General features: G+C 43.6%; 3 protein-coding genes, 4 long non-coding RNA genes, 1 other non-coding gene and 1 pseudogene across 12 annotated transcripts; 3 read left to right on the forward strand and 6 right to left on the reverse strand.

Moving 5' to 3' along the window:
* Positions 1-1774: 1774 nt before the first annotated feature.
* On the reverse strand, positions 1775-1893 carry LOC116668746 (annotated as a pseudogene).
* Positions 1894-62013: 60120 nt separating this feature from the next.
* STK24 (serine/threonine kinase 24) lies at positions 62014-155289 on the forward strand. The gene is made up of 11 exons (XM_032496746.1): positions 62014-62399; positions 101516-101746; positions 129371-129427; positions 137433-137541; positions 137841-137998; positions 143131-143316; positions 145266-145411; positions 147257-147386; positions 148269-148337; positions 150843-150979; positions 154244-155289. Exons 1-11 carry the CDS (start codon positions 62358-62360, stop codon positions 154278-154280), a joined length of 1302 nt encoding a protein of 433 aa, XP_032352637.1. The 5' UTR covers positions 62014-62357; the 3' UTR covers positions 154281-155289.
* A 2850-nt stretch (positions 155290-158139) lies between these two features.
* Positions 158140-435351, reverse strand: FARP1 (FERM, ARH/RhoGEF and pleckstrin domain protein 1). Of its 5 annotated transcripts, none has more exons than XM_032496743.1 (27): positions 435039-435351; positions 379149-379342; positions 255359-255463; positions 236160-236202; positions 233584-233662; positions 228062-228159; positions 223350-223464; positions 222329-222476; positions 219393-219488; positions 217838-218001; positions 217091-217159; positions 215194-215269; positions 213832-214084; positions 199897-200084; positions 198607-198696; positions 197463-197596; positions 179148-179229; positions 173576-173813; positions 171228-171358; positions 167036-167104; positions 166692-166781; positions 165927-166009; positions 165729-165841; positions 165133-165323; positions 161038-161145; positions 160537-160688; positions 158140-159624 (listed from the first exon to the last, which is right to left on the reverse strand). In XM_032496743.1, the coding sequence occupies exons 2-27, from the start codon at positions 379317-379319 to the stop codon at positions 159543-159545; spliced, it is 3168 nt and encodes a 1055-aa protein (XP_032352634.1). In that variant the 5' UTR covers positions 379320-379342; positions 435039-435351; the 3' UTR covers positions 158140-159542. The 5 variants fall into 5 exon arrangements, with proteins under 5 accessions (XP_032352634.1, XP_032352636.1, XP_032352632.1 ...); XM_032496745.1 differs by lacking the exon at positions 435039-435351 and adding an exon at positions 434386-434796 and having other exon boundaries at positions 199897-200054; XM_032496741.1 differs by lacking the exon at positions 435039-435351 and adding an exon at positions 434386-434796.
* Positions 271696-278815, reverse strand: LOC116668653. The gene is made up of 3 exons (XR_004325885.1): positions 278806-278815; positions 272881-272886; positions 271696-272565 (listed from the first exon to the last, which is right to left on the reverse strand). It is a non-coding gene; the product is annotated as an uncharacterized LOC116668653 (long non-coding RNA).
* Positions 306884-306955, forward strand: TRNAN-AUU. The gene has a single exon. It is a non-coding gene; the product is annotated as a tRNA-Asn (tRNA).
* LOC116668652 lies at positions 330347-352443 on the reverse strand. Its single transcript, XR_004325884.1, has 3 exons — positions 351027-352443; positions 347960-347964; positions 330347-330358 (listed from the first exon to the last, which is right to left on the reverse strand). It is a non-coding gene; the product is annotated as an uncharacterized LOC116668652 (long non-coding RNA).
* LOC116668654 lies at positions 338892-345100 on the forward strand. Its single transcript, XR_004325886.1, has 3 exons — positions 338892-339171; positions 341469-341472; positions 345091-345100. It is a non-coding gene; the product is annotated as an uncharacterized LOC116668654 (long non-coding RNA).
* A 69220-nt stretch (positions 435352-504571) lies between the features above and the next one.
* Positions 504572-541791, reverse strand: IPO5 (importin 5). The gene is made up of 26 exons (XM_032496747.1): positions 541606-541791; positions 536162-536242; positions 533435-533627; positions 531633-531735; positions 530462-530558; positions 530143-530247; positions 527697-527819; positions 527495-527615; positions 525633-525720; positions 523698-523804; positions 520285-520409; positions 520106-520195; positions 519844-520017; positions 517499-517717; positions 516380-516463; positions 514870-515002; positions 514662-514783; positions 513037-513133; positions 511705-511877; positions 510155-510266; positions 510014-510069; positions 508834-508956; positions 507703-507922; positions 506893-507121; positions 505364-505505; positions 504572-504716 (listed from the first exon to the last, which is right to left on the reverse strand). The coding sequence occupies exons 1-26, from the start codon at positions 541693-541695 to the stop codon at positions 504630-504632; spliced, it is 3294 nt and encodes a 1097-aa protein (XP_032352638.1). The 5' UTR covers positions 541696-541791; the 3' UTR covers positions 504572-504629.
* A 5587-nt stretch (positions 541792-547378) lies between these two features.
* Positions 547379-561449, reverse strand: LOC106731131. The gene is made up of 3 exons (XR_001367550.2): positions 561311-561449; positions 556105-556184; positions 547379-547489 (listed from the first exon to the last, which is right to left on the reverse strand). It is a non-coding gene; the product is annotated as an uncharacterized LOC106731131 (long non-coding RNA).
* Between the last annotated feature and the right edge of the window lie 15267 nt (positions 561450-576716).

Below are 576716 nucleotides of genomic sequence, written 5' to 3' on the forward strand. Positions count from 1 at the left end.
GATGCTCTGTGTACAAGCTTGTCATTGTACCATGGAAACGGAAGAAAGCAGAGACTTGAAGTCCAGGGTGAGAGACGCAAATGTGATGATCAAATCATGTTTAGGACCTTTTCTACGCTTCAGGCCAAGTCCTCATCCCTTCACTGAGGCTCTTTCCTCTCTGGCTATGTCTCCTTGTTTTCTGCTCACTCTGATCCACCAGCATCAAGTTTCTCCTAGTTCCTGGAATGCAATGGGTTCTCACTTCCAGGTCAAAGGCAAGAGAACAATTAGGTCCCGAGACCCTTAGTCCCTACCCACACCTTGTTCCCCACGCACCCCTCCTGTCTATGTCCTCTTCATCTCCAGGTTCCAGGCCACTTCCGCTAAGGGTTTTCTCATCTCCCCATTGGCTGTGTCCCTCCTCTGCCCTCCCTCCCATCACATACCCCTCTGTGTATTATGACTGTCCAACAACCTTCCCTGGGCTGAAAACTCTCCACGTGTGTCCCGTTCTCCATTCAGTCTCCAGAACATGGTCAGCCTCTCTGGGTTAAATAACTGTTTGTAATGTCTTGGACTACAAGGAGTGAGATGGAAGAGGCTGAACATTCAACAGTGATTTAATTGAGCCTCCTTGACAAAGTCTCGTGTGAGACTAGTGATCAGGGACTACTGACTTGGCCTCTCCGATCATCCCTGCCCTCCAGCTTACATAACATGCCTTTGATGGGGGGAGACCAGTAGTCACAGTGATGGGCACTCGGTTTTATTACCCTGCTCTTGTCAATGATCCAAAGCAAACTAATCCTAAACCCTCAAGAGATGCTCTGGTCCTAACTCTTCTTACAGCGCTGGGTCACATGGGGCATCTCTTCACCTTTGAGATCTCATTTTCCTCTCCTGTGGAACAAAGAGAACACGAGACCACCTGAGGTCTTAAAAAATCCTCGTTTGAGGGTGCCTGTCAAACACCAGCCTTGCAAATACTGAATGAAGGCCCATCCCTCAGTCGACTCTGACATTAACACTGAGTTCTCTTTGCAGTTGGATGGGAACCATGCCAATGTGTTTGATCTTCACCGGTCTTTAAAGATAAGAGGGGAGTGTGGGGGACCAGGGGCACTTTGCTCCTCAGGGATGGCTTTTCAGAGTAATCCTCCCTCTAGGTGTTATTGGACCATTTCTTCCAAACAGAATCAAGACTGACGGGTGCCAACATGGTGTTCTAGACGCAAGAGTTTGGAAAATGGCAGGTGTCATGAGGCAGGAGTGGCGGAGGGGATACGTGAGGCCAGATCCACAACCTCTGGTCTCCCGCCCTCTCCTTGGCCCCCATTTTTTTCTGCTTTACAACTTTCTCTAAGTTCCAGGCTGATTAGGATTTAACCAAACTAATACACTGGCTTGGACACTGGCTGAGTGTTAAAGTGTGACTCTACGTGGGGTTGGAGAGAGCACCTGGAATGAAAATGCTGTCATTGGAAATAGCCGGATTTCATTGCTTGTACCTAAAAGACAGAATATTTTGAAAAGTACTTACAATGTACATATGAATTCTTCTCCACCTATTTTTGTTTCATTTCCACATTTCTCCATAATTTTTTTTTCATTTTGTGACTATTCTTTTTTTCTTTCCAGGTACTAAGATACTTATTTTGTGGTCGATTTTATAAAAATTATCAAATGTATGTTCCAGTTTGATTTTTATTGACCATTTTAGCCATAGATTTTGTTACATATTCTGGAATTTTTTTTGCAGCTTCATTTTTTTTTTTTTTGGAAAACAACGATAAGCCTACAGCACCTGGTATTTCCAGGTGGTGTCCCATCCAAGTACTAGCCAGGCCCGACCCTGCTTAGCTTCCAAGATCAGATAAGATCAGGCCTGTTCAGGATGGTATCACTGTAGACACAGCTTCATTTTTTTTTTTATGACAAATAACAGTAGTTAACGTTTATTGGATGCCGAATACGTGCAGACAGCATGGGAAGTACTGTACTGTGTGTGTTTACAAGCATGTAGTCCTTGCACCAGCACTATAATGTCGATTACTGTTATTAGTCCCATTCTGCAGAAGAGAAAACAGGCACAGAGAAACCAGGTAATCTGCCCAAGGTCACATCCACAGTCTGGCTCCAGAGGCCAGGCTAGCAGTCACTACACAGACCTGCCTCTCACTGCCAAGGTTTAATGCACAGTATGGATTAACTCAATGTAATCCTTATAACAGTACTAAAGAAGGTTTCTGTTTGTTTGTTTTTAACCATGGCTTGTGCAATCCTGAGATTTATTTTATTTAGTTTTGTAAAGAAGGTCTTATTACCCCCATTTTAGAGATGAGAAAACTGAGGAATAACCACCTTCAGTAACTTGCCCAAGGCCATAAACCCAGCAGTTAACTGAGCCAGGATTTGAACCCAAGCATGTCTGAGCAGGGAGAAATACCTGTCTCTTAATCACCAGGCTATCCTGTCTCCTTTCACATGGTAAAGTGCAAACATGTGATGTCAGGGGCACTGTAATAGGGGCAAGGACGTAGGGGGCACCGGACGGCCTCAGAGAGACATGGTACTCCTGAAACCTGGGTTAGACACACCAGGGCTGGCCTAGGTGGACAAGAGGGGCCGAGTATGAGGGGGAGATGCTGGTAAATCCTGCTCTCAAAGGATTAAACAGAAAAACCAAAACACAGTTACCATCTTAGAGGGAGCCAGGGCCTCCTATAAGACCTTGTGACATTCTGGAAACACGGGACCCCCTCCCCCACAGCTCTGAGTTTTGCACACCTCCATGGCCCGTGGGAGTCCCGGCGGTGGCTCCTCCCAGGTCACGGGGATGAGCTCCCAAGTGCGCCCTGCAGGGGCCAGTGTCTCACCTTGAGGGGCCGCTGGCTTGAAGGGCAATGGTATATGTGAACCACAAAGGAGGAGTGGTTCAGGGCCATGCTGGAGGGGACAGCAAGTCACAGCAAGGGCCTCAGGGAAGGGGCAGCCTGTTTTGTTTTCAATTGTGGTAATATACACATCACAGTTTACCACTGAGCCATTTTTAAGTCTACACAGTTCAGGGGTATTTAGAACATCCACGTTGCTATGCAACCATCACCAGCATCCAGCGCCAGAACTTTTTTCATCCTACAGAACTGAAACTTCATCCCCCTTACACACTAATTCTCTGCTCCTCCCGCTCCCGGAGGCCTCCAGGAATTCTCCTTCCTCTTGCTTGTCTGTTGGGGATGGCAGGGGCCTTGCAGGCTGTCTGGAGAAGCCCTGTGTGTCAGGCGCCGCCATCTCAAACCTGATCAAAGGCAATAAACAGGAGAGAGCCTGGGCCTTCCCGGGGCTCTGAGGTTTGTCGGTGAGGACAAAGCCCACCTCCGGCCGCTGCAGCCTGACCACTTGGCTTTCGTCCCCCTTTCCCGAGCCCTGCAAACCTCTGGCCATTCAGAGCCTCCGGAGTTTATATTTTAAGTAACGTCTGGCTTGTTCTAATGAGACTCAGAGGCTCCATAGATGTGTTTAAAGGCTCCAAAGGAGCAGGAGCAGGATCTGTTAGGTTGCTGTTCTGGTGCCCTTCAAACAGACAGCCTTTCACTTCTTAAGGAAGAAAGTTCTGGGGGCCACTGTGGGGCCCTGAGGGCGTTCCACGGGTGTGGGAGTCAGGCCTTTGTGCCTGGGGTCTGTCCTGTCCTAAGGGCTGGGTCAAGAAAGTGTTTCCCTTAACAGTTTCCATTTCATCCGTGGCTCCAAAAGGTTCTCTGACCCCAGTCACCACAGGGAAGGGGGAGGGAGGGGCTGCCGGCTGTCACAAAACTCAGGTTTCCCCAGCTTTGCAATTGCTGAGAAAGGTGTCCAGAGCCCTTCCCTAAACTGTGCCTTTGGGCAGAGGTGACACTCTCAGCTGCCCCCTGCTGTTCAGCCGGATTTTATCTTAGTTTTGAGACAACTATTCAACAAGTCTTACCTGGATCCTTGGTCTGGTTTATAAACCTGCAAAGAATCCTTAATATGTCCCACTCAACTACTAAAAGTTACAACGCATGTGTGTCCAATAAGTACTAAAGCCCTACGACAGGCAGCCGGGGAGGGAGGGGGCCCTCATGATGGAATGAGTGCTTTTAGAAAAAGTAAGAGCTCTCTCCGTTTCCCTCCCCTCTCCCCCTCCCCAGTCTCCCCTTCTTCCTCAACCGACCCCTGACCCCCAGGCAGCCAGCTGCAAGCCAGGAAGAGAGGCCTCACCAGAAACCAACCCTGATGGCATCTTGATCTTGGACTTCAGCCTCCGGAACTGTGAGAGAATAAGTTCCTGTTGTTTAAGCCACCCCATCTGTGGCATTTTGTTAAGGCAGCCCCAGCTGACTAACACAAACAGGGTCCAACCGTCCCTGTTTGTCAGGGACTGAGGGAGTTCCAGGGACAGTCCTGGGCAAACTGGGACGAGTTGGTCAGCCTCATTCATGAGACAACGCACTGAGGTGCTTGGTCTTCCTACAGCACGCGGCGTGTAGTAAGGGCTTATGAATACTTGCAATGACTGTTCATTCCTTCAGTGTAAGCACGCGCTGCTCCTGCATTACTGTGCTCAATGCGGTTTAATATACTAGGACAAAACAGATCAGCCTGACTTTGTGGGGTTGACAAGTGTTTACTGAGCACCCAGGCCAGATCATCGGGGCCTAGCTGGGATGGGTTTATGTGAGACTGTGTCAGGATGGTAGGTCAAAGGCCAGGCAGTGCTAGGCTCTGGGGAGGCAGTCCTCGGGCCCTTCCCTCTGCTGTCCCCCAGTAGAAGCCACCAGACAAGGTGGTCACCTCAGTTGCCCTCCGTCTCTAAGAAACAGAAGCCTGAGAAGCTGGGTAGCTCTGGGGCCGGGTCAGATGCCCACAGATGTTTTGCCAAATGTCTCTGGGACAAGCCCAGCCCAGAACTTCACTTTTGACTGAGCAAGGGCATTGCCAACTACCCGCCTGGAAGTTCCCCTGCTCGGCCACAAGATGGCAGAAGAGAACATGCTTAGGAACAGGGAAACCTGCCAACAAAAGGCTTTTGTAAATGTCACAAATATCTTTTTAGGAATTTTTCACAAATGTGTACCAAGAGTCCTTGCCAGATACTGTGTATTTATATTTCTGGAAGTTTTGTTCTTGGGACTGGCATTAGTGGACCTCTGTTCTTTCTGGGACTCAGGTACAGATTCCAGCAGGGGTCGCTGTTCCTCGGAATGGCACCAGGCAGCAGGTGGAAGCAACGGGCTTTGTGTGAGTTGGGAGAGGAACATGCTAATCAAGTACTTCCTACAAGCCAGCCTTTGCACCGGTTAACATAGATCCTCATCAACTCACTTATTTGTTCAATACATCTCAGTTTTCTAGGCATTGATATAAGCCAGATAGACTTGGGTGTTGCTAAGCGCTATGAAGCAAAAACAGAGTAAGAGGTAAAGGCTGGTATCTGAGATGGAGTGGCCAAGGAGGGCCTCTCTGAAGAGGTGACATTGGAGCATGAGACCTGAATGGAGTAAGGGTGCAAGACAGGGGAAGAAGATTCTGGAAGGGGTCTCAACAAGGGTGGATGCCTAAGATGGAAATATGGTTGGTGTGTTTGAGGCTCTTGTGTCTGGAGTGTGGTGAGCGAGGGATGAGTGAGGTGACTCGGACTGATCCTGGGAGGCCATAACAAGATGTTGGGTTTTGCCCTGTGTGTGCTGGGAAGCTGTCAGACAGGGTTCTCAACGCGGGCTTCTCCTTAGAATTATCTGAGGAGCTCTAATCAATGCCTGGGCCTTCCTACCCCATGGAACCAGAGCTCTGGGGTTGTAGCCTGGGCATCTGGTTTTTTCTAAATGCTCCCAGCAGTTACTAGCAACCAACGTTGACATGGCAACATTCGATATCACGTGAGAGCACAGTAAAAACTGCCAGAACACGATGCAAACACGATGATTAGTGATAATCTGTGCCTTTTGGGAACAACATTGGATTTAGTTAAGTTCGCGGAAGCATGACGTGGGTCACTGAGGACAGATATTTAAAACTATGAACTTTAAGTTGGAACTCCTGTCTCCCACATGAATCTTTACCAGGGAAAATGCAATTTCTAAAGCATCATGAGTCATTAGAAGCTGTGACGACTGGCATAATAAGTAGGGTGATACAGCTAAAACCCGGGCATGTCTCTGTTTCCGTAAATTTGTCAGGTGTGTTTAGATGTAAACTTCTCCAGGGCAAAGTTTGGATTTCCTGTGGCTGTTGTTTATAACAAGCATGATGAGAGGCTGGTGGTCACATCCCCATAAACTGCAAAACACCTCTCACAGCCTCTCCCTCCCTGCTGGTCCTTCGTTCTCTTGTTCTGCTCATATTGGCATGTGCCCTGCTGAAGGCATCGGTGGAAATAAGAATGCTAATTTTATTGAGCAAACACCTGTTGACTTTGACTTGAAGAAAGATGTGTTGGGAGTCTCCTAAGGAACATCCTCAGCAGTGTCTGGAATCCTGACACAGTCCTGTATCATTTTTACATCATTTTCTCAAGGAAGGTGCGCCAGCCAAGGTCAATGTGCCTTGCATAAGCTTTGACATATCAGCACATCCACATAGAGAAACTTCGAATATTAGAAACAAATGCCCTGCTTGGACCCCATTTTGTTGCAAAATTAAGTGTGATGGGGTTCTCTCATGGCCTGAGTTGGGGTCCCCATCTCTGCCCTGGTAAGATTACCAACAAGTTGGAACATTCCCTCTGTTTTTTTTTTTAGCTGAAGTAGAGTTGATTCACAATGTTGTCTTAGTTTCAGGTGTGCAGCAAAGACATTCACTCCATTTGCTGCTGAACTCTGCCAGCCTCTGTTCTGGACCATCCTTCTTCCCAGCCCTTCTCCTCCAATCACTGGGCAGCAAAATCCCCCCGGGCTTATGAAGCCAGAGAGCATAGATGCTGAAATTGACATTTCACATCTTCAGGCTCGAAGCTGAAATCCACTTGGATAAAAATCAAACATTAATTAGGTGTGGCGTTTAGTAGTGATTAAGTGCATGTGAAGTCTTCTGACTGGTCTTTGAAATTTCTACTCTTTGCAATTGAAAAAAATCATGCAATGGTAGACCCTAAATGATGTGGTTTTGGCAGCAGAGACAGGAAACTTTGCTGCACTAGCCCTCCCTTTGTTCTTCTCCAGTAAATGGTGGCGGTGGGCTTTCAGGTCACATTCTCTTAATCAATAGCTTGACAAGACTGGGTGCAGAGTGGCTGGTCGCCTGGCCTCTCAAGTTTATTTTCACAAAAGGGAGGTAAGGCACCCAGTCTGCTTCTCACTAGAGCTCTGGGTGCTTGAAATCTACCCACACCCAGCTGTATCACAATGATTGTCCAATCTTGAATACTCTGTACCACTTTAGTATATGTTACAGTTTCTTTGAAAAGTCAAGTCAGCACGTGCGAAGTCTTTACACTTTTTAAAGGCAAAGATCTCTACAAGACTTGTTTTGAAAAAGAGCAATCCACCATTTTCCCTGCTCCGGCCAATTCGCACTCCCTAGAGGCACAGCTTTGAACTGTTTCAAATAATCTCATTGTACATCTCCAAACAGCATGCTTATATGACTACTTGTTGGTTTCTCAGTTTTCAACTTTATATACTAACTTCCTACTGTAGATGATGAGAATTTAACTCTTCTTTGCACACACCCTGCCACTCACACCAGCTGCAGATGCACACTTACATAGGATGAGGGGGTCCCCATCCTCCGAATACACTTTTATAGTGACTTGACTTAGACTAATATTCACTGTTACATTGTTATGCTCAGGTAAGAGCGATTTTCACATAAGCAACATGGTTGCTGTGATTATTTTTTTGTTTGGTTTCCCAGGAGTTAATCATTGTCTTTTAAATTTGTTTACTTTTCTATGTATTTTTACTAAATCAACCTCCAAATCTTCCTTGGTTTAGCAAATCTCCTCTCACTCTGATCAAATACACTAGATGTTCCATTGATTTCATCACCATAAAGAAGATTCTCCTGGAACCTTCTGAGGGACTCTAATCTGGAGGCCAGAAAGATCCCTTTAAAACTGTCTTGGGGGCTCCCTTCACCACTCTGCCTCCTGTATTGTGTATCCCATGTCATCTTCTTTTCTAGATACATTCCTTTTTTTTGGTGGGTCACTTTTCCATAGGAGCTTGCTGAGCAATGAAACATGGGAGGTAAATTTTTTTCTAGGGTCTTGAATGTCTGAAAAGGTTTTTATTCTGCTCTCCCATCTGATTGACACTCAGCTGCTGTAGAATTCCAGTTGGAAGCCATTTTCCCTGGGGATTTTGAAAGCATCACTCCATCATTTTTATTGCTTTCAATGTTGCTATTGAAAAGCCCAAGCCATTCTGCTTACTGATCTTTTGCATGAAAAAGTTCTTTTCTCTAGCTTGTAGAATCATCTCTTGGCTTCTAGTGATTTGAAATTTCATGGTGACCTACGTTGGTGTGGGTCCATTTTTATGCATTATGCTGGGCACTCAGTGGGCCCTTTTGATCTGGGAACACATGTCCTTGGATTCTGGGTCATTTTCCTGAATTGCATTTTAATTCTCTCCCCTCCATTTCCTCTGCTCCCACTAGAGCTCCTATTAGCTAGATGTTACTGCTTCTTGACCAGCCTCTAATTTTCTTATCCTCTCTCCCACTGTTTTTCTTTTTGTTTTACTCGTGAGAAACCTTCAACTTATTTTCCAAATTCCCTCATTTATTTTTCTTCATTCCTGCCCGCTTTCATCCCGTCTTTCTAATTATCTGAATTGTTATTTTCAATAGCATCCAGCTTGTGCTTCCTGATGACACTGTCTTCTCTCTAAGGTTTAGGCCACGCCAATGGGGATTTTGAAGTGTTCTTCCCCTGCAGAGTCTCCGTTCCCTCCAAGTTGCTTCTCCTCAAGTGTTTTATGATTCTTGGCTGTCTGCTCATATTTAAGAGGAGGGGTCTGAAAAGCTGCTTGGAAGTTCCACGCACAGGGAAATCTGGATGAGCCGTTTTATTGCAGAAAGCCAGAAGGTGGCATTTTTAGATTTTTTTTTAAGTAATCCAGACCAGAGGGTGACAGCAAGACTGTCCTGAACTCTGAATGGGGTGGAGGAAGGAGGAACTTAGCGTTCAGTGTGTGAACCTTTTTTTAGCCCCATCCCCATTTGTGCCAGCTGTCCCTGAGCCCGTGGCCCTTGGCTTTGCCCTCTCCAGAGACTAAACCACCAGGGAGGTTGGGCAGGAGATGTACCCTGCTGGGCAGGAAGAGGGGGGTGCTTACCGATTCAGTTCCACTGGTTGTCCCACTCTCACGCCTGCTTCCTAAGGTGCTAATGTTGCTCATTCCTAAGATGCGTGTGCGTGTGCGCGTGTACACGTGTGTGTGCAGTTGGAGTTATTTTATAGCTTCCTTACCACTGGTTTTGGATCCAGTGCTCTGAATAGGCTGAGTTACTTACCACCCATCTCTCTGCTTTTCAGCTTCCAAAATTGTCAATATTGTCTTCTCTCCAATTCTTGTGAGTTTATACATTAAAAAAAATTTTTTCACCATCTTTACTGTCATTTAATGAATGTAAGGAGGGAGTAGATGTATTTATATTCAGTTCTCATCTCTGTCCAGAAGTCCTCAGGGTAGCCTTCTTCTGACTGGACAGACTGAAAGAAGAGCTATCAGGGGGACCTTGTTTGAGATAATTGGGAAATCTAGCAGGAGAGGAACTTGAAGAAGGTAGGGGAGGAAGAAGGACCAGTGGAGGGATTTGAGGAAATGAGAGCCAGGAGGGAGAAGAAAAAACTCCTTAGAGCACTGTTTGGTCAGGGCCTGTTGTGGGCTGAACTGTGTCCCGCAAAAGATATGCTGAAGTCCTAACCCCTGTTTCCTATGATTATGACCTTATTTGGAAATAGGGTCTTTGCAGATGTCATCCAATGAAGATGATGTCATACCAATTAAGATGAGTGTCTTATAAGGACACCCCAATATGGTGGGTGTCCTTATAAGAAAAGAAGACAGAGAGACACAGAGAGGAGAGGACCATGTGGTGATGGAGGTAGAGACTGGAGGGATGCAGCTACAAGCCAGGGATGCCCAGGCCTGCTCGCAGGCAACACTAGAAGCTAAGAGAAATGCCTAGAACAGTCTCTCCAGAGCCTTCAGAGAGGCACCTTGATTTTGGACTCTCAGACTCCAGGCCTGTAAGAGAATGAAGTTCTGCTCTTTGAAGCCACCCAGTTTGTGGTAATTTGTTATGGCAGCCACGGGAAACTCATCCAGGCCCCCAGCAGGACAGATGGTGCACTCAAAGCATGGAAGTGAGGAGAGTCTGTAGGAACCATAAGCAACAGCATGGGTGAGGCTGGTGGGACCCGCGCGGCATGGTCAGGCTCCTGGATCTAGTAAAGACCTTACTGGTGCGACACTTAGGGGACAGAGGGAGGGAGCAGTTACTGGCACCAGAGAAGGCACTCAGCTGTGGGAGAGGGCTGTGGTCCTTGATGGAGGAATGCAGCCAACCCAAGGCATCCTGGGAGAAGAGATACCCTGACCGCCCTCTCCTCCCACGTCCCACTGGCTGAACCCAACCCGATGCCAGAGCAAAGAAGCCCAGTGGTGCAGTTCACGTAGACAGCCTCCCGGGCAGAGAGCAGAGTGGAGGTGGGCGGAGAATGGACTGTGGAGGGGGCTTGTGGAAAATATTCCTGGGGAAAAATGGGGAATATGACTTAGCCAATACCTTCTGAGAGAAACTGTTATTAGGCTGGATACCTAAGCAGCTGAAGTTAACCAGCATCTTGGTCTCCCCAGGTGGAATGGGTCTTGGGGGGAAGGGGACGGCTTGGGGCTGGGACGTCATGCCTCAGATCCCAGGAGGCTGCTCCAAACTGCCCACACGAGCTTTGCCTGAGTTTTATTCCTGCCTCTGCAAAAGGTTACTGTGCCCAGGGACCTCTCCTTATCGACTCAGGACTCCTCTCGAATTTCAGAGTTAGGCGTTAAAAAAAAGCAAAATGCTAGCATATTAGCATGGAAATCATTCAGACTCTTCATTACAGCATAAAAAGCAGGACTTTCACTATCCAAATTAAATCATGTGAATTGAAAAATATACCTTGGAAAAACCAAATTCCAGTTAAAAACTCGGAAGCCTGCTATGTCCTCTTTCGGTTGTGGGGTTGTTTTTTTGTTGTTGTTTTTATTTCAGAATTGAACTTTTTATAAAGTTTTGCATTGTTTGTCATATTTTGTGTTAATTGGTTATTAGGGGACAATGAAGTTATCTGGATTATTCATGTTCAGAAAATGAAAAAAAATTTCTATTTAATTCTGAACTACCTCAAGGGCCTGCTTTTACAGAGGTATTTTATAAAACAGCTCAAGTCAACAGTAATCTATGAACCAAACATTTCCAAGGACAGAGGACTCAGGATTATAATAGTTCTGATACAGAACAAAACCATCCATTACTATCCCTTTCTGCATAAGTAAAGTCTTTCATTCTCATTCAATTGTAGAAATGATGAAGTGGTGGCCTCCCTGAGAAATGTAGAATGTTTTTCAATTAAAAGAGTCATTTGAGGGAGAGGATTTTATTTATAGACGATCATAACCAGATTAGGCAAATTAATGTAGCCATGTTGGAGAGGTGTCCAAGAAATCATTTCCATACTGTAAAAGTTATCCTGAGCTTCCTGATTAACAGATTTGCACATATTAAACTGGTGAGAGCTGGGATTGTTCTGACCAAATGAGGTGACAGATCATTATTACAAAAAAGAAATAACAAACACTACCATTTAGTGTGTGCTCACCGAGCCTGACCCAAATGTATGAATTTGTTTCATCTTCACGACAGCCCTGTGCGGTGGGCTCTACTGTTACCCATTTCACAGGTGGCGCCCAGGCTCTGTTCAATGATGGGCCGTGTTTGGGCCACGATGCTTTTCATCCTGGGATTTAAAAGGGATTTTCTCCCCTCTTGTATAAAACAAAATCCAAGATTTGATTTTAAGAAAAGCTTTAGTTCAAGGGTAAATTGATAAGAACCTGGATTACATGATTGACCATGAGAGAAAAAAGAAGCCTTCAGCAATGAAGTCATAGATTCTCCCCCAAATGGCTTTGTGAAGTTAACACTCCCTACAAAAATACAAGTTTATGTCTGATTAACTCTGGGAACTAGATTAACTAATAGTAAAGTTGATATGAACAAATAAACATGCAAGAATCCCAGGAAAACCCTAAACAAGAAGAACACTGAGGAGGCACTACCCTACAAGATAAAGTCAGGAACTGGGAAGAGCTGGAGATCTTACCCTTCATGTAAGCCAACAAGCTACCCCCCCCCCACTGTTCCATGAGGCCGGCGAGAAGACATGAGACTCCCAGTAAGTCCAAAGCATCAGCATCATCAGCATTTTCCTGTGTGACTTCCCCAAGCCCTAGTTTCCCACAGGTGACTTGAAGAGGGCCAGGTGGGTGGCATCAAGGGGGAGAAACCCCGCACTCAGGAAGCCCACATCTTTTATAACAGGCAGGACCACGCCTGCCCTTTACTTCTGGGAGACACTGCCTCTAAGTTCCAAGGCTGTGTGGTATACACATATCCTTGGAAGACAGCCCAGAACAAAGGCATCTTTGGCTCAAAAGATGTGAAAAAATGCAAGAGACCCAAAGACAACTGTCTCTATAATTAAAACAGGGAATCTGGGTCATGAAAAGAGAAACAAATGGAATAGAATATAGAGTTCAAGACAGACCCAAATATATGGAAATTCAGAATTTGATAAAGGTGTCATAGAAAATCATTGGGAAAAAAAAATTGACTTTTCAAGAAGTGTTGTTAGGAAAATAGAGTGGTTATCTGGGAAAAAATTAAGTTGGCTCCATATGTCACAATGTATTTCGAATCAGTTCCAAGTGAAGAAGATTATTTAAATACTTAAAAAGTGAAACAATGTGGAATTATGCACATCAAAGTAATGATGATATATACCACACTTCTGGGAAACTTAGCTTTATCTGCAATTTTCTAATTTTTTTAAAGGGTGGAGTGATAAAGTTAGAACATTGCCATTTTCACATGAAAAAAATGCTCAGTATCGCTAACTATTGGAAAAATGCAAATCAAAACTACAATGAGGTATCACCTCACACCAGTCAGAATGGCCATCATTAAAAAGTCTACAAACAATAAATGCTGGAAAGGCTGTGGAGAAAAGGGAACCCTCCTACACTGCTGGTGGGAATGTAGTTTGGTGCAGCCATTATGGAAAACAGTATGGAGATTCTTCAAAAGACTAAAAATAGACTTACCATATGATCCAGCAATCCCATTCCTAGGCATATATCCAGAGGTAACTCTAATTCAAAAAAATACATGACCTGCAATGTTCATAGCAGCACTATTTACAATAGCCAAGATATGAAAACAACCTAAATGTCCATCAACAGATGACTGGATAAAGAAGTTGTGGTGTATTTATATAATAGAATACTACTTAGCCATCAAAAAGAACAAAATAATGCCATTTGCAGCAACATGGATGGACCTGGAGATTGTCATACTAAGTGAAGTAAGCCAGAAAGAGGAAGAAAGATACCATATGATATCACTTACATGTGGAATCTTAAAATATGACACAGGTGAACTTATTTACAAAACAGAAACAGACTCACTGAGAGAAAACAAACATGTGGTTACCAGGGGGTAAAGACGAGGGTGGAGGGATAAATTGAGAGTTCGTGATTTGCAGATACTAACTACTATATATAAAATAGATAAACAGCAAGGTCCTACTGTATAGCACAGGGCACTATATTCAACACCTTATAATAGCTATAATGAAAAAGAATGTGAAAATGAATATATGTATATATACATATGACTGAATCACTATGTGGTACACCAGAAATTAACACAATATTATAAACTGACTTCAGAAAAAAAAAAAACACTTGAATGACCAGGTTAAAGCTAACATTAATAAGGGTGCTAAAGCCACTGGATGAAAGTTTGAGGCATGTGACAGTTAATTCCATGTGTCAGCTTGGCTGGGCCAGATATTTAGTGAAACGCCAGTCTAAGTGTCACTGTGTAGGTATTTTTTAGACCAAATTAGCATTTAAATCAGTAGACTGTGCGTATAGCAGATTATCCTCCATAGTGGGGGTGGGCCTCATCCAATCAGTAGAAGGAAGTAGGAGAAAGAGACTGACATTCTCAGAGGATGTGGGATTCTGCCTCCAGCCTGCTAGCCTGTCCTGAAGATTGTGGACGCAACAGCCTCTACAGCTGTGTGAGCCAATTGCTTAAAATCAATCTCTCTCTGCGTGTATGTATGTGCACATGCGCATGCAGGCACACACACACACACATCCTATTGGTTTTGTTTCTCTGGGGAACCCTGGCTAATGCAATATGTCCCCACAATTACTTTATTAATTGCAGGAGGGAGGGTAGAGCTCAGTGGTAGAGCGCATGTTTAGCATGCTCAAGGTCCTTGGTTCAATCCCCCATACTGCCATTAAAAAGAATAAATAAATAAATAAACCTAATTACCCCCCCCCAAAAAAAAAGTTGAAAAAGATTTACTAGTTGCAAAAGGAGAAAAAGGAATTTTGCAATGGAGAGAGCTGGAGGGTAGTTCCTTATCTGAATAGTCACCAATACTGAAGGAACCAGCATCCATGCCCCAAGGTGATGTGCTGAGAAGAATCCAGCAGCATCTATGTAGAAATCTTGACAAAACTGAACAACCCGATTCTAATCAAGAGGAAATCTGATTGTAATCATGAGGAAACAATCAAAGCTAGAATGGAGGAACATTCTACAAAGCCCATGGCCTGTCCTCTTCAAAAGTGCTTATGGCATTGAAGACTGAAAAAAAGGGCGGAGGAATGGTCCTGTTGAAAGGAAAGTAGAGTCATGACAACTAAATGCAAATCACAAGCCTGGACAAGATCCAGGATTAGGAAAAACAAATTACTATAAAGGCTATTACTGGCCATTTGGATAGATACTAGAATGGCATTGCTATGAAATCTCCTGACTTTGACGAATTGTACTGTAGTTAGGTAAGAGATTGTCTTTGTTTTTATGAGAGAAGGGAAGAGAGAGAATGAAAGCAAAAAGAAAAATTGGAGAATTCAGGTGAAGGGTCCATGGATTTCATTATACTATTCTTGTAACTTTCCTGATGTCCGAGTTTTTTTCAAGATAAAAAGTTTAAAATGGAAACGCAAGTACTGTAAATGTTTCAATCAAATATTAATAAATCTGCTTTGGAGAGACATAGAAAGATTTCCAGTTCGTTTAATTATATGGCAAAATTTTTTGAGCCATGACACCACTATTCTAGCCATGTAATCAAGATGGAGTAAGGTTACTGTAACAGTCAGCTGTCCACTTGCCCGCCCCTAGTTGCCTGCTGTGAGTCCTCCTGGGGTCCTCACTCCCTATACCTGATGGAATCGGTATCAGTTCAAAGCCAGGTATTAAGCAGCTTGGTACAAGAGCTGTTTTTTAGAATGCCTGTGCCACAGGGCACTGGCCTCAAAAACGAACTTTAGGGGGCTTCATTGTAGGGTGAGCTGCAAGACCGACATTGTCACAAGTTCTTGAGTTCACCACTCCTTCAGCTATTTTGATTACCCTTTGACCTTTGCCTTCATTGTCCTTTACTCACCCCCACCCTGCCCCGACTTCCCCATGGACCCGTCATTTAGAACTGTGTAGACTCAGTTTGAGGGTGTCCTCTGTGACACAGATGCACTGAATGTTTGTTTTGGCTGAACAGGAGTGACAGAGTGTTAAAATCAATACCCAGTTGATGTTGAAGCCAAATAGCAAAGACTCAACTTCATGGGCTACAAAGATAAATCTGAAATATCATCAAAAACTATGTAATTATTATTGCAGTGTTATATTAAAGTTTTTTTAGAAGGCAATTTTTAAATTTTGACATTTTAATGTTGAAACAATGTCTCTTGTGGTCACGAAGATACATTTTCCCAATATTAGTCACTCACTTTCAACCGAACTTGAGGGGGGAGCAAGATTTTTTTGACATAGCTTTGCAGGGCAAGGTCCTGATGTTGATAATACTGTCGCCAAGTTATTAAGCTTCCCTTCCTCTCCAGTGACAAGTGACAAAGGTAAAGATGTATCTATTCTTTAACTCCTGAACTTAGACTGATCAATGGTAATGATGCAAGTTCACTGTAGCAATCTTGCAAACTAAGAACTGTGCAGTGCTTTAAGAACTGATGCTTTATTACACATTGATGTTTTCTCATATTTGAAAGTAAATATTCAGGAATAACAATACATGTAAATAGCATCCCTTGTATTACTGGTGTCACTATGCTCATGAGAGTTGATGGTAACCTAGGTGCATGAGGTCAGGATGCCTGAAAAGACAGAGAAGTTGGCTCTTTGACCTTCCAAAGGTGCTGCTGATTGTACAGCTGAATCACAGATTTTGGCTGAAAGCCAGGACTAAGCATCCTTGAAGCCTTATCTGTTACTGGGTATTTTTCAAGAAAGGTTTCCTGGTCTCTCTGCTGAACATTTTTTGGGAAGGTGAGCTACAACAAGATTCAGACCACATGTCAGGTGACTACTGGGGGCTCACTTAAGCATCCTTGGGGGATGGATAGCTCTGACCCCACAGCTTGACACATCTGATCTCTCTGTAGGGACACGCCGAGGCGGAATCTGTCCTGTGTCCAAACCATCAGAGCAACGCCCAACACCAAGCTGGCCATCAACTCATTTTTGTTGAAGGTACGAATGAGTGAAGGAATGAATGGATGTCGGGTAAATGGCAGCAGTGTCAACATTTTGTTTCAGATAAGACCAGCATTTATCTGCCCAAGGACGTGGGGCCATGACCTATCTAAAGGCAGAGGGTTTGACCTTCTGATTTGAGATCCTTTCTGACCCCCAAGAGCTTTGCTAGAAACACATTGGGGACTCCTGGGGCTCCACCTGGGGGAGGTTTTAGACAAGCAGGTGGCCCACTCCACCAGAGCCCAGGCAAGGTAGGGAGGACGGGCGGCATTTCCGGGGCGGCGCGGGGTTGGAAAGAGACTCCCTGGAGGGAAGGGGCGAAACGTGTGCAGACGCCTCCCGCTGCAGCCCCGGCGTCTCCTTCAGAGCAGGGCTTCTTAAATTGCCGTTGAATGGCTCTGACTCATCACCTGACGCTCGTTTCTGCTCCTACTTTCCATTATAGAAACCTTATCTTGTGAGTCAGTATCAGAGATAAAAACGTGAGGCTGGAGAAGGGGGGAAGGGGCGGGGTTAAGGCTGCGTGGGGGGATGGAGGAGGGAAGAAGCCCCTCATAAATGCCCTCTTTGCCCCAGAGGGCTTCTCTCGTCCTGACGGAGCCCTCTGCCCTCACTTGGGGCTGCGGGGGGCGGAGGGGAGCTAGGAGCTCATCTGAAAGAGGAAACCGCTCCCACACCCTCTGGTTTTTCTGCGGGGTCATCCTTGCCAGGCTGGTCCCTCTAAACCAGGAGTCCCTGACTGCTGAATCAGGGGTGGCTTATTTTTTTTAATTGAGGTATAGTTGATTTACATTATTAGTTTTAGGTGTACAGCATAATGCTTCAATGTTTTTATAGATTATACTCCACTGAAAGTTATTAGGAAATGATGGCTGTATTTCCCTGCGCGGGACAAGGTATCCTTGTTGCTGATCTGTTTTGTACAGGGTGGGTTCTGTCTCTTAATCCCCTTCTCCTATCTTGCCCCTCCCCCCTTTCCTCCTCTCGCTGGTAACCACTAGCTTGTTTTCTGTTTCTGTGAATGTTTGTTTTGTTATATACATTCACTTGTTTTCTTTTCTACAGTCTACGTATAAGTGATGACAGAGTATTTGTCTTTCTCGGTCTGACAGGTGTGACTTTTATAGGGCACATAAATTAAAAATAAGATGCTTAATTCTTCCAGTTGAAAGGGGGGGGGGAAGCCTTCCCCCAGACCTTTCCTTCTCTTTCAGAATTTCTTCATCTCTGTTCTTTCAAATGTACGTAAATATGTTTAATGGCCAGAGAAGCCACTTGAAGTCTCATAGCTCAGGATGGTTTCCTCAAGGACCTGGAGCCACTCCTTTGCAATTTAACGTCAGGGAAGATCAGCCCCATCTCCCAGTTTCCGGGGAGGAGATGGGCCTGAATTGTCACCTGAGTCTGCATTGCAAAACCTGCAAATGTAATCAGTTTACCCACTCAGCCGCCTAAGAGGGAGACTGCTTCCCTGTCTGTCTGTCTTTGCAACCTCTTCAGCAGGTTGCCTGCCTTACTCAGCACATTCTGGTTTAATGCCTTTTCGGTAGTAAAACTGTTTTCTTTCTCTTTCCCCATCGTAGAGAGGTTTTAGGGGATTAGGAGCAGATTTCGTTTTTATTTCTATTCCCCACACTTTTTACAGCACCAGGAATGAAGTTCATGTCAAGGGCAGCACGGAGACGTGAATCCTCTTACTGACCAGACAAAGGCCGTCCCAGCCCAGCCCTCTGCAGCTTCTCTCCCACATTTTCAGCCGCTGATTTTTTGCTTGTGGGCAGAACATGCTCTGTGAGCATCAAAATATTGAGCCTAAATCTTGGGGAACAAGATTTCATAAGTGTCCCGAGAGGATGCTGATGGCCCACGTGCTTTGAGTCCATCTCCAATCTGAGAGGCCAGGGAGATTCCTATGAATTGCGTCACCCCAGGTGGCATCAAATCCCCTGCTCACTCATCCTTGTGCAGCCTGTCCCTGACTGTGCCTGTCCTCCCATTCAGCAAGCCAGCGAAATCAAAGAGGCCCTCCCACTGCACAGGGTGTAATTACCTGCCCCAAGATACTCCCCTCCCTTATTGCCAGGCATCTTTACCTGAGTCACAGCCCAGGACTCTCCTGAGTTGGAGCTGGATTAGCTTTAACCAGCGTCTTCTTTAGTGATACAGAATCAGCTAGGAAGGCTCTGCGGGCACACTCACACCTCAATCTGTTTGCTTTTTGCAAATGTCCACCAAGACCTCTCGTTTTGAGATCAAGCTTTGGAAGGAGAAGGTGAGGACAGAAGAAAGATGGATTAAGAAAAAAGTTACTTTAGTGGGGGAGGGTAATAACTCAGGGGTAGAGCGCATGCTTAGCATGCAAAAGGTCCTGGGTTCAATCCCCACTACCTCCATTTAAAAAAAAAAATGTAAGAAAAAAGTTACTTTAGAGCTGGACATGTAAATAGAGGGCAAGGGGAGAGGTATGTTAGGACGCTTCTGTACAGCTCAGGAAACCAGCCTGCCGTATAAGTCAGACTTGTAGGCAGTCGGACCACTATCTCTAGTCCAGAAAGCTGAACGGTAATCCTTCTAGCAATTGGGCAAAGATGGCCAGGACTTGATTAACATCTGCCAGCTTCCCTACTTTTTGTCATCATTTCCACCTGGGGCCAATCAGAGAAAGCCAAACATGTACCTCAACCAATCACATGGGAGCTGCACTCCTAGTTGGCCCGCCTCCAGCTTCCCAGGCCGACAGCCTCCAGTCAGAGCCTTGTGTCTTCTCTAAGAAGCTCTCCCACCCCCTTGCAGGCCCTTGAGTCTCTGCCAATGGTGCAAATGCAAATGGTGGTGGCCGCCTCCCTTGATACAGTAAGTGCTCAATAAATAGCCTCTGCTTTTCTCATTTGATTGCTCTTTATTTCCACAAAGATAAGACAGCCTCTCCTGTCTCAGAAGAGAGAAGCTCCTTCCAGAGTGGAGAATGAGTGGAGTGAGAGACGGGGCCATGTGCCTCCCCTCCTGCCAAGGTAAGTCTGTGTGACGCATCCAAGGGGCCAGAGATGCTTTTTTTAGGATCAGGAACAACCTTCGTGGTCACTGCGGGCAGAGGCTTGTGAAAGATGTGCCATGTGCCAGCTTGAGCATGAAGCTCTTCCTTCCAGAATTCTCGCGTTGCCCTCCCCAGGGCGGAGCTGATCAGTCCAGAGCGTGTGGTGATTTTCACTTGTTCTGGAAGCACCTTCTCCACGTAGATGCTTCAGGTACTGAGCCATCAAATCTGTGGGCACCACTTCAGAGTCTTACGGAAGTGACTCTCTGGCCCACTCCTTTGGAAAGCAAACAAAAGTCCCACTGGAAGTCCCCCTGGCAGAGCTGCGGGCAGTGTGGCAAGTGGCCGGATGGGCTGGAGGCAGGAAGGAGAACCTTACGAAAGAGCCTAAAGGAATTAGCAGGAGTATGCTTGGCGACCACCTGGGGTAATCTGGTGGCTGGTGACAGTGATGGTCAGATGCAAAACACAGGCAGCCTCCTCTTTCTCACCCGACCACCACCTTAGATGAAGAGGGAACCGGGTTCCCCATAGAGATAGTGAGTCAGACCTCATGGAGTAGAGTTTCATGGACTTGCTCCAGCTCTTCCTTCCTGACATGGAATAACTTTCCATGAAAATATTCCGAGGAGATACCCCATTGCCTTCATCCTTTATACTGAAGCCTTAGGGAAAAGACTCCTACTTCACTGAAACAGATTCTCCCATATTTTCTGAGTGTTCATTCAGCCATGTGTGGATGTCCCCGGGGGTTATAAAGACATATTCATGACCAGATCCTCAAATGTCTGTACCTGGCAGAGACTATGGGACACTAGTCAGCACCATTCTTGTGTGTGTGTTTGGTTTGGTTTTTTGTTACTGTCCACAAAGATCCTGCAACCCTTACAGGATTAAGGCACTGGAGGGAGAATAATCAACAAAGTAAATGCCAACAGGCATCTATGCGCCGAAGCCACTGGGTAATGGGGGTGTTTGGGCTTGATCTCATCATCGAAATGTAGCCAAAAGCGGATGCAGAGCTGCCCCGGGTGGAGAGTGACGGGCAGTCGTGTTGGCTTGGTCTGAGAATGTTCTCAGAGTGGTGCCCACGCGAATACTCAACCCGGGGATGCCCTGAATTTCACTTTATGGACCTTTTGTGAGCTAGGAAAAATGCTTTCAGAAATTCCTCAGAGGAGCAGTGTTGAGCATTCTCAGACCCCCCGTCTCTCCCACTCTGTTCCGAGCCCCTTTTATAACCGCTACATTGAAGGCCATCATCGGCGCCGGGAGTCTTTCTCGGCCTTTGCCGTTGTTAACTGTCAGTCATCACACTGAAAGTTTTTTTCACGTCCTGTTCCATTTTTGTGCTAATTCATCTTACTACTTCCTATCTAGAAATGAACCATATTTTAGCCAATACAGTGTTCAATGAAATCAGAACTCCATTTGGAAGAAAGCACATACAAGACAAAACTGAAACATGCTTACCCATGGAGGACGCTAAGCATTCAGAGCCTGGTGTTCTCAGTAAAGAAAATGTGCTTCCTCTGACCTGAATACCAGTGTACTTTGGAGCATGTGCATTGGCCTAACGTTACAGAGATGCTCCAATAAAAACAATTTACCAATTGAAGAACAGTTGAAAGTGTTTTTTTTTTTTGTTTTTTGATTTTTTTTTTTTATGGAGGCAGGATGTAGTTTTTCTCTTAATAAAAAAATTTTACTCCTAAGCCAGGTCATATTCTTTTCACATTTAAAGCAGTGTGTCCTCATTTGGTCTGGAAATGTCAAAGAGAGTCTGAATGATTAATGGAGGTGCTTAGGAGGGGCTGAGGGCCCCACCAATGCTTCACTGGGTTCCACAGGAAAGCAGTTAACCACTCCTGACCTCATCTCACTGGCTCTTAATCATATTGCAGGAAAATACGATGCAATTTCAAAACGAATGAAGGTGATGCTTCTGGATCAGATGCAAGGCTTCAGATACAAGGCAGTGGCAGACTCCAGATCAGCCAGAGAGACTGTGTGCCAATCGTCCCCAGGATGCAAAAGCCACTGACATCAGACATTTTCTACCAAAATGGTTTCTCAGGATCAGTTTCTTGCCTAAGCATCACACACAAAAAACATTTTGAGGTTTCCCATGGCAACAAGCACACATCCATCACATGGGTGTTTTCACATGGCTTTGCTTCCTGGGGGCTCTGAGCCCCTCTGCCTCAGCCCTCATCAGGAGCAGAGTGCACCGTAGTCTTCCGACTCTTCCTCCGGCTTTTCTTGTTGGAGCACAGGACAACACCTCCCTTTCCACTGCCGTGGTACCCAGAGTGTAAAAGCACACAGGTTATCAAGTCCGACTGCCAGAGGCTCCGTCTTAGGGGTGGTATCCCCACCAATCAGCATCAGTGTCCCCCGTTATGCTGCCCTTGGGCTTTGTCCACTGTTATCTTTAAGACTTTCTAATTGGATACATGCATTTCTTCTGGACTTTGATTTTCACTACAATCAGATAAGATGTCCTTAACGCCAGACCATCCCTTTTCAGCCCTGGGTATCACCTACCCAACAAGCTGGAGTCCATAGACTCCTGATCCTGGTCCTGGGTCTGCCCAACATCACTGCCTCACGCATCTCCCCATGGGCCTCTCTCCTCAGTGTGACAAGAGAGGAGGAGTTCCTGGACCAGGCAGACATGAGGTGGCCTCAGAGTCATTGTTAGAATCCCCAAGAATCAGCCTTACCAGAGACAGGTTATCATGACGGCTGTCTCTGGAATCCAGTGGTTCTCAACGTGTGGTCCTGGGACCTGCAGCGTCAGCGTCATCTGAGAGCTAGTTTGAAATGCACAGCTGTACTCAATCAGAAACTCTGGGCCTGGGGCCCAGCAGCGGGTACTTTAACAAGGCCTGCAGGTGATTCTGACATCCAGAGAAAGTGGGCAGAGGGCTTTGAGGGAGGCTTTGCTGACGCGCTGGGCCCTTCATATACCTCCTTGTGATTCAGACTGTCACCCAGAGAACACACAGACTTCAGCTGGCCCCCTGGGGCAGCAGGCCCTGACCACAGCCTGGGACTTGTGGAGTGCATCAGCAAGTCATCCAGATACCCAAAGACAACAGGTAAAGATTTCCTGGAACAAGAGCCTCTGAAGACAGAGGAGATGCAGCACAAACTGCGTGGCATCACCGCCCTGGCTGGAAGGCTCCTGCACTCCAGAAAACAGGCCGCGTGGTGGTGGCCCCAAAGGCCCACCCAGTGAAGACAACGGCTGAGAAAAGTTGATCTGGGAAATCCAGGACTGGAGGTAAGTAAGGGCCCTGATTTTGAATTTTGTGCATCCAGTAATCACTAACAAGGATTGCCTTGTTTTGAAAGCAAGCAAGAGAGAAATTCAAGACAGCTGGGAAGAAGTAGGTTAGAATAAATTCCAATCTCAAGTTAATAATTCAGTGTTTTGCATTTATTGACTAATGTGCCAGGCATCGTGCTAGTTTCTTGGTTGACCTGTAGAGCAGCAGTGTGTGAAAATGTTTGCTGTGGGAGAAGTAGCAGGCAGTGGAAAGAATTGTGCTTGGAGTCTGACAACTTGGTTTGGGGGTCTCAGCTCTTCCAATTGAGCATAACCTAACTGTGAGATAAGGTATAAATAGTAGTGGATTCGTGGGCTTTTTCTGATGACTCGAGGAGAAAATGCCTAATGAGTGCTCAAGAAGTAATTTTTGGTTATGAATGGTTGCTCCCATTTTACACATAAGGAACTAAAAGCTTGGAGAGGCCAACCAGAGGTGCTCAAGCTGGTGGCATGCTGAAATCACCAGCAGGGCTTTGCAGAGCCCACAGATCCCACCTGCGCTCGGGGCAGCCAGGGCTGAAACCAGTGCGTGAGTGAGTTGCCCACGATCCCACAGCTGGCAGGTGGCAGGGCTGGGACTTGAGCCCAGGTATCCTGATGCTGAAACCCAAGCCAGCTCAGGGGAGTAACAGGTAACACCTGTGAGGCACACGGCAGGGGCAGTGAGAGGATGCCGGCCTCCACGGGGCTTCCCCTGACAATACTTACTTGTCACGTAGGGATGGTACGTTCCCAGATCCCTGTTCAGAGTCTGCTGATCTCAGTGGGAGCAACTCTTTGGGGGAATAGACAATGTTTGAAGTCCCAGAGAAGGATCTAAAGTTTGTCTTTTGATTAAAGGGATGACTCTGCCACTTAAAGAGAAAAGAAAAAGAAAGCTACCTCCTGACAACACACAGGGCTGTATAATGAACGAAGCACATTCATACTTATTTACCAGCTCTGTCACTTCCTAGCTGAGTGCCTTTGGGCAAGTTACTTAACCTCTCTATTTCTCACTTTCCTCATCTGGAAAATTGGGATAGTAATAGTACCCATTGTTGTGGGCACAATGGGGCGGCCAGTCGGTGACATGGTGACACGCGGGTTGGTAAAAGAATTTACCAGAGAGTAAGTGTGGCGATAGGAAGGAGTTTATTAAGTCACGCTGCCATAGGCAACAACGGGCCACACAGACGAGAGGAGGCCATGTGAGCCCCAAGGGCTGGTTGTGAGGGTCTTTTATAAGGTCGGGTCACAAGGTGCCTGATCGGCTTGTGCGCAAGTCTCTCATTGGTTGTAGGTGAGGTAAGAAGTTTAGGGTCCGTGAAGGGCGGTGGGGTTTGTGACTCTGATGAAGTGGGCAGCCTGAGCTATTGTGAGATTAGGCATTACCTAGGGCTATTAGTTTGTTAGGGGAAACACGCCCAGTAAAGATTGTACTTTATCTGTTGAGGGATCACAGGCAGACACTGGAGAGCCCAGATGGGGTCATTGGACTTTGAAGGGTGTCAGTGGCCCCAACACCTATCCCAGTGTGTCTGTGATGATTGCATGTAGAGCCCTGGGAATAGTGACTGGCATTTAGAAAGTGGGCAATGATGTCAGCAATGATTACATTTGGATTTCACAAAATTGAACCCGAGTTTTCTAAGTTTAGGTCGGAAGGTGCTCTCCACCTGTACCTGACCCACACCGGTCTTGTCTTCATTGTCTCGCACCTGGGCTATTCAGTGGCAGCTTACCAGTGTGTCCCCGTCTCTCGGTCCTTCTTCATCCAATTCCTCTTTCTGCCTTTTTATTTATATATTTAAATTTTTTTATTTAGCCTTTATTTTTATTTAGTGTAATTTTCATCGTAAAAGCTAAATACTTTACTTTCCATTGTCAAGGTTAAATAGAAGTAGTGAAAACTGTGGGGTAAGAAAAATCCATCAATAATCCCACTAAATCTGGTGCAACTCCTTGCCACAGGGTTATGTCCTCAGCATACACTTCTTTACATCGTGGTTCTCATGCTCTAGGGTCCGTAAGAACCACCAGGACAGCTGGGGTAAAATTCGGTCTCCTGAGCTCTTGCCCCAGACATAGGGCTGGACACCTAGCTGCTCCCGATAGCATTGTCTTTGAAAAATACCTTTGCAGCATCAAGCACATTCCTATCCTGTTTTGCCTATTCTTGGAAACACAAGCACTTTTCCTGGTTGCCACACAGGCTTCACGACCGTAATTTGGCCTCTAGGGGCTTCCGCGGGTCCTAATGCTCACCTGTCACAGTATGCGTGCATTTTCCTAGCTGAGCCAGCTCAGGCTCTGTGGCCACACTGACCTCAGATGAAGGGTGCAGGAATACAACATTCATTCAAGGGGACGCACAGGCATTTACCTCTGACAGAACCTTCCCACTGAATCCGTGTAAGCTGTCCCGGCAGGTCTGGGTGTGATTTAGCCAAGTTGGGGTCCAGGGTTGAGAAGCGGACCCAGAATCTGAGCAGGCTCAATCCACTGGGCAAAGTCCAAGTCTGCAGCAGAAGATTTAACACTGAAGAAATTCCAGAAGCCAATGGTTGGAGCCACTGGATAAGACTCAAAGCACCAGGGGAGGGACTAGGGTGAGCGGGTGCAGGGGCTCAAAATGTCAGGAGGCGTGGCCTTGCACACTCCCCCTCACCCCCATCCTGCCCCATGCCCCAGGGGACAGTGGCTTGCTTGCCTCGCCTGGTCCCAGCTCTGTTAACCTCATTGCCATGACTACTGCTCAAGACTTTCTGTCGAGTTTAATGCAGTAAAAACCTTCTAAAGCTACTGACCATCTCAGGTTCATCCACCGCCCCACCCTCCCGGATTTAAAAGGCCCTCCCTTTTCTTTATCCTTTAGTGTCCTGGTTAATTAATAAGATTATGTCATCAGCCAGAGGGATGGGAGGACACAATCCTTCTGTGGGAGACGAGAGCCGAATAATCCTGCGGTTCAGCGACCTTGTGGTCCATCAGTGTCGTCATCACTAAGGACCACAAAGGGCCTTGGTTTCAGGGAGCATGACTCTGCCGTGCAATCCCTGCACAGTGACCCACTCATGCTGAAAACCATTTTTAATACTTTGTTACTGAAAGACTCCCCCGGAAGCAAGGTGGTCCCTCATCTTGCCACCATGAAGTTTGCCCAAGACCTCCAGCTCTGATTCCTGGATCCTTAGCATTGCAGGCTCTGGAAAGCAGGTTCACCCGGGGGTAAACGGGCAGGACTCAACAAAACCAAAACCCTCCTTTATAAATTTATGATAAAAACAGTCAAGTCTTCATCCTAGCTGTTCAACAGGAAAACATGACCTTAGAAAACCACATAGAGGTTGGAGTGAAGACAGAATTAAAGTAAAAGAAACCAGATGCTGTAAGAAATGTTTTCACCAAACCGTGAACAGGTTATGAGTGTCTGTTCTTTACTTTCGATACTGTTTTATCCTGTCCACAAGCCCTTTCCTCGGATTCCTGGCTCTCTGGTCGCTTCCCTTCCCTTGTCTTTCCCTTTTCAGTGCCACAAGCCGACAATCTGAACTAACTTCCCAGAACTGTTGTTTCACTGTCACCCATTGGGTGGAGTTTGTGCCAGTTTTAGCTGTACTTCCTCGTAGGACTTTATGATTTTATGATTGTGTCTGATAGCTTCTCTTCTTGGCCAAATTCCCCTTCACACAATCCTTGGCCTCCTTGTCTCCATGCCCTCTTGTGCCTTTGAGTTCACATAGTCAAGGAAGAGGAGATTTGGAAATATCAGGGCTTTGCTACCAGGCTGGGGAAACTGGTTCTGGGGGAAACTGGTTCTGAAGGAAACTTGCTGTGGTAAGAAACAGGCTTTACAGAAACTGCGACTGACATAGGAATGTGTGTCACAGGCACGTTTTGGGGCAAGGTCCAACCCTCTTTGTCCATGGGCAGGTACCCTGGTGAGGTCACTCTTCATACAGGCAAAGCTTACAGGCAACAGATTTCTAGGGGCTGATGATGTCACTGGGGCAGAACATCAGGACTTGCCATGACCCCTTACTTACTTCCTGGGCCCTTTGCAAATGACACCCTACCAAAGGCAACAAGGCCAGAAGCCCCCACTGTATCTTCACTTCTCTTGTCCCTAAAGGACATTATTATTGACATTTGGGCCTGGGTCATTCTTTGCTGGGAGAGGGGGGACTGCTGTGTGCATTGGGAAGTGTTTAAAAGCATCCCTGACATCTCCCCACTAGACAGCAAACATCTTCCTCATTTATGACAACCCAAAGTACCCTCAGACACTGCTACATATCCCTTGGAGCTGGGTTGGGGAGGCAACCACCCCTGATTGAGAACCGCAGGTGTAAAGGCCATCCTGTGCTTTCAGAGTCATGGGGAAGAGGTCCGGAGGGAAAGCAGCTGGCACTAGTTGCCACTGATTTCAGGCAGATGCCGAGAGAGAGGGAGGTTGGAGAGAGGGGAGTGTTGGAGAAAGCGGAATATCCTGAACCCGAGGGCTCAGATGATCCCGGGTCGCTGCCTCTCAGAAACCTGTTTATTCAGCAAATCGTTAAATACGCTAAGTGCAGAAATATGCCCTTTTAAGGATTCTGGCCAATTTCAGAGACCCCGAAGGCTACCTACATCTATGGGGTTTCCTCACTCTGACTCAAACTAAACAAGATTGTGTGAAATTTTTTCTTTTTGAAGAATAAGACTTTACTTTTTGAAGAACGCTCCAAGCAAAGTTCTCAAAGCCAGAACTCACCAGCGTCTTAGGAAGTAGCATTGCTGTTGCACCAACAACCCTGAGGGGAATCGAAAAGAAAAAAAGCCTCCTCGTAGGCCAGCCCCCAAATCTGAGGCTTTCCTTTTTCATTTTCCTTCTCGTTCTTATCACAAATGCATGCTTTTCTTACACGTGAAACTCTTGAGGAGATCCAACTTCAGATTCTCAACCCCGCCCTCTAAGCAACATTTATGGGATATGCATACATCTGTTATTCTTTTGGTCTCTGAAGTTTTTTTTTTAATGTAAACAAATGTGCATACATTTGCAGCAGTGAATTCAGCTGTAGCATAGTACTTAGTAGAGGGCATCTAGGAAGCCAGTTTCAGTCTTGATTACCCAGAAGTGTCATCTTTCTACGTAAGGAGGTGGGACTTTAAACCAGAAATGGCCTTAGCAACTAACCAGAGGGCTCACTTCACAGATCCATTAACTGTGACCCAGCTATGTTGACCATTCTGCCAAGGTAACATGAAGAGTAAAGACAGGGCAGTGAAGGATCCCCAGGGGTCCCGATTGCCTGACCAAAGCTGATGGCTTTGCAGCACACCCCCTCCCCCTGCACACCCATAAAAGTTTACACAGGGGAAAGACCAATCAGAACGAAACCACGATATTATAAGGAAGCTTGCACGCAGCTGATTTTCACAAAAGGTTTCATTTAGTTTCCCACACCGCAAGGATTAGGGTTCTGGGTCTATGACGTTTTGTAGAAATTGCCCAAGACCACAAGTTAGAAAATACGAATTTAATCTGGTCCCTACCATTTATGAGTACCTAAACCCTAGCTGAATTGCTTAACTTCCCTTATCTTTGGTTTCTTAATTTGAAAAATGTCAATAATAGCTCCTACTAAGTGTATATTAAGAATCTAAAAAACAGTCTATCCTTTGAGCTAGTAATTCTACACTTTGGGAATTTTATCATATAAAAAAAATTCTGGCATGCAGAAATAATATTACGTGCAAAAATGTACTGTCACCCCTTTGTTTATGACTGCGATTTGTGGAGCCTGCCATGTGTTGGGGCTGCTGGCCATCCTAGCTGCTTCATGCAACTGTCCCTAATCTTCATAACAAATCAGAAACGGTTATTGTGTTTATTTTACAAAGGAAAAAACTAAACGGGCTGGAGAGGAGAAATGCCTCGCCCCAAATCACACAGATGGTTAAGTGATAGAAACTGAAGTCAAACTCACATCTGCCTCTCCACGGCTTGTTTCTTTCTACTATGCCTGATTATTTTTTGTAATGGCAAATATTTGAAAACAAACTAAATAATAAGACAGAAAGTTAGACTAGATACCAGGGGCTGAAGGCAGAAGGAGGACACTGAGAGTGACTGGTAATGAGCAAGGGGTTTCTTTTAGGATTCAAAAAATGTTCTAGAAGTAGGTAGTGGTGATGGTGACAACCTTGTAAATATACTAACAACCACTGAATTTTATACTTTAAAACAGTGAATTATGAGTTATGTGAATTCTATCTCAATAAATCTGTTATAAAAAAACTTACTGACTTAAAAACTATCTGACGATAAGGGGTGATTTAAAAATGATAGGATGAAATATTTTCAGCCATTAAAATATTGTTTCTTTAAGGATTTAACCACTTTTAATAGAATGCTTAATAGACTCTCTTGTCTATTAGAGCTGGGAGGACACTACAGTAGAAACAAAGGATCTCCATGCCTAGCACACACATGTTGTTGGATGGGACACTGTGCTGAGACTGTACTGGAGATGGTAAATTGTTTTCATTATATTAAGTTTAAGAACCAGAATACAAGATTGCATACAAACTGAACCACAACTTTTGAGTCTTGAATAAATGTACAGGAAAAAAATTTGGGAGAAAAAAACACCATTTTTTGAGTCCCTGGTTTTGGTGTTAGAAGTTTTTTCACTTCATAAAAAAATCTGTCTAAAAGTTTTTTCAGTGAGCATCCATGAATTTTCTATTCAGAAAAAAAAAATTTAAGTGCTTATTTATAAGGCACTGCCTTTCTGTTAATTCTTAAGTAAAACCAGTGAATATAGGATATGTGAAATTGCTTTAAAGATTGTAAGGAAAATTGAAAAAGCAAGGTTTTTCATATGTGTCATAATTGGTTACTATCCAATGAAAGGCCATTACTAGCAAGACAGTAGATTTAGGTGTTACTTACTGATTCTTCAAACACCAAGGCAGGTCGATTGTTCTGAAAGATGCTTTTTCTGTATTAAAGTTTGCTAGCTTACTGGCTTATGCTTACCAAGCACTTACTATTTACCAGATGGCAGTTTTTCACGTGAAGGAGGTTCAGACATTATCCTCTTTTTTCAGACAGAAACAGAAGCTTCTGGTGATTAAGTAACCAGCATAAGATAACACAGTTAGTGATCTAATGTATAATTTTCAAGAAAAACACCTGTCTGAACAGACCAATTACCAATGAAGAAACAGGAAATAGAGAGCTCTCCTCAAAACTACACCAGTCCAGACTTCACAGGGTAATTCTATCAGGATAAGGATCAGATAATCCCAGTGCTGCTTAACATAGTCCAGACCGTAGAAAAAGAGGCAGACTTCCAAGAAAACAAGTGTTACCTTAATCCCAGTGCTTGATAAAGATTGCATCAACGAAGGAGACTGTAGACCAATTTCACTTGTGCGTAACAATGTAAAAATCTTAAATAAAACATTAGCAACCAGAATCCAATAGCACATTAAAAATAATGCATGATGTGGTTAGATTTTGATGCCAGTTGTTTCTTACGCCACCTGTTAGCTTCTACACTCACTTGATAAAAACACACTGAATTTTTAAAACTGGATTAAATACAGACAGGAAGGAGTAGAAATTATAAGGGTACAATGGGTAAATTTTCACAAATTGAACCTAAGGGTGTAATAGCACTCATGTCAAGAAACAGAACATTATCAGAATCTCGGAACCCCTCTCACACTGTCCAAGAGGACATCAGCAAATAAGCACATGAAAATATATTTACTATCATAACCATTAAAGAGATGCAAATTAAAACCAAAATGAAATACCACTACATACCTATTATAATGGCTGAAATAAAAATGCTAACACCAATTGCCAGGGAGGATGAGAAGCAACTTTGGCAAGAATGCAAAATAATGCAGCTGCTCTGGAAAGCAATTTGCAGCTTCTTATAAAGTCAAACATACAACCCAGAAACCCCACTCCTGGGTATTTATCATATGTTTGCACAAAAACCTGTACATGAATGTTTATACAGCTCTGTTTATAACTGCCCCAAACTGGAGACTATCCAAATGTCCTTGGTGAATGGATAAACCAACTGTGGTACATCCATACAACAGACTACTACTCAGCAGTCAAAAGGGATGAGCTAAGGTTATAGCCACACCTTGGATGATCTCAAAGGCATTATGCTGAGACAAGCTATATACTGAATGATTCCATTTATAAGATATTCTGGAGAAGAAAAAACTGTAGACAGCGAGAACATATCCATGGTTTCTAGGAATGGGGAGGGCAGACTATACACATGGATGGCACTGGGGAGTTTTTGGGGTGATGGAACTGTTCTGTATCCTGATTGTGGTGATGGTTCCACGAATCTATACACATGTAAAACTGTACACCAAAAAATGGTCAGTGGTAACTTATGTTAATTAAAAAAAAAGAAAACTACCCTTATGGCCAAAAGCATCATGAGCAAATTCAAAAGACAGATGAAAGAGTTAGAAAAAATATTTATATGACTCATATCACAAACAAAGCACTAGTCGCCCTAATATACAAAAAACTCTTAGGTGTCAATAAGAAGACCAAAATACCCACTTCCTGAAAGGGCAAAGAATATGAACAGTTAAAATTAAAGTAAATACAAATAACTTTTCAAATATGAATAGATGGTCCCCCTTACACATAAGCAAAGTGCATACTAAAACTATAACAATGTACTATTGTTTTATCTATCAGACTGGCCATATTTCCAAGTTTAACAACATAAATTGTTGGCCAGGCCCTCTCATTCATTGCTGGAATGAATGTATATTAGAAAATTTAACACTATCAAATATTTTCTTTGACTCAGACATATTTATTCTATGCAGAATGCAACATATGCAAAGTTACTCCTTGCAGTATTTTTTTTATGATAGCCAAAGAATGGAAACAAGCCAGATTCCATCAGCTGGGGAGAAGGTGAATAAATCATAGAATATATCCATTTATTGAACTGCTCTGCAGCTATAAAAAGGAATGAGGAAACTTTCTATGCCCTTATAATGGACGATTTCCAATATATATTCTTGTTAAGTGAAAAAAGCCAGGTGCAGAATGGTGTGCCTGGTGTGTGCATTCCGTATAAGATGAGGGGTTATAAGCATGGATATTAATACTGTACCACGTAGAGAGACTCTGGAAAAACAAACAAGAAAATACTGGAAGTGCTTACTGGTGGGGAAGAGAAGGGAGGGGACAGAAAAGTAGAGAATAACAGCAAAAACAAAATTTTCACTCTATTTCTTGCTGTGTGGTTAATTTTGGAGCCATTTGTAAAAGTTACTTCTTCAAAGAAAGAAGTTAACAGTGATATTTTCAAATAAGAAGGTGAATTTCAGTGATAAGTCATGCCTCAGTATGGGCGAGCAGAGACAGGAAACCGGAAGAAGTGCTTCCCTTGCATGAGGGAAAAATGCAGAAGGAAGCAGTGTTGGGGAAATGTATTCAAAAGGAGCAGAAAGCGTGAGTCCTAGAACTGGGGGCTGGTGAGCATCATACAGTGAAGGAAAAAGAATTGTTTGGCGTAGAAGGCTTGGATTTAAGGTCTTCTTTATGCTGACTTAGGGGACTTGGGGCTTGTCTTTCAAGTTCTCCGAGGCTATTTTCTCATACATGAAATGGAAAGAAGAATAAAGCCTACTTGACAAGGTGATTGTAAGGGTTAAGTGAAGGAAAAATGTTAAAACACCTTGCGACAGGGAGTCGGGCCCTGTGCCAACAATGCTGTGTTAAGAAATAAACAAGGGAAAACAGAAAAGCTTCCAGTATCCCCCTTCTCCCTGAGAGCTGGGATCTTGCACCAAGAAAGTCCCCAAGAGTGGAACTGGCAAGGCTGGACCCACCTTGGAGGATGGGGAGACAGTAGAGGATGGAGGGACAACGTCAGAATCCCCCTCGCAGGCAGGGAGGGAAAGAACATGACTTCCGTCCCAGACGATGCTGCTTCCCGACCAAACTCTGAGTTTGCTCATTTGGTTGTCAATGGGCTCCCTGACTGCGGCCAGTTTCAGAGAGTTTGATGTCCTCAAGGCAAGCCACCTTTGAGGGCTTTGAGTAGGGGTGATGTGGTGGGGAGGCACTGAACAAAGATGCACTGTGTAGAAAGGGGGTTGGAGGAAGGTGAGGCGGGGGCTGGAACCTGTCCTGGAGGCGACCGCAGCATTCCGGGAGAGGTGATGGTTGTTGGAACTGTAGCGAAGGATTGAAAAATGTGGATGGAACTGAGAGCTGCTTAGAGGGACTGAGAGGGTGTCAAAGAAAAGCACAGCCAGACACTAGTTAATGTGAAAATGGACCTTATTCAGTGACTAGTGGCAGGAAAGGCAAGTGCTGAGCTTCATTCTGACCTGTGCAGAGGGGACCAGGACTTAAAGGGAGAGGGAACGGCGGGGGCTTGAGAAGAGTCAGGGAAGTAAAAAATGACCAAAAGCAGGAAGGGGGTTGGTCCAGGTGAAACCATCTGGGTTTGCTAACAGGCGCTTGTCAAAGTTAGGCTCCTCACTTCCCACAGAGGCTGGGAGAAGGGGGCCTCCCATCTTCAGGTGGTGGCTGAAACAGTCAATTCCTTGGGCAGCCTAGAATTTTCTCAGGCAGACACTTCAAGAGGGGCTAGGGTCATCCTAGGGCATGGTCTTGAGACACTGGAAACCATGCTAGTGTTTATTCAAGTCTTTACAGACCTAGCTGAGAAGAGGGCTTAGCGGAGCCTTATTGAGTTTGGTCCTCAAGGAGAGAATATCAGTCAAAAGTCTGGTGAGTGTCTGATGGTGTATCATGGGCGAGGGCAGGTGGGAAGGAGAGGCCAGGACGACTCCCAGGTGGTTTCCTGAGCAGCCAAGTGGTGGGATGTCATTACCACTCTTTGAGACAGAAAGTAGAAGTAAGCCCAGATTTTTTTTGGAGGGGTGAGGTAGAGTGAGGAGGGAGGTAATGAGGTTTATTTATTTATTTTTAGAGGAGGTACTGGAGATTGAACCCAGGACCTTGTGCATGTGAAGCATGAGCTCTACCACTTGAGGTATACCCTCTGCCCTGAAAGAAGCCACGATTGATACGGAAAGATGGTGGGTCCACTTCTGAGAATGGTGGGTGCCAGGGGTTACGTGCCAAGTGAAGATGTTTGGTGGGTATCTGGATCTGAGGGTCTGAATTCAGCAGAGAATCCAGGGCTAGAGACATCTACCTGCAAATACCAATTGAAGGCCTGTGAGCAGGTGGCTGGGGCCTGGGAGTAGATGTAGAATGAGAGGGATCTGAGATAAAACTGTCAAGAACGTTGCTTTATTTAATCCCCCCCAAATGCCATGTGGGGTTCGGAAAGAGGCATGATTATCTCCTTTGGTCAGTGTCAGAAACAGGCCCTGGATTAGAAACTGAGGTGGTGACTAAAGTCCACCGGTCATTCCAGAATCCCAGACCCTAATTAACTACCTAATTATTCCCCTGTTAGCTAACTCATTACTGATTAATCCGCTAGAAAACAGTTCTCCATTCAAATAACTAGATAATTGTATTTTCTTTTTACGGATTTTGATGAACTCCTTTTGTGTTTTTTAAAAATTTACCTACAAGGAGTTAACAATCAAAAGAGAGGAAAAGAGGGGGAGGGAAATAGCTCAGGGGTAGAGCTACATGCTTAGAATGCACAAGGCCCTGAGTTCTTAATCCCCAGTATCTCCATCAAAAATAAATAAATAAATCTAATTACCTACCCATCCCCTCCCCCCAAAAAAGAGAGGAAGAGAAGCAGAAGGGACCACATGATGCCCCAGGATTAATCAATACTTTAACTTGTTAAGTGAAACATCTCAAACACGCAGACACGGTGTCTCAGTAGCATTAACCCAACCAAAGTCATCTGTAATCTCTGCAGGGTAAACTGTGAGAGCACACATCCAAGGGATGCAGTTTCTCAAGGTCCTCTACAGACAGCATCCCAGCTCTGTGCACCCATCAGGTGTTCCTGAAGGGGATGTGGGATGTGTACACAAAGGCTCTGGTGGGGTTAAGTAGCATTTTCTTTTTGTTGTTGCTGTATAGTCAGTTACAATGTGTCAGTCTCTGGTGTACAGCACAACGTCTCAGTCATGCATGTACATAGATATATTCGTTTTCATATTCTTTTTCATGTATAGGTTATTACAGATACTTAATACAGTTCCCTGTGCTACACAGAAGAAAATCGCTTTTTAAGTCTATTTATATATATAGTGGCTAACATTTGAGCATTTTCTTACTATGCATTTAAAGTTACTTCTCACGTCCAGAAACACACTTTATAGATTAAAAGAGGTGATTAGTCTACCAATGCCTTTTTCTTGGCTTTCATCTGCCGAATTATTTTTTTCAAAATGGTCATTTACTATTTTGAACCCATGATACATTGCATACAAAATAAAAATCCATTTATCAGTCCAGTTAATTTAACACTGTTTTCTTTTACAGTGGGCAGCAATTCAGTCACTAAGATAAGGAAAACATTAGTTTTTATTTCCTTCATTTAACCTCCATCATTCCTCATTCAGCCTCAAAAATGTATATCACAGTCTATCTTGAGTAAATTTGATTTCTGGAAATTGTACCCTTGAAGCCTACTCTGCCTATAGGAAATCTTTTTTACCACATGTGCAGGGTTGACACACACACACCCCCAAATTTATATCTTTCCTGGACCCTCAGAATGTGACCTTATTGGGAAATGGGATCTTTGCAAATGTGAAATTTAGTCACATCCTAATAGATGTGAGAATGATATTATGGAGAAAATGGAAAATAACAAGAGTTGATGAAATTGTTGAGAAATTGGAACCCTTGTGCATTGCTGGTGGGAATGTAAAATGGTATAGCCACTGTGGAAAACAGTTGGGTGGTTCCTGAAAAATTGAATGTGGAATTACCACATGATTCAGCAATTTCAATTCTAGGAATATACCCAAAAGAACTGAAAGCAGAGACTCAAACAGACACTCGGGCAGCAGTGTTCATAGCAGCATTATTCACGGTAGCCAAAAGGTGGAAACGACCACACGTCTATCATCAGATGATGGATAAACGGATTATGGTATATACACACAATGGAATATTATTCAGCCTTAAAGAGGAATGAAATTCTGATACATGCTACAACATGAACGAACCTTGAAGACACTATGCTAAGTAAAATAAGCCAGGGAAATATTATGTGACTCTGTACCACAAATAAACAAATTCATAGAAATGGAAAGTAGAATTGAGGTTACCAGGGGTTGAGGAGGGAAGTGGGAAGGATCCCCATTTCTCCTTGGGCTCTCAGCTTTGGATACAGTTAAGCTCTGAGTTTTTCTCCCATCAAAATAATGGTGTTTCCATGTTTAGAGATATTCTTTACATATTTGATTACTGTCTCATCAAGAAATCACCCTCTTTGAACAGTTTGCTTTTGTATTTTTTTGTATATACATTTTTTATTGAAGTATAGTTGGTTTACAATGTTGTGTGTGACAGAAGTGTGTCAATTTCTGATGTAGAATAATTGTTCAGTCATACATGAACATACATATATTCGTTTTCATATTCTTTTTCACTGTAAGTTACTACAAGATATTGAATATAGTTCCCTGTGCTATACAGTATGAATTCATTGTTTATTTTATGTATAGTAGTTAGTATCTGCAAATCTCGAACTCCCAATTTATCCTTTCCCACTGTCTTCCCTCCCAGTGACCATAAGTTTGTTTTCTATGTCTGTGAGTCAGTTTCTGTTTTGTAAATAATTTTGTTTGCCTTATTATTTTTTCAGATTCCACATGTAAGTGATATCATATGGTATTTTTCTTCCTCTTTCTGGCTTACTTCACTTAGAATGACAATCTCCAGGTCCATCCATGTTGCAGCAAATGGTATTGTTTTATTCTTTTTCATGGCTGAGTAGTATTCCATTGTATAAATATACCACAACTTTTTAATCCAGTCATCTGTTGATGGACATTTAGGTTGTTTCCATGTCTTGGATATTATAAATAGTGCTGCTATGAACACTGGGGAGCATGTATCTTTTTGAATTAAGGTTCTCTCTGGATATATTATATTGACAAATATTTATTTTACCAGACCTTGTGCTAAGTCCCATGAGGGGTGGTGTAGTTTTGCGATTAGAGCCATGAGATCTACGGTCAGACTGGCTGGGGTTTCCATCCTGTCTCTGTAATTTCCTAGCAGGTGAAATGGGCAGATAAGCCAATTTCTTCAATCCTTGGTTTCTATATCTGCAAATTTAAGATATTTATCTTAATATATTTAATCAAATTTAAGATGTCTTAATAAAGGCATACATTATTTATTTACTTTTAAGAGAAAGAAACACTCTTATATTAAAAATCTTGATTTTGAGCATCGTAAGGAATCGTCGAGGAATCGTTTTACATCCACTCCATTATTTCATTAAGGAGCAAAGTGAAGCCTGCCTGGGTGGGGAGGTGGCCTGATGGAGACCAGGCTTCTGGAAGGTCCAGGTGGTTTCCCTCCCTTCTTCCTGATTTTCTGTATTTATCCATCATGTAATGTGTTCTCAACTCAATGAAATCACCTAATCTATTGACAGAAAAGTTTATTAAGTAATATTCCTTTTATCATAGCCAAGGAGAAACTTGATAAGTAACATACAAAGAAATCCATGACTTTCAGTAAAGAACCTTAAAAAACGAAACAAAAACAAAAATAGAATCTCTGTCAGTAACAAAAATATCTTTGCTAGGCAGGCTTTCGTAAAAGAAACATAAACACCCACCATATAAGGAACACAAGCTTGTTTCCTTTTTTTCATTTATCTAAATAGACTTTTGAGTAAAAGGGCAAAGGACATGAACTTTCCATGAAAATAATATTTTTAAAGCTATTAATTAGGGTAAAAAATGTGTTCTAGGACAGGAGTGACATACGTATATAATAAATATATATTATATACATAGTTCTTTTAAATAAATAAATATAATGTATATTTAGCCTATAAAGATCTGAAATAAATATAAAGCATAATCATGGCCAAGAATAGCAGTGATGCGTGACTTAAAGGTCAAGAAATTCTGCTGGAAGCCACTTTCCAGTCAAAGCAGAGCCCCTGATAAATTGTAAACTTGTCTTGCTGATAATTTCATCTCCCGGATGCTGACCAATTGGAAATAAATAATTGATCAAAGTTAAAGCCTGAGAACCCTAGAGGACAGTGAATGCCAGCTGCCAGCTGGGAGGGCATGCTGGGGGCCCGAGTCAGGTCTTCAGGGAAACAAATCAGAGAAACTGGCTGGTTCAAGCCTAACCAGATGGGGAAGTGAGTTGAAGGAGCAGCACACAGAACACATACGGGAAGAGCTTCGGGTCTCATGGGGACCTGAACCAGGACTAGTAATCTCTCAGGCCACTCTCTCCATCTCTTTGGCTACCTGGTTTCCCATCTCTTCTGCATCAGGTTTTCCCAAATGCCAAGAATTCAGGTGTCAGCAAGAAGCTCCAGGGGGAACTTAGGGGAACGGGAGCTGAGGGGTGTAAATCAGCCCTCAAGCAATGGAGCTGGACTTTTATACTTGCACACTGATCAGCTGATGACTACAGCCCACGGGGGTGGGGCACAGAGGAAAACAGAAATCGCCCAGGGGCTTCGAGCTCCCATACAGATGGGGTGGCTCTGGTGCACAAGGGCAGTGCTTAGAAAGTCGCTGGGAAGTGGCATGAATGACAAGGCTGCAGAGGCTGGCAGGAGGCATGCAGAGCTGGTAAAAGGGGTTCTGGGCGGGGCAACAGCTGTGTTTGCTGTATGTCTCTGCTTCCTTTGCTGTGCCTGCTTTGTTCTCTCTCTGAAAACCAGTTCTCCGTCATCTGCCCACATCTGGGCCAGATGTAGCTGCTCCAGGCTCTGCTTTCTACCACTTCCCACACAAGTGCCTAGAAGAGACTGATAGTCCCTGCTTCCCTGTTCTGTCTTCCCAGGAGACAGAATCTACTGGCTTGGCTTGAACCAGGCATCTCCACTCCAGTCCAACTGACTGTGGTCCTAGAGCCAAGGATAGTCGATAAATCAACCACTGAGTGCAGGGTCTTACCGTGTGTGTGTGTGTGTGCGCACGCGCGCTCGTGTTTGGGTGAGGGGATGGAAAGAGCAGCAAGTTCTCAGGAAGGCTCAGGTTGGACATGGCCCGCTCTGTGTTGGATCCCCAGCTCTGGGCTCCATCAGCTAGGTACCCGAGATCTTAGGAAGGCAGATGTCAAAAATATTTGGAGGGAAGAAATGGATCTGACTCCAAGGCCAGAAACTCGAAAAGCTTAGTTGATTCAGTCGGGATGAGGGCTTACTAACAGCAAAATTCTGAATAAGCAATTACAAATGGTGTTCTTTTTTGATGAAAAAATGGGAAGACACCTAAAGAAAATCAGGTTGTACATGGATGACAGAGTATAAGCCATTGTTTTTAGATTATAGTATTGTTTATGTAGAAGGATGGATACAGAATCAAGTCAATGAAAGTTATGGAACAAAGAAATAGTACAGGAACCCAAAGGACAAAATATTTAGGAGCTTAAAAATATATATTTGAAATAAGAAGAATAACAAAGAGGTAATTCACAGCTTGAGAGTGGGGTATAATGACAGATGACTAGGTGAGAACACAGGCCTTTTCAAGACATGTTGCTCAGTGGAGAAAGCAGGTTCAAAACAGCACAGGCAGTGAGGTGCTCAGTAAATATATAATTATGCCTATATTTATCCATTAGAAGAGAGTGACCTAGGTATTGTGTTTATAGGTAATTTTACTTCTTTTGGTTTATCTGTTTTCCTTATTTTTAGAAACTATGAACTTTCATTGTTTAGATGAGAATAAACTTAAACAATGAAAAGAAAAAAGGAGAACTAGTTGATTTCAATTTAGTTTTTTTTTTTAATGGGAAAATTTTCGAATGGGTTTGAGAGAACAGACATCCTTAAGAGGGTACAAAGTCCTGGACAGAAGAGGCCTTGAGAGAAGAGCTAGATGTTTTAAATGCGTTTGAGACTCCAGGCCCAAGCAGGTTATCCCCAAGTTCTGCAGAAACTTTAAAATTCTGTCCCTGAAACCGCTGCTAGTAAACTAGGCAAATTCAGGGCAGCTTCAAAGGGTGAAATGTGGATCAGTGAAAAGAATTTAAAGAAGCAGAAGTTGCCTTAAATTAGAGCTTTCAGAAAGAGGCAGCTGTGTCCTGTGCTTGGACATGTTGGAGCAGGATCTGGGTGACCGCCCCATGACCATGTTGTCATGGGCATCCTCCAGGGACAGGAGGTTGGATCAGGTCAGGAATCTTGAATTAAGGTCGGTGGACCATAAAGTTCCTCCGATGAACCTAAAGTGATCTAAAAATGCAAGTTCTCTCTTGATTTTTAGGGGTGATTAAAGTACAAATCATAGGTGTTCATTTTACAGATGACCCAGGGTCACATACATGTATTCTATTTGACAGAATAATTTACTGCGGTGTCCCTTCTGACAATCCCACCAAGGTGGGCAGGACTTCTGTGCTCCCTCGCTCTCCCTTTAACACTGTGCCTCAGAGGAACTTGGGGGCTACTGTGCCCAAAAGGAAGTTACTCAAAAGATGCTTTTCCTCCAGGCCTTTGTCTTCCAAAAACCAAAGTTAATAGAGAAATAATGCTCTCTTCCTCTGCAGACCCTAGTGGGCAGCGGAGCATCTTGGAGGCAAAAACAGGACAGTAGGAGGGATTTCTTCCAGGCTTTGGCTTCTGTCCCCAGCAGAAATGTTCAGATTTGGGAGGGCCACGGGAGGCTGGACCCTAACTGCAGGGCTCCCAGCCCCAAGGAAGCAGAGGTTTCAAGAGTCCATGATGGGTTAGGAAATGAAGATATCAGAGAGGGCACAAAACCCAGGAGGGTGGCCTTGCCTGTTCCCAGCAGCACATAGAACTTGTGACTTCTGTGGGGGGGTCTCGGAGGAGAGGAGAGACCTCGTAACAACGGAAATGTCATTTTCTTCCAGACTAGGAGGCCAGAGGGTTGGAAGATTTACATTAATTTAAGAAAACGAAGACTTTTTTTTTTTGCACACCTGGAGTTTGTGGCCTAAACCTTATGCCAATGTTGCTTGGGTGTGCTGTAGTCGCTGTCACGAGGGTTGGAAGTGGCGAGGACAGGACTGACATAGGACTCTAAGTAGGGGCACTGGGCAGAAGTCTGGCCGGCTGCCTTGAAGCTCTTAGACTTGGCAGCACTTGTGTGTACTTGGAGGGTTGGCATTCCTGCAGTTTGGGGAAAGGATGCTATTCATCAGGGCGTTAACAGTAAGGACTGTCTTGAGTAGGACATGGTCCCCAGCTGCTGCCATTCCTGCTCCGCTTACTCGTTCCTGTTACTCTAGCGTCATCATCTCCAAGTTAGTTTTCATGGGTTCCACGACAGCTAACTTCACAACTGTTACTTATCGTGATGCTCAAATTGTTCCAGATTTGACCCCTGGGAACTCCTTGACGCTGGCCCCTCTGTTCTTTTGATATCCCCCGTCAGCATTTGAGCCGCTTTCTTACTTAGTAGCACAAGATATGTCCAGGGTCATTTTGTGCCTTCCTTGCCCCAGCCCTGGAGTCAGCCATTTCTCCAAAGAACCTTGGTTCCTTTTCGTAGAGAGTGGTATTTAGAAACCAAGATCTGGGCTCCACATATGCTCGCTATTCCTAGTACGTGATTGCTTCTGGGCCCTCTGAGCAGATAGAATTAGGAAGCGTGTGTGTATGTGTGCACGTGTACTTGTGTGCGTATACATATATATGTGCAGGGCTGTCCCCAATTCCCCTTTTTCAGCAGGGAGAACCTAGCTCTCATTATTGTAAACATACCCTATTCATTTGCTCCAGACTTGAGTACACAGACACTAACTGCAGAGCTACTGACCTATACCACTGCTGAATATTTCTACTGGCTAAATATTTCTTTTTAGTTTTTTTTTTAAGGTAAAATGTACATAGAATGCAATGTGTACACCTTAAATGTGCAAGTCAATGAATTCTGATGAATGCATAATCCCATGCAATCCATACCTTTATCAAGGAAAGTTCTATCATTCTGGAAAGTTCTCTCATGTTTTTTGCAGTTACCACCCACAGCCCACCAGAGACAGTGTTCTGACCCCCTGATCATAGATTAGTTTTGCCTGTTCTGTAATTTCATATAAGAAGCATCCTACAGTACGTACTCTGGTTTTCAACTTCTTTTTGCTTACTGCCCTGCCTCTAAGTGTCACTTGTGTTTCAGTGCTCCATTCCTTTTTGTTGCTGAGTAGGATTTTTATTGGATTAGTATACTATATTTTGTTTATCCATTCGCCTAGAGATGGGATTTTAGATTATTTCCAGGTTTTGGCTATAAAGCTGCTATGAATATTCTTAGAAACAAGAGAAAAAAAATAGCAGTTGCATTGGACAGTTTTTCTGCCCCCCTCCTCCTCTCAGCCCACCTCTCTCTCCAAACACTGCTTCAGAGACCTGCTTTGAGCAGGTGTAATCTGACAGCATCTCGCCTCAGTGGCACCACACATCTGGGACTTTCCCAGCGTGCACTGCAGTGCTCATGCATGTGGAAACATGAAGAAAATGCTTCCCCTTCTATCTGCGGGCAGATAATTCTGAGGCATGTTCTACCTGGCTCCTCAGGGGCCCCAGCAGGACTGAACTCCTGTTGCCCACGTGGTAAGATCACAGTGACCTTGAAATGGCTCTCCTGCCTCCCCCATTGCACTCTGCCCAGGGCCTCACTCCTGCTCCCCGAGATAGATCAGGCCCCCCAAAAACTGTCCACATGCAAGCTTCTGCCCCAGGCTCTGCTCCTGGGAGGAACGCAGCGTAAGAGAGCAGCTTCAGCACATTATTTAGGAACACATAGGCAAGTAGCAGACGCAAAAACTCAAAGTATTAAAGGATGGCAATGTTGCGGTGTTCTCTAACTTACTTGGAGACTGGAAAATTTCTCTTCTCCCCCTCCCCTGCCTCCTCCTCCTCCCCCTCCCCCCTCCTCCTCCTCTTTTCTCTCTCATCACCTATAAGAGGCATTTCAACTTCAGAAATACTGAAAAGTACAAGATGATGCATCTTCTGTGTGAGTGTGTAGGCTGTCTGGTTGTTTACGCTCTGCCTGCTTCACTCTTGTGATTTCCACCAGGGCAGAGATGGAGTCTGATGTAAACACTTATAAAAGCATAGTCAGTGTTCAGCAAATGTTTGTGAATGAGAGGGTGATGGACAGCAATGAATGGGGAAGCTGAGGAAGCTGCAGTCAATTTTGGAGGAAGAACTCCAAGACATAGATACTTAGTAAAAGACTTGAAGAGGAAGGAAAAGCAGAATGAACCCCCAGGAACCTGAATGAATAAATAAAGTCACATGAGCGATAGGGTCGGGGCAAGAAGTAACTTAACCCTCAAGAGACCTAGGGAAGGGGGCTTCCCCTGCAGACCCTCCTTCACTGGAAGGTGAGGGAGGAGGGTCCGGTAGCCTCAGCAGAAGGTAATGCTTTTGCCACTAGCCCCTTCCCAGTATGTCAGAGAAAAATAGGTTCAAAAAAGATGAACTTCATGAGCATACTTCCTAATTAGCTTAGAGCAATTTTTCTATAAATCCTCCCAGCGCTGCTTCTATCCATGAAGGAAATTTGATACCTCAATTCTGGTGACACCACTTCCTAGACAACATACTTGGTTTTCACAGATTAAGATGATTACTGTGGGTTAATAGAACAATTACTGGGTCCAACGTCATGTTAATTAAGACATTTGTAAACAAAAAGAAACAGGTATTAAGACATCCAAAGGGTGGCCCCAGTAAGTGCACCTCAGTCTCATTTTGGAAAGTCTTGTTTGCATCCCAAGTTAAGACCCAGAAAAGGCAGCACATGCTTTGTGTAAGGAGCCAGAGGAGTGTATACATGGAGAGTAGCTTTGGAAAATGAGCAGGTGCTTTCCCCTCCTCATTAAGGAAATCAAAGCTGGATTTGCTTTAGACTGAGTAGAAAAATAGCCCAGAGTCCTTGTCCCATGCACAGGGCAGTGGTGAGGACTTCTGTTTATCAGGGTGAAAAAAGTCCTTATTGGATATAATTACAAACTTAACAAGAAAAGCCTGAGTTGTTCTTGTGGTTGATGTTTTAAGTGGAGGTTTAACCTCACAGCTCTTCCAGAAAACTATAGACAAGAGGTGTTAGGCTTGTGCGCTTGGGTAACAGATGAGCCAGGGGCCAGATGGATTTACTGGTTCAGGAATCTCAGCATCATTGATGTTTCTGCAGTGCAGTGGAGACCCACTGGGGGCTTTGGAGCCAAGGAGTGCATAATCTAACCTTTATTTTAACTGCATCACTCTTTTGAGAATAGGTCAACGGGCTAAGGACAGAAGTGGGAAGACGAACTGGGAGGCCACTGCAGTGACTCAAGGGAGGGATGATTGTGTTTTGGGTCTAGGGGTTAGGTGGGGGTTGGGGTGGGTGTGAGTGTACCAGGGAAGTGGTGAGAAGGTGTCGGATTTTGGATATATTTTGAAGGCAGAGCCACATGGGTCTGCTGGCAGATCAGATATGGGATGGGAGAGTAAGAATGAAGCCAGAGATGCCGCTGGGGTTCTCCACTTGGGCAACTGGGAAAATGGCATCACCTTTGAGATGGGAAAGGCAATGAGAGGAGCAGGTTTATGGAGAAGGATCAAGAGCTCAGTTTTGGACAAATTAAGTTTGCGATGCCTATTAGATATTAAAGTATAGATGTTTAGTAAGCACTCGGATATGGTCCAGACTCCAGAAAGAACTTCGTTGGGGATATAAATTTGAGAGTCATCAACACTGAATATTGATCTTACCAAAAATTACAACACAGCTGTGATGGGAGGATGGTGGAAAGAAAAAGTATACATGTGCGTTGTGGCGTGGGATGCTTTATAAGAAGTGAAAGCTTCATCGTCTACAGCAGGAAGTCAATGGTTGATAGCTAACTTGGAAAAAAAAAAAACAAGAAATAGCTGTATATGCATTATAAGAAGCAATCATCCCTATTACTTTTACTCAAGGTCTCTAAATTTTTCTTCCTCATCTTTGTTGGGTGGATATTTTTTAGAATTTATTTTTATTTATTAACAGCTTTACTGATATAGGACTCATGTACCATACAATTCATCCATTTAAAGGGTATGATTCAGTATCTTTTAGTATATTCCATCACTCCAACCAATTTTAGAATTTTCATTAAGCCAAAAAGAAACCCTGAACCCCTTAGTCATCGACCCCCTGTCCCTCTATCCCGCTCCCCCAGCCCTAGGCAACTAATAATCTACTTCTGTCTCTATGAAATTGCCTATTCTAAGTGTTTCATATAAGTGGACTCATACAGTATTTGTCCTCTGTAACTGGCCTTTTTACTTCACTGTTTTGGGGTGGGTTTTTTTTGATCCTCCTACCCTTCTCCCCCAAGTTCTGTCCTTTAAAGCCTGTCCTGAAGTTTCAGGTTCTTTGGTTTCAACTTTGCAGAAGCCACTGACATCCCTCTTGAAGTTGTTCTTAGGAAATCCTGCCTTTGCTTGTGGCCCTCCAAGGCAAGAAGGTACTTCCCTATGACACCGCCAGTGATGGCCATCCAGCACTTTAAATGAATCAGAGACATTCTGCAGGAACCCCTTGAGTCTTCCTGGAAGTATCTTTTACTCTGCTTCTTGGAAGCTGGGGTGCCTGGGGATTTCAGCCTACACGCCAGACAACTTAAAGTTTATCAGGGGCATCTCTTCCCTGACTACAGACGATAAGGTATAGGGCTCACAGTCTTTAAGGCATTAGTCTGCTGGGACTCCCTATGCCTGGCAAAGCAATAAAGCTGTTCTTTTCTAATTCTCACCCCCCCACCAAAAAAAAAGCTAAGTTACAGAGGGCTTTTAAGGAGAATCTGCACTGCGTTTTTAATTTTGGATTAGAGTCTATGTAGCCTTATGAAGTCCTTCTATTCCTAAATTTCTCTTTTATGTTCAAACAGTGAAAGGGATGTTTTAACTTGAATTTTACAGATTCAGCAGCAGTGCTCACTCTATTTACAATAGCCAAGACATGGAAGCAACCTAAATATCCATCACAGATGACTGGATGAAGAAGTTGTGGTGTACATGTGCTCATGCAATGGAATACTACTCAGCCATAAAAAATAATAATGCCATTTGTTGCAACATGAATGGTCCTGGAGATCTTCATACTAAGTGAAGTAAGCCAGAAAGAGAAATATACCGTATGATATCACTTATATGTGGAATCTAAAAAAAAAAATGACACAAATGAACTTACTTACAAAAGAGAAACTCACAGACAAAAAACAAACAATACCAGGAGGGAAAGGAGGTGGGGAGGGATAAATTGAGAGTTCGGGATTTGCAGGTACTATATATAAAATAGATAAACAACAAGCTCCCACTTTTTGGCACAGGGAACTACATTCAGTACCTTTTAAGGGCCTATAATGAAAAAGAATATGAAAAGGAATATATAGGTGCACAACTGAATCGCTATGCTTTACACCAGAAATTAACACAACACTACAAATCGACTATATTTCAATAAAAAAAGAAAAAGGCCTGTAGGTGACCTATGACAGCAAAACCTTTTTCCCCCCTGGCATTTGACACAGGATTAAAACAGTGTGGAACCTGTTCTCAGCACATCTAGGTGTATCAGATGATGTTCTTCCAATGCAGTGGCCTTCATGTGCAGGGTATCGTCTTCTTCATAAAACAAAACAAGAAAGAGCTTTATTTTCCATGCTTACGACATTCAGATTTTGAGCCTTCATCCAAAGGGGTTTCTCTCAAGCTTTCAGAGCTTAATTTATGGCATTTTGAAAAAAACACATACACGTCTTTAATGCTTGAGGGCTTTTTATGTGCATTTATTATATGAATTAACTAATTCCATGAACTGAGAAATAGTCCTATTTGCAATGCAAATATAGCATTGATACAAAAAAGGACAAAATCAAATGAGACACTTCTTGATTTAAGATACTTAAAAAAATAAGGTTGTCAAATATTTCCTGTCTTAAAAGATACAATAAAGATGAAAGTTAGACAAAGGACAACAGTATCTTAAACCATAGTGTAGAAAAGGAAAACTATCTAGAATACACTTTATTCTAAGAAAAATAGAAAGTTGTTGAAAGGCTTTTGGTATGTGAGGGATGCGATTTGTTTTGCTGTGTGAAGAATCTGTCAGAAGGAACAAGAGTCAAAGCAGGGAGGCCAGATGGAGAAATTACAGTAGTTTAGAGAGATGCTTCTCAAATATTGTGTACATGCAAATCACATGGGGCTCTTAGTAAATACAAATTCGGATTCAGTGGGTCTGGAGTGGGGCCCAAATCACTGCATTTTTAACAGGCTCCCAGGTGAATAGGATGCTTCTGCTCATGGACCACACTTGAGTGGCAACGGTTTAGAGCAGCACAGTCACAGCACAGATGGAGGGAATGGATGAATTTTAGAACAATGTAGAGGATAGGATAATGCAGCTAACTGATTAACCAGGAGAAGGAGACGCAAGGGCCAGGGATTTTTGAACAAGTGGGCTCATGTGATCAGATTAGTCAATGCTGAGAATGCAGGAGGAGAAGCAAGTTTGCGATGGGAGATCTTGACCTTGGCAAACATGAAAATGGAGATCACAGGTGGATAGTTGGATTTGTAAGTCTTGAGCTCAAAAGAGAGGGCTGGAGATACATATTTGGGAGTCATCAGGATAACTAAATGGTATAATGGACCCAAGGAGGCAAAGAGGAGTGAAAGGATGAGGGGCTGTGGAATAGAGCCTTAAGAGCTTCCAGGATTTAAAGGTTTGGTAAAATAGGTTGAGCCCACTGGGGAGACTTAAGAAGAAGAAACCTGAAAGGTAAGAGAAACCAGGAGAATATGTGATACAGATGCCAACAGAAGGGAGGGCTTCAAGAAGATGGCATAGATGCTAAAATGAAAAGATAAAAGACTGTAAATTGCCATGAGATATATCTACCTAGGTCACTGATGAATTAGTGCAGCTTCTGCAGAGCAGTGGGGATGTATTTATTGGAAGGATCTGAGAGGAGGGGATAAGGTCAGGAAGTAGAACACAGTTCTAAGAAGTTGTTTGTGGAGGGAGAGAGACAGTTGGGCTGGTAGCTGGGAGGGTATGTGGGATCCAAGGAAGATTGTTTTTATATGTTTTAAAATAGAAGAGACAATAGAATGTTTAAATGCTGATGAGAAATACTGAGCAAAGAGAAACTGAAGATGTAGAATTGATAGAGAACAAGAGATAAGATAAGGTCACTGAAGAGAGGAGGACTGGAGGAAATGGACTTAGATGCGAGGAAGAGCATGTACCCTCTTATAATGGGAAGAGAGGACCGGGGCCAATGTCAATAGGTTTGTAGACCTGGAGGTGAGATACTGAGGGATTTCTCATCTGACGCCATCTGTCCTTGGTGAAGCAGGAGAGGAAGCCATCTACTAAGAGTGATGGACCAGAAGCTGGGGGCTGAGCTGTGAGAAGTATGGGAAGAAAGACCACTGAGAACAGCAGAGGTGGTATACAGGGGGTGTTGGGGCCCCAGTTGAGACTGGTGATCTTAGGCCTGTAACCTGTCCATCCTGCAGGGAGATTTACCCCAGATGCTCTGCTTCTTGGTGGCAAGAAGAAGATGGACATTTGGTTCATCTAGGCTCAGAGATTGCTAGGTGGATATGCAAGGAAAGTCCAAAGAGATACAGAGTTTAGTTTAAGCTATTGGAAAGAACATTCTGTGGATTATCAGGCCTGGCACACAGCAAGGTTCCCAAGAATTGTGTTTATTATTACAGGAGAAGAGAGACAATTCCTTGCCTCCTCCGGCCCTCTGTGATGGCAGCTTGACCACCATCACTTACACAGACAACTCCAACCACTTTGTTCCCAAGATATTTGGACAGAATGTGGAGGTGCTTTTGGAGGTAGATGTGATATTTTTAATATATAATTGGTCATTTTTTGGCTATTTTGTGTCTCCACCTCATTATTATTCAGGGACAATTATAAAGTCTCAGAAATTGGGTTCTTTGTTCAGACGTTCAGTTTACTCCTGGAGTAATGTTATGTGCAGCTAATTCTGAGTTTCAACAAATGATTCCACTTAAGAAAAGTAATCATCAGATGAGCCGTGGTATATAATTTATTATAATCATAATAATTTTTTTGAGATTCCTTATGGAGAAAATCACATTTTTCTAAATATAGTTGCACTTAAGGTCTTTTTTTTCCCTTTAAATTGGTTTATTACTGTTACTAGTTTGTAAGGATTGCTTTTGGTCTGCTAATCCGAAAATTAGAAGTTTCTATAGAAGAAGTAGATTTCAGCATAAAGGTCACATTATGAATGACTAGTGACAAAATCAGGAACATGTTTGGGTACAAGGAATTAGGAAGTTGGGCAAATAATACTGCTTTCTTAAGGCTGAATTTCTTCTTCCAATATTAAGAGTCTATAACTACACTTTAACTCCAAATGCTAGCCACTAGCCACATGTGGCTACTGAAATTTAAATTAATTAAATTAAATTAAATTTAAAATTCAGTTCATCAGTCACCCTAGCCTTGTTTCAAGTGACCAATAGCCATATGCACCTAGTGGCTACTCTACCGGGCAGCACAGATACAGAACATTTCCATTATTAGAGAAAGTTCTACTGGACAGCTCTTATCTATAATTCTAGTCTTTTGTTGTTGTTGTTGTTGTTGAGTAAAGGTAGGTTTATTTAGAGATACATCAAAAGGCAAGAGAAAGGCCATGAGGTGTTGGGTTTGGGTGCTCAGATTAGAGTAAAAGTAGGTACACACTCCATAGACAGAGTGCGAGCCGTCTCCAAAGAGGGAGAGAGACAGGGTGGCGGCGAGGCGCCTATAATTCTAGTCTTAATACAGTTGCAACAGAGGGAAGATGTTAAGATGCTTCCGGAAGCCATCATGTTATAATTTTCCACTTAATCACACTAGGACAACATTTCTAGAAGACACCTACATCTCACCTGGCTCAAAGGACCACGAATGAACTGAAGCAAAGTGGACCTATTGTAATGAAATAATCTCCGGGTAATGGAGAGACACTACATTCTAGACCCCTCCCACTTTCCATCTCCTCCCTGCCCTTCTTCCTTCCTTTCCCACATTTTTTTATTGAGTGCCAAGTCCTGAGTCAGCTACAAGTCCTGAGTCAGCGACTGGCATAAAAATAATTGGACCTGTCCATTTGATCAGACAGGAAAATAGATGATGATAATACAGGTATCTGGAAAGAAATATGATAAAGGGATCCTTGGGGTTCTGTGGAAGTCTACAGGAGGAAAACTTAACCATAATAGAAGAGGCAATTAAAGGCCAGTGGTAAAGGATATTTATGAGTTAAAATGGTTTACAGGTCTGAATGTTACAATTTAACCAATTAATTATGACCCTGTTAAAATGCAACAATAAAGAAAGGAGAAATTTGAGCAAAATTAATAACAAATAGTTTTTGATATTATTAGCGTCACAAACTCTCTGTGGTATGCACAATTTGCAGAGGTGCTACTAAAATGTGAGAATGGTTCTCTTCATCCATTCTGAAGGGTTACCTGTCTAATTTCATCTTTTTGGTTGCTTCCTGCTTTGTATTAAAAGGACAGTGAGTTGATTCTGCTATATAAGTCCCATTTCCTTCCTCAAGTGCACTTCTCAAGACTATCACCCTTTCAATAAATGTTGCATCTCAAATCTCTTAGTTTCTCAGACCAAAATCTTTGGAGTTATTCTTGACTTCTCTGTTTTTTCTTACATTCCATGTCTCTTCCTTTAACAGATCCTATTGCCTTTGCCTTCAAAACAAATCCAGAATTATATCACTTTCCTGTAGAGCCTGTAATACCTTTTCAGTCTAAATCACTATCGTGACCTGGTGAGGGAAGAGCTAGGGTGTTCTCATGGTCTTTTCCCACAGTGGCCTTTTCACCATCAATTCTCTACTCAGCAGCAAGAGAAACATATTTAAAACTAAAGTGAGATCCTCTCATGTCTCTGTTTGAAACTCTCCAACAGCCTGCCATTTCACAAAGATAAATTTGAAAGTTCTCATCATGGACCACAAGTCCCTACATGATTTATTCCAAGTTACTTCATCTCTTACCTTCTCTCTTGCCAACTCATACTGCTCCTGCCGCCTGACCTTGTGACTTCAGGCATGGTCCAAGCACACTCCCTCTTCCGGGATTGCTCAAGTCCAAAAACCGACATGGATCACTCCCTCACTTCATTCAGGTGTCTGTCCAAATGTCCCAAACACAGAGGTCTTCCTTGTCCATCTATCCTTCCTAAAATAGTGCACTCTGTACCACAATCTCCGCCATCATTCTTTATCCTTCCTCTGCTATGTTTTTCTTCGCTGCACTTATCACCACTTGATGTCTTATATGCTTGTGTTATAATATTTGTCTTATACAGGTACTAGAGTATAAGCTCCATGAAAGCATAGATTTTGTTTTGTTTACCCCACTAGCCCAGTCCCTCATTCAGAGCCTGACCTATGCCTATACCGTTCATAATTATAAATGAAGGCGTGAATGGCATTTATTCTACTTTATCACATTTCGTCTATAATTATATGACCTCTCTAGACTGTGAAGTCCTGAAGACATGATTACATATTATTCCCAGCCACCAGCCCACTATGTGGAAAGTAAACTCACTATAAAAGAAGTTCTCTGAATATATCTCCCTCCCTCATATGGAAAACTGTAGGATCATAGACACAAAATGAATCTTAAGGCGTATTTGGTCCACAGCCATGCCATCAGGGAAGACTACACTTAACACATACTCTATTTTGAAAGGCCACCAGGAGAGAAGAATCCATCATTTTCTCTGTTTAACAACTTTTAGTCCAGGAGATTCTTTCTTAAGCCAAATCTAAATCTCATTTTCTTTTATTCTGATATCAGAAGAATTTTAATAAATAAAACTGGTCAATTATGCCTCAATTTAAAGAAACAAACAAAAAACTGGCAAGTATTTCTTTTCTTTTTTTCTTCTTTTTCTCTCTTTTCTTTCCTTTTCACAAGGAATCCAGGATCATTTTAGAAAAAAACAAAGAAAAGAAAAAAGAAAAAAATTATCCTCAAAGATAATCTCTATTAATAGCCTTTCTTATTTACATGTGTGTATACATATATGTTAATAATAAATATTTTATTGATGCATAATACACACAGAAAGAAGTATAGAAATCACAAACAGCTTGATGAATAATTCAAAGTCCATAGACCAGGGTAGCCACAACTCAGGTCAAGAACTAGCCCTCCTCATTCCCACATTATTTCCTTTATTCTCTCTAAATTTAACCACTGATATCTGACACTGTAGGTTATTTTTGTCTGTTTTTAAACTTCATACAAGTGGAACTATCTAGTTAGTACTCCATATATGCTGTATTCTTTTGTGTCTGCCTTCTTTACTCAACGTTTTGTTTTGAGCTGCAGTGTATACACACACTACACAATTTCTCTATTGAATCTCTCTTTAGTTGTATCTAATCAGCTTTTAAATTCACCAATTTTTAAAAAAAATTTCAACTATATTTTTTATTTCTAGAATTTTTACTTGATTTATTCTTTATAGTTTCCAGTTTTCTAGAAAATTCTCCATCTTTTCAATTTCTTGAGTATATTAGACATATTTATTTTAAGATTCATTCTGATTACTTAGATGTCTCCTGTGAGTATGTTTCCATTGTATATTTCTTCTCTTGGTTTCCTGTCAAGTCTTGCCTTCTTGTATGCCTGGTTATATCCTATAATTTCTCTTACACTAGTCCTGGTTATTTTTTTAAATTGAGGGCCATACATTGTTTACAAAAAATTATAGAGATGGTTTGAGACTCCAAATGATGGTATCTTCCCCAGAAAGGATTTATGTTTACTTCTGGCACAGAACAAGGTTAGGGCAGAACATCTTAAGCTAACTCATTGAGCTGATTGGAAGCCAGACTTACTCCTTGTGGAAGTTCAGCTATTTCTGATTCACCCTTGCTCTTAGGAAGTAGTGCTTTGTGGTCCCAATCAAATCAAACAACCAAAATTTCTGGGTTGTTTGCCAGAAATTCTTTTCCCTAGAGGGCACTGGAATCTCAATGTTGCCTGCCTGGCCCTGTGAAATTGCCAAACCTCTCCTTTGCTCTTTTGCCACTAAGTTGCCTCTTTCAAATTAGCAGTTGCCTCAAGGAGAAAAGCAGCTTCAAATGCCAGGTTCACCTCCCTTGGCTTCCCTGTCTTCTGGATCTTGGCTCCACAAATTGTCTTGCTAGTCCTCTGACAGCCTCAATCACATGGGGTTTTTTTTTTCTTCTCCATTAATTCATCTATTAATTAATTTGCCTAGCTTTTCTAGTTGTTCTTCATGGCAGGATTATTCTGAAATAATAATGAGTCATTGTGAGCCATTGCCAGAAGCAGAATTCTACATATAGTCTAGTGAAAAATGTTACTATAATATACTTACATTCCTATAACTTTTCTCACTTATCCTTATGTGAACCATGTATATCTCTAATAAATATGCCAATATTAATTTACACAATAATTTAAAACCACTGTATAGAATTTATACCATTCCATGAGTTAATGATAATTTTTTAGACAAACCTTTATAATTGGGCATTTCAGCTGCTTATATTTTTTCTCCACTATAAACAGTCATATGATGCTAGTCTTCATATACACATTCCTAGGTAGTTGTAATTATTCCCTAATTATATCTTGAAATAAAAATCTTTATTTTATTTGAAATAAAAATTTAAAAGTATGAATATTTTGAGGTTTTTGTTATGTATTACTAAAGATACCTCTAGGAAAATCAAACCAATTTATATTTCCACCAGCTGTGTGTAAATGCCAGTTTCCCTATATTTTTACACACTTTCTGAGCAACAGAATTTTAATTTTTAAACTTGCCTGTGTCTGACATAAATAAACAAATATTTATTAGGCGATTCTTCTGTTTCCCCATACCAGGCACACTCTTGGGATTATAAGAAAAACAAAAAACAGAACTAAACTTGGACCCTGACCTTAATTTTGACCTCATGATTCTTCATAGATATGCTATAATTCTTTTTTTATTATGAACGTTTATTGGTAATGTTCCTGGAAGGCCTGAATCCTCCGTATGGAAAATGACTTCCTTGTGTTCTCACCAGTTATATATGTTTTTCGGACCCTGCCTTTATCTTTAACTGCAATCATGTACGATGGATTTATTTACAATACATCTCCCAGGGTAGCGCCTTGGCCTCAACTCTAACCTACCCATGTGGCGTGACTGTAGTTTCTTTTTCCTTCTTCCTGTACTTCCCTAAACTTGTCCTGCTTGAACTCTGTTCAGTGGTCTGACCACTCACCCAACTCACCAAGGTCACTCATCCAGATGAGGGTTCAACAAACCAAGGCCCCAGGGACAAATCTGGCCTGCCACCTGCGTTCGTTTGTAAACAGCATTTCCTTGGAACACATTGTGCTGGGTTATATGCACATTGTCTGCGGGTGCTTTGCTGACACCACAGTGGAGCTAAGTAACTGTGACAGAGGTCGTGTGGTCCACAAACCTAAAATATCCACTGTTCGGCCCTTTATGGGAAAAGTCTGCCAATCTCTGACCCATATACCTTTGTAAGAAGATTTGAACCTAGTAAGAAAGATTTTCCCCGCCACCAGATTAAGCAGCTGTGCAGAGCAAACCTCCAATTCCCCGACTCCAGCAGGCATAGGGCTCTTGTCTGCTCATTTTATTAAGGGTACAATCCCTCCTTCCCCCATGAAACTATCCTCTGTCTCTGAATTCCTTGATCTGAAGCTGGCTGAATTGTTACCTCTCATGATGTAGGACCTGGGTCATTGGTAGACTTTGGACTCAGTAGGTACAGGGGATGAAAATTCATGAAATCCACATCTATAAAAAGAAGCATAGCATTTATATGGTTCACTGGCCTGGAGACAAGAGGGTGCTCCCCACCAAAGTCTACTGGCCTGGGGCTCTGGATGCCTTGGCACTGCCCAACTGCCAGAGACTTCAGGCATGGACCTCTGCCATACCCGTGTGCCACAGCCCAGCACTTAGGAGGCTGTTGGTATAAAAAAACCAGAAAAGGGGGGAGGGGAGGGTATAACTTGGTGGTACAGCTCATGCTTAAATTAACATGCAGGAGGTCCTGAGTTCAATCCCCAGTACCTCCATAATTAATAAATAAATAAATCTGAAAAAAAAGACCAAAAATGAAAAGGTCTTTAGATTCAAGGACCCTGACTAAACATGTTTATGGCTTTTGATCTCCTACTCAGTTTTCAAGGGCGTTATGTCACTAGGGCAATCACAAACCTGTGACTATTTAATTCCCAAAACCACGGTTCCCAAAATTTGCCCCAAGGGGCCCTGAGTACTGCAGAGAATTTATAGAGGCTCCATGGAATATTTTAAAATTTCTAGGAAATACAGCAATATGAAACATCTCTCAGACACCATACTGACAGGGAGTGTGTTTCAATATGAGATGATGCTATGTCCTTTTCAATGGTGTCATATATCTGCAAAGCAGTTGCTTATATTTTTGGCAGATGCTATGATAAAAAGCACAAAAATCAATGTGAAACAAGAACTGAGGGTGGTGATGCCCAATCTGATTCTAAGATTTGCAAAGTTGCGTAGTGTCCAACAGGAACACGTGTCCTCTTACCAAGTAATTGTGATGACTTAAGAATGAAATTAAAATACTATCATTTCCTAATTTACAGTATCATTTCTTCAAATGGCTTCTAAGTTATGAAGACAGAAATACTTAAGTTGTGTGTACCTAGCTTCCTAGTTAATTAATTGTTAGGTATTTCTTTTGCCTCAGAGACGCCATGGAAAATTAAGATACGGAGGGTGCTGTAAAGGAGAAAGTTTGGTACCTCTGCACTAGGACAATCCCCAGGATCCCAAATCCTAACCAGTATGGCTTTGGAGAAGAGGTAAGTACATGGATGGATATGTGTAGGTTGGCTGTACCATGTTGGGGCGGGGGGGAGGCAGAAGAAATTATATGTATGGTAAAGAGAAGATGTGTGTGTGTGTGTGTGTGTGTGTGTGTGTGTGTGTGTACGTGTGTGTGTTTATGTGCATGTGTATGCTCGTGATGGGCAGCCCAGGAGTGGAATGTATCAGGCCAAGAGTCTTTTTTCCGTTGGGAAACTGCCCCTTCCACATAGCATGCTATTCGGATTGGACTCTGCCACCTCTGCGTCTTATCCTCTGGTCACAAGGATACACACACACAAATTTGGGTTCCTCCACTAGTTGTGGCCTAGGGGCACTGGGTAAGAGAAAGTCACTGTCTCTGGAATTTCAAGGACCATACAGAGTGACTCTTGACATCACACTGAGAGAACGTATATGAGGATGAAGCCTTGCAGAGGTTCGCAGGAGTGACATACAGAGACAGCATTCTGATTTAATATTGAACCCATCCTCCTGGATTTATCCATGCCTGATTTAGCCAAGCTTGGATTTTTGTCTCTGAGCTAAAATTTCCCTTTTGTGCTTATGGAGGTTTGAGCTAGGTTTCTGTCACTTATTCAAAGAACTCTGACTAACAGTCTCACTAACATAGCTTCTTAGGAAACCAAATAAATCTGGGCCAGAAAATCAAGGTATGAGACTACATGCTTATCTTTTTGTAGGCGACGTCTTGATGGCAAGGTGGCATTAGGCCTGTATTTTCACGAGGACTTCAAGGATCCTTGGTTCTGTGCATTCTGGAGTTAATGTGTGCAACTCACCAGTGCATGGTACCTTTGTGTGGTTATACAGTCTTCCTTAAGCACCTAATTCCCTCGATCTCCTTGCAGTGAAAATTAAAGTCATTTTCTACAATTTGTCTTCCTTGTCAGAAAACAGGGCCAAGGGCTTTTAAGAACTGGTGCTGCAGTTCCGTGACTGTAAGATGGATGACATCACCCTTCTGGGGATGATTTCATTTATGCCCTTTCTGGATACATCTGAAAGCAAACCCAGCCTCAGAGGAGAGGGAAATACTCACACACAGAACCTGATAAGTCTTTGTGTACTGAAGCCTTTATAAGCTGATTGGCAGGGTCAAGTGGCCACTATTCAGAGGGTGATGAGCCCTGTTAATTGGCTCTTTGCCAGGCAAAACTGCACATGAGAATTCTTCTAGTGAGCCAGTTCCAGTGAGGCCCCCCTGAGCGGCCTAAGCTTCCCTCGTGTGAGCCCCTAGAACTGTCCCACCAGGAATGAACAATAAAAAGCCCCCTGGCCTGTTGGGGGCTCAGACTCCAACCCGCCTGGTCAGCTTCACCTGCATGTGCAGTGATACTCAGTGGCGAAGGAGGCACAGGAGAGAAAGACAGATCCTATTAAAGAACAACCTCTTGGTTGAAATGAGTGCTTATTACTTTTGATGTGCTCCTTGAAAAATACTCTGAACTCTTTTCCCGTACGTTTTGCCATCCTTTCCAGACGATTCCTTCTAATTAGAAATATTTGAAAGCACCTGCTTCCGCTCTCAGTTGTCCAGTGATTGGAGGTTAGTGTTCTGGTTTCTGTGCAAGATAAAGTTTAGGGACTACGCCCAAGGAAATATGAAGCAATGCCTATGAGCAGAAACATGAAATGTGAAGTGGGTAGAAAGGTCCCCAGGCCCTGGGAGAGGAGAAAGGAAGTGCTCCTGCATGGAGCTGAGCCTGGAAGAGCCAGTGAAAGAGGGTGATCAGAAATGCATACAGAGTGAAAGGAGTGTGTTGTGGGCTGAATCCTGTCCCCTTGCCCCATTTCCATGTTAAAGTTTTGATCTGAAGTGTCTTAGAATGTGACTGGATTTGGAGACAGGGTCTTTAAAGAGGTAATTAACATGAAGTCATTAGAGTGAACCCTAATCAAATATCATGAGTGTTCTTACAAGAAGAGGAGATCAGGACACACACACACACACAGACACCCACAGGTACAGGGGAAGACCGTGTATGAACGCAGGGGGAAAATGGTCATCTGTCAGCCAGAGAGGACTCAGAAGAATCCAATCCTGCTGACACCTTGATCTTGGACTTCTAGCTTCCAAAACTGTGAGGAAATGAATTTCCGTTGTTTAAGCCACCCAGCCCGTGGTACTCTGTAATGGAGCCCAAGATGCAGGATGCACCCAAACTGACTTAGGGTGACATTGCTGTGAGAGCGTGCCCTCTGAGTCTCACACCCCAGAATCAAACTTCATTCGCCCCATTCCTCATTGTAGCTGGATCTTTTCTAGGGCTTTAGCATATATTTTCTTGCTGTCATCTCATCCAACTGTGACGAGACATGCTTCTTCATACTGATCTGAATTATCTGTCTTCCTCTTTTGTGTCTTCACCTGCTTAACATGTGTAGAAATTTGTTAAGCCTTCTGTTAGTTACTTATCCGAGCTACTCATATTCCTCTTTAAAGTTCACCATGTAAGTCCCTTTCTTTAATCTGTAAATTTAAATTGCTAATGTGCTTCTTGTCTAGCTGTTCTTTATAAAGTGGCATTTGGGGGTGTTTATCTTTTCAACTCAGAAGGAGAAGTGAAGGGACTGATTGTTGAATTCTTGTTTTCATCTGAGCTTTTTGAGCTCTGCTGAGAAGACGAGCTGGCTTAGGGGAAGTCAATACACAAGGGTTCTATATTTGGAGGGGTATGCAAATGTCCTTTGTGGTCCCGAATATATGTGAGAGCACAATTCATTGCCCAATTCATGTCTTTAAGTCAACACAAAAGACAAAGAGGGTCAGGGGATGAAAATAATTCCATGGGTTAGTAAGTATCTCCATGGAGACCAGAAAATGCATAATCTCTATGGAGACCCTCAAACTCTCTCCTTCTGAAACTACACTAGTGTATGATCTGTTGTAATTTTAATTGAGGGTGGAGGGAAATTGACAAGATGAAGAGGATGAGAGGATAATCCTGTTCTTTCCTTAGTGGCAATTATGGCTATTGTGACTCTCATTTCAATCAATTGGTATTGTAAAATTCTGAAGTTAGGATTCTGGGAGACCATGTACCCAGGATAGAATGAGGCATTGGACGACCCAGTTGCTTATATGCCCAGCACTGAAGGAGATGTTTGACATAAGTTGGCTTTCCAAAAATGTGTTCATATCTCTGGTGAATGCAACGAACAACCAGGCAGGATCTCATCATTGGTTCAGTCTCTGCTCTGTCAATTATCTCTGCTCTGCTAAAACAAAGGGAGATGGCTACTGGTGGGGGAATCCTGGGTAATGTGGGTAATGTCTGCATATGACCAAGTGGAACCAGTTACTCCTATTTTGCTTCTTTCTTCTCTTTCAAAGAGAATGCTGCTCAACTGTATAAATATGGTCAAAGGAGGAAACGAAGTTTAGTTGTGGTGAGGAGATAAACAGGGCTTAGGGAAACAGACCAGCTAATGAATGCAAGTCACTGTATCTAGATAGATTCTGTCCTGTTGTGACCTCCACGTTCCTAGCCTCACTAGCCTCTGGATACAAAATGGGACTCTGAATACTTTTATGCCCAAACCATTATGGTCCAATGCCCCTGTGGCTCATTGGTTGGAAATTACCCATTGCAAAGTGGGCCCAAGGGTTCTTTGAGTTTCCTATTGTAATGCCTTAGATCCATCCCCAAACATTTCTGTCCACTTGTCCTGTTTCTTTCTCGTCTTACTGCTATGTTATTGGCCTGATGGCTGACCCTAAGGGGAGACCTCTTAGCATGATCTCTATTGGTTGTCGACTGACTGAAAAAAGTCATCAGTTCCAGAGATAGCCACTGCTAAATCCTTGTGTATGTACTTCCAGGTTTTCTCTATTTACACATAAAATTATATATATGTAAATGAGGTAATTTAAATATAATTTCATATATATGAAGTAGCTTGAGATCAGAGTGTACACACTGCTTTATACCCTGCATTTTCTTAACAATATATAATGCAAATATTTTTCCTTGTTACTAAATATTTAAATACATCATCATGCTAAATGACTGTATGAATATACTATAAGTTACTTAACAATCTCTGTTAGACTTTGAATCTGGTCCCAGTTTCCCCATAATCATAAATATCACTGCACCACATATTTTTATATCCATTCTTCTGTCCTTCTCCGTTGTTTCCTTAGGATGTGTTACCGTAAGTAGGAATTCTGGGTTGAAGATATTGAACATTTTTAAGATTCATGCTCTTGCCTGTTTTGCTGTCCATCTCTTCATATACCCATTCTTGAGGTACAAAATTTACACAAGCTGGTGAGCTCCTCGGTATCAGGGTGCATGCTTTTCTTAACTTTGTATTTGCTGCATTCTCTTCACAGTACTTTGGGGTGGCAGGGCTTCACCACGCAGTGACGATGCTGCACTAATGATAACCATGGAAGTATCTGAAAGCATCCTGGAGGACACCAAGGAAAAACACACATATTTCCAAAGGGAAAGCAGGGATCGCATGTTAGTATCTCACTCCTCGTCTGACCCAGAGCGCCCAAGAGGGCTCTGTGACTGTAGTGGCGCTTCAGAGAATAAACACGCCATACTTTGGCGGGGGAACTTTTAGTCTCCTCCAAAAGTCTGTAAACTCTCAGGGGCTCATTTTTGTATGTCCAACCTCGCCCAGCCATGGTCCAACTTGGTTATTCACAGGCATGAATAAGATACCAGGGTCCTAACACTCTGAAATGCAGATCACTTCAGTGGCTGCCACTGTGTTTGTCGTTGTAAATAAAACACAATTTTCTGAAGGCAGAACTGACTCATGCCTTCTTATTTCTTTCCTCTGTAGTTGGAGAAGTGATTAAAAGGTGGAGGTAGCTGAAATAGCGGGAGAGGGCCAGGGGAAAGTCTAGACAAGGTTTCCTTCTATTGTCTTCCCTTTCTTCTTGCCTCTCCCTCCCCCATTTTTTCCCTTCTCGTGGGTGGACGCTCCCGCCTCCGTCCGGGCCCCAGAGATGGTGGGGTTCAGCCCTCTCACTTCTTAGCTACGTTTACAGCGCGTAGCGTTGCAAACGGGGTATTTCCAAGTAGCCAAAGCACTGGGAATTAACAGCTCTCGGCCTCTCTCCTCTCGGTTTCCTCCTTGGGTTGGTTGGAAACTTCACCCAAACACCGAAGAAGCTCCGCCCCGGTAGTTTTGAACCGGCCACTGGCTGAGGCCCCGCTGGGCACTCTCCCTCCCATGGTCCCCCTGCCCTAGACTCTGCCCTCGGAGGTCGCCTGGAGCCCGTTTCCCCGGGGCCAGGCGGAGAGAGGCGGGCTTGCCTGGAGGGCTAGGGGGAATGTGGCAGAATAAGAGTTGGCGCTCACCGCTCCCTCGCCGCCCAGACCGCTGGGCACCCGACCGGCCCAGGCCTGGGGGGAGGGCGTAGGCACGCAGCCCACCCCCGGCTCCGACCGGCCCCCTCGGCGGATGGGGGGCGCCCCAACTGAGGCCCACTCCCCGCACCCGCTCGCGCGCCCACCTCCCCACTCCGCCCCGCCCCGCCAGCTGGGGCGGGGGTGCAGCCGGCAGTAGACGCGCGGACCTCCACCCGCCCCGGAGGCGGCGGCGCTGGCGGCTGCGGCCTAGGGCGCCTGGCGGCCGCGAGCCTCCTCCCCCTCCCGGAAGCGCGGGGCGGGGTCCCCGGCCGGGCCGCGGGGGCGGGCGCGGGGGCCGGGCCGGGGCGGGGCGCGGCGCGCTCGACTCTCGGCGCTCGCGGGCTCGGCAGGCAGTGCGCGCCCACTCCGGCTCCAGGCGGCTACCGCGCGGGCCCAGGCCGTCTGGTTCCAGCCGAGCAGCAGCGGTAGCGGCGGCAGCTCGTGGCGAGGCCCCGCGCCCCTCTCAGCTCCTCCCCGGCGCGGTGCATGGAGACGCGGCCCGCCGCCCGCCCCTGAGCCCGCCGCCCGGCCCGGGACCCGCGGGGGCTTGGGGTGGCCTCGGGCTCCGTCCGGCCCTGCCGAAGCCGGACTCAGGCTTGACCAGCCGCCACCGCCGCCCGAGGGCTGCGCGCGGCCCGCGGGCCTCGTCGCCCGCGCGGATCGCGGCGGCCCGGCCGTCCCGTCCCAGGAAGTGGCCGTCCTGACCGCCATGGCTCACTCCCCGGTGCAGTCGGGCCTGCCTGGCATGCAGGTAGGCATGAGCCGGGCTACCGAGGGGAGGGAGGGATGCGCGGGCCGGGGCGGAAGCGGGGAACTTGGCAGTGTAAACACTGCCCCCCCACGCTGCCCCTTCCGGGGTCGCGCGGGCCTCCAGCGCCGCGCTCGCAGCCCCTAGGGCGCCCTGCCCGGCCCCGCGGCCCGGGGCGGGGGGGTGCAGGGACCTGGGGGCCGCGGCCTGGAGGCGGCCCTCGCCGGTCGAGATTCGCGGTGGTCGGAGTCGGGAGGGTTTGGGGTTGCCGGCCGCTTCGGCCTCTCCGCGTCCCTCTGCCCCTCCGGCGCCTTCGAGCCGCAGGCCCCGCGGCGGCCCATTCCCAGGGACAAGTGATGTGGAGAAATGCCCTTGGAGGCCTGGTCGGCTCTCTGGGCCCTGGCGCGGGCGGGGGGCGGTGGAGGCCCCGGTCCCCCCGCCCCAGCGAGCTGGCGGTAAAGTTGTGGGGAGGGAGGGGAGCCCCGGGCGCGCCCCGACTCGTCCCGGGCCGGCAGGGCGGGTTGGAGGAAGGTGTAACTGCCAGCTCCACTTCCAGCGCGTTTGCTCCGCGCGGGGCGGAGGGGAAAGTGCGAGCTTGGAAACCTCTGGGGAGAAGGAATCAGTCGGACTACGTGCACTCGTGAATCCCGGGACACTGGGCTTTTACTTGGAGACTTGATGGGATCCAGATGAATCCCTTCCCAGTAAACCTCTCCCTTGCTACTTTGTGGCCTCTTGGCCTACCGGTGTCTTTTTTGGAGTGGGGGCGGGGGACAGAAGTTGAATTTCAAATTTACAAGAATGCATTAAAGTTTTTCGCCATTGGGGACTGTTTTTAGCCCTTTGAAAAATAAAACCACCATCCTTGGCTAATTTGTAATGTTTGTGAGAGCGTAAATGATGCCAAAATGACTGGGATCAAATCTCACTCTGTGGTTAGGATATGTCTTTAAAGTTTTGCTCTCCAGATTTAGCTAAGCTAGTGAACCTACGAGTTTGGGGCGGGGGAGGGGGGCACAAAAAACAACCACAAGCATCCCAGTGGATTATAGTGGGTTATTTATCTTACAAACTTATATGGGCTTATTTTCTTTCCCCCCCCCCCTCACTCTTGAGGGCTGAGAAATGCAGTGTTTGGAACTGACCTTAGGAGCCTCTCTCTAAATCAGAAAAAGAAAACTCGATTTCATTGTTCAGGTTTGATATCTAAAAAAATAGGACCACAAAGTTACCAGAATTCTAGCTTTTTTTTTTTTTTAATAGAGTAACGTTAATAACTTGACTGGGCTTAAAAAAACTGCCCTTGAATGTAAAGAGCTTTTAAACTCAACATGCATTTAAAACCTAAGCTGCTGCTGACCACTAGGTAAAAGTCAGATGTGGTTTTCTTGGTATTTCCTAAAATTCTTGCTTCAGTTTGGTTCGAATTTACAGACAGGAAGGCAGGGTGAACTGGGGGAAAATTATTTCTGACCCGTAGTGCAAGAAGGACCTCTTGTAATGAATAAAAAAATACATTTACTCAGTACTTTAGATTGACTGTTAACGCTGTTAATCAGGTTGTAATCCAGCACACATGCTTCAGAGTTTACCATGGAAGTCTTCAGCCTTTGTGGAAAGCGAATCAGTTTAAAAAGGTTCTTAAGCCCTGCTGGCTGGTGCCCTGAAGTTAGTATCACATGGTTTTCAGGTGGTATCTCGTCTCACTTCGGTCCTCACTTTTTCCTTCAAGAGTGTGGGCCAGAATTCAAAGAAGGTACATTTCTTTTAGGAACTTTGCTTCCCAGATGTACTTCCTAGGTAGTGTTACTGGGGAACTGTTTTTATTTTGCTTTCTTAGTAGAAAAGCTGACAAGTTTTTATTTAGTTGAAACAACTAAATTTTCAGCTGATACAGTTTTAGGGGCACGAAGGTGGCTTCTGACAGAGTCATCCGTGTGTTTAAGTACGTCTACACACTGTATGATGGTTGTTTTTGGTGTGCCATTCGGGGAAGAACATTCCTTTCCTCTCTCTTCCACTCCAAAGAAAAACAAGGAGCACATTTATTTTCTAATTCGAATCAGCAGCTGCTACTGCCCAGGGAGGTCTTCCTCAGAGTTGTTGAGGTTTAAATTAAAGGTGCACCTGCCTTTGATTGTTCTCTGGGATAAAACAGGAGGAAAGAAGTACCAGCCCTTCTGTGCCTTGTCCTGATAATATCTCATCATCTCTCCCTTTTCTCCTTTCTCATCTCCTGACCAGGGTTTGCAAGGAGTTGGCGTAAAAATTTCAGAAAGACAGCAGAGTGAATTCAGGCAGCCTAGGCAAAGATGCTTAAAAAGTAAACCTGAATGAAAGAATAATTTCAGTATAAACACCATTTTCATTGCTTTGCAAATCATTTTTATGCCTCTTGATTCTTACTGGTACCACTTGAGATGTCGGTATTGTTTATACCATTTTCTACATGTGCAAATCAACAGTGGCTGCCTGAAGTGACCAAGGTGAGATAGTGTATTATGTGGAGAATTTGTGATTGGAAACCAGGTGTTTCTTGCCTTCAAGACCATGCTCCTACTCACCATGGTGTATTATTGCTTTCTTACTACTTTTGCAAAAATTAATGTTTATTTTATTCCAACTTTGGTTTGCTGAAGAAATTAGAAATATGAAATTGATACTTTATCTGTTCAATCAGCAACCGTTATTGGACACTCTTGTGCTGGGTGCTAGGCGAGGGGTGGATGACTGTAAATCTGAATGTGTTATCCTTTTAATAACTATTTCATGAGGGTTGTTGGGGGCCTTTCCTTTTTTTTTTTTTTTTTTTTTTTTACCTCCCACACCCTGGTTTCACATTAGTATAGGGGAAAAAATAGAAATCATGAACTGAATGTAGTATCTACAAATAGACATAAAGAAATTAGGTTGAATTCTGGATTTAACTACTCCCTGCCCTTCACTGAATATTTGCTGTTTTGCTCAATTTATTTCAGATTAAAGAAAAACAAGCTTCAGCTGGAGGCAGAGCACCAATCAGCTTTTAGTTGGCTAAGTTGTAATTTGAAAAGAATTAGATTTTGGTTTATACGTTTCTGTAATAGAATTTTATCATTCACTTTAAAACTTTTCTGGACCGTGACCCACATAAGAAATAAATTTTACATCAAGACCTGAAACTAAAAGTTTCAGAAGGCAATCCTGATCCTCTCTACTTCTGAGGTACTGGTGTGTGATGCATTTTATTAAAAAAAAAAAGAGAGAGAGGAGCTGTTGCAAAAGTAAATTGATTTCACGGCTGACCGTTTTGACTCAAGTTGGAAATACACTGATTAGCCATGTCAAGTGTATAGTAGGGCCTAAGTTGTAGCATGTCTTGAGGATGTCATACATGTGAGATACGCTCACGCTGGAAAGTGCAGACAGACCACTTACAGGAATAGCTGGAAAACTTAGTGTCTGTTAACATCACCGTTTCTCTGGCTGCTTGGAAGCAGCTTTGTTGAGAATGCCCATTTGTGCTGAGAGAGCAAGAAAGCCGTTTAAGGGCCAGTTTGGACGAGTTGGGAACTTTCTCCAGCGCTCCTTGGGGAAACCTGTGTGCTCTGGAAATTTGGGAAATGAAGGCAGACAGGACAGCTGCATTTAATTGTGGCCTAAGTGCTCTTCTTTTTCCTCATTAGTTTCACATTTCCATAGTTTTTTCCTGTTTCCATGGAAGAGGCCTCCCCAGTTTGGCCTGTTAACACTGCCCCTGGGGAAGGGTTGGCGTGTGAGTATGTGGATAGTCAGGGTATCTGTGAGATGTGGGTCCTGCAGGCACCTTGAGAGAAAGGCTGATCTGTACGATGTGGTCCAGGGTTGGAGCAGACAGGGTGCAAGTTTAGGGAGACTCTCCTGGTTGGTCCTCAAGAAGTCAGCAGCCTAGTGATGGCCGAGTCAGCTAATCTACCTAAGAAGGTTCAGATGAGCCGGGCGCACAGAGCAGGGCTTGTGGTGGGAGAGCAGGCTTGAGGGAGGTGATGCCGGGACCCCAGAGCTGGAGCTGGAAGGGCTGCGGGCAGGGAGCGGGCTGTGTTGCTGACTGCCTAGGGCAGGGTCCTGTTGGAACTCCTCGTCCTCCATGCATGTGGTTGGAGATGGCTGAAGGATGCTGGAGTTTTTGGGTGACCACTTGGAAGGCTGTGGTGGCCTTTTAGGGAGAGGGACCCCTGAATAGTGAGCGGAGGAGGAGACTGGTGGGGTTCCCATGTCTGCGGGGCAGCTTTTAGCAAGGTTTCCTCAAACCTTGTAATTTGAACTCTTAGCGAGCATTTTATAGTCTTTATCACTCTCGCCCATGCCCCTTGCTTTTGATCCTTTTTGCTGCTCTACACGAAAGAGTAATAAGGAAAATAAAGGCACATTCTCTGTCACTGTTGTAGCCTATCTTTAAGTTTTTTAAAAAAATAATGTTTCAATACTTCATATTCCCTCTTCTCTATCATTAGTATTTCACAATGTTAAGAATTTATTTTGCTTAAATTGTTTTTGAAAGGGATTATCAGAAGATTTTTTTTAAAATTAAAAATAAAATTTGAAGGAGTCCAGGACATTTTGGTTCTAATCCCATATCAGGGAACATTCTTGATAGTATTTCCCGTAGAACCAATGACCTTCAAGTAGAAGTTGGTTAGATTACATTTTTCTAGGCTGCTAACGTAGCCCAGGGTCCTGGCAGAGGTTAGTTGTGGATACGTGGCAGCCATCACCATTGCTTTCTTGTTCCTTTATGTAATTTTTGTGGTCTCCTTTGAGCTACTGTTCCAGTGTGCAGAGCTAGCTTACTTTTTTGCTTCTGGTTGACATTGCTTTTTAGTTGAACGGTATTTTTCTGGGACCTTAGTACGAGATGTGGTGTGAGGAGTTTCTGGAGACGTGAACCACTTGGTAGTTGCGGCTTCATTCTAGTGTATTTTATAGTCAGAATGAAGCCAGAGTCCAGGAGCCTGAGGATCTCTTGAGAAATGTGCCACTTTGCTCTCTGTTGGGGTGATTTCTCCTGCTGATTCAGAGTTGCCTGCTTGGAAACTCCATACCTGCAGGAAATGGACCACACCCAGCCAGCCCTTCTGTGGCTTTTTTTGTGCCTGAGTTCATTATCTTTCATGGAATCTTGCTGGTGCAAGCGCAGGAAATGGAAGCTGACTGTTACCCCTCGATTGCTGCTCAGAGTCACCCACTGTCACTGGACCAGTCCCCCCCCCCCCCCCCCCCGTAACTTGTGTTTTTGCAGTGCAGTAACACTGAAAACTCATGGCCAAATGCTTTGAGAAGAAAAACATGGCTATTAGAACACCTGGCTCCTGGGGTGAACTTGGAGTTTCCTAATCCTAAATGGCTCCCTGGTTTCCAAAGTTTTAGAGGAGGGAAAATAAAATGAGATGTACCTTTGTTTGCAACAAAGTATAAAACATCCCAGTTGTGGGTTACAAAGCCACTTCACGTCCCACCGGGGACGCACTGTAGACTTCACAGACCTTCCATTATGTTTTCTGGAGGAGGAGCCTTTTCTGTTCAGCTCCCTACTGGTGTCTGAATTCATCGTGGGAACGTTTCGAGTTTTACATTAATGTTCACCAAATATGTAGCTGGTGTTTATCTTCCCATTATTTTAAGTCTCTTCCTGTTTTTAAAAAGACTTTCTGGCCCTAAGATTTGAACAGACGGTATAGGTCCAAGTCCTTTGTTCTATTTTAAGTATTTAGGATTTTTGTTTAGTTTTTACTTGAAAAGTTATGCACATGACAAGGCTTGTTGGGGAGAGAGCGGCTACTTACCGCCTGCTTCCATTCCCTCCTCCCCCAGGGCAGCCCCGCCATCGCTCTTGGCTGGTTGGTGCCCTTGTTGTTCTTTGTTCATAAAGAACATTTAAAATTCGCTGCTACTTCCCCCTCTAGTTTCAGGCATTATCTGTGGACCTCGGACCCTGAAGATGAGAATTTAGTTCTCCTCTCCTTGCCTCCTTCACTCTTGTATCTCCCCGCCCTGTCCCCGTGGAGTTACACTGTAACTTTGGTTAGATTAGTGCGCGCCTTAATGTGGCTGTGGAAACACTGTTCCCAGCTAGCTGTTAGTAAACCAGAATCACTTTTTAGATCTTACTTGGAAGTTGTTTTTTTGCAAGTGTAATTGTTTTAGTCTACTTGGGCTGCTATTACAAGATATGGTAGACTGAGGGGCTTAAACAGCAAACATTTCTCACAGTTGATGCTGGGAAGTCCAAGATCAAGGCTCTGGCAGATTTGATGTCTTTTGAGGGGCCGCTTCTGGCTGTGTCCTCCCGGGCAAAGGGACGAGAGGCTGCTCTGGGGTCTCTTTATATGGGCACTAATCCCAGTCCTGAGGATTCTACCTTCATGACCTCATCATCTCTCATTGCACTGGGGACTGGGTCTCACTGTGTGATTTGGGGGCACATAAACATTTAGTCTTGTAGCAGCACTTACAACGTATGAGTTGTTCAAGTGGGGTGCGTAGGCTAGCTGTCCATTTCACTGCTCTGGAGAGTCCTTCCCGTGAGCCTTCAGCCCTGAACTGCTGGCGTCCCTGGTCATCTTTGCCTTCCTTCATCCTTGAGATTCCTGTGCTGCTCTCTTGGGATGCCTTGTTTTCTGTGTCTCCTGTCTTTGCTTCCTTGGCTTATACCACTGTGTTGGTGGAACATATCTTGCTGTGGTCTTCCTGTGAGTAGAGTGCATGGGAGATAGGTGTTTTTTTTTTTTTTTTTTTTGAGGTCTTGGATATCTGAACATTTCTTATTTTTGCCTTTCCCCTCAATTGATATTTTGGCATGGTATCTAGTCATGGGATGAAAATAATTTCCCCCAGAATCGTGACGGCATCTCCACTGTGCTTTAGCTTCCAGTGTTGCTGTTGAAGAATACAATGCCACTCTGATACTGAAATCTGTGCAGGCTGTTTTATGTTTCCAGAATTTTATAGAATCTGAATATTCTCTTCGTGATCTAAAGTTTAGTCATGTTGTGTCTTGATGTGAGTTTACTTGTACTTTTTGTGACAGGTACTTTGTAGGCCCTTTTAATCAGGCAACTCAGATCTTTTTGTTGAGCTTTTGATTCCTTTCCACTCCCGTTTTCTATGTTTTCTCTTCCCTAAACTCTTAATTATTTGGATGCTGGACCTTCTGGACTGGTCCTCAAATATTCTTATCTTTTTATACCTATTTTCCAGCTCTTTGTTTTTTTCTGTGGTTTTTTGGGAGACTGTCTCAACTTTATCTTTCAGCTCTTCCAGAAAGTATTTTGTTTCTGCGCTTGTTTTTTAAATTCTGAGGGCTCTTTTGGTTCTCTGAATGTTGGTGCTTGCTTGTTTCAGATGAAATATCTGCTCTTAATCTCCCTGAGTGTGTTCATTGTAGTTATGTTGTTTCTTTCCCCCAAGAATAGATTCTCTTTCTCCCAAAGGCCCCTTTGCCCACCCCTGTCTCCCTGCCAGCTGGCTTTGGTCACTTTTTTTTGTGGTAGAGGCCACCCTGGTGGAGGGTCCACTTATATTTAAGAGTGGTGGACTCCCAGGCTGGTTGGAAGTGTGAGCCCTTGACTGGGGCTTTTTAACCACAATGATGTAGGTGCTCCTACTGTGCGGAGAGGTGAGGAATGGATTTTATCAGTTTCCTTTAGCTTTGTGTACATTTTGCCTCCCTGCAGAAGTCTTGCCCCAAGCCTTCTGGCCTGCTCACCTCTGGACTGGTGGTCGGCCACCCTCGGTGCGCCCCTGGGCTGGTACCTCTTCCCTCCTGAAGCTCTGAGTGGAGGGGGCTGGTGTGGGCACAGTGCCCTGTGTAGCTTCACTCCGCTCCTGAAGCGTTTGTTTCCTTTCCAGAATATGCTTTCAATTTCCTTTCCTGGGGAGGCTGGAGGCAGTTGCCTGGCTGTGGGGAGCGGGAAGACCATCTGGGTGTCTAACTACTTCTGAAGTGACTTTCAGTCTCTCCTCCCCTGGGGATTCGGCACTGTGGGTGGAGTTGATTCTCTGCTTTCTCCACCTCAGGCTTGGCGCTTGTCTTCCCCATCTTTCTTTCTACCACCCACTTTCCAGCTTCTGGAGTTTCCTGGCTGTAGGTCTTCTCTCCCCTCCTAGTACCCTTTACTGTGATTTTGAGGGGGTTTCAGGATTGACCAAGGTAGATGCTTATGCTCAGTGAGCTTTCCACCTGGAAGTCACTCTCTTCAATTTATAGATGAATGAATGGAATTTGAATTCCAAGGTCAGGATTGCTTGGTGCCTGGGGCGAGAAGGACTCCTGAGCCACTGTCCTCTTCGGTATGTGAGTTTTACTTTCTGGTTTCTTTCTGTAAGAAGGCAGTATAAATATACCCCTGTCTTCCCATGTGTCTGTCCGTGACCCCTCTTATCTGACTTCAGTGCTTTTTCTCTGTTCTCTCATTTTCTAGTCTCAGGATCCTGTGGGCACAGAGCCATTTCAGGCCCCCCCCCCCCCCGCAGTATCTTGGAGAAACGTTTGCTTAAGCTGACTAGTGTTCTGGGGGTTCAGCCCGTGGTCCGGGATTGAGCGTAGGCTTCCTGGGCAGGCAGGGCCGCCAGGGTGGGTCAGAGTGTCTCGGGGGGGGGGGGGCTGGTGTGTAGGTGTCTGGGGACTCGGTGCTGGGGACTCAGGAATGAAGAGTGGGCATACCCAAATCCCCGTGTGGGGCACGGTGCTGTTTCTTAAGTACACATGTTGGTGGATAAGTGGCTCCATGGGTCTGCTTCCTACTTAGGAACCAAGTACCTTTTGGGGTACAAATGTACAATGATAAACGAGTGGAAATGAAAAGTAATCCAGAACTCGGGGACTGGGCGTTGGTCAGCAGCTATTTTAGGCGCAGTTTCCTAGCATCACTTTAACATCAAGTTCAGTGTAGTTGATGCAAAGTTGTTTAATTGCTACCTGAACTCCTGATGAGCTGAGAACCTGCTGAGGAAGGGTGGTGTTTGAGCATTCCTTTCCTGTGTTTGGTGCCCTTTCATTGTACTGAACACTTGTTGAGAGGTAATTTAAAAAGAAAAAGATACGTACAGAGTTGCTCACTTCCTCGGCAGTTCCTCCCAGGAGGCGGGGACTTTTCCCTTCTGCTTTACCGCGGTACCTGAACAGATCAGTGTGAAAGTAAATGGTCTTCTGGCGTTGATGCTACCCTTAGTGGGAGCCTTGTAGGAAGGAAGGGAGCCAAATTTTATTGCGCTCCTCCCAAGGGTCACACTTGGAGTATGTCTTAATGCCCGTGGCTGGTCCCCTGGGCCTCTGCTGAGGAAAGGGCCATTAGACCAGTTTTATAGATGAGAACACTGAGGCTGAGTGAAACTTGACCAGGGCTTCCCACCTCGAGCAGAGCCCCGACTTAACTTTTGGTGCTAGCTAGCGTGTGCCTCCTACCAGGCGTTTTAGATCCCACCCCTGCCCCCTTGTGGTGCCCCCCCCCCCCACCTCCGGCCGCGTGGCTCCTGTTTCCCTAACGACCAAATTGTGCATCCGGCTTGCATGAGACCAGCCCAGTTTGGGGCTAGGAATTGATGGTATTTTGGGCACCTTTATTCCCACGATTTCGTTTTTTGACTTTTGAAGAAGATTTTGTTCATGTACCAGTGTTATTTTAATTGTCCTTTTTGAATTTTGGATTGTGGATGTGGGGGGAGGTGATGGATGCCTGTTCTCTTTCTCTCAGCTGAGCCCTCAGGCCACCTTCAGGGAGGGATTGGAGCCCCTGAGGGGCCTCTGTTGCCTCTCAGATGTTGCCCGGGTTGTTTTGAACTGTGCAGAAGTATTAACTGAAGAAAGTGCCCTGTGATCTAGCAGTGTTTTTCAGATTTCAGCGTTTATCCTCGTCAGCTCGAGGGCTTGATAAAACGCAGGCCATAGGCTCTAGGTCTGTGGTGCAGTTTGCATTTCTAACAAGCTTCCTGGTGTGTGGCTGCCTCAGGACCACAATTAGAGAACCGCTGCACTGCAGACTTAAAAACCCTTACATCCCTGGGCTCCCCAGAGGGGACCACGGCGGTGCCCACTCGGACAGCAGCTCCGTGGGAAGTTAGTGCTTGTGACCTACGGCGTGTATTTCAGACTGACTTTGGAACCACCAGTCTAGCTTTGGGAATTGAATAGATTTTTTTTTTCTTTCTTTTTAATTGAAAGAATGATTAGAACCTTTATTTACTGTTTTAGTATGTATTACACGCCTGTTGGGGGGCAGAGGCAGATGTGTGCTCCATGACTTTCTGACCTTGGAACCTTATCTTTGAAGAAATGCATTGCAGAGCCAGCCTGCCACGATTCTTTTGGAAAACCTCGAGCTAGAACAAAAGCCCCAAGCCTGACGCTCTTACTCACCGTTGCCGGGAGCCTCTCTCTTAACTGTTGTTTTCATCACGTCACCTCTGCTTAAAAACCTTTGGTATCTTCCTGACCAAATATAAATAAACTCCTCGGGGCCTCGGGTATCCGGCTTCCTCTTGAACTGCCTTCCCCCCTCGCTTATCCCTGCCCGCCCCCCAGACCCCCCATTCCTTAGCCCGGTGACCCCTGGTGAGCTGTTAGTATTTATGTTGCCTTTCCTCCCTCGACTGGACTGTAAGGGAAGACCTTCAGGGAAGGTGTCCCGGGCACTCCGGGAGGAGCCCCCTTGCCTGTGGGGGGGGGGTCAGTTAGGGGATGAGGCTCCCTTTGGGCAAAATTGATTTTCCTGTGGTTCTGCTCAACATTTAACTGAAGATAAATGTATCTCTCCAAACTGAGAATAATATTCCAGACCAATAGTCTTTTTAATGTTTTGAGATGTCAGAGGTTTTGTGATTTTATGTATAAATAGTTGATTTGATTTTGAATTAAAAAAAGGATCTGTATTTCTGTGTTAGCAGTCTTTTATTAGAGGGCACTGTGATTAGCTAGACTTTGGTCTTACCAGACCTGCCTATTTGAGGGTGGTTTTTTTGTGGAGGTGGGTAGGGGACTTGGTTTTTGTTTTTAAGTGCATTGTAATTTTTCTGCGGTTCATTCTATGACTTTTTCCAGTATCAGGGTAAACAGCATATTCAGCCGTCTCAGGGGATCTACTGTGTCAGGAAAGATCGTTGTAAGGTTTGGCTCTTCACTTGCCTTTGTTAATAAAGAATCCAAAGTGGTTCTAAAGGACCCCCATTTGTGTCTTTCGGAACGCCTCCCTCCATATTGTCTTCTTCAAGACAAGTGAAGTGCTTCCATGAAGGGAAAGTGCCTGCGTTTCCTGGCCTGGCGACCCTGGCTGCCTGTTTGTGCGGCGGGCATGTGTGGTTGGGGCTGCACATCTGGTGGTGGCATGGGTTCAGGGTCACACTCTCCAGTGTGGCAGGAGTGGCCCTGGACGCTATGGAACAGAATTCCCTTGCCCCACACTGTGACACAGAGTCATAATTTAAAGTGGTCCGAAGGGGAGGGTACAGCTCAGTGGCAGAGTGCCTGCTCAGCATGCACAAGGTCCTGGGTTCAGTTCCCCAGCGCCTCCATTAAATAAATAAGTGAATAAATAAACCTAGTTAGCTCCCCCCAAGACATAAACTCAAACAATAATAATAATAAAAAAAAGTTCCATAGTTTGAAATCGTTTTTAATTGAAAAGCAGTTTTCCCGGTGGTTTACATATTTCCTTTCCCTTGGATGAATTACTGTTTATGGGAAGCAAATGGTTTTTTGAGAGGAGGCCTTCTTGGCCCTCCTTCTATAATAAACAAGTATTTATATATATCTGTGCATATAAAATGTGTTTTTTTTTTCTTCATTTTAATTGGACTTTATCAGTAAGTAGCCTAAGAGAAGCTTGTGTTGGAGCACTCCTGGTCAGAAAGAATTTTTCCTCTTTGTATTTACAAAGAAATGGTTATATATATATATATATATATATATATATATATATATATATATATTTATATATATATATATTATATATATATATATATATATATATATTCTGTATTTCCAAAAGGAACAAAACCCTGAATGTCCCGGAAAATAATTGGAGTGAAAAGTCACTGAGATGATATTTTTAGTCTTTTAAAATGGTAAAAATCTCAATATTTTTATACATGGCCTGTTGCATAGATTTGTTTCTTAATATGTTAGCTGTAGCAATAAGATAAGGCTGTTTTTGAAATTCTGTGAAAATGACGCCTCTCATGTTCGTCCTTCTGTGTTGGAGCAGCGATGACCCCCTGTGTTTCTGTGTAGGGTGTGTGGTGGGAAGGCCTTTGATACCTGCAGAAGGGCTTCTGGGTGCTTATCTGCTGCAGGGCTGGAGCCCCATTTCCCACCCTGGCCACGTTGTCTGCACATACATGGTCTGTTCACATGGTGGGAATTGGGGGTTTGAAGATGGGTACGGAAATGGGAACCCCCTGCCTCAGTGGAAAAACACCCTCACTCCATCCCGTGTTAAATTATTTTTAAAGTGAAAGCGTCTGTAATCCCACTACTGAACAGAGCTGTTTTCCACTTTGCTCATTTTCCAGTTGCTGACTCTGTATGTGTGTATCTTTAATAACAGCCCTCATAAGTAGGTGCGCTTTGTATGTTGTTCTCCCCCCAGAAAGGGGTCATAAATACTGTCCCCCGCTTTCACACGGTTTCCGTGTGTTGGTTTTACCGACATGGCTGACTCACCTCTTTAATGTAAGGCGTGCCCCATCCTTAGGACAGAGTTCTAGCCAGAAGTACATTCCTGTTTGGCTCTGCTTCTAGAAAGGATCACCTTGCTGCTTTCTTCTGCCTTTGGAGAAAGAAAAAATTAGTCATCCTCCTCCTTCCAAGATAGTGTTACTGGAAAGCACTGTGATTGTTGCTACTTAACGAGTTTTTGTGGGTAATTGCTTCGCTTACATTACCAAGTGAGACACTCACCCTGTAGTGTTAACATTCTTGTGCTGGGCTCCCGGCCCTTTAACAGCTGTGTCCTAAACAGGGGCCCACGTGTGTACTGGGGCCCCAGAGACCGTGGGTGTGCGTACACTGCGTGTGTTAGCATGAGTGTTAACTCAGAACCAGAGAGCCATTCCTTTCCAGGCTGCCTCTCCGCTGTGGACAAGCAGGTGTAAGGCCCAGGGATGACGAGCCTTGGGAGTCCTGCCTGGCCTAGCTGTGTTCTTCTCGATTGTTCTTCATATGAATATTTTGTATGAGTGATGAATATTCTAATGTTTCTAGTGTTAAAAGAGCTTTTCTATCCTGTATCTCTCTTGATTTAATGAAAAGTAGAAGAAGTGGAAATTAACCATCACAGGTGCAAATACTGACTTAAAATTACTGCTATGAATGAGCATCCCCCCCAAAATAGGACCAGTTTGCTTTTTAACAGATATATATGTATATAGAGAGATATACACATATACACACACACGTATATGTATTTGATGAATAGAGAAACTTCAGGAGGAATATAAGGCAATAATATGAAATTTTGGCATGACTGAATTTTGCTGGAACTTGTTTGCCTTTTTATTTAAATTAATTAAATTTTTTTTTTTTTTTTTTACTGTGTGCTTGATTATCTTTAGTTACTTAACTCTTATGAGAGTGATCATGGAAAGGGAACCTTAAACTTGTTGGATAGAAGTATAGTTAAAGAAAAAGAAATTGTTATCAGACTTTGTAAAGATCTTTGCTATTTTAAACTGAAACTATGTAGTAATGTGGTCAATATGGCCATTTATTTTACAGTATTTTATAAAACGGAAAAAGGATTTATTAATATTTTGATTTGTAATTTATTTCCATGATTACCATTGTTACAGTTTGATACAAAAAGAAGCAGATTTTTTCATGTGTCAGAAATAAGTTTAAAATATGGGCAGATCCCTAGTGCATCTTGGATTTGATTTGTAAGTTTGTTGGTTAGAAGTCCAGCCTGGTTTCTTACAGAAATAAATTTATGAATGATAGTTAAGTTGTGAGGCTAGGCCAGAAAAACCTAACTGAACTATAACTTAGGAGGTAAGTTCCTGGTTCTGAAGGCAGGAAGCTAGTTGGTATAAGAGAACTGGAGAAGGGAGACTTGAGTTTTCCAGGTGCAGGACTGGTCCTGCGCAGCGATTCTGAATTCAGATGGGTCTCTTGTACTCTGCTGGGCCTCACCGTTACCTCCAGGACCCTTGTCCTCCATCCTTTAATGCTTTTCTGACACTGCAGCTCTAGGGTCATTCTCTCTTGCCTATATCCCCTTCAGTAGGTTTCAGAAGTTCTTACTCCTCGTTTTAAAATTGATTTTAGCTAGATGCTGGGAAGTAAAGCATTTATATTAGTTAGTCTTAAATAGCAATCTTAATTATGGGAAGAGAGAATGTATTGATCTAAATAGATATCCGATAGGTAGAATATCAGGCGGTGAAAAATTGAGGGTGTGATAAAGGAATGATGTTTGGGGGTTGAAGAGGGATCTGCCGTGCGTCAGACACTGTGCTGGCATTAGGATTAGGAAGATAAATGATAACCTTGTCTTCCGGCAGCTTACAGTCTAATAGCAGAGACGTGTGTAAACGTACAGTTTACTGGGATCAGTGCAGTTATAGAAGCATAAGGCACAGAAGTAGCACAGAGGACGAAGTACTTCAATATCAAGAGGTGGCAGTTTGAAGATCAATAAAGGAAATGATGCCTGAGCTCTTTTTTTTTTTAAAGACAGAAGGAATCCAGACAGAATAGTGTTCAAAAGCATAAGAGTTTTTCTGTTTTTAAATAGCACTGAATTTTTGGAGAAGTGCAAGGAATTCAATATTGTTGGACTTAAAAGAAAAATGGGAACAAAAGAGTTGACGTTGAAGAGGTGATTGGGGACCAGCTCATGAAGGACCATCAGCCTGTTAGGTGATGCGAAATTCCCAGGAATGTTTGAATGAGAACAATTTTGTTTGGGCTGAAGAGGGTGGAGGCAGGTCCCTCAGCCTGGGGCCTGGAGGGAGGCATCAGTGGCTGTGGGGGGAGGAGGGGGAGGGATTCAAGAGGAAGTGGGGGGTGGGTGGACACAGAAGGGGCCGGGTTGGTGATGGTGCTGGTGGAGAAGGGAGGAGTCCTAGAGTGGCCTCTAGGGTTCTGGCTTGGGTGTGTGGGTGCATGAATCATGGGGCCATGATGAGGAAGAACCTACATAGATAAGGAGTTCTGTTTCAGACACTGGAATGTAGGTGGAGGAAGTGAATAGGTGGTAACATGCTCTGGCCTGGAGCTGGGGGAAGAGTCCAGGTTAGGGACTGAGGCTGGTGATTTATTAACTAGGTCATTGGTGGTGGTTAGCAATAGGAGGGTGTGTGTGAGCCCCGTGAGGAGGGTGATTGGCAAGGGAGGAGCCAGAGTTTCAGATCTCCCGGGCACCTAGGTGCTCTGCCTGATCTTACCTGTTTTCACCTGAGTTCTTCTGCTCTGAACTCTGATGTCAGTGTCAGGGCTGTCACGGTGTCCGTGATTTGCACCCTGGCCCCCGGGGATGGATGGGGAGGGAGGGCTGCTGCGTGGCTGATCTGTTACCAGTGGGAGAAGTTCATGAGCTGATTGTAAGTCAGGAGCAGCTTGTAGTTTCTTAGGTGACAGGAGTTTTACTAGATGAATCATATGCTGGAGTTCCAAATACCTAGTATATACTTAATTTTGACCCTGAAACTCTTTAATGTGTGGTTTAATGGATATCACTTGTGGAGTGGATCAGAGAGTAACTTTCCAATGAATAGCAGAATTTATTAACAGGGATGTTCTTCAAACATCTTAGTCTTTGGTTATACCTGCAAAAACAGCTGTAGAAGCATCTAGGCTGACTAATCCAAGCACGCCCCATCGGCTCTCCCCCGATGGGTGAGGTTCCCGTGGTGCTTCTTCCCCAGCTGGTGCACCCTGCAGGGTTATCAGGGAAAAGGGAAGCCGTCTTAGGGGTGGGCTGTTTTGGGATTGTGTTATTAAAATAATTAAAAAACATATATGTACAGCTTAAGCATCTTAAATGCCACTTTTTAATGAGAGGGAACTTTGGAGTTTGATCTAGTTGATTTAGTTTAAGTTTAAGCTCTGAGAGGCATGATGTTTTAGAATAATGTGGGGGTCTGGAGATGACAATTTATAAAACTTGGCAGGTTAAGTCAGCATTCCTGTTTTATTACTATTTTAGCCAGAGGTAATTTTAATAATTAAAGTGAAATGGCCCATTAAAAATTCTCTTCTATAAAGAGCATTGGGCATTATGTGTTTTGGGAAGTATGGCTCTTTGGGGGAGTGGGTAAATGGAACAATGAAGATACTCATTTTTTAAAACAGACTTTATTTTTAGAGCAGTTTAGGGTCACAACAAAATTGAGCAGAAGGTGCAGAGGTTTTCCCAGTGACTCTGCTCCGTGTCACTGTCGACATGCCGCACCTTAGTATGTGTGTTGTTATGAACCTCTGTTGACACACACTGTCACCCACAGTTTATATGAGTGTTGTGCATTCTGTGGGTTTGGTCAAGTGTTTGTGTGTCCACCCTTCGAGTATCGTACAGAATAGTTTTACTGTCCTCAAAATCAAGGAGGGTATTTTTAAAACATGTCATTTTGATTCTACTGAAATATTTTTCTATACATACCCTATTTTTTCCTCTTTAGCTTCTTCAGTTTCTGATTTGACCAAAAGTGGTTTCTCTCGGTGTGGTGGAGCCTGGGTCGCCCATGTCTCTGTGACCCTGAACACTGCGTGTACTTGGGGTTCAAGGCTCATGTATCCAAAATGACATCTCTGGAAGCACGTGGCTCTTGTCAGCCTCCCAGGAACCTGACAAGTCCAGTTCTGCACACTTTTGCTTCTCTGCTCCTCCAGTTATTTTGAGACTAAGTTAAAAGTCTGAGTCCACACTGAGGATGGAGGCACCTCCTTCTCTAAGTACATCTCCCTTTTGTGTTTTGACTCCCTAAACATTTCCCTTATCCTGTCCTTTCCCAGCTGGGTCAGGTGGAAAGAGCTCTCCCCCAGGGATGGACTGGGTGCTGTCTCAGCCTCTGCAAGGGGTTCGCCTCCAGCCCTGTCCTTGCTCTTGGAGCTCCTGCGGTCCCTGCGAGGCTGCCCTCACCTTGTGGGCCTGCCTGCCGGCCGCTCTCATGTTCCTGGTCTCAGTTTGGTCCTTAGGATCTCAGTCCCTTCTCATAACTCCAGTTCCTGTGGGAGATGGTTGGGGACTGTAAGAAGGGAAAAATATCACATGGTGCCCATGACCCCCAGCTCATGTAGATTCCTTAAAAAAAAAATTTGAGCTATTATAAATTTTAATTTATTTAAGATATTGTAGAAGTAGTATAACTAGTTGAAAAAAAAAAAACACCAAACAATGCAGAATTGTATGATTTTATTCCCCAGGGTTAACTAATGTTGAAAGCAAGGATTCTGTGGTTGCCTTAATTGCAAAGGATTGTTTGCTGTCTTACATTTAGAGCTGAAGGGAAGGCTGGGAATTCCATTTGATGTTTTTTTCTTCCCTGTTGCAGCAGTTCCATCAGAAATGTCACTAACCTCTAACCAAGACCCCTTAAGCAGTCCAATTTCTACCAGCGCTTAAGTGCTTTTCATACTCCTGGTAGACATGATGCTCGTTCTTCAGCCAACAGAGATTTATTGGATGTCTGCTATGTTTAATGCACTGTACTAGAGGCTGTGGAAGTGGGCGAGCTACGCCCGCTGCCCTTCCTTAATGCTCATAGCCCAGCATCTGGCCGACTACAACAAGCACTGGGAGTACAGGGTGACATTAACCAAAGTGGGCAAAAGGAAGGAAGCCCTCCTGGAGGAGGTGGCATTTGGGCATGGATTTGAGTAGTTCTTTAAGGTGCTCTAGTGGGTAAAGGGCATTCCAGACAGATGGGGTCTGTTCATAGGACGGGCTACGGTTTGGGTGACTGGTGTAGATGAGCAAGTTACGGTTTTTCCTTCCCCTCCTCCTACCTGAGGTAGCCGGAGAGAGCGAGTGTGGGGAAGCTCTTAGTTTGGAGTAGGAGAAAGTGCTAACAAAGGAAGGGAAGTCGGTGGGCGTTTCAGGCCAGGTGGTGTCTCTTTAATGGATTGGAGTCCAGATCAACCCTGAAGAGGCTTTGCTGGCTGCTTAGCTTGTTTTTGACTTACTCGAGGGACAGATAACAAGGAGAGATTGGAAGCCTGGATGGGCTTGATATCTTTATAGGCTGGTCGCAGTGTTCTGTGTATTTGTTGTTTTGTTTTTTTTTTTTTTTAAATTGAGCTTAACCTTCATTCCCGATTCAGAAGAGGGAGAGTTTTTGGTTTTTTCCTTCTTTTAAGTTGGGCTGAATTCCCTTGAAGCAGAGTGGGCCCGTGTAGATGGTTTCATTTTCTATTGCATACTTAGAGCTGGGCCTCTGGAGAGAAGCAGTAGAGTTTATAGAAAAATGACATGCAGATCAGTGATTCTGCCTTAGAACCAAGAGCTCTGGGGCATCTCTCATCCGGGAAGAGGATGGCCATGACGCACAGTTTTACTTGGGTGATGGTTACTGGTGGTTTGTCTTTAGAGAAGACAAAACTGTAGGGAGGAGGCTGCCCCTATTTGAAGAAAAGGCGGGGTGGGGGGTGGGCAGAAGAATCAAGCTTTCACCCTCTCTGAAGAATTCTCTCAGTTGGCAACGGCGAACAGTGATGTTTGCCGAGTTAGGATGAAAGTCCCTCTGCGGAGGGTTGCATTTGGCTGTCATGGGGGACCCTGCAGCTTTACAGTTCTAGCCACTATAAATAAGTGTATTAATGAGTTGAATGAGTGAGTGGGATTCCTGTAGAAAAGTCAGGGTTAGTAAATTAAAGAGCTGTGAGATGTGACAACCTACTCTGTGAAGTTACACGGAGCAGAGGCAGGCAGGGAAGAGGTGGGTTGCGTTGGGCTAATGGAGGCAGTTGTTAAGCTCAGGTGATGGTGAGCAGACTGAACTTCAAATGGTTGGAGCAAAAAATTCTTTTAACTGAAACTTTTGTGTTCCCCAGCATGTGTTACCTACAGTCTCAGGATGGAGTTACAGGGAAGCTGTATTAGCAACAGCCCAATTGCAGAGGCCCCTGCATCGGGACCACTGTGGTCCTAGCCCGGGGTCACGAATGGGGACTGGTCTGTTATTACTAGGGTTTGCCTGAGAGATAGGGATACACATTGAAGGTCATACAGTAGATGAAGCAGTTTGTTCATTTTTCATAGGGAAAGATGTGGCATAAGGAAGACCAGTGATGTGTGTGTGTGATCAGGTGTATGATTTGAGGATAAACCCTTGAGATGGGTCAGTGCCCTGACACTTGCATGATCTCTCTGCATATCCAGCCATTAGTTGAAATTTACCATGTGCTGGTTGTCTGCATTTCAAGTACCACTGCATGTAATTTGACTCCAAAGAATGTAGCTAAGGCTTCAGGTCAAAGTGTAATGGGAACATGGGATCATTTGTTATGTGCTAGTTTAAAAAAGTTAATTTTCATATTTTATTCTCAGGAAAACTATAGTATGTATGCATTTTTCTGTCTTTTACAGATGAGTAAACTAAGTCCTAGAGACACAAATAACTAGTAGGAGGAGGAGGTGGATTTGAACTCTGGCCTCAGGCGCCATGTTCATTTCTTCCCACCGAGTCTTTTCTCCAGTGGATTTGCATGCTGGAGTGGAGAGTTAGGGTTTCAGTTGAGTTCTCAAGGGAGAGGGGAGGTACTGGTGGCCCAGCTCCATAAATGGCACCACCTCCCTGAGGATTCAGCAGCAGGCTGTTCAGCACGGACAAGAACTGCAGCTGGGGACTGATTTGGCGGAGTAGCTGGTTGCACAGGTGATTGAGACGCTGACATCTAGGAAAGATTACTTGCGTGTGTAATGCTTTTTTTTTCAGTTTGTTCAGTTGGTCAGAAAGAGTTGATAACAAGGCCAAGGTTATTGCGTTGGCCAAATAAAACCGGGAGCCTTACAGAGAGAACAGTGCTTTGCAGCTAAAGGCTGTACCTCCTAACCTTCCTTCCCCACCTCATGGCATACATACCTTTCGAGAATCAGTAGACAGGAAGTGTCTTGGTCCAAGTACTGGGAGAACAACTCACAGCCAGCAGCCTGGTGATGTTTTTCATCTGCATCATTTGCTTAATTTTTTTTAATATAAAAATGTTGTTCCTTAAAACAGGTATGGGAATAAGGGGAACTCTGAGGTGTGAGAGGGCCTCAGATATTGAGGGATGCATAACTCTTAAAGGGTTCACGTGGCAAACATGAAGAGTATATGTGTTAGTTATTAGTTGAGAGGATCCACCTTCTTGGCTCTTTTGAGCTTGTTACTTGATTCTCGATACCTTTTTGGAATGAGGAACGGGGACTTAATTTTCCAGGTTGGAGGCTGTGCCACCTGCACTTGTGGGATTGGAGATAAGACATGTTGTGGGTGATAACTTGGACGGTGTGCAGCCAGCCCACTTGTCTTTGGGTTAGTTGAAAGGGGGCCCAGGAGAAGGACAGCGGGCAGCCTGGGGGTGGGGAGGCCTCTGCTGCGTCTGGTAAGTGCTCGAGCTGGCGGGTGCAGGGAAGCCAGCCTCTGTTCACTGTATTCTCGGCAGACTCGGTCACTTTATGGCAGTGTCATCCACATCACCTAAGCTTCCTAACAGGTCTGATCATTTCATCCTTAAAAAGAACCCCGCAGATACAAAAAGGCTTTTAAAATGAATGACTCAAATGTTATTTGATTTTTGTGGCATTGTTGGATAGAAGGTAAGTAGGTCTTTGACAGTAAGGGAGCGGCTTTTCATTTAGGGGCCCGGCCACTGAGGCCTGCCTGGACTGGTGGGGACACACCTGGTGGGAGAACACAGTCTTCAGGGAGAAGGTGATGGGTGACACGTGCAGGCTCGGAAGGTCTGTTGTAGGAGGTGAGTCCTACTCATCGGCTGGACCCCTGCACCCCCGGCCCCGGCTTCCGTGATCATCCTGTGTCACATCTGATTCTTTGCCTGAAAGTGAGAACCACATGTAGTTGCATGTGCTGTCTTTTAATGGAATGGTTTCATATAATGTAAGTTATTTCTGTTCTCTTATTCTTCAGTGAACTAGAAAGACTAAGATTTTAAGAGAAATGTTGAATTACCTCCATCTCTTAAGAAATTCCCAAGGGCTCCCAATTTCTTTAAACTTTCATGTTTCCTGTTTAAGCTTCAGAAAGAAAAATTAAATGGGTTTAAAAATAAATGCAAATATAGCAGGAATTAATGTTTTCTTGAGATTTTCAGATGGTTTATCTTTTTTATTTTTATTTTGTTTATTGGTTCTCCTTATGGAAGAATAGTTTAAAAGTAATGGAGTAATTACAGTGTTCGGTATAATATAATTCAGGATGTTAAATCTAATACAGAAGGACATTTGCTGCTTTTAGCTTCTTTATTAGTCTCCAGATTGGTTTAGAGTAATAGATTGGAGATGTCTGACAGCTGATCTTTTGTAGCCAGAATGGTTTGATCCAAGAATTCTGGACTGTAAACTTAAAATCTTCTTCCTGAACTTAGGCCTGGCCTCTTTTGATCTTTTAGTGTCTGTATGTGTTTGTGTTCATTAAAAATGGAAATACTATAAGCTCTGCCTTTCTTAGTAAATTTGCAAAATAAGCTCATTTTAAACAATTGGGATGATGTAGAAAAACAGATCCAAAAAAACATGGTCAACCACTGTTAGTTAATATTTCAGTGTACATCCTTCCAGAGTGTTCCTCTGTGAGAGTGTATTACCTGCCTCCCCTCCACACACAGCAAAAAGGGGACCGTTCTGTCTGTGCTGCTGCGTAATGTGCTTTTTCCTTATTAAATACTGAGAAGCTTTTCCATGTCAGTAAATCAACATTATTTTGAGTGGCTGCTTGGTATTTCATTGTATGGCCGCAGGGTAATTCCTGTAATTAATTGATGTCTGCTTAGGTAATTTGCAGCTTTAAAAAGAAATTATGTAAATCTCCAGTGAAATGTATGAATCTTTCCCGTCATCTAATTATTTCCTTAGGATAAACTGGAAGAAGTGCGATTTTTTGCTATTTCCTTATATCCATTTCCAGGAGTAGTGATATATGTACATATATATGGAGTCATCTTTGCTTCCATATTTAGCATCTTCTGTGTTCACTTTTATCTTTTTAGTTTTTTCATTTTTAGGAGAGTTTTTTTGTTGTTTTGTCATTGTTTTCAATGGTGTCTTGTCTACTTTTGCTATTAACGTGATATTTATTGTGATGATTTTTATTTATCTCCAACTGTTGAGCCTTTTATGAGATTTTTTAAAAAAGAGAGTCCCAGTTTTCTTTAATTTCTTCGAGTCAAAAAAAAGTATTTGCCTAGAACGCCTCCCCTCTTCCTTGGACAGAGTGCCCCTGACATACCATTTTCCTTCTGCCTTTTGCTTGTTGTATTTTTTTTCTCTGTCCCTTTCATTTTAGAAGTGTCTCTGCATGCGTGTGCGGGGCTGCTTCTGGCTTCCAGGTGTTTCTGGAGGGCGGCTCCTCTGTCCTGCCATCCGTCTGCAGCACCAGTGCAGGGACACGGGTGCACCGTCCGCCTCGGTCGCCTCTGCCCTGCACCCCTGCCGGATGCTGTCTTCTGCTCCGCTCGCCCTTCCTTCGGGTGACTTGGCGACCGTCTCCTATTTGATTGCAGTTGGACTTTTCTTCTAATCTCGTTCTGTTAACTTCTGTGTAGGTTGGAGGAGAGGAGGGTAAGCCTGCCTTTCGTTTGCCTTCTGCTGAGATGTCCTCCTCGTTATCTTTAAGCCTGGGCTCCATCAGCAGTAAGGGAGCGGCTTCTGATGGAAGCCAGGACGTCCACACATGCTTTTCCCATTAAGCATGGGACCAAGAACGACCCAGAAGTGAAAAGAAGCTTCGTCTGTGTGATATGTGGTTTATGGGGAGTAGAGCTGCATGGATGACTTCACTAGATGTCCAGCAGTGAACTGTTTTGATGGAAATTCTTTAAAGATTTGCATCTTTAAAGTCTATTAGTTTAAAACTTCCTTCAACAGTGTTTACTGATCAGTTTCCCTTAGTGGGAGACTGTCACTGTCGGGCTGTGATAGCAGGTGTCCCGCGCTCTCGGGTCCTCTGACCACCCCCCTCCCCACCATGCCCCTGCTCTGGTTGTGGTTCTGAGCCGGCCTGACCCCACTTGCGGCAGCAAATGTGACATCAGCCACACACAGGTGCCTTCTCGAAGGGGCTGCGAAGAGATTGCCTCCCTGATTCCGTTTGGAAGCTTGAAGAGCCTACTGAAAAGATGGTAACTTTAAGAAGAACCTGTGGGGCAGGGCCTGGAGTCCTTTTGTGTCGGGAGCAAGCCTGTTTTTGGGCGCACATCTTTATTATTTCAACCCGGATCTTCAGACTTGTCCCGGTGGGGGCGGTAATTCCCCTTTCACGGAGGGGAGGGGTCCTGAGTCATTTGGGATTTAGTGATGTCCTGGGCGGGGAGGGGTCTGCTGCCACAGTGGGGGCACAGGTAGCTGTCCCCCTTCCTGTCTGCACGTCCTCTCCCACAGTGGCCGGAAACCCTCTGGGGCCCCACCACCCTTGCCCAGTCTGCTGTGGATCAGGAGCCCAGGTATTTGGCTGGGCTGAGAGTGTGATGACTGTGGACCAGAATGTTCCGTGGGAGCGCTGAGGACCCTGTGAGGAGCATCGCCTGGGAATTCAGACCTCAGAGTTAGTGACAGCTAATTTTGTGCTTAGAAGTCTTTTTTTGCTTCATGCTTCTGGAGGGTTGAGGTTTCTAAACTCTGTCCTCTGAATCAAAGCCGAGTCACTCTACTTTGGGTGGAGGTGTGAGCCTCACTTAAGTATACGATACTTGAGGGTGCATTCCAGCCAGGGCAGGTTTGTTGCATTTTTCATTTTATTTGTCCTTCAAGGGTTTAGGTCCCTTTTCGGGGACACGGTAGCTCTGGGGGTCCCTGTGGGGCGGAGTTCTCAGGGAAAGGGTAAGCTTTGGAGAGCCGCACTGACCGTCCTTCTTCCTCAGCTGGAGAGCAGTGTTGGATCAGTACCCTCTCCTTGCCCTATGCTGGCTTCCGTTAGGTGACTTTCCCCTGCACCTGGCTGCAAGGTCTGAGATTTTGTTCTGTCTGGGAATCTCCACAGCAACCCCATTCTTGTCAGGCTTGCGTGTTAGGATTTTGAGTTTGTAAATGGTGGGGTCTGGACTTAAACTGAGTTACTGCAGCCGTACACAGTGAGTGTTAATACTTGGACATGTGGATGGAGAAACACAGTAAAGGACAAAGACTCAGAAAGCACCCTCCCGTGTCCACTTTCCCGGGGGCCTGCTTTGCTTCCCCTCAGCTTCACTGTTTCCCCTCCATGAAGACGACTTGATACAGAAAGGTGCAGTGGAAACTGGGCGCCAGGAAGCCTGAGTATTTACAGATTTCAGCCATGTGATGTTTACTGTGTGTTTCTTCAGCCGAAGTAAATGGGCTTTCTCTCGTATGGTGTTTCTTGTCTCTAAGAGATCAGCTATATGATGATTTTCCGAAAAGCATGCAGTGGTAGATGGGTGTGAGGAATTCCATGGTGCTCTTTGAATTGAACTGGAATCTGTTAGGGCTGGTTCGGTTTTAGTTATCAGTAACATGCAGGACGGGGAGGAAGTTGGAACCAACCTCCAGGTAGAGTGATTTTTTTTTTTGACTGTGCAAAGGATGAGTATATTGTTTTTGTCAGTCTTTTTGCCCGTTACCTGACAGACAAGAAAGACAGCTGGAATAGTCCATACTCGGCTGTATTACTTAGGTTTTTTGCACACCTTCTAACAGTTTGCTTAATTAAGTCCCCGTTGACAGTACTTTACAGTGGCCGACAGAGCAGTCAACACCGGGGCTGGTGGACTGTGGTGCTGAGAGAAGGTAACTCATGAGAGCTGAGTACCACGTCCAGAAAGTGAAGCAGTCTTGTGAAGATCTCAGTCTTCAAGCTGGGAGAAGAAATAAGTTATAAATGGCTGATGACTAAAGGAAATTAAATCACTGAACCATCCCCTCTTCAAAGATCCGGAAACCACAACACAAAGGTTATTGCCGGAGGTCATCCAGCAAGAATGTGGCCCTGCCAGGTTTTGAACTACACCCTTCAGCTCGACACTTCACACTTAGACCACGAGGAAGTGTAGGAGGAAGTGTATTGTGTTCCTAGATCGAAACAGCAGATGCTGGAAACCTGGGATTAAGTAGGACCTACCACATGAGTTCTCCGGAGTGAGAAATGTAGCAGGCAGTATATTTTTACTCACTGCTGCATGATTTTTGCTGCAGTGCTAGTTGAGAAAATAAAAGCTTAAACTGCAAAGCAAGATCGATAGAGTCCTTCCTTTAATAATCGTGCTCTACTGAAACACCCTCCTGTCCGGCGCTACTTGGTAGACAGAATGGTTTCACTCACGGTGTTTAATTCCCCTGGGACAGTGTCTTGTGCACTTAATCATTTGGCTGCTTGTAAGTCAAAAATAACGAATCTGTCATGAAAGAACTGAATTCAGATTATAATTTTCTTGAACCTTCACTTTTTCGAAATCTGATACTTATGTCATGCTATTTCCTCACTACCCACAGCCCCAAAGGTTTTTATAATATTGCTGTTACAAAAACATAAGGAAAACAGTTTATCTTTTTAAACTTTGAACAGAGACAAACACCGCACTTGGTGGGTGGTCGGTCGGTATCCGTCCTGAAGTGTTGGTCCCGCGGTGATCCGCTTGGGGCCCCGGCACACGCCGGCTTGGCGGCCTGTACAGCTGATCTGTTCTGGTGCTCGAGGGTGTGGAAGAGGAGACAGGGATGCACAGTTTCGGTAAATCATGAGGCAATAGAAGACAACGAAATTTTGTATTTTGTTTTGTTTTTCAAAAAGTCATTCGTCCACCGGACATTGAGCGCTCATCACGTGCCAGGGATTTCGCTAGATGCCAGATAAGACGAGTCGAATGAAGTCTTTGCCCGACCTCTCCCGCAGTCACTTGGGGGAGACAGGTGAATAGAGAAAAAGTGCGTTTTTCTTTTAAACTGCTTTGTTGTGGTTGTATTTCATGTATCATAAAATGCCCATCCTTCAAGTGTACAGTTCAGTGATTTTTAGTGACTTTGGCCAAGTCGTGAAACCATCACCATAAATCAGTGTAGAACTTTTCATGGCCCAGTATGATCCCTTGTGCGTGTTTACAGGTAGCCTCCGTTCCACCCCAGCCCCAGGACACCCCTAATCTACTTTTTGTGTCCATTAGTTTGCCTTTTCTGCACATTTCGTATCAGTGGAGTCCTATGATATGTGGTCCCTCATGACTGGCTTCTTTCGCCTGGTGTAGTGTTTCTCAGGCTTGTGACAGAGCGTGTGTCAGTAGTTTGTGCCCGTTTATTGCTGAATAACATCCCATAGAAGGCTGTGTTTCTGTCGGTTCACCCGCTGATGGACACTGGGGTCTCCAGTGTTTGGCTATTGTGAATAGAGCTGCTACGCTCGTTCGTGTGTACGTCTTTGAGTGGACGTGTGTTTTCAGTTCTCTTGGGAGTGGAATTGCTGGGACACGTGGTTTTATGCTTAACTTTTGAGGAATTGCCAAACTGCTTTCTGAACTGGCTGCAGCATTTTGCATCCCTCCAGCAAGTTAATGAAGGAAAGGGCGACTTACTGTGATTTTCATAGATTTACTGCTACTTCCAATATAACATTGATATGTTATATCAATATGGCAAAATAGAGACCAGCAGTCTAATAACAAAGAGTTGGATTACATTAGTCACTCTTCTGGGGGCATTTTAGGGTTACAGCTAGCTTAACCCACCCACAGAAGAGGTGAGGGCTTCAGGGCAACATGATTGGAGTGAGCAGGATGGAGCCTGAAAAATCGTGCACAAGGTGGGCAGCAGGCCAAGATAATAGAAATAATTTGTCTTTTCTGTTTTATGTTGATGGAATAACTCTCTTATGTAATTTTCGGTTATTAACTCATTTCTTTCAATCATCCCCCTGAACCCCAGCCCTAGACTCCTTTGCCCCCTCATTTGGTTTTCCTTATGGCATCTTCCAGAAAGCATGACAGGTTTTGAGAGGGCAGAACAAAGTGATATCTCTACTGTGGTTTTTTTCAGTATCTCTACCGTGGTTTTTTCCAATAATGATGAAATTCTTTCATCAGTTTGTTGTCTAATGAAGGAGCAAGCAAGACAGAAGGGCTACCAGGGGCTGTGTGGGAACAAGATAGTGAGCCTTGGGGGGTGAAGTGCTAGGTGGGCCACTGCGGGAAGTGCTCCCTAGAGTGGTGATTCCAGCACAGGGAGTGTTCCTGAGTGTGTGTGTGTGTGTGTGTGTGTGTGTGTGTGTGAGTGAGTGAGTGAGTGTGAGTGTGAGAGACAGACAGACAGAGGATGGGAGGAGCAGAAGAAAGGCCTACGGGGGGAGATGGTGAGACGGGGCATATAAGATGGGCTGACAACCCCTGGAGCTGAAGGTCAGCTTCAGGTGCAGATAAGCTAAGGGAAGGGGGATTAGCAGTGGCCCTAAAGCAGAGTGATGGCCCAGGTGATGACTTTTCTCTTTGCTGAAACCTGAACTCTGCTGTGATCCTCAGGAAGGAGGTTCTGGAAGTGCTGAGAATGTTCTGGTTCCCTGTGGATTGGCGACACTGATGCAGGGTGACAGAAAGCAGGTCTCTGTTGATGGCGGAGCTGGGTTGGGGGTGATGCAGCAGAGGGTGGCCTGACCGTGAGCTTGAGCTGAACCCTGGGCTGATGGTGGAGGACGGGGAGAGGGGATAACCCACACAGACGCGTAGCTTAGCTCATTTCACCCTCCCACAGCCTTTGATGTAGGTGCTCCTTACCCCTTTTACAGAAGCGGAAACTGAGGCCCCAGGCAACAACGTGACTTCTGGAGGGTCCCTCATCAGATCTGGGAATCAGATCCAGGCAACTGGGCTCCAGGGGCTGCTCTCTCTGCTGCTGTCAAGATGAGAGACAGCGGGAATGGACCCAAATGAGCACTAGAAATAACATCTCGCTTCCTGTTTAAGGTTCCCTACCTACAAGGGCAGCACTCCCTTCCCCGGGGGTCACCATCTGGGCTGTCCGTCTGTGCCCTGGGTGCACCAGCCGGTTCTTTAATCCGGGAGGGTCTGCTTGCCTCCTCTTTGCGAAGGGGCAGCTTGGGCCTCGCTAATTCATGCCACGGACATTTATTGAGGGTTCCTCCGTGCCAGGCCTAGACTGTTTGAAATGAGCCCATTCTGTGCAGGAGCGGAGACTGATGTACACAGGCACTGCCCAGAGCCAGCAGTGGAGGGGCCAGAGGTTAGAGCCGGCATGGGTGAAGAGTCTTGCTCTAGCCTGACGTGTGCTTTCATTGTGAGAGCCTGTGTACATCCCGGTGGTCCTTCACACGTCCGAACATCGTACCTGGAGGGCTGGCTTGAACCTGCCTGAGGACCATGGTGCAAAGCTGTCTCTGTACAAATGTCCTTAACAGGGAGCCATTCCACTAGAGCTGGCGTTTTAGGGGTCTCGGTGTAAGGTAACAGAAAGAACATTGGCTTCAGAGCTAAGCTCCACCCCTCTGGCTCTGTCCCCGAGTTCATGATGCACACACGAAACCTCCACTTTGTCACCTGTTAGGGCAGCCTCTTCAGAGGGCTGGGGAAGGAGGTGATGGACTCCCCAAGTGAAGGCAGCTCTGGGTGCATTACAAGTGCTCACACCATGCTGCTTTCTTCCTCTCCCTTTGGGCAGCTGGAGGGCAGGCGGGTGGAGGAGTGTGGCAGTGAGGACGGGGACGGGCGTTTCTTACTTCCGTTGAGTAATGCATGGGAGTTATTTCTGAGCAGTCACGACAGCTCCTGTGCTGCGCGCTGGAAATGGGTTCCCTCCACGGGATCGGACAGTGTGGGAGGCAGTGGATAGTCTTACATACTGACCATCTTAATGGTCTGGCGTAGGAATGGGCAGAGTACAGCTGCTTTTGCTGGCTTTGAGCTCAGAATGGGTTTTTATGTTTTCAGATGGTTGTAGAGAGAGAGAATATGTAACAGAGCCCACAGCCGAAGGTGTGTGCTGTCTGGCCCTCGCAGAAGGGACTGGCCACCCTGCCCTTGCCACTGCCCGCAGTCCTTGCCCTCCCGAGGTGACACAGCATGGCTGACTGGGTGACAGTCGTCTCCCTGGTGACACGGGGCCACAGGACTTCTGTGGGACGTGAGATCGGCTGACTGCATGCATCGCACACCCTCTCTTGCCGCCCCTCCTAGGGATAGATGGACGCTCGGGGACCACCTCCCCCACCGAGGGCAGGAGGCGTGCCTTCCTATTGTGATAAATCAACTTTTTCCATGACTTTAGCTGTTCTAGTCCAGCCATTTTCCCCTGATGCCTCTAAAAGCTGAAGGATTTTCAGGTAAAGGAAACGTGATTATTGATTGAAATACAGATATCCCCAAATGTATTTGGCCTGGTTTTTAGAATAGTCAGAGTTCCCAGATACTCACTGTTGTTACTGCAAGCTTGTACAAAATACACACAGGAAGGTGAGTTCACCCACAGGGGACTGGAGGCAGCATCAGTAGTCCCACTGCTGGGGGTAGCATTCCAGCGTGGTCACCCCAGGACAGGCCTTCCAGCTCAGGCCTCTCCCGTTGGGCCTCCCACCAGGCTGGCAGCTTACCTGCACCTTCAGTCTAGAGGCTGACCCACCACGCATAGACAGAGGGCTTTGCCCCCACTCACCAGCTGTGGGGGGCCCTGTGTAAGTGACCTGCCCTCTGCACCCCGGGTTTCTCGGCTGTGGCATGAGGATCGTGGTCCCTTTCTCCTGGGCTAGTTGTGAGATCTGGAAGGGGGTATTTATGACAAGTGCTTAGCGCCAGGCTTTGCATGGCGGGGCTTTTGGAAACAGGAGCTGCTGCTGTTTGTCGGGGCTTCTTACTGTAGGGTAGGGTCAGAATATTTTCCAGGGCAGGTTTGTTATTTACGTTTTGGTTTTTAATAAAGGAGATGCCAGGATTCATTTCTCAGTGAGTGGTATAATTTATTTGGAATGCACTACATGTCTTTCATCACGTGCTTGCCCAACAAAGCTGGCCTGATTTCGGTCCTTGACTTGGCATCTGAGCCTGCTCATCACCTCTGAGAAACCCCAGGCCTTCATCTTTGAGCCAGGGAGCCTTTTGCTGAAGAAAAGTGCTTCCAGCATCCCTGGGGAGGCCTGGTGGGGAGACTCTGGGATGTGGAAGCTTCGTCGGGGCCAAGTTTGCACTGAGCTTTGTGACCCTGGGCCAGTTGAAGCCCCAGGGCCTTGGTTCCTCAGCTGGCTCTGCCATCCAGGGGGCTTGAGCAAGTCTAGCACTGTGCCAGGAGCGTGGGCACTGGGCGGGAGGATGGCAGAAGAGTAGCCAGAGCCCTGGAGCCCTGTGTTCAGTTCATGCCGAGACAGAGCCTGACCCTGAGCAAACAAGGGCGGCCTTGGGGCCTGGCCCTCATCCCCATGCAGACCAGGAGCCGTGCTCTCCCCAGGGTGGCTTCTCCCTGACCTCTGACCTCACCGAGCTCCAGACACCCGTGGGGGATGGGGGTGTTGATTAGGTACTGAGGCCAGAAGTCATAGCTTCACCTAAGTGCTTGCTGTCACCTTTTTCACATTTTCTAAAAATTGTATTTCTTACTAGCTAGAGTAGCCTCTATCTTAAACATCCATATAAGAGGACTAGAATGCTCCTACTAGGATTCCCTACCTATTAAGGACAGAATTTTAGGAAAATTTCTAGTAATTTGAATAGGCAGGTCTAGATATAAAGTTGTAAATTTTACATCTCTTTGTCTCAGTTTTCTTTTTTGTCAAATACTGCAGAATGTTTACGCAGATAGATTGAAACAAAGGTGTAGACTATGGTGAAATGAGTTCACTGAGCCGGATGGTGGGGTATTTGTAATATGTGAAGAGAGCTCAGGTAGAGAGACTGGAATGAACGTGCTCCTTAGAAGAGGAAATTATCTGCTGTGGAAACAGGTCAGGGGAACTCACACCGTAGTGATGGGTAGATTTAGTGTGTTGTAGAGAAATGCGTGTTTCTGTAAACCTGTGATTTAGGCCTCAAATTTAAAAATGACCTTTCGTCAGTTAGCTAGGACTGAGACTTTTCTTCTGAAGAATATTTGAAAATTGGAGAAATGTCAATTCTTTGAACTAACTGGAGCCACCTGCTATTTAAAGCTCTTTATTCGGAGAATGTTTTTATTTTGGAGACCTTAAATCAACCAACTAGTTAGCATGAAACACGTGGGGCTAGAGGCAGAGAGGGGCGTCCTCGGTGGTCAGCGAGGCAGGAGGACGGGAAAGGATTGGAGAGGGGAAGGATGGAGACATGAGCAGCAGGGAGACACCGCGCCCCCTGCTCTGATGTGATCCAGGAGTTCTCCAGGTGTGCCTGCTGGCGGCCTCCTGGACCAGACCACTACTCTCCACCTTGGCCGCATGCTGGAATCTTCTAGGGGGAGATTTGAATAATACTGGTGCTGGGGTCCTTTCCCCAGAGGTTTGGATTTAATGGTCCAGGGTGGGGCTGGCTGGCGTGCAGCCTGTGCTGGGAACCACCTATCCTGCATGGGGAGGCCGTCCGTGTGGACCCTCATGGTATCTACTCCGTCCCTATGGTTTCTGCTCCCCGCTGAGGGGGCTGAGGCCATCACAGAGACGGCAGACACCACTGTGTGGGGCCTTCTTTCTTCCAGCCAGGACCCCACCACTGTCATTAGTACCCTTGAGGGGTGTGGGCCGACTGAGAAGGAAACATGCTGCAGGTTTGAGTCTGCTTTTCCCGGGGAGCTGGGGTCCTGAGTCAGCGTTTGGGATAAGAGAGAAAGTCCTGACCTGAGACCTCGTCAGGTCAGAGCCAGGAGCTCCAAGTCTGCCCCGCTCTGTTCTCCTCCGGCTGCGTCTGGGGCTGGCTGCTGGGGGCATGGGCACATGAGCCCACAGCAGGAGGATGTGAGGGGCTCCCGGCCAGGAAGGAGCCCAGGCTGTGCCCCCATGTTCCTTTCTGCCTCCACTCCCAGTGTTGAATGGGCTTTGGGCCTGGCAGAAATTTCTGCTTACAGGATTTCTGGGACAGTCCCCATAAAAGGGTATTTGGCTTCTGGGGGTCTTTTTTGTTTATAAACTTTGCATTAGTCGTGTGTGTGTGTGTGTGTGTGTGTGTGTGTGTGTGTGTGTGTGTGTGTGTGTGTGTGTGTGTGTGTGTATTCCTGTATATATTTTATTAAAAGGGCAGCTTGATTTTCTGTTGGGGGACGTGTGGGAAAGACCCGATGATAAAGAGGGAGCTGGGGGACGTGTGGGAAAGACCCGATGATAAAGAGGGAGCTTTAAACTTGTTAGAATGAGAGAAAACCTTTATTGGTTGATAGGCTTGATTGGCAAACTGCCCAATTTCACTTTGAGTACAGAATTCTTCTTGAAATATAACGGTTAGATTAAACTGATGAGACATGATTTCAGGGCATTTTATTTGTTACTGATTAGCTTAAGGATATCTTCTTTATGGAAAGAATAATTTGTATTAAAAAGTAGGAATGTAAGGGAGTGGTAGAGTGCATGCTTAGCATGCATGAGGTGCTGGGTTCAATCCCCAGTACTTCCATTAAAATAAATAAATAAACCTAATCACCCTCCCCCAAAACAAAAAACAAAACAAAACAAAAAAGTAGGAATATAAAGTTAAGCCCCACTTTAAAATGACAATAGTTTTTTAGTCTTGTTGGGACTATGTTGCATTGTGTTACTACAAACGGTCTGTTCTCAGTCACTGTTATGGCCAGTGTTTAGGTGATTTCTAAAAATGTCTCCAAAACCGAGTGCTGTTCAGAGATGTCTCACGTGGTCTCAGGTGTGCTTGCGGCGTGTCCATGCCGGCGCTGCAGGTCACACGGCACCTCATCTCTGCAGGAGGGTTTGCGGTGCACCCCGCTCTTAGGCTGATTTGATCCTTTGACAAACCTGTGAGGTAAACAAATACTTCAGACACCATTGTTGCAATTTGCTGAGAAGTTAAGAACTTGCTCAAGGCCATGCAGCGAAGTGTCACGGCAAGAGGAAAGCTGGGGCTTTGGAGTCTTGACTCTGTGCTCTTTCTGCTGGGTTTTGCTGGTGGAGCTGGGCAGCTGGTGCTCAGCATGCTTGCCGTTGGGAATCAGAGGACCACGAGTTCCGCTTCAGGGTCTGTCACATGCACTGTGTCCTTGGACACATCCCACAACCCCACAGTCGCCAGAAGATGGGATGGCTCCTCCTATGGGCGCACCCTCAGAAATAGCACTCGTTTTTCTTGCGGCTTTGTTCCACCCAGGCCACATCCAAGACCAGAGGTTCACGGCCTTTGACTGCAGCTCTTTGTGACCGAGGGGAGGCCGGGACCCTCATTTATGGGAGTCAGCTTGCAACTGCCTGTGCATTCGAGTCTTAACGCAGATTGTTTTGCAAGATGATCTCTTAGGTTCAAGTTTCTGCTCAGAAATTGTCAATAGGCTTCCTCTTTCACAAACTGTGAAAATACGTGTTTCTGTTCACGAAGCGTGTAGCCCTCTTGACAGGCTGGTCGGGTGTCCTGTGCCCCGGCTCTGTGCCTTCTGCATCTTGCCTTTGCTGCGACTCCCTGGGCGGGGCCTGCTGTGCTTCCCCATTTAAAATCCCTTCTATTCATGTAACTTGAGGCCCTTCTCCTGAGGCTACCAAGGGACTTGAGCCTTCTTTCCTTCCCTATTTTAAGGGACTTAGTAGTTACCATTATAGGAAAGTTAAAGAGAGGTTTATGGAAGGTTCTCATAGTTGGGATCTTTGGTTTGCTTACAGCTCTGAGCATCATTTCTTAGCCCTAAGAGCCTAATCCTTCCGGTGGGGTCATTGCATCAGTGGCTCAGGGACCGCCTCCTTTGGAGCCTCATGTCACAACACCCTCCAGGCCTCAGGGCCTTCTGGCCTCCCTGGCTGGTGGTTCATTTAGCTGCACCACGTGTGGCCTCTGCACCTCGGGAGTTCTGCAGACGTTTCCTTCTCTCTGAGGATGCTCACTCGGGCCCCCTAGAATTCTCCTTGTCCCCTTCCTGAGGGAGAAGAGGCTTCGTTATTTTAGTTGCTTTTAGGATAGTGCCTTGGGAGGTGCGCTGGCTTGTGAGTCCCGTGATCTGGATTTTGCTTCTGGCTCTAGTTTAAGTGAGAGGCTTCTAAGAAACTACTGAATCTTGACCAAGTACCATCAGAAAGAACAGCTCAGAATTAAGACGAGCAGAAGACAGCAGCAGCAGAGATGGCCTCTCTCTGCTGAGGACTGACTTCCTAGCAGACACCATGCAGAGAGCTTTCCTTGTGGTCTTATTTTACCCTTCCAGCATCCGAAGAAGTAGGTAGTGTTACCCCGTTTCCCAGATACGGAAACAGGCTGGGTGGTTCAGGGACTTGCTGGTAACTGGGTGGAGCTGAGATCTGAACTTGTGTTGTTTGGACTCCAAGTGCCTGTGGCTGCTTAGAAACCTGAATTTTTGGCAGATAATTCAAGCATTCAGGAGGGCAGTGTGAATATCTGTTCTCCAGCTTATTTTGGGGGGTGTATCTAGTGTCTTTTCTCTCCACATCTCGTATAGCTGCTGCCCCAAATGGTATTTTGCAGAATCAGAGCCGAGCCTCTGTTTGGTGCACATGGGGTCTCATATAATTTTTTAGGCCACAGCTGCATTTTCCTTGTCTCCACCATGTAATGCTCTGAATTTGGGCTGGGTTTTTGTTTTTATTATTTGCTTTCTGAGGGGACTTGATGGTGCCTGCAGGTCCCCATGCTGTTCACTTCTTTGCTGCGTTAGGTTGGCAAGATTATGATATGTTTTAAACTGTTAGATCATAATCTTGAGGGAGAAAGTAATCTGTGAGATGTTAATACAGTTTTCAGCCTGTGGCATCAAAAAACATGCTCTGGAGAGAAGGAGTCTTTGTTCAAGGGAGTTGTCAGGTTTTAGTGGGTTGAAGCAGCAGATAAGGAACTTTTCACCTATAGTAGTGAAGTAATAGTGGCCTCGTTAGGGACAGAAGAAATAAGGTGCAGAAAGGACACAAAACTCCAGCAGAAGCACCGCAGTCGGGGTGCAGACCTCCATTGCTACACCGAGAACCCCCACGTACCCCACTCCCCCGCCCCGCAGCGTCGTATTTGGTGACAGGAGGGGAAGCTGGGGGGAGTGGCAGAAGGTCAGGTTAAGAAGGGACTGCGAGTTCAGATTGACAGTGGGCATGTGTGACTTAAGTCTCGAGACGCTATGTTTTCTGGGTTGTTTTAAGCAATGAAGGGGAACCATGAGCTTTAGGGGAGCTGAACTCTGCCTGCAGAGCGGAGAGGGAGGTCCTGAGTCAGGTCTGCTGGAGGCTTACCTGCTGGGGGTCAAGCAGGGCGCGGCCGGGGAACCGCATGCTGAGGCAGTTTGGAGGTAGGAAAAGGGACTGAGGTGCAGGGTTTCCAGCTTTGGAAATGGTAGATAGTAACACTCGTAACAGTGGGGCCCACGAGGAAAGCCGGGGTGGGAGAGTCGGGCAGATGTGGAAGGAGGAGGTGGTAAACAGCCAGCAGAGACCTGTTGGCGGCAGGTGCGCCAGGCTGTGTGCCGGCTGACTTGGTGGTGGCTGCCTGGGGCGCCGGGGTGAGGGGGATTCTGAGGCCGAGTTCAGCTCCAGGAGGAGAGTTCTGCCATTCACCTGGGATGCTTGCCAAGTTTAGAAGAGGGGGCACATCTGGTCCAGACCCAGCTGGACCGCGGTGCCCTCTCGCCTGTTGCTTGCCACAGGGATGGTGATGTGATAAGGTGCAGGCATTAGAACACGTCAAATCTAGACAGTTTTCTTTTTCTCTTCCTGGAGCTTGGCTTCAGCCCAGAGCAGTGTAGTGTGTGTGGCTGTGCACGTGGTACATCTGAAGCTCAGGAACTTTGAAAGTTGATTAGTGATGCCAAATGCATTTTTCATTGCCAGAAGTGATCAAAAGAACACAGTAATAGCTGTTCAGGTTTAAAAATATAAAATACTTAAGTCATCATAGAAGTATTTAAATGAATTCTCTCAAGGATTATGAAACAGGCTGAGTTGCCCCAGAAGCCTGAGCTCCAGAAGGGAGACCAGGAACGGCCTCTTGGGCTTGGTGTGGGGAGCCGAGCATCATACCCTTGGACTTTCCCATTGGAGGAGTCAGAATCCTGAAGGTCTGGGGACCCTCGCGGCCGTGTGGCAGGGGGGCTGCTGCTCGTGCTGTGCTCATGCTTGTTCCGTTGCTAAGAGACCCCAGGCTTTGGGGCAGCTGGTCACCCCGAAACTTCCATATCCCAGTGAGAAATGTCTGTGGAACCCTTGATTCCAGACCTCCAGGCGGCACGTGCCCTTGGCTTTTCTGGTCTTCCCACCATGTGGAGCCCAGTGAAGGTTTTCCTGGGCTTGTTGGGAACGGCACTTGGGAGCATTTTCAGAGCCCAGACCTGTGCCTGGGGCCCCCTGACCTGCGGGAAATGCGTCTTCTCGTTATTTTGATCAGTTTTCAAGGATCCTGACCTTAGGGTGATTATGCATAACAGTGCCCTGCTTTTCCTACATCTTGAAATGAAAAATAAACAAGACGAGGTGTGAGTGTGTAGAAAGACGCAGGATCTAGTGGACTAAAGATTAAAGAGACAGATGGCCTGGTGTTGTCATGATGAAAAGGGTGATGAAGAAAGACGAGAAAATGAAGCTACGAGAAGTAGGAAAACCAGGTGTCACCTCCTGGAAATTTTCACTTAACCCTGAGGCTGCCCCAGGTGGGAAGTTGGGCTGTTTCTTGACAGAGAGGGGAAGGTTTGGAGGGACATGGAGAGGTGTGTGTGGAGGAGAGACAGCAGTCCTGGAGGGCCTTGTTCTGCAGACACTGCCCGGGACATGTCTGATCCCTCGGTTTGTGGGTCCCCCCTCTTACCTGCGTTTACTGTAGACAGATGCTGTTTCTGCTGTTTTTCTGTCTCCAGCGCTTCCCACAGAGGAGGAAGCACAGACTGCTAGATGTTGAGTAGTTCATGGACCACATAGGTTACTAACCATATGCATGAGATTCACGACTCATGAGAAGCGTCTTCCTTCTCTGCCTTCGAATGTTGATCTCCCAGCTCAGCTTGTGAATGGGCAGGTTGCACTGGGCCTTTCAGTGATGTTCTGGAGCGAACAGTCTGGGACCTGAGTAGTGGGCTGTGCAGATAGTACCCGGCCCAGTCCTCCGGTCATCCATCCTCCTTGCTCTGGGAGAGGGGGACGGTAGGTAGGTGAGGGTCCTCTGTGTGTTTTGACTCCTGCCTGGGGACCGATTGCCCTTCAGGCACATGGGATGTGTGGGTTGAGGGGCCGGCAGATATTTCTGATCTGGGATGATGACCCGTGCGTGATTCAGCTTAAATCTTTCTGAAAAAAGAATTCTCAGGATGCTTGGCAGGTTGGCACGTTTCCCACCAAGGAGATCAACTTTCCTCTGAGGACAGATTCTGGCAGCAGAATCTCAGAGTTCCTTTTTTGGACTTGGTCATCTCTGGCATGGATTTCCTTGTCACTAAAGGGCTGCAGTGCATGATAATGAGGTTATGCAAGAGTTGCCTCATGCACGACGTTTGGGCCTTAGCTGGGATCCCTGCACTGGCCGTGATGGGCCTCTTGCTGCTGGCTCTCTCACTCCCAGCCTTGCCAGCCCTCTGGGGCCTCGGCTCAGAGGTTGATACCTTCTGCTGGTCAAACAAGTGACGAAACCAGCCCAGACTCAAGGGGTGGGGCCCCAGACTCTTTCTTGCTGGAGGACTGCCAAAGTCATGTTGCAAAAGGGTGTGGACACAGGCAGGACTCACTGGCAGTTATTTTTGTAACAGCCTCCCACACTCTCATCTCTGACATTGTAGAGGTTTGAATAAATTCTTGTTGACTTTGTTTTTTTTTTATTAACTCACGAAAAGGACATGCTACTGTTTTTCTTAGGGTGGTGGTGGGGCAGTTAATGGAGGGATCGGGTCAGCTGACCTAAAAACAAGCCTTGTTTTCTCGGCACGTTGTCTTGTTAGGGCTGCCTGGCTTCTCCCTCGGGTCTCTAAGCAGTGGTTCTCAAAGCTTGGTCCCAGACCAGCGTCACCTGGGCGCTGTCTGATTCTGGGCCCCACCAGATTTCACTGAGGCAGAACCTTTTGGGGGTGGCAGGCAGTCTGGAGTCTAGCAAGCCCTCCAGGAGAGCCTGACGCTAAGATTTGAGAATCACTGCTCCTGGGTATACGCATGGCTTTTATCTCCTTTCTGACCAGTTCACCCTCTCCCAGGCTCTCTGTCTCCTGGAATTAGTGTATTCTTGGTGTCAGTGTAAGACTGTGGTTTTTTGTTTTTGTTTTTGTTTTATTGCCCAGAGGACCCTTACTGACCATCCGTCCCTGTGCCCAGGCACAGGGGTATAGAAGTAAGACGTGAGCCCTGAACACCTCAGTGTGGCATGGGAGGCAGTGTACCATGGGAGGGTAGCCAGTCCCGCGGGCGCGATGACACGTTCAGTTCATACATGCCGAGCTTGCGGCACCCGGGTCAAAAGAGGTACCTTAGCAAGTGATTGATCTTAGGAGTTAAAAACTCAGAAGGCAGGACTGGAGCCAGCAGTTGGAAGGTTACCATATACATGATAATTTACAACAGTTTTTTCTCAAAAGTGCCTACGCAGTGGGGGTCTTTTAAAAATATGGATTATGCAACCCCCCTCCACCCCCCTTAGGACTGTGAGAGTGTTTGGGGATCTCTCAGTGTCCCAGGAGATTCTGACCAGCCAGGTGTGAGGAAACGTTGTCCCAAAGCCTGGGGAGAAGAAGGACAGAGAGAACCAGAGGCCAGGTCTGGAACCTGGGGTAAGGTGGCGGGGTGGATGGCCTTAATGACAGGCCAGCACAGGGAGAGTCTGCGCGTGGAGGATCAGTCCTTGAAAGATGATGGTCTGTGTGTTATCACCACAAGGAAGAGCAGTCAGTCCTGCGAGTTACTCAAGTTTCCCTCCTTTTCTGTCTCTCCTACAGAACCTAAAAGCAGATCCTGAAGAGCTTTTTACCAAACTGGAGAAGATTGGGAAGGGCTCTTTTGGTGAAGTGTTCAAAGGCATTGACAATCGGACTCAGAAAGTAGTTGCCATAAAAATCATTGATCTGGAAGAGGCTGAAGATGAGATAGAAGACATTCAACAGGAAATCACAGTGCTGAGTCAGTGTGACAGTCCGTACGTCACCAAATATTATGGATCCTACCTGAAGGTAAGGCTTAAAAATGCAGACGCGATTTTCCATGACGCAGCACCTGCCCAAGATGCGAGCCGCGTGCGGGAAGGTCTTCAGTGAATAGCACAGCAGGTTTTCAGAGGAAGAGAAATGTTCCGACCTTTGTAGTCAGAAGAACCAGGCTCTGACGGTTTTACCATCTTAAATGTCACTGATAGAAATGTATTTTTAGTAAGTGTTTGATGTTTGACATTCCCTTTCAAAATTAGAAAGTATTTCTAAGACTTTGTCATCAGAAACACATTTCTTATTAAGCTATTCTAACAACAACCATTAATCACCCAATTTTAGCATGGTTTATGAGTTTATGATAAAAACTCAGGCCAACCTAAGATGATTAGCCTTTTGATACTTTCAGTTATCAAATGTGACTTAATTTTAATGCTGTTTTTAAAAGCTGCTGTGAATTGAGAATATTGATTAGTGAGCTGGTTTATCTCCATTTGACTCCTAAGAATTCTAGGTTAGTAGATAATTACTTAGATAAAATAGTTGCAGTACAGCACTACAAATTGCCTTTGACCTTCCCCACAGTTCTTTAAAGAATTGTATTAAAAATGGTCCCCCAATCCTGTGTAGAACCGTGTCGTAGTAATCATGTTCTACCACTAAAAAGGTCTAAGACTGCCTCTTGTGTTTCTAGTTCCTTGACATACGCCTGTTTTACTTCACTTAGAAATGTAGTATCTTTCAAATGGAGTTTTGGAAATCTTAAGTATTGGTTAAAAAAAAAGAAAATTTTGAAATAATTCTTGTGGAAAACAAACCTTCACAGGGTAGAAAGAACAACTTCCTGAGGGGGGCAGCAGTAAGCCTGACAGCGTGAGACCCTGCCTCCTCCTGGGTTGATCCTCTGAATTCTCCGTGTTGTAGCCCTATGCCTGCTGCAATGTCAGAGGGATAGTGCAGGCTTAGGTGTTGTGGAAATGTGGTGATAAGGTATGGGTGGAAGGATGCAAAATTTGAGAACCATTGCGTCACTAAATATTTAAAGGAAATAAAAATCGATTGGTAATTCTGTGTTTTCCCATTGCCTGAAGAATGGCAGTATGACATAGGTCAATGCAGCGTTTTGAAATGGGAAGAATACGTTTTGGAGTCCATTTGTCCTGGACTTGAATCTTGCTTGTCTTGCTGTGTGGCCTTGAGTTTAAGCTCCCTTGCTTCCTCATTTGTAAAACGGAAAATTATGGTATACACCTCACTGTTGTGAAGATTAAATGGAATTAAGGATGTTAAAGTACCTGGCATATAGAAAGTACTTAACAAGCATAAATTTCCTTCTTTAATTGGTTGGGTTTATCCCACCTCATCTCTGAAATTACCTTACGATGAAGGACGCATCCACTAAGGTGGAAGCAAGGAGGAGCAAGCTTGCCAACAGTAGCAGTGGGTGTGGCTGTGGGGAGCAGCCAGTTTGGGTCTTGACAGAAAGGGAAACCCTGTAAGTTTTACCATTTTCATGATGCAAAGAGGAGAGACGTGACTTCCATATGGGAAAGCAAAGGTCTTCTCGATGTCAACGTTCTGTTGAGAGAAAGCAAACAGAGACTCAACTTGAACTCTGTCTACTGTATCACTTTGTGAAATGACTTCAAAGTAGTTTTATACTGAAGTCAGAGCTGGGTTTCATGTGGTCTGCTGACATTGTATTTTAATATGACTTACGGTAATTTTGGCAAAGGAAGTGTGAAGATCTTCACAAATTTTTGCTGACTTACACCAACTGATGTTTAACTATAGAAGTTAAGGATCAATGGTTCGAAAGTATCTCCTTCAACTTCAGCTCCTCAGCAGAATTCTTACTGCATGCTGGAGTAGATTGCTTTATTGTGGCCAAATGTGGTGTCACCTTGACTGTACGTGTCTAGAGAGTCCACCTGGTATGTCCCTTCTTCCCTGAGTCACTAATTCCAAGTCAGTCTAACCTTCATCTAGAGTTTCCCAGTGTGTTTATCAGCTTATCAGATTTATCAACATAATATCAGCTGCTAGCATAAACACCCTAAGTTTTTAATGGCTCAGATATGATAGAAGTTTATTTCTTGCGCCCTGATCCTGGGAGGTTTTCTCCAGTTACTCAGGAACCCGAGTTCCTTCTGTCCTGTGGTTCTTCCTTCCTTCCATCCTCCACATGTGGCTGTGCTCATCAGGTGTAAGTCATCGTGGGGGCGGAAACTGGAGGCTCCTGTGGGGAGTTTTCCTGCCCAGGCCTGGGCACAGCACCTTGTTTCTGTCCACATCTCCCGGCCCGAGCTCGGGCACATGGCCACGCCTCACCCAGGAGAGGCTGGAAAGTGCCGTCCAGTTGTGTACCATGTGGAGGAGGAGGTGGGCTTGATGCTTCACTAGATGTCCTTTCCACAAAGCCACTCACTCTGGAGGAAGTAGAATGACTTCTGGAATGATTTTTTCCTCTGACTGTCTTCAGGTAGGATGGGAAGTTGTAATAATTTTGTCTGTAGTGCTGTATATATTTTACCAGGCAGACTGGCCTTCAGGAAATATAACTGCCTCAAGAATTCCAGGAGTAATAGCGCCACTGTGAAAAGTTGCCCTTAATTTCTTAAACCTTTCTGTTGAATCTGACAAAAATAAAGAACTGCTGTGTTGAACAGTGTTAATCGCTGTGAGTTAAACAGGGCAAGACTCCAGACCTGTGGTTCTGCTTGTTCTCGTGTAACAGAGTCTCATAAAGTTTCTGGGCCCAGAGGAGACCCTCAGTGATGAGCCAGGGGCTGTTTTCCCATCATCTCTGGGGATTATGAAGTTTAATTAGCATGGTCCAAACTGTTGAGTAAGATACAAATTAATGCGTCATATAAAACAAATGGTCTTGGACACAAAGTTGGGAATAACTGTTTTGTGAGGTTTTCATTGCCCTCCTGAAACAGCCTCTGGCTTTCAGAGCTGGGATTCTTAGTTGTTTGGGTGGTGATGGGGAGAGGGCCTCAGGAATTCACCTTGTGTTAGGGACTTTTACATGGCGGGATTGGATAAAGAAATTAGCAGAAGCTGGCTTCTTCATTGCTGGGTTAGCATTAGGAGGTCTCATAATTATGTTTTAGTTTTAGTCATAGAAGAAGAGATTAAAGACAATGGATAAGCGGTCACAATGTGCTGAATGTTGCTGAAGATCAGGAGATTGGAGTTAATTTTGACTGTGTAGCTCTGATCAAACCACAGAATTGCTGTGTAGCTTGTTTTTTCCCCAAATGGTGAAAACAAAACCAACATTGACTATTCAGGGAGGAGGGGGAGTAAATGCATCAGTGAAAACTTATGTTTATATGATGAGTCTGAGGCCTGGAAAGGTCTTGAAGATGATCATGTACCACAGAAGAACCCCATTCGTTGTAGTTTGTTTGATTCTGGGGAGATTAAACCAGCTGGACTACTAGCCAGAAGCCTTTGCAGCCCGTCTGTTACACCACTGGTGCTTTCTCCCGCAGAAATACCACCCACGGTGTCATGATGTAACCGTGTGCGTGCGTGTGTTTGGGAGGGGGGTGGTTTGGGTGTGGTGTGCAGGAGAGAGAGAGAGACTTTCGGTTTTATAGTTTAATTAGGCAGTGAAGACATAATAAGATTGTAGCAGTGGACAGTATGATGTCATGGAGTCTAAGTCTGATTTCTTTTTAAGCAGTACTCATGCGTGCTGCTCGTTTGTTCAGCAGTAATGTGGAGCTTGCCAGCCTTTTAGCATCTCTGCTTTGAGATTCACTTATAGTCATAAGCCAGGGTTTTTAGTCTGTGATCCCTGTGCAGGTACTTAACTGTCTGCGTGTTTTTCCCACTGCTGACTTCCTCAAGGACAGATGCAGATAAATATACTTACCTTACAGGACTCCTGTAAAGATCGAGATTATAGGTAAAATACCTGGCATGTTAGGAGATTTTCAGTAAATGATAATTTTTCCCTTAATAAGAAAATTCGTAAATTACCTTGCCAAATCACTCATAATCACAAGTCTTAAAAACATTATTAGCATTCTAAACATTAGGCTTATTATTTTCTTTTGCAGTAAATTATTTAATACTCCCAAACATCAGGCTGGTTTAGCCAAAGCAAACTAGGTGCAATGCAAAAAAAAAAAAAATGCGTTTATCAAACCTTTACTTCTCCTAGTTATTTTTGTTATGGTATTGATATGAAGGAAATATGTCCTTTGAGTGAATAGTTGTCTGATAGTTGATTCACTTCCTTGACTTAAAAACTTTTAGGGTTGTTTTGCCAATGGGATTCATCTGAAAACTAGTACAGGCAAGTTCTCTGATACGTTTTGGTGTTGTATGTAAGTACGGTTATTACAATAAGGGGTTGGTTGTGTATTATATACATTACAGACACATGTCAGAGTAATTTTTTAAAGTTAACGTTCTTTGGACTTCTGATTTACCTTTTTTTTTTTTTTTTTTTATTCCTGTCTTCCTTACCCAAAGGGGAAATAGTAGTTCCTGATGAAATAGAAAACCCAGTTGTTTTACCCTTAGGGAAGGAGGTAAAGAAATGTTTCTGTAAATGATGGGCCCCTTGTGACTGAGGCTCCTGGGGAGGCTGCCCCGTCTTCACTTCTTGTCCCAGCATGACTATACAGCTGTCTCTTTACTTTCAGAAGCATCCTAGTTTGGACAGTAGACTACAATCATCTTGTTAAGCTTTGTATTGTTACGCTTTATACCCAGAAAAGACCAAAACAAAATTGCAGTCTTTCCCTTGCCCATATTCATACTGTGTTATCACTCCATGGTCTCTGTATAATTTGTTCCCACTTGGGGCTGTTATGAATAATGTTGTGATGCACATGAATGTACAAGTGCTGTGTAGACATGTTTTCATTTCTGTCGGGTGTATACCTAGGACTGGGACTGTTGGCTTATATGGTAACTCTGTGTTTACCCTTTCGGGGAACTGCCAGGCTGTTTTCCAAAAGTACCTGCACCATTTTACATTCCCACCAGCAGTGAGTTAAGGGTTCTGATTTCTTCACATCCTCATTGAATTTTTTATCACGGCTGCCCTAGCGGGTATGGGTGGCATCTCATTGTAGCTTTGGCTTACATTTCCCTCGTGGCTAATCATGTTGGACCTGGTTTGTCTACTTCTTGCCAACACTGATGTAAAACTTCCCAGTTTTTCTCAATCTCGTAAGTGTAATGTAGTGTTTTATTATGCTTATTTGAATTTCTTTTAATAGGTTTGAGTGTCTTTCCATATATTCTTTGCTCTTAGGATTTCTCGCTCGGTTGAATTTTGTTCACATCTTTTGTGAAATTTTCCACTGGCTTTCCCGTGTTGCATTGTTATTTTAATACCAGTTCTAGATATCACAAGTATTTTCTCTGACTGTGTTGCACTTTTAACGTTGAGGTGTCTCTTGTTGAAAAAAATCCTTAATTTTAATGTGATTAAATCCATTAATTTTTAACTGTCTGATTTCTGCTTTTGGGGATCCTGTTTAAGGAATCCACTAGTTTCCCTAAGGTTAAAAATAGAATACATTTTTTTCTTTTGTTGGCTTTATAATTTTACCTGTTACATTTAGGTCTTTTATCTGTCTGGTGTACAGTATGAAGTGTGGATTTTTTTATTCTCCATGTAGAGATAAGTTGTATTTATTGTATAAAATAGTGTTTTCTTCCCTCATATATGATGTTTTATTATACACGAAAGTCTCATGTATTTCTAGGCCTCTTTCTGGGTTTTTAGTTCTATTCCTGGACCAGTATCGTTCATTCATGGTGTGTGTGTGTGAGATTATTATTACCTCGGCCCTGTTTTAAGTCCTAATGTCTGGAGTGATAACCCTCTCCACCTCTGCCCACATACAACTTCTGCTATTTTTAAGAAGTCCGTGAGGTCTTTGAAGGCCTTTGTCCTTCCACATATGTTTTAGAATGAGTTTGTACACTTTCTGTTTAAAATCGTACTGAAATTTAAAAATGGATTTTTGAGGAGAATTGACACCTTAAATCATCCCGTCTTCACCTGCGGATGCCTAGGTTGTCTTGTGTGAGCTTTAATACTGTTAAAAAATTTCCTACATAAAGAACCTGCAGATTCATAGGTTGGTTCCTGGACACGTAGTTCTTATTGTTATTTTGAATGATGTATTTTTAGGCTGGTTATTGCTTAGTTAAGGGAATGAGTATGATTTTTTCCCCCACCTTGTTTCTGTCAATCTTGCTGAACTCCTGCACAGTTCTTTATAAGTTTGAACTTACTGTCATATTAAATATGCTTCATACGTTGGTTTTAAGTTCCACTTTGGTACTTTCCCTCTGTGTTTTGGACCAAGTGGGTTTATGGGATAATACAGCTTCAGCTTGAGGGAACAGAATTTGGGGCTCGGGGGTAAAGGTCTGCAAGTTTGGTTTTGAGAAATATCATGAATGAGCTGGAGATGATGTCTGGTTAGAAAGGAGGGCGATGGTTTGCCTTTTTCGTTCTTTTCTAGCCATTCTGACCCCATGCTCGAGATCTGGAGACAACCTACCTCTGAAGATTGGTCCCGACTCGGAGTGAAACCAGCAGTGTGGTCACCTGGTTGGACCAGGTGTCCTTTTCTGCAAATAAAGAGACTGGGTGCATTTAAACTCCTTCCAGTTCTGTCCTGGCTTAGCTTGCCATTTAATAAAGCATTTCTTGTGCACAGAGAAATTAGAACCATTGGTTATTACGGCAGGAAAGGACCTCCGAGGCTCCTGGCCCCTACTGTTTATTCTCTAGATGAGAAATGGTGGCGCGGAGAAGTCGTGATTCCCAGGGTGGGTGGTTGAGCTGGGGCACAGGGCCAGAGGTTCCTGATTCTTGTTGCACCACTGGCCACCCTGCACCTGACTGCTGTCCCGCCAGGTTCTGCTCTCCTTTGTCCTTATGGGAAACCCTCCTGCAGAGGGTTGCCGATGTTCAGTGGGTGGCTGAGCCCATTTGATGGACGCTAAACTATTCCTTCCCAAGGAGGGAGTGCTCCACGGCTGCTTAGTGAGCCTGCCGCCCTCTCCTCCCCTTCGGGGATGATCGAGCACCTGCAGGAGTGCAATCTGGTGGCATCACCTGAGGAATTTAAGGTTCCTGAGTCCTGGCCCCACCCTCAGACTCGCTTGTCTTTGTTCTCAGCTGGTGGGGCCTGGATGATGGAAACTGTAAGAGCTTCCTGGAGATTGTAATGTGAAGTCAGGGGTGAAAACCCCTGATGTGTAGGGTCACCTTCAGGGAACGGGCATCAGCAGAGACCAGCAGCACACAGAAGGTCGTTACCACCAAGATGCTTTCAGTCTTAGAGAAAATGCCAGCTCAGAAGGTTCAAAGAGTGTGCGTTCCCTATGTGGCAGAAATCCCAGAAGAAGGGCGGCTGCAGGTGGGGACAGTGGCTGGTCAGCAGTACTGGGGGATCTGGGCTCCTCCTGTCCTCTCTCATCGCAGTCCTCGGGGTCTGACTCTGCCTGTGTGTGGATACATGGCTCTTCTTTCCTGGAAGAGTTTCTTAAGGCTCAGGAAGCCTTTCTCAGGTGGTGCAGGCACCTGCCCTCAGGTTTCACTCATCAGAGCTGGGTCACAGTCGCGACAGCCCCTGGCGGGGGTGGAGGGGTATACAGGGCCACCTCATTGGCCCCCACCAGGCAGGCAGGAGTTACTGCTGAGCTAGAAGAAGGGTGGGCTTCCCAGAGTCACAGAGTTGGGGGAGGGAGAGGGGTTGGTTGAATGGCTCAGCCAGCAGTGCCTCTGACAAGGAGCGCTCCTGGCAGGTCCTGCCCTTGAGGGATGATGTGTCCATTTCTGGAGTATCCACTGCGCCAACACCATCTTGCAGAATCCGGCATCTGCTTACACGCCAGCATTCCCTGTGCACGTGGCCAGTGAGGTCCCACCGGGAGTTTGGGCAAGTTAGCCGGACAGAGAACCTGCAGGCCCCTGGCCCAAGGGCACCATGTCACACTTGCCTTGAATCTGAGGCTGTTTGGTGTCATCTTCAAAGGACCATATGATCCTAGTGTTGAATTCTTACTTACTGCCACCTTAATTCTCAGGTAGTGCCAACAGCAGAAATTCTAGCTTCGCACGTATAAAGTGTTTTATTTTCTCTCTAATGCATACATGATGTTCACCTCTGTAGCTCTTGTGTGTCGAGAATTTGAATGTGCTTCAGTAGCTCTGGCCACTCTGACATAGATCCAGATGCCTGGCCCATGCCTCAGCGGCCAGAGCTGGCTGTCACACGAGCCCTGCGGGCCAGCCCTGTCCCTCCCACACCTTTGCTTTCACCCCGTCTCTGCCAAGAATCCCAGTTGTGTTCTGTGGTCCTGTGGCTTTCCTTGTCAGTGCCACCTGCCCTGTTGCTCTGTCATGGATGGGTCTGCAGGTCTCCCGTGTATTCATAAAACTCTTTGTGAGTAGATGGCCCCCCTCCTTTCTTTGTATGCTTGATGCACAGATGACTAAACAGAATTCTGATTTCTGTTATTCACATTACTGTGGTGGCAAGCATCAGATATCTTCAGGCATTTCTTTGAAAGAAAGGGTTTTTTTTATTGAAAAGAAGGACATTGTGGTATGATGAGCAGTAAGACATACACAGACAGCTTTCTGGCTGTGCGGTTAGTCGGGAAGTGCTCATGTTTGGTATTGGGTGTCTGTTGACTTAACTGCAGGTTGAATTGCTAAAAGCAATTTGTGTAACCTGTTCAGTAAACCAAGCACTGTTACACTGGATTAGGTATTTAACTTCGTTTACTGGGTGTTGATGATTTTTCCTTGACTTAGTGAGAGACTGGCTTTCTGATTATATGCTTCAGTTGCGTCTAATGACTTTTCCCTCGTTATAAATAGGAATCAGCGGAGATTGGTCAATGGCAAGGTTGGTTATAGACCAGGGCTTATAGAAGCTAACCACTCACAGTTTTTTGTTTATATTTAAGCCTTTTCTCTTGCTTTTAGCCAAGGCTGGTATAGAGTGCCACATGGATTTTGGAGTCATTATTGGTCACATTTTTTTAAATAGGTATGATGAGGTGGAGTTTGCTTGTGTTGAAATGTTTGTTAGAAAACATTGGTTCCTTAAAAGTAATGATCAGCTGTTGTTTGAGAAGGAAATGTTACCACGTTTACTTTCTGCGTGGAGGTGTGGCGTCGAAGACCTCTTGCATTTCTCTCATCTCCTTTATCACTTACCTAGGTGCATCTGTATTGCTGGGCACTTTGTGTTTTGAAAGTTGAGATCCATTCAGAGGCTGACAGACTTGTCCATAGGAGAAAGAGGGCAGAAATATGCCAGATGCAAAACCACAATGATTTCTTTGATTGCAGGGACCTTTGGGCCAGCTTGCGGTAAGAACTTGCCTTTAGAAGATCCTTTGGTTCCCATCAATGTCTCCCTCTCCTCAAAGGGATGGCAGCCCGATGGACAGTGGGCACATGACCCCAACATGGACAGACTTCCACGGAGGTAAGCTGCTGTCAGTGCCGCCCAGAGAAACCTGTGCCTTCCTTGTCAGCCCCAGGCTCCGCCTCCACCCACACCTCGGGCACATGTGCCGGAGGCCCTGAGGCTTACTCTGTGTTTCCAGCCAGGGCTAGGGTTCTGCCGCGTCACATCTGCAGGGCTCAGAGATGAGTGGAGCGCCAGGCAGCTGTGGCTGCACCTCCTGGTAGAGGACAGGAGGTCCTGGGATGATGGTCTTGAGCCCGTGGTCAGCCCTGCATGGCTCTGTGTCTCACTCACTGCACATTGGGCTCAGTGCTGCTCATCGTGAGCCCTTGTTGCCATTTGGGGACAAGCTACACAGAGTATCTCCCTTCTTGCTTGTATCAGTGGAGACACTTCTGATGGGGTTGCCGAGCCTGGTGCCAGCGTGTGCAAATGACACAGACGAAGCTCTGAACTTTTAGGATGTGTTGCTCCAAATCTTGACCCAGGGAAAGCATGATAGACCAGAAGTCTGCATTTCTCTAGACGGTGGATCACAGTCTGGACAGGCTTGACTGTTGTTGGCTATATTGCTTTGTTCTTCAAGAAATGGATGTATCAGAATCAATTAGTCTGTTTCTTAGCAGATTTTTTGTTGTTTTGTTTTTGTCTTTAAGAGCTTAGGTTCTGGGGTTTAAAAGAGGAGAAATTTTAACTTGTCTCCTTGGGAAAATGTGCTGAGAGTAAAGTTTCAGTTGTACTGTTGGAATGTCAGACTTTGCAAGGCGAAGTATGGTTGCTGAGAGAAATGGATTTGAACGCAAGTGTCCTCTTGCTGACTTTGTTACTGGACCTCACAGCACTCTTTCTGATGGTAAAGAGAGTGACCTGCTGTTGCAAGACTGCTGGCCGTGCAGGTCGGAGGAAGCGGGATGGTTTTGGTGTTTGCACGGCTGTGTCCTCAGCACGAGAGGGGCTGCTGGGGCCTCTGGTCAGGGAGAGTCATCGCGGGGTTTTAGTGAGGGGCAGGCAGGCACCTCACTGTGAACATTTCCTTTATGACAACTTAACTCATTTCTACAAAAGGGAAAAATCTTCATTGTCAACCCCCCCCCCCCCTTTTTTGTGGGGAGGGAGTGATTTATTCTGACCCATTAAGATCATCCTGACTGTCGTAAGGATCTCCTCTCACAGTCAGGGGCACTGCTGGGAGCTGTGCCCTTGTGAGGCTCTGGCTAGTGTGGAGAGTATCAGGGAGATTATCTCCTGCTTCTTACTTGGTCTGACTTTCTGGATCTCCCATACTGTGTTTACTTTCTAAGAGGCGCATTCAGGCATCTGCAATCCCTTGCTCGCTCTTGCCTGGACCGTGTGAACAAGGCGGCAGCAGGTGGCCAGTACAGACTGGACTTCGTGTGATAGCAGGAGGTTATGAACTCAAGGTTATTGTGTGAATTTAATCTGGCTTCACTCCTTGGTTTAATAATGCTTGATGTTACTTTTTCTGGTTTTAATCACGTTTCTGCCTCTATTTCATTTTTGGGAAATTAGAACTGGTCCATGGGAGTAGCTGTCAGCAGGAGTGGCACGTCCTTCATCTCTGACTCTGTGTGTCTTCTTTGAGCAGATGATCATTGGGTCTCTGAGCCCTCTCCTGGGTGTGCCACAAATGTGCAGAGTTGTGTCTGTCTGTAACTTGTTTCTAAAAAGTGTCTCTTGGCAAATTGAGATCTATTTAGCAGTTGGGTTTAGGACTGACCCCTAGAGCACATTTAACTAGTGTTTACGTGGGCCGTACTGAAAAAATGCATGGAAAATATTTCCAGTATATTTCGTGAGGTGTGTGAGCCCTTAGTTACTTGGGATGTGAAGTGTCTTTCCCCACAGGTAACCCTCACAGGGATTTGCGTTTTGAACGTTGTTAGTGGGATTTCACACATGTGAAGAAAGTACTTGGGCCTCTGAGTGCTACCCTCTCCCTCCAGTAGCGTGTTGTGACTGTGTTGAAATCGCCTGTGTTGGTGTCTGAAGGTAATCCTCTCTCTTGATCCTAAGATCCAGTTTCTGGGGCTCCAAGACCTCGCGACAGGTCCCTCTGTCCCTCCTGCCACCACCTGTCATGACACACTGATCCCTGCGCCCCCAGAGCCCCGCTGCCCTTGCCTCACTGGCAAGGGGGGCAGGTGAGTGCTCTGCACCTGGAGCGGCTCTGGTTAGTGAGGGGCAGGGGTGTGGTGTCGGGGCTAGGGCAAGGCAGGGCCGTGGCCTCCTGGATTCGTTCCTCAGAGTTTCTCCAGCGCTGGCTGAGGATTTTCAGCCAAGACAGCAGCTCAGAAGAAGGAAGGAGCCTGACTGGCTTTGGAGACTCTGGGAGAAGCCCAGGTGACCACACCCCTTGGGACAGAGGGCGAGAGGGTGGGGAGATGCTCTTCACAAAGACTCTGAACTGAAGGAGAAGAGAAGCCAGGCTGGGACTTGGGGCCATCACGGGAGCTGCCTCGCCCACTGCTTGGCTCTTTTTAGTGGCATGTTGGAGGTCAGATAAGTTAGTGTGAAGTGTGTTCCATCACACCAGTCACTTGTCTACACGCACCCAGGTCCCCTCCTTTGTTATAAAGGTAGTGTGGTTTTCTGCTCCTGAATTAAAAAAAAAGTTACACTTGAAAAATTATTTGACGGAGGTGATTTTGGCCTCTTTGCTGCCCTGATTCTCTCCCTGCCCCTCTTGGCTGTTCCCAGCCCTTCTCCCCACCCCTGTGCTAGCTGAGGAGGAGGAGGGGGGCTGTCCACGTGCTGCCCTGGGGCTCTGGGAGTGTGCAAAGGGCCCCGCCGGGGGTCCTGCTCCCCACAGACCATGGCAGGGGCCCTGTGAGGCTGTGTAAGCGACCCCTACCTCCGCTCCTGAAAATCCCAACTGTGTTCAGTCGCTTTGGTTAATTACAGACTCAAGAGTTTGAAACCACACATGAGGTGTGAATGATGTGATGTAAATACTGTTGGAACCCTCTGTTGTTTCCTTTTCTTTTTTCTCGCATTCTCATTTCAAAGTTTAAGCAGTAACTTGAATGAGCAGACTCTTCCTAGAGAGACAGTGTATTGGCTAGTCTGACACAGACCTGTTTTTTAATACATGTTTTCCTTGTCCTGTGTGGTAAGAAAAGGGGTGGGCGCTGGAGGACAGTGAGGTGTTTGACTTTTAAAGTCATCAAAAAATGTAAGCATCCCATGGTTCTCATGAGTCTGAATAATGAAATTTGCCACTAATGTCATTCCCTCTGTGGTCAGACCTGCCCAGTCTTTGTTGGCTGAACCTCACTGCTACCATGCAACTGGGCTCCACGGACTGGCGGTGGTGGGATGGCTGGGAGGGTCGCAGACTGACTGGAGCTGCTGGCTTGCTCAGGGACCGCTCTGAAGGGGCTTTGAGCTTAAGGTAGCATTTCTGGTTGAGTCCCACTCTTGAAGATGTTAGTAGATGCTGCCTGATGAAATGTTTGGGCACGTTGGGGCCAGTAGGTTTCTGTTACGGTATTCTCAGAGCTTTTGAGACTCTCTTAAGGGAAGTTTAATGTGCAGCATCTCCTCAGTGTATTTCTTTGTGGGCCCTCCCCCCGCCCCCATAGCATACATTTCAATTCTACAAAGTCCCTGCGGGGTGCCTCTGGAAGTACTTCCCTGGTCGGCAGTAGGAGGATGAGCCCTAGAAGACATCATGTGTGGTTACGAAGGTGAGGCCGGAGGTGCCACGTTAGCACTAAGTAACTTTCTGTGGCTCTCTTGCTGTTTTGCTTCCTTGAGAAAAGCATTTGTTAAAATGTTGGTGGATTAAAAACTGGATGAATTGACAAAAGGACTGTGAAGCATGAAATAAAAGGCAGTTACTGAAATAGCATGTTAATGTTTTAAACAGTTTCACTTTTCAGTAAATAGTTTTCTGAGTGAAACTGGGGGATTTAGGAAAAATAAGCTGTAAAGTATCTGTGCATGTCTTTTGCGTAGGAAACACAAAGTAATGTTAGCACACACACAAAGGTTACAGAGCCGAGACCCATGGGAGGTTTAAAATCTTAATGAAAACAAACTATTGGGGGTTTGGGGGCATTTGATTAATATCATATTACTGCAAAATCTTTCTGTCTCGGTTTTTCTTAAACTCTTGCTAAAGAAGTTTCTAAGATTTCCTCTGCCCCAGCTGGGGTGTGGTTCACTTTTTGTTCACTTAAGGAACACTTGAATATTAATAAGCCACTTTGTTTGGTGCGTGGAGTACAGTGTGGGCCAGGCAGCAAGGACCCCTCACATCCGGGAAGTGTGACAGCCTTTCGCTGCTCGGAATTTCTAGTGTCTCTGTTCGACGTTCTGTACGTTGGTCACTGTTGGTGGTTGGCTCCCATTTCCTGCTTGGTCGTTGCGCTCTCATCTAGTCCAAGCCTTTAACTACCACCCGAGCTCCCAGATCTCAGTGCCTGGCCCCGACCCTCCCTAGGCCTTGGATCCCACTTAGAGAAACAGCCGCCTGAACGGCTCCCCAAGAATGACCCCGGGAACTCATGTCCAGCCTGCCCTCTGATAAGCTCGGTCTCTATAGTCTCAGGGGTCGGTGGGAGGTCCTTATTTAATCCAGGGGCCGTAACTTAGAGCAGGAACACACTGGGGGACTTTGAAAACCGCAGATGCCCCATTCCACCCCTGAATGGGGATTTTGGGGCTGTGGCTGGACTGTGTTCATGAGCAACCCAATTTAAATTCCTGAGGCGCAGAATCCCCCATCAGCCACGCATCAGAGATGCCTTAGAAATGTGCTCAGGCTTTAAAAGGGTGAACCAGTCAAGAACGTTAGGCCTTTAATTGAAGCTGTTTTCAAGGGGCCAGTGTCGGAGGCCCTCGTCAGGTCACCAGTGGTCTCCAGGAGACAGTATCTGGAGATGGAGTTACCAGCGTGTTCTCCACCAGCGGCTGTCTCAGGTGGTTGGCCTCACGGCTTTCCTTCCCGCCCGCGGGGCCCTGCAGGCAGCTGGAGCTGGAGCAGGGAGCCCTCCTACCTCTGACGGGGATGTAGGCCCCTCGTTCAGCCCTGGCTGGGAGGTTCCAGTACGCCAGGTGGGCTCGGGGCTGCAGAGGGGGCTCCGATTTCTCAACTCCACACGGCTTATCCCCCCTACAGTCTCGCTGGCGTCACGAGGATGGAGGGGACCCAAGGAGAAGCCTCCTCGGTGGTCTGCCCTCTAGAGCTTCTCTGCGTGCCTGGCACCCCCACCTCCTCCGGGACCTGGTGGGTGTGTGGGGAGCTCTTCCATTCAGTCCAGTTCCCCAGAGGTCTGGCCTCGTAATTGGAGGTGAACGGTGTGAGACTGGACAGTCGGTTTTAGCCTCTGATGTGAGGCACCCTAGGTTTCTGGGGGCACCATCACTGTTTCTGTGGCATGGAAGGTAAAATGAAGGGACAGAAAACACTGGCGTCTTACTTCCTTTGATCTGAGAGGAGGAGGGTGCAGCTCAAGTGGTAGAGCACATGCTTAACGTGCACAAGGTCCTGGATTCAATCCCCAGGACCTCCTCTAAAAATAAATAAGTAAACCTAATTACGCCCCCCCCCCCCAATTTTTATTTTCTTTGATCTGGAAGGAGCAGGAAGAACTGCGATAATGAATTCTGTGGCCCGTCCTCACCATGCCCGAGGAGGGCACCGGCAGATGGACACGGAGAACACGCGGTGGGGCCAGATGCGCCTGGTTTCTAACAGGAAGGGCAGGGAGGTGGCTCCAAGTGGGGCCCGGAGAGGACAGGTAGGAGCCAGCCCACAACCTCGCCTCCCTGGGGCCGGCCTTTGCCAGAACCTGGTGGAGTCAGGAGGAACCCGGAAGGTGCTTGTTGCTTTTAGAAACGCGCAACCCCACAGTTATACTCTACGTACGTTAAGACTTGGAAGAGAGAGTGGATTGTGTGCCAGGAAATGACACGATTTGTCCATTTTATTTTCTGTTTGTGATTCCTCTGGGTTGTTTTCTTAGGTTTCTGGCTTGTTATTTTAAACACAGTTGATTTCAGAGTTATTTCCAAGTATCTGCCCTGTTTCCATGCTGATTCTATGTTTGCTGTTTGTTGCCTTCAGTTAATTTACTATGTTCCCTAAAGAGAATGGGTTTGGAGTTGCTGATTCCATTTAAGTGACGTGAATATAAGGAGTCTCTGAAAAGAGGAAATTCGTGCAAGTTTTAATAATCACGCTCAGACGCACGGCTCTTTAAGACCTCTTTGAGTGGCGGTTTCCCAGGTGTTGGACTTGTTTATTTGTTTGGTGGAGGGGGAGGCCTAGCGTTCTTCACAAACAGCCAGATCAGTCCACAGCCAGAGATGACCAGCGGTGCTGGCCCAGAGCAGAGCCTGTCTGGGGACGCAGAGGGTTTGAGTCCACGGTTGCTGAGTTGTTCAGTTGTTGGTTTCTGGTCGCCTGGAGAACTGGCAGCAACAGCCAGTCCCATGTCCCGCAGCTGCGCGAGGGACAGCTTTTCCCTCGCTTGGCAGCCCAGCCTGCTGTCTGCTGTGGAGATACGGTCAGGCCTGATTCGCCTTCTCTGAGCAGTAAACTAAAGCCATTTCCTGCAGTCTGCAGCTAGATTCTAAGTGTGCTCCCTCCACCTCGTCTGCCTCGTCAGGTCTTGGAGGCGGTACTCGTCACTCCCAGTGCGGATGGAGTGGAGGATGCCTGTGTTCCTGGTGAGCCTGACCGCTGCCCCAGGGCTAGCAGAGCTCTCCTCTCCCTGCAGTAGTGGTGCTCGTCTGCACAGCCACCTACCAGGTGGGGTGAGCCCCCGCCCCCTCCATGTGCACCCCCTCCGTGGCGGCCACCCTCCCAGCCTTCCTTGGCCATTTGGAAGTCATCTGCCGCATTCCCCTGTGGCCTGGAGCAGCTGCAACTCCTGGGAGAGGGACAAGAACATCTGTTTTCTCTGAGAGCAGTTTTTTAGGACACGAGCATCTGTCCCTGCGTTTCTGGGAAAAATAGAAATGATACTTGGGGCCCTTTGTATCAGACTCCAGGGTGACTGTGTAGAAGCAAAACAACTTACTTTTGGGTGGACCACACTGATCCACAAGTAAGTCTTGCTTTGAAATCACAAGGGGATACATTTCATTTCACAATCAGTCACGGGGGAAAATAATGGCAGGCTCAGTGCCAAGGGTAATAGAAAACTTTGAAACGTTTGGAAGAATGGGGACTGGATCCCTTCCCCTCTCCCGAACACACTGTCCTGGTGTGATTGAAGAAAGTCCCCAAAGACATCTGGCAGCTCCGTTTTATGTTTTTCTATCCAGAAAGTTGAATGGATTAAAATTCCAATTAGGCTAAATATTTTACTTCACCAAAAGGATACTCTCTCTGTTTTCTGGCTAGTGTTACCTACAATTTAAAGTAAGTATTAATTGTATTTCTAGTTCTTTTTGCCTCAGCATGCATGTTCTGCATATTTAAACTTTCGTCTGGAGTATCTAAATGCAGCTGATGTATTTAGAGAAAATAATTATGCCAAATGCTCTCTTTTCTAAAACTTCTGTATTTCTAAGTAAATTTATTTTAAGAAATTGTATCGTATATGAGATCACAACTCTTACATAGGTTATGTAATGAGGAAGCTGCTTGCTGTGTAATGAAAAAAGACCTCTTCCCGGCGAGGGCGGTAAACTCTTCCTCGCCCAGTATTCGTGCAGCACAGCGTGACTTCTAGGCACGTGGGTGAGTAAAGTAAGTGGACGGACTGCTGGCACCAGGCCCTCTTATGCACCCTGTCTGGGGGCCGCACGTGGTCATGGCTGTTACTGACCGATCGTGGTTTGCAGTGGGCAGAGCGAGTGGGCTGGCTCCTTTCTAGGAGTCTGCATTGGGCTGCATGGACTTTTACATGCTGTGATGCTGTGACAGTCTTCTCACCGAGGCAGGAGTGAGGCTGGGGTATCGATGGTGGTTCACGCCATGCATGGTGGGGTGTGGGGCAAGAAACACGTAGCTCCTCGCCAGCCTCGGGGAGGGCGCCCTGATTCAGGTGCCGCTTGACTGTGTCCAGTAGCTCATCACTAACACTTACTCTGAATCAATACCATGTACTTGTATCTAACTTCATTCTGGAGTAGAACTGTGCAGAAAATAAAGGTGGGTGAGGTGTCCAGAACGTTGGAAGGAAGAGCAGCAGAAGCGTCTCCTCGGTACAGTCCAGCTTCGAACAGACAAGTGCACTCAATGGAAAAAGCCCCTTACTTTGGAAGCTGTTTACCTTTAGAGGTATGGTAAATACCCTAAAGGGTGGACGTAAAAGTGTAAATATGAATTTGCCACCCATGCATTGAGATACAGCGTTTGTTATTCATGGATTCACCAACTCCGTAAGTTGTCTTAACCCTGAGGCATCTCTTAAATTTGCAGAACACAGTAAAGTGTTCTTTCTCGGCCACATTCGCCCTTTGACTTGGTCTTGTCTGATCTCTTCAGGCTCCCAGCCTGAAGTGATACTAAGTCCTCAGTAATCACTTCTTTTGGTTTCATGGTTTTGTGATGGATATTTGTGACACATGCTGTGTAATGTTCCATTAAAATCCTCGCCTGTCAGAAGGACAGTCTTGTAATTATTAGAAATATTTCACTTCTGCAGGAGGAGTGCATTTTTAGCTTCTGACAGTGATGACAGACTTGTGTGACTTAGCAGGGAGTGAGCATTGACTGTTCGCTCGTTCACCAGGATGGGTTCGAGCGGGGAAAGGAAAGTGCTCCTGCGTTGCCTCCCAGGGCGCTTTGCCATGCTTCTGTCTGTTGCTTCTTTTCTTCTCCCTCAGATTCAGTTCATTTGTGTTTCCCTGATTTCCCTGGTAAGGATCTTTAGGTTTTAGCGGAGTGTTCTCATTCACCTTAGTGTCTACCAGCAGTCAGCACGGGAAGTTGCCATTAGCAGATTTCTTACTGCCTTGTACCAAGTTTGTGTTGATGAAAGAGAGAGGATCTTGGTACCCATCTGGGGAGACTTAATGTGTACGGACACACATGCGCACACAGTTAGACGGCAGCCCCTTCCAGGAGACGCACTCCTCTGACACAAACCCCAGGAAGAGCGTTTTAGGGAAGCTTCAGTTTCCGGTTTATTGCAGGACTCAAGGACAAATGTTCTTAATTATGATATGATGGAGCGGGGCGTGTGAATCCCTCAGGTCACAGGCAAACATTTTGTAAATTTATGTGCTTTTCAGGCGGTCAGATTAGAGTTCATTGGTGTCTGGAAGGAAACCAGGTAAGAACAGTTAGTTGCATGAGAACCATTTTCCTCCTCACTGGAATCCTTTAGAAGTTGCCTAGCGTCTGTGATGTTTGCTGCTGTGGTTCTTGCTGTTTAGATTTCAGACTCAGCATTAAGTCTGGATTTGAGCCCCTACTGCTCCCCTTCCCTGTGCCAACCAGGCCTCTGACTCTGTAAAGTGGGAAGAGGCTGATTACCTAGAGTCACACCAAGCACTCTTTCTGGAGCCTTTTGGTGAGCTATGGGGCTGCTGCTGGCACCCTGTGAATGGTGCTGGGCCCCGCTTATGGGACCAGGACAGGGACTTGCGAGGTTCTGGGCTGCTCCCTCGGGAAGCCTGCGGCCACTCCCCCGTATTGAAGGAGGCTGTGGCCTCTGCTCTCCCGTCTTCAGCCAGTACCCTGGTCCCAGCCAACTGGGACCCTGGTGTCAGGGGGATGAGAGGTGGCCTGGAAGGGCAGCAGCTCTGGCTGTGTTCTGGTCTGTAAGGTTTCTGCCTATGACACAGAGGAGGGGTCAGGTCCCCCAAAGGCACTGTGGACCCGGCCGTCCAGCGGACAAGCTGTGCTGAGCCAGTCCCGAGAATTAGTGGGAGGGGGGCAGGTGGTGGTAGAAAAAAGATGAAAAAATTTTATGTGTATGGAGACTCTCACACTTTATAGTCATTTCCAAAAGCTCCCCTTTCTTTACATTAGATGACAACCCCCTGTCCCAGGAAGCGCCACATCCCTGACACGTAGAGATGCACCTCCTTCCTCCTCCTCCACTGGTACCTTTTCCAGGTGTTGGTATTAGGTTGTGATGTCATGAGAAGTCCAGTGCCTCAGGATGGTTGCTGGAATATTCTGTTCTTCCAAAATATTCAAGGGCAGAATCATTTGCCTGCCTGCCTTTATCTTTATATGGATATTTTTAGAGGAGGTTAATTGATTTGTTTTTTTCACCAACTCCTTTTTTCTTTCTTGAGTAAATGTTAGTTCATACATTACAGAGAAATTGTCTATTTCATTCTAGATTTTCAAACTTACTATAATAAACTACTGTGATCTGTTCTGTTTGTGTTTAAAAATGTTTCCATCTCTAATCTTTTTATTGCTATATTTGCAAATGAGTGTTAGCTATTTTTTCTTGGTTATAGTAGCTGAAGTTTATCTATTATTTAAAGGATAAAATGGATTTCATTCTAAACTTTTCCATTATGCATGTGTCTTTATTCTTTGTTTTCCTTAGGTTTCCTTCTTTTCCCTTCCGTGCTAACTTCCGTGTTGAACACGTAAAATGTCTTCCCTCTTCCCTCCCTCCCCAACCCTCCAGGCTCCCTCTCTCCTCCCTCCTTCTTTCTCTTTTTTGGCTTGGTAATGAAAATATATAATGCTCTGTTTTTCTCTGAATAAATCTTTGGCTGTATTATATAGCTTTTGGAGTGTGTAGTGTTTCCAATATTTTTGGCTAGTTTGTAGTGATGATTTAGACTTTTTCTAAGGATTTGATTCGATGATTTTGAGTTGATTTGCTTCTCTTTGTGCCATTTCAGGTTTATAGCTTAGTGTCATTTTTAGCTGGTATTTGCATGTGGTGGCCTTTCTCCTGTTCCGTCCTTGTTTCTAGCACTGGAAGACTTTCCTTGCATTGGGGCACGTTTGTCCTTCAGGGCCTCCTGGAAGAGGGCAGGCCGGGCTGCGGGCCCCCCCCCCCCCCCCACCGTCAGCGGTGACCCACTGCCCCCATGCTGATCCTTAGCTGTGCTGATGGTCTCCCTGCCCCCGGAGAGAGTGGCCAGTGGGGGAGGGGTGGGCAGACTGAGCGCCGGCTCCAGCACCCGCCGCCTTCTAGGACCTGGCAAGCTGCTCTACCCTGCTGGCTCCTTTCCTGGAACGTGGGCTGGCCCCGGGGGTGTTGGGACTGGTGGGATAGTGTGTGTAAGGCGGCGCCCAGTGCAGACCAGGCACACAACAAACAGTGGGTCTCAATCTCCCTGCCTCTACCCAGGCAGGCCATGGCCCTTCTGTGCTGCAGTCTGCTCCCCGTGCGACCGTCCTGGGGCAACCTCCTCAGATGATATGGACCGACATGATTTGCTACAGAAATTCCATTTTCCTGTATTTTACATGTAAAGGCCTTCTTCCCTATTGAAGCGAGTTAGAGATACTGTTCCTGAGTTGGATGTGCTCAGTAACACAGAGGATATGGGCGAGGCTGGGGGGGTGGGTAATGGAAGAGTCAGCGTCCTGTCCACTGCAGAGCCCGGTGCTGGGTTGGCTTTGGTAATGACCACCTGGAGAGGGCTAAAGGCCAGAGGGCCCTCCCTCTTGTGTGAAAGTTTTGATCCCGGATGTCACCCGAAGTCAGCATTGTGTGTCATTCCCCAACCACCTTTAACTGTGTTGCTGAAATAACAGAGAAACTCAGAATGCAGCTGGGGACCAGGGTGGCCACGGGGATCCACCCTTCTCCTGTGATTGCAGGTCATTTGAGTGAGTAAAGATCAGTTAAGTGATAGGGGCTGAACTTGATTTACCTGGGGTGGTTTGCAGTGTGCCCTTGAGTTAAAAAAAAAAAAAAGTTGGCTTCATGTGTTACCACTTGTCTGGAAGAAGAAACTTTCTCTTTCCTCTTTGACTAGGGAGCCTGCAAATGAAAATGACTGAGGACAGATTAACATGGAAAAAAAAGTTTATAAGTATTTATTCTCATTAAACTATTCAAGGTAGAGGCTTATATACAGAGCTCAATAGGGAAAAGGGAGGGAAGAGCACAGAAGTTTCTGCGGGAAAGACAGGTGGGTTTTCAGAAGGACAAACACAGTGTGCAATTTGTGGTCACGTTGGTCCCCCTGGGGCTGCACACCTCCTGCCTCCTGAGACAGGCCCCAAAGAGTGGTGTGTGGCAGCCTCGTCTCTCAGATCAAGGAGGCTCTGAGGAGGCTGCTTTCTGTGTCTTTGGAATCTGAAGTGTCTTCAGCTTAAAATTACTTCCATTTCAAATTAAGGTTCCGGGAGGGCCCCCTGTACACTCTTTTCACTCCTGTCAGTTGTCACCTGTGTGCTGGTCCCAGCTTCTCCTGAAGGGCACAAACCACGTTGCCAGTGGGGCACTCTGGAGTTAATGTGGCACTAACAGCTCCAGCTCACGGGCACTGATGTGTGCTGGGCCTGCCCCTCTGACATGGGTGGTCTTTAGTGCCCCCACAGATGGGAAACCAAATGCGACTGCAGGCGTGGTGTCAGGGGTCACGGAGCTGATGAGGGTCAGAGGCAGGATCCTACCCCGTCTCCAGATTCTGTGGTCATGCACAGCTTCTTAGCAGAAGGGTACCTTTGCTGTAAAAACCACATTCTTCAGGAAGTCTGTTTTGATAAGACCTTGTGCATGGTTAATACCACTTGGGCTCAGCCTTTCCCAGTGACTGGGGGGCCAGGGAGTGCAGTGCAGAAGCAGAAACAGCTCACTTCATTGCAGTTTCATACTGAAAAAATCTTGTTCTTTGTTAACAATGCGGAATCCGCCCCGCTTCTCTTACCTTCTTTTAACCTTCCTGTCATCTGTCTGTCTGTCAAGCCCCTGTGAGGGTGGGGAGCGCCGGCTTTCAGTCACCCGTTCCAGACAGTCAGGGCGTCTGCCCATAAGTGGTGCCATTAGTGATGATGTGTCTCCATTAAATTAACTTCTACAAGTAAAAATTACCAAAGGCAAAATAGAAAGATAAATGAGGAAAATGCTGTGTTTGTGGCTCATATTACAAGAGGCTACTTTATGTTAAAAGCTGCTACTTTAAAAAAGGTTGGTAACCCAATGGAAACATAGACGAAAGATGAAAGAGGATTCACAAGAGAAGCGTGCACGACTTTTCAGCACGTAAGTTCAGTCTTGTTACAATAAGAGAAAGATAAGCTCCACGAGATGCCTTATTTATTTTTTGCCCCTGCTTGTGGGTTGGTGACTGTCTCCATTCGCTGGGGCCGCTGTAACAAAGTCCCGCAGGCTCAGGGCGTCAGCAGCACAAGTTTAGTTCCCTCGCAGCTCTGGAGGCCGGAAGGCCGAGGCCCAGGGGTCGGCAGGGGCGGTTTCCTCTGAGGCCTGTCTCTCCTGGCGGCTTCTCCCGTGTCCCCACGTGGTCTTCCCTCCGTGTGAGCCTGTGTCCTGATCTCTTCTTACAAGGACACCAGGCAGACTGGGTTAGGGCCCACCTCTGTGATACCCTGTAACGTGATCACCTCTCCAAAGACCCTGTCTCCAAATACGGTCACATTTTTCAGTACTTCAGGTTTAGACATCAACATACAAATTTGAGAAGGGGGCACAATTCTGTTCCTAACAATGACCAAAAAAAGTTTGATCACACTCTGTCTGCAAAGAAAAGGGGAAATTGGCTCTCAGACATTGCTGGAGGCAGTATAAATGGAGCCACCCTCTTTGAAGAATAATTTGTCATTATCTGTCATTATCTGTTTAAATTCAAGTGGATTCCTCTGACCCGGGTTCCTCTCCCAGGAACTCCCCAAATGATACGTCTGTGAGGTTCTTGAGCTGATGCCTGGCTCATGATTGCAGAAGAATGGAAACAACCTAATGTTGTCAATAGGTTGAAAAGTTTTTTTTTTTGTTTGTTTTTTTTAAGGGGAGATTCCTTTATGGGCAAGTATAGAATGCTCAAAGGAGAAGCGAGGCATAGAACACTGTATAGAATGTTACACTTGGATAGAAGGCGAGAAAGAGTTTATAGGTGTTTGCATAAGATGCTTCTCCGAGGTTACAGAAGATGGGATGAAAACTTGCTGGGTGTGGAGGCTGGACAGCCAGGAGCCAGGGGTGAGAGGGAAACTTCTCACTTTATACACTCAGTACCTTTTAAATTTTGGATCCTGAATTTATTAAATAAATAACCCATTTTCTTTCCCTTATCAGAAAATTCTGTCACAAGCTCATTCATAATTTTTGTTGTTTGAGGTCATTTTTAAGAAATGAAATTATTTTGATTAAAATCATTCTTATTTTTAAGAAATCTTACGTATTTTTCTTAGGGTACCCCACAAGTCACAATTTGGCAGGTTTTATGAGGGCAGTGGTTCTGCATCTGGGCTGTGACAATACTTGGTCACCAGGAACAGGTGGAATGTGTCCCTTGACCAGACCACCCTTCTCAGATACTCTTGCTTCAAGACTGGCAGGGCAGTAATTATTTTTTCATTCTAGTGTAGAACGTGCATGAGTCGTTGTTCCAGATTTCATTTTGCTCAGAAATTCCCATGCAGAGAAATACCACTTAGTCTTGTTAATCGGGCTGTTTTGGTTTTGCCGGCTTATTCTGAGGCACTTACGGGTGATCGTGTTAATGTTTAGTATCTTGAGCTTTGCAAAGGGCTTTCACGTTCATTTTATTGTCAGTTGAACTGTGAGGGCTGGAAACACAGATTATCGCCATCTTTTTATGGATGAGGAATTCAGAGCTTAGATGTCTCACAGTGAGTAGTGGTGGTGGGTCTAGCTGGGGGTCTCAGGGTATAAACTGGCTCTGCCAAGATGCGGAGAGGACTGTGGTCAGCACTTGCGGTGCAGTAACACGTCAAGCTTATGGATGTGGATCATGTAGTTCAGTGGTTTCCAGTGGGGGTGGCTCTGGCCCCCAGAGGACAGGACGTTGGCGGTGCCTGGGGATGTTTTCCATTGTCAGAACTGGGCATGTAGTGCCCGCGTCTAGTGGGTGGAGGCCAGGGATGCTGCTGTACACCCTGCAGTGCACCCCCACCCCCCACATCTCCAGCCTCAAAGGTCAGGAGCACCGAAGGTTTGAAATCCTGTCAAAGCCGGACGGGAGTGCTTCACCCACAACCCTCACTTACCTGAGCTTGTCCATTTACTCCGCTTTGAACGTGTCTTCTTTAAGGATTGATGGTAGTAGAAAGTATTATTTGAGATCACGACTGATGGCAGACTGAAGAGGCCTCCTCTGCCTGTGTTGAGTGTGTGTCCTGCCCTGGAGCTGTGGTGCTGCGGGTGTGCCACCTGGTGCCACACGGTCCTGCATTTGCACCAAGGCCTCCACAGATGCTGAAGTCTGCCTTTCGCTTTGTCCCTGGTTTTCATAACATCCGCAGCATCTCTGTCCTGACCTGGTTTGTGAGCCAGGCAGAGGTGTTTCTAGCACCCTTCCCTTTCGGGTGGAAAGAGAAAGCAGCATCTGGGGGTTACAGTTTGGGGATGTGAGCCAGGAGAGGGAGGAGCCAAGCAGAACCAATAGCCTTAGGGTGCACTGGGATGTGGGAGAGTCAGACCAGAGAAAGTGGGAAAGTAGCTGAGCCCAGAGGAGTGGAGGAGAGTGTTGGGGGAAGGTGAGGAATGAGTGGAGGGGTCACTGTTGGGCTGGGGGTCACTGGTGTGAGTAGGTCCCCCTTGGGACTAGGGCTCACTGGTAGTGGGAGGCGGTGGGGGACGGAGGACACTGCTGGCCAGGCTGCCCTCTGGTGGCGGCCGAGCTGGACCTCCTTGGAAGCAGGGAGAGTGAGGACAGTTTGGGCCTGGAGTCCCGGGGGTGGGCACCCCGGTGCGTGTCCTCAGAGGCCAGGCCTGTGAGCTGTGATGCGCAGGAGGCCGGGCAGGAGGACTCCAAGCCTGTGGTGTTGGAGCCGGGCATGGAAGGGAGGAGGTAGATGGACGTTTGTGCAGGGCTGGAGTTCGGAGTTCGTACTGAAGTTTGGTAGAAGTTATCAGTTACTTTAAAACCAGCAATTGGGTTAAAGGGAAAGGAGATTCACTCTCCCTCCAGGGATGGCCTGTGGGCACCTTTGTCAGCATGTCCTCTGCCGCCCCCTCCAGGGCTGCCTATCGGTGAAGGGAGTGGCCAGACATCCTTTCGAGTGAGGCCCCCTGACCTGTCGGGCTCTGCATCCCATGGCTGCCCCTCTGCCTCCTGGGCCCCTGACCGCACACCCTTCACTGCTGTCTCCGGCCCTTCTCCACACACCTCGAGCACTCTTTAGGAGCCAGCATCTGCGCTGGTGGCCGTCAGTGACCTTTGGGAGAAGGTGCGAAGTGCTTAGCACAGGCTACAAGATAGACCTTTCTCTGTAGGCTCTTTCCTTCTACAGCTTCCCTCCTGACCATCTGCTGGCACCTGCACTCGTCCCCTCGCTGCCTCCCCCACCTCGGTGCCAGCTCATTTGCTTTATCTTAAGACACTTGGTTCCACCCCCGAGATCTGGCTGGTCCCTGCTGTCCTCTCTCCTGGGCCCCACTCTGGGAGTTGTCAGGCGTCAGTGGTTGAGTAGGGCTGTCTTAGCTGTAGAAGGCAGGGCTCCCCGCTCCCCGCAGGCAGGGCAGGCGTGGCCCGGAGGGAGCGGGGACTGGCCAAGCAGAGCACACAGGAGCTGGTTGGGGGAAGTTGCCGCCCCATTTTCTGGCCAATACAGTGGCTGCCGTGAGCGCCACACTCAGTGAGGTTGGGAAGCAGCTTCAGGTGGGGACCAGTGGAAACTTTCATGATTCATTTCCCATTCCCCAACTGGTGGAACTGGTGGAACCAAGGACAAAAGCTCGTTGGTCTTAGGACCTGGCCAAGGTATTTAAAAAGCAGCGGCCTGAATGAAGGACCTAGCGATATTTTCCTAAGTGCCCCCCTCCCGCCCCCCGCCCCAGTCTGGCGGACCTCATGGTGGGTAGCGTTCAGACCCTGTGTGTCTGGTTCCAGGAACGAGCTGCTTTGTTGTGGAAGTTGGGCTGGTCTTGTTGCTCCATCTCTCCCAGGGGGCAAAGCCTTTACAGCGAAGGGTGGGGCTGTGTAAAGCCTTTCCGCTGGGGAGCCTAGGTTTGCCAGTTGTTTGCTTTGGCTGAAATTCCCCTGAGGGTTTAGGACAACACAGGATAAAGGGTCACTTTGTCCCCTTTTAGGCTCCCTGAAAGGGGAAGGTAGCCATATGCAGGGTCACTTTGTTCCCAGGCAGGCAGGCAGGTGAGCAGTTGGCCGCGGGGCCAGCCCAGCAAGGACTAGAAATGTGGAGCTTCAGAAAGGAGGGCGAGGTGGATCCCTTGTCTTGCTGCTTCCGGAAGTAGCGTGGTGGCCCCACACCTCAGAGTCAGAGCAGATTGTTTCCCAGGCGGTCCTGTTGCTCAGCCCCGGCTCCCTGCAGGTGGGAGTGGAGGGGGCAACAGCTTCTCTCACTGTTGGGGACTCACCCTCAACACCATCAAATAAAAGGGATGGAAGCTGGGCCAGACGGCGCCGGAGGAAAGGGTGTGGGAGTAGAAATGTGAACTTCCATGTTCCTTGTAGAAAAACAGTTGAGCTTTCTTGTGCTGTCCAAAATGGTGTTGGCCACCCCTGCGAGAGTTGATTTCTAGTCCTCTGGGACTTGTGTTTGAAAAGAGAACTCTGGGAGTCATGGGGGCTGCGTGGCTTCAGGAGAGACAAAAGGAAAAGACACCAGACCTGGAGGCTGGTGAGGGGTGCTGGAGGACAGGCTCTGGGCAGCAGGTGGAAGGCTACATGAGCTGTGCTGCCTTCTCTGTGCGTCTTAGAGCTGCAGGCCGGAGGAAGGGGACCTGTCCCCATGGCTGTGCTCCTGGCACCTCCTGGCTGACGCCCGTGGCAGGACCTGCATGGCTGCTGCTGGCTTTGCCTGGTTTTGGGGACTGGTTTCCAAACCCTCCTGCACCTGAAGGTCACTTGCTGAGGTTGTGTGGAAATGGGTGTCCTTACCCTCTGGTTCAGTAGGTGTGGGACCCCCTGCCTGGGTGGGAGGGTCTGATGCGGGATCCCCGCTGACACAATGCAGGTTTCCCACACGGAACTCCCTCAGACACACTTTCCTTGCTGTTGCATATGTATAAAAGCTCCTAGTTCCAAAATCACGGTGAAAAATATAATCTTTTTTGCCTTTAAAAAAAATAACTTCCCTCCCTCTTTTTTGTTTTTGTAGGACACTAAATTGTGGATAATAATGGAATATCTTGGTGGAGGCTCCGCACTGGATCTAGTAAGTATCACGTCGGATGTTTAATACGCATCGAAGCTCTTACCAGTAAATCTTTTTTTTTTAAACTTTTTTAATTGAGTTATAGTCATTTTACAATGTTGTCAAATTCCAGTGTGGAGCACAGTTTTTCAGTTATACCTGAACATACATATATTCATTGTCACATTTTTTTTTTTGCTGTGAGCTACCACAAGATCTTGAATCTATTTCCCTGTGCTGTACAGTATAATCTTGTTTATCTATTCTACATATGCCTGTCAGTATCTACAATTTTTGAAATCCCAGGCTCCCTTCCTACCCCCCCACCCCCTTGGCAACCACAAGTTTGTATTCTATGTCGATGAGTCTGTTTCTGTTTTGTATTTGTTTTTTTTTTTTTTAATTCCACATATAAGCAATCTCATATGGTATTTTTCTTCCTCTTTCTGGCTTACTTCACTTAGAATGACATTCTCCAGGAACATCCATGTTGCTGCGAATGGCGTTATGTTGTCATTTTTATGGCTGAATAGTATCCCGTTGTATAAACATACCACATCTTCTTTATCCAGTCATCTGTCAATGGACATTTAGGCTGTTTCCATGTCTTGGCTATTGTAAATAGTGCTGCTATGAACATTGGGGTGCAGGTGTCTTTTTGAAGTAGGGTTCCTTCTGGATATATGCCCAGGAGTGGGATTCCTGGGTCATATGGTAAGTCTATTCCTAGTCTTTTGAGGAATCTCCATACTGTTTTCCACAGTGGCTGCACCAAACTGCATTCCCACCAGCAGTGTAGGAGGGTTTCCTTTTCTCCACAGCCTCTCCAGCATTTTTCATTTGTGAACTTCTGAATGATGACCATTCTGCCTGGTGTGAGGTGATACCTCATTGTAGTTTTGATTTGCATTTCTCTGATAATTAGTGATACTGAGCATTTTTTCATGTGCCTGTTGATCATTTGTATTTCTTCCTTGGAGAATTGCTTGTTTAGGTCTTCTGCCCATTTTTGGATTGGGTTGTTTGCTTTTTTCTTATTAAGTTGTACGAGCTGCTTGTGTATTCTGGAGATCAAGCCTTTGTGGGTTTCATTTGCAAAAATTTTCTCCCATTCCGTAGGTTGTCTTTTTGTTTTACTTATGGTTTCCTTTGCTGTGCAGAAGCTTGTAAGTTTAATTAGGTCCCATTTGTTTATTCTTGCTTTTATTTCTATTGCTTGGGTAGACTGCCCTAGGAGAACATTTTTGAGATGTTTGTGAGATAATGTTTTGCCTATATTTTCTTCTAGGAGGTTTATTGTATCTTGTCTATGTTTAAGTCTTTAATCCATTTTGAGTTTATTTTTGTGTATGGTGTAAGGGAGTGTTTTAGCTCCATTGATTTACATGCTGCTGTCCAGTTTTCCCAACACCATTTGCTGAAGAGAATGTCTTTATTCCACTGTATATTCTTACCTCGTTTATCAAAGATTAGTTGACCAAAAGTTTGTGGGTTCATTTCTGGGCTCTCTATTGTGTTCCATTGGTCTATATGTCTGTTTTTGTACCAATACCATGCTGTCTTGATTACTGTAGCTCTATAGTATTGTCTGAAGTCTGGGAGAGTTATTCCTTCAGCCTCTTTCTTTTTCTTCAGAAATGCTTTGGCAATTCCAGGTCTTTTGTGGTTCCATATAAATTTTATTGTGATTTGTTCTGAAATATGTCCTGGGTAATTTGATAGGGATTGCATTAAATCTGTGAATTGCCTTGGGCAGTATGACCATTTTAACAATATTGATTCTTCCAATCCAGGAGCATGGGGTATCTTTCCATTTGTTTTATGTCTTCTTTAATTTCCTTCATCAATGGTTTATAGTTTTCTGTGTATAAGTCTTTCACCTCCTTGATTAGATTTATTCCTAGGGATTTTATTACTTTGGGTGCTGTTTTAAAGGGGATTGTTTCTTTACTTTCTTTTTCTGTTGATTCATCATTAGTGTAAAGAAATGCAACTGATTTTTGAACATTAATCTTGTAACCTGCTACCTTGCTGAATTCTTCGATTAGTTCTAGTAGTTTTTGTGTGGACCTTTTAGGTTTTTCTATATATAGTAACATGTCATCTGCATATGGTGACACTTGTATCTCTTCTTTTCCAATTTGGATCCCTTTTATTTCTCTCTCTTGCCTGATTGCTGTGGCTAGGACTTCCAAGACTATGTTGTATAGGAGTGGTGATAGGGGGCAGCCTTGTCTTCTCCCAGATATTAGTGGGAAGCTTTTGAGTTTTTCATCGTTGAGTACTATGCTGGCTGTAGGTTTGTCATATGTAGCTTTTATGATGTTGAGATATGTTCCCTCTATACCCACTTTGGTGAGAGTTTTTATTATAAATGGGTGTTGCATTTTATCAAATGCTTTTTCTGCATCTGTTGAGATGATCATGTGGTTTTTGTCCTTTCTCTTGTTGATGTGATGTATTACATTGATTTGCATATGTTGAACCACCCTTGTGTCCCTGGGATGAACCCCACTTGATCATGATGTATAATCTTTTTTATGTGCTGTTGAATTCTATTTGCTAATATTTTGTTAAGGATTTTTGCATCTATGTTCATCAGTGATACTGGTCTGTAATTCTCTTTTTTTTGGTAGTGTCTTTGCCTGGTTTTGATATCAGGGTGATGGTGGCTTCATAGAATGAGTTTGGGAGTATTCTCTCCTTTTGGCAATCTTCTGGAAGAGTTTGAGAAAGACTGGTATGAGTTCTTCTTTGTATGTTTGGTAGAATTCCCTGGTGAAGCTGTCTGCTTACCAGTAAATCTTGCTTACAAAGATAATTCTGTTTTTATCCATTTCTGTTTCCCTCTTCAGCTGCATGAAGAAAGGACCAAACTATGCCTTATGGTAGGAATATCTGCTTCTGATAATATTGCTGAAAATTATAGGTCTCCTTTTGAAACCAGTTTTGCTCTTTTGTGGGAAACCAGTGAGTTCATCCCAAGCAGCCATGCGGGTTGTTGCCCACCACTGTCTGACCTAAGAACAGTTTCTTATTTTCTGAAACTGGTTTTAACCTTGAGGAGCTGATACCCCATCATTGTTTCATGTTTTAGATGGTAGCTCCTAAAATATATGTGGAACATTTTCATTTATAATTAATTAGAATTTTTAAAAATTTAAATTTGCTTTTAGGGGTGGGGGATGGCATGACACCACACGAGGCAATGGTCAGGTCCAGTGGGAGCGCACACTTGTGTTTCCTGGATGCACACGCAGAGGCCTTGCTGGGCTCACAGTGTGTTTATGGTGAGGCTGGATCCCTACCAGTGGCTGTGTCTCCGACCCAGCCTGGCGCTGCTGTGGCACTGGGTGCACCAGCCCACTCACACCAGAGTGGGAGCTTGGTGTAGGGTGACCTCAGCGTCACGGCCTGCAGCTCCATTCTCATGGAAGAGCATGGTTACCTGTTGGTCTCTGACAAAGTGCTCAGAAATGACCAGCAAATCATAAGTGTTACTTAAGTCGTCCCTGAAACACAGTATATGCAAAACAAGTTTTAACAGTTAACAAATTAAAAGATTTGTTTAGCCCCTGACATCTCGTACCTGTGCAGGGAAGTCATTGTAATCGGCGCTCTATCCCTGCCCGTCCTGTAAAAGCTGGGCTTTTTGGGTGAGTGCTGATCTCCAGGTCAGGCCTGATCTATCATTTTCGTGTTAAGAGGATGTGTCCTGCTTGCTACAGATTTGTCAGGGTGATGGGTCTGTGGTTTTCACTGCTCTCAGGGCTGGAAGATGCCTGTGTTTTTTAGTGGTTATAGTCGACACAGATTTTATTCACTAAGAAATACCCTTTGATTAAAAGGAGTTCACTTTCTCATAGTAATACTATTTTGGGGAGAGGAGGAGGTAAACTGCTCAAACTATATGTATCTCCAAAAGTCTTACGTGCCCAATTAGAAAAATCACATTGGGTTACATAAAACATGTAAGCACTTGGTCAAAATAGTGTTCAAAAGGGAATTTCAAGAAAAAAATTTAATATGGTATAAACAATTATATTTAAATGGAGAAAACAATGAAACAGCTCAATAAATTTTATGACTTGCTTTGCTTTTCTATAAATATACGTATTATACACAGAGCTTTTCATTTTTTTTACTCTTTTGGGAAATACTACAGAAATGCAGAAAATTGCCTCGTTTTGTATAATTAGATTCACTATTATCTTAAGTGAATTTCGTTTGTGGCATACAGAAAGTTACGTGTGGGGACTCTTTTCCAGCATTGAGTCCTTCAGAGCAGCAATTCTAGTCTCTAAATGCTTTAGTTTATTCATTCTTACTGCCACAACGATTTAATTTATTTAGTGGCAACTTTCTTTGGAGCTTTGAAGCCTGTGAAATTTTAGACGTTGCAGTTGGAAGGAAGTATAAAATTATCTCCACTTATTAAAAAGAAAATTCCGTGTGGTGTGAGCCCCAGCAGAGTGCCATCTACTTTCCACAGGAGTGACTCTGATGACAAGAACCAGGCATCCCTTTTTGAATGTCCCTGAATCATCTCGTTTTAATTGAGGAGATGGAAACTCTCAGAAGTTAGGGGTCCTGGCTAGCAAACAGAGCTGGACTTTGGACCTTTTTCTGACTGGCTTCAAAGCCCTGGCCCTGTGCACTTTTGAGTGTGTTCGATCTGCTATTTTTTTTTTTAATTTCAAAGAAAATTGAATAAATTGAATACACACATTTGCAGGATCCCCAAGACCACTCTGAGGAAATACTGGGTCCTTTGAGTGAATATAATTTGAAAACCACTATATGAATAATTTCTCAAATTCCATCTGCTTCTAGGGAACCATAAGTTAGGAGCGTAGTAGGCATCATGTAAGTCCACGACCATATAACTTAAAATGTGATAGATTTTGGGTAAATTCATTTTTCACTCAGAAAATTTTTGCTGTGTGCTGCATGTCAGGCGCCGGTCTGGCCGTCGGGAGTGACAGCAGTGAACAGGGCAGCAGGAAGCCCCTCTTAGGAGCTACGTTCTGCTGGGGGAAGGAGGCACGTGGTCAGACGCGGTGGGAAAGCGCTACAGGGAAACAAAGCAGAGGGAGGCGAAGCGGGAGACCTGGGGCGTGGGTTAGCCGGGAGGACCTGGGACTGGAAGACTTTCCCTGATGAAAAGATGAGTCTGTCCTCGCTGCCCGAGAATCTAAGGGACCACCTTGGACTCTTAAAAGAAGGAGCTCGGCTGTGTAAACTGGCCACTCAGTCAGGCAGAGATGTTTGACAGACTTACTTTGCAACACGATTTCTTTTAAAATGAGGTGGCGTGTTCCGTGATGTTTAGGCCAAGCTGCTGCTGTAGTGGCCCCCAAACAGTGTCTCACATGCAGTGGGATTTATTTCTCTCCCACACGTGGGTCAGTGGTCTCTGGGCCCTGCCGTGGTGGGGGGGCTTCCCGTGGTCTTCTGTCATCGTCCTCTCTGGCTGCTGGCGTTTCAAAGCCAGGACCGGGGCAGGGGGTGGTGAGTAGCACGTGTCACTTCTCACATTCGTTAGGCAAGACCTTGGTCACGGGCCCGCACATGCTGCTGGCGGCTGTGGTCCCTAGTCAGGGGAGCCATGTGATGCTGAGAGTCCCCGTTACAGAGGCAGAAGGGGAAGCAGACTTGGGAGAGGGTGTCCAGAGTCATCCAGAGATGGGGTACTGGCTGCGTTTTCCTGAGAGTCTTTCTTTTAAAAACATTATTTGAAGATTTCACAGTCCTCTTAATGACCGAGAGGACCGTGTTTATACTGTTTAGAAGTGTTAATGGTGGCGAATGTAAATAGAGGACTCAGCTCAGCCTGGTCTCACCCTCAGCAAGGAGCCCTGTGCTGTAGAGGACAGCCAAGTACCTCTGACCGCTCACCTCAGGACCTCCCCGCTGTCAGTGGTGTGTCCCCCGCCCCCCGCCCCCCGCGTAGATAGTGGTCATTGAGGGTGGCTCCCAGGCCAGATTTAGAAGGGCGGACCGGGCATAGATTAATCAGAGAGCCAGCCCTTAGTGATCAAGGGAGGGTTCTCTGGGTTTCTTCAGCTCTTCCCTCCCCTCGGCGGTGACTCCAGGCTGCTCTGCTCTCCCTTCGGACACCTGATTGTAGGAGGGGGAGGCGGTTAAGCCTAAGTCCAGCCAAGTATTACTGATCCTCTGCTTGGGCGAGAACCTGCTGGAGGAGGAAACAGAACCTGTGCTCTGGGATAGGGTTCTGAACGACCTTGAACAATCACCCTCCTGCCATCAGGTGCCGTGAGGAGAAGCAGATCCGCAGGAATCTCCGCTTTCCCCCACCTTTCCCCCTGGTTATGAGAAAAGTGCGTTTCCCTCATTCTGAGTGTTGAAATTCCTACAACCTGTGCACCCACAGATAAGCACGGAGAAGGCAGACGAGGCAGGGTTTCTAAATTGTGTCCTTAGGAATGGTCATTTCCACGTGTGTTTCTTGAGGACAAGACCATGGGTGAGGTAACTTGGGGAAGGAGGGGAGGAGGTCCCTGCGGAGCCAGGCGTGCAGCACAGGCCTCTGTCTGCGGATCGTGGGCTGTGTCTCAGTTACCATGTGGGGGGGGGACCCTCGGGAGGCTAGTCACCTGGGCAGCGTGATGGCTTTAAGCCCCTTCCTCCTGGGTTCTCAGTGTGAGGTGGCTGCTTGAGCTGCCGCACAGGCCACCCTCCTGCCCCCTGGGCTTTGTGGATTTTCTTGGAGACCAGGTTGGGCCCGTGAGCAGAGGGGCACAGCTCGCTGGGTGGACCAGGCACCATTAAGCTGTATGAAGTGAGGAGGGGGCTTTTGGCTCGAGCCCCAGCCCTGGGCCCAGGAGTGATCAACTGTTCCGTCTCCATCCTCCTGTCCCACTGAAGGCCCAGACACACACAAGTGAAACTGTCTGCTCCAGAAAGTGTCTGTCGTAACGCTACCTCAGAAGAAAGGGCGTCTTGATTTCCATGCCCTTTGGTTTAAGCACATCTGTCTTTTTTAAACCTACTCAGTGAGTGTCACGGGGTTGTGGCTGCCTGGTGACTGACATGTGGGGACTGGAGTTATGACAGCATTCACGGTCAGGTCTGAAAACGTCATACCGAGCATTGTCATTCAGATGAAAAGTGAATTACTAGAATTCTGCCCCTTCCTCTGTTGCTTCTACTGTTAGTCCGTCGGGAGGGAGTGTTAGGAGGTTTTGCGGAAGTAATTCACGTGATTAGTTGTGGTTGAATTCCCTGCTCTGCAGGTGATGGCGGACTCACTATCCCGTTTGAGCTCTAGAACTTGTCTGTTTTTTTCCTTTTGAAATGGGGATATGTGACATGTCTGCCTTACATCTTTGTACAGTGAAGAATATTGAGGAGTCAGTGTTAATTCCTTCAGGTTTTTCTGAAACAATTACTATGCCATTTGGGGTAATATATTAACTGATGTTTTTTATTACATAACACCTGTGTTTGTGTGTATTACATAACACAATGCCAATCATTAGGGAATGAGCTCTTTTCAGCTCTCTTCCCTCAAGTTTTAAAATTCAGATTTAAAAAATTCTGGTGCAGGGGTCACCTCAGGAAGCAGTCAGCTCCCAGGCCTTCTCTTGCTGACCACTGCTGTTTTGGTGACTGTCACCCATGTTAGGACAGAGCTGGGCTACTCTGCACCTCCCCCCCCCCCCCCCCCCCCCGCCCCGGCAAAGCCTGTAAGGTCCCCAGCTGCTGCTTTGTGGACTGACCGCCCTCACGGCTCAGGCCGCGGGCGCGGCCGGCTACCACGCCTTTCTCACTGGCCCGACTTTGATCGCTTTTTTCAGCAAAGTCAGTTTCTCTGGTTCTTTTGTTTTTTGTTTGTTTTTAGGGCCCTTTAAATGGGTTTTAATTGTTTGGGCCATATGTCTGTTTTGGAGTGAAGAAGATTTCACATGTTGATTATTCTTGTCCAGGTAACGTTGACTCTGTTCTGTCAAACTTTTTTTTCCCTAATCATTTAAGTAACTTTAATCATTTTTTTCCTTATTAGTTAGAACCTGGCCCTTTAGATGAAACCCAGATTGCTACCATATTACGAGAAATACTGAAAGGACTTGACTATTTGCATTCAGAGAAGAAAATTCATAGAGATATTAAAGGTGAGCAAACCTCTTCATATTCCTTTGAAATACCTGGGGTGTGGGGTGAGTTGTGGAGTTTTAGCTCTGCCTCTCTCCTCCAGGGAAGCTGTCCTGCAGGCACTGGGACAGTGCCTCCAGCATCCCCGGGGGTGGCGGCCCTCGGGGAGGGGGTTGCTCACCAAAACTGCACCCTCGGTGCCTGTTCTTGTTGTGCGTGTGATGTCACCATGGCGAGGGTGCCCATGTTCCCAGAATGATAGCGGTTGGAATTTGTCCAGCAGATGACGTCAGGAGGCATCTTTGGTTTTATTTTGCAGCTGCCAACGTGCTGCTCTCTGAACATGGAGAAGTGAAGCTGGCTGATTTTGGGGTGGCGGGCCAGCTGACTGATACCCAGATAAAGAGAAACACCTTCGTGGGCACCCCGTTCTGGATGGCACCCGAAGTTATCAAACAGTCGGCCTACGACTCCAAGGTGAGGGCGGGCACCTCAGCTCGTGGGTCTGCAGAGCTGTCACTCCTGTGCTTGAACCTTACAGCTTGTCCTGTTGGGGTGAAGCCGGTACCTTGATGTAGGTCATGAGGGCTCTGAGAGCTCTGAGTATTTTAGCTCAGACATGTCTGCTTGATGGTGGGGAGCCCAGAGAAGCAGCCTGTAGGGGGACTGAGGACCGGGGTGGTGAGGATGGGTCCAGCTCAGCCGGGCGGAGGCACGTGGGATGTGGGTCCTCAGAGAGGGGTCAGGATGTGCAGGTGGTAGTTGGAGTAGAAGAGTGAGGCAGGGGAGGGCCTCCAACAGAACTCTGAACAGTATTTAAGAGACAAGTACAGAAAGGATCCTGCAGGAAGAATCGACAGAAATGTGAGCCCAGCATCTGGAAAGAGCAGCGCTTTTAGTGGTTGCTGCAGGCTCTTCCTTCATTGTATTTATTCCCAGTGGGGGTCGTTCCTCTCAGAGGCCCCTTAACGACATGAGGCTAAGTCCTGATTCCGCTTTTTCAACCTCTTTACCTGCCATGTGTTGTGCTCTCCCAGTTTTTCCTGTGTTCTTTGTTCCCTGTTGCCCTTCAGCTTTCTTAAGTAGAACACAGCAAATCTCCACATGAGATCTCCACAGAGAAAAAGCTTCTCTAAACCAGTATTTCTAGGCAAATACTTAATTCAGATACATTGTCATGCCAAACAGGATTTCCTCTCTTTCAGTGGAAGTCTTCGCAGCACATGGCAGATCCCCCCTGAGTTAAACGTGGCCCACTGGGCGTAGAGTCACCTTTCCTGGGACGTCGGTGCTGCGGTTGCACGTGTGCCTGGTCCCAGCACGCGGGGTGGACCTGGCTCTCGCTGTTGAGCCGTGGTGGCGGCTGTGACTCCCATGGCACGCTGATGGCCTTGGTGGTTATGGGCCAGTAGGTGACTGCTGGGTTCTCAATCCTCAAGACAGCAGAGCTGTCACCCCTGGCGTGTTGGTTGCTTGTGAGTGACTTGCCCTGTGGGACGGATTAGGCCCATGGCTGCTTGTCCCCTTGGCAGTCACTTGTGCTGTTGGCTTTTTCCTGGGGTTGTATTATTTTAAGATGTTCAGTTCATTCTCTTTATTCCAAGCTGAGGCCCATTTATCAAAGTTCACAGTTCTAGATTTTGGTAGGGCCTACAATCTGAGTTTCTTAACCCGTCTGATCACACCTCATCCTTTCTGGTCAGTTAGGTGATCAGTGGTGGCCCCTGTGACTCAGGACTCAGATAGTGTGCTTTCAGTATTACTCATCGCTGCTCGCCTCACTCTTTGTCCTCAGGACTTGGCCTGAGACCTTTTCCTCCCCGTCTTCCTTCCAGGGCAGGACCTCTCTGGGTGTCTGCCAAAGGCGGCCTCTGAGCAGTTGATTCCCCTGCGTCATGAAGCATTGCCCCCTGTCCCCTGGAGCTGTCAGGAGCGAAATGCTCCCGCATGGCCGGGAGCTTTTCTCTGACGTGCTCTTTTTCGGTGGATGAAGCTGCTGTCTCAGGCCCACCGGGCGTGCACCTTGGCTGGGGAACAAATGTGTCATGTTCCTTGCTCACCTTTTATCGACTTTTCCCTCCCTCTGGCGTCTCTCAAAAGCTAATTCTTTCATTTACTTGGATTAGACCCAGGAACTCTTAGCTGGAACTCACGTGAGAAAATGTTTGTGAAGTTTGCTTTCCAGGTGTGTTGACATAGGAGGTGTGGGAAGTGCAGATGAGGCCGGGGCCCGAGGGGTGGTGTGACACCGGGGCCAGCAGCTTGTCGCCAGCCTGCTTCCCACATTGTATGGGGGTGTCCTTCCGGCTCGTCTGACAGGGCGGTTGTGCTCTGTGCCGGACACACCTGGTCTCCGGATACACAGACCTCCTCAGCCTCCCTCCACCTCTGCCTTGTGTCCTTCCGTGCTTGCACGTCTGGACGGCTTGCCCCACTACTGCCCATGTTACAGGTGAAGAGCTTCCAGCCCCAGGGTCCCCGAGGAAGCTTCATCTTGGGGGCCACACGCTGACCCTCCTGGGGAGGTGGAGTGGGTAAGGATGGAATGACCCCCAGCATCTTCCCCTCACCGGGCTGACGGGCTGTAGCCCTGAGTCTCATCTGCATCTGGAGCCCTGCATAACACAGTCACGCCAGGACCAGTACCTTTGCCCCTTGTTGCTTGTCCTGGCTGCTTAGCTGTTCTGAATGTGTCTGCATTCTTGGTCTAAACACAGCATTACTGAGTTGTGTTGCCCCGTGTCCATTAGGAACCTTCATCGTTACTATTATTTTTAAGGTGACTTGGGGTAGCTTGGTTAAGAAGTCCCCAGAGTTTGGAGCTGGTGCCACGGGAGAGAACTCTGCTCTTCCAGCAAGAAGCCTGTGGGCTCAGTGGTGGAGCAGATTTTGGGAAGACCCTTTATCTTTATTGTGTTTTTCTTGTAAGAGTATTACAGTGGTGTGTTAGCGAAAGGATTGGACTTGGGTGAAGACACTGTCTCTGGACTCACTCCCTCTTGGCTGTAGTTGTGCCCAGCGCTGTGCTGAACAATTTATGTCTTCCCTGAGTAACTGTGGTGCTGGGTGTCCGGTGCTCTGACAGTAAGCGGGGCTGCAGAGGGTCTGAGAGCATGTCAGAGTGACCTGGGGACCACTTCAAAGGCATCGGGAAGGACATTCAGACCAAGTCCTCTCTGGGGAAGGGGAGACGCTGTGTCAGGATTGTAGGTCCAGGTGAAGCACGCGGTAGACTTGCTGTGAACCAGACGACTCCTGGAGAGGCTGAACGGGCCCCTGTCAGTATTCTCTTGTAAATAACTTCCCTTTTTTGGTCTTAAAGACAGTACATAGTCTTTAATCTGGAAAACACTGGAAAAAATGAGATAAAAAGAAAAACATCTGTAGGCCTAGCATCCAAGCACAAGCTAAGTTATTTTGGTGTCCTGTCATGTCTGAAATAACTGTTCTGCAATCTCACCACGGTGAAAAATGGAAACAGGTGGTGCATTGATGGAAAAAAAAAAAGATGAGTGGAAACACGGTGGGATTAGCCATCAGTTGTTGGAATCCGCAGTTAGCCTGTTCACTGGCCCTCCTGTCCTGATGCCGGGCCCACTGGTCCCTCTTCAGGAGCAGGAATCACCCACCTCCTGGCTGTGAGTAATGCACCCTGGAGGTGGGAGAAGGGTGCAGGCAGGAAGAGCGTCCGGCCCGGAGACTAGCAGTCCTCCTGTTGGCCCTGGTGACGGCTGGGCTGGGTCTGACTGTGCAGGTGCTCAGGCTTGTATACCTCCAGATGCCGCTTATTAACGTGTTCCTTTGGGATACTGCATCTAATTAAATAGTTTGCACCGAATCCATTTTGAGCTGTGTTTTGACTAGTTATAACTGTGATTTGGGATTCTCCATGGTTCTCCCCCCCTTCCTCTTGTGGTTCTTTCTGGAATATTTTCTATGGATAGATTGTATTTTGTCTGCAGGTTTGTGGCCAGCTTAACTTTACTTGACATGATATTTCCAAGGTTCAGAGAATTGTCATGTGTTAGTCGCAGCCCCTGGCATCCTCTCACCCTGTCCCTCACCAGTAATGGATAATTCTGTGTTGTCACTTAGGACGGTGTTACCTAGGATTGTCCACATGGGGGAAAAGTCTGTTCACAAGTAGGTGTCTGCAGCTCAGAGCACCTGCCTTTGCAACTTTTGACTTAGGCTCATGATTGAAAACCACTGTTAGTTTTCCCTTTACAGCTAATTTCATGTCTTTCCCAAATGGTGGCAAAACAGGTCTCTTCTTACACCTCAGTTTTAATTGCTTTGGAAAATGAGTGCCCATCCCCAGGTAACTTTTATTTTAAAATGTAGACACATGTTCTGAATCTGATGCCATGTTTCCCAGGTAGAGTAATAGACAAACTCAGTTATGCTTAGATTCTCTGTCAGCGTTGTTGCTGAGCGCTAGGAAACTTGCAGGCAGTAAGTTAACGTTCCTTAGTAACTTAGTCATTCCTGTCAGGTTTAGCATGAGTAGTGCTGGCCACTGGCCACCAGCCACCGGCCACCTCACACGGGCCCCGATTCCGGCCCACAGTGAACACGGCCGGGCCCCTCGTGGTGACTAGCCTGTCCCTCGACAGGAAGTGAGTGGCTAGAAGAGCACGTTGCATGACGGTGGAAAGAACCCAGAGCTGGTGGCCTGTGTCTCCCTTACGTCAGTGGCACTGGGGAGACTGGGAGTGGACAGTTCCAGATGAGAAGAGCCTTAGGTGACCTAACGGTCGTTGCAACATCCGGGCTGTGATCGGATCCTGATTCACACAGAGCACCTGGGAAAAGGCTTGTTTTGAACACTTGAGAGAAAATTTAATTATTACATGATACTGAGAAGTACTGTTAGTTTTAGATGTTGATACGTAATAAAAAGCCGTCACACTGGCAAGTGGCAGTACTTGGGGGAAAGGTCATGACGTCTGTGATTTACTTTAAACTACATTGGCGAAAAAACAGACCAAGCCTGCATGGCAGGTTGTTAATGATTGAGCCGCGTGCTGGGCCTATGGGTGTGTTGTACTGATGCTCTCCACTTTCACGGTGAACACACCTGTCTTTTAAATTCTGGGCGCCATGTGGAGTATTTTGCACAACAACCTAGTGTTAGTCTCCGTTTATAGAGCAGGAACTAGGCTCACGGGTTAGGGTTCCATCTGGCGTCCCAGGACTGGCTGTAGAGCTGAGACCAGGGTGCCTGCTCCCACTGCAGAGCTGGGCTTGGTTTTGATCATCGCTTGTCGGGGTGACTCACAAACTCCCCAGACGCGACCCCTGCTCACGCCCGGTTATCTATCCGGTTGACTCAGGGATGTAAACGAACATAGAGCGTCTCACACCTCCAAGAGCAAAGGGAAGAGTGAGTCAGCACAAAAGCCACCCCCCGCGTCCAGGCTGAAGATGTTTTGTACGTTAAACTTTCTCTTCTGTGTTGCCTATTCTGAAATTACATCAAAGGCTTGTTTTTTTAATTTTCAGTTAAAAAATGATTCTCTTTGGAAGCACACAGGTGGTTTTCTCCCCCAGAGGCACGTTGGTGGAACTCACCGCTGCCCGCGTCTGACGGTGCTATGTTGTTGCAGGCAGACGTCTGGTCCCTGGGCATAACGGCCATCGAGCTTGCGAAGGGGGAGCCGCCTCATTCCGAGCTGCATCCCATGAAGGTTTTATTCCTCATTCCAAAGAACAACCCCCCGACGCTGGAAGGAAACTACAGCAAACCCCTCAAGGAGTTCGTGGAGGCCTGTCTGAACAAGGAGCCGAGCTTCGTGAGTGCCTCCCGGTCCCGGGCCTCTCTCTGGTCTAGACGCGTCTGTCCTGCTGGCCTGTCTTTAATTGTGGCGACCAGCTGTCTTTATGATCTCGTGTAGTTCTCTTTCTCTAAATGGGTATCCTTGATTGCTTTGAATTATGCGTATGTTTTTATTGTTAGTTTATCTTTTTAAGGATTAAAAATCTGGTTTCTTTCAGAGTCTCCAGCGTCTCATCTTCACTGAGCATGGAGACTCTTCTCCTTAGTATTATATGTGGAATCAAACATTTTAAATATTTATAGTGGAAGATTGAGCTATTTTTAGCTGTTTTAGTAACCACAAAGCCTGGCCTGAAAAATAATGGCTAAATATGTCTTTAAAGTAAATGTTTTCGGTGTCTTTTTGACACGTCTTAGGAAGGAGATGAGGAATAGGGCATGAGCCCACCGGTCGCCTCGTCCCCCCTCCCTCTCACTGTCTCGGCTGCTGAGTTCTCTCTGGCAGCGTCTTGTGGCGATGATGCCGGCATGGTTTTAGCCTGCTTCTCTCTGAATTAGGACATTTCTTTGAAGTTACCTGTGTATTTTGGTGTTGGGTGTGCCATCGTATGTCCTTGTTTTGTTTGTGAATATTCTAGGAGGGTTAGCCTTGAGTTAGGCTGCCCCCGCCAACCACTTATGAATGTGTATTTAAAAATAGATGGTTAGATTTACAAGAGCACCATGGTTTGCTAATATGTTACCAGTTTTGGTAACAGAATAAATGGGGAAAGCATCATTTTCTAAGCACCTCTGGGGGATGTAGAGTGCACAGCTCATCAGGTGACGTGGGGGCCGCTGTTCTCCGTGTCCAGGGGGCTCTGGGCTTTGTTAACAGGAGTTTGCTCCCAACCACAAGGCACCAGCCCCCGAGAAGACACAGCCCCCTGCACGAACGTCCTCCCTTTGTAAATGTGTTTCTGGTATCGGCCTGCTTGCCCCGTGCATACACGTCCATCCCAGACGCACTGAGAAGGACATGAAGCTGAGCATATGGACACTTTTGAGATCCTTGGAGCTGCACACTCACGTGGGCAGGGCGTGAGCAAGGTGCCCGAAGTGACCTGGGTTTTCCACAAGCTTGCGTATGAGAAGCCTGCCTGGCTCTGGCTAGTGAAGCTTTTGTAACCCTGAGCAAGTGGGGACTCAGTCGGACTCGTGTGGTTTCTGTTCCTGCCGTCTGCTCCAGTTTGAGCTGTGTGGTTTTCTTGGGAAACAGACTCCCTGTAGTTGGGTTTCCCATCCTCCAGGACAAAGCGATTGGCTGAGGTCAGAATAGGCCGTCTGGCTGTGGCCGTGCGGAGCCGGGGCCTGGGTGAAGTCCTCGCCCTGATCACAGGGAAGGAGGCACAGCCAGGAAGCCGGAGTTTCTCCACTGGGAAAGCTGGTAACCAAGAGCACTCGGGCCCTCTCTCAGCATCCAGGGAAAGGGTGTCTCCTGGTTCCTGTCTAGTTTCTTCTAGGTGAACTTAATGTTTATCTTACTGTTTTTTGTGTGGGGGTGGTGGAGCCAAACGATACAGGAAGTTAACAAGGTAGCACAGAACGTGGTTTCTCTCTTGCCAGCATCAGTAACGACGACTGATCTCTGCGCCATTCTCCGCAGCACTTTCTGTGCGCGTGATTTTCCTGCAGGAAGCTCTCGGCTTTCACTGGATGGTTACCCCAACAATGTTAAGGGTCCCCTTAGATACTCGATATCTTGTCCACACTGTACACTGAATCCCACCCACAGGTGCTAAGTGGCATTCTTTGAACAAGTCTTAAAGAAAAAAAACTTGAAAGTCGGACTTCACCTCTACGTATTAGCGTGGTTGTTGGACGTATGAGGCGGAAGCCTGTCCTTCGGGGCAGAATCCAGTAGCACGTAGAGCACACCGTCTCATGCTTTTCCTGTTTTGTTTGTTTGGTGGGCTTGTTTTCCAGAGACCCACTGCCAAGGAGTTACTGAAGCACAAGTTCATAATCCGCAATGCAAAGAAGACGTCCTACCTGACCGAGCTCATCGACAGGTACAAGCGATGGAAGGCCGAACAGAGCCACGAGGACTCCAGCTCCGAGGACTCAGACACGTAAGTCTGCTCGCTCGGGTCCTGCAGGACGCCTGTGAGCCGCGGGCACGGCCGCCGCCGCTGCCGCCGCCGCTGCCCCTTGTCCCCGAGCAACGTGCCGTGTGGGAGCCACACACTTCAGTGATGGGGGCCTGTTGGCTTCATCTCTTATTGGGCTGGTTTCGGGGTTTCTTTTTCTTTTTAAAAGCCAGTCCAGGCCAGTGGTGCTTCTCGTGTTAGTGTGGGACTGTGTTTGTGAGTCCTTGAGTTGCTTTTTGTTGCCAGTGGAAGTTCTCCAAGTAAACTCTGTGGTAGAGCTGTGTGTCAAGAACTTGACCTGGTTTCCTGTTCCTTCATTATATCTCCGGCTCTTAAAATACCAGTCAGGTGAAAATGCCTGAAGTGAGTGTTGTGGTTGTTCTGCTCTGTGTTCTGGTGTATGCCTGGCATTGGGCAGGTCTGCCAGAAAGTTACTGAATGCTGGGGTCAGGTTAAGTGTCTAGGAATTCCGTTTGCTGAAGAGATGAGTTGGGTCTGGGGCTGTTTTGGAACATGGGGGAGGGGAGGGGAGGGCTGGGCTGATGGCTGTGAGGAAAGGGAGCTGAGAGGGAGGCGCCGGGAGTGGAGGTGCTCCAGGTCTGTGCTCCTTCACCTGGCGCCAGGGCCACATGCCAGGCTGGTGGGATGAGACCCACAGTACCTTTCAAGGTCCCCAGGTGATTCCTCTGTAAAGTCAGGATGAGAACCACTGACTGGGATGTTGTTGAGGTCACAGCGTTGAGAGGTGAGGGCAGTGTCGTGGGGGTGAAGGGACGGACAGGGAGTACAGGCGTTTACCGTGGGTCTGGGTGAAGGCGGCAGAGAAAATCCTGGCTTCAGCCATGTCGTGGGTCCAGAGAGGTGATGACACTGGAGAAGCTGGTCTGAGGAGGCCAGGGTACAGGGAGCTGAGTTTGATGTGGGACACGTTTGGAGGTCCAGGACGATGTGTCCAGTTCAGGGAGACATTGAGGTTTGGTGTTGAGGGGAGATGTCCAGGCAGAGGATGCAGGTGTAGTCCCCTCTCTGTGAACAGCCCAGGACACATCTGTCGCTCAGGACACATTTGCAGAGGGAGTAGGACCAGAGGTCTGGGACCAAACCCCAGGAAACATGAGCATAAAGGAGGAACCTGGGGACGAGGCAGGTCAGAGGAGATCTGGGTGCAGAGTGGCCCTGGAGTCCTGAGACTCTGGATGGGGAGGGGTCATCGGTGGGCTGTTTGCTGCTGAGAGTTTGAGCAGAGGGACTGCACAGTGGCTCCCTTGTCCAGAGGACTGGTTGCCGTGGCCATTGGGGTTGCAGGGATAGGGTGGGTTTTGGAATGAGGGGAGGGGAGGGATGGTGGAGTGAGTGCATCCAGGCACTGTGGCCGAGGGAGGGAGGGGCACGGAGTGAGCAGAAGGGGTATGAGTGGAGGTGTTGAGGGGGAAGAACCCTAAAGGGAGAGAAGTCAAGGTCCAAGAGAGTGGAGGGCAGGAGAGGAGGATTGTTCTGGAGAAGAGATACTTCCGTCCATTCTGGGAGGGATGGCATGGGGGCCACTGGCTCTGGGGGAAGTTTCGGGAACCATGTTCTCACAGGGTCTCTCCTCTGAGGCACAAGGCAAGGTCAGCTTCTGCAGCCCAGGAGGGACTGGTGGGGGTGGAAAAGATGGGAGCTGGTGTGGAGCATGGGGGTGAGGCAGGAGCCCAGGCACGGGCCGCTGGGTGGCGTTGATGCTCAGTGGGGAAGGTGGGCTAAGGCTGGCGGGTCTCCCCATGAAGTGGGACCCCGTCATCCATCCCCTACCCTTGCCCCTGGATTCACCCGGATTTCTGTGTTAAGGGAAACGGACACAGACAGCCAAGCATCCGGAGGCAGCGACTCTGGGGACTGGATCTTCACCATCCGGGAGAAAGATCCAAAGAGTCTTGAGAACGGAGCTCTTCAGCCATCGGATTTAGAAAGAAATAAGGTATGTTTGCTCATCTAGAGTGGCTAACACTTGTCATCAGTCAGCAGCATCTTGGAGTCATTTTTGTGTGAAGCCTGCTGTTTCCGTGGGCTTTGTGGTCCCTCATGGCAGCCTGTTGTGGAATTTTGCTGTCGGAATTGGCAGATCAAGAGATTATGTTCTGTCTGACTACCCAGCGAGTCAGACCCGCGAGTCTGGACTTGGGTCTGCTCTGCAGTGCTGATTTCTCTCCGGCGTTGCTGTCATATCAGCGTTTCCTGACACTTGGACTTACAGTGCGGGGCGGAGGGAGGCGGGTTTCACATTTGAAATGACTTTCTAGCTCTCTTGATGGGACTCTGTCTGTTGAATATTGATGTTACTCATACAGGCACCATAATTTTGGGATTAAGTTCTATTTAAGGAGTCTTAAAAGTAAATACTGCTTTTGGTACTTAAGTAAAATTTAATTTTGATGAATTGGTTTCGTGCCTGTTTCAGTTTATGAAAAGCTATATTTTTAGGATCTTTTTAAAGCACAGGCAGTGGTGTAGTTTCTCTGAGGCCATGCAGACCGGTGGCTGTGTGCCCTGGTGATCCCACCAGGCCTGCTTTGAGAAGCAGGTTGGATCACTTTGTGTTCACATGGAGGCTGAGGAGAGAAAACAGGCAGCCCTGTGGCGGCCACTTGCCGCAGCCAGCGCCGGCCGGAGCCCCATTCCCAGGCCTTTGTCACCTGCAGGGCCCAGTCAGCGGCGCCCTTCCCGGCCCCCCAGTGCCCTTGCACTTGGGGCGGTGCTCCGTGGCCCTACTCAGGTGTTACGGCAAACGCATGTCTAAGTTCATTGAATTATTGCAAGTGTGAGTGATTACGTTTTTCTAATTACCTTTTTCTCCCCCAAGATGAAAGACATCCCAAAGAGGCCTTTCTCTCAGTGTTTATCTACGATTATTTCTCCTCTATTTGCAGAGGTAAGATACCCGATTGACTTTTTGGGGGAGGTTTGAGGGGAAGAAGTGGGGACGGGGGCACTCGCTCTGTGACAGTGTGGCCGTGGGATTTGGGGTAATAGGAGCAGCTGGCACACGTGGGCGGAGAGGGTGCCTTGTGCTCCTAGAGCCCAGCCGGGGTGGGGCTCGGCCTTCCACGAGCGCTTCCTGCTTTCCCTGGGGCCGTCTTCTGTCCACCCTCTCCTGGGACGTGTCGCTGTGCCACTGCTGGGAGTGTACACATGGGACGCCAGCGACCAACCCCAGTCCTTATGTTCCCCAGGCGATTTTGGCTTCAGTTGTGCTGCTTTCTACAAAACCTAGTTGAGTGCAGCCTCTCTGCCTCAGACAGATGTATGTATGGAGATGTGGAAAGTGGATTTTTACTTTAAAGGACACATTGGAGTCCCTTAAGTCCTTGTGTTTCCTGGGTAGTCAACTCGCCCCGCAGGGCCCCCGGACTGCTAGGTGAGCAGCCACTGTTCCCTGTTCCATGACCGACTGCCCCACCTGTCCCCTCTCAGGCCCCCACTCCCCTAAGTATGTATATGCCGACTATACGTGGAGATGTTTCGAGTGGGTTTCATGAAGATGAACGTTATCCTTTCTCTGGTTAGTAGCTAATGGAAAATAGGTTGGAAATACCACTTTCTGTCATTTTTCTGTGCCCCTTTCCGGGCTCAGGCTGCCTTTTAAGATAATTCGGAATGAGTCACTCAGTGCCTTTTGTTTGGGTGGTGACGCAGGGCTCTCAGGGCAGCTGGAGCACAGGGCTCTTGGGCTGGAGGTGGGTGGTCTACGGTAGGAAGGGAGGCCGCCCACGGTCTCATCCCTTTGCTCAGCTTGGCCTGTGGTGCCTCCAGCCCTTCCAGCCTGGCGAGTCAGGGCTCAGCTGGTGGGCAGTGGCTGGAGCCTGGCGTGTGGGTTGAAACCACCGACTACACCGGGTCCAGGTGGGAAGGTGACGGCTGCAGGGCAGGCGGAGGCCTGTGTCGCTCTGCCCGCAGCCTCGGCAGGTTTTTCTAGGCCCTCCGCTCTTCCTGGGACGCCCATGGGACCCCGTTTCACGCTTGGTTAGCTTCTTTGGGCCATTAGCCCTTCAGGTTTTCCGGAGGCTCCTTTGCTTTCCTACGACCCTGACCTCACACTTTACTGGGATCAGTCAGGCGGTTCGGGAAAACGGCACAGGTTTTCTCGTTTGTCTGAAGCCATCTGTTTTTTATTGGGCACATGGAAAAAAGCTATTCTGAAGTCATTATTCAGAATTAATGAGCTAATCTAAGTATAATAATACTTTGATTTTTTTCAGCTGTGCTAAAGGTAAACTCAAAGGCATCTCTTCCTGTGTGTTTTTATTGTTTGCTAACCTCATGTTCAGAGTGTTGAGAGTGCATCGTTTGTGTAATACTCCCTCAGCGGGGCTCCCTCAGGTGGGGGTGGGGCGGAGCCCAGCCGCAGCCTCCAGGGGGCGGGGTCTCCCGCAGCGTTGGAGGCCAGGTGGGCAGGCGGTGAGGAGGTAGCTGCAGGAGGTGGGAGGGAGCAGAGCGGGGGCAGCTCGGGACTTGGGAAGCCTGTTGTGATTCGTTGTTAACGTTATGGGGTGTGGGGAGTCCCAGACAGACGTCTCCAGGTCGACTGTGTCATGTCTGGTGACACACAGGGTGGGACTCAGGGACAGACGCTTTGGGAGGTGCTGAGCAGACGGCCTCCTGGTTCCTGTCTGTCCCTGTCTGTCCCTGTAGATGGGAGAGGGGAGAAGCCGGGGATAATGGCATGTGGTCCCAACGGCCTGAGAGGCCACGGCTGAGTGCTCTGTGCACTGTTTCCTGAAGATGAGATGGAGGAGGGGCTCCCGAGGGGAGGCCAGGTCGGTGGTCCCCACGGCCGCTAAGGGAGCTGGTTCCAGCGGCTCTGGGTCCCTTGGTGCTGCGTGCTGGCCAGAGCAGCCCCCCTTCCACCTGGCGTGTTCGGGGCGCATCCCAGAAAGACAAGAGCTGCCTGAGGACAGTCAGGGTTTCCTGTGGGAACAGCGTGCTGAGAGGGACACGGAGGACTCGCAGGATTTAGGGCTACTGCTCATTTACATGAAATGAAACATTCTGGCAGGACTCTAGCCCCCAGAGGCACTCTCCCTGGGGGCTGAAGCTCATTCACCTCAGGGGATGAGCGTTGGGAGGTGCGCATGCAGCTTCAGTGTGGAGACCAGAGGGCTTTTCTGGTGTGAGATGCGGGGGAAATGGAAAAAGAAAGCAGAGGGCAGCTGCCGGGATCCCCTTCTGAGAAGGTGCACATGAAGCTGGTCGTCTGTGTCCTTCCCTGGTGAAGGGAGTGACCTCGGTTCGACTCAGGCCCTTTCCTCGCCTTAGTGCTCTCAGCCTCCAGGGAGCCGAGGTGACCGGGCCGCACGGCATGTGACTGCTGAGACAGTTGCCATCCTTCCTGTGGTCAGGTGTGTCACTGCTGTTGTCCATGTCTGTGTGTTTTCAGCTGAAGGAGAAGAGCCAGGCGTGTGGAGGCCACCTGGGGTCCATAGAAGAGCTGCGCGGGGCCATCTACTTGGCAGAGGAGGCCAGCCCTGGCATCTCCGACACCATGGTGGCCCAGCTTGTGCAGCGGCTGCAGAGGTGGGTGCCGTGGGGACAGGTGGCGGGGGTGGGGGGGTTGGTGGCTCTGCAGCAGTCACTTTGGCGCTTTGCTCCGGCCTGTGCCTGTGCCCTCCCAGGCCACAGGGTGGAGGCAGGACCCAGTGAGAGGAGACTTTTCTGAATTTGAGAAGTCAATGTGGGTGAACCATTTGAACCTGGAAGCTGCTGGGAAGGACCCCAGAACTTTGAGGTTGTAGCTGTTGTCACATAAGTACAGGATGGTTTTAGGACACCTGCCTGCTCTCCTGGTGGCCTCATGAGCAGCCAGAGGAGTGCGCCCAGAGCCAGATGTCTGTAACTCTCCATTGGGTTTTATGCTTTAAAGTCAGGTGTCCAGAAACGCTGGAAGTTGGGACTCAGTGAGTTCACTGTGCTCTTTTGTTTGGCTTGACTCTGCCTGTTCACAGCTCTGCCTGTTTTCAGGAAGCCTTGTCTTGGTGGCAGGGAGTTTCCTGTCCCCACCAGTGGGCCTGGTGCCATGTGCTCCAGGGTGAGGAGGAGGAAGTGGGGGTGCTGATCGGACCCCCGCCTGCTATCTCAAGCATGTTTGAGGAGCCTCCCTGTGGAGGAGGTCACCAGTGTGCGGTCATTTAGGGGTGTTTGGAGAGAGTAAGGGTGTACTGTCCAGCAGCCCGAGCTCTCCACACTCCACACCTTTCTCTCTTACCCAAACCCCAGGCGTGTATTGACCTTCCCGGTGAATTGTCCCAGCTGCTGAGCCCCTTCCAAAGAACGGCTGGGCTGGACGAGAATTAAGAGCGAGTGTCTCCGGTCTTTTCTGAGATGTTGACTTGCCAGCATATAGAGCAGTTTGGGGCCTGTGGGGTCACTTCTGCCGTGTGGAAGTGGTGATTGAAGGGGCTGCCTGCCGCCCTGTGAGGGGTCCCTCTAAAGTGGGACTCAGAAATCTCAGTCCTGACCCTGCAGATTTGTTCTCCGGAGCTCAGGCTCCCTCGTAAGATCATCCCAACCTGCTCTCACCTCTAGGCTAGAGAGTAAGGACTGTGTACTCGACTACCTTCAATTTTGAGGCACTTGAAGGAGTTAGGTCTGCGTTTTGGGTAACACCCCTCCTCCTTCCCACGTTTCATACAACAAATTACAGGAATAAAGGAAAATAGAATTAAAACGTCTCCCATATGCTCACCCACACGTTGTTTTTACCACATTTATGTGTCCATCCAGTACGTGTGAATCACATTTCTAACAGCTTTGTTATAACACCCCTTGAATGTTTTATCCTGTGACGGTACCACATAGACTTTCTCCTGTTAATTAATAGTGGTCCATTTTTATGATTTCTCAAGAAACTTGGTACCACTCCACACCTCATTCCGGCGGCATTTATTTCTCATTAAAAAAATCCTTTAAGTCAAACACGTAGAACCAGAGCAGAAACTGGTGCTGACTTTAGTTTTGTTTCTTGCGTTTGTGGTGTCGCTCTTAGGACAGACATTTTCCATGTTGTCCCGAATTGCCTGAAGTTGTTACTGACAACGTCTACATGTGGCTCGATTTCCCCGCAGCTCCGGGCACAGGTGGTGTGGCTGCGGTGGCCTGTGCGGGTTTAACTGATCCGTGTCTCTGTTCCCTTCCTCTAGTTGGCATATATGGCGATCTTTCCCGGTGCTGTCCAATAGAAGGACACCGCGAGGCACACGTGTGGTTTTACATTTTCTAGTAGCCACGTTAAAAATGGTTTTTAAAAAAAGGAACACGTAAAATTTGTTTTAATAATGTATTTCTTAACCCACTGCTTCAGAATCTTATCTCAGAATGCCATCAGCGTAGATGGTCACCAGTCAGGCCTTTGGCCTCCGTTGTGGGGCTCAGTCTTTGCAGTCGGTGTGCTTCACAGTCAGCCGCCTGAGTCGGTATGAACGCGCCACTTCCCGGGTGTCGCGTTTCCCACGGGACACAGACAAGCTGCCCGCCGTCGGCTCGCTGTTCCCACTCTGCTTCCCATTCCCTCCAGTTCTCTCTTGTCCTTGAGGACATGTGACCATCTCCTCAGCCACCAGACGACCGTGCTCTGGGGGGTTTGTCCCCGTCTGGTCCCTTTCAGGCCCTCCGAGCTCTCCCCGTGTGTCCCCTTCCACAGGGGCTGCTGCTTGCACCACACACCCACTTTGCTCCCAGAAGCGTCACTTCCGGGGACGCCTTGGAAACGGGAGCACCAGCTTTTGTCGGATGAGTTTTCAGAGGTTCATGTGTGTCTTAGTTTGAACTGACATGTGGGTCCCTGTGTGTGGCACCAGCTCCTCCTGTGACTTAGGCATTTGCATTTCTTGAAAAATGAGTTTCGGGGTCTGTGGCTGAAGTGCTTTTCTGGTCTGTTCTCTGGACGAGTGCCCTGTATTTTAAACTCCTTCAAAGAGGAGCTCTAGTTTGGACTGTCTGCAGTGAGTTTCCAGAAACTCGTCCTCAGCCATCTCCTATGACTCAGGGAATTTGGCCATGAAGGGACCTTCCCCGCATTTTTTTGTATTCCAAAGATAGTTGTGTGGAGATACTGGGGAGCGGAAGAGCATGCCCGTCCCACCTCTCTAGCCCCGTGGCCGTCGTCGTGGTGTTGGTGGGTGGCCTTCCATTGCTGTGGACGAGTCACCGGGTGAACCTGCACGCGTGTGATTTTGTGTTCACTTCTTATCCGTGTATATTGTTCATTAGACTTAAACATGTCTGCAGTTGTGTTATTTCACTGAGCTTGCTTAATTTACTTAACCATTTCTCTATTGTTGGACATCGGAATTGCCTCTTACTTATTATAATTACAAAAAATGTAGGAAACAGTTCTAGGAAGCGAATTACGTGAACTGCTAAGCACCACTGTTTCTGTGGTCACAAAGGGTCTCGCACAGATCCTCAAACCGGCATGGCGTGCCTCCCAGGGATCTTACGGGTCATTGGGTGTTACTGATTTTCTGGTTTTTAAAAACTGATTGTAAGTAAAGGTATGTCAGTAACTACTTTACTCACCTCTCTTTTTTCCTCTCTCTTGGGAGGCTTCGCACATTGTCAGTTTTTGTTAACTTATCTGTGAGAAGTTTTTAGCGCTGGAATCATGATTTTCTTAATTTTTATGAATTCTTTATGCGATAACTGGACTTGTGCTGCTTAATTTGTTTGCGACTTGGGGTTGCCTATAGAAAGTAGGATTTCAGTTATTGTTTGAAGTTTTGCAAGTTAATATTTTTAATTTAGAGAAATGACATTTATTTCCTTCTGTCTGTTTTTTCCTAGATACTCTCTCAGTGGTGGAGGAACTTCGTCCCACTGAAATTCCTTTGGCGTTTGGGGTTTTGTTTTTCCTTGTTTTCCTCTTCATCCTCCTTCTTAAAAGTCAATGAGAGCCTTTGCTGACTCCGCTGAAGAGGCGCGCCCTTGGGGGGCCGTGCGCTCGGCGAGGTCGCCCGGCCCGGCCACATGGCCCCTCGCTGGCCTCGGCCTGACGACGTCTCCTGGTGGGGCGGGGAGGGGCAGCTCCTTCCAGCGATTATTTTATTTTTCTTGTTTTTAATTTTAACCAGTAGTGCACATATCAAGGAAAGTGTCTTTAAAAACAAAAAAATAAGCCCTGAAATGTATATTTGGGATTATGATAAGGCAACTGAAGAAATGAAACCTCAGGTATCCTGCTTTAAGTCGATGACTCCCCCTCCCCGGGAGACAGGAGAACCGCTCTGGTGGGTCAGTGTACAGATTGTATATAGTGTCATTTTTACGGAACCCCTTTTGGCGTGCATAGGAATCACTGTGTACAAATTGGCCAAGTGCTTCTGTAGATAATGTCAGTGGAGTAAATATTCGACAGGCCATAACTTGAGTCTATTGCCTTGCCTTTATTACATGTAAATTTTGAATTATGTGACCAGTGATTTGGATTTTATTTTGTATTTGCAGGGTTTGCCATTAATAATAATTAATGCCCCTCTCGTGGAACACTCCTATATTTGTACCTCAGCCGATGCAAATTTTCCTCTTGTTTGCCCTTTTGGTACACTTAGAAGTTGATTTCTTTTTTCATCGATGGTACTATTTCTTAGTGTTTTAAATTGGAACATACCTTGCCTCATGAAGCTTTAAATTATTATTTTTAAATTTCTCCCCAACGAAGCGTTCTCTCTCTCGTCTGACATTTGTTTGGAATTGTGCCACTGCCAGTTGTGCGCCAGCTGTGCGTCCTTTCAGTATGATTTTCTGTTGCACCTTGTAGTGAAATCTGCATATCATCTTTCCCACCTAAAAATGTCTGAATGCTTACACAAATAAATTTTGTAACACACTTATTTTGCACCCTCTTCTTGGAACGTGACTCTTGCAAGGGCAGTGTACCTGCCGAGTGTGTGTGTGTGTGTGTGTGTGTGTGTGTGGCACCAGGAAGGAGTGCCTACGTTCACAGTGCTCCATGTCCCGGTCAGCTCCCTCTGCAACTTTAAAAAATGGTCCTGAGAAGGAATGGGTGAATTTTGCTGATTTTTGTGAAACTGCTCTGTCTTCCTAGGGACCTCGATGGAGGGCTGCTTTGTTGTCCGCTGGTTTGTCAGCTCAGGGTCTGTATTTTTCTTGGCTTGTGGCAGGGTCTTGCTTGCCTTCCACGGGGGTTGGTGGTCCCTGGGTCCCTGGGATGGGAAATAGAGTTCTCGAAGCAGTTCTGCCCTGACTCGAGTACGTGTGGCAGCCTCTCTTATTTGTTGATGTGAACCACTGTCATGACTTGTTGGAGTAGTAGTTCCTGATGGGGAATACAAAGAAAGGATTTTTGGAAACAGGGAAGTTACTGGGGACAGAAGGTCAGTCATCTGGCTCAGTGACGGGGGAGGACAAAGGCCTGAGCCAGAGATGTTTGAGTGGGTGGTTTTTGCTGAGATTGTTACTGGAATGGAGTCTAGTTTTTAAACTCTTAAAGTAAGCTGTGCTTTTTAAATTGCAAGTAGATTTGGGTTGGCATTAATTTCTATAAGGGATACATTTTGCTTAGAGGAAATAGAACCAAATTGCTCATTCCTGTGCATGTTTTTTTGCAGCAGGACTGTTCAAGTTGAATGGTAAAAACTGAGAATGTTTCATGTTGTGTTTGGGAGAGTATTCTGTGTGAGGGAGCTGTTTGTGTCCCTGTGTGAGCAGAAGCCAAAGGTGAGTTCTGTCTGTGGCTGGAGAAAGACTCCCTCAGGGAAACGAAGCTGATCTCCCCACACGTGCAGCTCGTCCTGCAGAGCCCACGTGGACGGCAGCTTTCCGTTCCAGATGTGCGCGTGGGCAGCAGTGTCCAGACCTGATGCCGATGCCAGCCTCAAGCAGGAGGAGCGGTTACACGGACCGTAGACTGGATTCCAACCACACAGTGGTGCGAACGGTTAGTAGATGCTGTGTGTCGGCTGGGCGGTGAGAGCACACGGCACTGTCTGACACAGCGGCACGTTACTGAGTTTACGGAAATGGCTTCTGTTGATGAAGCTTCTTGGGGAAGACTTGATTTGAATGGCGTTTGAAAGTGGAGCACCGCCGCATACAGTCTCTCCTGGTTTGTTACTTGCTGTAGACAAACAGAATCAGCTGATGTGTTTTTAAGGGCATCTTGTTTAGCCAAGGAGGCTAGCATTTGTCCACTCCGGGTCCTTTCTTAAAAGACAGACCAGGTACCAGGGCTACAACAGCACCCACTGCGGGCAGTTGAACCACTGTTGCTGTGCAGCCAGACCTGTGAACTTGGCATTCAAGGGGAGTTGCCTCACACTCGGAAGCCTCCGATGCTAAACCCCAGTAGACTTGTGCCTTATCTGCCTCCACTGCAGGTGGCGGGGGACTTCAGTCAGGCATGACAGCCTTTTGGAAGTGGAGGCATTGGGCTGACTGGCTGTTTACACCTTTTTGAAGTTGTCTTTTCGTGTCTGGCTGGCTGCACGAAGCGAGGTGGCTACCGGTGTGGTTTGGGGGCCCTGGCTCTGCAACACTCAGTCTTGTGATGGTCTCCCTGTACCCAAGTGCCACACACCTTCTGAATCGGACGGTTTTATTTTCCAATTGGTCTTTTATTTTCCAATTTGGTTCGGTTCTTTTATGCAGCATTTTATCTTTTGGCAAAACATGGTCTGTTTATCAGCATTTTTATACTTTCTTCCTTGAGAACATGGTGTGTGTATTTCTGCTATAAAATATGGCGATAACTGGGGCGTGCTGCAAGGTGTGTTCTTAAGTACAGGGTCTATCATGCAGGGGTCAGTAAAGTTCCCAGAAACAATTACTTCTGTGTGTTGAGGGAATAGATGTCTTGTGGTGTTGTGTCCCGCGGCCCCCCCCCCCCCAATTTATATGTTGAAACCCTAAGCCCCTGTGTGCTGTTGTCAGGAGGTGGGAGTCTTTGGGGTGATGAAGTCGTGAGGGTAGAGCCCTCAGGACTAGGATTAGCGCCCTGATCTCACAGAGACCCCTCATCCCTTACGCCACATGAGGACACAGAGAGAAGATGGCCGTCTATGAACGAGGAAGTGGACCCTCACCAGACACTGAATCTGCCACCCTGATCTTGGACTTCCCAAACTGTGAGAGAAATTGGTTGTTTATAAGTCACCCAATCGAATGGTATTTTTGTTACAGCAGCCTGCATGGACTGAGACAGGGTATCTCTAAAACTCCCTGTGTTTCTGGCAGCTTGGTCTACATTACCCACATGATTTGGACTTAGGTTTTCTTTGAAGTTGCAGGGGAACACGGGTGTGAGTCACGGACGGGAGCAGCAGATGGGGTCTTGTAGTAAGTTGTGTGACAGGTGTGACTTCTGCAGGGAGAATTTGATTTTGCCATTTCAGCTGTTTGGGGACTGGGGACAGATGCTTCCCAGCCCCAGGGCTCTGGCCCCCAGGTGTGGGAGGAGCCTCAGGGCCCTTTTCAGAAAGCAGAGGGAGCCCCTCGCTGCCCACTGGGCTCTCCCCTTGTCTTCTGTCCCCTTGGACGGTCAGCCTCCTAGTTCTGCTTCCCCAGGCTGAAGCAGCAGGGGAACTAAAATGCAAGTTTCCCAGACACGTTGTCGGTCTCCCTGAGCAGCTGCTTCTGTTCTTTGACACTCGCCCAGCAGTGACCAGCCCACCGCCCCTCCCTGACACACCCGCATTAGATGCGATTAAAGACAAGAGACAAGGTTGGTGGTTTTGCCTTAAAACTTCAATATGCTGGATTGTGGCGTGAGGTATTTTTATTCCCTTTTGTTAGTACGTAGAACCATCTGGTACATATTGTAAGGCAAATGATTAACACATCTCAAGCTACTCATCCATTTGTGTATCGCCGTTTCCACGTGCGCCGGTCACGGCTCCACAGTCGGGGTTGCCCTGTGTGTCTCGGGGAAGGGGAAGTGTGGTGGTGGGGGTCACCCCCTCTGGGGTCTGCATCAGAAAGGGCTTAACAAAACGCAGGGACCAGCAGCCACCCACTCCCCACAGAGAAGAGGCAAATGGATTTTGACTGGCAGGCCCAGCGGTTACTGGACCCTGTTCCCTGTGTTGTCCGACTATTAAGGATGTGCAGTGTCCTACGGTCCATACCCCAGGCCCGGGGGAATGAGTATAAGGAGAAAAGAACAGTTCTGGAGATGGGCACGGTATCTACCACTATGGAGGGTGCAGTTCCAAACCACAGTCACGGGAGCTCGAGGGAAGGGGACGGGAGCCGGAGGACGACGCCCCATTGTGCAGCTGCGGCCGTTGGAGGCTCCCAGACCCGCGTGGACGTCACAGCTCACAAACGGCCGGTCACTGACACAGAGGTGCTCATGAAACAGACAGCAAAACAGCACAGCTACTACCTTCACCGGACACACCACGCACAGTACACTGATAGTCCCGAGGGTGCGCCGGCCGCCTACCTCCCATGACAGGAAGCCAGCCCGCTACAGCTTGTAAATAGTCATCACACAATTTGGTCAACTTGTGCCAAGCAGCAGGTCTGGGAACCAGCGTTTCACCGGAGCACAAGCCCCGAGTGGAATGTGGGGTCCTGCAAATTGCTTGTTAATCAAAGATGTAAACCTTACTAACGTTCTATCATTTATAAAAGTAGAAAGATTGGGAAGAAAAACACGAAATCTGAAAATGATCTCATTTGCTTAAGACTGTGCCACGTGTATCACAAACACTGGAAAATCCATTTTTTTAAAATGCAGCAGCCTAGAAATCAAAAGTTTATCTTCTAAGAAAAAGAGCACTTGCCCTGTCTTTCGGTTGAATGGATGTGTTGACACTGCTTTTAAGGTGCAGTTGGGGAGGGGAAAATGTCATTTGGCACTCTACTAATGACAGTGTTTTAATACTGGCACAAGCTCAAGACAGCCCACCCAGAGAATGACGGCTGAGGTCCCATTCAGATGAGAGATTAACAGCTGAAAAGACAAGGTGAAAAACGGCTCTGCAGAGACAGATGAGAGTTGCTGGGAAACCACGTTTTTGTTTTCCAGACAGGTGTTAATTTTACTAGGCTTCATTAATACAGGAGGTTTCTTCCAGGAAAGGCGCCGCTGCCGGAACAAACCGACAAACGTGTCCTGCCATCAATACATGTGAGATTCTTTGTGACTCAGCACGTGGGCCCGGGAGGCAGAGCTGGTGGCACTTCGGATCACCTCCATCCACCTAAGTCAAGAACATGACGGTCAGGGACCACTGTTCAGAAACCCAGGTCCCTGAGAGTCCATTGCTTGTAGCTGCTTCCTGACACATGGTCCTGCCATTTCAGCACAAGAGACCTGAGAGGAACGCCCAGCACCCAAGTAAATGAAAGCAGGGGCCAAGGGTTCCTCCGGGTACATCAGAGGAATGCACTTTGAGAACCGCTGACCCGGCAGAAGTTCTGGGAGGGGGGTGCTGTTGGCAACTGAACTATGTCCTTCTCAGGACCAGAGGGTGCAGCCCGCCCTGCTTTGTGGGAGCTCCATTTTATATACTTGAGCATTTGTAACCAGTGACTTTCAAATACCCTGGGGCCATCCAGAGACATTTCTGGTTGTCACAACGGAGGGGGTACAGCTGGTGCCCCACCAGCAAAGCATGATCTGAGCCAGAATGTCAGTAGTGCTGGGTGGGCCCAGCTTCCTGCCTTCGTGGTGCTTAGAGCAGCACTTTTGAAATTCGCTAATGCCAGGCTCTTCCCCGGCAATGGCACGTGACCCTTGCTGCACCACGACAGGATCCCAGCTTCAGTAAACCCAGCCCTCAAGTTCAGCCTTCCCAGCTGTTTTCCAGCCTGGGTCGCATTTGAGAAGTGCTGTGCCCTGGGCTCACTTCGCACCAATGGAGCTGAGGGACCGCTGCTCTAGGGGTTGGGGGAGGCGTCCAACCTGGTTTCAAACCTTGGTGCTGTCCCCAGTGAACTAACTTCACTAATCTGTGCCAGCTCGGAACGGGCAGGGTTGGGGTGACAAGCCCATCCTGGTAGGCAGTAAAGACAGGGCGGGGCCCGACCCACTCACTCGCTTGGGAGAAAGCCTTTTGCCCAGAAGAGGAGTGTCCTTTTCCTGCAGGTGCCCTGTGCAGGGGGACAGTTACCTTTCGAACGTGTATTCACTTTCAGCCCTGAAGTAGTACACGTGGGACTTGAAGTGCAGCTTGAACACGTGGTCTTTGTGGATGTCCTCGGCCTCCGAGGGGACAGTCAGTGAGTATCCCAGCAGAGGCAGGCTGGCAAGGGGGTGATTGTCCTGGAAGGGGGCACAGGAGGGGGCGCTGAGTCTGGCTGCAACCTCCCGCCTGCAGCCACTCTGGGAGCCAAGGCCACCGGTGTGGGCCTGAATGCGGTAGTGGGCCTGCCGTGCTTCAGCCATAGGTGAATCCACCCCGCTCCCTGTCCCGCCAGCGGACACGCGGCCCCGCTCCCAGGTGGAAGCAGTTAGCCTTCACTTTGAGTGGAGGGTCCTGATGGCTGTGGCCCTCCACGGCTGGTGGGGCGGCTCAGGGGTGAAGGTCTTCCTCCTTCCAGAGGAAAGCTGTGGTGTGAGGGTGTGTGAGGGTCCGTGAGGCTCCCCCCCCCCCCCCCCCCCGGGCATGCACCTGGTGTGACTTGTAGAAGAACAGGCAGAAGTTAGTGAACACCACCCACAGCTTCTGCCACCCATTGCTGTTCTTGAATTTCCTCAGCAGGTTCCCCGACAGCTGATTCTGCAAGACAAGCAGGCAGGTGAGGAGCACAAGTGGAGAACCTGGTCACAGTCCTGGGGGCCCTCGGTGGCATTGCTGGGCAGCCCCCCTGCACTAGGCCCCCAGGCCGGGGGTCTGAGAACAGGCTTCCTGAGAGTGACTGAGATGCCTTTCTTCCCGGTAAGGGGAGAAGCCCCTGGGAAGTGGACTGAGGGGAGCTGCTTTGACTTTTGTCACCGGTTATGGGTTCAGTTACAGTCCCTGAAAGATACCTTGAAGTCCCAACCCCCTAGTGCCTCAGAATGTGACTGTGTTTGGAGACGGGGGTCATCACACGTGTAACTGGTGAGGAGGCCATGCTGGAGGGAGAGAGGCCAGTCATCCCCTATGACTAATGCGCTTGTATGAAAAAAGGAGGAGGGAGAGAGATGTTGGAGGCACACGGCGGTGAATGTAGCTACAAGCCCCAAAACAAGGCAGCTGCCTTCCACGCAGGTTTCAGAGGGAGCTTGGCCCTCCTGCCACCTTGATTTCTGGATTTCTGCCCTCCTGAATAGCGAGACAAATGGTTCAGATCTCCAAGGGAAAGGGTCCATTACCCTCAACTACATGCCCTCCTGAGCCCTGTGCCAGCAGCTCCCAACTGCCACCTAGTGGCCACAGCTGGAACACTGGATGTCCGCGCGGTACTTCCAGACTATCCTCTCCCCTGCACCAAAGGGACCTCATCCAGGAGAGAATGCTGGTAGAAGCAGGCATTTTAGTTTAACTCCAGAGCTCCTGTGGGCTCCTGAGCGAGGATGCCCAGAGTGGAGTATGCATAGCCTTGCTGATGCTGTAAATTCCCCTCAGTGTCACCTCTCAGAGGACATGAAGACTCCTCCATGGCCTCGGCATGCCAGGAGCTCATTACCAGGAAGCCCCAAAGCAGAGAGAAATGGACGGTGGTGGTCACACAGCCTTGTGAGTGTAATTATTGCCACTAAATCGTTCACTTCAAAGTGGTTTAAACAGGCAAACCCACCACAATTAAAAATACATATCCCTGCGTCTACTCTGCCCCTTTGGGGCCTCTCCAGTAACTCATATTTACTCCAATAAGCTTTCTCAAGGAAGGCCCCCTCTGCCGGGAGTTGAGTTTGAAGGGCTCCAGCCTCGAGCTGCTCACGGTCCGATGGGGAGACTGGGGGCTGGTGGTGCTGCAGATGGAGTGCCCTGTTTTCTTGTGCCTTTCCAAGAGTGGCAGCTGGTGAGGTGAGTTCCAGCAGGGGACGGTGGCAGCCAGAGTTGGGGTTGATGTTTTTGCACCAACACACAAGACTGCGAGTCTAGTATGGTGGGAAGGCCAGTAGCACATCCTCCTTTCCTTTTACTTCATATTTTTACACCGATTCAAATACATTCCTCCAGATAGTCCAAAAAGCCTTTCTCTCAGATGCAGTTACCTCTGGAACAAGAGACAGTCCATCCCACAGTGTGGTTGACACAAGTTACCAATGAGTCAGGTTCCAGGCCAGTGTTCTTCCCAAGGCACGTTCACAAGGAGGCTCTTAACGCCAGCCTCCTTAAATGCTCCTGGAACAGTGCCAGGGTATAGACTCTAAGTCCTTCTGGCCTTGCCATCTTTAGAGACCAGTTGGTTCTTAATAATTGCATCCACTTGTCCTTCCTTGCTCCCCATTGTCCTAGCGGCCTCCAAAGTTGCCACCCTCACTGAACCCCTGCACCCCTGGGCTTCATTCCCATATCCACTTCAGTCTCCTACTCAGGTGCCATGGCCCCTGAGCTCTGCCCCCACCCCCTTTGTCAGCAGTGCTCTCAAGAACCTGAACCTTTTGTCTGTGTGGCTGACCCTTGGGTCAGTCCCCAACCTGGACTAGTTCTCCATCTGCTGCCTGGACAGGGGAGGTCAGCAGCCCCCCTCACCTGGACTGCCTTCTTGGAGGATGGCCTTTGCTCTTCCCTCTGCTTGGTTCCCAGCTGCTCTATCCCTACTGTGGACGGACTTATGTCCCACTCCAAAAGATATATTCAAGTCCAGAGTACCTGTGAATGCCTTATTTAGAAATAGGGTCTCTGCAGATGTCATCAAGTTAAGATGAGGTCATACTTGAGCAGGGTAGGTCCCAATCCCAATGACGGGCATCCTCATAGGAAGAGGACTTTCTAACAGATACACAGGGAGGTGGAGGCAGAGACTGGAGTGATGTGTCCACAAGCTGAGGGAAGGCTGAGCATGGCAGAAGCCAGGAGAGGCCTGCGACAGATCTTTGTTCATGGCCTCCAGAGGGAGCCAACCCTGCCTCCACCTTGACCTTGGACTTAAGGCCTCCAGCCCTGTGAATTTCTATTGTTAAGCAGTTGGTGAGACTGTTAGAGCAGCCACAGGAACCAAGAGCCCTCACGTCGGCTGTGCGCCCAGCATGCCCTGCCTGGCAGCTCTCAGCAAACTTCCTCAAAGGGCCACACACAGCAAATAGTTTAGGTTTTTTTGGGCTAAGAAGTAAAATCAGATACTTGTAGCAACCATTCAAAAATGTGAAACCCCGTTCTTAGTGGACGGGCCGTAACCAGTCTGGGCAGGCAGGATTTGACCTGTAGGCCACAGTGTGCGGGCCGGTCCCTGACACTCAGCTGACCCACCCCGACCAGAGGCTCCCCTGTGCCAGCCTGTCCGCCCAAAGAGCCGGGCTCGAGAAGCTGTGTCTGGGCCGCATTCTTGAAGGGCCTGCACGATGGTTTTAAGCCCACCAAACTCCCACACCTTGCCCTGCCCCCTGGCTTCCCTGGGCTCAACTGGACAGAACAGCTCTGATTAGGTTTTTTTTGGGGGGGAGGCATCAGATGGTCACTGCTTCTTCCCTGCTCCCTCTTGCTGGAAAGATCCCCTGACACCTTGAGACTTATGGCCTCCCTGGAAGGAATCTCCAGTTGGCCAACTTTACCAATGGATGCAGTAGAAGTGTGAAGGGAGGGAGAATCTGAGGACAGTGAGCCCCTCGGGGAGAGAAAGTCCACCCCTGCTGGGGATGGAAGAGAGGGAAGGTTCATGGCAAGCGGAGCCCCACCAACATGGCAGGGACACAGCCCCTGAGGATAAAGATGTTTTCAGGAGGAAGCAGGGGTTTCAGATCATTATCTGCAGCAGGGAAACTCAACAAAAGCAGTTCCGTGGAACGATGAAGGTCACTTCCAGAGAAGCAGCTCAGAGAATCCCGATCAAAAACGAAACTGGCCTGTTTCCAAGACTGCTGGTTCAAAAAGCAAACAAACTACTGTTCTTGGCTCCCAGTCTCTTACATGACATTTCTGGGGCCAGGCATATTCAGGAATTCGAACGTTTCAGAAAGATAATCCTGTGCCTGCACTCTGTCACCCCAGGTAGAGGGGTCTGGGGCCACAGCCCAGAATCAAACACAGTGATTCTGTACTAAAACACGACACTCACAGAACCAACTGACAGCCCCCTGACTGGTCAGGTCACATTCTGCTGCCAATGAGATGAAGAGAACTTTGTGGTTTTAGAGCTTTCTGAGCTGGGCATGTTTGGAAAGGGAAGGGATTATGGACCTGGACTGGAGGCCGCTTAGGGGATGGGGAAAGTTCACAGTGGTGATACGGGGGAAAGCCAATCAAAGCCAACTCTGAGGGAACTCCCAGAGCCAGCTTCTCGCAGGTTCTCCCATGACCCAGATCCCCTGTGGACCTGGCTGGCACCAACTTTCAGACCACACCGCCTCCTGGCACCCGATTCCAGGGGCTGCTCCAGGGCGTGGTAAGCACAGCACCTGGGTGGTCCATCCAGAATTCTCTGCGCGGACACCCAGAGACAGCCTCTACTCTAAGGCTGACTCCACCAGAGAAGAGGACATGGGGGAGATGGCCCGGAGAACGAGAGAAAACAACATAGGCAGCCTGGGGCCAGATGGAGGCCAGAAACGGTGGACCTTGTGTTCCCAGAAGGTCCAGGCCAGCTCATCAGCCGTGCATGCTCGGGTCCCGCCCTACCTCCACAGCCACGCTGAAGTCCACCATGGAGACGCTGGTGTTGCGGTGCCAGCACACGTGCACCATGGTGTTGCCGCGGTGCGGGGCCTGGCGCTCCAGCGAGGTGCGTGAGGCGCTGAGGTCATCCTCCGACTCCTGGTCGCCCGCCGCCTCCTCGGGGGACTCTGCGGCAAGAGGCAGCACTGCCATCTCTGCGTGCCAGAAGAAGGGCCCTTTTCCTACCTGCTCCCCGGAGCCGAATGGGAAGTTGGGGAACCCCAGGTACCCACTGAGCAGGAAGTCACACTCACAGCCGAGGGCTTGGCCAGGGCTCCATGCCAGGGAGCCCCTAACAGCCTTCTCCCCCTGGACGCCAACACGTGGCAGTGCTGGCCCAGAAACCAGGATTCCCCCACTCTCTCATACTGTTTTAAGGCTTTTTAAAAAATAAACTTAGAAAAAGTAACTTCCTTGATTTTTAGCTTAAAACACAAACTTAGACCTCAGATCGGGGTGCACTGGGAAAAGTGATTTTCAACGCAATAGGATCCCCTTCGACAGCCAGAGTGATCCGTCTCCTCCTGGCTAATCCCTGTGCTTGTGTGGGGCACACTTACTGTTGTCAGGGGGGCTGCTGGCCAGGAACTCGGGGGCGGGGCCGCTGCTCTTCTCTGCCAAGTCAATGGCCATCTGTATGTCCTCCACCCACTTTTCCATCTCCGACCGAGAACTGAGGAGAGAGGATGGTCAGGTTTTCAGGGCACAGCAGCTGGGGTGTGGGGTACCGAGGTAGACGGGCAGGCTTCCTGAGTTACCTGGCAGCCACGATGATGGACTGGCGCTGGCCCCGCAGGGTGAGGCAGTGGGGCACGCCCCACTCGTCTTCACTTTCCTCGATCTGTGGGGCGAGTGTTCGTAACATTACTGCCAAGCAGGGAGCAGGACACTCAGTGTGTTTTCAAACGTTCACCCAACTGGTTACAGGTCGGAGGAACCCCATTAGAAAATTCCCAATTGGAAGGTGAAGGTAAGGTCAAAGTGCATTGAAGTTTTTTGGCTGAGCCGTAAACTTCCCTCTAGCCGACCACCGAGGAGAGTGGGGATAATCCAGGCAAATAATCCCGTGTGCACTGGTGCCCCATCTGTCTCTGCCACCCAAGGGCTGCAGAAGACGGAGATCCGTCCACTGGACATGCTGGGAGAAGGACAGGCAGCTTCCTGGTCTTTACTGCACAGGAATGGTGAGGATGGCCCCTCAGGGCCCTGGGGCCAGGCCCCCGGCAGTGAGAGGCAAGTTCACGCCACGTGGCCACAGCAGCTTGCCTCTTCACTAGGTTCTAGAAGGAACATCGCTGTGTATCCCACATGCAGAAGGAGGGCTGACGTCCCAGAGACCCTCTAAGGGCCCTAATTTGGCCCAGGTTTCTCATGGTGCCTGTGATGTTCTCATTTCCTTGTCAAGTCCCTCTTTTCCTTCCTCGTGTCATGGTCACTGGCTCTTGCCTCCTTTAGCCAGGTCTGTACCCTGCAGGCAGCCTGGAGGCACAGGCCCCAGTCCCGAGCCCAGGACGCATACTCACAGTCATGCCATAGAGTGGGAGCTGCCCGTGAACTTTAAACTGATTTGAAGCTGTCAGCCCTCTGCTCGTGTACAGCAAGACGTCGTTGAACTGGAACAACAAGGACAAGTGCGGCTGAGATGAAAGGGCCCCGTTTGAAATGCACAAGTGCGGAAACTACGTTTTCAAAATCCCATGTGAGACAGTCCGTGGACCTCAGCAACTCCAGCCTGAGCAGCCCTGGCTGCTTATCCTGCTGCCCGGGTCCCCTCTCTGGGGTGGTGGAGGCCTAGCCCCATGCCCCGTGCTGGTTCCACAGCCCCAGTCACTGATTGTGGTGACGACAAACAGCTCTCACCACTTACCAGGAAGAACATGCGCTGCTGGAGCCCCTTCCCGGAGAGCTTGCTCAGGCTGCCCAGGCGGATGAACTCCTGCAGGGAAGAGAGACCCATGAGCTGGCAGGGGGCCTGCGACCCCTCTGCCACGCGGAGACTCAGCTCTGTGCGGGATGCCTGCGCACACCGTGGTCCCTTTCCCACTAAAAACCACAGCGACCATAGCTCCAGTTTACTGAATGCTGTGCCATGCCCTCTCTAAGCTCGTGTCCTTCCCTGCCACCTGCAAGGCAGGGGCCACCTTCGGCTCCACTGCCAGAGAGGAAGCTGGCAGTCAGAGGTCCAATGGCCCAGGCGGTGGGGCTGGGTCACACTCGGGCTTATGCTTAACCCTCAGGCCCTGTGCATTGCTGGTTGCGAGGAGGCGATAAGGACCCCCAACAGATACAAAGTGGCAGCAGGGGATGGGGAGGACGGGCCCCAGGAGAGAACTGAACAGAAGAATTTTCTCCATGACTTATAATCTGGTTCTCAAAAACGAGTAGCTGTGTTCCAGAATTAAAGAACCAGAAGCAAATGTGTCTGAAGAGCTCTTCCTTCTGACTGTACACTCTTGAGGGCAAGGACCATTTGGGGGCACTTAAAAAGAAAAACCCACAAGACTATCATTTAAAAAATTGTGGCAAAATACATATAAAACTTAGACTGCATGACGTTCAGTGCGTTCCCAGTGCGCACTCATCCCTACCACCTAAGTGCAGAATTTGTCCTCATCCACAAGGAAATCCGTGCCCGTGAAGCGGTCACTCCCATTTCCCCTCCCCCAGCACCTGTCAGCCACCAATCTGTCTTACGTCTCTATGGATTTAGCTAGTCTGAGTATTTCAGAGAAGTCACACATGTAATACGTGGCCTTTCGTGACTGGCTTATTTCACTGAGCAGTCAGTTCATCCACACTGTAGTGTCTGTCAGAACGTCCTTCCTGTGGCTGAGTGGTCCGTGGCACGGGCAGACCACACTGTCTTCCCACCTGGTGATGGACACGGGTGTTGTCTCCCCTTCTGGCTCCTGTGCTGCTCTAGATGTTCATGTGCAAGTTTCTGTTTGACACCTATTTTCTGTTCTGGGTACAGAGTGGGATTGCTGGGTCATATGGAAGTTCTGTGGTTAACGTATAAAGGGACTGCCCAACTATGTTTCCCCAGAGCTGCTTTTAAAACACAGCTGCAAGTTCTTTGACTGTCTTTCCATAGCGGCCAGTCTCTGTCCCCTTCCCTAGATGTAGGTGGACTGGTGACCGATTTGACGGAGTATGGAAGTGACACTATGTGACCTTGACGACTAGGTCATAAAGCTACACGGAGCCTCTGCTTTGTCCAAGGGAACACGTGCCTGGGAACCCTGAGCTGCACGTAAGCAGCGAGACCCCCTTGAGCCCAGGCTCAGGAGGCCCCTCGTGTGCTCTCATACGTGGTCCCCAACGAGCCCAGCCTCCAGCTGACCCTCTGCCACTGCCACTTGGAGCAGAAGAATCCCCGGGCTGAGCCCTGCCCCATTCCTGACCCTCAAAACCATGACATACTCAAAGGTTGTTTTCAGCCACTAAGACCTTGGGTAGTTTGTTACGTGCCGGTAGGTCCCTGAACACCTGCCACAGGTTCCCTGTGCCCATGGCAGCTCACGAGCCAAGAAGAGGGACTCATCCAGTTCATTTTGATTCTGTAGACTTTCTGCACAGCCTGACTCGACTCTTCCTTTGGTCCTTTATGAAATGGCGATCAAAGACTATATCTGCTAGTGATTTAACTAACATATTTTGGAGTTCAGCAAATTGATAGAAATCGAATACTCGCTGGTCCATGGGATGGATGCTAAACAGACAGTAACAATTTGGTGTGAAAAGATGGCGTCTGAGGGCCTGCCTTCATCCCAGTAGGGGGTCTGGGACGAAGAGGGGTGACCTTAAGGTGCCGTCACTCCTGTTCCCAGCCCACACAGCTGATGTTACACATGTGCTGTCTTAACGGATCTTAGGGACGTGGGGTGGGGAGGACAGCTGGCATGAGTCACTCACTGCAAAAGGTCAGGTGGGCTCAGCCCGAGGGGCAGGGGCCTCCCCAGAAGGGCGAAGGGTTTGGATCAATGTCTGAGGGCTGGAGACAGACATGTCTCTTGCTCAGAATGGTATTTCTGTTTCTGTTTTGTTTTTTAAGAAAAACATGAAACGGGAGAACACGAAAAGGCCCCTGATGTCCTTAAGCTCAGGCTGCTTCCTTCTGGAAGGAAGTGCAGTGTCCAGGCCTCTGAGTTTTAATCAAGCGGACCCCAACTACCCTCGGGGAACAGGTCTCAGGCACAGAGCTCCGAGGACGGAAGACCACAGCCTGGGGCCTGGCTCAGGCCAGGGTGTGCTGGGGCCTTCTGCCTGGCAGGGTGACTCCAGCTCAGTCCGCCCGCAGGGTAACCCCGAGGGCCATGGCGTTACGGCTGGGAGCTATGGTAGGAACTGGACTGCAGGGAGCTCTGACATCATCTGCTAGCCTTTCTGTCTCAATCTTTCAGATTCCACAAGGAGGTAAATCTCTCAGAGCCGTCTTACCGCTCATTGGGTTATTCGGTCATTGAAATGAAAGCAACTCAATTAGCTGCGGCGTGCGGCATCTTAGAACTTGCCCCTCTGCGGGCCGCAGTCCCTCCTTCCCATTTCCTTCAGGGCTGCCTTGAAACCGTGAAGGGCCATCAGGCAGGTTGACAAAAGAATACAGAGATAAGGCGGGTCTGCGGTGCATAACCAGCACCCCGGTTCAACTTGAAATTGAACCCAGGGCCACCTACTCCAATCCATGGGTCTTTTCATAGCCCCATGGAAACTATGCCTCAGGGTAAGCAGTTCTTCACAAATGCTCTGTTTGCCACATGGCATAATGTGCTAAATATTTTATAACATCCAAAGTTAAGGGAAAATTCCACTGATTCCACAAAGCTTGACTAAGGGCCCCATGTGGACGGGTCAGCGTGACTGTTACGGGCTGAGGCCTGGCAGAATCTGCTCCCCGGCAGAGCTGAAGTAAATCCCAGCTTTAATTTCCACCTGGCACTGACCTTGTAACCCTTCTGACAAGCCTGGATAGCCGGTATTCTGGTCAGTTTTGTAATTAGGCTTCCCAACAGAAACACCCAAATATCCAGAAGATGAAGGACGTTGCTGCATCTTCCCTGAGTTACACAGGGTGAAAGTTTCCAGGGAGGCGACCTGTCAGCTATGACTAGAAGCCCCGGACAACTGGATGCTGGTCTGAAGACCAAGGAAGGTATGCGGCGGATCAAAGAGGCGGAAATTGCCTTCTGAACCAGGGTGAGGTGTCATTCAAGAAGAGGCACTACTGGAGAAAGAGCCCACAAAGAGATTTGATGAGACACAGCAACCGACTCGTATTTTTAATTCCTGGGCAGTGACTGCTTCCTAGGGTGAGACCTGGAGAAAGGCAGGTTACCTTCGATTTTTAAAATGCTCACGGGGGTGGGAGAAGTATATAGCTCAGTGGTAGAGCACATGCTTAGCACACATGAGGTCCTGGGTTCAATCCCCAGGACCTCCATTAAAAAAAAAAAAAAAACTACAAACAAAACCATAAAATGCCTATTGGCCTGGAGGGAGCACATCTGGCAGCCAGGCTTCCTTAACTGTGAATCACCTACATGTCATGAAGGATGCCCGGGAGGTGAGGTCAGTAAGAAGTGGGTGTGCCTCTCCCAGAATCGTGTTCTGGCTAAAATGGTATTTTAATTACTAAGAGAAAGTTGCGTCTTTAAAAAATACTCTTATTTACATGGAAATTGACAGCCTGCCTTCACACACACTGCTTTCTAGCACCATTTTACCCAATTCTGAAAAAAATGCTTTATCTTCCATTTTCATTTCCCTAAATTAAAAATAAGCAGTCTCAAATCCCCTCAGAAAATGGTGGGGGGAAAAGTAAATAAGCAAGTCAGCCAAGAAGGAGCAAAAGCAGAATATGAGGTCAAAGGGTGGATTTATCTCCTAACACAAGATTTTTAAACTGACACTGAAATGTTCAAGGCATTTTCCCAGCTGTCCCTTAGGAAGGAGGCTATTTTAACTCAGGATGTCCACATTCAAAAGGTTCCCATTTAAGTCACTTCAATGTTGCCTTTCTGGCTTTACCTCCAAAGCCTACAGAGAGCATGGCCACTTACCCTTCCTGGAATCACAAGATTGTCAACGCCAATCAAATCTTTCTTGAGTTCATGCAGCTTCTGGAAGTTCTCCATCTTGATCATCGTACCATGAAGCTGTGCAGCCATTTCCGTGATCTCCGCCAAAGCAGCTACGGAAGGAAACACAGAAAGTTTCAGCATTAACGGCAGAAAAGGGTCGTTTCCCCCATCGTCTTTACGCTCAGTTCTGCAGGGTAAAATCCTCCCACAGCTGAACTGTCAGAAACCATCCTCTTCTAGAGAAAACACTGCTGTTTCTCAGCAACAGAAAGTGAGTGATTTACATTATGTATTGATTTGCTTTGCTTCAGTTTCCCCTGAACCATCTTGACAATGTTAATGCCCCCTGCCTGGCTCCGGGTGGACAGCCGTCCTTCAGTGAGAATCTCTTGTTGGTATCCAAGGGCAACAGTAGAGGAATAAAAGTGCCTAGAATTGGTTCCCAGGACAGAGATTTCTCTCTCCTCCCTGTTACCTGGGAAGGACAGAGCAGAGTGAGCACAGAAAGCAGCGAGACCACGGGAAAATCTAGGGCAAAGGAAGGGTCTTTCTGGCAAAAGGTCTGATAATGCAGCACCTTCGGGTAACGAACGTTCCAGCACACTCCAGTTCCTCCTTCTGCAGACATGTTTACCAAGATGGTTGCAAAGAACAACTGCAAACTCAATTCTCCACTGTGGGCACATCTCCCCTCTACCCAGGGGCATCCAATATGGAAAAGGAGCTAGTGCCCAGCTGGTACGAGTTTGGGTGGCACGCCAATCCACAGTAGCTGAGCATTTTGGTCAACTTGTCAAGGGAAAGCAAGAAACATCTGTCCATGGAACTGCGATCTTCAGGACCCTGAACACCCCCTCCCCCCGCACCTCCATCCTGGCTGGGAGACACTCCTTTCTCCTGCTTCTCCTGGGGGTGCAAATGGAATGCCTCCAGCTTCTTATCACAGAGTGCTCCTTGTCTCAGCCAAAGTGACAAACCCAGAGCGTGCTCTATCTTCAGACATGATCAGCTGACTTAGTCCAGTCAACAGTTTGGCAGGCAGGGAGGGGCACCAAGCCTGGAGGTTTAGGCACAGACAGAGCCTTAAAGGAGGAGGAGGACTGCACTGGGGAAAGGACCAGGAGCTGGTGGCCAGGAGTCCAAGCAGAAGGAACAGAATATGCCGAGACACGAGGCAGCAGGGCTTGTTTTAAAGACTGCCGTCTAAAGCAAACCAAAATCCCGTCATGATGCATTTCTGTTCTCCTTCCATAACTGCCAACGTCTTAATTGTTTTGCCAAATCTTCTGGGTGGTTTTTCTAAAAACAAAGATTAAGTGTACGGTACTTTAGGCAAGAGACAGGCCTTGACATACTAACAGGTGTGCGATTTCATGTAATCTGTCGAGCCACCTGCGGAGGGCGCACTCTGCGCACAGACGAGCTGGAAAATGTAGGGGCCCCAGCAACAGGCCTCAGGCCTGGCCTTCGAGGGACCTGCAGTCCAGGCCGGGGAGCTCAAACATCAGAAGACCACATACAACACAAGACTGATGACACAGGTCAGAAAGACAACACGAGGCACAGTGGGGAAAGCATGGTCTGGAATGCCAGCTCTGATCTTTTGCCAACACTCCCAAGTCCTTTACCCACTCTGAGCCTCAGTTTTCTTATCTGTAAGATGGGCTAACAACACTCATGGGGTTGTTAAAGGAGTAACAAAGCATTTAGGTAAGTAAGATGCCTGGCAGAGTACCTGGCCCAGGTGCTGAGCGAGGGACAGAGGGTAATAGTATCAGGAGCCAGGAGGATAAAGATTGTCAAGAACACTGGTTCATGTTACAAGTCAATTACTTTCCCGCTGTGTGACTCTGGGCAGATTCCTTAACCTCTCTGGTTTCAGCAGCCCCCATATGTAAAATGAGCTCACTCCTGTCTTGTCGGCTTCTGAAGACTGAGAGCTAATACAGGTGAAGTGCTTGTGGTGGTGACCTTACAAACGCCCCACAGCAATGAGCGGTAGTACTTGTTACAAGTCATTTTCCAAGGCCTGTCCAAGGGGGCAGTGATGAGGTTCCACTGTGTATGTAGAGGAAAGCTTCCTGGAGGGGGCTGACTCTAAGTGGAGCTTCTCCAGGGTTCTTGGCCCTAAACCATTCAGTATGGAAGGAGAAAATGCATGCGAGAGGGGATGGAAAAGAGAAGCCGTCACGATCATCACTGCTTTCTTTATGGGAACGAGCAAGAGAAAACAGAAACTACTGGACCAGGTCCTAAAAAGTATCGGCCCCGGGTCATTATGGAACCTGGGGACACAGTATCCCCGCGCCGCCCCGAAGGACGCTCACCGCGGCAGTCCCGGAAGTCTGCGTGGCTGGGCGGGTGGTGCTTGCACAGCCGCTCCAGGACCTGCTTGTAGTGCATGAGCCGGTGCAGCGGGCGCAGGAGGAAGGTGTTGAGCGGCAGGTAGCACACCTTCTGCAGCTCGAAGTCTCTGCACAAGCTCTCCAGCCGCCGGGAGCCCCTGATGCTGGTCTCCAGCGCCTCCAAAGCTTCGCTGTGCTTCCACAGATGAGCTGCCAGTTGCTGGTGGGCAGAAGACAGGGGAGGGGGCGAGGAGGGGGAGGGGGCGAGGGGGAGGAGAGTCCCACTCAACCACGTGGTCCACCCAGCCTGACTCTCAGAAGTAAAGCTCCCCTTTGCATGCATTACTTCATCCCATTTATTTAATTTGAAGTTTAATATTTCACAAATTAAATTCTCAGGACGAAATCAAAAGCTCTTAATGCGCTGAGCAGTTTAAAATAACGCAGGGATTGTAAGATACTAGAGATGTATGCATAACATTAGACATGTAAGTGTTCTTTTAAAAAGGAGGCTGGCAAAACTGTGGGGAAACAAATGAATGGGAGCTCCTTCAGGGGGCTTGGGGTTTTCTCCTAAATGTCAAAAAGTGACAAATTAGGCCAGGGCCACTCAATAAACATCACATAGTTAAAAAGTACATATTTCTGCTCAACTCCCCCGACTCTGCTCATATAATGACCGAGCATCTGCCATGAACCACCTGCAGGACTCTGGGGAGCGGACGGGACGAAGACTCCGTCCATCTCTACCGGGCTCTGACCAAGGTCCTCTGCTTGAGCAAACTTCCACCAGGCTCCTGAACTCTCTCCCAGACCCATCGTGCACTTCCCCATACAACCCAGTTTTAGTGAGAACCCTGCCAAGTCACTTCACCAGAACCTCCCACCCTGGATATCTGTTTACTCTCGACATTGGGGTCTGCACCCCCAACCACCCCCAGGGGATGTCTCAGCACCTGGCTCGTCTTCAGCAAAGCATCCTGTTAAGTCGGCTCAGCCAGAATCCCCCCTCACCTGTGACGTCCCCTCACAGTAATTTTCCATCCTCGGGCCCTGCCCTGTCCTTGGCTGTAGATTCCCACTGGCTGCGGCTGCACTTGGAGTTGAGCCCAGTCTCTCCCCAACTGTAAAATGCCCTGTGGCGTCCCCACACCTACTGTGATGGTCCTGAATGAAGTGTGCTCTGCCACCTGTAACAAGTGTTGTTGCAGATCTTTTTCCTTTAACGGGGTGGTGGAGACAGATGCGGGGTAAGAAGTTTGGTGACAGAGCATTTGAGAAGGAATTCATCCCTCACAACAGCTGTGGTCCTCAAGTGTTACATGGTCACATCCCAGAAGTGGGCTCACTGCAGTGCAGCCGACTCCCTTGTCTGGACTCCCAAGTCCAGCATCTCCACCCCCAGACTCATAAAGAGCTGGAAATGCAGTGAGTCCAGACACCAAGCCCACAACCCCTGCTCAACTGCGGCTGCCTGTGATTCACTAACCCCAGGCTGGTTCTGCCACCAGCCCATTCCTCAGGACAGGAAAACCTGGAGATGACTCCAGATGCCCTCATTTTTTAAATCCTTCACCAAGTCCTACCAGTTTGACCTCCTAAAAACAGCAAGCCCGCTCCTGTTTTCACCCCATGGTCACTGCCCTCGTTTCGGCCACTGAAGTGGTGTCTGAATCGGGGTCTCTGCCTGCACACCTGACCCCTGACTTTGGCGTCTGTCAGAACTTCCATCAATTGCAGTTGAGCACGTCACCTCTTGCTTGGACTGGGACAAGAACTCCCACCATGTCAGGACAACCTGCAGGGTCTCAGGGCACACGGAGCCCTCATCGTGTAAACCCTCCGCCCCTCCATCATCACCTCTTACCACTCAGCGGGCCACCTGCTGAACCACCTGCACTCGAATGTGCCAGGCCCTCGTGCCCAGAGCCTCCGCACAGGAGACGCCCGTTCCGAGACACCCCCTAAGCCCCGGCCCACGTTCAGGGTCAGCTCTAGCCCTTCCCTGAACTTGGTGCCTCTTCCTCCTGTACTTCCGCTGCATTTGTCCATCTTAACCCTTATCACATGGTCTCCCTGTCGAGTTTCTTTTGTGACCTATTTTTTGAAATATGGTTTCATAGAAAGTTGCAAAGACAGGTAGAGGGGGTTCTAGGCACCCTTCACCCAGCCTCCCCTAATGCTCACATCTTGTCTAACTAACAGCCCACCATCACAGCCAGGGAACTGACACTGGGACAATCCAGTTTATTTGGATTCCGCCACTCATACATGCCCTCGCTTGTGTGTGTGTGTGTGTGTGTGTGTGTGTGTGTGTGTGTGTGTGTGCGCGCGCATGTGTTAGCTCTGTGCATGTTTTCACATGTGCAGTCTGTCCTGTCCTACATTCTCAGGGCCTGAGACACACAGTAGGTCTCCACAGATGCCTGCTGGCTGCACGTGTTAAATGAACAAATGAACCAATGCCTGCTCCCCACCGAGGCAGGGGTCTTGTCAAGCCCTGAGTGCCTGGAGAGGTGAGTTCAAGGCTGTCAGAATGCAGAGTAGAATGTGAACGGTGGGGGTTGTAAGGGCTCTGGAAAGATCGTCTAGGGAAGGCTTTCTTTGTCAGGTTTAGCGTTTGGACTGCATTCTCTAAACCACAGAGAGACAAGGACAGTTTTGAGCCTAGTCAGTCTGGCTGTGATACAAATGGTGGCTGATGTGTGGTTGGGAGGCAGCTGGGTGAGTCATCGTGGACAGAGAGAACTGAGACCCAGAGGGAATAAAGTGGTAGGAGTTTAAGAAGGAGAAGAGGCAGGACCTGGAGGCTTCAGGAGATAGGGCCCAGGAGTGAAGGTCACAGCCTGGACAGCTGGTGAAGGGTCAAGACGAAAGGCAATGGTGCCCTTTGCTTGTGCGGAGTCTGGAATGCCTTTGGGCACCTGGGCAGATGTTTCCAGTTGGAAGTTCACAGCCCGGGCTAGCGATCACGAGCAGGGTATCTCTGACTTTTGGGCAGGGTTTGGAGCCCCTGGCCCAGCTCCCTCAGTCCTGTGTGGAGGGTCTGGGAACAGCTGCAGGGGAATCCTTGCTGAGCCCCGCGCGCCGGTCAGTGCACGGTTCAGACGGGGAGACACTGCAAGCTGGATTTCACCCTAAGCATCTTGGATGAAAGTACTAACCAGGGCTTCTGCATCTCTAGAACCTTCTGCTGCGCCCCTCCACCCTTTACAAAAATTATTTAAAACTAATGATAACAACCACAATTAAAAAACAAAACAAAACACGTTTCTCCAAAACGCTGCCAGTGACTCTGAGCCTCTCCATCTGTTTTCATGCTGCTTGCCCAGAGCTCCACGCTGTAAATGCTCGTGGCATCGGCACAGTAACCAAGACGCCAGCCCAGCAGAAGCAGCTGACTACATGCAAAAATGCCAACTCACTGGACGAGAGGAAGACTCGCCAGGGGTGGACATCAGGTGTATTCTAGGAGGTCTTGGGTGCTCGGGGAACAGGAGGGAGGATGCCTACTGCACGTCAGGCCTCCGTGGGAGGGACATGAGAGCTGGGAGAGAGGACAATCTCAGGCTGTCCCTGAGGAGACAGGGAGCAAGCTGGCAGGTCTCCGCCACTGTCCCCCGAGGCCTGTGATGGCCCCCGCTCTGGTAATCTCAGGTGCAGGGAGCACCATCAAATAAGGTAAAAACAAAACTGGGTCAAGAAAAGGGGCACCACGTGGGAAAAGAGGCTTCCTACGAGGAAAGTAACCGGGAAGAACACCAGTCACAGACACACGTTAGAGAAGACGCTTTTAGCAAGTGACAGAAGCCAGTCTGAAGGGGCTACACGCTGTGTGATTTCAACTGTATGACGTTCTGTAAAAGATGGCGGAGACAGTAAAAGATGAGTGGTTACCAGGGGCTGGGGGAGGGGAGGGATGAATGCATGGAGAGCAGGATGTTTTAGGGCAGTGACACCACCCTGTGTGATTGCCGTCACGGTGGGTCCAGGACATCATGCCCTTGGCAAAGCCCACAGAACGCAGGACATCAGGGGTGAGCCCTACTGCACCCTGTGGCTTTAGTTAATAACAATAACGTAGCGATACTGGTTCATCAGTTGTAACAAACCAACCACAGCAATGCAGGATGTCACTAACGGGAGACGGACACGTGGCGGGGTGCCAAGAATATGGGAACTCAGTGTGAGCTTTCTGCCCAATTTTTCTGTAAACCTAAAATGGCTCTAAAAATAAGATATATTAATAGGAAACACTAAGGAAAGTGAAAAGATGTCAGTTACCGTTACGTGTGAGTTTTGTAATCTACCTTACCTATGGCATTAAAAATACTGCAGTTGCGGAACACTGGAGATAACTCTTTGCTTTTTTTTTTTTTTTTTTTTTTTTTTGCATAGGATTCTGCCATCCTGATGGCTTTTGGGGACTCTCTCTGATATCCCCCGAAGAGGGGGGTGTTGCTTTCTGAACACCGTGTAAAAGTGAGCAGTAGGCTCAGGGTCTGTTAAATAATAACCTTGAACTTCGTTGAGAGAAACAGGAAATCCCTTGACTAGCTTCAGATCCTATGTCTTCTGTGTCCCCTGCCCCCTGCTCCACCCCGACTGTCCTCTCTCATGAGATACATCGTTCTAAGGGGAACAAATTCAACACCAGTTAGATTCTTGGGAATTAATTCAAACCTCAACAGTAACTTTTACTCTACGGGTGCCTTAGATGTTCTAGGTGCTCAGCCAGTGCTGGGTGGATGTGGGTGGATGGACTGATGGATGGATGGCTGGGCGGACTGAAATGGTGGCATACAAGTGACCTGCCTTCTTTAGGGGGTTACAAGGTTGTTCTTAGTTATTAGTTAAGGTTATTAGGCAGGCTCTGGGCAGGAAGATTGATTTAAAATGCAAATACAGGCTGTCTTCGTATTGAAAAGACAAATTGTGTGAATCAAAATAGTACATATTAAAGGAATTATTTATGGATTAAAATGAAAATGCAGAAATGAACATTTCAGATGGAAGAGCTGGGGCAGATTTCAAACATGAGGTGGAATCCTGAGCTCTCTGCGCGGACTTTCACTCTCCTGTACCATTGTCGATACTGCTGGATGGTTAAAAATACATTTACCTGATAAGCTGCTTCAAATCACAGAACTGACTGGAATTCCTACATAGCCCTGAATCCAACATTTTTTCACACTCACAAGAAGCCAAAAGAACGGACTGAAAGTGAAATGTTCAGTCAACCCACGTTTTGCCTATGTAATTTTTCAAAAGAGTCTTGAATGACTCAGACACAGAAAGTACCTGTTGTTTTGGTTACAACAGGGAGCTTGCGAAGAGGAAAAATGCTGACAGTGCTTACGCGGGGTGACTGGATTTTCCTTGATGCTGCCAAATAAAGTTATCTGGGCGGGGCAGAGAGCGGCCCCAGGGGCATGCTGCATGCAGACTGCCGAATCAGGTGTTCGTGGGAGGGGGACCGCGGCCACGGCCTCGGGCAGCCCCAGCGGCATGTCCCCCGGGGGACCCCCACCCCCCAAGCCCCCGAGCAGCCCACCTTCATGTCCTGAATGTTCTTCAGCATGACGTCCCCGATTCTTTGGTAATCCCCTCTGAGGTGGGCATTCGAGCGGCCTTCCCTGAGAGCAGAGGGTTGGAGAGCAGAGCCTTAGCAGTGAACACACCACCGGACGGCATTCCCGCCCCTGATGACAAGGTATCAACGTTGATGCCTGCCTTTCCAACCACATTTAGACACCCCTCTGCGTGTCACAGAATGTCAGCGCCAGAAGGAGACTCTGAAGTGACCCCACTCCTTCTGCAAAGAATTCTGCTTTGAAAGACATTTTAAATTGGTCTCATTTTACTTTTTTTTTTTCTTTCCATCCACATTTGGGTGATTTTCTCAGTGTTAGAACAGCATGGAGATGACTTGCAGGAACAAGCTCCTGAAATCATTCCTTCTTACAGATCGGAACTAACAGACATTTTAAGAAGCAGGACTGAGCCTCAGAATCAAGGTGTCTGCTCCCAAGAGCCCTTAGTCTGAAGTGGACAAAGGGCTGTGTGAAGAGCCCCTAGGAAGAGAAACCTATCTGAGAAAGTACAAGAAACTCAGGCACAGAGAGGGGTGTGGGGAGAATGACCCGGAAGAGAGCGGGATGGGTGTCCCAGGTACGGAGATGGGTCAGGGTCCCCTAGACAAGGTGGGGGTAGGTGACCAAGATGTGGGCACTTTCAGCCGAGTATTTGGGTATATATTCCTATTTCTTCTGGCTCCTGGTTGTATCAGATGTTGATAATCCGGGGCTTAGACAGCAGTGAGAAAAATAATAGGATACTGGTAGCCAGCAGTGGCTGAGTACTGACCACAGTGCTGAGCGCATGGCAGGCATCACCTCACTCGATCCTCACGGCAGCCTTACGAGCAGGTACCACCATCACTCCCATGCTCACGACTGAGGCACCAAGAAACTAAGCAACTCGTCTCATGTCAGTGATCATGAGGCAGCGAGCCCAGGAGCCCGGTCTACACTCCTCTCACTTGGATACCTGTGCATATCTGCAAATCTACCTGCTGACAAGAAAAGAATTTCCCAGTGACGATTATAACATGATTTTCAACAATGAACCTGGCTACTGTCTTCAAACCAACTATTCAGGATAGTTAGAATTCTGCCAACTTAAAGGGAAAGGAATGGATTGGGGGGGAAAAAAAGGTAAAAATCTGGGCACAAGGCTTCCCGTCAGAGGTGAGGGGCGCTCAGAGTGGAATAAAACCCGAGGCCCCATGGGGATGGGACAGTAACGGACACTCCACAGATGTGCCACTCCAACACCTCCAGCACCGGGAGAAGTGACTCCCCTCTCGGCATTCGGAGCCTTCCACGACTGCTGGCTCCATCTCTGATTCATCAGGGATCCCAGGATGGGGAGAAGAGGGCAGAGAGACATGTATGAACTTGATGAAACACATCAGGGGGTAGAAAAGTCAAGGGTGGGACAGACAGAAATGGGGGGGGGGAGCGGGAGGAGGCCGGCTCCACACCTAGCCCCTGGCTGCCCCCACCAGGCAGCACGAACACCGTATATTCCACTAGCTCAGTTCTAACTGGGCATACCTTGTGAATTACATCACAGGGGAGATGAGCACCAGGACCCATTAGGTAATTCAAGCTTCTCGAAAATAAAAGGAGCCGGGGTACCCATTACGCTCCCAGCCCTGCCTGGGTCTTCAGCAGCTCCCCTAGGGCTGTCTTTCTTTACCTGTTCTGTTCTCTCCCATTGACACAGAGTCCCTCAATTCCTCTGCTTCCTCTTAGTGGCCAAAATAGACGTGTTGGATGATGGTAATAATTACTACTTGCTTCTCTCCTAAGTTTTCACTTCTTCCTAAGCAACCCCTTCTACTCTCCGTGGTTTCGATTCACGATGCCAAATCTGTACCCCAGTGTTCTGCGTAGCTACTGACTCGGGCACCGCAGTTCATACCTTCCTGAAGGAACTGCTCAAGTGACCCCACAGGTATGTCAAACTCAAGATGTTCCGTGCAGAGTTAATTATCTTGCTGCCAAAACCCAGTCTTCTTCCTCCATTTCCTTCACCGTTCGGCCTCAGTCTCAGGCTAGAAGCGTCTGTTACCCTCACTTGTCTGTCTCTCTTATCCATCGGATCCCATTCTCCCCCCAAATGAGGTCACCGGAGAATGCTCAGGCATCTGCCTTGGACCAGGCTCTCCTCCGAGACAGTCCTCAGCCCTCTGCTAACAACCACGTGTTATTCCAGCCTGTCAGCTACAGGGTTGTAGCATCTCTGGATTTTTGGCAAATGATTATTAATGAAGTCACAATGGAGACATTTATCATTTGGCCATTCTGTTGCTCCTGTGTGCGTCTGGGTGTAGACCTAAACTTACTGGTTGTTCTTCACCTTACACACTTGGGACAAAAAGGAGCTTCAGCCCGAAACAGAGGTTTTCTGCTATTCAGAACCATCCTCCACCCCTACCTCACCTTCAGCATCACAGGAAGCTCTTAGGGGTTGGGAAGTTCTCCTTCCCTCTTCCCCACGTCTGAACAACAAAGGAGGACCCAACTGCTGAGGCAGAAGGGCCTGAGGTTGACTACATGCCACACATCAATAAACAGAGGCAAGACACAATTTACAGTTGATTTCTGGGAAGGCAGCTATTATCTGGAACTTAAATCACTGACCCCCAAACCTTCAAATGGGCATGCCATTTGAGAAAGGTCTAGTTAATCTAAAGGATGTAATTTAGACATTTTAGCGAGAATCCTCTGGACTGAGTGGGCAAGGGGAGAAACAGGGGTCTCCGCTTCCATTAATAATGAGCAGCCTTTTCCCTCTCACGGAGAGTGTCCCCACCCAAGGGAAATGAAAAGCAGGAACGCAGACTGGGAGGAGGAGTGGGGAGAGGCAGAGGGGACCAAACTTCATTGACTTCACTTCCTTTCTTCTTTCGCCAACTATTTATTAGAAGAAAATGTACTGATGTTAAAACCCCAGACGCGAGGGGCCCTTCTCTCCTGCACTGGCTTGCTAGCAGAACCTTATTGTTTTGCGGAGCCTTTAGCATCTTCACTTTCATTTTAGAGACTGCTCTGGGCAGTATTGCCAGTCCCCTGTGTGCAGGGGAGACACTGATGTCAGTCCACTCAAGGGAGCAGCTCTAGGTGATGCGGTGAAACCAGGCTGAGGCCCTGGGAGTTCGTGCAGCCTGTACTGGCAGGTCTGTCCCCTCCCCACCGAGACAGGGCACGTGCTGCCCTGCTTGGTTCCAGAATATGGACTCAGCCCATGGGAAAGGGGACAAGACCCAGTGCTCTCACTGCCCTGTATAGACTCACTGTCGTGTTTATACTTCCTAGACGTTAATGCCAGCAAACCCACGAGTCTAAAGCATTTGCTTTATTGTAAAGAGTTAAAAGGTCACTTTATTGTGGGGAACATGAAAAAGTAATTACAACTCTTCCGGAACAGCCTCCGGATGTTAACCTCACAAGAAAAGGGTCCTTGTTTGGAAGATAGGGCCACATACTTGTTGTCTGTGTAATTACTGCGAGGCCACACAGCTGAAAATTCTCTTGACAGTTTCACTTTGGAAACCCACGTACCAAAGCAGCCTCCTAGATGCTGAATTCTGACCCTTGCACCATGATTAATGTGCTTCCAGGAGCAGCTACATGTTATCTCAGCACAGGTTTAAACACACACACAATCTGAGTCTTCCAGACCCTCTGCAAACACTTCATTCACCACTCCGTGAGCTGGTCAGCAACTCAGCAGCAGAAAGACCGAGGTTCAGGCTTCCCCTTCTCACAACGAAGTGAAGACTCATCTCCTCAGATTAAAACCCAGAGGCGAGCCGTGCAGCTCAGAGCTAGAGGGCTGACTTTTTTAACCTGGCTTTGTGTTGGGGCGCTCTCTGACCCTGGGAAAATAGATTAAACTGTGAAGTCTCATTTTTAGGCCTCATTTGCAAAACAAACATCATACCCTAATTCTTATTATTCCTTGTGGATCCTGTGACTCTAAATGTGTGTTTGGGTAGCTATGTAAATAAAAGAATAGCATGTAAATGAGCAAATGAATCAAGACAAATTTTCCATTAATATGTAGGGTGGGAAGGGTGGCTGGGTTCAAAAAGCAAACAAATTAGCCACAGTAATAGATTAGATTAATATATATATTAGCTGTGTGTAATATACGTGGATCTCAATATTCTTTGATGAATTTCAATATCCTTTGAAATCCCTGGAGAGGAAAATCGCATTCATTTGAACATTAATTCACATCCTCACTTGTGAGGAAGGCGTTTGTGCCTGAGGCGTCCTCCCTGGGCCGGGGTGCACGAGTTTCTCTCCTGCAGGGGTGGGGAAGGGATCCATCCTGCCCCTCGGCACCAGTGACAGGACAGCCTCTGATCTCAGGTTCTCACCTCCATCAATTACACTACTGGGCTGCTTACAGCTATGACTTTTGTTCTTCTGAGGTTTAACACCAGGTCTAGTCTAACAAGAGGTACAGAAGTGACAGCCCGCTCCTGGTCAGCCTTGGTAGCATCCAGATGAGAGGCGGGTTCAGTGCTGTTAACGGGCCATGTATTAAAAAGCAGCAGAACAGAAGGGTCGTTTCCAATTCATCCGTGGCCTGGAGAGTGTGCTCTCTCAAGTGCTTTCCAGCAGAAACCCACCTGCAACTCAGGCCACTGGAAAAGTCATTTCATTTTTCTAAAATAAAAGTAACTTGCTCTTAAAGCACAGGGGGTTATACAGTCAGGAATAAGGCAGATAACCTGAGAAAAACAGCTCCTGCATACGCGTGAGAACACGCACTGTTACTCGTGTTAAAATGAAGCAGTCACCAACAGCCGCTGCCCCTGGAACCCTAGGTGGACAGTGCACAGCCGAGCAGCGGCAGAATACAGTCAGGAGACCACGGTGTCCTTGACACGTCTCTCTTGCCTTTGAAACAAAGATGAAATTTTAAATAAATTTATATTAAAAAAAGTACATGTACAAACAGTTCCCCCTCAGGGTTTACCCGTGATCTGTATCTTGCCATGGCTTCCCTCCATCTTTCCTCCGCTGTGTACTTTTCCAGGCTGGTTTCGCACTGCCTTGTCTCCAAGGAGTTGCACTGTTATTTTAATTCTTATTTTTCATTGAAATGTAGTCATTTGACAATGTTAGTTTCAGGTGTACAGCAAAGCAATTCAGTTCATTGTTGTTTGAGAGTAATGATTTTAAACCCTTTTTGCAGTCTTGTTTTAAAAACCAATGACAATCTTCAAACAAAAGCTTTTGCACACGAGAAGCAGCCCTGATCTCTCTGACTGAAGCAGGGAACGGAGGGCTCGGAGAACCGCCCTTGAGTTACATTTTTGAATACGACCTCAATGACTGTGGATTCTAAGAAAGTGGATGGTGGGGCACTGGGTCATGGTAGGAAAGGCAGACTGTGTCCACTGTCTTTTCTCCACTCAGAGGTCCTTCCCTTTAAGTCTCCAAAACTGTGCCATCCGATACAGTATCCATGTACAATTATTCAAATTTTAATTTTACATCACATGAAATGACACTGAAAATGTCAATTCCTCAGCCATATTTCAAAGGCTCAATGGCCACCTGTGGCTAGTGGCTATTATACTGAACAACGTGGCCACAGAACATTCCCACAACCGCAAGTCTGCTGGAAAGCATTGCTCTAGATCGAACTGGAGAACAAGGCACGTTGACAACTACCTCTCCTGCCCCAGGCTCACGGGCTCCAGGGAAAGTAAGAAGTGGGGTGTGGTCCTTCCTAGCTTTGTACCGAACAACGATCTCGCAGGCACTCTCCCTCTCAGAGCCTCACTTGCCACAGGGGGACAGATGGCGATACATCCCCAAGATTGTTTTGATTGTCAAAGGAGACAGTTTAAGGAAAACGAAAAGATACCACAGAGATGCAAAGTGCTTTACTGTCTACACACTTCTGGTCTTAAGCTATGATTTTCTTCTAACACGTCGAGAAGACAGATGAGGATTTCTGTTCTGAGAAAGGGGTCAGACACCCACTGGCCTCCCGGCTTGGCATGAACAGAAAACAGAACGGGAGCTCCTGCGCTCTCCCCAGGCTCCACTTCCCTCTCGCCAGGCTGGGTCCGGCTGCCTCCTCCGTGCACAGCAGAGCGAGAGACGTCACCGGAACGCAAGCTCCAGCAGAACGCAACCGTGGCCTGTTTTGTTCCCTGAACACTGAGACGCATGACTAACGTACAGTATGGGCGCAGCCAATATTTGCTGAACAAACAAAAGAAGTTCACACCAGTCAAGCTTGCTCATCTGAGGATTTGCACGGACCCCACTGCCTATGAACAAAACAAAAAGGCAAAGGACCTGGGCTGTTTCATCGGTTGATGGCATTATTATCAAAGGAAGGCGGAGCTCTCGGGACAGCGCCAGAGTTGGGGGCGTGGCGGAGAGGAATGGCTGCAGATTTTTTGTTGGGGAGGGTTACAGCCACTGTGTGTCGAACATTCTAGAAACTATGCCAAATGCTTTATCAGCTCCTTCATCCCTCACAGACAAGAGGTTATTTCCACTTTACAATTCAAGACATGGATGTTAGAAAGGTTCAGGGATCTGCCCAAGGGCACACAGTGGTCAGTGGGGGAGTGGGGGCGGGACTAGAACTCAGGTCTGTGGGACTCCAAGGCCTGTTTTCTCTTAACTCTCGGCAAGGCCTAAAACCAACAGTATAAACGCAAAGGCCACAGCTCAAGGCCTTGCAGGGCAGACATGGCTCCTGCCGCCAAAATCCCGAGTGTGTAACCAGGAAGGAAAAGTGTCCCATCCATGTCCCCGTGCTGGCAGGCTGTGTGCCTGGGTGTACTCTGGTTGGGCGCGGCGTGGGCTGCGTGTGCAGCGCAGGTGAGCGGGAGGGGAAGTGACTATTTTAGAGCCCGCATCGGGCTGCGGTTTCCTGGGAGCCAGGAGGTTGCTCTCATGTTATAAGTGAACAGCCATGGAGCTGCTGCTGGGAGTTCTTTCCGTCCAAATGTTAGTTAGGCCTAAACTTTCTAGAACTAAAGGCATCACGACAGCCAGACCACCCAGTTTCAAAAATCAGTTGTGCTCCGAACTAGCTGTGTGACGTTTGCCAATTTACTCACCCTCTCTGTGCCTCCTTTCCTCCCCTGGGAGAACAACAACAAAAATAACATCTAGGAGGAGGAACACAGCTCAGTGGTAGAGCACATGCTTACACGCACGAGGTCCTGGGTTCAATCACCAGTATCTCCATTTAAAAAAAGCAAACAAAAAATCCAAACAAAACAAAAACAAAAACCCAACATCTACCTAATGGTGTTCTTGTAAAGATTAAATGACAAGATACATGAACAGGGTTTAACAGCATCTGGAGTATCAGAAACATTCAACTCCTGTGAGCAAAGGCTACCATCACCAAGATCCTAAAGCAACTCTTCTTCCAAAATTGAGCAGATTGAAGTCCTCCTTCAGCAGTAACACCCCAGAAGGAGATGTAAGGTCTTAGCACCTGTCTTGACCTCAATCAGAGCCAATGAGAGTCCAGGAGACATCCCTCTGTCATCCAGGCCTCACCTCCTGCCTGATTCAGCCAGAGCAAAAGATATCACTGCTCCAGGATTCCCCAGACACTACGGGAAGTAAAGAAAACAGACACAAAATACGGGTTTTCAAAAGAACTTAAGACATCACAGACGTGCTAGGAAACAAACGAGCACAAGAGCTTCCCAAAGACTCACAGGGGAGGGGACACAGCCTGTAGTTTACGCCTGCTAACCAGAAGAACATCCAACAGCTAATGTGGTTTGGAGAAACTTAGTGCGTGGAGAGAGCTAACTTTTCTTCTTCCTTTTGTTCCTTTAGCAAAAAGTCTGTACGTATGGTTTTACAGCCAAGGCCCTGGAAGAAATGCCACAGGGAGAGAAGAGGCTGTGTCAGGAAGTCAAACGGGAGGGTTAAGAGGCAGCACAGAGCCCCGTGAACAGCAAGGACGGGGAAGCCACCCCGCCTGGTTCAAGTCCAGGGTTAACTCTGCAACCTTTGGCAGGTGTTTCGTCTCACTGAGCCTCAGTTTCCTTAATGGGACCCACATCTTAGCGTGGAGAAGATTAAACTAGACACAGTGTGTACGTGCTTGGAGCAGTGCCTGGCGGGCACTGTTATTACTGTTGTTTTTACCACAATCGGTTGGGAGCGGACAGACAGGCTCCCAGGGCAAGTGGAAGGTCAAATTCTACAGGAGTCACTCTGGGTTACCATCCCAGCGGTGGCCACCTCGCCACAGAAACTCTTAGTAGATTAGAAAAAAATTCAAATTCATTTCCTCAGACTCCAGGCCTAAAGGTGATACTTCCACAAAGTCACCACAGGCAAGTGTTGACAAGATGCCATGTGCTTCCTGCCACTTTCGAGAGGACAGACACCACTAGAGGGTGTTCGCAGCAGAAGGGCCTGTCCACCAGCAGCGCTGACCTCCCGGAGCCGGGAGCGGGGACAAAGGAGACCCGGGTGCTGGATGGGGCTCTGCGGGCGTCTGCTGTGTGGCCCAGGGCCAGCCACTCTCTCGTTTTCTCCTCTGAAGATTAAGCAGTCACGGCAGATGCTGCCCCAACCCCCTTGCAGGTGTAAAACCCGCTACTTCAACGACACAGCTTCAAAGACACAAGCTAGATCAGCTCAGACCAAAGTCCAAGTCAAACCTCTGTCACTTATGAGCTGCGTGGCCCTGGGCAGGGGGTTTGACCTCTGTGAGTCTCATTTTCTCAATCACAAAATGGGAACAATGACACCTCCTCCTGGAGAAGTTCTTCACCAGGGGTCAGCAGGCTTCTTGGTAAAGGGCCAGAGAGTCAGTATTTTAAGCTTTGCAGGCCATCCAAGCTCTGCCACAACTATTCAACTCTGCGGATTCAGCACCAAAGCAGCCAGGGACGACGGGGAAAAGGATGGACATGGCTGTGTTCCAATAAAGCTTTACTAACACACCCAGGTGGCAGATCTGGCTGTGGGCCAACCCCTGGTTTTTAAGATCAAGTGGAAAATGCATGTGAATATTAGTTTTGTAAGTATAAAAGCACTGTCCATCCTCATTTGCCCAGGCCCCTTTTGCTTTGAGCCTTTGAAACACAACAACAGGCAGGCTTAATATGCTTCACGATTTACCTTGGAGGGAACCAAGACATTTTCATGAATTTGTTAAGTATTTTGAGCAACTACTGTGTGGTGGGTCCTGCGTTTGTTGTAATGCATACTATTCATTTTTAATACAATTTTTAAAGGTTACACTCCATTTACAGTTATTATAAAATATTAGCTCTGTACCCCATGTTGTACATATAGTTCTGTAGTCTATCTTACACCCAATCTATAGTTTGTGAAATTACTTACTCCCAATGCTGTGAAAGAGAACTTTCTATGATGACGGAAAATTTTTTTTTAATGTCTGCTGTCCAGTACAGTAGCCACTAGCCACATGGGACTAACAGTCCTTGAAATATGGCTAGTGTTACTGAGAAACTGAATGTTTAATTTAAATTATTTTAAATTTAAACTGCTACAAGCAGCTAGCGGCTACCATCTGGGACAGGGCAGCTTTAGATGTCTTCGTTTCTCTTTTTCTTACACTGTTTTCCATTTGTTAACCGTTTCAGAATCTATGTGGAAGATGAGGCATAGGATTTAGAACCATAATAAAAATGGGCCTGAACAAGAGATGAGGTACAGTTTCCATTTGTTCCAACAAGCAGCCCTTATCAGGAGTGCCACCCTACAGTAAGAGGCACGGGGGAGCCCCACCCCCACCCCCAAGGAGACTACAGTCTTGGCAGATGCTAAGACGCTCGCACGAGGAACCGAGATTCCAGGCGAGCCCTGACTGGTGGGGTCAACCCAGGAAGGCTAGTAACTACCCTGGGAGTTCAGAGGAGGAGGGATGGAGGTTGGTGGGGGAGGGAAGGAGGACTCATGGCTTCTGAACTGGGCTAGCTCAGTTTTACAGGTGAAAAAATCAATGTGGTTAATTGACTTTGCTGGATTACAGAGTGACTCAGGATTCCTGACATGCGGGGGTCATAACCCCAACCTCCTACTCATGACAAAATTCATGACTGCTGGCGTGCTGGGAGCGCTTCAAGCTGGTGAGGCAGTGGGAGGAAGTTCCACAAGAAAAATCAGCCCTGCAGCTGATTTTACTCTGAGTCAAGTTTACGTTGCCAGTAGTGAGAGTACGGTCAGACAGGAGACCGCTGCACTGTGAGAATCAGCCGGCCAGAAGCAGAGGGTGTGGGGCACAAATGATTACTCCGTGGAGTAACTTACAGGGATTTTCCACAGTCAGCCTCTATGAATGTTTTCATCGTGGGCAACAACAAAATAATAATCAGATCCTATGCTTAGGTGGATGTGGGAAACAGTCCACAGACATCCCCTTTGTGGGGGACCGTATAAACTATCCGCTGGGGCAGAGACAGCCACTGCTTCACTGTGGGGCAGCAGCCATCAGCCACTGGTGACCTCTCAGAAGTATGGTGCCAGGGATTCGATCCACTGTCGGTGATTCAGAGATGAAGTGTGGTGGTGCTGGCTCTCAGAGCTGAGAGGCGGGGAGGGGTGGGCATGCGTGTGCAGTACATGGCGTGTGCTCCTGCCTCCACCACAAGGGGATGCTGTCCCGACTGAGAGAGGATGTTATGAGAAACTGCTTCTGATGGAAGGTCGAGGTGGCTGCCTTTGGGAATGGTGGCCACCTCAGGGGCCAGAAAAAAGAATAGTATCCCTGCCCACCCTGCTTACAGGACCCTCAGGGGTGCAGCAAGCTCACAGGCTGTCCAGCCACATGGCTCCTTTCTACGTTTCCTGGAATGATCCCAAGTTCAAGCTCAGGCCAGAGAAGATGAGTTTATTAACATCAAAATTCTCCACCTCGGAATTCCTTGAAAAACTAAAAATAGAGTTACTATATGGTCTAGCAATCCCACTCCTGGGTATATAACTGGAGAGAACTCTAAGTCAAAAAGATACATGCACCCCAATGTTCATAGCAGCACTATATACAATAGCCAAGACATGGAAGCCACCTAAATGTTCATCAACAGATGGCTGGATAAAGAAGTTGGGGTATATATACACAATGGAATACTACTCAGCCTTAAAGAGAACAAAACAATGCCACTTGCAGTAATATGAATGGACCTGGAGATTTTATCATACTTAGTGAAGTAAGCCAGAAAGAGAAAGAAAAACACCACATGATATCACTTATATCTGGAATCAAAAAAAAAGAGAGAGAGACAAATGAACTTCTTTACAAAACAGAAGCAAATGCATAGAAAAAAAACTTATGGTTACCAGGGGGAAAAGCGGGCAAGTGGAGGGATAAACTGGGAGTTTGGGATTTGCAGATACTAACTACTATACATAAAATAGAAAAACAACAAGGTCCTCCTGTGTAGCACAGGGAACTACATTCAATATCTTGTAATAGCCTATAATGAAAAAGAATATGAAAATAACATATATATGTGTAACTGAATCACTGTGCTATACACCAGAAGTTAACACAGCATTGTAAACCAACTATACTTCAATAAAAAAAGTCTCCACAAAAAAAAAAAGAAGAAAAAAAAATCTCCACCTTGAGAGAAAAGTGCGGCATGTGACCACCTGGGATGATTGTTCGCCATACCCCTCACTGGGTCACATAAGAGGGTAAAAAGCCTGTTTTCACTTCCCCATCTGTTTAAAAGCAAGCCCCTGGATCTCACAGAGCTGTAGCGCAATACAGGGAAACAGCAGTGGGGGATGAAAAGAGCCTCCAAGAATGAGGAAGGTGAAGAGAAGGGAGATGCATTGGAGTTCTGCATTCAGACAGAAAAGCACCTGGAAAGGTGAGCCCCGCCCACCAGCGACAGTGTCCTCAGTCAGTAGGATGATAAGAGCTGAGCTTGCTCTCAGCTTAGCTACCATTTTAGCTTTCAGCTGGGGTCCTACGTTTACCTTAACCCATCAAGGCCTGGCTGTGAATGCTGACTGGGTCCGAATGGAGGCAATTTGATCCGCAAACACACCTGCCACCTGAGGCTCACCTGCCCCCTCCGTGAGGTTCCAGTGAGTTAATCCGCGAGAGCACTTGGGCAGAGTCCCTCAGAGAACCCCACAGGCATGGTGGCCCTCACACACGAGGCACTGGTTTGAAGCCTCTTGTCTTTTCCTGCACTGGATTCCCTATGATTTGTTTTTTCTTTTCTTAAAAAATTGTGCCAAAATATATAGAACCTAAAATTTACCTTCTTAACCATTTTTTTTAAACTATTCGGTTCAGTGGCATTAAATACATTCATATTGTTGTGCAACCCCCAGCACCATCCTCCTCTAGAACCTTTTCATCTTCCCAAACCGAAATTTCACATCCCCTGAACACTAACTCCCCATTTCCCTCTTCCCAGCCCTTGGCAGCCATCATCCCCTCTTCTGTCTCTCTGAACCTGAGTATTCTCGGTACCTCATATAAGTGGAATCGTATTGGTCTTGACTTCTCCTTCACTTAGTATCATGCCTTTAAGTTTCACCCACGTTGTAGCAGGTGTCAGGCTGAACTTCCTTTTGTTTTATATTAGTTTAAAAAAAACTTTAATTCATTTTTAAAATGGAGGTACTGGGGATTGAACCCAGGACCTAGAACATGTCAAGGATGCACCCTACCACTGAGCTCTACCCACCTCCCTGCCCTTCCTTTTAAAGACTGAATCACGTTCCATTGCATGGATAGACCACACTCGGTTTATCCATTCACATGTCAATGGATAGGAGCTTGTTTCAACCATTCGGCTCCTGTGAATAACGCTGCTATGAACACTGACTACAAGTTACCTGTTCCAGTCCTTTCTTTCGCTTCTTTTGGGTATATCCCTAACAGTGGAACTGCTGGATTGTATAGTAATTCTATATTGACTCTTTTGAGGAATCCCTGTGACCTTTCAATGACACCCAGAGCTGGTAGGATAAGAAAAAGATTTATTCATTTTCCTCTATGATGGTTCACGGGCACCACTGTTAAGATGCCCGTGAACATCTTTCTAGGGGTGATACCAACAGTTTTCTCACCCACTCAGTCATTTCTGCTCCACTTCAAGCTCAGCCCCTGGAGCCTAATGGTGAGACAAAGCCAGTCCACCTATGAAATTCCTAATTGCAGGCTGCAAGAACGTCACCGCCCTGAGAGAGGAGCCTCCTTCCCGCTCTGGATGGGCACGTGATCCCCCACAGACACCGACCATGTGTCTGATCGCTGCAGAGCCCCCTGGCACCCTAAACCTACTCCTGCGTCCCTGCACCGCCTTGAACCATCTTTGCCCTCCTGGGCATCAGTCCCCAAGTCACGCTCTCCTCTGGGACCCTCCACCCCTGCTCTCTCGTTCTCTCTTCCCATATCTGGTGGCTTCTTCAAGCTTCCTTTGCTGGCTCGTGCTCCGCCCTAAGCTATGATTATGGAAAGTTGCCCCCAAAGTATATTCAGGAAGATTCTGCCCCCGGCCCTCTTTTGTCTCAGTTATTCCCTTCCTTAAAGATCTGATTCTTGTGGATAATTTCCATGCCTACACCACTGCGCCTGACTTCCTCCCCATGTCTGAGACTGGGGTTTCCACCTGCCTGTACGATTTCATCACTGACCCCTCAAAACTGATGTGCCCCAAAGCAAGCTCATCTTCCCTCCATTTTACTTGCTTTTCCCCTTTCGTTCTTAATGCCTGTCTTAAATTTCACGACCATCCTCCCAGTTAACCAGGCTCAAAGCTCCAGGGCTTCCCCCTGCTCCTCCTTTGTCCCACGAGCTGACTTGGTGAATCTCGACATCCCGTCTTCCCAGCCCTCCTAGCTGCACTTCTCTACCCCTTTCAAGGGGCTCAACTCAAGGATCTTAAAAAAAAAAAATCCAACAAAAACTCAGCTGATCCCTCTTGGAAGCCAACCCTGAGTGCCTCCTTGTCTGCCCCCGGCTCCCCCGGATTCCAGCTCCCTGGCAGCCAGCCGAGTTCTGTACCCAGCAGAGCCAAGGCGCCCTGTACCGGGCCAGGTCTGCATCCATCCCTGGGGACGGACCTGACCAGCCTGGACTCTGCACCTGCAGGTCATTTCAGGGCTGGAACTCAGGGCTTCTGACTGAAGGCCAAAGGTTGTTAGTGCCTTTCTCTGAATGCATTTGAACAGCTCAGTAAAAACATCTTTGCTCTCAAAAGGAGAAGAAAGCTTCACGGTTTCACAGGTCACCAAACCTGTCTCATTGTTTTTGAAGGAACAGGGTAACGTGGGTTTGCACCAGAACGAAACACTCCATCCCCTTCTCAGGTGTGTTGACTTAGGAGCACGAGCTGTGGGGCCGGGGCCGGGTGTGTGTGCTGAGCCGGGGCTCAGCTTAACCGCTTAGGAAGTCTTCCCGGGACTTTTTCTGCCCTGTAGTTTCCCACTGCTGATGGAAGTACCTGACAACCTAACGCAGGACTGCAAAGGCAGAGCACGGCGGCTGTGTCACTTAAGCACCAAATCTGGGGGACCCCAAGCATTGTGAACTTCAGCTTTCTTTCTATTCACAAAAATAATTTAAAATATTATCACTGAGTCAAGTCGATAGTAATATGCTATTAAAAGAGAAAGAACAGGCCCAATATGGAGTCACCTGGGCTAAAATCAAGACTTAATACCTAACCTCACTGCAGTTACAACCTCCCCCAGGAATGTTCCCCTAACCAGTTAGTCCGGAATTTTCCCGTCAGCACCGATGAGGTCATCTGTCACATGGGCCCCTCTAATCCCCAGAGGAAGATGAAGCCATCAGCCAGACCCCTTCATCCTCCGGGTAGGTTACCTAAGCCTGAAATCATGTTTTTTGTTTATTCCTTGTTTTGCCTGTAAAAACCTTTTCCTTTCTGGAGCTTCCTGGAGCCCCCCTCCACTTGCTAGATGGGGTGCCACCCACTCACGAATCATTCAGTAAAACCAGTTAGGTCTTTAACACTTGCACAGTTGAATTTTGGTTTCTAACAGAACCAACACTGGTTTCTTAGTGCACAGTGACAGAAGTTGGCCTCAGGGGATGGGAGGGGGTGTGTGTGCAGAAACTCCCCTGTCACAGCAGCTTCTCTCTAAAACTTCAAAATAAAGTTGATATAAACACATGGTCAGCTTTCCTCTCTTTCTATGTGTGGGGTGAACAGGAAGCCCCTTACAAACACTGACTCATTCAGGTCACGTAACAGCCTACGAGGTGGAGACCATACCCACGTCTTATAGGTGAGGAGACAAGGCCGTCCAAGGCCACGGACAGCTGGACGTGGACCTCAGGTCCTGGTCCTGACAGGTGACGGTGGAGGCAGACGCAGCCATCTCCCTGGACATGAGACAGTTCGTGTCTCCCATCTCAAGGTGTGAAGTCACATACAAACACACACACACAGGCACGGTCTGTCAGTAACCCTGAGCAAAGTTGTTTCTTAATAAACTTCCCTGTGATCCATTCTTTGCACTGAACATAGTCACTTCTGAGTTGCCTCTTCCTCTGTGGGCATAAATGGCGCACGTGTCCTCCAAGACAGAACTGGCCAGGGATGCCCTCCGCCCACACTGGGTGTGGCCCACTCGTCGCTGTGCATCCACCAGAGGGCCTGGCCTTCTTTGCACCATGAGCCTGCCTCCTCCCAGAGACAGCAGGTCCCCAGCAGGCAGAGCCTGATGCCTGCTCGCTCACTCACCCACACATGCATTCATTCACTCACTGCTTATAGAAGAAACAAGAATTATAAGCAAAATGCAAGCGAAAGAATCACAGGGTCTTCAGTTTGTCACAGGCACTCCACAACATCTGTTCCAGAAAAGTTATTCATTACCATCATCCCAAGAAACACTTTAAAAATACACATTTCTGGGTTTCATTCCAATGTTCTGATTGAGGAGGGCCAGGTGGGGTCTGGCAATCTGTATTTTTTCAAAACTCCCCTGACCCACCAACCCCAGGTGACCCTGATGTGGAGCCAGGAGTGGGGTTTCACCCAACAGGTAAGTACCTTCTGGAAACGGAGAACCTCAGCTCAAGAAACCCCGAGGGTTTCCTACAGTTCTCCCAAGTTCCCTGGCGGCAGGAGCTGAGGCCACCATGCAGGGCTGCCAGGGGACTGCCAACTGAGGACACTCCCTGTGCATGACCTCCCCAACATTATTTAAATCAACTGCCAGGGGGACTGACACTGCTCTAGTGACACCAGCTTGAGATGCTCTGAGCCGACGGGAAGACACCATTAACACACATTTCATTGGCCAGAAAACCAACAGTTAATTGATTTCTTTGGAACTGTGAGGTTTTTGACTCCATTACGAAAGCATCATTCAGCTTTGTGTGAATGAGGAGGCCGTATGGTGGGATACACCTGGAAGTTTTCAGGTAAATTTGTGGAGGGTAAAATAAAGTTAGATGCTGTAGATTTTGTTTGTTTGTTTAAATTTTGAGAAGTGGTCCTTCTTTTGCCTTCACAGCGTGAAGCTAGAGTAAGACTTTAAACTGGCATCTTCAGTCTCTCCCCACTTCAGTGAGGCTGACTCGGTTTTGGTCCATCCTGGCTGTGCCCTCCTCCCTGGGGCATCTTAGTGAAACCTCCCACCTCCTTCTATCACAGGAGAGAGAACTTCACACGAATTATCTCCAGGTTAAAAAACAAGGACGAACGTCTAAGCATATTTGCTTCAGGACCCAGGGAGCAGCTCTGTGAATCTGTGACCTGATGCTTGAGTCCCATGGTTGGGATCGCCTGGGGTAACACTGCCTCATCCAGGGCTCCCGCAGTCACTCAGTGCCCCTGACACTACTGGGAACCAAACTCCCACCTCTGGTGATGATGATACACTCCATAGCGGGTTTCATTTCTGCCCAAAACACAGTAGCAAATTTTCACTATTATCTCCTGCCATTTTTCAAATGCATGTTTAGGAGACCATCACCTCCTATGTCTACATATAAAACTATCTTTAAAAAAAACCCCATGAGAATTTTCTGTAAAAGATTCCATTTTAGGCAAGAGAATATCAGACTTTGCATTCTACAGTATACAAAATGTTTCCTGAGTTTTTGCACCCATAGATTAATATATTATATGATGTTTAATAAACAGACTTAATACGAGTTTCAATCAGTCTGCTATTCATGAATATTTAGGTCATTTCCCATCTTTTAAGTCTGCCATGGGTATCTTTGCCATTTGTCATTTCACATTAGAATATATCCTTAAAATAAATTCCTGGCAGTGGGATTCAAGGTAAAAGCATTTGTGTGCATGTGTGTGGTGCACAGGGCTCTATTTTTCAAAGCACTCTTTAAACACTGTGAAATATAATACTGAAATATTTAGTACTCAGACACATACTACTTCAATGACAATAAAGCAAAACCCAGTAAAATATCACCAACACCCCTAAAGGTCTGTCATATATGCCTCTACTCCTTAAAACCCTTATTGTCCTTCCAGAAGTAATTACTATCTCTATTTTGTGGCATTTCTTCAATTATCATCAGAGAACATGTTTGTTTGTTTTTTTTTTGGTAATCTCATCTCCATTGTTAACAATTTAATGTATATTCTTCTAGACTTTTTCAAAACTTATACTAAATATGTTTATAGCATCTTAAAAATCCACTTTATTGAAACAGAATTTACACACAATAACAGTGAGTAAGTGTACAGCTGACCTCGAACATCACGGGTTTGGCCGGTGTGGGTCCACCCACTGCAGGCTTTTTTCACTAAATTTGTACACTGGTACACGATCGGCGGTTGGTTGATTCTGAGGCTAATAAAGAGGGCCAACTGTAAAGTTATACTCAGATTTTTGACTGTGTGGAGGGTCGGTGCCTCTAACCGCCCCCAGTCAACTGTGTATGGTATATAGCATGTCACCGCTTTCATATCATGATACAGATTTTATATATATAATATCGATTATATATAAATATACAGAACAACTCCATCATCCCCAAAACATCCCGGGGCCACCTCTGCAATTCATTCCCTCCCTCCACCCCTGGCAGAAGACATGCATTCTGAAGAATTGTAAGCCAAAGGAAAAAAAAAAGAAATTCAAGATGAGATCCAGTCCAGGTAGATTTAACCAGAAATCACTGTAAGCTTGGCTTATTCTCAGCCAGCTTCTCGCTTTGTCTTTGCTCACGGCTGCTGCTGCTAAGGAACCACACATAAGTAATATCGGAAAGAGAGAGAGAGGAAGACAGAGGAGGGCCGTGGGGGCGAGACAGGACGGTCACGCCCAGCCGCTGTACTCACCACAGAGCCAGTCGTTGCTCAATTTCCTTGAGAAAATTCGTATGGAATTTGTGCAAAGGTTCAAAATTTGGGAATATGAGACTTTTCAAGGTTTCGGGCATGGAGTCCTCTTTGCTCACTGTGCTCTGAAACCACTGGGGATAAAAAGAGGACACACTCAGAGGTAAAGGCGAAGGATGAAGGTTTGCAGTTCTTCCGAGGTGACGCGGCAGGTGGCCACGCAGGGAGGCTAGTGGCCTTTCCCGCTGCACCTGCAGCATTTTGAGCGCATCAGGCCTCTGGGCCTTACTGCTTTCCCTGCTTCCACTCGGTTGGGTGAGAAGCACCCAGCGCTTTATGACTGTTCCCTGAAATTTGTTATCAATTGCCTGCTGGAGTCAGGATAAATCTCTCAAGCAGGTAGCTGCTCAAATCAAAGCCTCCATCGTGGCCAACTCACTTGGTCATCACTGACTCAAGCCACTGAGCACGACCTGGTTCAGCCCTTGAGAAACTTCCATCTCTGCCTCTTTGTTGAAAGGCTAAGCAGGGAGGTGGCTGAACCAGAGAGGTGAAGTCTCTGCCTTCGCACACATCACTCACCTTGCTGAGCGGAGGCCAGGTTCTATGTGAGTGCCGGCCCAGGGGCACAGAAACCCAGCGATTCTGGTGGACTAGTGCCCTCGCAGAATCCAGGGTCATAAGGACATCCACAAGGGTTTGAATTCCTTTCCAAGACTGAACAGGACTGATTAAAATAATAAAAGGCAGTCTTTTTGGCAGCTTTTGCTGACATGGCTCGATTTGTTATCAAAGATAAAATGAGGCTTCTAATTTACCTCTGAGGTCTCCCTGTGGCAAAAATTATGAGCAAAACATGAGATGTTCTGCGTCGGTGCAGGCTGACGGTAAAATGCTTACTTTTAAATTTCTCCACTTGAGAAACTTCTTTCCTTTTGCACTTAAAAATCACAATGATACAACTTTTATAGAGCGTATTCCAAATTAAACACACTGTTACTGCCTCATTTCTACAACCCAGGAGCCAAATCCTTTTAATTGGAGTCAGAGAACCCAACACTTAATTAGATCCAGCTTTTCTCCTCAAGCTGAGTATTAGTCGAGATAAATTATGTAATTTAATGCTTGAGGGGAATACACATACCGAAGTGATGACTTCAAGGTCCTTCAGATATGTTCTCTCGGTGGTGGAGACTTCCTTGGCGATGAAGTATGCTTTGTCCGTTGGGAATCTCTGCGAAATCCATAAAAAGAAAAAAGATACCATTTTTGAGTCTCAGTCTCTAAGGACGTCCTGATTATAAGAAAGTGCTCATTAAAGTGCTACATTGCTAACTTCTGATCTTTCGTTGACCACTATCAAGGCTAAATAAACCCTATTTATTCTACTTTTTGTGTGAGAGGAATGAGGGTACAAGAATGGATTTCCAAGATGAGAAAATAGTCTAGGAATGTTTCCTTCCATGTGAATACCACCCGCAGTGAAAGGTCCCGGCTGGGCGTACGAGCCACCACTCAGGACTAGTCATTCAGAAATGGGCGTCTGAAAATCTACTTAGTAAAATATCAAAGTGATGCAGCCTTCAAGGAAAGGAAGGAAACAGAAACCTCAGCAGCCTTTGGCCTGGGTGCCGTGGATGACGCTGGTGTTCAGGAAATGGAAGCTACGTTCTTCGTGGGAGCATGGAGGGTGGTGGATCCCAAGGGACTAGGGTGGTGGAAGCAGAAGTCCATGGGTTAGGTGGGCAGGCAGCTCCGCTCTAGAGCCGGCCAGCCATAGGTTTCACTTTCTTTTTGACCAAAGAGTAAGGAAATCCCTCATTGTTAACCATTTTGCTCTCTTCCCACAAGAGTCCATGAGATTCCACCCCTGGGGATACACGCGAAGTAGAGATGAGAACAGATGCTTGTGAACATACTTCCAGCACCTGATACAAAATAGCCAATAGGAGGAGAGGGCCCAGCTGGCCATCCATGGATGGGTGGATCAACCAAACGTGGTATCTCCATACAATGGAATACCATTCAACCTTAAAGGAAATTTCAACCCGGGCTACAGCATGGATCAAACTTGAGGACATTACGCTCAAGGACATAAGCCCATCACAAAGAGACAGTTACTGTATGATTCTACTTACAGGAGGTTCATTCCTAGAGTCATCAATTCACAGAGACAGAAAGCAGAATGGTGGCTGGCGGGGGCTGGGGGCGGTGTGGGGAGCTAGTGTTCAATGTGCATGGAGCTGCAGCTTGGAAGGCTGACAAAGTTCTAGAAATGAATCGTGATGAGGGTTATACAACACTGTGAATGCACTTAATGCCACTGAATGGGATGCTTAGGAATGGTTACAATGGCAAATTTTATGTTATGTATATTACTGAAATTAAAAAAAAAAAAAAAGATGAGCAGATAAGCCCACACCCGTCCTCACACCTTTCGCCGGCCGTCCTCCTCGTCGTCCGTCCGAGGGCCTGCCTGGTCGTTGAGCAGTGGGCTGACCAAGGGAGACGCCTGCTTGGTGTCGGGGCTCAGGTTGGGGGACAGGATGGCGTTGGCAGGGGCGGCTCCTCCCTGCGAGTTGATGGACAGCTCTGAAAGGTGAGGGCTACCAGTCAGGGAGCCTGTTTGGGGATGAGAAGTATTAAAGAAAAAAAAAAAGTAATTCCTTCTGGGACCTGGTTTCTACTTACAACTTTCACCTTTTCAAATCTTTAAGAACCGTGACTACCTTATGACATACTTAATGCACTTCACGATTTTCTAGTTTTTTTTCTGTCCTAAGTTGCAGCTGCCTTCATATTAAAAATACCATTCAGTGGAGCCACAGTTACATCATTAATGATAAGTTGGAGAACTCTGCTTTGAGAATAATTACTATAGTTTAAAAGCATCGTGTATCCCCCAATAGAGTCATTACCTCCTAACTACTGCCTTAGCTTCTAAGAATTACTCGAGAAAGACACAGTGTCTATATCACAAGGAGACGTGGGAAAGGACTAGAAAACAGAGCTATTCTAATAGAAGACTAAAGGACTGGGACATCCAGGACAGACTACGGCTCAGAGCAGTGGGGCTCAGCTAAAGGGAAAGCAGCTACCTCCCCTTCTACGAAGAACAGAAGCAAGCTCATTATACCTGGTGATGTCACTCCATGTCTCTCTCACTGTTTGGGACAGAAACACTAGCATCACATTTACAGGCAAAGGTGATCATTTAAAAACACAAAGCTGGAGGTCATTACATGATCACAATTCCCCTTGATGAGTCAAAAAATGACAGGCAATTAATTATTCCTCTGCAAAGGATACTATAATAAATAATATGAAAATGCATAATTACCCATGATGAGTCAGCCAAACGAGACGACGTGCACCTGAAACTCTTTGCCAACAGACTTTTGCAAATACAGATATCTCAACTTATTGAAACTAAATGGGATGTTTCAAAATCTACTTCTAAACCAAATGGTTCTGCCTAACAGATTTATATGCAGATTTGCAAAAACTAGGATTAGGGTCAAAGTTCACGTAGCCCGCAGTCGGGTGAGTTACTGTCACAGGAAAAGACTACACATGTGCTTTCTCCGTTTTCCTATATACAGATTCATGCTCATTGCTACTCCGCACACAATCAAGGATCTCATTGAGAAAGGAGAAGTGCTGTTTTCTGGGCGTCCCCCTCATTTTCTTGACCTCTACCCTCTCTCTCTGGATTCATTCCTGTCCACAGAAATTACAAGATAGGTCAGCCCAGAATGGAGCTGATGACGTTGGATAGTGAATTTCATCCCCATATGAATGAACCACGCAGAGACCACCACCAGCTCCCATCGGGTCCCAGGTTGATCCACTAGCTGTGTCACCAACACGTGGGGGAAAAGCCACCACACCCACAAAAACGACGAAAAGCAGACATCCTGCCCACTGAAGAACAAGATTAGGAAACGTCAGGAAAAGTCAGGTTGAAGAAGTGCGCTTTAAAAAAAGAAACAAAAACCCTCCATTGAAATTCCTTGCATTTTCAGACACATCATTAAAACAAAGTCCTGATGTTAGACAAGACCCAATCACCCCACACACCATCAGACCCAGTGAAACCCGGAGAAAAAGGCCAGAAATTGCTTCACAAATGTCAATTTTATTGACACTAGTGCACAACTGGATACAATAATTTTGAGAGAACTGGAATTTGTCAGATAGAAATAGTGACAACAATTATAACTGCAATTGATTCAGGTACTACACTATTCTTTTTTTTTTTTTTTTTTTTAAGAATCACAAAAAGAAAAAAATGTTATCACTACAAATAGGAATTAGAAAAGAGAAATTCTGGCAGTCTGGAGATCAAAACATTTCATGCATTTGTGAGTCGCTGTTCAGAGAGTCACTTTGTATTTGTCCGCCATCATCTGGCAGAATCTGGGGGCTTACCTTCAGCTCACACTCTGCGTGTGAGACCAGGTGAGGCGGGTGTAAGGGAGAACATGCTGGGCCTTGAATTTGCAGCGATGTGGAACAGAGAAAGCGTGTGCCTCATCATTGAAAGAGTTGGAGCCAAGAACAAAAAAGGCTACCTTGAAGGAAGAGTAAGGGGGTAGGGCAGCCGTACCAGTCAGGCCCTGGTCAGCAACCAGCAGCAGATAAAAAACCAGCTGCCACAGGGCAAGGGAGGAAGTAAGGGTGAACCAGTTCAAGTACCACCATGTCTACCCTCCAAAGGTCGAAAGCTGTTGCCCTTGTGAATTCCCAGGGGCCACTTCTGTTCTGTAGACCTGATGGGCTGGGAAGACTCGCTAACAGATCCAGAAGAGGTGCCAACCTGCCAAGAAGGCAGGACCCATTGCCAAGAAGATAGCAATCTAGAAGAATCCCCACTGGACCACATTGGAGAGACGATTCAGAAGGTGGGACACTGAAAGTGAACTCAATGACAACCATGCTCCTGGGTAGTCAGGGGCAGTTCTGGGTTGTTGGGTAAGAATCAGCTACGTTCTCACTCACAGATGGGCGACACTGACGTTACACGTGAACCGCACAACCTCGGAGAATGACCATATCAGGGTAGCCTATTCCTGTTTCCAGAGCGGGCTTAGCGTTTACTTATGGGGCCTAAGAAACCCAAGGTGATGAGTGTATTTAAACAGTAAGACCAATAAGTCAATAAATACCAAGCAGCTTGTTCCAGAAATCTATCAGCAGTGCTAACAAAGGGAAAGGTCCAAAACTCAGGTTTGATTTTACTAATTTGAGCTGCATCCACAGAGAACAGCCCCCTTTCTCCCCTTGCAAGACAAACTACCCAAGGCTTTGAAACTTTACAGCTGACATGGTTCCCAACAAAAATAGGTAGCTCATTGATCACTCAGCCATCAAAGGGATATTGCTGACAAGGGTCATCGGTAGAATTTGGCAGCTGGATGAGTAATTACAATTCTCTTTTGACTTTCAGCCAGTGGATGCCAAAGGTCTGTACAAACTGGTGTCCACGCAGGGCTCACCCTCAGGCACATGTTAAGAGCTATGTCTTAAAGATGGTCAGTAGCTAAGGTTACAGTTATTAGAACTACTTGTAACCAATTTTCACTGAAGTAGTCTATTCTGCAACATAGCAAACACACGCGGGTGTATCATTAGATGAAATGAGTCCACACTCGACTTGTGCAGCCCTATGAAGCCTGTTCACCCCGCATAGTCCGTCACCTGCCTGGAAGGCACAGCCCTGGAGGAGGAGAAATGGTGACTGGTGTTCACTGCTGCTCAATGAACTTACTAATGCCTGAGAATTTGATCATTTTGCTCCTTGGGGTCAAATGGGCACAAAGGAATTTCAGTGAAGAGCTCTAGGTAAGTAATTTGGAGGAACCTTCTGAGAAAGCACCAGGATATTAAGGCAAGAGGTGGAAAGAAGTTTCAAGAGAATTAGAAAAAGATCAGTTATAGCCTAAAAGTCTGGAAGCTTTTGATTCTTAAAACTTTTTTCCTGTGGGGGAGGGTATAGCTCAAGTGGCAGAGTGCATGCTTAGCATGCATGAGGTCCTGGGTTCAATCCCCAATACCTCCTCTATAAATAAATAAACCTAATTACTTCCACCTCCCCCCAAGAAAACCAACCAACAAACAAAACCTAAATAAAACAAAATGCTGGCTTAAAAAACTTTTCCCCCTTTTCAGAAAATGCTCTGCATTTTTTAGGCATTCAGTTGTATTTCTGATTAATAACTCTCAAATTCCTCACCTCTTCCAAATAACATCGTGACAGTTCCCACCCCCCCTCCCCCAGCCAACCTCCATGTCCCCCTCCCCACCCTCAATCTGTATCAAGAGGCCTGAGTTTATGTCGCTCCCACGGACTAAACATACTACTCTCGAGGGAGGCATTTATGGTAATTGCTTTTAAAAACCCCTTTAAGTGTACACGGTCTCATGGCACAAACAACTATGCAACTTGAAATTAGCACTGCCGTATTTATGGATTTCCATTTATCACCCAGCCCAGAAACTAGCTTAGCTGCTTTATCTTTTGAATGTAAGAGAACTTCATAATTCTTCTCTCCCAGCTGCACAGGGGAAGCTGGATTGGCAGCCTCACCTAGACATCAGCATCTCTTAACCAGCTTTTCACCAGAGCTACATCCACAGCAGGAACAGAGTCAACCAGCCAAACTCATACCTGTCTTCCCCTTTTAGGACTGGGCACAGGGCGCCTAGTAACCACCCACCTCCTCCGACAATATTAAAGGCAGAACAGACGCACGCAAGTCTGGGAGATGAGAATTTTTATCTATTTTTCAAGTAATAAAAACGGCATTTTGAATACTTCGTTGCACCTGTCCCTATGTTTTTAACTGGGCCTCCCCCCGCTTTTTTTTTTTTGCATTCTTTGGCACGTCCTATTTTTAATTCCGTAAGTTTTATTTTTCCTGTTAAGGAGGGAACTATAAAATTGGGCAATTTAAAAAATAGTAATCCAGAGATCTGCTAAATATTAAAATATCTGAGAATAAGAATACTGATGAAAATGAGGATGCTGACTGCTTTCTCAAGTCCTCTTTTCAAAATTTTAGAAAGTACAGTTACTAAAAAAGTATCTGTGTGGATTCCTCAGTATCCCCCTGAAGTTACATATGTGGCAAACTTCTACATGCCACACATCTGTGATGACCTGTCTCCTGTTACTTGGTTCTAAAATATAGGAGATCACATCTCTGTGGACCCAGAAGGTGCTGCAAAGGCACGCGGAGGAAATACATTACAGAGGCGGGTTCTCATTTATTTTTAAAATGCTCTTTTTAAAGTCCACGATATCCCTCTGAAAGAGAAGACCATGAACTCTCCCTGGAGACCATCTGCATTTGAAAGCCAGTTATCGGACGGTAAAAAAAAAAAAAAAAAGGGTCAGTGTTGTATAGATTAACTACCGGTCATCTCCAGAAAAGGCAGGATTCACTCTAGTCTGATGACTAAGCTGGGTCCCACCACAGTGGAATATGGGAAAAGAGCTGTCACTGTTTTATTGAAATGACAAGGTTCCACAAGAAAAACCAGATTATACGATTACCCATCATAGCAGTGGGGTCTTCTTGGTAACCTGGGTTGTTGCAGGTAAGGTATGTACTTCTTAGACCAAGTTCCTTTAGGAAGAGTTTTACAAGCTGCTAACCATCAGTGTCACCACTCATCATCAAGCAATTCAGAAAAGCAACAGCAAGGCAACTTGCCGAAAAATAAAGAGAAATGCTAATGGAAAAATGACAGGGAATGCACTAGCTTGTTCTTGCTTATGGGGAAAAGATAAAGGATTCTCCTCTGTTTGAAGGTGGTGGTGGTGGCGGTGGCGGTGGCGGTGGCGGTGGCGGTGGCGGCGGCGGCGGCGGCAGCAGTGGCATTGTTTGGATTGGGGAACATGGTGCTTCGTACCAATGAAAAATACCATCTTGTACTCAGGATAAAGCTTCAGCCATCAGAGGGAAAGCACAGTTACAATTGACAGTTTTTACAGCAAGATACCTGTTAGGACAAGTAAAAGCCTCTTCAGTTGAGATTAACAAGAGATATTAACACCGTGCATACACTGTTACATGAGTTTGGCCTTCCATGCTTAAAAGAATCACCAAGCTCATTGTTATCGGAGAAGCCGGCCACCTTCCCGGTGGTAGAGATCCATGCTTTATTGTGATACTGCACTCTTAGGCCGTGGAGAGAAGATGAAACCAGACAGTATCTGTGACAGCCTACATCGTGGGTAGACTGCAAACTGAAAAACAGCTTTTCGGCGGTGAGGAAGCCAACTGGGGCTATGCTAGATGAGGTCTTCTATTTCCACCTACCCGCACTCCCCAACAAAGTGAAGACACAGCTAAATCCTTTTACAAACGACATCCAGTTTTCTAGTCCCATTTGAATAGATGTTCCCATTCCAAACAAGAAGCCAATCCTCTGCTTGGCCGTCCGGGCTCCCCCTATGTAAGCCTGACCACAGATACTCTCTGTTTCCATGAGCCCTCTCCCAGACTACAGTGATCCTGCTCGCGTCCAAACACCACCGGCTCCAGGCACACACAGTGCAAAGAGCAGGCTTGTAGAAGATGAGATCAGAAAAGTGAAGTCTTCTGTTCACCTTCTGTTTCCCCACCTTTAGAGAAATATGGTGTCACCAAGTGTGACCGCCCAGGATGCCCGCCTGTTAAAACCTGCTGTTTACAGACCAGGATCACTGTATTCTAGAGGAAACAGGTATTCCAAAGTACAAACTGGTATTCAGTTGTGTTAAAAAAAAAAAAAAAAAAAAAGACATCAGACAGTGCTCCAACAATGCAGGGAATAGAAGGTACACCATGCTTTGAGGATAAAGACAGAACGTTGGAAAAAAAGCTTTTTCTCTTGGATAGGTACATGCTGACACAACAGGGCATACCATGGCACAACAGAAAAATGTCCTTTCGAATTTATCCAACAAATGACAAAAATGAGAATGAAGTCCCCAGCCTTTTCTATTTTAAAATTAATTCCACATATTAGAAAATTTTTAATAAAATATTAAATATACACACAGAGAGAACAGAAAGGAACTGGATTAATAATACAGGCCAAGCTTGTGAGAGTGGGTTAGTCAGGTTTTCAGGGCAACTTTCCAGGCAGAAAGAAGGTAAGGGATTGAATCCACCGGCCATTCAGGCGCGTGTGCAGAGAGCAGCGGGTGTGTGTTCTCGACTAAGGAAAACCTATCTTTGGTCTTTCCATAAATCACCGCAGGCAGAGTGACAAATGCTTCATTTCTCACAAAGGAACTTTGAGGCCCAGGAAAAAGCAATCGTCAGCCCAGTTTCATGAGCCAGAAAGGTCATCTGTGAATAACGACAGGCCCGTCACTGCACCACCACAGGCTCCAAAATGACCCTTCCACTATTTTCTATTTGAGAGTCAGTTAACAACCCCAATTTAGAATAAAGCAGAATCACTGCCTCCAAAGTCCCAGTACCATTGCCACCTCTACCTCTTACTCAAAAGTACAGTTAATCACTGTTCGATGCTTTCTACACACACACACACACACACACGTGTGCACACAGTCCTCACTCCCTCCTATCCTCCTTAGTACCCTTGGTTTGTGTTGCATTTTGCAGTGATTTCTAACTGCTCTTCAATATTCCAAAAGCGTTGCCTCTGGCCCCAGCAGCAAGCTCAAGCCTCTTCCATGCCATTTCCATGATGCATTAACAGCACTTGCCTGGCAGCTGATTTTTCACCCGGGCTCTCAACTATACAAAATCAGCTATCCCATGTCAACAGTTAATTGAATTCTCCCTACTTGCAAATATAAAAACCAGCCCAAGACCTATCAGAATAACCTGATCTAGAACCTACATGAAGATGCAAATGAGCTGCCTCCTACCAGAAGTGCTAACCCAGGACTACGGCCCAAGGCCGCTTCCAAGGCTAAGCTGTGACGTCTGTATCAGTCCGTCCACACTGAAACCATCCTGAACAGACTACTCAACTTCTAAAGCTTTCAGGAAAAGGAGATTTTTCTAATTCAACCCTAGCTTCTACCAGGGTGTTTAACTGCTTTTGTTGGAAAAGAAAAAAAAAAAGTTCCCCAGGATGGAATTAGATTTCATCTGTTTTTTGGGACTGATGTGTTGTTAATTTTATGAAGGAAGACCCTTTTTCAAAAACAAGACTCTATCCACCTCCTCCCAAACATATACATGATGCACAAATCAGCATTTGCAACTTTTGTTCATGGTGGAAATATTCAAAATCCCTAGGTTACCCCCAGGAAACACGATGTAACCCTTTTCAAGTATGTATCCAAACAGGTGGCAACCAGGCCACTTTTGATCTTTGAGCTGACAACACTAGGTCAAGTCATCATGGATATGTATATTTTTTGCTTTTCATTATTATTGTTACTTTTAATAAAAAGGGAGCTGCTACATTAAGGGGTTGCCTTATTTTGATCTAAAAGTCATGGCTTCAGTTAAATACCAGCAACTGGTGTTAGAGGTATGCACGGTGTGCACTAGAGACCCCACTTCCCTGTATTACATTTTGTTCAGCTAAACAGAAACAGATGGAATTAAACTAACAAGGAAGAAGCAGGGCCAGGAAATTCTTTAAATGTTGCCAGAGTCAAGTTCTTTAATCACTTCCTTCTTATATATGTTCACTCACTAGGACCAATCCTCCCACACGTTCTTATGAACTTGGCTAACACGGCTGAATGTAAAACTCATCCAAGAGCTACCAGTGATGGGCTGTTTTGAAATGTTCACCTCTTTCAGGTTCAAAGAAACTTACTCTATTGCAGAGACCGCACGGAAGGACTCTTCTGCAGTTTGATTTGTAAAACTGGCAGCAATAAAATACAGCGCTGACCCTCTGAGCAGAGGAAAGTCCACATGAAGTTTATAGTCCATCCTCCACGTGTAACTGCACTTCTGCATCTGCAGATTCAACCAACCTTGGACTGGGTAGTATTTACTACTGAAAAAATCTGAGTGTAAGTGGACCTGCACTGTTCAAACCTGTGTTGTTCAAGAGTCAGCTGAAAGGCGGGAGGATAAAGCTCAGTGGTAGAGCCCATGCTTAGCATGCATGAGGTCCTGGGTTCAAGCCCTAGTATCTCCATTAAAGAAAAATTAAAAAAAAAAAAAAAAAAAAAGAGTCAACTGTAGACGCATCTCCAGGAAACTAGAGGAAGGCCAGCCTTAGAGAACTAAGCTCCTGATTATCAGAGGAAGGAAATTCACAGACTACAAAGGAGAAAACCCAGGGAAAAAGAGCCTTCCTTGGGGATACAACTTGGAAAGCTCTGACGTTCTGGCTAGTAACAAGGGCCTGGTAAAGAAGAGTGATCGAGACAGAAGCAGATAAACTCAAAATAAATCTAATGAAGGGGCCCCCAAATTTCCTAATTGAAGGTTGGTCCTACCTGGAACTCAGTTACTCACTAATGATTCCAATTGCACCAAACCCATACTGTGATGAAATATGGAAGAGCATTTTAAGTGGAAAACGTTGATTAAAAGCATTTGAATGTGAACACTGATTACAGTTAGGAAAAAAGGGAGCTGTGCACATTCACAACAGTTTTAACAAAGCTTAAAATGACAGCTTAGTATTTGCAGTGTTTCTTTTTCTTTCTTTTTTTTTTTTTTTTAGGAACTGCTTTACAGCACAATCAAAATGATTCCAGAGCCAAGATGCAAGTGGAGCTCCCATTCAACTGAGGACAGCCCGACTTCGTATACTTGGTAGAAACTTCCAGAGGCTCACGCTGCATTTTGGTTTTGCAGGGTCTAGCTTTTTTTTTTTTTTCTTAAAGCAGCATTGCTTGGTTTGAATCTTCAAAGAAATTCTCGAGAATAAAATTGGAAGTATTCACATTTTAAGTGCAGGCCACAGCAGCACAGAAAATAAATCTGTGAGGAATTTCCAACTAGGAACCACATGTGTGGGGAAGAATCTGGCCCACAGACTTCCTTTAATTAAATGCCTGTCTAATAAAAGGTCGTCAAGGTCACACAGATGACTGCTGAGGGAGCTGGAGCAACGCGTTTTAAGTTCTGGAACCCATTAAACGCATTTCTTCACGCTAAGAGAATTTCTTGCATTTTTATATTGCCTTGAACAAGCAGCAATAAAAATCAACCCAAAAGGGTCTATCTATAATTTACATATTTTGAAACACTATCTAACAAAAGATATTAGTGCAAGGAGGCCCTGGAGTAGCCCTGAGTGGCTTGAAGATTTATTTCTCTATACAGCTGGTCTTCTATCCAAGCCCCTAAGACATTGTTTCAGAGAGCAGCCGCGATCTGAAGCCTTGGCTTCCCTGTTGATGCAGGAGACCCTACACTAGCTCTTGTCTTAGAAAAACTGGCTGAAGGTCTTGGGAAACCGCCTGGAAATCTGCAAGAATTCACAGGTCTCTAATCTCCACTGCTTATTCCTCCTACCTGACCCCCTCTCTGATCTGCCCGCCCTTCTTACGCCACGCAGTGAGATTCCAGCGGCCAGGTAAGGACCTGGGGACCGGAGTCTCACAAGCAGAGGGCACAGAAGGTGGGATGGTGGACACTCGTGGCTTTCCCTGACCTCTCCACCTCAGTCAGCTGGCTCTACTGCCAGGACCAAAGAAAGCTGGTGGGAGGCTGACTGTCCCACCAGTGCTCTTTACCAGTGCGGGGCAAGCGCTCCCTGAAGCAATTAGTGAGTATTCGCAGCACTTCAGGGTAAGTGGCTTTTGAACAAACCATACCCCTCCTTTCTTTTAAGCACCATTAACCACACCAGGATTGGCACTTTCATAAACGCTGGCTGAGAAGCAGAAAATTCAGTTACGTGGCTGGTATGAAACCAACCTGAGAAAAACTCTACCAGTGACCCTGACAGTGGAAAATCTTGTCAGTGCAGGACAGGGGACACCACTGTTGATCAGCTGCTTTTAAAACACTTCAGATAAAAATCACTTCTTGAGGGAAAAAGCCAAACAAAATAATTACTGGAGCGTGTTTTGCTTTGGGGGTTGACATGGCGATGATTCACATTTTGTTCTGGGTAAGTTCAACCCTTTTGCTCATTCGTATTTCACTATCAGACTGCTGTATGATTAGAAGTAAAAAGAAAACTCATTTCAACAGACCACCTTCACAAATAAACTCCAGGATTCCAAGTGTCACTGCGCTACACTCCCATTTAACTAAATTTTTCTACAGCAAATTAACATCTTTCTCTAAGTTCAAAACAGAATATGCAAAAATGTGTTATAATGCAAAACCCCGCAATATAAAAAAGCAGGTCTTCCTACCTAGTAGGACTGTCATTGCCTAAGTCAAGTCTACATGATTCCTAGTCTCCACATGATTTTAATTATTAATGCATACAAGAGTCTCAAAAAATAAAGTATTAAATCTAAAACGACCTATTGCATCCAGACGTCACATAGAGTAAAATGCTGAAGCCCGGATACCAAGGGTCTGGCTCTAGCTTTGTCATGCAACAGCTGTATAACTTCTGTGACTTCTTCACTGGAAGAAGGTTTCTCATCTATAAAATGAGGTTTAACCTAGGTGATCTCTAAGGTCCCTTCTGGCTTTCAAATTCTGTGACTGTTAAGTATGTAATTCTAAAGCAAGACATGAATAGACTACTTCAATGAACATCTTTCAAGCTATCCAATAATCAATTTGATTCATCCATCATGCACTGAATGAAATGATTAGGAAGACAGAGCAAAAGTGTGTGTAAAAATGGATTAAAGTTTTCAGAATCTTTAAAACCAACCTCTGGACATTCATGTGGACAGATAATCACTTGTGAACCACAAGGTCAGTCAATATTTCTGTTCGTGAAATACTGCTGCCAAATTCTACTCCGTTTCCTACCCATGATCAGCCCTTCTGCATGACAAAGCCACAGGATGAGGTTTTACTAAGGCCACTGGCATGGTGGACATCAGATGTATCATTGTTACAACTCTGCTCGAGGATTTTATAGTTACTTAGGATCTAAAACTTTTACTCTACAATTTATCTTTTTAAAAAAGTACCAAAGACTAAAAAGTACCAAATAACAGGCATGAAGTAAAGTACTTCATTTGTGACCCTTTTCTTACTCAGCAAGCAAGCCAGAATTTCAGCCAGTGCTTTCCTTACACTCCACCAGAGTCTAGAAGGCAATCGTGTTTGGCCGAGGAGTGACCCTGGCTGCCTAGCAGAGCCATCTGGGGAGCCCAAGAGGCACCCCAGCTCAATGAGCTCAAAATTTCTAGGGTCAGGGTTCGGGCAATGCCAATTTTTAAATTCCTAGGTGATTCCAAGGTGCAACTAAGGCTGAGACACAAAGCAAGTCCAAACCAGGCTCTTCATCTGAAATGCAGGAGTGCTGGGTGAAAGGCACTGGTGTAGGTGGTCAAGATTTAAAAAGAAACCAGACTTCTTGCTACTTTCACTTTCTTTCTTCCTGCACAGAGGAACAGCCATAAGTCAGCTTCTGAGAGAAGCCACTGTTCCCAAGAGAGTGAATGTTAAGAATGTGCGTAAAACTCAACCAAGGCAATGAGACTGGGACTCGGCCCTTCTCTGTGCTGTGCACTATTCAAAGGCAGCATTCAGTCTGCCAACCTCCTGGTGACAACAGTACCTACTTCCTCCTGCACCATCGCCTGACAGCATGTCTGTGCTTCACCAAGAGGTTCTGCTCGCCAGTTACAGCTTCTTCAAACATAACCAACAAATTTGACCCACCAAAGCAAACCCAAACCAAACCAGCAATCTCATGTCACTTACAGCTCCTGAAGATTCGATGACTTTTGTATCATTTCATACAAAGTCTGCAAAGAAGTAATTCCATGTGCTTCTGATTAAAATATTCACTAGTCTTAACTAAGATTTCACAAACACTTCACCTCAACTAGCAATCAACTTACATTTGGCCTTGAATTTTGTGTTTCTCACTTTACGAGGCACAGAAAAGCAGCCCCCCTTTTCAAGAGGGGGTTAAAAGTAAAACCAACACTTTTCCTGGGGTCTCAGTGCTATTTCAGTCCCCAGACTCAACCAAATGGGAGGGTGATCTGCCTACAGAACTGAACATACAAGAAAATTTCCACATAAATATGACACGCTACACACTGATCAGATTCGTAATAAAGTATTTCTTTCTAGCCTTCCACCAGAAAGATAAACAAGCTCTTGGTAATTTGTCAGGCTTTGTGAAGTTCGGTTTCTCTGAGAAGTCAGGCATGCCCTATCCAACGTGTGCCTGTCCCAAACTTCCTCTAACAAATGTCGATTAAAAATGCACAAGTCGCTAGCACAGATCATCTCCACCGAAAGCCGGGACTCAGGAACCCAGGCTCCCGACACTTGAAGACTTGCCTTCGAGTATCCTCACTCATTCTCCTCCCTCTCCTTCTTCACACGCAGGCCACTCAGGGACTTCTTATTCCTTTCCACAGAGGGGGAACCTAGCACGGCTGGATTACCAAACACAAGGGGTTGGTTCAGAGGGGTCACCATCTCGGAGTCTGAATCGCTGGATTCAGTCCCACTGCTGGTGGAGCCCTCGGTCACCTGCAGGGGGGCCAGCTGGTCTCCCAGGCGACTGGCATGGGCTGCCTGCGCAGTGGGGGTCTTGGAGGTTGGACCCACGAGAGGGGTCCCATTAGCCAGCATCCTACCTTCCAAGCCAGCTGGGCCAACCACTCCTCCCTTTCCGGGGCCATCAAGCCTATCCGCTGCCTCTGGGGGTGATGCTGCCTGGCTAAGAATGAGTGGATCTGTCTCTGACTTATTGTATCTATCGGGAAGATTCTTTAAATACGGCCTTTGTAAGACGGGAGAACAGTTTTCATAATGAGGACCCGGGCTTGGGAGAGTACCTTCTCCCACACTTCTCTCTCTAGGGTCATGTCCGTTTTCGGAAACATAGCCTTGAGACCTGGTCCGGCCCCAAGTCATATTTGGACTTGAGCTTCTGCTGCTGGGAGATAAGGGGGTGGCCAAGGGACTGTGGCTGCCTGAGCCCCCGAACATCTCATCTATCAGAGAGCTATGTCTTGGGAGTCTGGGGCTCCCGCTCACATCAAAGGATATGTCTGCCGAATCATTGTCAAGGAATTCTCTGGAAGGAGGCCGGGAGGACTTCACAGAGTGCGGGGAAGCCCTGTGCCTAGCTTCTATTCGCCTCTCCTCCCTGGAAAGCAGATATACACCACTGGTCAAATCACCCTCATAGTTGTCATTTGTTTGGGACCGTGACTGGGATGCGTGTTCCCTGAGAAGGTCGGATTCACTGTCTACGTCACTGCAGTCAATGAAAGGAATGGAAGCGCTGCTGCCTCTAGCAGCCCTGGATGCTGGACCTGTGCTTGGCTGCGGGGGCTGAGGTCTACTCTGCTGGGTCCTGTCCTTAACGACCTCCTCCTCCTCTTCCTCCACCGTCGCCCTGACGGCTCCGTCGGCCGGCATGCTCCCCGCCGGGCTCTTCTGCGCAGCGGGGCTGCGTGGCGGCCCGCTTTCCTGGGCGGAAACATTCAGTTCCTTTCCCGGCTGGCAGCTCTGGCTGCCTGGGGATTCAGCACCTTCTCCGAGGGTAAGGCTGGCACTCTGCTGAGCCTGGGGCGGGGGTGGGGTGGTGCAAGAAAAGGAGTGGGGAGATGAAGAGAAAAGGGAGAGGGTTAGAGAGAGACGCAGGGGCTAATTTAACAGCACCTCCTTCAGCATCAAGCGGCCCAAACGACTGCCACATAAAGCCCGCCCTCCACCGGCTTAGAACAAAGCACCCTGCCAGTAAGTGGGCAACCCCCAGGGCACTCCCCGGGGCGTCTGGTCAGGATCCGGAATATTCTTTCACGGTGTGGAAGCCGACACTGCGGAGTCCCCAGCAGCACAGGTGAGGCAGCGCCTCTCCTTTCCGGGACTCACAGTCTCACCTTGGGTTTCTAAAGTTTCTGTGCAACAAGGGAGCCCTTCCAGCCCACAGAGGGCTTCCCAAGGAGGTGCCGGCAGGGGGAGGAAGAGAAGATATCATGGATCACTCCCCACCCCCGCCAAGGCCGGCTGACATGGACTTCAGACAAATGACAAAGATTTCTTTGACTGGATTCCTAAGGGTACGATGGGCAGGTTAAGGACTTGCTTCAGATTCACACAATGAAATCGCCTTCGTGTTCTTCTCCAACAAAGTTCTTATTTACCACAGAGAAAACCCTGAAAACTCCATCCAGATACCAACGCCAGGGAAAATGAGCTCGGGCCACCCTCTGGGCAAGAGTGATCATGTGTCTTGCTGCCAACCATGGCCGCTGCCCTGTAATCTGAGCCCTGGGAACTCACCGCCTGGTCCGGTGCCAGCACAAGGTTCTGGCCTTGGCACCCAAGGGGAGCTGCACCCAGCACTTGCGAAGTAGGTCCTGACCTCTTCGCACAAGCGCAGCCCTTTAGCTGGAGGGTGGGCTCAGCTCTGGCTCCCATGGGTGGTTCCAGCCCTAAGCTGAGTTCAGGCCAATAGAGCCAGCTTCCCTGGGGCGAGAGCACGGGAGAGGGAGTCAGCTGGGGAAGGACACAGCCCAGGGCCCAGAGCTCAGGCTGTGTCTGGCTCTCCTCCATACAACACCCCCGAGGGGAAGGACAGAGAATCCAACAGCATGCTAGGCGACACAGGGCTCAGCAGAGGAAGTCTGGTGACAGACAGAGCTGTAATAGTGAACACCATCATCACTGACTTGTTTTGGCACTTCTGAATTCGGCTCTGTAGGCTGCATAGCAAGGCTTCTGATGGAATGAATCTTGCTGTGTTTCCTGGGAGAAATCACAGAAGACAGCTAAAGTTAGGTGAGTTGTTTTTTTGTTTTGTTTTTTAATGGAAAAATAACCACTGTTCCAAGGCACTTCCTCCACCATGAAGGCACCCAAGCTAGTTTGGATAAATGTGCCCTGGAAACAGACCCAGTCATCCACCCCACAGCACTCGTAGGATTCAGGGGTTGCTTCAGCCTTGACAAAGTTCTCAGCCATTGCCGGCTCCTGCTGGAGCGGTGGGCCAGCTTGTCAGGAGCACCAGACTCTGAACACTAACTTTATAGTTCTGGGAAATGTCAGTGGAGGGAGAAGTTGGCTGGGCCTGCGGACGCTCTGAATTGCAAGCAATGGTCTAACAATATGAAATCAGTGTGTGGTTTGGGTCTAATTTTCCAGATCAGTTCTATAATAGAGGCTATTGCCACTGAGCAGCAAACTCCTTCACAGCACTCAGATCAGAGACCAGGCTGCCCCAGGAATGAATTTATAGATTCAACAGTGTTTTTTCACACCATCAACCCCTCTTTCTCTAATCTTTTCCTTCCCTTAGTGTGTGCCCCACACCAAGCACCCATATTCTGAGTCACAGAGAGGTGGGCCACTTCTTATATGATCCTTGAAAGATTACCTGTGGATCATCCAAGAAAATGATGGGGTGTTTGTTCCATTTAGATAACGCGTGCAAATAAGCTTCCTTATTACATTTCTGGATATAGGGAGGGAGAAACCTCAGATCTGCTTCAGGAGAAACAGACAAGGATGGTCACAGCAGTGTGTCTGTTTCAGCAAACGCAAAACAGAACACCAAACAACCTGAATGTTTATCAACTGGGAATCAGATGAAAAAGGACACCCCCAGAGCAATGCTGCCTGTTCTTTTTGGATGCATAAATGTTTACAACAGACGTAACATGCATTAGGTGGTTGTTACCTCCGGGGAGGGGAGGAGGGAAATAATGAAGACAGTTGGTTAAAGAGGGGTTTAGCTACATCTGTAACCACAATAGCTACAAATAAGGGAAGAAGAAATAAAACTCTCAAAGCCAATGTTAAAATGTTAACAGTTGATTCTAAGTAGTAGGAACATGGTAGAACATGCATCCTGTCTTGCCGTGATTTTTTTAAATGTGTTAGAGTGAAGAAAGAAAAACGTTATGACAAATAAACACACACTCGCAACTAAATAGTGCTTGACACAGGATCATTTCACCCCTTTACTCTCTTCTCTGTGACTCTCTGGCGGCAGAACAATGCTTAAGAGTAGTGGCCCCTGTAGTTGGAAGACCAGGGGCCGCTTACCAGCTCTGAGACCTGGGCTAGTTACTTAGCACCTCTGAACTGCAGCGTCTCCATCTTTAAAAAGGGAATAAAATAGCACCGACCTCCCAGAGCTTGGGGTGGCACAGAGTAAGGGCTATGAGCATTTGCTAACAGCGATAAACCCTGCTTCTCTTCATTCAAACTTTATTGAAAAAAAAAGAAGTTTATAGAAAATACTTCCAATTCAAATCCTCCAATACTTAAGGACTCACTGATGAGCAAGTTTGGACAGTGCTTTATCCCCTCTGTAACCTCCTGTTCCTCTTCCAGCCCTGCCCTCTGCTGGTTTCCTCTTCCCCCTCGCTTGGTACTCTCAGTCCATTCTTCGAGTCTCATCTGATCCTCCAGTGAGTGTCCCCAGGCCCTCAGAGGTTCCTGACACTGAACTGGCCGAGGCTCTAACTCCCCGAGCCTGGGGGAAGCGGTGCCGAGCAGCAGGGCACTGCTCCCTTGAGAGGATGACTCCTCTCAAATTGGAAGAAGCATCGAACCTTCTCTTACCTTTCAAACTGCACTTTCTTATGTCCTCCTTCTTTAACGTAGTCGAGAACCTGCTTCTGAGTCCGACCACTAAAAGGAAGAGCACGAGAAGAAGCAGGGGAGACACTAAGGCATTCTCATTTAACACCGCTTCCCCCACCCCAGCACTCTGCCATCTTCACCTCCCCTCCTTCCAGAACTGGGAGGTGAATGGGTTTCTCAGCCAGCCAGGAATAAAAGCAGCGCCAAGGAAAAACATGCTTTTGTGTTTATTCTGTCTTTTGATATTTCCCTTATCAATAACAGAAAAAGTTTTTACCTAAATCACTTAATAATCCTGTGTTTGGTTATGAGGCAACCATCCTAAGAGTCTGTCTACTTCCTGAAGGCGGGGACAGCTGTGTTCACTGTATATCCCCAAAGCCTCGACAGAATTTGACAACAGATACTCAAAGATCTGTTGAAAGAACAAGTGAGAAATTGAACTAATGATGGTCAAGTCTATGGGAAAGGTACACCAAATGTTAACAAGGTGCTTTATCTTCTACAGAGAAAGAAAATCCTTTCTGAATTAGCTCCTTTAGGAGTTGACTGAGGCTAGGTAGCCAACGTTCAAATGGAACACATCGAGGGTCTGCCAGGAGCCTGCTGGGACGACGGAGCAAGCATGCCACCGACCAAATCTCTTGGAAGCCACCTCTCCCCAGAAGCAAGTCTCGGGGAAAATGATCACCTGGCAACTGGGGAGATGTGAAGGGGACGCCTCACCTGAACCGAAACGATGACCCCCGGCTAAAGAGAACAGGCTTTGGCTTTGGTTTGGGCTCTTCAAAAAGTCTAAAAAAGGCATGATGTTCAACACAGATTTTCCAGAAGGACTTGCAGAAATCCCGACTGGCCATTAGGAATTCCAAGGTATCCTGGTATGAGCTCTAGAAAGAGAAAATAGCCCTTTGGTTTTTTTCCACTACCCATAGGCATGCGGCTGAAAAATGGAAAAGGGGGCAGAAAATAAATGTGTCCGGTAAAATTGCAATTGTGTATTTTATTATTGCCTGACCATGAATTCACTTATTTAGTAAAACACGGTTGCCCCTAACGACAAAGTCTAGTCATTGTTCAACCATTTTCTTCCCCACTTAATTCCTTATTGAAACAAACACAAACTGGACTCAGCAGAAGTCAAAGCATCTCCTTTGACAGAATTCATAAACAAACTCTGTTTACTTAGCTTACATCTCCTTCTTAAAAAAAAAAAAAAAAGTCCTGAAATTCCTTTTTGGCCTCCTTAAAGTAACTGAAACCCAATTCTCTCTGTTTCCTCCCTCATGGCTCAGGCCAACTTTGAATATTGCTCTTAAGCCTTTTCTCCATTAAAAAGCATAAGGCTCCAGCCTCCAGGTGGCCCCAGGGCCCAGACAGGAAATGAGCACTTCTTCTGGAGCACAAAAGTATCACTCAAGGCTGAAAAATTCATGTCCTTTGATTTGGGAAAGGGGATATGGACATTTTCTACTCCCAGACTGCAGGCTCCCAACTGAAGTGGTCATATTACACCAACAGAAGTGACCACAGGCCTGAACACTCCCAGCCGCTCCAGCTCCTTGCAGGGAATCTCGCAGGTCCAGGCAGGGCCGCCCCCACTTACTGACACCCTGTGGTGCAGTTCGTCACTTGTACACAGCCTTTGGGACTCACAACACTTTTCACTTAGAAAACCACTTACCATGGGGGTCTGCTTCCCAGCTCAGGCCAGAGAAGCCTATTTCACCCTTCATGCGGCCCAGCTACTCTAAGCCTGAACTGCCATTTGTCATCTTTCTTTCTTCCTTGGGGAAAAGCGTTCCAGGTCTGGTTGGGGACATCAGCAATACGCCACCTGTCTCCTCCATTGCCATTTATGGCCGAGGAAGATGCGGCTCACTTCCTTCTGACCAGGTGCCGTGTGTGTTACCTCGGGGAGTGTGCTGGGAGAGGGGCCTGGTTAGCTCGTGAGAATGCCCTGTCAGGGGTTGGGGACAGGAGCGGGGACTGCTGCTGTGTGGGCAGGGACAGGCCTGGAACATGGCAGAATGCTGCTTGCGGTCTCAAGGTGGCCGAGGCTGGAGGAGGGGACAGCCTGTAGGTGCCCAGGGCAGGGCCCCTCCCAGGCACGTATCTGTGCTGCTGCTTCTTCACCCTCTGCCTACCGATGGTGACAACTCGGGAGTGACCGAGCATTGGGATACACCGTGGGGACACGCAGACATGGCTGCTGGCCACAAGTCGGGCTCCAGGACGCGCTCCAGCGGGAGGCCTCCCCCTCCTTCCCCGAGGCACTCACATTCACATCTGGGCGGAGCTTGATGAGAAAGCGCTTCCTCTTGAAGCTCAGCTTCCGCACCTTTGCCCAGTTGAAGGCATTGATCTTAGTGAAGCCCTGAGAAGGAAAGTATCAGCCAGTGAGCCTGGAAACGCGTAAGAAGCAACATGGCTGGGGGTTGGCTGGCTTTGTTCCTGGGGAGCTGAAAGGAGGACTGATGTGCGACTGCTCGGAAGGACGCCTCTTGCTGGAGAAATCCCAGGACCCGCAGCGCTGGGATGACACCCGTTCCCTGCCTGGATCAGTACTTCTCGCTAATTATGTGATTTGGCGTTCAGACTGAGTCTGCCGCCAGGGAGAGAAGAGGCTGGCCAAGCGGCTTGCTAAAGAGAAAGATAAATACAAATAAAAACCATGGCAACCACCACAAACAATTATTAGCGACCATCACCAACGGGGTGCCGGGCGCCGTCCCGAGTCCGTTACAGACCTTATCTTGTCAAGCCTGACACAAAACCCAGCCAGCTGGATTTATTATCTCCCTTCTACAGATGTGGAAACTGCAGCGTGGCTGGATTTTAATGTGTCCCAAATCACACAGTTACTGAGGCAGAGTGAGATTCCCGGGTGTGGGCCCGAACCAGCAGCCGTGCTTAATATCCACAGCGGCAACCACACTGGTCTGGCTCCCATGCCCAGGGGACTTCCAGCTCGGAAAGGTCTGGGGAGGGGAGGCCCCGCCCCCAGGTGTCTTCCTGGCCAGAGTGGTCTCCAGTGGACGCACACTGGCACCTTTGCTCGCCAGGTCGTGGTGGAATACCAGCGGGGAGCTGCCAGACACCGGCCCCCATCTGCCCTGTCGTCTCAGCTGAAATGAGAATGCCTCTCGAGCCCACTTGAACACCAGGACCACTTATTTAAATTGGTTAGGATGGAGCAATTAGGCACCGACCGGAAGGTGAATTCCCAGATACAGGCTTTGTACGTGACTGCACTCCTGAGCAATTCTCAACATTCAGATTATCCAACACAATCAAAGCAAATTAATTCAATTGTCAGGCACTTCTTATCTCCGTGATTTTTAGAAATGTTTTAAGGGTTTTAATTTTGAAATGGAATGGCAGGACTGAAAACTACATTGTTTTATTGTCCTTTTGCTCATCAGGGACTCCAAGATTATTTCCGTAGGTCGTTAACTGTTAGGGACAGTCAGCTCCTCAAATACCACACTGCTCTCAAAATGTCACTCCCTAGTGTCCCACAGGAAACTCACCCTCAACTGCTCTTGGGACATGAATCTGAGGTAATTAACGTCCATCATAAATAACTGATACAGGAACAGAGAATCCCTGGGGTTATTTCGGTAAAATACAAAGCAGGAAATGCAACCCAACCCGGCAGAGCTCAAAAAAAGAGTTTCAGGTCATACACCTTCAGAGCTGGGTGAAAGCTGACCGTCTTTCATGAGGAAGTCAGACGCTTTCTTCCTGCCCCTTTGAAACCAAAGCACGGATTTATCCACTTTTGTTTAAAACAAAAGCCTTGAGGGATATGTTGTTCAGCACAGGGAACATAGTTAGTATTTTACAACTTTAAGTGACGTATCATCTGTAAAATCATCAATCACTATGTTGTGCACCTGAAACTAATATAATATTATAAATCAACCATATCTCAATTTAAAAAAGTAAAAAAACCCAGTCTTGAGGAAACGTTTGGGGTGGTGAATACATTCACAGTCTTGATTTCATTGATGCTTTCACAGGATATACATATTTGAGAACTTCTGTTTAAGAATGGTTACACTTTAAATGTGTACATTTTATTGTGTGTCAATTCTTCCAACGGAGTTGTTACAAAAAAGAGATGCACTAATCAATGAAACAGTATCCAAGGGGGCACACATTTCTGAGTACAATGTCATGTCCTTATGCAAAACACAGGTAAGGATCCATAGCTGTAGGTGTTCTGCTGCAAAATTACAGCAGGACGTGGCTGTAGTTTTTATGAATTTATAAAACTGCCACATTTTCCAAGTGCATACTATACTTTAAAAAATTTTTTTATTGAAGTGCGGTTGATTTGCAATGTTAGTTTCAGGTGTACAGCAAGGTGATTCAGTTATACACACACACACACACACATAAATATATTTTTCTTTTCAATTCTTTTTCATTATATGTTATTACAAGAAGTTGAATATCATTCCCTGTGCTACACAGTAGGTCCTTGTTGTTTATCTATTTTATATATAGTAATGTGTGTCCGTTAATCCCCAACCCCTAATTAACCACCCCCGACCCCACGCTCTTTCCCCTTTGGTAACTATAGTTTGTTTTCTATGTTAGTAAGTCTGTTTTTGGTTTGTAAATAGAATTTGTATCATTTTTTAAAGATTCCACATATAAGTGATATCATGTGATGTTCCTCTTTCTCTGTCTGAGTTACTTCACTCAATATGATAATATCCAGGTCCATCCATGTTGCTTCAAACACGCTACACTTTTAAGTTAGGTAAATGTGAAACCACAAATAAGCTGACTTAGGTAAAACACAAATTAGGTTTAAAAAAAAAAAGACCAGATGAATATCATATTTAAGTGTGAAAACGGTGTTTATCTGGGGGTCTGAAATCTTGACTCCATTATACTATGTTCCCAGCAAAGGTTCACGGAGAGATCCAGATTTCTGTGGTCCTACAAAGTCAATAAATGCCAACAAATCTGTAATTGTGGATTCCCCAACCAGACCAAGGGCAAAGGAAATCAAATTGGGAAGCTGAGAGCAAGGGAAGAAACGGGAAACCCCAAGACAAGGTTAGTCTTCCCCTGTTCACCTAAAAAACAACTAAAATCAGAGGTCTTGGCTGGGACCACCCAACATGGAATCAGAGTCGAGGGACCAACTCTTATCTCTCCGTTGCCAAGGGAACCAAGCGGGCCTCTAAACGCTCTTACCTGAAACACTAGAATTCCCGTGTTCGCCACAGCCAGGTTGATCTTAGTACCTTCCCGGTCCTTAGCCGGGTACAATCGAATCCCATACATCTCCAGCCGACGGGCAATCTCCAGGAGCTGGAAATCCGATTCTGCTGGTGTTTGTCCACTGACAACACAAAAATTAAAGAGAAAGGCCAGGAGATTTGAATTCCCTGTGTCTAATAATTTGAGATTAAGCACCTTCTCTTGGGAAATAAAAAGGCATTTCATCACAAACAATGGGGCCACCTGATCAGATGACACCCAACCTCCCATTCATTATAACCCAAAGTCGAGCAGCTAGAACAAAAGCTCTATTGCTCGTGTAACACAAAACCCCCAAGTCTATTTCATACTCGGCCAGCTTTTCAGAATCTCAAAGAATTTCCTTTAAGGTCATATAAAAGCTAAACACCATTGTGTTGAAACAAGTTTGCAGTCACTTATAACAGCCCTAAACTTTCAAAGTTCAAGGCAACACTTTCATGCTATCACCAAGACTCAAGTGCCTTCCTTAAAACAACAACAAAAACAAAAGGCTTTGAAAATATTTTATCGATCAAAACAAAAAAAACAAAATAGAGACAGTACAAAGGTTCTCCAATTTCACAATATTCTCTGCCCTCCCACCCCACAATAGTCTTAAATTGTCCCTAGTCTTCCATGTCCCTGTTCTGATTTCCCAGGACTTGGTCTTATCCTCTCCCTTTTACTCCAAAGCATGGGGTGTCCTAGAATTCCATGGTTACTCTGGTCTCCCAGGAAAGTAAGCAAGGAGCCGAGAGGTCTGGTCTTGAGTGGGTAACCTGCATTTCCAAGAGCCCAGGATGAGTAACAACACTCATGGGAGCCTCTGTGCTCCTCTCCCTCACTCTTTGCATATTTCTTCCCAGTAGTCACTGTGTGTGTGTGTATGTGTGTGTGTGCGCACACGCCCACATACATCAAAGGACAGAGAGAAACAGCTCAAAGGAAGTTGCAAGCAACGAAGGAGACTTACATGTGGTTATGGTGAAATTCCACAATTTTGTCTTCTAGGGCATCTTGCTGAGGTATGTACTTATTTTTTGCTAAATGCTCTCTGTCCGATGCTTCATCAAAATCCCCAATCTCGGCTACAAAGAAAGAGGGAAAGAAAAACCGGCCACATATGATTAATACCTCACAATCTGTTCTATTCCCAGTGGACCGTTGCTCAACTAGTAAACTGGAAAAACCAGCCGACAACGTAAGGCAATTCCAGCTGGTAGGTATCATAAGGGCTGGATGTGGAGGATGTGGATGCGGGGACACATTTAAGAATGCTGCTGTGATGTAAGATGACAGTTTCCACTTTGTCTCATCTCTACCAGTTGGGAAAAAGACTTCAGAATCATCCATCTTCCGCCATCCACGTTCCTGGTTTCTTTCCTTCCTCCACAGCCAACTAGGGGTCACTTCTATTTCAGGCAATAAATTCTTGGTATGTGAAGGCCTTCTGACTTCTAAAAAAGCCCCAGAATTTCAGGACTTGACACAATCAACTTTGGAAATGCACGTATGACAATCATGAGTGCAAACCCCAAATGCTTTATCATGTAGAGAAAAGGTGGTTATAAATAAGGGTAAAGGTACCTAATCAAATTCAGCAAAAATAAATGAAAGTTTGTTAAATTTCATGTAGTTCTGTTGTCGGAAATGATCAGTCGGATTGAAAATTCTTATACATTTTTCATCTTCAAGAAATAGGAGGTGTATTTTTCTTGGGTAACCTCAACATAGTCCCCAAATTGCTGCCATCTGGAAATTTAAAGGATAGAGCTTTAAAATAATTGTCCCTTAATGACACTAGCTCCAAGCTCAGCCAATAGCAGTTTATTACAGCTGGGACCGCGCGCCTTATCACGTAGTCTGTGCAACAAGCTTAATAAAAGTAGCCTAGTGGCCAGAGCCCAGCTGTTTAGAGTAAAAGCGAGTAAACCACTGCTATGAAACCTACTGTTCGCTTTGTCACCTGAAGCAGCTTGTCACATTTTGGGCAATGCACTCCCCCTATCATCACGCAGGATGTGGCCTCTATGTGGCTATAAATCACATCCAATGAGAATGTTTACTTTGCACCAAACAGCGCCAACTCACCTGGCACCTGCAGGGGGCCACTGGAAGCATCACTCACTTACCAGCCCCACGCTGCTATGGCCAGTCAGTAACATTACTTCCTCATTGCCCTTCCTGAAAGCGTTTCGCCCTGAGTAAAGCTGGCGCCCTCCATCGCAAACAACAGCACAGAAGTGGGAGGACCTCCTTGCCACACTGCCACCCTCAGTGGTCGCCTTGATGATGGTGGCACTGTCCTTTCTGTACATCCTTCTATCTGGCCTTAAGAAAGCACAGTTCATCTCCTTATTCATGGTCATGGTGCTATATAAAGTCCTCGCAAATAGCGAATTCGTGCACACTAAACCACTGTTCCCAGTGGAAATACAGGGTTAGGTTCCTGTGAGACTTGAAACATTTTATCAATTGACCTTGCTTTATGTGTGTTTCTCTTGAAAGACATCCTACCCTTTGTACCTTGGTGATTCATTAACATGGACTATATATCTCACACCTGAATGAAGCTTATCATTCTCTGCCGTTTGTTTTCTCCCTAAAGCACATCAAAACCTCCCTGCTTTTAGGGACACTACATAGCACTCCAGCAATGACATTTGGGGGCCATTTTAAACAGGGAAATCACCAACAAAAAGCAGAGAGATGTAAAAAGCATGGCACTAAACAGATCACGAAAAGGACACTTGTTTATAATCTGATAGCTGAAAACAGGAACGCAGAGGGTCACCTCGTTTGACCTCAGCTGGGGGGACGTGTGTCAGGGCAACTTAAATTTTTCACCATCTTGTGCATGTTTACAAGGCACCATGAAAGCACTGAAAGTGCTGATTCTGGGGTTACAAATAAATTTTAGAGAGTTGGTGAAATTGCAAACATGAAATCTACAGTCATGAAAACAGAATGCAAATTGGGGGGGGGGTGGAATTCACCTAACAACTTAAAACTCTTAATGAGCTTTAATCTTGGGTTTCTTAACACTTCCGAATTTTATAACAGTCTTCTCCATAATTCGACATCAAAGAGTCAAGCATTCCAGTTTTCCCTTTGGCATCAGGGCCAATACACTTGCTTTTCACTCCTAAAATGCAAGGGCAACACATGACTATGAAGTCCACTTTCTCCCATGTGCTCTCTTCCCAGAAATATGGGAAACAGGCACTTTTATGTGCCTGGAGAGTTTAGGAACTGATCAATGTGCAAGATATGACCTACTATATATTATTTAATTTATTAGATACTACATATTAGCTGCTGTACATAATAAATTCCTTAGCAGTCCACTCTCAGCAAAAAAAACCCAGGAAAAACAACAATCCCCAATCCTGTCATTTTACCAAATGAAATCTTGGGAGGACAAGCTTGGACAAACTGGTTCTGCCAGGTATAATGGGTGGAGACACATACGACCTGCAGGTGTGTGGCCCTGCCCATGCTTCCCCGTGACATGAGTGGTCCCCTCTCTAGTGTCTGAGTCTTCTCTTCATCAGTTTGTCCCACTTGGTTGATTCATAATAAATTAGAGAAAATTAAAAGTCTGAAATATATACAGGGGATATCTAAGCCCACCCACAGAGGAGCAGATGAAAAAAAATATAGGCTATCTGAAAGATGACTCTGTGAATTCAAATGAAAGGGAGAAAATTAAAAAAAAAATTCAGATTGTATATATAGAAACAGGTGAGATGAAAATCTTGCTCATTAGAGAAAAACTTCCGTCAGCGTTAATATTGCTTCTGCAGAAGGTGGACGAGCTGACCCCTCAGACCTCAATGATATTGTAAATAATTATCAATAACTTAAATGCACATGCTATTCACACAGGACTCTGAAATTTCTCCTCCCATGACAGAATGTCTGGGATGCTTACAAATACAGAAATGGGGCTTTGTAAGGATAAGATTATAGGAATACTGTGTCACACAACGGCATCAAATAGTATGCAAAAAGCAGACCTTCCTAGCCCGTCGACTTCCACTGGAGAAAGCAAGACTCTCGGGATTCTGAGCCCCTTGTTGGCATCTGGGGATGAAGGATCTATCAGACCAAGCACACAGTTTTCCAGATGCCAGTGCACCTCCACTTCCCATATGTGTGAGTAAGATTCACTCTATTAACAGACTTTAAAAAGGAAGGAACGTGGGAGGAAGGAGGTATAAGACCAAATGGCATCAGGAATTGTCGAGTCTAGCAAATTTCTCTTCTGCTCACCCAAAGCCCAGGGCCAGAGGCATTTTCTGAAGTTGCTATTCTAATAAGGAAGCTTTATTTCAAAATTTCCCATTGTTTGGAAAGGGAGGGGCACAGGTAAGTGAGGATAAAGAAAGGAGAGTATATTTATAGAACACTTAACATATACCGAATGTTTATGCTATCACTTAATATTCACAGCCTTATGAGGAAGATTCTATTAATCCCATGTTGCAAAAGAAATAGCGGTTGAGGGGTGAGTAATTTGCCAGGGTGAGCTAACAGAGACCAGGTCGGCCTGATTCAAAGCCCTCCGCTCTCCCCCATCACGCACGGCATGAAGAGGCAAGGCCAAACATGGGAAAGGGAAAAGTGACAGAACTTTCTGTGACAAAGCGTCCTCATTTGTAAAATGATCTCATGGGGTTGTTATGAGAATTAGACAAGATAATATACAGAGAGCTGGAACATAGTTCAGGTTTAATAAAAGTTACACACTTTTTGTCTTTTTCTCACATCATTTTGTCAAATTAATAAGAAAACATCTATCTGCTAAGTCTGGTAGATATTGAACAATGCCCATGTACAAGAAATAACAAGATAAGCATGGTCTCTAAAAACACCTGGCCATCTGAGACTAAGGTAACTGGTTGATTACAGGGAGTGACACTTTCTACCAACTTCTGGAAATCTTGCTAACTGGGCAATGATCTGAACAGGACATGGCTGATTACATGGGACTGTTTTGTATACAACAGAAACTTTAAAATTATGTAACAGCACAGTTTTTTTGTCCTAGTGCTTATATATGTCGACCTTGGTCTATATACATAATTTCCTTCCTGAAACGTGTGTTCATTCCATTTCAAGTAACTTCCACCTTGATCAAGAGGAAAAAAATCGCCCAGGTGAATCATCATAAGCCTTCGAAGGAGCACAATCTAATTTATCCTTTGTCTAGATGAAGAAAGTTAAAAGATTTAGTTTTAAGCTTCACTTAGACTCAGTCCAGCTTCATGTGTCTTGGTTTACTGAACTCTAGAGCAGAATCCAAGAAGCGAAATCTTGACAGTTTTCTGTGTGAAGGCAAATGTGTATTCAATGATGAACGTTAAATCCAAGAATAGGGCAGAACAAGTTTAGTCTACTTGGCCACTGTCCAGCCAAGCTTCTCCTTTGAGTCAACCGACTTACCAACAACTGCGTCTCATCCTTGAAAGAGCAGACAAACACCAGGACAAAGGATTCCCGGGTCAACCTTTGTCAGGGTGAGAATGTGAAATCAAGTTTTGTTTCCTATCCATTAGCATTCATGCTAACAGCAACATAACACAAAGGCATTGTTACTGGGTGGGTGTCGTTTTTTCCCCCTTCAAGCAGATCACTATGTTATTTCCCACATGCTTTCTGAAGGAAGCCAACAGAACTCACATTGCACAATGTGTGAGATCAAGAGGGCAGCGCTGGTGTCGTTACACGTCAGCCTGCCTTGAGCCAGGTCCTGCTTCACTTGCAGAGCAAACAGGTACCTGCAAACACAAATGGAGACAGGCATCATTTACACAGAGATGATGTCATTTACACAGAGATGGCATCATATACATAGAGACTAGGCTTGAAGCAAAGAGGGCGGGGAGGTCTGGCTCACTTCTGGCAACCTGTCCACCCATGGAAGACCTAAAGAAAGGTACATAAACCAAGGAATAAAAAAGTCTGCATGGGCAGGAACGAATTCCTGGTGCTACTGCCTGCAATGTCAACAATTACACTCCCTAAAAGCATCGGGAGACACATGCTGTAATCTTGTCACATGATGAGTAATGCATTTCATTTTATACAGAGAGCTATAGCCATAAGCAACTAAGACTGTAACTCACCACCCTATATATTTTTGCAAGGTATAGTAAACACTTCAAATTTTTTCACAGATCAGTTGAATACACTAAAAACTGGCTTTATGATAACAGTAGGTTATTATGGTTAGAACAAGTTTTGCCAATAGAATTGGAAACCCAAGACTATCTTTTTTTTTGTGGTATAATACTCACTCAGCTTTTTCCATGAGCCTCAGCTGCCAGAGGTTAAATAAATCAACTTAAGTTATTTAAAAGCTCTTTTCTTTACATAATAGAATAAAGCAAGTAAACACGTTTGGTAAAGGAGAAAATAGGTGCTTTATAAATCAAAGAAATCAAATAAAACCAGTGTGATGCTAAAATCAATTTGAAAATATCATTATGAACATATTTTTTTTTTGAAAGAAATTTGCTAGTTTTGCCCACTGTCTAGAAGCAGCCTTACTTCAGCAGCAACCCTTAGCAACCCGATCCTGGCTCTCGTGCAATTCCCCACGGGAACGGTAAAGAGGTAAGTCCCTGAACAAACGGTGGATTCCAAATGCGGGAAAGAGAAAGTACGAAGTAGCCTGGAATATCTACTTATGCCAGAGAGCAAGGCAGCTTTCAAATATAAATGGTTTGTATAAAAAGGGGGAAAACAGTCTTGAAGGGGCGTCCACTGGCCAAAGCCGGGACAACCTGAGTAGCAACAGAAGGATCAAAGTGAACTGAAACACAATTGAAAGGACATCTAGGGGACAAAAGGGGAAATCTGAGTATGGCAAGATGAGATGAAAAGTACATACGTATGTAGAGAAAAAAAATCAGAAACGCTACTCGCTGCGGTGTCTGCAGTGCTCATCTCCGGGCAGCAGGATTACGGTATTTTTAGCTTCTCAGTTTTGTTTATCTGTATGTTCTAACTTTCCACACTGTACATGGACTACTTTTGTAATAACAAAAGTTCCTTTGAATCAAAAAAAAAATAAGGGCTTTTATCAAGATTAACCATAGAGGTTTCTGTAAGAATTAAATGGGATAATACATAGAAAGCATAGTGACTAGAACAAAAACATTCAATACATGTTGGCAATTTTTCTTTTATAAAAGAAAAACATCATTTAGGAAACTCTATTATTAAAAACTAAAAAACTATAGAGACGTTCTGTAACCAGAAAAAAGCCCAGATAAAAAAACCAAAAAAATCCCCACAGATCCACCAGTTGACAACAGTTGAACTTAATCCAACCCCCCTAATGTTTATTCATTCTCTGCCTCTGTCTCTATGTCTGTTTGTCTTTCTCCCTGGAGAGTCAAAGCAGAGAAAAGCAGAGAAAATAAAACCACCACAACAGCAGCACATAGATTCATGTGGGAAGAAGCGGCACAAACCATCTCTCTGGATTAGGCAGTGGTTACTGTTTTTTGAAGCCAACACTTCTTAGAACTACAGGCTTTATTTTTCATCTGTGTGGTTAATTTCTAAATAAGATAGAAGAATTTATGTTTGAAAAGCATGGCATTCCGAGATGTTCCCAGCTACCAGTTCAAAAGCAGGGTCCTGTGTTCAGGGACAGAATCAGGCTTTGGGGCCCTCTGGTGGGGGTCTCATGTGGGCTGCATGTTTAGTTAGAAGGCAAATGCTGAAGGCTGCGGGAAGAACTCGTCTCTCCCTGATTATGCTGACTCATCCTGTTCTAAGGTCCCTGTAATATGAGAAAGACCTTCCTGGGCATCGACTCTCGTCCTCTCTTAACAGCAGCTGTAAGTCAGGCGCGCTGGCTGCAGAGCTAACTTCAGAAATTCAGTAGCACCTTTTGTACTACAGACTGAAGCAAATTCCAATCAAATTCACCCAAAGTGCTCCAAACAGAACGAACTTTCCGTGGCAGAAGGGTGGGCGTGCAGAGGAGGCGACAATGGTAGTGGGGCCAGTCAGAGGACTGCCACTTCTGGGGCCCGCAGGGGTTGCACATCACACCAATCTGACGCCATGTTTTGAACATGCCAATTTCAATCTATTTCATTTGATCTTGCTTTCCTTATTTAGCGTCAGTTACGCTTTCTCTGCCGGCCAAAGGACAACACTGCAGCAGGCCCTGCGTAGCGGCAAATTCTGAGAGGCCCCCTCCACCTAGAAGAACACAGCCAAGTAGAAACTGGATGCCCCTGAAGACGGGATGCTCAGAGAGAAGCACGTCTGGCCTCGCTGGCACAGCAAATTGACTCAGAGCTCTGCCCAAAGGAAGCCTGGTAACTTCTCTTCCAGAGACTCTTCCCCTGCTGTTTTAAACTTCCACCGAAGAGTCAGTACTTGCCTCCTTCTAGAAGCCTGGGCCCTGGTGTTGGCAGGACAAGAGTTCTACTGAAAGTGCAGCTCAATAAATAGAAAGGAATTCAGCTTCTTGTTTAAGAGCAAAGTGCAATTCAATCTTCTATCTATATAAATGAGAAGCGGAAAGCTATTCCTGGAGGCCTGAAGAATTAACTGCAGCTTCAAGGCACTTAACGTCTGCGGAACCGCAGGCCCGTTCCTGTCTGTCTCACTCTTGTCCGCGCGTCCCTTGCCTAAAGTACTTTCCATATAGAGCTTCTCCCAAACCCTCCCTTGCCATCTGCCAAGGAAAACTGCCTGGAATCTCAATGGTCACATCATTGAATTTCTGCCAAAAACAGAAATTTGAAAGTGTGGGAGTCAAACAACTGGATCTGGGAGGTCCCCTTCTTGTCCCACCTTGAGACAAAGGGGAAAGTGGCAAGGAGCTTCTAAATTTCCTATCGACTTCATCATCCTTGAGCCAGAAGGATTCTCTCTTCGGAAAAGACTTATTAAATGCTAGTTAACACTGGGAGCCAGCAAAGAGATAACAAAACCCGGAACCTGCTCCGTCCAGCCAAGCCTGTGTCACTTGAGGAGGTCGTTACATGGATGGGGCAGCTGGCAAAGTACCAGGCACATGGCTTGATGGTACCAAGTTGTATGGAATTTTATAACAAGGACCAGGATGTCAGACAAGCATGAACCTCTAGAGATGATGATGCACAAAACTGGAAAAGGGGCAAAACTCATGGCAAAATAGAAAACAGGGAAAAAGTTTGGGGGGAAGACTTACGCCACCAACTTCCTAAGCAGGATGAAGGCTTAGTGAGACATAGGAGAAAAAGATACACTGCTGACCGACAGCTGGACTCGCCTATGGATTCATCTCAATATTCCGAGCTTTGAGCAATGCGTGTGCCAACAACAGGAAAACCAGCCCCAGAAACTGAGACAGAAGCCCTGATAATGACACCAAATGAAGATGCAACTGCATTGGCGCCCCCGGCTGGGAGCTCGGGGTAGCAGCCCCAGCGGTCACTCCTTTACGTGAAGCATCCTAGCTGACAGCAGGTAGGTCTCAGAAGTGGTCCTAGCCACTTAACTGCTTCACTAACTTGAGGGACATAAGCGGAGGTAAACCATTAGTGGGGACTCGTTCTAAGCACGTGAAGCCCTGGGAAGAGCCTCTGCCAACCCTTCTTCCTCGAATCGCCTGTTTGCATGCCCGGTGCCCTTCCTGACACAGCCACGGGATGCCCAGCAGGGACCACCACCGAGACCTGTAGAACAATACTCTTGACTCTCCACCCCTTCCCCTTCAAGTCATCACCCCACCCCCCAGTTGCCTAAGTCAAAAATTTAAACCTCCCTTCTACTTCCCTAGGTCTCCACCGTCAACCCACCACAAATTCAGACTGACCTCGCCTCCAGCACACATTCCAAATGCAACCACTCTCTCCATTTCTACTCCTCTCACCTCCTTTGGTGCCGTTGCCATCATCTTGGCCTGGGTGACTGCAGCCTCTTCCTCACTGTCCTCCGCCGCCTGGTCTCCATGGCAACTGATCTCAACACTATGTACCATCGGGCCTCTGCTTCACCTCACTGCACTTTGCCCTCTACAGCCCTGCCATGCACACAGGCCCTCTCTTAAAAATTTGAGAATCTGGAGCTTGTTTCTGCCTTGGGCACTGCCTGCTGACCTTCTGCCTGGAAGGCTCTTCCTCCGAAAATGACTGACAGTTCCTTGTCACTTCCTCAGACCAAGCACTGTAATGTTGTTGCCCAGTTACCATCCATCACATCACCTACTTCAATTACCTACAGACCTCTTACGATTATCTGGTATTTTCCTTGTTTATTTAATCACCGTCTGTTCCCATGAGAGTCAGGCCTGTCTTCATCGGTATCTTCCCCGTCCCTAGAACGAGGCTTTCCCACAGAGTGCCCTTCATCAATACTGTTGCCTGCATGTCTTCATCCCTTTAATAAATGATAGTCAACCATCCAAGATACTGTGCTCTGACCAAGAGGGATGAGAAAGCAGTGACAGCCTTTGATATGACAGCTAAAGCTCGAAAGGTATATGTGGCAAGGATCTGGCTGGTCAGACTAGTGTCCTCGTGACGGACAGCACCCTTGAAAGGTGAGCATTTTATCTTCCTGTGTTCCCACCAGGCTCTGCTCTCTGTGTCTTGCTGCAAATTATAAAATGGGTAGCAGCAGTGACGAGGAGGAGGATGACGGTTCTCATTCACAGATCCCTCCTGGGCTCCAGTCACCTGATGTAGAACAGTGCTTATCTTCAAAACAACCCTGGCCAAGCAAGCACTGCAATCACATTGACGTGGGAATCAGTGGAGGCGCAGAGGGATTAAGTAACTGGCTGGTCACACAGCTACCAAGGGCAGGGCTTGGCCAGACTTTCAAAGAAACTGACCTCCGGCTCATATCCATTCATCTGTTGCAGCAACAGAGAGAAACTCTGACTTAACACCTTGGTTTCACAGAAGAGATTCATTTTCCCAAACTGTCTTGTGATGTGACAGAGATACAAGGGGAAAATATGACAGTAACAGGTAATAAGGCCAGTGCACTTCATAGTACAGTCTTCAGGAAACCAGCTTTCAAGGAAACCAAGGTACTTTCTTTCTCCCAACATTTGTGAGCACAACTGGGAGAGAGGGAGGTTAAACTGTTCAGCCCAGAGCAGATGCTGGTCAAGGAAACACTGTGAAAATGATTTATCAGTCAACTTAGAACATCCATCAATATCCAGTTTCCAAACCACTAACCTTGTAAGTTCTTCTTGGAGTTGTGTGTGGTCAGGTGGAAAGAATTTCACCACGAACTTAACAACAACATGCTTTGGCCCTAAAAAAGGGGGAAAAATAAAGCATTTATTGATTTGGGCTTCAAATACCATTAAAAAAAAAAAAGACTTTAGAAGCTACATTATACACCAGATAATGTCTCATTCCAAGCTGCCAAGAGTACATCTGCTGGGCGGGCAGTAGCAGGGAGGGTGTAGCTCTGTGGCAGAGCCCGTGCTTAGCATGTATGAGGTCCTGGGTTCAATCCCCAGCACCTCTGTGTAAATAAGTAAATAAGTAAGTAAGTAAATAAATATTGAGTTGCCCCGCCCCCATCTCCCCCCCAAAAAGAGTACATGTGCCAATGCCAGGTCACTGAACAGCTGGGTGGGTTCAGTTACTAATTCACATTTTCATATCATGGGGAGACAGATACCTGTTTTTAAAAACACTGTGAAAAGGGTATTACATCGAGGCATTAACCTTTTTCTCTGGAGATTTAATTCGTACCCCAGGTTTTAAAAGCAGGCATTTGTCTTACAAAAATTTATCTAATTGTCTGCCTTAGTCCAAGTGTAGGCTTTGGATAACTTAAGGAAGAGATAACGAAAATGTAAATCAGTTACGTAATTTATTATTTTAATTATCTCCAAGGTACAGCTGCTAATGTGTTTATCACAGTCCAGCCAAAGCCTTCATTAAGTGTCTTATACATTGTCTTACTGAAATGTTCTGATGAAATTAGGAAGCAGATCTGGGAAGAGGTGGACAGGGTGAGACCAGGAGTGAGACAGATAACTTTTCAGAATTAAAACAGAACATCGAATAGATTGTAAAATAATAATTTGTAACCGGAGTCACAGTTTGTTTTGCTGCGTAAGCTACCACTTACTTATACAAGGGCAGCCTTACAGGTTCTACCATTTGGAATAACAGCAGTAAATTTATGTTCTATGAAATATAAGGTATTATAATAAAATCCAAATTTTCACAGCAGTTGCATAAAAGCAGAAAATGTCTTTTTGCTCTACCTCTCACTATCACAGAAAATAGATGCTGTACTATAATGTCTATGGTAACACAATCAAATTTAGAAAAAACTCCCCAAACGAGATATCATAAGGTGAAGATGTCACAATATGTATAAAATTGGGAGGAAAACAACAAGGCAGGGGAACACCAAAGCCAAGAGAAGTGGGGCTTCTTTCCGCTAACCACGCGAAAAATGAACAGAAATCCTCACACGTCGATTCCGGGTCACAAAGTGACAGAAAATGGGGGAGATGGAAGGCCAGCTCTTTCCTCCCACAGTCTTCACAGCTGGGGAATGAAATGAGGCCACTGGGATCTTTCAAAAACCCAAAGCTAGGAAGATGCTGTCACTCAAATGGAAAATGACAGCTTTGTCACCCAGGGCGAGTCACAGTGCACAAGATGAGGAGGGGAACTTCCGCTCTGGTGCTGACCCCAAACCGCAGGCGCCGGCCTGGGGTGACACCTTTCCACCGCCGGCACCTCCCACTGCAAGTTCCCATGGGGACAAGCATCATCATTCTAGACACTATGCTGCCTCCAGCCATCAGGAGTGGGGGCTCCTCTCAATGTGTCCTCCTACCCGCAGCCAGACACCCAATAAACGGTAAACAGTGGCTGTTTTGGTTTCTGCGTTAATAATTGCTTAATTTAAATGATACAAGATCAACATCAATGTCAATCGCATGAGGGCCATTCAACACCCACAAAAATTGCTGCAAGTGGCCCGATGGGGTTTCTTAATCAGACATAAAAACGGCCCCACAAGGTATTGTGTTTCATGCTCAACTAAGGGCATGCCGTTTGGTTCCCATCCTCAGGCTCTTGCTGGGTCTCTGGCCACAGTGAGGGACCATTGGGATGAATTGGAGAACAGAGCTTGTCTCTGAACTTGACCTCAAAGCAGAGAGAGGGGAGGATGGTCCAGTGCTGATGCACAAAGAAAAAAGAGATAGAAAAGAGTGTTTTCTTTCCCTACTTCTCTCCTAGACTCTCTTTAATCATTTCTTGACCACAGTCTAAATGCAAAGTCAGACTCCCTTCCGTCCTGCTTGCCATTCAGATACACAGACACACACACACACACAGACACACACACTTTGGGGTGCCTCATTTTTCCAAACACCACTTGCATTCTGATTTCACGGGCTTTGAAAAGGCAAGATAAAAAAACTAACAGCAGTTTTATGAATAAACGGGTCCACCCTCTCCTTTCAAAATCGACAGGAAGAAACACAAGCATTGACAGGACAAGCTCAGTGACTAGGGCTTAATAGCATGCTTTGGTCATTAATCAAAATGACATTTGATTTCCCAAGCAAGGTTTTGATTGCCAAATTGTTACATGTGAAAAATTGCAGAAGACACATTTTAATAATACGTGGATTAGTGGAGGATGAAAAAGCAACCATGGGGAAAAAAGAACATGCAGCTCCAGGGCTCGACGCCACACAGGACGTCTGCACGAGGAAAATGCCTGGCTTCTTACTTGACATCACTGTGAAACACATGGGGCGTATACTTACTTCTAATCTGCTTGACAATAGGTTTTAAGAGATCCAGCCACACCTACAAAGAAAAAAAGGACAGAATGAGACAAATTCTCAGTGAAAGGGTGCAGGTATTTGGAGACTTTACTAGGAGCTGTTTAAAATCAAAGTATTTTTGAGTATTTAAGGTTGTTTCTTTCTTTCTCCAGAATGCTGTAACTTACATTGTCTCCCACGCTTACAGAACAGATCTGAATTTGCTAATATTATCCCCGAGCTTGAAAATTAAAATCTCTCCTAGACTTAAAGAGTTCAGAGAGCTCATTAAGAATTTTTCTATTTTCATTTATACGATGATCGCAGCTTTCTGCAAATACTAATGAGCAACTGCATGTCTGGCTATCAATGGACTAAAATATACATGCTCATTGATGAAACAAAACACATGTCTGTAGATGTATGTACAGAACAGCACGTCTTTGAGGGGCACAGAAAGAGACCGAGTATTTACAGAATACACCTCTGTACCAGGCACCATCCATAAGCTATTTACCTCTTAAAACAAGGCCAGAAGGATTCATGTTACCCAGGAGAGAAATCTGAGACTTACAAAGGCCCAGTAATTTGTCCCAGGCCCTCGGCTGGAGTGCGGCAGAGCTAGGACTGAAATCAGGTCTGTCCAATTTCAAAGTCCAGACACTTAAACGGATATTCTTAGCATGCAGTTTGAGTGGCAAAATTTTCGAGAGAGAGAGAGAGACAGAGAGAGAGAGAGAGAGAAGCCAGCTGCCCTTATTAATAAAGTGGTAAGTGGTTAAAGTTAACCCTTGAACTTGTGACCATGTGAAAGGGATCCACTGAAGCTCTTATTTGCATCTATGATAAAAATACAGTTAATGGGCTTAATGGAAAGAGAGTTTTATAAATAAATATGAAAAAGAGAAACGCTCCTGAAGAAAGCTATGCCAAGAATAACAGGTAACTGATCGAAGAAAAAATGTTCACGGCTAATGAGAAAATGCCCAAGTTCATGAGTAATCTGCACTACAAGTGCAAGTTTAATCAAATGCTATTTCCACCCATTAAATACGCATCTAGATATGCCTGCCTGCAGTGCATGTTTGTATTTTATAAACCTGAGGTTTGGTGAGGGTGCAAGGAAATGGGAACCTTCTTACTCCTGGTGGATGTATGAATTGCTACAACACTTCTGAAAAATAATTAGTGAATAATTATCTAAAGCCTAAAAGTATTTATACACATACTCTTGCATCCAGTAACTTGACTTTGGTAAATTATGCATTTATGTAATCAAGATTTATGCAATTATCTTAATGCCAATTGCAGCATTTTTTATAATAGTGAAAAACTTTACAATAGCCTAAATTAAAAATAAACAATTAAATGATATAGTATGTGTCTATATGACACATTACCAATGCAGAAGGGTGATGCCTTTTCTTCAGTCTTTCTACATTATCCAAATTATCTTAAACGATCACTCAGAATTCTCATAATGAGAAAAGTAAAAATTTTAAGTATCATCTTATTCAGGTTAATCTTCCCCATTACTTTTTCAAATAAATACGATTTTATAATGAAATTCTCATTTTTGTATCTCCCATCCTCTCCCACACTCTTATATGAAAAAAAAAAAAAAAGCATGAGTTGACTTAGAACCATCTCCACTGTCTTATGTATAAGCCTCGACCTTAAAGTGAGAGTAATCCTCCAAAACAACAATCGTTATTTGCGAGACACATTATTTTCCTCCCAAGAATCTTAAAAGATGGCAAAAACATCTCCATTTGATAGATAAGAAAACTGAGATGCAGACCACTGGAAGTGAAACCCCTTTACTCATTCAACAACACATCCCTGTGTCCCCCTGCTGGGCTCTGGGACACTACGATGGGAGACCAGCCACAGTCCCCGCTTCATGGAGCTCACGGTCTAGTGAGAAAGACAAGTACCAAAACTCTCCTAACAAAAGAGGCACCTGAGACAAAGGAAACAAAGGTGAGTCCCAGAGGACTGTGAGTGTCAGGATAGAGAGGTTTGACCTAGTTTCGGGTGGGGAGGAGGCAGGAGGAAGGCTTCCCTGAATGTGACATTGTGCTGAGATCTGAAGGGGAAGAGAGGTGAGGAGAACATATAAAGACAAGAAGTAAAAACACCTGTCCAGGTGACTTAAAGTGATGGGAGGCCAACATGACCGCATAACAAGGTTGGCGGGTCTGGAAGGGGCCAGATCCCACCAAGGCCATGTTAAGATGCTTTCTCATTCTCCCTAGAGCACTGGGAAGGATTTTAAATATGGGGCTGATAGGATCACATCTGTACTTTTAAAAGATCAGTCTGGCAGTGTGAGACCAGCTAGAGGAGGTCGGACTAGGTGCAGGTTACCGGCTATAATTGTCCAGGCAAAAAAAGGATGGTATTCTGGGCCAGGAGGGCAGAAGCAGAATTGGGAAAAAGTAGGTGGACTCAAGAAAAATTTAAGAGGTAAAATACATTGGGATTTACTGATGGGCTAGAAATGGTGGTCGAGAGAGGAGACAATGACCAGAATGACACTGAGGTTTCTGCTGCAGGCATCTGGATGGATGCTGGTCCCACTGAGACAGGGAGCACTGGAAGAGGGCCAGGATGGAGGGTTCTAGATGCTTTCATTGTATGAGGTGCCCTTGGATTTCGTGAGGAAGAGACAGGCTGGAAATGGTGGTACACACTCATCCAAAACTCCGACTCCACGGAGGACAGGCCGGCCTGGGAGAGTCCCGGGGGGGAAAGCATCAGCACTGATGACACATCGACCACCGGACAGGAGGACAGAACAGAAGACAGAGTTGTGTCGTGGAAGCCATGGGATGGCCGTGTTTCCAGAAGGAAGAACATCAAGAAGACTGAGGCAGGTGGAGAAGGTCTGACACAGTTGTGTCTGCATGTCAGAGCGAATTAACCAGAGAATTCTAGAGGGCTCCCAATGGCTGCCCAGTGCCCACTCACGAGCCTGCCACCCTGTGCTCTTTTGGCCTCCAGGGCTGCTTCAGGGGAGCCATCTCTGAGATCTTTCGCCATGGCCAGCCCTGCCACAGAGCCCACCTAAATGGCTGCGGGCCATGCGGGACAGAACAGCTCTGCTCTGTCAGTGTAGCTGCCAATTTCAGGCATTGTTTTAAAACATCTCTCTTCTGGTTTTGGCATTTCTGTGGAAAGCATCAAATACAAGCACCAATTTGAGCCAATTGAGCATATGGTTTTCGAACATGGAGGCCTGGGAACATCAGACTGGCCTGAATTAGCCCGTTGGGTCGAGTTCTGCAGCCAGAGCGCTCCAAGGCCTGGGTCACGTCACAGCTAAACTGGCCTGGGTGAGAATGCGGTGCCTGCAAGCACCTCTCCGTTTACTGGTTAGACTGGCATTTGTGGAGCTGAGAGGGAAGGCCTTGCACAGGGAGGACCTAAACCACTAGAAATGGATGAGCTGGAGCGCGCGGGAAGGAAAATAGGGTTGCTGCTTGGCTAGAGTGAAAGCATTCAAGTTTGATTTATAGGGAGGGTTACAGGGGAGCATTTGAACTGGACTAGGTCATCCTAGACAAATCACTTGTTCATTCGACCTAAGCAGAACAGAAACAAGTTCCAGATGAGTTAAAAAGGCAACAAACGCCCCATAATCTTTCTTTTCCTGCCAGTGGGTCTCTAGAGGCTCAGACTTGTAATCATCCATCTCTAACCTCACCTCCCCAGCCCCTTCAACCAAGCCATACATCCCTGTTCTCACTAAAATCATGCTGCTGGCCTCCAGGGCACAGCTACAGACCCACATACCTGACTGCAGAGGGATTTGCTTAAAATGAATGGGCTTCCAGAAATGCCATTCCTACTCAGGAGGACCCACTGAATCATGGAACGTCCCCTGCTGGGGCCCGAGGGCCTGTAAGTCAGAGTTTGCTCAGGCTGCCGTAACAAAGGACTGTGGACTGAGAGGCCAAAACAGCAGTTCTGGGGGCTGAAGGCGTCCCCGGTCTGGTTTCTCCTGAGGCCTCTCTCACTGGCTTGCAGATGCCCGCCTTCCTGGCTGTGTCCTCACAAGGCCTTGCTTCTGGGCACACACGCCCAGGTGTCTCCTGAGTTATCTCCCAGTTTCCTCCTCTTAAAATGGTACTGTTCAGACTGGACTAGGGCCCACTCCAACTGCCCCATTTTAACTTAATCACCTCTCTGCAGGCCCCGTCTTCAAGGACAGTCATATTCCGAGGTACTGAGTGTCACGGCTTTAACATACACGTGGGGGGGTGGGGGGAGACAATGCAGCCTGTAACACGTATCTTCCACAATTTAGTTTCAACACAGCTGCCCAGCCCCGTCTTCCCCTGCTTGCCTACATATCAGTCAGCCTCCCTATTTTCCTTTGATCCCCTGTGAATGTTACCTTCCCCCTTTGGAATGTGTTCTCTGCACTGAAATACTGGTCAGTGAGAAGAAATGCTTTAATGCCTTGGTATCAAAGGCAAAGCAAGACGAATCACTGTCCCCAAACGCATTCTGTTCTTTCCCTAAACATCTTTTCCCCTATTACTTTGGTGAGTGACACCTCAGACGGATTTTGCAGGCAACTGAAACATCTGAGCTATTTCACAAAGGGTCTTATTAAAAGAGTCACTTACAGGACATCAGCAAGGGGCACAGGGAAGAGATGACTTCTTAAGCACCCACTGTGTGCCAGGCATTTAATAGGTGCTTTATACACTCTCATTTAATATTCACAACAATGTGGTTGCTTCACACATGAAGGAAGCCAAACTCAGAGAGCTTATTTGAGTTGCCCAAGGTCAAACAGCTGAGATTCCACTGCAAGCCCGTCTGACTCCACATCTGTGCTTTTTCTGCAACATAATATGCTGCTCCTCTAAAAAGACTCAACAAAAGTTCATCTCTCCTCTTCTTATTTAAAAATCAAGCGTATACAACAAAAACATTTCATCATCAACTGTAAGACATATAGGAACCAGATAAAATATGATACAATTGTCCAGTGTCTAGAACTCACTGCAACCAAAGAATCTTTCTGCAGACTGGCTCCTACAAGAAATGGAGTTTTTCTTTGTAATATTTTGTATGAATATAATTTTTCACATTGACCTTAATTATGTTATTAATTTTACATATGGCTATATGTTAAGTGTGGTTTTCTTTTAAAAAATCTATTAATTTTTAGAAATTTCTGATTCTGGTCAAAATAGAATAAAAGGAACTAGATTTATCTTTGGACATGAAACAATCAAAAAAAAGAGAGAGAGAGAGAAAGAAAAAGAAGAAAAGCACATGCCAGTTCTGAAGATTTGGGTCACCAGTGAGAAACACTGATCCCTGGGAGACAAGAAACTAAAATCATGATCGCTACGAATGCGCCAGCCTCTGCCTGGAGCAAGTTTCCAGGTGATGGCACAGGGAGGGAGAACACAGCCAGAACCTGGCAAGCTCCGTGAGTTGAAGAGCTGGGGCTGAGTGTGCAGGGGATCAAGGTAGAGAGAGTTCACAGGAGAGGAGAAAGCATTTAGGAGAGTACAGAGGGTTACCCTTGAGGAAGCAGCAGAGTACTGATCAATGCATGCTTGTAAAGAAAGCACACAAGATGGGGGCAAAAAAAAAAAGAAGGAAGGATCAGAGGTAACAGGCTCACAAAGGGCCAGAAATACTACTACCTCTTATCGCCAGCCAAACTAGAAGACTTCATGATTCGCAGGCTGAGGGGTCGTCCCTTAGGAGTAGGGAACAATTCACCCCAGACTATACACTACACCAGTCCTAACTAACAAGTCTTAAAAGCCAGATCTGAAAGAACTAAATTGTTTCCAAAATAACTTAAGTGCATCCCCCAAATTCAACAACATTTATAGGAATACAAAACTCCAAAGCATTCAACAAAGTAAAATCCATGATATCTGACATTCAATTAAAAAAAAAATCATCAGACATACTAAGCAGCAGGAAAATATGACCCATAATTAGACAAAAAAAAAAAAAAAAAAAAAGAAAATCAAATCTGACCTAGAATTGACACAGATGTTAGAATTAGTAAAAAGGGATATGAAGACAGTGATTATAACTGTTTTCTCTATGTTCAAAAGGTTGCAATATGAAAGATTTTTAAAAGATCAAAACTAAACTTCTGGAGATGAAAACGATGTGGTGTGAGTTGAAAAACACACTGGATGAGACTAACAACATATTAAACATTGCAGAAGAAATACTAATGAACTTGAAGACCTAGAAATAAAAACAATCCAAAATGAAACATGGAAAGGAAAATTACCAAAAAATTAGAAGAGCATCAAAGAACTTTAAATTCTAAAGAAAAACTTTAGGCAGCCTAATATGCTATAATTGGAGTCTTAAAGGAGAGGAGATGGCAGGGGAGGGGAAAGAGTATTAGAAGAAATAATGGCTGTAATTTTTCCAAATTTGATGAAAACTATAAATCTATATGGATCCAAGAATTTCAGCAAACCACAAGCAGAAGAAACATGAAGAAAACTGCATGGAAGCACATCATAAATTGTGGTAACAGTGAAAAGAGAAAATCTCAAAAATCAGCCAGAAAAAAACAAAAAGAGAGACATTATATACAAAGGAACAAAGATAAAGGTGACAGTAGATTTCCTGTCAGAAACAATGTAAGTGAGAATGAAATGGTGTAAGATTTAACATACTCTAAACATCTTAGAATTCTACACCTAGCAAAAAACATCTTTCAAAAAGGAAGGCAAAATACTTTCCAAACATGAAAGCTAGAGAATTCATCACTAGCAGAGCCACATAGTAAGAAATGTTAAAGGAAGGCCTCTATCAGCAGGAAGAAAATGATATCAGATGGAAATCTGTGTCTACACAAAGAACTGAGGAACACCAAAATGTCAACTGTGTGGTTAATATACATCTTAAGAATTTTTAAACTACTTAAATCTCTATAGAAGATAACTGGTTATCAACTATACTTCAATAAAAAATATAACTGATAAACAAAAATAATAACAATGTAATGTGGGGTTCATAACATATGGACAAAAACCTGTTCAACAGTAGCAAAAAGGTCAAAAAGTGGAAAATGGAAGAATAATACTTAAGTTTTTATACTGCATGTGAAGTGGAATAGTATCACTTGAAGGCAGGCTGTGATAAATTAAAGATGGGTATTATAAACCCTAAAGCAACAACTAAAGTTACAAATCAAAGAGCTATAACTAATAAACCAAACAAGGAAAGTAAAATAGAATCATCAAAGGATTCAATTAATCAAAAGGCAGACAGGAAAAAGTAAGACAGCTATAGGATAAATAGAAAACAAACAGCAAGATGACTGATTTTAATGATATCAACAATCACACTAAATGCAAATGGTCTAAACACTCTCAATTAAAAAGCAAAGATTTTGTCAGATTTGATAAAAAGGCAAGACCCAACTCTGCTGACTACAAGAAACACACTGAAAATGTAAAGACACACATAAATTAAAAGGAAAAGGATGGAAAAGGAGTATCATGCTAACATTAATAATTTTAAGAAACTAAAATGGTTACATTAGTATCAAAGCAGAATTCAAATAAAGAATATCATCAGGGATAAAGAAGGTAAGTTCTTAATGACAAATGAGTCAATTAATTAAAAGTATATACAAATTTTTAACTTTTTATACACTTAAGAACAGAACTTCAAAATACATGAAGCAAAAACTTATCAAACTGCAAGGAGAAATAGACAAATCCACAGTTCTAGTTGGAGATTCTAATACCTCTCACTCAGTGACTAATAGAACATGTAGGCACAAATTCAGTAAGGATGGAGATGATCTAACTGATGCAGAATGAATGCTCCATCCCACCCACCAGAATGTGCATTCTTTTCAAGTGCACATAAAACATTTACCAAAATAAACCATATTCTGAGCCATAAAAGAGATATAGTAAATTATTTTAAAGTCTTCATGTCATACAGACTACATTCTCCAAACACCATGGAATTAAATTAAAAGTCAATAGCAGAAAGAACTGTGGAAAATCCTTGTCTATTTGGAAATGAAATAACGTATTTCTAAAAAACATGTGTCAAAGGAGAAACCAAAGGGAAATTTGAAAATATTTTAAACTGAAATGAAAATGAAAACACAATACATCAAAATTTGTGGAATGCTCCTAAAAAAACCCTCTTAATTTAAAAATAACCTATTGGTATATAATTCATCTATATGTACACTAGAATTAGGTAATTCAGATAAGCGAGAATTTAAAAGTTGTCGACCACCACCAAGAGATACTGGTTAACACCTTAGTGATGCTGTTCTCAGAGTTGATCTCGTATCACAATCACCCTAAGGGCTTGTTAGAACACCCACAATGCGTGGCCCTGCTCCAGGGTTCCTCGTCTGGGTGAGGACCTGAGAATCTGCCTTGCTCAGGTGATGCTAATGCTGCTTGCTGGCCTAGGGACTGTGCCTTAAGACCCGCTGCCTTCGTGTATATCCTTCCACATCTTTTTCTATGAGTGATGTGTGTGTGTATAAACATACACACACTTTTAAAAACCCGAATAAGATCATACTGTTTATAAGCTAATTTTTTTCATCAATGATTTCCATCTTTCCATTCTGTAAGCTTTTTATCTCACCAAACACAGAGGCTATATTCAAATTCCTTCATGTGAATAGAGAATGTCCTTACTGTGATTGGCCAAAACTAATCTCCAATCCAGGACCATGCTTCATATCTGATTATGTCCATTAAGTCTCTCTTAATCTAGTCTGGTCCCCTGCATTACAACCCCCATTAAAAACAAAACAAAACAAATAAAAAAACATAAACCACTGAAGGAATGCATGAATAAAATCTGAACTGAAATTCTGAGGATATGTTTTTATTTATTTACAAGGAAAGCTTTCAATAAAAAGGAATTAAAGACAGATCTATAAACCAAAGTATGAAATGAAATGGATAAAGAAAGCTATCTTTATGCATGAGTGTATTAAATTCATTAGGCAGTATTTGATATCCCAGATACATGTAAAGGAAAGTTTTGAAATAAAACCAAGACTTAATATTATAATATAATGCTTGGGGCTTCAAGGGGCCTTTGCCCAAAGGGAAATTTTAACCTTTGGGAACCTTTATTTTTTAAGAAGGGCTCAGCAGTAGACCTCAGGCATAGTAATTGTAACACATCAACTACTTGGTTTCAACTAATTTAAAATCATTTGTTTAATTTGCATTAGTTAAAAAAATTCAGTTCAAAGGATTTCACTTGGGTATTCTGGTTACTTAATTGGATTTTCCCTCTTTAATCTATAGTTTGCTTCTTCTGTTTTAACTTTCTTTTTTTCCTCCCTTTTAAAACTGTCTAATTTAAAATAACAGATGCTTAAAACTACTGAAAACGTATGTATAGCTTAGTGAACTATTAAATGGCAAACACCCTTGTAACCATCAACCAAGTCAAGAAGCAGAACTGTCAGACCCCTCATTCTAAAAACAATCCCTTCGCTCTAAGAGTAACCACTATCTAGATTTTTACAGTAACCATGCACATTCCTTGATGTTTTATTTACCCGAATGGTGCATCTTTATACACTAGTGTTTAGTCTTCCCTAGTTTCAAAAATGTTGTGTCATTCAAGTATCTTTTCACCTATAGCTTCTTCCTGCATCCCTCTCTTTTCCTTATAGTTTGTCCATTGAGCTGTAGAATTTCCCAGAAGCTGGATTTTGCAGACTGCACACACATGGTGCCGTTCAATATGTTCCTCTATCCTTTATATTTAGTGCAATTTGGCAGCTGGATCCAACTGGTCTCTTCGGCAGGGCCATACATGGTGTTGTCAGGAAGAACACATTTAAGCCATGTATTTCTTTTTAATATTATGACTGTGATACCTTTCCATAACTCATTTTTATGAGAAAATTATTTCCTAACCTTCTGAGAATAAGGTACAGTTTACAGTAGCTCTCCTAACCTCCCAAAGCTTCCCCTTCTATTGTTTTTGGGCAGCCTTAAAAAATATGGTGGCTTGAGGCAATCTCACTTCAGGACATATATCCAGAGAAAACTCTAATTTGAAAAGACACACGCACCCCAGTGTTCACAGCAGCACTATCTACAACAGCCAAGACATGGAAGCAACCTAATGTCCACTGATAGATGACTGGATAAAGAAGATGTAGTGTACACACACACACACACACACAATGGAATATTACTCAGCCATAGAAAAGAATGAAATAATGCCATTTGTACCAACATGGATGGACCTAGAGATTATCATATTGAGTGAAATTAGATTGAGAAAGACAAATATTATATAACATCACTTATATGTGGAATCTAAAAAAATGATACAAATTCTATTTACAAATCAAAAACAGATTCACAGATACAGAAAACAAACTATGGTTACCAAAGGTGAGAGAGCAGGGGGAGATAAATTAGCAGCTGGAGATTAACAGACACACATTACTATATATAAAATAGATAAACAAGGGCCTACTGTATAGCACAGGGAACTACATTCAGTTTCTTTCAGTAACACATAATGGAAAAGAATCTGAAAAGAAAAAAAATATACGTTATGTATATGTATAACTGAGTCACTTTGCTGTACACCTGAAACTAACACTGTAAATCAATTATACTTCAATAAAAAATGTTTTTAAATATGGTGGCTTGCTTTCTAACATCTCCTGGCTCTATTTCCCTCCTCTTCTCTATTATTCCTCTCTACTGCCCTTACCCGGCTCAATTTCAGTCCTACTCTCTACAATTTCTCCTAAGCGGTGATATGTCCTGAAAGGTCTGTTACTAGAGCTGAACTGTTCCAGCCCCTTCAGGCCTCACAGTTTCCACTGATCTTCTCAAACTGTCCCCCCGTGATTTCCAGTGGCTCTTTGGGAGCTCTCTTCTCTGGTCCACACAGATGCCCTGCTGCTTCCCCCTACTTCCTCCTGTACGACCTCGACAGCACGCAGACTTTATGTTTGGCTGTTTTGTTTGCAATTGCTTGTACTCTGGGATCTAGGGCTTACACTCTGGCGCCTAGTTTTGCCACAAATGTTGTCTGTGGGTTTTTGATTTTGCTAAGTAGATGTTTTTATGTGGGATCTTGGATTTGGGAAGGTCCGAAAACTATGATTCCACTTCCATCTTCTCAAGACTATCCATTTTTAAACCTATTTCCATATATTTTCTTAAACCCAATTAGGCTTCATTATTCAGAGATGGTGGGGCCAACAGGTTGGGAGATGACTGCTACTGAGAAGATAGTTTGTTACCCATGGTTCCCCAGGAGAGGACATGCCACACCATGCAGGGCCACATGGGGAAGCACCAGGGTTGGTCAGGAGGCAGAAAGGGTGAGAAGAAAGCATAGGCAGGAGCCTTGACTGTACCTGCTGGGGAAAGACAAGGTAAGTCAGGGTAAGCAGCTTACGATGGGCTAAACTTGATTCATCTAAGCAGGCCATGGGGTGTAGAGCTGTCTCCGGGTGTCTGCTATCTGGCCCTGGGATGATGACGGCAGAGGAATTTTGTCTCCTGTCTGTAAGCCAGACAAAAGTGGTGACTCAGGGTGTGGGCTCTACATTGGTCTGGTTGCAATATGGGAGGTGTGCCGGCAGGGGAACCGTTTGCTATCTCTAAGAACTTGCTAGAACCAGGGCAGTCTCTCCTCCACAAGCAAGGCTCCCGATGCCAGATCACCAAGAACAGAGAAAATAAGAAAATTCGGGAGGGAAAGATCAGCAGCTACAGGGGCTCAGAGGGAAGAGAAGGCTCAGCACAGGGATAGAGGGGGTTTTCAGGGCAGTGAAACTGTTCTCTGTGAAATTCCACCGCTGTGCTTCTTCCAGTGATCTGCCCTTCCCGACTCTCGGCCGGAGGAAAGCACTGCTTCTCCTGGCACCTGCCCTGCCAACATGGCCACTGTTGGATCAAACCGTGGGGCTGCTCCATCACCCCACCTCTGCTGGCCCCCAAACTGTCCTCTGTCCTTGGGTCTGCAGTACACCTCATACTTCACACCTGGCATGTTCCACAAAGAGCCCCTCCTGGTCTCAGATGTCCACAGGCCCCCAGGGAGAAGCCAGGTCAGGAGGCTGCAACTAAGCAGAGATGAAGGAGGCCCATCAGACCCCAGAGGGGCTTGGAAACCACCAGTGAGGGGTGTCTGTCATCCCAAGCAGCAGTGCCTTGTGTGACCTCCTGCCCTAGAAAGCGTGCATGTGGCTATGGGCTAAATCGTGTCCCTCAGATTCCTATGTTGAAGCCCTAACCCACGATGTGACTGTATCTAGAGGCAGAGTCTTTAGAAGGTAATTAAGGTTTAAAGAGTTCATACAGGTGGGCCCTGATGTAGTAGGGCTGTAGTCTTATAAGAAAATGAAGTGATCTCTCTCTGTCTCTGTCTCTCGCTCTCTGCAGTCTGAGGACACAGTGAGAAGGTGGCTGTCTACAAGCCAGAAAGAGTCCTCACCAGAGTTTGATCATGCTGATACCCTGATCACGGACTCCAATACTGAGAGAAATCAATGTCTGTTGTTCAGGCCACCCATCCATGGTATTTTTTTTATGGCAGTCTGAGCTAAGACACCTGCCAATGGCAAAACACTTTTCCTGGCATAAAGATTACAAAATGAATGAAAAGGTGCCCATCTTCTTCCTGAGCTTCACCAGTATTTATTTATACAAAACCAGGATTGTTTCTCAGGTCACTGAACACTGCAGCTTTCATAGAAGACTGGTGGGCGGCCTCACGGGTTTCTGAGCTAGGATGCGAGAACAAAACACAACAGGTATCTGAGCAACTGCTGTGCCAGGAATCCTGCTGGGCTCATTCTTGTAAAGTATCTGAATTAGTCCCCATGATCACCTTGTAAAATAGTCATTTATTAATCCCATTTTTCAGGTAAAGTACAAAATCAAAGGCGTTCAGAAACTACCCAGCTGCTAAATGACAAAGTAAATGTTTAAACAGAGATTTACAGGCCAGAACGTAGCTTTTCCCACTTTCCGCAACAGACCTATGATATAGATCTTATGGCTACACCTGTCTCTGCTGCAGGCCAGACCTGTGCAGCTCTTTGAGATGGGGCGATGTGAAGAAGGCAGCCGAGGGAAGCAGAGAGCACCTGCATTGACAGGTCTGCGTGGGAGTCCTGGTCATACGCCTGGTCAGACAGTTCATCTGAATTTGCTCACTGTAAAACATGGATGATAAAATACTTACCTCGGAGAAATATTATAAAGTGAAGATTGGTGAACTGAGGTCCACGGGCCAAATCCAGCCGATGGCCTGTCTTGGTGTAGCCCAAAAGCAAAAACTGGCTTTTATACTTTTAAATGGTCCAAAAAAAAAAAAATCAATAGCAGCAGTATACTTCATGAAACATGAAAACTCTGAAATTCAAATATCCATGTCCATCAATAAAGTTTTATTGGAACCCAACCACCTCATTCACTGACGCTATCCATGGCCGCTCTGCACTGCAGCACCAGAGCTGGGCGGCTGCCTTAGAGACGGCGTGGCCTGCCAAGCCTAACACGTTGACTCTGGCTTTTTGTCGACCCCTAATCTGAAGGATGAACCAAGTGCGTTTCAGTTTAGAGCACAGTCCCCAGCACACAGCAGAGGCTGAAGCACAGTGAGCTCTCTGAGTCCACCCTAGAGGCAACTGAATGTCCCCCTGGCCTTTTACCAGCTACCCGTCAGCTGGCATAGGAAGCACAGGGTCTTGGTTCCTAAGCTCAGTAGCGTCTCTGCCATGGGAAGCCAAATCAGTGAGGGAAGAAAAGCTGATTCAAAGACTTCTCTGCTCCTGTGGGGCCATTCCAAGGGGCAACTGCCTGCACTCAAGAGCCAGCTTGCATGCAAACACAGCCATCAACTCTATTAACTGACAAGCCCTGGGGCAAGTCTAACTGAGGGTAGGGCACAACTGATTGCTTACTAATTATCACTAGTTTATTTCCAATCTTGAGAAACACATCTTAGGCCATGGAAATCACTTGATTTCCCCTTAAGCTTTTTCAAACCCTTACTCTGAAGAATGCTCTGATGTGGTCTAGTTACATGGTAGAAATGATGAGAAGCGGGCAGAAGGCTGAGCTGCAACTCAGTTTGCCTGAACGTCCCACCTAGGGACACAGGTCCATGACCTTGCATGCCGGGGACCTTGGGGGAACAATTCGTTTCTCATTTATCACGTACAGAAAAATGGGTAAAACCAGTTGACAGCCATGCCTGGGCATTTTGAGACCAACCCAGCTTCGTAGTGGTTTGTCAGATATGTGAGCAGCCCCCCAAAGGAAGCTTGGCAAAGGTAATAATCACAACAGTGGTATTTAAAATAATCATGACAACATACCCATGCTCCTTGCAGCATTATTCACAACTGAGGGGGAAGCAACCTAAATGGCCAGCAACAGATGATGACGTAAGTCAGCAAAATGCAGTACACCCACACAATGGAATATTCATCAGCCTCAGAAGGGAAGGAAATTCTGACACGCATTGCAACACAGATGGAGCACAGGGTGGACTTTGAGGACATTACACTAAGTGAAATAAGCCAGACTCAAAACAACAAATTCTGCAAGTCCACTTATATGCGGTATCTAAAGTGGCCACATTCATAGGAACAGAAAGTACAATGGTGGTTGCAGGGGCTGGAGGGAGGAGGAAAGGGAGCTGACAGGTACGGAGTTTCAGTTTCACACGATGAAAAGTTCTAGAGGCATACCAGAGATGTGAAGGCAGTTAACACTCAGGTACTGTACGCTTACTTAAAAATGGTTAAGGCAGTAAGGTTCATGTTATCTGTTTCTGATCACAATAAAAAAAAACAGTGATGATGAAAATGATGATGATGATAGCTTCTGTAACTAATACTTTCTGAACACCACATATACAGGACCCAGACACTGGGCTACATGCCAACAGATATTATCATGTTTGATCCTTTCAAAAACCCACCTCCTGGGAAACCAGCTACTGTTTACTACTCTCACCGTGAGTGGCTCTCCCTCAGTCCATGCAATCAAGACCTGTCCTTGGCTCTTTCAAAACAGAGTCCATCAGCCATCAGCCAGCCTCTGGGTGCTTCTGGGTCATTATTTCTGCTCCTGTGTTATTATTTCACTGTATTTTTGAGGTACACTTTTATTGGAAATTGTGTCTATACACACAACGTGCTGTAAGTGCACATGTTGTAAGTGTACAGCTCACTGCTTTTTCTTTAAAATAAATTTATTTTATTATTATTATTTTTAGGAGGAAATAATCAGGTTTATTTATTTACTTATTTAATATGGCACTACTGGGGATTGAACCCAGGACCTTGTGCATGCTAAGCATGCACTCTACCTCTGAGCTGTACCCTTCCCAGTGGCTCACTGCACCCACGGAACTGATTACACCCACGGAACAGCACTGAGATCAAGAAACAGAACATGGCCAGGACCCCAGAAGCCCCCCTGTACCCAAACCAGTCACTTACACCACCCCATCTAACATCACAGATCCATTTTGTCACAACCACCTATTTTTTTAATTATGTGAAATTAGCTTTCATCATGTAAAATTATGTGAATTTAGCTTTTAAAAAAAATTATGTGAAACTGTGATTTTCAATTGACACAGAGCAAACTAGAGATACAGTCAGAGCAGAATGGTGACTGAGAGCATGTGGGCTTGTATTTAGACAGACCTGAACTTGAATTCCGGCTCAATCGTGGCCTAGCTGCGTGCCTTTGTGAAAATGACTTAACTTCTTTAAGCCCTATCTTTCTTATTAGAGAAAGGAGGTATAATGGGTTGGGATAAATGAGCAGGAATAAATGAAATACTGCACATCAGCCTATTTCTGGTGCCTTGTACAGAGTTAATACTCCCTAGCGCGTATGCTGGCAAACTATAGCTTCCTATTTTATAAATGAAGCTCTACTGCAGCAAATCCATGCCCATTCATGCACATCCCAAGGGCAGGTCTGAACAGTCACAGTAGACACCCTCTGGCCTGCAAAGTCTCTTACAGTATTTACTATCTGGCCCTTTACAGAGAAAGATTGCTGGTCCTGGCTTTATAAAGGACGTGGGCCACATTCGCCACTGTGTCCACAGGGACTAGAAGCACCCGGCACACAGTAAACGCTCGTGTAGGGGGCTTTCTTTGCACCACTGGTAACAATATCTATTAAAGTCATCACTGGTGGGTTTGCTGAATTTTGCAGTTGAACACATTCCTGAAAAGTATGATAAGGAAATGGTGAAGCCATGAAAATCAAGCCTGATGAAACTTGCAACAAGTCAGCCCTGGAGGAAGGTCAACAGGTATGTAAATCCAGCAGAAGAGAAGCACCTATGGTTAACACAAAGGGCATTGAACTTGAGGCCCAAAGAACACGGTTAGACTCGTAGCCCCGCCATTAGCAACTTGGTTGACCCAGATAGAGAACAATTCTCAGAGTCTTAGTACCCTCATCCCGGCTGATTTGTGGTTTAGAGGCAACTCCAGCTGGATCGGAACAGGACAAGACTGGAGTCAGGAAAGCCACTGGGACCTTGAGTAATGCGGGCAAGGTTGTTAGAAATAATGAGACAACAAATCTTCAGGTGTTCTGAGAATCATTATTTTAACAGAAAACAAGCTTATGAAACAGTCTTCCACTGAACTTGGTACATCGTATTATAATTATTTGTTTCCTTGTCAACCTTTCTAAGCCTGCACTTCTAATGACTGGAAACTGTAGCTGTTACTTGCTATCTGTCCCTTCATATCCTGTGCCTTCTGCAGTATGAAGTGTGAGGCTGGATACCGCGTTGGCACAAAATAATTGTTAGATGAATAAATGAATGTGGAATTAGAATACGGCCTGTCTGTGGTCATTTGTCCCATCAGAAAGACGACTGGGAGTCAGGGCAGCTTAGATTAAGTGTAAGTATTAGAAAATGGTAGAGTGCTTGGAGGTAGGAGTATGTTGAGAAACACAACCTGTGTCCACTTTTCAGTGCATAACCAGGTGGCTCGCTCACCACCTACCTCCTCTCCTGTCCACACCCTCCCTCAATGCCTTGCCTGTGCTCTCGGATTCTCCTCCTGGTCTCCTGCCTCCCCATCTACATGCCTCCGCTGAGGGTTTTTCCTTCTCTCTCCATCCCTTAAGTGCTGCTGTTCTGCTCTTCCTTTCTTCTTACTCTCTACACTCTCATCTGGTTTCAGAGCTTCAGTTGATATCTGAAATAATCATGTAATTTTTGAATCTGAATTTCAGTTCAGATCTCTTTCCAGTGCTCTAGGAGACCCACCTACTGGTACTGGCTGCTGGACGTCTCCAGTGCAGCGTCCACTGATCCCCTGACCCCTCATGTCTGGGTCAGAATGCCAGCAATTGGCACCCCTGTCTGCTCAGGCGGCAAAGCTGGAAAACTGAGCTCTGGAAGCCCCTTTCTCTCACAAGCCCATTCGTTTCATCACATCTCTAACTGCTACCCGCTCCCTTCAGCCATGCCCTCGACTCTGCGTTAGTTCCAGATTCACCGTCTCCAGCCCAATACTGCGAGCCTCGAACAGCTCTCACGACTCAAGTCGTATTCTATTCCAATCTGGCCACAGTTCTCTTTCTAAACCATAAATCAGATCATATCATACTCCCTTTAAAATGCATTAACAGCTTCCCAAACACATTAGCTTGGTGCAGAGCTGTGCTGTCAACACAATGGCCACTGGCTCCACGTGACCACTGAGCACTTGAAATACAGCCCATCTGAATCCAGATGGCTGTGAGTGTCACATACATATCAGATTCAAAGACTCCGCATGAAAAAAAAAATGTCAAATTTCTCATTCATAGGTTTCGATATTGACTCCATGTTGAAATGATGATTTTGGATGAAACAAATTAAATTTAATTGACTTTTAAATTGATTTTATTGTTTAAAAACTTGATTAACATAACTGCTAAAAAACTGAATTTAAGTATGTGGCTCACAATTTATTTCTTCTGGATACCAATGGTACAGAAAGCTCTTTGAGGTACACCTGGCTCCCTGCTTACCTTTTAATGTTTTCTCTCTCATGTCCTTCAGCAGAGCCCTCCTCCCCCCACCTCTCAACTTCAGCCCAATTTGCAGGACCCTGGGTAGCCCACTCACTTTCTGGTCTTTGTGCATCTGGTGTCCCCTCTCCCAGGAACAACCTATCAAGTCAACTCCTACTGGCTTCACAGGACTCAGTTTTGCAGTATCTGGGAAGGATTTCCTAAAATGTCGCTTGCTGCCCTCACTGTCCAATGGTCCCTGACTCCAGTGGAACACCTGTCACGTGTCATGAACTGGCCACTGCCTCAGTTTGATGCCCCACCTGGATTCCACATTCTCTCCATCTCATTTCTATTGGGTCCCCAGTGCAGTGGCTAGCAAAAGTTCCAGGCACTCAGTGTGCACTGAATGAAAGGATAAATAGAAATACAGTCAATGAACTTATACCCACAAAGGGTGTCTAATGAGAGGTAGACTCGAATACAGCCTTAAGAAAGTGCCATCAGCCAAAAGAGAAAAAAAGAACGGTAAAGCTATGTTCTAAAATTTGCATGCAAATCAGTGAAACCTTTTTAAAGAACAACATGACATACTTAGCACACTTTAACATGGTCGAACTCATGGATGACACAATTCCGTGCCTTTGGATCTGAATCACTAAAAGAAACCCTTGGCCATGAGTGCAGACATGAACGCAGGAGCCACGTTCACTGAAACATTATCTGTGATGGCCAACGATTCAGTGCAACCTAAGTACCCCAGCCTCTACAGCAAAGGTCGGACGTTACAGCACATCCACTCAGCGGAAGAGCAGGAAACTGTGAAAAGGAAGAAAGTGGGTTCTATATGCTGCAAAGGAAAGCTCTTCCACCAGTCTGCGTTTGTGTGCACATATACTCAAGACTTTTACCAGAAGGATACACGGACACTGGGGATGGTGGCTCCTGGAGAGGGTGACAGGGAGACAGTCCTTTCGCCATGCTCTCTTTGAACTTGCTAATCATAAGCACACAGTACTTTCAAAAACATTATCAAGGGCCTTCTGGGTACTTCCTCCTGTGTACGTTTCTGTATAGCAAGGAAAGGTCTCAGTGATTCCCCTCTCCCAGGTCGAAGAGAGGGCAAAACAGCAACATCACATCGAAATCACCTACCGTGATCTTTTTGTGGTCGGGAAACTCGAGGCCAAAATAGTCTCCTTCCACAAGGTTGAGGTGGTTGCACACAGCATCCAGCAGCACTTTCCCGGGGGCTCTTTGCTGGGAACAGAAACAGCAGGAGTTACGCCTCTGAGACAGGCAGCTATGGAAACAAACCGCGGCTCCCACCACAAAAGTCCCTCATTCCCGAGGCTGTAACAGCAGGCCAGCCACCACCAGCCCCGTGCACACTGCTGGTCCGCCCGTCCTGCTGCTCTCACACTTAGACGCTACTCTCTGCTGTCTTCTCTTCACCCCAGACCCAGGAACTATCCCCCTTTAAAAAAAAATTGACTTCTTCATTTAATTTTATTTCATTTTCAGGTTGACAGAAAATTGAGCAGGAAGTGCACGCAGAGAGTTCCCATACACCTCTCCCCACATGTCCCCCGTTACTAACATCCCACAATAATGTGGTGCACTTGCTATAATGGCTGAGCCAACACTGATACACTATGATCACCTGAAGTCCATCGTGTACATTAGGGCTCACTCTTGTGTCGTTCTATGGGTTTCAACCAATGCATAATATCATATAGGCCCCACAACAGGACCATACGGGGGGGTTTCACCAGCTAAAAATCCCGTGCCCCCCATTTCACCCTCACCTCCCTCCCCGACAAGCCCCTGGCAACCACTGATCTTTCTACTGTCTCTATGGTTTTGCCTCTTCCAGAATGCCAGAGTTGGGATCATAGTGTGTGGACCTTTCAGACTGGCTTCTTTCATTTAGCGTCCTCCATTCTTGTCATGGCTTGACTGGTTCATTCCTTTTTATTGCTGAATAATATGCCACTGTGTGGATGGACCCCCAGTTTGCTTGTCCATTCACCTACGGAAGGACATTTCAGTTGCCCAAGTTTTGGTAATTACTAATAAAGCTGCTACACATATTTGCGGGCAGTTTTGTGTGGCTCTAAGTTTTCAATTCACCAGCCCAGCCCTTTCTGCAGCAGTTGAAAGCCTGGCCCTGTTCCTCTTGCCCCCTTCCACAAATGCAGCAGTACACATGACTTTCTTCTCTAGACTTTGTACAGACTCATCTAGACCACATATGCACTCAGGGTAAAGGCCTCCTACCTGCGATGCCTAAATACCAACCCGTTTTGTTGAAATGAATGAATGAATGAATAAAATGACTCATTCCACTGTATGATGTGTAGCTAAGTATCTGTAAGTCTGTCTCCCAGTTCAACTCTGGGCCACTTGTCACCTCTATATTCCTGTTGGCTAGCAAAGCACCTGTCACTCAACCTCTGCTGAAATCAACACTGTATGTGTATTTTCCATATACTGAATCTATAGGGAAAGGGAAGATCATATACAAGAACCCGGTTGTTACTCTGAAGAGCTTAGAATCATACGCTTTTGTTTCTCTTCACTATCTGGTCGATTCCTAATGACTCGCTAGCAAAACAGATCCAATTCCACCTCACAGATCGAACACTGCAAGAAAAATGTTTCAAAGACATTGTTGTCTCCAGTTACCGGTTTTCTACTTTGACCTCCCCTCTGGTAAGAGCAGAGCAGTGCAGGAGCCAGTCAGTCACCCAGGGGACCAACGAGCAGTAGGAGCCAGGACCTGGCAAGTACCATGATGGGCATGTCCACGAGGCTGCCCAACAGTGCGATCTGAGGGACCTCAAAGATGCTTCCACGTCCAACGATAAAGCTTTAAAAAAAAAAAAAAACCAGACACCACTTTATGCTCCCATGTTCCTCCTTATTGAAATCCAGAAGATATTCACAGCTGTCTAAGGGCAGGAAGTGTTCTCCATGGATAATCCTAAACTCATCAGGCTCTAGACTTTGAATGTCTGGTCCAGGGGTAACCAGAAGAGTCATGTCACTTGCACTGGTGGCAGAAGTAATGTGTGAAAACCCCATTCATGTCTGTCAAACATACATACCCAACACCTGCACACACACACCTGCATTTACCCAGTGGACTTACTAGCTGCATGCATTACTGGTCACCAAATTATTTCTCACCTCTTTGGCACACAGCAAGGCGCCCTAGGTCATACTGAGAGCACTTGGGAATTCACCAGCCCAGCTCACGGGGGCCCTGGGTTCAAGTTCTCACACCTACCTCCAAAGAGCCACTTGTTTGAGGCCCTCCTCCCTGTCCAGTAAAGTCGGCAAACACTAATCAGACCATGATAAAAACAGGCCAGGGGCTAAGAATTTGTGGGAAAATTTCTCTATCATAAGATTTGAGGAGAAGACCACATTCCAGTTTCACCATCTTTCTCACAATTCTGGATGTTTCCTATTTGTTACAAAATGAACCACCAATTATCTGACCAGCTGGCAAGCACTTGCGTTTCCCAAAGAATTCCCAGGAACCAAGTGAATTTGATAACTTCATCTGGATTTACAGAGTCTGGGAAATGACTCTACAGTTCATTGCTGGAAGTCTAAACATGTAAAAAAATCAATCTACAATGGATGGCTTTATGGGAAGATGTTCAGCTAAGCTCTTTGGACAATACACTAAGAGGCAGAGGACCTTTACTGAGTCAGCAGAGATTTCTGTGACCACACTGAGCATATGTTGGTAATAATAAGAGACTGGAAATAGATGCTTGGAATCTACCTAATAAATAAGTCTGTTCTCAAGTCTTAAAAATTTCCTTAAAATTGATTATTTTGGATAAATCTTTGATGCAAAAGGCCTTTTCATGGGACAAAATTTTTTATACAGGGAGAAGTTAGAGTTTGAATGATATTTTAGCTCCTAAAATTCATCTATAAAATAGATGCCTTTAATGCATTATATGAATTCTCCTGTGAACACTGGCTATATTCCGGGATATAAGGAAAGCCAGCATGTGGTATTACTAGAAGGTTATAAGGGCTGAAATGCAGTCACTACATGATAATTTCACGGGCAAATGGACACAGCACTAACATCCCAATTTACACCAGGCAGCTCCAGCCTAAAGTGCTTCTAGACATCATGATACCAAAGTTCAGGGACTCTGTTTCCCTTTTTTTTAGGAGTTGGTGTAGAAGTGTTTGGGTTTATTGATGCACCCAGGGCCAAATTCTGCTGCAGAGAAACCATTTCAGAGAAGGGAAGCAGGAAAAGCGTTTTATCCTCATCCTTTAAGGAAAATGATCTCCCCTTTCCTTCCAAGGGTGGCTTCACTTAGTCAATCCACAACATCATTTCTTTACATTTGTCTCCAGTGAATTTTTTCAACTTCACATTAAAAGTAATTCTGTTGAAAAGAGACTCACAGACACAGAAAACAAACTTATGGTCATCAAAGGGGGAGGAGGGGAGAGATAAACTGGGAGTTTGGGATTAGCAGATACAAACTACTATATACAGAATAAGCAAGGTCCTCTGTATAGCACAGTGAACTATATTCAATGACTTGCAATAACCTATAATTAAAAATAGGAAAAAATATGTATGTGTAACTCAGTCACTATGCTGTACACCAGAAACCAACATAACATTATAAATCTACTGCACTGCAATAAAAAAGTAATACTGTTCAAAATCATACCATAGAATGTAAAATGGATGGTGATGGTTACACAACATTGTGAATGTACTGAACGCCACTGAACTGTACACTTAAAAATGGCTAAAATGGTACATCTTTTGCTGTGTGTTTTTTACCAAAATTTTGAAAAAGGCAAAAAAAAAAAAAAAAAAAAAAAAAAAAGGAAAGAAAGAACTGAGGCCAGTGTTCACATTTATAAACGATTTAAGAGTGTTACTCCCAATAGAATCTAAACAATTTTTTTTGAACCAGAAAATAAAGCATCCATTTTTTTTTTTTACATTAGATCTTAGAAAAATAGAGGGGTTAGGACCAGCTCAAGTAGAATAGCTGTGGAAAGCCTTATCACCTGGGGAGAATCAATGACTACCCACATGTACGAGTAAATGGCTGTTAATATTTCTCCGCACAAAGGGCTCTTTTATGCATCTGGCAAAAAAGGCACAATCTGAATGTCGTTGGAAGTTACCGCAAATTATGCACCTGGGGCAGGCTTTGCACTAGAGAGATGATGGGGTCCAACAGCTACCAATCCACTAGCCCTTTGATGCTAAAACAAATCCGTACATGAGTTTCAATAAAGTCTGAATGTGGGAAAAGGTGGCAACAGCACAGATTAACCTGGCAGAAAACAAAGAAGAGACTCTCAGGAAAACTAATCTGTAAAGGTATTTTCTCAAAGAGTAACTTACTTTAAAATGCACACCTGCACACACACTTAGATTTATGGCTGCACAAATGATCACACATGAGGAAGGGAAACCAAGTCCCTTGAGCATCATTTGAAAACCTATATGATGTTAGCAGTGGTTTAACATGAAAGGGATCTTGTGATGGATATTTTTAAAAATTGTCCCCACATTATTTGCACTGAGGCTGAAGGGGCAGACGTCTAATAAACTAAGAGTCTGGCTGACCATTCACCATCAGTCTCGATTAAAATATTCCAGCAGTGTCCTCTTTCCAGAAAAGAAACCAAATAGTAATTATATGTTCTATTTTGGAGAACAAACCAGTGATTAGTGAAACCACATAATCAAATTTTAATCACTTTTTTTCATACTGGCTACTTTTAATTACGCTCCAAAAGGCATCTGAATTTCAATCTAGTGCACAGATAAGTTGGCTGATTGCTCTGTGTCCCTCCTGCTCCCTCCATTTTGAGCAGGCTTTTCACAGACTCCTATAAAATTAAATTTTAGGAGGAGATTTACATTCCTGAGGAGTGTCTGGCAACTAAGCACTGAATAATAAATAGTATGAACCGTCACACAGAGCTTCAAGCTATTAAAAATTGTGAATCAAAGTTGCTTAGGTTTATTGTGCCTTTAAAACAGGCCTGTGCCTTCAGGTTATTTCTATTACATCAAGTTTTATGTGGGAGTATTTTCTTTCTCCTCTATAAGAATAAAGACAATTCTTTCCAGGTTCGGGGTATCTTCTACCCCCTCCGCCCAGCTCCTCAAAGGGTTTGCCCTCCTTGATACAAGCTAATGTCCGCTTTTCTGAAATAACCTCATAGACAGAAATCTATAAAGATAACATTTGACCAAGTTTACAAAATTTGCATCTGCTGAGGTTTCAGAGAGCTGTTTCTGGAAGCATTCTGTTTTTTTCTGGATCGGGATTAAGGTAACCATGACAACCAGGGCATGCTCTTCTCCAGCGGAAGGCAATGGCTTCTCTCAAAGGCCTCGGCCCCTTTTCTCCTACCATTAATTTCTATAACCCACGTCTGATCTTAGGGTGCCGTTAACATTTCAGATTTCCTCCTGGCCCTCTGGCAGTTTTTGATCAGGTGGATAGAAGTATTAATAATTATGATGCCTTAAGGAGCCACAGTACATTTATTAAGTGAGTAGCCATGTGCAGGCACTATGCTGGCAGCTGAGGGAATGGAAATCAACACAAGTGTCACTGAGTCAGAGGGTGAGACAATAAACCAGCTAAATCAGAATACATGGTAAGTGCTATGTGGGGGGGAGGGTGGGCACTCTGATGTCTCTTCTTACAAGGACACTAATCCTATCAGATCAGGGCTCCGCCCTTATGACTTTTTGTTTTTGGTGGTGAGGGGGAGGCATTTAGGCTTATTTATATGTTATGTTATGTTATGTTATGTTATGTTATGTTATGTTATTCATTCATTCAATTGGAGGTACTGGGGATTGAACCCAGGACCTCATGCATGTTAAGCCACAGAGCTATTACTGCCACCCTCCCCCACCCCATCTATGACCTCATTTGACCTTACTTACTTCCTTATTCCAAATATAGCCACACTGGGAGTCAGGGTTTCAACTTACGAATGTGAGGAAGCGGGAGACGCAATTCAGTCCACAGTACACAGGCCACGAAGGACTGGCAGTACTGTCTACCCCTCAGGATCAATGTGAAAATGAAATAAAACTATGATCGCAAAGTACTTAACAAAGGGCCTGGCAGGTAACACACGTTTTCTACTTCGGTTGCTGCCACTGTGATGGGGGAAATGATAATTTATAGAATTAATGGCAGGGGAATGGGTTGACACTGGGAAGGATGTCCCATTTCCCAACCCCAGAGGCAGTCTCTGCAGTGTCACAGAACGGAGACCCTGGCTACCAAGTCTGCATACTATGTGACTGTGTCCCCCAGCACAGAGTCTATGGCTAGGTCTAAGCTTACTCTGCCCTAGAATTCTGCTGGAACTGGTTCAGAGTAGTGCTTCTCCAATTTCTGTGCCCCCGATCATCTACAGACCTTGATAAGCTGCAGGTGCCGATTCAAGGGGGCTGGGGTGAGGCCCAAGACTCTCCAAGGGGAGGCTGCTGCTGGTGCAAAGACTCTGCTTGGAGACCAAGGTGCCAGGCACGTCCATGAGTCACTGCTGAATGACATGTGGACCCTTGACAGGCAGGGCTGGCACGCACTGTGGTGTCTGGCTCTGATTCCCATCTGGGGATAACATCAAGCTTGAGACTCAACCAAAGGAAAAACACCAAACCCACTGTTATGGGCTGAATTGTGTCTCAGAAAAATATGGTAAAGTCCTAACTCCCTGTACCTGTGAACTTGACCTTATTTGGAAATGGGGTCTTTGCAGACTTGACAGAGTTAAGATGAAGTCATTAGGGTGGGCCCTAACCCAACACGACTGGTGTCCTGATAAGAAGATGGTACAAAGACAGAGACATGCAAGGAGAAGGCCAGGTGAGGTCAGAGGCAGAGACAAATGGTGGGGCTGTGAGCCAGGGGTCACCCAGGATGGATGCCCCCCACTGCCTCCCCCACAGAAGCTGGAAGAGGCAGGAAAGGGATTCACTCGGAGTCTCAAGAGGGAGTAGGGCCCCGCTGACACCCTGATTTGGGACTTTCAGCCTCCAGCACTGGGAGAGAATAGCTTTCTGATGTTTCAGGCCACCGGTCATGGTACTTCGTTCCCACAGCCTGAGCCAACTCAGTACAGCCCCCTTCTACAGCGCTGCGACCCATCTCGTTAGCCACGCGGGGGCAGAGACAACGTGGTCACATTCAGCACAGTCCCTTTCGGATTAAGGGATTACAACAAAATAATAACCCAATAAGTGGATTCCGGGTAACAGAAACATTCTGGCCTTTAACATTTCTCTAACTCGAAAATCAAATAAACTCAGTAAGTAGGGGACTAATTATAGGAGGTAATTGATTTTTCTTGCTAACTGTTAAGTGCTGTTCCTCTTTTCATTGTTGTTGCTCTAGATGTGAGCAGTAGTCTACAAACGAAGTTCTTTTTACAACAGTCTCTTTTCGACCCTTCCATCCGTGAGGTGGGAGGGGTGGGGTCCAGGCTGACATCACATAGCCCCCACATGCTCCCGCCACCCCTGCCGCTATCCAGGGCTCCCCTTTCCTGGCCCATCTGCATGGAGTCAGGAGCTGTCGGTGAAGCAGAGGTCCAAGGATACAAATTGAGAAATTTCATGGGAACCCACCTATCTGTCCATAAATATCACTTTTCTTACAAATTTTAGCACAAAGCCACTGCCAGACTGGGCTTAATATAAATGATTAAAAGGTGAGGCTTGTGGCTACAGACAGCAGACTGAATGCACGCGGTTTATCTCCACTACATCCAGAAATCCCGCTTAAAAAAACAGTAGAAGAATGAAAAAAGGATAGATCAACAAGGTTCTACTGATTAGCAGAGGGAACTATATTCAACACCTTGTAATGGCCTATAATGAAAAGAATATGAAAAGGAATATATATATGTGTAACTGAATCATTATGCTATACACCAGAAATTCACACACTGTAAATTGACTATACTTCAATTTAAAAGAGAAAAAAATGAAAAGGAATATATTCACAGAAAAGAGAGAAAATGAGAAGAGACAGCAGGTGAGAGATTTCCCCCAAATTTAGGAAGATGACAGTGGAGAAAGCTGCAGCCTAATTACAGAGGAGAGGAGAGGCTGCAATAAGGAAGGAGCCAAACTTGCGCAGAACTCCCCCAAAAGCCCAGAAACGGGAGACGCCAGGTACTTCCGATAATGCAGGGCAGAGTGAAAAACCTTTGAAAACACTGTAATTTGTTTCCTCATATAGCTAAGAGTTTATAACTAACATAACCCCAAAAGGTTATAAAAAGGAATATTTGGTTAACAAGAAAGCGCTCTTAAAAATAAAAAATAGCACGGCAGAAATAAAAATGTCACTGCAAGAGTTTAAATACACAGTTGAAAATCCTCCTAGAAACTAGACCTGGTGACAAAGGGATGGCAGTGAGGAGAGGAGGCAAGACATGGAGAGACTCAGCTCGAGTTCCAGCATCTGACTAACGCGACTCTGGGACAGAGAGACCCACGGAGAAGGGACATTACTTGAGAGTAATATACAGAAAAATTTCAGAACTGAGGAGTGTTAACCTTTCAAGTTGAAAAACAGCCAGAGAGTATCTCACAGCATAAACGAGTACAATCCATTTCATAGCAAATTACTGGGAAGTTTTGGAACCCAAGTGATGAAAAGAAGATTCTGAAAGTTAGGAGAGAGAAAGGCAAAAGCTAGTGGGTCAGAATGGCTCAGGACTTCCAGATGGCACATTGGAAGCCAGAACAGAGATCCGACCATATTATGACCATCCGACCTGCCGGAGTAAATAAAGATGCAACTGCCCTGGGGGCAGAGGAACAGGTACATCTGCACACCTGCAATTCACCTATGCTGCACACCTGGGGACACTCTGGGCCAGAGGGCACAGAGCTGGCACCAAGGTCATGCTCACTGTGGAGCTGGGATTCAAACCCAGCTTCAGGGCATCTGCTCTGAACTATTACGCCTCGGAGACAATGTTCCCTCTAAACTCTTTTAAGACTTCCACCCCCTAATTTTGATGACCCAAACTGCCATGGAGAAAATGTGTTGGTAAAACCAAGGGAAGTCTGACTCGTTGAAAATCCTGTAACTTGAGGCACTAAAGCTGGTCAGTGGGACACAGAGTCTGATGCACATGGTTAGTATGAACGCATAGAACACAGCCCCTGCAGACTAGGGCGAGTGTCATATAAACTAATTGTGACCTTCGTCTGCAAACGCAGGACTCCTTAGGTAACCAAGAAATAGGACAGCTGAAATGTGGGAGGTGTTTCTCATGCTGTTTCCAGCCCCTGAGAGACCTAGAGAGGCAGCATAATGTAATTATTAAGCACAAGAACTGGAGACATTTGTCTTCAAATCCCGTAAGTCCACTCCGTGGCGGTGGGATCTGGGGTGAGTTGCTCTTTGGCCTCAGCTTGCACTCCTGTAGAATGGGCATGTGACAGAAACACTTCATGGGATTGTGGAGAATACTAAATGACTTAGTATACACCAAGCCTGAGGATGGTACCCAGGACTCAGCAAGCTCTACTGAGTATTAGCTAGGATGAGGAGGAAAATGACTAGAAGCCCAACAGCGGACTCAGTGGCAGCCTCGGCAGCAGTGTGGTCACCGACGCTGGGCGCTGCCAACCAGAACGAGAACAGGAATGACAACTTTAGAACTGCAGTCTGGGGCGCTGGGACCAGGTCTTCAATCAGGGAGGATGTAGCTAAATGTTTAGACCTGCCCATCCACTAGGTGCACAAACACGGCGATTCCTCCTCCTCGCAGAGGCTCCAAGGGTGGCCCTGGCGTCTGTGGGGAGACACTGTGCCCCTTGTTCCTGCTGCACTGAGCCCCTGCGTTCAGAACACTCATTAAACACACTACAGATTGGATTTCAGAGTCCCAACTCCAGGCCACGAAGAGAATGGGCCCTTTCAGCTCCTTTGCTATAATTTAGCTGCATTAAGCCCATAGCATCATTAGCACAGAGCTCTCCTTCTTCCTTCATTCTGAGATGTGCATGTGCGCGCGCAAGCGTGCGCACGCATGCACACGTGGTACAAGATTTCTAGTGCCTTCTTGCAAACCCTTCATGTGTGAGCAAAAGAAGAAAAATGTTTCTGGAGAATTCGGTCATTCGTAGCGCTGCGTTTATCCACTCTTGACCTTCATCAATTCACTGTCTTTTGGTCACTTGTAGAAGGAGATGAATAAAAAAAGTCCAAGATTTACTGAATAAAAAAAACTTGCATGACATTTTGACACTTTAAATATCCATTCGACAGGAATAATGTATCCCGCAGATAATGGATATGGCAAATAAATATAAGCCAGATTCTGACTGCTCAAGGAAAGCACTGCGCCCTTTAGGGCAAGAGAAAAATGCTGGCCTTCTCCTGTCTATTTAGTTTGGCACTTTTCTCTCTGGACTCCATGGTCTAATTAAGCCTCAAAAGTACATTCAGCCCAGTGAGCCTGAACTCTCTGAAAACAGCTGATATCACACCGTGGTCTACAAAATTATTCTTCCAAAGGAAGATGCAAAGCAGATATTTTATTGACTTTAGCTTAACATTTGAACAGAAAGGTGAAGACTTTGTAAAACAAGGGACACACGTGTTTCCTGTGTCTCATCTACCTCCATGTGCAGACAGAGCTTGTCAGCTGGGTTTCTGAACACAACCTTCCCCAGAACGAGTATCTGAGGTTCCTGGAGAACCTCCAAGAACATTAAATGAAAGGGGAAAAAAATCATTTAGAATGTTCACAGACACTTTCAACAGAAAACATTTTTAATGTTTTTCAATTAGTAGGGAGAACGGGAACATTTTCTCAATCCTGAAGAGGGATTTTAAAATTATTTCTTATGCAGAAGGCTTTTACATTCAAAATATGTCAATCAAGTGTGAAAACATAGCTTCCAGGGACCCTTTAAGAATTCTTGGCTCTAGAGTCTCTAGAAAATCTCCCAAACAAATACGATTACTTTTCAATCTTCTTCATGTACTTCTCGGGTTTGATAGTCTGTTAACTGTGGAAGTGATGGGGGGGGTGGGAGTGGGCTGCAGCCCCAGGTTTATGTATTTGCAAGGAGGTCAGAGTTCTAGGCAAAGAGCTAGGACTTCTCTTGCTTTGAAAAGCTCAGGTAAATTAAAGCACAGAGGCTCTAGTCTTGGGGAAAGAGAACTCAGAAGTGAGATGAGTACATGGCAAAACTAAAGGATGCATATCTAAAAGAGACAGACAGCAGGCAGCACAGGAAGTAAACAGGAGGTAGAAAGGTAGTTCCAGGGGGAGGGGGTCGGGTGAGGGTGGAGAGTTCTTGTTTAATGGGGACAGAGCTCAGTTTGGGAAGATGAAGCAAACTCTGGAGACGGATGGTGGTGATGGCTTCATGACAATGTGAATGTACTTACTGTCATTGAACCGTACCCTTATACGTGCTAAAGACAGTATGTTTTATTTTAGATGTATTTTACCACAATAAGAAAGTATGGGAAAAATACCCCCAAATACTGACAGTCTATGGAAGGAACTGGTAAATTTAGAGGTGAAGGGGAAGAAAAAAATCAAGTACCATAAAAAGTATTTTCATAATAAAGACAGAGAGGAAGCAAACACTTGCAACATTTCCCATGCATGAAACTATTACCATTACATATAAATACATGTGAGATTACATTCAAGAGCAGCACGCAGAGGGGGAAGACATGGGTTCTGGTGTCGTCGGGTTATAATTTCAATGCCTGGCTACGGAGCCCAGGATGAGAACTGATTTTCCTTTCCAAGCAATGGAATGATGATATTCCCTGAAGAGATGGCTGGGAGAATTAAATGAATACCTATAAAGTGCCAAGGACCAGAGCCAGCATTTAGCAGAGACTCAATAAATCATAGTTAACCATCATGCTTCATTTTTAGTAGAAACATTTTCCAAGTTATTTCTAACTTTTGGTACCAATGAAAACTCCCTCTTGAGCATGTTTAAACCTCACACTTTAACCACTATGAAATAGTATTTATATTTGCCCTTATATTCTAGTATCTTCTAATGAGGGGCTGAGGAATGAGATAACGGACATTAGACGAAGGAGGGGGAGTGGGGAACAGACTACATGATCTACAGACTAAGAAACCACTAAGAAGCAAAAAAATTACATGCGTTCACTGTTGATAACAGTCCTTTCCCACCAGCAACTTGCTATATTAAGACAAAATATAAGCACACAGACCCTAGACTTAGAGAGAAAGAAATGTATATAGCAAAAGTGCAGAAAGCATATCCCCAAACACTAACAGTCTACCAGAAAGACTGAAACAGTCGGAGTTAAACACAGCTTTCCTTTAAGAATCAGACAACAAGCTCTTTGGGGGTTACTAAACCACAGTGCTGACAGACAAGATCATTCTGCATGGTTTACACACAGATTCTTTAAGTTCTTACAAACTCAACAGAAAGGAACGTTGATCACCAGCCAGGATTTAATTGAAGAACTAATTCCAGTCTAGAAATAATTCAGAGGGGACTCTGAAAATCAGGTTTACCCAGAGGCTTCAAATCATCCACATCCTCTAACCCCATACACATCCAGGGTCTCACACGTGTGAAGAGTTTGGAAAAGGACCCCACACCCCAAAAATTCTGATACACCCACACACACATTCGTGGCACACAAGAACTTGGACATCATGCAGCTTACCCTTTTACAGCATTCTCCTCGAACTTCCCAGTTTGAAGAACTTGGTGTTGTTCTGTTTTGTTTTGGGGTTGGGGGGAGGTAATTAGGTTTTTTACTTATTTATTTTAATGGAGGTACTGGGGATTGAACCCAGGACCTCATGCATGCTAAGCACGTGCTCTACTCCTGAGCTACACCTTTCCCCTTGAATACCTTGTTGACATTATTTTTCATGACAATTTCCTTGTATTTCTCTGCTGCTTTTGACTTTTGTCCCTTATGATTACCATCTGACTTATTACATAAATAATTCCCAGCTTCTCAAGTCAGTTATCAGAAACAGTCATCTACTAAATCAGATGTTGTCACTCCTCTGAAACTCAGAGTAAAAGCCAGAGTCCTTACAACGGAAAACAAAGCCCCAGGGGGCCTGCTCTACCCTATATCACCACGTCACCCACATCTGAGGTAATATCCAACTGCTTTCCCTCTTGCTCACTCTGTTCCAGCCACTCTGGCCTCCTTGTTTTCTGAGCGTATCAGGCACATACCAGCCTCAGGGCCTTTGCACTGGTTGCTCTCGCTGCCGGGAACACTCTCTTCCCAGAAATCTTCATAGATAATTCTTACCTCTTTTGAATCTTTACACAAATGTCAGCTTCTCAATAGGACTGACCCTAAACACCCCAGTTAAAACTCCAATTAACCCCTACAGGTCCCATCCTTTTATTCTGGTCTATTTCTTTTCTTTTTTTGCTTTCAGTTATCACTCTCTAGCATCTAAAACAATGTATTTCTTTATAATGTTTCTTAGATCTGGCAGTCTTTCTCTGGTAGAACACATGCTCTGCTAGAATTGGACTTTTTTTTTTTTTTTTTTTTTTACTGAAGTAGTCAGTTTACAATGTTGTGTCAATTTCTGGTGTACAGCATAATGTTTCAGTCATACTTACACATACATACATTTGTTTTCATATTCTTTTTCATTATAGGTTATGACAAAATACTGAATATAGTTCCCTGTGCTATACAGTTAGGACCTTGTTGTTTATCTATTTTATATATATATAGTAGTTAGTATATTGCAAATCTCAAACTCCCATTTTATCCCTTCCCACCCCTCTCCCTGCTGGTAACCATAAGTTTATTTTCTACAACTTTGAGTCTGTTTCTGTTTTGTAAATAAGTTCATTTGTGTCTTTTTTTTTTTTTTTTAAGATTTCACGTAAGTGGTATCATGTGCTATTTCTCTTTCCTTCTGTCTTACTTCACTCAGAATGATGATCTCCAAGTCCATCCATGTAGCTGCAAATGACATTATTTTATTCTTTTTTATGGCTGAGCAGTATTCTATTGTATAAGTATACCACAGCTTCTTTATCTAGTCACCTGTTGATGGACATTTAGGTTGTTCCATAAGACATGAATCTTTTGTTTTGTCCACTGGAACAGGATGACCCACAGAAGGCACTCAAAGATTTGCTGATGGGTGAACAAATGAAATCACTTTAAAACTGTAATTCTCATGAAGAGACTATAATAGCACAAGACTTAACAAAAACAACTCTAAACTGGGGTCTAGATCCTAAAGCCAAAATGAGAATCTATTTTTATTTCAAGAAATTGTTTCTCAAAGAGTCAACATCTTCCAAAAGCCACGCATGTAAAACACTCATGAAAGGCCAACATCAGGGCAAATGTTAAAAGGAATATGAGAAAACAAAAGACGATCTTCTACTGATCAGGAATCATATGTCAAACTGGGCATGATGCAACAATCTAGCTATGGGACAGTCACACAGGGACAGGAACACCTACAGGCAGACCGCACTGGTAGAGGGAAACCCTCACGTCACAAACAGTAACTGGCTGTGGGGCGTCTCCGCCTTACACCTCAGACAGCTTTTGTGAATATTCTAAATACGTGAAAGAAAAGGAGGGTTTGTGTTCTTCTTAATGCTCCCGAGAAAGTACATGAGGGAGCCGACTAGTCCTGATGCAGTGCTTTTGAGGCATCCAGAACTTCAGTTTTCTCCTGAACTGGTTCACTAGTCTGCTCTTGTGTGTGATTATTTCAAAATTCAGTCCAGGGAAAGATCCCTTGGATGGAGCACATTCTGTTGTTAATTCATACTGGCTTTCAGGTTTTGGCTCAGTTCAAGCCCCTGTTATGAAACCTTATTTGAAAGCAGAGCAATCAGCATCTTAGTGACCCTTCACTCTCCTGTAGCCTCACCACTGCCCAGTTAGCGATGGGAAAATAAAAGACAAAAAAAAAAAAAAAAAAAAAGTGAGCTATATAAGAAAAAGCATGGGTGCAGATTATGTCTGACATAAAATCCTGCCCAATTACAATTTAGCAACATGGGCAGTCTACGGCATCCAAACATCACCACTGAGAGAAAAGCCACGTTTCAAAACATACAGATGTTTCTGAAAAAAACAGAAGCAAGCAATAAGAACTATCATTAAAAACAGTCCTCTATGATGGAAAAGAATCTGAAAAAGAATACACATGTATATAAAAAACTGAATCACTTTGCTGTACACCTGAAACTAACACAACATTGTAAATCAACTAAACTAAAATAACAATAGTAAAACAGTTCTCCATGGTTTAACAGCATTTGAAACATTCATCTGCAGTGGTGATGAACAGCAAGGGATGCAAGGAACTGAAAACTCAGTGTGTTCCCCTCAGTAAAGAGTTTGAGTTCTTCAGGGTGACAGCATTCTATCAATGGTATGGACTCAGTAAATGAATTCTGCCCAAATTTATAAACAATGACCTTAGTGCTAAGGCCAAATTAGGGGGAGGGTATAGCTCAGTGGTAGAGTCCATGCCTAGCATGCAGGAGGTCCTGGGTTCAATCCCCAGCACCTCCACTAAAAAAGTAAATAAATAAACCTAATTACCTACCCTCAACCCACAAAAAGGAAAATAAAGTTAAAAAAAAAATAAAGCCAAATTAAACTAAAATATCAGAGGGCAATAAGCTTGTTCTTGAAACAGAGTCTGTCATCTGTCGAAAATTAAATACACCCTGATAGAAAGAAGAAATAGAGTTCACAGATTTGCCTAGAAACTGGATAGACTTAGTTCTGGCTGAGAGAGGCAGGAAAAAGGTCTAGTTTTTAAAGCTTGGATCGGCCTTTCACCAACTAATTTCTTAGTTAATCGTGCAAGATGACTTTAACGTGTTTTAAACAGTGATGCCAAAAAAACTGCTAATTAGAGCCCCATATCCTCGTAGGTATATGCTGCTGGCACTCTATTTTACGAAATGTCTGTGAAAAGTTACAGATTGTTCTCTCTTCCTTAAAGGCATGATTAGCCCAAATTGCACCGAAACAGGAGAGAAGACTCAGAAATGAATATATTTGTAAAAGAAAGCAGAGAACGGATTCACAGAAACACAGCAGAGTGATGGTTAGCAGGGGCTGGGGAAGGGGACAGAATTTCTGATTTGCAGGATGACAAAATTCTTGAGATGTGTTTTGGAACAATGTGAATATACTTAACACTACCGAGGGGTACACTTAAAAATGGCTAAGATGGGAAATTTTCTATGTGTTTTTAACCACAATTTAAAGAAAGAAAAGCAGGAAGACTACATCTCCAAGTCTGAGCCTGTGAAAACGGATCTTTCCTTCCTGAAGGATAATACAAGCCAGGTTGGTTTATTAATTGCATGAGACAAAAGTCTAAAGCATAATTAAAACACTAGAGGCCGGCGACACACATGTTTATTCGTCACCAAGTTGAGGGAGCCATTTGTGTTTTTATGTTTGGTTTTCATTCATTTTTTTTTTTTTTTGAAGCAGTCATCTATTGACGGATCGCCCACTGGAAAAATTTCAAAGGCATTTATTATATCGTAAATACCTCCGTTTTAGCTCAATGTGCCTCCAAGCCTGTCTGGCAAACCTACGAAGAGCAGTGATGAAAAAAGCTTTGTTTTCTCTGTGGAGGTGCTTGTGCTGGTTTCAGGGTATGAGGAACAAAGTGCAGCTGAGTTCAGACTCGGTGGTTCCAGTTTTTCCTTCCTTTCTTCTTAAACATTACTACACACCTCTAATCAACATGCTGTGTTGTACTCAGCTACAAATTCTTTCTGTAGGACAGCTCTATCAAAACCAAACTGGAAAAGCTACAAATAGAGAAATACTCCGGAGACATCTTATGAGTAGGTGTTTAAGAAGGTGCCTCTCCGACTTACCAATGCCTGTTGACACACACATGTAATTTTGAATTAAGGAACCTGATTTTGCGTTCATGGGTACCAGATGGATTAGTGAGATAAGGCTGGACAAGCCTTTCCCCGAATCTCAGCCTGTCAAGCGCCACCCAGAAGTCTCCAATTGCTCACGACTGAAGAGGCTGGGAGAGCACTGATGAGGCTGTTTAATACGAAAATGACCAGTCTCACCTGAATTTAACCAGCCACCCAATGAAGCACGCAGGAGCCTTCATTTTAGGATCATATAGTTACCCAAATACCAGGAACACTACATGAGAGGCCCAGGAACAATGGTTGGTGGTATTATTAATCAAATCGGTAATAAGTTGAGTGTAAAGTTGGATCTAAAGATATTGTAAAAAAAAAAAATCAGTATCTATTTCTAGAAGTACTGTTTCAGTACTCACGGGAAGATGGCTGTAGAAATACAGGAAAGAAATAATTTCTCCCACTGCAACATCAAATGCACAAACTCAGACCCGCTGGCACAGAAGACTGAATGTTTGTGTCTTCCCAAACGTCATACGTTAAAACCTAGTCAACATTGTGATGGTATTAGGAGGTGGAGCCCCTATGAATGTGATTAGTGCTCTTTTAAGTGAGATCCCCAAGAGCTCTCTTGTCCCTTCTGTGTGAGGACAACAGGAGAAGACAGCTGTCTATGAACCAAGACTGGGTTGACACCAGACACCAAATCTGCCAGCACCTTGATCTTGGACTTCCCAGCCTCCAGGAACTATGAGAAATAAATTTCTGTTGTTTATAATCTACTCAGTCTATGGCATCTGTTTAGAGCGGCCCCAACTAAGATCCCTGGGGACCATAACAAAACAAATTTTACATTAGAACAAAGAGAAGTGGTAGGAGGACTTTACCCATATTACTGGGAATGTGACCATCCATGAAAAATACATCTGCTACTGTCTTTCTGCAGAGAGGCTCCTGCTGAAGTGGGAGGGGTTCAAGGGGAGAGGTAAGAGATTCAGCAGGGAGCAGGGCTGGTAAAGAAAGTTCAACATTAGCAAAATGAACATCTAGTTCTCCGCTTCCTAAGAATGGCCCGAGGAGAGCAAACCCGGGACCATTCCAGTGACAAATACTGTGGATGTAGATTTTTGGTTTAGAGAGAATGAACACTCTAAAATAAAAATATTCAACAGCTTAACAGTTTGTCTTGGAAAGAAGTGAGCTGCCACCTCCAACAGGGTTTAAACATAAATGGGGGAAGAGAGAAGATGCTGGCTTCAGGAAGAATGTTGCCCTTCCTGCCTGTGGGGGCTTTCTTCTCCCCAAGTCAGATACTAGTTCTCTTCTTGCTCCTGGGTGGGCCTATGGCTGGTTTATTTTTTTAAAAGAAAGCTTACAGTTATATAATATGAGGCAGCATATTCTATATCTAGATAAGCTCAGGTATCATCAGATACGAAGACCCTGATCTGGTGGGGAAATAGAAAAATCACTGAAAACAACATGGTACAAGCAACTTGAAAGGAATGAAATGGATCTATTGATTAATGGTGATCTGACTACCTGCTTGGGTGTGCGTGCCCACAAATTATTTGCACAACAAAGTTTACAGATGGCTTAGTGATCTGTATCTTGAATAAATATTTATCTTGTAGGAGACAGCTGGTTTCCTACTGTCTGTCTAGAGGTTGTCTGTCCAGGTTGAACACTGTGTTGATTCCTCCCCCTGCATCCAAGACTCAAGATCTTTCCATACTGACTTCCACACATACATCCCCCGTCCCCAGTAAAACAATGTTACCACCACAGTTTAAAAGACACCTGAAGTCGGCCACTTTTTGAAAAAAATTTCCGCCAAAGGTTAGTCAAGTCTATTTAAATTCTCTAAGAAGTCACAGAATTGAAAACACATGATAGTAAAAAGACATCTGAAAAAAACCTAAAGATTAAGAGGATTAGTTATAAAAGGAGTGAAGTAAAGGCGGGAGGCATACAGTTTGGATTCCCCATAAATTGGAGCCAATTTTGGCCCAAAGGGAAAAGGAAGGAGGCTAGCAAATGAATTGCGTTTATGGAAAGAATAAATCCCTTCGATGTTTCCCAGCTTAAAGAAAAACATACTGCAATTTGTCAGTCATTTTAGGTACCATCTGAAATAAGTCACTAAGCTTCTAGTATGATTTACTCTGCACAAAGCATTTTACCTTACGTCACGTGCTCTGGGTGCTCACAAATATACTTCAGTTTTACAGGATGAAAACGTTCTAGGAATCGGCTGCACAATAATGTGAATGTACTTACCACTGAATTTCAAAACGGTGCAAGCGGCAAATTTTATGTTACATGTATTTTACCAGAATTAGCAAACCTTTTCAAAGATATGATGAGAAAGACAGATGATACTAAATTTTGGTGAGGACGTGAGGCAATTAGAATTGCTGGGAGAGGAAAGGGGTCCACTCCTTTGGGAAACCGCTGCACGGTTTCTAGGCTGAATGTATGCACACACCCAGGAAGTTCATCAACATGCACAGAAATCAGTGTACATGTATGTATTCGCCAAAAGACATGTAACAACCCCAAATGAGAAACAATCCTTCATTAGTAGAATGAATAAATTCTGGTGTTCATTCCAGCAATAAGAATGAATATATTGTGGCCAGACCTAACACCATGGATGAATCTCTCAAACATAACACCCAGTCAAAGAATTCACGCGAAAGAATCGATGCTGTTGGCCCTCTGCATCTACGGGTTTCACGTCTGCAGATTCCACCAACTGCAGATATCGAGGACCGAATGTACTCTGTCACTTTATAGAAGGGACTTAGCCATTGTGGATTTTAGTTTTGCAGGGGAGGGGGGTGGTCCTGGAACCAATCCCCTGCAGATAGCAAGGGATGATGTTAGTTGATTCCACTGATCATGAACCCATGTGTCATACAAGACTATGGTATTAAAGATCAGGGCAGTAGTTATGACCAGGAGAGAATTTGTGGGGTTGAATGTCTTCTATTACTCGATCTGGATAAAGGACACCTGAGTTGTTCACCTTGTGATTTGGGCATGTTTCTATATGAGTTTTTTATGATAATAATGTTTTTTAAAAGTCATCGTTATAACTTGATAGGTTAATCATAAGAATAGATGAATTCTAACTCTATGTTCCTAAAATGTAACACCTAAGCCCTGAATTCTTCCTCCTCCAGTCAGGTTTCTGCAACATCAACATGCAAGAGTTTTGAAGAGCTCTCTGCCACACCAGCCTCACACACGGCTGGCTCGAAAGGTATCTTCTGGACGTTCACCAGAATGCTTATTCTGTCCTGGATGTAGGCAGCTTTTCTCGCTGCCTCTGTGCGTTTCTGCCAGGATCCCTCCCAGGCTGGGCGAAGAATGAGCATGGAGACTCGAATCCTGGTTAAGAGGTCTGAAACGCGGATAACAAGGGGAAGGACCACTCCCCAGTACTGACTGAACTTCTACTGAAGTACAATAATAAAAAATCATGCACTCGAAGGGTCTCTAGTACAAACAGAAAACACGCAGGACTGGCTATAACAGTCATCACATACAAAAGCATAATGAAGTTTCAGGAGACTGCTGTTCATTACTCTGTAATAATAACTGTCACTGGGTAGCCAGTGATTATTATTCTTTTTTTTTATTTCCACGGATGTTCCTTAGAAGTTATTTGCCAGTCAGGCTGGGAAACGTTCATTATTTCCCGACAGTTCATGACAGTGTCCTGAATTGCTTTCACAACATCAACTTCACTCACTCTATCCAGTTTGGCTAAGAAATTTCAATTCCCTTGTTAATGTCTCAACAAACAGAACCCTGCGATGCTCTCCGTGGTTGTTAGGAAGGCAGCCAAGAGTCACTGAGGCCAAGTGGTTGGAGAGGCTTCGCTGGACGGTGAAAGGCAGGAGCGTAACACCCCACTGACCCCCAAAATGGGGTCCAGCTCATCAGGACCTGATGCCTCCAGGGGTCTTACTGGCCCAAAGGGAAAAAGGAAAGGAATTTGAGAAAACAATGGTTGTGAAGGCACAGGATTTGGAAGATGCTCAAAAAACACACCAGGTTTGGTCAACATACTTTGACCACAGAAAACAGGCCAGTGAGGGCGTCATACTTTTTTTCTTTTAAAGACAATAGAAAAATAGCTCTGGAAGGCAACATATCCCAAAGTAGACTCTTTTCAGAACGTGTCAAATCATTATGCCATCCAACTATTCATACTCAATGACTGAATCATGAATTTCAGCTCAGTAACAGTTTGCAGACAGTTATAAATTAAACGTGAAAATGCTGAATACCCAGGCCACGCATTACAAAATCAATCTTATATAAGGAGCAGTAAGAACTGTACTTTCCTTGTCTCTATTGCCAAAACACACAAGCTGGATTAGATGGGGCAAGATTTCCTCATGAAAACGGGATCTCCTTCATGAAACATCGGGCAGTAAAGTCTCTGAGAGATTTGAGCTCTTATTTTTTTTCCAAGCCACAGATTAGAACAAAGAAAACCAAGAGCCACCTGGAATGGAGAAAACATCTTCGAAACCAGGACTATATAAAAATTCAAATTTATAAGTGGAATAAAGTGAGGGATCATGTTAACCCTTAAATCACAGACCACAAGAGCAAATCGTCCTAGTACCTTCAATGTTTGAACCAAGTAACACGACTGACTTACAAGCAATTCTTCAGACACAGTTCAGCTGTGATGCCGCTCAGAATGTCTACTAAATACAAAGATGACTACATTCTGTTCTGGTTCTTGTGTATTTAACTGCTCTGCAGTTAACTTCCTTAAAGGCTAAAAAAAAAAAAATCACATTGTTGACATTCAACAGGAAGACAAAAATATGGGATTTTTACAAATATTCTCTGAGTTATTCTAGAATAGGAGAGACATTTTGTTCCCCCTAGAGACTGGATAAAGTTAACCACAAGTAGTAAGAATCTAAGTTTTTTGTTCTGTATATAGCAGCAAAATAAACTAGACTTTTTTTTTTGTATGAAGACCTGTCTTTCTAGTCTCCTTTAAAAGTAAAAAAAAAAAAACTAAAGAAGTGGCAATTAGTGAAACCATCAAAGATGGTCTTCAAGAATCTCCCTTTAAGACAGAACAATCCAGAATGAACAGATAAACATGTAGATCAAAACAAGTCTGTAATATTTTCATGTCTAAGGAAGAGGCTGGAAAATATTTCACAGGCATAAATTCAACATATTTGTTAATGATATAATAATGGTAGTCTCTGATGGGAAAAGACTATCTTAATAACCACATCTACAAAGCCAGCAAGAAACTCCACAAGAAAAAAATTAAAAAGCTCATTATGAATCAAAGAATTTCTCATGCTAGAGAGGATGTGAACCACATTTTAAATAAAATCTAGCCACCTTTCTGATTCCACCACCTGGGCACACCTGCTTATACTACTTAATGAAAACTGCAAGGACAAATCTAAAATCTTTTATGAAATATGTGTATGGCAATTGCTCCCAACCCCCAACCAAAAAAAACCCACACCCCCTCAAAGGTGGTTAATATATTGCTCATCTTACTGATTGTAAGCAACAAATGCTTTCCTTGACCACAAATGATCACAACTGATAGACACACCCACTTCCAAAATGCAGTTCTGTGTGTTGCTGGCATTAATGTGGGTGGAGTGTGTGGTGTGTACGTGTGTTTGTGTTTTCACTGGGTTGGGTTTGGCTGTCTCTGTGTACAATGGCTACTACGACAAACGAAATTTAAAATTTGCCAATTCCACAGCACTATAAATTCTACCAAGCTGCGATCCTCGGATAAATCTCAGGCAACAGCCTGTACTTTTTCCATGCTCCTCAAGAGTTTTCCCTCTGTGCCCGGTAAGGGGCACCTGAGCCGCACCCCAGTCTTGGACCCTGTGGCATTCCGAGAGAACCACATTCATCCCAGGAGCACTGATAGCCGAGAGGGGAGACGGCGCAGCCCCCCGGCTGCTGCAAGGTAAGACAGACAGCAGCTCACACCACAGCGATCCGGGGGCATGTGAGCTCAGCCAGAGGCGGGCTGGCATGGGACCTGGGTGTCACCACACGCCACCGAGGATTCTGAACATTGGCAGTTATTTTTCATCAGGTACATTTCAGGTGTTGCTGACGGACACTACACCCTATGCCAGGCACTGTGCAAACACTGTCTGATTTCACCCTCACAGAAAGCCAACTAGGAAGCACGAGAGAAGAAACCAAGGGGCTGGAAGAGTAGTCTGCCCCGGGTGGCACAGCTCTTAATGGGCAGATTGGAGACGTAAGTTCACATCTGCCTGACTCCGAAGCCTTGGCTGAGTACATGGAGGAATCCAGTTCCCTCCGGGGGATGATGGCGTCAGGCATTCTTCTATTCTGTAAGATTTCCAAACAGCAATGCTCCAATAAGCTATGGTTTCAATACCTGAGAAGTTAAAATCCGAAGGTCATTTGAGGCAAGGAGGCGTTCCTTAACTGATTTCTTAGAAGGGTCGGCCATTTATTAGTCAAGGTTAGTTTTCACAGTTTTCCTATCTCCACCTCAAGTCACCTTGGCTCTTCTGCCACTTTCCCCCAGAGCTGTCTTCGAGTATTGCTGCCTTAGCCACCCACCTCATATCCTACCCGTCACCTGAAGAGCAGGATGCCACCAAAACCCTGGATCCATCAGGTGGTGACCTGTGTTCTTGCCCCAGAGCTGCTTTCAAGTCTTTGAATCTCTTTCCAGACCCAACCATTCCGAACTGTGGGGCTAACTCACACTTAGGTGAACACTTGGACATGTAACTCGGGTTTGCTTTAGTTTCCTGGACTCAAGACCTTTAGTAAGTTAACTCACTGATGGAGGGCTGAGAAGGCTGTGTTTCTTGATGACTCTACAGAAAGAAATGGGATCCTCGATTTCAAGGCATAGGGGCAGCAAGCCGACAGATGCAAAATGACCAAAAGAGAAGGGGGTCTCTATTCCCGGAGCTCAGCGGTGGTGGCTTGGCTCTCCTGGCTCTCCAGACCAGCAGGACTGGACAGTTTGTCTGCATCAGACCAACAGCCACAGGCACACTCCCATGTCATAGCTTTCATGATGTAAAAGGAGCCAGCGAGAGGTTATGGCCACACTCCTCTTATGTAACTCAAAGGACTGCAATCTGTGAGTCAGACATTGAGAGGCTTGGGGTTAGGGGAGAGGTAGACTTGCATTTTCCCAAGTTGGAGGTGTCCCTCAGGGGAAAAACGTCAACAACCATTTTGCATTTAGACTCCCAGGCCTGGTGCAGAGGACGTGGAAGAGATGGCGAGTTAGCACTGACCACTACAAACAGCTTTAGCTCCTGTCGAAACCAGACTTAGTTCCAGCAACTCCTATCAACCTGCAGAGTTGGTGGCTTTGACAATGGCCATACTACCAAAGTAATCTACAGATTTCATGTGATCCCTATCAGATTACTCAGGACATTTTTCACAGAGCTAAAATTCATATGGAACCACACGAGACCCAGAATTGCCAAAGGAATTCTGAGGAAAAAGAATAAAGCTGGAGGCATAACCCTCCCAGACTTTAGATAATACTCCAATGCTACAGTAATCAAAACAACATGGTACTGGCACGAAAAAAGACATATAGATCAATGGGACAGAACAGACAGCCCAGAAATAAACCCACATACCTACAGACAATTAATCTTTGACAAAGGAGGCAAGAATATACAGTGAAGAAAAGACATTCTCTTTGGCAAGTGGTGTTGGGAATGCTGGACAGTCCCATGTAAATCAATGAAGTTAGAACACTCCCTCACACCATAAAAAATATACTCAAAATGGCTTAAAGACTTAAATATAAGATATGACACCATAATACTGCTAGAAGAGAACATAAGCAAAATACTCCTGGACATAAATTGTAGCAATATCTTCTGAGATCAGTTTCCTAAGGCAAAAGAAAAGCAAAAATAAACAAATGGGACCTAATCAAACATATAAGCTTTTGCACAGCAAAGGAAACCATAAACAGAACAAAAAGACAACCTATGGAATGGAAGAATGTATTTGCAAACAATGCAACTGACAAGGGTTTAATTTCCAAAATATACAGCTTGTACAATTCAACAACAAAACAAACAACCCAGTCAAAGAATGGGCAGCAGACAAATATTTTTCTGATGAAGATACACAGATGGACAACAGGCACGTGAAAAAATGCTCCACATTGCTAATTATTAGAGAAATGCAAATCAAAACTACAATGAAGTATCACCTCATACCAGTCAAAATGGCCATCACCAAAAGTCTACAAATAGTAAATGCTGGAGAGGGTGTGGAGAAGAGGGAATCCTCCTACACTATTGGTGGGAATGTAAATTGGTGCAACTGCTATGTAAAACAGTATGGAAGTTCCTTAAAAAAATAAAAATACAGTTACCAGGTGATCCAGCAAACCCACTCCTGGGTATAATATACCCAGAAAAGACAAAAATTCTAATTCAAAAAGACACATGCATTCAATGTTCACAGCAGCACTATTCACAATAGGCAAGACATGGATGCAACCTTAATGTCCATCAACAGATGACTGGATAAAGATGTGGTATATACATACAATGGAATATTACTCATAAAAAATGAAATATTGCCATTTGCAGCAACATGGATGGACCTAGAGATTATCATACCAAGTGAAGTAAATCAGAGAAAGACAAATACCATATGAAATCACTTATATGTGGAATCTAAAATAATAATACAAATCAACTTACTGACAAAACAGAAACAGATTTACAGAGAAAATAAACTTATGGTTACCAAAAGGGAAAAGAGAGGGGTAAGGATAAATTAGGAGTTTGGGATTAGCTGATACAAATTACGTCTAAAATAGATAAACAACAAGGATTTATTATATAGCATAGGGAACTATATTCAATATCTTGTAATTACTTATAATGGAAAAGAATCTGAAGCTGTACACCTGAAACTAAAACAATATTGTAAATCACCTACAGTTAAATTTAAATATGTATATATTTTTGAACGGTGTTAGGCATGAGTATAAAATACCAACTAGCCTACTTTCTCAGCTTATAAGAATTAAAGTTAATAATGCATTTAGAACAAAAATAAAATATATAGAATACAAAAAAAGGAATAAAGCAAAGAAAATCAATGTTATAAATTTGCAAGAAAGAAAGAAATAAAAGGACAAGAACAGCGCCTTCATTTTTCCAAAGGTCACTGTTGGAGAAGTTCCAAATAAATGACTGCTTAAAGATAGTTTTGTTTACAATTCAATACAGATAAATCCTATGCTTTATCTAATGGTTTAAAGTGTCACATGGACACCAAGAAAGCAAGTTGAATCTGCTCATTCTCATCTGACTTAGTATCCCATTAGGTGTTGTGCCATCAGCTGCCAAGATAGAAGAAGGGAAAGGTGAAGAGAACCCTTGTTCTCCTTTCCATTTCATTGTCACCTTCTAAAGATGATCTTAAAAATTCAGCCTCACAAGGCTTAGGACGAATACAGGCAACCAGCGAGCTGAGAAAAACTATATTCAGACGAACAAAAATCAGGCAGCAAGAGGTTTGCGTCCAGATTGTTCAGAGGATGGGGACACAGACGGAGTCCTGAGCACACCTGGGCCAATCACAGAGCTTTTAAAAGAATTCAGAACTGCAACTGAGAAAATGATCTTGCATCTCTCTTTGGGGAAGGGCTGTGATTCTGGGCTCACGTCCCAGGATGGGCGTCTTCCACCTTCCACGAGGCCTGGGGAAGCAAGGAATGCAGGTCTCCAGATAGAGTGAATAAAGCAGGGCCATGAGGGAAACAAAGTGCATCTGACCCCCAGACCAGGTTCAGATAACATCATAGTCCTCAAATGCATTCCTAACCTGGTGTCTGAGATGCTCTTGTAGCCTGAAAATCAATTTCCATCTTCCATTGAAGTTATCCTTTGTTTATAACCTCGGGTGTCCTAAGTAATTCAGAAATACACTTTTAACTCTTTTTCCAACTTATTTCAAGACAAGACTGTCTTTTTCAGTGAATACAGGTATCCAGATTTCAAAAATAAAGACGAGGCTTATATTTATATTAAAAACATCCTAGAATATTTTTGCCCTAGAGGGTATTATGCTAAGTGAAATAAGCCAAGCAGGAAAAGCCAAATACTGCATGGTATCACTTATACATGGACTCTTAAAAAAAAAAAAAAGTTAAACGCATAGAAACAGACAATAGAATGGTGGTTGCCAAGGGCCAAGGGGGGAGGGGGGAAAGGCAGAGGTTGGTGAAAGGGTACAAGCTTCTAGTTACAATATGAAGAAGGTCTGAGGACCTAATGGATAACATGGTGACTATAGCTGATAAGACTGTATTGTATAAAATTGCAATTTGCTAAGAGAGTCGAACTTAAATGTTCTCACCCACACACAAAGATAAATATGTGAGACAACGGATGTGATAATTAACTAAATGGGGAGAATCCTTTCCTATACACATATGTCAAATCGTCACAATATACACTTTAAAACCTTACAATGTTATATTTTATATTTATACCTCAATTAAGCTGAAATTTAAAAAATTTCTAGAATGGTGGATTATAACACGATGTTTGAGAAACCAAAATAATTTGCTCCTACCAAGTTATACTTGAGTTGTGAATTTTTTTTTTAAACATCCTCTACTGCGAGTTTATATATAAATTTATGGGGGAAAAGTAGAGGAATAAGTAGACTGTAAACTTATTCTTGGTTTTCCATAATGGATCATAGTCTTCTCTTCCTAGTATTTTACTATTTGTTTAAATACTAAACTCCAAAGGGTGCAACATATCTGAAGACATATGTATTTTATATATTACATAGATGCATGAATGAAACACACACAAGCAAAAGCCGTGAGTTGCACATATGAGCCATGGCAACCTCATCACCCACTGCCTGGAACTGGAGGCAGGGAAGGAAACTCTAGAGGAACTGGGTAGCAACAGCAGCCTGTGTACCAGTCCAGGTCTCCCCAGCTCACCTCACCACCTAGGAGAAAGCAAGACTGGGCAGGGAAGGTGGCAAGAAGCCCAGTAAAGCAACAGCCACCTCCAACTGGCAGATGCCGGGGAAACAGGGTGGTCTGGCCACCTCCCAGTCTCTTGCCCTGGGTCTCATCTTCTCCATGATTACATGAGATGACAGCATACGGATAGAATTGTGTGTCCCTTCAAAATTCCTCTATGTTGAAGCCCTGAACCCTCATATGGCTGAGTTTGGGTTAAGGAAGTAAATAAGGTCCAATGAAGTCAGAAGGGTGGAGCTGTGATCCTAGAGAATTAGTGTCCTTATAAGAGGAGAAACCGAGAGCTCTCTCTCCCCATTCCCTTTCCCCCTCCCAAGTGAGGACACAGGGAGAATGTGGCTGTCTACAGGCCAGGACAAGAGATCACTCCAGGAACCACAACAGCCAGCATCTTGATCTTGGACATCCTAACCTCCGAAACTGTGAAAAGACACATTTCTGTTGTATAAGACACTCAGTTGGTGGTATTTTGTTATGGCAGCTGGAGCTGATCAAGATAGCCACTTATCCCAAAAGACAGGGGATCCACTGAGAAACTCCAACTCCATTTTTCCTTTGGAAAACAGGTAGATAGAAACTAAACAATCACCTTTACAGCAGAAAGGGGCCTTAGAATCTAAGGAAAAGAAATTGTCTCAAGAACAAAATTTCCATTTCCAATATATTTACCGACTGGATGCCTCCAGTTCTGAGCAACAGTGCAGACCACTTGAGATGGGGTTTCATTTGTAAATCTCTCCTGTCCACTACAAGATTTCCTTGATGCTGAGCACTGGTCAAAATAAGAGCTCACCTTTCCAAGGTGACGGTGGGACTAGCGAGGGGCAACTGGGGGCAGACAGGAACTTCCCGAACCCAGCACAGCTCAGGGGCTTTTGCCTGCAGAGGAAGCCCTACACTTACCCCAGAGCTTCTCCTGCAAAAGCCATAATACCGGATGTCTGCTTAGAATCAGCCTTACAGGGTTTCCTTCTCAGGTTTACCATCTACCAAGAACAAGTAGCAAAAACAGGATGAGAAGAACACACCTCTTTGCTTTCCATCAGTTGCTTCCAAGCAGGAGTTGACTCCTCACAGTGATCCTACACATCACACATGCTCAAATGTCAGGCCTAAATTGATGTCTGCCTATCACATCAGTGGCCACCCAAATGCCACTTGAGGGGACAAGATCCATTTCACGGAAATCTTCCAATAATATTGTCATTGGGTAAAATTATAAACATGCTTGAAATGCGGTTTTTTGGAATCAGCTTGTTATGAATGGAATTTTAGCTCTGTTAGTAGATGGCTTTGGTGATGAAGCAACCTGTCACTCAGAGGTGCTCTAGTGGGAAAAGCAGTAAAAATGAGGTGTACCTGGCTTGGGAGGCTCCCAAAGTGAGAGGAATATGACTGCGCAAACGAGGGGCTGCTTGGGGTCGGCTGCCTGCTCCAGGGTGCTGGGGAGGGGGCTCTGGGCCCTGTATGGAGAGGGGGTACAGCATCAGAAGCTTGGCGGGGCCGGGGCCCACTATGGCTGTTGGAGTGCCAGGTGTGTTGTGCCTCTACTGTGTGACCCTGGGAAAGTTCCTCAACCCCTCTGTGCCTTCATGTTCTCATCTGTGACAAAAGCATCCACCTAGCCGGGTTCTCATGAAGAATAAATAGGGGCTCACAACCCCTACGTTAAAAGTTAACCATCAGCAGGGACTCACTTCAAGGAGTTATGGTTAGGTGTTGCTGCTCACTGAGGCTGTTACAGCTGTTCTTTTAGAAAGCCCATCTGCTTCAGAAGCAGGATGACAGCCAGAGGCCAGGTAGAAGGGGCCAAGAGGGTGTGGGACAGCTGGTCCCAGCCAAGGGGGCAGCCCTCTCTTCTGCGAGGGAATCCAAGGGACTGGAAGGAAAAAAGACACAAACCAGACCAAAATACAAAGGCCCAGGGGTGGCCCCTGGGCCCCTGGACTACCAAGCTCATCCCAGGGCACAGCACAGTCCCAGGGGTAGGACCACAGGGATGGAGCAGGTAAGATACTGATGCTCTTGCCTTGGTCCCAGAGCAGAGTCAAGTCTGTGGGAAGGAGCTGAGCAGGGACTGTCTGGGCTCCAAGCAAGTCACATGGGGCTCCTGTCTCTGGCTGGGGAGTTCACCTTTCCAAAACTCATCCATCCAAGGGGAACTTCCCTTCCCTCCTTTCTTCCTTTCTTTCTTTCTTCTGAAGTCTAGTCGGTTTACAATGTTGTGTCAACTGCATAATGTTTCAGTCATATGTATACATACATATATTCCTTTTCATATTCTTTTTCATTATAGGTTACTACAAGATACTGAATATAGTTCCCTGTGCTATACAGTAGAACATTGTTGCTTATTTATTTTATGTATAGTAGCTAGTATCCGCACATCCTGACCTCCCAGTTTATCCCTTCCCACCCCCCTTCCCCTCTGGTAACCATAAGTTTGTTTTCTATGTCTGTGAGTCTCTGTTTTGCAAAATAGTTCACTTGCATCATTTTTTAAGATTCCACATAAAAGTGATATCATATGGTATTTTTCTTTCTCTTTCTGGCTCACTTTACTTAGTATGACGATCTCCAGGTCCATCATGTTGCTGCAAATGGCATTATTTTACTCTTTTTTATGGCTGAGTAGTATTCCATTGCATATATATACCACAGCTTCTTTATCCAGTCATCTTTCGATGGACACGGGGACCTTTTTCTATTCACACAGTTGTACAGGCAGCCTGGCAGCTTCCCGAGATACGGACTGACACAAATACTGAATGAGGACAGAGCCCAGCCAAACACTGATACAGACAGGAATTCAATCATAGTCAGCAGAACTGTATAATCCACCCTAAACTGTCTCCTTCCACAGACTCCCCCACGACCCCCAGGCCCATTACATAAGATTGCATATACTTTTATAGCCGGAAAGGTCTAGCTGTACCATCTGTAGGAGGGATAGGCCTGAATTTGCTGAATATTTGAAGCTGTCTAAGATTATTAGTGATAATTAGGGGCTAAAAGACAAAGTTCTCAGAGCTATTTTGTTTGAGGATAATAATTATGACTCAGACTTGAAACCAAAATCAGCTTGAAATTCCTTACCTCCCAAATGCTCATCTGCTGAACTGGAACTCAGAAAACCATCAGTGAATTCTCCTCACTGGAGTGACTCACACATTAAAGATAACCTTTACATCTTTGCTTCCCTGGAACATCACGAGGGGAAGGAAGGAAAAGCACAAATATGTATCACTGACTTGAACCACTGCCTGCGTTTATCTTGGTCTCCCAAACACAGGCTGATGCCTCCAGAGCACACGGTCCTTTTATCTAAGGCTGCATATTCTCCATCTATGCCCTGAAAGTCCCTTTGGAGTGGGGAATGAACAGGCACAGGTAAATAATTTGAATTGTGCAGTTCACTTGACCCTCCATCAGCCGTAATAATAGACCATCTTAAATGTTGCTCAAAACATTTCATCCTTAATTTGTAATCAACTGTTATTGTGCAACCATCTGAAAAGGCCCAAAGAGGCACGCGGCTGAGCCCCAGAGGTCCTCCGTGCTGTCATCCATCTGCTGCTCTGCCCTCAGCCCCTCTCTCCCCCACGTCGTCGCCCTGGTCCTTTTCCAGGCTCCTCACTCCCGATCTGTAAACCATCTGCTGCCTCCAATCTGAGTCCTCAGGAAAACCAAAAGTTTCTCTCGACAACACATAAACACAGTATGTGCAGATGGGCTGCTGCTCTCTCTTCCCTAATCTGATCCATCCTCTTTCCCAGAAGTGGCCGGGTCACCCCAGGAAATGCCACCCTCGGTCTGAACTTCCTTACAGCAGATACTGCTGCCACGTCAAATGACATAGGATTCCACCACAGACTTCCTTTCCCTCTTTCTTGAGCTACCATGCAATTGAAAAATTAACAACAGTACTTTGAAGAATATAATAAATACCATTTAGACAGCACTGTCCCTTACAGTATATTATTTGATTCTTAGGTTTATTAGATGAAGCAAAGAAAAACCAGCATTTACTGAGTGTCTACTGAAATGGTGCAAGTTGCACTAGGTACAGTGATGCCTTGCTCTACTGCATTGCACTGTATTGTGCTTTACAGATACTGTTTTTGTTTGTCTGTGTTGTTTATTTTTACAAATTGAACATTTGTGGCAATCTTACGCTGAGCAAGTTTATTGGTGCCATTTTTCCAACAGCATTCGCTTGCTTCATGTCTCTGTGTCACCTCTTGGTAATCCTTGAAACATTTCAAACCCTCCACCAGCAAAACGATGAAAACTTGCTGAGGGCTCAGATGACGATTAGCATGTTTTAGCAATATTTAAAAATTATATTGTTTTTTTAAGACACGATGCTATTGCACCCTCAACAGACTACAGTATAAACACAACTTTCACATGCACTGGGAAACCAAACACATTCACGTGACTCGCTTTACTGTGACATTTGCTTTAGTGTGGTAGAACCGAAACCACAGTTACCTCCTGAGTAATGTCTGTACCTTGTATACTTTACCTGGTCTGTCCTCACAGTGCCCTGAAAGGTAGCAATTATTTGGGGGAAACTTTAATTATTATTCGATCACTTCAGAAGCACTGTGATCAATCACTTGCTTGGAAGTGTTTTTAAAGATTTAAATAAAGGAATACATTTTGGTGCCCAGCAAAGCGTCAGGTATAGAGTAGGCTCTTGGGAAAATGTTTGTTCCTTCCACTTTCTCAGGGAGGAGAATGTGAATTTCACAGCTGCCTCCACTTCGCACATGGAGGGCGAGAGCTGGTCTACTTGTTTTGTTCTCTAAATTTTCTGCTTATAAATAATGTCCCTATCCTCCAAATCCTCCTACTTGGGGGTAAAAAAAACCCAAGCCTGGCACAGCTGGGAGTAACTTAATTATTCCATTGAGTTATGTGAACCTCTTTTCACATGAAAAAAAAAAAAGCATTCCAACATTTTTTTCACACATCATCGATATCAGAACTAAAATGCTAGAAGATATCTACCTATTGTGTCTCTAATCTTTACAATTTGGAGAGCAAACACGAACCTTGATAATTTAGCAAAGACTATCTTTTTTTTGGGGGGGTAATTAGGTTTATTTATTTATTTTTACTGGAGGTACTGGGGATTGAACCCAGGAAGACCATCTTAAAGACCATCTTAAAAACAGTGCTCAATTTGCAAGCAAGGAAAACCTATCATTACAGACGGCCAGTCCTGCTCATCAAAGTTTAGTTTTTCAAGGACAAGGCCTCTCTGGGAGTTGAGAACTATATTTAAAATTTCTCTTAGAAAGAGAAGATTTTTGAAGTAGAAAAGGGTCACCTACCAAAACACTGGAATTGCATTTAAAAAGCTACCACACCCCGGATTTGCCATTTATCAATTTTTCCTTGCTCTCAGCTGGCAGAAAAAGGTTAAGAGAGCTTGTCACGGAACTAAAAGGCACTTTTTAAAGGGCACATTTTAAAGGGCAAAATTCACAAAAGTGAACGGGGGTTTGGGGGTATGGGTTTCAGATCTGCTGGGACCTTGGCAACCACAGTCCTTTTGGAAGGAAGGAACCTGGGCTAAAATCCCACCCAGCCTCTCTGCAGCCACGATTCTGATGTGGCCTTGACCTTTCTGGGCTTCAGTTTTCTTGTCTGTAAAATGAGGATCATACCACGACCCTTGCAGGTTTGTTGTGAAGGTTGAAACTCTCCCAGGTAAAAGTGTGCCCCGGGCCCACAGCGGAAGTTCGACATACGGCATTGTTGCTATGGCTGATTTGTGAGCAGTATCATTTCCACCGTAACTGTCACTGATGTTATGATCAGACCTTAAGGCAAGTCTCCTGCTGAACTTCCTAACTCCCCTACTTTCCCCAGCCCACAAACGTTCCCAACAATTTCTGGGAATGCAAGTCCTCACCCTTTACCTCTCCTTACCAGGTAACTGGAAAGAGGGATGAGCTGATCTAGGGTCCCAAGGATGCCTCTGACCATTTTGCAAAGTGGGTGGTGCAGGAAGAAGTATAAACTAAGATTCTTCTCCAACGGGAAAATTAAAATCTCAACAAACAATTCAAGGATATTTAAAAGGCACTCTATTTCTTGGAAGATCAAGTTACTGTTTAAAACAAATCTATGTGATGACCCACTTCACCATCACCAGTTGAGCTGAGGGTCTACACACAGCCTTGCAGGTAACATTTCTTCCCATGCCCCAAATCTACGATGTTTTCCTACTTGTAGCTGATAACCACGCCACCTTCAAATTCAGGTTATAACCTCTATGATATAGAACCTATGTATTAGGTAATTTTAAAATTAATAATAATTTCCAGACTATACAAACAGCTCATACAACTAGTAAGAAAAAACCAAACAACCGAATCAAAAAATGGGCAGAAGACCTAAATAGACATTTCTCCAAAGAAGACATACAGGTGGCCAAAAGGCACATGAAAAGATACTCAGTAACATTAATTATCAGAGAAATACAAATCAAAACTACAGTGAGATATCAATATCACTTCATACCAATCAGAATGGCCATCATTAAAAAGTCCACAAACAATAAATGCTAGAGAGGGTGTAAGGAAAAGGGAACCCTCCTACACTGTTGGTGGGAATGTAAATTGGTGCAGCCACTATGGAAAACAGTATCGATATTCCTTTAAAAATGAAAAATACACCTACCATATGTCCAGCAATGCCACTCCTGGGCATACAGCTGGAGAAAACTCTAATTCAAAAAGATACATGCACCCCAATGTTCATAGCAACACTATTTGCAATAGCCAAAACATGGAAACAACCTAAATGTTCAGGTGACTGGATGAAGATGTGGTGTATACATACAATGGAATACTACTCAGCCATAAAAAGAATGAAATAATGCCATTTGTAACAACATGGATGGATGTAGAGATTATCATACTAAGTGAAGTAAGTCAGACAAAGAAAAATATCATGATATCACTTATATGTGGAATCTAAAAATGAAAGGAATAAACTTATTTACCAAACAGACTCACAGACATAGAAAAGAAACTTATGGTTACCAAAGAGGAAAGGCAGCGGGGAGGGATAAATTAAGAGTTTGGGATTAGCTGATACAAACTACTATATATAAAATAGGTAAACAACAAGGGCCTACTGTATATAGTACAGAGAACTACCACATTCAGTATCTTGTAATAATCTATAATGAGAAAGAATATATACATATATAACTCAATCACTGTGCTGCACACCAGAAACACAACACTGTAAATCAACTATACCCCAATAAAAAAATTACATTAAGAATAGTAATTGAAAAAAATTTCTTTTAGCTTCAAATTTCTCAATGTGACATGCTCTGGGCTGCTTTAAGGCCATGTGAGCAGATGCATGTAACGACAACGGTGTCTGCTTCATCCTGAATCCTGAAGCACTGATATTCAGGTTTACTCTAGTCTTCAGCTATGATCCTCTGAAGGAGGAAGGGTTTAAGCGGTGGAATTGAGGAAATACCACTAACCGAGCGATTGCAGGGAGGCCCAGTGGCGACCTGTCTCTCAGGAGTCTACGGATCCAGATCTAGGTCAGGGAGTCACAGCTGCTGCCGCCCCAAGAGAGGACACCCAGCAGGTGGGGGATGCCAAGCGCGCTGCACCATGGAGACAGCCCTCATTCCCCGTCTCTATTTTCTGGACTTGTCAATCACTATCTTTAAGCTAAGGCAACTGTGGAAAAATATTCGCTCTATTAAAGCAGACAAAAAAGCAGATTATATAAAGAATGGTCCCGTTTGCATAAAAACCCTACACAAATGCACACAAATACAGTTTAAAAGATCTGAAAGATGGGAACAGACCAAGCTTGAAGGGGATTCTTTCTGAAGGCTAGAATTATGGGTGGTAAGTATGTTTTCTCCTTTTGCTTGTTTCCTCCTCTAATTATGCTGCAGTAAAAAGAGATGACTTCATCATATGGGAAAAACAATGCAAGTCTTCCTCTACTGCCTGAACCCAAGGTGGCCTGTTTCGGGAAGGGGCTGCCCACAAAGGCTGTGTGGCCCACCACCTACTCCACCAGCAGCTACTGCACTGCGTTTTCTGTCCTCCCATTAACTTACCTCAGCACCTGCTCTTCCTGGTTCTGCCCAATATGGGGCCCCTCCCCTTTCTTTGCTCTTTTGATTCATTTTTAAGCATTGGCTCTTGGCCTCTTACCTTGTTCCGGTCCCTTTAGCTTCCTATAGCTTCTCTCCCATCAAGGTGTCCAAGAGAAACATAGTGTGAGCCACAAATAAAATTTCAATTTTTCCAGTAGTGATATTTTTTAAAGTAAAAAAACTGATGAATCTTAATATAATTTATGGAACCCAGTATATCCAAGATATGATTTTAACATATAATCAATATTTTTAAATTGAGTTATTTTACTTTTTTTGGTACTAAGTTTTCAAAATCAGTGTGTATTTTACTCTTAGAACCCATCTCTCTTTGGATGGGCCACATTCCAAGTGCTCACTGGCCAGGTGTGGCCGGTCAGACTGTGCTGGTCTAGCCTATAATCCTATCTTCTGTCTTTCTCCACTGCCCGTCCTTCCTGAGTCACTCAGCTCACCATGTCAGAGGGCATCAGATCTGTCGATCTCACCAAGTCAAAGTTCTCGGCTGCTGGATCAACAAAGGACATCCTTATAATCCAGTCCTCCAGCCCTAACTTGCCCTGAATGAGCACCAGAAAGAGCAGTGGTCTTGAAATCTACTCACTGAGTAAATATTTACCCCATACCCGCTGTATGACAAATGCAGATATGACTGTTATTGTCCCCAAGGTCTGTACACAGTTCTTTGGGAAAAGCCACATAAACAAAGCCCAGTGTGATACATAATGCACTCAAGGAATGTCTGTGCTGTGGAACCACTGCGGGTGAAGTTACGATGAATTCTGTGGGTTTCAGAGCCCAGGAGACCGGGAAGTTTGGCCAAGGGAGGGGAGGGAGGCTGGTCCAAGGCAAGGGGAAGAGCACACAAAGGCTGAGAAGCATGAATGTGCAGAGTCTTCCCCCCAGACAACAAAGAGGATGCAAAAAAGGTGGGGGAAGGGATAAGGCAAGAAGGTAGACTAGCCTCCTGACTGTAAAAGATCTTGGATACCCTGCTAGGTACTGGACCTTTATCCTGTGAGCAGTGAAACATCACTGAGGGGTGTTTTGCAAGAGCATGCTGTGATCAGATTTGGGATTTAGAAGCTCTGGCAAAGGGTATAATAATACCAGAGGGGGAGAGACAAAAAACACAAGGAAAACAGTCCTCATCATTTCCAGTTGGCGGCTGTGAAGAACTAAACCGAGCACCAGAGAGATGCAAGAGATAAATGAGGACCCAGATGTGACAAGTTTTTATTTAGCGGGAGGAGACTGGGACCCGTGATGAAAAGTGGTTGCCAATGAAACCACATTGGCTCGTCGTGTGTCTGGTGTGGGAATCTCTCAGACGTGAGGCTTGTGGGTCAGAGAAAAGGAGTCTGGACAGAGCCTCGGGCACACCCACCCCACTGGGCACCAGGGTGAGGGATGAGCCCATGAGGTGGACTGGAAGTCAGAGATGCAGGGAAGACAATGATGGACCTCGGGCAAGGAACACGCTTCAGTGGAAAAGGACACTTTCTTCCATTAGTTCCACCAATTCCATCCATAACAAGATATGTGCAAGGTATTCAAATTCAATTTCTAATCAATTTTGTAAAATTCCCCACCTAATTCCAAAATAGACAATTTTATATCAGCCAGAACTGCCTTTTAAGGAAAAAGAAAATCAATGTCTACAAGTAAAACCCTAAACCTTTGCTTTTTCCAGCATTTTGGGGGCAGGTAGGTAATTAGGTTTATTTATTTATCTATTTATTTTAGTGGAGGTACTGGGCACTGAACCTAGGACCCCATGCATGTTAAGCATGTGCTCTACCACTGACCTATACCCTCCCCCCTCCAGCTTTCTAATCATTGAAGCCCATAAATGATGAATTAAATTGCAGAACAAAACCTATGAAACATTTTGGTCATGAGTGAAGACCAGACTCTGCACATCTTTTGCAAAGTTTAACTCTTTACAATTGACCAGCTCTGTGACGGGGTTAGTCTCATGGCTTCTCTGAGTTGTGCAGTGTTTATTCCTCTGTAACATGCAGACTGTCAAAGGGTTGAGGGGCTGTGAGGAACAGAGGTGACAGCTTGGAAGGGCATAGCCCAAGCCCACTATTTAATAAATGTTGGCTTCCTTCTTTTTCCCACCACAATATTTGGTTTCTTTCCCATAGAGTGGTCTAGTGTTAAAAGCATGGATTTCAGAACTAGAAAGATCTGGGTTAGAATGGTTAAGTCTTCCACTTTCTAATTGTATTCAAGCAAAGGATTAAAACTCTTGGCTTTGTTTTTCCTCCCAGTAAAATGCAATACGTGAGCATTGCGCACAGGGATACAACAGATGTTGAGAAACTGTTCGTCCCCTGCCCTTTCTTCTAAATAAGAGAACTGAAGTGGGGGTATGTCAGGCAATTTCCTCTTCCCCTGCATTTTTGAGAACACTAGCTTTGATGGTTGATAGGCACCAGTGTCCGGTACACGGTCTGGTGAAGTACAACCAGGCTCCCTCCTGAAAACACGGTTTCAATGTCAGTTACCACAATATATTTAACTGTGAGTACTGGCACCAAGTACAGCCTTGCCGCTAGCTCTTTAGTACCACAAATCACTCCGTCAAGAACAGATGCATGTTATGATCAATGACCAATCACAAATCTCTGTCAGTTTCCAGGTGATGGGTCACTGGACACTCAGTGCCTATAGACAGCAAAGTGTGTGGCCATGCAACCTTGTCTCCCAGTGATAAATTCACATAACATTTCACAAAAACGGATCACTGAAGAGGGGACTGACCAACAGAGATGAAAAGTGCAGCAAAGGAGGGAAAATAAAACATGTAGAAAAGTGAGACATCAACACCAGTGATGTTCAGGAAACAGCTGGACCACAAGAATGTTGATGCTGCTGCCACACGAGAGATGCTGAAGATGCAGCCAGAGAAACCCAGTGAAGGTGAGTTTCTGGGCATCGACGAGGAAAGTGGGCTGTGATGAAAAGGGTAAAGATGTCTTCAGAAGTGAGGCTGGAGAAATGAAAGAAGTCCTCAGAGATATTTCAAGACAGTGAAAGCACAGAGGATACAATGGTGGAAGCTGATCCTAACGTTAAGAAAGGAGTATGACAACCGACCGCAGCAGAGGAAGGATGCTCACGGCGCTGGGTCCTCAATTATAGGACGAGATGAAGGAAAGCACTCACTGTTCAAACTACTCTGATACATTTAAAATTCTCAGCGTTTCCAGTGTTTTCAGTGACAGCATACTAACTACATATGAGCTTTACCATCGTCTTCATTTCCCAGTACATGTAGAACTAACAGTAAGAAGAGTTTTTAATGTTTTGATGGAAAGTTTTCAGTCATAGAACAACTGTCATTTTAAATGCAGGCTCCACCGCCAGCTGTGTGACTTTAACCAAGTTTCTTAACCCAACAAAGCCCATGTTTTCTCCTCTACGGAATGGAGATTCATCTACCGCCTTACAGGCTCTGGGGAAGATGAGAGGGGACATGTTTACATGTCTAAAGCAACCGGCACTCTGCCCGGCACGTGACAAGCACCCGTGTGGGGGCCAGTACTAGGATTCCATTTCTACCAGCCGGTCTCATCAATACAAAGAATCCACAGCATCAGCGGATGAAGAAAGGTTTTCCTGGGAGAAAAGGACACACATTTAAAACTTATTACTGAGCACCACCCCTCTTTTTTTTTTTTTTTAAACAAAGAACATTACTTTCACTTTCTCTCTTGCAAAAAACATTATGGTCATGCCTAATGGGTCACTACTCAACATAAAATATACAGGCCAGCCAGAGAAACAGGCTTAAAGAAGCTCACGCAAGAGGAGAGGCCATTACTTTGTGGCAGATGTTCTTTTATTTTTCCAGATTAAATCAAACGATACAAATGCTGTGCTTTAACTGGCTGGCTGAAAAGCAAATACACTGACCTGTTATGTGTGAATTTACGTCCAGGCCTGCCGAGGTCATGACTTCTTAGTACTGAGAAAAGGGGCAGGGAAGAGTGTGACACAGAGACAAATGCAGGCCTTTCGACTTGTGAGATGGGCCGAGTCACAAACCACTCCTCGGGTGTCCCTGAGTCTGCCACTTAAAGTTATGGTGCCTGCCGGCCTTACACAAGTCTGCGCATCACCCAGCCCAAGCCCACCACACGCAGCTACTCTCCTGTTCTGTGTCTCTGGGCTCTGACCCTCCACCACCTGGCAGCCCTCCTCCCCACCAGCCTGAAGCTGTCTCAAGGCAGGAACTCGGGCATCTTCCTGGACCCACCACCTAGCAAGGTACATGTCTGTTGACTGACTGAATGAATGAACCAAGTCAACGAAGTCACTTTAAAGGCCTTTTATAATCTGTCATCCTTTGAAGATCATTATTTTGCCCACTTGGTCCTCAGATAAATCATAGTTAAAAAAAAAGACAAAACTCCTGGTGAATATAGGTCAAAACATAAACCTTCAGTGAAGCAGCTAGAAACTCCATAGTCAAATCCGGCAGAAGGAGAAGCTTCGGGAAGGGGGCTCAGGCCCCCACTGGTTGCCAACGGAGACAAATCCACCAGAGCGGGGAGGGGAGGGGAGACTTGTGCTCGTTTTCACCAGACCTGAACTGACTGTCAGCAGCCTTGCTAGTAATCACAGCATTTCCCAAAATAAACACTGGACTATCGTTAGGTAGAGAGCTTTCTAAACGCCAGAAGAAAAGGAGACTCGCCATTAAATTCAGACCACCGTTGCGGCCAAATAACGTGTGATCTCTGACGAATGAACTTCGTGATGAAAGGGGCATGCATTAACTGTGAGGTCTTTCAGTCCGCTAGCCAAACACACTCCAGAGTCTCTGAATTTCTCAATCGTCTGCTATTCTTCACCATGTGCGTCCCGCCAGTTCTTCTCCTTTAAAGCCCTGCCCAATGCTGAGGTTCTAGGACATTTCACTCCTTCCGTACATATAGATGTTAGTGATCCAGACTAAATTCAAACACCCAAATTAGTGAGATTCTCCTGTACGTGTGGGTGTATATCCTGCACATAGAAACGATGAGCTCTTCTATATTAAGCATTTCAGAAGATGAAGCAAGGATTACACAAGGTCTCCTTACTAAAGCTGAGGGACCAAGTTCACAGAACAGGACTTTGCTTGTCAGTTCTGACGGTAACATCATCATGCGTACACACGTTTCCCCAAATCGGAATTACTATCAATGGGGACCAAGCCCATTCCATGGAAATCCTTTTGTCTGTACTCAAGTCCTCCCACAAGCCCCCGAACAAAATCCAATCAAAGTAAAAATGCAACAGTTTCACTAAAGTATACTCTACATTCTATAAAATTCAATCACTGTAAGTGTTCAAGTCTGTGATTTTTAGTAACTGTATAGCGGGCTGCCAACATTACCACAATCCAGTTCTAGAACATTTTAATCTCCCCTAAATGTTCCGTTAAGCCAGTATGCCGTTGGTTCCTGCTCCCACTCCCGGCCCTAGACAACCACCCACCTTCTGCCTCTATAAACTACTTCGTATGGATGGAATCAACACAGAGCCATTTGGACCTGGCTTCCTTCACTTAGCACAATGCTTTTTGAGGTTCATACTTGTTGTGCATGCCCCATCAAAGTAAATTTTATTGAGATTCCCTTTACAGTCAAAAGCCTGCTAACCAGAGTGCAAATCCAAGGGAAATCGAAAACTCCACCAGGCCATCTGGTCACCTCCAGACTTGCAGCAGATACCGCACAGCCACCCCAGCTGGTTCTCAGCCCAGGAACTCCCCAGATCGGGGCCCCTCTGGTACCTCTTTTTCTCTCATTTACCCAAGTGGGCTTTTCACTCCCTTCATCTCCACCGCTCTTGATTTCAAAATATCCACAGATGCAGATCGAAATATTCCTGCCTCCACCCAGGTCAGCATCACCCGGGCTGCCCGGCTCCCTCGCTCTCTAGAGAGGACAGATGTAGCCCACAACTGAGATCTAACTGTTCAGTTGTCGCCCCAATGAGATCTTGGAGACGTTTTTCCTTACTCTTCATCTTACCTTTTCTCTATCTGCCTGGAGGACAGGGAAGAGAGACAACACTTGCCTGAGCATGCCCCTAATACATGGGGTTTGGTAAACTAGGTCTGCCCGTGGTTGGGGAAAAGTGGCTCACAGAAAGCAAAAGTGACTGTCTTTGGTGACTTGTGGCTGCAGTGGTTAAAAAAGGTGGTGGGAGAGGGCAAATGCAGCAACTGGGGAGTGAAGGAATGAATTTGAGACACAACTGATTTTCTCGAAACAGGCGAAATGACAAACCTAGATTGGCACTTGGTACTCACAGGAGAAGCTACAGAAGTGGCAGGAATAAAATTCTGTAAGTGCACTCACCCTGTTATCCTGGAGGTGTGATGACGGTTTTCCATCAAAGAGTGGAATCACAGCTAACTGGCAGGGCCCCAGCTTTTGTGCCAGAAAAAAAAAAAAGTGGCAGCTGAACCCAAACATGGAAATTCCTTTCTGCTTCCTGCTTCTCGGCAGGGGAGTTCAGGAGGTGCTCAGAGAGGGTCTGCATATGCCGTCAATATGGAGGTGTGTCTACAGTAAGTTTGCCTTAAAAGGCATGCAGCTTCCTTAGGGAAAATAATGTTCAGTCTGTGAATGTTAATGGCTAGAGCCAGGCTGATCTGTTCTGTTTGTGAAATCCAGTCACCCTAATTAACAAGGTTGCTCTGGGCAACCTCCCCGCCCTGGCCCCAGCTTTTGCTCAGAGGACAGTTTTCAGTTTCTGCTTTTTAAAGAGGTCTGAGCCATAGGCTACTGAGTACATGTGCACTTAAAACAAACAATAAAAACATGGGGTCCTTAAGCAGGTTAAGTCCCTCTGCATGGGTTTTCAATGTACCACCATTTCTTGGCTTGGCCCCCACCCACCCCCAAAAAGCCTGCCAAAAGGTTTACACAATCATGTTAATTTATTCTGTTAAAACGCCTCTTCTTCAGGCATTTGCCCCTAGGAAGATTAAATGATACACTATAGTCCAGAAAACCGCTAAGCTTCTAACAATCCACGTCCCAGGAATGTACGGGAAAGATGGAAAAGTAAACAAACGCCAAGTTTCAAAATGACTGCCAGGAAAATTCTAAGTCAGAGAAGAAAATGAGCCACACGTTTTTCACGTGGCTTAGAAAGCCGACACCTCCGTGTCCGTGGTGACTCGGGGTTTCTCACACACGCCAGCAGCTCCGCACAATAGAAGCTCTGTTTCCTTGAATCAGGCCCATCAGGCTTATCCCAGAAGCAAGCTCCTCCATCACTTCACCTAGAGAACTTTCAGATGGTAAATGAACCAAGCCCACAGGAGAGAAAAGGAGCATTGAGAAGGCACTGCCCCTCCCCCGGCTCCCTCCACAGGGAGTTTCCCAACCACAGAACCTTGACATTTTAAGTGGGTAATTCTTTGCTGCAGGGGTCTGCCCTGCACATTGCAGAATGACGGCAGCATCCCTGGCCTGTATGCACTCGATGCCATCAGAAGACAACCAAAACAGTCTTCAGACATTGCCAACTGGGCCCCCGTCGAGGACGAGGACCCCTGGTCTAGACCAACTACAGAATCATCCGTTTCAGGGCTGGAGAGACCCATGAGACCACCGAGGCCAAGCCCGACCATTCAGGAGTTCACGGAGTCCCTTACAGGGCACTGAGCCCCTACTTAGTGGCCGCACAGAGGAAGCCATGGTATCCAAGCAGGCCAACATGGCTGGAGAAGTCTTTTTTCAAAGAAATAACTATTTAGAGCATCATACATATTCAAAACCATCATTTGGTAAATAAAACAGTAGTAACAATGCTGTTCTGTCCTTCTCTTTATTTAAAGAAAAAGGATAGAAGGAACAAGGAGAGTTGGCCCCACTAGGATGAGTTCTCCAGCTGCTAAGATGGCAGAGCTGATGCGGCCGTCATGCAAGAGGCACTGTCAGAACATTTACAGGCTCCACTTCGAATATGCTTTAAAAAATACTCTTTTATAGAATATAAAAATCCCCCCTGGGAATCAACCCACTCAAAATAGAATTTAATGCACACACATCCTGGATGCTCCACTGAAAGGGACCCCAAGCATCTGCCCAACCCCCTTCACTGCCATTCAAAGAACAGCCTATTAAAAATAAGATAACGATGTGGTTTGGATAATGACCACCAAAACTGGAGAGTCACAGGGTCCACACAGGTGGACCAGGACCCTAAGAATATGTTCCCAGTGACTGCCCAGTGACTTGCAGGAAGGCCTGGTGCCATCACCAAACCCGTAGGGCGGCACAGACCACTCTCCCATCACACCCGCACATGCTAACCTAAGACCTACTTCCTCTTTGCCTAAGTAAATACCTTCATCCAGATCCAGTGCTCTCGGGGCAAGGGTGTGGGCAGAATCTGAGTTTGGTGGGGTTCTTGCCATACTTCAGGGACCTGGAGGGAGTTTGTCAGTAAGTTCTTAAAAGATCATTTGGGGGAACATTAGAGAGTATTCAAAGGTGAAATCAGAAGAAAAGAGGGAATTTTCAATGTTCCTGTAGCATTTAAGTCTCAATTGATTAGCACAATACACCTGAAGTAGCAGATAATCTGGGGAGCCCAAAGCAAGCAAAGACAGACAGAGAAGAACTATTTAAAAATAATAAAGTGCTTGTGGGGTGGTCGGTAACAGCTCAGTGCTAGAGTGTGTGCTTAGCATGCACAAGGTCCTGGGTTCTATCCTCAGTACCCTCATTAAGTTTTTTAAAAAATAATAAAGAGCCAGAATCAAACACACAGTTTTTAAAGTTGCAATGATGTCAGCACTCTTTTTGCACATGGAGTCATGTTTTATAGCCACACTGCTCCACCAAACAACTTTTTGTTACTATTTATCATCTTAAACTTTCAAAGAGAAAATAATTAAAGATTTACATTTTTGGCTAAGACTCCTCATAAAAGAAAAAGAAAGAAGGAAAGAAGGAAGCATCTTCCGTGTAGAGTTCTTGTAACCAGTGAATTCTGGTATCCAAGCAGATTACTGGAGTTAAGACTTAAATGTAATTCTTTTGGATGAGACCATATCTTTATTAACATTTTTCCTTCTTTAGGAACTATGCTGTCCCCCCAGGGGCATGACTCTACACACAGCATTCAAAGCTGCCGAGTTCTCTGTAGAACAGGCCAAGGGAGAAATCATTTGCACACATAATGTCCAACTCCTCCCTTCAATAGGCGGCCCCTGTGTTTTCATACACTTCACCTGCTGGGATCAAGCTTTCAAAGGGAGCTGGCCAGGGCATGCTTTTGTGTCTTTTGGCTGGTAATGGTTTCCTTCTTCTCAATGCACGGCAGAGATGGTGTGAAGAGAAAAGGCTGCTTTTAGCAAAGGTCAGTATTAACAGGATGTCCTATTCAGGGAAAGATGGACATCAGAATTTTCTAACAACAGTCAACTATGCAGAGTAGAATTTCTTTCCCTTCTTTTCACTTTCTTTGGGTTCCATCTTTTTTAAAGACAGAAACAGGTATGCCTTTCTTACTCAGAATTAAAATCAATGAATTTTTAAAAAATAAAGCAGAATTGGTATTTTCTGAAGTCGTGAATTGCGACAGTTGTCGTGCCTGGGCCTGCTCACTGAGCTCCCAACCGAAGCCCCGTCTTCCCATCCCATCCCTCCAGCCAGATGGCATCCAAGCAGGACGCCTCTGCATTTGGCAACTCACCCCACCTACAACGTGGTAGCCTCACTGAGCACAAAGTCTGAAAACTCTAATACAGACACAGAACCAGAGAATTAATAAATGTCTGATGAAGGAGATTCCGAGTGAAAGGCCAACAGCATCAACACACAGATAAAAACGAAACGAGGAGTTTGCTGTATTACTGGGGACAGCTGGCAGAACTCACAATAATTGAAAACCATGGGTAAATCTCACAGAATTAAGCTGATGTTTGCATCCTAACCAAATCTTTCACACCAGCTCATGGTACCAAAAGAAACACCAAGTGCAGGTCCATGAAAGGTTCTACCTACCACTTTGGGAACCGTGTTTTCCAGGCCAGCCAGTTAAATTTGACGGCTGTTTCTGGAGCCCCATCTCTGTGCAGCCCCATCTCCGGTGCAATCCTCATACCGTGCAATAGGGACAGTCACCAAACTGCAGGATGTTTAAACATGAGCCACAGTTTCTTCATTTCTCTTTGGTAAAATGGGGATGATCCAGCCTCCTTTAAAATGGAAGTACATACAAAGTGCCTGGCATATGGTCAGTGTTCAGAAAGCTGGGTTACACCCAGGGCGACTGTGTCACACAACTCTGGGGTGGGGGGAGTTCCCATTACGGCCCTGCACGGCCTTACAAGGAGCTCCTGGGTCATCCTTTTCCTAAACATCCTGCTTTGTGGTTCATCTCATTTTCTACCTCTCTGCCCGTTCTCAGAAATGTCAAGGTCGAAATGCAAACACGTAGGACAACAGCAAACAAGGTACAGGAGAACGGACAAGTTAGAACTGAGCTGGCTTCTGACGGAGATCTATGTCTGTCGAGATTAGAATAGATCTACCTTAATAGAGTTAGATCCTTCAAGATCTATTCAAGATCTATCTTTACCCCTCTAGGTACTACTGACAACTTCAAATAAACATAAGACAACATTTAATACTCGCATTTGTCTTGGAGGGGTGGCGGGAGGAAGCTCCACAGGACTCTTTCTGAGAATTTGATGAAAGAGGCCCCTTCCCCCAACATACACGTGTACCCCAAGTCTGCTTACATTTCAGACAGTTCATTACCACATGTCCCTGCCCTGAGTCCCTCTCCCACAGCAGGAAGAGAATCAGGCAGAACTTCTTATAGTTTTTTATTCTTATTTTTTATTGAAGTGCCGTCAATTTACCATGTTAGTTTCAGGTGTACAGCAAAGCGATTCAATTATACACATACATACATAGTTCTTATGATTTAAGTATGGAACAAGCTGACTTTTTAAGGTGACTGTACACATAGCTGGCTGCCGTCCCAATAACTCTCTCTCTAGGTTGTGTTAAAATTCCAAAGAACAAAATAGCATGAAGAAAGCCTGGGAAGTTTGTGCAGCCAGTCTCCGGTCCAAAAATGCCTGCTGCTCCTCCAAATAATTAAGCTATTACTTCATTTCTATTGCACACCTGCAACATAATTGCTTCAAAAGACCACGCTCACAGATGGCTTTGAGAGACATAAGTCCGCATAATAAAAGTTCACGGGCGGCTCGGTTATTTGGACAAGGTTTTGGGATTACGGAGATGCTGCCCAAGGCAAACACATCATCTAATTAGCTCCAATTGATTAGCTGAGCTGCACTTGGCGGTGGACCAAGGGGGCGGGCTATCCCACATCCTGTCCTTCCGGGGGGATGGTGGGGCTGCTGCATCACCTGGAGGGCAACTAGACCGCGTTCTCAACAGTAAATAAAGCACAACGTCCCACATTCTGGCTGGAAGAGGAGTGCAGTCTACAGAAAGGTGGCAGATGAATATCCATGTGCTGTCGTTTAAAGATCAGAACCAGTAATAACCACAAACCACTTTGACTGGTGTATACAGTTGACAAGCACTTTAGCACGGCTCAGACCTCGGACAAGGAAAGGCAGACGGCTCTGCCCATCCACTCATCCATTAGGCAAGTGCTTTTTGAACACAGACTGTGCTGTGTGTGGAGGACACAAGTGGACAGAGGTGGTCCCAGTCTTCAAAAGCCACAGACACGTAGGAGAAGAGGGCCAAGTCTGCCTTGAGGAGAAGGAGGGTTTTCACAAGGGAAGGGACACTACATCTGATTCTTAGGGGGAAAACAATTTTGTGCAGAGAGCCTGAGGAAATAGCAATCAAGGCAGAAAGAACTGTGTGCAAATACAAAGGTACTGAAGTGAGAATGGGACTGTCCCAGGTGTGCCGGGAGCCCGGGGAGCCAGGAGAAAGGAGGGAGCGATGGGCGATGAGGCTGGAGAAGTAGACAGGACAAATCCAGGAAGGTCTTCCCTGCAGGTGATAATGGGGTTTACAGACCTGAAGCCAAAGACAAAGATCTGCTGGAGCAGCTGTTCTCAAAGCAAGAAATGCATCAAGACTCCGCGGGGGAGCTTTTGTAAGTGTACTGATGCCCCGTCTGCTCACAAAGACTCTGGCTCAATTAGCCTGGTGTGGGACTCGGACATCAGTATTCTTTCAAAAAAGCCCCCCAGGGGAGTCTGTTGTGCAGTAGGTGCACACCAGCCTTGGGCTAGAAGTTAAGCAGCCACCTACGGTCATCCACGCTTGGGGCTCTCTCTTGGGCTTTGAATTGCAGCAATGATTTCCCTTTAATTTTGTGTATCAATTTTAAGAATGCAAAAAAAAATTTTTTTTAAGGATGGAGAGAAAAGGCTCCTAGAATGACACACACACCCATACCCCCATCTTCATTATGATATAAAAAATTTCCGCATGTGTTATTTGATATGCAAAATGTCCTATTATTGCAGATGCTAACAAATCCAAACTGACCTTAGTTTCTTGATTATGTGTTTGGACTGCGTAAGAAAAAAATTCTGAAAATCTCTTTATGCCTCAAACCATTCTCTAAGGCCATGATGCTTTGCTGAACAAGATCAAAAAGTCAAATAGGGTTCATGAACTGACTCATCAGCCAGCACAAGGTGCGGGGAGAGGCAGGCCTGGGAGCCGATGCTTATCGGAAGAGCATCAGTGCTTTCAAAGGTCATCTTATGGACAAACTAGATTTATAAGCAGAACAGGTAAAACAGAGGTTGTGATCCAGCAAACCTCCATAAGTCTAAATGGCTAGCACTCCCCAGGTAGCCAGGTCGGCAAACCTGGGTCACGTCTACCGCCCCTTAGACCTTCCCACATCCAGTAGGGCCACCACTCATGGACTGGCCCATTCTCTTTCAACACGGTTCTCACAGCCACCATGAATCAACTGAACTCAGCAATGGAATCCAAATCGATTTATGATTCCTGCCCTGTGATTTAATACGACTTTGAAAAGAGCCACTCACTAGGGCTACTTGGAAAGAATACCAATTTATATCAGGCAAGAACCCAAGACATTGATCCCTTTCATTCAAACTAACAATATGGCCTTTTAGAGAAAAAGAAGAGGACGCACAAAAAATGTTTGTGGATGTAAATATGTGGGGAAGAATGAAATGCTTTTCACTTCTGCCGGAAGAGGAAGAAGAAATAAGAAAAGAAAAAAAACCCCAAACAAACCTGAACTCCTAATAGCCTTTGAACATACTCTCTCCAAAAGTTAGAATATCAGATTCACCTTCATGCCAAGGGTCAAGTTTGTATCGTTTCATTGTGACTTTCTCTGCAAAGACTCACAGAGAAGTGGTGAGGGTACCACTTTTACCTTGCCAGTTTTTTTTTCAAAATAAGATGACATCTAGAACAACTCAACCACATGACACGATACAAAGAAAGTTTATAAAAATATTACAATAATATTTATCAAAATTTGTTGGAGGCGTGATCAGTGATGACTGACCCTGTCAAGCCCTCTAAAGATCTGCCCTCTTTAAGTTCAGTGCTTTTGAAGTTTGCAGCTTGGCCGTTGCTCCTGACAAGCATGATGGGAATGTCACAGGGCTGTGCTTCCCACAGCCCTCACTGGGGGAGAGGCCAAGGGGCAAATGAGACTTACGGGAAGCAACCCTGGGGCCAGCATGATGCAGTTGGACATATGTGTTTATTCTGCCCTCTCAGGAAGGAAAAATGATCAGCATGTTGAGACGGCTCAGATCTGGGGGAAATGGCTCAAGCCTACAGTAGTTCCTACAAGATGGATTTCCAGCATACCTTGAGGGGTCATCACATTTATCTCACCGTCCTCAAAACATCTGGAAACCATGATCAAAGGATTCATTGACTCAATAGTGAATGTAAGCAAAAGATCTGGGTAAGCAAAGTGGCCGTCTTCATCAAACTACACCCTATGGCCCCTCATGCCCCAAAGGCTGTCCAGTCCCCCTCTGGCCAGAAAGAGAACCTTCTCTGCTGACCCAAGCTACCCTGATCAATCCAAGCCCTGCCCTTCTCCAGGCTCCTCCTGTTACTGTTGGTCATTACAACACCCCCCCACAGCCCACCCGGCCTCACCCAACACACATTCTTGATAAGCTGCAAACTTAGAAATTTCAGTCACTTACACTGACTACGTTTCATGTTGTATTGACTGTGTCCCTGGGCCATTTGAAGCCGGCTTCCAAACCTTTCCGTGGGTGAGCTGCATCACACCCGCAAGTTCTTCCATGGGCACTGGGGTCACCCAAGGCACGGAGCTGGGTACCTTAGGAGGGGTCCCTTTTCCTTAATGGTCCCGATTTGGAAACCACTGTACCTGCTGTCAGGTGGCCTGGACTCACCTCCCCTGAAGTTATCACCTCGAGGCTCCTGGTGTACCTGGCAGCAGTGGTGTGAGGCAGCCCTGTGAGGAGGGGAACACTCCCCAGTCCCGGCCCCTCGCCCCCATCCTGCCCTCGCCGGCCCAGCCAGCTTAATAAACATTTATCCAGCAGGCCTGGCCGCTGCAAAGCACGATAACCACCCTTTGCCTGCTTTTCACACTAAAAAACAATTGACTCTATTTAAACGTAACTGATAAATTGGGCAATCATATGTCGGCCATCGACAATCCAGTTAAGAAAAGATCCCTCCATCTGATTAGCTTTTATCAATCAGATGACAACACGTGTAGGATTTTAAAGATTCCCTTCCCCTCTGCGTCTACTTTTCTGCCTACGTCTTCGGACCCCATGGATTTAAACAAGTCCGTCACTTTCTGACTAAAACAGGTTATGTTTCTACTGAAGCGTCTTGCCAAGAAGCGGAGCGAGCACCGTTCCAACCTGGGTAATTAGTACTGTCTGCAACCAGGGTTACCAGTGAGAGAGGGGTCTGCTTCGAAGGATGAAAAACTCTGTCCTCACCAAGCACTCGCAGCACCACCAAGATCACGCCATTTCATAAGAATGGAGATTTTCTTCAAGCCTTTCAACACCTTCTACCCTCAGGCCTTGGGCCAATTCAGACAACAAGCGAAATGTATGACGATTTCTTACCGATGGTCCTCATGTGACGTCCCAGACCAGCACTGTCCAATACAGTATTCTACGACAAGGGAGATGTTCCCCATCTGAGCTAGCACGGACGGCTACTGAGCACCTGAAGATGGCAAGTGCAACTGTATCTTCCATTAGATTGAATTTAAATTTAAGCAGTCACACGTGGCTGGTGACCAGTGTATCGGACAGGGCACTCCCAGACATTGAGATACATTTCTTGTTACCTTAGTAACATGTTTTGACAAAAATATGCACAGACTGTTCTCTTCCCCTCAGGGCTTTCCTACAAAGTACTTACCAGCATTTTCTATCACTTAGAGTCCCCATTCCCCTGACTGAAGAAAATGTTGAGTCAGTTGTGGGGGTGTGGGGGGGTGGTAGAGGGTATAGCTCGGTGGTAGAACACATGCTTATTACGCACGAGGTCCTGGGTTCAATCCCCAGTGCCTCCATTTAATACATAAATAAATACAGCCAAATTACACGCCCCCCCCAAAAGAATCAGTTCGATGGAAAAATGGGAGGTAGATTAAAACTTCAGGTTTCTACTTAATACTGATGCCGTATATTGAATCCAGCGATTTTCCTTCCCTCACCGGTGTGATCACTGGGCACTCTTCCAATTATCCACAGTGTGTAGGATGCTTCCACCACCACACGCTCCGAGCACACACTGCACTTTGTTCAGGAACAGGAAGCATCAACAGCAAAGGCCTGACAGGGGAGGAGAATTGCGTTTTGCTTCCCACTCTTGGAAAAGCCTTTTCAGTGTCCGCCCACCCGAGTTTACAAGAGCCTCTTTGGAGAGCAAACTGGAGAACACAGGGGCGATTGTTCTCCGCAGCCACCCTCCTCCGACAAGGCTCGGTCCCAATGCTTTCAAAGACAATTGCACTCCGAGAAAATGCCACTGAATAACTGGGCCAAACTGTGTCCACTTGGAGTGTTTGCACAGACTGTTCTCAGAATGACCAAGGAAGAGGTGGTGGGGTCACTGAGTGCCAAGGAGTTGAGACTTAGAGGCAATGTCCAGTAGTGGGCGGGGGGGGGGGGAGGACCTGGCTGTTGGGGAGGGGAACTTAGCAGGTGGGAGGTCCCAGAGAATTCCACTCAGGATGGGGATACAGAATCATGCTGAGTGTGAGGAATGCTCGTGCTAGTGTGCAAGGTGCCCGCTGGCAGAAACATGCCCACTGTGAGTCAGTTACCCTTCAAACCTGAAACCCGCCCATACAAGCTGCACTGAACACAGTTATGGTCAGAGAGCCCTGCCGGTGATGGGACGCTGTGGCCAATGCCACACACCCAAATCATCTAAAAAATGAGGCCGTTATAACATTGACTTACTCTCAGAGATGTACATCCTTTCAAACCAAATTCCTCTTGCCCAGAGCAAAGCAAACAGGTAAGATTCAGGGGCCAACTTCTTTTCCACATGCTTACTCCTTGGTCCTTCCCAGCTGGAAACTTGGAGCTCCATTTTGCCACCTGCCCAGGCTTCACCCTAAAGTCATCCTCAGCACCTCTTACTCTCACACCTCCTCCCCAATTCTTAGCATATCCTCTCAGCTCTACCTTCGAAATCTACCCAGGACCCAACCACTAACTGCCACCATGGGTCTCCTGGGTGACCACAACAACTTTCCAATTGGCCTCCTCACCCAGCCACTGCTGTCCGCTCAGCTCGGCAGCTGGGGTGGTCCCTGTACAAGGTCAAGCCAGATCATGCCACTCAGAATAAAACCTATACTCCTTCTCCTGGCTGACCAGAACTCCCGGTTATTTCTCTGGGAGCCTCACTCCCGTTCCATCTCTTGCTCGTTCTATTCCAGCCACTGTGGCTGCCTTGCTGTTCCTCAAATGCACTGAACATGCTCCTGCCTCAGGACCTTTGCACATCCTCGTCTCCCTGAAATGACTTTCACCCCCCAAATGCAGGACTTGTTCTCTCAATTCCCGTAAGTCTCTGCTAAATGTCACTTCATCTGAGGGGCTTCCCTGACAAATTCTCAAATAAAATATGGATGTGCATACATCCACATCCACCACCACATCCATGCTTCTTTCTCCATTGCTTTTTTTTCTTAGAACTCAGTACTACCTGGCATATGATACATTTGATTCTGCTTCTTCCTCCACTGGAACACAGGTTCCATGGGGATGAGTACTGTCTATTTGGGTCACCCTCTATCCCCGGGGCCTACCTGGCACACAGTTGGTGCTCAACTAATATCTGTAGCTTTTCTCTTTGAATATTTTGCTTCCACCTTCGCAAAGCAGAGTTCTCGCAAAATGAGAGTCACGTGACAATGGTACCTATCAAATAAGCTATGGATCATAAAATCGCTATTTAATTTATACAAAGCAAATGAATTTAAAACAGTGTGGTTCTGAGGGGAGGGTACAGCTCAGTGGTAGAGTGTGCACCTAGCATGTACAAGGTCCTGGTTCAATCCCCAGTACCTCCGCCAAAATAAATAAATAAAGGTAATATTCCCGCCACCTCCAAAAAGTAAAAACCCAATATGGTTCTGCATAACTGGATCTGGACTCAAATTTAGGTTCACTATATCCTCATCTAGATCCTTCTCCGAAGCACTCCCTTGAATTCCCTTGAGTTCTCAAAGGGGAGGGCACATCTGTCTACATAAAAGGGTCGCATACTAAGTCATGAAAGTAAATGTGTGTGTGTCAAATACTTGCCCTTGTGTCAGGAAGCCTATTCAACCCTTAATTCCCTTCTCCTTTCCCACAAGCAAGGGGCTGTGTGCTCCCCCAGGCCGGCTCCTGACCTTGGTCCCCCTAGAAGGCTGTAAACTCCATGAAGACAGCAGACTTGTCCTTCAGGGTCACTGGTCCAGACCCAGGGCCAGGAACACTGCAGGGGCATCAGCGAATGTCTGCTGAGCAATGAGGATGCCTGTCCTGAGCTAGGAGCCAACAACGGGGAGCTTGTCCACAGCAATCCTCAGGCTGATTGGACCCTGCAGCACGTGAGGTGTCACGGGGGACATGGCTGCCTTCACCTCTTAGAAAAAGCTGACCACATACGACGTTTTTCCCATTTATTTTCAGGACAGCAGTAAGCATCTCACTGATGGTCCCCATGTTGTTTCTGCTTGGGCTAATTTTAATTCCATCTCATCAGGTCCCTTCGTAATAGATGCTGACAGTTCCAGATGCCAGGCCCTCAGGGAGAGCAGCTGCTTATCCCCTCAGGACTAATCTCAACGGCTTAACCTCTAAGACGGCAGGTCTTCCTCTAGAGTTTTGCAGGAGAGAAAGCATACAGCACAGGTCAGGCCGACAGCCACACGGACATCACTGTACTCAGAGTATCTCTTTATCTGGACGGTGATCTCAGACAGCAGACTTCTGTCCCATTTGTTGTTAACCCAAGTGCCTCACAGAAGACCTACACATAATAAAAGCTCAATGAAAGCTTGAAGAATGTCACTGGATGTGGTAGGTACTGACCAACTGAAAATTAACAGTTACCTGAACATTTTACAGATTGGTTACTATACAAGGATAGTTCAAATAAATGCTTGTCATCTACTGTCTGTAAAAGATATTTTGTTTTGTTTTTAAGCCTCACACAATGGTGTTAACTGGAGTTCACATTAAGTGTACGATCTTAGACGCCATACACACAGCCAGATTTACACTCAGTAGCAATGAAACTGCTCTCCATTTTCTAAGAGGAAAATCTCTTAGAATTTCCTATGTTGTGCTTAATTTAATCTCAATACTCTGCATTAGCCCAAGTAACATTAAAGCTAATTCTTTCTTTGGCAAAAGGAAGCCATGACTGGATTTACTTGCCCACGTGTACACAGACGAGGCCAGGCACATGGATCCCCGTCTGCCATGGGATGTGCTGTGCTCTCCTGATTCCCAGCATTGGACCATTACAGCATAGAAGTACATGCTAATGGTCCATGGGATCAATTCCAGCAGTAGCTGACAGCTGATCCTGAATATTTGAGTACACAGATCACAAACATTAATGAGTTACAAAATAAAATATCCTCCCACTGAGTCAAATCGCTCATACACAGAAAGAAGCACTAGGACAGCAGTGCCTACAAGGCCCAGAAATAGAATTCATAACATATGACGGCCCAATGAAGACATTTGGGAGCTTGGTAAAAATAATGATGTAATGGGAAACGACTCAGAATCAGAAAATGTAAATGTCACGTAGGCCAATATCGCACCAAATACAGAAATCTCATTCACTGGCTCTCTGAAGGGGGGTTACATGTCTGCCCGAACACTTGTGGAAACCAGGTCTTACTAACTTCATCAGAACAAGTATTCCATTTGCAGGCGTCCCTTACCATTAGACTTAACAGCACCAATTAAATGTCAGATGTCACGCTGGATTCCAAGGATAAAATTATAGAAGACATTGTTTCTATCCTCAAAGGCCTCAGAATCTATTGGAGGAGAAAATAAAAAATTCTGCAGGTGAAATGGCCAGTGAGGGGGTAGAGAGAGGCTTGGGAGCACAGAGGAGAAACATCCCACGTAAGAAATCAGGAAGGGCTCACAAGTGACAGTGCTTGAGGTCCACACTCAAGTCTGCTCAAGAAAGAAGGGGCCAAGACCGTCCAAAGCAGCACAGATGTGAAACCCAGGGGGCGCAGTGAGCCTGGGGATCTGTGCGCCCCTCAGGAGATCCCAGTTGCTTCATGAAGGGCCTTGTGTACGGGGCTAAGGAGTTTGGATTTCATTCCAAAGATGAAGAAAAACCACTGAAGAATGACATGCTCAGATATATATAAACGCAGCTGGAACACTGCTCATTACTCCTGACTGTGCCACTTGCTAGATGAACGTTAGTCCTCCCCCAGAAACCTGAAGCTCTCTGAAGGCAGGGATCGAGTCTGTTTTGTTGACCCATGTGTTCCCATTACCTAATAAAGTATCTGGGATAGAGCAGGTATTGAGTAGACACTGAACGGATCAATCAATCAATCAAGAAATGAGTGGTCTTGGGGGAGGGGTGAGTTGAAAGGGGAATCCTTAAGGGAGACAGTAAGACCAGCCAGTCTAAGGATTCCTCTAAGCCTGGTTATGGGAGAAATCAAAGATGACTCTCAGTATGGTCAGTGAGGCTGATTGTAAGCAACAGTGATTTTAAAAGATTCAAGAACAAAGCATTAGGGACAAGTAAGGGAGAGTACATTCAGTTTCAGGCACACTGAGCTTGGAGTATCTGATATCTAAGGAACAGCAAAGAGGGGCTACCAAGTCATACTTGGGTCTGCTTACACAGAGAGGGATATGTGGCCTAAAATCAATTCAGGCAGCCATTGTAGGGCCACTGACGAGGCCAGGAGGCCACTGGAGAGAACACAGTACCCTGGAGAGAGACTTCAGTCTAGACGTTGTGAAAACTGATGTTGCAGGAGAATGGGGGCACGTGAGGATGGTCAAGTCCCAGGTCTTTGGCGAGCCCCTGGGGCCCACCCCACTAATTGAGGGTCCTTGGACTCATGCAGGAAAGAATTCAAGAGTGAGTGGGAGTAGACTGAAAGTAGATTTATTCAGGGAGATACACACTCCACAGACAGGCTACCTGAGAAGGCAAGAGAGGCCCTAGGGTACAGGGCTGTTTAGTTTTTAGGGGCTGGGTAATTTCATACGCTACCAAGTGGGAGACTTATTCTAACTATTTTAGGAACAAGGTGGGGGCTTCCAAGAATTGGGCCACCGCCCACTTTTTGGCCTTGTTGGCCAGCCTCAGAACTGTCATGGCACCTGTGGGTGTGTCATTTGGCATGCTAATACATTACAATGAGCAAATAATGAGGCTCAAGGGCCACTGGAAGTCAAGTCTTCCACCATCTTGGACTTAGTTGGTTCTAACCAGTTAACCTATTCTCAAATGCTGTGTCATTTTTTTAATAGCTGTGCCCTGACTCCTTCCCTCATGTCTCATTGGGATGGTTTTGTGCCACATAACGACTCCTATGAAGTTCACTATTTTAACCACAAACAATTGTTGGAAAGCAACAACTATTTGCTATAAGCATTTCAACTTTTAAGATTGCTAATAGCTGGAGCATGAACTAGATTATCTCCACAAAGAAGACTGCAGTTTGCATGCTGGCTATTGGATTAAAAAGCAACTGAGAACAAACATGCATAACAAAATTACCCCACTGGCAGATGTAAGAAGGACTGATGATGATTCTATTCACTACAACCAAGATCCAGTCAGGTTCTGAGTTTCTGTGAGAACAAGGGGGCAGATTATAGGAAAGATAATGAGCATGTTTTAACGTCTAGCACGCACCTGGCTTTCCCAGACTGCCAGTGACATCACTAGGCAGCCATACATCTTCCCAGAGCCTCTTTGAGAAGCAAAAACACTCAGAAAATTCTGAATGAAATAAATGAACAGCTGATCTAGGAGAAAAGAAAATGTAGCTGTTGGGAAGAAGTTGGGTCATGATTCAGAAAATCTAAATTAATCTGTTTTCTTTCAATCTTGTTAACTCCTTACAAGTAAGATAGTCTTCAGGTTGGGGAGGGAAGGAGAACCTCTTTCATATTAGAACAAACGTAGAAAAAAATTTTCAAGGTGTACATTTTTCCCCCTTCAAAATTAAAACAGCTTTGTTAAGTCTGATCAAGGGAAATGTACATTATCACAATCTAGATTACCTGCTTTCTTGAAAAATGTGAATGAGAATATCAGCACTACTTTTTAGATACTAAAATAAAAATACCAGCACATTTTTGAAAAGTAGCAATGTGGGGGTAGCTTTCAAAATTTTTTGTTCTGCAATCAGATCACAAGTCAGACCATGTTAGACTGTTAGTGTGGCTTTCAGGTCCCAGGGAACTCATCTCTGATACAGGAATAAAGTTTTCTCATCTATCCAATAGGGAATGAGTATCTGAGCATTAGCTCGATGTGTGCTTTAGCTAGGGGGGAATCAATAGCCAGCAGTTGTTGACGAAAGTGCAGGTCCTGTGCCTGGTTTTAATCTCATGTACAAGTTACCCTGATGCACACCAAGAGCCTCAGAATAATATTAAAAATTAACCTTCTCAACTCATTTGTGAGATCAAGCTCCACTTGCAAATATAACCAGAAAAAGACAGTGAGGAAGAAAGGAGCCAGCCATCTAAGATACACCTGGGATTTGTAATTCTAAAAAGTCCAGGAATCCCTAGGATAATCAGGAGAATACTAGGGGCAACCTGTTCAATCAATTACTGAGACTGTAAAGAGTTATTACTATTTTTTCCAAGTATCCTTGTGCCTGATAAAGCCAACTTAACCACCGAGCTCTTAGGGATCAATTTCAAGCTCATTTCTTATGTACAAACATTTCTTATGGAGTTTCACTACATAGGTAGTGACGGCAGAGCCAGGCCAGGGCATAGGTAGGTAAAATTATGGTATGTACATCATCTCTGATTTTTTTTAAGACATTTATACATAGTCGGGAGGTGGTGACTATGGCAAACCAAATGCTAACCAACAGAGCTTTCTGCAATGGCGGGAATGTTCTAGATATATCTGCACTGTCTAATATGGTAGCCACTAGCCATATGTAGCAATTGAGAACTTAAAACACGACTGAGGTGACCAAGGAACTAACATTGAAATTATATTTTAATTTAAATAGCCGTATGTGGCTGGTGGCTACCATATTGGACAGTGTAGCCTTAGAAGACACAATCTAACATCTTTGTCAGCTGCACATCCAAATACAAAATTCTAACCTTAAAAATTTTAGGATTTTATTAAGGAAAGTGTATATCCTTAGGTATAGTCAGCAAAAACCCGTACTTGGAGCAGTGTGTTTTATAAACAAGCTAATTAATTAATTGTCATCTTCAGAAATACAGACTAACCATACTGGCAAATGTTCAGTTAAAGGTACATCAATTACGTAAAAGCACAGATCTTTAGTTTTACTTCTCCAAAGTAAGAAGGACTATCTGAAAAAATAGTACTGGACTGGCTGATAAAAATCAAGTTTATCATCAAAAAACAAATTAAGATAAAAAAACAAACCAACCAAAACAACAGCATCCTAGAATTCCATAACAAATCTCAGGCTTGGCTGCTGTCAGGACCCGTGACCCACATTCCAGCCATTTCTGTGGCCTCGTCTTCATTATCTGGCCTCCCTCCGAGGCCTTCTGATTACACCAACACCTCAGGAAACTCTGCTGGTCCCTTGTGCATTTAGAGGACACACCAAGGTTGTAATTACCATGAGTAACATTTTCTAAAAGGAATGCCTGTTGCAGTCCAAGTCCTGAGGAGCCTGAGGATAGGTCTGCACCCCAAGTACTTGTAGCCTTTCTTGACATTCCTTTTGCATAAACAGCTTCCCCTCAAACTCCCCACTGGTTTCCTCCTTGGAGTGACTAAAGATGCCCTCATTTTCCTTATGAAAATTTCAAGCAAAGTCAAATTACAGGAAAGCCATTTTCATTCACCAAAGCACATACACAGATTACAGCATTTATGTAGTGTTATCCTGTTTAATCAAGAAAAATGATCCTTTCTAAAGTATAGGAAGACGAATTCTCTCAAGTGCACATAAAGCCCTTCATTACACAGAAATGCATAATAACATGCATACTTAACATAATTTTAGTAAAATGCATCTTCTAAGAGAGTGAGTACAATGACATCTCATATTTACAGCAATGTCAAAGAAATAAAGCATTCAACAGGAGAGAATTTTCTAGAACTTCCTTTTTTTGGGGGGGGGAACAGGCATCTATAATGGAACTTTATTACAAAATTATAAAGCAGAGCTCTGTAACAAAAAATACACATTTGGGTTTGCTTTAACACCCAAGTAAGTCTGAGAAAATACTAATATGAGCCACTTGAAATAACACATTCACATCCAAAAAATTTCGACAAATTTATACAATATATATTGTGCATTAATTCCTATACAGCTTACTCTTACTAGTGTGGATTCAGCTATTCCAGTGTATTATGAACCAGTCAGCTATCCAAGGCTTTTCAAACAACTCTCAACTGAAATCTCAGAACAATCCCAGCAAAAGCCATGGAATAACTGGAAGAATTAGATGTTTCCATGATACTTAAGACCAAGGATCCATGAGGGGCAGGACAGAGCACTAAAGGGTAAAATTCAGGTTTTCTACCTAGATTAGATAGTAACTGAAATGGGGTCCGGCAATTCCCAACTTTTATCTGGTAAAATAATAAAGAAGATATAAAAAATGGAGAGGGGGTTGTCTGACATCTTGTTTTTCCAAATGGAAACCTTCAGCAAAAGAGATTAGAAGAATTCAAGGCAGGTTCTTTCTCCAAAATGAGTAAATGACATCAGTTCTCTTACTGAGGTTACAAACCAGCCATAAGGATTTTAACTCACATCTAGGAGGGAAACAGAGAGGTAGGGAGAGGTAAGGCCTCAACAGAGAAAGCAAGTTTTAAACAGGGAGACAGAGCCAGCTTCTGCTCTGGAGTTACTGCTAGGCTGAAACTGAGCTGCATACACGCAGATCTGTTTCACAGTGGGCCCAAGGAACAGCCTGAATCTTCTGCTAAGCTAGTAGGCACTGTAAAATGTAGTATTTACTGTCCAGCAGAAAGGTGAAAGATGGTGTCTTCACAGGGAAATCTTGAACGCCCCAGTTCCCTGCAAAGCTCAGAATCTAATCACTGAGGACTTGGGATAATGCGGAGGTAAGTGGCCCAGTGTTCAGCTGACAACCACTTTATGAAATTATTTCATTCCCCCAAAGGGGATTAGTGGTACCAATAAATAGGCCCCCTTCGAGGTTTCTCACTGCTTTCCAAAGTCATGATTGGTTCTTCTAGTCTGAGAGATTTTGGCTGTGGGGGTAGGGTAGAGCTTCCTTTTTTTAAGATCCAATCTCTTTTAATCCTCTTTGATAGAAGTCATTTCTAAATATGGTTATAATTCCTTGGGTGCTTAAAGAGCTGAATTTTAAACTTTTTATTGAGCATTCATTCTCATTACTACCATTCTGACTGTAGCACTCTAAATCTCTGTGCCTGCTTCTGAGTTACCGTCTACTTCTTCAAAGTCAGAGCATCAGCTATCCACTTTCTGCCCAATAAAAGCTTCCAGCTTTCTCTGTGTGAGGAACAATAACTAGGCCTCTGGATGTTAACTGAATTAATCATGCTTTGAATGAGGAACTAAAGAGTAAAGGACAGGACTGAGGGGCGGGAGGATTTCTGCCAAATGAAGCATTCAGAGGTTCACCCGCCCGCCGGGTCCTCCCACCCCCATCTGCGTTAGTTTTACATGTGCTAAAAGAAGCAGGGGGGGGGGGGGCAGAAGCGTGGCCTCCAAACACCTCAAGTCCAAACTCCAATTAATATAAAATTAACTGGTTAATTTACTATTAGCCAGAATTCAGTTTACCATATAATTCTTGCAATAATCAGCGAGGTTTGTAGCTCATTAACAGCTTAGGGATGCCTGTCATCAATTTCCAAATGCCAAAGGCTTATCTTCAATGGTGACCGTGGAGCAAATGTCATTTGCAGTTAGTGCCAACTTTTTCTGGTTCAAATTCGCTGCTGCTTAATGCATTTGGGTGACCTGCTGTCAGTGACTTCCTTGTGCTGGTTTTCTGGGCAGGTAGGGACAGGGAGTGAACGCAGGGCAGCAAGGAAATGCGAGCCAGAGGCAGGCCCGAGCACTCGCCTCACTCAGGAGAATGGTGAACAGACTGAATGCCGCTAAAAAGTCATTCCTCTGAAAACTCTTCATGAAACTAATGATTTTTTAATCACCTGTTACCCATAAATGTAAATGTTCTCATTTCTGCTTTTATTATTTATAATATTTGTCCAAAAAGATTTTTTTAAACAGTATTGCATGAAGTCCTTTAAAAACTCACTCATAACGGGGGGAGGGTATAGCTCAATGGTAGAGTGTGTGCTTAGCATGCCTGAGGTCCTGAGTTCAACCCCCAGTATCTCCATTAATAAATTAACAAACAAACCTAATCCCCGTCCGTCCCCCAAAAAGAAAAAAATACTCATAACAAAGGCAAGCTTATCTGTATTTCTGCTTTCTTTCATGTGGATCTGGCTATCTATAGTCTATGGATAAAATACGATGGGCCCTAAGCGAGTGGGTGAACAGCACCCTGAACAAGAATATTGTAGGTTTTTTTTTTTTAAATATTGTGTTTTCTAAAAAGAGAACTATGAAATCAATCAAATTGAGCAACCAATCAATAAAGTTCTTGCAGTCAGATTTCCTGTAAAATATCATTAACTTATCAGACTTAGGATTTAAAGACATGTGCGCAGACAGAAATCACCTAAGGGCTGGGTTGAATGATTAACTTGTTCATGTTGCTCATTTAGCAAACACAGTCACAGGGCAGACAGTGGTTCAGTGTCCCTCCAGGCACTGCTCGGCTTGGGGATGCAACATGGAAACAGGCAGGAGCACTGGGGACTGGGGGGTACCCAGGACAGACACCTGACTGCCCTGGATGGGTCGGGAGGGCTTCCTGCAGGAGGGGGCATCTCGGCCAACACAAGGATGAGGGAGACTTGGATGAACCGTGGCTGGGCTTGGCTCAGGAAGGCACCAGGCTATGGATGTGGCAAAGCTGGGAACTGGTGGGCCAACAACAGTTTGGGGTTTCTACTGTGGCACTTTTGGGGCTGGAGAAGGGGGCAGAGGTGGTACTAGGAGCGAACTGATCCTGAAAGCCCCTTTCCGAAGGTATGAGTGGAAGTACTGGAGGTGGGGGTGGGGGAGCAGCACACCGACAGGAGGGAAGTGGGAGTCGGGCTAGACGCTGAGGAAGACGGGCAAAGGCAGGCATCAAAGGGGCAAAGAGGCGGGGGACCGGGGCACTGATGTGACGGGGTTATATGCTGCAGGGAAGGAGCTGGGGCAAAGGGAGAGGTTGAGATCTCCTGAGAAAGGCACTGTGGGCATCAGAACAGGCCCTCTGAGGACATGGGCAGGGGTGAGACCTGAGGCCAGGGCAAGGTCACAAGTCTCCCACGTGGCCTGTGTCTCTACCCCATGAGCTGCGCCTGTCGGCCCACGTGCTCTCTTGAGATTGCTCATCCTTACCCAAGCCTCTGACAAGCAACAGCGCCAAAGCAGGAGATGACCGAAGAAGTGCCGTCCGCGGGCAGAGCGGCCTCCAGCGCGGGACAGCTGCCCCTGCCTCACGGCTCGGCCAAATCTCTTCTCACGCGGAGCAGGACAAACCTCTAACCTGCTCTGCCCACTCGGGAGCCACCAGCCACATGTGGCTACTGCACATTTAAATTGATTAGAATGAAACAAACCTAGAAATTCAGTTTCTTGGTCTCAAGAGCTGCCTTTTTTTTGTACCGAAGCATCATCGATTGACAATATTGTGCTAATTCCAAGGGCAACGCAAAGTGATTCGGTTACACAGACATGTATACATGTATATTTCTTTTTTTGATTCTTTCCCGTTCTAGTTTATTAAGAGCTGCATTGTAAGTGGCCCCAGGGTGGCACAGACACAGAACGTTTCCTTCGTCACAGGAAGTCTTGTCAGCACTGCTGTCACCTCACACTGTGTGGCATCTGTTTCAACAGCATATGCGAGCAGTGAACACATTAAATTTTACTAATAAAAAGAGAAATTCCACTCCCGCATCACTGATCATCTCAACATTCTCAGCAAAGAGAATCAATGTGGAAAATAAAAATAAACACCACTTTGACATTCTTTGGGAGCTATAAAATATTCAAAGAATCATAATTGAAGCAACAAATTTCAAAGGTCGGAGCAGTTTGCTAGAATGTTTTTCCACAGTGCATATCTAAACTTACCATTCATTTATTATGCTGTCTATGTGGATAAATAACATCCAAATGATAAGGGAAATATTGCCGCCTAGTCATGATAGGCATCAAAAAGTCTTCCAAAATGTTCACGAGGCATGTTTTTAAACTTATAATGTAGTCCATTAAACCAAGGGGCAGAAAACCAGAATGGAGGATGTGCTGAAAGTACATTTAGGAATTGGTAGCTTTGACAAGTCCTGTGGGTTTTAATGTAAGTTTATTGAACAGATAGTAGTAGTTATGCCAGTAAATGTATGATCTAAATAGTCAAGTAGCTACACACCATGAGCGCAGGGACAAGACTGAAATAAAGCACTGGATCCAAGCTGTCTGCATGCTAAGGTCACCTGGAGAGTCACACACACACACACACACACACACACACACACACTCACTCACTCACTCACTCTCTCTCTCTCTCTCATGCATGTGGTGCACCACTGCCCAGCCCCAGACTGTGCCCCTCACAGTCAGTCAAGGGTGGGAGGTGGGGGCAAGCACTTGTATTTTTCAAGAACCCTTGGGGGGATGCCAACATGCAGACAGAGTTGGAAACGACCACATGGATTAGACAAAGCTTTCACATCGTCTCTGTGCTCACATTAAAGCCTCATTACGGACCCGTGGGAGAAAACACAGCCCTTCTTAAAAGTCACAATATTTCCCTTAAGCTCAATTTAAAACCACATCCTTGTATCTGCCAAGTCAGGGGTTTTTAACCCTGGCTGCACGTCAGAATCACCTGGAAAGTGATCCAAGTGCCTGGTTGCTTGGGAAATTGAAAAGGCAGCCATGTGCCCAAAGTCTGCCCAAGGAAACCAGATTCATTGTACCAAATCCATCTGAAGTCCTGCCACCACTACAGGAACTTATCCCCAAGGCTGCAGCCAGGAGGTGCTCAGGACAAACCTTCACTCAACTCCCCTGGACCACCAGCTCCCACCTCCTCACAGTATGTGGGCAGCAACCAGCACGGGAAAAGTGCTTATTGAACAAATGGGATCGATCCATGTGGCTATGGATCATCATTTTACAAAAGAAGAGTAAAATTAAAATCTTTCTTTCCAGAGGAAATCCAAGAGCCCAGATATGCTCTGGGACTGTATCCTGATTTGAGTTCCCAAATCACTTTGAACAAAATCAGTATTTGTATTTATAATGCTGAGGCTTTTGTATCCATTAGCTTTTGCCATGAAAAAGAAGTATGAGAAAATCTTAAAATTAGAACAGAAGAGCAAATAATCCCACAAGTGAGCAGCTACTGGAATCTTCCCCCATCTCAACTTCCGTCTCCCTCTCAGTCATGCCTGCCTTGTTGGAAATATACCCCGTGTGGGTGGTGGGGCAGCAGTGAGAAACCCCTTCCTCTGCACAGGGTTTGGGAGCTGTCATCAGGTCTTGGGAAAGACATGGGGAGATAGTACATCGTCTTCAATTACATCATGGAACCTAACCACTGTTTAAACCTTTGCACTATTTAAACCATGGCATAGGAAAATTCCATCTTTGGAACTTTTTGAATACCAGAAAGCCGACTTATTTTAGTTCTTTCGTAAACAAAAAACCAACTGGAAAAATAACATAACATGAAAGACAGTTTTAAAACAGGAAAAAAAATTACCCATTTTCCCTTTACCCTGACACAACTACAGGCAAGAAGTTTCCCTTGCTATCCCAAAGCAGTGTGATCCGACGAAACCTTTCGTAAAAAGAGATGTCATAAAGTGAAGAGTATCCCATGCTTTAGTTCGTTTGGATTTCTTCTGGTTCGTGAAAACAGGTACTAACGTAGATATTTTGTAAAAGTGAAGTGGCCTAACTTGAGCTTTCAGAAATCGGGGGACACCTGTATTTATCAGCTAGTTAAGGTCTTCTATTTTGTTTACTGGAGCAGTATCCCCACACAGCTTTTGCCATCAAGGCTGACGTATAATCTTAGATTCTGCCATTTCTCCTTGACAGTTACGCTGTAATGTCTGAATCAACAACTGCATAAAATAGGCAGAGTAGAACGTAGCGCCCAAGGAGGAACTCGGTCTACAACTGCTTACAAATCCTGGACACCCCAGGCAAAATCAGCCAGAGCCAATGTTTCTTCTCGTCTTTTTCAGAGACTCTGAAACACTCAATAGTCTAGAAACCGATCTCATCCTTGGCATTTGGGTCCCCATTCCATCAACTACCTTAACCAAGGGAGGGCTGAACACGGCAGTCTGGCGTCCAGGTATGCTTAACCACATCCGCGCCGGCCGGACCTGCCATCATGAGCCAACTGAGCAGCCGACATCAAACAAAGTGGACTCCACCTGTCTGCAGGCCTCAGGAAAAGGAAGGAGGGACTGCCAGCGTCACTTAGGACTTCTGACGTTTACATCCAGTCTCCTTCAACCTCTTGTTAGTTTAACATGCAGATCAGAACTCTGCACCTTCGCAATGAAAATGCTTTTCAAGTGCCTTAGGAGGTCCACGCATGAAAGAGTGTTCTGTGTTTCTCAACGGTGCTGAAACACATCACAAATCACGCTGCCTCCTGCCCAGAAAGTGACCAGGAGGTTACACGTCAGCCATTCGTCAGTCTAAGGTCTTCTTCTCTGCTCCGGCCTGACACTGTTCAGCCACCAGCGCCAACCAGTCGCTGGGAAAGTGGGACATTTTATATTAACTAATTGTCACCACAGTTCAGCTCAGTCTTTCAGAGATACAGAAAAAGGAAAAGTGGCGGGAAGTGGTGGGGGGAGAAGTAACTTCCTCTCAAAACCTAAAAATGTTACCAATTCCTCTGCTCAGATAAGCATTTTCCTTACTAAAAACAAGTCAAATTTTGCCTTGAGGGAAACATAATTAAATCCATTAATTTTTTTGACTACAGAATATTTTAAAACATGTACCGAATTATCATCCAACTTCCACCATGGTCAACTCACGGCAGACTGCATCTCATTTATCTCCCTAACAACACCCACATACCCATTTTCTGTGCAAGCAAGATCATTTATTGCACGCATCAACAGCGGAGTGTGTTAAGTCTACTTCTCGAATCCACTTGTTAGTGTGGTTTGTAAAACCCCTCACATTAGAGACTAGGTTAAGGCATTAACTTACTACAGGATCACACGCAAGACACTCCAGTCAGCGTCACCTACGACCTTGCGCAGCCGTAGCAGCGTTCCTTCCTTTCGAAAGGTGTTCGCCAGGTGGATGTAGCATGGATCATGAGCTAATTCACTAATTCAAGGATGGAAACACGAGCACAGCTTTGTGTGGCTGAAGATTGCTGCTTAATGAAATCATCTTACTTGGGAACTAACAACTGGCGATATAGCCAAGGACCTATTACCTGACCTAAATTCAAACCTTGTAAGAGAAATGAATTGATTTGAATACCAAATTTGCCTATGATTTTAAAGGTTTTTACTTACCTGAATGATACTGGTACCCTTCTCCTGACGTGTACGATTCTGAACGGACAAGACTGGCGTGGGAGCTGCTTAGCAACAACTTTGCGAGTGCTTAACGTTTAGGTTGAATCCTCTCACTGGGACCCTCCAGGGATTCTCTGATCTTATGAAGTAGGAATGGCAAATCGGGGAAGGAAGGGAGGGATAAGGAAAAAAGTTTTAAAAGAAGACTGCTTCTATGCTAATAGAGTCTTTTAAGCAAAAATTTTGAGACAAGCTCCTTCCCCAGTAGTGGTGAATGAATAAATAACAATCTCTTTCCTCCCTAAGTCTCTCCTGCTTGGGGAAATCTGACGTCAGTTAGGAGTCTGTGAAGCTCTGCATTTCAGACAAAGAGAAACCTGGCCAGTCAGCAGTGTGTTTTCTAAGCTGTGTGTGTCTATGTTTCCCCCCACCACCCTGAGAAATTGCCAAGAAATTTGCCTGTCTATCTTGAGGATATCTTGTGCCCTCATTTATCTTTTGTCAAATCTGTTAAATTTTTCCCTATAGAGATCACACTGACAAAAAATGACCACGCCTAATACAGATGCCATCTAAATAAAGTGTGATGAGGCAAAAAACAAACAAACAAACAAAAAACCCAAAGAAGCAAACGCATGAGCATTAGTGGAAACAGTGTTCACGCTGAAGGGAAACCTCCTCGGGTCCACACCTCCTTGGAAGTGACCAGGCTTAGGAGGCACATCTCACAAACTTCGTCCTTTTTATCCCTAGCCATGTAAAACTGTAGGTCTTGCCAGTTTTTAAACAAAGAGACTGATTATAAGGAGCTAAAACCTGCCACTAGCCCACATCACTCTCACGTGTCCTTTTGTAGTACTGAGAAGACCGGTTCTGTCAGGAGACAAACCTACGTTCACATCCCTGCTCTGCTGGTCCCTCTACGGTCTGACCTTGAACTCCTTCCTGGAAGTCAGAAACAGCCTTCACAAAGCTTAGTTGGTGTGGTCTCGGAATTTCAATTTCCCTGCACACAAAACAGTATTCACTGCCTCACAGGAGCTAAATAAGCAACCACCTTTACAATTTTACTCAATGTTAATTGACAAATACTTACCGAATGCCTATGGGTCAGACACTATTATGGGGGAAAAAATCAGACCGGGCCCTGGTTCTTGCATACTTTACACTCAAGTGTGGCCTGGGCCTTTCCCAAATGGAAAGTATTTATGTCTGGTACCCTCTCTTAGTCCAGCCGGGGTCTTCTTTCTGCCCTCATGGCTCCATTCTCAGCCCACTCCTTGTAATCCTCACTCATTATACCTGAAATGTGAGCTGACTAGAGCTCAGATCCAGGAGTAGCCTCTGTGGCATCTCAGCAGCAGACATCATTAACCTAGCCCAGCACCTCTGATCCCGAACTCAAACTCCAAGTCCTTCTGAACAAGATGCTCCAAGCAGCCACTACCAACTCATTACATAGTTGCCCAAACTACAGGCTATTAAGTGAAGTTCTTCACATGCATTTGTAGTTGAAGACTGAACTATAAAGACTCCTTAAGCTCCCAAACACAAAGGAAGGTCAAGAAAGGAATTAAGAGGAAAAATGAAGAGCTTGCAGGTCATGGGTTGACCCCCAAGGTAAAATTTCCTGTAAATCAGTGAAGTTAGAATACTCCCTCACACCATACACAAAAATAAACTCAAAATGGATTAAAGACTTAAATGTAAGACAAGACCCAATAAACCTCCTAGAAGAAAACACAGGCAAAACATTATCTCACATACATCTTAGCAATGTTCTCCTAGGCCAGTCTACCCAAGCAATAGAAATAGAAGCAAAAACAAACAAATGGGACCTAATTAAACTTACAAGCTTTTGCACAGCAAAGGAAACCATAAGTAAAACAAAACGACAACGTATGGAATGGGAGAAAATATTTGCAAAAGATGAAACCGACAAGGGCTTGATTTCCAGAATATATAAACAGCTCATATGATTTAATAAGTAAAAAACAAACAACCCAATCCGAAATAAGCAGAAGACCTAAACAAGCAATTCTCCAATGAAGACGTATGAATGACCAATAGGCACATGAAAACATCCTCAGTACCACTAATTATCAAAGAAATGCAAATTAAAACTACAATGAGGTATCATCTCACACCAGTCACAATGGCCATCATTCAAAAATCCACAAATGATAAATGCTGGAGAGGCTGTGCAGAAAAGGGAACCCACCTACACTGCTGGTGGGAATGCAGTTTGGTGCAGCCATTGTGGAAAACAGTATGGAGATTCCTCAAAAGACTAAAAATAGACTTACCATATGACCCAGCAATCCCATTCCTGCTCATATACCCAGAAGGAACCCCAAATCAAGAAGATACCTGCACCCCAGTGTTCATAGCAGCACTATTTACAATAGCCAAGACATGGAAACAAATGTCTATTGACAGATGACTGGATAAAGAAGTTGTGATATATTTATACAATGGAATACTACTCAGCCATAAAAATGACAACATAATGCTATTTGCAGCAACATGGATGTCCCTGGAGAATGTCATTCTAAGTGAAGTAAGCCAGAAAGAGAAAGAAAAATACCATATGATATCACTTATATGTGGAATTTAAAAGAAAAAAAAGACAAATGAACTTTTATATAAAACAGAAATAGATTCACAGACATAGAATACAGAATTGTGGTTGCCAGGAGGTGGGGGGATGGTGGGAAGGGATAAATTGGGAATTTGAGATTTGCAGATTTACTGACAGGTATGTATAAAATAAACAAGTTTATACTGTATTGTACAGGGAAATATAGTCAATATCAGTAGTAGCTCATAGTGGAAAAGAATATGAAAATGAATACATGTATATTCACGTATGACTGAAGAACTGTGCTGTATACCAGAAATTGACACACTGTAAACTGACTATAACTCAATAAAAAATAATTTTCTCTTTAATTAAAATTATTTCCTGTAATAACTGTTGGGTTTTTTTTAGAGTGCATAAAAAGGGCTATTCTGTTGTGTTTTAAAAACAATATGTATTCGTTAGCATGAGATGAGATACACTCATCAACGCAAGATGGGTCTATGATGTTCTCGTCTTTGGCTGGTAAGATGGACTCTGCAAACTGTTAACATTTAGCAAATGACACCAAATGGTTCCTTCACCGCTGTCACCTATAGCTGAAAAATTTTGGTCTCTTGTGTAATTGTTTGTAGAATGTTTCATTTCTTCCAAACTCTAGGTTTCCTGAGGACAGATTCCAGGTCTCTTTCGTTGAGCACTGTTTCCCCAACTATCAGCACAGTGTCTAAACCAGGGCAGACTCTCAAATATTTCTGAATGAAAGAAACAGCTCCATTTCCTTGAATAATTTAAGTAGGCCGTTTTCAACTTTTCTGTCATTGTGACTTGGAAAATTACTGTGGCACCAGCAAAACTGATAGTCATATTCACAAAAAGAGCCTGAACAACTTTGATGTGTCTTTTCTTACTTCATGATCTCTGATTCAGAGGACAACTGTGTGACTCACAGTTACTCCCACAAGAGGGCAGCTTCCTAGATTCATAAACTGGATTGACCTTCTGATCTTAGGCCACTGTGTTCTGCACACTGTCTCTATATAGTGCCTCAAATGAATGGCCCAAAAAATTAAAAAACACATTCAGTTTCAGTTTTTGAGCTGTTCCAATTCTCAGACTAAGAAAACCGTTCTCATCAAATAAGAAATTCAGCTGTGTAACTGATCTAGAGAGCGACAATATTCACAGGTGGGCTATATGACTGATACAGATCGTGCCCGTAACTACAGTCCGTCATCATTCCCTAGCGGGTTTTTTTTAGGCCAGCATGAAGCTGGTATCTGTGAACTCATCAGTTCCACATGCACACAGCTGTTAACGCAAAGGAACTCTCGAGATCCCACGTAGCGCCCAGCCTCTAGGAGGGGAGTGCAGTCATCATGTTGAACATTAACAAAATGGGCTCTTCCAAGAAAAATACACTGAGGCATTGCAAATCACATAAAGTTTAAAAACCAAGACACAACAAAGCCCATGTACACACATGCTTAAAACCAGATGTGCAACCTAGTACTGTCCGCATGGAGAATTCAGGGCAGCCTACAGGAGTTCCTGAAAAATATGCACCAAACACAATTTGTCAGATTTACCAGTTATGTGTAACTGAAGATACACAAACAGCTCAATCTCCATAGAGACTTGTGATGAAGCCTGACCCAGTAGGAAAGGGTTATTATGGCTTATTACATGTTTCCTGAGTGGTCAAATGTGAAACATGCCTTTGGAAAAAAAAAAACAACCCTGAGTTTACCTGGCAATGTTGATTATGTAGCTCCCCATCTATAAAATTACCTGTTCTCAAAGGCTTTAACTTAGAAACAGTACAGCTGGGTCCATGGTAAGTCTTAACTAAGTAATAGTTTACTTTTATTCCTACTTGAAAGCAGATTCTTTATCAACCCTCCTACTCGCTCAGGCAATATGATTCAGATATCAACTTAGTTAAATAAAAACTTAGTTACAAAAAATCTTTTCCCCCCACCCCTCCTTTAACACACAGTAACAAGGGGAAGAATCAAGCAGTCACTGGAAACTTAAATATCAGGTTGGCCCATAAGAAGGATAAGGTTCCTGCTCTGGATCACCTCATTGTCCAAAGAATTTCATATTAAAATTGAGTTTCTTAGTACTGTGGTTACACAAATATCCTTAATTTTTGGAGATGCACTCTAGGCATTTAAAAGTGAAAGCTTTGTGAAAATTCATCGAGCTGGATGCTTCTCATTACATATGGACATGTGTTATCTACTTATAATAAAACTTTATTTAAAAAAAGAAGAGAGAAAGATCCTGATGTCTGTAATTTACTTTTAAAAGGCTCAACAGATAAAATAGATCAACAGGTTGGACGGTTGAATGGAAGGACGGATGGGTGGGTAGGTGGGTGAATTAAGTAAATATGGCAAATGTTAATTGTTGAATACAAGGAATGAGCACATAGGTGTCTACTTTCGTGTGTTTTAAATTCTTAAAGAAAAAATTTAATTGGCTTTCTTTAATTGGCTTTCTATGTATATGTCCATATACATAGTTTTAGTGATTTATAGGAACTAACAGGGTCTCTGGCAAGAGGAAGGGTAAGCCTGATGAGACATCAGGGGATGTGAATGCCCCCAAATGACGATGGAATTTTCTAAGCTCCAGGGGGCTTAAGTCAATGTCCACCTCCAAGTCCAAGGACATAACTGGGATGATCTGTTTCAGTTACACAAAAGTTGGAAACAGGAGGAAAAAAGGGTAAGAGGGAGAAAGGAGAGAGTAACTTGAGGAACCATGACAACCATGAGGAGAGGTGTGCATGGCCCACATCAAGACAACAACAACAGAGTCTTTAGGAAAGGACAGAGCAAACCTCAGGGATTTATAGAAGTTTTATAAAAGCAGAATTCTTTCTGGGGAGTATGCCCATATCTACACCTTTGGGTCTTGATCTGAGCCGCAGTCCTGACCCCTGTACATTTCAGAGCCTGACAAATCTCTTCTGAACCTCATTTGCCCAAAGTAGAGATCAACAAATGCTCCATGTACCTTGGAGGGCGGCGGTGTAGGAGGCCACTTTAACAGCACAGGCTTGAAACCCTGTCACTGAAATCATCTTTGGGCGCGCCCTGCTTAACATCTGAATTTAATGGAGAGGGCTTTCCAATTCAAGCTCATTTTCCTCTTGCGCTCAAATAATCTATTAGGATTTTATGGTTTACATTTGTGATACCCATGTAACCACTTACATCCCCTTTCACGGATAATTAAAGAGAGAAAGCGTAAAAAAAGAAGCCCATTATATTCGCCTGCAAAGGTCATCATAAGAACTTCAAGTGAAGACGATTCATTTCTATGGGGTTGACTGATTCAAAGTAAGGGGTGACAATCTTGGGTCATAGGAGTGGGTTCTATCACTGTTTTAATATTAAAACATAGGGCCAATAAATCAGCAATATTTATTAAATACTACAGATGTACAATAAGGTTATATACAGAGTATCTTAAATCAGTTGTAGGAAGGGATAAACAGACCCTGTAGTCAATTAGACTTGCTTTGGGGTAGGCAAACTTTTTCAGTGAGGAGCCATACAGAGTACCTATTTTAGGGTTTTTGGCCCAGATGTCTCATCACAAGCACTGAACTTGCCACGGCAGCAGGAAAACCACCACAGACAACAGGTAAATGAACAGCAGGGCTGTGTTCCTACCGAACTTTCAATATGGACACTGAAAGGTGAATTTCACATTTTCACGTGTCATCAAATACTCCTCTTTACTTTTCACCCATTTAAAACTGTAAAAGGGCACAGAATTACAGGTTTGCAAGATGAAAAAGTTCTGCAGGTTGGTTGCCCCATGATGCAAATACACTTAACTATGTTTAAGTGTAGAGTTCAGTCGTGTTAACATGGTTGATTTCATGGTATGTGCATTTTACAATTTAAAATTTTTTTGATCGAAAAAAAAAAAAAAAGCAGAAGAATTTCTACCCAGTGGGCAGGATCTAGGCTATGAGCTGCTGTCTGCTGACCCCTCCCGGAATCTTGCTTCTCCATTTCATTCTGAAATAGGATGTGAGATGTCCGGCAGGTTGACCGAAAGTGACAAGAAAACAGCAGTCAGAAGTGACGAGATACCGGCTTCCACCACAGGCCACGGTGAACCAGAGTCCAGAGTCCTTTGTGTGAGGGCACAGACATTACTTGGATTCCTGTCATAGTTCTACTGACCTTGCCTGAGGGCCTGTGAACTGAGAGGCACAGCCCTTTAGCCCATGCGAGCCTAATGTAGTGGAATCCTTTCCCACAGTGAAAAAACTGGATTTGAGGAAGGATCTACACGGCCCCCGCCCCGCCACTCTCCCGCTCAGCCGCCATCCCCTGGGCCCTTTATGATGCCCGGCTGGAGTCCTAGCATGGGAAGGGGCTGGCCCAACAGAGGCCTTGGAGCAAAGCCAATACAGGTCTGAGCTAAAAGTCTGGGGCGAGGCAGCCAGGCTCTGGAAGGCATTTACATCATCACTGAGGGGAAAAGTGGCTGTATTTACAAATCCCACACTTCCATGTCCACACCAACAGCCAGATGGAGGCAGAGAGGCCAAGTTCTCTCAAAGCAGCAACTGTGATATAGCGAGCCAAGCCCCAAGGACAACTTGGGTTCGAGCATGAGGGATTCTTAAAGAAAAACATAGAGGCCCTTGTTCGGGAATGAGCCTGTGGCTAAAATGTGCTGTTTATGTGAAGATATTTTTTCTGACTATAATATTAATTTGTTGAATGCCTCGTAAAAAAATAACCCCTTTCTCTGTGCCTCTCCTCCATCTTTTTATAGTTTTCAATGATGGACTTTTTTTATTAATTTTTTTAAAAAATTCATTTTTTTAAAACATTTGCTGAGCCCTGCTCTATTTTATTTTTATTTTTTTGGAGGGGGAGGTAACTAGGTTTGTTTATTTAATTATTTTTTAATGGCGGTACTAGGGATTGAATCTAGGACCGCTAAGCATGTGCTCTTCCACTTGAGCTATATACCCTCCCCCTCAATGATGGGTTTTATTAATAATTAAAGAGTATCTTGGGGTCGCTTTCACTCTTTAATCTACATGTAATATCTGGACATTCTGGAAACTGGCTTGAAATCTGTGACTTCAGAAAACTTTCCAAAAGGTGGTTGTTCCAAAGAGTGACTCACAGCTAACCTAGACCCTGGCTTCTCCACCAGGCAAGTGAATGAGTAAGCCCTGTGTTAATGTTCAAACTGCAGTAATAAGAGCTGATGTTAATTTGGTGTGGGCGGCAGGCTGGGCCCTGGTGCACCTTCTACATGGTTTCCTTCAAAGGACAAAGTTGGGGTTGTTAATCTCATTGTATAGAGAAGGACACTGGAGCCCAGAGAGCAAACCTGCCCCAGACGGGGTGAACTGGGACCTGAGCCCAGATCTTTAACATCAAAATTAACACTCCTGCCCCACCCCCACCCCCACCCCATCTTGCCGCCTTCCAGATGGACTAAACAGAAAAAGGATCAAATAACATGACCATCATTGCTCGAGTGAGCTGGAAAACCGTCTCAGATAAAACACTAGCCCGTCAGTCACTTATTCTCACCACGTCTCTCTCCTGATTTATGGCATCTATTAATTTCATGCCCCTGGGCACCAATTTTGCCCTCATTAGTCAGTCACACTAGGAAAAAAAAAATGGAAAAAAGCACTTAGAAGTCATTTGGTAGTTTTTAGCTTATTCTTCCTGTCACATAGAATGATCAACATCACTCTTGGGAATCAAAGGATTATTCTGGCAGGGCAGAGAACTTTACAATGTGCCACAGAGAAAATCGACTCATCTGTACCATTAGCTCTGCTTTTCACACGGAGCTAACGTTTCTGTCTGCCTCTGCCGTCGGACTGAGTCTGAGCTGGCATCCTCGCCCTCACAGGACCCAAGGCCTCCAGCAGCACTGGAGCCCCAGGTTCATGTGTTCTTGAAAATATGGTTGAAATGAACACCTTTGGAATGCAGCACTAAGAACTGGAAGGAGCCTGGAGAGGCACAGCTAAAATCACCTCGTTATATGCCTGAGAGCTGGGTGTGAATTCACTGGACTTTCATAAATTCACGAGCAGGTGTGAGTGTGCTATGCTGTGAGGGACACTGCCAACACAAAAAGATCATGTTCATTGTCCAGTGTAACACCTGGACATGCCCAGGGATTCAAAACACCACATTCAGAGATGCTCAGTGATACCACCTTTCACATGCTTAACATTGTATACTTTTCCAAGTGCCTTGAATATAGTTCACTTCCACGAACACTTTCTGAGCACCTGATATGTGCCAGGGCCTGCATTTGGCACCTAGTAGGATTGTAACATTAACTAAGCATCCTTCCATTAATGCACTACAGTCTGGCAGGTATAGTGCTATGGAAGAAGTAGTAACAATACTGTTTTGCAGGTTCCATAACAAAGCACATCTCAGACACAGAGGGGACACAGACTTCCCACATGAGATCCTGGGTGAGCAAGCTTTGGAAGGGGAGCTGTTTTCAAGACAGCAGCAGGGAAGTAGGGGAGAGCATGAAAGAAAGGCGTCCTGGAAGGAGAGAACGGCACGTGCAAAGGCCCCGGCCTTGCACATGCGGTAAGGTATCTGGGGAACCAGAGATGGACCTTTTTCATGGGAAGGGAAAACGTGAGAAGAAGATGGAAGCTCTTCCGCCAAGCTGTGTAAGTGCCAAGGGCATTTCCCCAGGTGCTCCTTAAACCACTTGTGGGACTTGAAGCAGGAATCATCAGTTTCATTTCGTAGATGAGGAAAGCAGGACAGGGGCAAGCAGACGTAAGGCTCTGTGGGTGTCAGGCACCCACCCTGGGCCCTGCTGATCCTCCCATCTAGGGCCTTGGGCTCAGGGAATGGTGATTTATTGACGAATGATGGGAGGTGATGTCCCCAAGGTCACTGGTGAATCAGTCTAAATCAAAGTTAGAATCAAGTATGCATCAATGCTTATAACACAAGTCAGTATCTTTCCAAAACAGGTAGGAATAACTAATAAAAAGTTGGGGAAAAAACTTGACAAGAAATGGAAAACCAACAGAAGAATGTCACAGTATAAAAGGCTTAGATTCATAATTAAACATGAGATCAGTTCTAAGATGATACATATCATGTTAGGCTCGGAGAGTATTCTGCTCTCCAGCATGCCATGATTTTTCAACTCCAGACTGTTGGACATCTATGAGGCTAGATTTCTGCACTTACACAAAGCTTTTCCTTCAAAGAAATTCCTTCAAGGAGGACTGGCCAAAGAAGTATGTATTCAAGTTATGTACTTTATATGAGATCATGAGAGATCTTTATTTTCTTCTATATGTTGTTCAATAGCTTATGAGTTCCGAATAATGGGCATAGATTTTTTTTTTTTATTTGGGGGCAACAGTTTTTAAAATAGGGTCAAGCACAAAGAATAATGAAAGAGAAACTATATATCCACCACCAAGGAATGACAAATAATATTTTTAAAGAATAGAAAAACAATATTACAGATTAAATTATTCCCCTTCTATCTTCCTACCTGAAGAATCAATCACTAACCTGTATTTCATGTATCTTTCCAATCTATTTAAAACACACATCCACAGATCTACAGAAATGTAGGGAACTGTAGGTAGAACTTTTTAAAATAAATTAAACCAGACCCTTGTGCCACTCAACAATGTTCTTGAGATCAATCTATGTTGATTTCTCTAACTGGAGTTTATTCCTTTAACTCAGTGTTGGTTTAAATATACCATCTTCTGATGTGGCCTACTAATGGATATTTAAGTCATTTCTAATTTTTCTTTAGAAAGCCAATTCAGTCATAAGTATCCTTGTGTTTGTCATCTTGGGAGATGGCCAGAGATTCTCTCTGGATATTAACATTGTAAATAAAAACAATGTTTAAGATGAACTATAATTAGGAAAGTACCAGCAAAAGTGGCTGAGATGCTTAGTAAGAAGACTTGGTGAGGGGGAGGGTATAGCTCAGAGGTAGAGCTCATGCTTAGCATGTACAAGGTCCTAGGTTCAATCCTCAGTACCTCCACTAAAGAAAAAAAAAAGAATAATTAATTAAAAAAAGAAGATTTGGTAAATGCCTCTCATCATAAATGTTTATAAGCCTATATGTTCATATCACATCATGGCAATATTTGGCTTCTCCAAAAAACACCCAGTACCTCTACAACCTAATGAACAGTAACTGAATGATCTGGTAACTTAAACTTGGGTCTGAAAGACTGACTATTCATTATCCTCTATCATTGTTCCAACTTCTTGAAAACATTTTCAACTAAAATTCAAATGAGACTAGCCTATCAAAATGGCATTTTAACACGCTAACTCAGTGCTAGTAATGCAATCAGGTTACCTGCACTGAACACAAAATGCACAAATTCCATGAACATATATGTTTGGAATGACTAGTTTCCATTAAAACTATAATTCAATCTTTTCATTTCTTTTTTAACGAGAGAGCTTTGCTAGTCCTTCTTGACGAACTCAGCTTTCCATGCTCTTAAGTGGAAAAACACTTGACTGCCTAACCCAGCCCCGGAGGGAAATCATTTACAAGCTGCCCTCCAGCTGCTTAAGTGTAGCTAAAATAAGCCACGTGTGTTGTACATCACACAGTTGGAGCTGGGGGGAAGAGGAATCACTGGCAAATCAGAATAACGTGTTATCAACCTGGAGGAAGCAAAATTAGCCCAAGGAGGGCTGTTCAAAGGATCATCTGCACAGAGAAATTCAAACCACGTGTTGCTTCTTTTCCTGTCTTCCCCCAACCCCTACACAGCATGTCATGTGTCAGAAAGATAGCATGTATATTACAAACTGATATTTCTACAAACATCAATCAATGTTCTTCCCTCCAGCACCACAAACTCCTTCCCACACACGGTTTTTCCATCCATCCCCATTCTACTCAAAGCAAAAAGCAAAGCTCCCCAGCCAAAAAAAAAAAAAAAAAGTCCACAGTCACACAGATTTATGGGAGCTGATTTCCATCTACGAGGAGGAATGCTCTCTGGTCAAAGAGCAGAGGTGATGCTGAGGGTAAGGAATAAAAAGTTATACCTAAATGGGACGTCAAGGTAGACGGACACCAGGATTTCTTTCTGGAAAGGAGATAGACATTTTTCTGGAAGACAGATTATTTTTCTCCCCAAGGATGAGCCAGTTCTCAACAAATCCCTGGTGCTGAGTCACCCATGGGTGAGGACCAGTGCTCCCTCTGGGACCCTGAGCAAATCATCTCCTCTCCCTCTGCCTCAGGCCTCCTCACCTGTAGAACAAAGGCATGAGACCACCCGAGCCACACACTCCATCAGCATCAATCTGATTCCTACCACATCAGTGGGGATCTCAGAATCCTACCCTCCCTCAGGGAACTGCCACGCCTGCCCATCCTTGAGTCTAAGGATACCCTTATAAAGGCCCCCAACAGAGCAGGAGGTAAATGTTAACACAAGTCTCTCTTCCCGCCTCTGTGTTGAACTGACTCTTTGTAACCTGTCTGTGGCCTCGTTTAACACTGCTCTGGCCTGGCCAACCTGGCAAGTAGCAGATTGAAACGTGAATGCCAAACACTGGTCAGCTTCTTGGCGGGACAGGTTGATTAGAGGCAGAATGTAGTTTTCATGTGAGAACTCATCACCTTAGGAAAACGTGAAAAAGCAGATCTAGCTGAAGCACCAGGGATTCTAAGAACGGGGGCCTAAAAAGGCAGGCGGGGAAGGAGGGAGTCCCGGCAGTTTTCAAAGAACAAGCACCGTGGGCAAGCTTGAGGTTAACACTCATGTTTTGCCTTCATAGGCCGGGGGTTGAGCTGGATTGAGTTCCAGCCCTCTGGGTACCATAACTCTGATCTTTTATCTGCTCGCATCCTTCATGTGGAAAGCAGTAAATATTTGCAATGGCTGAACTCAACGTGGATGAAGGTGGCCACGCTGGTTTATTTTTAAACGGAACAGAGGAAGGGGAGCAAAGAGACATTTCAAATGATGCAACGTTTCATCAGTAAATGGGCAACACATGGTGAAGAACATCTTAACATATAAGACAAGGTTTCTATATGTTAAGACAGATGAGTGATGAGTAAATAACACACAAAAGAATGTATTTTGCCTTTTCCATTGTGTCCAGAACCACTGGTGGCAACTATGTTAGTATCCAGAGTCATACATAAGAATATGGAAAGAAGCCCTGTAATTTATTCAACCAGCTAACACTGGGAACACAAATATTCTTTTGGAGGCAGAAGAGACCAACAATTTCATTAAAACTAAGAAGCATCCCTTCCCTGCAGCAGGCAGTTAGGCACTCAGAACGCAAGTGGACAATGAAGTAAAAAAAATGAATCATGAAGCTTGATGAGTTTTTTTTAATTGCATTTAACCAGCGTAAGGACCGGTTATACTAGAATTTTCCTTGAAACGGGCTGCCCATCTAGCAGATGCAGGAGTTTACACATCTAACAGAGTCCACAGCCCCAAGGGTTAAAAGCAGAAAAGACTCCTGAAGGATCAGTTATTCCAATTCCCCCGTTTTATGAGCGCTGGAACTGAGGCTCAGAGGTGTAACCACCCCGAGGACACACAGCACTTCTCACACACACACACACACATGCATATACATGGAGACACATATATCCACCCATGCGTATACACAGACACCCTTTCCAGGTATTTTTTAATTTCCCATTTCTGTGGCCCCTGGAACCTTCCCCAGGCCACCTCCCCTCCATCCAACTGGCACCTTTGGTTTGAAGCTTAAGTCAAGCCCCAGCTCACTTATACCAAGACTCTCCCTCTTTTCTTCTCTCTGTAAAGTGTGCAAGAGGTCAAGTTTTCAAGAAACCTTCTTGGAATATTAATTTTAAAAATGTAACCCTGCCATTTTTATAATCAAACCCTGTGAAACTAGGTGTAGAGGGTCGTCTGAGCTGACTGTGGCCAGAAACCCTGGGGGTACAAACCTCTGGTCCCTTGGGCTGAGTCTGGGGGAGGCCTGGCACTGGGGGGCAGGTGGGCATGAAGACAGGCCACACGCAAGCCCCCAAATACGTTTCTAAGACTTGTCATAGACTAGCAAAGAGGGCCTGCTGATTAAAAAAAAAAAAACAAAAGCCAGAAATCAAGCACATCTTAAATCCTCAAATCAAACAAACAAAATCACACAAATACACATGAAAAATCCTACCAGACAGCACCGTTACTGGGTTGATCTAGAATTTGCCACTTAATCACGAGGGCAAGAAACTAGATCACTGGCGGGGAAGGAGAGCGGCCCCGTAGGCCGCTGGTTTTCTTCTTTCTCTACCGTCTTTACAACCACGCAGGTTTTTTTCACTTTAACCTGTACTCTTGGAAACTTTACCTTCTTAAATTAAAAGATACCTGATTAACATGGCAAATAAGTAAGCAGGAGGTTCAAGTGGCCTAATGCGTCATCAAGATGTCTTGATGCATCTTGACACGAAACCATTCTGCTTAGTGATTGTATAAACTCAAACTCTTACTGAGCATTTTTAAAGGAAAAAGCATAGTGAGACTAGGAGGCCTTCACAACCTGCTTGTATCAGGTCCTGGTCATTAGGTCAAAAATGAGTAAAACATCAGGATTTGATAGATGAAAAGTTATAGCTTGGATATCTTCATCGTGGTCCATGCATCAATTACAGTTTCACTTTTTAAAGGAGGCGAACAGGTATATAAAGAGCAGGAAGATGGCAGGGGAGGATGAGAAGGTGATGGAAAACAGAAGGGGACCAAAAAAAGTGTATTTTTTTTAATGTATAGTCAGTTACAATGTGTCAGTTTCTGGTGTAAGCATAATGTCCCAGTCATGCATATATATATACATACACATATACTCATTTTCATTTTTTCTGTTTTTTAATTTGACATGATTAGACTGTGTCAGTTAGAAAGATTAGCAAATCCTATCACACTCTCCCTCCCTCTTCATAAAATCTTACCATGTCTGAAAACTTCCAGAACACTGCCAAGGCCAGTGGTGTTCTAAGCACACAGATGGTAAGTCTATCTCCAAAAAAGCTTGAAGAATTTGAGAAGAATAAATATTGTATTTTTTAAGCAAAAAATCTTCCTTTGTATTCAGTGATGGTAAGGAGTTTCTGTTAAGTATTTTAGGTGTGATAATGGTATAGTAATTAGGTTGGAAAAAAAAACTTGATCTTTTATGAGATACACAGTAAAATGTTTATCATTGAAACCTAAAGTTTCCTTCTGAAAGCAAAACTTCCCAGGGGTGAATGATGCCCACATACACAAAAAAATTTTTTTAATTATGATCCATCATTCTTTTTATCATTTCATTTCCTTTTTTAAGAATTTGTGGTGCGGTTACATAACACAAAGTTTACCATTTTGGGGTGGACGGTTCGGTGGCGTTATTAAGCATATTCTCATGGTTACGCAAGCATCATCACCATACACCTCCAGAACTTCTTTCATCTTGCAGAACTGGACCCGTGTCTCCATTAATCACTAACTCCCCATCCCCGCCTCCCTCCAGTCCCCTGGCAACCACCCTTCTACGCCGTCTCTACCAAGCCAACATCTCAATGAGCTCCCATGGTTTCACGAATTGTGAATAATACAAAAAAAAAAAAACCCAAACCCTCAGATTTCAAATACTGATTCATTATTTAAGCTATAGTATAATATAGGTATTCAATTTTATTTGCAATAAAAATACTTAACAACTTTTTAATAGTTATGTAGAATTCTGCATATGAATATACAATCATTGGAGTGGACTTAAGGTTTTATTTTATTATTAACATCACCTCCATGAACATCTTTCCACGGGCTTCTTCCTTCTAGTAGTTCTGTGAGAGCATTCTAGACTCTAGAGAGCAAAGCGATGCACATTTCTAAGATTTCTGACCTGTTGCCAAATTGCCCTCCAAAAGGGTTGTTGCTTTACGTTTTAATGATGCACCTAATATTCAAATAGATGGCTCTGAACTTTAGGGGTGGAAAGAAGGCTCATTAATACTCAAACAATGGTCTACAGTTCCCACTAAATGTTTCTAACGCACATCCTTTTCCCGTGGTTATAACAGATCTTTCCCTCGTGCTCTCTGCCTGATGGATGGTTTAAGAAATCTACAAACATCATGAACAGTCATGAGCTAGGAATCAGATTTTCTGAAGAGTACTTTTTCTATTAGGTAGAAGATATGATATCACCTTTACTAACTATGAAAGAAATTTGCTATGGAAGACTGTAAAAGAAGCAATAAACAAAAGACATTTCCATCTTATTACCAAGATTTTTCAAAACCCATCCATGAAAGGCAATTCAATTAAAATGAGTACTGTTTCATATTTTAAACCTATCAGCCAAACAATATTTTATGATACTGCAACTTCTTTTGCATTCATAAGAAATCTGCAAAAATCAACATTTCCTACACTTTAATTTTATTTACTGAGCTTATCTGGGGTGGCCAAAGGGGGCTGGAAGAGACTCCCCTCGCCTGCTTCCTCTTACTCACTCAAAATCTCATTTCTCAAATGAAGCTAAACCCTCTGGTTTTGGAAACTCATTGTTTCAAAAAATTTCTTCTAGACCTAAAAATGTCTTCCTTTGCTTCTCAATGCAAACAATCTTTTTACAAAGAGAGTGCCACAAAAGGAACTTTGTACTAAATGCATCTTTTTCTTTGCCCCCACAGTGGCCACGTCAGCAGCCTTTCTCCGCGAAGTGATTCCTGAAAATCCCATGGTTACTTTTCCCATTTCCCCACTGCCATCGGTTACCCTAACATATGTTCTCATTTATAGAATCATGGATACTCTCTAGACAGTCAGTCTGTTGAAAAAAAAAATTAATCCCAGCGGTGAGCTTAAGATCCTGAACACTCAGCAATTTCTGGTGGATTCATGGAAAGGCCATTTATGCTGAGGCTGAATCTGAATGTATAAACAGCTGACTGGAGCTAAACCATTATGCATTTGGCTTATTTGGCTTAAATCTCATTCTGCATTTAGAGCAACAGAGGCAGAAGAATACATTTCTCATTAATAGATTTAATACAAATACAACAGACAAAATGCTGACGACAGCTTCGTGTTCAAGCACCGAGAGAGAACACCTCCTTTATACTGAGCATCTTCTCGGTACCCAGAATTGGCTAATCATTTCACACGAGCCACCTAGTCCCTCTGCAGGCACCACTGTTAGCTCAAAAGTCGACAGCTAGTATTCTCATCCACCTTTTACAATGGATGTAACTGAGACTCACCAGCGTGAAGGAGGTTGTTCAGAATCACAGCTATGAAGAGTGGAGCTAAGGTTCGAACACTCATCTCTTGCTCCAAACCCAAAATGTAAGATGCCACAGACTCCAATGATGACACATGTTAGCGTGCCATTTCATGGTGGCTGTTTGAGGACAAGGCAGGAGGACACAGTGCTTTTCAGGGACGCCACTCGTATCATCACTGCCCAGAAACTCAGGGGTCCCCATAACAACAGGTGAGTGAGTGGAGTTGTTCCCAGAACACAAGTGGAATGATCACATGAACAAAAGTATTAAGTGCTGTTTTCAAAGCTGTGCATAACCGTGATGAGCCCCAGTCTGTGTTGTGAAGAATGAGACAAAACCATCAATTTGTTCCATATCCCTCATCCAAAGTGTGCATGCATGCTCTCACGTGACGGTGAGTTCAGACCTCAAACCCAGAAATTCTGCCTGTACTCATTACAGCAAACCTAAAACTGAGTGCATGGCCCAGTTTACCCAAAAATCTGCTGTAAACTGAGGCAGGACTGAAATCAAAAGGTAAGAGCAAAGCACACCTGGGTTTGAAACTGAGCTCAACATTTCCTGGTTATGTGACCTCGGGCGGAAACAGCAACTCCAGCCACAGCCTGCACTACTGTGAAAGCTACATGTCACTACAACACACATTACACATCGTTTAATCCTCACCCTTTGAGGTGAGTACTATTATCCTCGTTTTACAAAATCCAGGTCACAGTTAAACAGTGGCAGAAGCAGGATTTGAATCCAGTTTTTGTCTCACATCAAATCTTTGACTTCAATCTCAGTTTTTTCACTGATAAGTCACATCGCAATACCCAGCTCAAGAGGGTTGCTATGGTCACTTCCCAAGACAGCGGCCAAGAAGTCCTCTGCAGCAACACACCGTCGACAGTAGCTACTGATGTTTTTTTTCAGCATCACCACCACCACCATCACCGGGTTATAGAGGCTAGGAGTCTCCACTGAGGGCCACGGCCAATAAAATTTAACAACATTCCTTAATGCTTCACATCACTTTATCTCCCCAAGCACCCTTTTCAAAGCTTAGAAACTTTACATTTTCCCTTGCTGAACAAACTTGGCTTAAGAATCACTTCTGCTTCCGCCTAAATCAACATACAGCTATGAATTCATCCCACTCCACACACTTGCAGCGTCAGTGCCAACCTTTGGAATTCTACCTCCTCTTCACCAAGTAGCTGGTGTTCTTTTGATAAAAGCTACTTTAAAATCTCAAGGGTCCAATGCTTGCCAAAATCAAGTTGAAAAACGGTGTCAAACAATTTGGAAGGGTTCTAAAAATAATACCCTGAGACTCTGAGGCTTTTATATATTCCTCTGAAGTATAAATTATCACCATGGCTCACAGAGTCGTGGACTTGAATATGAGAGTGGGCTTAACAGATAACTTTCTTTAAAAATTATCACTGGATGCTGTCTTTAATACTGACTTACACACAATTTCAGACCCTCAAGAGGCAAAGGCAACTAATTGGGTTGAGATGAAAGATAAAAGTCTTCAAAAGTGTTGCAAGTACAAAGTACAGAAGCGTCTGGTGGTTTTGGAGGGCACAATCTGCAGCAGCTTGTGAACACGGAGGTACCGAGCATTCTGTGGTACCCAAGAGACCAAGCCGACCTGTCTGCCATCACAGCTCTCTTGCACATCTGCTGGGTACCAACAGCTTGCCTATGGACTCATGTCAAAGTCACGTGATAAAATCACCACCATGTCCCTATATGTGTGCATGCCTGAGGGTGGTGTGGTGGGGAAGTGGGTCAGGAGAGTCTCCAAACATCAAATCCTAGATACTACTCTTGGGAAATGCCATCTTTTGGAAAGTAAACAAAAGTTCAGGTCATGAACCTTAGACTGAGTCTACTAACCCCCATCTGGATATCAACTAGATAAGGGCCACATTTGGAATCTGAAGTTACTGGGTGATACTGCATAAACCAATTTTCTTTCAGCTCTATTCTCACACTGAATCATCAAGAAGTTTGGACAGACCAAAATTATGTTCCAGCAAGTATTCTGAAAAATTTTCCTGACAATCAAGTTACTCTTAACTTTCTTATTCTAATAGTATACAGACTATTAACATTAAAATACAGATACAATTAACAACACAATTATCCCAATCTAGTCTGTTTTCTCAGTTGATCAGGAACCTTATATTACATTGAATAACACTAATGTGTGAATCTGAGGGCTTTCTGTAGTTATTTGTCCTTCTCCCTCCCCAGGAGAGACTTTCTGTTAAGCTGAAGAAAGCACTCTCTCTCTTGAACAAAACCGCCCTGAGAGTGCCCCATGGTCCAGTTGACAGAACCCTGGACAAGGAGGCGGGAGACATAAATTCTGCCCCACTTTGGCCACCATTAGGTAAATGACCCTGAGTGGACGACTCATCTGTTTGAGCCTCATTTTTCTAGTTTGTAAATGCGCACATGGGACCAGCCGTCCATGTGAATTCATGTTCCAGTAATAAACTGCAGTATTACCTACCTTTCTTTTATATTTACACACCTTAGTCATAAAATAGAAACTGCAGTTTTTACAAGAAGAAACATTTTCATGTATTCATTTAGTCCATAAACATCTATTAAGTCCTTGCTATGTGCTCAAGGCTGTGCTTGAGGCTAGGAACAGACCGAAGACCAGAATCCACACAATTCCTTGTCTCAGACTTAAGTGGGAAAATAGGCATTGAACAAGTAATTTAGAAATCAAGCACTCTATTTTTTTTAGAATTACACACTTGTGTACCAAACCATAAAGAGAAGCAAAGGAATGATTAACATGAAATTCGGGCTATGATTACTTCTGCAGGTGGGGTGGGGGGCAGCAGTGGTGCGGGGCAGATGGGGAGGGCTCCATTTTAACTTGGATGTTTATGTTATTATTCTTTAAACTATTCTTACACATTTTATCCCCTCATTTGGAAATATACTGTATTTCAAAATTTAAAGTTTTAGTAGATTACATAAGAAAAAAATAAATCATGGGCAAACCCAAAAGACTGGCATTATAGAACACTTTTTTAGAATCTAAAGTATCCAAAACTTAAATAGTTTCAGATTTTAGCATAATAGCTTTGATGTGACATTTTAAAGAGCAACAAACTCAGTTCTGTTTTTGGTTTAATCCCAGATTTTTTTCCAAGTGCCAAAGTTTATCCAATTGAGTTAATGGACAGCTCCAGTATTCAGTGTTTGGAAGTCATCAGTAAATCTCATAAATAAATTTAAAGTAATGTATTATTTAACACACACAAAAACAAACACTCTTCTCTCTTTATCAAGTGACTAGCCATATCTGAGGCTCAAGGGCTTGAAAATTTATAATGACCAGAAATTAGGTTTTCACAGACTCACCGACATAGAAAACAAGCTTATGGTTACCAGGAGGCAAGGGGGAAGGTGGAGGGGGAGGGATAAATCGGGAGTTCAGGATTTGCAGTTACAACAACTATACCAAAAATGAACAACAAAGTTATACTGTATAGCACAGAGAACTATATTCAATATCTTATAATAGCCTATAATGAAAAAGAATACAAAAGGAATATATATATATATGTATAACTGAATCACTATGCTGCATACCAGAAATTAACACACTGTAAACTGACTATACTTCAATTTTAAAAAATTAGGTTTCAAAAAAGGTCAAAACAAACAATAAAACTCTACTTAATTTTGAAGACTTCCAAAAGAAACTGGGGAAGGAGCTGTCAAACATCATGTATGTCATCGAAAGGCGAGAGGTGGATAACCAGAGTGTTCATTTCCCACTGGAATTTCATTTTTTAAACACCACTGCTGGAAACTGTCACTAAGAAGGAGTCCTGGCTCCAGGTTTTCCTTGGTCTTTTCCTTCTCTAATGCTTAAAGACAGCTATTAACATGGACCCCCCGTGATCTCTCTTTTGTAGACATTCCTCTGGTTACCCTATTGCCTCCCTGAGATGCAGCCCTGTGTGGCATCAATCATTTAAAACAGCCAAACAATTTATATCTCATCGAAAGACAATAACTTGGGTGGAGAAGATGGGAGGAAACACAAAATTTCTTCTATAAAAAATATCACTGTCGCCATAAGGAAAAGGTAAGACTGACTAGACCGCAAAGTTCTTTTTAATGGCATACTCCCTGAGCAAAAATGAAGTCCTCTTTAGAAGTCCTTTTCCTAAATAAAGGGGTCAAAGACTGACCCTTGTCAAAAGCGTTTTATTTATATCACAAATGTCTAAGTTCCTACCATATCAGGTAAAAAAAAAAAAGTACGACACCATCAGAAATGTCAATTTCTTGTGATGTTTCCAATACATAACAAGGAAGTCTTATGCACGCTTATTTCCAAAGGTGAGGTTGTAACAGTAAAATCGTTCCATCAAAACATCACCTGATCTGTGCCCATTTTCGTAAAAGATACTTGGAAATTTGGTTACTAGATAGTATTTCAAAACTGTGACACAAAAAGCAGTTCTTGCTTAATTCACTTCATTGAAACTCAGCAGATTCTCACTCTTTGCTGTAGTTATGTTCCATAAAGTTACTGTTGAATTAGGGACCACTGAACCACTGCTCCTACAGAGAATACAGGGTTAAGTACCTAAGAGCTTCTGGTCAGAACACGGTCATCAACTGATCAATGCACAACTTTATTTTATGTGCATTTCTTTTTAAAGACACCATATTTAATACACACTGTTGATTCGTTAATATTAAACTCATGGCCAACAGCTCCATAGTGAAGCTGCCGTAACACATAACATTTTTCCCCACACGGCACCGTACCTTCTTGTGCTTTGGAACAGGACAGAGGACTTCAGCTCTATACCTGGGGGCCATTTTCAACAGCAAAATGGCCATACAAGAGCACAGATATGTGGACAGGGTGGCACCGTACAGATCCCTGTTTACAGTGAGAGCTGGAACAAGAAGGCAGGGTGTTGCCTTCTTCAGCCTCAGCTGGCAACGTGCTCAGCTGGCAACTCTGACTCGTCCCTGCTCTGCGTGCCCATGAGTGGTCCTGAAAGCACTGCAGGCAGTGATGGGGGGGTTGTCAATCTGAGGACTGAGTCAGCTCACAAATATGGAATCTGCATATAACGAGGACTGACCGCAGTTCAACCAGCATAGCTTTAATATATTAAAATCTAAAATGTTTCTAAACATTTTGTTTTGATTAAAAAAAATACACCAGGTGTTTCTTTTCCTAACATGATTTCATCCTATAAAAGGACAGCCTATTCCTTCTATGGCCTTGATAACATACTACCTTCAGTGATCCGCAAGTCCTGAGGGAGACACTGCCTGCTAGGCAGGTATCTGCTCACCCACTTCTCCATCCTGTCCTCCTTCAGGCCACTACTGGGTCTCACTGCATCCAAATACAGTGGGAAGAGCTCAAAACTCACAGAAAAGTTTCAAACAGAACTGGTTTGTTACTCTTCTAGATACTACGTAATCTCTACTTAACCCCAGCTAGGTATTAGAGAGACGTGAACCTGGTCCATGTCCCGGCACTATAAGCCCCTGTTTACTGGGTTGGGTGTGACCATTGGCCTATTCGGAGCAATTAGTCCAAGGAAGCTGCCTCTGTGATACTGAAGACATTGAGGATGCTGGTTATTACACTACAAGATGTTCCCTTAAGGGCCCTTGGAGAGGTTCATTTCTGGTCTTAGTGTCAGAATCTGCGAGTCTTCTGAGAACTAGTGTGTTCTTAGCGTAACATCTGCAGATCAAATTTTCGGATCCACTTTATATCATGCTCTCAGTCTCCTTTGCCTTGATTTTTTTTAAAACCTACTTTCAGTTTACAATGTCTGCACTCTGATTCTATAGTTACCTTTAATCCTTTGTAAAGTTGGGGGGATGGTGGCAAATCATCTGACCTCTGCTCTGCCTTAGGAAAGGTTTCTCTGGCTTTTCAGGCCAGCAGAGCCCTGAGCTTATCTTCTTCCTGCCTCTACGATTAGTTCACTTCCTCACTCTACATTAGTTCAAGCTGCTCTTGGTGTTTGGTCTGGTCACACACCTGCCAGGATGCTCCATACCGCAGGGCGGTGCGTAGGGACGGCCCACACCAATCACACTCAGAGTGAGGGTGTCCGTGTTAGTGACCTAGCCTGGTCATGTGATTTTTTTTGAAGCGCAGTTAAAAGAAATCATGTGGGAACCACAGTGGGTCCAACCATGTCAGCCAGGTGTGTGGATGGCTGCATGTCACTGACTTTGGGAGCAGATGGCACGCATCCCTCCCAGGTGTGGGAAGGAAAGACTGTCCTCTTGAGAAGGCAGGTGTGCAGGACACAAGGAGCCTCAGCTCTCAGTCCTTTGCAGACAGTGCCCAGACGGGTTCCGGCACAGCTGGATACTTCAACCTAATTAACAATTAATGTCCATTTTGGTGCTCTGGTCTAGAAAAGCACTGACAAAGCCTCTATTCACTAAAGCCCTGGGTTCTGAAGTGATGTCATTCTGTGTGTTTGCAGTTCAAGTACCTGGTTAAAATTAAACTTTCCTAAATGCCCCCCTTAGAGCATTGTTCCCGTATCTGTTACTAAGGACTTTGAGCTTTTTAAGTTTTCCATGGGGAAGGCTAGGGAGGGAGGGACGGAATACAGTATATAAACACACACACACACACACACACACACCCTTACTTTTGAGAATTATCTAACCACAACAAAAATTAGTCACCTTTCCTAGACAAGAAAGCTCAAGAATCTCATTTTTAAAAAGTTACAAGAGTAAGACTGAGCTTACTCTCCTGATCACGCCATAACAATTAACTCATTCCAAAAGTTACGAGAGGAACGGGACGGGTCTTTGTATTTTCTGTGTTACCTGAAATTGTTACTGCCAGGTAATCACGTAATTCCTCTGTAATTACCAAGTAAGTTTTTTTTCCCCTGGGGAGGAGGTAATTAGATTTATTTGTTTACTTATTTTAATTTTTTTAATGGAGGTACTAGGGATTGAATCCAGGACCTCGTGCATGCTAAACAACACGCTCCACCACGGAGCTATATCCTCCTCCATAAGTTTATCTTTTAAAGAACTGTTCTACTGACCCCAAAAGATTTCTCTAAGTATTCATCACGAAATAAACGTCTGCTATTCTAACTAGTTCAGGTCTCATCACCCACTTTACTCCAGGAAGGAAACTGGAGAAGGCTTTTTAAAATACAGCTTTGAGTTTATATAAGTAGAAAATGTCTATTACACATATTACTCATCTGTCTCAACTAAAGCACCCTCTGTGTTATTCAGGTACCATGACTGTCACACAAAACACTGAATTACACAAGGGAGCTGCAAATTTGTTCTCTTATCAACATTAACGTCTCATATAAACATCCTACAAAATGCTTATCAAGCAACTGATAAGACAAACATGAATTAAGGGAGATATTTGGTCTTATTAGTCTTTCTATAAGGCTTTACAATTAATAACCCATTATTTAAATTAAAAAACATTACACAAAAATCACTGTAGATTTCTCAGGATACAGTAATATGGTAAATGAGGTGTTCTCTTTGAATTGAAAACCTTTCAGGAATTGAACAGTAGCAATTCCAATTAATATTTTAAAACTAATGCATCTAATTAAGGGACCACTTGGGAAAGGGAGATGCTTTTCAACTTCAGTGCTAGCAATAAATCAAATTCCTCTCTCTGGTCTAATTTATGGCTGGAATAGAAGTGAATCTTTCCCAAGACTCAAACAAGTGCCGGCGGAGAGGCCTCTGTGCTCTCCTTTACGAGGTACCAAATCTGGGGAAAAGCGCCCAGCCCCTCCCTCGCTCCCCACCACCCAGCTGTGAGTGGGCGGGCCCCGCTCTAAGGTGGCTTCACTGCCTGAGAGCACATCCCCATCTACAGCCACCGGGCAGAAAAGCGACTTTTATTTGGCACTAAAATGTGTTCATATCACATTTTAGTACAACCTGAGCCTTGGCCAATCATTTTCTTTCAGCAAAATAATGAAACAGAACTTTGAGCCCTCACTAAGTTGCAGCAAGAGGCTCCTTGTCAGTGATGGCTCCGCCTCTAAGCGCCTACCTCAAGCCCAATTTACGTAAGAAATAGAGCCTTTTGTTCAGATGGGTGAAAAGGCAGCCCTCTCCAAACTCTTCAATGACGTGCAAGTGGTGGTTAAGGGCCTGGGCATCCAAGGACCACAAAACTCCCCAAGTGGACCTGCACTAGGATGGGAAGAAGCACCACAGCATCTGTGGGCGAGGCCAATATGCTACTTCTCCTGAAAGAACATCTGCAGGGAAAACCAACTGGCCAACAAACAATCAGCTAGAAAGGTGAGGTTACTCTATTTCCATCATAAATTCTGCACCCAATTCTACTCTCCTCTAAAAGTATGCAGAATTCTCTAGTATCTACATGAATATATTTAATTAATAAAAGGCCTCTCTGAAATTTTAATCAAGGTCAAATAGCCCCAAAGGAACCTGGTCACTGACATTCTTTTCAGGAGTTTGTTGATTAAAAAAAAAAAAAACAAAAAGATTCTAGAAACAAGATGTTGGTGGGGGAAAACTTGCTTCTTTTTTAATTATTTAGTAATAGGACTATAAGTTTTATGTACTTTAAAGAATGTTTATAATTACAATGAAATCCAACATGTGTGTGCAGGGGTGGGAGGGGAGTAAAAATTTAATACCCTTCTCAAAAAAGTCAACAGTGAAAGCAATTTTAGGTCCAGTTTTCATTACAAAGATAATAAGTGGTGGTTAATAGTGAGACCCTTTATCAGGCTAGAAAAAAAGGGAATTGATTTTCTGAAAGGGCAATGGGCCATGCAAGTTACACAGATTCATCTTACTCAGTAGAACAGAACAATACGAGTCTCTTCGTGACTGATTTTTTTATTGTACAGAATGGAACAATGGATTGAGGGTGACACATATTCCATAATGCACTGAGTTTTCCTTTAAGGTGGCTGAAGAAAATATTAAAACTAATAAATAAACATTTCAAAACCTCAAATCCTAGACTGGGAACCAACATATGTCAATATTAATTTTTGTGTCTTATCGTGCATTTGATTTTATAACATTGTGTTAAACAGCACTGAAAACTACCACTCACCATCTCCAAGCTTGTGGAGAAACATCGCAGATCCTCATAGAAAAAGGAAAACTTTCATCCATAAAATATAATGCACCTTTTTCCCACTGGTGAAAGAACAGTAGCATTGGCACAAAGACATAAAAGTCAAAACTGAGCAGTAAAAGTTTCTTTTTCACTTTCTTGGAGCGAACTGTCTAAAACCTAAACTCTTCCCATGGAAAATACACTTTAAAAAGACAGATGTAGAAGCTTTGACTTCTTAATAAAATTCACAGCAACATACAGATATTACAATCTGAATGTCTTCTCAAATACATTTCTGTAATTAAAAATAAAAAAACAAATAAAATAAAATCAGTATTTTACAAGCTTTCATGCATTATAAAATATTCTTGAGGAGTGTTTTCTGTTACTATATGTTTCATTATTCTTACATCTTTGAAAGAAACAAACGAAATGCTATTATATACGCACATATATTTTTTCCTAGGCATTTCCACTATCTCTGAGTAGGATATAAAGTCTACTTTGTAAATAAAACTGGACAACAACTTTTGAGAACAATTATGCTATCAATATTTGAGACAGGAGGACATAACCATTAGAAAAATGACACAGCAATGGAGGATATGACAAACTGGTTAGAACCAACTCAGCCCAAGATGGCAGGAAATTTGACTTTCAGTCGACCTTAAGCCTCATTATAGGCTCACTGTAATACATTAGCATGCTAAATGACACACCTACAGGTGCCAAGACAGTTCCCAGACTGACCGTAAAAGGCCAAAAAGTAGGTAGGGGCCCAATTCCTGGAAGTCTCTGCCCCTTCCCCAACATGGTTGGAATAATCCTCCCACTCATTGGCATATGAAATTACCCAGCCCATAATAATTAGCCCCTCCCCGCCACACACCCCTCATGGCCACTCTCCCTTCTGAGTGAGACGGACCACACTCTATGGAGTGTATCTCCCTGAATAAATCTACTTTCACTTTACCATGGCTTGCTCTTGAATTCTTTCCTGCATGAGATAAGAACCTATTCTCCGGCAACACACTGACCTTAGACTGAAGCAACATATATGTTTGATATATGTAGTATTATATACACACATACACATGGAACTTATGTTCACTAAGTCCAGATTTTTTAAAACCCCCTTTAACATGAAAAGTGGCCGCCTGTGAAGTTTCCCATTCAGCTAGCGAATGTTTAGTGTTATTCCAGGAAAACAAAAATCTAGAAAACTAGTTCCAGCACAGGTACTTGACACTGGTTCTCTATGTTGCCTTGGGGGAGGAGAGAACACAAAAAATATTTACGTATTAAAAAAATATGTTTCAACAGTCTCACAGACATAGAAAATAAACTATGGTTACTGGGGAGGAAAAGGAGGTGTGGAGGGATAAATTAAGAGTTCAAGATTTACAGATCCTAACTACTATATATAAAATAGATAAACAAGGTCCTACTGTATAGCACAGGGAACTGTATTCAGTACCTTGTAAGAGCCCATAATAATAAAGAATATGGAAAGGAATATATATATGTATAGGTGTAACTGAATCACTATGCTGTACACCAGAAACTAACACACTATTGTAAATCAACTATGCTTCAATTAAAGAGAGAGAAAGAGAGAAAGAAAGATGTTCCTTTAACAGATCTAAAACATAACTTTCAGAGTGGTCCAGGCAAAAAGCAGGTCATGTTTAACACAAAATGATTTTAAGCAGAGCCTGTCAATACCAGATGCACTGCTACATCTCTCACCTAAAATAGGAAAATAAACAAGGTGTACAGCAAAGAACAGAACCAAGGCATGCATTTCAGGCCAAGCATATTAACCACGACCCTCACCCCAAAGAGGTTCCCTCCCATTACATGCCATGTGCCTAGAGTCCAACCAGCATAATGTGCTGGCATACAAGGGCCTCACCCATGATCACTGCTCAACACTTCCATGCCAGGCAACCTCCAAAGTGTCCTTCTGGCCCACTGCTTTCCACCGTGTGCCCTCCCTGCAAGCACTCTGGGCTCCGTCCTGCCGGCACACACACCGAGGGCCCTGAAGTCTGCCCACTGGTCCAGGGCCTTTTTTTAGAACCTCACGTCAGGCTTATCTACGGCAGAAAGCCACCCTAACCCTCAACTCTTCACATCACCAGATTGTGCATTCCATCAGAGCTTATGAATTCAGCTTATCCCATTCTCGAGTCATTTATATTTGCCCACATTTTTACACCAGAACTATTCATCAGCTGTCACGTGTGTGTGTTGGATTAGAATCTTCACGGGGCAGGGATCTTGTCTTTTAATTTCATTCTACTGATTTATCTCCTGCCTTGCTATCTGGGACATTAGATTTGTATCTTGTAACTTACCATAAGTCAAAGGAGAAAACTCAACACCTGACTTAAGAGGAATATTGAGTTTCCTGATGGTGCTAAGTTCTTTTCATTCTGCCCTAGCCCTGCCATCCTAAAATCTTCACTACAGACAAGGAGGTACGTCCTAGAAAGTGTCACAAAAGCAACTTTCATTCTCTGGGGGAGTATCTGTCAGGATGGTGATTTTGTATTTCACTAATTAAAATGATCATTCTCTGCTGGATGGGGAGATGTATTAACCCATAAGGAGGTATAATTCTCCATGAGGTTTAAAAGGTGGTCCATATCCCTGAACCATCTTTCCCAGACAGGAAATGGGTTTTCCCCCTAATGTAACAAAGACAAAGCATGCCTCCTCTGTTACCTGCTCTACAAATCCAAGCAGTATTGTAGAAATTGTGCAGGAGATGTTGGCAATGTTTGTGCATTTTCTATCCTGGTTTAGTAATAAATCTTTGATCAGGTAGAATATGATGAGATTTATGACCCTATGGTTCTAATTAAATCTCTTGCTTGGAAGCCTCTTTCTTTGTCTTAAGTCTTCATGCAAGTGACATTCAGATGGAGATCTTAACATCTTAGCAAACTCAGTTCTATGTGGCTACAAATGAAGTTTTTTTTTTTTTAAGAAAAAAATGTCATTGGATGGTTATGGTTAAGCCAACTTTTCTTTCTTTGGTTACACCATGAGTTAATCAATGATTTTTTTTTAAGGCTTTTGTGAAGCCATTTCTATAAGATGTGTCAGAATAGGTAAATCTATAGAGACAGAAAGTGGGTTAGTGGTCATAAGAGGCTGGGGGGAAGAGTGACTGCTAGTAGATATGAGATCCCTTTATGAAGTGGTGAAAATATTCAGAAATTGAGCGTGGTACATACATGAGTAAATTGTACAGTTTGTGAATTATACTAAATAAAGCAGTTTAAAGAAATGGGTCTGGGGAGGGGGCAGGTATAGCTCAGTGGCAGACTGTGTGCTTAGCGTGCACAAGGTCCTGGGTTCAATCCCCAGTGCCTCCATGAAAAATAGTAAGTAAATAAATAGGTAAACTAAGTTATTCTCCCCTCCCAAAACAAGAAAGCTAGGAGAAAAAAAAACATAAAAAAAAAAAATAAATGGGCCTAGCTGGTTGGCAGGGCCTTGAGGGAGAGGGAACGAGGGGGGTTACTGTTCAACAGGTAGTTTCAGTTTGCAAGGTGACGACGTCCTGGAGCCCGGCTATAAGACATGACTATACCTACCACCACCACCCTGTACACTGAAAACTGGGCATGATGGTCAATTTTATACGATGCGTTTTTTTGTCCACAATTGGAAATTTTAAAAATTTTCAAAAGTTGGGGAGGGGAGGGCTGGAAAGACACCACACCTGACTCAAAGCTGCTGTGCCGTGCTCTGTCCTCCCACCTGGAGTGCAGGTAAGGCATTCACAGGCCGCCTTCCCCTTTCTCTCCAGAACTGGTTGAGCTCCCTTTACCACATCCTCGGGAGTTCTTTTATATTAGAAATATCAGGCATTATCAAAAGGTTACATACAAATTACTTTAGCAGAATTTCTCCTTGGACAGTGTCTCTCAGATCACTCATGGCTTTTCTAGGACTTTTCATTTCTATTAGAATATTACGCTGGATTCCACAGGGCCAACAGCCTGGGTAGTGCAACAAGGTTGAGATGCCTGTGAATGTGGCTCTGGGGGCCTGCACGGGGAACCACAGAAAGTTCTCATAAAACTGATGCCGAAATCGGAGGGGAGGGCATGTGAAGTCTTGAGCAGCTCCGCCGTATGGCTGAGCAAGCCTGTAGGTGGAGAACACAGACAGGGAGTAGGAGCTAAACGCTAGGGTCCAGGTGACCCCATCCCCTGCCAGCTGTGTGGCCTTGAGCATGTGGCTTAACCTCTGGGCACCAGATCTTTCATGTCTGTAAAATGGGGATGATACTGGCACCTCCCTGAGAGCTTAGACTAGTACCCGGCTCTGTGAGTTACACTGCTGCTGTTGCTTTTAAGCAGTAAGCAAATTTTAAAAAGATTATTCTGTTCATATATTGTATTAGTCTGCTCAGGCTGCCACAACAAAATACCATAGATGAAGGTGACTTCAACAACAGATTTCTCACAGTTCTGGGGGCTGGAAAGTCAAGATCAAGGTGCTGGCAGATTCAGTTCGTGGGGAGGGCTCTCTTCCTGGCTGGCGGATGGCTGTCTTCTTGCTGTGTCCCCACAACGTGGAGAGAAGGGGAGCTCTCTGGAGTCCCTTTCTCATAGGGACTTCTCACAGGGACACTAATCCTCTAGGATCAGGCTTAGACCTCACTGAACCTTAATTACTTCCTTACTTCAAACACAGCCATGCTTGAGGGCGGGCGCTTCAACATAGGAATTTGTGGGCAGACAATTCAGCTCATAGTATAGATCAAGGATGATAAACAAGGCAGTCACAAAAATAGTCCTGTGTATGGTTATACGTATTAGACAACTTTATCTAGTTAAGAACATACACACACAAAATCCAACAATGTTAGTACAAAGATCTTCTAAAACCTATGTACCTGACTTACAAGGGTCTAAATCAGAATTTGTTCTTACTTTACACAGGTTTCTAGCAATGTTTGCGATCTTTTTTCCCAAATAATAGATTAGAAATAGCAAATTAGAGGCTTCAAAAAAAAAAATGCTTCTAGGGCCAAGAACAAGAACAGTAACAAAAGGAAGAATTGGCAATCAGAAAAATTTTTTTCAAAAATTGATCCATCAACTGAAAATATCAGCACTGTAATATCATTCATTTTTTGTTTATTCAGCACATGTTTAGGTACCTCTTTGGGGTTGAATTGTGTTCCCTCCCCAATTCATATCCTGAAGACCTAACCCCTAGGACCTTAGAATGTGATCTTATTTAGCAACAGGGTAATTGCAAACATAGTGAGTCGGCTGGGCCACTAATCCAATACGACTGGTGCCCTTGTATAAAGGGGACATTTGGACACGTGTGCACACACAGGGGGAAGGTCATGAGAAGACCGGAGTGATGCTGCCACAAAAGCCAAGGAACCACCAGAGGCTGAAGAGGGGCCTGGAACAGATCCTTCCCTGGAACCTTCCTAAGGAGCACAGCCCTGCTGACACCCTGATCTCGGACTTCCAACTTCCAGAACAGGGAGAAATAAATAAATTTCTATTGTTTAAGCCACCCAGCTTGTAGTACTGTGTTAAGTACCATGTTACATCAGCTTTGGAAAATGAATACAGCACCGACGTTCCAAGCGTGGCCCCAAGAGGTGGGGTACAACAGCAACCAAAACCAGACACGGTTCCACAGAGCCCAACCATTAGCAAAGAACATAAAACCTCAATCATTAAAAAAAATACACAATAGCACGGGGAGGATACAGCTCAGTGGTAGAGCATGGGCTTAGCATGCATAGGGTCCCAGGTTCAATCCCCAGTACCTCCATTAAAAATAAATAAATAAACCTAACTACCTCCCCTTCCCCCAAAAAGATATACAATAGTGAAAAGTTCATTTGGGGGTGTTCTATAAACCAATGTGCTCTGCATACGGTCTCCAATACATGTTTCTTAACACAGCCTCAGAACAATTCAGAATGATGAGATTACACTCAGAATCGTATGACCACTATTACAAAAAAGGAAGGTCACAGGGAAATAAATGATTATGTTAGAAACCAATCAGTTATTACCATCAAAAGTTTTTAGACTGATATAGAATGCCTCATTCCAGGACCACGAATAAATGTAACTTCTCTCTAAACCACCAAACCTATCTCCCCTTCCCACTCTGAAACCAACACAAAAATCTATCTAGCAATGTTACTGCCATCAAAGTTAAGAGACACCTCAAAATGTTTGATCTATTTTTTATTATTATTTAATGAGGAATATGGGAAGAAACCTGGTTAGCTATGTTTCTTTATCCTCTAAATAAAATAATATTTCTTTCGTTTGATATCATTAACGTTGAAAAGATGTGACTAATCCTCGGCTTAAGAAAGGTACTATTACAAATCCAATGTTTTTTAAAAAACATTAAAGTAGAGAAGTTGGAAATGTTTCAGAGCATTTTGCTCATATATGGACAGATGAGCTCAGTGGAAATTCCCAGGTCAATTTTCTGTCTTCAAATGAGGCTGTTTTGTTACAGATACACTTTCAAAGAAATACTACAAAATCCTTGCTAATTGCCAATACTCATTTTCTTCCTTCTTTGTTCCCTAAAAACACTTCTAACTGAAAAGCAACTTATTTCAGGTTTAATCTTATGCAAAAAATACTCTGCTTGTGAACACTGTCACATGATTTCAGCAATAACTAATACAATTTCACTTCTTCAGGTTTCACTAAGTAATGCATTATTAAATATGTGATGATTTCCCCCAGATGTTTAGAGTAGCATTTAATGAAACCAAAGCGATGGGTTTGTTCTTTGAGTATTTAAAAATATTTTAGATTTCAGCAAATGATTTTCTTACCAGCAAACTGGTATAGAAAGGAAAAAGTCAGAATATTAATAATGACTCTAATATATCTAATAGTACCTGTTTGAACTATTTTTTAAATTGAGCAGCCTCCTTTCCATCTACACATCCCAAAACAAGGAAGAAGAGTTAAACATTTGATTTTAAACATACTTGGCCTGTCTTTGTAGGTGTTACACTTAAGCATACTTAAATTGTTCTTGGGGTGGGGGAGGGGGAATGCAGAATTAGAAGATTCAGGCAATCTCAGGGAAAATTCAAGAACAGGAATGACACAATTTATTAAAAGACAATATTACGTTTGATTTTGCCATTTTTAACTATATCCAATAAATCTAACTTAACAAAATGCTGATAAATAGAGGCACTGCCAAAAATCTACTTTTTATAGGCAAATAATATTGCTTAGGCCATTATTTTTGATGCAACCTTATTTACTCAGTTAATTTGCTTAGCATTTAGCAAATCTTTACTACACAATCCAAATGTAAACATTAGTGGATGCCTTGTCAGAATTACGACTTGCCAATTAGTGAAACTCCCAAGTAATGAGAGAAAATTGTAAACTGTGTGAGTATCAGTACTCCACCCATTCCTTTAAAAATGTTTTGAGCAATAATACATTGTGAAAGTTTTCAGTAAAGATAATGGCTGCAAATTTTAAGTTTGTACACATTTTTTAAATGAAAATGAAAAACACATTCCTTACATCAATTTTCCAAGCTTGAGCCCACAGAAACACCTCCTAGAGAACTTCCGAAAACAGATTCCAGGGCCCCACCTATACAGATTCTGATTCTGTGGGTCCTGGATGGAGCCCAAGAATCTGCATTTCTTTCTAACCAGCTCCTGGTGACACAGGTGCTGCTGATGCATGGACCACAGTTTGAGTATCACTGCCTTAGATGCTATATATGTTTCAGTGTGGTTCAACTGTCCAGGAGATTGAAAGCCAGGCTCTTTTGAAAAAAGTGGCACATTCTAGTAGAAAGAAGACTTGGATTATTTGGACTTGGACAGTGTAATCATTAATTTTATGTGTCAACGTGACCAGGCAATGGAGTGCCCAGACATTTGGCAAAACATTATTCTAGATATGCCTGTGAGGATGTTTTAAACAAGATTAATATTTAAACAGTTGACCAAGCAAAGCAGATTATTTTCCCCAATGTGGGTGGGCCTCACCCAATCAGTTGAAGGCCAGAATTGAACAAAGTCTGACTCTCCCCCAAGGAGGTGGAAATTCCCCATACCTGACTGCCTGTGGACTGGGACATCAGCTTTTTTCCTGATGTCAGACTCAAACAGAAACACCAGCTCTTCCTAGGTACCAAGCCTGCTGGCCTTCAGACTAGGGCTTCTCCATCAGCTCTCCAGGGTCTCCAGTGTGTTAACACCCCTGCAGACCCTGGGACTTGTCACTCTCTCTTATTGTGTCACTCTCTCTATTGTGGGAGAACGCACTGCAAATGGCAGCTTGAAACACCATTTTGACAGAAAAGCCTTAATATCTCCAGCACCAAATATGGAAATTATGGGAAAATAAATTCTAATATTCTCAGGAATAAATTCTAACACCTCAGATATTGAGGTCCATCAGTGTAAAGAATGCGTCCTTCTTTGAAGATCCAACAGTTAATTTACACACCTGTAAGAATAAAATGTGGGCAAACTCATAGTCCGCTTCAAAGAACAACTGTTTATTACTTCCTTGTTGTTGCTGCTTCCAAAGAAATGACCAATTTCACTTCCCAGCATCCTTCAAGACCAGCCACTCTGAACAAACCCTATCACTGAAAACTACTAACCATACCAGATGTCATTTGTGACTGATCTTCTCAGGAACTGCACTGCTACTGGGCAGGAAGCAGAGGCCCAAAACGAAGAGAACAGGGGAACCCCAAGAGCGGGCTGGCACCCCAAGAGCCCCCCAGGAGAAATGGGTCTGGAGCAGGACAGTCCTCACCCCACAGATAGAGGCACCATCACCAGCAGTCCCCAGACCCGCTGGCCTGTGTGTCTCTGCCCCAAAGGTTGAAAGATCTGAAGGCGGGCAGAGAGGAGGGGAGACGAGGACAAACAGGATCACAAGAGTCCCAACCCAGCCAGTCCCCTCAGAGGTGAGGGAAATTCACATTCAGATGAGGCTCCGAGTTCCAATGTGTCTGCCATGTCCGCCCAACACCCCCATTTCAACATGGAGGCTGAGATCTCTAGATTCACATTGTCTACCACACCAGGGTGTTCTTAAAAGCCAAAGGGCTTAATTACTTAATGGCTATAAAAACACTCTAAGACCCTAGGCTTAAGCTTTTCTGGATCCCCCCAACGCTAACTGCACAAGAGTTGCGCTCAGGCTGTTTTCAATTCCATGCCCTGACTTTGCCCAAAAGGGCTCCTCCTCTGCCCCAGACAGAAGGGTGCTGGCTACCCCTTGAGCTCTGCAGGCAAAGAGATGCCACAGCCTCTCTGGGCAGTGGGCCTGTCTGTCTCCATCATCATCTAGACATGTAGATAATCAAAGTGGACAGGATGCCTTTGAGTCCTCACCCCAACCCCAGCACCTACTCTCCTCAGCCTGAGCCTTGAAACACGTTGTGCGCAATCACTCTTGCACCCTGGGTCTCACCCTTGGACCTGAGGGAGTCTCACCCTTGATCCTGGGGCGGGGGGGGGGGTCTTACCCTTGATCCTCAGTGGGGAGTCTCACCCTGGACTTGGGGGATTTCACCCTTGGTCCTGGTGGGGGGGGCCCTCACCCTTGGACCTTCCTAGGACCGCAGAATGGAAGGCAAGGGAAATAAATGAGTAGGCTGTGTCTTCTGCCTTCAGTGAAGATGGCTTTCTCTTCCAAAGACTTCCTTTAGCATAGAAAATAGAAAAGGAGCCCAAATCCCAGAAAAGTGCACCAAAACCCAAAAAAGTTCAAGAAAAATAACTAACTAGGAGTCAATTCCAGAGACAGACATTTGTCAGGGAGCTGACAAAGAATACTCTCGGCTCATAGAAAGAAGAATGCAGGCGATGAGGTGGGAGAGGACTGGGTACACACTGCTACACACGACTTACGGGCAAAAACTAAGTAAAGACAACATCTCCCAGGAGACAGAGTTAACGGCCACAACAGGGACTTTTTGTTCAGAGGTTCTTCGGCCTCTGTATGGGGGATGGCTCCTCCAGAACTGTGGGACCGGGAAGGTGGGGGCATTGCTATCCTGAAAGCAGTGGGGGAAGGGATGGCAGGCTGGGGGTGGGGGAGGCCCCAGGAGCTCTGCTGCAGAGACCAACGCGGGAGTGTTACTTTCCTCCCACATAGAAAGGAGCCAGCGACTTTGAGAACCCTGAAAACCAGGGCAACACCAGGCTGAGCATGCCTCTTCTGCCTCTTGCTCTTGAACCAAGAAGTGTGAGTTCTGACTGCTCTCCTTCCCCATCCCACCCTGAAGGAACATTCCTTGGGATGTCTACACAGAATCTGAGTAACTGAAAATACAACTGCTTGTTGTTTTTCAGGAAGAATGCCAAGTGATTAGGGCTTACGTTTTGAAACATGGCACAAGATGAGTGTGCAGTTGTGTACATACACGCATACTTTTCTAAGAGTGTTTTCATGATTCTGAGAATTACTGGGTGTAAATAAATACCATCAGCCACATTCCTCTGTTCAGCCTACTCCAGTCCCTCCCCCTCCTCTCTCCTGACCCACCCATCCTCCCCTACGAATAAGCTCTCTGTAAAGCAGCACAATTGGAAATGTCCAATGAGACACTTTGGTGCAAGCGAATGGAGGATATTAATTCTCCCTCTCTCCTGTAATCAGAACTGCAGTCTGGAACTAGAATGTTGATGCAGAGCATTGGCAAAGTAGGTTGCAAGAATAGACAATTTAAAATCAGGCTGGACAAAGACCTCCCTAGAACACTGCTAGGTCTACTGTGTCAGTAAAGGTCACGGGAGGCAGAGGATGCTACGGAAAAATGCAGCGAGGTACCCAGGATACCTGCAAGGTGGTGGAAAGACAAAGCCATTAGTTCTTAAGCCACAAGGGGCTTTAATTCTCAAATCCACCACCTATGTGACTGGCTCCAAGGTTTAGCTGCACTTTCAGTTACTAATGGGATTTCAGTAATTACAGGACGAACGTAGCAACTTCAGTTTTCCCAAGCACCTACAGCATCCTCAGTGAATTGTTTTACTGACATTAAAAGCAGTGCTTATGAAAACTTTACAACGTGGGAAAGTAATTATTATGGATATAAAGTGATTAGGCCTTAACAATGTATCCTGGTTGAAAATCACCCTGGGGTGTGGGGACGGTCAGATTAGGTTGAAGCTGGTGTAGCTCCAGCAGGAAAAGCAAATGGAATGAATGAGTGACCAGGTATATAAGCTGTATCAATAGTTTACCAAATGTTTTCCTAATGCTTTGTTTATCTTCATGTTTAGAACTAAAGCTTTTATCCATCTCATAATTTTTCTTGTATCTGGTATAAGATGAAAAAATTAAATTTCCCCTCCAAATGGACAGCTAAGTAGGCCAGCAACATTTATTAAAGAAACCATTCTTTTCCCATCAATTTAAGTGCACTTTTACCATATACAATTTCCCAGATGCACCCAGACGCTTGGTTCTATTTCTGTGTCAGGATCTGCTGTTTTAATTATAGTGGCTCCAAAATTCTAACATCTGAAAGAACAAAGCCCATTTTACATGTTCCAAAAATGTCTTGGTGATCCTCACACATTTCTTCTCCCCCGTGAATTTAAACCATTCTGCCGGCGTCCCCGTTCCCCAGTGACAGCAGTGCTCTGACTGAAAGGGTGTAACACGTGTAAATGCCTTCGGAGAGAACTAGTATTTTATGATGCCATCTTCTCACCCTAGAGTATGGTCTGTCCTTTCACTATTTAGATCTTGTTTTAAGTCCTTCTGTAAACTTCTACATTTTTCTTCCTATCAGACATGCTCTCTCCTAGTTAAATTTATTTCAGAGTATTATTTTACTCTTAGTCACAATTTTTAACTTTCTCCCATCTCTCAGTTGTTATTCCAAGGATAAAAAAAAAGCTAGTGGTTTCCATATTTCTTTTATTTAGTCATCCAAATCCACTTACTTCCAAAAGTACTTAAAAGATTATCTTGGGATTTTAAGTATATGATGATAACCTTTGAAAACAAAAAAAATTTCTTCATTTTTTCCCCTCAGACTTTTCAATTTCTTATTGTATAAGCGAACACCTTTAAAATACTATTAAATAATGGTACTGAGAGAGGGCAACCATGTGGGCTGGTTTTAATGGGAACAGCTATAGTATTTCACCATTTAATTAAACATTGCCAGGTTTTGATAATCAGTCTTCATCATCTCTAAGTAATTTCCATCTACTGCTATTTTAATCAGCTATTAAAAATCACTTCTACAAACAACTGGCGACATTGTTAAAATTGAATAATATTTTTTCTTTAATTGATTTATTATTTTGAAAGATTCTCTAATGTTGAACCATCCCTGAATTCATGAAATAAACCTTAGTTGGGCTGACTTTTTAAAAATACCATACCTCATTCTAATTTAGTCATTAAATTAATTATATTTTATTTATAATTGTTCCATATTCATTAGTAAAATTGACACTTTTCTTACTATACTTTCCCATATTATCTATGTTGGGTTTGGGGTTATACATATTATACTTTTAATAATATACAAAGTATCTGTTCTTCAAAGACTTGCTATAAAACCATCTGAATCCAATGATTTTTTAACAGCTGAGCTTAGTCAGTTGACAATTTGGTTACAAACGTCAGTTTTTTCCTGATTGGGGAAGAAGTCCTCAGAGTATGATACAGACATATTTACACACACCAAATGAAGAAGTGGGACAGTAACTTTCACCAACCTTGCAATTTATGACTTGAAAAGGAAATATAAGAGAAAGTCCTTGTGGAACTGACAGTCGGAAACTTCCTGAGTTAAGCAGGTCACTTTGAGAGGAAAATCTAAGTAACATCTGAGATCTGAGCACTAGCAGAAGATATCAAATGAGTTCATAGTATTAACGGTTAGAATCCCATGTCATTCCTCAACCATAATGTTTGAAGTTTGAAAAGTGATAAAAATATTCCTTGGGAATTCAAAACCTCCTAATTGAACTGAGCAGTGGGTGGGTCTCAGAGCTTTTCAGTTTCCTCCTAAGAAGTCAAACTTCTTCACATATATAGACTCTTCCTACAGCACCTGTAATAACATGTAAACACAACTTCTTTGCTGTGGTTCCCTATGCAGGGCCTTTGGTTGGCTTTTCCCCCTACCCATCGCTCACTCCTTTCTGGGGGGTGGTTATTTATCTATCAGATGGATGAACTTGGGAGGAGATAGGCCTTCTGGGCTCAATACTTTCAGCTCTCTGGTCAGTTCTGCCCACGATCAGAGAGCATGCATTCTAGACAGTACTCACTGTGGGAGCTGCAGTTCCCCTGTCTGTGTGCCAGTGACTGGGCACTGAGTCCAATTCAGGACAGTTATCAGCCTGGCTGGCCAGCACTAAGTCTGTCCGCCAGCATCAGATTGATGCTGTGATCAGTGGTAGATCACTTTTTCTCAGTTGGTTCTGAACTCGGAGAGGAAGATGTTATTTATTAACACTGCCCTCTCTTAAAGCTAAACCACTCCTTTATTTCAACAAAGAACTCTATTAACCGAAAAACGTGAGATGGGCTCAATGAGATGCCCTCTACCATCTCTACTTTGCTGAGAAAAACCTAACCAGTGGGCCAGAGTTAAACCCAAGGCAACGCCGCTCATTTAGAACCACAAAGCCCGCAGGCATTGGGCCTAGGAGGACACGCACACCTGCCAACAGGGGCCGTCAAATATCTGAGTTCCTAAATAACACCACACACCACGGAAGGCCTTCATGAGGTCCTCACGTGACCTTCTGTAGACGGGGAAATTATCATGAACGTTTTCTGGGATCAAAAACTTCACTCCAAACATCCAGTTTCAAAGCACTGCATTCTCAGAAGGAATGTAATTAGTAAGTATGTGATCTCTACATGCCTTATTAATTAGGCACGTTAGTACCAATTTATGATCTCTATCCTCACAGCAGTGGAAATTTGAAAACTCTTTCTGATAAACATTATTTTCCTACAAACTCTAGCAGTTGCCCAAAATAACAGTAAAGACAACCTGACGTTACTGCTCACCAAACTGTGGTTTGCAACAAAGACTTAACTGGGAAAGCCAGACTACGAGAAGGAAATATAAGGGGGCCCTAAAGATTCACAGATTCATTTGTTATGCAAAAAAAATGAGTCTAAGGGCATATGTTGAAGAGGGTATCTTATTTCTACAAGAAAAGGAAAAAATACTCCAAGTCCCCTTATGAATCCTAAGTCTGCAATAGAAATGGGTTACAAAATAGTGTCTAAGTGGGAAAACATATGTGTTGCCCTATAAACTGCCTTATTGCTTCTGTTCTCATCTCCCGACTGCCAATAAGCTTGTCCAGGGTTTTATTTTTCTGCTGTCATCTGTCCAGATCTTAAGTCTTCTGGCCAAAAATCAGCTTGGCCCAGGAATTAATGGGGGTTCACCTTGCTCCCCAAGCTCAGTCAAGTGTTAAGCCACTGCCTGCTAATCACACGGCTGCTGACAAGCTAATTTCTGTGTACACCTCCTATACCTTAGATTCTTCCTCTCTGAGAATCCCTCCACCCATCAGTAACACTGTTTCCCAAAGCAGACAGAATGGGAAACACCCAATACATACAGTAAGTCCCGGCTTTGTAAGAAGATATTCCCAAAGACAAATGGGGTGGTTGCTTGGCTCACAATAATTCATGTCCACACTATCTGGCCACGGGGAGCTGCCCCAATGACCTGAAAAGGCCCCCTGCATTAGCCAGAATCATTTTCTGTTGCTTCCAACCCAAGACTTTTAATTAATAAAATATATAAAACAATTGTATAGAAATACTATAAAATACCAATATTGTTGTCTGGTTGGATGATTTTTTTTTTTTTTTTTTTTAGTATTCATGCATCTTCCCATTTTTCTACAATGGACACAGATTGCTTTATGGGTAAGTCTATTGAGGGACTTGAAGAAGGGTTTTAGGGTTCATTTCTTTTGAAGACCAAATGTTTCTCTGGTTCTAGTCTCTTAAATCTGTTCAAAGATGTCCAAATCTAATGTTTAAAGCCATCATGTTAAGAAGCAATTATTAAAATGAGCTATTAGGACAGCTTCATGGAAAATGAAAAATCTTTCAATGATGCCCAACTTTCTTTTTGGAAGGAGAGGGAGGGATACCCAGTTCTCTAAGGCAATTAAGAGGCAAGGACTTACTGGCCACATGACCTGTGGAGGTCACAAAGAACCCAAGCCTGTGCTCTTAGGTATGACCAGTGATCGCCACACAACCTGCTAGGAAACGTCATTAGACCATCATAACCTGGCTTTTAAATGTTTTCTGAATAATTCCTAAATCACGCATATACGAAAAGGATATATTCAGTCTACTTTTTCTTTTTCCACTTCTCTAACCTGTAATGGGCAATACAGTAGAGATAAATGAGGTCTAGTAACCCAGGTGAGACAATGCAAGCCCCACGGCTTTCCACAGCGCTGCCAGCATCTCCTGGTTTTCATCATATGCTGTGCTGTCATCGTATCCTCTAAGAAAAACACTTCTCTGAGATTATGCTCCATGTCCTGTTGCTGCTGTAAGTTAATGACAAGGTCATTCACAGGCATCAAGCTGTGAATAAAATATAAGTAGAAAGGATTTCATAATGGGAAAATTGACCCAAATGCCCTACTTCAGGGACAACATTTTCCAATTTCTTATAAAAATGTCTTGCCTACAAATTTCCAAATGCTACAACACAAAAGCAGAATAAATACCATTTTGACTTGTTTCATCTTCACTGTCAAATAAAGTTTTGCAAAGGAGGAGAAAATGTGGGCAGAAGGGCAAAGCATAGAAAATGTATCACTTGCAAGGGAATTAATTAGAACAAGGTCCAAATGGGATGCCTTGGCAGCTCTCTGCTTAGAATGTCATACGTTACTCAAAAACAATATTTAATTGCAGATCTGCGAGCCAAGCGCAGCAGGAAGATAATACTTGGCTTGCTTCCTTGAATATATGTTTTATGCAATATTAACAGTTTCTGAGGTTATGAGACTTATTCAACTAGTCAACTCACATAGAAAGAGCTAGAAAATAAAGAACGCATAACACCTTTGGAAACTTGAGTGTCATTTTGAAATTCTGTCACTGCAAAGTGTTCTCAGTCATTAGACTGCCTAAGATCCAGCAAATAATGCAACTGAACGTGAACTGACTGTTAGGCTGAAATGATTTGCTGAAGGTATCACAAGAGGATCAACAAACAGAAAAGGTCTACTGTTTACCCCTGGTTTGTGCAGGAAACTCACCAGCTGCTGTGGAAGTCACAAAGACCCCAGTCCCAGCTCCAACAAAATTTACCATCTCTCTGGCAGGCATCAGCCATAAAATGATAACTGATATATAAACACAAGAGAAACACAAACATGAGCACCATGCGACGCCGTGGACACGAGTGAGACTTCAACATTGCCCTGGATGTTTTCAAAGCCTCCTCACCAGTCATCACTAGAGATAAGGTCACAATGCTTATGAGCTAGTATTTTAGTTTATTTGAATAATTTTTTTTCTTTCCTTCAAGTCTTTTTACCCACAGTTGACTCCATTCCCATATCCCTTGCCTGGGACAGCGTCAGGATTCAGCTGAAGGAACAGTGCATGGAAATGAATGTCTCGACTACTTTTGTCAAGAGCGAAAATCAGCTGTAGCTATTTTACCTCATTTCCGTTTTTTTTTAAATAGGGTTCAAAACAACTCACATAAAATTAAATTTCCTATCTTATCCATTTTTAAGCCTATGGTTCAGGAGTATTAAGTATAGAGTCACACAGATCTCCAAAACTTTTTCACCTTGCAAAACTAACTATATTGTCATTAAACAACAACTCTACATTTCCATGCCTGGTAATCACCATTCTACTTTCTGTCTCTACGAATCTGATTACTCCTGGTAACTCATGTGAGTAGATTCATATGGTATTTGTCTTTTTGTGACTGGCTTATTTTCCTTAACATAATATCCTCAAGTCATCCCTGCTGTAGCATGTGTCAGGATTTCCTTCCTTTTAAGACTGAATAATATTCCATAGTAGATATATACCACATACTATCCATTCACCCATCCATCAACACACATTTGGGTGGCTTCTACCCCTGGCTACTGTGAATGGTGCTGTATAGGTGTACAAACGTCTCTTCAAGACCCTGCTTTCAATCATTTCAGGTATATACCCTGAAGGGGGATTACTGGATCATATGGTAATTCTATGTTTAATTTTTTTGAAGAACTGCCACAATATTTTCGACAGCGGCTGCCATCTACATTCCTACCAACGCGGCAGAAGGGTTTCAATTTCCCCACATCCTCGCCAACAGTTGCTGTATTCTGCTTTTTGGGTTGCCTTTTTTTTTTTTTTTTTTTTTTTTTTGACAACAACCATTCTAATGGGTGTGAGGTAATCTCTCATTGTGGTTTTGATTTGCATTTCTCTAATGATTAGTAATGTTCTTTGCCGTAACTATTGGAAGACGGAGAGGATGCTGGAACAACAGTGAAGGCTTATTTTTTCAACCTGGACTAATACATCAAAAGAATGGATATTTGCCAGAATCAGAGTGAATGATGGTGGAAGGGCAACAGGATGAGGTCCTGCACGGTGATTTTCAAGCTGGCACTCTCCCATTACTGATGCACTGAAAAATGCTGGGGGAGGAAGGGAAATTACTCAAAACCAACCCACTCCTACAGTTCACTTGATTGAAAGAGCCAAGATTTCTCATCTAATATGACTGCTCATACTACAGTTCTCATTTTAATCAAGCCTACGTGTGATTGAAGAGTTTTATGTGAGAAAATTCTCCTGTACCTCCTGGGAAAATGTCTCATTCTACACTGTGATCCAAAGGAACCAGAGTAGAAAACTGGCTACATAAGTTGTATGTTTACAAGTCACAATAGCAAATGGCCCAACCACTTCTCAAATGTTTCATAAAGATGCCAATCGATGAAACTTGCTGTATGTATGGGGTGAACTGTATCTCCCCAAAATTCATATGCTGAAGTCCTAACCCCAGTGACCTTATTTGGAAACTGGGTCTTTGCAACTGATCACGTTAGGATGGGGTCATTAGGGTAGGCCCTAAACCAGTATGACTGTAGCCTTATAAAAGGGAGAAACTGGGACAGACACAAAGAGGGAATGCCAGGTGACAATGAAGGCAGAGATTGTCAGAGATACACCTACAAGCCAAAGAGCCCCCAGGATGGCCAGCAACCCACCAGAAGCTGGTGCCAAGGCATGGAAAAGAACCTCCCTCTCCACCTCAGGAGGAACCAACCCTGCCCACACGGAGATCTCAGACTTCCAGCCTCCAGAGCTGTGAGACCATTTCTGCTGTGAGAGCCAACCTGCCTGTGCTGTGTCGCAGCAGCCCTTGCAGACTGATAACGTTCTATTTCAACAAGTGTCCAGCTGAGGCACTCAGGGATGGACCAGCCCAGGAACGTGGACTACAAGGAAAGCATCACCTCAGTGCCACGCAGAAAGTGTTGCCAGTACGGCTTAGAAACCTCACCGACAGCCCAAGGGTTCACATGGGCACAGGGTACAGAGAAAAAAGAACTTGCTTTCATCTAGTACCTTGTGTACCATGAAACAATGACCAAAAACAAAATCAACTCCCCAGACCCCTTGGTCAAGCATTTTTGGAGCCAGACAGAGGGCAAAAATAAGTTTGGAAGCTAAGCAATGTGGCTCATACCCACATAAATCTCTCTTTAAACAGCCCCGGGTTGGCAGGGTGCCTGAGGGCTGCTGGCAGTGGCTTGGTTTCGGCTGAACGAGTTTTCTGGAGAAAATTAGAACTTTATTTTCTAAGACTGCCATGTACCTGTCAGGGGCTTCAAAAGAGAAGGCAGCAGTGGGCACTAACAGAGAAAGCCCACCTTAGAGAAACTGCCTTTGGAACGGAAAGGAAGCCAGTCGCGGGGGAGACAGACTAACTTTTGTCATTAGAGGTTTAGAAAGTTCACAGGTGGCTGACACCAAGACTTGGCTTGGAATGAAGGTTTTCTTCTGTGATGTGAATAACGGGTGAGAGCTTAAACCAGGAAAGCTCGGAGAGGGGGAGTCCCGGCACCTCCTCCTGAGGTCAGCAAACAGGACCTCTGACCATCCCCGGGAAACCTCCCTGGATACACGAGCTGTTCAACACACCTGAAACTCTGTTAATAAAGGGAAAGAGTAATTCTTGGTGATTACGAAACACGTTCCATTTAACCGCTCTGATATGTCATCTGGATACTTACAAAAATAAATCAGGCCGAAGCATGGTAAGATGGCGAACAATAATCTCTCGGTTTTATTTCAAAATCAGAGATTCCGTTTATACTGTAACTACGCACAGCCGTATCTTTTAAAAAATCATTTGGATTCTAGTATTAAATTGTCTATGAATTAAATACAAGCATGCCCGTGAATCACAGGGTTTACACGGGAACGAGAGGCATTTTGTCGGCGCCCGCTCCGGGAAGCATGTCCTGCGGGAGACGGATTCCCAGTGGGCGGGGTCAGAGGCGGGGCTGCGGGACGCAGGCGAAGGCAGAGGAAGTGGGACAAGCCTACGTTTCAGGAGATAGGAACCTGGGAACCCACACCTGGTGGCCTTGATTTTCTCTGTGAGGCGGAGGTCTTGGGCATCTCCCAAGAGAAAGGATGTCCTGGCTGTTCAATCACTGCCCCCGCTGACTGGCCTCTACAGACTCCTCGCCTTGGCTTCCTTGTTTGTGGGCCTCTGGTTCAGCGACAGGAGACACTGATCAGGGACCGGTGATCAGGTAGACAGGTGGGCGGGCCGGTCATCACCCACCCCTCCTCGGGTTCCCTCCCGGCCCTGGCAATGGCCATCGCCATTGGCAATGGCCAGCCCCTCCTGTGTAGCCGCAGTATTACTGGCTTGAGACCCAGTCCCTCTTCCTGCCCCTTAGAGATTAAGCATGCCACCAGCTTGTGGGGTCACATGAGTATGAGAGTGGACCTGAAGGGACTGGGAAGGTCTGGAACAGCGACTATGGGACCCAGGAAGGCAGTGAGCAGGGCGCTCTGTTTTAGTAGCCGGGATGCTCCGAGGACCAGGTAAGATCTGAGTTTGTAAATTTACAGTGGCAACAACCTCTGTTGTAGCATATTTTTCCTGACAGCCTCATGTAGCAGCAGAGAAGAAAGGGATGGTGGCTGCTGCCAGAATCCCAGCAAAGCAAGGGAGAGTATGAGTGCCTGGGAGAAGAAGGTGGAGGGAGTGGAGGTCGCCACGAGGCTGAAGGGGACAAGAAGGGGAAGCAGATCAGTGAGGATTCGGAAAAGCAACTGAATGCCAGCCAAGGAAAAGTATCAGACACCGGGGCTGGGCTTCCATAAAAATGGTACCCAACAGTTATCACTGGACATCTATCACATCCGAAGCATCCCCTGGACCCTGGGAAGATCAGTCACACGTGCCTTTATCTCTTGTTTCTGCTGTTTCAAGTTAAGAAACACATACTCTGAATCAGGAATTAAGGAAAGCTTTAAGTTACACATCAGACAGGCTTACACACGATGAGCTTTACCAGTGTTTTTAAAAAATCTATTAAAAAGGAAATCTTTCTACAAAATATTTAGGGAGAATGAAGACTAAAGTGTTTTATTTCTAAAAGGTCTGTATCAAGGGAAAGCCATCTCAAGGCTCAGGGTGAAATGTATGTTCTGTTCTCCCCTACATTTCCCCGCTGTTAAATATTTGTCTGCCCTTAGTTGAACTGAGTCCCCCCCAAATTCATACGCTGAAGTGCCAACCCCTAGTACTTCAGAATGTGACCTTATTCAGAAATAGGGTCTTTCTAGAGGTAATCAAGTTTAAGTGAGGTCATGATGGTGGGCCCTAATCCTGTATCACTGGTATCCTTATAAAAAGGGGAAATTTGGAAACAGACGTACACCAGGCGAAGGCCATGTAAAGATGGAGGCAGAGATCAGGGCACTGCATCCATAAGCCAAGGACACCACAGGTGGCCAGCAAACCCCCAGCAGCTAGGAGAGAGCTTTGGAACAGATTCTCCCTCAGAAGGAACCAACCCTGCCTATACCTTGATTTCAGACTTCAGCCTCCAGATGGGAAAGAGAATGAGTTTCTATCATTGAAGCCCCTCAGTTTGTGGGACTGTGTTGTGACAGCCCTAAGACACACTAACACAGACTGCCACCAGGAAAAGGGTATTGTTCTGATACCTTATTAATATATGCTCTTTGGTCTTGCTTTTTAATGTGTCAGACATTCAGCCTTCTATCTAGATCAAAGGTAACTGAGCCCTTGATTCTGTTTGCCGACGGAAACACATTCTGACCAACCACCATGGAAGATTTCATCATTGCCTTACAGATTCCATAATCACTTTCTAGTTCACCTTGTAAGGAAACGGCATCAAAATTAATGGACAAGCTGATGAAAGTAATCCCCCCATTCCCATCTAAGGATTTTGAACAGCTGTTTGGAGGCACTGGGGTCAGCGTAGGTGTGGCAAGTTGAACAGAGGAGCGCCTGGATAACAAGGAAATTGAAATACAGTCAGCAAACATAATTTTCCTAATATAAATGGAAAGCAAGCAATCACCCTCCATGTGATACTTCCCATTTATACAAGCTACAACATCGCAATGAATCTCAGAGGCTCATTTCCAGAGTCAGATTCTTCGTGATTAAAAATGAGGCAGTGCCTTTTATTAGCAACATTAGCAAGGCACCTTTCACATCAGCTAAAGGAAGATGTGATTCCCAGTACAACAGGTGTCACAGAAAGGCCTGTGCCAGTTGATGTCCTAGTCCTCCATGGCAGCAAGGAGCCACCCAGGCTGTAGATCTAAGGACTGTCCATGCTCCCCCCTCTCTGGGTGCTCCCCTCCCTTGCACTGCCAAGTCCTAACAAGTCTACCTCCTCGAAGTCTCCTGTGTCTCTGAGCTCCCTGGGATTCCATCTGGACCCCTTATCAGTCACCACTGTGTGTATATGACACTGGGAGGCCCTCTAATCACTGGGCTTTCCTCCTGCAGGCTCAGCCCTGCAAACCCATCCCACTCACTTAAAAACACCAATCACTGGCACCTGCCTCCAGGACCAGCACAACTAACTGGGTTGTCACAAGGGCTCCCTATGGTCCTGGACCATCCAATGGTGGGAGGAAAGCAGAATTAAGTATAGGAGGTGCTGGGCTGGGACCCTGACCCCTTGTCCCCAGCTCTATGACCTAGACCAAGCCTCTATGCCCTCTATGCCTCACCAGGGTCATTCACGCCTACCTCATAGATTCACTGATCAGCCGTAAATGAGATAATGTGAATACAGACTTAGCACAATGTCTGGCACAAGGCAAGGGACTTTTAAAAGGGTAGCTAGCCATTGTTTTTATTCATTTTCTTATCAGCAGCACCTTGCTGTGTGTGTCCACAAATACTGGTGGGACTCCTATCGTGTTTCCAAGATCACATTCCATAAAATAACACCAAAGCCCCAAAATTCCATTGTGGGTATCAAGTCTGGCTTCCTGTTTATAGAAATGAGGAAAGAGAAACGTATAAAGCTCTCACTCAGTTATAAAGTATTCATCTTGAATTGCTTTCACATGATCATTTTATCTGCAAAAGATCCCAAATTGAGTAATCATTCCAATTATCTTTCTTAGGAGTTAAAACCGTTAGACCCAATTCAAATGTTCCAACTGATGAAAGACAGCAAATAAGTGAATCATAAAAAGTAAAATAGCAGTTAATTTAAAAAGCACTATGTTAATTTGTATATTAATACGTTTTATATTAACATTCAAGTCCAGGGATACCTGGCCAGCTAAGCTTTCCCTTTAAACGAGCCCACAGAGTCTATGCTGTGAAGACACCCCTTAGGGGCTCCTGAAACCCTCCGTCCACCTTAAAATCCTACATCCAGTCTGTGCCAGAGGGATGCGAGGTTCTCAAGGAAAATCCTGGCACTAGAAAAATGCTAAGTCAACAGAGGAGACCAAAAATTCAGCAAAGCCAAGATGCACATAAAACGTTTAAGCTCCAAGAATACTCCCTCAGTGTTAAAACTAATGGAGCTGAAGCTCAGAGAAGCCACAGATATATCAAAACAAGGAAGTAAACTTCCTTTCAGAAGCTGAGACTTCATCGTATGTGTCCAAGTGGCACCGTGTTCTCAGAGACCTCTGAAAGCCACTGGGATTCTCATCACTATTTCAGGGAAGACTCACAAAAAAAGCTCACATCTGAGAAAAAAAATAAAAGTACGTATATGTATAACTGAATGACTTTGCTGTACACCTGAAACTAACATTGCAAATTAACTACAGTTCAATGAAAATTTTTTTAAAAGTTGGAAAAAAACGCTCACATCTAATGTGAGGTGGGGGAGGAATGACTCCACCTGATGCAAGTACACTGTTTTTTAAAATTTAAAAGTGTTTTCATATGCTTTCTTCTTTTCTATTTCGCCTACCCAACAACTCTACAGTGAAAGCACAGTCTCCATTCTGTTTGTGAACAAGAAGGAAAGTAAAGCTTAGCATGAAAGGAAGGAAAAAGATGAGCTGTGATGAGAACCTAACCTTTGTGCAGGACTCGGCAACGTGTCAGCACAGAAGGCATTTCACCTGGGCTTCACCTCAGACCCCAGGAAATGTGTGTTCTCCTGACTTAGAAACAAGGAGAAAGCTTGAGAGTGCTTATCTACTTGCCCAAAGCCGCCCAGGCGGTAAGCCACGAAGCCCGGACGCAGGGTCCTGGATTTTCCCCTTGTTATAACTGCTCTTTCTTCTAGTCAAGGAAGTTTATCATCTCCACTTAAAAGAGGGGGGGGAAAAGCAGCTTCTCAAACTCCGTTTCCCCAGAATACAGGCCCTTTTTAATGTCAGATATGGACATTGTCAATTACAGTTTATTCTCTTTGTTAGTTTCTATTGAGAGACTTTTTCTGGAAGAAAATAGCAAACAGCTGTTAGAGAATTTCATCTGTCACGTCAGAGCTACAGAAATGACTTTGATCAAGCGTCTAAACTGAAGTTGAAAGGGGCACACCGACATTTCAGGCCAACGTTTAGTTCAACTCTGCTTCTAAGGAACTAGAGAGGACGGCTAACAGTATTTTGCCAAAATGATTTATGAAAAAAAAATTTTAATCTATTAAAATAGCCTTTAGATTTAAACTCATGAGGCCAGATACAGACAGACCATTTATCACTCAAGTTAAATAAAACACCGAAAGGGCCACGCAAAGCAGAGCGGACATAAATATGATTTCAGAAACTTTGCTAATACAGGGAGCCAAAAGCAACACTGATAAGGGGAAAGAAATATTGACAAAAAGCTGAGTGAACTTGTGAAATTCCTACCCCTCATTCTGGTTCAAACTGCAGCTGCTTAAGAGCTCACATGGCTCCCTTCTGGTTTTAAATTTAAAAAAAAAATTTTTTTAGGACTCAATACCAGCATCACCACCTCCTCTTATGTGCAGTTCATGCAAAAGAAGAGAATATGGCAGCCTTGAACTCATACCTGCTTTCTAATATCATATAATCTCATCAACCAGAGGGAACAAACCCACTGCCAGGGACTTGTGATTCCAGGAGAGTGAGAAGAACACTTCTAAGGAAGGAAGATGTATTTTCCCCCAAGATCTTCAGTTAAACGTCTATCCCACCTCTTTGGGGAGAAAAAGAGAAGAAAAGAAAAGAAAAACATTTAGCAGCTTATCAAAAAAGTCATCTTCTCTTAAGATGGCTGAAATAGACATTAAAAAGGGAAACCAAGTCACTCAGAATAAGACAAAGGCAGAAAAAGGACTGTGCTTTGCTTCAGACACAGGTGCCGTGCGCGAGCCCAAGCCCAGCTCCAAGCTGTCAGCCTCAGCTGTTCCCGGTGCAAACTGGGCATCCCCAACGGGACACGGAGAGCTCTTTAAAAGACAAAGTTCTGCTACATCCTTTTTTCTAAGTGCAAACCTGTAAGTTGTTAAATTCTCAAGCAGTTTAAGACCTCTTGCAGAACAACAAAGCACTTGGAGGAACAAGCCCTTGACTGATGTCAAGCCCAGGTTTAAGTGAAAATTAAAGAAATTCAACGACTGTTTCATTTCAAAAGACAGTGAAATAAATGTTTAGTCATTGATGGACTGACCATGCGAGACTCCTAATTAGGTCTCAGGGGTAACACAGGTGATTCTGCCCTTAGTTAGAAACATTTGCAGTCTCTTACAGCATTTTCTTAAAAAATTTAGATGACTGTTTCCAACAAATGTGTTTATTTCCCGTTAATGATGTGTTGTCTAGAAAATATTTGATTTCTTTCCATCTTCTACCTTCGATTTTCAGTCTAGCCCAATTAGTTCAGTGAGATTTATATAAGTTACCCACACGCACATGCATACATATTAAATCCTAACACTTCCTGATGCTCCATGAATAGCACTTCATCACATTTGTTTTTAGCACTTACTGGTTACACAGTAACTACAATGTCTGATCAGGCTTTAGAGGCTTTTGGATTTTTTTTAAGATTAAAAATCCCTTTTCTGAAAGAGTTTATTTACCACCTACCTAGGGAATTAACAAATATAGTCACAAAAAGTTAATGCATCAACAAGATGTCAACAGAGGGTCCCGATTTCCAAAAAAAAGAAAGGGAGGAGGAAAAAGCTTATAATATCATCTGGACCAAACATCTCATTTTGCAGATAAGCAAACTGAGTCTCAGCAGGGTTCTAAGGGGAATAATTAGGGAGATAGGCAAGATGAGAGCCTATGATTCAAAGTCTAATTAGAGGTACCAACAACAAGTACTGTTGAGAAGAGAGAAATGGCCCCCAGGGAGAGTCATGGGGGGAGGACTGGATGGCTGGTGGGATCTTGATAAATTTGTTAGAAGTGGAGGCTGGGTGGTGTTTAGGAATGGGAAAAGAACCACAGCAGCCTGGAGGGAGGGTGTGGTACCTTCTGTCTGGGAGCCTTGGGAGGCAAGTTTGAGAAGATCCAATGGGGCAAGACAGTGGACGACCACGGATCTTCTAAGAGGTGGCAGTGCAGGGCAGGGGAAGGCGGACGATGTTGGGGCCATGAGAGCTGAGCTCTAGTTCAAGTCTTATCTTCACGCTGGGCAAATATGCTGAAGGGACTGGAAGCTCTCCCCAGGGGTTCCCTCACGTTAAAGAGATGACAGCACCAACCACCTTCATCATTTGTGAGAAGCAAATGATTGAACAGAAGTGTTGGCAGTCGGTCACAGCTTATGTCGTCTACCGGGTGTAGAATTCGATGATCAACAAGAACAAAAGAGGCCGTGCCCCCACTGAGCTCCCCTTCTACCTGCAGGAGGCCAGAAATAAGCATGTAAACAAGTAAGAGAATTTTCTGGCATGAGCTGCTCATGCAGAGGATGAACCACCCAGCACGGTGGTGGGAGTGACGGGGGCAGGAGCTCAGGGAGCCCGGCCAGCTGCAGTCGGCCCTCACGGCTCTCTCCCTGCCTCCCCCAACTAAGAAACTCAAACTTTAAGCTCAGGCAGCTGGGAGCTGTAAGAGCTTCTGAGTAAAGCAATGACAAGACACAAACACAAGAAGGGCACAGTGATTACTTCCCGGGACAGCCGCGTGAGACATGACGCGCTCTGCGCCTGCTCAGTCCCCGACAGAAGTCAGCCGTCTTCACATCACCTGTGAGCATCCTTCCTGAGCACTTGCACCTGGGCTGCCTAAAAGAAGCCAAAGACGGCTCCATTTTACTTCCGCTGCTCTCCCCGGCTCTTCCTGGAGTGGCTTTACTAATGAAAACACATAAACTGAATAAACACTTGGGGTAGAAACCATCTGCTTCATCTTACAAACGTCAGTAGGAACACTGTTTACCAGTGGGGTCATGAGGACAGGACACATAAAACCTTCTCAGGAACCTGAGGTGGAGGCTGGTCCTGGCAGGCATGGGGGGAAGGAGTGGGGGTCAATTAACCCTTTCAGAGCTACACGAGTCATTTCATTTTATAATCTCTATATCATAAACCACAGGTGAGGTTTATTTGCACAGCATTTTTCACATAAAGATGACAAAACGCTGTGGAAGAATTTACTATAAATATTGCTTTTGAACTTTCCACTCTATAGAGGAAATACCTAAAAAGACTGTCCAAATTCAACAGCAAAGATGATGGCAGAACTAACCAGGAAGTAGAAAAGTCTGCCGCTCACTGCCCAAACTTTTCAAAGGATTAAACTCTTTCATAATACTTGGCATCCAAGGCTGTAAATGATGAAGACTGGTTTGGTTATCTGTGCCAGGAAGTGTTTACGGAAACTGCATTTAAAATGCCGACTTGACCTTCATCAATTATTCTAAAACAAAAGTATTAGGAAAAGGCCCAGGAAACTTCAATCCCCCCAGGAAAGACAATGGTTTGTGGAAGAACGTTCCCCAAGGGAAGCTGTAACAACTTCTGGCCACTTTCCTGCTCATCTGTGTGACAAATGTGAATGAGCAGTGACAAGTCACCCTCATGGGATGCCCAATCCAAGGAGGGAACATGTGTGGGCGTGAGGGACACTTCTAGGGTCAGTACATTTGCTCTTGAATCCACGGCAAGAAGTTTTGGAGCAGTTTTAAGCTGTTGTGGGGAGCTGAGTCTCTTGCAATCCTGTGTCCCTCTGCTCCAATCCTGAGTACAGGGGCTGAGTCACCATGGCCTGCCTGATGCCTTCCAGCTGCGTGGCGGCCTGGCGGTTTCTGTTCTTAAAGAGCACAAGGTAGCAATTTAGAATCAGCTTAGTCAATAAAAATGCTGATATCTGCCTTTTTATAGGCAGTTATGAAAAACATCTGTGGCCCATGGGTTGCGAAGGAACATTCTGACCAAACTCAAAAAGGAAAAATTAAATATGCATGGCTGAGGCATGTGAAAAACAGTAACATTAATTCTACTTGTAAGATAATCTTATTCTAATATTCAGTCAGCAAACATTTAATGAGAACCTAACTACAGCCAGCTGCTGTGCTAGGTGCTGGGAATGAGAAAAGGCAAGGCCTTAGCCTCGAGAAACCAGCAATGAAGTGGCGAAGGCACACTGGGTACCACTAATCACATGATGCGCCAAGAGTTGTTCCAAACACTATTTGTTATCAACTCATTTATTCTCACGAAATGAGGTAAGGCTTATAATTAGCCTCCTTTTACAGAGGAGAAAACTGAAATACAGAGAGATTAAGTACCATGCTCCAGGAGATCAATGAGTCAGTAGGAGAAGCTAGGATTTGAACCTCGAGGGTCCAGCTCCACACAGACAGATCTATGAGCAAGGAGGCTGAAGGAGGGAAGAAAAAGCCCCAGCCACTGACTCAAAGAGTTAGCATCTGGGTAAAACTGACAGGGCTTCTAAAGGTGCATAGGAGTTTATGGCCAGGGAAGGGGGAATCTGAGAAAGGTTCCTTCCAGGCAGAGGAGTTACAAACACAAAGCACAGACATCAGAAATTATCAAGGAAAATAATTTTAAAAGATGTAAATGCACTCCTATTCCTATTTCTTAGGCAGGGAGATCCCATACAGGTCCTAGGCAAAATTAGCCAGGAGTGGAGGGGTGACCTTTGATTCAAGGAAACAAGAGCTGCAAGTGAATACAGTACAATGCTTCCTGTAGTCTGTGCACACACCAGCAGCATCGGATGCCTCCTCGGTCCAAACCACATAGGACGTGCTGCGAGATACCTGGGCTAAATCCTTAACAGACCAAAGAGGAACGCTGAAACTAAATACCTCACCAAACCAGTCTGGCAACCAAGAGAAAAAAAAACTGGGGGAGGAGGAGAGGGGACGCATGTTCCAGAAGGCCTAATTCCAACAGGCTGGCAGGTGCGCCCCTCAATTTATTTTTACAATTTCAGCAGATTAGCGGCGGCTTTGTTCCTCAGAATACGAAGAAGTTCCCAGGCCCCCGAGAGACAGGAATTCCACAACAAGAAAATGAGAAAGATACAAAGGTTGTTTGCAATGTGCAATAAACTGGCAGTTTTCAACGGAGCTATTCTGAGGTTTATCTTCCTGGAGACACTTAATGGTAATTTACACTCTCGGAACAATAGTCTTTGAAATGAGTATGATTTCATGAATCATATCACATAAATGATTAAATGATGGGTTGCAGGCGTTAACACTATTAAATTCCAATCGCTCAAGCCAATAGGAACAATAGACAGATCATCTCCACTTTAAAAACAGGTTGTGTTCCCCACGTTTGTTTATAATTTGGTTGTTTGGGATTCAAGAGTTATTTTCTTCCCCCACAAGCCATCTGTGATGTGGTGTTTAGTACCCAAGACGGAACACAGGAAAACACAACTGTGTGTTGTGAGTTCTGTGGACGCTAATCAATGAAGGGCTAGTGCCTCTTGGGAGGCAGAATGCGGTCAGTTCTAGAGATGAACACACATCCCTGGACTCTCCCTGCCATGGGGACAAATCCTCCATCTGCACGTCAATGGTGGTGGTTCCTCAACCTCCTGCAGGAGCTGGACTTCAGGAGGAGGCTGGGAAGAAGGATAAAGGAGGGCAGGGAGCCCTGAGGCAGGGGCTCTGGGGAAACAGCAGAACCATGGGGGTGTGAGGCTCCAGCTGATGGATGAGGCCAAGGCTGCTGTTTCTTCTTCTCTGCCTGGCTCCCAGACACCCCTTTTTCTCCTTCCCCAGCCTCTGGGATGGGGCCTCTTCAATTCTAGGGCTGCCACACCTGTAGGTTCGGATCAGGGTTCTTCTCCATCCCCAGTCCTCACCCACAAACAGGGATGTCAATCTCTCTCCTGACCTGAGACTATCCGTACGGCTCTTTGATGGTTCTCTCGGGATTTTCCTCTCCAGTAACCTAGAGCAACAGGGCACGTACACAGACGCATCAACGTGGAGAAGGATTGGTGTGATGTAAGCAAATTAAACTGAGATCCAGCCCCAAGACCATGATGCCCTCGAATCTAAATATATATGTAATCCACACATAGGCTTATACACACACAAACTTGTACATAGAAAGCGGAGTGAAATTCTAGCGACATGCCCACTGATATCACTATATGCAGTTCATACATCAACCTAAAAATCAGACAGCTCAGAACCAGAACCAGAGGAGCACGGTGGGGGAGGCAGGGAGGGAGGTGCTGAATACACAGACCCTCGTCCCGCCACCTCGCGTCACCAAAACACAGGAACGAGATGGACCTCACCATGCCAAAGGATGCCCACACATTTGAGTTCACAGGAAGACCCCCAACTTACTGGAACTTCAAAAGCCTCCTGGGTGTCATCCAGCATCTGGATTTTGATGGACATGAGTTTTCCTGAAGGCATGGGGGGTGGCTTCTGTCCATGTTCCAAGGTACTGATCCCCGAATTCTCTGGGGCCCCCAGTCTTGACCCTGGAGTTGGCCTCTGCTCTATTTCTCCCATGGTGAAAGCAGATTATTTAATATCTGCAGGAAGCAAAGAGAAAGAAAAAGACGTCAGAAGAGAAGACTCACTGTAACCACCTAAGTAACATTTGCCATCTCCCATCCTTCACTGTGGGAAGTTCCCAGAAGCACACAAGGGTTGGCTATCCCCACTCCCACCCTATCCCATGCACAGGAATCACACAGCGAAGCTCCAGTTCATTCACAGACAATGTCACCTTCAGCCACTGAGGCATGCAAATATTTGTGCGTATTTTATTCTTCTGCATATTTTTACATAGTTCACTCTTTTTGATTTTACAGCCAGCTCTTAATTATTCATACTATAGATTTAGTTGTGTTCAGCATATTCAGGGTCTACAATGAGCTGGACACCACTTTTTCCACATTTCCAGTCTTCTGTGAAGATAATGAACAGCGCCAAATCGTATCATTAGCATCCCTTAGTTACCTTTCATGGACCCAGTAACATACTAAATAACGTGGGCATCACCAAGACAAATAGGTAAAACATGCTGTGGCTCCAAGTTTGTCATCTGGTTGAGGAAACCAAACACACAAACACAAGTGACATAAGGCGGGGTCTTTTCACTTGATTTCTTCTGCTTGTTTCTATGACAATTACCTCCTAATTAATTTCTTTCCTGCCACTCCCACCCATTGTTCCCCCTTTCTCATACAGGAAAACATTCTGTGTATCACAGTATTGGCAAAGTTGCTTTCCTAAAGAGGAAGCACAATCTTTCCTCGAGAAATAGTTCACTCTTCTCTCACGACACACTCCACGTGTCACTCTCCTCCCCATCCCCACCCCGCATCTGTCTTGCTCCAGGTCTTCCTTCATTTGTGTCGCTCTCTTGGGCTGAACGCCTTGCACACTTTCTCCACCTGGAAACTTTGGCCATGGTTTTAAACCTCAGTTCAAAGGTCACTCCCTGACACCTGGACGGAGCTTGGGTCCCACTGCCTCCTCTGTGCTCGACCCTGCGGTCGCTCCCACTTGCGTTTGCCTGTTTCCTTCCCGCTTGACATCACAGTCATGCTAAGGCAGAAACCCAGTCTTAAATCTTCTGTGGATCTTAGCACCTATGAAGACACAACACCTGGCACAGAGCAGAGTTCAGTAACGGCTACGTACCAACTGGGCCAATCAGCCAGTACGTTTATAGTACCAGCTGTACATTATTACGTGCTCCAAGAGCACGGAGAATTGAGGTTTCAACGTGAGATAAAATTGTTCTTTAAAAAAAAAAAAAAAAGACGGGGGAGGGCTTCCATATGGAGAAGGCAGGAACTGAACTCAATTTAGTCTCAAACGTCAGGTAATACTTGGAAGGAGCAGAAACACACAAGGGGAAGGAATTCCAGGGAAGTGGGATGGCACCAGAAATCAGGTGGCATATCAGAAGAAGAGTGAGAATTAATGCTGCCGAGCTAAAGAAGCGTTCAGAAACTAGGCTGGAATCAAACTACAAAGGACGTCAAATGCCTCGCTGAGAAACATGGTCTTCACCCTGTAGGCAGTTGGGAGTCAGCGAGGAAGAATAATGCCACAAACAAAAGTAGAACTTCAGAAGAATGAATCAGAAGATGATATATACTAATGGGCTGGAAAGAGACAGGATGGCGGGGGCTGGGGGAGTCCAGTTACAAAGCTATTGCAACAATTCATGCTTGAAGGGGTAACTTGAACAGAGGCAATGGAAATAAAACGATGCCATAAAACCCACTTCTATGGAAAAATTAACCCGATGCTGTAAATGGTTAGCTACTGAGAAGGAGATAAAAGTATAACAATGACCAGAAAGTTTTAAATCAGGGCAGAAGGGAGGAAGTGGGGGGGGGGTAGGTCTGAGGCTGACTGGGGAAACTGTTGAGGGTTATAAAAGGATACATCCAGCAGGCCGTGGGGGAGGTGGAAATGGATTTGGGCTGTAGGTTCAGAGTCCACCTCGCTATAAAAGTGAAAGCCCGGGGTGGGGAGAACATGGCACCCAAAAAGCAAAAAAAAAACAAAAAACACAAAAGTGCTCAGTCATTTTGGTTGTTCCGGACTGAACTGTGCCCCACCCACCCGAAAAAAAATTCTTATGTGGAAGCACTAACCCCAAGTAGCTCAGAATGGGACTGTATTTGGAAACAGGGTCCTAAAAGAGGTGATTAAGTTAAAATAAAGCCATTAAAATGGGCCACAACCCAATCTGACGGGAGTCCTTATACGAGAGGCAATCTGGACACACAGACATCAAGCATGCACGGGGGAAGGCTGTGTGGGGACACAGGGAGGAGGCGGCCAACTGCAAGCCAAGGACAGAGGCCTCGGGAGAAACCAATACTGCCAACACCGGTATCAAAACTTCTAGCCTCCAGAGCTGGGAGAAAATCAAGCTCCGTGAAGACCCCCAGGCTGCGGGGCTTTGATGCGGCCGCCCCAGCAATTTCACACAACAGTCAGTGGAGGAGATGAGGAAGAGGCAGAGAAAGAACGACCCTTTGTCTTAAGCAACAAAGTCACCGAAGGGGCACCAAGGGGTCACCGTGGTGTGAGGTATGGACTTCATGGCGCGTCTTACACATTTGAAAGTAAGTCACCCTCATCTCTTTTCTTCAGGAAAAACCATCCAGTTTGTAAATCTTATTCTGAAGGTTCTTCTGGCCCAAGGTTCTTCCTTCTCCTCGAGTCAGATTCCCAGAAGTTTCCCACCAAATTCCACATGGAAACCTCTCCCTCTTGGTGAAACCTCGAACATCCTCACCGCGACACGGAGGGCTGGTCCTGAGGTCCAGAGTGGATCAGAAACTATGGAGTCACCTCAACAGGCTGGGTGGTTGATACAAACCACCCTGCCTAAAAAGACAGGAGCTTTGCCTGGACAGGGACAGGATCTGACCACCACTAGGAAACATTTACCACTTTCTCCCACTCTCACTTTCCCCATCAGCTTCCCACCCAAGCCTGTTAGCGATTATTATTCATTCCTGTACAATTGTTTGAGGTTGTAGCCCTGTGTCAAGGCCGGGCTGGTTAAGGACCAGCCCCTTCAAGAACTGCTCCTTCTTTTTTGAATGGCCATCTACGATTTCACAGGTCTGCTAGACAAGCACCTTTCTCATTTCTGCCCCAAGTAAGTTTTTTTTTTAAGAACCTAATTCCCATCTGCTTGGTTGTGTGATTATCCTTCGCTTGATCCATCTCGTGGTCTTAACAGGCACAGCTAGACCCTGCTCACCCACAGCACCTCACACAGTGGCTTACACCAAACTGAAAAACACATCACCTCTATTCATTCAATGAACCCAATGTGGGTGGTACAGATCTAATTAGTTATGACATCAGTTGTGTTGAAAATAATCTTCACAAGCCAGGCAAAGTTACTTCCCTGTCTTCTGTTCATCGTCTCAACGTTAAGAATAAATGCCACTTCCAGAGAACAGGATGACGTCAGTCCAGTTTGCCTTCCCCAAGGCCAGCCCCCTCTTTGCACTCTTTCCTCCTTGGGTGCTGATCCCTCCATCCCTCCCTGCCTCGGGAGGCAGCCCCCCCCCCCCGCCCACTGCCTCCAACCCTGCCTTCTGGTCCCCGCTCTCCATCAGACATCGGAGTGGACAGGCCCATCCCGCCACCCCTGACGCCCGGCCTGGCCACACTGCCTCCTACCGCTCTGAGTCAGGGAGAGGAGGGGCTGCTGTGCTGATTCCCATCCAGGGAGCTGACAGCAGGGAGAAAGGGTTTATTCTCTCTTATTGCCCCACCTCAAAGGCTCTGGGGCCCCTCCGTCCAAACACATTTTCTGTTTGTCCTACCTAAGCCAAGAGCAAGGCCCTCATCACCGAAACAGAACCTTTTCCCTCCACTCTGGCCCAAGATCCCCAGGTGAACACTGTGATTTTTAGCACCCTGGCATTTAAAAATTAAATGAGTTAGTGATTAATTGACATTGGGTACCTTAACTTCCTTTATTTTTTAGTCTTCAAATGACCTCATGCCTGAATTATTTCCACTTCTGGATATTAACATTTCAACAAAGCATGTCACACTTTTTGTTTTTATACTCACAGGCAGATTGCTGCTGTGCATGGAAAGTACTGTTTAACTCAAACATAAATCCAGCCAAGACTTTTGAGTTGAGCATCCTAAGAATGTCAAAGGACTATCTGAGGAACGCTGGCGAATCATGAATGGGTAACCATAACTGATGCTTGATATCAAAATTGGCAAGGCCAGTAATAAAACACAGCCCTCCACATAAACAGATCTAACAAACCTAAAAGCCTCCTGTTTATAAATGTCAATCCACGCTCTATTCTGACTTTACCTTCGACTCCTGAATTCCTTAAGAAATACTCCAGGGAGAGGAGATTAATACTTTTTTCGTTAGGGTACATTATTACTAACATGATCATTCCAAACTGAAAAGTAAAGAGCTGTTTTTCAAACTGTTTTCTTTTTTAGATCAACTGGAAAAGTTAGTTAAAAGGAAATAATAACTACAACAAAAAAAGTAATAAAATTGTTAACTGGCATAGAAAAGATTTATAAAATTACAGTTGTCTTGTCATAGTCTCTTGGCTTAAAGACTTCCTTTTGGAATTCACCCAAAAGCAATAAAGAGCACATACACAAAAATGCAAACTCCATCCCAGAGGAAACTAGAAGACATTCTGTGACTCTGAACCACCAAACATGAGGAAGAGTTGCCAAACTGCAGTGAAGGTCAGACAGAGGAGAAGGAAGATGCCTGAGCAGGCCGCCCGTGCCTGCAGAGCCAAGCTCCCCACAGAAGTACAATATCCAGCAACAAACCCAGCAGTAACTTTCTGGGAAGAAGGGGAACAGGTGTGCAGGTAGCACTCAGAGCTTCCCTGGACACAGTGTGGTGGGAGAGCTCAGGAAGCAAGAAAGGCAGAACTGAAGCAGAAACTGCCCAGGGAAGCCATATTTGCAGGAAGCAGACTATTACCGAGGCAAGGTGAAGAAGAGAGACCCCACTGGGAACACCACTAGTCACAGCAAGAGAAAACCAAAGGTTGAAAGGATCACACACACACACACAACCTCAGGTGACGAGAATTCCCATTGGCGTGGGACTTGGTCCTGTCTCCTGCTCACATGAAGTTCCTACAAATAACTAGTTCACAAAGAGCTTGTCTGATCACCAAAAAGGACCTTTTCAAAGATGCTGCGAGAAGAGAAGAATGAAAATGACAGATGAAAAACACCCACCAAAGCAATGTTATATGCAACAGATGAAAATTGTGCCCAAACATAGCATCATAAATTAACAAACCAATGAAATAACTGATTCGATCTACAAAAACAGAAGAGGATTTACAAGAGTTCAGGGAAGCATGAGAAGGAAATAAAGCACGAGGGCAGACTTCAGGGTGAAAAAACAGAAGAATGAATAGAAACGTCAGTGCTGTAGAACGAATTCTGTGTCACCCCCAGATTCACAGGATGAAACTTAACCTCCAGTGTGATGGTATTTGGAGGCTGGGCCTTCAGGAGGTGATTGGATGGGGAGGCTGGAGCCCTCATGAATGGAATCAGCATTCTTATGAGAGAGACCCAGAGAGTTCATGTTCCTTCCATCATGTAGGGAAACATAACACACAAGACGGCTGGCTAAGAACCAGGAGGTGAATCCACTGCCCCTTCACCCCAGATTTTCCAGCTTCCAGAACTGTGAGAAATAAGCTTCTGTTGTTTGTGGTACTTTATTATATCAGCCCAGACTTAGACAATTACCAAAACAGAAGCAGCTAAAAGGGAATGGTGAAAATATGAGTGTCTTGAGGGGAAAGATTGAGAAAAGCAAGCAAAAGATTTAAAGCAGAAAAATGATCAATATGGAAGACAAACAAAGGAGGTCCAATACATCCACAATAGGTGTCTTGAAAGGGAAAAAAAACTAAATAATGGCACAAGAAAAAAAATTTTAAGGAATAAGTTGGGAAAACATTTCAGAAACAAGTGATTTTCCATAATCAATGAACACATTCTCCAAGAAATAACATGCAGTAATGAACACCAAGTAGGCTTCCTGTGTCATCACTGACCTTCAAAAATTAAAAAGGAATCATTTGTGCATCTAGCCAGAAAGTTATAAAAAAAAAAAAAATGGGAAGACAAAAGTTCAGACTCATCCACAGAAACATTCAATGCCTAAATGTTCAAAAATGTCCTCAAAGAAATTAAAGATGAATCAGAACATGAAATCCAGCTGAATTTTCATTCAAACATTTTTAGTCAAGAACTCATACCCTTCTGGGAGAAAATGCCAAAGGATCAACAGCAAAACAAGAGGCAAAGTGGAGAAACAAGGAAAACAATTATTGGTAAGCTTTAAATCCATTCATACTATAAGGGTAAGGCTAAAATAATTGTAATAGCTGTGGAGTATCATAACTGCTGACAATGAAGAAACAATAGGGAGTCTGGGACTTACAAATGTTAGCCACTATATATAAAAATATATTTTTTAAAAGTTTCTTTTGTATAGCACAGGGAACTAATATCTTGTAATAATCTTTAATGGAAAAAATATGAAAACGAATGTATGCATGTAAATGCATGACAGGGATATTGTGCTGTACACCAGAGATGGACACACTGCAATTGACTGTACTTCAACTAAAAAAAAAATAATAGAACTAAAAAATTGGCATGGGAAGGAGCTGAGATGTGAGAGGCCTGTAAAAGTAAACGGTCACCACATTCTCAAAGTGGTAATAAAAAGAGAATTTAAATCTCCAAAGATATACACATGGTTAATACGCACATAAATTAGGGTCAACATTGTTCATTAGGAAATGCAAATTACATCCACAACGAGAGAGTATTTCACACCCAGTGTAACGGACAGTGACAAGTGTTACTGAGAATGGGAAAAAACTGGAATTCTCACACTGTCTACGGTGGGAATATAAAAAGGTACAGACACTCTGGAGAACATTTTGGAAGTTTCTTAAAAATTTAACCATACATTTAGCGTACAACCCAGGCACTGGCTTCCCCTAGTGACTCAGCTATTTCACTCCTGGGTATCTCCCCAAGACAGATGAAAATGTCTCAACAAAGACTTGTGTGTATGGAGATGTTCAGAGCTAAAAAAAAGAGCCAACAGGTGGAAATAACCCAAATGGTCATCACCTGGGGAGTGGATAAACAAAATGTGGTCTATTCATACAAGGGACTACTACTTATCAACGCAAAGAAATGAAATGCAGGTACACATGCTTCAGCATGGATGAAGCCCCAAAACATTTGTCTAAGTGCAAGAGCCGGATGCAAAAGACTACACAGCCTATGACCCTACTTATATGAAGTATCCAGGTAAGGCACATCTAGAGAGACAGAGAGTGGGTGCCCCGGATGAGGGCAGCAGCTGGGACTGACAGCAAAGGGCCTGAGGGATGGAGATCTTTTGCGGGGTGCTGGCAACGTTCTGGAACTAGACTGTGGTGATGGTCACACCAATCTGTAAATTTACTGAAATCTTTTGAATTGTACATTCAAAACAGGTCAAAGATATATGTCAATTACACATTAAATAGGATATGTAAACAGACACACAATCTCTCAGAAGGACGGAGAAGTAGTCAGGGAGAGGGCTGGCTCCACCGAGATGTCCAGCCCAGTTGAGGACAGGAGTGAGAGGGCCTTGCGGTTTGCTTTTCCCTCTACAATTGTCGGGACTTCTAAAATGTTGTCCCATGTACCTATTACCCATTCAGAAATAATTAGACAATTTATTAAATTTCATTTCTCTAAAAGGACAGAATCCTGCTATCCATCCAGCCCCACGTAGAGCACGAAGTCTAGTAAGATGAAATCATGGGAAAGAGGATGACAATTAGAGATTCAGACAGGCTGCTGAGGAGGAACTTGGGCAAGAGTTTTTTCTTCCAGTTTTAAACAGAAGCCACTTAAAAATTCCAGGTTAAGAAACATTCACGGGAGAAGCGGCCAGAGAGGTAGATTTGCAGGAAGAACTGGGCTGAGGTCTTGAGCGGCCAGGGCACTAGGGGCCTCCAGCTGGGGGTGGAGGAGCCTTCGTCAGCTAGGCTGAGATGAGACGCCCTGGTGGGCAAAGGGGAAGGCTGTGTAATCCCCTCCAGCTCCGTCATTCCGGCTCAGCTCCCGGTGACAAAGCCACCTTGTGCTCCTGTCCCCAGAGCCCACGCGGCCACGTCTGGCCTTTCTCAGGACTTAGATAAGGGGTTTTGAGAAAGTTAAAAACAAAAAAACCAAAAAAAACACAACGTTATCTGGGCAGCTAGACTGGCTTATTTCGAAAAAGCCTGTTAGCAGAAGTAGCAACTGCAGGTCAGCTGTTTCACATCAACCAGACGCTTCAAACAGGCAACGGACTGTGGGGCCTGTTTGATGGTTTGGGAGAAGTGGAACAGGACTCTAAGCACGTCGGGGCCCCCATTTCACCCACAAAGTAAGGAGACAAGAACGGAACTGCGGAAACTTGATAAAGATTATCTTTTCACTGTCTTTCCTCTCCAACCATAGTGGAGAAAAAAATTAAACTACAATGAAATAGGCTATCTTAACTGCCTCTAACAAATCTCTGGAAAGTACTTAAAGGAAAGCTCAGAGCAGGACAGAAATTTTCTCACATCATAGAGCTTATTTCCAAAGTCTAGTTTGCACCATATTCCTTTTCTACTCAAAAACCTGAGTCTAATCAATACTAAGATAGATGTGAAAACTCCCAGCCAGGCATTTCAACAACCTGCCCCCATTTCTCTCCTTGTAAATAAACGGTTTTCTAATCCAACTGGACTCTGCCAGTCAGCACACCTACATTTTTTCCTGGATTGTACTGGTGCTGTTGTTTCTTCTTCCTAAAATAGTCTTTCTTTACCGGCTCCAATGCCACCTCCTCCAGAAAGCCTTTCCTGATCTACTCTTCCAGGGAGGAAAAAAAAACTTACTTTATTCTCCCTAGGATTTTGCTAGTTTATTTGCATTAGAGTTCACTTGCTTTCCAGGTCTCTCTCCTCTTTTCCCGCACTGCAAACCACACTACAAGGACAGAGGGGCAGAAGAGTCTGGTTGCATTACCTGGGGGTGTGTGGTGTTCCTCCTGCCTACTCTGACCTGGGGGCTGTGAGAACTTCAAGCAGCCACGTCTCCACTACCGACATACCTTTCCTAGAAGATGGAGAAAAAGCCGACCACTGCCTGCAGGGCTTCTTAAATGTGGCTGCAAACCTGCAGCATTAGCATCACCTGGGAGCTCATTAGAAATGTAAATTCTCTGTCGGGGCTCAGGCCCGCCAAATCAGAAAGGTGGGCGTGTGCCGGCATCTGGGTGTTAACAAGCCTCCCAGGAGATGCAGCTCCAGCCGGAGACCACTGTTCTGCCTCCAAGGGTCCCAGTGAGGATCGGCTAAGGTAAGTTAACCCACCTGACACAAATCAAGCACTTACTTGACTGGATAACTTCACCAAGGAAAAAAAAAAACACAGGCACCAAATTGATTTTTTCCCAATAGCCCTTGGCAAGGAAAAGTGGCATTCCTTTTCCTATCAAATTTTCATTTGTATTCCAACCTTGTTCTAAAGATAATTTAAGACAATGCTTTTGTTTGTATTTTCACTCATTTGGTAGAACCTATTTCCGCCATTAAACAGGCAGAGACAAAAACGTGTAGGATGGAGATCAAAGTAAAAGGTGGTGGGAGGAGGCTCTTTTACTAAAAAAATCAGGAAGCCAGAAAAAAAAAATCTCTAATTATTCACATTTTTAAAAAGTCAATTTTTTGATGCTGAGAGTACAAAATTACATTTTAGCTCCCCCTCCATTTTTTCCTCTAATTAAAAGGCCTGGGTAAATAAACTGTAAGGAGAAAGGCAGTCTTCTTGAAGATAAGAAACCAGCCTGCAGCCTCTCAGATTTCCACAAAACAATGGCGCTGCCAGGGAACCCAAGGCTGCATCTCTTAGGCTGCAGTCAAACTCGCTCTACTTGACACACATGATTTTCATCCACTCACCAAAGCAAGCCCTCTGTCGGTCTCCAATTGACACCGGTCAGCCTCTCCAAGTGTCTGTGGAAAGCACCTAACCCAGGTAGAGCCCATAATGAGGGTGCAGTTTATTACTGGAACTGCTTAATCCACGTCCTTGAAAATAACAGACTGTTTCAAGTACACCATCACTCAAGTGTCACAATTATTGGGCTCATCTCCACTCACAAGCATTGGTAAGGACCTGTTATGGTTCGACCAGTACACTTAGCACTCTACGGGACATGAAGCAGTGACATAACACAAAATGGTTCGTCTTTATGGGACAGATTCTCAGGCACTAGACAACAGGTAGTCAGAGATAACTGTTGAAGGCAACGTGTTTATTTCTGACAATTGGTATGATGTGAATTTTAAAAGCTACAGAAACCTAATGCCAAGGAAGTCACCTGGTCCTTGGGAAAAGGCTAACAGGTTTTAAGTAGCCCTTAAGACAGATGGAAAAGTGTGGAGAAGACACATTCCTTACCGGAGTTCACTCCAGCATCCGCCGTGTGCCAGGAGCTGCGCCCATGATGGATACAGACAAACAGAGGTGAGAAAATAGTGAAAAGAAAAGGTGAAAGGCAGGTGAGAGGCCGATTTCAGTCTGTCTGAAATAACAGGCCAAGGGACAGGAGGTCACCTGACGGCTCAGGACGAGCCACTGTGGTTTTTAAGACAAGGTGGAAACCGTGTGGCTATAAGAAAAGCTTTGGCAGTGAAGCGTTGATTAGATGAGTCCACAGTTCAGTTAGGAAACATCCATAATTGACAATGAGACTAGAGTGAAAGGAGGCATATTTGGGAAATACTTTGACATTAAGAATCTTTACAAACTGATGACAAATCAGATGTGGAGGAAGAAGATGGAATTATGGGCAAACCCAGAACTTAGACGCCAGTGAGAGACAGAACAAGGACATGCTGGGAGGTCCACGTGGTGACCGGCTGGAGCTGACTGCAGGGCATGGAGGTCTAAACGTCATGGTCTCCATTTCCTTGACACACCTTTCCTCAGACCCTGGCTACCTCCTCCCAAATGCTTTCTCCGAAGTTCAACTTTGGTAAGCTGAGCAGAGAAGCCTGAGGTTCAGGAAGGGGACTTCATAAGTCATCCACATACGAGTCAGAAGTGATGATGTGACAGTGGGTGATATCTTGGAGAGGCTGAAAAGAGCACAGAAAGAAGTAACCAAGGTGGTAGCCTGGGGTGCATGCCAACATTCATGAGCGGGAAGAGAAGGTAGGCTGGGTAAAGGAATTACAGGTTCTCAAAATTGGAGAGGCTTTTGGAGAGCATCTATGACAACCTTCTCCCTGACGGGTGAATCCCGTATTTATACGAGAGCGAGCCTGAAAGTCCATTCTGAAATCATAGCAGGCAGCCAAGGAGGCAAGAGCATCAGGGACCAGAGATGGAACCACAATGCTGAATGCTGTCGGGGCAACAAGGCAAATGAGGAATAAGAAAAGCTCATTCATTAGATACGGTATTACTGGGGTGTCAAGTGGTAGGAAGAAAAACGTATCAGCTGAGGATTGGAGGCGGACTCGGAGTGGTTATTAGTAATGCAGACAGCAAATAATCTATACTCATCTTTTTTTAATAGACTATTTTTAGAACAGTTTTATGTTACCAAGAGAGTTCCTAAATATCCTCTCTCTTCCCACAGTTTTCCTATTATTAACATCTTGCATTAGTGTGGTACATTTGTTACAACCAGTGGACACATTATTATTAATGCAAGTTCACAGTGCATGTGAGAGTTCACTCTTTGGGTTGTACAGCTGGGGTCTGACAAGTGCATAACGTCATGCATCCACAATTACAATATAATATGGGGTAATTTCACTGCCCTAAAAAATCTCTTGTTCTCCATCTATTCATCCCTGGTCCCCTTGGCCATCCTGTCCCTTGACAGCCACTGATCATTTTACTGTCTCTATAGTTTTGCCTCTTCCAGAAAGTCATATAGTTGGAATCATACAGTATGCTGCCTTTTCAGATTGGCTTTCTACTCAGCAATATACATTCAACATTCCTCCGTGTTTTTCATGGCTGAATGGCTCATTTCTTTTTATCACTGAATAACAGTCCATCATCTGGACGGATCATGGTTTATTTATAGATTCACTTAGTGAAGCACATCATGACTGCTTCCAGTTCGGGGCTACCCTGAGATGCCTTTCAGTTTCAGAAATGGGAGAGTACAGATGTTACCTCCAAAGGCAGCCAGCTCAACTTGTGATTAGAAACTTGAGGTTAGCAAGATGGGGGCTTAGTGAGCAGACAGTGTGCTGCCAATTTCAGGCTCAGTCAAGCCCACAACCTTGGCAGGTAACTTAGTTTATCTAGAAAGTTCTATGAGATACCATTCCTCCTTTACTTCATGAGACAGTGACAGGACTTAATAAATAACTACAAATGTTTCCATTATGTGGGAAAAAAAAAAGGCACCAAGTATTTTCTTGAATAGACTGCAAAGAATTTTAAAGTTTATTTTCAATTAAGCCAGGATATCCCCCAATAGCCTCATTATTTAATAAGGAAATTTTTAATAAAAAGCCCACTCTCTGTCATTCTCTGCCAAAGTTTCGAGCACTCTGGAAGCGAAGCTTAAAAAACAAACTCCAACACTGAAATGTGCCCAGCATCCTGTGTAACACGCTACTGACATTCATTCTGGAGTGAGTAATGGCATTATTTCACCCAACTTTAAGAAAAAAGAAAAACATTTCCTACAGCTTACCAAATCCAATGAATCATAAATGACAGGGCTTCCCTTCAGGGTGGGAAAAGGAAAGCAATTTCTATTAAACCATTAAAGAATAGACCATTCAATTCTCTCACCATTTCAGTATTATTCAAGAAATACACTAGGCAATATTATCATAGGCCAAATAACACAATAAAATACAACAGAGATGTAAAGCGGATTACATCCTAGAACACGTCCCCTAGAATTATCAATTAAAATAATGAAATGTCAGTGGGGAAGAAAGGAGCATAATAAAGAAGTGAAACATCTTTTGAAAAAATAAATTCAAATGTCAGCCTGGTTAATAAATAAGGTAGTTAATTAAACAATGTTGTCCATTAAAAAAATCAATGATGATGAATAGCACGTTCTCGCCGTGGACTGCTGGAGGGGAAAAGATTTAGACACTGTCAGACTGTCTACCAGGCTCCAATTCTAATTTTTGAACCTTCTGAGTGGGTGGTACAATTAACTTTCCTGGATTTTAGGCTTCCCAATCATAACATGTGGAAAAAATGAGTTATTATCATTTTTAACCAACCCTGATGTAGCACTTCCTAGAGCAAAGGAGGCACTGTTCAATGAGCCTTGTAAATACTGATTCATTTAATCCTCATAACCGTCATCAGGTGAATGTTACTGACTCCTTTTACAGATGAGGAAACCGAGGCAAAAGAGAATAACTCAGCTTTCCCACGGTCAGCCAGCTAGTATAAAGTGGCAGGCACAGGGCCAGATCGCAGACAGGCTGGTCTTCATAACCCCACCCTCTTCAGGCCCTACTGGACAAGATCATCTCTAAAGCTGTCACCCTCTCTAATATTCAGTGACTTTAGACTTAGGCATTTTAGATACAATCACAGTCTCCCCCAAACCTCACCTTTTCCAGCACAGAGGTGCCAGTTAAGCTACTAGGCTAATCACCCACATGAGCTGCTAAGGACACCAAAAGGGGAATAACAGAAATGCTTCCTGAATTATTACTAGACCCATAAATAGTATGGTGTACTTTCTTTTTTTAAAATCTTCTTTTTAATTAACATATAGTTGATTTACAGCTATATATTAGTTTCAGGTGTATAGCATAGTGATTCAGTATTTTCACAGATTATATTCCATTTAAAGTTATTACAAGGCAGTGGCAATAATTCCCTGTGCTGTACAATATATTTTTTGTAACTTATTTATTCTATACATAATAGTCTCTACCTCTTAATACTCTACCCCTGTCCTGCCCCTCCCTACTTCCCTCTCCCCACTGGTAACCACAAGTTTGTTCTCTACATCTGTGAATCTGTTTCTGTTTTGTTATATTCATTCATTCATTTTATTTTTTAGATTCCACATATAAGTGATATAACACACAGTATTTGTTCTTCTCTGTCAGAGACTTATTTCTCTGATTTATTTCACTAAGCATGATACCCTCCATCCATGTTGCAAATGGCAAAATTTTCATTTTTTAAAGCTGAGTAGTATTCCTGTGTATATGTGTGTGTGTGTGTTTACACCACATCTTTATCCACATCTTCTCATCTGTTGATGGACACTTAGGTTGCTTTCGTATCTTGGCAATTGTAAACAATGCTGCTATGAATATCGTGGGACATGTATCTTTTGAATTAGTGTTTTCATTTTCTTTGGAATATATACCCAAGAGTGGAATTGCTAGATCATATGGTAATTCTATTTTTAGTTCTTGAGGAACTTCCATACTGTTTTCCCCAGTGGCTGCACCAATTTACATTCCCACCAACACTGTACAAGGGTTCCCTTTTCTCCACATCCTCACCAACATTTGTTATTTGTGTTCTTTTGATGACAGCCATTCTGACAGGTGTGAGGTGATACCTCACAGTGGTTTTGTTTTGTATTCTTCTGATAATTAATGATACTGAGCATCTTTTCATGTGCTTGTTTGCCATCTGTATGTCTTCCTTGGAAAAATGTCTATTTAGGTCTTCTGCCCATTTTTTTGATCAGGTTTTTTTTATATTGAGTTATATGAACTGTTTATATATTTTGGATATTAACCCCTTATTGGTTGTATTGTTTGCAAGTATTTTCTCCCGTTTAGTAGGTTGTCTTTTCATTTTGTTGATGATTTCTTTTGCTATGCAAAAGCTTTTAGATTTAATTGGTCCCATTCGTTTATTTTTGTTTTTGTTTCCTTTGCCTTAGGAGACAGATCCAAAAAAAATACTGCTGTGATTTATGTCAAACAGTGTTCTGCCTCTGTTCTCTTCCAGGAGGTTTATGGTCTCTAGTCCTACATTTAGGCCCTTTATCCATTGAGTTTATTTTTGTATATGGTGTCAGAAAATATTCTAATTGCATTCATTTACATGTAGCTGTGCAGTTTTCCTATGGTGTACTGCATTTTTATGGTTCTAAATTATGACGTTTTAAAATGTCTTAAAACATTTCTCCCTTCTATGAGCAAGGATCTTTCACAAATATCTACTCCCAGAGTGGATCAGCGCATTCATGGAATACCTGAGAATTAGTTAAGTTCTTACAACTAAAGACACTCGGAGCACAGGCAGAGTCACCACCCCTAAAAGTGAAAACTGTCGAGCTCTGAAGGAACCTGAGACACACACAGCAGACACTCCTGGGCAAAGTCAAAGAAAGCCCAAGAGGAAATTAAGATAACGCTTTCTCTCCCAAGGCAAACCCTCCGTTCCCACGGAATACACTGCTGGACTGAAACAGATACAAAGCCGGACACAAAGCGCGTGCCATGCGTGCTGACAGCGGGGGGGGCTAAGGAGTAAGTTCCAGATCACTCTCTGGCTCAAGGACAAGTCGCCTTGTGAAACGAGACATCAAAGCACAGCACAATTTCTATTTCTGTAACTGCTAAAAAACACAAGGTTTTCATTCAAATCACTGCACTTTCTCACTAAGTGCTTTCACCTAATGCCACGTACCATTCGTTAAGCACGTGTTTGCATTATTTCACTTACTGTTCATGGTTCTAGGGAACCAGTAAGGATCTGTGAAAAGCTAGAGAACCCAAAAGAGGGAACAGAAGGCCCAGTGGACTCTTGGCTGAACGCCAGGCCCTGTTGTGACCCTTCACTTCTGGGGTCCCCCTGATCCTCCTCACCACCTAAAAAAGTAGGTGCCACCAGCTGTTTCTTAAACAGGGTGCCTGAGGATCACTCACGTAGCAGCCAAAATCTAAAAGGCATCAACATTCCATAGCCCACTTGAACAAGCCAATAATGAAGGAAACACAAGTCTAGCCAGTACAATATACAAGGGCAGAAACAACACTAGCAAGAAATGGCAAACTGAAAAACATACTTTAAAAAATACTATACACCAGTTTCTCAAATAATAACAATTTTGCTGGAACAGAAAAATCTACCTCTAACACCTATGTATATGGTACACATTCTCAGATCAGAAAGCATAAAATTGGAAACAAAGAATAAGGCAAACTTCAACCAATTATTTGCAAGTTCAAATACCTTGTTTTATGGTAAGACATTGGATGAAAGAAAAAATTGTTCAAGTTACAAAGAATACTTTTAACACTGAAAATATAAATACAAATATATGGTATCCTACCAAAGTCCCACTGAAAGGAAAATGTCCTCTACACCAACATAAGCAAGAAAAATGAACAAAATCTTTATCTAAAGAATTTTGAAGCTGAAGAGAGAATACGAAAGCAAACAAACTAAGAAAAATTAAATTTAAAAATGTATATCATCTGTTACAGAAAACATGAAGAGATCAAAAAAAAAAAAGGAAAAATTAGAAAATAATTAATGGAAATTTCCTGTCCCCCAAGTCTACATAAATAAATAAGCCTGAGAAATTTTCCCAAACTTTCAACAGATAAACAATCTTTTCTTTAAAAAAAACAATGTTATACTCCCAAATTCACTTTACTTGACCCCAAGCAGAACATTTTAAAAGTTATACTCAGAAATTCTAAGTGAAATCCCATCTACATAACAAAAACACAAAGAAGAATAGCTACATTGACTAATGCGTATACTTAAATTGGGAATTCTGAGATGGAATACCCCATGAAAAACTAGCCACTTAATTCATTATAACTGGAAATCATAGTATCAATCATACCTACTAATGTCAAAAAAGGCATTGAAAAATGGAAACTTTAGTCTTCATTAATACTCTAACATTTACATCAGCACTGAATAGCAACTGGTAGCAGACACACCAAAATACAGCTTCAGGGGGAGGTGAGATGAGAAATGATTGCTACTTTTCTTCTTTTCAGAAGGTCCAAAAGTCAACGTGAAAGAGGTCCCCATGTGACGCCAGTAAGGAGAGGCAGGCCCTCTCAAGGACAAATGGCAGGGAAGTTTCCTTGGCCAACAAGAGAAGGTAGACACATGTGTCTGTGAGGGATCCCCAGAAGAGCTGCTCAGTTCATCCTCTGGAGCAGATGACTGTCCCAGAAAGGCTCCCAATCATAACCAGGTGAGAGCGCTGGGTGAAACCTGGGTCAAGTCAGGGGATGTGTGGCTGCCTATCTGCAGAGGCTGCCATGGACACTGGACCCTGTGGTTGGGTTATAAAAAAAACTATAAATGTAACTTTTAATGTCTTAAAGTTGTCACTATTTTGAAACAGAAAAGTGAACCTAAATATTCATTTATATCCATGTATATTTATACATATACACACACATATATATATACACACACATACACGTTATAATTCCAATGGCCCCATATCCGGAATTCATACATTTAAAACTTTAATGTTGGTGCATTTCAACAAGGAGCAGAGAGCACATGACCCCTCCTTTCAAACCCTTGACTCTCAAATCCTTGACTCTCAAACATTCTCAGCTTCCAACGTCCATTTCTGCTTTACCGAATAAGTAACACAGGAGGCCATGGATGTGATGTGTAATCAAGCTGCTTCTGAGTAGGGATCCTACAAAGGGCAACTGTGTAGAGCTCCACTCCTGATCATCACCAGGGTTTTACTTACATGTGCCCCAGATAGGAGAACTTTGACAAAAAAAAAAAAACCGTTTTAGAGTTGAAAGCCCTTATAGCTCTACATTTATTACAGCCATTTATTTAAGAAAATTATTACCATTCCAACATTAATGTTTGATGTCTATTAAAGTTTTAAATTGTGATGAAGAGTTATCTTGATCAATGATGATAATCTATTGTGGCGAATTAACAGTTTAAAGACGACATGGGTAAGTGGAGAGAGAACTCTGAGTATTCAGTAGGAACCAACAATATGGTAGCCAGGACAGTCTTAAATGAATATATAGATTTTCTGCAATACAAAATTCCATGCAGAACATTTATAGAGCGTGACAAAGCAATAGAAAATCCATCTAGAAAATAAGCAGGCACTGAAAGCAAAAGATGCATTAATTTTATGTAGTTCCTGAATTTAAATGCTCTTCTAAAGATAGTTGCCAAAATGGATCGTTATAAATAAGAGGAACTGGGAAAGGAAGCAATGACCAGAAACTAAGATGGCTTCATTAAGAACAAATCAGGCCACAATCACTTCCTTTCTGAGTTTGACAGATTTCTACTCTGGGAGATCAGGAGACTGTTAGAGCCATAACACAGCTGGATTTGGGCTAGGTGTTTGGAAGAAACGCTTATGACACGGTTGTGCAATAAACAGGATTAAAAGGTGGGTGACAGGAGAGTTAAGTCTGTTGTTCTGAACATTGTGTCCAAAAAGTTTTGCATAATTAAAGAACATCTCCCCAGTTCTCACTGAGTCCCAGAGAAAGGCCCCACCCCTGTAACTTACCAGCTATCTTTTATTAATTGCTTCAGTGCAGGTTTTAATAGCATACAAATCATTTTATGGATGACAAAACACTAACACAGAGAAGTGCCAGGAGGAAATTGAATGAGGATGTACTAAATGCCCCATGTTACATCTCTTCGTAGTCCACGATACCATCACTTTGACAGATGGCTCTAAATAAAGAAGTCAGCCGACTGCTTCTACTTAAGCACACTTTCTCTATGAGGGAAAATAGACGAGTGTAAAAACAGCCCAGTTTTCTGGTAGCTTGGCCACCAAAATTATCAGAAGATCAGGGTTAGTAGCATGGCATCTTACTGAACAAGACTGGCTGAGCCCCGATCGATCTATTGATTAATTGACTGATCTATTCATCTATGTACAACTTGTTGCTTAGGTAATGACGGACTGGAGAAACACAGACATCTCATAGAATCTACTTTGCTCGATAAAATATCCACTGAAGCTCCACTGAGGGGCAGAGTCCTTTCTTAGTACTTACCTGGACAAAACCCTCTGGCTTCCTCACTTTTCTTGTCAGTTTAAAACACCTCCTATATACAATGATTTTTATTAAAATGGGAAAGGAAAAATTGAGGGAGATTTTTTTTGAAAGTAGAATAACAAAATTCAAAGTTATTTTGCTGGTGTCACTGGAAATGTGACATGACACATACAGAAACCAATATGCCCCAATATAATACGTATTATAGAGTCCCTGTAATTTGCCATTTATGGGAATTTATCTTTGGGAAATCATCCCAAGGAACAAAGAGGCTACAAGTACAAAGGCGTTCTTTGTAGCCTTATTGACACAAATGTCAATTCAAAATACCCAAGGAATGGTTAACCCAACCTATGGTACACCTGCTGCCTGGAATAGCGTACAATCAAAAATTATAAACACAAGGACTGTGCAACACAGAAAAATCCACTTGTCATAATGTTAAAGTTAAAAAGGAGAAAAGGTAAAATTACTTCTGTGCAATGAGTATGCACGCCAGAGATGCAAAGAATTTGACCTGTTGAGGTTTCCGGATGGTGGTCATTTTTCTCCTTTAACTGGTAAGTTAATTTTACTGCTACACTGCAGGAGGAGTATGGAAAAAAACATTAAAATAAAGTAGTAGAGTCTTCTATAATGCCTTCTTAATTGGAGTGAAATTAATCTTGGTAGTCTGGAGATTATGAACAAGTTATATTCCAAATATTTACTCCCATTTTGATGAATATTTGAAACCCCAAAAGCATTTTCCACGGTTCCACAGTGGAAGCGTTCTCAGATCAGTCCTGAAAAGCCCATTTCCCACCACAATGAAGCTCACCAACCATACCAACAAGAGCTAACTACTATGTAGGGTTTCACTTCTACTGACAAGTATATTCTTCACCCTAAGCCCACTGTTCACTTCACCTGCTTCAGGGACCTCTAAGGTTGCTCCACTGGCGGGGAGTGTCATGGGGGGGACCAGCCAAGGAAACGTCTTCAATGTTGAGAATACTGGCAGATCCTCAGGGGTTGGGAGGGTCAGGGTTCTGTAGGTCGGAGCTCTTGGAAGCAGGAAGAACTAGGACCAATGTGGGAAACCCAGTAGGACAGCAGCTTCGGAGGGAACTGTGACAGCTGGAGCAGGACTGGGTTTCCCACCACAACTCCAGTGGTGCAGGGCATGGGGAGTAACAGCCCTGGCCATGTTGGTTGTGTCAAGTTCCCACTCTCAGGGTGGGCTGGGGCACAGATGGGTGACAGAGACAGGAGCCGGTCTAAGGGAGGTGGTAAAAGGCCAGCAGTTGCACATTTAGAACATTAGTCACTGGTGCTCTGGATCCAAAGGCGACCTATATAACAGTTAGTGAAAAAAAAGAAAGAAAGAAACGAAACCATATGCTATGAACTGCTATGGACTGAATTGTATCTCCCCAAAATTCATATGCTGAAGCCCTAACCCCCAGTGTAACTATAGTTGGATATACATCTTTTAGGAGGTAATTAAAGTTGAATGAAGTCATAAAGGCAGGGTCCTAACCCAACAGGATCAGCAGTCTTATAAGAGGAGAGAGATCTCCCCTCCAAGGGAGACCTTGTAAGGACACGGTGAGAAGGTGGCCGCAAGCCAGGAAGAGAGCCCTCACCAGGAATCAAATTAAGTAGCACCTTGATCTTGGGACTTCCCAGCTTCCAGAACTGTGAGAAAACTCACTTCTGTTTTCTAAGTCATCCATTCTCTGGTACGTTGCTATGACAGTCTGAGCTGACTAAGACCCTACTGTGTATAGATTTACTTGCAATGTCTTATTACTATTGTTATTTATCAATTATCTGCTGGGAAGGAAATGGACTCTACAAATTACCTATCAGTCAACCTTGATTTTTGCTTCTAATAAGTTTGGGAGAGAGAAAAATGTACCAAATGGCCAGAGAGTTAATAAAGACTTCGAGGTAGGATCTTCTTCGAACACTGATTTATAATGAAAGTATCTCTAGAAAGTATTAGCCTCAGAGAAGAGGAATTTTTCAGAGTGTTACTATTTTTTTTAAGATGATGTAAAGGTACCAAAGAGGCAGAGGATCTGTTTTAAAAAGTTTTGCACAGTAATTGTTCATATATCAATGCAAAACATCCTTGAAGAAAGGAGCCCATTGTAAAAGACCTTTAAAAGAAAATAACAAAGGAGTGGAGATCGCTTTAATCCCACAACCACTGCAGACGTCTAGGCATTGCTAAGCAACAACACTTCAGTAGATCAACTCAAAAAGAGAAAAGCTAAAAAAGGCTGTTACAGACCGGGTGAAGAAGCCCAAAGGGCAGGGACAAAGGGGAGGGCATGACACAGTGGTAACACGCAGAAGACAGAAGACAGGGGCAAATCTCAGTCACTGAAAACAGACATTCTAGTAAAGAAACTATTGTATAATTTGAAGATGGAGAACTTAAATGATAAAGAAAAAAAATAATTAAGATTTTCGACAAGCATCACCCAGAAGGTGTCTATTAACAAGAATCACAAACCTTAGCTCTTATTCCTGAACCAGTCATAACTTACTACATATCTCTGAAATTTTTTCTGGAGAGCTGAAAATAAAAATTTTAAATATATTTATTGTGTTAAACCTCAACTAGTTTTTAAATTAAAAATTCAACTATGACCACGTGGAGATGTCTTTGCAGTATTCACAGCAATAGTAAACATCCTATCCAATGAATAAGTATTTAATTTTAATATTACATTGGGTTGGTTAGGGAATTTCTATCCCTATGATTTATATAACCTGGCTAACTAATGTATCACTTATTCAAATCCTTGTCCGTACTGCTCATTATAATACCAGATATCTTAACAGAATCTTTAATTATTCGCACATAATCAAAAGCAGTTACTCTCTACCTGTGACAACGACCAAAGTGTGGCAAAAAAAAAAAAAAAAAAAAAAAAAAAAAAAGAACAGGCATCTTCTGTAAACTTGGTCTAAAGTAGCCAGTGATATTCTGGGTAGACACCAAACATTGACTTAAGAATGTATTAAAAATTAAAGGCCTTTCATGTAATTTAAATGCTTTTCTTATATTATTTCATGATTACAAAACAAAAATAATCATTTCTGACCATCACAACCTTAAGAAGCCTGCCTTGGCTGCCCGATCTACTTAAAAAGGCTCATCACAGAGCATGAGTTCATGTACCTGACCATCCTGTCACCAAAATCTCATTCCCAGTTCACGAGGACATCTCTACCAGCCAGCACCCGTCAGGCCGGCCAGCCCTGCACACTCCCTGGGAACAGAATGGTAAGTGGTCCTGCATCGCACAACAGGTAGAAGAGGAAGCACTCTCTCTACCATCCGGTGGACAGGGATGCCAGGAAGCCAATGGGAGTCTCACACCCACAGTGCTGGCAAACCTCTAAGGGCCGTATCGGTTTGCAGCCAACCTAGAGTTTCAAACTTGGAAACATCCTGTTGCAAGGGGCCAGTGCGTTTCCCCAGCACACATAAGGTCAATATCAATTAACGAATTAGACTGGGCCCACTTGATGCACCATGGATATCCAGGACAAGCACTCCTGTCTGACACCACAAATAGTTCTGAAGGAGGACTATATAGGGTCTCATCTCTAGGAAGGGAGGTCCTTCAAAGGGCATTAGCTGGGGCCAGCTCAGCCTTCACTGCCCTCATGACCAGCCAGGGCCACGTCAGGCCCTCAAGTCAACTTGAGCAGTTTGGGAAGTAGTCAAGGCACTGGGGCATTACCCAAAACCTTCTGGATATCTTACCCTCACCTTTGTATCTTGAAACTTCATTCATTCAACAGATATTTTCAAGAAGATACATGTACCCCACTGTTCATAGCAGCACTATTTATAATAGCCAAGACATTCAAGCAACCTGTCCATCGACAGATGATTGGATAAAGAAGTTGTGGTATATTATACAATGGAATACTACTCAGCCATAAAAAAGAATAAAATAATGGCATTTGCAGCAACATGGATGGACCTGGAGATTGTCATCCTCAGTGAAGTAAGCCAGAAAGAGAAAGAAAAATACCATATGATATTACTCATATGTGAAATTTTTTTTTTAAAAAGACACAAATGAACTTACTTACAAAACAGAAAAACTCACAGACATAGAAAACAAACTTATGGTTACGGGGTTAGGAGGGAAATAAATTGGGAGTTTGAGATTTGCAGATACTAACTACTATATATAAAATAGATAAACAAGTTTATACTGTATAGCACAGGGAACTATATTCAATATCTTGTAGTAACCTATAATGAAAAAGAATATGAAAAGGAATATATGTATGTATATGAATGACTGAAACATTACGCTGCATACCAGAAATTGACACAACATTGCAAACTGACTGTATGTTAATATAAATAAATAAATAAACAAACAACTTTTTAAATAATAAAAAAAAAGACTTATCAAGTTTTATACTTCAAACATGTGCAGGCCAATAAAACAATTAAAACAATTTTTAAAAAATATTTATCAGGGCTTCTTTCTTACAGGAACTATTCAAGACATTCAGGAACAAAATAGAGTCCCTGCCTTCATGAGTCCAGCCAAATTGTGAAAGACAGGTCAGCCTCACTGCAAGAGTCTACCCACCACGAAGGAGGACCAATGGCCATGTTCAAGCTAGTAATACCGCAACTCTTTGAGTAGAACACACAATGCATGCACTGAAAGGAACTTCTGAGCTTGGAGAATATTTGCTCTCACAGCTTAGAAGACCACATTTGAACACTTTTCCCCTCTGGGTTTTTATTGTTCTCAAGTCACAACTAATTGCCTCAATGATTTGACTAACTCCCCAAAGAATATTCAACATATGTATTATATGTCACATTTAACAGCATGATTTGAATAAAGGTAAAAAAAAAAAAGTGATGGACAGAACTTTAACAAAACTCTGCTCATGAAAATTCCATCAACAAGAGGAAAATAGGAATAAGAGAACCAACCTTCCATTTCCACCTCAAACCTCTCCATTAGACTATTGCAACAGCCAAATGGCATTTGCAAATATAACCTCTAGCTCCGCATGGTATCCACCCAGCTGCTCAGATTCAAATGTTTTTGACTCAGCTACAACTGTGTTATTCTCCTACTGAAAAAAGCCCTTCATAGTTCTCCATTACCTACAAAATTGAATAAATTATTTAGCCTGACATTCAAAGTCCCCTAAGATGATCCAAACTTATCTTTCCAGACTTCTCTCTCCTTAGGACACAGAGCCCCCGTTCCTTACTGTCGCCTGGATCATCCTTCTCCAAATCTCTACCTGGCGATATTTTGCTTTTTTTTTTTTTTTAATCAAAGATGATCTCAAAGGCCACATTCTCCACAAAATTTGTCCTGTTCCTCTTCATGTGGATAAATAAAATGTAGTATATACATGCAGTGAATTATTAGCCTTAGAAAAGAAGGACATTCCAACACATACTATAGCATGGATGAAACTTAAAGACATTATACTATGTGAAATAAGCCAGACCCAAATGGACAGATATTGTATGGTTCCCTTTACAGGAAGTATCTACAGGAGGCAAATCACAGAGACAGAAAGTAGAATGGTGGTGGCCAGGAGCCTGAGGTGAGGATGGTGGTTAATGTCTAATGAGTAGAGAGTTTCAGGCTGGGAAGATGAAAAAGTTCTGGAAAGGGATGGCAGTGGGTGCACAGTGTGAATGGACAATGTCACAACTTAAAAAGGATTAAAATGGTTAAGTTTTATGTTATGTATACATTACCAGCACATCAAAGGAAGATGAGTGAATAAATGTCAAAGAATCAAAATCATCTGGGAGGCATTAAGAGGACCCTGAAGGAACGAATATATGCTGCTTTACAAGGTACCATCGTGTTCCAAACGCCAAGACACGATAAAGAGCAGACTACCTGATTATTCCCCCAAGGTTTCCACTGGTATTCTGATCACACAGAACCTCAAACAGAAAAGAAGCCACCCCAGAATAAAGTTCTAGAACAGAACAGCCCCTGAACCAGCCAGATTAACCCCGATGCCTGGAGACTTCACTTCTTTACCTGCCCGGTCAGGCCAGTTCGTATCAGCTTGTGAGAACCACTGCGAAAATTTCAGGAATTTTTACCAGCCAGTTGTTATATAAAGACACCATTAAAAACTAAATTACATAAACTTGCCCTTAAACTATATTAAAAACAAAGGTAGTACATACTCCAATGTCATCACTTCCTAATTATCTTCCTACATTTGCATTATGATCTGTGTTCTTCAGGGTGATCTGACCTAAGGTATCCATACAGTGACGATGTTCTAGAACACCCCTACCACTGAGCAGCCCTTTCTAATTCTGTATTCAGTGATGTCTCGCTGGTAACCTGAAATCAGCCGTGGTGGGAATATTTACACCACGGAAATCAGCGCACACTCGGAACCAGAGTGTTGTTTTTTATTTTTCAAGAGAGCTGATCATTAAATGGGGCCTTCCCCATTCAAAGCACCCCGTCAATAAAATTATGTACCTTAAAAATCAATCACAAGCTGAAAGATCACCAACTGTTAGTATTAGTCAAAAACATGAAAATGAATCTTGCTTCAACCACAAAAGCAGAGCAGGGTCAGTAACTGACACGGTCTGTTAGGAAGATCAGTTTCTCATAAACTCCTAGAGCTTACCATTGCTGAGACACCCTGAAGGACCACTGCCCACAGCCACCACAGGCAAGAGTGGAATGGACTTTACAAATCTGGGGAACAACATTTTGGTATTTTGTCCTTCCAATATTTTTGAATGCACAGTCATACTTTTTTGAAAAAAGCAAAAACAGGATCACACCACAGATACTGTTTATTTATAAACTGCTTTTAAAGGTCAATATATGTGAACAATTTTCCAATTATCAAGTAATCTCCCACACCCTTATTATAGCCTGAAACTTTAAAATGACATATCAAAATACTTTTAAAACTGAGGGAAGATTATTCTCAAGGTAGAAGAAATAATAGAGTTGGTGAAAGGACAGTGGATGAAATGAACATGAGCGGATGTTTCACAACACTCCGCACCCGGCCTTCTGACCCTCAACACATCAGTTCATTCAGCAAACAACTCACCGTCCTTCAAATATGAGTAATCATGGAGTAGAAACAAGGCAAAGGACACATAATAATATGCACCGTAAAAATAATTACCAGGAGTGGCTAACTTACCAGGTGAGCATACATATAGGGGGTGAATATGGGAGGCCCGGCTGAGACTGGGAAAATCTCTCCCCACCCGGCAGCCTGGCAGAAGCAGGACATTTCCCACCCACAGGGATTCCCCCTGGGGTTCCCAAGAAAAAGAGATGGGTTTCAACCTAGTCACACAAAGGAGAGGCCCCCCAGGGCAAGAGCCCCATCAACACAGGGATTCCACCCCGCTCCTTGCTGCAGTGCCTCACTCTGGCATCTACACAGCCAGAGATAACCAGGTATTTTAGGAGATCTTCCAGCAGGAAAGATGGGAACCACTCAAACAGTTAAAGGAAAGAAGAATCTAGAATTATTACCCTAAAAGAGAACTGACAAATGATCAATGGTTCTTCACACTGGAAGCTCATTGATCTCACTGGCTCTGATGGGGGATGCTTCGGTGCCCAGGAAGAGAGACCCACCCACGGCCCCGTCCCACATCCCACAGTGGCGGTGTTTGGGGAAACCCCGCAAGTGAGTTAGATCTCATCATCCATACTAGCAAGTAGAGTGGTAAAACCTAAATTTGAAAAAAGAAATCAAGAAATTACATATACTGCTTTATGGTTACATCTGGTGAATGATTAAGAATTGTACTCAATCTAGATTACGTAAACAAATTAGTCCAAAACTTGGAAGATAAACATGAGAAAAATAAGAATTAAAATATTTGGATATGATCGCCTCTAGGTATTAAGAATTAGTCTGCAGAGGGGCGAGGCACATGACAGCTGGTTTTCATAAAATAAATGTTAAATTAAAAAATATATATGTGCCTGCGTTTTTTTAATTAAAAAATCAAAGCAGGCTGTGAAATTATATACGACAGTCTTAATAAAGAACTCAGTGGAAAGAATACTTGAAAGAATACACATGAAACTGTTAATACTGGTGAACTGTGAGAAGTGAGATGATCAGTATCTTATTTCCTTTCTGTAATTCTTTGTACCTGTGCTTTTTTCTCTGCACTGAGTACATACTACTTTTAAATCTTTAAAAAGTGTATGTGTTTCAGGACAACAAATATTGCAGTGGAATGATTCCACTGGAAGCCTGGTTGGGACATGCTGGAAAAATGAATGTTAAGTGAGGGAGCTGAGGAACAAATGAAGAAGGGTCTTTCAAGAAATCCATCTGAGAGTGAAGAACAGGTCAACAGAAGGGAGTCTGGGAAGGAAGCTTTTCAGTTCACCTTTGTTGTTTTAAATGGGAAAGACTTGAGTCTGTTTACAGACGAGGAGAAGCGGCCAGTTGAGGAAACTGCCTCTTCTGGGTTCATCTCCATCTCTCCCTCAAGATGACAACCTATTCCTCTCCCTGCACAAATACAAACGTGCCTGCATGAAGTCCCTTACAAGGAGTTGTGGTGTGTTATGTCATTTTTCACAGGAACGTATCTCATATCTCAACATTGGCTGTGAATTCGCTGAAGACAGAAACTATGGCTGATCCCTCCTGTTTTGAATGGCCAACACACAGGTCCCTCAATAAAGACTGGTTGATAAGCTAAAATCAATTACATCAAGCTGCCCACTGTCTGCAACCTAAACACTGGCTACAGAGAAGATCTTCAGCAGAACCCTCAACCTAACTTTAACCTTGAACCTCACCCACCCATTCCCACTGGCCCAGGCTCCAGTCAGAGGTAGGGCAGTGACTGAGGGCACAGGCCAGTCGCCACCCTGGGTTCAAATCATGGCTCTACCGATTACCAGCTGTGTGACCCCAGGCATGTTGCTTGACCTCTCTCTGCCTCAGTTTCTTGTTATGTAATAGTATCTACTCCTCAATATTGTTTTGAGAAAACAATGAACACTCTAACGTGCTTAGAAGCTTGCCTGACATGTAGTATGTGCTCTAAGAGTGTTGGTTATTGTTATTCAAGGAAGGAAGATGGCAAGTGGACAGGAGACAAGACAGAGTGTTCAAGTGCCCCGAAAGTGAGTCACTGTGCAGAGCTCTCTCTCGGAATGGTCACTGCCAAAGCTAACAATACAATGCTTCTGCACAGTGACTCACTAGACACCCCTCCATCCCTAAGTTTCTGTCAGAGGGTTTTCATTCACTTTTAAGCCTTTCAAAAACATTTGGAATCTCCACAAAAGAAGAAATACGAAACTTTTGGGCAGTGATAAGCAGAAATTCTAAGCCTCTGTTCTAGGGTTTTTCTTCCATCTCTCATTAGCGTTCCTGTCACAACACTTTACATGTGTTTTAGAATTCCAGTGGCATGCTAGACTCAACTACACCCCTCAAACTTTCTCCAGTGCTTCAAGTCATCAACCTTTGAGAACATTCTAGATAAACACTAATAAAATATATATATATATTTCATCTCAATTTTAAATAACAGAGTCAGTCTCATTATTGATAATTCACAAAATTAAAGCAGAAAGGTGATCAAAAAGTCAATAAATAAAAATAAATTTTTAAAAAGGCAGAAAGCCGATCACTGCAAAAGCATTGCTAAATTTGGTCACTGGTTAGCCAGTATACCATTGGTAAACAAAAGTTGATAACATTTTGGTCAATTTCCTTCCCATCTTTACTCTGTATTTTTAATGTATGAAATAAACATTCTGCAGTTGGGAAGAAGAAAGCCAGGACTCTGGTGGAATGCACCCACTCACTGGCAGCTGAGTCCTCCCCATCACCACACTCTAAGGTCAAGGCTGTGGCAGACCCCTTTCCGGTTTTCACCTCAGTAACTGCAAATGGGGCCCTATCTGCAAACCCCGGACTGTGCCATCTTTGTCAAAGCAAATGGGGGAGTGACCAGAGCAGCGTGGGGACTGGGGTTACCAACACTTGATTCTCTATGGATTGGGGGACCCTTTCCAGATCACGCCCTAATCCCTTGGTCAGAAGAGCAGATCTGCTCGGATGCAGCTAAACAACTAACCCTACTTCTGACTCACTCACTAAAGGCACAAGTAATGGACGGTCAACGGGCCCTTCTGATCAGGATGAGACGGTGCATGGTCACACCCAGGTGAGAAAGATCTGGCCAAGCCCAACACTTGGATATTTTCTGTAATTTGCAGGGACTTAAGGAGGTGCTCCCTCACCCCTACCTCCACCCCACTCCTATTCCCAGCCCCTATGACTGTGGGATTCTGGTCACAGCCTTCCTGAAATCCTGAAAATGGCTCACAGGCCTGCATTCCAGGGGTTGCAAACCCCTTAGGATTCCAAAGGCTCCCGGTTGAAAGGCAAAATCCTGTAGTCAATGAAAACCGAAACTGGAGGAAATTTCACCCAGGTTGATGGGTATCCTAAAACACAAAATTCCTTCTAAGGAATTTTCATAAGGTCCACCTGAAACATAAGGCAAACCATGGAATAATTTGCCATTGACTTTTTTATTTATGCCAACTGCCGATAAAAATTCCTCTACTGCTTTTGCAAGGGCAGAACTCTCAGGAACAGATGACCTAATGAAACAGGAGATTTCCTGGCTTACAGCTACGAGAAAGACCAAAATGCAATGAAATGATGCTCCATCTGAAAGGGGCGGTAAGCCAAACTGATTGAGCGAACTGGGTTGGCTTTTTTTTTTTTTTAAATGTGCATACCCAATGTGGCAGGAGCAAAAAAAAACCTGAGAATGACATTCTTAATTGTTTTTATTCATGAAACCCCTAGAGTGCGTATTCCCCCACTTACGTCCTGCACATTTTTCACCATGTGATTCTGCCGCACTCTGAACACATCTTCTTGGCACAATTTGTCCTCCTGCCTTTGCTGCTGGGTTGTAGCCAGTGCATCACAACGGGGGTGGGGGGGTCCTGTAGTCTCTCACCCCAGTTTTCAGAAATGTGCTAAATTACCCCACATTCCTGCTGGGCTCTAAGCCCTCCACCCTAGCTGATTTTGCACAGATGTTCAAGGAGAAAGTTTTTTTTTTTTTTTTTTTGCTTTAAATGAATGTCAAGGGCCTGGCAAAATCCTGTACAAAGAAACGCACGAGTCAGCACTGTGTCCCAAAGCTGGTTATGAGCTCACTTCCTTCTCTCTCCGGCTTCTCCACTCCCCCCCCAAAATAAACAGGGGAACGAGCACACTTGCCCAAAGTCTTAAAAAAAAAAAAAAAAAGAAGAAGAAGAAGCAGCGTGCAGGTGGCAGGCTCACAGGTAATTTTCCTCTGCTCCTTCAGGTTGAACTTTAAGGGCACTGTGTTAGAGGCAGCCCTGGGAGTCCCGTTCTTTCGGCTGCAGCCAAAAGGGGAGGTCATGGGGAAATTCCGAGGGGGTCACATAACTGCTCAGTGGCACCAGCAAAGGAGCCCGGCAGAGACTGGTCCCATCCCCCACCCCCATGACACCTTATTTTCAGAGCCTTGTTTATCCTGCCAATTTCTCCCTCCTTCCCATCACTTCCTCCCTGGGGCCACCAGAACTCCCTCCGCGGCCAAAATTAAATCAGTAGCTGGATTCCTACTCAGAAATGTCTCATTCCTGGCTAAGCAGAACTAGGATTCTCATACTCTTTCCCACCCCCACCCCCACCCCCCACCACAGGACTGCACAGAGAAAGCCAGCAGGACCTGAGCTGTCATCAGTGACACCTTCTCTCTGTTTCATCCAGCAGAGAACGGCTAACCTGATGTGAGGCTGGCAAACACCCACGGGGAGAGTGAACCCATCTGTGGTCAAGAGATTTAAATAAACAAACAAACAAACAAAACAAAAACAAACCACTCAGACTGTCCTTGATTTTTCTGTGACAGTGACAAAAATGAGATAGATGGAAAAAGGGTGCCGGTACATGTGGGGGCACACGTATGTTCAAACGGCAGACATAGCTTATAACGCATCACAGAAATTCTCTTAGACAGATCCATAAATATCAGACTGAATCTGCACCCTTAGAAAATGAAAAAATTTGCAATTTTTGGAACAATTTAGGTCTCGTATTTTATTGCTTCTGCAACAAACTTCTTTATCATTTTATATCACATTTTGGCAAAATAAAGTCAACATTGAGTTGAACATGGCAGAGAAACCACCTGCCTGCCTCTCCCACCAAAAAACCTACCAAAAGGACAGTAAACATATCTTTCTAAAAGGACAAAAAATGTGTATGTATATATATATGTAGGTATCAGCAGACAAAACATCCAACTGACACTCAGATGATGGAAAGTGGAGAGATGGAGCTGATGATTTAGCTCCTAAGTGATGCTCAGAGGAGTTCCAACAAAACCTTCCCCTCTGAGTTTCCCGCTGAAGGGAAGGATGACAGGCAGGGTGGAACAGAGGATGAGGGTCCAATAAAGAGGAGGGATCTTGGGGTCTCAGGTCCCCTTTTCCTATCTACCCCAAGCGCCAACTAAGAGGTTTATTATCCAAAGAAAGATAACCAAGGACATCAGAAATGCCAGCAGGCACAATGAGAAACAGTGACGTGATCTGTATCTGCAAACCCAGCCAGAGATGGTGGGAATTAAGGAAAAGTGTGACTCCCCCACGGGACCCATATTCCCCTTCCTCCATCCTGCTTCCAGAATACTCATAGCTTATCCCAGGCTTATCGCAGGCAAGGCTGGCGGGATTTTTCTCTGGAGAATTTGAATGCATACACACACTAACACTGGAGGGTTTCCTCTGACAAGACCACCAGTCGCTGCTTCATCACTTTAACGAAAAATCAGCAATCGGCAAGCCCATCCACAGGCACAGAGATTCAGATCTGATTTTTTGTACCTTACTCTAAATACGTGCTCTTAATAACAGATAAAGATGAACAAATATTTAAGGAAAGCCTATAAAATCAAAGTCAGGACCAAAACACAAAGGAGGAAAATAAGCCTTGTGAAAACATCCAGATGTTGCAGGGAGCAGAGGAAAGTTTTTTTAAATCTGGAATTAATATCCCCAGAAAGAATATCATGTCTTAAAATATAGCTAGAGATGCTATGGGAAAAAAGCCAACAGCTCTTGGAAATCAACCATAGGGATAACTAAATTTTTTGTTTCTATAGTTAATTGAAAGGTTTATTTAAGGAAATGTCATAGAAAGGAGAGGCAAAAAATGCATGGAAATTTAAAAAGTAGAGAATTTTCTTAAATTTCCCAAATAGCAGGAATTACAGAAAGAGAATTAAAAGAAAAAGTTTTTAATTCAAGAAATAACCCAGACTGACAGGCAAGGGTCTCCAGAATAAAAAGAAAAACAAATGCCCAGCAGAAATAATTTTAAAAGGACCCACTCAGATATATGCCAAAAACTGTGAATCTTCAAAATATGAGATAGGAAGACTCTAAAATGTTTCAGAGAGATAAAGAAAAAAATAAATCACCTACAAAGAACGCTAGAAGACAATGAAGCAATGTCTTTAAAATGTCAAGAGTAATATTTTCAATTTTTAATTCCACATGCAATAAAATTCTCAAGCAAATCTAAGCTTACAGTAAAGAGACGCCAAGAATCAAAAGAAATTTATCTCCCTTGCATCTTTCTGAGAAAGCTACTGGAGTATGTGTTCTATTAAAACAATGGGGTATACCATGAAATTAGAGGATGTGGAGTCCAGAAAAGAGTGGGTCCAGGAGTGAAGAACAGTAGTCTGTGAATGACGGCTGTGCACCAGGCCTAGAGTACAACCCACTGGCACAAGAGTTGGAGGCGGGGGGCTGCAGACAGTGCACACCAAGGAGAAAAGATGGAGGCACTGAATGTTTACAGGCTGTGTTTTAAAGTTTGGTAAAGAGTAGCTGCAGGAAAATTGGCAGGTCCGTTGAACTTATTTGCAAAAATTGAGCCATGGGTACACAGAAAATCATGAAAATTTTTAAGAAGTGAATTCTCTCCAGGAAAAACAGTTTCTGAAGGAAACAATCATAGGACAGTGCCTGGCTCAGCAGTGAAGACTCCATGCCATGCTAATAACAGGCACACCGCAGATGAGTTACCCAGCACTGTCCTACAGCCACGCTGGGAGCGGGAGGGGAGGAGAACCATGGTGAGACAGGGATTTGGAGAGCTAAGTCACTGTCTGCAGTAGGACGCACAGGGACCTTAACAGTCTTTCAGCCCACCATCCTGTCTCCAGATGTTCCACCCAGCCCACAGGGTCTCCCCAGACACTGAGGAAGGGGCTCCACCAAAATGAGGAAGAAAAACATGGAAATGGAAAGGCACAGGCTCCAGAAAACAGATTTCAGGAAGAGAAGCCAGGGAGATCCCTGAAGCTGACCAGGCCAGAGATCCTACGCCAGGTAATGGAGGCAAAGGGCACCCCCGGGGGAAGCATGGGGGAGATGGCAGGATGCTGACCAGGCCAGACCGGAGCAGCTCAGAAGACCTCCAGACAAATCACCCTTGAAGACTGGGGATAAAACAGGAAATATCTAAGCATCTGATGAAATTTGAATATACTGAAATAGATTTAGGCCAGAGGTGAGAATCATGGAATGAATTAGGTAAGTATATGGAAAATGAAGCAGAGGAAAAGCTAGATAGTTCTTAACTGCAGGGAAGGGAAAATAGGGCAAAAAATGGAAATAGCCATGGGATAAACATGAGCCACAAAGCTAACAGCACAGCTAAGTCATCAAGAGTCAGCTACAACAGCCTGACACCAAATACTCCTTTACCACGCGTTTGCTTTTTACTCCTGTGTAGCCGCCCGTCATTACCACTAAATATTATCAGAAAAAAATTAACTTGAATCCCACATTACTCTTTGAACCAACATAAATTTTTAAAAATAAACCATAAAGTTCTGGAAGAAGTTATGAGATTTAAAAAAAAAAATGCTCTCAGACAGAGGAAGCTCTCTCTAAACATGGCCTAGACCCCAGACGCTGCGGAAGCAGAGTGATAATGCACAGAGCCAAGAAGCAAAGTACAAAGTCGGACAAAGCATTTAAAATACATTTGACAGGGGGAAGGGATAGCCCAAGTGGCAGAGCGCTTCCTTAGCATGCACGAGTCCTGGGTTCAATCCCCAGCACCTCCTCTAAAAATAAATAAACCTAATTCCCTCCCTCAGCCAAAAAATTTTTAAATAAAATAAAATACATTTGACAAAGGGCTAATCTTCTCCATAGGCAAAGGAATTACTACACATCAGTAAGAAAAATATTTTCAAATAGAAAAACAGGCAAAGGACAGGAACAGGTAGTGGATGGAAAGCCAGCTAAATCCAAATGGCTTGTCAACATCTGAAAATGTGTCCAACCTCAACAAGCAACAGGAAAAATGCAAATAACAATGAAAAAAAAAAAAAACAAACCTGACATCTCACTGATCAGACTAGGAAAGGTGAAAACATTCGACATCACTGTGGCTCCTCTCTGGAACAGGTAGTGAAACACAATGATTAAGAGAGGACTCTGGATCCAGACGGCCTGGGTTCAAATTCTTGCTCACCACTGACTGGATGTGGCCCTGGACCGGGTTAAGTCAGCTCTGTGACCTCAGTTTCCTCGTCTGTACAGTTGTAACAACGCTAATACCTATAAGAGTTGCTCTGACGATGAAACAAGTTAATATCTAGAAGGCACTTGAAACAGTTTCTAGCACAAAGCACGCACTATGTAAGAATTAAAGCTAAGCGGGGAGGGTATAGCTCAGTGGTAGAGTATGTGCTTAGCATGCATAGGGTCCTGGGTTCAAACTCAGTACCTCCATTAAGAATAAATAAGTAAGCCTAATTACCTCCCTCCAAAAAAACAAGCCAAAAAAAAAAAAAGTTAATAAAGCAAAAGAACAAACTCTTGAAGGGCAATATGGCAATATCTATATTAAAAGCAAACATACCCTTTGACTACAGACCCCACTTCTAGAATTTCTATTTCAGAAACACTCACAAAGAGACTTCAAGGATCTTCACTGCAGCATTGTTTCTGACAGCAAAATGTTTGAAACAACCTAAATGTCTATCGACAGGGACAACTTTACAAGACACTTCAAGGTACCTCCATAAAATGGAATGTTATTTGCCAATAAAAAGAAAGAGGCAGATCTGTACACTAATATAGAACAATCTTCAGGGTGTCTTAAGCAAAGAGAACAAGATACAACACAGTATCCAACGTATGCCACCATTTGTGTCAAATGTCTATGCATAAAATATTTCTGGAATGATACATTTTTTTTAAATGATGGGAGGTTATCATATAAAGGTCCTACCAAGCTTGTTTTAATGGGCAAGAATCATGAGTGATTCTTTCCAAAGTGTTGGAAAGTCTCTTCTCTTAAAGAGAGTAAACGTTTCACATGTAACTTGATTTTCGCTATTTGCTTAACAAATCTTGTTCCCACAGTATTGTGTTAAAACAAACTTCAGCCTGACAGAGTTCAAACTGCTGGGAACGTTGAATCAGTGCGGTTGCAAACCAAGGCCTGTTGGTCCACGTGCAGAACAGCCTGCTCATAATACCTTTTAATCCTTCAATTAACAATTTGTCTTAAAACACAGATACTGCTGCTCAGAAAACTTCATTTCCTTGAATGTCAGCATAATATGCCAGATTACAGTATAGTTTTAAATGTTTTAAAAGACAACAAACTGAACAATAGACTCAAAAGAATTTTAAATCAAACTAAACTTCATGGCAGTTTAAAGATGTAGGGTAGGATTCAAGGAAGACTCAGATCATCACTTGGGACGATGCTAAGAGCTGAAGCTCTTGGCCTGCCAGACGGGCTCTCTCTCGGAGAGACAGAGAGAGAGGTTCCTCTCCCCCAAGAGTAAATACGAGATAGCAGAGGAGGAGGCTAAAACAACAGCACTGAAGAACTCTCTGTCATTCTTAAAACAATTAAAAATATCAGTTCGTTTCCTATGAAACAAAAATCTCAGCTCTCTGAAAGGTTAATGACGCCTCCACTGGACTCATGGCAGTACGTAAAAATGCATATAAAGGGAAGGGCACAGGCATGTTACTTACTCTGCTGTGTGATCAAATACAAATCCAGAGTCAAGAGGGTCAATCTGAAGGCATCAAGAGACTTCAGCTTAAATTCACCCAGAGCACTCCAGACTTTCTGGCTCTTTCGGTCTCCAATTAAAATGCCGTTTTCCACAAGAGTCCCTGACATGCTGCCCTGTGGGTGGCAAGTGAAGAGTCCAGGTGTTCAACCAAACTCCGTAGGGTTAAAACAAACGGTCACTCCTCGCAACTGACCACGGCAGCCAGCCAATCAACAAACATCCATGGGGGCAAAACACCCACATGCCAGTTTCCTTGTCCTTTCCTTCCCTCCACTCCCCCACAATCTGAAATGCTATTAGGTCTACTCTTCACTAAAAGTAAGACTAGTTCTCAGATTTGGTGCCAATGGCATGACTCACAGTCAAGCCACCCAGTAATTTACTCAGAATTCAGCTCAAGGGGGATAATTACAAGTATTAGGACAGGCCATCCTAGGCTCAATTTATAGGCCACTAATGTAGGATATCATGGCCCCCAAAGAAGGCTTTTTTTTCCCTCTAAATGGGCATTTGTTTTTAAGATCTTGAAGCTCCTGAGTTGCAAGGCGCCTCAGCCATTCACAGAACATTGCTTAAGAATCTCTAACTTCACAAGAGGCTGGCCAAGCCCGTGCCCGAGACAGGCTGAAATCAAGTCCAGAAGCCAAAGGACAGCTACTCTAAAGTGGATAAACGGGGTCTGAGGGGATGGTGACAATCAAGGTTTGTCATCAATGTGTGACTATAAATTCAAGGCTTTTACAGACCACGGGGGCCAAACAGCCGGTGAGAAGGTCAGCTCAGGAGTGAGAGGTCCAAGGTAATTCTACTCAGAAGCCCCCAAAGGGGATCTCATTTTCCTTCCTTCAACCAAGACGTAATGACCACCGACCGCGGCCATGGCCTGTGCCAGGCAGCAGTCGCAAAGAAGTGAACAAAATAAACCAGCGTCCACAGATCCACAAGGGAAGGCACTTTTCCCAGCACACACCACTGAAGCGGGTCCCCAGTTCTCACCCACTCCCTCCCTGGGAGATCCTGCACCTTCTGCCACCTCCAAGCCGGCCAGCAGGCCTGCGCCTGGGCAGTCTGCACTGCCAGAAGCATCCATCCGAGTTAGATGTTTCCTTTAACAGTCAAGACTGTTCTGGCAACATTCCTCTCCAGTTCTATTTTCTAACTCATGAGGAAGGCTTCACACTTCTCACAGAAAGCAGATCCCACACCCCCTCCCCAAACACCAGAGAGGAAAAAAATCCAGCGGTAAAAGAGGCAGGAGCAGGGCGTCTTCCTGGCCCCTAAATCCTTCTAAGCAGGCTCTGGGAAATCTCCACATGATAAATATTCAAAGGGCAGGTCATCTGGGGACCCCCCACCCCCCACTGTGAGCTCAGCCGCATTCCTCTGAGGAAAGGTCAACAGGAAGTGAACCTCAGAGACCTCTGACCTTAACCACATTCATTTAGGGACTACTGAAGCAACATTAAGGGGGGAGAAATTCACAAAACATATGTACAATATATTATACATTTGAAAACATTAAACACAGTAAAAAATCTAAAAGTTAAAGAAAATGCCAGATGTTGATAATGGGGGGTGGGAGGGTCTATGGGAACTCTATAATTTCCACTCCATTTTGCTGTGGACCTAAAACTGCTCTAAAAAACAAAGTGCATTTTTTTTTAATTAAGGAAAGGAAAGAAAACTATATAAGGCAAATATGAAGAAGAGAGCAATCTGTGTGTTTTTCCAGACTACTACTTTACTTTTCCAAGTTTCTATGATGATCCTATTATTTTTGCAATTAAAAAAAAGATAGATACAAAAGAAACAAGGTTATTTTTTAATGTTTTATGAAAAAAAAAAAAAGACTCGGTGAAACACAGCCAGTTCCCATGTGAAATACATTGGGCTAGCCTTGGGCTCGATTTAGGCCACCAAGGCCACCCAAGCCGTTCTGCAAGCATCGCATTGGAGAGGCCGGCAGCCACCCCCTGCGCCAGGCTGGCCTGCGCCTCTGCCCTGCACCGCAAAGGCTGGGCCACCATCAGAACTGCAGCATCTGCCTGCCAGGCTGGCATCGCGCAGGGGAGAGCTTCAGGCCCAGCTCCTATATTATGTGGCTTCAATTTAAAAACACATCTTCTTCCCATCCCGCACCCCCCACCCCAGCCCTGACATCAGCACCAAGCGACAAAACGCCAGCCTCGGTGACTCTAACAGGCTTTCATCAGAACTGGGCTTCCGTTTCTCAAAGCTGAACTTCGGTCAGTAAGCCGTGGTACCAACCACCATGGTGTCAGAGACAAAGCAACACCTTCAAAAGTGAAGCCAAGGACATGCCTTAAAGTCCGGTGACTCATTCCCCCAAAATGCCTTGAAAGGGAAAATAAAATAGTATCACAATGCCAAAAAGGACAAGGAGCTCCTCTGTTGGCTGACTGATGAGACTGTCCTCGTGCTGAGTCCAGGACCTCTGGCTGCCTGGGACCCCAGTCAGGCAAGTGAGGCACTCGCCTTGGGCACAAAATTTCAGGGGGGCACCAAAACACACAGTAACTAAGATTATCATTTTTAACAAATAATTTTTTTAAAAAACAAATGTAATTTTTAAAAATTCACAGTGTGGGGGAGGGTACAGCTCAGCGGTAGAGCACATGTTTAGTATGCACGGGGTCCTGGGTTCAATCCCCAGTACCTCTAAGAAACAAACAAACAAACAAATAAATAAACCTAGTTACGTGTCCCCCCCCCAAATTTAAAATTCACAATGAACAGAATAACACACTTTTAAATAAAGACCTGGTCTGACCTTGAACTTGCAAGATCCACCTCAGCTGCCCTAGCCTGGCAGGCTCAGTGATACCTGTACTAGAAGAGGACCCCAAAGTGAGACACAGAAAAGAGTGTGGGCTTGAGGAAAGCCTGATTTCACTGATCGGCTACGTGACTGTAGGCATGTTACTAATATTCGAAGTCGCTGCTTCCTCTTCTGTAAAATGAAGATAGTACCTTCCTCATTGAGCAAAAGACCAAATAAAAATATATGCAAAGTGCAAGCACACTGTCTAGTATATAGTATAGTACCTGGTATGAGACTGTAGCCCGTATCCTGATTCCAAAGAGAAGCCAGATGTGTTTGCTACGTGCTGTTTGTCCTTTTAGTGCGTACAGCAGACTTTCAAGCAATTTTCAGGGAATGGGTTCTGATGGGTTATTAGGTTTTCCCTACCATTGCCCTGCAGACAGACTTTTCTAATTGCATCTTCAGCCTATAGAACTGAAGGCCATTCCGAGCACTGAATGACGCCGGGGACGAGAGCCAGTGGGATGGACAATGCCCACCCTGGATATTTAGCTCCTGCATACAAGCAGGCAGGGGTACCCAGACAGCATGGCAACAGCGAGCGGGCAAACAATCTCTGCGTGTCTCAGACTCTCAGGAATCAAACCATCAGCACAGTTTCTTGTCCCTGGCAGTCCTTGCTCATTTACCTACCAGCCTGGAAGAAGCAACCGTTCCCTCGCCGTTCCCCTGCCACAGGCCTTAAGCCTCACCACCAACTCTGGACCTGGTAACACTGACACTGGGATTTATTTATGTGACCTTGGAATGACTATTCCCAGACCGTACCTGGAGTCTGAGTTCATGTTGATGAATTATTCCACCTCCAAAACAAAAGCATCCCACTGACCTGAAGCACAGAGTTCAGACAACCTTAAACTTCCAACCCACAAATAAAAAAATACCTTTTGATAATGTCTCCCCTAGAAGACCACCTCTCACCCAAGTGTCATGAGCATCAATATTCCTGTTAGGGACCTTGGAAACACTACAAAGACTAAAATGATCTTTGAGTAGACGGTTTCAATAATACAGCAGGGGAAGACTTGCAATGCCCAAGTATGTCTCAGATGACTGTTTACATTTGTGGCCAGGCTTGGCTCAATTTGCAGAAAAAAAAAATCTTAAAAGGTTTTTCTTTTCTTCCATCTCTTGAAAAACAGTTTGTTTTTCTCATGTTAAATAATCATGGCTGGCTAATTATAAGAGCAATAAAAATTCATTATAGGCAGTTTAGAAAACACAGGAAAGTTCAAAGGAAAAAATAAAAACCACTGATATTATTCTTATCCAAAAAAAACACATAGGTAATACCCTCTTCTCAATGCACATGAACACATATACTTTACATAGAATTTTAAACATATGTGCTCATCTAAGAGTATAATCCCCAAAGAAGAGGCAGGTGACCCCCAGACACAAGAGAGTGAATGAAGAGAATTAAAGTAACAAATGATTACTGAGCACCTACTACATTCTGGGCACTTTCCCAGGCATCAGGAAAGTGGAGGGTGTGAAACACTTAAGCAGAAGTTGCTCTCAATAAATGGGGAAAGACTTTCTGAGCCTTTTTCCTGGCTCCACCAGGAAAGCTGTGTGACCTTCAACAAATCACTTAACCTCTCTGTGCCTCAGTTTCCTATTATACAAAATGGGGATTAAAAATCAGGGTGGTTGGGATGATCACATGAGTTTGTACATGTAAAGCCTCAGAATGCAGCCTGGGACTCAGAGGTGCTAGTTACGAGTTACTGCTCAAATAAATAAAAGGAGTTGGGGGGAGAAAAAAACAGGTACAAACACAGAAGGTCCAGGTTGACACTTGCGGTAGACTTTAGCCTTCAGAAAATCTTCTGGAAGGAGGTGGGCAGGGAACAGGTGGACATTGGAGCTGAGACAGACTGGGTAGAAAGCTCTTGCGTCCCAAGCAGAGGAAGCAGCAGGTGTAGAGATGGGAGGATGTGAATGAGGAGGGCTCCAGAGGTTTGTTTTACGAACGTCACAAACAGGAGCGTAGGGATGGGGCAGGGGGGCAAGGCAGGGTCAAGAGTGAAATACAGGAGGCATGGAAAGAAAATGGGGTAAAGACCCCAGATTTCCTTCAGGCACATTTCTCAGTTACAAAAGCAGTTCAAAGCAGCAGAGCTACATTATCCCACATCGCGATCGCTTCAAAAAGAAAGCTTTCTGGACTGTTTCGATAAAGTCAAAGGGAGCTGATTTATGTATTTTAAAATGACTTTTACAAGCAAGCATTTTCTAAAAACTCTATAAAGAGGCGGTGATGCAGTGAGCTAATGCTTCATACCTGCTCTCCAGACATCTCTAAACCCATCAATAATGTCTGTCCAAGCCCTTCCAGCACGACACAGCAGACCTCAAATAACATACTTCTTATTTGGGGGGTATTATTAAAAATAAAGACCTGAGAACCAAGTCAGATGAGGAATTTGGTCTTTGCTAATTCACAATGACTGGATTTCCCCATTTAGGAAAGGGAAAAAATAGAAAGAGAAAAATACATAGAAAAAAACACAGAATCTGAAAGTGAAAAGAGCTGTGACCAATACCTTTGCTAAAAAGAATGTCATTACTTGAGCTAAAAAAAAATGACACAAATGAACTTACTTATGAAACAGAAACAGACTCACAGACATAGAAAACAAACATATGGTTACCAGAGGGGAAAGAGGAGTGGAGGGATAAATCAGGAGTTTGGGATTTGCAGATACTAACTACTATATATAAAATAGATAAATAACAAGGTTTTACTGTATGGCACAGGGAACTATACCCATTATTTTGTAATAACCTATTTTGAAAAAGAATATGAAAAGGTGTATATGTGTGTGTGTGTATATATGTAACTGAAACACTGTGCTATACACCAGAAATTAACACATTGTAAACTAACTATACTTCAGTTTAAAAAAATGTTTTTAAAGAATGTCATTACATAATGTGTTAATCTTTGCAGAGTTAAGATTCAAAGCTTCATGGTTTAATAATACAAATAACATCTACCATGTCATGAGCTTTTTATAAATTGCCAGACAGTCCCTTTTTAGATATTATCTTCAATTCCCAAAAGAAATTCCAAATTCCCCAAATTCCAAATCTTAACAAATGCTGATCAAGACTTTCATAAGCAATTTATTTTAAATCCATGATTTGTGTCTCCATAGGCATTATTTTGTAGGTATTATTATCTTCATTTTTAAAATAAGAGAGGAAGCTGGGACTCAGAAATGCAGTGAATCTTGGGGACCACTCAGCTTTTGAGGGACCAGCTGGGATTTGAACACAGGTCCCTCAAGGCCCATGATGGCCAGCTTCCAAGATGGCTCCCAACGATCCCTGCCCCCGGCACCCACAATTCTGTGTAGTCACCTCGCACTGATCCACGGCTGGCCTGTGTGACTAAGAGTACTGTGGAAGTGACAATGTATGACTTACCAGCCTAGGTCACAGCGGCAGTTTCTACCTTGGTCTGCCCACAAATCACTCACTCTGGGAGAAGCTGGCCACCATGTTGTGAGGACACTCAAGCACCCGAACCGAGGAGCCCATGGGCTTTCTTGGAAACAGATCCTACAGCCCCAGCTGACATCTGTACTGCAAATAACCAAACCAGAACTGCCCATCTGAGCAACTCCCAGAGTCCTTCTCCAGAGAAACTGTGAGAGACAATATTTACTGCTGTCTTAAGTCACTCAGTTTAGGAGTAATTTGTCATGCAGCAGTAGATATTAATACATGCCCCGAAGCCTGTATTCCCTCCTCCACGTCTACACTGCCTTTCAGTTGCTTCAGTAATTTTATCTTTTAATTCTTATCACTGCATATTCATATTGAGAATTAACAAGATACTCACTGAAATCAAACCTATATACACACATATCTCAGGTTTCTTATTTGCCTCTATTTCTTGCTGGCACTGTTACACACAGGGCCTCACATTTTATATACACAATTGCTCTTTCCGATCTACCTCATCAAAAAGCGGGCAGCTAACAGAGTTTGTTAAGCCTCTGCTAGATAGTCCAGGAAACTATCTAGTCATATCTTTGGTTAAGCCCCTTGTACAGGTGTTTTCTCAGCGTGTTTTGTTTAAAAAAATAAACAACCGTGCTGAAACCCCACTACACATCTATTAAAATGGCTAAAATGAAAAGCACTGACAACATTAAGTGCTGGTGAGGACCCCACTTCTGGGTGTCTGCCTGTGAGAAGTCACGCCCACATGGAAACCCGCAGGGGAAAGTTCCCAGCAGCCATGCGTTTACAGCCACTCTATTCATAACTGACCCAACTGGAAGCAACCCCAATGTCTTTCAACAAGGGAACGGCTACACAAACTGTGGCACATCCACACGATGGAATACGGCTCAGCAACAGGAGGGAAAGGAGGATGGATGTTCACAATGGCTGAGAAGTATCTCAAAGAGTAAGTGAAAGAAGCTAGTCTCAAAAGGCTACCTCCTCTGTGACTGCACTTATATGGTATCCTGGAAAAGAACAAACAGTGACAGAGGGAAGATCAGCGGTTCACAGGGGCTGGGTAAGGAGAGAGGGGAGGGCGACACAAAGGAACAACGTATGGGAACTTGCTGAGTTGATCAGAATGTTCCATGTCCTGATTGTGGTGTTGGGCACACAAATCAGTCCAGGTGGTAAAACTTAAGAACAGTACACAGGGGGAAAAAGTCATTCACTGTACATAAATGTTTTTTAAATTTTAACACACAGTTGCTTCCCTTCTAAAGCAATTTCAATTCCCTTTTCCCTTAAAAAGAAATGTATCTGTTAAACAACCTTCAGGGACTAGAGCCCTGTGGCTTTCCAAATCTTGAAAAAAACAAATAAACAAAAAATGCTGATCAAAAGGACTTGTTACTCTAAGTAACAAGCAAATTACTTAGAGTCTGTGATTTGTATCTCAAGTGCCCAGTGTTTTTCAAACCATTCTATTCGTTATCTTCCTCTACAGCTGAGGACGAATCTCCCACCTGTATGTCCCTATTAAATGCAGTCTCACCTGGGAGCAAACAACCTATCAGGAGAACACAGGCAGACTCGCACAAGTTCTCAATAAATGTGTCCTGGGTGAGTGAATGGTGGGCTCATCCCTGAAGTCACAGGGGATTAGCTGCATCTGTCCCCAGCCTGTCCCAAAGGCATCCATCCGACAGCCTCTGGGAAAAATCAGCCCCCACTTTGGGCCACTCTCTGAGCACAAGGGTGACCATCCACTTAGACGCCCCCTGTTCCGGCATCCCGTGCAGTTAGCAAGTCCTTTCAGTATTGAAAATGTCTCAGTTTGGACCAAAAACTATATATGGTCCCCCTGAAGACAAGGATGTTTTGGACTGTTTTATTCACTGATGTGAATGTCGAGAATAGCGCCCTCCGGATAAAAGGTGCTTGACAGATCTGCCTTCAAACTGAGATGAGTTTTACTCTTTCTAACTTGGGAAAAGTTACTGAGAATTTAATGAGTTGTGATCTTCTAGTTGCGTAGGATCCTATGGTAAGATTTCCATTAATCCATCAAAGAAAGGCTCTTTTTTAAGCACTGGGAAGATAGGATAGAAGTTTGAGACATGGCTTCTGACCTCCAGAAACTAACACTGGTGAAAAAGGCAAAATTCACATGTCAGGAAATAACAACGATGCCAGATACTCTGTGTATGAAACCAGTTACGCCACCGCCACTGGCACCACTGTCACCTCCCCCAGAGTGCCCTGGGAGCTCTCCAACATGTCTGTGTACAATCTCAAATGGTGAGCCAATGGAGTGGCGACATAGACATGGCTTTGACTGGGAATCTGAAAAACAGGCAAGACTCAGATGTGTCACAAATGGAGCATCTTCCTTCTCAATACATGGTTGTCTTGAAACAGCCCTGTTTGCTGGGGACTGATTAGGGCTGCCAGGAATTAACACCTTGGCTTACTAAGTGTTTCTGAACAAAAGCAGAGACAGGGGATCACGTAAGGGGTTGTCACATTGAGAAGAAAATAATGCAGAGGCACCCCTCCCATCCCAGCCTGACATGGGCCAGTTTTGCTAGAAACTCACACCAAGCAAGTTCGATCTCTGCCCCTCTCCTCCCACTCGGGAAGGTGTGTGTGAGTACAAGTGAGAGGAACGGTGTTTGGGGATGATATCTAAGGAGGGAAAATCTCTTATGACACCCGTCGAAGGGAACATTAGGTGAGATCCCTGCTCTCGGTGCTCTCAGACAGCAACATTTATGTGATGGGAACCCGCCAGCTTCCGCACAGCCCTGGGAGGAGATGGACTGATGCCTCTCCTTCCTATTTCTTCCCTGCCAGTCCCTCCCCCAGGAAGTTTCTTCCCCTGGCAATCCTATCCATCTGGAAAGGCTACTGTGCCCCACCCTCATCCCATGCCTGTACACCCCAAACTCCCACACCCACCACAAGAGGGGTCCCTCAACTGAGCTAAACAGGAGTCCTTCCCTGGAGGGGTAGGGACAGGGGGTTCAAACTCCACTAGGGGATTCTCCATCACAGCAGGAGCGGTACGAGTGCTTCATCCAAAGGAACAGAACCTGCGCAAAGGTGTGAATAGTTGTTCACGTGACTGGAGGACCACTTGACTTTTAAGGCAGGGCCATGGATATTCTACTTCCTGCGATGTGCAGGACAGCCCCACCATCCCCAGCAACAGTCCCAAAGTGCCAGTAGAGAGACCCAGAAAAATGAAGCCAATACCCAGCAAAAAACAGGACACGGTGAGGGCAACCCCAGAAGGCTGGCATCTTTGGACCCTCATCTCCACCTGAGATGACCCACCTCTCCCCTGTCTGGGGTGAGTACTGAGAGCCACAAAAGTCCCCTATTCTGCTTCATATAGCTCAATCTGAGCATCTGTCCTTGCAACAAAACAGACCTTCTTTCCATAGATTTATGTACAGATGATCACTGCAGCCAAATACTGTAACCAAAAATTGCCCAATCAAAGGCAGCGTTATACATGCTATGTAGAGCCACATAGGGGAATATATAAAGACATAAAACATTTTCATTTCAAAGAAAACTCAGTATGGAAAATACTTACACAATGTTAAGGGGAAAAAACGGCTTCTAAATGGACATGCATCACTCTCCCAATTAAAAAAAAAAAGTATGTTTGTGTGTATAGGGAAAAATACTAGGAATACATTGAATATGCCAAAAGTCAAATGGAAATAAACCAAATTTTAATTTTCATAAATTTTGAGTGGCAGGATTGCAAGGGATTTTCACTTTCTGTTTTATACATGAATACTTTTCTAATCCTGTTACAATAAACAGACTACAAAGGGAACATTAAAATAAACAAACAAGCTAACAAACCAAAACTTCTGTATTGAAATGAAACGCCACTTCCAACTAGAATCTACTGCCTTGCTATCCTGACTCCTTCCGTTACTATACTTTGTGCAAGGCTCTTGTCATATTCCACCTTTTCTTATAATTATCTAGATATTTCTCCCATTTGGTTCAGATGCTACACTGACAGCAGGGACTGAGCCCTATTTCTGTGGCACCAATGGTAACTAGTAATTCAACACAGTTGTTCGATAAATATCTGCTGAATTGATACTCCACAAGTGAAGTAAAAATAAAAAAAGCAATGAATATGCAAATTACCCTGGTCACATGGCCATCTTGATGGTAAGGGGGGGAATGATCAAATTTGGGTTTTTTGTTGTTGTTTTGATGAAATGTGGGCAGTTTTATTTATTGTAACAGAATATATATTTTTTCCTGCCTTCCAGTTTTTTTTTATACATATATATGTATTTATTGAACTATAGTCAGTTTACAATGTTGTGTCAATTTCTGGTATATAGAATAATGCTTCAGTCATACATGAACATACATATATTCGTTTTCATATTCCTTCCCACCATAAGTTACTGTAAAATATTGAATATAGTTCCCTGTGCTGTACAGTATGAACTTGCTGTTTGATCAGATTTGTTTTTAAAAGTCGTATCAATTAAGTGAAAACAGAGAATAACTATTGCTGTATACTCTGCAAGTTGTTTACTTGGATATTTTACACCTGCTTTATTTGCTTGGATTAATATTGAGGTTATTATGAAACCATTTAACTTTTCTTTACAGGTTCACAAATACATATGTTTAATTTTTTAATTTGGTAAACCTCTGGTTTATCCAAATCCTGACATTTCCGAGCAGCCCACTCCACTAATAACATTGGCCCCACCTAAGATCTGATGTCAGAGGACCAAAAGATCCTATAGGATTATAAAGGAAGATATTAATCTCTCATTAATAATGTCCTCACAAATCTCCTAAGCAATATTAAACGTGCAGATAAATGCCATTCTAGGTTGACAGAAATGGCAGGTACTGCCATCATTTGTTCTCTTAAAGAAATAAAACATTATTGTCAAGTATGTCCTGTGATCCCAAACCCCAAATGGTCAATTCTAAGCAGATGTCCTGCAAGGCCATTTTAAGAGGAAAGGTGAAGTTCATGCAGACTCAGTGACAAGATTTGCACTCGCCATCAAATATTTAAAGTCCTTTAAAATAGTTCATTGCTTTCAATGACCTGATATGATCACAAAGTCACTTTCCACATAATTAACAATAAGAAACTCATTTTCTCATAGATAGTATGAAATGGCAGATGAAAGATAAATCAGTCTGCCAACATGTTAGAATGGCTATCATCAAAAAGACAAGAAATAAGTGTTGGCGAAGATGTGGAGAAAAGGGAACCCTCCAGCACTGCTGGTGGGAATGTAAATTGGTGCAGACACTATGGAAGTCAGTATGGAGGCTCCTCGAAAAATTAAAAATAGAACTACTATACAATCCAGCAATTCTACTCCTGGGTATTTATCCAAGGAAAACAAAAACACTAATTTAAAAAGATACATGCACACCTATGTTCTCTGCAGCATTATTCAGCCAGGACATGGAAAAAACCTAAGTGTCCTCTGAAATGACTGGATAAAGAAAATGTGGTGTATATATACACACACACACAGTGGGACATTACTCAGCCATAAAAAAGAATGAAATCATACCATTTGTGACAACATGGATCGACCTAGAGGGACTTAAGATACATGAAATAAGACAGAGAAAGACAAATGCTGTGTGTTACCACTTATATGTGGAATCTAAAAAAATAAAATGAATAAATATAACAAGACAAACAGACTCATAGATACAGAGAACAAACGAGTGGTTAACAGGGGGAAGGAGGGTGGGGTGATGGTCAAAATAGGGAAAGGGGATTAAGAGGTACCAACTACAAGCTATAAAATAAATATGTCACAGGGATGTAATATATAGCACTGAGGATATAATCAATAATATTGTAATACTGTATATACTTTGTATAGTACATAATCTATAAAAGTATCAAATCACTATGTTGTACACCTGAAACTAATACAATATTGTCAGTCAACTATACTTCAATGAAAAAAAAGAAAAACATTTAAAAAAAAAAGTCTTCCAGTTAATGTATCAGTCAAGATGCTTTGGATGGCAATAACAGAATTAGAAAGTAGGTAAATTCATTGTTTAATGCACTAAGTCCACGTTTGCATTATTTAGTATACAAAATTTGCTATTATTTAGTATACTAAGCTCCAGGTGCAGCAAGGTCAGTGACTCAGTGATGCCCACATGAACTCTGCTTTCATCTTTCAGTTCCATCATCTTCCTGCCTTTGTCTAAATGCTAATCACAACATGGCTGCTGTAGTTCCAGGCATCACACTCAGTCCAGTCCTTGGGGCTCTCTTTAAGAGCACAGAAACATTCCCCAGATCCCTCTTCAAAGACCATCCAGATGTTGGAGGCTTCTAGGAAGGATCCTGCTTAATGACAAAAGATGCTTGAAGAAGGCTGTGCCATCACTGGCCTGACAATACCAAATGTGTGAGAGTAAGACGCTTGGAGTGGCTGCAGCCATTCTCCATAACAGCTAATTAGGCTACAGCAGCCTAATTAACCAGTAGGCAACAAGCCCAAGTACAAAGAACAACAAGCTGGGATGGCGGGGTGGAAGGACAGAAAGAACCTGGGTCCTTGGTGCTACTGGGAGCTGAGACACTGAACAGGGAGCCCCTTCCCTCTTCTTATTACTTGAGGCAACTAATTATCTGATGGCTTACACTGCTATAGGTGAGACATTCTACCACTTGAAGATAACCGCACTCTTAAAGTTTTAGGGAAAGAGTACGAATAACCTGCCCAACATCTCCAAGGTGGACAAGACACAGAAGGGCAGCTCTGTCTGGTTTCAATACCTATTTTCCAGTTCTTCTTACCTTTGCTACCATCCTCTGACTTCTGTATTCTAAAAAGTCATAGGGCTTTCATTACACACATTTTAATCAAGTCAACCAATATGTATTTACCTTCTATGGGCAAGAGGAACAAAAATGAGGAAAACCTACTTTCTGACCTGACAATGTTTGTTCTCCAGTGCAGAAAATGAAGGGAATACAGAGCAAGATAGAATTCATGTCAAAACAGAGAAACTAAAGTCCTTTTACAACCATTTAAATGTGCCATTCTGACCTCTTTTTAGAATGTCACATCTTCCTTTTACCCAGGGCCCCATTTTTGTTTTGATTTCAAAAATATTTATTTCTCACAATCCTTCTGTGTGCTAAAAGAATACCACTCAACTTTGAATTTTGGAAAGCTGTCTATTTGATCAGAATCTTAAATACCTTGTTTCCCCAGGTTTTCAAAATAAGCAGGGATTTTTGTTTTGTTTTGTTTTGTTTTCTCATTTCTGTGTCTTTTCAACTCAGTGTTAGTTAGGAAAGAACAAAACTGCCCTATCCCCATCGAGTAAATGGAGTTTGACCTCTTGAGCAGAACATTAGTTAATGTCTTACATACAAAAATGTTATTTTTCCAAAGCTGAATAAATCCCCTGACCTTTAATAAGTTCAATAATTAGACCATGTACAACATCTTCCTAATAACTTCTGCTCTTTGAAAGATACCATTCAAAAAAGGAAGAGATGAAAAAAAAGACTGGTGAAAGCATTCACAAGACCTAGATCTAAATGAACTTGCACGCGGAATACGTACAGAACTATAACCGTAAGATAAGATGGCGTTAAGTCTGTGCAGCTTTCTGTACGTCAGTTATACTCAAACGCTATATAAAACAATCAGACAAAAACAAAGAAAAAGAATAAAGTTCTAATGGACATATCACGAAAGAAAATATACAAGCAGCCAAAAAGCACGTGAAAACCTATCATTTCCCTATCAGGGAAATACAAAACAAAACCACAACGAGATATCACTACACATCCAGCAGGATGGCTAAAATGAAAAAGATGGGTAATTTCAAGAGTTTGTGAGGATTACAGTAAGTGGAACACTCATATAATCATTGGTGGGAACATTAAACTGTACAAACACTTTGGAAAACAGATGGCAGTTCCTTATAAACATACACTTATTATAAGGCCTAGCAATAAAAAGGAAAACAGAGCTCCACACAAAGACTTGTTCACAAATGTTCATAGCAGCCTTATTCATGACAGCCCCAAACTAGAAACAACCAGTGTGGTGGCCAAGGGGGACTGGATCAACAAACTGTAGCACATTCAGACACTGGAATACTACTGAGCAAGAGAAAGGGATACTGTGACAAGAGGACAAGAGGGAAGAGTCAAGAGTGAGGTGGGGGAGGGGCAGATGGAGGAGGAGAGAGAGGAATACAAGTAGAGGAGAAATTCCATCTAGACACAGAAAACCTGCAGAATTCCCAAGGGTTGTAAAAGCAGCCAGAGAGAAAAGATAGACTATTTACAAATAACAACTAACCTGACAGCCGACAGGCGCCACAACAATGGAACCAAAACAGAGTTGATTAACACAGGAACAACTACCTAGAATTGCACACCCAGGTAATTTATCATTCCAGGACAAATTTAAAGGCACATAAAAACTGAGGTTACCCCCAACAGATGTTCACTAACGGAACTTCTCAAAAAAAAAAAAAAAAATCTCAGGAAGAAGTAAAGTCCTCCCCAAAGCGAATTTTTCAGGTAGGTTTTACTTTCTTCTTCATGCTTTCAGTGCCTTGGTTTTTTTTTTTAAATGAGCCTATATCTTTTTTACAATATTACCTAGCTTTAAAGGTTAGTTGAAACTGTGAAAATTAGAACAAAACAGAAATGAAATCAGATATCAAATTTTCAAATTCCTGGAACAGAAACCTGTCAAGGCTAATATTAAATTCCCCTTAAAAACCTTAAAGACTAACTTGAAAGGACATGAAAAATGAGGTTTACTTATTCACTCAACAAGTATTTAGCAAGGGTTTGCTATGTGTCAGACAATATACTAGATCCAGAATTAACAGAATGAAAACAAAAAAATTAAAGTTGTCATAAAACTAGATTGATAAGTCTTCTCTTAAAAGATACCTTTATGGAAAGTCCAAAGTCAGCACATATGACAAAGTTATTCCCGTGGTGAGGAGTATTATCATAATAGAGAGTTAAAGGTAATCCAGTTTGACCTGAGGCTCTTTTGTTTGAAAATGCATGCACAAATATGACCATTTTCCATATGAAATTAATTCATGTAAATGATGAATTCCCACCTTAACTCAATTGCCAATCCTGCCGTTTGTCTATAATTTGTTCCATGTTAAATAAGAAAAAACTGCCTTTGTGAGTTGAGTGCATAGGCAGCACTGAGCATGCGCTCACTTTTCTGTTTGGTTACACTGTACCGATGGTCCCTGGCTTATTTCACAAGTATCAAAGGCTTAGAACACTCTTATTTAATATGTATCAATTGTATGCTTTTGCTTAAAGTATCCACTTGGCAAAAGATTTTTAACTGACTTAAACCAGGAGGAGGACAGCCTATAAAAAGCTAGTTTCTCCACTTTAAAATAAACATTTTCTGGGGGCTTTTTGATTAAAAACAAAGGCGGCATTTGGCATAAAAGGACTGGCAAAATCAGTATTTCAAGTAATTTGAATGGAAACCATTGGGCTCTGATCTGCCTGGACATGTGGAAATGGTTAAGGCAGTAACCTGGCGGAAACAGAGGGTGAGGGGGCTATGATGAAGTGAGGCCACAGCAGAAACTCTAACCGTTAAAAAGCAAGAGAAAGAGTTGGCCCACTACTTCCCATACAATAATCAGCCCTGGAGAGCCTTCCTCTCAATCAAAAGCACCAATTAATAAGAGAGGCACAGCCACAGGAACCTTCAAAAGCCCACCCTGTCTGCTCCCAGGCAATGGTAAGCAACACCTAGAACACCTGTGCACTGAAGCAGCAAGGACTCAAGTGACTGCATCTGGGGATTACATGGGCCCCTCCCTTATCTGCAGTATCTTCAGTTAAGAGGGGCAAGTGCATTTCTCAAAAACACTAGGCACTTGTCTGCAATAAGCAAGGCCAGTTACCAAGGGTTTGTTTAAAACGCCCGGTTCACCATACTTATTAAAGCATTAACCAGGTACCTTACAAATCCACACTTTCCTCATCCTCTGGGAAAGTCACAATGCCGTCTTTCCTAAAGAGTGTTCAGCATGCAAAAAACTGGGCTCTCGTCTCTCCTCCAGTGTTCTCTAACACCCTTAAGGATGGGGAAAGGTTTTCTTTTTCAAAATCTGTCATAGGCACCATTCTTATAAATATATATCATTTTCCAAATGAATTAAACTCCTATGCTCAATGAATCTTAGAGGATGACTTCCACCTAAGGGGGGAAAAACTAACCCTTTCAATACTATATTCAATTCTTATCTTCTTAAAAACCATTTCCTTGGACAGTTTCTTTCATGAAAAGCAAAACAAAAATACTCAGCCAGGTTCCTCATAGTTCTTAACATGATGTAACTGCAATGCACTAGAAGAAAATGATCCAGGATAGATTTTTAAATCTTCTTTTGGTAAATTTGGCCTCAGAGTAGCATTAGTATTCTATTATGACCTAAGGAATTAAATCCCTGTATAAATTCCAAGAAGAGACTATCTATGTGAAAAGGGGCATTAAAAACCTAACTTCAGGATTCCCTTAGGGGGAAGAACTCCTTAAATGAAAAGGCACACTCTAACTCATGGGCAGGGGAAGGCTACCAAATCTGTGACCCTACTGAGAACGGCTACATCATCACCGAGTATTTCAAGGTTCTCATCCACATAAAAGAAAGAAGAGATTCTGGGAAGCACTGGGCTAACAGCTTACTATTTCCACCAACACTTCGCCCAGAAAGCCAGCCACTGGCCAATAATGTATCTATTTATTTTACCCAGAAGCAGATCTATTAGCCAGACATTCTAAAAACACAAACGTTTCGTTGTGCTTGGAATAACTCCAATATTGGTGCCTTGCTGCAGAACGATGCTGCAGGAATATAAAGTGAGCCATGTGGATGCCGAACCCACACATGAAGTGCATCGTTAGAAACTGTCAAATCCAGAAGACCAACCCTTTGGAAAGGCTGAGGTTAAATCCCCAGCCAGAAGAAGGCTGTGGAATGTGGGAAGAAAGCCAAAGGTGGGAGACTTCAGAAGGGCCCCTGCCTGATCACAACAACGAGGGCAATTTTTAAGGCACAAGCCCCAGAGCTCTCAGGACCAAAAAAAGGCCTTTCTTCCTCCAGGCCTGTTTAGACTGAATAAGAAAAGCAAGACAATGCTGGAGGATGTTCTGAAATGGGCTTGGCCAAGTCACCACGTGCAGAGCACATTAAACATAACCCACTGCTAGTCCGGGCTTTGGACTCTGCTGAAGATACTGCCTGCTGGGTGGTGGAGATGGGGTCCCCAAAAGCCAAGGCTCAGGGGGAACCTGAAACAGAGGAGGGCGGGGCTGAGCAAGTCAAACCTGGGAAACTAACTAGGAAGACATTAACAACTGTAATAAAATGAAACAGCCAGAGGCCACCATAGTACTCCAGAAGGCTCGGAGACAGGCTGAGCCGGCTAAACTATTCCAGAAGAGAGGCAATCTCTCCACATCACAAGGGGCTGATCTGACATTAGGGTCTAGGTTTCTTTGTGAGCTTCACCTCTCTCCTTTCTGGGGAATCCTGCACAGACTCCAGCTGGGCTCCAACTGCCATAAACGAAATCCAGATTGGTTATGGGGAACTCATTTTTCCCCTCAAATAAAACAGACACACACACACACACACACACACGCACTCTCTCTCTCTCTCTCTGTCTCACTCTTTCTCTCTCTCTCTCTCAAAGGTCTGGCGGAATCACAAAGCTACAGTTTCCGGAACTTAAATCATTAAACCACAATCAGAAGTTGTTTTGAAATGCTCACCACAAAAATCTGTGTCCTTTACGTAAAAAAGAAAAAAGACAAGAAAATAAGAAGAAAGGAAGGAAGAAGAAGAAGAAAAAAAACTTTGCTCTCCATAAAGGCTGGCGGTAAAGAACAAAATCTAACTTAGACAGAGGGTGTGTTCCTCTTTGTCACCCACTGGGGTCCTCGCGCCGTGCGTGGGCGAACCACGGACACCCGGCAGCCTGGTGGCACCCGAGCCAACAGCCACCACCCTGGCTCTCGGTCGGCCTCAGGGCCGAGATTGCGGCCGGAGGTCCGGAAGCGGCGTCCGGCGCTGTCACCGTGCCGGGTGGGATAGGAGGAAGCGGGGGAAGGGCGCCCCGGGGCGGGTGGGGCGAGAGGGGACGCGCGCGGAGCTCGCAGACCGACTCCGCGGAGGGTGCAAAGGGCGGCGCGGAGCCCGGAGGCCCCCGAGCTCCGGCTATTGTTGCAGGGGCTGCCCCGGGCCCGGCGGGCTAGTCTCCCGCCTTAGTAGGGGACCCGGATCTCACCCGCCGCCACCTCCTCGGAGCAAGATCTGAGGGCTACGCAGCCACCTCCACTCGCGCCCAGGTCGGTCGGCTCCAGGTGCCCGACTCACACAAGTTGCCGCCCGCCCGCCTGCCGCGGTCATTGTTCCCCGCGCGCCTCCTACCTCCACGGGGCAGGCGGCTCTGCCTTCCACTCCCGGCCTCCTGACTCCACAGCTCCGAGCCCCGGGCGGCCGAGGGCGCGGCGGCTCCGGCTGCGCGTGCAGCGGGGGCGCTCGGCTATTAATACCCGCGGGCGGCGGCGCGGACGCGCTAGCGGGGCTGGCGGTGGCCGGCCGAGGTCCGAACCATCAAAGGTGGCGCGGGGCGGAGGGGAGGGCGGAGCAGGAGGGGTGGGTGGGGAGCGGGCTCAGGGTCGCCATGGCCGCCTCGACGCCGGGCCGAGCGGCACTCGCGCGGGGAGGAGCGGTGCAAAGCGGGCGGCGGCCGCGTCTCCGCCCCGCGCGCCAGCCGAGCGCCCGCAGCCCTGCGCCCGCGCCGGCCCCGCCGCCTCCAGGCCGGCGAGCGGGAAGTGAAGGCGGGCGCGCCCCTCCCCGGGCCTGGGCCGGCCCCTCGGCGGGGGGAGCGAACCCGGGCCCCGCGCAGCCCGAGCAGCGGGGACGGCAGGAGAGCCACAGCCCCCTCCAGCGTCCGCGCCTGCGACCTGCGCGCCGGCGCGCCCCGCCCCTCTCTGCCCCGGGGGCAGGTGCGCCGCGGCGCTCCCTGTCCGGAGCGCCCCTCCCCGGCCCGGCGAGCCCACCTCGATCCGCGCCTTTACTTGGTCCTGCAGCCGGGGCCGGTCTCCCCGCGCGGCGCCGCCAAGCCGAGCGCAAGAAGCACTGAGGAGTGCGCTGCGCCACCACGGACGCGCCAATCCTGCCGCTGGGGTTGAAGGCGAGATAAGGGGAGCGGGAGACAAGCACACGGGCAAAACCAGGAGCAGCTGGAGGGCGATCGGCGGCGAGGACTCGGCAAGTCGTTGTTGAGGTCGTGCAAGGGGGAGCCCCGCCCGTAGGTCCACCTAGGACTTAAACTACGTTGTCGCGCGAGCAGCAGCGCTTGGCAGGGATCCACGGGCACCACCCCCTCCCCGGGGCCACAGGAGCAGGCTTCCGGCACCACCCTGGGCTGCGAGGGACTTAATCCCGGAGGGGCAGTTGTCACCTCCCCCCTCTACGGCTCAGCGTCCTCCACCCCGGCGAATCCCCCCGACAATCCCCACCCTCCACTCCCCGCCTCCCGGGACCGGAGCAGTGCCTCGCGGGGGAAAGGAGTGGAATAGGTTAGGAACTGTACGCAGATTCTTGTTCGCCTTCGGGGTTCCTGGAATTCGTTGGAGGAGGGAGCAAGATCCAGGACCGAGCAGGCAGGGAACTAAGGAAGGGGAAAGTCATTGTCCCCACCCTCCAGCTGGGAGCTGAGGTTTACTATCTCCCTACCCCCTTCCTCGGCCCCTGGTCTTGCCCTGTTTTCTCGCTGGGGTGGACCCTCTACGCTGGAGGGAAAGGGCCAAACGTCAGCAGGTTGGAAACAAAACCGACCCTCTTCTAGATCCCGAGGCTAGTGGGCCCCCACCCCTGATGGCTGCTGGCTCCTGAATCCTGGTCTTTTGGGGCAGTAAAGAGGTTTTCGACCTCCAGCCTGGAGGCAGTTTTCTGCAGATCACAACTGAACTCAAAAGAGGAACAGCGCAGGGGACCCGTGGAAGAGTGGGTTAACACAAGAACAGGGTGACTTAGAAGTATGGTGGTGCTTGTGCGTAGCTGGTATGGGTCGTTTCTGGAGCAAAGAGCAGAGGAGCAAAGAGACATATTTTGAGTCTGAGGTACAAAACTGTATTTTTTTTTAAACGCCAGTATATCTGGTGAAGTTGGAAGTAAAGAGGGTCATATGGGCCTCAAATCTAAAAAGAACAGCAGACGGGCAGTTTGTGGTTGAAGAAAAGATATTGTGGGTTGGAGGTTTGGCTCTGTTCTAAGCAGCTGTGTGGCTCTGGATAAACCAGAGAGCAGAGGTTTCAGGCCAGTGATTCTCTAAGGGTGCTTCCCAGACCTGCAGCAGCAGCACCTGGAAACTTTAAGAAATGTAAATTCTTGGGCCCCACACCAGACCTGCTTTCGCAGGTTGTCCAATCTTTATGGGCATCAGAATCGCCTGCAGGACTAATTCAAAGACCCACTGAATCTGAAACTCCCTTTCCCAGAGTTTTGGATTCAGGAGGTCTGGACTGAGGCTTGAGGGTGTGTGTTTGAAACAGGTTCTCAGGCAGTGCTGGGCCCACACCTTGAGAACTACTGGGATTAGGGTACTGGGTCTCAGAATCACAAAATCACATAAGATTTTAAAAACTCTCAATGTCAGGCATCACCCCAGCTGAATATACCAGGATTTCCAGGGTTGGAACCCAGGCATCAGTATTTTAAAGTCCTGTAGGTGATTCCAATGCCTGGCCAGGTTTGTGGCAGACCTGGAGATCATGGTAGATGCAGATTTTGGTTTAGGAAGCTTGAGACATGATATCTCCAACAGGCTCTCTGGTGCAGCCTTTATGTTTACTAGTCCAGGCACTACACTAACTAGCAAGCAAGGTGCTACGGCAAACCTCACAGCTAAAACCAAAAAACTGCAGAAACCACAGAAAATTAGAAAAGTGACATTTACCCAGCCACCTCCTTTGAAAGACAGACATTTTCCACATGCTATAGTGTTTCTTCATCTTCTTTCTATGTCTGGAATAAGGTTTGTGCTGTTTTGCTCTTAGCACACTTATGATTATAATACATAACATCTGATGCTGTTTTGTTTTGTTTTGCGGGAAGGTGACTTTTAAAGGACACAATCTGAGCCGGTTTATAGGCAGAGGGTAGCAGCCTGTGGGGAGGAAGGGAAAGAAAAAGGAGGGCAGACTTGGGGGGTGTCCAGCTGGAAAAGGCTGGCAAACCCCCAGTGTCCTGCCAGCTCCCACAAACATTCCAGGCTTTGTACTCAAATCTCACTGAAAGTACTTTTAAAATTCCTTTACCTGAAAAGCTAGGGGTACCTGGCCTGGAAAGTCTACCACCAGGAAAATCAGCCTCTGAAAAACTGCAGTGTTTCCTTGTCATTTCGTGTCATTTATGTCTCACTTTTCAGACTACAAAAATTTATAATTACCTAGGTCCCCATTATAACGCATGCCATCAAGTTAATTAGAAATCTTTCTGAATTAAGTAGGTGCCCTGTCCTTAACTTTTCCTTTTATTAATTTTAACTTTTTTAAATAATAAATGTGTATACATGGTAAATTAAGAAATAGACCAGACCTAGAGATTATCATACTAAGTAAGTCAGACAGAGAAAGACAAATACCATACTATCACTTACATCACTAAAGAAATGACACAAATGAACTTACTTACAGAACAGAAACAGACTCACAGACATAGAAAACAAACTTATGGTTACCAAAGGGGCTTGACGGTGTGTGTGTGTAACAGGTTCCCAGGCAGTGCTGGGCCCACACCTTAGGACCTGCACTAAAACCCAGGGCAGTGAAGAGTCTGGGGTTAGCAGATACAAACTATTATATATAAAATAGATAAACAAAAAGGTCCTACTGTATAGCACAGGGAACTACATTCAATATCTTGTAATAATCTATAATGAAAAAGAATGTATCTATATTTATTTATATATGTATGTATATTAATAATATATGTATTTATATGTATATATGTAATAAATATATGTATTTATATATATATGTATAACTGAATCACTATGCTGTACACCAGAAACTAACACAACATTGTAAATCAACTATGCTTCAATTTTAAAAAAAGAAATAATTAAAGAATTATTTAGAGCATATTAAGTAAAGCATAAGGCACATGAGGAACCCTTCCCTGCATCCCCAATCCCACTTCTCAGAAAACCTTTTCCCAACAGCTTTTACAGTTGTTCAGAAACTTTCTAAGCTTACACAAAAGTGTATGTGTGTAAATCTTTTATACTCAATTGATGACATGTCACAGTGAAATGCAACTTCTTATTCCATAGTTTTCACCAGTTCCTGCCACCCCCAACACACGCTACCACCACTAGGATGTGTCTGAGTCAGGGAAGTCTCTGGGTTTCAGGCAGTACTAATCTCTGGCCGTGAGAATATGCGCTATCAGTAACACGAGGACCTGTGCTAAGACCCAGGGCAGGGAAGAGGAATTTGCCTGTAGCACTGATGGTGGATGGCTCTGGCTTGACTCCTAACAGTCACGGTCTGTGTAATCCCCTTGCCTTGGAAGAGGGCTGGACCTAGTGAGTGACTTTCTGCTAATGGACAGAATATGGAGACATGAAGTGCTGTCATTTCCATGACTGGCTTACAAAAGACTGACTTCCATCTTGCTGGCGCTCTCTTCCTGCCAGCTTTGATGGAACAGGCCGCCACGTTGGGAGAGGTCCTGTGGAGGAACAGAGGGAGCTCACGAGGAAATGAAGCCTTAGTCCAACAACCCTTGAGGCACCAAATCCTGTGACAATCCCGTGAGTGAGGTAGGAAGGGGCTCCTTTCCAGCCAAGCCTTGAAGTGACTGCAGCATAGCCAGAGGAACCAGCCAGGCCAAGCCCAGATTCTTGACCCACAGGAAGTACGAGAGGGTAAATGTCTAAGCCACTCAGACTGGGAGCCATTTGTTATGCAACACTACGGAGCTACCACATACAGTGCAGCATGGTAGGCGCAGGAGAGCTAGAAGAAGCAGGTTAAAAATTAAATCAATAGGAAGAATATGAATCTCCCTGGAAAGCAGGAAGGAAATAAAATCCTGGGATTTTGAGCTGTGTTTCATTTCAGCAGCCCAGCAAGGAGTCCTCCTCTCTCCAGAGCCCTGCCACCCCCGGGACCAGAGCTACCCCATTCTCACAGCTGCTGCCCTTTCACGGAACCACCGAGTCGCAGAGGAAGTCACTGCCATGAAGCGAACACGTGAGATTACAGAACTTACAGGGTACAAGAAGGGTTCTGGGGGTGGGGACTTAATTATTTTACAGAGAAGGTTCTAGACTCAGGGAGGCAAGGGGTAGTAGTGCTGGTGACAGAAACCAGGTAAGGAAAGGCTAACGGAGGAGAGGGGGAAGGCAGAGAATAGGAACCAAGGGAACGTCCATATGGGACCCTTTTGGTTCAAGAGGGTCATTAAGTTTGGGTAAATGCTGCAAAATCACCTTCCAGAGACGCTGTAGTCATTTCTTCTTCCACTGTGGTGGTTTTTAAACATGGCCACCAATCCCTTGACACTCCTCTCTTTAGGAGGTAGGGTCTACCTTTTTGAATCTATCTTTGAATCTGGACAAGCTGTGACTTAGTCAATACAGTGGAAGTGATGCTGTGCAACTCAGTCAGAAAAAGCCTTCTAGCTTATCCTCTGTAGACACTTAGCCATCTTGCCCTGACTGCCATCTAAGAAGTCCCAACTACCCTGAGACCTCCATAAGCAAGAGACCACACAGTGGCCCTCCCACTGACAGTCCCAGATGAGCCCATCTTTGACCATCTCAGCCCAGGAACCAGGAGGTGAGTAAAGAAGCATCTTGCAGAGGGTTCTCCCGCCCCACTGTCCCTTTCCCCAGCCCTGCCAGCCACCCTCTACCTTTAGGGCATACCAGTTAAGGACACCATGAAGCAGAGAAGCGCCATCCGTATTGTGCTCTTTCCAAATTCCTGATCCACAAAATCTCTGACAAAATTATTTTATGTCATTAAACTCTTCATGGCTTGCTATAAAGCAACAGAGAAGCAGAGCATCCACTAACCAACCACGCCTGAGAATGCTGCCTACTTAAACTGTAGCACTTGCTGGGTAGTAGCAAATTTAAAAAATTTGTCAGTCTTATAGGTGAAGTGGAATCTCATCTTTAAATTATCCATTGACATTTCTTCATCCATGAACTGACTTATATCCTTTGTTCATTTTGCCATTGGGTTGTCTTTTTCTTGTTGATTCTTAACATCTTTATGTGTTCTATGTTAAGGAAATTAGCCCTTTGCTATCATGTTGTGAATTTTTTTTTCCTGTGTTTGATCTTATGATGCTCTTTTTTGCAGCCAGAAGTTCGTCATTTTTACATGATCAGATTCATCCATGTTTGCTTTTATGATTTCACATTTTTGCAAAATGCTTTAAAAGGTCTTCTCCATTCAAAGCTTTTTAAAAATCACTATTTTCACACTTTAATGGTTTTATTTTTATATTATATCATTGATCAATATAGTATTTGTTTTGGCATAAGAAAGGAGATGCAGACCCAGCTTTTCTTTTCTTCCAAATGCCCAAACGGGCACCATTGACATGACCCAGCTCTCTATGCTTGTCTGAAATGCCAATTCTGTCATGTAGGAGAGTCTGTGTTCTTTCCCGCTGACCTGCCTGTCCTTGTCCCAGTAACAAAACGTTCATGATACATTTTATTATCTGAAAGAACTTATACCCTATAATTTGAAAGTTTTCCTGGCTAGTCTTACTATTTGTTTTTCCAAATGAATTTTAGTATCATTTTGTCAAGTTCTAAAAATAATCGTACTGCACTTTGATTAGAATTGCTTTGAAATTTTAACCCTCAACTTCATATAATAGCTAACACATAAAACCGTTAGTACCTTAGTGAATATTAACTCACTGAACTGACACATCAACCCTATGAAACAGGAAGATTATCATCATCCCCTTTTGCACCTGAGGCTAAGTAACTTCTCCAAGGTCACATGCTGGTAAATAAATGGCAGAGATGGTGACTCCAACTCAGGTAGTCAGAGTCCAGGGGCTGTGCTCTCAGACAGAATGCTGCTGTGCTTTACCTCTGTATTCATAAATCTAGGACAGCTGGAGCAAAGTATTAAATACATACTTCTTTTAAGATAGAAAATAGAAGAGGATAAAAAGTCAGGACTTTTGGTCATATTTTTTCCACTTCACTTTCAAAAGGAGACATTTGAGAGGAAAGCAGAGGAAAGTCATAGATTGGAATCATCTTGAATCTGGCCTGTGATCTTACCTTTTGATTCTCAGAGAATGAAATGATACCCACGGGGAAAGTATATCATTGTTGATGGTTACTTGCAGCATTTTTCATCATTCAGAAATGCACTGAGAACTGAAGCAGAAATGAGAATGAAGTATACGTGTGTGTGTCTGTGTCCGTGGTCAAGACAGCAGATCTCTTTGGGCTATTGATCTCATGTGTGATGGTCCACACAAACTCACTCTAATGCTTAGAAATCTGCAGTAGGAATTCCATATGTATTTGTATATTTCTCCCCTTCTTTAAATTGGATGTCCACACATTTTAAGGCAAAAATAAAGAAAAATGTTCTCCCCTCCCCCAACAATTGCTGCTGACATCCATAAATTTAATGAATGCTGAAGGATCGTCAAAAGAGAAATTAAAAAACAAATCCCCTACTTGGCCCTACCTGGATAGGATGAGCGACAGCTGGTCTCCCATCTTCCCTCAACATATTTTAGCCAAAGGCAGTCAGTCCTATTAACTCCCAAATTACCACCAACTCTGTAGGGAAAATCTTTCTGACAACCTGGGTGGGAGCAGCTTCTTTATCCTCCTGCATGGAGTCGAACCTGCTTTAATGCTTAATTCATGAAAAGAAAGTGAATTCTATCTACAAGCACACCTTCTCCCTAAGCAGTGGGATGTTGCTTTCCCGAAGAATAGCCCTGTTCTTTAGCTCATTAGTAAAGGGGCTGAAGGTGGACAAACATAGTGACATATCAGTCGCTTGTTTGAATGATTCCTTTTTATCCTTTTCATACATATTGAGAATACTAGTGGAAAGGAGGAAAGAACGGCATGTCGTTTATGACATAATTTCTATCTTTTAACAAATTGAAATCCCTATTATACGTTCAAACACAGCCTAAGTGTGTGAGGCCTCATCACAGAGCATCTCTAAATATTTCTGTTTTACATCTAGCTGAGGAATAACCAAGAAAAATGGACTTAAATGACAGTAATCTTAAGTTAATTAAGTCCTTACAGTTAGGAGTTTTGCAATACTAAAAAAAAAAAAAAGAGAGAGAGAGAGATAAGCTCTTCCTTTCCTAGAAATGCTTAAAAATAGAGTAGATCTGTATACTATTAGTGGTTCTTCAGGACTGGCCCATAAATCAGATAGTAAAACTTTTAAAAATAGGCAAAATGTTTGAACAGACACTTCACAAAAGAAGATTTATGAATAGCCAGTTACTAAAGAGCTTATTATCAGTCTGGGAAACTCAAATTAAAGACATAACAAAACACACTAGGCATCTACTAGAATTGCTAAAATTAAAAAAACTTCCAACATTACTAACTGCTATACATAAAACAGATCAACAACAAGGTCCTAGTGTACAGCGCAGGGAACTATATTCAATACCGTGTAATGGCCTATAATGAAAAAGAATATGAAAAGGAATATATATATATATATATATATATATATATATATATATATATAAAACTGAATCACTATGCTGTATATCAGAAATTAACACAACACTGTAAATCAACTATACTTCAATTTAAAAAAAAAAGACTACCAACATCAAAGTTTGATGAGGATGTGGAGCAACTGAAACTCATCCTGATGCTGAAGAGACTGAAGTGGTACATCCACTCTGGGAAAAAGTCTAGCAGTCTCTTATGAAGTTAAACATACACTCACTGTGAGACTGAGAAATTCCGCTCCTATGTATTTACCCAAGAAAAACAAAAACGTGTGTCCACAAAAAGCCTTGTACAGAAATGTTCCCAGCAGCTTTTTCGTAAAACTAAAAAAGAGGGGACAGACACCCATCAACAAGAGAATGAAAAAATAAGCTGTGGTATATTTATACACAAGGGACTTATAACTCAAGAAAAAGCAATGAATTCTTGATAAATGGAAAACATGGATGAATCTCAAAAACATTTCTCAGAGTGAAAGGAACTTTACACACAAAAAAAGGGTATATTGTACTTCTCTATTTGTATGAAATTTTACAACAAGCAAACCAAATACATGGAGAAAAACTCTGAGTGGAGGTTGTCTTTGAAGGGCAAATGGTGGGGACTGAAGGAGTGTACACAAGAGAATTTTCTGTAGTGATGGTAACGTACCTTGATGGAGGATTGGGTTGGACAGATGCATCTGTCAAAACATCGTGAATATACACTTAAGATTTGTGCATTTCAACATATGTTAACATTATCTGACAAGAAATGAAACAAAACAAATATTGAACTCTAGTTAATGATACACACGTTTAAGTATTTAGAGGAAAGTACTGATGTCATTTACCTTGAAATACATTTAAAAATAAGGTCGACTGATGGCTGGCTGGAGGGATACACAGATGGAGAGATAAGTGACAAAGGAAGGAAAATAAAACGTTAACAGTAGAAACTTGGTGGCGACGAGAAGCACTTCACTATAAAATTCTTTCAACTTTGTTGTAAGTCTGAAATTTTTAATAATAAAATGACGAATTCCACTCCTGGGTATATGCAAAGGAAAGGAAAACATACGTCTACACAAAACTTGTACACAAATGTTCTTATGAGCATCATTCATGACAGCCAAGAAGCAGAAACAACCTGAAACTGCATCAGATGATGAATGGATAAACAAAAGTGGGTATATCTGCACATTATTCGACAATAAAAAGAACTGAAATACCAACACCTGGTACCACATGGATGGACCCTCACAACATGATGCTAAGTGAAAGAAGCCACTCACAGAAGACTGAATATTGTATGACTTCATTTATGTGAAATGCTCAGAGCAAACAATTACATAGAGACACGAAGCCGACTAGAGGCTGCCTTGGAAGTTGGAGGGAAACGAGAACTGACTGTTAAGGCTGTGGGGTTTCTTTCTGGGCTGATAAAAATGTTCTAAAATTGACTGTGGAGATAGATGATTGTGAAACTGTGACTATATTAAAAGCCACTGAATTGTATACTTTAAATGAGTGAATTGCACAGTATATGAATATAGTTCAATAAAGCTGATATAAAAATTACTGGAAAACATTATTAGAATTAGCCCTATTATCACACAATTAATCGCCCTGTCCACTCCAGATTTCTCAACTCTAGATGAAGAAAAAACATCCTTATCATATATTCTAATATGTATATTTTAATATAAACTTAATAATGAATATCTAAATTCATGAACCATATGGAATTAATCTTTCATTTGCCAAATTGATTCTAACTGGAGTATTCTAATATTCTTGCAAATGGGTTTTTTGTTTGTGTGTGTGTGTGTTTTAACAATTCCTAGTAACAAATGTCTTGGGCAAGGGCTGATATGCCTGAACAGTCCCTGCTGGTCATCCAGGTCCCTACAACATCCCAGCAGGAGAAAGACACAGCAGTAAGTGCGTGTAAAGCAAGGAAATTATTATTTATATATTGAAGCCACTGGTTCTCAATCTTGGGTGCATACTGGAGTCACCTGGGGAGCTTTAGACAAACCCTGGTGCCTGGGTCCTCCTCCCCCTCCTGGAGACCCTGACGGAATTGGTGCAGGGTAGAACCTGGGCATCAAGAGTTGTTAAATCTCCCCAGGAGATTCTAGCATGCCGCCAGGCTGAGAACCAGTGACCTAGAACAATACCCTGAGCTCTGGAACCTGAATCCAGACAGTGGAATCTTGCCCCTCCCTAGGTGGTCCCATCAGCAACAGTGAGTGTGCATCAGAACAACGTGCAGGACTGTGACATCATCATCCTCTTTTAATTTTTCAAAAAGAGAATATGTTACATGATTCCAAACCAAACTCTATTAAAAAGTATTTCACAAAAAAGCTTTCCTTCTGTCCTGTCCCCTTTTTGTTCAATTCTCATCCCACCTCCCACCCCCAAAGAGGTCACCACTGCCAATGGCTTCCTTCTTATCTTACTAGGGAACTCAAGCCAATCCAGATTTATGTTTATATTTCCTCCTTTTTTTTTTTTTTAACAGAAAAGGTCGAATTTTATGCTATTTTTTTTCCTGGGAAAATCTTGGAAATAATTTTATATCCATACTTAAAAAGCTTCCTCATTTTTTTAATCTCTGTGTGGTATTCCATTATATGGCTGAACCAAAATTTATTTGAAAAGTTACTGATTGCTGGGCACTTAATTATTTCCTAACTGGTACTACGAGTACCAGTGCTCCCAGGGGTAACCCTCCTGTCCATTGCCACTTTGCACGTGCATGAATATAACCACAGGATCAATTCCTAGGAGCAGAATTGTTGGGACAAAAGGTTATGCATTTACAATTTGGATGGACATCGTGAAACTGCCCACTGTGGGTTTGGTGAAATTTACAGCTAAGACCAGCAACATGTGAGAGTTCCTGTGGCCCCACTGCCTCACCAAAGTGGATTGTCACACGTTTAAGGTTTTTGCTGGTCTGAGAGGTTAAAAAATGCTATTTCAGTATACTCTGGTCTGCTTGACTTCCTTCTCACTTTGAACTTGTATACCTTTCCCTATGTTTAAGATCCTTTCGTACTCCCTCTCCTGGGATCATTCACTCACATCCACTGTGGCCGGCGTAAGAATAAGAGCTCCTCAGGGTGTGTGGTTCCACCCACTGTCCACACCATCCAGTAAGTTAGCAATTCTTCTGGGAGGAACCAGGAGGTGGGTGGACAGATGGACAGACAAGGAAGTGGAAGCCCTCAGTCCTCAACAAAAGGAACCCACGGTGTTTACACACCTGAAGCATCATTATAGACATATTTATTTCTATAGTATTAACTGAATGCCTCCTCAATGCAAAGCATATCCTATGAATGCAAGATGAAAGAACAGAGGAATCAGGATGAATGGCTCAAAAATCACATCCTAATTGTAGAAGTCTTTCTATCAATATTCCTACATGGTTCTTTTTATGGGTATTGATGTGCAATTATACCATCATTAGCTGTAATTAAACTACCATTTCATACTTTCACATTTTCCTTGAATTAAGCTACTGCAAACTGAGCTAATTTTCCCAAATTTGAAATTATACTACTCTATATGCAACTATTACACTTCTAGCATTTTCCCCACAACCTAAAAGTACAAAATTTCCGATTTACACCTAACTAGTTCTCCAAAGCCTTCTGTGACTTGAGAACATTACATATCTGTTCTCTTATTTAGTTGGGTTTCTGTTGATATAAAATCAGAAGACCTAATAAGGACTTTTTAACAGCCTCTAGTCAATCCCCCAGGCTCCTTGCTAGACAAAGGTCATCAATCTTCCTTATTTTAAGGCATTTCCAAGGAAAGCTCCTCTTCCCTGTTCTCAGTAATTCTCCCATTCGTGTTTATGATCCAGTCACCTAAACAATTTTCCTGTCACCTCAAAAATGATATCACTAGCTATCTTAACACAATATGATGCTGATTACTTCTAAATTTTTCTTCAGTTCTCAGAAATTAGTCATCAAAACAGATTCACACTGTAATTAACTTGTGACTTTGTTTTTTTTTTCCATAGTGGAATTAACAGATTTTGACTTTTTTCCCCATGGTGGAAACAACTCTGTATTTGTTTCCACATTCAGGCATGCAAAAAACAGCATTTAAATCAATTTCTATTCCAAACTTCAACCCATGAGGCAGGAAAAAGCCCCAGTCATGGGGGGCTTACCTTATCCCCTCCTTTGCACCTCTTACAGGTACATCCAGGTGCTACAAGACCCTCTGGGGACCACATCACTGTCCTGGGCTGCATGTGGGGTCAGTGCAGCTGCTCTACTATTTCTATGCCCTGCTTAGGGCAGGCGCAGTGCTGGCAAAGCTGGGGCCCATAGACAAAGCAGAGTCCCTGCTGCCTGCGGGACCACAGACCCCTTTTCCTTTTTAGCTTTGAGGAAATCCCTTCTCTTTTCTTGTTTCCTTCAGAAGCACGACCTCTCTCTCCCCTCTTGTCACAGAACATTGAACATAATTGGAGTTTCGGCTTTTGACAACCTGAATATCTCCAAAAAATTTCTATCATCCATTGATACAGTCCTCAAATTCCTGAGAGCACATCCTGTGACAGGATTTGTGCTATGCAGCCCCTGGCCAGAAGGAGCCCCCAGCACAGTCAGGAAGATGCACTGGCTGACAGCAAGCACGGTACTGTGAGGTTAGCACCATGAAGGTGGGACTGGGGACCAGACAGGCAAGTCCACCCAGGTAGACAGGGCATAGGGAGCCTTCAGGGCGGAAGGAACACTAAGCCGGGACCTACAGGGGTAGGAAACAGGTAGTGAGATCAGCAGGTAACAGAAAAGATGGTTCCAGGAAGGTGCACTCCAAAATTGCTTTTCAGTACTCTACTCACACATCTGTGGAATTAATTACACCTTGTAGAATCTCAAACCTTGTTGTCAAGTGTCTTCTGAGAACGTTGGAGTTTAAGGAGACCCGTCTTTTCTGGGCGAATGAAGCTTTTCAGGTGTTTTTAATACAAAACAATAGTTATTTCCTACTTAATGTTTTTTAATTGCTTTCTAACTGCATTTGATGGTACATTCAGTTAATGTCTGTCCTTCAAGCCATCTGTTCTAAGACTGAAAGATAACCTACCTTGAATGAGAATTTTTTTTTTTTTGGTGAGGGAAAGCTATCATGAGATAGAATTAAACTTCTCGTATTATTTGCCTTCTTCTTCTTTTACCTAAACCCTGGGAAAGCTAGATCCAAACCACATCGATTGATGCACGTTCGAATGATGGAGTCCATCTGTTAGTTTGCTCATTTTATGTGAATTCAATTTTATAGCATTTTCATGATGAGTAAACTGAGTCTTCTTTATTGTGCTTTCTAACAAGGCATTACAAAGGGTTGATTTGGGAATGACACAATTTATTGTCAGTTAACCCAAAAAGCTCTATAATGCAACCCAGGAGAATGTCTTGGAGGGAGGAGAGACAGATGCTCTCATAACAAACTAAAGCCAGAGTACTTGCAGGAACACTGGAATCAAAGGTATGTTAATACAAGAAATGTGTATCACTCTAGTGGACCAGATGGAGGGGAGGAGAGGAGAATCTGTAAGGAAACTGATCCTGCAGGGGGAAGGTGTGTTGGTTTGGGTTGACGAGAAAACCAGATAAAGCCTGGTGTAAAAGCACTTCCATTTCTTCCCCAACCCCCCATCCTCAGGAGCAAGCCCACCTTTCCCCTGATGAAAAATACTAGATCCAAACCCACTTCTTCGACTTCATGTTCTTAGTAATTGGGCCAAAGGGAAAAGCCACTGATGAACATCTGAGACTTCAAAGTATGGAGGACATGAGGAAGACTTAAAGGGGCCTGGAATTTCATTCTTTTCACTAAGAAGGTTGGCAGGACCTGGGAGAGGGGCAGAGGTATGAGAGGAGGGGCTCAACGGAGAGGGCCAAAGGAAGTGAGAAAATGCGGAAATTTTAGGGAACTAAAATGGTCCACAAGGACCACATACCAGACAGCCTGGATAGGGAACCTCAGCCTCTCATAGGATGGAGGTAGGTAGACCAGATGCCCAGTACCTGATTCTACCTGCATGTCTCCATTTGAATCTCCATCCACAGTATAGTTTTGGATCAACTGTATGAACTTTAGAACAAAATAGACTTAAACTTTCCTCAGAATCCAGTGACTCCTCTTCAGAGATAAGCAGGTGAGGTGGTGTCTGGACAGTGAGGGGTGTGTCCACCAGCTGACGAGGACTTGGCTGAAGAGCTAGTTGAGCCTATTTGATTAGCTTCCTACTGCTGCTGCAACAAATCAGTGCAAACCTAGTGGCTTAAAACAACACAATCTGTTGCCTTACAGCTCTGGAGGTTGGAAGTACTAAAATCAAAGCTGGAGGCATTATACTCATTTTAAACTATACTACAAACCATCATAATCAAAACAGTATGGTACTGGCATAAAAACAGACACACAGACCAATGGAACAGAACTGAGTGCCCAGAAATAAACCCACACATATAAAGTTAACTAATCTCTGACAACAGAGCCAAGAATACTCAATGCGGAAAGGACAGTCTCTTCAACAAATTGCTTTGGGAAAACTGATAACCACATCAAAAGGATGAAAGTGAACCCTGATTTCACACCGCTCACAAAAATTAACTCGAAGTGGATTTAAGACTTAAATGTTAAGACCTGAAACCATAAAACTCCTAAAAGAAGATAGGGGGAAATGTCCTTGACAATGGCCTTGGCAACAATTTTTTTTGTATATGACACCAAAAGCACAAGCAACAGAAGCAAAAATCAATAAGTGGGACTCAAACTACAAATCTGCACGGCAAAAGAAACGCTCGACAAAATGAAAAGGCAACCTACAGAATGGGAGAAAATCTTTCCAAGCCATGTATCTGAGAAGGGGCTAATATCAAAAATATATAAGAAATTCATATAACTCAATGACAAAAAGACAACCCTATTAAAAAATGGGCAAAAGGTCTGAATAGACATGTTTCCAAAGAAGACCTACTAATGATCAATAGGTATATGAAAAATTGCTCAACATCATTAATCATTAGGGAAATACAAATCAAAGCCACAATGAGATATTTCACACCTGTTAGGATAGCTATTCTCATAAAGACAAGAGTTAACAAGTGTTGATGAGGATGTAGAGAAAAGGAAGCATTGAACACTGTTGATGGGAATGTAAACTGGTGCAGTCACTGTGGAAAATAGTAGGGAGGTTCCTCAAGAAATTAAAAATAGAACCACCATGTGATCTGGGAATCCCACTTTTGAGAATTTATCTGAAGGAAATGAAATCAGTACCCTTTAGAGATATCTGCACCACCATGTTCACTGCAGCATTACTCAGAATGGCCAGATATGGAAGTAACCTAAGTGTCTGTCAACAGATGAAAGAATAAAGAAAACTGAAATGCACACACACACACACACACACACACACACACACACACACAGGAATATTATTCAGCCTTAAAAAATAAGGAAATCCTGCCATTCGTGACAACATGGATGAACCTGGAGGACATCATAAGTGAAAAAAGCCAGACACAGAAAGACAAATACTGTATGATCCCACTTACATGTGGAATCTAAAAAAGTCAAACTCATAGAAGCAGAGAGTAGAATGGTGGTTGCCAGGGGGCTGGGAGTGGGGTAAACGGTAAGATATTAGTCAAAGGGTACAGACTTTTGGTTATAAGATGAGTAAGTTCTGAGGATCTAATGTACAGCATGGTGACTATAGTTAATAATACTGAACTGTATGCTTGAAATTTGCTAAGAGACTTTCTCACCACACATACACACACACACATGAAGTAACTGTGAGATGATGACTGTGTTAATTAACTTGATTGTGGTAATCATTTCACAATGTATACATACACTAAATCATCACATTGTACACCCTAAATATGTACAAATTTTATTTGTCAATTATACCCACATAGAAGCTCTGGCCCCTAGCAGCACCCTACCAGCACGTGGCCTCTCCCCTTCTCCCTCTGTTGGACGTGGGGAGTGGACATCAGGCCCCCTCGGCTGCACAGATGTCATCCTACACCATCCCACCCAGGCAGCATGGGATGGGGGCTGAGATGGCCGCCTGATCCAAGATGGACCGTGAGTCCGGTCCCTGAGAATTTGGAACAGGGATGAAGAGAATCTATTTAGTCTCTGTCTGTATCTCTCCTGCCGTATCACATAGACTTGGAAGTTGCTGTCGACAACTGACTTCTACCATAGGAACCAGGAAACAGAAACACGTAGTTTGTGATGTGAAAGGAGAGAGACACAGGTGTGCAGAGGGAGGCAAAGGCAAGAGACAGGACTGCCGTAACAATGTGTCTTAGACTGGGATGGTCTAAAACCATGGAAATTTGTTCTCTCACAGTTCTGGAGGCTAGAAACTCAAAATCAGGGAGTCAGCAGGGCCCTGCTCCCTCTGAAGGCTCTAGGGAGGGTCTGTTCCACACCTTTTTCTTTATTTCTGGTGTTTGCCTGCAGTCCTTGGTATTGTTTGTAATCACTCTAGTCGCTACTCCAACTTTTCCTGGCGTTCTTCCATCTGGGTCTGCCTGTCTCCTCTCCTCTTCTGATAAGGACACCAGTCATATTAGATTAGGGCCCACTCTACTCCAGGATGACCACATCTGAACTTGACGACATTGGCAATGACCTATTTTCCAAATAAGGTCATGTATACAGGTACCAGGGGTCAGGACTTCAACATATCTTTTGGGGGTGGGGTCGGGAACACACTTCAACCCAAAACTGAATGAGTTCTTGGATTCTCTGCTGTTCACCAGGTCCCGGTTCCATCCATAAGGCCCGGTTGTGTCCTGGTCCTTCATTCCTTGCGGTTCGCCAGCAAGAAAGTCCATCATAACATGAGCTGGTCAGAGCTGATTTGTCTACTTATTGTCAAGAGAGTCCTAATTAACATGCTAGGCATTGTCCAATCCCTGCTATTGCTTCCTCTTCACTTTAGAGACACACTACAGCTTTTAAAATTTTTTGCTAAATGCCAAAGGGTAGAGAGGGAACAAATGTGAAAATGACACAACTAACAAAAAGCAGGTTTCTGACCCGATTACTAGCTGCTTGTATCCAGATTGTGTCTCTTCCACTGCACCTGGTATCTCAAGACAACTCTTCCCAAACCATGTAACCCAAAAATGATGTTTTATGAAAAAATTCATACCTAAGACAGCTATACTTTAAAATTTATTTTATAAAACATTATAGATGAAGAAACTGAGGACCTGGGGAGATTTTCGACTTGCCCCAGGGACCCACAACCAAAGTCAGCCAACCTGAGTCTAGAAACATGTTCTCTTCATTTTGAGTCACCACATGTCATAATTCAATTCTGACAATCATAGTCAATGTTAAGACAAAACACTGATGCATTATTTTAGAATCTCTATTGATGAAATTGTCTGATTTTTCAACCATCTCCAGAGAGCCTCCTGTGTACCAGGCACTAAACTAAACATCCCAGAGACAGAGCCTACCATGAGCACCTGACAAAGCACATAAATTAAAATCATTATTATCTTTAGAAAAGCAGAAAGCAGGCTTTAATTGAATCAAGGTCTGCACAGCAAGCTCTACACAAGAAGCCAGTGAGATACTTACTCCCTAATTCCAGGTTCTAAGTGTTTTTAACCAGACCTATTCCCACTGCACATGTAAATTTCATTTTTGTTCCCCTAGTTGTTCTAATCTGTCTTTCTGAAAAAAACATTTTAGTGAAAAAAATATTATGCAACAAATGGCATGAGAAAGAAATAAAGGGGGACTGTTTGAGATTAAAAAGGACTTAAGGGACAGAACAAAAGAACATGTGTGGAATTTATTTAGATTCTGAATCCAGCAAGACAAACGTAGAAAAATTTTTTGAGGAAACCAGGGATTTTTTTTTTATTATGGTCTAGGTATGATGATTCCAAGAATTATTGTTAATTTTGTTAGGTGTGACAAGGTGTTAAGGTGTTAGCCTTGCGGTTATGTAAGGAAACGTCCATAATTTTTACAGATACATTTTGAAGGATGTCGGAGGAAAAACGACATGAATCTGAAATGTGCTTTAAAATATGACGGTAAAGGGGAAAAAGAGGAACCCACTGTGACAAGATCTTTTGTTTGTTTGGGGGAGGGTAATTAGGCTTATTTATTTATTTACTTACTTATTTACTTTTTATGGAGGTACTGGGGATTGAACCCAGGACCTTATGCATGCCAAGCATGCGCTCTACCACTGACCTATACCCTCCCCCTGTGACAGATCTTGAATGATAACTTACTCTCGGTTTTGTTTTATGGGAATTTACTCTCTGATCCTTTCTTTTGAATTTCCCATGGTAAATTCATAGTAAAATACCTACAGCAGTCATTGCATGGTAAACTGTCTTTATCATGTGATAGTAACATAAACTCAGACACGTATTTAGCATTAGACAATTTGTCAAGTGAGTTCCTGGGTTCTCTTGGACATAGCAGCGCATTTTTAATTCGATAAAAGTCTTTAGAGCAAATTCCAGACATCATGTCACTTCACCCAGGCATCCTTCAGGGTGGTTTGCTCAAGTCAAGAATGAAATGAAACATCACTGCTCTATGGAGGATTCATTCTGGTGTGGACAGTTGGGAGTGCAGGACACTAAGTCAAGAAATGAATCAGTGTAAACGTACCAGGTGGTGGTCAGTGCTAACAAGAACAGGAAAGCAGGGTGAGGGAACAGAGATTGACGAGGTGGGTGCAGTTGTACACCAGGGATGTCAAGGAAGGCTCTCCTGAACGAGGTGAGGAAATAGGTATGTGGTTGGGTTGTGGAGGGCACTCTAGTCAGAGGGAACAGCACGTGGTGGGGACTTTGGAGAGAGTAGTGGGGGCAGCATGATCCCTGATGAGGCCAGAGAGGTACCTGGACTGCATGGTGCAAGGCTGAATCATGGGACCCCAAGGCCACCCCCACGTTCAGTTATTTGTAGGGGGACTCACGGGCTCAGCAGATAGTCAGACACATGGCCATGATTTATTACAGTGAAAGAATCAAAGCAAGGGGAGGAGAGACAAAAGGTGCACGGGGTGAAGTCTGGGAAACCAGATGCAACTTCTGGGGTCCTCCCCTGTGGAGTCACACGGGACACACTGATTCCCCCAGCTCCATGTAGTGACAATGTGTGTGAAAGCTTGCCTACTAGGGAGACTCATTACAGACTCCGTGCCCAGGGCTTTCGTGGAGGACTGACCCCATGGTACCCTGTGCCTGGCATGCATCCAAATTCAGACTCCTAGCAGGAAGGCAGGTGTTCAGCATAAACCAGACTGTCTGTACCACAGGTGAGGCAGTGAGCCCCTCATACCAAGTAACGGTGGGAAACTTCCCAAAATCCAAGTCTCCAGGTACCCACTAGGGGCTAACCTTGCAAGCAGGCCTCCCTCAGGGTAGCAGTCAGGCCGGCTGTGCTGACTCTGCTCTGCAGAAGGGCCTCGTAGGCAGCAGGAAGATTTGGGAGTGGGGAGAGAAGAGGATGGAGGATGCCAGGCGCCTCCTTTCTTCCCCGTCCAGGGGTGATAAAAACATTAAGTGAGGACAGAGACCCCTGAGAATGTCAATGCCTGTGTCATGCTCCCCTGGGCAGAGCCTGCCCCAGGAAGTGTCCATCAAGTGGAGACCTTCCATGAATGAACAGACTCTACAGAACAGAAAGGAAAGCTTGTTCTAAGCCCTGTGGCCAGAAGAAAAAGAACATATTGGTGCACCTGGCCCCCAAAACCCAGGAGCAGCATAACAACCGGGTTTATCAGAGAAACAGGACCAGTGTAGTGTGTCTGTATGTGTGTGTGAAGAGATTCATTTCAAGTAATTGGCTCCTATGGTTGTGTGGCTGACAAGTCTGAGATTCGTAAGGCCAGCAGGCTAGAAATTCTCCAGCTGGAGTTGATGCTGCAGTCTTGGGGCAGAATTTCTTCTTCACAGAAACTATGCTTTTGTTCTTAATGCCTTCAACTGAATGGATGAGGCCCACCCAGGTAATGGGAGCTGAACTCCTCACTCCAAGTCAGCTGATTGTAGGTGTTAACATATCTACAAAATACGTTCACAGCAACACCTAGTCAGTGGATAGCTGAATAACTGGATACCGTAGCCTAGTCACATTGACACATGAAACTAACCATGGGAGATGAGACCAGTGTTGTAAGCAAACTAGAGGGACTGCTCTCCATGGGTACCCAGCAGGCTATATGTAAGTGGACTGTGGTAAAACTGGGTGAAGTCAGGCTGGTCAGGGGTTCAGCCTTTGAGCGCCCTTGACAGAGGCTTTCTTTAGATGATGAAGGTTGAGCAAGTCAGGGTCCCATGCATGCCACATGTTATCTGAGGTTGCCCATCCCCATCTGGCTTCTGCTGAAGGCAACACCCTCCCAGACGATGACCTCAGCTTGAGCTGAGCCCCAGCCCCACATGGAAGAGCAGGGCTTTCCCCTTAGGCACACACTCACAACACAATCCCAGACAGGTTGATTCAGGGGCAAGTCACCCACACGTGGCATGAAGGTGAACAAGAGTTTACACTCTAATATAAACAGCTCATACAATTTAATAACAAAAAAGCAAACAACCTAATCCAAAAATGGGCAGAAGACCTAAACAAGCAATTCTCTAATGAAGACATACAAATGGCCAATAGGCAAATGAAAAAAATTGCTCAACATCGCTAATTATCAGAGAAATACAAATCAAAACTACAATGAAGTATCACCTCACACCAGTCAGAATGGCCATCATTAAAAAGTCCACAAATGATAAATGCTGGAGAGGATGTGGAAAAAAGGGAACCCTCCTACACTGCTGGTGGGAATGTAGTTTGGTGCATCTATTATGGAAAACAGTATGAAGATTCCTCAAAAGACTAAAAATAGACTTACCCTATGATCCAGCAATCCCATTCCTGGGTATATGTTTGGAGGAAACTCTATACATGCACCCCAATGTTCATAGCAGCACTGTATACAATAGCCAAGACATGGAAGCAACCTAAATGTCCATCAACAGATGACTGGATAAAGAAGTTATGGTATATTTATACAATGGAATACTAGTCAGAGATAAAAAGAATAAAAATGATGCCATTTGCAGCAACATGGATGGACCTGGAGATCATCATCCTAAGTGAAGTAAGCCAGAAAGAGAAATACCATATAATAGCACTCATATATAGAATCTAAAAAAAAAAAAAAAAAAAAAAAAAAAAGAAGAAAGAAAAAGAAAAAAGAGGACACTAATGAACTCATCTACAAAACAGAAATAGACTCGCAGACATAGTAAACAATTTTATGGTTACCAGGGGGAAGGGGGTGGGAAGGGATATATTTGGGAGTTTGAGATTTGTAAAGGTTAACCAATATATATAAAAATAGATTAAAAATAAATTTCTTCTGTATAGCACAGGGAACTATATTCAATATCTTGTAACTTTTAATGAAAAAAAATATGAAAATCAATATATGTATATATATGCATGACTGGGACATTATGCTGTACCCCAGAAATTGACATATTGTAGCTGACTATACTCCAATAAAAAAAGAGAGAGAGCTTACATTCTAGAGGGGAAGACAGACATTACACAAGCAGACAGGTAAGTCCCTTAGGTCATTTCAGATAATCAGTGCTAGGAAGACAGTCTAATGTCATAGGGAGAGACCAGGAATGGGAAGCAGTATTGGACAGGGCGGTCAAAGAGGACCTCCCTGAGGAGGTGACTTTTGAGCCTGGACTTGAGTGATGACAAGTTGCTGTGTGAAGAGCAAAGTATCACACTATTGATTCATTAACCATCATCAAACAAAGCAAAACCTAGATTTCTTTTTACATGGATTATTAAACCTGATCTTTGTAACCTTTCTTCAGTAAGAGATTTATGCATTGTGTTTATGTAAATAACCATGTTTTCTAGTTTCTGTATTTGATGCTTTGGCAACTTGAGGCTTTGTGGATCCTGGAGAGACAGCACTCCCCCCACCCCACCCCCCACCCCCCAATAGGCTAGCTAATTCCTAGAGATAGTAAACTCTCCAGCCAGCACACCTTTCAAATGCAAACCAACCAATTCAGGGCCCCATCCCAACCACATCCTCTACTGGGCATTCACATTCCAGGTCACTATTCCCCTGCCATCCCAGGGCCAGGTACCAGACATGTAGGGATGGTTGCTATACCCTGTCCTAAGCCAGCTCTTCCTCCCTTGCCTTGCCTTCCCCAAGGAAACCACAATAAAAGCTCTCACCCACATTTCCCCCTCACTCTCTCTGCCTCCTAGTGGACCCTGGTGCTTCCCCATATGGCCCTGCATGGCATGGTGTGACATGTCTCCTCTTTCTAGGGGACTTCAAATATAATAAAAACTTCTGCTTTCATGACAGTCATTTCTGTGTCTACATGACCTACCAGATCAAATTAAAACAAATTCCGGGTACATTTTTAAACAGTTTACATTTCTCTTCATCACATTTCTCCCTGTTAGCCTTGGCCCAGTGGTCCAAGCTGTCACCATGTTTGGAAACTCCTGGGTTGATTTCCATCATGGTATGTATCCCTCCCATTTTCGTGTCACCTGCAGAGCCTCGTGCATGTCCACGTTCAATTTCATTTCACATCACTAGGAAGAGTCATGGGCCATGTCCTGTGATATTCCTTGACCCCCTAAATTAATGCACTGCCATTATATAACCTAGGTGTAGGATCAATTTATTTTACTTCTCTAAATAATTTCCATATGTATCCATCTATAGCATAAAAGTTGATGTTAATTGCCTGGTAAAATTAAGAACATTGGACTATAGCATCATCAGACTCTGTCAGCCTAGACTCAACTTCAAAAAAAGAAAATGTGATGAATTTTGTATGACTTATGCTAATTCGATCCATAAAGTCTTCCAGTAATCATCATTATTTTTAAATGCTTGTGAGAAATTCTTGCCAAACATAATAGTTTAAAGGTCCTGGAATTTCACCTTATCTCCTTTTCAAAAAACTGGGACACCCTTTGCTGTGACTAAGATTCATTGCCTGTTTGCTCTGTAAAATCTGTTTTCACTGACAGAATGTATGGGAATTTGGGACTGTAGCATAGCAGTGACACTCATTCAGAGCAGAGATGTAATTACTGGTGAGTCATGACATAATATGCCTGACATGTTAAAATCAGAGGATTCTGGGCACTTTTTAGTACCAAAACCATGAATATTGCCCCTAGTTTAGAGAATTTGACAGAAAGACAAATTAAAACTGAGAAATATAAAATTGGATGCAAAACTATTTTTTCAAAGAATCTCTATTTTTTTCAGCCTCTACTCCCACTTCAAACATAGTAGAATATTTTAGCATTTCCCATGAACGTTTCTTAAATTAGAATATGGAAAGTGTTAAACTAACGCATGTTTTTATTGAAGCAATGAACGCTGCTTTTAAAATAAAATTAGTCTCAAAAAGGACCTGGGAGTTCTTTTTTTTTTTTTTTTTAATTTAAAGGCTAGAAACTAGCTACTTTACATCAATTAAAAAGAGACAATTATACTCTGCCTATTCTGTGCCTTGAGGTGTTTTTATTGCATTTGGGTACTTTTTTTTTTCCTCAGCACAACAAAGAAATGTCAAAAAGTATCTCTAAGTAAGAACTTCTGCAGTCTTTTCATTAAAAATTTTTTTCAAGTTCTGGTTGCTCTTGAAAATTAACAGCCTTTTAAGATTTTTAGCCCTTTATTCAGGAAAAAAATTAACCACCTTTTCTCTTAATCCAGTGCATGGGCTTTCTCCTTGTTATTCTAAAATGAGGGGGCAGCAGACTTTGGGAGTGGCCTTTGGGTCCTGCAAAAGGAGCCTGAGGACTCCGAGGTCTGGGTTCAGTGACAATAATTCAGCAGAAGCCCTGCTACTGGGCTAAAGGGACAGAGAACTGACAGACTAAGTAGGCCAAAAGCATAGGAAGCACAAGAAAGAAAAAAAAAAAACAACCCTTAAAATATCAATCTGACCTCATTTCAAGGCAAGTTGATAGTAAAAATGCTATTCCAATACCCAGGGAAAACAGTATCCACCTTCAAGAGCCATGACGAAAACAGGGAGGGTTTCTAAGGGCCAGGGAGAAATGTATCAAATATTTACGAACCAGATGACATTTACACGCGGATTGATTCTGCTTCATGACATGTATCCATTTAACTGCTTATACAGGTTGGTGCCATTTGAATCAATATAGGTTTTTGTTCTCAGTGACTTAGAGGATTATAAAACGAAAGCCAAGGCTTTGAGTGCTTCAGACTCTGAGGTGGGAGAGGTTACTTAGCAAAAGAACAAATGGTCAGAGCTGGGATGACTCTGAACAGGAAAGTGGCATAATCATCACTAGATGCTGTCATTTTTTTAATAAGTTTTTTTTAAAGTTTTTTGGGGGGAGGTAATTAGGCTTACTTATTTATTTATTTTTGTAGGAGGTACTGGAGATTGAACCCAGGTCCCTGTGCATGCTAAGCATGCACTCTACCACTTGAGCTATACCCTCCCCCTGATGTCATTTCTTGAGGGAGGGACAGGAGAGAATTTGCGTATTTGTTTGCTTGTTCATTCATTCATCATTTGTTTTACCTTTAGTCATGAAAATTTCAGGCATATGCAAAAGTAGACACAATAACAATGAACTTTCAAGAGCCGACTTCAACCTTTACCAACTCTTGGCCTATCTTGTCTCACCTGTGATCACACACAGCTTCTCCCCAGATCCCTAGATACATACAATTGGGCACCCTTTTGAAGTGAATTTCACCTGTAAATATTTCAGTATAATGTATAACGGGGGTGTGCATATGTGATTATTTTCATGTATGATCATGGTACTATTATTTTCATTAAAAATATTCATATTCAGATTCCCCAGTTGTCCCATTAATGCCTGTATCCTTGGCTTACTGGAGGCAAGGTCTAAACAATCTGCACATTGCATTTTGTCAATGTGTCTCTTATACATCTCTTTTAATGTATAGGTTCTATTTCGTGTTTTTTTTTTCCCTTGTAATTTGTTGTTGTTGAAAAAAAAAAAATCAGGTCATTTGTCTTGTATACTGTAGTTTCCCATATTCTGGATTTTGCTGATGACATCTACTAACACATTCCTCTGACTGCAGAATTTCCTGTAATTAGTAGTTAGATTTAAAGACTTGTTCCAATTCAGTTCAATTTGGGGGGGGTGGTGAATACTTTATAAATGGAAATTGTAAACTTTCAACAAGAGGCAGATGATATCTGGTTGTCTCTTTCTATGCAGTTTGCTCATTGATCCTTGACTAAACTCCTTATTTCATCTGCAAACACTTAAGACACTGACTGGATATTTTTAGATGTGATAATTTAATCACGGTCACACATTGAAAAAAAGTTTTACATTTTAGAGCTATATACTGAAATATTTACAGATTTTCTATCATTCCTTCTTCATTTATAAAAGCTGAGGCTGAAATGCTTCTAGAAAGAGAAACATCTAGAGGAAACAACTCATATTGGAAAGGCAGACCAAAGGATTCCTTCTTTCCCCCTTACCAACCAGGTTTCAAAATAATACACTGATTCTATAGGACTCCTAGGATAGGTGAGCTGTTTTTCAAATAATTGCAACATGGACTCATGAATTTTAACATATTCAATGAGTGACATGGTCTCTTATCCAAAAACGTTAGAGCACCACATGCACCCAGACCTACCCAGCTGTAAAAGCAACTTTCTGATTATAATTATTTTTCCGAGAAACAATAGTGAAAAATAACGAGGTAACAGGAGAAAAGACAGGGAGAAAGGTTTTAAAACGTGGTATAATGTGGAAACACATTAGGGAAAGCAATTTCCAAACAACAAAATCTAACGTTCCATTTCCCAAGGATGGTGAGTGGGGTCTGATCAAAAGGAGAAAACATGAACGTCAACCCTGGCTCATCCGGGTTCCAACTGTTTGGGGTCATCGTGAGTCTTCTCACATGAAAAGCCATTCTTTTTTCCCTTTACACAAGGGGCTACATGGGATAAGAGAACTAGGCTCCCAGCCCCTGCATTTCTCTATGAAAATCGGGGTGCAGGTACCTGAGTAGGAAATAAGCTGTATCCATACCCTGCACCCGATGTCTCGTAATCATGAATAATAAGACAATGGTGAACGTTCTCCGTTAATTCTTCTGTCATCTGGTGACCCAACAACTGATAAAAGGCACCTGCAGTAATTCATCAGCGTTCTCTCATCAGCTGGGTAGCAGACCCGCTCAGCTTCATGATCCCTGCCCCACAGACAACGGTGGGAGGGAAGACTGACTCCATCATGGAAATCATTGGCATTTTCACCACATCCGCAGCTCTCAAAACCCAGGACTCAGAGACCTTAAGAAACCATCCCCAAGGCCTCTGCAGAAAGATGAGCAGACCCTTATTTAAGGGATAATTAGTTAGTCCTGCATCCTTGTAGCAAATGGAACGCATTAATAATTCACAGGAAGCTGTGCCTCTCCCTCCCCCTTCTGGGAGACAGGCTTCCTGTGTCTTTAACTTCTTCTGGGAGCCCCGGCTGATTAGTTACTAGGGACAGTGGGGCAGCAGCCCTGAGCCTGGCCGTGGGAAAGCTGCAGAAATCCTACCTGGCCCATTGGGAATGGCTGTTTGATTCCATGGGGAATTAGTGCCAAAGGGAGAAGTATGTGGAAAGCAGGCAGGAAACCAGAGACACTAAACACCAAAATGAATGAAATCTGAGCGATAAAGAAGGGTTCTGTGGACCACAGGGGTGTTAGTCCCTTCCCTAAGTAGGTAGGGACAGTGCATGCAGGTGAACTGAAGGAAACGGGCCAGAAAAGGTCACACCAATAAATAATAGCAACGCCTATACCTTTATATAGACCTGGACTATTTCCAAAGCACATTATCTCATCTGAGCCTAAAAACACCTCCTTAGGGTAGGTACAAAGTAGTCCTTTTCTCAACCCTATTTGTTCAACAAAATATTTTACTGTACAGAGGGGTCAGGTTTCAGACGACCCAGGTATCAGATGGCCATGGCCTCAGGGTTTAGATGTTCCCTTCTAGTGCCTCGTTGTACAGGCGTGAGCTGGGCAAATAATTAAATAACTGTAGCTAAGGTTATTGGTAATTATGGAATAAACTGATTAAAAATAATAGGCACATGCCCATGTTCATGACAGCATTATTCACAATAGCCAACAGGTGATGGCAACCCCAGTGCCCACTGACAGATGAGCAGATGAACAAAGTGTGAGTTTATATGGACGATGGAGGAAGGAAAGGAAGGCTCTTCTGACACAGGCTACAACAGGGACGAACCCTGAAGATGTTACGCTCAGTGACGTAAGCCAGCCACAGAAGGACAAATGCTCTATGATTCCACTTACACGAGGTATCTAGCATAGCCAAATTCACAGGAACAGAGTAGAGTGGTTGTTGCCAGGAGCTGGAGGGAGGGAGGGCTGGGAGTTGCTGTTTAATGAGGACAGAGTTTTAGTTTAGGAAGATAAAAAAGGTCTGGAGATGGGATGCACAGTGATGTGAATATGCTGAACACCACTGAACAGTACACTTAAATGGTTAAGACAGTAAATTTTGTCACGTGTATTTTACCACGGTTTCAAAAACATGATGAGCACAATTAATACTCAAAACTGAGAGAGCGATGTCTGAGTGACCACACTGGGAATGACCACAATCGGCTGGAGTCAGGACTGTTTACACTGATCTATGACCCATTTATTTCGTTTATGATCAACTTTCCCACTGGGTCTTGAGACAACATGGTGCCCACTGTACAATCATCACGTGCCAGACACTGTAACCACACAGCAGCCCCATGAGGCAGCCGTCACTGCTGTCGAGAGTTTACAGAGGTGCAGAGCAGATGAACAGCCTGCCTAACCACACAGCCAGGGAGGGTAGGTTTGAACCCAGCTGTGTCTGGCTCCAAACCCCCAAGCCCTTAACCAATATACACATAGCTTCTCTCAAGATTAAAATGTTTCTTGCCTTAAAAATATTAGCTAATGATAACATATGTGTATAACATATACATAAACAAATGAACGTATGGTGGAGTGTGTGTCCCTCAAACTTTACTGATAGGGTGGCCATCAGAAAAACTAGGGGACCAAATTTTACATCTGTGGCAGACTTAAACTAGGACCTTCTTTAACTGAGTATTTGGTAACTCTAACAGCTTTATCTCTACTAGGCCATGAGGCCCTTGAAAGCCAGGATCCTGCCTTGTCTTTTTGTTTTGTTTTGTTGTTTTTATTTGTTTGTTTTTGCTTTCTTTGGGGGGGGCGGGGGTAATGAGGTTTATTTATTTACTTATTTATTTATGTTTTTTTAACTCTTTTTTTAAGAGGAAGAAATTAGGTTTATTTTTTTTAACGGTGGTACCAGGGATTGAACCAAGGACCTCGTGCATGCTAGGCATGCATCCTACCACTGAGCTATACCCTCCCCACACCACCTTATTCGTCTTTGAACTCCACCACCTAGCACAACAGTCAGCACACTGTACTGGTCTTCAATACAATTTTGCTGATTAAGATTGGCAAAATACTGATAACTGGTAAATCAGCTACATAGTTTGCAGGGCCTAGTGTGAAATGAAAATGCCTTGTTAAATCATTAAGAATTTCAAGATGGTAACAGCAGGGCACTGAACAAACATGGAGTCCTTCCAAATGCGGAGCTCTGTGCCCCCAGGTCATATGCCCATGAGCTGGCCCTACTGGGGAGTAAGTGCACAGTGATCCATTCTACAGTTCTCTCTACTTTGATACATTTAAAAAAACTTAAATGTTTTCAGAGTTTGTTGGTTGACTAGATTTTCATTAGTTGGCAATGGCCTATAAAGACAGTACTCAAGGTGTGGTCCCCAGGCCCAAACTTATCAGCAAAATCATTAAAAATCCAAATGTCCCAACCCCACCCCTCCACTCAGACCTACTGAATCAGAGACCCTGAGGGTGCGGCCCGACAGTCTATCTTCACAAGATCTCCATGGGGTTCTGGATGCTGCAGTTTGAGAACTCCTGACATAGATGTTACCCTAAGGCCACACAGTTTGTCATTAGCAGAACCAGGACTCAAGGTCCAGCGTCAGGCTGTGAGCTCAATGTTTCTCCATTACACTGGGCAACCACAAGACAGAAGATGGAGCCAGAGAAGCAATTCCTCAGCGAAAGTCTATATAGTGCATATGCCCTGGTCTAGAATCCTCACTCAAGAGACCAACCAAACCCAGCCCTTGAGGATCACAGTGCACATCCATCTGCTGACAGGTACCACCTTGAGCGGCCAGTCCGCAGCTACCATCAGTTAGAGCATTTCCTCAAGACATCACTGCATCACAGCTTAGTGCACACATGGATGGTCAAAAGGATGGCAGGGTCATTCAATACAGATTAACGCTTGATACAACTGGTTGGGTTCCCCCAAAGGATGTGTTGAAGTTCAAACTCAGGGTCCCTGTGAACGTGACCTCATTTGGAAATAGCATCTTGCAGACGTCATCAAGTTAGGATGAGGTCACAATGGAGTAGCCTGGGTCCTAATCCAATGTGACTGGTGTCCTTATAAGAAGAGGAGACAGGCATAAAGTTGTTATGGATTGAGTTGTGCCCCCCTCAAATTCATATGGTGAAGTCCTAACCCCCAGCGTGATTGCTTTTGGTGATAGGGTCTTTCGGGAGGTAATAAGGTTAAATGAGGTCATGAGGGTGGGGCTCTCATCCAGTAGGATTGGTGTCCTTAAAAGAAGAGAGAGACACCAGACAGCTCCCTTTCTCCACAGGTGCACACAGAGAAAAGGCCATGTGAGTATAGTGCCAGAAGGTGGCCATCTATAAGCCAGCAAGAAAGGCCTCAGAAGAAACCAACTTTGATGGCTCCTTGATCTCGGACTTCTAGCCTCCAGGACTGCAAGAAATAAATTTCTGTTGGTTAAGCCACTCAGTCTGTGGTATTTTGTTATGCTACCCTAGCAGACTTATATTGTGAACAAGAAGACAGATGGGGGCGATGTGTCTATAAGGGAATACCACAAACTGCCAGCAAACCACCAGAAGCCAGGGAAAAAGCCTGGAACAGAGTCTCCCTTAGAACCTCCAGAAGGAGCCCACCCTGTCAATACCCAGACTGCAAATTCTGGCCTTCAGAACTGCGACAGAAAAACTTCCTGTTGTTGTAAGCCACCTAGCCTGTGGCACTTGCCGTGGCAGTTCTAGGAGACCAACACAATGTGGAATGTATTTTGGAGGAGAAACAGAGCAGGAGGAAGGCGGCCTGGGAACACAGCCTCGCTCCAGCACCTACTGATGTGGATGCCTTGGGCATAAACCAGCCCCTCAGGTTTGTGGGGTGCAGGGCCAGAGCGCAAAGGGAGGCCCACAGTCCACAGGGCTGAGTCCTTCAGCGGAAGGGCCAAGCTGACAAAGCGCCAAGTTAAATATGTTCTACTTGCCCACCTTCACTAATATTCCTTCATAACAATCTGAAGGCCAGATTCTAATCAAGAATTCTTGGACTCTCCAGAATAATCCAGAAGCTTGGAGGAATCATGCCCTACCTGAAAATACCTCAGCTTACTGAGAGTTAACTACAGTTGCACCTCAAACAACCCAGGGCTTAGGGGCACCAACCCTCTGCACAGTTGGAAATCTGCATGTAATTTATAATCAGTCCCCCGTATCTGCGATTCCACATTTGCAGATCATGTATGCTGTAATATTTACTATTTTAAAAAATCCACATATAAGTGGACCTGCGCAGTTCAAACCCATGTTGTCCATGGGTCAGCTGTACATCTTCTAGTAGAACCTAGAAATGACAGTACGTAACAGGCAGAGAGACCAAGCATGGCATGACTTGGCTGGTTTTCCTTCCATACAATTAGCCCTGAACAATTTTCCCTGAAGTGCAGCACAGAAAAAAAAAACTCTTTAGTTTTCAATTAACAAGGGATACGAAGCCCTTTTTAATGGTTTAACGATACCTCTGGGTCAGATTCCCTCTTTCAAAAGAATTAGATTATGGTGATACATTGAAACTAGCTTTCTTTAATAACATTTTCATTTTGTAATAGTTTTAATAGAATTCAAATGTTCATTACTATCCATTTCTATAATCTAGCTCCTTTACCCAATTTAAATGAAAATGTGAGTAGGCTTGTCAGTGGTTAGGGGGCCTTTTAAAGACATTTGGTGTTTGGGAAAATTTTAACAAATAATATTCATATTAGAATCATTTTCTGTTCAGCCTGGTTTATATAAATTAGCAGAGGGCAGGGAAGTAAGCCAGTACTTCCTTCACTTTGAATCAACACATCAGTCTCATCCTCTAGATGTTAGATAAAAATCTAATGATTTCAAAATGCAAAATAATGGAAGAACAGATTTCCCCCCAAAGGAATAATATGAGAAATTTGGAAGGTGTCACAGATGTTTGTTTACTACTGCTTTTACTGTGATGAGCTTGATTATTCTTATGAAGGTGACCTAAACTGACTTATATTTGGCTTGTGGGTTCAAATGAGTCACAGCCTGGCTGAGCACTGCCACTGCTTCAGTTCTGCCCATGAAACTTAATAGTAACTTAATGGTGGACAGCTGTCCTTTAAAAAAAAAAATTGTCATTCAGAGTGGATAACTTAATTAGCTCTGTGCAACTTTTCCCTTTTGTTTTGCCATTTAGAATGTATCCTGGAAAGTGACAGCTTTATATATTAGAAAGAAGAAAGAGCAATGCAATTCAATGGTTAACAACTGCCAGTCTTTTTACAAAAGAATTTCTTGCAAAGGTTGGACTGGGCCACTTGTGATGTCATGTTACAATACTGAAGGATGAAAGAGGGTCTGAGTGACTGTTTTCCTGTCCATTTTATATAATTTGTAGGCACAGTCCTTTTGTGAGACAACTTTGGAATGTTCCTAAAGGAGAGACAAGGTGAAGTAATTGCTGTGTTTTGAAGTAAGCTCAGGGAGAGACAGGGAGCTGTCACCAGACGCAGCCTGACTGTACCTTGTGTACATCTCAGTCACTTATCAGAATCCAAACTCTCAAATCAGATACTCCATCATATATATATATATAGTCGCCTCCCTCTGGCCCTCCCTCCGGCCACCAGTCCACCTCTATCTTATATATTTTAAAGCACTATCTTATAATGTCCCACAGTTGGTCAGGCTGGTGCTAATTAAATTCAGAAAAGACTAATAGTATATAAACCAGATTGTCAATTCACTAATTTCTGAGGATACATGGACTGATTTATTAGCACTGCTTTGCTCATGCCTCTGGGAAGGCACAGTCATCCAACAGTCATTCTAGGTTCTCATTTCCAAGCATCATGGTTCTTGGAAAGCCAGAGAAGTAACCAGGAGGCTGCTTGGGAGGCACAGAGTTAGCAAACAGCAGTGGCTATTTTTGAGGGCAGCTCCATTCCCGTTATGGTGAGACTCAGAGCAGATGTCTCCTGATCAGATTGCTACTCTCCTCTAGAACAAGTATTTTGTATTTTGAAATTCCTTTTCATCTTCTATCATGGCCCACCACCAAGATCTGAATGGATTCATATTTATTCATATTTATTTAGGACTCAGTATACTTATGTGAAGTCAAGGCTTTAGAGCTGTATCATATAAAGCAAAAACAGAGATAAAGATATAGATATATACTTACCTTTGACTCTTCTGAATTTATCCTGGGTGAGTGCATACAACTCCAACAAGACAGTCAACAAACAGAACCCAGAAATGCTGAAGACCCAAGACCTCCACTGGTGGACAGTAATTGATCAGTTTATCCTAGGAGAGCAAAGGAGTCCTCTGATTGATCAGTTACAAGCGTAAAACGCCAGCCCTTTTGCAAAAGATGAAAACTATTGGGGGAGTGGAAGGAATCAGAATTCTGGGAAGATAAGATCAAAGAAAAGTCTAGAGACGAGAAGGAGAGAGAGGGGCCAATATCAGTACTGAAGTTTCAATGGTGGGCACAAAAGCAATGATAATTAGAAACTATCACCTACGGGAAACAGCAGAGACTAAGAGGGAAGAGCCTTGTCATCTGGGGATGAGGGACTCACCATGTACCTCCCCAATTTTAAACCACAGGGCACCTGTAGGACACATCACAGAAGAAAACTTCTGTTGTTCTACTCATCTTCTCTTTAGATGTTCTTTTTCTTTCTGTGTTTAACTATGCTTAATAACTTTTAATAGTCTTTTAAAATAGGGTTTACATACAGTAAGTCAGACAGTTCCAAAGGTGTGCAGTGATGCCCTTATACGAAGAAGTTTGGACACAGACATGCACAAACACAGAGGGATGAGCAGGTGAGGACACAGTAAGAAGGTGGCCAACAGCAAGCCAAGGAGAGAGGCCTCAGAAGAAGGCAAACCTGCTGACACCTTGATCTTGAGCTTCTAGCCCCCAGAACTGCGAGGAGATAAGTTTTTGTTATTTGAGCCCCCCCACCCCACTCCGTCGTGGTGCTTTGTTATGCGGCCGGAGCTGACTCATATGGCAGCCTTCAACCTCCTGTGGCAGTCCCTTCCATTTTAGATTCTATAGTTCTTTTCTATACGGAGTGAAACCCTCCTCCCCATAACTACTTTTATTTCCGCTTGTTAGAGCAACCCAGAAGAAATCGGCTTTCACTTTCATGTGACAACCCTCAATTATTTGCAGAACCAAAGAATTTTAAAGCTACAAAGTATTTGAAGAGATCAGGGCAGGAGCTTCACCAGAGACGTACATCCCACTGCTGGAACACAAAGGCAACAGAGCAAGAGCTGGGGTTTTTATATCAACTATCAAAGTGTAAAAAGGAGGCTGACAACATTTAAAACATCCTTCGGGAGAGAAAAATAGAATTTAGTTTCTGGCCTGCTGTAACCTGGTTCTTGGATAGAGTGATTAGAGGATACAGTATTAAGAACTCTTGATCTGCTCCTTCATTTTCGCTTTTTCAGGAAACAGAAGCTGGGAGAGCATTAGGAGTGCAAGCAAGGTAGGCAGGGAGGAAGGGATGCCTCTGGGAGATAAATGGGGGAGAAATGAGAATTAGGCAGGGAAAGCCTTCAGAGCACGATGATAATCTGACACCTGGGGAAGGAGAGGAGGAAGAAGTGGGATCCGGCAGAGAGCCTTGACTGTGTTGCAGTCCTCAGAGTTTTGCTCAATCCAACTGTAACTGAGAAGGACCCTATTGTCATCAATGACCATCTGAAATCTGTAATGGTGTTTGTAACTGCTTAGCTGTATAATGATTTAAAGGATTTTTCTCATGCTCCTGCTGACCAGGGTTAGGCTGGAGAGGAGGGAGGCTTGGGTGGTCCACCCAACCTCCTTATGTTGCTGCATGCTGGGATCATGCTCAGTGCCCTGCTCTTGCCCCCAGTGCCCTCCTCTTGACCCCAGCACCTCAAAAAAGGCAGCTGGATGCCTTGTGCAGCTTGACGTTCATAACTTGCCCCAAATGCTCATGTCTGCATTGTTTTTGACCCCTGGTGGTTTCCTTGTATCCTGTTGTTCAAGCTGCAGGCCTCAGCCTGCTTATCAGGCTAAAAGCACTTATCAACCTGACTTTAAACTACACAAGTTTTTCTCTAGAGCTCTTTTCCATGGAGCCCCTTCCTACACATCCTTTGTTCTAGGTACAAGAATATTAAGAGAGTCCCAAAGCCAGAGGTGAACTTCATACCCAGCAGAGGGAAGGGGACCACTGCACCTGCACAAACAAGGACAACTTTGTGACAATTTGCTACCCTACACAATCTCTATGGAAACTAGTCCTGCCTCTTGAACTCTTGAACTTTTACTATAAAACACCCTGCCTTCTCTCCCCAGCAGGCTCACAGTCTTAGAGGCATTAGCCCACTGTGACTTCCTTTGCCTGGCAAAGAAATAAAGCTGCCTTTTCTACTTCATCCAAAACTCTGTCCTTGAGTCTCAGTTCAGGAAGTGGGGTCCAGAGGCTGTGTTTCAGCAACACAACTAGGAGTTTGGCGACTGCCCATGAGAGGAGTCCTGCACTGGGCAGAAACAGCCAGGCCCTCGTGCTCCCTCTGAGCCCAGGCATGGGCTGGGGGCTGCTTGTGCACAGGGTGGCTTCATCCAAAAGCTGAATGGAGCCTTAAGAGGCTGAAGCTGGAGGCTCCCATTCACCTACATTCCTCATTGCTGAAGGGCAAGTTCTTCTTGAAGCACAATCTCAGCTCTGTACCTCCATGGCTGCACATCCAGCCACATACTGGCTCTTCTGGCGGTCCTTGGGTTTTAACCTAAGAGTGTGCTGTGATGGAAAGTTGAGCAAGACATTATCTCCTTCATCTGTCTCTGCACATCTAGTGATCCAGCTTGAGACTGCACTGGGTTTTCTAGCAGCCTTATCGCCCTGTTGGTTTATAATTAGCTCACAAGTAAGCGTACCCCACTTACCCACATCTCCCTCCTCCCTTTTTGTGTCGCTGATTTCAGTGCTCAAATATAGGCATTCATATTGTGGCCAAGACTTCTAAGTCATCTCTCAATAGCCACTGATGCACATGTCAAGATTTTTACACAGAGACATTTTCTTTTTCACTTGTAAAGAAAAACAATCCACACAATTATACAAGTAGAAGATTCTTTAGTTTTGTCCCTGAATTTAAGAGAGTTTACACAGGCCTTTTAGTTAAATGGAGATAGATTAGTGGGGACCTAGTAAATCATCACAAATATAATAGGTGAAGTCAAACCCCATTCTAATCATAGTTATAAACTCGCAGAAAATGAACGGTTTTCTCCATTAGAACTTCTAACAAAACAGGTTTCATAAAACGAGTATTTACATCTTAAATTACAAGTGATTATTTCTTAGACCTACTAAAAATAACACCTTAGTCTATTAAAAAAAAAAGACCCTTCATCATTCTTAACAAGAACTTTAGAAAATAATGTGATGCTAACAAGATACAGAATAAATATAGCTTTAACTTAAGCTTTATGGTAACAGGTTTGTAAATATTTGGTAACCTTTCTGATTTATAAAGAGACTAATCACTGGCTGAAAGCTTGTCATCTCAAAGAACCTGTATCAAATGCCCCCATTCTTTTAATTTTTAAAAAATTAAACTGTCACCTGTGGTTTCTGCCTTCAGTTATAACCTTTTGCCACATTTAAATAAAATTATATGGGGCTTATAATTTTCTGTTTCCTGTGGCTGATGGTACTAGTTGGATCCCTGTTCAATTTAATCCCAGTGTCAAGCTGAAATTTGTTGTACTGATTTGAGTGGGCTGTGTCTTTACAATAATACGGTAATAGTCTATGCATAGTCTCCAAGTGACATCGGTGAAACTGATACCCAGTTACTGGGAAGCAGTAACTGTGATGCAGAACTTCCCCTCTTGTCTGCTCTTTGAATTACCCTTATTTGTAGCAGGTTTGGCAAAAGCACACCTGATTTTTCATTTTTGTTGTAACCTCACCTTGTCTAATGCAATGTCATACCCACACTTATTCTTACATTTTTTACTTATTGTTGTTTAAAGCTTCTCCTGTTTGATATCAGTATCTGTCTTGGAAGTGAGTTTTCTCTGCTGTTTTGTATCTTTCCAATTTTTCTTATATTCCTAGAGTCCTCTTGCCAAGCAATATTAAATCTTTGTCCCAAATCATCTTGGCAAGAATCAAAGTTACCGACAATGCCATAATGTTAAATAAATCCTTAAAAACTAGAGAGCATGAAACCTGGAATCAGAAAACCTGGCCTTGAGTTTCCTCTATCTTTCATCTGACCTGGGACAAGTAATTTAAACTCTCCAAACTTCTATTTTCACAATCGTAAAATTGTGGTAATAATACCTTGTGAAGATCACATAAAATAGCAGTTAATATCTGCCAGGTAATTACTAAGTACCAGACTCTGGTCTAAGGGCTTAAAAGTATTAACTATTTTGACCTTTACAACCTGATGATAGTATTATTTAGATTAACTATTTAGAAGAAGAAAATGAAGCCCAGAGAGAATTCAAAAAAGAAAACGGGCCCAAGGTCACATAGACTGAAAGTTGTATAACTGAGATTTGAAATGTTGGGGAGGAAAAATTTTTCCTCTACCCTCTTATGTTCACACACTGGGGGTCTGTTAATTAAACTAACAAAACACAGATTAACAGGAGAAAAGGCAAACAATTTTAATAATATTTACATGCATAAGAGTTCACAATAAAGAAGTGAAGTTCAAAAATGTAGTTAGACTCAGGGGTTTAACATATCATTTTAACAAAGGAAACGGGGTTTTGGCTTTAGGGGTGATAAATCAAAGGGAAGTCACTAGGAAATATAGGGGAGAACTAATGGAAAATAAGGGCTATTTTTAATAAGGTCAGTTTGTGCAAAGGTGCCTTGGTGTCAGCTCCCTGTCTCCAGTGACAGGAGGTGTTCTGGTCTGGTATGTGGGTAACATTTTCTCAAAGAGAAATTTACGCCCTGCTTTTAGGCAGATGAGGGAGGACAGGGGACTCTTTCTGCATCTATTGATTCTCAGTTGCCTTCAGTTCAAAATAATCCTCACGCCAAATGGCACATTTTGGGGGTGGTCTATTCTGATCTTCAGAAGCTAAGCAGCCTGACTCCAGAACCTGTATTCTTGATCACGACACTGTATCACCTCCATTCAAATATCTCTTAATGACGTTTATTAACTATAAAGTGCTAAACACTTATGTTCTCCAACACATTTTGTTCTATGTATTATAATTCATACAGTCTGTACAAATGCAGCAGGATGTATTTATAAATGTGTTACAGGGCATTTTGTTACTCATTGGCTAACCAGCTACTCCACTAAAGCACAGTTAGATGAGTCAAACTACATTAGTAAACAGAGTGGGATAAACCAAACTAGTGATGCCCAAACTTGGTTGAGCATCAACAGTCAAACTGTGATGGACTGCAAATTCTCAGGTCCCACCACAGAGCTACTGAATTCTTAGGGAGGAGCCAGCAATCTCTGTTAACAATAACAACAAAAGACCCCCCAGATGACTCTGGGGACCAGTTAGATTTGGGAATGATGAGACTGGCAGATGTCTTGAGATCCTTTACCATGAACTGATTCCATGAATCCCCAAGAAGCTTTCTGGCTCAGTGGTCAATTTGAAGCACTTTTCTTTGTCCATTTTATTATATTTATTAATACTGTTTTTGGTAGGGAGAGGTAATTAGGTTTATTTATTTATTTTTAATGGAGATACTAGAGATTGAACCCAGGACCCCATGCATGCTAGGTATGCACTCTACCATTGAGCTACAGCCCACTCTCCGCAATTTGAAACACTTTTCGACAGTCTAAATTGTCACATAATTCAGGCAGCTCACTTCATGAATAACTGAACACTCTCTAGGAAGTATATAAGCTACGTAAGGAATGTCTCCTACAAAACACTGGAGGCAGGACTGACTCATCTGTGATTTGTCACAACCATCGTCCTGAGAATTAGAAGGCTGGTTGGTTACATTCTGGGTTTTCTACCATAACAGACAAAAAAGCACCTTGTCTACTTACTATGTGCAATGCTTTTTGTGGTAAGCCACGTACAAATAATTACTAAAAATCTTTATTCCAATGTTAAACTGGGTTTAATAAATGGTTTGTAGAACTAAATAAAACTTCTGTTAGAAGGGAATGATTTTGTCTATCATACAAATGTTACAAAGGCTATTCCAACACCGTAGTTTCAAAAAAGTATCATTAAATGCAGCTAAATATGAAAAGCCATTTTCACAGGATTTAAGGTTGACAGCAGGCTGACCAGGAGGTCAAGGTAAAGAGTGAGGGACCAAAAAAAATATTCCACATGGTAGAGTCATAGATGTGATGTTTAACTCTTCCTGTTTTGTCATTCTTCATAACATATGACTTGTAAAAAGGGACTAACATTTTTATAATTTGGACAAAGAAGAATGTATAACACCAAAGGGGTTCAATAATAAATACTGTGCTTTCACCTGAGACACACACCCCTTAAAACCTTCCCTCCCCAGAGGCAACCACCGGTACTTATCTCATTCCAGAAATGTTGTGAGTGTGTGTGCGTGTGTGTGTCCCTCTGTGGTGAAGTCCAGGGCTCTCTGGCATCAGGCTGCCTGAGTTTGAAGCCCGGCTCAACCACTAGCTGCACCATTGACCAAGCTCAGGTTTATTACTTGTCAAAAGGGAACAGAATCTACTTCACAGGGTTGTTGGCGGAATAAATTAATTAATGCATATAAAGTGCTTGGAACTGAGCCTGGCCTATTTCAAGCACTTGTAAGCACTTGGACCTCCCACCCCTCTTCACAGCAGCGATGTTCCCCACCAACCCCTCCCTGTGCCAAGATTTACCATCCCCTCCCCCTACCCCACCCCCAGGACAGAAACCTATTCCATAACCAAGATTTTACTTTTACAGACAACCTTGCACCAAAACTTCCGGCATATGAGTCCTTCACCACATGGATCAGTGTACCAGGAGGGAAAATTCTGGAAGAATTACTGGGTACGGCACCCACCATTCAGACCAATACCAAAGAGGGCACAGATGAGGCTGTGAGTGAGTGAGTACAAAATACACTTCTCCATCTGCTCTCTGGAGTAGAGGGAAATGACTGTACAACCTGTGATCACAACCTCCTTACCTCAAAAAAGATCAGTAAAAAGATGGTATATAGACGGACCAGCAGACCTGTGTGAGACAGGGGCTTCAATGCTTAAGACGTTCTTGATTCCTGGTGATGGTTTTTCGGAAGATTGTCACTGCCTCTCAGGCAACCACACACTCACCAGGGGAGGCACCCCTTCACGACGCCCTCTCGGTCCCAGTCACCAGCTCAGGAATATTCTCTTACCCACGTGTTCAGGCTGATGTCAACCATGAGTCCCGTCTGGGGCCAGATGTGAAGAGCAAGATACTAACACGGCCAAGGTCACGTCACCAGCAGGTCACTCAGCCACAGATCCAATCACGGAGGGCTGCCCTGGGAGAGGTCTTAGTGATCATGGAAAGGGACCATCTTTCAGATGCAGAAACCAAGGCCCAGGAATACGTGATTTGCCAAAAGTCTTAGAACACATACTTCCTGACTGTCTTTCTAGTTATCTTTCCCCCTGGTCTGAAAGGACACTCCTGAGTGGATATTGCAGCATCCTGAGTGGAGGATGTGAGTGAAACAGCAGGAAAATGCATCTTGCCACAGAAAACTTACCTTGGCCTGACCTCGTATTTTTGGCCAATGTGAGGAGATGCTGGGGACCGGCTAGCTGAATAACCCCAGGCAGCCGGCAGGGAGGCAGAACATTAGGATGAAGCATTCTCATTTCCCTCCCTTAAAATTGTTTTACTATACAAAATGTTCGGTGTATGTCAAGTGGAGGAAACCGCTCACCACACTCTTGTGTACTTGCCCCACCTGCTCTGCAGACACAACCCCCACTTCCTCCATGTTGAGGGAGGCTCTCCTAAAGCCCTCCCAGGCCCACTTTCTGTCCTCTGGGCCTGTGATTCTTGTAGCAGCTCATCCTTTGAGCCTTTTGTTGGTGCCATCATTAAAATGAATGCGACTCTGAACTGTAAGAACCGAATCAGTGTGAAAATGCATCACTTCGGGAAAACTGCTGATCTACTGGCCCATAGCTGCGGGCGCTTTAGGCATTAGACCTTTTTAAAAATTTATTCTTATTTTTTATTGAAGTATAGTCAATTTACAATGTTAGTTTCAGGTATATATCAAAGCGATTAAGTTATACCTATACATACATACATATATTTTTTTTCAGTTTCTTTTCCATTACAGCTCATTACAAGAAATTGAATATAGTTCCCTGTGCTGTACAGTAGGTCCCTGTTGTTACTTTAGGCGTCAGACCTTTAATGCCACAGAGAAAACACACAATGGATGATGCTCATTTCTGGTTATACTGGACATTTGTCACTATGCTTAGGAGTTGTCTGTGAATGACACCATTCCTGACTGCCTGGCATCTCCCAACAGCACTGGGGACAATGCAAACTGCTCTTGCCTGGAGACAGTGCACTATTTCTGGTCATTTGTCTCCAGTGCCAAACGTCTTTGCTCCTCTCTTCAGTACAACAACAGCAAAATATGAGGTGAAGAAAGAGTGGAAGAACAGGCAAGGGTCGTGAATGGTTGGGGGTTTTTTTCTAATTGTTTTTATTTCACAGTTCTGGGCAAAAAAAAAAAAAAAAAAGGAACAATTTCTGACTTCCAAACAAGATGGCAGGCTGAATGTGCTCATTAGCCTCCCCGTCTTCCTAAATCCTCAGTGAAGGAATTTATTTTTAATAAAGTCGTTAACAGTGAGGACAGAGAGAGTGAAAAAGAAAGAAAGAAACAAACAAACACAGTTTTGGAAGCTGAGAAGGATACATAGAACAAACTGACTTTCTAGAACCAAGAATTCTGCATTGTAAACCAGCAGTAGAGAAAGCTGAGAAATAACCTGACTACCTCTAGGGGCTCCTCACCAAACTGTCGATTTCATCTAGAGGAGGTGAATGAGGGGCTAAGTGCAGGATGAGAGGAGACCCTTAAGAAGCAAGTCCCCAGTTCCCTTCCCGTTTGCCTCCAGGCTGTGGAATACCAGACAGAGTTGAGGGTAGGGTTGCCAGGTCACGGGCAGAGGGATGAAGTGGAGGGTCACAGGCAGAATATTACAACTTTAGCCACTTTTGCCTGAGCCCTGTGTCTACCTCCCAAACCCTGGCAGGAATCATTCTATCTTCCAAGCAGTATTATAATATCAGACCAATCTGATCTCATCAAGAGAGAGATGCTTACACAGGGACCTCATGTAAACCAAGCCACTTCCCCCCAACCCTGATGCCAACTGTCAACAAGCCCCCCATACACATAGAGCATCCAGTTAATCCTATGAGGCTCCCTCTGACCAGAGAGCAAACTCCCCAGTTACTAGAGGAAAGCGCCCCAATAACATAGAGTGGTCAGAATGAACAAACAGAAAGCAGAGAAGCAGACACCATGAAGCCAGAGCAAGAGCAAGAGTGACTATTATTATAATCCCCAGAAATGTACAAGAGATAATGAATTATCGATCAACAGAGATAGGGTGCCACTTTAAAAAATCATAGAACACAAGAGGTCCTGAAAAGTAAAAGCAGAAGAGCACAAATAAAAACCTAACAGAAAATTTAAGAGATACATTTCAAGGAATCTTCCATAAAACAAAGAAAAAAGACAAAGAGGTAGAAAATAAAGATAAGAAAACAGAGGCCCAATCCAGGATTCTCAACTGCCAGGTCATGGAAGTTCTGGAAAGAGAACAGAAAAAAATCACTGAAGTAAGAAAAATCACCAGAGAAATAACCCAAGAAAATCTCCCAGAACTGAAGTATCTAAGTCTTCAGATTGACATGAGGGATTACCCATCCTTTATGCAAGGGCCCATTTAATCAGATTGCCTCCCTAATCTCTAAATATGAACAACTGAACAGAGAGGCAGGTTTTGATTTGTAGGAGAAAGGAAGGAAAGGGGAAGAATGTAGCTCTAGAAAATAGAACTCTTTGTGAAGTCAGACAGAGAAAGACAAACATCATAAGATACAACTTATATGTGGAATCTAAAAAAATGACACAAATGAACTTATTCACAAAACAGAAACAGACTCACAGACATAGAAAACAAACTTACTGTTATCAAAGTGGAAAGGCTGGGGAGGGATTAATTAGGACTTCGGGATTAACAGATACAAACTACTATACAAAAGAGAGATAAACAACAAGGACCTACTGTATAGCACAGGATGCTACATTCAATGGCTTATAATAACCTGTAATGGAAAAGAATCTGAAAAAAAAACATATATATATATATAAAACTGAATCACTTTGCTGTACACCTGAAACTAGTACAACATTGTAAATCAACTATACTTCATTTTAAAACATTTAAAAAAAGAAAATGGGACACTTTGGAAGAGAGGTAGGCCAGTTCAGCAGCTTCATCAGGAAGCAGGGCTAGGATGAGGGTTGTCAGCACATAGGCATCTATGGAGATGGAGGAGTGAGGGAGAGACTCACATGTGTGGCCTTGTCAAAAATTTTCGAAATTTTTTCTAGTGTTTCTGGTTTTCCAGTAGAAAAATGGTGAGGAAATTCTTTTCCACAGGTTTTGTTTGTTTGTTTGTTTAACCAGCTCAATGGTGATAGCATCAGGCATACAACAGACTGAAAAGACGTTTGTGGGTTGGCTTTTAAACCTTGCCATGAATTGCAATGTAAAATGGTACACTTGTGTTGGAAAGCCATTTAGAGTTTCCCAAGATAATTAAAACAGGTGTTCACAAAAAGACTTGTGTGGGAATGTTCATCCCAGCATTATTCATAATAGCCCCAAACTGGAAACAACCCAAGTATCACCATCTATTGAAATAAATTGTGGTATATCCATACAATGGAATCCTGTTCAGCAAACAAAACAAAACAAAACAAACTGACTTACGAGCATGCACAGCAATATGCCTGAGTCTCAGAGACACTGTGCCCAAAGGAGTGAGATGCAAGGAATACAAGCTACATGAATCCATTTATATGAAGTTCTGGAATAGGCAAAACTCATGTATTTATAGAAAGCAGATCAGTGATTGCCTGGGACTTGGCCTGGGGGCAGATTAACAAAGGAATTTTTTTCTGAGTGGTGAGAATGTGTTCTACATCTTGATGTGGAATGATTACATGGTGTATATAATTGTCAAAACACACTTAACTATGCATTTCAAGTGAATGTATTTTAAATAAAGTATACCTCAGGGAAAAAACATCTTTAGATTGAAACGTCCTCTCCGGTGCCCAGGACTCACACTAAGACACATCACCCTGAACTTTCAGGTCACTGGGGACAACAAGAAGATCCTAAAAGCTTCCTGGAGGGAGAACACGTTTACTATGAAGGATCAAGGATCAGAAGAGCACGCTTCTGAGCAGTAGCAGCATTGGAAGTGTGAGATAATGGAGAAATGCCAGCAGAATTCTAAGGAAGATGACATCTAACTCGGAGCCTCATACCTCGCCCAGCCACCAACCAAATAGAAGGACAGAATCAAGACATTTTTAGGCCTTAAAAGCATTTACCTTCCAGGTAGCTTACTGGACAATGCATTCTACCAAAACAATAGTTAACTGAAAAATAGCTAAGATTCCAATACAAGAGAAAGATGAGGGAATTCTCAACCTGATGGTGAAAAGATATCCTTAGATAGCAACTTGTACAGCTGGTTCAGAGATCAACCAGTCTCGCTGGGAGCATGTTACAAGATTCCTGGTGAGATTTCTTTTAAAAGTGAAGGAAGGAAGGAAATGTTGAGAGGAGATTTATACAAACTGGGGAGAGTTTGTGGATAAGACTATAGAAAACTCAGGCTGTTAAGAATGATCATTTTTAACTTCAGTTAAAACAAAAATTGAATAGAAAGGAAAATAATCAGAATATATTATGTAGCTCATATATCAATGGCATTTATACAGTCCTAGGAATACAACACTGGATACTGTTCTAACCAAAATTATACTATTACTGTATTCGGAGGATAGGGGCACAGGGGTGTGAGTAAGAAAGAGTTAAATCCTCATATCCCCAAAAGCAGGAAGTCAACAAGTACTGCTTAAGGCTGAAAAAGAAAGAAATATCAATAGAAAGGTGTTATGTAAAGAGGTGAAGAAAAAGAAAAGTAATCAATTAAAGGACTAAAACAGTGATCCCTGGAGAGTGCGAAGTTGATGGTGGGGTTGGGGGAACTATTGTTTTTCATTAGTTCTATTTATCTGTGCATGAAATTCTGTACATGTATCACTGTAATCAAAATTAAAATTAAATTTAAAAAACTATGAAAAAGATAGAGAAGTTCACAAATAGACAAGTAGAATGGACATGTCACTCTCACATTTCAGGCTTGATTTCCCACAGGTTTCTTGGACTTTAGTTTGGAAACACTTATCAGTATTTGCACACCTGTTCCTGTGCAAACTGCAGTAAGCTTTATGAGTCATATGTCATGAGCTATAACATGCTAATATTGGGAGGGGTCTTAGAAGGTAGTGAGCCCAGAGATTCTCAAGTAGGGGGACAAGGAGGTGGGAGGCAGAGCTTTTATAACATTACCAAAGGGGTGTCGGAAAATACCTGTGATACAGGACAACTGATCAAACTTTGGAAAGCATTAGGCTAAGTGAAAGTTGCCAGTCTCAAAAGGCTACATACTGTATCAGTTCATTTATATGACATTCTGGAAAAAAGCAAACTGTAGCACAGAGAACAGATGAGTGGTTGCACGGGACTGGGGATGCCAGAGGGTACTGACTATGAAGGCGCAGTGGGGGCTTCTAGGGGTGAGAGTAGTTCCAGAACTATAGACATTTGTCAAAACTCACAGAACTAAACAGGGTGAATTTACTGCATGTAAAGAATTCCTCAATAACCTCTACTTTAGAAAAATCATATAGAAAGCAATTGAAAATATCCATGTGTCTGTGAACTGAGGAATGAATAAATAAAATGTGGTACACCTACATGATGGAATATTATTCTGCCATAAAGAAGAACAAAATCCTGACACAGGCTACAACATGGCTGAAACTTGCAAACTTTGTCCTAAAAGCAGCTAGCAACAAAGGCCACATAGTGCATGATTCCACTTACATGGACTGTCCAGAAGAGGTAAGTCCATAGAGACAGGAAGTAGATGAGTGGTTTCCCAGGGCTCGAGGAGGGGAGAATGAGCAGTGATGGCCAATGGGTATAGGATTTCTTTTGGGATTGATGAAAATATTCAAAAATTCAGTAATGGTGAACGATTGCAAATTCTGTGAATATACTAATAGTCACTGAGCTGTACACTTTGAAAGGGTGAATCTTATTGCGTATGTGAATTACATCTCAATAAAGCTGTTTGAAAGGATCAATGTGTTAGAACAGACCCTTTTAAATGGGGCTGGTGGAGCTGCCCATTGGGATAGCACTGCTGTAAAGTTATTTACCTCTACATCTTAAGAGCTTAAGAACTCATAGTCTTTGTCCAATAACCACCTTCTAAAATTCCATCTTTAGCAAATAGCCAGAGATGTGGAAACAATGATGTCGACTTATTGGGTAAAGGCTGAGTATGATGAAACCACACAATAGAATATGGTACAGACAATGAAAATAAGTTTTTTGAAAGAAATTTGGCACCTGAAATTTTATATACAGTACAAGTGGAAAACCATAATTGGATAATTTGAAGCATTACATGAAATTCATAAGACTAAATTACAGCTGATCCTTGAATAACTGAGGTTTGAACTGCCTGGGTCCACTTATATGTGACTTTTTTGCAATAGTAAATACTATAATACTACACCATCCACAGATGTTTTGATCTGCAGATGCAGAACCTGGGATGCAGAGGACTGACTACAATTTATACTCAGAGTTCTAACTGTGTAGGGGGTCAGAGAGTGGGTACACATAATCCGCGAGTTGTTCAAAGGTCAACTATATGTTGGAAGACATCAATTATGATAATTAATCATTTATAATGGTAAACATGTAGTGAAAATATTATTTGATCATTAAAAACAGAATAGGAAATTTAAGAAGTTCAGATTGACTAAGCTTTCTGAGTGAAAATAAACTCAGGCCTTCTGTTGGCTAGAATATTATGCTAACTTTTTTTCAAACTGCTGTAAAAATCAGGGAGAAGACAAAATTCTTTTTAAACCAAAAGTATAAAAGCAGTATAATTTGTCTAAGGATTAACCATGTTTATTAACATTACCTGCACTTAACCTTATACAATTTCTCTGCATTTATGTACCAAAACCCTAAAAATCTTTATATTGTTGCAAAGTTCCGAAGTTTTCTTAGTATTTTCTTTATTTTTCAGCCTGATAACAACTTGTATTTTTCTTGCTTTTTTATCTTATAACCTAACAAGCAAGGCAGGCCAATACTTTACCTTATGGAGATTAACAAATGTTTGTATAAATCAAGATAACGCAATTCAAGAGTACTTAAGGAAGAAATAAATTTTAACTCCACATGCTTATGAATGCTTGTCCATTGAAAAAATTTAAGCACTTGATAAACTGCAACTCAGAGAATTTTTAAAATCCTGTTTATCCATCTCTAGAAATCAATCAGAATAGGAGCCCTTTTAATTTAGGAGACTTTATAGTCTAATTTATTAACCTCCTCCAAAGGTAGCCAAAGGTAACAAAAATCGATCTGTTCAGAAATGCCCCCAAAATCCCACAATGGAAAACAATCTCCGTAGGCAAGATAAGGTACCTCCAAAGGCACGCGTAGCTAATTCCTGCTACTTTGTTCTGTGCTGTTTTCTGTTGTACTTGTTTGGAAATGATGTTAGTCAAATCAAGGGCTCAAATTTATGATTTACTTCAACTTTGTTACCAAAGCACTTCTAGAACAAGGGAGTAAAGACCTGCAAACATCTGCTCTTCCATAAAAGCAACAAAAACACCAGCAAAACTAGTCAAAATCTACTTTTTCAGAACTCTGGAAATTAACCAAAGGCTTGCAACAATCTAAAGGGTGTTTATTCAAGAAAATGGGCTAAATCTTGGTAAGAATAATGATCTGTGTGGCATTTTAACTGGTCCTACTCCACACCCACTCTCTGCAGCTCCGCAGTAGCCTTGAAACCCACCAGACTTGGAATCACAGTCATTGTGGAAATTAGCAGCCTATCAACCAGTGGAAGGGGAAGAATGGCTCTGGAGCTCCCCCAAAGTATTTCCAGAGAACTGTCACTGTGTGACCTGTCTGGCAGCTCCCTTGTCCCTCACACAATGGCCATGGACACAGCAGAGCAGGACCAGACTTGGCCAGGAAGTAGAATCAGTGCTCAAGATACAGAGTTTAATTGGCGCATAATGAGGACACTCACCAGAGGGACCAAGAGAAGGTGAGCCAGGGTGCAAGGGGTCTAGGTGAGGTACACACGCAAGCTGCATCTTCCTCCAGGCTCCCATGAACATGTGAGCAGATCTCAGCAGGCCCTCCAGGAAGAGCTGTCAAAGGATAATTCAGAGAAATGAGTTTAGTTAAAAGCCCAGCTGCAACTGAACTCGTATACAAGGGAGATCAATTGTCTATAAATCAAGTGTCACCGAACAAAGTCAGGGCAAGGTTTATGAAGTAAAAGTCGCAGACCAGCTGTGGACCAGAGATTGCCCTTAATTTTTTGGTCTTTGGGCAAGCTGATTAGCTGAAAACTATCAAGGAAGGCAATTTGCCCTGGAGAAGATAGACATGCTTAAAAGGGAAGGCAATTTTACTTATTTATGGGTTTTCCAAGAAAGCTTGTGATTTCAGCTGTGGATGGATGTGGTATGTCCATGTATGTGTAGTGGAGACTAAGTACTGGTACACTGACACCTATGCCTTAGGCCAGACGGCATTGTTTCCTCAGTGGTACTTCCTGCTGGTATGGTGGTTAAGAGCACATGCTTTCAGGGGGCCAGGGGTATAGCTCAATGGTAGAGGGTGTGCTTAGGATGCATGGCGTCCTAGGTGCAATCCCCAGTACCTCCATTTAAAAAAAAAGAGCACATTCTTTGAGTCTATTAGACCAGACTTGTCTTTTCTTACCTGGGTAACACTGAACATTAAGTTCCTCATCTGAAAATGGAGATAGTGACATCTATATTAAAGTGCTATTGGTACGATTAAGGCAGATGTTCGCGACATTTACTGTTTAAGACAGTGTCTCCCACATAAGAAACACTTAACAAATGGTAGCCTTTATTATAAACTTTGGGAATAGCTCACTGTGTCAACCAGGGTCCAATCAGAAGAAGAAACTACACAGTAATCCAAACAAGGAGAGTTTAATATGAAGAATTATTAACTATAATGGGGAATTAGCTACTAAAGGATGAAGAGAACCATAAAGAATACAAGAAAAGAAGGTGTAGGGAGCAGCCCCTACCTCCAGGGTCCAGGCAGAGCATCTAACAAAGGAAGAAACCTGAAAGGGGGACCCCTTTCCAGCCAAGGCTGAGATATAGACTGTGTTGAAGAGGGTAGGGCCACGTCCACTAAGAGATGGGCTTGCTAAGGTTCCACGCCAGTAGAACTCAATGAGTATCTGCCCTTTGGGATGCCAGGGAAAAAAGCCCCCAGGGAGATGCTGCGTTGTGGAAATCGCTGGGAATCCACCCTGGAGGTGGAGACCCCACGTGTCCTGTAACCATAGGAACAAGCAGCGAAGAAGCCTCTTGCTATGGAGCCATTTTGTTTGAATTTCTTCTAACAAATAAGTCTGTATTACTTTAATAAAAATAGAAGAGAGAGAAAGCTAGAGTTGGAATTCCTGTGTTGCAAGTCCCAGCTTGCTCATGCAGTAGGTGTGTAACCTGGGGCAAGTGTCTTAACTTTCCTGGGTTTCAATTTTCATCTCAATAAAAGGGGTAGTAATCATAACTCCCTTTTTGTGAGGATTAAGTATGTTACTGTCTGTACAGTGCCAAGGAAAGGACAGGCCATGAGTTAGCACTTAGTCTACTGGCTATTAGAAAATAATTATTGTTATCATCATAGTTATAGTATAATCATTATAATTACAAGTTACTAAATATTAATATATTAGCAAGCTGTTATGTTATTCTTTCCAGATAATTTCTTAATCTAAAGTAGCACAATGCTCCAGGTGCTTTGTGACTGTGCATTTTGAGATATATTTTTAGATTAAGATCCTAAAATGTTCTTATATTTTACAATTCCAAAAGACATGAAATCTGAGTATCTTGAATCATTAATCTGAGGAAGTACAGAAATGGGTGTTTTATAACAAATAACTAAACACTGGGCAGATCTTCAGTAAAAAGACTTACAAAGGACTCTACTTAGTTATAATTGTCTTTGTGCAATAATTTATTCCTAACAATTTTAAAAACAATTTAAAAAACAATGTCCTCAGAGGAAATCCTTAAAGCTCCAGCTCTTTAGTTTTTGTTACAGTTATCTGTTATACTGCCATGCTTTGGAATGGATTCATTTTCTTTGGAACACAGTAAAAATAGGTTTCTCTTTCTGCAGATAGGCCTCTTAAAAATTGTATCTTCCTTCTTACAGAAAACGTGCAGGAACAGTAGCCAGGCTGTGAAGCCTTCTGGCACGTCCCGGTGGCCCCTCTTCTCCCTTCTCTCAACATAGACCTTGGTGGATGCCCAAAGGAGCAAGGCTCACAGCCTCGAACCATGGCCAGCTCTCACTCAAGGAGCAGAGAATCCTCCCCACAAGTCACAGGGACCCAGGGACTGCATCAGGGTAGATGTTAATTCGTGTCTGTCTCTTGCTGCTGTATTTTCTCTCTTCTCCATTCCAAGGAAGCAAGCGCCTGCCTTTCATTACTCCAAGGGTTCATTAGTGGTTTGGGGGATGCTGAGCCAAAAGCAGAAACACCAGCATCCAGCAGAGACTCCCCACCCGCTTCTGTGGCTGTGAAAGCCCGAGGCCCAGGGAGGCGATAAGCTGGAATGAGGAAGGGCTGGGAGAGGCGCAAGGGAGGAAGAGGTGATTTGAGGTTCCCCTAAAACAGGACCAGGGTATGGTTTGAGGATTTCTGCATTTAGCAGACGCTCCGGGAGTGCCAGCACCAAGGGTTTGGGGGTGGATTTCAAACATGGAGAATGGGGTGCAGACAGCACCCCACATGGGAGTGGCAGGGGGGTCCCCTCGGATGGTGCTGAGGACAGTGGCATGGGCTGTGGTAAGGACACTAATCTAACTGCCCACTTACCTCAGAGGACCCTGAGTGCAGCTGCCAGTGTCCTGAAGATGCCCCGGGCACCCGGATTTGACCCTTTGCTGCTGATCTGTTTCCATCCTCTGAGATCTGAGTATTCTGATTTGTAACTCCTGGCAGGTTTCCTTAATCTAGTAGTTAAAAAAGAAGAAAACCAAAGGAATTAGCTGGTAAGAGGCAAAGACACACAGTGGCTTATACATTTAGCCACACACAGATTTAATAAACGTGTAGTTTAAGCTGATAAACACAACTAATCCCATGAATTTGTATCACACAGGTGTGGCTTTAGTTTTACTGCCAACTCCTTCCTCTTGTGGCATTAATAGCTTTCCAACTTCAATTTTTTCCTGTGTTTTAATTTTTTAAGTTGATTCAATGGTTTATCATTTGAGGAAATAATCGCCAGTTTAACTTTCCTTTATTTCCCATTTTTAAAGTTTCTAGTTTGTTCAGTGCTATTCCACTGAACAATGCTTAATCTCTTACTTTGTTCCTTTCCTAAACCCTTTATGAGACCTATCTTACATCTTCCTTCTGCCTTCTTCTTAATATATTTAGAGAAACATGTTTTCTTCTAAATAACATTTTGCACTCATGAATCTTGGTGGGTAGAGTTTGTGTCTTTAAAATAGGATGTTTATAATTTTTGTGAATTTTCTGTAACTCCAGTGCTATGGTGGGGAGTGTTTTTCAATGCTGTGGGGCATTAGTTAAGGCTCTTCTGGTTACTGGGTAACTTATGCAGAAGCAGAAAGCATGAGAAGGATTCTGGGACAGCCCTCATTAGTAAAGAGCTGAACAGCCAGCTCTCAGATGCAGATGCCTGGCTTCCCACCTCCCTTTGCTTTAATGGGCTCAGCTGAGAAAGCAAGTCAAGCTTCCAGATCTCGCTGTGCCAGGTTTAAGTACCTGGGAGAGAAAATCCGGTTGGCCGAGCTTGGGTCAGGTGTCTGCTTCTGGGTCCAAGGGGAAGAACAGCCCTGAGGGTCATGGGGGTCACAGAATAAAGAATTGTGAGTTGTGCAGCTGCCTCTGTGGATGCAGTGGAGTGACTGTCACTTCCCGCTAAGGCCTTTGGCCAGCTAACTTCTCTCTGCTTCTGTTTTCTCATCTGTAAAATGAGGATCATAACAACACCTGCTTCAGAAGCTTTCATTTAGTGAAAATTAAATGAGTTAATATTTGTAAACATACGCACACACAGAACAGTAATAAGCCAGGAACACAAGGCATCATCAAAGGGTTTGCTCTTATATTTCTAATTTTATCAACATATGTGCTGTCTGCATATTCTTTTAATTTACTTGAAACTTCTCAACCTAACATACGATTATTTGGAGTGTGAGAGTCATGTACACCGTTAAAAGGTAGATCCTCTCATTTTTCATGTAGTTCTCAAACTCCGCTAATTCCACCTTATTAGTGATGTTTTTCAGCTCTGTGATTTTTTTTTAAAAAAATTGTTCTTTTTTGTGTTTGATCTGCTATATTCTGAAGCGAGGTACTAAGGAATCCTAATAGAGGTTCACTTATTTCTTCCTGGGTAACTGTCACCTTCGCATTTATATACTTTGTTGTTATGAAATGTGTGGCACCTGATGAAGATCGCCGTTTTCATTACTTACTGCACCTCTTTATCCTTCTAACGTGCCGACCTGGTTATTTCCTCTGCCTTTTGCTTAAAGTCTGTTTGTCAGAGATCATTATTAAAACTCCCACCTTTCTTACATCTTTACAGGCATTAATTTTAGTTTGCCTTTTTACTTGAAATGAGTCTTGGACATCATCCCAAACCCATTAACTCTTTAGGCTTGGTTTTTAAATTCACTCAGTGACTCTTTTCAGAGGATTCAGCCCATGTTGTAACTGTCCCGTGGCACTACATTTCATCATAATGTGAGTTCTACTTCGTTGAGATGGTCTTTCTGTAACCCGATGTCAGCTGGCTCTTTGCCAACTTTGTCCTTGTTGCTGGCTCTGTATTTAGCCCGGCGCTGCCTGCCTGGATGCAGAACTCAGCGGTGCCTCAAATAATCTGCCATGCACATGCACCAGTACATGCGCACAGGCGCCCATACCATCCATCCCCCTCTCCGTCCAACAGGACCACCAGTGTCCACAGGTGCTCTCCTGCTGATGGGGGATGACACCAGGGCAGACCGCGTGGCCCTTCTCCCAGGGTGCTGTCATCTTGCTCCCTTTACCACCCTCCTGCTTACAGCTATCTTTCACCTGGATGCTTCTGATCTCACCTCCCACCCCAAGCACTTAATAAAGCATTTATTCCAAAACCATTCTTTGAGTTTATTCTTCTTAATCCTCTTATATTTGTGTCATTAAATTTCAGATATTATAAAATAGATATTTCCTTATTTCTTTCATGGGAGACCAAGACCTGTAATTATTTAAATGACCTCATAGTGGAAATCCTTGTGCCACAAAGTGTGGTTCATGGTCCAACAGCATCAGCATAACCTGGGAGCCTGTCAGGGTCTTGGGTCCCATCCCAGACTTACAGAAACAGACTCTGCATCTGAACAAGATCACCAGATGATTCTCATACATATAAAAGTTTGAGAATATCTAGTCTAATGAACTTTATAGTGCTACCAATTTTAATAAATTTGGCACATGACAAATAGAACTTACCATCTTCTTTACTTCTTAAAAGCCCAGTCATCTAAGTCAGAAGCCTTGGGGACAGTCTTACCTGCCCCACCTTACAAGTCCAGTCAATGACCTGCTGATTCTCTTTCCTTAATATAACTCATATCCATGCCATGTTCTCTCTTCCAATCCCACTGCATTCAGGCCCTCAGTTTTCCTCCTGGATTGCTGTGCCACCTCCCTTCCTACCCTCCTAGCCCACATTCTGTTCCTCTTAATGAGGCCAGAGTAGTTTTCCAAAACTGCGTATCTGATCCTACACTCCCCTGCCTGAGATCCTTCAACACTCCCCATTGCCTTCAGACTTAGATCCAACTCTTCACATGGACTACAAGAACCTTCTTATCCAAACCCTGCCTACCTGTCCAGGTACTCTCTCCTCTGCCCTAAGCTCCAGCCACAGCTGCTTCATGTTCCTGTTCTATGTCCCTGAATGTGGATTCTCTTCCCTCCGCCTAGAACTTCCCTTTCTTTACCTGGAAAATTCCTCTCTACTCTAGAAATTTGGGGTTAGGTGTCTCCTCCCCTGAGAAGCCTTTTCTTTCTAGGTCTGGGGTGGGTGCCCCTTCCTTGCCTCTTCATATAACTTGAAGAGCACCTTGTTGTACCTGGTACAACCTCGTTTGCTTGTCCATCTTCCTTGTAAGCCTGCGGGCAATTTGAGGGCCAGGATTGCAAACCGGACCTCTGAATGCCAGCTTCTAGAATGAATCCTGGCTCCTAGTAGACACTCAGTAGATGGCTGTTGGATAAATAAATAAATAGGACTTGTTATTTATGGATTTTAAAAAATGGTTTGAAGTTCCTTTTGAGAGACACTTAGTTTCATTATCTTCTTCCTATTTTGTTAAATCATTAATATCAGTGCTTTTAAATCTTTTTAGTTCCTTTTTTTATACCTTGTTGTTACATATTGCATTTTCCATTAAGACAAAAGATAATAATTTGCACCACTGAATTTCATCCATTAGTCACAGGGACAAATTTATCTTTTCTCTGAGTCTACATTTGAGATGCAAATTAAATTGTCCATTTTTAATGATCCTTGAAATGAATGATCTTTAATGGTAGCCTTTTCTGTTCTTGAGGATTTACAAATGTTGCTCTTCTACTTCCAAAGCAGATCAGCTTGACAGGGTAACTGACCTCAGATGGTAATGCCTGGTCCTAAATTGCTCTGTAAATGTCTTTCCTGATTTTTCTTTTGTAAAACTGAGGCTTCTTGTCTTTGTGTCTCTGAATGACAGCCGCCTCACTCTGCTGCCTGTGTTAATTTTTTTTTTTTTTTAAATACTGTTTAGTTACAGAACATAATGGTAGAGAAAAACCCCATTTATGATAGTAACAAACAAGAGAAACTACTCAGGAATAAATTTAACAAGCCATGCTATGGCATTGAAGTTCTGAAATTCCATCTGCTACCTTGGTATCTTTCAACTTCAAGGGGTCCCAAAGGCTGGGCCATAAGTTCTTCAGCTCTTGCAGGATATCCAGGCGGAAAGGCTCCTCCCTTTATCCAGACAAGCCAATCACATCCCTTTATGCAAACAAGGCTCTTTCCTTTATTCAAACAAGCCAATCACATCCTCCTGTGGAACCAAGGGACACCTCACTCTCTAGCTACTAGGAAGCCTGCCTCCCTCAGCTCCCAAGTACACAACCCCCGTGTGGTCCTGCATGGCCTGTGGTGCTCTCCTCCCCGGGGCTGTGAGTGTGTAAACTGCTGTCCATCTCATCCGTCCAGGATCAGTGTTGTGTGTTCAGTGATCACACACTACCCAGGGTGGGGAAATCCCTCCTTTACCAGTGTGGTGAACAGGTGATCTGAACAGAAAAGTGCAAAGACTAACTGAAGAAAGTTTTAAAACCCTCCTGATAGACACAGACATAGGTAGACAACAGGCAATCTCGTCGCAGTGTCTTGAGAACTTATTCCACCTTTCCTCTCCACGGCACAATACAATTTTATCAGTTCTGGTGGAGAATCCCCCCATCTTTTCCCTGGAAGTCAGTTCCATAGAGCCTAACTACCCTTAGGATACCATTCTCTCAAAACTGTTCCTAAGAGTTAGCTGCATTAACAGGGGGGATTTCTATCACAATCCCAGAGGAATTACAAAGCCTTAATTCCAGTTATAAGCAAAAACAATGCTGCCTCTTATCAAAGAAATATCAAGCCTCAACAGACGTAAGAATAAGGGCTTATTTTTGCAGGGGTGATAATGGTAAAGGTGAAGAGGTTGAGAATTTGGGAGCAAAGAGCTTTCCCGATTTCTCTGGGATCATGATCTTTGTTTCATACAGACCTGGCATCCCTGAGGTGGTCTTCCCTTTCCCCTGGCCTGGCACTGAGCCCTTTAGAGACATTGTAGGGTATGCAAAGAATGTGAACTTTCAGACAAACTTACTATGGGTTTGAATATACAACAACTATTACTGAAGACCTACAGAATGCCAGGCTTACTGCCATATCCTGATGAAACAGCATTAAGCCCCCACACAAAGGCTGCAGGCACGTTTCTTCCTTTCTCATATTTTCCCAAAATGAAAATGACTTCACTGTTGTTTATGATAACAAAGAAAATACATATTATACAGAAAATCCAAACACTACAAAAAATATAAAGAAGAAAAATAAATTGGTTCCTTTTCTTAGTCACCTGAAAACATGGAGGTAAGTTACAACACCTGCCTCACAAGATTGTTGAGAGGGTTCAATGAGAGAACACACAAGGGCTCCTCAAAAGCAGGTGTATTTACTCAAAAGCAAACAGCTCAAGCTTCAGGTTTCCCTATTAGCACAAGTTCCTTCTGAGGCCCCCTAGTAATGGGTTCCCTTGCTCACCAAATTTTACAAAATTTGCATAAGTAATATACTTTTGCATTCTGTTCCTTCAGGTCACCACCGCCCTGCAGCCCCCAACCCCGAACTGGATAACTTTCAAGGGCCACGACAACTGGCACTTGCCCTGCTAAAAACTGTAGTTACTTTACTTCCTTTGGTAAACAGCAAAGTCGTATTTTCCATCCACTAGGAGAGGCCGGTGGAAACACATGAGGCCACCGTGACTTTGCAGGGCTCAGCCCGGGCGCCGTTTCCCATTTTTATCTGACCCGTGAGGATTACGTCGTACCCACGTCCTCCTGAGGGAAGCCCTCCCGCTTATTCTCCCAGCAGCCACAGCGGCAGCGGCGGCGGCGGCAGCTTCCTGGGAAGGAGTCCGCCGTGTGCCCCCACCCCGCGACGCCGGAACCCCGCGACGCAGGATGTGCGTCATCAACGTAGGACGCAAGTGCCCCGCCCCCTCCCCTGCCTGGAGACAACTGAAAAGAGCTTTAGCTGTCTGCACTTTGAATGAACGAAGTAAGGGATGATTTCTTTTTACCACCTGTGTGATGAACCTCTGAAACCAGCAACTCATTATTAAATCTTAGGTTGGAGGAAGCTGAGGAAAACGACTCCATTTCAGTGCAGAAAACCAATACGAGCTTGTTTTATTTGCTTTAAAAGATTGTTCTGGTCATTAAGAACCCACGGGGAGGGAGAGTCTTCCTGCAAAGCTAATTGTCTTCAGGCTCCGGCATCTCCATGGCCCGGGCGGGGCCGTGATGAGGTGTTGGGCCTTCTTTTCAGTCCCCATGTGGACAAGTTAACTTTGCTCCTAACACAGTTAAGAACTGCACCTGGACTTCAGCTGTATTAAAAAAAGGCATGTCACTGATCCTGAGTGGGTCTGAGTACATCCATTAGCACAACTGGAAAAACAACTGAAAAGGACATGATTGGAGGAGGGTATTGCTCAGTGGTGGAATGCAGTGCTTAGCATGCACGAAGTCCTGGGTTCAATCCCAAGTTCCTATGTTAAAATAAATAAAACCACATGATTCATTGATCTTGGGTTTTCAGCACTCTCTTTGTAGATGAAGGGCAGAATTGAGGGACTTTTGAGGAGCCAAGAGAGGAGAACTAAATAAGGACATATTGTAAATTGACTGGGAGTCTTCTTTTAGTTTTTGTTAGAAGGGCAATAAACAGCCATTTTTTAAAAAGGGAGTACCAATACTTGGGTCTATTTCAGAAGGAGTTTCTGGTGTAAAAAAAAAAAAAAAGCAAGCTGTAAAGTCACATATAGAATGATCCCAATTTATAGAACAGCTCAAACCCCTTGTGTATGTCTATGTATACGTGTGTAAAGGCCTCACCCATTTGTAAAGAAACAGTGTTAACATGAATTACTGGGTGGGGGTGGGGAGCAACTGACATAAGGCTACAGGGAGGAGGAGAAAGCTGAAAAAGAAAAAGTCTGCACCAAAAAAAACACCAAGAAAAAGAACATGTATATGTATTATTTGGGGGTCTCTAGAGAAACAGAATCAGTAGGATTAATTACTTTCTTAATTGTAGGTATTGGCTCAGGCATTATGGAGGCCGGGGCAAATCTGCTGTTTGCCATCTGGAGAACCAAGAAAGCTGGTGGTGTAATTCAATCCCAGCTCAAGCAGAGAGCAAGAGCTCACCTTTCCTGCCTTTTTGTTCTATTCAGGCCCCCAGTGGAGTGGCTGATGCCCACCCGCGCACTGGGAGGGCCATCTTCTCTACTCAGTCCACCAATTCAAATGCTGATCTTGTCCAGACACACCCTCACAGACACACCCAGAAATGATGTTTTACCAGCAGTCTGGGCATCGCTTAGCCCAGTCAAGTTGACATGTAAAATTAACCATCACAGCATATAATAGTTGACATTAGGTACTGAATGTTTAGAAAGATTTTTTTTCTTTTTGCAAAATCCTCCAATGTGGTAAATTTTCAAAATAATTTTAAGTAAATAGCAGCCGAGGATGTAAGCCTTACCAAGGTGATGTTGTTAATTACATTATCTGTCCCAACAATGGAGGAGGGTCAGAAGAGATGATAGAAACACACTAATAATTAGCCCAGGAATGAATCATTCCCCTTGAGAATCCTTTGCTATCTTCTCTGCCCCAAGGGCTCTAATGCATGATGATCAGCATTCCTTCCCCATTTTGGCTCTGAAAGTTGACCATGGAAGGATGCAGGTGTGGTCATGACCAGTAACAGGGAACGGCAGCCACTTTATACACCTCACTGAAGAGGTGCTGAGGTGTTTCTAACATAATTGGTATCTTTTTTAGAAACAGCTTCAATACAGGTTAGTATTTTTTCTCCAAAATGATGAAACTCGAAAGTCATTGTTCTCTAACTCTTTAAAGCAGTGACGCGCCTCTGCTGCCCCCTCAAGGTTCTCACATTTTTCTCTGGGGAGACAGATTTTTCAATAACCAAAAATGCCACCCCAAAAAAAGAATATAAAAACTATACATAAGCTGCTCACAGTGCAGTATCGATTTTTAAAAAAATAGTAATATTATCTTCCACACACATATTTAGTGGAGTGGTTGTTATGTCCCATGAGCATAATTCAGGGATGATGTATCTTTACAATGTATAATTAAAAAATATATTTTGTGTACTCTTTAAGGTAAAAGAGCAAAACTTTTCTTCCTAATGTTGTTAGGTTTTATGATATCCACATTATCAATTTTCCACAATTAAGTTCCATTTTGATTATTATTTTACTGTGTCCACCATCACCCTATCAACTAAATTTTTGTTCTGAAAAAAAGGAATTTATTAGACATTGTAAAATGTCAGCTTTAGGTCATGTAAGATATTGGTGATCAGTACTGTAAACAGGCCCCACTCTGGTTATGTAAGCATGACGTATCTGTGGGAGGGATGGGGAGAGAGCTGGCCTGGCCGTGTACCCATCCTTTGCCAGAACTTCTGCACTTCTGACCTCACTGAATTCTCATAGCCACCTAGCAAAGCAGGTATTTTCCCATCTGCCAATGAGCAAGCTGAGGTAGAGAGGCTGTGAAACCAAGTAATCTTCCAAATCCACACAACTAATAAAGAGGGTACATGCAATTCAAATCCAGGTTGGACTGACTTTAAAGTTCATGCTTTTTCCTCATCAAAAAGTCAACAAATAACAAATGTTGGTGAGGGTGTGGAGAAAAGGGAAACCTTGTGCATTGTTGATGGGAATATAAATTGGTGCAGCTGCTATGGAAAACAGTATGGGGGTTCCTCAAAAAACTAAAAATAGAACTACCACATGATCCAGCCATTCTATTCCTGGGTATATATCCAAAGAAAATGAAAACACTAATTTGAAAAGATAGGTGCACCCAATGTTCACAGTAGCATTATTTACAATTGCCAAGATACAGAAGGAACCCAAGCATTTATCAACAGATGAATGGATAAAGGAGATGTGGTATAAATATACAGTGGAATATTATTCAGCCATAAAAATGAAATTCTGCCATTTGCAACAATGTAGATGGACCTAGAGGGTATTATGCTTAATGAAATAAGTCAGACAGAGAAAAACAAACACTGTTAGTTATCATTTATATGTGGAATCAAAAAGTAAAATGAATGTATATAGCAAAACAGAAATAGACTCGCAGATACAGAAAACAAAATAGTGGATTCCAGTGGGGAGAGCGATGGAGGGAGGGACAAGAAAGGGGAATGGAATTAGGGGATACAAATTACTATGTATAAAATAGATAAGGAACAGGATATATTGTACAGCACAGCGAATTGTAGCCATTATTTTATAATAACTTTAAATGGAGTATAATCTATAAAAATATTGAATCACTATGCTATACACCTGAAACAAATATAATATTGTAAATCAGCTGTACTTCAATAAAAGAGATTGAGGTTAACAAAAATTCCATGCTTTTTCCAATACTGTGCACTATGATCTGTACAAAAATGCACACATTCATTCTTTCACTCTTCTGTTTTCCATTCATCCTTCCAGTCAAGCAATTCATCGAGTACCTGCTCTTTGTGAGCCTTGAAGATAGGAGTTAAAAATCATGTATTCTAGTGTGAAGGCAGAGCTGACTCAAGTACCCCCAAGCTCAGATGTTGGTACCCACAACGTAAATACTCTTAACACTACTAAACTCTACCTTAAAAATGGTAACTTTAAAGTTGTGTGTATTTTACCATCACAAAAAAATTCAATTAAAGAAATGGGACAAAAGGCAAAAAAAAAAAAAAAAAAGCAGAAAGAGTACAGAATGGGATAGTGAAATATTGGTAAATTCATGAAGCTGCTGTCATGCTGAGGGCTGAGCTAACTGGGATATGAATACCCCAGGAAGTAGCTATCAGGCCAGGGCTGAGGAGCACAAAGGAAGGGCTGGGACAGCCAGAACCAGAGCATGGAAGAGGGGTCCAAAGGATGATGCCAGACTCCTGGGGGGCAGAGTGGGGTGGAGACACATGCATGCTGATGCTGCAAAGACCCAGGGAAACTGGAGCTTGACGTTGTTACCTTCTTCTGCCACTAGAGGGGTGCTCCCCAGAGCTGGAATGGGAAGCATGCCCCTTCTCTCTCCTTCAGTCTCCCACCAGCGCCTTCCATCCGTCAGGTCCTAACAGAAGCCAGCTAGCAACTGAGTCCTCCAAAATGCACTTAGCAAGGTCCCAGCTCCAGTATCAGAAGAGAGCAGAGAAAGATAAGCTGGGAGCTGAGAGACCCTAAGTAAATAACCAGCACAATCAGCGAAGCTCCAATATGGACATTGTAGTAGTTACCAGTGTAGCAATGTTAGATTTCCTGGAAATGACTATACTGCGGATATGTAAGGAAATGTCTTGATTCTTCGGAGAGAGATGCTGAAATAATAAGGAACGAAGGGTTATAATTTTGCAACTCATTCTTGTTAAAGGAAAAGTTATTCATGACACTTGCTGGAGGAGGTGAGGCAGATGTTATGCAGGGGCACCACTGTGATAGGTGACAGGTCTTGCAGTGGGGGAGAGATTGCGCCCAACTCTGACTCGAGCAAGGACAGGAGGTAATTTACAGCCAAGGAGCCGGGTTGGGATGTGTGGAGGGGAAACTACTCAGTGGAAACATCAGGGAGGGGTAAGCGGGGTTTTGGCTGAACCAACCCATATAGCATTCTTGCCGAAGGCAGGCTGGGTGATCAGACATCACCTGGGAGGTGGTGGAGGATGTGGAACCTGATCAGGTACCGAGGGTGGGTAAACGGACTTGGCAGGATTCTTGCTAAAACGGGACAATGCAGAGGAACGTGGAAGTCTGCACGTCAAGGTGTAGGTGAGGGAGGGGGCCTGGAGGAGCCTGATTAGAGATTAGTCAAGGAGTCGTCGTCATTCTCAAGGGATTCAGAAGGGAGAGAAAATGTCACAATATGTTAAAATATGGATAAAAGACACATGGGGCTTTTTTTGTACTTTTTTTTTCATTTTCTTGTAAATTGAAAATTATTTTAAAATAAAAAGTAAACAATCCCCACAAACCTGTACTGTTCTGTGGTCTTCGTCTGGTTCACGTCCTCAAGCCTCTCGCCCGCTGAGCCATGCTCTCCTTGCTGCGTCTTGTCCATCTAATCCGGCAGAGAGTCACTGCACTGTATTTCTCCCAAGGGGAACAAAACTCCTTCAACCTCTACGCCTGCATCGCACACCGCCGAGATAAAGTGTCTCCTGAGCTTCACTCACGAGTACCATCTACATACGTGCCACACCCTCAGAGCAATGGTGCCTCCGTTTACACGGAGTTAAAAAGTCAACCCAGTGACTTTTTAAAAGTTTTTTTTTAAAGAAAGTTTGAAAGTCATTATCATATCTCAGACTTTTTTTTTTTTTTTATGAGGGGGAGGTAATCAGGTTTATTTATTTCTTCATATTTGGAGGAGCTACTGGGGATTGAACCCATGACCTCATGCATGCTAGGCATGCGCTCTACCACTTGAGCTATATCCTCTCCTCCTGAAAATCATTATCATAAATGAAAAACCAGTATCACTTGCTATTACAAAGAGCAGGCAACCACAAAAATAAATATTTGAAAAACAGAATGTTATTAAATTTTTTAAAAATAAAAGGAAATAAATAGGATAATTAATTCATGAAAATGCATACTTGAAAAGATGCTCCCTAAAGAGAGTGGAACTTTTTATGCTGCTTTAATAATAAAAGGATATTTAGCCTGATGTCACTTCAAGATGAAATGAGGTAAATCAATATAACAATTGAGCTGTAACATTTTGATGGTAACCAGTACTGCACATTAACAATTTATATACCTTCATTTATTGGAAAGGGCAAAAGATATTTAAACTCCATTTTTAACAGAGTTGGATATTTAGAATTAATTCCTAGCCAAAATGATATTACTTTTATTCCAAAAAGGTATTTGAATATGCATAACCCTGGAAGGATACATAAAAATAGATAATTTTTTCTTCTGGGGAGAATGTTTTAAAAAATCATTTTCAGATAATTTAATTATGTTGGAATTTTATTATAAACTTACAGCAAGGCAAAGACCTCAAGAAGACCAGTTGCAAAGATCCTTTTACAGCAGAGGTATTTAGAGGCAAAAAAAAAAAAAAAAAAAAAAAAAAAAAAATTAGGTTGGATACTCACTTATTAGGAATAAAAAAAAAAAAAGGATAACCCAAATGTCCTGGTAAAGGATTCAGGCTGGGTTACCTAGGTGGGTGGATCATTTCTCAGACTAACCTTAACCCAACTGATATCCACAGAAAGACATGCATGCATTTCATCAGGAATGCTGATTTCCTTCCAGAAGGAGATTATGAATTGCATAAAGCAGAAATGTTCGGGTGGGACCAAGGCTGTATATTTTTCTTCCACAAGGAAAGCCTTGTGGAGGTGTGGTGAGGGGTGGAGGTGGCTGAGGGGCAAGTGTGGGAAGAGGCTTTGCACTGATGTTTTATAAACCTTAAATTTTGAACCAGATACAGGTGGTCCTTTGTGTAAAAAGTAATTTTAAAAAATTAAAGGCTCTCCAGAATTTGGGCCTTTTCTCAAAATACCCACATATTTTGTAACGTCTGAAAACTAAAGGAAGAGGGAGGGTTCCTTCCTTACTCAGCGGCCCCTATCTGATTTGAGAAAGTATGTCAAGGGTCTTTTCATCAATAATGAAAATATTTCCAGCAAAATGTTCAGAAGCAGGAAGCTCAGACTATTAGTAGGCTCTCAATCGTGGTTGGTTTCTGGAATGTTCGCGTCATGAGGGGCTGAACCCCAGGGCCTGGGTGTAGCTGTCACGATAGACACAGCCTATGTCCCCGCTCCTCCCGCCCAGCACTCAGCACGCTGGTTTACATTATTCTGTTGAATCCTCATCAGAACTCTCCCCAGAAACAAATCAGAGAAAGCCTGTGGAGCATCTAAAAGAAACTGTACGGAATTAACAATCTATTCTAGACAGCTCAAAGGCCAAGATGGGACATTTGCAATGAAAACAGGTTCTGGAAAGAAGCAAACGCCCTCCTTATGCTGTGTAATAAAGCAGAAGTGGGTGCACAGGGACACAGTCCTTACCTGCAGGTGGAGGCAGTTTTCAGACAGGAAGCCTGTGGGTCCAGGACTCCCTTATGAGGTGGGGAGTTGGGGCCGAAAGTATCTGGTGAGATTCGGATGCGGGGATGGAATTGGGCCCCGCTGCCTGTCCCTCCAGCTCTGCAGGCCCTCGGGAATGACCTCGAGGAGCTGGCCGCCACACTGAGCTGGGCTGCTTGGGGGAAGCAAGTTCCTGCAGGGTGAGGGGGTCCCTGAAGGCCAGCAAAGAGCCCCTCACTCACACCTCGGCTGACAGAGACCATGAAGTTTCTAACTTGGGAGGGAAGCAAGGGGTGATCCCTTTTGCAAAACAAAAACATGAATTAGTACCCTCACACGCAACCTTCATTCTGCCTTCCCATCCTTCACTCCTGCTCTTGTAAGCCACTGCTCTCTTAAGAAACGATTAGTTATTATTTCAATCCATTATGTGTCAAATTTCTGTTGCTACTTTGTATTCTTACATTCTTCTTGAAATGGCAGCTACAATGTGAGCTTCTTCTGTCTTATGGCTTATTGATCATTTACAATAGTGGTAACCTTTCCCCATGAGGCCCAACTCACGAACACTAAAAACATTGATGCGCTATATTTTCCCTAAAACAGAACTCTCTTTTGCGGCCCTTTAATAGTGAACTTTAAATGTGTGTGTGCTTTTAAGCAAATGCAGTAGAGTCATAACCTTATACATACTTTATTTCCTGGTCAAAGGGGGCTTTATTTTAATGGCTGTTTAAAACTGCACACTGTTCCTGCGAGGGGGGAGAGTTGGAGAAAACTCCAGGAGCGTGAAATTTAATGGCAAGCAGCAATCACACACAGCGGGGACAGACACAAACCCCAGACCACCAGCCCCACGAGGAGGTGAAACCAGACTGTAACTGAACCTGGGGTTGGGGCCAAGTTCCTAAATAGGCTACAATTTAGCACATTTTCCCTTCACTGTCAACCCAATAATGACTTGGTAGCAACACCCTCCCTGGCTGGAACCAGACGTGTGGGGAGAGGGCTGAGACCCAGCCTTCCTGGCCTTCTGACCCTGCTGGCTCCTCCACCCTCCAAGGCAGCACATGCTACCTACTGGTCCCAAATGCTCCACCGTAGGCATCTCTGGGACACAGCCCCAAGGCAGTCCCAATCATGGTGGCAAGGCTGGAGAGAACGCCTTGACCCAGGGAGGGCTTTCCCATGACTAGGAGAGGGTAGATTGTGTGTCCGATGCAGTTTGCTAGAGCACCTGGGTTGAGGCCACTGGACACAGCCTAATTAGTACTGTCTAATGGCTGTTACTTCCCTGATTTCCTGTATTACACACTCTGCTCCCTCTGCTCTTCCTTGCCCTGGAATTCCAGGATGCGTTCCCAACAGCAGGCAGACCATGTGTTTTGCTCGGCACTTGCGCTCAGGTCATCGTAGGTTTTGTAACGTAGCTTAACTCAATTCTTGACTGGATTTTTGTTTGGTAGTAAGTACTGCTTCCATTGCCCATGGAGTATTTCAGGACATTGTTGATCAATTGTAAAAACAAATGCAATCCAAGTTTAATTCCATCTCTTCAAACACGAGTACTCACTCCTAACAGCCAACTTGCACTGCCAGGCACCGATTTAGGTGCTTCATACCTATTACTACCTCAAGCCTCACAGCCACCCCATGCAGGGGGCACTGTTGAACTGTTTTACAAGTGAGGACCGAGGCACAGAGGTTAAGGAGTTCACCAAGGGCCCAGACTGGTAAGCAGTGGGGCAGGGTGACGAGAGGGCAGGTGGCCAGCTCTCCACGCCCTCGTGTGGCAGCTGCAGTGACCTCATCCTGCACAGGTGCCAGGTTCTGGTCAGTGTTCCAGAGGGCAGAAGTCCCTGGTGACCTGGAGTCCAGGGTACAGAACTGACCAGTGTTTGCACTCAGTCCAGCTGAACTTCTTCCCCAGTTGGGGACAAACTGCTATTTTTCCAGGCGGTAGTGCAGATGAGGTAATGGGTGCACTGAGGGGCCATGCCACGTGCAGGTCAGGATCTTCAAACACCAGCCACTCAGTGCCACGCAAGTAAAATTGAGTTTCCATTGGCCAAATATGTTCAGAGTACAAGTCCACTGACTCTGCAAAGCTTCTGCTGTTTCCCACAACTTTCTAGGCTTTATCTCAACACTGAGGCTCATCAGGGAATTTGCAAAAAAAAACGCTCGAATTACTTTGAAAAATTAAGGGAATTTCAGTAATGATGATTGCCAACACCATGCCTGGCTTTTAAATTCATTTAAATCCTCTATAATGTAGGTACTATTACTATTCCTATTTTAAAGAGAAGGCAACTAAGGCACAGAGGTTAACCTGTCCAAGGTCTCAGTACACAAAGGGTGATTTTAGAACTCAAGCAGTCAAAGGTTTTAATTAGGTGTCAGCAAATTATGGCCAGCCTATTTCTCTAGGGTTTACTGAGACACAGCCACACCCATTTGCTGAGCATTGTCTAAAACAGCAGCTAAGTAGTCGTGACAGAGCCTACAGAGCTAAAATATTGACTATTCAGAGTTCTTTATAGAAAAACTTTGCTGACCCCTGGTCTTCACCATTCAATACCACCATCTTTCACTGGGTACCCTTAAGACCACCAGATGTTGTCAGGCTGTAATTCAAAATTTCTGCACTTTCTACCCATTTGTTATGAAAATCTCAGGCAAGTAGGGGAAATAATTTATAATCTATAGCAAATGGCACTGGTCCTGACGTGCGCTACAGTCTGGATGCTAGTCAAGAGAACAGAAATGTATATAGATCAAGGACCATACAATGAGTCAGAATCATCAAGGCACATTTCAGAATTAGATTCTGCTACCTTAACTGGAATTTAAAAAAACCAATTTTTGTGTTGTTTTACATAAAAACTACATTGCACTTGCTTTGGGGTTCATTAAGAAATGAGTAATTAAGCTATAATTAATCTTCAGTGTTTGTATTCATCTACTCAAATATGTAACAGAAAAAACATGCCCAAATAAAGTCTAGCAAATGATTGTCATGATTACAGGTGTGTTAAAAACAAAAAAGGGAGGGGCAGGGTAGGTGACTCAGTCCGGGATGGTTTGAGAGTTAACTGCCTACCTCCCGCAACCTGGTCAGAATTTTGAGTGTTGGAAGGAGAAATCCAAGCCTGCTACTTGCAGATAATTTACTTTTTTCTAAAACAGTGGTACTCATACTTTAAGGGCTGAGAACATAAAAGATGGCAGGTTTTGGCTATGACTTCTTTGAGGCAAGCACTGTAAAAGGAACACAGTGATTTCCGCCGAACAAGATGAGAGCCAGACTGTTTGCCACAATACTTGCAGGCAGAATGAAGCAGTACTGATTACTAAGTAAATCATTTATGTAGTGCCTTAGCCTTTCAGATTGCTTGTAACTACAGACAGGCAATCACTTAAGATTAGATCATAAAGATATAATGCTTCCAGCACCGTAAATATGCACCCCCCCTTATTCATTATGAGACCAGGTGCATCAAGAGTATTTGCTTATGTATTTACTGATGGTTTTTAGTCAAACTACAACTACTGAGTTAATAAAGTTGCCTCTCATTACACAAATGTCAAATGAGCTTTAAGACAATTTTACTTTAAAATTTACAGCATTAAAAAAAATTCCAAGTGAATTATGCTAAAAATTTCTAACACTTGTGCATGTAACTTAATCCTGTTACAAAACACCCAGAAAATTTAAGAGCCACACACATTTTTTCTCCTCCAGAAATAGCCCGAATTCATAAACATATCATTACTGGCTGACACGCGAGGCCACCGGGCCACTAAATTTGGTACAAAACGAAAAAAACATAAATTTTCATCTTGTCTATTAAAAATCTTTTCCCAGGTAATTCCAAATAACTGTAGGTTCATGTTACAGTCAGCTACAAGCCCTGGGTTTCAGGATCATGCCACATTAACTGTCTTTAATGCCAACGTTCCCTGATTAACTTGATTCAATTCACATTACTTGTTTTTCTACTTCTGTTGAGAAGGATGCAGTCAGTCTGCAACTGGTTAATTTGCACCCAGTTACCTCTCTCAAGGATGAACTTTTTGGTACTTCTGACTTTTCCCACCGAGGTTTAAAGTGGAAGCTAGGAGGTTCTAAGCCGTAAGTGCTTAGTATATTGCACAGTGCTCTGCAAACATCAGATTCTCCAAAACACGTGTCCCCACCCTCTGCTCATACTTCCATGTCAACTTAGGCAGGCACACCACATTTTTAACATGTTTTAAGTATAGCAATAAAAAATAAAAACAAACCTAAATTGCTCCAGGTGATTGGCATGAGTACACAAATTGGCTTTTCAAACGGTATTCCATATACGTAGAGAGGGGTTGTCCGTACTCCAACAGGAAAACAAGCTATAAAGCAGCTTTAAATACCACCCAACACACGTTACAAGTCAAACTGGTACCCACTAAAGCAATGATCGTGCTGGAGGAGTCTTTCAACATGGCGTCTGACCAGATACCAAAGTTTCTGGGCTGAAAACTGAAAATACACACAAAGGGTATTTGCTCCCAACCAAACCATCTCAATGTAATTTATTCTACTTTCTGTTCCATTTCAGATTCAGTTTCAATAAAGTAATGCAAATCATTTAAAGAAAAAACCTTTAATTTTAAATTCTGATCTAGGCATAAAATTCATTTGTGTATCACGGTTAAATTCAGTACAAACTATAAAAATGTTAACACTGGAGTTTCAACAGAAATCTAATAAGACCTCTTAAAAATTCAAAGAAACAACAGCAAGTCATTTACTGCTATGAGGTTAATACATAAAGGAAAAAACATTCACACATTTTACTGAATTTATCAGTAAATAATTTTAGCCATAATACTTATCATAAAATTAAAAGTTTAAAAGTTGTGTGTGGCTCCACAGCAATTACAATTTGCAATGAAAATACGAAGCCAAATCTTCATCTAACATGAACAATGCTAGCTGTAAAACCACTGGTTGAAATTTGCACACCGATTGCGAACAGAGTAGGCGTATCATAACTTAGCTTAAGTTAAAGTGGAAGATGGTAAAAACTAGAGGCTTTTATGTTTGAATTGCACAAAGAAAATATTAGGGGGAAATAAAATTCAGAGCCATCTTTATTACTTTAAAAAATATTCTTCTTATATTAAAAACATTAAATGAATCAAAGCCAGACAGGACTGAGTTTTTACACATACTTTTGTTGTATTTCAATGCTGTTTATTGAGGAGTGAATGAGACCACTGCCAGACATGCCAACGACGCTTCACATTCAAGGGCTGGAAGCTGAAAAGCTTTCCAAGCTGAGACACTGCATAAGCCTTTTGGGCAAAAGAGCTGAAAGTGACATAAAATAGCATCTTCATGCTTACTGTTCTTGTCTGCAGCATTGTGCCAATTTTGGGATCTGCTTTGCTGGGCAGAAGGCTTCTTTCTACCCTACAAAAAGACTCACACTCCAATGAAGAGAATTAACACGAGGTGTGTAGCAATTTGTTTTAACACACATCTACGCTGAACTGATCTTAAAGCTGTTTTGTCTTAGATCTCCTTTTATCTAATGAGAAAAATTAATTTTATTTCCCTTTCACCGTCACATGGGTGGGTTACACCAACAGAAAACTAGTCCTCAGTGCTGCTGCCGGGCTCGGGGGGCTGCCTCAGTGGTGTGACAGAAATCCATTTAAACACCATCCTGAAACCCACCGCACGTCTCCTGCCGTTGGGGCTTTGCAGAGGAATGGCCTACACACAACTCTACCGTTCTCTTTTGCTCAAAAACAAAACAAAGAAACCTAAACAAAAGGGTAAACGTTTATTTGGAGTTATTTTCTGGTGGTGATATTAAGGCCCTTCAAGCAGAGTTCAGGAGCTCCTGTATGGCTGCCTGCTGCCCGGGACTGAGCTGCGCGATGCATTCAGCCCACAGTCCTCCGGAAGTCTAGGGGAAGAACATTTTCGCAGATTTAGATTCGGTGATACGGTCACTGGGAAGTATTTTCATCATCACCATTAGGTACATTATAATCATGACAAAATACTTTTCTTCCCAGTAAATTCGTTTGATGAACATCATTGTGAAAGCAAGAAACCTTTTCATTTCCATAAAGTTTATTTCATTTATAGTAAGTTTTCTTCACTAATTTTTGCACTGATTAAGTTACATTTTAGCTTCAGATGACACATTCTGGTAACCTACATGCATGAATTTAGGTAGGAAAAGCCATTTTTAAAACTTTGGTATCTGACAGCTTATTACTACTGAAACTTCATCCTATTATTTTCACAGATTTGCAGAAAAACTTCTACGTAATGAGTATGTGCTAATAATAAGCACTACTGGAAGGTTCAGAGTGTCTCAAATTTAAGACGAAGGTTTTAGTTTTAATAAATTATGAGAATATATGTGTAGATTATATTAAGTACAATCCATCTGAGGCTTGATGACAAGAGAGTATAAAAATGAAATGTCCCTAGTTCATTGGATTTCTATTTCTTCTAATAGAGAAAAATACAAAAACAGAAACAAAACCAAAAAAACCCCAAATAACTTAGTTCTTTGTTCCCAATCTCACCAAATCGGCTTACCTGTACTTGGCGAACTACATTAGCCAGACGTTTGGCACAAGGATCTTCATGTTTAATTGCCTCATGCATTTCGCCTTCTGCAATTATACTGAATATTTTGGGCAGATTGGTATTGTTTGGGCCAAGAACAATTGGGTGATTACTGACAAAAGAAAAGAAAACCATTATAAAAGAAAATTCTAAGAAGAAATCACTCAAGCACTCACTTTCCTACAGCCTTCCTCCAACACTGAAGTTTGTTATTAGGTCTTCATGCAACGATCATGCACTCACTAACGCTAACTGCCTTTTAAATTCAGCAAGAGGAAACCAGCTAATTTTACTTATTAGTTTTCCAGTTTCTTCCCATGTAAATAATGAGAAACAAAACCAAAACCAACCAAACGAAAAAACTTACTTGGCTCATCACTGCTGGCTATTTTAAGGGTAAACAACAGAATGCTCTAAGTGCTTTAAAAATAATTTGACTTATTAAAAAAATGTTACAAAGAACAGTTTCATAACACAAATTTTACTTAATACAGCAAAATGGTTTCTAAAATACATTGGAAGTTGAAAAGGATATACATGTGTTTAAACGTGAGCAGGGAAATAAACTCCAGTTAAGTTTTAATAGAAAGAAATCTAACAGTGATCTAATTACAATTTCAGTCTTTGTCATTAAGAAAATTCCAGAGCAGTTATTTCTAAAGGAGCTGATTAAACAGCACGATGGAGAACTGGTCACTGCAAAGGCGGGAGCAGGTAAGGAGTCTCTAGGATGGCTGTCACACTCCTGGGTGACGATCTCAGTGGGAAGACTCACAGGATTTGTGTAAATAAGGACTTAAAACAGGCATGAAAGAACACAGCCATTGGACCATTTCTACCAACTCCAGGAGACGAGTGGTGAAGCTCTTGAATTTATTCATGAGCTAAAAGCAGTAATTAATAGTGAGAGTCTAGATATGACTAATACTTGGGGAAGCTGGACTTAGAAAAAAACAGACCACCACAGAACACACCCTTGATTGAGCTTCTACAGCCCCCAGGTTGCTGCAATTCTTAGATCCATTCACCAGCACAAAACAGCATTAACACCAGTGGCCCGAGCGTGACCCCCATCTGGTGTACTCCCCTTACACCACTGATTTTTGAATCCAAAGAAAATCACCAGTATTCCAGACGGTCAAATAACAGGACTCACAATGTTCCTTGATCTCATTGTACTAATAAGTGATGTCAATTATACCTCAGTCAAGCTAGTGAGTGAAAGGATAAATGAACGAATGAGTGGGGTGCGAGACAATGTTAGCAGGGGATATTCTCTAAACCTCATGTTCTATAATGCCTCATCTACTGAATTTAATTCCAAAAAGAATAACTCAAAATTAGATCTGATTATAATGCAATCTTAACAGTGGTACAGCTTCTTAACCTGATCTATAAAGACAGCATTATCATAAATGTATACACCTGAAGGCTGTGCACAGGCAGCACCGTCTTATGTACAGGGGAAGGAAATAAGGTCTATCTGGTCCCTTTCTTACCTTTCAATCAGGTCGCACAGATAATTGAAAGTCTGGACAGCTTCTTCTTTATCCTCATGTAGTGGAAGCCAAGAGAGCCAGTGTGGGAGGACTTCTTCCACGTTCACACAGTCAGGCTTGAACTTCATAATTTTCCCCACTGCCGAGATGCAGTTCTCTGTAGCATTGACATTTTCTTTGGTCTTAGAATCAGCGGACTGAATAACCCTCACCAGCAGCGGAAGTGCTTCTAAAATAAGTGTTACAAAAAGTCAGTCAGGACCTCGTATTTTCATGCAAATGATCATAAATATTTCTTTGTATCTTCGGTCCAGTTATGAATTACAGTGAAGAAATGTTAAAGTGTAAGAAATGTTTTGCTTTCTCGGCTACAGAATCCCAGACGAGGGGAAAGGGAGCCTGCCTGAGCGCGGGCAGGAGCACCGCACTCCACTATTAGGGACCTGAGAGGTTAGCAGCCTCCAGATTTACACTTCCGATCACCTCAGGGTACTTAAGCTTTTAAAAGTCATTTAGCCATATTCCTGCACTGAACTTACAGGAACCCCAGTGAGTTTTAAAGCATACCCTCCCACGCCCCAAATGAACTGGACCCTGGGACTGGGTGAGGAGGCTGTGCTTCCGCTCAGATTTCATTTCCATTTCTATGAGAATGAGGACAGCAAATTCCTAAGTGCTGTAGGTGAGGTGTTTGAAAAAAGTAAAGAGAACAAAGCAGTTTACAGTGTTTGCGGGTGCAGAAAAGAAAACAAGACAGGGACAACAGGGATGTCTGGGATGAAATTCATGTAACCAAATAAACACAAGTACCTGTACAAAAAGGACGGTAGTTGTCCCCACCGTACTGTGCCATGACTCCGAGGCCGTACGCAGCTGCCTGCCTGACTTCTGGGCTGTTGTCACACACATACTGGAGCATCGGCCTCAAGAAATATTCTGCGTATTTAAATGAGGCTGGACTACAGTGTTCTATGACATCATCAAAGATGCACAATCCCCACTGTCTGTCTGGCCATGGTCTATGTGGACACTACAAAAGAGAAACTCTTTTAGGCTTTGAATACTGGAGTACATAAAGATTGTAAAGAAATACACATTCACTATAACTGTCATCTCACATCCCATGTGATTCCTGGTGTAGACAATGAAAAACAACATAGTAACAATCACTTCTTGTCAATAACAACCCTCAAACTACTACACTGATTTAACAAAGACAACTTTAGAAGAATTGTGTGATTTGTCACAGAGTTCCACAATATGACATTACCAAGTATCAGGAAGAACTGACAGAAGCAGTAATGCATATACATTCACTTTACAAAAGAGATAGGACAATGCTGTGTTTAAAAAACACAATAGTAAAAGCTGCAGAGATTTAATTTTACAGTTACTGATTCAACAGGATGTCATATGTGCCTCGGTCTTTTTAAAAAAATGTACTGCACTACTAAATATCATAAAACACAAAATTTAAAGCCAAAAAAAGATAAACATATGACTGCTTTTAATTTGTAATACATTAAAAAAAAAATGGAACATAGAAGGCTATCATCCAGAACCCTTGATCGCTTGTTGTATATAACAAGGATCATCACTGAGTTTTCTAGGGTCCACAGGGGAAAAAAGAAGGTAACCATTTTATTTTCAATTATTAAGCAGGGTACAAATACTCTGAAACAACAAAAAATCACTTGTATGTCTTCAGAATGTATTAGAAATTAACTGAACTATGGAAAAGCTAATTAGCAAACTTCAAGCACATACTGAGTGAGAAGACATCCAGGGCAATGCAGTAAACTTGGTGCAATTAAAGACGTACAGTGGAAAGGCTATGATTTCTAAGATCCATTTTAACTTGAAAGTCTAAGGTTTCAAATGCTGTAATGAAACATTTCCTGGTCAACTATCTAAAAACTGTCAAAGAGAGGTACCACTTACAATTAGGTTGACAATTAATGGAAGCAGCTGTTCAAACCATGGTAACACTTTTTCCCTGTAGCTGCTGAATATTGAGTGTAAAATGTCTGACACTTTGGTCAGAATATAAACATCATTATCATCCTAAGAAAAGAAAACAAACACACACATATACTTCACATATATTAAAAAGTATCCTCACTATTATTAAGACTAACATTTATTTTAAAAAATCTAAGAAATTAGAAAATCAAATTTCTCATCACTTTAAGGGCACAGCAAGAGTCCAGAGACTGAGGCTCCCTCAGTGAGTGGGCGTCGCGTCTCCTGTCTGCCTATGGAAAGAAAGGTGTGGCGAATACGGTGCTTATTGCAAAGACTTTTCTTGGAACATATTTTAAAAACAGAAGGTTGAAAAATTACCCCAAACTTCAAAGTTGTGGAACAGAAATGTTTTTACTTTAGTATTTTGTTTGTTTTCTGTAAGAATGTTTCTAATTTTGGAGCAGGATGGTGGGGAGATGTGGGGCCAGTTACCTACAACACCTCACTCCTGGGAGCAATGAGAGTGTCAGCAGGTGAGCACCCTGCAGAGGACTGGGGACGGCCTGCACGTGTCAGCACCAGTCCGCCGCATGGCCTCATGCCACACACTCTAGACCTTAAACACACAGCTGAAATGTTTGACGGTGGCAAGTGGTTTGATGGTGCGAGGACGAAGTGACAAGGTGAATAATTACGTCAACCGCCGCATGCATGGCATTTACAAGGACATCTGCACTATTCTGCAGGCGAGTGGAAAGACAGTTGATGTTACAGAAAGATCTGGCCTTAAGACTGTCAACCATGTGGCTTGAGGCAATCATTTACCATCTGAGTTTGAGTTCACTCATCCTTAAAGTGGTGAAACCACCACTAAATACAAACGGTCATTGTGAGGAGCATGTAGAAGAAAACACGAGGTCAACTCCAAACAGCTGTTACATGAGGTGTTACAACAAAATGCCCACACACCCAAAACACAGATCAGCTGATTTCAAATTACTTATTCTCTGATAAATGAAATAAATGTCAGATTCTTCCGTTAAAGATTACTAACAAATACAACTTATGAGAAGTCAGATGAATCAGAAACTTTAACATTTAAAATCTTCTGGATGCAAACGGTCGTGTAAATTAAGTTCCAAAGGGAATGATTTACCTCATCTTGTAGTGACTCTTCCACCTGTTCATCATAGTCTTCATCTTGTCTTTTAACTAAAACACACCCAAATAAATGCCTTTTTAATGGTCACCAAAATGGTCAAGGATTACACTCAGAAACAAAAGCACAGGAACTCACCTTGCCGCAGTTCTTGATTTTTAAAATGTTCTTCAAGTTTAGCTTTCAGTATACCTCCCAACTCTTCAAAGTGCTCGTTATTAAGGCATCCATCTCCCATGACTTCAATGCACTAAAACAAGGTTGAGGAAAGCAAGCAACCCATAAGATTTAAGTGTTTTTAGAGTCAAAAGTTAAACTCTATTAAGAATCACATGGAAGTATGAGAAAAATTAAAGCAACTCAACAGCTGAAAGATTACTGATCAATTGAGTAGATACACTTGGTTTATATTTGCTACCAGGCCAGCATTTTAAAATAAGAATTAAAAAAAATTTTGTTCCTTTTAAACATGTCCTGAGCACGTCTTAAATGCCAGGAATTACGCCAGGTGCTGCGGATTCAAAGATGGGAAACACCACCAGCTTCTAAGGACCTCAATCACTACGCACGTAACTCTGTACAAAGATGGCCCTGGAGAAAGGATAAGTCTGCCAGGGAAGGGCATCACAGGCAGAGGGAGTGATACGGGTGAAAGCATGGAAGCAGGTATTCTTCAGAAAGGTGGAAGAAAATCTGAACTTCAGGAGCGTAAACAGGAACAAATAGAGATGCTGAAGCATTTTTAAACCAAATGGTGGAGCAAGCTATGGAGCTGTGAGCAAGAGGGGTGACCAACAATACGGGAAGGAGAGCGACTCAAAGAGCAAGTGAACGCTTGAGAAAACACGAATGAACTGGGAGGAAAAGGAGTGGCTTTTGGAGAAGACCAAGTGAGGCTGCTTCAACAGCAAAAAAGAGATCTGGCAATGGGAAAACACAGAGAGGAATTTAGGAGAAACAACAGGACAGAAACTAGACACAAGCTGGAGATGAAACCTAAGCTTCTGTTGTTAGATTACAACATAAATGATGGAAACTAATCAAGACTGGAATACAAGCCATAAAAAGTGATAAAATAATGCTATTTGCAGCAACATGGATGTCCTTGGAGAATGTCATTCTAAGTGAAGCAAGCCAGAAACAGAAAGAAAAATATCATATGATATCACTCATATGTGGAATCTAAAAAAAAAAAAAAAAAAAAAAAAAAAAGACAAATGAACTTACATATAAAACAGAAACAGGGTGGGGGGTGGGAAGGGATAAACTGGGAGTTCGAGATTTGCATGTACTGACTGGTATATATAAATAGATAAACAAGTTTATACTGCATAGCACAGGGAAACATATTCAATATCTTGTAGTAGCTTATAGTGAAAAAGAATATGAAAATGAATATATGAATATTCATGTATGACTGAAGAATTGTGCTGTACACTAGAAACTGACACAACATTGTAAACTGACAATACCTCAATAAAAAAAAATTTAAAAAGTGACTGGAATACAAGAGGATCTACTCTTAAAAAAAACGTAACACCAAAATATTAACGTAAAAAAGAACTGAACATTTTTGGTAGAAAAGGAAAATCATCCGTTATAGCATTAAAAAGAAATCCTATTTATTTAGCAAGACTAATAAACGGGCACACAACCTTATACATAGTTTTTAAGAGAAAAATATTTACCTTTGCAAAAGAATGCATTATTTCTGAGAGGACATCTGAATCTGGTTCCGTGCCAATGGCTTTAATTAGAGCATCACACATAAAATGCCACATCTGTGTGAGATACTCAGGACCACGGACTCTTGCACATTCCAGAAGAAGAGGCATGGATTCTGCTGCTGCCACTCGAACACGTTTTATTGTTAAGGAAAATGTACCCACTATCCTTAGGTTACACTTACTGTAATCACTACCCTCAAGACCGTTTTATCATTTTGCTTACTTAAATATGGACATGCTCACTGAGTTAACAAGAGTGCTAAGCAACTTCTGTTTACCTAAGATTGAAATGCAGGAGCTTGTGTTAAATATAATGTGTGTATAAAGACAGGTGTTTCCCTGCCCCTAAGATATACCTCCTGTCTTTTCTGTCACCTACACATAACAGGAATGAATGCTCAGAGGTAACCCCCAAACTTAACAGTGACTGTGAAAGGGCCTGGACCTCTCACAGCATGTCTCGAGATGTACCTATCCCAAAACTTCAGGTAATACGATGTCCTGAAGCTATGACTTTACTAAGAAAACTACTGAGGATCAATTTCTGAATTAGCTGTTTCAGTTTTCAGTAACAATTAAGCTGCTTCCCTCTATCTAATGCCATTTCTAAAATAAAGTCTTGAGACTTTCTCTTTAAACATAATTCTGCTCTGTCACCGGGTATTAAGTCTGCTGGGCAAAAGCCGTCTTCTCTAAAGGATGCCACTGCAGGATGTGCGTGAGGAACTACCACAAAGGAGCTCGAGAGTCAGAAAGACCTGGGTTTGGGTCCAGGCTGCACCACCCCACTGGGCTGTCCTTTTTTACCCACCTATGAATGTGTGTGCGTGCGTGTGTACCTATACATACTAGTTACTACTGCCCCTGCACTGAGGAGGAAAACATTTAACACGCAGATTTAGCAGGAGACATTTCTCCCTAAAGGTGCTGTCCACATTTGAAATGTGCTGCAGAAAGTCAATAATCAGTCAGTCTCTAACTATTAAAAAAAGGTCTTACTTTCTTAACACCACCAAAAGATACTTGGGAAAAGTAACACTTATACACAGTTCTAAGCACTGGCAATCCTTACAGAGAACTGTCAACTAGGGGATAGCTGACATTTTCTTTTTCCTGTTTTTGACACACATGAAACAAAGGTACTTACAAAGAACCAAGTTTATAACCTGAAACTACATCAGTGCAAACAATACTGGTGACGCACCCTCCGGTGTGCACAAAGTCTAACACTTGAATTATCTACAACTTAAGTAAATCTATAGAAGTGTTTCCCATTCAAAAATTATAGGATATCATCGTGGAAATAAAATTTCAGTAGAGGAACCATGAGTTTGACAACCTGTTCAGTGTATTCCACAAAGCCTTCTTTTAACTCCTTAGCATAGCAAACCTGAAACCAGAGAAGAAACCAAGATCCATGTTAATTTTTATCTCTTAGTATTTATTGACAAACTGTAAACTCATAAGGACCAGAGTATTGTATCCTAACCAGAACTACATTTAAAGTCGTAGGCAGGAATGTCAGGTTAGTCTTCTAACTAAAGGGAGTTGTAAAATGGGAGAGGCCACATGATGACTGTAGCATATAATGTCATTCAAAGGGTGGAATACTTTGTACTCTTATTCTGTGTGTGGGAGAATTTAGCAAAAGTTTCAACACTCCAAAAATACTTCCAACAAGAGATATTACTTAATTAATGTGAACTAAAGATTAAAAAAAAAAAGCTTGAAACCTTAATCATAGCACATCACTTTTGTAAATCTGCAGCAAACAGACTTATGTTATTTTGAATTTTTAAAAAATCCCTTCAGTGCGACAGAAAAAACCAGTTTGAAAATAATTGTTTCTTTATTCTCTTCTATTACATTAAAAGATCTGCTAATTTTGTTTAAAGATGTTATATTTGTTTTCAAGTTGAGAGAAAAAGATACTATAAAAAAATCCAAAATATTTATAAAATTATAGGCAGTTAAGTACTGGTAAGAATAGGTTCACAAAATATACATTTAAATAAATTAAGAAACATGATTTATTAACACAAAATAAAATTTAAGCCATTAACTTTTATTTAGGCTTACTTAACTGCTAAGTTTATAATATACTATAATTTCTTAATTCTATCTTTTAAAAAATATATTATCCCTGAGAGGGAGGGTATAGCTCATTGGCAGAGCACGTGCCTAGCATGCACAAGGTCCTGGGTTCAACCTCCAGTGCCTCTATATGTATATATATGTGTGTGTGTGTATATACATACATACATACATACATACAGTAAATAAAAATATATTAAAATATAATAAAATAATCTAGTTACTTCCCCCATTTAAAAAATATGTATATTTTCCCTCATTGTCTGTAACACATGCTCATTGGGAAAAAAAAAGCAAATCAAAGAAAGCTTATCACACACAGACTCCATAATACCACAAGAGACAATCATTGTAAACATTTTAATTTTCCTACATGTCTTTTTTCCCCCATACAAAATGAAATTAAACCAGTTTTATTTTTAATAACATGTCATTCAAAAATATTCCTTGGCCATCTACTATATACAAGCACCAACCAGACAAAAATCCTTGCCCTAAGGTAGCTGTGTATTGGCTGTGCAGTACTCCAGGGCTGAGTAATTACTGCTCATCTTCCTAACAACAGGCATTTGAACTATTCATTTTTTTTGTTGTTGTTGTTATTAAAAACAACACTGGTAGTGAATGGTCTTGTCCACGGTTTCTTTAGGATAGAAACCAAGAAGTAGAAATGTTGTGTCAGAAGGTTTCTCTATTTTATTTCTTAAAGAATATATTCCTGACTCTTCAAAATAATTTCTTCAACTATGAAAAGCTCTCCTATGAAATGTATAGAAATGTGAGAAGCTGTAAAACAAAGTTCAGTAAGCATGGTAATTACTTACCAGCATCTGACAAGCAGTTGACTTTTCTTCCAGTCCTGCAGTTTTAATACCAAAACTTTGCTGATCTCCAAGGTTCACAAATTCCCAACCATCATCATCACTCATGTTTTCCATGTCCTGGGCTATTAACAGAGAAGCAAGCAAATTCACATTAAAAACAACAGAGAGAGAACCTCTATAATTGCTATGTCCTTGTGAAGACACCTACTATCTAAAAGGGCTACTTCAGGCTTAATTGAAGCTGTCTTCATTAAAGGCCCCATAACCACTGGAAGGTATTGCTGAAATTCTTTTCCAAGGATTTTGCACATTCTGGCCCATGCTGAGATCATGTAAGAGATCTGGGGGAAAAAATTAAAAACTAAATTAAAACTGATTCTAAAAAATGGGTAAACAAGACATCATAAAGAAAGCCACTTCCCTGTTTCATGGAAATAATGTTTTATTATACATTCATGGCTCTTTAAGCAATAGCGCATTTTCTAAAACCCCATACTTAAAATGCTCAGAAACATGAAAAGTCACTGTGAATTTCTATACTGGGATACAGACAACAGGTGAGACAAAAGGTCAAGACCAGCACCATGCCTTATTTTTCCCTACTTTCAAGAGGCAATATATAGTTTCCTCTAATAGCATTTGAATCACATAACTAAAACCCACTGAAACATTCAACTGCTGGGCCCTACCTTTCTTGAAGGCAGGAACATATTTGACTTTGTACCCCCTAACATCTAACACTCCATTCATCAGACACTTACTAACACCCAAGAAACGAAACATCCCCTTCTCTTGGCTGTTTAAGTTTTCTGTGTTAAGTGGTTATGTATATATTTAAGACATCTCTTTTCTTATTACTGTGTTTACGAAGGCTTAACTCACCTACAAATTACCTACAATCTGGATCTAATTCTAATCCATCCCTATTGCCCAGAAAGTGATTTTCACCCTCCACTGTGTTTATCTCACATGCATGTGTGTGCAAACACACTACCCACTCCTAATTCAAAAAACCAAAAAAAAAAAAAAAAAAAAAAAAAAAAATCGTGAAGTTAAGATTTAATTCAGCATTTACCGATGCTTGTCATACAGCAGGCTTTGTGACTATCACTAAGACTATGACAGACGTTTACGATGTTATTACAACACAGTGTCATAAGTAGCCACCACTGAGACTAGCACTGGCCATGGGATGTGCGCACGAGTCAGCCAGGCTGAGGCGGGAGGGCTCTTTCTACGCTAAAGGAATGCTGGTTCACAGGCGGAGTGAGGAGAGCATATGTTCTAAAACTGGGGTTTCTGTGTTTCCTTTTCTTTTCACAGGGAGGGAAGTCACGCGGCATTCAAAGGCCCAGGAGACATCCTGGTGAGGCATCTAGTAAGTGGCTGGATAAATGAACCCTAAATTCAGAGAAAGATCTGACATCACAAGCACATGGAGGAAAACCGGAGCCTTGACAGTGGATGGCACTGCCCTAGGGGAGTGGGGAAATAAGAGGGCCCAGGATGGAACCCCAATGACACCAAAATCTTGAGTTCAGGAGAGAGGAGTAGCCTGCAACTGACTGAGGAAAAAACTGAGCGCCGAGTAGAAGGAAAACGAGTGAAGAACGTCCCTGAACCAGGGGTTGATGTTATCTCGAGAAACCTATTACGTGACTCCTTTTTTTAGCACATATAACTCTGCACTATCTGCACCTCCTGCAGGGCTGTCTTACCTGCGGGTCATCGTCCTCCATGTCACTGAAGTCTGTCTGGGTCTTCAGTAACAGCTGCATCACATCTGATGCATCTTGCATGAACTAAGAAGGAAATATTTGGGTAAAAAGACACTAATATTACTCATGTACATCAGATCAGAGAGGCAATTTTGCTTCTTGTGGAATAATAAAAACTTCCCCCCAAATTCTATTACATTCCCCACAGATAAAAGTATTACATTGAAAATTTTTCATCTATACTGCAATAGACTTAGTGCTCTTTCTAGAAAAACATTATTTTCCAGTGAAGGTCAGAATGAATTGCAGTATAAAGATATTTCTAGCAGCATCGAGTTTTGGTCTATGGCTTATGTATTTCTAGCAGTAAAAAGATAATCCAAATCCAGAAAGACAATTTTGGATTTTCATTTAACTCTGTGTAGTTCTGGTAATCTCCACTGTATAAACAGAAGTGTTTCAAAGGCTGTTTGAAAGCCAAAATAAAGAGCATGGAACACAAAGATGTTTTATTGGTTAGGTTCCCAGTAGCTCACAGAAAACAATTTATTAGATAATAATAATGCTGGTTTTGGGAGGCCAGATGGAAAGGTTCTATGTTGACAGTTCTGAGAATCAGAACGTGAGAGGCTGACGACAGAGGAACCTCTTTGGGATTAGTTCTGAAAGCTCTCAGATGTTGGCTGGGAAGAAAAACACTGGCTAATGGTCCTTGTTAATTATTTTCTGAAGAGCTATATGCATATAAACTCCTCTTAGGACATTCGATGCTTTTTGGATTAATAGGAAAGCAACCAGAATGTTCCCAGGCACATGTTTGAATGGGTGAGACTAAACATATGGGTCTTAAACGCCACAGGCCTCCAGAGACAGTGAACATGTGGTAGGGAAAAGGGAAGGTCTCGAGAGCATAATGGAGTTAAGAAGAAACCTTAATAATGATGAAAAAATAAAGGCGACTATTTATTTATACATAAACTGAAGTAATACGAGAGTAAGAGGATGGAAAAAAACAAGCACCCAGAACACCATTCACCAGAAGGAAAAGCCCTCTAGTACCCGCAACGCCTCCACGGCCAAGTTACAGACAGGAAACGCCACATGCTGCAGATCACTTACCTTCTCCTTCCCGACAGCCAGACCAATGAGGCTGATGCACTCAATAGTTTTCCCTCTGAGAAGCCTGAGTTCCTTCTGCACTGCATTTTCAACAATGTGCTTCAGTGATGGCATAAATAAGTCATAGTAGGGGACAAATTTTTCTTCTGCAGTATCTGCAACTGATGCAATAGATGTCACAACTTGTTCCAAAACTAACTTGGTGCCTTTCTGAATCAACTAGGAGAAGGAAGACACACAACATAAACACACAGATGAGAACCAGGAAGAACAATTCCCTTCAAGGTCCTGAGCGCTTTTCTAAAACAGCAGGCTGGGCCCACCCACCTGCAGCCAGAGGGAGACCGCAGGTCTTAGAGCAGACTGAAGAACCCTGCTGAACTATCCTGCCTGTTAACACAGCGCTCATTACCATTTCTGCTTTACCTCAGAGCACAGCTAGTTCTCAAGCACAAATTGGACTCTCCTTAACATTTCTGTATCCAAGCTTAATTTCCTTCATTTTTCCTCATTTATTTCCACTACTTACAATATATCTTGTGCTGTCCTGTTTGTGGTGGTGAAAATTCCCTTTATGGTCCATTCCTGTACCTCCTTATCTGATTCTCTCCAGAAGACACCATTAAGAATGCCACTGAGAGATGCCCCCCACCCCCCCCCACCCCTGATAGTGGTGAAACAGCTGGGATCACCCTTCCTCCTGCACCAAAAATCTACACTCTTCTCCGACCTGGCTAGAATACTTACTGGGCTTTTGCAGGTAGGTCCTTGCTGTCACCTGGCAATATTACTTTCTAAGTCCCGTAGATTCAGATGAACACCTGACCCAGTAAACTACTCCAGATGTTCTTCATTCCCCTCGTCATCTGGGCACTCTTGCCAGAGCTTTCTCCTTGTGCTATGAGTCCAACACACCTTTAAAAGGTTAACTATCCCTTCTTTTGCATCTCAGCACCTGGGTTTAGTGCATGACTGGCCTCTGGTTTCAAAGGAATGTCCTTCCATGGCTGCCCTCTCTTCGCACAACTCTCACTTACGTACTTGACCCTCCCTGCCAACCATCTTAGCGACTCCTTCCTTCAGTCTTTAAGTGTCTCACATACTGACCCATGGGGAGGGGAGGGGATGGCAACACAGAGCCACCTTTCACATTTCAGCCCTTTACCCAAACCTGCTAGTAAAGTCACATCTGATCCATCTATTTCTGACTTAACCAACTAACCGAACTGATCTGCCTTCACCTTGGGTCCACCTCTGCCTGTCTTCAGATACACTCATGTTCCTGTACCGTGTTCTTAGTTCACAGTCCTGAACACAGAGCACCCATCCTTTGTTTCAAACCCCCTTTTTCTTGTCTTCCTCCCTGTTCTCCTTTAGACCAACACTGGGCCAGGTGTAGTTTATGAACTGTTACCAGTTCATAATGAGTTAGAGAACAGAAACTGAGTGTTAGAAGCTTTTATAGTAACTCAACAGTAACTTTATGTCTGCTCAAAAGTTTAAAAAAAAAGACTTATTTTCCATGTTCTTTTTATTCATTTCATTTTATAGTAGAAATATATTTTTCTTTGTATTTGACAAAAAAATGGGTTTCAATCTTTGCCTTTCGTACCTGCATCTTTTCTCTCTCATGCTGTTACTCTGACATCATTCGCTTATTTTGAGGTTGCCTCTTAAGCTGTAACTATAAATCATCTTCTATTGGGATGGGTAGGCCTTATCTTAGGAATTCAAGATAGTTAAAGAAAAAAGGATATTCTTTTTCACATTTTCTCTGTCACCCAGGTTAAAGAATGATCAATACTTTTTGCTTCCTTCTCTTCTTTCATCTTTTAAAACTCAAACAGGCAGAAAGAAATTGCTAATGCTTCCTGAGAAATCTCTCTCAGAATCACCTTTTCCTCCAGTTTCCACAGGTACCATCTAAGCTCCCTGAACAATGATTGTATGATGGTCTTGCCTTAAATCTTCCCTATTTTTGTTTATGCCTCACATTGTTACTGTGCTCATTTCCTATAATCATGTTATCATGATTTCTTGCAGCAGTTAAGAACACAAAACAATTCTTCCAAATTTACATAAAGAGCTCAAAAATAACCCTGCCTTGTTTTCCAGGCAATTCACATGCTGCTTTTACCCAACCTTTAGACCATCTTTCCCAAGTCCAACATCGGCCCATTCTCTGGTCAAGCCTGAATTATTCTACTTAGAACAACCTGGAACATCTTTCTTTTAACTTTCTACTCTTTATGGCTATGCTGAAAAGTCCCCCTTTCTCCAGGTCTTACCCGTCAAATTAACCTAAATAATCTCTATAAGTGGAGCTTAAAGATCTTGAAACTTACCTCTTGAAGTTTAAGGACCATGATGGAATGCAGATGTTTCACCAGATTATCTAGATATGGAATAAGCAGTGACTTGGGACAGTCCTCAGTGAAATTAATGAGGGCGGCAGCTGCGTGGGCCTGCACGCGTTGATTGCCCTGGTCTTCCATGGTCTGCAGCAGAGCTGCGATCACCTGTGAAATGCAAGCAGATACAGACATTTGGAAATGCCACCCCTCTTTTGAAGAGTTTGACCTGAGTATCTGCAGGCTTGTAACTTACCTTCTCATGGAATTTCTTTTGGAAACCAGGGGCAAAATCTGTAGCCATCTGTCCCACAGCATTACAGGCTGCAAACCTCACTCTGGGATGCTGGAATAGGTGCCTTTGTATTAGTAAAGGCAATGGGGTCCCTTGTGAAACTATGACAATAATACGAATCGAATATTCACAGTACTTACAGGATCCTGAAGAAAAAGCAAAACGAAATTTACTATCTCATTTAGAATTCCCTCCATTTGCTGGTGGCATCCTTCCCCAATGGCGGATAAGGCCATTAATCCTGCATGCCGATACTTCCAGTCAGCTGCAGAGAGAGTCACAGGGGAAAGAAGAGCAATTAGATACTACAGCCATGTCCTTCTGGTAGGCAAAAGTATAAACAGGGTCTCCTCATTTGGAAAAAAACAAAATACTTTCAGGTATGTTTGTTAATTAGAAAAATAGAAAAAGTACCTGACTGGATTACTTCATTGTCACAGTGGTTATGTCACAAGAGCATTTCTACACCAAAAATTAGAAGGCCACATGGAAGCAAAGAGCTTATCAGTACTTATATCAACCACCTAAAATAAGAGATGTTCCCCCTAAGGTTTACTATAAGCAATAAATACGTGGGTTTTCTGTGTCACACACTTGTTTACCGAATAGAGATTTAATGATCTCCATGGTCACATTTCTTTAGAAAGAAAAAAAGCCAAAGAGAAAGATGCTGCTTTTGAAGAATTTTTATTTAATAACAGGAATGAATCTTACTTGCATTCTAATGTGAATAACGGCTGTCTGGATTTAAGTAACAGAACATTAGCTAAGTGCTGTTTATTTTACTGGACTGTTCTACTCTATAATTTCCCTGCCTCTCATTTCTAAATATTTATGTTTACTATATTACTATTCCCTTTAGGCTGGTTCAAATTCCTTGTGCAACAATATAAAATACACAAATATAAAAAGCTGGAATCTGTGTACAGCACTGATTCTCAAAGTGAGGCTCAAGAACCCTGGGATTCCCTGAGATTCATTCAGGGAATCCAGAAGTTTAAAATTATTCTCCTAATAATATTACTCTTTCACACTCATTCTGAGGGTACAGTAGTGTTCTAAGAATTACAACATGTGTGAAATCTCAAGAGAATGAATGCAGAAGCAGACACAAGAATTCAGCTAAATCTAAGATATTTATAAAAATGGAAAAAAAGACATTTTTGAAAAATGCTTTTTCTGTTAACATGTAATGGTTTTATTATTGTTATTTTTAAATGAATATTTAACATATTGGTTTTAATTTCTACAACAGCAAACACTGATAAAACCCACATAAACAAAAACACTCTGGGATCCTCAGTAATTTTTAAGTGTAAAGGAGTCCTGAGACTAGAAAGTTTTGAGAACTGCTGGTATAAGGGTTAACTGAGCTGTAAAAAAAACCCTCCATTAGATTATCAGATTTAATTTTTCCCTTTGGGGAGAGTACAAAACTCATGTAAAAATGAATTAATTCCTCTGAAAAACTGCTACTTTTCCTATTAAATACTAAAACTTTATTACTATTTATAATAACATCATATATATATTTAAAATGTGTTTCAATTACTTAATATACATTAAGCCAAAATTTCCCAACTGAGGAATAATAATCCTAGGAAACCAGTATCTGACACTCATCTTTGCATACTGGACTTACTAATTCAAAATATTGAAATAGAAAGGTGTCTATATTTGGTTCAGAGATTTTAAAAAAGTTGTGTCTCATTTATTTTCAATGTGCAGAGTTCCTGGAAGTATGTCCAGCAAATGTGATGGGATGGTACTGGGGTTTGAAAATGGTTTTCCTCCTTTGACTTTTAAGATTTAAAAAAATTGCTGTTTATTATTTAAAGAAAAAAATAATAAAACTATTTTTAAAGTAGAGTGGAATAAGATAAGTTACTAGAAAATATGTATTGTTTGTCATTTTTAAAGTTCATTTCACATTAAGTATTAAATACACCCTTGGATCCTAACTCCAACCCTGGGTGGAGGACAAGCATCACTTTCCTTTTTCTGTTCTAACAGAGAAGGAAACAAAGGCTCAGACTTGCTCAAAGTCTAACATTCAGCAATAATGTATCTTTATTAAGAGCCCATTACCATAGATGTGAAACCTACAACCAGCTATTAAGTTGTAGCAGGAACTTAAAAGTCAAATTCTTTAACTATAAATCATAAGCACAAAACCACAGCATATCTGAAGAGTGGCATAAATCAATGGAGAAACACTTGATAGCTGGGTGACCTGGGCAACCTTTTGTCTTGGGGCTTTACTTTCTTCACCTTAAAAATGTCTAAAGCTAGATTCTGTCAAATAGCTCTTATAGGCTGAGCAATCTGTGATACCGTCTCTATCCCTCTGGGTAAAAAAAAGGAAAATTCAAAAAATTTAGGGGGTAAAAGAAAGGGGAGACTATTATTCAAGACCCAGATATAAAATCACAGCACTAAAAAGGGATAATGGTTTTAGATCATGCCCTTTTAAGATAAATAAGAATCTTAGAGAGTAAAAGGAGCTAGGTAAAAACATAAGGGCTGGAGTTCTCAATAATTCACTTTCACGTGAAGCTGATACTGTTACTCCGTTTCACTACTTTAAGATCCTAAATCAGTGGTCTGACCCTCAAGTGTGTCTCTGTAATGATGCAACAGATACAAATGTTCATACAAGTAAGCCAGGATTTCTACAGAAGAATGTATGCAGTAGCATTATCTGTTATCAACAAAGCTATTAAGATTTAATGGGGAACTGTGGGATGCCATGTGGCTGTTAAGTAAGGGAGACTATGTGTGGTGACAGGATATACTGTGGAGCAAAAGATTTAAAGTAAGCATGGTGTCTGTATGCCATATTCCCACTTTAAAGAACTGCATATATGTGTAAATGAGGTCAGAGAAAAGTCTCAGAGCACTGTTAACAGTGGCTACCTTAATCTAAGTTATGGGACTTTTAGTTTATCCATTTCTGTATTTGAACTTTTAAAAAATGTCAAGCACATTAACTTTGTAATTAATAAGACAAAAATAAAACAGGTAAACAACAACAATTTTTGGTATTGATATACATTATAGGTACAAGGCTAACAAATGACCAAATATTTGTTAGGAATATAAAAAAGAAATACAGAAGCGGCTTCTCTTCTGATTATACTAGCTATTTTTTAAAAATAAAAGATATTAGATGAAGAAAGACTGTACGAATCAAATATGCTACTATTTCATAAACATTCAAATAATGATGCCTTATTTAAATTCAAATTTAGATATTTCTGGCTAGGGAGTAAATCTGACATTTTCCTTAGAATTTATAATTTTTTCCTGAAGCCAATTCTGGGGAGGGAGAATTGAATAATATCTGCAGTACTGAGGAAAAAATGTTCTTTAGCCCAAGGCTGGGTGGTTCTAAAGATGACTAAATAGAATTTTATCAATATGAGAATTAGATTGAGCTTAGAATATAAAAAGGCAAAGATTAACTTTTAGAAACAACCCAAGATTTGTTAGAGTGTAAGACTGGGAAAACCACACTCCACTATTCTAACATTTGAAAGGGATAACAGCTTACGATTCTGAAGCATCTGCATAATGTGTTCCTTGATCATCGGCAGGACAAGCTTTCCACCAAGTCCGCAAGCCATTCGGTCTAAAGCACTCTCACCAGCAACCGCATTGCTACACACAACAGAACAGCGTATGTGACATATGCAAAACGCACAAGAATAGTATACAGCACAGACAGTATTTCTAAACATGTTATTAAATTAGGACTGAAAGAATAATTGAAGCAGTCTTTCTAATGTATGTAGTCAATGCGTGGGTTAAAAAAAGGCAGGAGGTGGGGGATAAAATTTTTGTTACGCTTCACCATGGTTTAAAAGTCTTATGTCTCAATCTGATTTTTCAAGACTCCCCCCACCCCCGCCACTGGTCAAAACTTAGCTTGTAACACTTTAAAGACTCAGAGGGATTAGCAGAGTGTTTAGGAGAGCCTTAGGTATCTCATTTCCTAGAAACATATTCTTCAAACTTATCCGTGGACAGAACAGAGAAAACTGACAAGGGTGCTGAGCCTGAGTAAGAGTTTCTCCTCGCTGTGGGCTTACTCATCTTGAAGGGGCGAAAATTGCACTGCAAAAAATTATGCATAGGTCAAACTCAATTCTAGCTTTTTTACTGAAAACTGAAGAAATCTGGGCATAAAAGCCTTTGCACATGTATTGTTTCAGAACTGCAAGATTAACAGTGAGTTTGTCATGTGCATAATCTTTATCTGTTCTGTAAAGGCAAGGAAAAAAAGATGAAACTATGACTTCTAGAACAGGTTCTTAGACTTAAACTGATCTTGAGAACATAGTTATGGCCTATTGACTCACAGATACAATCTTATTCATCAAGTCCAGAAAAAATAGCTTCATATACCATATAAATCAAGGTGCCTTTTATAGGGCAAATGAAAAGCCAGGTAGTACATTATAAGTGAACCAGGGAAAAGAAACCTGATCTGAGCCCAGTCTTCTCTTCAGCCCTACTGAGTGATTTCCAGCGAAGGATTACTTTCACATACTTCAAAACAGTATTTAGGCTGGAAGTCAGTCATTTTCAATAATAGGATTAAGCTTCATAAATAGACCATATATTCTGTAAATCAAATGTCTTTATAATTGTATCTAATATCTGTTATAGTAATTTATTCTGACTACCAGTCTTTCAGGGAAATAATTTCACTTCTTTCTAAGGAAAGGAGGTAAGGTAGCATAATGCAGTGGGAAGAGTAAGAGAAATTGTATTAATACCGGGTCTACTAACTGGCTATGCAATCCTGGACAAATCACTCAATCCTCCCTTTCCATTTCTGCATCTGTACTATGATAATATACCTTTAGGACTACTGAAAGAATCAATTAAAATAACAGCTCTGAAGTGCCGTGTTTCATACACATGTAAGGGGCCATTATCACTATTTCACAGTGAATATAGATCTTGGTTGACTTTTCCATAGGAATCTATTTACAGGAGCCTACTAAGTTGAAAAAGTAAAACAATAATGTCAGTGCTAACTGTTACCCAGTGTACAGATCTCAGCATTACTGTTTCCTCCCTAGCTGAACTTACATTGCATTATATGAGGAAAATTCAGGGAATTTGCTGAAACAACTATTCTAAGTTAAGGTCTATGCATATAAATGTATTTATCACAAAAAAAGCTGCATTACACATATTTTAGAAGATACCCTTAAAAAATTCTTCAAGAAAAGTTAGAGTGAGATGAGTAGAAAAGATAGCTACTTTATTAAAAATAAATATTTATAAAATGTGATACAGAAAAACATACAACAGAGGAAGCCTAAATGTCCCATATTCCAAACTTAGACGTTTATCTTCAGATTTACAGAACACAGTGGGGAAGAGACAGGCCTTATAACTCTCCGCTCTCACCGCCACCTGAACTTGCTCTATTCCGTCAAGGAGCCTCCACGTGGTATCTGGTGTGTATGATTACCTGTCAAAATCGTCATCTTCTAGTTCATCTGCATTTGCCCAGTCCTCGTCCTCTTCAAGGTCAACCATCATTGCTAACATCTGAGGAACTAAAGTAAACAATTATTTCATCCCTGACTTTTAAATTTTGTCAATAACATCATTTACTATTAAGAATTTTAATAAGTAAAAAATGAAGGATTTACTTTGCCTCTAAGACTAAAACAAAAAAATTATTTGCCTGTGCCTCCAAAATCTGGATTGTTAAAAAAAAATTTTTTTTCCACACTGCATTTAGATTTTGTTCTTTTAAAGAAAGAACATTAAGGATGAGAGTCAAATTTCCTGAATCCTATTGCATCCTCTTCCTCCCTCGTGAGAAGCAAGCACCATAATAAAATCAATGTTTCTCATTACCAAACTGTTCCCACGTTTGAACTGCGGGATTTCTCTATCCATACACAAAATGTAGTACTACCTCAAGATTTTATTTTTATATAATCAATGGTATCAAACTATATATATCCTTCAGCAATTTGCTTTCCTCAATACACACGGATTTCACTAGAATTACTTCACAGCATTCCACTGTATAAACACACTCTCTTGTAGATGGACGTTTTGGTTGTTCCCAATTTTCTTCCTATTACAACTTGCACTTTGATGAGATTCTTATACACATCACCTTGACAAGTGTCAATTCAGGGCAGGAAATTATTTCAAGTACCTTCAAAATTACTAAAACCTACTGCAGTGCTCCCCATGGTGGTGGCATAAACTTGATTGCTAGAGGCCGGTCTTATTTCACGAGATGTGACGTGGTCTTGGGAATCCTCTCTGCTCCACACCCTTCAATGCTTGACACTGTCCAACTTTCTGACAACTGGTATTTGATAATTATTTACAATTGGTTTTTACTGAGACTGAACAGTGTTCATTAGCTATTTCAGATTTCTTTTTTGCAAGTTTCCTGTTCTCAGCCTCTATCTACTTTCTGAATATCAAAACTTTGTTGACTGGATGCACTGCAACTAATTTTTTCCCAGGCTGTGGCTTATCTTTTAATTTCACTTATTGTGTATTTGGTTGGTCAAAAAATTATTTTAGTACAAATTTAGCAATGTTTGCATCTGTGGATTTTGACTCAGTCTTAAAAAAAATCACGTCCTATTAAGGTTTACTTACAAAATGTATCTGTATTATTTCATGTTTAATTAACTGAAAATTGGGTTTCTTAGGATATTTGTGGTTGGGCTATATTTTTCCCATAGAAATAATCAGTTCTTTCAGTGACCTTTGATGAATTATCTTTTCAAATATTAAGACCACTTTATTTCCATTGAAGGAAGTCTGCTCCTGGACCCTTCTGTTCCATTCTATCCATCTGTCTATACCTGCAACATCAATAAACTCTAAATTTTCATAGTTGGTAAGCAAGATCTGTACCCTATTCAACAAAATTGTCTTGGCTGCTCCAGGTCCTGTATTCTTTCACGTGAATTTTAGAATCAATCTTATCATGACCAACTCTACTGTGATTCTGCCTGAAATTATATTGAATTTTTAGACTAATCTGAAGAATACTGATATTTGGTTCTTCTATTAGTCTTTCAATGTGTCCTCCATAGAATTCTTATAAATCTTTTGGTTTATTTCCAAGTATTAGAAGTCATGCCTGCTATTATGAGGCTTCAAGGTGCTGTAGCACGGCCATCAGATTGGGTCCATGCAGTTAAGTGTATATATGTGTATTTTCCCTAGATTCACCTGACTTTGAAAGGACATTCATTCTACCAATATATCTGTGAACTTAGACAACTCTCAGCAAATTTACCCAACAATTTTGCCACCTTAACATCAACTATGTAAAGACTTTTGACTTACTAGTCTGTGCAACAATATTGGTATGTTTTCTTAACATAGCAGCTGCAGTCTCAGAGAGGGTCACAATCACTTCAAGGGCAAGCTGGCGCTGCATATTGTTGAGGCTAGTGTCTCCACACAACTACAAAGAAAGACATATTTGTATACATTTAGCAGGTTATTCACTGAAAAAAAAAAACATTTACTGAAGGTTTTAATTTACCTTTAGACTCAGCTGTAAAGTAGCTTCCAAATGAGGACGCAAATACTTTGGCACAGTGTCTGCAATCTCAACAAGGGACTTTAGGACTGAATCGTCATTCTGGTAGCATGAGTCATTTACAGCCTAGAAAAGGTGAAGTAAAAAAAATAAGATTTGTGTTCAAGAGTCACTTTATGACACTTCATTAGCTAAAACATTAAGAGGCAGACAACAGAGAAATTAGAGTTTCATTTTTCACTAAATAATAGCATGCAATCTACATGATGCAAATGTTCTACCTATAACCACTTATATATCTTCCTTTTGTCTAATGTTAACTAGAAACATACAAAATAAAGATTTAAACCTAAGTCAAAATTAAAATCAGTGTAACACTATAACCGTCACAACAAAACTTAAGACTGGTAAAGAATTCTTTTCATAACCAGAGGAATCTCTTTTTCTCTGTCCTTCTAATATCCATATCCTAGCCTTTTTCTTTTTTTTTTATCAGTAACTTATTTACTTACTGCTGAATTGTATGCTATTTTGTGAATATATCACAATTTTTAAAAAATTAATATTTTATTTTTTTAGAGCAGTTTCAGGTTCACAGCAGAATTGAGCAGGAAATAAGAGTTTGCACATAGCCTGATACATATATATATACTCACACATATATACTCACCCACCCATATATACTCTCCTACCCTCAACATCCCTCATCATTGTGGCATATTTGGTATAATCGATGAACCAACATGGACACATTATTAACAAGAAAGTCCATATATCCTCGTCTTTTTCATACATACAGTAAATATCAGATCCTATGATACATTTCAAGTGTCCAATATTACCCAGTTTATTTCTCCTTTGATGTCAAGTTTGGTCATTGTGGTACTTAAGTGTGCTTTTTATAGCTACCTTGCCTATTTCAGAATCATGACTCCTAGAAGTTCTGGCCAACATTTCAACTTTAAATTCAGAGGAAGAAAATCTGAAATTAGACTTAAAAAGTAACTCAACTACTAAAACAACAGAATGTGTCATCAATTAATGTTTTGTCACTGACCTACTCACTATCTCTTTAATTTAACTGTATGGGGAAAAAAGTTTCTACTAAGTCCCAGTAATAACTCTTATCACATATGAACCTTGGTTTTAGCTCCTTTAAATACTCTCTAACCTAGTCCCCAACAGGGGCACCATTTCTCCCAAGAGGTATTTCTTGGTTATCACAAGATTGAGGAAATGCAAAGGCCAGGGGTACCGTGTGTCCTACATCTGTGATACAAACGTTTACGAGGAACTCACCCGACCTTAACATGCCTCTTACATGATTATAAATGTCAGACACATAAATGAAAAGCTCATTTATAATGATCTGAACCTAGAACCTAGCTCACAAATTATTTTTTGCCTGGTTTTAATGTACCATGATGTTTTCCCCTCAAAATGTAAATATTCTATAAATTAAGAATGAACACACATTTTGTTTTGTCCAGAACTTTACCATTTCTAAAAATCACCAGTTCAAATCAACAACAGTAACAGAAATCATGGTGTCCGCATTGTTAATGATACCTCTGTATCAGTCCACAATTTTAGCTATCACATTCACATACATCACTTAGAACCATCCAGGCTACTATGTTTTTGTTGCAGTAAGGCCACAGCGTTGACACATGGAAAAGCATGCCACTTTATCAGACCTTACTTTCTATCTCTTCTTTCTATTACCTTAGGGCCATATATTGATATTTTTAAAACGTGTGCCTGTACAAGAGTTGTTACCTATGAATTTCATTTTAAGATAGAGTAATGGAAAGTTATAAAATACTTGTTCTAAAAGGGGGTTTGAGGTCTGACAAGGTTGAGAATAACTGCTCTAACTCATTCAAGCTTATTTTACATTCTGATTGAGGCAGAAGGTGTTCTTAAAATAACTTATCCTTGGGATCCAATAATATTAATTAACCATCAGCTTTATAATACAAACTGTTACAAGCCCTGTATTTAAGAGTAAGGACTGCAGTCCAATTTGGGCTTGAACCACACTTGATTCCACCACTTACCAACACTGTGACCTTGGGCAAGTTTCTTATTCTCTCCTCCCTAGTTTCTCCTTATGTAGAATGGGCTTTATATTTCACAGGCTCTTTGGTTGTTTTAACAGAAATAACCTATGTGATTATATATTCAATAATAAGCATAAATTCCTTATATCATTTGCCTTACAGAAGAAACTTGAAACTGAGAATGAAGGTCTACCGAAGGCAAAAGATGTAAGCTCAGTGGGGACAGATTTGCATGTTTTGATCACTGCTCAATACCCAGCCAGCACACAGTAGCCAACAAATATTTACTGAATAAATGGATGCATTACAAAACTATGATGAGAATTTAAGCAACAGAAAACCAACAAGGATATAATTATATCACCCAGTTTGAACTGTTTTCTTACCTGTAAGAATCCAGGTAACAAGTCTGCAAAATGTTTGAACAGAGCAACATTATGCTCGTTTGCAAGTATAAATGCAGCAGTAGCTCTAGCAGATAATGTCCTGATCTAAAATAGAGTAAAAATGCCTAACATGAGAAATTTTTGATGGATTCAAGTTCAAGTTTTTTTACTTAAGATGAAATTTTTCTTTATCAGCAAAATTAGTATTTATATTTTAAAGTATAAAAGTAAAGACAATCTCCAAATACATAGATTTCTCTCCACAAGTTAGATGCTATATTAAATCAGGTGTTAAATTAATGGAGTTGAAATTATTTACCGATGGATGCTCCTGATCTTGCATACACTGAACTAACATCCGTTTGATGACGTCTAAATAGTGCTGCTGTTGATTCCCAAAAATTCCAGGAAAGTTCCTAAAAAAATGATCCGAAGCATCCTTTAAAAACTACGTTATACCTTACCAAGGTGTCAGCTAGAACATCTAATTAAACGTCCACCTGACTCAAAAGTGTACATTAATCCTTAAGACTGAATATCATCTACCCATCGTTCAAGCAATCCTCTTTTGGGGTCAAGTGAACAGAAACATAGTGGAGAGGATCCACCTGAGACTAGAGGTTACCCAGGTGCCCACCCATCCCAGCCCTCAGCTTTATCCTTCTCTCTGTTTCCGTGGGGAGCTGACCTGAGGTACAGGATGGAACGAGAGTCACCACAGGGTTTCAGGTGGTAACTGTAATAACCACGTTCACAATTTGCTCCCAATCTTGGTAATCCAAGTAGTCCAAGTTCTGCTCTACTTTAAATTTGGAAACAATTAAACTGAATACTTTTAATTAATTTTCCAATTTGGGCTATCAATATAAACAAGATACATCTGACAACTAAAGTCGAAAATGGCGTGATATCTACCCTTGTCTTCTTTTGATGTTCAAGGTATATCTCATTTAAAAAAAAGTATATGATGTTGAAAAGTTATAAATCCAACTGTATATTATTTTAAATGCAGTAAAACTGAACAATACAGTGAGCCCCCAATTTCTTTAATGCAGAAATCATTTCATCCTAACTTTAGAGCATTCTGAGTTTATTAAAATATTATGTTTTCATAAAGCTTGGTCACAGAAGACCCAGAGAACAGTAGGGATTCACCAGCATTTTCTTTCTCTTCTTCCAGATGTCATTACTAAAGCAGTTGTCTGAAAGCTACATTTGGTACTATGTCAATCTCCTAAAGGAGACGAAACTATCCCAGAAATGTTTTCAGAATCATAAAAGACAAAAGGAAAGAAAACTTCAGAGAATCCTTGTTCATAATGTAAAATGAAAAGCTTTGTTCTTTTCAATTTTGCTTCCAATACAAATACAAAGCTCATCTAAAGGCATTAAGTCTAAAACGTTAAGCTAGACTAAAACAATTAATTAAAATGTGCTTTGGGCATTCATAATATTAAATTTTTCCAAAAAAATTAGATCTATGTATATACCAGAAAATATGAAGGGCAGCTTCCCGCAGTCCCATATTTTGAGAGCTGACAGAATCAAAAAGGAACTTCAAACCTTCAGGCCATTGGTTGTTGCCATCCTCATCTAAAAGTAAAGAAATTCAGGCATAAAGTGTGTCAATCAAAATTTCAAAGTATTAAGGGTGGCTCCTTCCATTTCATAAACCTCATTCAAAATATTTGGCTGTAGAAAGTGTCCCTTGCTCTATGTTTTTACAAAAACTCCAACAGAATTAGGACCTTTAACCATACTATGGTATTATAATCTAGTAAAAAGCAATTGTGGGTACCTGGGTTACATAAGCACAGATAATAGTGGTGGCTACTTCTAAGGAGTGGGGTTTGGAGAAAAGGCAACACACTGACTATCTGACTGCCTGACTCTTTCATACATACTATTGTTAATTAAGGAGTTTAAAAAATAAGCAAAGCTAATATTTAAAAACAAGTCTTGAACCAAATTATTACTTGTAAACTAGAGAATGGGAGCCCTGTAGCAGTGCTCACAGTCTGCAGTTTTAAGTGCTAGAGAACGTTATCAAGGTGTTTAACAAGATTTTAAAACAGAATTTTTCTAATACTTTGCATAACAAAAATGAACAACCACAAAAATCCACCGTACCAGTTAACAGACACACTGGTTATACCATCAGAACTTAAGAATTATAGATATTACAGATGTTCGCATTAAAAAAAAATTTCCCTCATATTTGCTCAACTTCTCTGAAATGATAAGTGTGCTGACATTAGGAAAAAAATGCCCTAATTTGTCCCTTCAACCTAAGGATGATGCTTTAAGAGGGGATAAAATAGCTGCTTAAAAAAAATTTATGGAGAGAGCACTTGGAAATATTTTGGAAAAGTTGCCATTATTAAGTTATTTTGAGTTAGGAATGATATAATCTATAAAAATTCCTATCTGCACACTTAAAAAACTTGAAAATAGAACTTTCCATGCTATTTAAAAAATTCAAGTTTCTGTGGGTTTTGAACTTATTTAAAATATAAAAATTTAACATATTTCCTATTAATTTTTAAGAATTGGATGTATCAGTAAGGTGAATTGAACAAGAACACCTGCATTACTGGTAGCTGAGATTAAAACATTAGTGTCATAATTTACTAATATGCAACCAACAGTATTCCTCCATTTAGCCTTATCTTAGAGAAGTATTCTTTCAACCTTATAATGCCACCTAAATGAACCAAGTTTAAAACCACATGTATGAATCTGTGAAAAAAAAAAAAACAAAGTATAGCCAACTATATTATTTTTAGTGTGACCAAAAAGAATTTCAGCTGTTGATAAAACACATTTTTAAATGTTTTCATTTGCCTTATCCTTTAAAAATATTTTTGGGTATTTAATAATGTATATAGTATGATAAGCATACGTGCTTAATTTATAAACACACAAATATAACAGCCAAAAAGCACCTGCAGTCCACTGATGTCTACTTCTATCAGCAAGTTTATAATTTAGACCATGCTTTCAAAACTTTACAGATTAAGGGGAAAATAAAACTGACAGTTTTCAAGTAAAATAGAAAATTACTTCTCCACAGGGATGTTTTGAAGATCAATAGGTAAGTATCATATCTACATTTCACAACAATCTGTCAACTTTGGCTTTAAATGCAGAATTCATAATCACTCTGGTTTTGCAACAGAATGAATGGTACCCAAGTACTTGTGAGTCTTCTTCCAAGATTTCACTTAAAAAAACCAGATACGTATACTCATTTTCTTCTGTAACACAATGACAAATGCATTTGCATCCATACCTATTAAATTCCTGGCCAGCTCTGCAGCGATATCACAGATTTTTTTCCTCATGCTAGACTGTGTTTCCATTTGAATAATCATTAGTAGCTCACTCTTGATGGCAGTCTGAACATCAGAAGGAAGAGTTGGATAGACTTCATCAAATGCAGAGGACAAAAGACGTCTTAGGAGAACGGCAGCCATTTGTCTAGCCTATAAATAGATAAGACTGTTAATAACTTGGTGTCTTACTGGAGAAAAAATTTCCAACAAACTACATTCACTCTGCCATTGATGTATTTCAACATTCTATTTTTACAATTCATTTCAAAAGCACTTTGTTAGGGTTTAAAAAAAAAAAGGTAAAATACATAAAACTCTTTCCAATCACGTTGGTCTGTTGTACAGAAAATGCCACACAAAGGCTATTTCTGTTTATAGCTGAGGAAAAGCCCTCAACATATTAGATCTCGAATACAAAGATGTACCTTAGCAATGATAAACCTGTCTTTAATTCCTATTTTAAACATATTCTTTGGAGAAAAATAAATCTTAATATAAATCATGAACTCTACAATGCTCTTTTCTTCCTTCTCTATCTGGCTCTCATTCCAGTAGATGAAGTGCCTTTCCTACCCAATCTTATGCTCCCAGCCTGGTCTGTCTTACTATATAGCATCACCCTTTCATTAACCTCTTGGATAATATGCTATCACATCCATTTATCTTTACACTTCATTCATGCAAACGATCACTACAAGTTCCCAATACCTAAAAACTACTAACTGATCTCTGTGTGTATATATCCCATTTTCAAATATGTAAAATGTATTTAAATTTGGCATTTTCTGTATAATATTCCTTCAGATTACCAAAAGAAAAGCTGAGACAAATGCCATTCTAAAATTTTATCCTATTAAGTCAATGAGCCATTGAAAATACTAAACCCAATTTTTCACATTCTTTTTTTCTGGACTGCATGTACTCTTGATCACAATTAGTTTGGGACTATGGCCAACAACAAAATAAGTTAAGCTATACAAATAAAATTTGCCATCTTTTCCCTCCATTTACTTCTGAGAAAACTTTTTTTATCTGAATCACTTCTGACAGACAACAAACTTTAAAGAAAAGTTAATGTATGCTCAAGAAAGGATTCAAAGGTGTTAAAATCCCAATTGTGGTTAAAATTTGTACAATTTTTCTCACACATACACTGAACTATGAAGCCACAACCAAGATGCTGAGGCTATTCATAATCACCCAATTCCTAACTCAAAGCAAGATTTAAATAGGGTTTAATACAGGTTTTTAAAAATAAAATTCAATACTTTTACTCTTGGTTTTAAGATTTGTTTGCAGCTAACATGCATCAATCTTCAAGGATTAGAACAGCCAGCTATTTTTAGAGACAACTTTCCTTCTATGTTTGTTTTCCATATTTATCATTTATTTTGAGTTAAAGGAAAAGTATATCACAAAGGTGAAAAAAAAATGCCTTTTGTTCCGCTTTAAAGAACTGGGGTGTTTTTATAGTGTTTTCTAAGTGTTATCAGAGAACACTAAATTGCCAATTTAATTTAAACTGAATGACTACAAGAAGTCAGGTGTAATACCATGTACAAGGTTAGCATGACTTCAGTTTCATCACGTGTTAATGTAAGTATTTTACATATAGTTCACCAAATTCTAAATGCAATGTTTCATAGGTGAGTAAGTTTTCTAAACTTGGGTTATTGTGACATCTTTTCCAAACCAGAGGAAATGCACTTATCGTAAAACATATATAAGGATATTACTTTCCAAGAAGATAAACTTAGTTGCTAAATGCACAGAAAAGCAGTAACAGACTATGAATTTGAATCTAGTACAGCAAGTAGGTCATCTGCTAACAACCATGATTTTTAAAAAATTGAGGTATAGTCGATTTACAATGTTGTGTTAATTTCTGGTATACAGCATAGTGATTGTTATATATATATATATATATTCCTTCTCAAATTCTTTTTCATTATAGGTCATGCTAAAGTATTGAATACAGTTTCCTGTGCTATACAGTAGGGCCTTGTTTATCTATTTTATATATAGTAGTTAGCACCTACAAATCCCAAACCTCCAATTTATCCCTCCCCCAAACTATGATTTTTAAAGAACTCTAACAAAGCGTGTCTTTGTCCTTATACATCTTTTGCACATATTCTTCACCAACTAGATAGCTATAAGCATAAAAATTTTAAAGACAAAAAGTATCTTTTCAGAATCACTTGGCAACACACTAAAACAATGAATGAATTAAATTTCCTCCTTCAGAATGAACTGTTAAAAGGAAAAAAAATTTTAGTTACAGATATCACTTAAATTTAATAATTTTATGTAATTATTTAAAAATCATTTATTTAAAAAATATTTTGGATACATCACCTTACATGGAAAAAAAGAAATTTGTGGAGCTGGGGCAGAAGGCAGGTGTTAACAGCTCAGTGGTAGAGTGTGTGCTGAGCTTGCATGAGGTCCTGGGTTTAATCCCCAGTACCTCCATTAAAAAAAAAAAGAAAAAGTTAAAAAAAACCCAACAACTCTCATTCTTTGACAGAGTACTTCAAAAAAAATGGTATCTCCAAAGAACTGTTGGCAAAGAAATAAGTTCAAAGTTCTGGCAATGTCTATGCGGTATACAGCAGTTCTCATTACCCACTCTGACCACCATCTTAGTAAGACTGTCATAATCTCAAGCACGAGAGTAGTACCTCCTCAGCAGCTGTTGTATTTCTGATGGCTTGTAAGAGGAACGTGATCTTTGACTGGCCTGGGATATTCTCATAGGTTTCCTACACGAAAAGGAACATTAAAGGTTAGAATATAATGTCAGAAATCGTCATAATACCATGAAAAAGAGCTGAAAGGAAGAGCTGGAAAGATCCACACGTGAGTCATCACAGGATCCAGGGCTGGTGTGAAGGTTTTCTCCTGTGACAGAGAACACACTTTGGATAGGTCAGGAAAGAGAGGATGCCGAAGAAGTTACTTATCAAGTTCTCGTCCACCTTTACCCCTTAGATAGATTTTTCTGATGTATATGTATGTTTTCTCAACTTAGACTCCTCTGATTAGTAAAACTCAAGGCATAAGAGAGTGAAAAACTTACTCAAGGTGACTTGAGCCACCATGCTGCAAAATAAGTGCTCACTCAATATCCCCTTACATCATGGAAAACTGCTTATCTTGTCAACAGTTTTTAGACCAGAGGATGTAGAACTGGTTTAAATTACTACTTACAACTGCTGGAGAAATATCCTCAAATGGAGCAAGTCAGAGAAACGGCAAGTGTTCAACTTCTTTATGCTACATCTTCTTTCAAGCAAGGATTATACTAAAACCACATTATAAATGAATATGGTCGTGATAAAGTTGGCCAGGAAACTTAATACCATTTTTAAATATCACTTTAATAGATCTAGAAATCTAGGTTTTGTGACTCAGGACACTTCTTTCCTTCTCCATTAATAATGTAAAATGAACGCAAACTGGTTAACAATAAAAAATTGACACCAATTAAAAGGCAGATTGTCAGAGTGGATAAAAAAACAGGACCTAGGTACATGATGTCTGCAAAAGTAAATTGAAGAGAAGTATAAATTCATGTTCATGCATACAATTTTGAATGGCAGTCTTCTAATGTGGAAAATAAATCATTATTTTAAGTACCTTTGGAACTGTTTCCCATCCACAGGGGCCTCTTAATAAACAGTCTATTCTCATCTATCCACTTTAAGGATACACTGTAGATAACATGTTAATTTCTTAGCAACCTTAAATTCAAAGAGTTTGTCCACTCTTTAACAGCTACAATTCCCTACAGTCTACCTGGTTTCTCTCTGGACAGAAGTGATGAGGACAAAGGGAGGGAAAGTTGGGCTTCTCCTCAAGAACATCCCATTCATACAGGGCTCTGTGATACCCCTTGACATACTGTTAGATAAGGAAATAAAGGCCCTGGAGTTAAATAACTTGCTCAAGGTCATAGACAATAAACAGTAGAAAGAACTCTAGTCTTCTGGGGTCAACTGGTACCCCAAATCTCCCTAGGATGGCATGCTCTCTCCAGGTCTCACCTCTCAGGGCTGACTCCACTAAACAACCAGTTCTATTTACGCAGTGTTACACCGTTTTCAAACTTCTCAAACATACCTCAGTCTGGGGAAGAACACCTTCTGGGGAAAAGAGAACTCAAAATCCTCTGACAACCTCAAGTTCCTCTCTAATACATAAGCACCTAAGAACACAACACTGCTGAAAACTGTGACGAAAAGTATTCACAGCTAAGGAGAGAAGATGGTCTGAATTTATTTATCCAGAAATGAGATAATTTATGTAAAGATATTCACAAGATGATTGCAAAATTGGATATGTACCTTGAGATTTTTCACTTAATCTTTATCAAAGCAACTCAAAAACCAGTATAGTTTTTTCATTTAAACAAAGCCTCTCGCAGTACAATAAAAATGCCCTTAATGCCTTGTAGATGCTATAAATGTTTAACACTTGAATTTCCAGCGGTCTAAATTGTTTTGTGAAAAAATCCTTCACTAGGATACTACTCTCAGAAAACCTGTTACAAACAGTAAGTTAAATATTAAACTTTATTCTGTAACATATTCTAAGTCAATGGAAGGAGAGTTTAGTATGACATCTGACTCCTGAGAGAGGGTTCTCCCCATTTGATATGTTTCAGGGTAGCAATCCGGATCTAGTATTACCTTTATACCACGACACTGGTCAAGTATAAAGTTTGGTGAAAAGAACACAGCCATAAAATGAAAAGAATAACTTTTTCTTAGCCTAAATAGACTGAGTTCCACAAAGACAAAGATGGTATCTCTTCCTCCTTGTATTCCAAACACCTAGCACATTAGAGCACAGCAAATACAAAGAATTTTTCTCAGAATACTCCCAGCACTAGCCCAGGCAGGTTCAATCAATGTGACCAGTGTCCCTGCAAATTAAAGTTCAATTCCCTTTGATTCCACCATACAATGTAATGTAAAAGGGAAAAACAACTTTTACCTAGGAGGAAAAACCCTGGTTCCTCAAAAATCAGGCAAACTTTTTAATATGTTGACTTCCTTCAATTTAATCTCATTAATGAAGTGCTGTTTAGAATCAATGAGGAACGAAAGTCAATGGAAAACACTGAGAATATAAAAATCCATGCATAAGATTAGTGACCTACTCAAGCTTATGTCATATAGAAATGTCTAGTCATGAATGCCATGGACCTTCAACTTTGGAATACGGGTCAGTCATTAATTCAACTGTTTATTCATGTCAATTGAATTGAATTTTGAAACTTAGGGGTATTTCAATCATTTCTTCAAATACCAGAAAGATTATAAATAGAAAAATCCCTTAAGATTTAATAGAAATAAAATATAAAACCTTTCAAACGGTTTATACAATGGAAAAAGCTTTAAAACTTTTTAGTTTTGAAGCCACTCAATGATTTCAACATGTAACAATAAGTTTACTGTACTTGATTACAAATTTGAATATAAAACAAGTCATCTTAGTCAACAGTTTGGTATTTATGTGTCAACTAAGTATTTTTACTTTGACTGAGTAAATTACAAAGATATTTACTCAGCTCTTGCCAATTCTTTAGTTCAAAAAAAATTTCTGTACTTGATATATCAGACTGATACTCAATTTTATTTAGTTTACTGACAAAAGACAAGAAAAGAAAAAGGTAGTATTAAGGTATTGCTATGGACAGTCATTTCTTTTTCAAATATTTTGCCTTCCTAAGAAGCTCGATTTACAGACCAGTTTAATGTTACATGATATGATGCCAGGAAGCTTCCTCTCAAACATTTACCTTTTTTTCTGTGAAATTAAGAAAATTCTATATTATACTACTTACTTTACATATTAATATAGTACCAGGATATACAATGACAGTAAAAATATACTATCTGGATGTTTTCACTAAGAATAAAGAGACTAAGAGAATAACAGTATTTACTTTCAATTGTTCTTTATGAGAAAATGTGCTGAATGCTGCTAACTATCCCCAAAGTGATGGGAGTGATAAAAGATTTACAACAGGCACCAACTGGAATTCAAGCTGAACCAGACATTGGTATTTAGTTCAATAGAAGAGAGATTCCCCACTAGGCTTGACAATAGAGACTTAAGCAACTGGAGGGAAGAGGGAGAATTAAACTAGCTTACTAATTACAATGCTGTTCTGCTTTGTAACACAGGGAAATTTCTATTATGGGTTGGGATTAAGAACTTATTTTGTTGAAAAACTACCTCTAGAGTTAGCAGAAAGCGTTAAAATGTTTTCATAGGCTCATCACATCCCACTGATAGAAGTGCAAATTCATGCAACTAATAAATGCACATTATTTCTAAGGACAAATTTTACTTTTAAGTATTCTACAAATAAACCTAGCAAAGTCTGAAAAGATAGGTATACACCTTCTCCTATGTACAGTACCGTTTTTAGGAGTGAGATGCTGAAAACCTCAGCTGTCCATTCACAGGTGATTGAACAAACGCATCCATAGCTGTTGCGTGGCAATGTGAAATACACTGAGTGAAAACTCACAAGTTTTCACCAAATGAAAGTTGCACAGTTGTATGCATACTATAAGCCTACTCATGTAAAAATCGATATATACATACATGCTTGTGAAGATATTTGCAAGAAACATTCATGAGACACTTAAAAGTGGTTACCTTTGGGAAACAGGATAAAAAACTATTTGTATTTTGAATTTTTACCTTGAATATGTATAATGTGTGTATATATAATTTATACTTGAATATGTATTACATGTATAATAAATGTATCAAAACTCATTAAGATAAAGTTAATAGTTGTTTAAAGTGCTTTTCATACAGAACTAAACTTGCAGTGTATTTACTTCATGGATCTTTAGACCACTAAGCATAACCAGCATATCCTCAGTCTATTTAAAGTATGAATGACATTGTTATTTTCAAGTCAACTATAAAACTCGTGAGTTCAGAAGAGGACTTGTCCCTCAATTTCATTAGCTATGTACAAAATAAATTTTTGCTTTGTAAAAGTATCTGGCTGAACATCCTTCACTGAATCTTACAAAAATCTTCAATCACGTGGTCACAAAGAACTCCATATATAATCAAGTCTGAAGATAGAGTCTGATAATGTACTTAACAGAGACTGGAAAGTTTCTGCCCTTCCCTTGAAGTATCTCCAATCCATCTCAACACTGACTTAGTAAAACATCAGTCTTCTATTGAAGATTTACTGCAAGTGCCTTACTGCTGGTAAAAGAACTTGCAGGTACATTTGATATATTGTCTCTTGAAACTTTATCCATAGGTCCACAGGAGCCAGAGGTGGTTAAAAAGAGGTTCAGGTTAGATTTAGCGAAATTAAAGGCTTAAACATATGGCACTGGCCCAGTTAAACAACGGAAGTCCCAAGACATCCCATTTATGTTATGAGACCACAAATCTCTGGAGATCAAAGAAAATTTATCTGAAGCATGAGCAAAGTAAGGTGCAAGCTGCTAAGAAATCCTAAAAGCAACTTCACAAAATTGGGGGTGGAGGAGGGAAATCTGGCTTCTGGCGTTATGAACCAGACTGAGAAAGAGGACTAAATGGAAATAGGTAGAAAGAAGGCGAGATGGCAGTACACTCATTATCAATAGGAGGGGATGGGGAAGGGAGGGACAGACTGTGTGGTTAGAGAGGGGGCAGGAGAGAAACAGGGGTGACGAACTAGGGTTTGGGGGATCAAAAAGCAGGACAGGGTGGTGACCACCGCTGGGAGGGGGAGGCTCCCAGTAGGGGGAAAGGGGCGCGGGGAGCCCCGGGGCCCGCCCCACACCCCACATCCCTCCCAGCCGCCTGGCTTCCCCATCTGGGCGGGGGCAGCGTGTCAGCAGCGGCCGCACGTGTGTGCGAGCGGCAGCGGGGAGGTAACTGGCGCCCGGCGCCGCCGCTGCAAGGGCCAGAAGGGCCTGGGGGCACCACCGGGAGCCGCGGGCCGCCTCACACGTGGGCTGCGCGGCCGCCGCCCGCCCGGCCCGGCCTGCACGGCCGCGTTGGAGCGGCCGAGGCCCATCGGGCGGCGTCCGGGGAAGGGTCGGCGCACCGGCCGGGGCGCGGGGTTGGGGGCGGCGAGCTCGGTTACCTCTGCCTGTTTCCGGACCACATTGTCGGGGCTGAGCAGGTTTCCCAGGAGCAGGTAGAACTGTTGCTGCTCCGCCGCGGCCGCCGCCATTGCGCTAGGCGTGAGAGAGAGAAGAAGGGAGGGGAGACAGGAGCCGTGAGGCGCGCTGGCGGGCCGGCGGGAGGGGCGGGGGCGGGCCCAGCGCGGGGACCGGCACCAGCAGCGGCGCGGGGCTGGGGGGCCGGGCGGGAAAGGGCGGGGCAAAGGGGAAAGGGGAGGACGGGGCGGGGCCTCGCGACCCCTCACCCCGCCGCGGCCGCTGGCGCCGGGACCCCATTGGTCCTGGGCGCGAGGGGCGGGGCTGAGGCAGCCTCCTCGAGGGCCGCGCCGATTGGCCACGCACCCTGCAGTGCCGTCACTGGCGGCGCGCGGCGGGCCGCCGGGCTTGGCGCGGGCGGGGCGGGGACTTTGCTGCTCAGCTGGGGCCGCGGCTGAGACGCGGGGAAGGCGGGAGGAGCCGGCTGGCAGGCCTGGCGGCGGCGAGGGGCGTGAGGGCCGGCTGGGGAGGAGGGGCCAGCTCCTGAGCGCGGGAGATTTCGGCGCCGCGGGCTGGCTAGCCGTCTCCCCAGCTGCCCGCTAGCCTTTCCCCGCCACCCGAGGAGCAGCCCCACCTCCAGTCCCTCGGACCCTGGGCCCCTTGACCCCAACCCCAGAGGGAGGGAGTGGATTTCAAAATCCACTTCCTACTTAAATTCCACCCCCAGCTCCACAGACCCATCTGTCACCCTCCGACCTCCCCTGGGGCTATGACTCAGGCCGCCCCTTCCTCCCGCTACGCTCACCAGTGACTCATGCCCTGGGCTTGCCCGGAAGAGGGGTTGCTCAGCCCTGGGCTCTCCCGTCAGGCTACCCTCCCATCCCCCGCTCCCCAAGATCGCGGTCGTCCTGAAATGTCCACGTAGTACACTTGCCTCCCCTTCTCCCCACCCTCAAGATCCTTGACTATTCCTTTGAATTCCTTGGTTTGGGGTCCCGTTCTTTCAATGGTTAGGGGAAGTTAAGACCCTTTTCCCTAAAGAAACACTGGTTAGGGCTGATCTCTCAATAAGTGTTTGTTTCATACTGCTACTTAGAGGCCGAGAGACCTGGTTTCAATTGCAGTTCACTATTGCATAGATAATACACCCAATCCGCCTTTACTGCTGGAGCTGCCAAAGAGAGCAGTAGTATTCAAATCAAAGGTCACTTCTGTTGAGCTACTACTGTGTCCAATGCATTGGGCTAAGGGTGACAGTGGAGAAAATAACACAATACATTTTTGAAAAGAAAGAAAAAAGTACATTTCCAGTGAGAATTTTCCACATTAGGTGTGATAGAGACTACTACACTTCTGGGCGCCAACAGTATTTAACTTAGGGAATTTAATTTCCTGTTGACCATTCTGTTGAGATTCTGGTCTTTGAAAGTCTACTTGAAACATTTGCTTTTGAATGAATGATAAACCTTGGCTCTATGTTAGAATCCAGGCCACCGTGTCCAGAATTTCTGGGTTGAGTCCTCAGATCCCTAAGAAATTGTGACTGCCAGCCAAGATATGTTAAAGGATTCTAATTGATTCGTGGAGAAAACTCCCTTAGAAAGTTTTATCTGTGACAGTGATAGGGTTCTGTATAAGAAGTCTGCCAACCTAGCTTTGTAGAATTGACGTTTCTTGGATGTAACAATTTGTCATTCTTAAGAGACATTATTTCTTCAAAGACAGATCATTATATACGTTAATTTGGAGTAGCTTTTTTTTTTTTTTTGCTTGATATTTTTTGTTTTTCAGCAGTGGGCAATGTCTGGATTATGAGGAGGTTATTTTCCTCACCCAAAGTTATTAAGGTTCTAGGAATTACATACTAAGACAACCGTTTTTAACGACTAGGTTACCAGTGAAGTAAGATGAGTTGACTACAGACTTGCTTAGGATATGGCCTGATATCCAATTACTTTTTGTGTCCATTAATTTTGGGTGAGGGGTGATTATTTATTTATTTATTTATTTATTTATTTATTTATTTATTTATTTATTTATTTATTTATTTATTTAAAATTTGTTTTTCATGGCGGAACTGGGGATTGAACCCAAGACCTTGTGCTTGCTAAGCATGCGCTCTACCACTGAGCTATGTCTTCCTTCTCTCCAGTTACTTTTTAACACCTGTGGTGATGTGTGTTTTTATAGGCAATGAATCTGTAGATTACATGTATTTGTTGAATAATCCTTAAATAATAGAAATTCCAACATAATTCTACAGATTTGCCAAAATACGAAGCTTGTTTTTGATGAGGCAGATAGCATAAAATTATTTCGGACTAGAAACAAAACATTTAGTTAGAATTAGTGGTGATATCAACTGTTAGAATATGGAATGAGAGCCCCTCCTTATTTTAATATTGTAAATACTCAAAAGTGAGGGAGGAGATTTTTAAGGGTAATGAATAAAGAGATCCCCAACTGGGAGAAATTCATTTCTCCCATTGAAGAGATAGTTCTGCTTGTTTTATTACTGTTATCTCCCTGTAAGAAAAATAGCTCAGATATTGTATAAAGGCAGCCCACAAGAATAGAGATTGATTTTCCTAGAAGATAATTAGATGGTATCAGGTAAAGAACCTTGAACTTGAGTTGAATGGATTTGAGTCTTTAGCCTCTTACTAGTTATGCAAATTTGAGTGAGCACTTAATATCTTTAAAGCTCTATTTCTTGCCTATAAACTGGAATAATAATGTTTGTTAAGGTATGATATTATTAAGCACGAAAGCTCTAACATGAAATTATAATTGGAAATGAAATGGAGAGGCAGAAAACGTTTGAGTCTTGCTCACTCCCAATTGGCTGCCATTACTTTGGGCAGATTAATTGGGAACAGCCAGCTGCTGATTACTTTCTTATTAGCTTATTAGAACTGACATTACCTCTATTAAGTTCTGGAGGCATATTTGCTCAGGGCATTTACAACCCTCTGTAAAAATGGGTGAGGTTGGAAAAATGGAAGAGTGCAGCTATCTCTCAATGGGGACCTGAAATCTAGGTTAATTTAGGATATTTGAAGTTTGTTAGAAAGCACTGCACAGTCTGGTCATGACCTCTTTATAATACTACAGGAGGCAAGGTTCCTTAACAAGAGCATCAGAAGAGGATCAGAATCCTTTCTAGCTACTGCTTTTTGTTTTATGAGCTTCTGAGATGGGACGCCCCATAAAAAAGACCAGCAGGACCCCCAGGCAGGGACACTACTCTCCTACCAGCACCATCCGGTTCCCTGGCCCAGAGGCTCTATCTCACTTTTTGCCTCTGAGACAGCTTACTTCTAGGAAAGTGGAACTTACCCCTAAAGTTCTACTGGTTCCCTGAGCTCACTCCTGTTTGGTTCTTTCTTTCACTCCTGATTGGTCCATTTCCCTCACTCCTGATTGGTCCATTTATCATACTTCATTTGTGTGGAGCTCACTCCTGATTGGTTATTTCTCTTACTCCTGATTGGTCCATTTCCCTAACTTCTGATTGGTCATTTCTCTCCCTCCTGATTGATCCATTTCTACACAGCTTGTTCCTAATTAGTCAACTTTTGTTACACCTTATTTGCATATGATGTTGCAAAATGTAAACTGGCAGCCTGTATAAACCTACAGACGGGGTCCAGAGCTTGGAGTGTTAACTCTTCTGAGCCTGCTGGCATAATAAACCTGAGTTCTCCAACTCTCTGAGCGCTGCTTGGTCTCTTGCCAGGATCCAGGTTGCTGTCACAACTGAGCTGTAACACTGAGCTGTAACACATTTTTCTGCAACACTTCCATGTTGATGGGCATGTTCTAGAAATTATGAGGTGGCTGGAGAAATTAGGCTTATAAAATAGCTGTTAAAGCCTCTCTCAGCTGTGGTAGAATTTGGTCTCGTCTGTCATTTCTGGTTTATTGGGTGCTTCATGTAAATAAAGTTCTCCCAAATGAACAATCCATAATTTTTTTAAAGTTGTCCTGGGACTCCAAAAGAACCACAACTACTTGTCCTGGTAGTTGTAAGCACACGAGCTCCCTGTATCACAACTTACTATGAGGGTGAGTTTAGATGATATAAATGAAAGTATTATAATCTGTAGTGGTACATGGGTGTAAAGTGATGGTATTATTTACAGGTGTTTGTATTAATAGGTAACATTGGTACAATGAGAAAAAGTTGGATTTGTTTTCTCATCTGTAAAAATGGGAATAATACTTCTTCATAGGGGTGTTGTAAAAGTTAGGATAATGTTTGTAAATGTGCATAGCATGGTGTTTGCATAGTAGTTACTTGGTAATTGTCAGCTATTATTAGTCAGATGCATTTAGGGGGTTACATAGTAAATAGACCTTAAGCAAGTAATTACTCTTACAGCTACATGTGATATAGATGTGTAATCACATTTGTGTGTGAATAAAATATATCTATATTTTCTATTAGTCTTTCAATAATGCAGAATAAAATAGTATGTGGAATGGATTAAAGAACAGTTAATAGACACTTGGCTAATAAATAAGATTTCTAACTCTTTCCAATAGTGATGTTATCAGTTGCCTAGATAAGAGCCAGCAAAAAAGGTAAGAACTGTTAAAAAGTTGTTTACTGCAAATAAAAATGCTGTAAAAAAAAAATGTTCACATTTCTTCAGCTGCTTTTTATCAAAATGTTCAAGCCCCTTTCTGAAGGAGTCTCTTACAGTCAGAGCATGCCAACCAGACGCAAGTGAAACCATCACGTTCCCAAAGGGCATTGCACACAATAGGCCCTCAGCAAATTGCTGAACTGAACACAGGCAGGGGAAATTTGGACTCAGTTTCTTTTGCGCACTCTCTCTCTCTCTCATAGTTTTATACATGAAATTCGCTGAATGTCTGCATTCAATGGTTGGCTTCATTTTAGGGAGGCAGGAGAATTTGGAGACTGGGATCACAGGCTCCAGAGGCAGCCAGAATGAGCATTCAAATAATGACTTCACTACTGACATGCTGTTGATCTGGCCCAAGTTAATTAACCTTTCTCAGCCCAGTTTCCTCTTCTATGAAAAGGGGATAACAGAAGTACTTTCACCACGTCTTCAAATACTTGTCATAGTGCCTGGCACAGAGCAATTGCTTAAGACACGTTAGCTGTCATGACTAACATAGATTGGAGCCTCCAAAATTTGTAAATTTAATTCTGATTGCACATCTACCTGTTGTGTTTTTATACTCCTAATATATCAGCAATGCATAACTGTGGCCAACAAAAAAAAATTTCAGGTTTGATTCAATCATCATAGAGGGTTTCAAGGCCATTTTCAGCTTTAAATACTACAGTTGCACTGACCAACATGGCAGCCACCAGCCGTTGTGACTACTGATCATTTGAAATGTGGCTAGTTTGCATTAAGGTGTCCTTTAAGTGTAAAATACACTCTAAACTTCAGACTTAGCAGGAAATTAATAATAATTTTAAATTGGTCACATGTAGAAATGATACCACACTAAAGAGAATATATTTTTATATTATTCACAAGCTATAATTATTAACTACATTAATAAATTTGGCTGTTTTTTTCTTTTTAGTATATGAATACTAGAAACTTTAAATTTACATATGTAATTGGCATTTGTGGGTCACATTATATATTTCTATCTGACAGGGCTTTTCTAGAGAATAAAATAAACAACTAGCTAATCATAGGTGCCCTGCATACTTTGTTCATTTAGATTTAAGAAGTGACTTGTCACCAGGTGAAAATCAGTTACCTTATAGTGCTTTCCGTTGCTTCCAGTTTTCCAACTTGATTCTCAGGGATTTGGAGACATGGTACAGTACTTTCTGAGCAGTGTTCCTTGCTTAGGAATTTCCTTTCCCTGCTGGTTTGACAGTAAACAGATTTGTGAACCTTTAGAAGGTAAGACTGACTCCAGATTTGGCCCTATGGAATAAATCCTTATAGGTTAAATCAAAGACTGGTTAAGAGATGGGAGAAAGGAAAAAATATCTTTTATTATGTTGAAGTTGATTATTTTCATTTAAATGTGCTAAGTTGATTTAAAAGCCATCATTTGCTGCATTTTAATACCTGAGATAAAGATATACTTAGCAGAACAATTTAGTTTTTAAATTTAATGTTTTTCTTTCCTTAGAACACAAATAGGTTGAAAGTAAAAGAATGTAAAAAGATATATATGCAAACAGTATCCAAAAGTGAGCTGAAGTGGCTATATTAATGTCAGACAAAATAGATTTTTAAGATAAAATTGTTGTCAGAGACAAAGGAGGACATTTTATTATGATAAGAGGGTCAATCAATCATGAAGACAATTCTAAACACAAGTACCTCACCAACCCAAAATACATGAAGTAAAACTTGACAGAACTGAAGGGAGAAATTCAACCAAAAAGTTGCAGAGGTTTCAGTTTCCACTCTCAAAAATGGACAGGACCCCTAAGCAGAAGGTCAACAATAAACAGAAGACATGAAGGGCACTATTCACCACCTAGACCTAACAGGCATCTATCTGTAGGACACTCCATCCAAAACCAGCAGAATACACATTCTTCTCTAGTGCATAGGGAACATTCTTCAGGGTAGATCATATGTCAGACCATAAAACAAGCCTCAGTATGTTTAAAAGGATTGGAATCATTCAAAGTATGTTCTCCGTCCATAGTAAAATGAAATTAGAAATCAAGAACAAAAGGAAATTCACAAGTAAGTGGAAATGATCACACTCATACATAACAAATGGCTTGAAGAAGAAATCACAAGAAAAATTAGGAAATACTGACATGAATGAAAAAGCCCCAAACCCCCAAGATACCAAAACTTATGGAATGCTGTAGAAGCAGTTCTCATAGGGAAATTCAGAATTGTAAATGTCTTCATTAAAAAGGAAGAGAGATCGCATATCAATAATCTAACCTAGTTTCTTAGAAACTAGAAAAAAGACAAACTAAACCCAAAGCAAGCAGAAGAAATAATAAAGACAAGAAAAGGAAATAAATGAAATAGAGAACTGAAAAACAATACAGAAAAAAGCTTCTTTGAAAAGATTTTAAAAATTGACAAACTTTGGGCTAGATTGACCAAGAAAAAAGAAGACTCAAATGACTAAAATCAGAAATAAAAGGCAAGACATCACTACCAAACTTTCAGAAATAAAAAAGAATTATAAAGGAATATTATGAACAGCTGTATGCTAACAAATTAGATAACCTATACGAAGTGGGAAAATTCCTAAAAAGTCACAAATTCCAAAGTGAATTCAAGAAGAAACAGAAAATTGAACAGACCTTTAACAAAGAGATTGAATTAGTAATTTTAAAAACTTCTCGCAAACGAAATTCCAGGACTAGACAGCCTCACTAATGAATTCAACCAAACATTCAAAGAAGAATTAACACCCAATACTTATTAAACTTTTCCAAAAAATAGAAGCAGACTGAACACTTATTCATTTTATGAGGCCAGTGTTAACCTGATACTAAAACCAAAGAAAGATAGCTCAAGAAAACTACATAACAATATAAGTATTGATGTAAAAATTGTCAACAAAATCCTAGCTAATTGAATATAGCAACAAATAAAAAGGATTCTATATCATGACCAAGTGGAATTTATCCCAGGAATGCCAGGTTGGTATAACATAAGAAAAATCAATCAATGTAATATATCATACTAATAGAATAAAGTACAAAGACCACATAATAATCTCAGTTGATGCTGAAAAAGCCTTTGACAGAATCAAACATCCTTTCATGTTTAAAAAAAAAAAACACTCAACAAACTAGGAATAGGAGGAAACTTCCTCAAACTGATAAAAGGCATCCATGAAAAATCCACAACTAGTATCATACTTACTGGAGAAAAAAATGAATGCTTTCCTTTTGAGATCAAGAGTAAGATAAGAATGTCCATTCTCACCATTTCTATTCAGCCTTGTACTGGAGATTTACAAATGACATGATCTGCTATAGGAAAATATTCTGATAAATCCACAGAAGTGCTATTACAACAATAAATAAATTCATCAAGGCTGCAGGATACAAGATCAATATATAAAAATCAGTTATATTTCTATACACTAGCAATGACCAATCAAAAAAATGAAATTAAAGAAATCCTATTTATAATAGCATCAACAGATCGTATAATACCCAGGAACCAATTTAACAAAAGAAGTGTAAGACTTGTATACTGAAAATTATAAAACATAGCTAAAAGAAATTTATAAAGATACAGATAAATAGAAAGACATTCTGAGTGCATGGGTTGGAAGACTAAATATTAAGATGGCAATTCTCCTCAAATTTGTCCACAAATTTAAGGCAATACCTATAAAAATTTCAATTTTTTTTCAGAAATGGGCAAGCTTATCCTAAAATTCATAGTAGTTATAAGAGACTGCACATAGCCAAAACAACGTTGAACAAAACAAAACATTGGAGAACTCACACCTTGATTTTAAAGCTTACTATAAAGTGACAATATGAACACTGTGGTACTAGTGTAAGGATAGATGTGTAGATCAATGAAATTGAATGGAGAATTCAGAAATGAACCTTACATTTGTGGTCAATTGATTTTTCACAAGGGTGTTGTGATGGTTAACTTTATGTTTCAAGTTGCATAGGCTATGATGCCCAGTTGTTTGGTCAAACACTAATTTAGATGTTGCTGTGAAGGTAATGTAGATGTGAGTAACATTTATAATTAGTTGATCTAAGTAAAGCAGATTCCCCTCCATAAGGTGGGTGGGTCTCATTCAACCAAAGGAAGGACCTTGATAGCAAAGACTGAGGTTTCCACAGGAAGAAGTAATTCTGCTTCAAGACTGCAACATAGGAAAACTCTGCTGGCTTGCTCTGCAAATTTCAGATTTCAGACTGCAGAACCAATTTTTATCCGAATTTCCACTTGCCGTACAGATTTCCTACATGCCACTCCCTGCAATCATGTTAGCTAATTCCTTAAAGTAGATCTCTCCATAATTTATCCTTTTGGTTCTATTTCTCTGGAGAATGCTAATGTATACAGGTAACAAGACCATTCAGTGTGAAAGATGAGTCTTTGAAACAAATGATGCTTGTACAATTGGATATCCACGTGCAAAAGAATAAAGTTGGACTGCTACCTCGCACCATATGCAAACCTCAAAATGAAGCATAAAACCTAAGTCTGGGAGCAGAAACTATAACATGCTTAGAAGAAAACAAGAACAAATCTTCACGGCCTTGAATTAAGCATTGGTTTCTTAGAGATGATACAAAACCCACAAAAGACAAAGAAGAAAAATAGACAAGTTGGATTTCATCAAAATTAAAAACTTCTGTGTTTCAAAGGAAACCATCAAGAAAGTGATAAGACAATCCACAGAATGGGAGAAAATAGTTGCAAATCATATATCGGATAAGGGATTTGTTATCAGAATGTCTAAAGAACCATTATAACTCAGTAGCAAAAAGACAACCCAATTTTAAAAAATGGGCAAAACATTTGAATAGACACTCTCCCAAAGAAGATATCTGAATACAAATAGCTAATAACCGACTTAAAAGATGTTCAACATTTGTTACTAGGGAAACATGAGTCAAAACTACAATGAGGTATCACTTTGTGACCACTCACTAGCAAGTGTTGGTGAAGGTGCTGGTGGGGAAATCGAACCCTCCTGCACTGCTGATGGGAATGTAAAATGGTGCATCAAGATGGAAAACCATTTGGCAGGTCTTCAAAAGTTAACACAGAGCTACTGTACGATTCAGTAATTCTACTCCTAAGTGTATGCTCAAGAGAAATGGAAACATGTCAACACAAAAACTTGTACATGAATGGTCACAGCATCATTATTCATAATAAAAAGAATTAACAATTCAGATGTCCACCAACTGATGAACAGACAAAATGTGGTGTATCTAAACAGTGGGATATAATTTGGCAGTAAAAAGAAATGAAGTACTGACACATGGTACAACATGGATGAACCTTGAAAATATGCTAAGTGAAAAAAAACCTGACACAAAAAGTCGCATATTATTTGGTTCCATTTATATGAAAGGTCCAGAATCAGCAAATTCAGAGAGGTGGAAAGTAGATCACAGGTTGCCAGGGGCCTGGACTTGCTGGTGGGGGCAGGAAGGGAGGGGAGGGAATGTGGAGTCACTGTTAAAGGGTATGGAGTTTCTTTCCGGGGTGATGAAATGTTCAGGAATGGGACAGTGGTGATGGATGCACAACTCTCATAAAAATACTAGACACCCCATTGTACACTTTAAAAGGGTGAACTTTGTGGTATGCAAATGATATCTCAACATAGCTGTTATCATAGAAAATGCTTTCCCCTAGAGCTCTGAAGGAAATTGATCCAGATCTCAATTACTGATTATTTTTTCTGTCTTTCACAGTATATTTAGCTTTGTTCAGAATACATGGATAACATTCATAACCCTCAAACCTTCCGAGCATCCCTAAACCATTACCTGGTAGGAGATGAGGAATGGGGAGATTCAGAGATGATTTAGTCTATATATCGTGCTTTCCACCTAACTGCTATTTATTGCCAAGTACCTTACAGTTTGGGCACAATGACACATACATTTTACCTCACGCATTGTGATGACATACAGAGTGGAATATTAATTGTGACATAATCCACATCTCAAATTCTCATCCACTGGCAGGATAGATGTTTAACTGTCTATAGGTAATGAGGAAGAAACAAAAAACCTCCACAATAGTTCATATTCTTCAATTCTCCCCACTGGATGTGTAGTATCACTTCATATCATATTTTACTACATTAGCACTTAGTTAACAAACATTTCATTGATTCATTTATTTAGCAAATATTCATTGGACACCTCCCCGGTTGTGGGCACTGCTGGGCTGTGAGGATTCAGTAGAAAGCAAGTGGACCTTCACGGAATTTATAATCTTTTGAAAGAGGTCAGACAATAAACAAGTAAACGGGGTAGATAATTTCATATAGTGACAAGTGAGGAGAAGTGGATAATGGTTTCAAGGATGACCAGGGTGGAGTTGGGTGCTACTTTAAGGAGGGGATGTTTGAGCAGAGATTTGAATGATGAGACAAGTGAAGAAATGGGGAAAATTCCACCAAGCAGAGGAAACAGCGAGTCCCAAAGCCCCAGGGGCAAAAACGAGTCTAGTGTATTCCAGCAAGGAAAGAAGGGCACAGCTGTGGGGGAGTGAGCTGTAAGAAAGGGCCTGTGGGGTAAACAGGGGCCAGGTGACCTAAGACACTGTGATTGTTCAATAGTGTGACTTATTCTAAGTGGAATGGGAAGCCATTGGGTTAAGTAAGGGATCTGACCTGAAGAAGTTTCAAAAGATCATTCTGGCTGCTGTATAGGAAACAGACTGTAGGAGGGAAGCGACGGAGGTCATTGTAGCACCTGAAAGTCATGAGAAGACGGTGGCTCGGACGACAGCCATCAACAGTGTCCTGAGTGGGCAGATTTAGATACTTTTCTTTTGGAGACAGAGCAGGATGTAGGGTGCAGAGGCAGATCCTGGTTTTGTAGGACCTGAAACTCATACAATTTGAGGGCCCTCTGTAAGAAAAGTTAAAATCTGAACACAAAATGTGGTGCCTTGCGAGGCTTCAATGTGAGGCTCCTGGCAGCTTAACCTTCATGAGATTTCATGGTGGATCCTCCCTTGATGGGGGTTAGATGGAGAAATCCAGGATGCCTAGGTTTGGGGTCTGAGCAACGGTGATGCCATTAAGATGAGGAAGTGTTTGCGGTAAGGTCTGGAGAGAGGAGAAGAAGAGTTCGGTTTTATTCATGGTAGGTTTGAGATGCCTAGAAGACATCCAAGTGGTGATGTCCAGCAAGTAGTTAGACAGAGGGACCAGGAGATCAGGAAGAGGGCAGGGCTGGAAATATCAACTTAAGTCATCACATTCATGGCATTTAAAGCTTTGGAATTGGATGGCATTGCCTGGGGAAGAGAGAAGAGGGCCAAGGACTCAGCCCTGAGACATCCCAACACAAGAGGTCAGGCAGAGGAGGTTTCTGACTCATACATAATACAAGGAGAATCATAAGAGGGACCTGGCACAGTGACCATCAGTCACTTTAAATCTAACTCCCTTTCAATCTCTGCTTGCAAGGGTTCTTTAACCAAGGAATCCACTAATGAATGTAAAGAAATTTGGAAGAACAACTAGGCGCAAATGTTAGAGAAAAAGTCAATTGCACAGCATTTTATTTGAGGGGATTCTTTTTCTTTTTCATATATCAGGAGACGTGGTATTTACTTGGTGCTTGAGGAAATACTATTTTCTCTAAATCTTCAACCATTCAGTCCTTCTACAATCTAATCTACTCCCCCACCTCACAGAAACCACACTTTAACATGGAATTAAAATAACCATTTAAAGATATTAGATCAAATTGATACTAAGATGTCAAATGCTGTCCTCTTCCCATCTTATTCTATAAGCCCTTGTCTAATTTTTATGCTTAAGTTTTTCCTTGACCATCGGAGATAATAGTAAGGGTCTTTTAAAGAACGTAGAAAGGAAATGGGAAAAGCAGGAGTGTGTTTTAAGTTCTGTCTAAGAGTGATATTGGAACCATGCTAGAAAAATGCTTGTGTTACATGGATTCAGCCAAATATTTCCTCTTAAAACATACCTACAGACAGAAAATCTTGATAGAACTCAGCTTAAGATGGGAATATTGGGACTTGTATCTAAACACCATCATCATAAAGGGATTCCATTATGTTACTATCCAGGCTTGTTATAGTCCGTTACATACATACACAGATGTATATGATTTCACAGGTGATAGCTTATAAGACATATGAAATCAAGGCACAGACAGAAACTGAAAGAGGCACTATTTTTAACAGGGTAGTCAAGGGAGACCTTTCTCAGGAGGTGACAGTTTAGCACCCAAGGGTGGCTTGCTTCATGGAAATTAATTTTCCAAAAGAGCAAAGTTATTTAAAAGATTCATACTAAAAATGCTCAACCATTTTTATATCAGATTCTAAAATAATAGTAGCTAACGAGATTGTTCTCTTTCAGTGTCTAAGTGCTAATCTTCTATTCTTTGTCTCCTTTGATCTTCACATTTAACCAGTGAGGCTTCAACTATTTTGTCAAGGAGAAGTGTATTGTGGCCGGGATAAAACTGGTGCCAGCTGCCGTTCCACTACTAACCAGCTATGATGCTGAACTGGGCCATCAGGGCTTCCCCAGGCCTCTGTTTCCTCATCTGTAAATTGGGAGAGTTGGACTGGATGCCTAGGGCATCTTTCCAGCTCCAACATTTGAGGATAATTAAGCCAATTACCTCTCTGTGCTGAAATAAATTACAGAGGCCACTTAGAGTTGCTAGTCCTGAAACAAAATTGCTCTGTATCTCTGGGACTTGAGGTCTTCTATCTACCTGCCTGCTTTTTAGAAGTTTTTTCTTTTTTCTCATTTTTCTGTTGGTCAGCTGCCACTTATTGTAGCGGCCAACCTAAAATGTCAGCTGTCACTGCTTGTCACCTGCTCTCATCATCTTGTTTGCTGTGTGCTTTGGAAACCAGATAACCCAGGACATTAAACGGTACATGAAATAGGCCGAGTGCTGACTTTATTTTCTGTAGAGTTCCGTACGTGAGCTTTACAACAATTGTTGGGCCACAACAATTTAGGGTTTCTTATCTGTGTTTCCAGAAGTTTAACTCTACTAAGGTGCTAACACAACGTGCTGGCACAGAGCTGCCTCCTACTGCTAATGACAGAGGTTCCAACATCTGTGCGTATGAACACTTGACAGAACAATGGACCAAAACTGTTTAGGAAGGCCTAAATTAAACTTTATATAATGAAAGCATTGCTATTGACAAGTCCCTTGTATCTAATAATTTCCTTTGTAATTTTGGTGTTTTCATACCTTGTTAGGGGATTAAGTTTTTAGGATAGATAAGTGGTTAGGTGCGGTAGTCCATTAAGTAAGTCGTCTTTTGACTACTTACTGATTTAGTTTTCCCACAATGAAAATGAATTGAAAATGAAATGATGCCTAGTAGACATTCCAGTGGTGATGTCCCTCCTTGACTTGACTGTGGTCTCTGAAAATTAAGATAAAATGTCCTCAGCCCCTGACAGGAAACAGCTAGAATGTATAGAGGACTAAGATGGGAACTTGAAAGATTTTAAACAGAACTGATTTTTAGTTGCTTGAGAAATTAAAACCCCTAAGGGTCGAGCTGCTTTTAAGTTTTGTTTTGTTTTGTTTTGTTTTGTTTTGTTTTGTTTTGTTTTCTATAGGAAAGTTGAGTAGAAAATCCTGGTGGATTGGATTTCACTTCATTGGTGAATAGGAAGTGAAATGATCAAGAAATGAATATCATCAGTGTGGAAGAAAAGAGTAGGAGCTTTTTGTTTAAAGGCAATAAAGAATGCAATTAGCAGTGAGCAGAGACAGAACAAAGTATTTCTGATAACGTGAGTCTTACTTGGGTGCAGCAAGGATCCTGATCAGGGGAAACAGCTGTGCCCATACATGGGTCCTGGGAAGGTTTCTCCCTGGAACCACCTAAATGAAATAAAAACACATTCTGATGCTTTCAGGATGGCTACATAGATGGCTAGGACAAGAGTCTACAGTCTTTTGGGTAACTCTAATCATGCGATGCTTCCTTAAATACATGGAGTTGGTCACCAGCGAATCTAAGACACTATCAAGGAACAACTAGGCAGTCATGGAATTCTCATTCTTTCATTCTTGGTTTCCGTCTAGGACATTCTCAGAATCACTTTTTCTGGCCTTTCCTCCTTCGCCAGTACCACTGTGGGGACTCTGGACAGTGAGAGAACTCAAAGGCCCTCCAGAATGTCACACAGGAAGACTTTCTCTCCAGACTCATCCTAATTTGTCCCTCAGTATGGATTAAGTTCTTACATTTCTTCATCTAAATCTCAGGTCTGTGGATTACTTACCGTAGTCAAAGCTGTTCTCAGCACTGTGGTTGCTCCAGTTGTGGGATGTCATTAATCCCACAGTTCCAACCTCATGGCTTGAGATGTCACCATGGAGACCTGACTGCAATTATGACCCGCTGCAGGGTAAGCCATACCATGTGCTGGCCCACTTCAGTTTGCCCACCATACAAGCTTTCTGGACCGTTCAGCCATTCAGATATTATTGGCTGATCCAACTGTTCCCAAAGCCACAGGAGGAAGGGATAGGGAGCTCTGGCCTTTGAGACTTCAAAACTCATGCAGCTGGGGGTTACTCAGACTGGGTACAAATGTACTATCAATTTCAGTTTTGAAACTTCTCAGTTTCTTTGCATAGGGTTTCATAACTATTCTACTACTTAGTCCTGAAAAGAGAAACTCATCTCTCTGACAGACAGAGATAAATTTATATAGAGGCAAAAGGAAGTTCCCTATGAAATAATTTTATGGCATTTTGGTTTGTTCAAGTTCCTATACATTAATTTATCCAACTTGGCCTAGGTTGTCCTGGTCCTCAATGACCTAGTTTCACTCCATTTAGTATTTCATCCTTCTGTTTCTTACTTTTCATCAATAATTAACAAAAACCAAGCTTCTGGGTTTATAAAGTTGTTTCATAAGACATGATCCCTGTGTAAAGATCACATTTTTTTTTCTTGGTAAAATATGAGGTCTAAGCACTTTAAATGTCTCTCTGCAAATCCTGAAAGTTTTTTCGGCCCCCTTCCCTGCTTCTCTGTCCTCATTTCCATCACGTGTTGTTTGTTCTGATGTTTTTGCTTGTGAGCTGGGGTTGTGGCAGTGAGGTGTCTTCATGGCATTTTGCTTACGGATCCTACCAAGAGTCCCAAACCGGAGATTGTGCAGGTTAAGAATCAATGATTGAAGGATTATAAGGTGATTGTAAGATGTGTGAATAACATATTAAAAGAATTAATCCCCACCTTTCCTCCAGCCCCTGGGAGACTGAGCAGTTGCTGGCTGAACTCGGCTCTCCTGGTTGACCTTTGGGCATTTCAAACCTACACCAAAGACTGGAATCTGGGGACTGTCTATTGATTTCTTCATCAGCGGGTGCAACAGGTAGGAAAATAGTTGAGACAGAAGCATCACGGTGGACATGGGTAGGCTAGAAAATCTGGGGGAGGGAGAACTGCAGTAGATGTGCATTATGGCCATTTTTGCCTCACACCTGACTTTAGCCACAGGTGAGCCCTGAGAATATCTGATAATCAGAAAACTCCATGATCCCATCTTCTTCTCCTTATTTTTCCCCTCTAAGTTCATGAATTTATTTATTTTTGAGAATTTGTAGAAATTGAATTATAGTTGATAGACAGCATTATCTTCTCCTTTTTAAAAGTAAACCTTCCAATGATTACTTACCTGGGGTGTCCTTCTTCAGTTAACAATGGGATCCTTGGAGCTGTCCAGGTAGCCTTCACATTTCCTTTAGTACTATTTGAGATGACGTGCATGTGAGTGATGTAATATAAATGTCTTTTGTTTGTGAAAAAAGAAAAACTCCTGTCATTCATTCTTAAACACTCAGTGAGCTCATACTGTGTTCACGCGATCAACAGTGGTGACTTTAGCGGCACCTGAAGTACCTTTTCACCCTTAACTCCCAAACCTCAAACCACTCCATCTACCTACTCCCAAACTGGTACATGCTCATTTCCTTCCTACCATCATTAGCCTTATTTTTGGGAATGTTGAGTCCGCAGACCTTAAAAAATAATTTAAATTAAAAAAAAGTTCATCTTTAAGCAACATAGTAACTCAGAGATGAGGAAAGGCCTGGAAGCAAAGCCCTCCCAAGGCTGCACCCTTCACGAACATGTTCATACGGAAACACTGTTGAATTGCTTTCCAAGCTACACCATATATTTGTGAAACAACTTAGCTATGCTCTTAGCCATTGAAGATGGATCACCCCATAATATAATTCAGACAAAAGCTGGGTTTATTTTTTCAGGCAATCATTTCAAAGGCCACAGGAAATGAAGCACATTTGCCCACTGGCTCCTTTGTGGCCAGATTTTGCACCAATATGGAAAGTCTGCTTTGTAGGACTAACCATTCAAACAGAGGACTTGCCTGGAATGCGTCTACATAGCTCCTCTAACTTGAAAGCTCATCTCTATAGGAAGTGGGGAGCTTTTTCAGCATTTTATCCTTCAGTTTCCATTCTATAAAAATCAAACTTAAGATAGGGGAATTCTTCCAAATTGTAGATTCATGGAACTAGAAAGGATTGGGAGAATTCAAACTCATACAACTAGGACTCATATAGAGGTTTCGATCTCAAGCAACCCAGAAATTGAGAATCCAATCTGAACTTAACCTTTCAAAAAGAAAATTTTTATGGGCAAATGATCTGAAGAGACGTTTCTCCAGAGATGATATACAAACCAGCAGTAAACACATGAAAATCTGTACAACATCATAAATCATTGGGGAAATGAGAATCAAGACCATAATGATACCACTTCACACCCACTAAAGTGGCTATAACCAAAAAGTCATAATAACAATGCTGGTGAGGACGTGGAGAAATTAGAACCCTCTTACACTGCTGTATGTAAAATGATGCAGTGAATTTGGAAAACAGCCTGGCAGTTCCTTGAAAAGCTAACCGTAGAGTTATCATTCAACCCAGCAGTTCCACATCTTGGTATATACCCAAGAGAAATAAGAACTTATGTCTGTACAAGACCTTGCACATGAATGTTCTGAGCAGCATTATTCACAAAAGCCAAAGGTGGAAACAACTCAAATACCTATCAACTGATGAATGAATAAATGATATGTGGTATATCCGTGCAATAGAGTATTATTTGGTAACAAAAAGTAAAGAACTGATACATGCTACGACATGAATGAACTTTGAAAACATGATGCTAAGGAAAGAAGACAGTCACGAAAGATTACATATTATATGATTCTGCTTACATGAAATGTTCAGAATGAGTCAATCGATAGAGTCAAAGTAGATTAGTGGTTGCCTGTGGTGGGAGAAATTAGGGGACAGGGAATGAAAACTAAAGGGTATGAGGGTTTCATTTTGAGTGAAAATGTTCTAAAATGGATTACATTTATGGTTGTACAACTATGAATATACTAAAAACCACTAAATTTTACACCTTAAGTAGGTGAATTGAGTGATATGTGAATTATATCTCTAGGTTTCCTGTCTCAGTTTTTGATTATCTTGGCTACCAGAAAATTCTGTTTTATATTTAGCCTCATTCTTTTCACTCACTCTAATCAAAACTCACTTCCCTTTTGTTTTGTTTTTGGTAGAGACAGAGAGAAGTAAAAAACTTCCTTGTTAAACTTCCTGAATCATGATTGTTCTAACACTCAGAGGTCCTTATTAAGTCAGCTGCTTGGAGGAAACAGTGTTGGTGCCTCTAACCTTTTCTCATCGGATACATTTTTACACCATTGTTTACCTTGGAGCTCCTCTGGGAGCTTAACCACTCTGGGCCTCAGAGTCTTCATCTATAAAATCTGAATGTTGGACTAGATTTCAGGGACCCCTTCCTGCTCTAAAGTTCTGTGAAGAATGTCAATATCCTTTGAGACAGAGTAGACATATGAAATAAGGATATTTTCCTGAGCCATTGTAGGCATACCTACAATCAACTATGAAGAGAATCTGGAAATGGATTCGGGTAACCAAGGGTTAAAATCAGCGACCACAGCATGAAGGGGCCACAGCAAAAGGCTAAGTCAGGAGACTTGATTCCTGCTTTTATGACGTGTGGTGAGAATTTGGAGAGGTCACGTGAGCCCTCCTGTACATTTCCTTTTGTGTAAAATGGGCTGCATCTAACTTGCCTAGCTCCCTCTAAGAAATGTTTCCATTGCATGAGTAAATGAGCAGATATCGTAGTGCAAAGATTTTAACAATAGTTTGTAGACCAAAATAAAAATACTGGCATTGAAAGACCTTGTTCTGTGGAGAAAATTTATGTCACCGAATTTTGGTGGGGGGGCCATTTTACTTTGGTCTTATCATCTCCTCTTAAAGCTTAACGCATACGGTACAGTGAAAATTGAAGTAAGCATGAAAATAAAAGCTTAATGAAATCATGACAAATGTAAAGCCAAGAAGAACCTAAACAATTAACAAAATATTTTTCTTTCAAATTTAGCCTAAAAATCTACATCAATTATAAAAATTGTTAAGCATATTTCTGGCTGACCCTCCCCCCACCTGTCTATTGATTTCTTTGTTAAGTTGTCTCACCTTTCTGGTCAGACCTCAGAAACCAGAGGTCAAGGGGCCATGTCTAATTTCTCCTTTGTAACAACATCTCAAGGCCTCTAACAGAGCGGGTACCTGCTATTTACTTATCAGTACTGATGTTATTTGTTGCCTTCTGACAGAGGAGGTTAAACTGCTAAATATCAATGTGACACTAAAAATTTTGCAGTCCAGGTAGAATTTCTTGATGGGGATAATGATTTCTGAGAACTGTAAAGCTCATTTAAAGCATCTTAGGCAATGCCAAATATCTTACAATAGTCATGAAGTCAACTCCATAATAACGAGACTTAGAAAACTGAACAACATGCAACTGAAGCATTGTGCTGTACACCAGAAATTGACACAGCATTGTAAACTGACTACACTTCAATTAAAAAAATATATATATAAGAAAACAACAACAGATACTAGAGTTTACACACCTGAATAAGTGCTGGTCTTCGAAGTAGAGAGACTGGATGCCTTTTCCAGTGATGGCACCGTTGTTCAAAATGGCATGTCTTCTCCTCAGGGAACTTTGTTCAGAGTTAGACTGCCATCTTTCAGGAGAACCAACCTCATCACTTACGGTCACACAATGTGGTTAATGGTGTTTCTCTTTCCTCTCTTTTAAGTGACTTGATTTATTGGCAAATAAGATGTTTTGTACAGGTGGCAATGTCACCGTACCAATGACTGTGTAATTGGAGTCAGAGATGGGCCTGCCAAAGTAAACAAACATCCATCTAGCTGAGGTTGACACTGTTCCGGATGTGTGATTGCATCCTTAAAACAACCCTTGGAGATAGGTGGTGCTCGGCCCGAGAATCGGGGTGCATTCAGGGACATAGACCTAGATCCTGGGCCCCGAGCGAGTCCAGATGGGCCGGACAGAGTCTGAAGCTGCTGATGGGTGTCCCTCCTGCTGAGGGTCACCTGGCACGTTGCTCTCTGCTGTTGGGAGGCCCTCTGGGGACATAGCAAAACCACTGCAGCTTCTTGGCATAGCAACAAGAAGCACTTACAAACGGCAATGGTAGTTATTTACTTTGGCTGAGGTCCCAGCCCACCTTCCAGGAGCCGGGACTCAAGGTGTTCACCTGGACGGGGGCCAGGCCATCCTAAAGAGACTCTGCTTCTGGAGGAGAGGAACCTCCAGGAGTGGGGGACTCCCCTTCCCCCCTCAACCCTTCCCAGAGTTCTCATCCTCTGCCAGCGGTCCTGTGAGCTCTTGTTTAAGGTTAAATTTCATGGGCAGCCTCTTCAAAGCTTTGCTTTTTGACTCTTTCAAAAAAAAAAAAAAAAAAAAAAAAAAAAAAAAAAAAAAAGAGGGAAAAAAGCAAGGAGGGAAAGAAAGAGAAAAAGAAAGAAAAACCTCAGGTTTTGGCTTTTGAAACTACTGCTACATGTTTGGGTCAATCAGAAAAATTTGAATGTAGAAAGACAGATTGTGTACTCGTGAAAACAGATTACAGAACAATCGTACAGGATAAGGCTTTTTTCAGCTCATTAAATGTTACATTGAGGGTCTCTGATGTTCATAGCAGCACTATTTACCATAGCCAAGACTTGGAAACAGCCTAAATGTCCATTGACAGATGACTGGATAAAGAAGATGTGGTTTATTTATACAATGGAATACTATTCAGCCATAAAAATGATAACATAACACCATTCACAGCAACATGGATATCCCTGGAGAATGTCATTCTAAGTGAAGTAAGCCAGAAAGAGAAAGAAAAATACCATATGAGATTGCACGTATGTGGAATCTAAAAAAAAAAAAAAACATAAATACAAAACAGAAACAGACTCATAGACATAGAATACAACCTTGTGGTTGCCAGGGGGGAAAGGGGTGGGAAGGGACAGACTGGGAGTTCGAAATTTGTAGATACTGACAGGTATATATAGAATAGATAAACAGGATTATACTGTATAGTAGTACAGGGAAATATATACAAGATCTTGTGGTAGCGCACGGTGAAAAAGTAGGTGACAATGAATATATGTAGGTTCATGTATAACTGAAAAATTGTGCTCTACACTGGAAACTGACACAACATTGTAAATTGACTATAACACAATTAAAAAATTTTTAAAAATGTTTCATTGAGGGTCTCTGGAAGGTGGAAATGTAAAAATTTTATGTATTTATTTTTGCATGCCTATTTTCTAATGTTTTTGATGCACAGATATTGCTCCTTTTTATATTAATAAAAGATGACAGTTGACCTTTGAACAGCGCGGGCTTGAACTGCACGGGTCCACTTACACACGGATCTTTTTCAATAAGTATAGCACCTGTATTTTCATTTTACAGATCTTTAAATTAACGAAATCTGGGGGAAAGTTTGTGTTTGACTAGGGGGACACAATACATAGAATCAAAAGAACTAGGATTTGAGTCCTGATTCTACCCGAACTGCTTCCTGCCCTTGGGTGAGTCATTTATCAATTCCTGTCATTAGTAAGGCAGAGAGAGCTATATGTTCTGGGTTCAATTTCCAGTATCGCCATTAAAAAATTAATAATTTTTTAAAAATTAAAAAAAGTTAAAAAAAACCTAATTACTACCCCCCCCCCCAATAGGGCAACCACGAGTAAGACACTGAGGTCACCTGGCTAGTGGCAGGTAGCATAGGGTATCAGGTGTGCCTGGTATGAAGCCTGTACTGTTTTCATGTGAACACAGCACCTCCCTGTAAGACAGGCTTCTGAAAATCAAACCTCCTTCCAAAGCAAACTGACATGGAGTAGTTTAAACACAGGAAAAAAAATTCATTGCACATATGCATAGCATAGGAATTTCAGATACTGCAGAGGTGAACATTCATATCAGAAAAATCTGCGTAAAAAGGAGAAACTCAGTACCTCTTTTCCAGGTAGTTGGAAAGGGCTTTGAAGAAGTGGAAAGTGAAGAGTCCTTTAAAAGGCTCCTTTGGGTGCAGTGAGAGAGGGGACGGTGGGGCAGGAAGGTGTTACTGGTCATACTTCGGTGCTGCGTCTTACTTTGATCAGAAAAGAAAAAGACAGGACAGATAGAGGAAATTTGGCACAGTGTCTTGTATCCATTTTGTAAAGCCGCTGTCACAAAGTATCACCAACTGAGGGGCTTACACAACAGAAATGTAGTGTCTCACAGTTCTGGAGGTTAGAAGTTCAAAATCAAAGAAATTAGATTCCTATATCTAAGAAAGATGCAGCAACAGTTACAATAAAGTTTCACATCAATGTCAACAAAGTAACTTTTTATAGTTCCTTAGCGTATGATAGGTGCTGTATGAATCCCCCCCAGCTTTATTGAGATATAATTGACATATAACGTGTTACATGTGCAACGTGATGACTTGTTATGTGTATTTATAGTGAAATGATTGCCACAATAAAGTTAGTTAACACATCCATCACCTCCTATAGTTATTTTTTTTCCTTGTGGCGAGAAAACTTAAGATCTACTTTCTTGGCAACTTTCAAGTATACAATATATTTTGTTAACTATATTCATCAAGATGTACATTCGATCCCCAGATTGAATTCTTAAGATCTATTCATCTTTATAACTGGAAGTTTGTACCCTTTGATCCCAGTTCTGCCCAACCCCTGGTGTCACAAATCTCCTCTCTGCTTCTATAAATTTGACTTTTTTAGATTCCACATCTAAGGGATACCATACAGTATTTGTCTTTCTTGTATGAATGACATTGATATTTATCTTTTTTTTTTCTTCTAATATCCCCATTCTTCCTTTGACTTATTTTCTAAGGTAGACATATTTGGGAGACAGACATATTTGGGAATCACAGAGTTAAAGATGACTACGTTTGTTTAGAAATTATATAAACCATAGGAGTTGGCCAGTTGTTGGACTTTTCCTGTTGCTAGATTGATAAATGACCTAAAAGATAAAATTTCCTTGAAGAGACTACCCAATTTTCAACAATGCTGCACTATTTCCCTTGATCTGAGGCTAGGCCAGCTCTGGAGACATGAGCACAGAGATGTCAATAGGACTTGCTTCAAGTTCTGAATTCTGATATAATTTTGAACTTTGAAAAAAAATTTTTTCTGCTTCCAATTTTATCTTTGGAAAGTGATACTTTCGTCAGATCATGGCCAGATTTTGGTGGTGTTAACTCAAGTTTGATTGAAAATTAAACCGAGAATGCCTTCTGGAGATGGAGATGCCTTCTCGGATTTGATTTTTGCCTACTTACAAGCTAATAAGTGAGTCCGTTGCAGTTTCATGAGTGCTGACAACAGACAAAGATTCCTGGGACTGAGATACAGGACTTTTATTATTCATGGCAGAGCAGGCAGCATGTTCATCAGCATATTTGCTTCAGTTCTCTTTGCCCGGAAGTCCTGTGGGGATGATGTGATATGGCCCAGATGAATGCTCTCCACGCAGCGGGTTTGAGATGCAGCTGAGAAACATTGAGCTTGGGGAATCCACTGCTTTTAGAGCAAGCAGTAGGCAAGCCTGCTCCTTGTCCCTGGGGAGATATTACCCCATTGCTCAAGGTAACCAGCTGAATAAACAATCTTGCCCCGGAAGGAAAGTAGATAGTAATGAGAAAACTTTTAGGAGGGGCTGAATTAGTGGAAAACTGACTGTGGGGATAGAAAAGCAGTGAGGAAACTACACCAGCAATCTGGGTAAAAGGCAAGCAGCATTATGTAGGGCCAGCACAATTTGCAAAACTGTCGTCTGTAATAAAAGACGATTTATAACAGACGATCCTCAAGATAGGAAATGCTACTAATAAGCTTTTGGATTTGGCTAAAGGAATCCCCAGGGACAATATTGTAAGTGTCAGTTTGTTGGTCCCCAATGCATATGATAAGATATAGGAAGAGACAGGTGAGGTCAAAATGCAACTGTTTAATTTGCAAGCAGAATTTAGAGAAAATATAAGGTATCCAAGATTTGCTGGGGTGCAAAATAAAACAGTTTATTCTTCCTAGGTCCACAGCAAATAATATTCTCAAGATGAAATGAGGCCTGGGACCAATGTCCAAATTAAGCACATGGCAGTGATGTCATACTTAAGATCATTGAAGGTTTTAAGGCAGTGCCACCTGGACTCTCTGGGAGGCGGACTGAAAAAGCTACTCAGCTGCAAAATGGGCCATTTCTGATGGAAAAGTAAATTTGTCTCAGAGGGCTGAGCCAAGAGTCTTCCAGAAGAGATGGTTTAATATGCAGGGGGCAGCAGTGGACCCTGATCAAGAGACCATTCCTCCCTCTGGTTTAGGGGGGCCTGGAAACATGCCCAGCTGTATTTTAGAACTGCCACAGAACAGTGACTTCTGCACACCTCCCAACCTCTATTCTTGAATAGGATTATTCAACTGTGATTATTCTGCTTACTAATGTATTTTGGGAGGGTGGGGGTGGAAAATTTGTCTTTTTGTTGTGCAGTTGTCCAAATTGAGAGGAGCCACACCTGAGGATGGGTACCCAGGGAACCTCATTTGGACCTGACACCGGTGATGAGATTGTAGACTTGAGCAGGATCCCGTAACTGGATGACACAGGTGGGGTTACTGGGGTAGGGGTGAGCATATTTTGCATGTGAGAGGAAAATAAATCATTGTGGTCAGCGGGGAGATGATGGTAACTTGAAAAAAAAGAAGAGGGCATAGTGTTGTACTGGCTTTCTCATCCAGAAGTGGAGTCTATCATTCTGTCTTTGAACGTGGACTGACCTTGTGACTTGCTTTGACCTACAGAATGTAGCAGAAGTGACGAGGTACGGCTCCTAGCTGAGGACTCGGGGAGTAATACAGCTTTAGCGCTCATCCTTTTGGAGTGCTGCCCTATGTGAAAAGCACAAGCTGGCCTGCTGGGTTCATATAGCTCAGCCAAGACATAAGTGGGGACATTTTATCCCACTGACCCTAGTCGAGCTGCCAGATAATGACCCTAGCAGAAAAGCTGATTGGTTCAGCCACCCAAATTGCTGACTTACAGAATCATGAATCACAGCAGCTAAATAGTTGTTTTAAGCTTCTATATTTTGATCTGGTTTATTACAGCCCCTGGAGTAATAAAGACACCAAAGTTCTTAATGCAAATTCACCATAAGCATAACATCCTTCCAGAAGAGTCTCCCAGTACAGTGACTTTGGAAAACTGAAGTAGTGTCTTAAGTATGACATTTCTGCCATGTGCTTAATTCAGACATTGGCCCTAGGCCTCGTGGGCAAGTAGACTTCATTATCCTGTAGCTCTGCTCCCAGGTATATACAATAGAAAGGTGTATATAATCACTAAAAGACGTGTAAAATTATGTATATAGCAGCATATTTGTGGTAATCATTAACTGATAATATCTACATTTCTATCAATGGTAGAATAGATAAGTTAATTCTGATACTCATACAATGGAGTGCTATGCAGGAAGAAAGCAAAAAACCTACCTCTGTGCACAGCTGCATGGAAAAATCTCACAAAATTAATGTTCAGTTAAAAAAAGCCCAACACGAAAGAGTACATTGTACGATCAGCAGTTAGGATATTGGAGGCTTCTGCAATGCCCGGAAGGCAGCCCTACCAGGGCTGCCTGGTCACTTTCTGTTTCTTGATCAGGGTGGGGATTACAAATGTTGGCTCCTTTTGTGAAAACTCACTGAGCTGTGAACGTATGATTTAGGCACTTATCTGTATGCATGATGTAATTAAAAAAAAAAAAAGCATTTCCTTTTTAAAAAAGAGGGCCTCAGATTAATATGGGAGTTTTCAAAATGGAGAAATTTGTTTTTATCTGCAAAATCTAGGACTTTCCAGTTTCTACATCCCGATGTCTTCAGGAGAGAACTTGGTTTTATCTTGTCAAATATTTTCTCCGTAACAGCTCTGATCATGCTTCAATAATCTCTTTTCTCTCTTATCCCTAAATCTTGTTTTTAATCTTGATTATATTGGTCAGATTTGACTAGCATCCTTTAATAATCTGTACATGTTATGGATTTCAGGAGACCAGAACACATTTACCGTGGATGATTTGTATTAAGCTGTCTTGTGGCCAGTGCAAAAGTGCTGGAGGAAGGAGCAGAAGATGAAGGACAGAAACAGCCTGGGGCCTGATTATGAAACATCTTGAAGATATGCAAGGTTTTGCACTCTATTTTTTACGCAACAATTAAAAAACAACAATTATTCTGTGTTTTCTAAAGATATATGTATAAAAATCTACAAAGATGACATATCTGTGTTAAAAATAGCAGAGTAAGAGAGTTTTTCTCCAGTATCCTAAAACTACCTGTAAACAAAAATAAATAGGAAAGAAAACTCCTTATTTGAATAAATTAAGAGACAGCTGGAAAGCTGAGCTGCACTATAGGAAGTAGGGTGGCCATTTATATCAAAAGTTAAGAACATAACATCTATGTAAAACTTTAAATGCATAGTTACCTGTTTTACATTTTGGATTTTTATAGCAATGGGTATCTCACTCATTTTAAGGAACAAGCAAATAACTTATTTTAAAAAGAAGATAAAATGTTGGCAGGAGAATGGACCATGAATTTGAGGATGTAGATAAGACTTGAGATGGGAAGACTAGACATATCTAGTTAGACCAGGTAAAGTTAGAAAGGGTGGCACTAGAGGATGGGGGTAGTAGTAAGAATTGAACCTTGTCCTAATAAACTGTCAGATATAACCTAAAAATACATTGTTGTCTTATTTTAAGCCTTATTTCTTTTTGTAATTTTGGATTAAGGTAAAGGAGAATTTTAAAAAAATTATTTATTTATTTATATTTGGCACGGGGAGGCAATCAGGTTTATTTAATTATTTATTTTAATGGAGGTACTGGGGATTGAACCCAGGATCTCGTGCGTGCTATGCATACACTCCACCGCTGAGCTACATCCTACCCCCAGGTAAAGGAGAATTTGACAAAAGTCTTAAACATTATGAGATTCTTCTTCTTTCTTAAATATATATATTATATTATGCTGATTTTTGGAGAGGGGTAAGTAATTAGGTATATTTATTTATTTATTATTAGGTTTTTTTTAAATGGAGGTACTGGGAATTGAACCCAGGATCTCATGCATGCTAATCACTCAGTTTACCACTGAGCAACACACTCCCCTGTGAGATTCTTTTAAAAGCAATTTTTTTTCCTGTTTTTCCATTATTAGGAATAAATGTTCATAGCAGAAAACTTGAAAACATGCACAAAAAAAAAAAAAAAAAGAAAGAAAGAAGGGAAGAAAATTTTCTTTAATCCCAATACTGTGGGACAGGCAGGGTTACCATTTTGTATTTATCCTTCCACCATCCTTTCCCCCTCAAACATGCATGCATATTTTTTAGAAGCATCACATTATACACAATTTTGCGGCTTTTAAAAACTTGTTATATTGTATCTATTTCCCAATGTTATTACAAAATACTCTTCTGAAACATGATTTTTTATGACTACATATTATTATAATTCTTTATTGTGGGACATTTAGATTGTTTATAATTTTTTCACTTACAGCATGGTGATGAATAACTTCGTCCATGCAAATACACTCACATCCCTGATAATTTCTTTATTACCTAGTTCTAGAAAAGGAATTGTTGGGACAAAGGGTCTACATTTTTAACTTTTGATACTTACTGCCCAACTTTCTTCCAAAAAGTTTGTACCAATGTTATAGCTCTAGCAGAAAAGCTGTAGGTATGAAAGTAGAAAAATACAAAGAACGACTTCCAGTCTGAAAATCCCTTCCTGTAGTGTTGCCCGTCCTCCTCATCTTTGTAAATTTACTTGGTGAAAAAAATGCTTCCTTCTTGTTTTAATTTGGATTTCCTCAATTATAAGAGACTTGGAATTTTGGGTACATTTTTGGGTCAATTATCATTCTTGCTCTATTGGCTATTCATTCTCAATTTTCTTCAATTTAGAGAAATGGGTCTGGAATCTCTGGTTTTAAGAAACGAACAAAATTCCTTACTGTCTCAGCCATTTTTCTGTTGGATTTGTATTGCTTGCGAGGCAAAGCATCTAAAAGATGCAACTACCGAGGCATTTGGTTTACCCAGAATGCACCTGAAACTGTTGCAATCACTATTTTTGTTTGGAAGTTTAAAATTATTTTTGATAACTATGTAAGTTTAAAGAGCTAAACCTCTAAACTGTTCTTAGAAACAATGAACAGTGCATAGATGTAAATTTAAAAAATAAGTGCAGTATATTGTATGTATGTATTTACATACAATATATTGTATATGTGCAGTCAAATTGTAACAAGTCTACCTAATAAAACTGAAAAATGAAAAAATTTATTTTTATTGTAGTATAATTTATGTACAGATACACAGATCTTCAGTGATCAATCAGATGAGTTTTGACAATTGTAACTGTGTACACAAACCTGAAACAAAATGTACATTTCTATCGCCCTAGAAATTTCCCCCACGCCTGTCTCTAGTCTATCCCTCAACCCCAACCCCGGCAACTACTTTCTGGTTTCCAGCAACATAGATTAATTTGGCTTGCTTCTGAGCTGTTGTTATGTGATCAGCAGTTCACTCCTTCTTATTGCTGAGTAGTTTCGCATTGTATGGATCTACTGCAGTTCCTTTGCCCATTTTCTATTGATGGACATTTGGGTAGTTTCCAGTTTTAGACTATTTGGTTTTATTTTATTAAGGGTTTGTTCCCCCGAGTGATGGGGTAATTCTCCCTGGAGAAGAAGGTGCCAGTCTCACGAGAGAAGGGGATAGTCTCACGAGAGATGGCAATTTTAGACTATTAAGAATAAGGCTGCCTATTGGGAAAATTTGTAGGAGTGGAAATACTGGGCATTATACCCATTTTTAATTTCCAGATGGGAAAACTTTGAATTCTCGACTATTGAAGTAGGAGAAAAGTGGTATAATTACTTCACTTAGAAACTGCTTGAGATTATCCTGAATTCATCTTGGTTTTTTGTTTGTTTGTTTGTTTGTCTGGTTTTTTTTGGGGGGGGTGGGAGAGGAAAATTAACCATTATCAAAATATCAGAGGACATCATTACTATGTACCTAATTGGCACTCCAGGCACCTTACATCATACACTATTGCCTAATGCTGTTATTGACTAGCTGTTTGACCTCCGGCAAATTACTTAACCTCCCAGATCCTCAGCTTCCTCACATGTAAAATAAGGGTTAAAAATAGCACCTACTTCATAGGGTTTTTGCAAGAATTCAATGAGATAATGCATATAAAGTACATATCACATTGTGTGACACACAAAGGCACTCAGAAATGGTAACGATTATAATGATAATGATGTAGCCTTTCACAACAACCCAATGAGATAAGAATTCATACCCCATTTTCAGAGGCAATATACAGCTTGTCCTAGTTACAGAACCAGCAGTGGGATTCAGATTTAGGTGTACACTGGCCCCAGAGCCCTGGCCTCTCCCACCACACTGTTACCAGGAGGTATGTTATTTACATGGTGTATCTTAATCTTTACAGTGATCCTATTAGACGATTCATGCCATCGTGAAAGGAACAAGAAGGCTGTGAAGGAAAGAATATAAGGAATCAGAAAAAAGAAAGGTCTGAGACAAAGTCTCAGAGAAACATGGACTAAAATTTGGTGTGCTGTGTGCGTGTGTGTGTGTGTGTGTGTTTTCAAATAGTGAACTATAGATACCTAGCGTACTTTTTCAAGCTTTCTAGGGCTCCTTGGGGGAATTTTGCAAGTAAAGATAAGATTTAGGAGGGTGCGTTTACGTGTGTGTTTTGTTTCTACTTTTCTCAATATTTAACCATATATTCCACTTGCTTTTTCTTTTTCTGATTTCTTCTCTTTCTTTAGTATGATTGGTGCCCCTATTGTAATCATGGCAGGATTACAGATGGCACATTCCAGTGGGCTTTGGGGCATTTTAATAAAAGGATTATTTACGAATGTGTGGGCAGCTAAGGAGAATCAACAAGACATCCAAATAGGAGTATTATGGCCCCAGCACCAGAAAGGCAAGGGAATGGTGTGGTTGCTACCATAGGTAGGGAGGACATTGCTCTGTCTGTAGGAGGCGACTGCCCACCAGGCGTTGTGAATGTTGGTGGAGGGAATCAAGACATTTGTGATGCTTGGCAGGGTGGAAGAAAGGGAAATGAACATTCTGATCTCACGGTGTCTATCGGGTGTTTGTGAAGGGGATGGAGGAGGCGGGAGAATGAGCAGGGTGGTTGTGTCTTCCAGGTATTTGTGAACAAGGTGTGGGCAACTCTCTGAATGTGACTACTGCAGTTAGATGTTTCTCTCCACATCTAACAGATGTGAAATAGACTTGGGCAATTTTAGTCACTTGCCCAAGGTCCTAGAGCTAGTAAGTGAGGATAAGTTGAGATTTAAGCCTGGGTTTATTTAGTTCAGTGGTTCCTAATCTTGCCTGAATGTTAGTATCACCTGGGGAAAGTTTTTGAAAGTACTGAAGTCAGAGCTCCACCCTTTGAGATTCTGCCCTAGGTTGTCTGGCCGGCTGGGCAGCGTGTTAAAATCTCCCCAGGTCATTCTAATGTGCAGCGGGGGTTGGAAACCCGAGGTTTGGCTGAACTCCAACATCTGTGCTGTTTTTGCTGTAATATGAGCTTCTATGGGCACAGAGCTAGTGACAAAGAAGTCACTGAGCTGAAGGACCCGCTGTCTCATGCTAAGCAAACACAATACCGGGAGATGCTGGAGGCAATCTGGAGGAGTGAGGGGAGACTGCTCAGAGATCAAACTTGAGCTGTTTGTGTGGTTTTCCCACGTGCTGGTCATTGCTCCAAGTACTTTTTAGTATTAGCTAATTTAATTCATATCACCACCCTGTGAATAAGCAATATTATTATTTTAATTAATCAACCATTGCTAATTTAATTAACATAATTTAGCATATCGTTATCTCCATTTTACAGTTAAGGACATTAAGACACAGAGAGATTAAGTGTCTTGCTCAAGGTCACACAGAGGTGTAAGATGGCTTGACCCCAAGCCGTTTGTCCTGAGAGGCCACCTGCATTAACACTCTGAATTAGCAAAGGTGACCTCGGGGTCAGAGAATAGGGAAGTCAGAGGCAGAGGAAGTGATCTTCCAGGCAGCATCACGCTGTGGGAAGGACGAAGGCTGTCAGGCAGTAGAGGGCATTTAGGAGAATCTTGGCTGATTGGAGCTTGCTGTGCGTGGGGAAGAGGGGAGGGCAGGCACCCAGACCTCTTTCCTGGCATGACGCTGTATGAGGATTTTATTCTCAAGGCAGTAAACAGTCACAAGAGAGTGACTTGGTCAGATGGGAATTTTAGAGCTGGAGAAAGGATGGGACTCTAGCCCAGCAGGAAACGAAGGGAGGTGGGGGCCCATGGGGAACGCGGAAGGAGAAACAGGTTTGGGTTTGGCTCTAGGGAGTGAGAAAGTTTGAAATAATAACGAAGCAGAAATGCAGTAGAATTAGTTCTCAACTGCTACTTGCCGGTCAGGCATGCCACGAGTTATTTATGTTTATAATAAAGCATTGATGTCTGACAACGATTTCCTTCAGTAGGAACACAATCTAGCATACTCCACGATAGCCTCATAACTGTGGCATTCTTCCTTGTTTGGGGGGTGTCAGGCGTGGGGTGATGGGCAAAGCCGAGTTGCAGTCATAAAAAGAAGGCAAGGATAGATATGAGCACGTTAAAATCTGCAAAGTATATGCCATTAAAATAAGTGAGGTTTCTTTATGCCTGTATTTCAACATTTAAATCTGTTTCATTGATCACCTTTGGTGTGGAAGTCTGGGAAAAAAGAGAGTCAAGACATTTAAAAAATAAATTTTGTTTTTGGGGATGTCATTTAATCATTCATGGTTATTTTATTTGTCTGTAGTCTCAAAAGTCATGAGAAACGAAAGCTTTCCCCTCACCAGGAGAGGAATGGAGAGGTGGAGGATGTGGAAGTGGAGGTCAGGTGGCATCCCAGGGTCTATAGAAACAGCTGGCAGGATTCTTTCCTGGAGGAATGTACCTGCTGATATATTTTAAAATGGGCATCACTGTGGCTGACTAAGGCTGGCAGCAGCTGGGGGTTCTGGGGAGGATTCTGGGCACAGGCTGAGCAGGAGAGAGACCCCTGGGTCTGCTCACTGAGAAGATCCCGGCGGCATTCCAGAGGGAGCCCCGGCAATGACGTGAATGCCCTGGACCAGCCCCTCTCCTGGTTTCCGACCCCAGGATTCTTACCTAATTCCATGAACCGTGGAGAGTTCCTCTCCTGACCTCTCCTCTCCAGCCTTGGGAGGGGGTGGCCAGTGGGACTCTAAGTAATTTATTTGACTTAGAAAAAGAGAAAAATGGCAAGTTTCTCCTACTCAAGTGTTGAGTAAATGTCTCACTTGCCACAGAGAAGAGAAAGGAAATTTTTTCTTCCTTTTTTTTTTCCTTTCTGCTGAGCTGGGAGGCAAAGACTTAAGGGTAGGGGTGAGATCACAAGATCAATTTCCCTTTTCCCCTTGGAGGGCTGGCCCAGAGGTTGAAATCTTAGCATAAAGAAACTTAAGATCTGGTAGAAATGTGGCTGAGATAAACTAAAGGAATGTGAGGTCAGATTTGTAACATCAGTATAAATTGGAATTGGATACATGTTCAGAAGGCTCTAAAGAAATGAATTCCAAAAAAAAGAAAAGAAAGAAAGAAATGAATTCTAAGATTTGCAAAAATGCCTCTTAGACAGAAGAAATGGACCCACCCTATCTCCCCACCTCAAGCTGGCCTCTCCCTGAGGCACCAGCAGGAGGTACCTGTGATTACCTGGTGGTGAAAATGTAACTAACTTTGCTTATTTCTAGTCTTCACAACCGATGAGACTGGTTCTCATCTAGGCCCCCTGGCTGATTGAAACCAATGGATCAGAAGCTGAAATCAGTATTTTGGTTTAAACTTTCAAGTTCTCAGCCCACAGGATATCTCAGGGCTTGGATCTCATCCCAGGGAGAGATTTTCTTTTAAATTAATTGATTGGCTGTAGATGGAAGGGCTGTGTGAACAGACCTCTTTACGTAAAATAATGAAATGCACATTGGCGCTGCCTCCGAGGCTGTGGAAGCGTGTTACCAGGAGGCCCAAAGGCACGGAGGCCTCGTTTTACCCACACAAAGGCAGGAAAACATTTTAATCTTCTTCTTGAGTTCAAAACAGAGGTCTGATTTTCTCTTCTCAAGGCAAAATAATCTCATCTGGCCATAAATATGCAAAATGACTTTCCTTTTGCTCCAGCTAATTGCTGCAGAACAGATGAGCTATTTCTTACATGGATAGAAAGGCGGAAAGAATAGTAGAAAGGGCACTGGTTTCTAACCCTCTGGAATTAACACAGAAGATTTTTGTTATATTTGTCACTTTGTTTTTTAACGAAATTAAATATTGCAGACGAGCCTTAAGTGACATTTGACCTCTTGTCCCATTCATGTTTCTGTCACCACTATTATGAGTTTTGTAGGTATTTGTTCAATTCTTTATCTTCTTTTGACGTATTTATGTATTTGCAACCAATATATACAACAGTTTGGTGAGTAGGTTTTTGCTTTCAATTTACGTAAGTGGTGTTATTTATCTTGATCAGCATGTAGATTTTTCCACTCAGCATTGTTTTCCAAACATATCCATATTCATACAGCTGGATCTAGTTCATTCTGTTTAACAGCTGCACAGCGGGTGTGCCTTACTTCATGCATCACTTTCCCTGTTACTTCAACATTACTGCAGCGCACATCCCTCTATGTGTTTCCTTGTGCCAGTGGGTGGTGGCTTCCCTATGGTATAGACTGGAAATAGAATTTCGAGGTTGTAGAGTACATGTATTTTCAATGTGTTAAGAGTCTACCAAAATCTTTGTATCAATTAATCTTTTACCAGAGGTATCTTAATACACAAAAGTTATGTAATCTGGAATCATCCAAACCCACAGTCTCTACAGCCTTCCTTCCACTCACTTTTAGATGAAACCTAAACCCTCACAATGGACAACTAAAGTCTGCCATCAAAGTCCTTCCTCGTCTCTCCAACCTCAGTCTGATTATATTAGACGGGGCGGACGAGAACTTGGATAAGGCTGTGACTGGTGAAGAAGCAGCACTCACTGTGGTTGGCTAGGCAGGGAATGTTTGGTATTTTGTGGGTACAGAGCAACCCTGTTTTTGTCTTTCCTTACACACAGTTTAGATGTAGGTTCCTTTTGTCTCACTTTGAATGACCTTGGCTGATGTTGGTGTCCTTGTGATCTGGTTTATGCCTGACAGCAGAACACCATGATCTAGCTGGGTCAAATTCCTTCCCAGGTGTACTCTTTTCTTTTTAAAGCTTTGCTAACAAAACACAGAAATTCTTTGCTCTGGGCTAAGAATTCATATGTTGAAGTCCTCATGCCCCAACATGACTATATTTGGAGATAGGACCTTTAAAGAAGAAATTAAGGTTAAACGAGGTCATAAGAGTAGGGCCCTGATCTGATAAGATTAGTGCCCTATAACAAAACACCAGAAAGATTTCGCTTTCCTTGTGCATGCACTCCAGGAAGGCTAAGAGAGCACACAGTGGGAAGGTGGCCATCTACAAGCCAGGAGAGAGCCTCACCAGGAGCTGAATTGGCTGGCACCTTGATCTGAAACTTCCCAGCCCACGGAACTGTGAGAAAATACATCTCTGTTGTTGAAGTTCCCGCATCTGTGGGATTCTGTCACGGTCACCTGAGCAGATCATACACCCATATTTCCCTGCTCTTCTTGGTTCTTCTTCCCGCTGGCAACCCTTTATGACAGTTTCTTCTGGCATTTATTCTGTCCTCTATTTTTGAATTACATATGGTGCCATCTTTTGACT

This window comes from Camelus ferus, chromosome 14 (genome assembly GCF_009834535.1).
Source record: "Camelus ferus isolate YT-003-E chromosome 14, BCGSAC_Cfer_1.0, whole genome shotgun sequence".
Lineage (NCBI taxonomy): Eukaryota > Metazoa > Chordata > Mammalia > Artiodactyla > Camelidae > Camelus > Camelus ferus.

Bases quoted from the DNA above. Each gene is read 5' to 3' on its own strand.
- FARP1 (XM_032496743.1), bottom strand. From the start codon at position 379,319: ATGGGAGAAATAGAGCAGAGGCCAACTCCAGGGTCAAGACTGGGGGCC. The intron at 222,477-223,349 runs GTAAGTCTCCTT...TTGTGTTGTCAG, and splicing joins GAATTTCACCATAACCACAT to TGGACAAACACCAGCAGAAT. The intron at 214,085-215,193 runs GTCAGTGATGAT...CCCCCGCCCCAG, and splicing joins ATTCAGAAGTGCCAAAACAA to GCTCAGCAGAGTGCCAGCCT.
- STK24 (XM_032496746.1), top strand. From the start codon at position 62,358: ATGGCTCACTCCCCGGTGCAGTCGGGCCTGCCTGGCATGCAG. The intron at 129,428-137,432 runs GTAAGTATCACG...TTTCCTTATTAG, and splicing joins GAGGCTCCGCACTGGATCTA to TTAGAACCTGGCCCTTTAGA. The intron at 145,412-147,256 runs GTAAGTCTGCTC...TTCTGTGTTAAG, and splicing joins AGCTCCGAGGACTCAGACAC to GGAAACGGACACAGACAGCC.
- IPO5 (XM_032496747.1), bottom strand. From the start codon at position 541,695: ATGGCGGCGGCCGCGGCGGAGCAGCAACAGTTCTACCTGCTCCTGGGA. The intron at 520,018-520,105 runs GTAAGTTACAAG...TGCATTTCACAG, and splicing joins AAAAGAAATTCCATGAGAAG to GTGATCGCAGCTCTGCTGCA. The intron at 508,957-510,013 runs GTAAATCATTCC...TTCTTTTCTTAG, and splicing joins AAGAGTCACTACAAGATGAG to GATGATAATGATGTTTATAT.